The sequence below is a fragment of the Microtus pennsylvanicus genome, chromosome 13 (genome assembly GCF_037038515.1).
Source record: "Microtus pennsylvanicus isolate mMicPen1 chromosome 13, mMicPen1.hap1, whole genome shotgun sequence".
Lineage (NCBI taxonomy): Eukaryota > Metazoa > Chordata > Mammalia > Rodentia > Cricetidae > Microtus > Microtus pennsylvanicus.
The window spans coordinates 53167120-53732312 of NC_134591.1; the positions used below are offsets into that span (position 1 = coordinate 53167120).

General features: G+C 48.1%; 2 protein-coding genes across 6 annotated transcripts; both read left to right on the forward strand.

The window, feature by feature from the left end:
- The first annotated feature begins 33891 nt into the window (after nucleotides 1–33891).
- On the forward strand, nucleotides 33892–450574 carry Hivep3 (HIVEP zinc finger 3). Of its 5 annotated transcripts, XM_075944540.1 has the most exons (11): nucleotides 33892–33963; nucleotides 77357–77448; nucleotides 126036–126152; nucleotides 300818–300897; nucleotides 371286–371482; nucleotides 407821–413315; nucleotides 416269–416411; nucleotides 435623–435798; nucleotides 441222–441308; nucleotides 444603–445522; nucleotides 446349–450574. In XM_075944540.1, the coding sequence occupies exons 6-11, from the start codon at nucleotides 408339–408341 to the stop codon at nucleotides 447123–447125; spliced, it is 7080 nt and encodes a 2359-aa protein (XP_075800655.1). In that variant the 5' UTR covers nucleotides 33892–33963; nucleotides 77357–77448; nucleotides 126036–126152; nucleotides 300818–300897; nucleotides 371286–371482; nucleotides 407821–408338; the 3' UTR covers nucleotides 447126–450574. The 5 variants fall into 5 exon arrangements, with proteins under 5 accessions (XP_075800655.1, XP_075800654.1, XP_075800658.1 ...); XM_075944539.1 differs by lacking the exon at nucleotides 77357–77448 and having other exon boundaries at nucleotides 33896–33963; XM_075944543.1 differs by lacking the exon at nucleotides 77357–77448 and having other exon boundaries at nucleotides 33896–33963; nucleotides 446352–450574.
- A 24637-nt stretch (nucleotides 450575–475211) lies between these two features.
- Nucleotides 475212–481204, forward strand: Edn2 (endothelin 2). The gene is made up of 5 exons (XM_075945455.1): nucleotides 475212–475344; nucleotides 475646–475802; nucleotides 477122–477244; nucleotides 478092–478190; nucleotides 480026–481204. Exons 1-5 carry the CDS (start codon nucleotides 475281–475283, stop codon nucleotides 480117–480119), a joined length of 537 nt encoding a protein of 178 aa, XP_075801570.1. The 5' UTR covers nucleotides 475212–475280; the 3' UTR covers nucleotides 480120–481204.
- Nucleotides 481205–565193: the final 83989 nt, after the last annotated feature.

Here is a 565193-nt window from a genome sequence, read left to right on the forward strand (position 1 = left end):
AAGTCCGGACAGGAACCTGGAGGCAGGCTCCTCTCTGAAGCAGGGTGGCTTGCTTCATGACTTACTCAGACTGTTTTCTTACACCATCTGGGACCACCTGCCCAGGAGTGGCATCCACCACAGTGGGCTGGGTCCTTCTACTCAATCATAAATAAAAATATAAAAAAATTATAATTTCTCACAGGGAATCTGATAGAGGTATTTTTTTCAATTAAGATTACTTCTCAGATAACTCTAGCTTGTGTGAAAAACTGATCAGGACAGATACTCAGTGAACTTTCCAGAGAAAGGAACAAACAGTTCATTTAGAACTGGTGTCAACAATCCCAGAGAACATAGGCATCAATGAGGACCCTAAGAGAGACACACATAGATCTAATCTACATGGGAAGTAGAAAAAGACAAGATCTCCTGAGTAAATTGGGAGCATGGGGACCTTGGGAGAGGGTTGAAGGAGAGAGGAGGTAGAGAGGGGAGCAGGGAAAAATGTAGAGATCAATAAAATCAATTAAAAATTAACTTAATTGAAAAAAGTATATAATGTCAATAAGTTAATCCCATAACAATAAAAAAAAAGAACTGGCGTCAATTGTCCAAGGTGAAGTGGGAGATGATGATAGTGTGCATGGAACAGCCTGAAGGACACTGGGGAGATCTCTGAGCACTTAACCTGACACACACTCACAGAGAGCTCCCTCAGTAGATATCCAGACTGTAACAGGCATTGATAGACCAAATATTTTGCCGTAAAGTTGTTCATCACTATATTACACAGAAAGACAAATGAATTATGGATAGTCATGTAATCAAAGGATTGGCAACCCATGAACCACAATTTGCTTATTTATTCATTTATTTAGTTATTTGTTTTTATTTTGTGTGTAACGAGTGTTTTGCTTGCATGAATGTACATGCTCCAATGTGTGTGCAGTACCCAAAAATGCCAGAAGAGGGCATCAGCTCTCCAGAAATTGGAGATGAAGGTTTTGAGCAGTCTTGTGAGTGCTAGGAATGAACCTGGGTCCTTTGCAAGAGCAGTAAGTACTCTTATTGCTGAGCCTCTCTCCCTCTCTCTCTCTCTGTCTCTCTTTCTCTCTCATATGTGTGTGTGTTTGTCTTGCATATATCACATATCATAATAAGCACACTTGGTGCTGATGGAAGCCGGGAGAGGTAATGGAGTTACAGATGGCAATGAGCTTCTTTGTGGGTGCTGGGAACCAAACTGGGGTCCTCGGGGAGAGCAGCTAGTGCTCTTAACCACTGAGCCATTTCTCCTGCCCTATTCTGCTTTCTTAAAGTGAAAGCTTTGGCACCTTGCCTGAATTCCCTGGAAGAAGGGAAACCGTGGCTAGCATGGGCTAGAGATGTCGATAATTTTTCCTGAAACAAACTCTGGTAAATATGTAACTTTTAATTCATTTTTTCCCTTTGGTAACTTCAAACAAATTCAGAATTTAGTGCAAGTGTCAACTCTTAACTTAAAAGTAGGGAAATTGCCCAGAATGTCATGTGGACAGTCTTAGTTTTTTTTAGCTTATATTTCAGTAGGATGTAGAGCTGAATATTCCAGTTCTCAGGTAGGTGTACCGGAAAAATGGGTCCCCCCAAGTGAGTTTTCACCTGCCACTCAAGATTATCTGCCATTCTTAAATCAGAGGAAACAAGCATGTCCGACCCCTTCTGTCGGTGCCACGGAGAAGGCTCAATGAAGTCGCCTCTGTTGCATAGCTGGGAAGAACAGAAACCCAGTGGGCTCACAGGGAGCCGTGGATCTGCACTGTGGAGCTAAGACAGCAGGGAAGTCCCTCCCACTCCTTCTCTGCCCATCATGTCTTCTCATCGGGAGAAGGGCATCTGAGGAGAGCCGGGCACACAGGTGTTGGCTCTTTAAATCTTCTATTCAATCTTCTCGGCTCTTTTCTCCAGGGGTAGAGAAATGTGTAGTCTCTTTTGGTTGCCAGTAATGGAGATCAATTGAGTAACTATAACCAGGAAAGGGGAATTTTATTATTTTTTTTTTAAAAATGGGTGTCTTCTGGGCTTCCCCCAGAGTGGGAATATAGCCTCCTCAATAAAAACTGAAAGCAGTTTTTTTTTGTTTTGCCGAGACCAGGCTCTCTCTCATCCCCTCTGTCTTAATCTTGTTCACTGGAGACAAGCTTCTGTGTTGTCTCCCTTCAGGACAAACCGCTCTGTAGAGAGCTGTAGAGAACCAGCCTTGTCACAGCCCTCAGAGAGATTCCAGTTGTCCCCAGGACAGGCAATCACCCTGGCCCAGTGAGAGCCACATGATACAGAAGTGGCTCACCGCAACCACTCTGGCTGCATAAAAGAAAGTTCCAAAAGGAAGGGAAGGGGGATGCCTTAGGAACTGGGCCAATCACTCCCAGAGGGTTTATTATATCTGAAAACGTTAAGAGTATTGAAGGCCTCATTAAGGGCTGCCTAATGCCTACAGGAGGACATCAGTCTTCCTTTTAATTAAAATAGCACAGCAGAGGATTTCCAGGTTGGTCTAGTACCTAAGGTGTATAAAATGTTGCCATTTAGAACTAACAAAAACAAAAAAACAAAACCCCAAAAAGCACAAAAGCAAAGAAAAACAAAACCATAAAAAAGGAAAAAAAAAGGAAAAAAGAAAAAAAGGAAGGAAGAAAGAAAAAAGCTGAATGAACGGAGGAAAAAAAAGAAACCAAAACAAAACCCTTCTTAGATCTAAGGTCACAGGCCAAAGCGCTGCCCTAAGCCCGCGAAGTCACCTTGCTGAGGCCCGGTGAGCACAGATCTGGCGAGAGACTGGAGAGGCACCTTGAGAGTCCTGTGATTTTTTTTTTCTTTCTGGGTTTTATCTCCAGGTGCTATAGGAGGTCCTCGCAGTGAGAATCAGAGGAAACGCTCCTGTGCTCTGGCAGGAGGAGAGGACAGGAGCCATTATGAAAAACACCAGACCATTCTGTGCTTAGGAGACCTGTCTTCAGGAGGAGCCATTTATCAGGAACCTGCTGTGGAGGACGAGAGCCCAACCTCAGACCACCCAACTGTCCCGTCCAGTCCAACCCCACCCACTGTCCCGCCCCATCCAACCCCACCCAACTGTCCCGCCCCATAAAATCTCACCCAACTGTCCCGTCCAGTCCAACCCCACCCAACTGTCCCGCCCCATCCAACCCCACCCAACTGTCCCGTCCAGTCCAACCCCACCCACTGTCCAGCCCCATCCAAGCCCACATACTGTCCCGCCCCATCCAACCCCACCCAACTGTCCCGCCCCATCCAAGCCCACCCACTGTCCAGCCCCATCCAAGCCCACATACTGTCCCGCCCCATCCAACATCACCAACTGTCCTTCCCTACCCAATGAGATGGCAAGAAAGCACTGGTGAAGCTCACAGCCCTGGTGCTCAGCACCCACAGATCAAGTCCTATCATCTATAGATGCCTCTCCTCCCTCTGCACGTTCACCATCGCATCTTTAGTCCATCACCCGCCACGTCCACCGTGTCCGCCTCCTTCAGATAACAGGGCAGGAGGCTGGGGTGCAGCTTCCTGGTGAAATGCTTGCCTGCAGGAGAGAGGTCCAAACTGTGTGATTTTCAGCACCATGGAAGGAAAAACAGGAGGAAGAGGAGGAAGAGAATGGGAAGGAAGAGGAAAGGGATGATGATGATGATAATTCAAATTACACTTTCCATTTTCTTTACTATAAAAGAGTAAACCTTGGGGCTCTATTACAGCCTGTTCGGCCTTTGCCAGTTTGGCTCCACCAGGGAGAGCTACTGTTTGTTTAATCTAGACATGACTTTCTATGTATGGGTCTGTACCTATGTCATTGTTACATGAGGACTTATTGTACCATATTGAATTGAAATGCCTGCATTTTATATATTGGAAGGTAACACACTAATAATAAGTAAAACTACAACTCCAAAAATAATTTATTTTTTCATTAAGTAATAGTTTTAGAATCTTTGAAAATGTGTTGACATTACTAGCCGTGATTCTGGTGTATATGTTTATAGAGCCTTTTTTTTTAATGTCACTTCCAATGTATTAACAAGAGTCTACTTAGGTCATTTTAAACACAATGTTTCCCAAATTATGAAAAGTTGCTGTATTAACAGCATATTAAAAAAAAAAAGATGGGGCACTGAGCTGAACAGAGAATTCTCAACAGAAGAACTTCAAATGGCCAAAAGACACTTAAGGCCATGCTCAACTTCCTTAGCGATCAGGGAAATGCAAATCAAGACAACTTTAAGATACCATCTTACACCTGGCTAAAATAAAAAACACCAATGATAGCCTTTGCTGGAGAGGTTGTGGAGAAAGGGGTACACTCATCCATTGCTGGTGGGAATGCAAACTTGTGCAACCACTTTGGAAAGCAGTGTGGCGGTTTCTCAGGAAATTCTGGATCAACCTACCCCTGGACCCAGCAATACCACTCTTGGGAATATACCCAAGAGATGCCCTATCATACAACAAAAGTATATGCTCAACTATGTTCATAGCAGCATTGTTTGTAATAGCCAGAACCTGGAAACAACCTAGATGCCCTTCAATGGAAGAATGGATGAAGAAAGTATGGATTATATACATATTAGAGTACTACTCAGCAGTAAAAAACAAGGACTTCTTGAATTTTGCATGCAAATGGATGGAAATAGAAAACACTATCCTGAGTGAGGTAAGCCAGACCCAAAAAGAGGAACATGGGATGTACTCACTCATATTTGGTTTCTAGCCATAAATAAAGGACATTGAGCCTAGAGAAGCTAAATAAGAAGGAGAACCCAAAGAAAAACATATAGGCATCCTCCCGAATATTAACCTTCATCAGGCGAGGAAAGGAGACAGAGACAGAGACACACATTTGAGCACCGGACAGAAATCTCAAGGTCCAAATCAGGAGCAGAAGGAGAGAGAGCACGAACAAGGAACTCAGGACCGCGAAGGGTGCACCCACACACTGAGACAATGGGGATGTTCTATCGGGAACTCACCAAGGCCAGCTGGCCTGGGTCTGAAAAAGCCTGGGATAAAACCGGACTTGCTGAACATAGCGGACAATGAGGACTACTGAGAACTCAAGAACAATGGCAATGGGTTTCTGATCCTACTGCACGTACTGGCTTTGTGGGAGCCTAGGCAGTTTGGATGCTCACCTTACTAGACCTGGATGGAGGTGGGTGGTCCTTAGACTTCCCACAGGGCAGGGAACCCTGATTGCTCTTTGGGCTGATGAGGGAGGGGGACTTGATGGGGGAGGGGGAGGGAAATGGGCGGCGGTGGCGGGGAAGAGACAGAAATCTTTAATAAATAAATAAATTAAAAAAAAGAACAACCTGAGGAGGTGGAGAGATATGAGGACTGGGTACAGAGTAAGTTTTAGACTTGTCAGACCCAGGGTTGTCTTAACACTATGAACAATACACGACAAGGGCTTTCAGCGGGAAGTAGGCAGCGTGGCAGGACGCACAGTGTGAGCAGAGGGCTTCGTGCTAAGGGAGACGCGCAGAGAAGGCTACAGCTGAAAATCCTGGAGCACAAGTGGAGAGTGCGGTGGGTTTATTAGGGTTCTGGATATGGCCGACCGAAGCGGGGGGAGGGGAGACTCTAAACTTGACAGTGGCCTTAGAAACTTGCAGAAAGAACGCCAGGAGAAAAGAATGGTTATCGGTTCCCAAGTCGGAATATCCAAGAACTGCTGGACATCACAGAAGATACAATGATGTATAATGGGGACAGCAGACCTAGGTGAGGCTGAGAAAGCAGGAGGGTGATACTGAGGCAAAAAGGAGTGAGAATTTTCCCCAAGTTAATGCCAGGCACGGAGCCACTGATGCAGAGGTCTTAGAGGGGCACTGAGCAGGATAAAGGCCGTGAGGACGGTACAGGATAAAGGTTAACACTAAACAAAGACGGGGCTTGAGAAGAAACGCTCAGCCCACGCAGGAAGAAAGATGCAAGGATGCTCCCCCGAGCACGAGGGACTTCGCATTGAGAGGGCGCAAAACCCAGTGCTCAGGACATGTACATCCTGCAACATTCCTCAAAAGTGAAGGAGAGGGACTCTGGTGAGCCAAGCCCGAGGAATGTGTGACACGGGCGTGCTAGGAAGGGGTTTAGAAAGACGGAAAATGGCCAGGTCTGAAGCGTGAATCTCTGCAGAGAGGAAACAGTCAGCCAAGTTCAGAAAACTCACTTTTCTTAGTTTCAATTGGTTTCACGCATGAGAGTGCATTCAAAACAGTGACAGCAACAATGTGCAGATGCCGTATACACACTTTATAAATAGATGCTTTATATGTGTACATACGTGTTGAATGAAATGAATGCCACAAATGATATGAGGAGTGGACGAGAGGGAGGAATTGGGGTAATTTGTATTTTTAAAAAAATTTTAAATTTTTTGTGTGCCTTTGTGTTTTGCCCTGGGTGTCAGGTCCCTTGGAACTGGAGTGACAAACCCTTGAGCCATCTCTTCAGCCCCCTAGGTGAACTGGTTTTTAATCTGATTACACTCACTGTGAAGTGGTAAACGTTATTTGAAAGCAGGGATCCACACTCAGGTCTTAGAGCGTGTGAAACAGGCGCTTTACAAACTGGGCCATCTTCCCCAGCCCAGGGCTCTGATGGAGCTGGGGTCAGGGCACACAGCCGTTTGTTGTCACGTGCACTTCACTGAGGGCATTTCATCATCACTTTACCAGTGACGTTAATCCTGCCCTTGCCCTCTGTCTGTTTATTTACAGTTTTTGCTATGGTTTTGGATAAGTAAATTCTGATTTTGTACTGTGAAAACCCTAAGCAAAATAAATAAAATATCTCTGTTATTATCTGTTCTCAAATAGTCTCTGCCTTCAAAAGATGCGGTTACCATGGAAATTTGTACTGTCACCTCATTCATGTCACTTGGATTCAGATAATCTAATCCCCACTGGTCCACAAGGGCAAATTTCTTTATAATTTTATCATCTCTTCTGAAATTTATTTTCTTCATTGAGTCTTCCTGTTTAAAATATATAAATGTGGGGCCGAGGAGATGGCTCAGTGGGGAGAGCATCTGCAAGAGGACCTGAGTTTGAGTTCCTAGCAGCCACATGAAAATGGATGCACTTTGTAACCCCAGCTCTAGGGCTGGTGGCAATATGTATATCCCCAGAGCCCTTTGACTGGCCAGGCCAGGCAGACTAATGACATCCAGTCTCAATGAGAGACCCTGTCTCAAAATATAAGATGCAGAGCAAAGAGGAAGACAGTACACACATGTACAGGCACATGCGTGCATGCGTATGCACACATGCACGCACACACACGCACAAACACACACACCCTAGTAGGTTCAACTTTGCTTATCCTAAAACAGTTGAAATTGAATGAGAGCCGCTTTCTTATCCCATTCTGCCCATTTCTTTACGTAGAGATGATCAGCATCCTATACATGTTTGCTGTGATTGCCACATGTGCATACCCATGCTGGTTAGCATGCTTTGCAGGTTTGCACACTTAGCTGTCTTGTCCTGTGTGAGCTCAGTGACTTTTACCCACTGGAGAAGGCAGCTCTACCAGCTCCTCCGTTTGTTCTGGAGCTCACATGCTGCCACTTACGCTGATTTAGGTAATTTCTGTGTGCTTTGTTTCCTATGATGATATAATGAGCACTCAAGTCTACACACACACACACACACACACACACACACACACGAGCATTACTCTGCCTTAGAAAATAGGAACAAAATTGCTGGGTCATGGAAGTTCATCTTTGTTTTGTTCTACATTAGTGATTCTCAGTCTGTAGGTTGTGACCATCGGAAACCACATATTTCCGATGGTCTTAGGAACGGAGACACTGCTCAGTAGCAAAATTACAGTTGCGTAGTAGCAACAAAAATAAGTTTATGGTTGGGGGTTCCTAAGACCATCAGAAATAATGTGTTTTCTGATGGTTATAACCAACAGGTTAAGATAAAGCCACATTTCCCTCTCAAAGTCTTTGGTTTCTAAAACCATTATTTTAATCACACATATTTATAGAGCAGTATGTGATGATGCATATAACGTATAATATCCAACCACAGTGGACCACATTCCCACCTGACAACTTTTTATTAGCAAGCATTCATTTTTCTTCTATATTCTTGTATGGTATTCTGAAGTTTTGATTTGATATTAAGTCTTTCTGTGAGGTTTGAACAGCGTGAGTGAAGGGTTGAATTGTGAGTTTTCCTCTTGAATATGCCACGGCACCAGTGAGTAGCTCTCCTCTCTGCGTGATTCCTATCAGAGTCTCCATAACTCTCTTCCCCTCTGACAGCACACTTGCCCACCTCTGACCCAATTCTACTCCGTCTTAATTGATGATAACTTGTTTCTTCAGAACTGTCTTCTATTTACTTCTCTCTGCTTTTTCCAAATGAGCTTCAGGATTGGTTTTCCTGTTGGGATTTTGGGCTGCATCCGAGATGGCCTTGGAGAGGAGCCCTGGCTTTACCGTGTGACTTTCCGTCCCTCCTGAGTGTGTTCCATCTCTCCATTTGTCCCATCTTCCTTTCCACCTTTCTGTGCTGTCTGGCAACGCTCTCCACGGAGCCTGTGTACACCTTCTGCTTTGTGTTTTAGTCGCTGTAACCAGTGGTGTTTTCTGTGCCGTGCTCTGTGATCAGCGTCGAGGAGAACCACGAACACTCAATGTTCTGCTCCAAACTTCCATCAGCCCACTCCTGATTACTGCAAGTTTGTAAGTTTTCTGAGACTGTAGAGAAAAATCAATCAGCTGATGCTTGTTACGTTTAGCCATTGCTGGCAACACCCCAGCTTTTCTGGGAATGTTTCTGTGGGTTTTACCACTGGATATGATATTTTCTTTAGACTGGAGAGAAGGTGTACCTTTTTACAGACTATTTTACAATTTTTGTTTATGTATATGTGTTTATGTCTGTGTATACCAGAGGGGGGCAGAAGAAGGCGATATATCTCCCTAGAGATGGAATCGCAGGTAATCGTGAGACTCCATGTGGGTGCTGGGAATTGAATTCCAGTCCTCTGAAAGAGAGCAAGAACTCTTAATCCTGAACCTTCTCTCCAGTCCTGAGAACGTATAACTTTCAACTATTGGATGGTGTGTTGGTCTATATTTGCAACATGTTGTATTACAATGTTAAATCAATTTAGTTTAGAGTAACTTGTCATTTTTAAAAACTGGAATAAGATAGTGTCAGAATGCATGACTCTTTCAAGGTAGGTATTATTTATTAAATATTCTTATGTCTTTCTAGCTACTAGTCAATCTACCTAAATGTGTGCTTGTACACACATGTATAATGTTTATGCTGGATTTTAATATAAATTTTTTCTTTTTTTCTTTTTATTAAAAATTTCCACCTCCTCCCCTCCTCCCGTTTTCCTCTCCCTCCCGCCTCCCCATCTCCAGTCCAAAGAGCAGTCAATATAAAATATTTTTAAATTAAATGTGAAGATACATTTTATAAAGAATCAGTATTTAAAATTAAAAAACCACTACTATATCATGGTTTTAAATTTTGTTCTTCAGATTTACTCTAACCACACTACTTTTTTTTTAAAACCTGCTTTACCTGTCAGTTTCTGATAGAAATGTTTATGAATATCTTGGACTTTGCTTATAGATTGTTCCAGCTTTCATATAATTGTGTGTATTTGCTTTAAAGATTTTAAAGCATATTTTAAAGGATATATTTATTCTTTTAATATAAACATATTTAAATTATTAAAAATAAATATTACATATTAATATTTTTATATCTTTCTGGTAGATTTTTTATTATTTTTATCATGTCTCTTGATTCTTCTCAGTTTTTGTATGAAATTAACACTACTTTACTAAATTATTTATTTGGTTAGACATTTTTTGCTTTCTAAATATTTGCTATCATCTATCTATCTATCTATCTATCTATCTATCTATCTATCTATCTACCATCTATTATCTATCTGTCTATCTATCTATTATCTGTCTATCTATCTATCTATCTATCTATCTATCTATCTATCATCTATCTATTATCTATCTGTCTGTCTATCTATCTACCATCTATCTATCTGTCTGTCTGTCTATCTATCATCTATCTGTCTGTCTATTATCTATCTATCTATCATCTATCTATCTATTATCTATCTATCATCTATCTATCTTCTATCTGATTTCTCTCTTTGTGTGTGTGGTTGTACATGCAATGTCACGCATGTGGAGGTGAATGAACTGAGTCTTTCAGAACTCAGTTCTTGCTGCCTATATTGCTGAGGTCTCTCTGATTTCTGCAGCAGCCTGGTGTACGCCAGCCCAGCTGCCTTGCGAGCTCCTGTGTCCTGCTGATTCTCCTGTCTCCACCTCCCGCCTTGCCATAGAAGCGCTGAGATTACAGATTCCACTGCCTTTTCTAGCTCTTTCTGTGGGTTCAGGGGCGCACACTCAGGTCAAAGGGCTTGTGTGGCAAGGGCTGTTACCTGCCATACTGTCTCTCAAGGCTCTGGTTAGAACTCACCAATCTTTCTCTCTGGATCTGTTTTCAATATATTATATATTTAGAAAATAGATGGATTTTAAACTCAATCCAATATGCTACCACATATTTTACAACAGACACATTTAGTCTTTTTTTATTTTTTATTTTTTTGGTTTTTCGAGACAGGGTTTCTCTGTGGTTTTGGATTTAGTCTTTTTTTATAGTTATAATGATAAACTTTTATTTCTTTTGCATTTTTTTCTCTTTTTTGACATTTCCTTATTATGCTTTTCTGTCCCACCTTTTGGTTTTTTTATTAAATTTGTATATTGTTTTAAAAATTATTCTCTGTTGGTTGCTAATCTATCCCTTTAGTGTTTATCTTACAGTTTTAACATGTCTTATTTGAATTAAATGCATTTTAACAAATATGTTGCTATTTACCATTTTGGTCCTTCTCAGCATAGAGTTTTGTCATACACAGTCAGTATTTAATTAAACTTACAAACAAACTTGATTAACTTTAGCTGTTGTTTCACTGTTTCCTCTGTTTCTGCCTTTGCTGTGGCTCCATTCTTTTCCCATTAAGTGAAACCTTTACGAATGGTGCCGATGTGGATTCGTCTGTGGGGTGTTCATTTCATCTTTACACATCTAAAAGTATCTCCCTTTTTCTTTTCTCAAATTGTGTATCTCTGTCTCAGTCTCTGTCTCTCTGTGTGATGTGCTCTTGTGGAAGTCAGAGGACAGCTTTGTGGACCTGGCTCTCTCCTTGCATCTGCATGTGGGTCCTGTGGATTGATGTTCCTAGGCTTGCATTGTGGGGCAGCCGGTTCCTTTACCCCATGAGCCATCCTGATGGCCCACCTTTAGTGTTTTCACACCTATCAGTCCTTTCCTGAAAATTCTACATAGTTGCCACAGGCTAAGTTGTAGACAGAGGCTACTTGTTCGTTTCCCAGCTGCCCAGGCCTGAAATAATTACACAGAAACTATATTAATTACAAACACTGCTTGGCCAATAGCTTAGGCTTCTTATTAAGTAACTCTTACATCTTAAATTAACCCATTTCTATTCATCTGTGTACTGCCATGTGGCTGTGGCCTACCAGTAAGGTTCTGTCTGTCTCCTTTGGTGGCTCCATGGCGTCTCTCTGACTCCACTTTCTTTTCTTTTCTATCTTTGCTTAAAATTCCTGCCTTGCTCTATTCTGTGCAGCTATAGGCCCAAAGCAACTTCTTTATTAACCAATGGTAATAAAATATATTCACAACATACAGAAGGGAATCCCACATCACCAAGTCATTGCAGAGAATAACAGTCCTGCTGGCCAATCCGATGATGGCCTTGGCAGTCCAGTAGCTTTCTTCATTCTGGGTGCCCCTCCTCTCACTGTTTCCTTGAGCCCTTTTCTTCTCATACAGGACGTATCTTGTGAGTCTGTGCTTGGGCTCATTTTTCTTCTCAAACCCAAGGAATCATGAATCATGCTAAAGCTACTTATCTTGTCACCATCAAACAGTTCTGAATCCAAACACAAAGATGATGTCTGGTGTGGTCTCTGACATCGTGTCTACTTCCTTCTGAATTTCTTGTCTTGGGTAAGGTGAAGGGCAGGGACTGTCATTTGTTTCCTTGGAAGGATGGTTGTGAACTTCTTGATGAGTATCCTTCCTGTGTCATTCATGATGACAGTGGGTCCTCAGACAGTCAAGGAGGGGGGAACCCACTCTTACCCTTAAACAGCCTTTCTTTCTTTCTTTCTTTCTTTCTTTCTTTCTTTCTTCCTTCCTTCCTTCCTTCCTTCCTCCCTCCCTCCCTCCCTCCCTCTCTCTCTCTCTCTCTCTCTCTCTCCCTCTTTTTTGAGAATCTATCTTTATTCAAGCTTGATCTAGAATTTAGCATATAGTTGAACCATATACTGGTTGCCCTTGAACCATAGCAATTCTCCTGCCTCAGTTTCTTGAGTTCTTGGATTAAAAGTATTAACCACCAGGCCTCGCTTAGAATGCCACCTAACTTATTAAAGATATCACTACATTGTCTTCTGGCAAATGGTTGCCACTGACAAGAAGCTCACCGGGACCCTACTGGCTACTTCTGTTTTTGTCTCTGCACTATGGTGACTTTTAGGATTTTCTTCTTCCCACCAGTGACCTGCACTCTGACTGTGGCATGCTGTGTCTGTCCACAAAGTGTTCTTTCCATCAGAGGATGTGTGCCACCTGCATCTATGAAAACTCTCAGCTCTGGGATGACAAGATGACTCAGTGGGTAAAGGTGCCTGTTGCCAAGTCTGACAAACTGAGTTCAACCCCTCGAACCCACATGGTGGAAAGAGGAAACCAATTCCTACGGTCGTCCTCTGACCGTCAAGAATGCCATGAGCACACAGACAGACAGACACACATATACATGCGCACATATGCACATGCTCACACACAAACACACAAGAGGTAGGCACATGAAATAGACATAGCATCAGTACCCTTAATGTGAAGCATTCCAAAACATTAATGACGCGCTATCTAAGAGACTTAAACACTGCCAGTTTGCAGACAGAATACACACAGCTGGCAATCACATGGTGGAATGCTTGCATTCACAGGCTATCAGGGCACTGCAAATTAAGTAACAACAACAACAACAAATAGAAAATTCTCAGCTCTGGTTTGTGTGTTTGAGACAGGCTCTCAATTTGTGGGCTGACTTTAAACTTGTGATCCTTTTGCCTCAGCATCCCAAGTGCTATGACTACAAGTGTGGGCCTCCATGTCCAGCTCCAAAGTTCTCAGCTCTAATGTCTTCCCACATCCACTCTCCGTCGTTCTCTCCAGAATTTTATTTTGGAAAATAAAGCCAGATATGTGTCAGAGTTTCTTCATTTAGCTTCCTTATCTGTTAATGACTCTCCTAACACCCCCTTACCCCTCAGCTCTAGACTGTGTGGGTGAACTTCAAGGTTGTTTATCCGTTCTCTGATATCCTGTCATCCTCTTTGAAGGCATCTAGGGCTTGTCTTGTTTGTTTGAGATTTAATTTTGAAAGTTAATTTTCTGGTATTGCTTCACTTATGCCTGCTTTGTGTTGTGTAACTCCTAGTCACAATCAACGGAGGGAATTCTGTAACATATGCCTGTCGACATGTTAGATAAAGTAGTTGTGGGATGTTTTACAAAATTAATTCTGTCAATGTATCTTTCATGTTTCAGTGAGGGATTCTGATGACTTTCTAGGCTGTGCTCTTTAATGTGGAGTTTCTTCGATGGCATGGTTGTAGTTTGGAAGATATAGTGTGAATGTATGGTGTGTGTTCATTGCATACTCGTGCGGATTTGCCTTTCTGGTCGAGCCCTGTTTGTCTAGAACTTGGAGGTTCAGATGTCGTCTCTAGATTAGCACCAGGTGGGGGTTTGCTCTGTGGTGATCCTGGGGCTAGCACGAGTCTTATATTAGACACCAGGTGACTGCTCACGGGGCTCTCAGTTCCTGGCCAGGAATTTGTATCTTTCATTTGCCTCCTAGGGTAAGAGTCTCCTGAAAAGCTGGAATCTGCAGAAGCCGCTGATTGGTGTTTCCTGATAGAGGTTTGACTGGAGCAGGAAGAGACCCCACCCCTGGCTTCAAGCAGCAAGCTTGGTTCTGATTCACTATTGCATGCAAAGAACACTATGTTCTCATTACATGGCAGGAGCCAAGACTAAAGCTGCCGTTAGGTGCTTGCATCCTAGAACATGTCAATCTGGTGGTCTCAGACATGCTCGCCATTCTAATTCATTTCTAGTTCTTGCCAGTTGAGATGCCAATCCTTCTGTTTCCCTTTGTATATTTTATCAGCCAGCGCCATGTGTCTGGAGGGAAGGGGGCAGACGAAAGTGTTCCCACTGCTTCACCTGGACTGGAAGTCTGGGTCACTGCAAAGGTTTTTACTTCGATATGTTTAGCTCATATATAAAGTAGTGTTTTTACTGAAATAATTTTGCTGCATTTATTACAGAAAGACATTACAGTATCTGCATTGTTGAAACAGTTTTGAGGCTCTTTTCAGTGAGGCCTTCTGGGCTCCACTCAGCTCAGTGCCTTAAGAACACCAGGGCTCAAATGCTGAGCTAGAGTCAGCCGTAGCAAACCCGTTTGCCACCAGAACATAGCCAGCAGCCCCACACAGTGGCCAAGAAGCTTGGGAATCCTTGGGATCCGCTCAGTCTTGGTCTGGATGCTGGCTCCTTTGATTACTACGTATGGCAAGTTACCCAACCTTCCGGGACCCCATTTCATCTTTAACGTGGTGGTGATAAAAGAAGCTGATAGTATGGCTGCAGGATTAATGAGACCACACGTCTAAAGTGCCTACACAGTAAGTGTCCAATAAATGTTAGCCATAGCTATCATTATGGTTAAACCATGCTTTTGTATGTCATTAACTTCGGTAAATCAAACATCCGAACCATGAGGTTCTTACACAGACAGCAAGTTCATCTGGAAACAAAGCAAAAAAGTGCCATGTGTTGTCCAAACAATGAAAGTCGCATCCCTCTCTACCATCCAAAGTTAGATGAGACCACTGGAAGGAGACAAGTTTTCCAGGCTGATAATTTTAATCAAATTTGCCTTGGCCTCTGGTGGCCCGAACAGCACCTTCAGATTTTCCATAGCTAGGAATCAAGTATCTGGCTGAGAGAGACTATGCATTCCTGCCTTTCACGCCATGGAAAGAGCCCCATCCCCAACTGTTTACTTTCCATTTCCCACCAGCACTTTCTGCTAATGAAGAGACAGCTTCTTCCTTCACTCCCGAGTTTCAAAAATGTCCCGACAAACTGCAGGATGATGCCAAGCTGAGAACTCGGGGGTGACGTGATTCCTATAAATACTGTCCTGTTAGGCCAGGGCCCGGCGACTCAAACGGCCCAGTTAAATGATTGAAGCGAACCTGTTTGGCCCCTTGGGCTCATACAACCTAAAAGCTCAGGGGCTCAGTTTTGTAAGGTACCTTACTTAACTTGCTTTTAAAAATAGCACACTCAAGTTTTGTGTATTTGACTTGACAGATACACTGACTTGGGGTTAGGGCTGATATGTCTGCCGGGCTTAGCAAGTGTGGGATTGATATGTGCTGAAAGGAAGCAAAGCGCAGGTGTGGTGGTGATTTGTCTTTTGTACACACACACACACACACACACACACACACACACACACACACACACGGGGTGGGGGCAGGACAGGAATCCTGCTGAAGGGAGGGGAAGGGTTGTGTCTCCTAGGACTGGATTCTTCCCACATTCAGGATAAGGGTTAATGTCAGGATGTTGTGTGTGTGTGTGGGGGGGGCTGTGGGAACCTGAACCTAGCCATGCTGGGGCTTTAAGGACTTATTTGCAGACATCTACCTCACTGTAAACACTGGCTGCCATGGTTAGCAGGCTGCTATTTCATGGGCTTTCAAGGTGAACTCTTCCAAAGAGTTGCTGAACTCATCTGGGAAAGTCAGGAGGCTGGCCAGCCCTCTCCTGTCAGCCCTGAAGTTTTAAAGGGACTTTGCCAAGCTCTGTAGTTAAGTGGAAAACTAGGAGTTATCAGCTTTCTGGCCTTGTTAATTGCCAAGCAAGAATGTCAAGAGAAGATCAAGAAAGGAGCCAAGGACAAACTCCAGGAAGGTCAGAGAACTTTGTAAATGTGTGGACTAGTTTGATTTGGTTATCTTGTTTTCTTGTGGATGCTTCTGCCTTGGGTTCTGTTCTCCAGGGATCCACCCAGAACCTGCCACTGGGATGTATGTTCTCCTCGCATGCTCCCTGCTCCTCTTTGATGACGCCCCCTACTGACAGACATGTTCTCTGGTCTGTGCTCAGAAAACTCCTATTGTGGTCCAGATCTGCAGTGGGTGTCCCCTGCTCGTGTGGGTAACTGGGAGGAAACAATGACAAAGGCAGCTCACTGGAGTGGAGCAGCTGCATAGCACTGAGAGCCACCGTCCTTGGTTTGACTTAACCCTGCCATTCACTTATTCTGCAGTGCTAGGCAAGTTCCTCAACAGAAGCTGTGCGAAGTTATTTTGAGAATCAAATGACTTACCCGACATTTGCATGTGAGCTGCTCTGGAGCGCACAGTAGACGCTCTGGTGACCCTCTTTTCTTTCCTGCTTCCCCTTACCTGGTATGTGATAGTCCCTGTCAGTACACTCGGTAGAATTTCTTCAGTGATGGAGCCCCAGCTTGAGCAAGACAAACAACAAACAGATACCCTGGGGCTCATTTTCTTGTGTGATTGCAAAAGCCATGCCCAGCACCATCCAGGGCTCCCACAGTGTGTGCAGATCCCAGATTTCCTCCTTTCTCTTCTGGCCTCTGTTTTTGTCAGTAATTATTTAGTTCCCAGGGTTCTCCAGCCAAGGTCCCAGAATTTTATCCAATTAATTTTCATCGGCCTGGCATAGGTCCCACGCCCATCCCTGAGGTCTGGGAGAAGTGGTGTTCTGAGAAGCGCTCTCTCCGTGTCCATGTGTCTGTCTGTCTGTCTTTCTCTCTCTATGTAATTCCTCTGAGCTGAGGGTGGGAGCACTCTTACCCAGTCTATCTGTACCAAGAGAAATCAAGAGGTGGGTTCTCAAGGGAAATCAGGACACTGACCAGAAGCAGATTCTAGTGATGGACTGAGAAAACCATCAGGTTTCTGGCATTGATTTGACTCCAGCAAAACCCGTCAGGTGTTTTCTGCCTGGTGGGCTTTCTAAGATCTTAGTGGGCTGTGCAGGTGTCTCTTGGTTTGGGGGCTCCCTTACTGTTATATCAGTGCTATGGATCAGTAGGTACAGTGGGGGATGGGGAGACCGAGTGAGCTCTGTGAAGTGTTGGGATTAGGTGTTCCTCCCAGTGTCCTGGAAGTAAAGAGATGGTACATGGACTGTTGACATGCTCTGCAGTCAGGCAAGGGACAGTGATGCCTCAGCACTTGCACTGGACTTGACCTGGGAGAAGAACAGCCATTAGCCACTGCCTGCCTCAGGCAAGGATGGAGGGAAATCAGAGAATGCATATCGAGGCTCCCCTGTTCCCTTCCTCCGTGCTCACACCTGCACCTTCCATTGGCTACCCCATGTCAGAGTGTGAGCCCAGGTGTTGTGGTCCCCGAGCAAGGCCAAGGGCAGAGAGTGGAGAGAGGCCAGCGAGGCCCCACCTCCTGTGAGGTTTGCTGTCTTGGAAGAAAAGATACTTGGCTTATAATCAGTGGTGCTGGGAGTGGGAGTTTAGTCAGCGTCTCCGGCTAAATTCTGATTTATTCTCTTGCTTTTGGAAATGTAATAATCTCTCCATCAAAGCTCTATCTATCTGCCAAAATAATGCATGTCCTTTTGTACAAACGAAAGAATTACAGCTATTATGCAAACACTGAAAGGGGACCACATTTGCATGCAGAGGGGAGAGAAAGAAAAATCCTATTTGCAATGAAATTAATGATACCAACGTGGCAAAGAGACGTATGGGCACCCATTTAACACTTGGACAGGAAAAGAATGAAGTTTCCTTGCCAACCCTGATGAAGTAATGGGGCCAAAAAGAAAATACTCTGAAATAGAGGCCTGGCTGGAATAAGCCGGAATTGGGAATTTCTGGCCATTTGAAGATGCCCTCATCCCAACAAAAGATGGAAATAAAGGTTCTTACACAGCCTAACCATGAATATTAATGTTCTAGATCTGGTGCCTGAACCAAGTTCCTCATTAGGATGGGCATCGTCAGAGAGCTGTGAGCAGACAGGATCTGGGCTGCTGGGTGGCCCGAGGAGGACCTGCTTTGCATTTAAAATCAGAAGGCAGGTAGAAGGGAGAGGCTTAGAATATGTTTGTGTTCCGTGACCTGGTGGTGCATGATCACCAGGAAGCAGGAGCCTGACAGAGAAAGGGAATGAATCATCTATTCTGAGGAAGAAAAGCTACCGTGTCCCTGAAGGAATATTCCGTTCCTAAGAGGCTTCCCGGCCCCCCAGTCCTCAGGATATAGGCACACTCCTCTGCCTGCCTCCATCACCCTGAGTGTCTGGGGTGAGGACTGTGTCTGCCCTATGTAGTCTCTTCTGTCATCAGTCCTTGGCACAGAACAGACACACGTAGGGCATGTTGGATGGAGAGCCTGGGGAAATGGTTTGGTGGGTAGAGCGCAAGCCTGAGGAACCCGAGTTCGGATGCTTCAGTGGTCCTACAGTGAGGCGGGAGTCTGAGACAGAGCAGCCAGGGCCAACATAAACCATGACGAACACAACATGACCCTGTCTCAAACAGAGTGGAAAGCAAGGATGGGCAGGGACTGTTCTCCGACCTCCTCAGCTGCACTGTGACATGCATGTGCCTGTAGACGGACACATATGCACACATTCTAAATAAAAAGCTAAAAAATGTTGAGGAGCTAGAGGGACGGCTCATGGGTTAAGAGCACTGGCTATTCTTCCAGAGGACCTGGGTTCAGTTCCCTGCACCTACAGGGCAGCTCACAATTGTCAGTAACTCCAGCCACAGGGCATATAGCAGCCTTTTTTGGCTTCCTGGCATGCACGTGGTGCATAAACATACATGTAGGCAACACACCTATTCACATAAAATATTTTAAAAATTAAAAAATAATGAAATGAGAATATAGTAACCAATGACTCATGGAACTTCAGCGTCCCAAGTAGCTACACAGATGACCTATTATAATGGTTGGGCGGGGGTGACTTGGGGAAGGTTAAGGACGGTGAGATCTGTTTGGAACCAGGCTGCCAATCAATCCATTCACTTCTCCAGCCCCATAGCTTACATTGGTACTAAGATCCCAGCCAGAGGGATTTTTGATTTTGTTTTTGAAGCAGGGTCTTGCTATTTAGCCCAGGCTGGCCTCAAACTTACAATCCTCCTGATCCAACCCTCTCTGGGACTCTGGGATCACAGGCATGCACCCCTACTTTTCTTAGGAACTTTATATTTTTAAAAATTCCTTAGGTGATATCTCCCTTACCACCGGGAAACCCTTGACCAATGACTACAGCCCATTCACCTTCCAATCCTTCCTACTTCCACAGCTCAGCTGAAGACAGCTGCTCTTAATAGTTGCTTAGAAAGTGAAGTCTCAGGACCGCTCATCAGTCATGGTGATGGTTTGTCTCCCTGGCCCCCATAGTTGGGCCATGCAGGATCACCCCAGGGGAAATGGTGATAGACTTTCCTCAACCTCCACTTCTCCAGTTCAGAATCAGGGAAAAGGCTGGAAGATGACCTGGGTCAAGACTTGTTGGAGACAGAATGCCATTAGATGGTGAGACAGCTCCAGCCCCTGGACAGGTACTGGGATTCCCTGGCACCTTCCTCACAAGTATGAGATATGATGTATGCTCTCTGAGGAGGTTTAAATAAAATTGGCCCTCATAGGCTCATATATTTGAATGCTAGGTCACTAGGGAGTGGCACTATTAGGTGTGTCCTTGTTGGAGTAGGTGCCTTGTTGGAAGAAGTGTGCCTTAGGGTTTCAGATGCTTAAGCCAGGCCCAGTCTCTTTCTTTTCCTGCTGCCTTCAGATCTGGATGTAGAACTCTCAGCTACCTCTCCGGCACCATGCCTGCTGTGTGTTGCCATGCTTCCTGCCATGATGATGGTGAACTAAGCCTCTGAATATAAGCAAGCCCAATTAAATGCTTTCCTTTATAAGAGTTGCCCTGGTCTTGGTGTCTCTTCACAGCAATAGGACACCGACCAAGACACTCACCTTCCCAGGTTGAGTCAGATTCCACGTGACCTCTGTGGAGACAAACACTGGACTATTCCAGAAGCTCTCCCACTCCTGCTCTCACCAGAATTCCACAGTCTCTACATAGGGATTGCACTCATGATCACAGAATGTGCTGGACTGAAAGACTGCCTTTCACCTTCTCCCCGTCTATAAAGCCAGTTGTACACTGAGATTATAATTTTCCAGATCAAGTAGGATAGGATATTGAGTCATTAGAAGCACAGATACTGTGAGCATACAAACTTAAATGGTAAGCTTTAATGAACACACACACACACATGTACACATGCACCTACACAAGCATACGCACATGAACACACACATATACATGCACCTATACAACCCTCCCTCCCCCCAACAGGTGTTGGATTCTGGAGCCAGGTAGTGTGAATTTGAATATGGCCTATCACATACTAGCTATGTACACTTGGGAAGTCACTTCACTTCTCTGCTCCTTGGTTTTTTCATCTGATAAATGGGACAACACCCTTTTCTTTATGAGGTTGGTATAAGGATCAGTGAGGTACTATATGCAAAATTCCTAGAGCAGTTGTATACAGTAAGCACCAACTAATGCCACTTCTTATTAGCCCATCAAAGATGATAGGCCCCAAGGGGGATGTGGCAGGTAGGAAGTGTTGCTGCTTCTTACAAGGTCGTGCCCTGTTGAATTGCTGAAGATTGAGAACTGAAGCTGTCTTAGTTGTAGGGCTCCGAGTGAGATGGAGTGTCTTAGAGAGATGATGGCGTGTTTCCCTAGGCATGCTGCTAATGCATAGAACTGTGATTTTTCACTCCTTGAATCACAGACTCCTGCGCACTGGGGAAGGGCCCACAATTCATCTTGGTCTGAATAGAGAAGGAACTGGCTTGCTCAAGACTGCCCAGCTCTCCGTGGCCTGGCCTCGAATTGCTAGGGCAGCATTCTGCCTGCTCATCACCATAGTTACTGTAACGTAGCGCCTGCTGATACACTTCATACCCACATCTGTAGTGTTGAGAGTTACATCCACATGCACAGGCATGGAGGGGCAGACAACGTGTGGGTCCTGTGAGGGAGGTGGGAAGACTGTGTCCCTGCAACAGGCTGCTGACCACAACCTACAAAAAGAGCTTGGGTGTATCCAAGCCGTCCAGACTTTAGAGGAAGGCCACCAGGCAGCTGGAAAAGTGAGGAAAGTGAGGAAAGCAGGCCTGGAAAATCCCAGCCATGGTCAGTCAGTAATGAGGAAGCCACCGGGAAAGCTGTTCCCCCAGCCTTGCATAAAGCTGCTGCCCCTGGACTCTGACCTCCGGTGGCTTGGCCACTCTGAGCGCTCTCCTCCCCTGCATCTTTGCCTCACTGATATTGGTCCAGAGCCTCAGTACCCGTATCCCAGGAGCTGAGCTGGGTCAGACATCTGAGAGCCAGAGTGAGGGGAATAGACGACGGCAGGATATGGACACAAGGTACCCAAGGATAACCAAGAACCGCAGGGGAGAATCTGTCCCTTGTGTCCTTTTGACATAGGATAGTGTTTGAATGCTAGGTAATTAAAAATAAAAAGCAAGAAAGATTTACGGCACACAAGAAAACTCTGAGTTGGCCTATTGCTAACTGCCCAGCCTTCACACCTTCCTGGAGTCAGCACTGTGCTCTGTCTGTCTGCCCCCGTCATTCCCTCTGAGAGAGAAGAGAAGACGGACTGAGCAAGACCCTTTCTCTTTGCCTCTGTCACTACCAGGATCATTCCTAAAGACCCCGAGTGTCTTCTAAATGATTACTATTGGTTTATTGTGATAAAGGCCACATGACATAAAAGTCACCATTTTGACCATTTTTGAGTGTGTTACTCAGTTCCATTTGGTAGGCTCATGGTGTCTTGTGACCAATGCCCCTCTGTTATTCCAGAATGCTTCCATTACCCTAAAACAAAGTCTGCACCCAGAAGCATTTGCCACAGGTACCCCTGCAAGTCAGTGTTCTGCATTTTGTCTCTATGGATCAGCCTGTTCTTGAAATGTCACACAAATGTAACTGGACACAAAACTGCCTTATTGTCATGTCCTCTCCTCACAGCACTTGCTACAGGTACTTTGTGGCTCATCTCCTCTCCATTTGATGCCTCACACGGCAAAGGTCAGGGAGTTAGCCTGGTTCCTAGGCCCTTCCCTGAGGCTCACAGATGGGAGGTGGGGGAGGAAGCCATCGGGAGACAGGAAATCCCCAGACAGAATGGGATGGCTCAGTCAGTAAAGTGCTTGCCTTGCAAACAGGAGGAACTAAGTCAGATCCCCAGAACTCCAGTTGAAAACAAACTGTTGGCACAGAAGTGTGCACTCCTGGCCATGAGGAGGCGGAGACGGGCTGATACCTCAGGGCTTGTTGGCCAACCAGCCTGTCAAACTGGTCAGTGAGAGGAAAGGCAGGTGGCGCCTGAAGGATGACACCCAAGGTTACCCTCTGGCCTCACCCCAGCCAGCACACATGTGCAAACACCCTGTCTACTAAAAGAATCCCCAGACAGACAAGCAACTGGGGGTCACTATGTGATTAACCACAGAGCAGGTGGCGGCTTGTGGAAAATTTCAAGTGTTAGTAGGTCAGGATGGATGGAAACATCTCAAAGACAGGTTCAGGCTGTGCCATAGGCCTCTTGCCTGTCCTGCCGTGTTCATGCTGATCTCCAACACGGAGGGAGGACACTGAGGAAGTACCTGGTCTTCTGAGGCTCAGGCAGTGAGCAGGTGTGCCGTAGGGCCTTCCTCTCCCTCTCTGTGGTCTCCCAACAGCTTAACTGGAAAGAGCACACGTGGGTGCCTGTGCCAGCAGCCGTGCCAGTGAGATTAGCCAGGGGGACAGGACATTGCAGAGACCCCTTTAAGTGTGGACTGGAGAGATGCCTCGGCAGTTAAGACTACGTGTCACTCCTGCAGAGGGCCCAGACTTGATCCCCAGCACTTATATGGTGGCTTCTATCTTCCATTTCACCAACTCCAGTGGATCCCATAACCTCTTCTGACCTCTGTGGGCACCAGGCATGCGCGTGGTGAACACGCATGCACACAGGCAAAACATTCATGCACATAAAACAAACAATAAATAAGAGACTGCCAGGTTCTTGTTTCTCATTGGATAGTTTCCTGGTGAGAGTTGAGCTGGCGGGCAGCTCTGCCCCTCCCTGTCACCCAGGCTTCAAAGCTGACAGCGCCAGTCTCTTTATCTTCAGCAGAAGGTTGCTAAGGGGTAGCCTGAGAGGCTCAGCTGGTGGGATGTGAAGTGGTTCTATACCAGGCAAGGCTGAACTCATCAGAGGGCGGCTGTGTCAGCTCAGCAGCTGGAGTCAGTCTCCTCCAGGGTGGCTCTCCTCTGACATGGAAGGTCCTCCGGTTCTGACGCCACCTCCCTGGTCCTACTGTATATCAGCAACTCAGTGTCTGGGGATTGCTCTTGCAGGGATCTCTGCGATGTTTTCAACCAGGACCCAGATGTTTAGAGATGGCGGTCTCGCTGAGGGGCTGGGGAGAGGAAAAGATGAGTTTAGAGAGGGCGGTAAAAGAAGAAGGCCATGATTATTGGCTCTGGCCTCCTGGCAGGTGAAGAGACCATTGCAACCGTACTTCCCGTATGCTAAGTGCTCCTTTAGGCCTGCTTTATAGGGAGAATACTGATGGTAGCCAATCTTGAAATTTAGGTTCCAACTCGGCCACCTGAAATGGTACTGTAGTTGAGGATGTTTGCATCTGCTGGAGCATGGGTAATGTTTTCACCTTAGACAAAAACAAACCTGGAAGCTGAAGGCGTGTAGAGTGGGCTGCCCTGACCACTGCTGGTTCGGCTCCTGTGTTGATTCCCACCCCCCATCATACTTTTTAATTTTTTTTTTTTTGGTTTCTTGAGACAGGGTTTCTCTGTGGCTTTGGAGCCTGTCCTGGAACTAGCTCTTGTAAACCAGACTGGCCTCGAAATCACAGAGATCCACCTGCCTCTGCCTCCCAAGTGCTGGGATTAAAGGCGTGCGCCACCACTGCCTGGCTACTCATTCATTTTTGGCAGCTGACCCCATCGGCTCAGCCATTTGGACTTCTGTGAGGGTGAGCTTTCCACTTACATCAGCCAACCCTGGGCTGTTGCTGGGAACTGGAGAGCGGGAGCCAGAAGAGTTCTGGGTGCAGGATGAGGCACGGTCTTGCTCATCTCTTCTTCTAGGAGGGGATAATTTTACACTGTTGTTGGTTACTCAGGGCCTTGTGTCCCCACCCCAAACTCCCGAGCAACTCCAGCAAAGGGGCACTGAGGCCCCCCTCATTGCAGAGCACAAAGGCTGTCTTTGGCATCCAGTGGCTCAAAACTGGACGGAGGACCTACGATTTCCAGGAATCATACGAAGCCAGGGCAGAGGACAGCCAACCAGCTCTGTGCTCCTGTTTCTCTCTTTCTAGGAAAGCAGCCAGAAATCATTCCACCTTACCTCTTCCTGAGGGTCCCTGTGCCTCAGAAAATCACCCCAGTGTCACTGCAAAGCCCCTGCCAGCACTCCCCCCTCCATGTCCCCACCCCCAATGCTTTCAGGCCTGGTCACCGATGACGACTGCATGTCCACGTGTATTGTTTTACCAGGGCCGGATATCTGGGGGAAAGGGACAGGTATTTTTACCAGGGCTGGTATCCAAGGGGGCAGGGGTAAGAAACTGTTCCCACAAAATTACTAGTGTGGTTTGTCAGACAGTTTATGCCAACCTCAGGCTTCCAAGGAGCTTAATCCCTATAGGCCCCGTCTCTTAACGACCCTGTGCTCTGGAGTTACTGGCTACTGCATTGCCGCTTCTGGTCGCTGAAGGTGCTTGCAGTGCAGATATGAAGGGTGCTGGCAAGGGGAAGTCAGGGTTCAGAGGTCAGATCTCATGGGTTGGGTTGGGGAGAAGGCAGGAAGAGAGCTCAGGGTAGACTCAGGCCAAAGAGTTGGAGTGGAAGGGGTCAGAATCTGAATAAGAGCTCCCAGGCCTGAGGGTACCAGCGGCAATGGGAATTTTTATTCCATCTCTAAAGCAGGGCCACCTTCTCTGCATCCTCCCCAGACCACTGCCCCTTGTCCCCATCTATTCTGAGTGTGTAGGGACAAGCGGCTGAAGTACAGGGGTGGGGTTGGCGATCACAGTCATTCCTAGTACTGATTAAGGATTTCTGCATGTCTCTAACCTTAGCAATCTTTCCTTAAACTATACAGTGTGGCTTTCCTTAACGCTTACTGAAGAGACAATGTTTTTAAATTCTTATGAGTGTGTTTACACGTTTGAGATGTGTAAACTGTGAGAACTGATAGAATCCTTAGAGTTACCTAAATTACTTAGGTTTGATTAATATGATAATGGAAGCCCAGAGTTTTATCACTAGAATTGTCAACATTATGGACGGAAAACTCAGCCCTAATCAAGAATGCATTGGCTTATATAACTGAATAGTGTAGAGGCATTGGCTCCTGGTATGGCTTGACTTAACTGCTAAACTGCTCATCCAAAGCTCTGAGTCTTTTTCATGTTCTCCTTCCTTCTTTCTCAGTATTCTCCCACCCCTAGGATTCTAGCATCTATTCCTGTAGCCTCGTGCAGTCTTTTCGATTCCAGATCTTACATCACTGATAAGAGTGATAGCAGACAGGGGGATCATTTCCATCAGAGTCTTTCAAACGTCGTTCCCATCTCATTGCCTTGACCCAGGTTCCAGTTGGGCATTCTAACTCACATGGCAGGGGAAACAAATACAGTGACTTTAAAAAGATAATGAACCAGACTAGGTGCCCAGCAAGGATGAGTGGATAAATAAAAAGTAGTGTGTATACATTATTTGACTTAGCTTTATAAAGAAAGATGCCAGCTTATGCTGGAGAGGATGTGGGATAAAGGGAACACTCTTCCATTGCTGGTGGGAGTGCAAACTTACACAGTTGCTTTGAAAATCAGTATGGCGATTTCTCAGAAAATTAGGAAACAATCTACCTTAAGACCCAGCAATACCACTTTGGGGTATATACCCAAAGGAAGCTCAATCATAACACAAGGACATGTGTTCAACTATGTTCATAGCAGCATTATTTGCAATTGCCAGAACCTCGAAGCAACCTAGATGCCCCTCAACTGAAGAATGGATAAAGAAAATGTGGTACATTTGCACAATGGATTACTACTCAGTGGTAAAAAATAATGACATCTTGAAATTTGCAGGCAAATGGATGGATCTAGAAAAACATATTGAGTGAGATAACCCAGACCCAGAAAGACAAATATAATACATACTTATAAGTGGCTTTTAGACATAAAGCAAAGAAAAACTAACCTACAGTCTACAACCCCAGAGAACCTAGACAACAAAGAGGACCTTAAGAGAGACATACATGGATCTAAATAGGAAGGAGAAAAAGACAAGATCTCCTGAGTAAATTGGGAGCGTGAGGGTCACAGAAGAGAGTCGAAGGGGAGGGGGAGGGAGAGAGGGGGGCAGAGAAAAATGTATAGTGCAATAAAACTAATAAAAAAAGAAAAAGGAAACAAAATGTAATTATGACATTTGCAGGAAAATGGATTGACCTGGAGATCATCACATTAAGTGAACTAAGTCAGACTCAAAGCCAAATATCACATTTCTCTCACTATTTAATATATTTACATTTTCTCTCCGCATATGCAACATGAAAGTAGAGGGGGCATTTTGTGGAGGAAAGAAAGTGTCTGGAAGGAGTGAGGGGGCTAAAAGGGAAGGGAATGGGGAGACAAACACTTGCAACAATGCATGCTATCTCTGTGTGGAGTCTAGATTCAAATCTATCTATCTATCTATCTATCTATCTATCTATCTATCTATCTATTATCTATCTATCTATCTATCAATCATCTATCTATTATCTATCTATATCTATCTATCTATCTATCATCTATCTATCTATCATCTATCTATCTATCTATCTATCTATCTATCTATCTATCTATCTATCTATCTATCTATCTATCTATCTATTATCTATCTATCATCTATCTATCATCTATCTATCATCTATCTATCTATCTATCTATCTATCTATCTATCTATCTATCTATCTATCTATCATGTTTATCCGCCTAATCTATTATCAATCTCTGATTATTATCTATATCATCTATCTGGCATCTATTTTCTACTTAGTCTATTTTGGGCATGAAATCATAACAGGGACCATTCAAGGGTAGAATGCAGAGCAAGGGCGAAGAAGACAGGATGATGTGGGGGGCAAATATGAGCAAAGTATAATGACATATAGATATGAAAATAGCATAACAAAGGCATAAAACTATAAAATTTTTTAAAAATCAACAATTTTAAAAATTGCTTTTTAACACTGAGACTGAAAAGATGGCTCTGGGGTTAAGAGCACTTGTTGTTGTTGTTGTTGTTTTGGGTTTTTCGAGACAGGGTTTCTCTGTGGCTTTGGAGCCTGTCCTGGAACTAGCTCTGTAGACCAGGCTGGTTTCAAACTTACAGAGATCCACTGACCTCTGCCTCCCAAATGCTGGGATTAAAGGCGTGCGCCACCACCGCCCGGCTTAAGAGCACTTGTTGCTCTTGCAGAAGACCTAGGTTTGATTCCCAGCACCCATGCAGTGCTCACAACCAACAATAACCCTAGCTCTAGGGAAACTGATGCCCTCTTCTGACCTCTGCAGGCACACACAGTACACATAAATACATACAGGCAAAACACTCACACATAAAATAAAATAATTCTTAAACTGGTTTTAAGACAATCAGACCCAATTCCTGAAATTTGAGGTGAGGTGAATGACAGCAAAATCATGTGGGTCACTGGTTCAGTTCTCAGCACCCAGGTGGCAGCTTGCAGCTGTCTGTAAGTTCAAGGGCACCAGCCACACACACGGTGCACATATACACATCTATTAAACACTCATACGCATAAAAATAAAAAAATCTCAAAGAAACTATTAGGGGGAAGGCTGGAGAGATGGCTCAGTAGTTGAGTGTGTTTGCTGTTCTCACAGAGGACTTTGGTTGAATTCAACTCCCAGCACCCACATGGAGGTCCATAACTCTAGTTCCAGGGGATTGGACACTGTTTTCTGGCCTCTGAGGGCTGCTGTATACACATGATACATACGAACTCCCCTCCATTTCTCTCTCTTCCTCACACACATGAAAATAAATAATTAATTAAAGAAACCGCATGGGTTAGAATGAAGATGAATTTTCAGACAAGTCCTGCAGTTCTAGTGAAGAAAGAGGAGAGCCATGGATATCAGGAAGACCAACAAGAGATGTTCCAGGGCAACAGTTTACCCTGGTCAAGCATCTGGTGACAGAGGAGGGGAGCTTAGAAGCCAGGTCGCTTCAGTGAGAACTTGCAGATGGAGCACTTAAGGTTCATGCTCACACACCCAGGTGAAGCGGTGGGCTTGCTTTGCTCTGTTTATTCTCTTGTTCTGCTTATTAAGAAAAATGAGGCTTTCCCACTTCTTCACAGTTCCGAAGGCCATTGTCTGAATTACTGACCAGTGTTTGATCTAACATCCTGTGGTCATTGAGTATGTGCTAACAGAGTACTAGCTTCCTCTAAACCCACAAGCTAAGACCATCACCAGACAGCATCTGAGGCCTCTAAGGGGCCACTCCACTTTCTTGTACCTGCCTACCTGGTGTACCTAAAGTGTCTTGATTTACAACTTTCTTTTCTTCTGGTCTCATAAAAACCTCATCGAACCCTTAGCACTTTGGATATGGTAACTGGGTGACCTGAACCTGTGCTCCTGGCCATGGTGACTTAAATTTGACCCTAGAATAAACTATCTTCAGTTCATTTGAGGCGAGAGCCCCATTCTGCATTGCCATGGTGCTTCCTGACATGGCATCTCTAAATTCTTGGGGTCTCCATGGTAATTTTGGCCTCTCTCTCATAGCTCCATACTGTGACCTCTCAGGGGCAGCTTACAGGGACTCTAGCTTTGTCACAGGCTGCTCTGGCCTCACAGGAGATCCTCAGAAACATCAGGAGAAGCTCTTGCTTATCCTCTGTGTACCTGCAATGTCAGCCTCACAGAGAGGGCACAAATTTCTGCCACTGACTTGAGCAGTATCCAGGCACTCAGACTGTGGCTTTAGCAGCCTGTAGGTGACTAGAAGGCTGAACACAGGACAACGAATCTCCAACTCTGTGAAGCAGTTCACCAAGTGTCCTTGAGGGGGCAAGACCCAGGGCTCTCTCCTCAAACAAAAGCCCTTGAATCTGAGATAGATGGGAGTCTGGCTGATTCCTGAGATGTCCTCAGAGAATATTTTCTTTTTCTTTTATTTATTTATTTATTAAAGATTTCTGCCTCCTCCCCTCCACCGCCTCCCATATCCCTCCCCCTCCCCCAATCAAGTCCCTCTCCCTCATTAGCCTGAAGAGCAGTCCGGGTTCCCTGCCTTGTGGGAAGTCCAAGGACCTCCCACCTCCTTCCAGGTCTAGTAAGGTGAGCATCCAAACTGCCTAGGCTCCTACAAAGCCAGTACGTGCAGTAGGATCAAAACCCAGTGTCATTGATCTTCTCAGTAGTCCTCATTGTCTGCTATGTTCAGCTGGTCCAAATTTATCCCATGCTTTTTCAGACCCAGTCCAGCTGGCCTTGTTGAGTTCCCGATAGATCATCCCCAATGTCTCAGTATGTGGGTGCACCCCTCTCGGTCCTGAGTTCCTTGCTCGTGCTCTCTCTCCTTCTGCTCCTGATTTGGACCTTGAGATTTCAGTCTGGTGTTCCAATTTGGGTCTCTGTCTCTGTCTGCTTTCATCGCCCGATGAAAGTTAATCTCCAAGAGGATGACTATATGTCTTTCTTTGGGTTCACCATCTTATTTAGCTTCTCTAGGATCACGAATTATAGGCTCAATGTCCATTATTTATGGCTAGAAACCAAATATGAGTGAGTACATCCCATGTTCCTCTTTTTGGGTCTGGCTTACCTCACTCAGGATAGTGTTTTCTATTTCCGTCCATTTGCATGCAAAATTCAAGAAGTCCTTGTTTTTTACTGTTAAGTAGTACTCTAATATGTATATATTCCATACTTTCTTCATCCATTCTCAGAGAATATTTTCTATTTTTTTTCAGTTAAAAGTATTTGGCTGTGGGGTGCGCGTGTATGCACGTGTGTGTGTGTGTGTGTGTATGTATTACTAGGACTTGAACCTAGAGATCCTCACATTCTAAACAAAAACTTGGCTTCTCTTTCTTTACCTTTTTTTTTTGAGATGTTATCTCTGCTTGTAACACTGGCTGGTCTGAAACTTGCTATGTAGACCAGGCTGGCCTCAAACTCGCAGCTATTGTCCTGTCCTTGTTTCTTAATTGCTGGAATTACAGTATTGCACCATTATACTAGCTCTCTGGCTCCTTGTGTGTGTGTGTGTGTGTGTGTGTGTGTGCACATACACATATATGAATATGTGTGTGCATGTTTGTATGTGGTGTGTGTGTGTGTGTGTGTGTGTGTGTAGGCCAAAGGACAACCTCAAGTTTTTAACTTTCTTTTTTAATTTATTCTTTTACATCATGCATCATCCCATTCATTACCCTGTCCCTTTATACCCACCCTCTGCCCTTGCAATCTCCCAAAATAAAATAAAATTTAAGATAAAAAAGAAAACTCAGTCTCATCATGGAAACTGGAGTACGACACTGTGAGTTTTATGCAGTAAACCCTTGTATCCATGTATCTTTACCTGAAAGTGTTCATTGCAAAGAGTTATTGGTCTGGTTTGAGGCCTCTGGTTTCTGCCACACTTCGATGCTGGGACTCATTGGGACTCCTCTTGGCTATCCTGTTGTTGTCCTGTGTCACGGAGCTCTTATAGTTTGGGTTTGCAGGATAGGCCTCTTCACTTGCTCCAGCGATGGATGGTGGGGTGGGTCAACACACAACCCTGGTTCTGGCTTTGGGTATTTGCAGGGTTGGCCAGCCCTCCAGCTCTCCCCCGTCTTCACCAGGGTGGGCTCCAGCATTGCCTTGGCTAGTTCAACCCTTGCAGCCGAGAGCAAGGGGCGGGGCCATTTCTCCCACTTTCACATCCTCAGGGTCAGTTCTCCCACACCCACACCTTTAGGGCCAGCTCTCCTGTGTTGCCCAGGCATGGCCTAGGGGCCACTCTCCCAAGTGTTGCAGCTGGTGCAGGACAGGGGCAACTCTTCCGCTCTTAGGACCTCAGGGTCCGTTCTCCCACTTGCCCGGGCATTGATGGGAAGCATCTCTCCCTTGTCCATGCTGTCATATGGCAGATGAGGGGTAGGGCTAGGTTTCCCATGTTCATGTTCTTAGGGAGGTTCACTTGCTCCCCAGTCAATAGGGTCAGCTCTACCGTGCTGCTCAGGCAAACCTCAAGTATTATTTGCCAGGCACTATTTATACCCATTTGAGAGACAGGGCCTAGAGCTTGGTAAGTAGGCAAGGCTTGTTGGTCTGTGAACCCCATGGATCCACTTGTCTCTGCCTCTCTGGCGCTGGGATTACAAGTGTGCACCACTATACCTAGCTTTCTTACACAGATTCTGGGGATTGACTTTAGATCCTTGTGTATGCAAGCCAAACACTTTACCAACTGGGCCATCTCTATAGCCCCTTGGCCTCTTTTAATGGTACTGTCTCTCCAACAGCAGCACCTCTTTTGGTTATACGTGCTCTTTTTTTCTGGAAATGCTATATGCTTTTCCAGATCCTGTTCTGCTTTCTAATCCCAATTCTCACTGCAAATCTGGCTAAAACCAGCCAGCAATACCCATGCCACTGCCTGAATGCCTTAAGTTTCTTCTATCAGATAAACTCGTCTCTTCCACAAAGTCTAAGACAAGTTCTTTACTGGATTGTAACGTAATGACTTCTAGTCTAGTTCCCAACAGAGTCCTCACTTCCACCTGACTCCTCAAAAACACAGCCTTTGCTGTCTGCACCCCTGATAGCATGGTGGTCTCTTAAGTTCCTGCCAGAATTTCCCATTAAGCTCCACCGAAGACAACATTCTAGACTTTCCTGCTCCCTGAAACGTCCCCAAACTCTTTCACAATAATTCCAATGTCTTCTGAACCACATCATTAAGCCCCACTCCTCACTACCAATAGTCTGTGTTAGTCAGTGTGGCGGGTTGCATGAGAACAGCCCTATAGCTGAATACCTGGTTCACAGTGAGCAGACCATTTGGGAAGAATTAAGAGGTGTTGCTTTATTGGAGGAGGTGTGTCACTGGGGGGCAAGCTTTGAGGTGTCAAAAGCTCTGCCATTCCCAATAGCTCTCTCTGTCTGGTGCTTGTGGATCAGGGTATTGGCCTACCTGGTGGTCATGGATTCACCTTCTGAACCATAAGCCCCCAATAAATTCTCTCTCTCTCTTCTATAAGCTGCCTGGCCATAGTGTCTTACCACAGCAACAGAAAAATAACAAGACCTTTCTGCTGCTGCCATAACATTTGAGATACACAACTTCAAAGACCTAAATTTTTCTTTTGGCTCATGGTTTGGGTCTGTTATGAGGCCACTGACAGTGCAGTACAACACAGCTCCTCAGATCATGGCAGGCAGAAGACTGAGAATGAGCCGCACAGGTCCCAGTACACACTTTAGGGAAGTCCCCAGAGGCCTTACTTCCTTCTGTAACGCCCAGCTACTGAAGGTTGCATCTCTTTCCAATAGCACCATCAGCTGGGGACCAAGCCTTCAATACAGGGCGTGTTTAGGTTCCAAACCATAATGAGAAAAACTCTATCCATTTAGTAGTCCCCTCTCAATCTCCCCTTCTGTCCATGGAAAACTCTAGTCTGTTTCGTGTCTCTATGGATTTGCCTCTTCTGGACGTTACACACAAACAGAACCATACCCAGTGGAGTCTTTTGTGACTGGTATGCGTTTAAGGTTCATCCTTTTTATCATCAAGCACTGGTCCATTGCTTGAACAAACCAAAATTTGCTTAAGGATCACCTTATCAACCCACAGTTCTTGTTAACCCCTTTTCTTGTTAACGTGCTGCTGGGAACATCTGCATCTAAGTGTTTTGTATAGACATTCTCTTGAACATCTATCTAGGAGAGAATTGCTGGGTATCTATTGATTTTTGTAGGGTGTCACATGATCTTGTTTACACACTGAGCTAGGGAGCCTGGGAGGTGCTGGGAGCGAGCGAGGCTAGTTCCTTCAGCGTTTCTCACTCTGATTGGCAGGATCCTATCACTCACGCTAACCTGGCTTCCCCGGGACACTTGCTGACCATGGAGCGGATCCGAAGTGTGGAGCTGGGTCCCTCGCCTGACTGGTTTAGGGTCTCCTCTAGTCAGGGATGGTCTCTTCACGCAGACTCCTTCACTGCTTCTCCAGTAGTAGAGGGCTCAAAACCAATCCAGCAGAGGAAGAAGAGAAGCAAGCAGCATTCAGCTCCAAGACCGCCAGCACTGGCTAGTGTTCGGCCCTCTGAGCTTCCGCGCAAGCGCGGCATCCCAACCCCCAGCGAGGAGGCGGGGAGTGGGCGGGGCTGGCGTCCTCCAGGCCAATCGAAAGCGAGCGCCCCCGCCCTCGGCACGCTGTGGACCGAGCTTGACCCCGGTCGCGAACTGGGGGGCGTGGCCGTGGAGGGGGCGTGGTTGCGGGCTGGAGGCGGGTCCTGGGGCTGTCAGTCGGCGCCCGCCGCCGCTGCTGCTCGCACGCCGGGCCTCCGGAGCCGCCTCAGCCCAGCACAGGTAAGGCCGCCGCGCTGCAGCGCCGTCGCGTCTCTGGGGACCGCTGTCCGCGGGCCGTGTCAGCGCCGCGCCGCCCAGGGGGCGGGTCCACGGCCTCCCCTCCCCCACGACGCCCCTCGGACCCTGACTGTCCGCACGCTTGCGGGGATGCGGGGTGGGGGCTTTGCTCTCACACCTGTCCCCTCGTTGCGCTGGCGGGCAGTTCTTGGAGACCCCGCGCAACCCCGGGCGGGGAAAGTTTGTTGACATCCGAGCGCCGCGGGGAGCGGGCGGCTGAGCCGCGGGGATGCGCCTTGGGCAGCAGCGCGGCCGTGGCCTGGGTGGCCCGCGTGGCTCGGGTCCAGAAGTCCTGCTGAGAGCCGCGCGGGGTCCGAGGCTGCTGCGGGGAGCGGGTCTCCGCGTTAGCCCGGGTCTCAGCGCTCTGCCCCCTCCTCGTGTTATAGCGTTGACATTTAGACGCGGTGTGCGAATTTACTTCGCTTTTTCCTAATACCTCATGTTTGTGAGGTGCCTTGCCAGGCCTGATTAGTTAATTAACAAGGTGGGAAAAGCAAGATAGACCCTGATATGAATGGTCAGTGCCTTTAGCAACTCCTTAAAATCCGCTTAGAGTACTGGCGGTAAGAGAGGTTTTTGGCCAAGGACAGCCCCGGAGTCTTCTGGTTGCTCCAGAGGGCTTAGGTACTCCGTGCAACGCTGTCCCTATGTATGGAGGCTCTAAGGTCTAAGGAAGGCTCTCCAGTTTTCTAAACATAAGCAGAGGAGGAAATGGACGCTGAGGAAGCAGTCTACCAAAAAACAGAGGTTCAAGTAAGTTTGGCCCCGTGTCTGCTACCAGGTTACCCGTCCTGAGCAGAAAACCTCTCCTCTTCCTCCTCCCTCTCTGCCTTCCCAGGAGGGTTGTATCCACACGGTAGGCACGACTGATTCCCCTTTCAGCCTGAAGACCTCTTGTTACCTGTACTATTACCGACCCGCCTAGGGACATCCTCTCAAAAAGGCTTAATTAACACTTTCATCTGCCCATTAAGCAGTGGACCTTGAAATCCTTTGTAATCAGGCGCTGTTGTAGTGCCGAATCTTTAATAATACCTAATTCATTTTAATAGTGTTTCTATAATAACCTTTCTATTAGTATGCCAGCCTTGCAACACCAGGACTGTGTTAGAAGCAGCAATTTACTAGAAATATTGTCACAGCAAAAAAAATCTCTCTAACAGATTTGCAACCCACGTTACTTAGATAATTACTGCTAGGGGGCATACGTTATTTTTCTTTTTAATATTTGGTGCAGTAGGTGTTACAGTGGTTTTGATCTCTAAGGTCTTTCTGAGGTTGTTTGTCCCGGTAGAAATGGTGTCAGCCACTATGAAACTTGATTTATTTTTTGATAGAAATCATATGAGTTCCATGTTCCATACTGATACCTTTTTGGGCAAGACTCTAAGCTAATATCATTTGGCTTTGTTTTTCTGACTTATATCAAAACGAAGATTTTTAAAAACATATTTAGAGGGGTCTATTAAAGCCCCATTGATGTTGATAGCATATTTTATTATTAAAACATAACCTGTGGTGGTCTATGTAAACCCCATGATTTCCCTACTGAGAAGGTTCAACTGGTACCCCACATTTCAGACAAGGTGTCTGAGGCCCGTTGTTTAATTCAGGTCGGACAATGAAGTCACAGATTCTAACACTGGTAGCCTGAGTTCAGAGTCCAAGGCTAGCCAGTGTGTGGTCGTGCCTCTCCAGACTCCTCTTTCCACGGGTATTGATTTCTCCTTGCTGTTCACACAGTGTCACATTCTGCACCACAGGGAGGAAGTGGGTACTTCACAGCATCGCATCAGCACTCGGGTAGGAGTTCTTATGACGTTCTCCATGTTGCCACCAAAATTCTATGATCTTGAGACCAAACATCATCTTCCTCCCTTCCATCGCTTCGCCCATGGGATAGCAGTCAAGGAAGCAGATAAGTTAGCTATCCTTAATCCTGGGAGCTGGAGCGATGAGTTAGTACACACAGACCTGAATGTCCTCTTTCTTAAGCGAGCGGAAGATCCAGTACGAATGGTTAATATGTATGTGGTTGAGGAACAAGAACTGGAAGGCTATACAGTGGAAGAGAGGCTTCACTTTGTAAAGCATTGTTTTTTTAAAAAAAATTATATTTATTTACTTATTTTGTGTGTGTGTGGAAGAGAGTGAGGACAAGATTCTCACCTTTCACCACATGGGTCCTAGGCATTGAATGTAGGTCATGAGACTCAGTGCAACTGCCTTAGAGCCATCACACTGGCCCACGTTGTTACTTTTATAATAATAACCCAAAAAGCAGTAAAGCCAGAAGAGAGTTAATTCTATAGATTTGGGATAGCATGTGTGGTACTGTGTAAGAGGCATCTGTGAGGAACCCTTGGCATTGGCATCATTTTGCAGGAGACAGATGATGCCAGGACCTAAACTACAGACCAGTGGGTTCCCAGAATCATGGTACATAGGTTTTGGAGGATATGTTAAAAGCCATTTAGGAGGCTGGGGAGATGACTTAGTGGGCAAAGTACTTGGTGTGCAAACATGAAGACCTGAGTTCAGATGTTCACATAAAACAAGGATGTGTGCCATGACCACTGGGGTGCAGACATGTGGATCCTGGGGCTCCTGGCCAGGGCTGGGAATGTAGCTTAGTGATAGAATGCTTGCCTGACGTGCACGAGGAGCCAAGCTAAGTTTCCAGTGCCACAAAAGAGTGATAGAAAGATATAGAGTGATGTCTCTATCTCTGTCTGTCTGTCTGTCTGTCTGTCTGCCTGCCTGCCTGCCTGCCTGCCTGCCTGCCTGCCTGCCTGCCTGTCTGCCTGTTCTAGTTTGAGGGATGGGAAATTGTGGTTTGTGCTCTTGAAAGACACTCTGTTGTCAGTGTAAATGAAAAGGGGATTAGAGGAGAGATGCTAAGCCAGGGAGACATTAGGAAGCCAAGGCTAGAATCCAGGATGTGGTAATCTAGGATGAGACAGACGGTGGCATTGGGTGGATCTAGAAGAAATAGACCCCAGATGACAAGCCATGCACACAGCGACTGCCTGCCCGTAACGTCAGGAATACGAGAGGACAGAGGCTTGCCAGATCCACTGATGGAGTTGACAAGTTCCAGAAGCCATTCTGCATGTGTATCCCAAAGCTATGTGTTGGGGTGAGGCTAATGAAAAGCCTCTACAGAAGATAGGTTTCTTTCTTCACGTGAAGGGAGGGTACCACTTAGTTTGAGTGGGAAACTCCCTCTGTGTAGTGAAGAAACCTTGGTATCCCCCGTGGGGGCTGCTGTCTCTGATGCTGGCTGGCTGTTGTACTTCTTGGCTAAGCCAATACTGGTTATTCTAGCCTCTGAAGTGTGGAGGTGGCAGAGAGTAGGCCCTGAACCAGAGCAACGGTCTCACTACCCCATTTAATGACAGAGGAAGTAGGCGTGAAGAGTCTGGGTGTAAAGACTATTATTATTATTATTATTTTGATGTTATTGCCCAGAGAAGGAGTAGAGATATGACTGTTTTGAAGTGGAACCATTAGAACACATTGGCAATTTTTTTTTCCTGATTTGGTTGGAGAATGTTCTTGTGGGGACTCTGTCCTCCAGCGACCCTCTTAAACCTGTGCTGGAGAGCCGGTGTGCGTCATGGGCTGTGCTGGGAAAGCCGCCGGGGAGCTTGTCTTTCCAGCTGAAACTCAGATTGTGTGGTGCTCCACGAGGCTGGGTGAGATGTTTGGATGACCACACTGACTGGAAAACAGGATAATGTGGGGGAAGCAAATGAGATTTGCACAGGAAACCGCAAAGACAGAGGATACAGTTGGGAATGCTGAGTTCACTTTTCTCTTGGTACTTTACATATTTCTGGCTTAGAATGTAATGTTTCTTAAATCTTCATATTTATAAATTCATACATTGAAATATATTGTCTAATTATGTGGGAACAAACAGTATAAATCTCTCTTTCTGTCCCCCCTCCTTCCCCTCTCTCTCTCTGCTCAAAGACTTCAGTCTTGCTTTTTCAATCTCGGTTAGACTGGTGTTTGTCCACAACTTCTGATTTTGTCCCTCCCCCTCCCCCATTTGGTAATATCCAGATACATGGTTGGCTGTTACAGCTAGGAATGGTCTATATGCCTCCGGGCAGTTAGTGGGTAGAGACCAGAGATGCTGCTGAACATTCTAGGACACACAGCACCATGTTTTCCCCACCACGAAGAACCATGCAGCCCAACATGTCTAGTCTTAAAGGTGGAGAACATCACGATATGTGATTATGCAGATTCTCATCAGGAGCAAGCTGAGGTTAAGGGAAGAGGAAGGGGAAGAAAACAAAGTGTTTCTTTCCCTCTTTGGAGTGTCACATCTGAAATCCAGAAGGAGACCCAGCTAAGTGAGCTGCCACCGGGGAGCTCTCTCAATAGCTTGATTGCTCAACTCTGTAGTTTGGAACAGGAAGTGGAGGCCCTTGCAGCAGCAAGAGGCTGGTGGCGGGGGGATGATTTGTGGAGGCATTCGGGTTTATATGCTGGGAAGAGCTGCTGGGTCCCATCAGAACTAGCTTTTAAAGTTCTAGGCGAGTTTTCAAAGCTTGTCTTGTTGAAGACATCGAGTGTGGTGCTTGGAAGATACAGTCTCTCTTGTGGCAGTGCATGGCCTTGTGAAAGGCTGCGGACCTGAAGGCCCGTATACTTTCTGGATTGTCCAGAGAAGACAGCCAGCAGCATTAGTTTGTTTTCGGGTTGATTTGTCCTCTCCCCACTTCCCCTTCACAACCATTTTTAATTATAGAAAATGTTAAACATATAAAAATTGAGAACATAGTGTAAATCCTGTCTGTATACTGTCCATCTTTAGTGATTGTCACTTACTAATTGTGATCTTCATACCATGTCCGAATGTCCTCTCTCGCTTTCCTGGTCTTGGGGATCAAACCACAGGTCTTGCACATACTAGACAAGCTCTTCCATTGGGCTACATCCCTAGACTATTTTATCCTCCCCCCTTTTCTTAAATGTGGATAGAGAGTAAAAAGCTTCTAGTCCTCTGCTTGGGCAGTCAAGGAGATAGTAGTTTTGGATTCTTCAGTCTCCCTAGAGGAAAGCCAGTGAGGGAACATGCCACAGTTAGATGAGCCACGAGGGCCTGACTGTAATAGGAATAGGCTAGGTAAATTAGGCATGGGGCTGTGGGGGTGGAGCTTGGCTCTTCTTGGTGAGTGAGCACAAGCTGTCAGGGACAGTTCATTTCTTTTGAATCCCCTGGCTAGAGAAGCTTACCTGGAATGCTCTCCTGGCAGAATCCCATGTAAGGATCTAGCCACAGAGGCTTGTGTTTCTGGAGACAGCTTAGATATGGTCTCCTTCCTGTTTCACTCTGGGCATGCATGGGTGGAGAGCGCTGAGTGTTCAGGACAGCCTCTGGCTCCCTTCCGATGGCTTTGCATGGAGCAGCTCCTCTCTAGAAACATAAGCTGGAGAGGCAGGCACTTCATAGTCTGAGAGGCCCTTTGTGGCAGTCACTCTATCCTTGCATCTGCAGCAGAGGAAGGCCTCCTCCTGCAGCCTCAATAGCCCACCCCATGCAACGACAGCCAGCTCTGCAGTTTACTTTGCATTCCAGCTTGCTTTTCTCAGCAGCGTCTCCCTAACCTGAAGAGCCATTGGTTTAGGCCATCAGGGCCGTGGCATGCCTTTACTTGACCCAGCGTGGTGTTGTAATATACACGTAAAAATGGCTTCAAGAGTTGAGAGAGTTCTTGAATAATCATTTAATTAATGTCTATGAATTTTAATTAGTATGGGTTTCTACAGACCTTGACCTCCCAGACCAAGTTCATGAGCAGTTATATTGGCATGGAGACCTGGGTCCCTGCAGAGCTGTGTTTTCTGTTCTTACTTTGTTTACTGAATGCAATTACCCTCTCCTCATTCCACAGAAGGTCATGTGGTGTTAGCTTGCCATGAACACTCTGTGTAGTGTGGTTCTTAGCCCTTCATGTCTGGGGCAAAATGGCTTGTCTGCTTAGTTTCTAGTGTCTGGTCTGTGCCAGGGTCACATGCCAACCTCATTACTTACATTGACTCTAACCTTTAGATGTTTTCTAGGTAGGAATCAGGATTCCCATTTTATAGATGGGCAAACCGAGGAAGGTTTAAGAAGGCTCAGGGTGTAGCACTGGACCTTAACAGATGCTTTGACTATAAATCCCAGGTGATTCCCACACAGCCCTTCTCACCCTCACAGCTCAAGTTGGTGGGAGACTGACAGGTTGGTGGGGAGATGGAGGCAAGTGCCATGGAGGGGGACTGAGAGTTATGTTTACTGAAGTAATGAAATCTTCACACTGAGGCCCCTGGGAAACATTGCTTTTGAGTGTGGCAAATTGCCTACGTTCTGTTTTAGAGCAGACTATATAAAGCAGAAGTTGCACAGGAGTAGCCCTGAGCCAGGTTCGGTCAGCAGATGTGTTTTATATAGTTGATAGAGTTTTTCTTAATCACAAAATTGCATTAGTTGTCATTGTGTAGAGTGTGAAAGTGGGAGTCTTGGCCTTTCTCAGGCACCAGGTCTGCAATCCTGTCCAGAACCGCCTAGCAGCTGCTGTCGCTGGGTACAGCGAGCTCTCCACTCTGCCCTTGCCACCTATTTATGCTACCTGCCAGGACTCTCAAAGTGTCTGAGCGGGGCCGCCCTGACGGAAGTTATGCACTCTCTCAGCCAGGGCCAGAGGTCTGTCAGAGGGTTGGAGTGAGCAGACGGCAGAGGTGGTGCCTGACCTCAGCAGCTCTTGGTCTTAGGAAGTACCAGGAAAGTTGTATTTGTTGAGGTAGGAAGTACACCTGACATTAAAGCTTTGTCCCTTTGCAACACTGAGAACTAAGGTGCATACAGCTTGAGGAAGAAACCCTTTTGGGTATAATTAGGATCAGAGAACAAAAGAGAGACTGCAGAATGAGTGACAGACAAGCCGCCATGTTTGTAGGGAGCACTATGTTTGTGGGAAGAGGAGAGCCTTTGGACTCTGAAGCAGCTCATCCAGAAGTGTCCTAGGCGTTCACATGCCAGGAGGAACCTCATCCTAATGCCATGGCTGGGTGGGAGAACAGTTTGTTCAGTAACAGTGAAGAAAACAAACTTATAGGCTGTTTGAATCAAAATTGCAATGGAAACATTAAAATGTTTCATGCACCATTAAAATTAAAAAAAAGTTTTTGATTAAAGTGCTAGCAAGTACGTGCAGTAGGATCAAAATCCCACTGCAATTGTTCTTGAGTTCCCATTCTTCCTCATTGTCCGCTATGTTCAGCTAGTCCAAATTTATCCCATGCTTTTTCAAACCCAGGCCAGCTGGCCTTGGTGAGTTCCCGATAGAACATCCCCATTGTCTCAGTGTGTGGGTGCACCCCTCGCGGTCCTGAGTTCCTTGCTCGTGCTTCGTCTCCTTCTGCTCCTGATTTGGACCTTGAGATTTCTGTCCGGTGCTCCAATGTGGGTCTCTGTCTCCTTTCATCGCCTGATGAAGGTTAATATTCAGGAGAATGCCTATGTGTTTGTCTTTGAGGGAGCCTAGGCAGTTTGGATGCTCACCTTACTAGACCTGGATGGAGGTGGGTGGTCCTTGGGCTTCCCACAGGTCAGGGAACCCTGATTGCTCTTCAAAGCAGATGAGGGAGGATGACTTGATCGGGGGAGGGGGAGGGAAATGGGAGGCGGTGGCGGGGAGGAGGCAGAAATCCTTAATAAATAAATAAATTAAGAAAAAAAAAAGAAAAGAAAAAAACGTGCTAGCAAGTTGGGAAGATGAAGAATAACCAGACCGAAGCCTGTGGTAGAGTGTGACCTGGGGAGTTGAGTGCGCATGAGCACAACTCAAGCTACTTTTGCCCTCAGAACCATTGTGGATCTGCATACAGACTTTGGTTTCGCCAGTCTTGAAGGACAATGAACTCAGCAGTTAAAGGACATGGCTTGCCTAAGAGAAGAGAATCACTCGGACACCAGCTGTGTTTGGAACTCCTGAGGACAAAGGTGAACCAGGAGCTAAAACCATGTCACCCTGTTCCCTAGGGACAGACGAAAAGATTGCCTTGGTAATGAGCAGAGCAATGGAGAGACAGGAAGGTGCCCTGGGGTCACTGGGCAGCTTTTCCACAGGCTTCAAGGTGATTTTAACTTGTCCAACTGGATAGAAGCCTAGATACCCAGAAGAATGAATGATAAGTGTTCTCTAAAGGAAGGTATCTTTTCTTTCTTCCTGTCTTTTTTAACTTTCTGAGGTTACTGAGCTATATAATCAGAAGTAATAAGCCATTCAAAAATCCCATACATATTGAGATAAAAAACAACTGATAAGAACGAATAGCTTCACAGCTATGAATACATAGAAGAAGAACTTGGACTAAGGTTTTGAGAAGCTTACTAATGTCTTCAGCAAGTGAGGAGCAGTTGACAGTGGCTTGGAATCAGTAAATGGGCCAATGCATTGAAATGAGTTTTCTGAAGAGAAAATATGAATGGTCAAGAAATATTTCTTAAAATGTTGAACATCCATAGGTGTCAGGTAAATGTGAATTAATACGACTTTGAGATTCCTTTTCACCCTGGTTAGAATGGCTGTCACCAGCAAATGTGACAGCAAACATTGGTGAGGATGTGGGAGAAAGGGGAACCATTACTCACTATCCATGAAAGTGTAAGTCAGTGGTTATCAGCATGTGGGTCACAACCCCTGGGGGGTTGTCAAATGACCCTTTCACAGGGGTCACCTAAGACAACTGGAAAACACAGATATTTCTATTATGATTCATAACTGTAGCAAAATTACAGTTATGAAGTCGAATGAAAATAATTTTATGGTCAGGGTCACAGCATTAGGAAGAACCTCTTGTGTAAATGATGCAGCCACTGTGGAAATTGGTATAGAGACTCTTTAAAAAGAAATCTGAAAATAGAACTAGCATGTGACCTAGCTACACCATTCTTGGAGATACACCCAAAGGACTCTGTCCTACCGTAGGATGCCTGCTCATCCATGTTTATTGCCGCTCTAGTCACTATAAGGGAATAGGATTAGCATTTTCCACACATGAAGCCTACACCGCAGTGGACTGATATCTGCAGCTGAAATAGCTGACAAGATGAAAATCTACGTGCAGCTGGGTGGTGGTGGTGGCGCACGCCTTTAATCCCAGCACTCGGGAGGCAGAGGCCGGCGGATCTCTGTGAGTTCGAGGCCAGCCTGGTCTACAAGAGCTAGTTCCAGGACAGGAACCAAAAAACTACGGAGAAACCCTGCACTGGAGGCAACCTTACTGAGAGATTCCAGATAGATGCTAAGGGTTTTTAAATATGTAGATTAGTGTTGATGCAGATGAATACTGAAGTGAAAAAAAGAAATTTTATACTTTACTACCTAAACTCTGTAGACTTGAAAGTGAGTAAAAAAAAAATAGCTGGGAAGAGGTTTAGGATCCATCACAAAGGGATTTCTGGTTTACCCAGGAGATGGTGACAAATAAATAGTTCTGGGTGGCTCGAAGATGCTTTTTGTGTAGCGTACACACACAAACCACAGGGTCACATTTAAATGCCATTTGAAACCTGTCAGGGGAAAAGACTTGACATGGATGTTCAAGGAGGGTAGCTTCATGCAAAGAAGAGAAAGAGGAAGAAAGCATTCCAGGTGAGGTACACGGAGTGAGCATGGTTTGTAGGAGAGTAAGGGGTTAGGGATCCAGGCAGTATGGCCAGAGTTAGAGGAGACAGATTAGTAGAATCTTTAAGGACAAATATGAGGGTCAGGAGAGATGGCTCCATGGTTAGGAGTGATACTGCTCTTGCAGAGAACCCATGTTTGGCTCCCAGTACTCATATTAGGGGTGAATCTTACAGCTGCCTATAACTCCAGCTCCAGGGGATCTTATACTCTCAATTACTCTCCACAGGCACTGCACTCATGTGCACAACCCCCACACAGTCATATACATATGCACATATTTAAAAATAGAATAGTTTTAGAAAGAATAAACATGAGCACATATCTGGGAAAAATCTGGGAAAGAACAGTAGTGGTGTGAATATAAATGCCTGCCTGGTTTTGAACGTTGTATCCTCAGGTAAGGTAACTAAACCCAAGTGGTGTTGGCTCAGGATTCTGCTGGGTGTCTGTGGGTTTTACTGCCCAGCAGGAACCATTCATTGTTCTCCCGGCTGAGGGATCCACCATTGTCATTTGGATGATGGGAAAAGAGCACACCACACAGAAGAAACTGCATCCAGATGACATCATTTGGGTCACATCTGGTTTTTCTTTCATGTCATTTAGAAATAAAGAATCAAAAGTGACCCAAGAAGAGACAGAAATATTGGGCATGGGCATTCTGTCTTTTTAGATGCTCCCCCAGGCTTTGCTCTGTATTTCTAACCAGCTTCTAAAATTGAGCCTTCCCAAGACTTGCATCTTGTCTTCGTTCTGAGTGAATGTACCGAGTCTGTGCTGTGGACTACCTCCTTGAACATGGCTTTTAAGTTTGCATCTCAAATGTTCATTATTCTTCTGATATTCAGACCCATCAATCAGGCTGCCCAGTAAGATTCCCAGTAGGGTGTCTAGGACGATCTGAAATGTAGCATGTTTTCTACCAAACCCCCACTATCTGAGTCCTGCTTCTTTTTGGCTCAAGATCTTAGGCCTATATACACCACCACCATCTACCCAGCTGTTCAGGACCCTAACCTGAGAGTCAGCCTTGATTCTTTGCTCTCCTGTTCCTCCACATTTAGACAATAGCCAGTCCTGTATCTGACCCCTTCTCTTTACCATTCTCAGCACAGCCCAAGCAGCACCAACACTGGCTTGGACTATTGAAATAGCTCTGTAACTGAACTCTACATGTCCTCAAACAGCTGACTTTACATTTATGTTAAAGTACCATTTAAAAAAATGCATCTGGTCATGTTATTTTTCTGCTCAAAACAAATGTGCCTGTTTTCTTAAAAACAACAGTCAGTGTTCTCCTAATATGTTTGGGATGACCTACATTGCTAATGTAGTTCTAAGACCCCATACAATCTGACCTTGCCTGAATTCCAAGTTGTTTTGTTTTCTATCTCTCTGCTTTGCTACTGTCACACTGCCACAACCTTTGCTTTTCTTAGAATGTGAATCTGTCTCTGCCTGGGGGACTGTGTGCTTCCTCCTTCTGTCTTTTTGTGATTTATGTCACTCAAGCCTCCAACCAGATTAGACTTTCTCAAAGTGGCCTTCTCTAACTATCCTATGTCCAGCCTCCCTTTCCTCTTCCACACTTTAGCCTGCCCTGCTTCATCCTTCAGAGCACTTTATACTGCTTTGTTGGTTCTCCTTACTAAAAGACAGCTCCATGAAGTAAGAACACCATCTTATTTAACGCCATATCACTGGAATATTGCTTGGATTGTAGCTTGAGCCAATGCATTTTTGAATGACTGAGATAATTATATAATTTTATAAGAGATTTATTATCCAATGAATGGCTCTGAAGAAACTGGTTGGACTTAGAGAAGGTGCACCCTAAATTTCAAGATGAGTTTAGGGCTGACACATTTGACAATTGACAATTTAGATAGAGTGAAATAATTTTTTGAAAAAACCTGTTATGCCAAAACCAATACATGAAGAAATAGAAAGAATGAACAGCAATATTAAAGAATTGATTTTATTGTTAAAGATCTTCCCAGCAAATATCAAGATAGACAGATATGCCGACAGACTGCAGGTGGTCTCCGGATGAAGTCATCTAGGCATTGGAAAGAAAGACTGACATCAGTCTTCAGTACTCTTCCAGAGAGGAAAAGCATGGGGAGCGTTTCACTGCCCATTCTCTCAATCAATCAATCAATCAATCAATCAATCAATCAAACAAACAAACAACAAACAAACCCCACTCCAAAACATTGCAGGAACATTACAGTAAAAGGAAGCTGAAGAGGGTCAGTGAGATGGCTCAGTGGTTGACAGTGCTTGCTGCTCTTCCTGAGGACCTGAGTTCAGTTCTACACCAGGCATCTCACAGCTCCAGGGGCCCATCTCTGTGCTCTTCTGTACTCTTTAGGTACCTGCGCACACATACTGCACACACACAAAATGCACACACTATACACATACTGCAATACACATACTGCACACACACAATGCACAACACATTACACATACTGCAACACACTATACACATACCTCACACACACTGTACATACACACTGCACACATACTGTACACACAGTGCACACACACTGCACACACATTGCACACACACTGTATACACACACAACCTGTTTTCAGAAAATTGAAGATCAAATTTTTATGGGCCTATATTTACAAATCTTAAAATATAACCTAATGAATTCATTAGTATATAAATGACCAGAAAATCATAACCAATAGGGTAAGTTTTAGGAATTCAGGAGAAGTTTAACACTTGAAAACAAATTAAGGTAATTTCCTCTAGTAATAGAATATAGTAGAAAAATACAATCATCTCAGTAGACATAAAAGGTTTGATGAAATTCAATATTCATGATTTTGTCTGAACCAAGGAATCTTAATCTGATAATGGGTACTTAAAATAAGCATCCTGTCAATGGTGATAATTTGAAATATTGAAAATTCTTTATTATAAGATGTCTGGTAACCCCATTTATATTGAACATTGCATTTGAAATCTTAGTTACTGTCCCAAGACCAGAAAAGAAGTAAAGGCCCAGGAATTGGAAAACTCATTACAGAGACACAATATGATTGTGTACTTTGAAAATATAAAAGAATCTATAGATAAATTATTGAAATTAAGTAAGTTTAACAAGGTTTCTGGATACAGGTCAGTCAATCATTTGTAGTTGGCCATTCTTAGTGGTATATGTTATATTCCTAGCTGCTCAAAAGGCTGGAGCAGGAGGACCACTTGAGCCTCAGATTTCAAGGCCAGTCTGGGCAGCATAGTGAGACCCTTTCTCAAAAACAAAATAAAACATAATAGCAAGAAACAAATTGTTCAGGAGCTGGTGAGATGGCTCAGCAATTAAGAGCACTGACTGCTTTTCTAGAGGACCCAGGTTTAAATTTCAGCACCTGCATGGTGGCTCAGCTGTCTGTAACTCCAGTTCCATGGAACCCAGTACCCTTTTCTGGCCTGTGCAGGCACTACACGTGTATGATACATAGACACACATGCAGGCAAAACACCTTTACACATAAAATAAAAATAGATCTTTGAAAGAACCAACTCTATAGTCACACATAATAATGACAAAATTAAAATGAAATTTAAAACATACAATTTACAGGAGCCCCGCCCCCCCCAAAAAACTCTCAAATTCATGCAAACAAATGCAGTTAAGATGGGCAACATCTCTATGCTGAAGTTTCTATTACTCTATGATGAGAGTAATGTGAGAAATTTTGAGTAGACAGATATACTATGTTCATAGATTGATTGTAAAATCTGGTGACAAGAGAACGCTGAGGTGAAGATAGTCATGAAGAGACAGGAGAGCCATACTCTCAGGTGTTGGGCGATTATAGAGCTATTGTAATGACGCCAGTGCGGTGCTCGTGATGGATAAGCACGCGGCCCTGCCGAGGAACATGCAGTTGTCCCTTGCCTCCCAGTTGGGATGGATCTAGCAAAAGCCAGATTAACAAGAGAGAAAGACGCAAGTTTATAGTGTGTGTGAGCACATTTCACACAAGAGAACCTCAATGACTCAGAGCAGTGACTTGCAAACTGGCTTGCACAGGTGGCGTCACTGACAAGAACATTGAGTTTGTAGAGAAACAGAAGGGCAGGGACCAGGGTTTTAGGCTGAGGGGAAGTAGGGGAAATTGATGGAATTTTCCCTTTGTTTATTGCTTCTTTGTTTCCTTTAGTGAAAAAAAAATATTTTTTTCGTGTGTGTGTGTGTGTGTGTGTGTGTGTGTGTATGTGTATTGAAGAGGTACATTTTGGGGGATGGGTCTTATTTAATTTAAACAAATTAAACAAAATTTACAGAGATCTTTATGTAACCACTTAAGTTACAATAATGTAACACTGAAATGCGCTAGAGAAAGAATGCATTTAAAACAAAGAATGCTGATTTAATTTAATACTCATATGGCACATCTCCCTTCAGCAGAAATGGGACCAGGAAAGACTATGTGGGCTTAAATATTTGGATTGGATGCATGTTGTATTATGAGATGGCTGTGGCTCTGTGGTGGTAAGGGATGGAATGTTGTATTCTGAGTGTGAAATGTACTCCACAGGCTCATGTCGGGGATGGGTGCTTTGGAAGGCGAGGAACCTTTAAGATATGGGAAGAAGTGATTCACTGGAGGTGGATCTTGAGACTACATAGCTCAGCCCTGCCTCCTGTCCATTGTCTGCATCTTGATTGCAGAGACAATACGATCAGCTGCCACATGCTCCTGTCTCAGTCACCATGATGGCTTGTATTCCCCTAAAAAACAAAACCTTCCTCTCTTATGTTGTTTTGCTTTGGCAGAAGGGTATTCTAATGCCCCATTTGTACTGCTCAGCTTTCTGTTACTGTAATGGAATACCTGAGCCGGTCAGCCTGTGAAGAGGAATGGGTTATCTTGGCTCACAGTCTTCAGGGTTCTGGTCCATGAGCATTTTGTTCTGTTGCTTTGGGCCTGTGCTGAGGCAACTTATCACAGAGGAGTATGTGACAGAACTCACTTCATGGCTAGAAATCCGAGGGAGGGGCTCATGCTGAGCGACTTCTAGGGACCTTTCACTAGACCTCACTTTCTAGTGGTTCCACTGTCTTTCATTAGTGTCGCACTCTTGAAACTCAAGACTGTAATGCGTGGCTCTTCGGAAGATATTCAGGATCCAAGCAATAATGTTCCTGGGAATTTCTATTTCCACAGCTTTTGCCAGATCTTGGCGACACCCTTTAGAAATTTAAATGTGCATTCTGTTTGACTTAACAGTCCTAAGTTTTGTCTAATTTTATTTCAGGAAACATTTTCACACATATGTAGAGACACAAACACACATGTGTTCATATATTTGCACATATATATCAAGATATCCATTAAAGCACGTGTGTGGTATTGAAATTGGTGATATTGTAAACTGGGCAGTGGTGGCACACACCTTTAATTCCACCGCTCAGGAGACAGGCAGGCAGATCTCTGAGTTGAAGACCAGCTTGGTCTTCAGAGTGAGTTCCAGGACAGTCAGGGCTACATAAAGAAACTGTCTCTCTCTCTCTCAAAAAAAAAAGTGATATTGTGTGAGATTTGTTAAGATTCGATCCAGCCTGTCTAAACTATCACTTGTGAAAAGTTGACAGCTGATTTGTCTTACCTGATAAATTCAGAGGCTCAGGTAAACTTTTATGCAGTATCATCCCACTTAAAGAATGATATATTTTATTAGAAAATTTTGGGATACTACATACCTGTAACTATGGATAATGGTGATATTATGAAAAATTCTACATTCTAAGTTACATGTTTGGATTTTTTTACAATGATGTAAGTGATACAAATTAAATGAAAACAAAATAGGATCATTTCCACAAAAATCATCTTATATAATTAAAAAATTTCATATATTCTGTATTAAAACCAGTAGAAACTATACCAAAAGGCCAGGCTGTCTGCAGTGGTTTGATGAGAAATGTCCCCCATAGACATAGGTATTTGGGCATTTAGTCTCTGGTTGGTGGAGCCGTTTGGGGAGTGCAGCGTTTAGGAGGTTCTGGAGGAAGTACATCACTGAGGGCAGGTGTTGGGAGTTCATCACTCCCCCTCGTTCTAGTACACCCTCTTTATGTTTGTGCTTGGAAATGTGCCCTCTCAGCTTCCTGCTTAGGCCACCTGCTGCTATGCGTCCCTGTCATTATGGACTCTTTCCCTGGAACAATTAAAGCAAAAATAAACTTCCATAAGTCACTTTTGGTCATGTCATTTTATCAAAGCAACAAAAAGTAAACAAAGCACCAGCTGTCTCTTAGGTCACTATTGGTAATTTCATTATTTATTTAGTTCACAGCCTCATCAGGCAGTCATGCCTGTCATTCCAGCTGCCATCACCCTGCCTCAGCCTCCCAGATTTTGGGATCACAGGTGTATATCCCAGGACTCACCTGACTAATGTTCACTGTGTATTCTTCATACTCTGAGTTTTTTTTCAATGGATATGCAGTGATTTAATCACCAGATGATGCTAACCAGACTCTTACATTTTGTCTGTGTTTTACCAACTCCTCTTGCCTGCTTTCATCTCCTGCTCATCTGCACACACCTGCCTTGCATTTTTATAGAGAACACAGATACTTTCCAATTGCAAAGAACTTAGACAACATAGATCAGGGAGTGGGGAGGAAACACATGGAAGTCCCAATTTTAAATATTTGTTTATTTAGAATCAAGGTATCATTATGTAGCCTTGGCTCGCCTGGAACTGGCTGTGTATACCACGCTGGCCTCGAGCTCACAGAGATCTGCCTATATCCTGAATATTGGGACTACCGGCATGTACCACCATGCCTGGCTTTAAAGTTTTTAAAAATTTGTTATTACTGTGTATGTATGGTGTGTGTTGTGAGCCACAGCATGAATGTTTAGGTCTGGGGACAATTTTATGTGGTCAACCCTGTGCTGCAAGCACTTTTACTCTTTGAGCCATCTTATTAATAAGCTAAGATTAGAACAAGAAGTACCAATCTTTTCTCAGAAATTCTCTCTTCTTCTTCTTCTTCTTCTTCTTCTTCTTCTTCTTCTTCTTCTTCTTCTTCTTCTTCTTCTTCTTCTTCTTCTTCTTCTTCTTCTTCTCCTCCTCCTCCTCCTCCTCCTCCTCCTCCTCCTCCTCCTCCTCCCTTTCCTGACACACACATCCAAATACAGGTACTGAAAGACATAAATGGAGGCTTACCCTTGCATCTCTGCACCTTCTGTGACTTGCTGTTTGAACAGCTATCTTACCCTAACATGATGAGCCCAAAGGCCCTTTGCCCTTTCTTCCAGTCTCTATGCAACAAGCAATTTAGCATCTCATTATTGGATGTTTTTCCTAGGGACCTTAGATGAGAATGGTTCAAAAGGGACAAAACATGAAAGAAAGACACATGCAGCCATAGCCACAGCGGTGGCCTAGGGAAGATAGAGAACACACTCCATGCTGTTTTCAGTTATTCTCTGGGATTTTTTTACTCCTGTGTCTTTTCATTGTGCCTTCTCACCTCCAGGCAGCTAGGGCATTCTGCATTCATCATCTCATTGTCTTGGGGACAAGTGACATAGCAGAATTCAGAAATCAATGTTTGGCATTAGATTCTCATGGCCTAGTCCTATGGGGACACCCAAGGACTCAATGCACAGACACAATAGAATATCTGCTGAGTAAGAGCCAGCCTCCCCTGTGCCTCTTAACCTCCTCCCAATGGGATGAGATGTCCTTGATGGGGAGAGAATCTCAATGAAGGGTAAGGAGGATGCACTGCTTTTTGTGACCTCTGAGGAGGCCGGCTGTGCTTTGTGTCTAGACTGCCTCATGGATTGTGACCATGCAAACTCATTTCAGGTCTGAAAAGCCAGAGAGAAGAACGATCAGGGCATCTGTGTTTAGGCAAAGGCCAGAAGCCATGCATTCATTCCTAAGGAAGGAATGGTCTGGATTTAGACTTTGCCTTGGGTTGATGAGCCTGGAGGAGAGGTGTTCGGTGTCACAGTGTTCATCTCTGTCGGGAGGACCGAATGATGACTGAGATGGTGTCTTAGTTAGGGTTTCTATTGTTGTGAAGAGACACCATGGCCACAGCAACTCTTACAAAGGCTAACATTTAATTAGGGCTGGCTTGTGGTTTCAGAGGTTTAGTCCATTATTATAATGGCGAGAAGCATGGCAGTGTGCAGACAGACATGGTGCTGGAGAAGGAGCTGAGAATTCTACGTCTTGAGCTGCAGGCAACAGGAGGTGAACTGTCACACTGGGTGTGGCTTGAGCACATAGGAGATCTCAAAGCCTGACTCCACAGTGACACTCTTCTTTCAACAAGGCCACACCTCCTAATAGTGCCACTCCCTGTGGGCCAAACATTCAAACACATGGGGGCCATTCCGAACCAAACCACCACAGATGGCTAAGCATCAGTAAGGGTCTGTGGCAAGCATACCTGTGTGCCAGCCCTGAGCAGTATCCTGCTCCAAGGAGAATCCAGGTTTGGCTTCCCCCTTCACTTTGGTGGTGGTGCTGATAGGACTTTCCTGTGACTGGCCATGAGCTCTGGGGATTTCCTCCAGAGATCCCCACAGCACAGACCCACAGAGGCTCACTTTCTCCCAGGCTTGCTGCTTTGTGGGGTCTCCAGCAGCAGCAGTGTGGGTCTTTGTGCGACACATAGGTCTGATGGTCGCAGATATGAGACATCTTCCCATTTCTTGGCCATACTTGTGCAAGCAGGATAAGGGAAAAACGAGGCCTTTTTGGACAGGGCTGAATGGGAATCCAGCCAGGGATGCTGTTAGTTGATGCCGAATAACTAAGAGCCTCAAATTAAGACCAACAGAAAATCCTTTTCTGATGTACTGAACTTGAGACAAACTGCCTTAATTCATGGGTTGGTTAGGTAGTTTCCAGACTTAAATTATGAATTCTAATGATTTTGAGTGAGTTTTGGAAATCACCTGGAAGCACCAGCTTCATCCGTGCCTAGGGATGCCATTGAAGTTGGTTACACTAACACAAGCTGATGGGAATGTGAGGGCAGGATGGCATCACTGGACCAGAGATGGAGAAAACGCTCTTTGCATGGCTGTTGTAGGGTTTCTGCAAAACTCAGGTGGTTTTTTAGATGTGGCAGTTTTTGATTAACTCTTCTCAGTTGGCACTTGGTTGACCCACCATCACTTCAGAGTGTGGTGACCTTGGAGCAATTCCTAGTTCTTATATCTCTTTCCTGCCTCCTTCCTCTGTCTCCCTGCAGGAGCTTCACACCCTGTCACTCCCTTGCACTGTTCCCATCCCTAGACTCTCTGCCTTTCCATTGGTCCCCACCTGCAGTGTGTGCATTCTCACTCAGGCAGCCCTGTTGTTAATTTTTTGGGATGCCTTTTTCTTTTTACCTCTCAGACTGTCTCCCAGCTGGGGAAGAGAAAGGACATACTCTTTAGAAATGCTGTTCTTTGGTGAAAGAGTACTGGATTCTCAGCAGAGCCAAAATGAAGATCCTTTTCTGTTGAAAACAAACAAAATCCCTTTATCTATGGGACTTCCTGTTTTTTTTTTCCCTGCAAGCCACCCATCTCAGACATGGGCATCATGCCAGGGCACATGGAATCATAGCATGAACTGGGCACGTCTTTCAGCATGGGGCTGGAAGCTGGGGGAAAGCTATTTAGTATGTATTTCTCATCAAAGCATGTATTTCTCATGTAGTATGTATTCTCATCTGACCTATTGCCATTTGTGGTTTGACGAATGTTGTGGCTGTCAATGTAAAATTCACACAACATTTAAAGATTAGCTAGCCTTGCAAATGTGGTTTGTTTCTGGTTAGCTGCTTTTGGACAACACATCAAAATTTGCCATGTCTTGTCCTTCCTCTGCTGCTAGGATGGCTTTCAGTGTAGAATCTATTTCCCATAAGTGGAAGGCTGCTACTGGCATGGTTGATTTAATTGGACATAGTTTTAAATTTTCCTTTTTTTTTTTTTGAGGTATGGAGGATTGAGCCCAGGGTCTTGAATGCACTAATGATCTCTCTGCCAGTGAGCCTGAGCTTCATCTGTTTTGAGATGGTTTTACTATGTATCCTAGTCTGACCCTGATTTCCCCAACCTCTTTCCTTTGCCTCCTGAGTGCTGGCATTAAAAGTTGGACCACCACATTCTAGGAAAAAATACTACAGTTTTGTTTTGTTTTATTTTTGAGAACAGGGTCTCCTGTATCCTAGGCTGGTCTCAGGTTCTTTGTCCTCCTGCTTCTGCCTCCCAAGTGCTGGTATTACAGTCATGTAACACTACACCCAGAAAAATACTGAAATATTAATAGTATTTTCTTTCCTCTTCACTTCTTAAAAATTCCCTCAGATTTTCCCTTATCCTGTATTAATTTATTGCTGGGATTGTTATAACAGGGATAATAAAGAATCATCAGGGTTTCTCCCGAGGTTTTGTTTGTTGATTTATTTTACTTCATAATGGAAATAACAAGATTTCACTTGTAAGAGTTTGAGTTCTAGTTCCCCTTTGAAGTCCAGGGTATGGAAATCAAATCTCTGAAGCCACTGAGGCAAATGGGTTGAATTATGCCCACAAGTTCAGATGCTGAAGTCTTAATCCCCAGGATCTGAGAACATGACCTTATTAGGAGATGAAGATGGTAATCATGTTAAATAAAGTTCATTCAGATGAACTTCAGTCAAGGAGAACTGGTGTTAGAAAAAAATAGAATTTGTACATAGGCCTCGTCAGAGGAAAGTAATATATAGTAATATAGGGAGAAGCTGATTTGTGTTAGCAGACATGTAATAAACTTTCTAGTTCAAAACGGCAGAGGGAATGCATTCATTTGCCTTTGTAGAACTCACAGAACTAAGAAAGATGACATAGAAACAGAGTGCTCTGTGGAGACATGGTTAGATTTCTACAAGGTGGAGACTGGATGGGCGTGCAGGTTGTTTGCACAGTATAATATACAATAGGAAGTCAGCTAGAACTCAACAGAGAATGGTGTCTGAGATGGGGAACTTTGGAGAGGCTCCAAGCTTGGAATAGACACACAGAGGATGCGGAGTCAGCCTGGAGGCAGTGTGTGGGCAGTGAAGTAGAAAGGTGCCCTTGGGACAGCTTGACTGTGAAGCTTCTTCCTTTCTAAGAAATGTGAAGAGCAATTCGAATTCTAAGAACTGTTCTCTGAACTTGTGAAAGACTTGCTAAGAGGCAGCCCAAGGAATGAAGTTGGGGCCAGGGAGCAGGGCAATATCTGAAGACTCAGCAGATAAAAAGAATTCCTGGGGGAGAGCCAGAGGGTGAAGAGGAAAGCCATTTAAGTTGGCTCAAGATTGAAGGGAAGTGCATTGAAGTGATTTTTCCTTTGACTGTACTGGCAACTCCCTGCTCCCACTGGGGTATACTCAAAAATGACTCTCTCATGGGGAAAGTAAGCATATCTTCCCAGCCACCAAGGAAACACACATAAACCACCTGTTGCAGCCTAGGAGCCTTTCACCAATAAATATAAATTATCAACCAGACCTCCAGATATCTGAGGGAAATTGGTATCAGGAAGGACAAAGACCTGACCTACAAATGGGAAGTCACTTGAGGAGATGTGGAGCAATCAAAAGCAATTCTGAGACTTAAATACAGATAAGACAACAACTACTGTAATAAAACATGAAAAAAAGAATTATTGGAAATTAAAGATGATTGTTAGAATTTTTTAAATGTACTAGAATGTCAGAGTAACAGGAAGGACACTAATAAATTCCAAATATATAAACAAGAAGATAAAACTTGGAAAAATCTTTTAGAACCTAGCATAACAATGTGCTAAGTTCAGGGATGGAGGGATGGTTCAGCACTTAAGAGTACTGACTACACTTCCAGAGGACCTGGGTTTAGTTCCCAGCACCCACATGATAGCTCACGGCTGATGTCCTTTTTTTGGCCTCAGCTAGCACTGCACATGTGTGGTTCGCAGATATGCACACAGGCAAATTCATACACATTAAATGAAAAGAAAAAATGTGCTAAGTGTAAAAGATATGTAAAAAGACAATATAGTTTGACAGCTCTACTGTCCATATAATAGGTATAAAGGAAGCAAAAGAATGCAATAAACTCTTGTTGAGCTAAAGAAAGATATTGATTGAAAAGCAGAAAAATGAAACCTAAGTCAAACATATTTTGATGAATTTCAGTATTTTTGGAAATAAAGGTAAGCATAAAATCTGTCAGCAAGAGAAGAATGCATTCTTTATTAGGAAACAGAAAATAGACTCATATATGAACACTGTCATCATCTGAAGTATATAATAGTAACAATGAAATGATGCTTTCAAAGATCTAAAGGAAATGATATGAATAATTTTATATCCAGCTGTATTAACTAGGATTCTTCTGACTGTAAGGAGCATAAGTCTTGAAGTGACTTGGGCAAGAAGGAACTGTATTGTATCACATCATGTGAAATTCAGATTTGAAAATCACTAGCATTGGTAAATTCACTATCTTAATACTGATAAGTTATCATCAAAATTCATGATTCTTGCATTGGTCTATGGTATCATCCTCAAGTTGTTGGCCTTGCCCATAGAGTACCACTCTCTTACAAGTGACAAGATTACCCATAGTACTTCCATGCGGTCCATCTGGAAACAACAGTTCTACCATGAAGATGGGAATACTTGCTATTCAGAAGTCTATGAAGATTTTTTTTGTGTGTTTTCTAACAAAAATTTTGATACATGTTTATTCTTTAATATAAGATAATAGGTATATATCAACCAATAAAAACCCATCCTCTTATGGACTCATAAAGAATGAGGAAGACTTGTCCAAAAAGCATCCTGCTGTGAGAAGTATGGGGGTGAGAGTAGATAGATATTCTGGAATCTAATAGTGCCTGCTGCACAAACCACATCAACAGTTGAACAAGAGACTAAAACATTTTAAACATGCAAGGATGTCAGTTACTTACATACATGTAGCTTTTCCAGAATACAGCACTTAATGAACGACGTTCTTCAGCCAGACACTTACCCAGTACAACAATGAAAAGAAATCGCAGATAGCTACTCTGGAGCAGATTTGGAAAGCAGTTAGTAGCAATCTGAAGTCTCTCTTCTTCTTTCCCTCTCTTGTCATTTCCCCCACTTCCCTCTTCTCACCACCTCCTGAATGCTGGGATTCCAGGCTGAGATTACCACACCCAGTTTAGAAAGCGTTTTCAAGGAGCGCAGACTCTTTTATAGGAACTGCATAACCAGGAACTCTTGGCTTTATGACACAGTGCTTGTGTATTCCACCACTATACTCATTTTTTCAACTCCCTGGAGTGCAGCGAAAAGTGCAAAAGTCACACTCCCAGTATGAAGGAAGCAGAAAAGTGTATTGGTGCCCATGGTTCGTGGAGGGAGGAGTAAGAGTTTTCTCCCTCTAGATGCTAGGAATACTGTTCTTTAGGCCCTGTTCTGTCAGCTGTATTTTCAAGAGTATTTACCAGTTTTGAGTTTTTAGAATCCATTGAAAGACAATGCACAGGGCATATAGTTACTGAGTAGAATGTACATTTATCAACCCTGTTTGCAGTGTAGGACATGAAATGGAAGGATTATAAGTGAGCCTTCTTTAGTGGGAGTTAGTTTTTCTGATGGAGAACGTAAGAGATAGAGATGTGAATTGCACTGAAGTTACGAAGGAAACTGAAGAACTAGAGAAAAGCAGGTTTGTTACCTTGGGGATGTAGGACTGTCAGGTGCATGGAGTGGGCACGAGACGTATTCTACTCCTAGTGCTAGTGTTTTGTTGGCTTTGCCTTTAAAAGGTGTGTATGAAATGTTTTAAGTACTGTGTGTTCCTGGTGGGTGGTATACAATTCATCTTCACTGGCTTCACAGCTTGTTGGATCACTGCCTCCTCCTTTTACTCTTGACCTCCACAATGAAGATGGTGCCTTCTGGACAGAACTTTCCTGTACAGGAAGATTTGTCCTGAGACAAGAGTGAAGTTCCAGAGTTGACAAAGGTCAGCATTATCCTTGAATGTACACAAATGGTCTTGAAGTTCCTCAGTGCTAGAGGCACTCTCAGGTTCCATGAAGCTGCCAGTTTCCCCAGTCAGCTGGTCAGACACTAAATGAATGCCTGGATGTTGTATCCAACCCATGTTTTCCCAAACCAAGCTAAGCCACACTACACCACACCACGCCATACCATGACATGCCACAGCACACCACATTCAATACATACTCCTTATCTTTTGAATTGTGCCCAACAAAGAGGCTTGAGAGATGGCTCAGTGGTTAAGAGCACGGGCTGCTCTTCCAGAGGACCTGAGTTTGATTCCCAGCATTCACATGACAGTTCACAACTGTCTATAACACCACTTTCAGGGCATCTGACACCCTCTTCTGGCTTCTGCAGGTACCATGCATGCATACAGTGAATGGACATATGTTGTAGGAGAATGATTGTTTGTTTTCCCAACCGCCCAGACTCCCAAAATAATCACACATAAGCTATATTATTTAAATCACTGCTTGGCTAATTACTTAAGTGTATTGCTAGCTAGCTCTTACATCTAGTATTAACCCATTTTCAGTGTTTTATATTTTACCACGAGGCTCGTGACCTACCAGCAAGGTTCTGGCATGTCTGTCTCTGGTGGCAGCTCCATGGCTTCTCCTTGACTCTGCCTCCTTTCTCCCAGCATTCAGTTTAGTTTTCCCCTCCTAGCTCTACCCTGCCCTATCAGCAGGCCAAGGCAATTTCTTTATTCACCAATGATATCCACAGCATACAGAGGGGAATCCCACATCAGACATACATGTAGACAAAACACTCAAACCAAACACATATTATAAATTAATAAAATGACAAATTCCTCCAAACATGGAAAAATGCTTATACTAGAGGGAGCTGTGATGGCCAAATGGTACAGGGATAGCATGCTCATCCTGTGCTTCATGGTCACTAAAGGGGATGGGCTTGGAGTAAAATGGCCTAAGTGATCCTTTGGGCTTTGAACGTCTTGTCCTATCTCTTTCCCCTTCTCTTTCATTGTGCGTACTACTCAGTAGCCTTTCACCACCCCCACCATGTAAACAGAAAATACAGTACACACAGAAACCCTGTCAGACTCTGAGAGGAACCTGCATTCTGCTGCATCCCTTCTTTGTGTCTGTGTGATTTGGTAAACTCTATAACCCTCCCTCTCTGAATTCTACCCCTCTGCCTATGAGTAGCATAGAATCACAATACCAGCTGAGCAGTCATTCTTTTTTTTTTCAGTTTTCAGGTTGGCAGCTTTTCTTTTTTTCTTTTATTGAGAAAAAAAATTTCTGCCTCCTCCCATCCTCCCACTCCTCCCCCCTTCCTCCCACTCCTCTCCTCCTCCCCCCACTCCTCTCCCCCTCCCTCTCAAGTCTGAAGAGCAGTCAGGGTTCCCTGCCCTGTGGAAAGTCCAAAGTCCTTCCCCCTCCATCCTGGTCTAGGAAGGTGAACATCCAAACTGGCTAGGCTCCCACAAAGCCAGAACATGAAGTAGGGTAAAAACCCAGTGCCATTGTCCTTGGCTTCTCAGCAGCCCTCATTGTCCGCCATATTCAGAGAGTCCGGTTTTATCCCCTAGCCATACTGATGAATATTTTGCATATCACCATAGAACCTTCATCTGGCGATGGATGGAGATAGAGACAGAGACCCACACTGGAGCACTGGACTGAGCTCCCAAAGTCCCAATGAGGAACAGAAGGAGGGAGAAGATGAGCAAGGAAGTCAGGACCAAGAGGGGTGCATCAGCCCACTGAGACAGTGGAGCTGATCTATTGGGAGCTCACCAAAGCCAGCTGGACTGTGACTGAGCAGTCATTCTTAAAGTGTCAGAGCAGACTTCTGGTGGGGGAGGGGCTACTTTTTCATGAGAGTTATGAGGTCTGCTTTCATAGATGTCTTTCAGGCCGGTCTGCCCTTCCTGTCACTTGGGCAGGCACAGGGATTTCCCATGGGCACATGGGTGAAAGTTCATGAGTGATGTTATTTGCCTCTGCTATGAGCCTCTGTGAGGCCTAGGGACCTTACTCCAGTACCCATGGCTGACAGGCCACTTGAAGGTGCCTTTTGAGAGGAACTGGAGTGGGCAGCAGATGGCAGGGGGAGGCATCTGGTCCTGTCTTGGTGTGATGTCTTCTGTGTTATTCAGCTGGGCTCAGATGGTTGCTGACTGTCACATTGTGTGTCTGAAGCTTTTTTTCTTTTAAAATTAAAATAAAGACCTACTGTTTTAAAGAGAATTGGCAGTAGACCAGAGAGAATATGAGTTTAAACTTCTTTAAAGAGAGCAGATACTTTGCCTCTTAGTACTTAGGAGCAGGCAGTCAGTACTCACTAGGCATATCAGAGGGAAACCATTGCCCCTATGGACCTGGATTGCCTCTCTATTTGAATGGATCATGGGGGATATTTTGGGGAGTCCTGGGTTAGGCCCAGAGTAGGATGGGACACTTAAGGGATTTAGGTAGTCATTGACTGTTTATAAAATGGTTAAAAATCATTTCAGTGTTTTGCCAAACAGGTATGTCTATTTGGATGTGTACTATTGGTACATCAGCTGTGGAGGCATGGCCTTATTCTGTCTTGTCATTGCTATGCTCTCTGGGCCAGACACATAGCAGGTGCTCAATAACTACATGTTTGACGTTCTGCCTTTTGTGTGTGTCTGTTCATGTATGTAAACCTGTCACAAGCTAGAGTTGTCTGAGAAAAGGGAAAATCAACTGAGAAAATGCTTCCATAAGGCTAGCTTTTGGGCAAGCCTGTGGTGCATTTTTGATTAGTGATTGATGTGTGAGGGCACAGTATATTGTGGGTGGTGCCATCCCTGGGCAGGTGGTCCTGGGTTGTATAAGAAAGCAAGCTGAACAAACCATGAACATTCTTCTGTGGCTTCTGCTTCAGTTTCTGCCTTAAGTTTCTGGCTTGACGTGCCCCAGTGATGGACTGTGACCTGGGAGTTGTAAGATGAAATAAACCCTTTCCTTCCCTGGTTGAATTTTGGTCATGGTGTGTTTATCACAGCCGTAGAAACCCTAATGAAGACACTTGACTATCAGTCTAGCCTTTTAGCCGTTAGGACCCTTCTAGGAACAGGTGGCCACAGAAGCCTCTGTCTAGAGAACCATCTAGGCAGGATTAATGCAGTGATTCACCACTGGTCAACATGCTGGGTGAGAGACTGCTGAGAGCTCAACTCTGACTGTATCGTATTTATCATCTCCCCTCACCTCAAAGCTCAGGGAACATGGAGAAGAGGGAGCAGGAAGAGAGTAAGAGCTAGAGGATGGGAGAAGTGCTCTGAATACTGCCTTCTGGGCCTGCCATGGCCGTTGCACTCATGAGCTCCCAGCAGCTAGGATTACCTGCATGAGATATAGCCAGTCAGCATTCCAGCATGGGTTAAGAGGGACAAATGAGGTCCTGCCCCTAGCTGTTGGCAGTGAATGGTTGCTGGGGGAGACCCATTCATTTTCTTCAATGATGTAGCCACTGTCAGTTACCCATGACCCAGTGAATAACCCTATACTTACCCATGTGCATGCAAGCAACTCTAATTAAACTTCTGGGTTATTAAACAGTAACAGACAAGAAGATAGGAGTGGGATGTATTGGGAAGAAAGAAAATCCCAGAGGGAGCGGAAGGGGAATAAGAGAGCAAAATGGGGGTGAATATGTTTAAAATATGTTACATATATGTGTGGGACTATCCAAGAATGAATAAAAATTATTTTACGAGAGTGCTGTCTAGCATGACAGTGTGCCAGACACAGCAGTGACACTGTGCAGAGAGATGCTTCCTAGAAGTTAGGCTGCTCTTTGTGCCCATGGCAGCTGCAGAAAAGATGATATTTTCATAGCAGTAGAATATGATGTGTCTTTAACCTGGATTTGTGACACCAGACTGCTTGTACCCTCTCTAGACAGTGTTGGGGCTACGCTGACAAGCGTGTGCTTCTGAGCTGACAGTTCAGCATCTCGATTATGTTATTGCATCTGTTTGTTTATTCTGCTGCATATCGCTCTGGTCCAGAGTGTCACTTATTTTCAGTTCCCCAGCTTGCCATCTTTATGATCCATCCTGAGCTGAGATACTGAGTCTAGCTTCAGGGTGGGCCATGAAGGCTCTAGAGTTCAAGACTGGCTTGGTGTGGGTGTGGCTTCTCTGTGCTCTGGCTTTCTTGCCACAAATGGAAATAGTAATAGGTCTTGGGAGTGTTACTATAGGGAACGCACTTAGGGACAAGGACTGGCACATCGTTGATGCCATATGGATGCTTGTTCCACTTAGGATCTAATTTTAAATGACCAGATTTCAAATATGCTAATGTAAGACACACAAGCTTAATCAGGTGACATTCATACTTGGGTCTGTGGCTGGGCAGCAGTTGGTACCTCTTCTCTGTTTCAGAATATTTCAGTGGAGTTTGTCTTATAAATATATGGGGATATCCTTGACTATTATGGGGTCTTCAAGAACTGCTTGAACTTTTTCTGTGTACCTCTCAGCATTGGAACTCACAGGAGAGCTGCCATCTACCTATATAGTCCTGGCTGGAGACTGCCTGGAAGACTTCACTGTAGCCCCACTGATGAGATGGAAGGGGTTCTGAGAGAAACCGGGGCATTTCCAGGTGGTATGAGTCAAAGTCACTATTCCATCCTCCCCCTCTTCCCTTTGGGAGGCCACTCTGTACCTCATGGTCGGGTCACCATTAAGGTAAATTTCACTTCATTCTGACCCCAAGAGAGGACCTAATGTGGGTTACCCTGGTATCATGCCGCACATCGCGGGCCCCGGAATTATTTGCCCTGGGTTGTTGGTGTCTGGCACCTCCATCACTGGTGCAACCATGTGTACAGGACGGAAACAAACTCCCTTGTTTTGTTCAGTGTCAGAGCCCCTACTCAAATAAGACCACCAACCTTCATTATTATAAACCGGTGGGGCAGAGGGAGTTGGATGTAAGTCTTTTTTTACTCTACGTTATCTCAGCTTTCTAAAGAGATTTTTGTATCTCCTCTTCTTCTTCTGATGAATCCTCCTCACTATCCTCCACTAGCTCTAAATCACCAAACTCTTCCCTATCATCCGACTCTTCTGAACCAAGAAAAGATACCTCCCATCTTTACTCCTCAATATGTCTCCGTCGGCCAGGAACGACGCTGTCTGCTTACCTCTCTCGGAGATGCTTCCAAGGGCGGTCTCTCAGTGTTCCCTTTCCCAATATCTTGGAGGGACCTCCTGCGGCCCCGGTCTGCCCTCTATGCACTAGACCCCAGTTTGTGAGCTTCAGGAAAGGGGCTGGAGGTTGAGAATACTCTCCCAGAGACAGACCGACACACAGACCTTCAATCACTGGTACCAAAAGCCCTTCTTTAATAGCACTATGGAGGCTTAAATACACTGCAGTCAATGGCCAACAGGTGAAAATCCCATCCTCTGATCCTCTAAGCTAGGCACAGCTTCTAGTAACTTCAATTAGAAGGTTCTAGCAGGGAAGAGCAGCTGAAGGCCAGGACTCATTAGTCCCAACAGTATCATATCCTCCTTGTCACCTAGACTGGTTTGAGGATGGGTGCGTTCCAAAACTGAGGTTCAAAGAGACCTCTGTCCCCACATATCTTTGACTAGACACATGTTAGTAACCCATGAAGAGAGGTGGGCATACACAGAAAGAACAAGAAAAAGATAGAACATGGGCTCTGGAGGTTGAGCTCAAATCTTCCGGCTTGCAGGTCAAGTACTTCCCTGACTGATCTGTCTTCCATCTTAGCTTGATGCTTGCTCTTCTGCAGCTGATCATGGAACCAGCCTCTACTTCCTTCAGGGTTCCCGCTCTCTGAGATGCTGCCACCATTGGCTTCCTCATCCACTCAGATGCCTCTCTATGGCCATTCCTGTCAGTACAGTCTTTCTCTTCCCTCACTGGCCTCACACATGGTTTTATTCTCTACTCATTTGACTTTTCACTGTCATCATCAGTCATTCTTGTGGCTTATTTGTCATCCAGAGTCATCCTGATTTTGAGATCCTGGTGTCAGTGGCTGAAGTGTAGGCTGGTTGGGATCCAGGGGGTGGGGCTGGTGAGCAGATGCTTCTCAAAGAAAACACTGAGATGCCGCTCCAGCGATTTATGACTTTATTTTTATTGTTGCTTCCATTCTAATGCCTTCTGGTTTAAGAAATAAGAATGGTTGTTTACTCAGGAGGGAGATTTAAATGAATTCTTCTGGAGGATTTTCACCCTTTTATTTAATTGACTTGTATTTTCTAATATTCCCATAATGAGCACATATTGCTCTTATAATTAGAAAAAATATTAAGACAGTGAAAATGATTTCCTTTATGTAGAAGGGACCAGAATAAGAATGGAACATAGCATGAAGGAGGTGATAACGACAGCTGACTTTACCTCCTAGTAATCTTGTCATATAGAGTAAACAAACCACTTGCTAATTGATGCTTAATTAATTCTAATTATTTCAAGTAGCCAGAACTCAAACAAGAGTTTGTGATCTGATTTTCACCAGTATTAATGTCTAATGTTGTTCACGTTACTTACTCTCAGGACGTTCAGCAGTGTCTGTGTGGGGCATTATAAACATACCATGTAGGGTAGCAGCAAGACTGAGGAGATGGCTCTGTGGGCAGGTGCTTGTCACACAAACAGAAGGACCTGAGTTCAGATTCTTAGCACCCCTGGAAAAAGTTGGTCACCATAGTGTGTGCAGTCCCACTACTGCAAGGTCAGACATGACAGTGTGTGTGTGTGTGTGTGTGTGTGTGTAATCCCAGTATTGCAAGGCTGGGCACAGCATGTATGTGTAATCACAGTATTGAGGAGTTGGAGACAATGGAGCTTATTTGCCACCATTTTAACCGAACAGTCACGCTCCAGCTTCAATGAGACCCTATCTCAAAGAACAGGTTGGAGGGGAATTAAGGAAGACACCCGACATTAACCTCTGGGTTCCATATGCACATAACACATGTGCTCATGCACAGGCAAACACACACACAAAACCATTTGTTCACATGTACATACACATAGGGCCCTCCAAACACACACAGACATGTACACACACCCACTCTTGCACACATACAGCCACATATGAAAAGATCAGTCCCAGCCAGAAGTTCTCAATACAGGTTCTCTCTATATAAAATATAGCAGAAATTATGACAGTTTTTCTCACTTTCTCCAGTTTAATAAAACTTTCCAAACACTCAAAGAAAAATGGGAACAAAAACCTATTGTCAGTTAAACTGGGCCAAACTTAGTGTCCACTCTTCTAAATAATAGTCTAATGACAAGGGAAAAATTATTGAATAAACACTTGAGAACAAATGAAGGCAGACTATTGCTACTGACCTGCAGCCTGCAGTATGTTAGCTCCTTTCCACAGTGTTTTGGCTTTCCTTTTAAAAATTAGTATTATGCTTACCCCTTTGCTGATTCTTCTTTTTAATAGAAGCCTTTTAACACTGTAAGGGGTGTTTTGTTTCTTGATGTTAAGCCAGAATACCTCAGGATATTTTATAAACACATCCATTAGACTGCTGGCTCCCCCAAGTTTGACGATTTACTCAACTGATATAACAGGTAGTTGGATTTAGCCGCTGTGTAGAGAGCTATCGTTTAGCACAGTTTGACATTTAACAGCTTAACCATAAAAAATACAATTGATGTTAATACGCTCCATTCAGGCCTGTTTCCAAAGAAGCCTGCAATTTAACCATGTTGAGCTCCCTCAGTTGCTGTTTACTAATAAAGCCTGATTTCAACAGCAGAAACATTCCTTCAACTCCAACAGCACTGGGGATGTTCATGGTTTCAGGGTGCGGTGGGGTTGAGGGTTTGTAATCATTCAGGGATTCTTCCATCCCTGTGCTAACCGCTGGATGAAATTTTTGCGTCCTTCCATTTCCTTTCCTGTACTGAACTGATTTGAGTCTTACAGACTTAAACCAGGTGTGGGAAATTTGCACGCTGTGGCGAGGGGTGTTCCCGAAAGACTCACTGAATGAGAAACTTGCCCAGTTCAAGCCTAATTCTCACTTAAGGATACAGACACATACAAAGTGGAATTTGCTTGATGCCATCCACACATAACAAGATTTATTAATATTTTCGATGACACTAACATTTGCACAGAATAAGGATGCACAGAGTGTGTCTTTTGCTTCCTCTCAGATGTCTCTGGAGTCACCAGACCATCTGCTTCTCTGCCTTCATGTTCCCAAGTCATAGACAGGAGTGCAGCTCCCAGCCACAGGAAGAGGGTGGCCTGGGGGTTGCAAACCATGCACACACTGCACCCTTCCACTGAACTCAACAGACTATGCCCCTCCTCAGGTCAGGGCTGATTGTGATGGGTTGGACTTGTTACAGGCAGTAAAAGTGATACCCTGGGGCTTTCAAGGTGTGCTCTGCAGCACAAGGTCCTCTCTCCCCTCACAGATGTTTAGCTTGTAACATGACTAGACTACCTTGAGTTACATATAGCAAAGGGGTTTAGCAGCTGTGAAGAAATTAAGATGGGTGCTAGAGAGATGGCTCAGCTAGGCTCACAGTGAAAAATGACAAATTAAGATGGGAAAATAACTGCATTTTTCCCCAAGGGGAACCTAATATAACCCCTTCTAAGAGAGAGCCAAGAAGTCAGTAAGATACAGATTTGAAGATGCTCTGCTATTAGCTTCGAAAGGAGCTGGGAGGGATTATGGGGTCAAGGAAGACAGGCAGCCTCTTGAGTTTGAAGAGACAAGGGGTCAAGTTCTCCTTCAGTCTCCTGAAGCAAAGCAGATCAACTAATTTGATTTTAGCCCAGTGAAACCTGCTTGAGTCACCTGACCTGCAATACTATAAGATAAAGGGTTTGTATTGTCCTGAGGTCAGGTTCAAGGAAGTTTGTTATAATAGCAGCAGGAGACTAATACACAAGGTTAGGGGTTTCACTGCTTTCTATTATTGCGTGTGCACATGTATGAGGGTGCATGTCCACATATGTATGTGGAGGTCATGGGTTTGCGTCGCATTTCTTCCTTGGTTGTGTTCTACATTTCTTTTTAAAAGACAGAGCATCTCACTCAACCTGGAACTCCTTGTTTTAGCTAGACAGTCTGGCTAGCAAGCCACAAGAATTCTGTCCCCATCTTAGGTGTATTCTGTAGCACTTGACTTTTTTAATGTTTAGTCAGGGTTCTCAACTCAAGTCCTCATGTTTGTGTGTGACAAGCATTTTCTCCACTGAGCCATCTTTCTAACCCAGGGCATATTAACCCTCCAGTCGTCTTCTCAGGACACACCCTCTTGGGAACCAGTCTCCATGCTATGAGAAAGTCAGGTCACATATGCCCAGTCCAAGCATCAGATTTGTATCTTTAGGGAATCTCTGTAGACACCAGCCACTACCTCAATTTCCTGTCTTCCAGTCTGAGATCTCAGACATAGTGGGACAGAGACAAATCCTTTCTGCCCAAATTCCTGACTCAAAATTCACAAGCTTAGTAAAATGGCCTATTTCATACCAGGAAGTTCAGGATGATTTGTCAAGGTGTCGTCTAGACCCTGTGAGCCACGGTGTAGTCTCCACTCACTGCCAAGGTGTCACCTAGACTCTGTGAGCCACGGTGTAGTCTCCACTCACTGCCAAAATGTCATCTAGACTCTGTGAGCCACGGTGTAGTCTCCACTCACTGCCAAGGTGTCATCTAGACCCTGTGAGCCATGGTGTAGTCTCCACTCACTGCCAAGGTGTCACCTAGACTCTGTGAGCCATGGTGTAGTCTCCACTCACTGCCAAGGTGTCACCTAGACTCTGTGAGCCATGGTGTAGTCTCCACTCACTGCCAAGGTGTCACCTAGACTCTGTGAGCCACGGTGTAGTCTCCACTCACTGCCAAAATGTCATCTAGACTCTGTGAGCCACGGTGTAGTCTCCACTCACTGCCAAGGTGTCATCTAGACTCTGTGAGCCACGGTGTAGTCTCCACTCACTGCCAAAGTGTCATCTAGACTCTGTGAGCCACGGTGTAGTCTCCACTCACTGCCAAAGTGTCATCTAGACTGTGAGCCACGGTGTAGTCTCCACTCACTGCCAAAGTGTCATCTAGACTCTGTGAGCCACGGTGTAGTCTCCACTCACTGCCAAGGTGTCACCTAGACTCTGTGAGCCACGGTGTAGTCTCCACTCACTGCCAAAGTGTCATCTAGACTCTGTGAGCCATGGTGTAGTCTCCACTCACTGCCAAAGTGTCATCTAGACTCTGTGAGCCACGGTGTAGTCTCCACTCACTGCCAAAGTGTCATCTAGACTCTGTGAGCCACGGTGTAGTCTCCACTCACTGCCAAGGTGTCACCTAGACTCTGTGAGCCACGGTGTAGTCTCCACTCACTGCCAAAATGTCATCTAGACTCTGTGAGCCATGGTGTAGTCTCCACTCACTGCCAAAGTGTCATCTAGACTGTGAGCCACGGTGTAGTCTCCACTCACTGCCAAAGTGTCATCTAGACTGTGAGCCACGGTGTAGTCTCCACTCACTGTCCAGAGGCCACCGTGGTTTGGCTTCTGTAGACAGGCTCATGTAATAAGCTGATTTGGGCTGAGATTGTGATGAGGTCAGGGGATACAGATGTGTTCTCAGCAGTGCGAGTCCTCAGGAGCTTGGTGTGGACTTTGTGTCCTAGAGACAAATGATAGAAGATGCTTCATTGAAGCCCCTAGGCTTCGGCTATGTAGCAACAGCTGCATCAGTTAAGGTGGTCCTAGGAAGCTACAGGACCCCAGAGAGCAGTGACTGAAAACAAGAAGATGGTAATTGTGTCTACATGAAGCCATTCCTTCCCAAACACTGACTAAGATACTAGAGGACACCAGAGGGTCTATCTCCCATGGTCTTCTCTCCACATATTCCCAGTATGTTCTTTCTTCCCTTGCTTCCAAAAGATCTCTGCTTTCTAAGAACATAAAAGCTACCAGAATGGGGTTTCCTCAGACCTCAGTGCTTATAGGAATTCATTCTGCCAATGATTTTGGGGTACTGGCCTTAGGGCATGACTTCTGTGTGTGGACATGATCTCTTATAAGGAAAAGGAGGGGACTCTTTTGCTCTCTTGTGTGGTGGTTGGAGATCAGATCACTGCATCCATTGACCCCAGAGCAGAACGGAAGACTGTGGTGACTCTCTACCTTGTTATCCCTAAGTGTACCCTAATAAATCTTTGTTATCCTGTTTTTCGTGCTCTCGTGGATTCACTTACCATTGCCTACACTTCAGTGTCAGATCTAGGAGGCATCAGCACCCATATGCTTGCTCCCTTGCCTGTGGATGAACTGGTAGTGTTCCCACTGAGGCCAGGCCCTCCATTTGGATGCTCATCGTATGCCTCTTGCCTGCTTGAGAGCAATGCTCCTGCTGTTGCTTCCTTTCTTCCTGCCCTTACCACCATTTTCCTTTTCTGTGGCTTTTCAACTCTCTGTCATCCCTCTCATCTCCTCCCTTCTTTTTTCATGCCGACCTCTGTACCTCCTTTTGCTCAGGGCACAGCTGCCAATGCCTTAATGAAAATATTCTATATGGCATAGATATAGAATATGTACATATTATTCACATATCTTTGTATAATGTGTGTATATATGCTCATTAATAATCTGCATCTACTTTGGAGGTACCTATGTTATATTTCCTTTCCTGTCTAGATTATCTAACTCCCTGTATTATATTTCATATGTGTCTTATAAATTCTGTGTTATGTTTATTCTGACAAGATGACTTTTAGCTGGGATAGTTAGTTTATTCATAGTTAATGTTATCTGTGTTAGATTTGGGTTGAAATCTGTTACTTGGGAAACTATTTACTCTGCTTATCCTGTTTTTTTTTTCCACTTCTTACCTTTTCAGTTATTCTTTGTTATTATTTTTTCATCTACTGTAGCTATGCTCTTTATTTATGTTCCTTTAGTGGCTTCCCTGGAAGTTACACCACATACATTTCACTCACGAAAGTTTAAATTTGCTCAACGAACATCCATGTACCCCTCCCAAATGATCCAAAGACCTCAGTTGTCATCTATTTTGCTCTTGCCTTTTAAACCTCCAGGCCTATGTGCTAGCGTTCAGGCATCATGGACATCTAGATAGATCCGTGACTTTGTCTATTCGTTCTTCGTGTAGCACATTGTTCATCTAGGCTCTCCGTTCTTTTTCCCAAGGAACCTTCTTTAGAATTTTTTGGAATTATCTTTAGCAAGTGTCTACTGGTTGCAAGGCCAGTTTCTGTTGGAAAATACTATTATTTTGCTTCCATTAAAAAATATTTTCACTGAGAATCTAATCCTAGATGGGGAATGGCTTTCTTTGAATACATTGAAGATGGGGCTGGAGAAATAGTTATGTGGTTAAGAGCATGTGCTCTTTCAGAAGACCCAGCTTCAATTCCCAGCACCCACATGATGGTTCACAACTGCCTGTTACTCTAGTACAAGAGAATCTGAAGTCCTTGTCTCATGTCTGAAGAAACCAGGCACACAGTTGGTGCACAGGCACACATACAGCCAAAACACCCCCACACATAAAATAGTGGATACATTGAAGATGACATTCCATTGTCTTTGTCCTGCCTTGTGACTGTCAGGAAGCCAAATGCTAGTCTTTGAAGGTAATATTCTCTCCTTGGCTACTTTTAAGATGTTTCACCTGTGGATATTTTATGCTGAGCCACTGTGATGTGCCTAGGAGTGAGCTTCCTAAGGTGCTTGGGTATTTTTCTTTGTGAGCATGTCACTGTTAAAAAGATAGGTGATGGGAACGCACTATCGTTTTTCACAATGATGGGTTTTCCACTGAGCCTTTTGCCAGGCATCTATGATTAGCTTTGTTGATGCTGGGAAAATCTTCTCAGAGGATTACTTGCTTCCTTCCATTCTCTTGCTCTCTTCTTTCTAGGACTTTGAAAAATGCAGTCAGACCTCATCTTCCCTATTACATAATCTCACTAATATTTTCTCTCTTGTTTTTCTTTGCTATATTTTGGGTAAAGTTTTTGGATCTTCAACATGGTCTAAGCTGTTATTAAATTAAGCTGTCAATCTTTTGTGTGTGTATGTGTGTGTGTGTGTGTGTGTGTTTTAAAAACAATTGTTTCTGGAACTTCTTCTTGGCTACTTTTCAAATCATTAGTGTTATTTCCAGATTCTGGGTCCCTGTAGGTATTGTCAGACTGTAACTTGGTTTCTTTAAACACAGTAAACGCAGTTGTTCTGTAATTTATCCTTGATAATTGCAATAGCCTTACTCTGGGTTTATATGCTTCTTATGGTGCTATTCTGCTTGTGAACTGCTTGTTTCCTAGGGTCCAGCATAGGGGGTATTTTTTTTGTCAGTTATCATTGTTAAAAGATAGGTCGTGGGAATGCATTGACCACTGAGAGAGCAAGGTGCCTTCTCTAGAGAGTGCTGGACTTCATAAAGCTCTGCCAAGAATCTAGGGCTATTTCTGGTCTAGTGTAGTTGTTCAGTAAATGGAGCTCTTGTTCTTTTTCCCCATGCATGTGAAATACATTTGGTTAGCAAATTCTTGCTGACTATCCTTTCTATTTTCCTCGCCATTACCTTATCTCAGTCATTACCTCTCTTCAGCTGTCTGCTCTGCCTTGTCAGTGCCTTGCCTGGTCACTGTGTATACACAGGCTTTTTTGTTCATGGCACTGTCAACATAGCATGCTCTATGGCTGCTAGTTCATTTGTCTTCAGATTATTTAAATTGACAAACAATAAACAATATGTGCTTATGACACAACACACACACACACACACACACACACACACACACACACTATGGAACAATTTTCTCACTGAAATTTACCCTTACATCTTTTTACCAATACCCTCCAACTCTCACATCCCCCGCTCTCTGGCAGCCACCATCCTTCTCTCTGTTTAGCTTTCCTAGACTCTATGTAAGCAAGGTCATGCAGTACTTGCCTTTGTGTGCCTAGTTTATTTAATTTCACACGCTGTCTTTCACATTCCTTTATGCTGTTGAAAATGATAAGGTTTGTCTTCTTTAAGGCTAAATAGTTTTTTATGGTGTATAAATATCACTTTTCTTTTTTCATATTTTGGCTATTATAAATAATGCTGCAATGAACACACTATAGATATCACTTTGAGATATTGGTTTTAGTTTCTTTATGTGTATGTGTGTAAATATCTATATCTCTATCTATCTAATTTCCCTCAAAGTAGGTTTTCTTTCTTTCTTTTTTTTTTAGGTTTTCTGAATTATATAGTGGTTCTACTTTTGACACTTTGAGGAAACCCCATTTTGATTTTTACAACAACCATACTCATTTATAATGTGTAAGTGTTGACAGAGGTTTCTGTTCTGTCCAGTCCCTCAGCCATTCAGTCCCAAAGAAATACACAGAAGCTTACATTAATTATAAACTGGTTGGCCTATTAGTTCAGGCTACTTATTAACTAACTCTTACATCTTACATAACCCATAATTCTTGTCTGTGTTAGCCATGTAGCTTGGGACCCTTTATCAGTGAAGCATTCTCATCTTGCTTCCTCTGTGGGTGATGACTATAGACTGAGCCTTTCTTCTTCCCAGAATTCTCCTGTTCTGGTTGCCCTGCCTATACTTCCTGCCTGGCTACTGGCTAATCAGTATTTTATTAAACCAATGCAAGTGACAAATCTTTACAGGGTACAAGACCATTGTCCTCTATGTGCTCACCAAAACTTATTGGTGATAACAGCCACCCTAAGTAGTATGAGGTAATATCTCCTTGTGAGTATTATGTTTTTAGATTAATTTTTTATTTTAGGTTTATGGTTGTTTTGTCTGCATGAATGTATGTGCACTGTGTGCATGCCTAGTGTCTGTGGAAGCCAGAGAGGGTATTGGATCTCCTGGAGTTGGATGTATGGAAAATGGAAACCACCATATGGGTGCTGGAAACCAAACCTGTGTCCTATGCAAGAGCAGAAAGTGTTCTTAACACTGATCCATCTCCCTAGCCCCCACTCTTTGTGGTCTTAATTTACATTTCTATGATGATTGATGATTGGTAGTACAGAACATCTTTTAGTATACCTGTTGGCCACTTATGTCTGCTTTTAAGAAATGTCATTTCAGGTCCTTTTAAAAAACAGGTTATTTTATCAGAACTAAAACTTAATTAATTTGATGCACAGATAGATTTTAGCTAGGCAGAAGTAGCAAGTTCAAAGCTCTGTTATATTACAGGGTGGATATAGTTGACAATGACATTGTGAACGAGAAAACGAGTAAAATAGTAGAGTTTAAATGTTTTCGTTAGAACTAATATATAAATTATGTATCAGATATAAAATGAATATAACAGTTTAATTATTCCACAGTATACACATATATCAAAGTAGCCCACAGGTACATGGAAGTTTCACATGTCAGCATGTTTTCTGGGTTTGGAGGGCTCACTTTTCTCAGCTATATCCCTTGTACATATCTTCTATCCTAAGCTTTGTTTCTTTACTGCTTTCTTGCCTGTGCAGGATCTTTTTAGTTGCACGTAGCTCCACTCATCTGGTTTTTGTTTGTGCATTTGTTTGTTTGTTTGTTTGTATGTTTCCTGTGCTTTGAGGTCCATATCCATATGACTGATATTAAGATGCCTTCACCTGTGTTTCTATAGTTTTGGGGGCTATGTTTAAATCTTTAGTCTACTTCAAGTTGGTTTTGGGATATGGAGTGAGATGAGTGTCTAATTTCACGACTAGTTCCCCAAGACCATTTATTGATGAGATTGCTCTTTCTCTGTATGCTTTAGGTACCTTCATTAAAGCTCAGCTGGCCCTGAATATGTGGCTTTCATTCAGGGTTCCTGTTCTGTTCAGCTAGTCTGTGTCTTAGTCACTTTTCTGCTGCTGTGACCAAAGCAGAAGAAAGGGAGTTTATTGGGGCCTTAGAGATCCAAGAGTTCATCACTATCACTGGAGGAAGCATGGCAGCAAGCAGGCAAGCGGGCAGGCAGGCATGGTGCTGAAGCAGCAGCTGAGAGCTCACATCTTAAACTACAATCAGAAAACAGAGAGAGAACACTTGAAATTTCAGGAGACTTTTGAAATTTCAAAGCCAAGCCCTAGTGACACACCTACTCCTCCAAGGCCACACCTCTTAATCCTTTCCAAACAGATGCACCAACTGGGACCAAGTATTCAGACATATGAGCCTATAGGGGCCATTGTAATCGAAATTACCACAGTCTATATTTCTGGTTGTGTCCAATGCCATGCTGTTTTGATCACGATAACTTTGTGTGGTAGATATTGTGGTACCTCAAGCATTGTTCTATACAATATTATATTGGCTTCTTGAGGTCTTTGTGGTACCATATTAATTTTTGGATTCTCTTTCTATTTCTATGAAACCTATTACTGAAATAATTATAGAAATTTCATTAAGCTGTAGGTCTCCTTGGATAATGTAGATGTTTTAGTAGTATTAATTCCTCTATGAGTACTATTTACTATGATAGGACTAGTGGGCAATTTGCAGAATTATGAATGAATGACTATTATTATCTCTTACTCAAAATCCTTTATACACAATTTAGTAGAGTAGAAAAGACCAGTTGTGTGTGTATGTATGTGTGTGTGTACATACATGCACATATGCATGAAAACTGGAGGACAGTGAGATTTCTTGTGTCCTGCTTTCTTATTCTCTGCCTTCTTCCCTTGAGACAGGGTCTTTCACTGAACCTAAAAGTAGCTGGAGGCCACCAAACACCCTCAATCCTCCTGCCTCTGTCTCTCTACTCCAGCACTAGGGTTACAGGCATACCCAGCTTTTTATGTGGTGCTGGAACCCAAACTCAGGTGTTGTGAACCAAGTGCTGTTACCACTAAAGCACCTCTTTATCCCCAACATGTTGACTTTTGTTGATTAGAGATACAGATGGTGTGAAGCAGCTTCTGGACTAATATATTACTCTATAGAAGTCTGCTTACTTAGGGGATACAGTTTTCTACAACACTGTTTTTTAAAAAAATCATACTTAACAATATTTGATAAGTAGCATTCATTTGGCTGGGCATGGTGTTGTTGTATACCTGTAGTTCCCTAACATGGAGTCTGAGGCAAAAGCACTATGGAGTTCAAGGCCAGCCTGGGCTACATAGTAAAACCTTAGCTCAAAACACCAAACCGAACCCCTGAAAAAATTTATTTAATACTTTCCCCAAAAAGCACTACCTTAATAAATATTTTTATTAAATGTGTAGTATGAATTCACCCCCTTCTTTAGCACATACATATAGAAGTCCAATATTAACCATGGAAGCCTTGTTACACGAATATGACATTTTTGGTAAAATAGATTCCTTGTCTTTGGAACCAAAGTTCCCATTAACTTCTGAACATTCATTCTGCCAGCACTGCTCCTCTTTCAGAGAGCTCCCACACTGTAGATTCTCATAAGAAATAGACACAGGTCGCAGGCAATGCAGGAGTTAGACACAGTTGAGTCGGGTGGCATTACTGTGTAATGAGTGATGTAAAAATGATAGTCAGGTTTAATTGTCAATCATCTGGGAAGAGTCTCAGTGAGGGATCATTTGTGTTAGGTTGGCCTGTGGGTGTGTCTGGGGGAGACTCTCTTACTGTGTAGTTGATGTGGGAAGTTGCACCCTAAGAGTGAGTAGCACCATTCTCTGGGTGTGGGTCCTGCACATAAAGAGTAGAGAACACAAGCTGAGCAGTAGACACTATGCATCCATTTTCTCTCTGTTCTTTACTGTGGATGTGACTGGCCACTTCAAGTTCCTGCCTTGACATCCCCACAATAAAAAAATGTAAAATAGAATTGTAAGCCATTATAAACCCTTTTACACCTAAGCTGCTTTTTGTTGAAGTATATTATCACAGCAATAGAAATAAAACAAGAACAGGAGATGTCCCATTGGCTATGGCTGCTTCTTATCCTACAAAGATCTTAATTTTAAACTGGATGAACTAAATATACGACAAATTTTACCCAGAGTTTTTCTATGTAGATGACTTTTGTAGTCACCGGAGAATTAGTGCTCGATGAAGCAAATATTCACAGCTGTTATGGTTTGAGTGCGAAACGACCCCCATGGGCTCCTGCATCTGAACACTTGGTCTCTAGATCACTGTTTGGACAGATTGTGGGCTTTTTGGGATGTGTGGCCTGGCCTGCTGTGGCTCAGCCTTTTCTCTGCAGTTGTGATGTGCCTGGCTTGTCGTACCTCCACTGCCATATCTTCAAGACATTCCCATCGGGCCTTGGGCTGAAGATGTGAGCAGAATGAAAGTTTTCCCACTTAAGTTGCTTCTGCCAGACGTTTTGTCACAACGAGAAAAGTAACGACTCCTTCAGCCATCTGGACACGGGCAAGCGCGCTGCTCCAAGCTGCTGTGCTTTGTGGCTGAGTGAGATGGTAGGGCATTTCCCCCCTTCTGAATATGGCTGGTCCCCCGTCCCTCAGAGCTGAGGAACAGGAGGGAGTCATGCTGTTCAGACTTAGGAGACAGACTTAGAGGTTATAAGTTGCAGGTTTGTGGCTCCACAAACTTCATATGTTGAAACTCTAACCCCAGCGGGATGGTCCTGAGATGGGGCTTTGAGAAAGACCTAGGCCAAGAGGGTGGAGACACAAGAGCACTTGTTTCCCTTTCTCTCCGATGTGTTAGGACATAGCAAGAAGACGGCCATCTGGTCTAGTCCTGCCAGACCAAGATCTGACACATTCCTCCTTGATTTAGGATTTCCCTGCCTTCAGAACTGCGAGAGACATTTTGTATGCTTAAGCTATGCAGTGTGTGTTATTTTTGTTACAGCAGCCTGAGTTAAGATGGCAAAATGTTCAAGTTCTTCATTCTGCCCTTAAAATTCTGTGTTATCTAGCTTACTTCTTAGGTTTATTCTGTGCTACTGTAATCCATGCTATTCACAAGCACACGATGCTCTTCATAGTCTGTGTCCCTCTGCTAGGACTAATCTTCTAGCGTTCTGTGCTGGTCCTTCCTTGCTTTTCACATCTCAACTTGAAATGCTTCCTGAAGGCCTTCCCTGATACTCTTTTTGGAAGCTGATCTTCTCTTGATTCCCTTTTTCAGAACTCTCTTGTGTAATCACTGTATTTGCTGTTTGTTCTTTGTTCCATTGCTAGATCATATGCATCAAGAGGGAAATATGGCAGGCAATTCAAAAACACCTATTGAATAAGTTGCATCCTGAAATCACTAGGAGTTACTATATTCTATTCTGTGGCCTGGTGGATTTCTCCTCCTTGTTATTCACACATGAGCAAATGGTGCTAGCTTCCTATCACTATACCAAGATAACCACGAACAATAGACTTACAAAGAGAAAAGAACCAGTTTTGGAGGGTGTGGTGGTTTGAATGTAATTGGCCCCCATTAGCTCATAGGGACCAGCACTATTAGGACGTGTGGCTTTGTTGGAGTGGGTATGGCCTTGTTGGAGGAACTGTGTCACTGTGGGGGCAGGCTTTGCAGTCTCCTGTGCTCAAGCTATACCCAATGTCAGTCTACTTCCTGTTGCCTGCAGATCAAGGTGTAAAATACTCAGCTCCTTCTCCAGCACCATGTCTGCCTGCCGCCATGTCTCACCATAATGGTAATGGACTGAACCTCTGAACTGTAAGTTACCCCCATTAAATGCTTCCCTTTATAAGAGTTGCTGTGGTCATGGTCTCTCTTTACAGCAATAAAAACCCAAACTAAGACAGATGATTCATTCTATATACTACTGAGCATGGGTGAAAGAGCAAATCCACTCAACTCACAATCCAGGGAGTGAAAGACAGCAGGGAAGAGATGGGGTCCTAAACCCCACTTTCCAAGGCCGCAGCTCCAGCTTTCTAAAGACCTCTCACCAATCTCTCCTTCCTGCCCTAAACTTTAACACGTAGGCTTTGGAGGGACGGTCAAGATCTGAACTACTGAAACCTTGTGCTAGTAGAGGGGAATGGGCTTTTCTAAAAAAATAAAGACATCAAAAATTCTCTTGCCCTCTTTCATTTTTTTTTAATTCATTTTTCCAGTTATATCCCCATTCCTCTTGAGTGAGTGTTTCTTACTGTAGGCTTAGCTTTCTGAAATGTTAGTCCTGCTTCTAGAACTTTCTCATGTGTCTTATAGTTCCTAATTAATATTACGTCTCCCTCATTCCTTTCCTAACTCATTCATGTCATCATGATGTCACAACTTTGCTCTCTTTCTGTCTGTCTTCCCATCCCCATATATGTTACATTCCTTGTGAGTTTTCTCAGGAGAACAGAGCCTGGCTTAATGTATACCTAGGGAGTTTGATGTTCTTAAAGAAAATTTGTGTATTTCTTGCTTACCCATTCATTCTTACTAAGGAATTTATCACGATTGGTTTAAAACTACTCTGAAAAATTAGTTCTTCCTTCTTTTTTGATTCCAAGTGGTGCACTGCCTTTCCTTTGTATACAGGACTATATTTCGATTAAGTCCTGCTTGCCCCTCTGGATGGGGTGTAGTAGACTGAATCTCATCAGGATGTGCTTTTTTTTGTAGTTTAATTCTAATCAGAAACAAGTGAACCTCCCAGGGGCCCTTCAGCTGGGAGGGAGGGGGGCACAAGCCACCAAGGAGGGTATCAGCCACAGAGAAGGGCATGAGCCACTGAGATGGGCACAACTTATTCTTCTAGGGGTTTGACTGACCTTGACTATGTCTCATTCTTTCCTACACAACTGCACCTGGCTGCTGCCACTGTCCTCTGCTGAGACAGCTCATCTTCAGTGGGTAGTCATCTGCCCCTTTCCTTTCTTCTCACATTCCAGAAAAAAAGTGTGTGTGTGTGTGTGAGAGAGAGAGAGAGAGAGAGAGAGAGAGAGAGAGAGAGAGAGAGAGAGAGAGAGAGAGAGAAAGTACTTGTCTGCATGTATCTGTCTGTGCTTCAGAAAAAGAAAGCTAATGTATAGACCATGTTTGGAACTATGAGCATCATCTTGGCATGCATTCACACATGTTAATTTGCTCTGTGTGCATTGTGAGTATCTAGGTCTTCTTGCTGCTTGTTGGTCATGGTTGTATAGTTGTCTTTTGAGGCTTTAAACTCATCATAGGTACTAATTAACGCAGTTGTAAAGGATTTCCCTGTTCTTCCTTTAGGGACCCACACTGAGCTTTTGTTTTCTTGGCATTTATTCCATTCTGTCAACATTTTGGGGGGACCAGCTCTGTACCATGCAGAGCTCCAAGAATACCAAGTGATGCTTTCCCATCTTCCAGCTCATTAAGACCTATTTGTGTCTTCACTTGGCTTTAATTGGCAAGCTTAATGATACACCTCTAATTCTGTTACCCATTGTATCAGCGAGTAATTAATGAGAAGGTTCAGTAACTGGATAAGGACTGACCCCACAGAGCTGCACTTGTCATTTTCTCCCGAGCTGACATTTATTCTGTCCTGTTAATCAATTTTTTGTTCACTGGATACATAAATTGCAGGCACCCAATTTCATGATGGGTTGGTCATGTAAGATAAAACATAAAGTGTTAAATGAATTCCTCTTCTTGGTGGCCAAGATCCACCAGACTTTTACTTGTTGCTTTCTACACTTGCTGTAGCTGTCTATTAAAGGGAGCAAGGACTGGATCCACATTTTTCAGACATCGGGGACTTCAAGTAAAGAGAAGATGAGTGAAGAACTTAGGTCTGTCGGTGTCCTGAGACTGCTTTTGTTTAAGAAGACTGCAAGAAGGATGCTTTGCTTCTGATTCCTTTGATATTTCCATTCCCCAGATTTTCATGGCAGTTGTCTCGTAGGTTGACCTGTGCCTTCCCAGTCCCCTTTACATGTGTGACTGCTTTCAGAGGCCTCACTTTCAGATCTGGGCATTTGCTGATAACTCAAACAAGCAGAGAAGGAAATCTTATAAATATTAGGAGAGAGAAAATGATAAGCATACTCTCAACTACGTATCCTCTGATCATTCCCACTTCTTCATTTGCAAGAAGAAAAAGTTTGTTACCTTTCAAGAAACACCAGCCAGCCCTCCCTTTCAGTTTTAGGGAGCAGAATGCCTTTGTAACAGAGCTTTTAGAGCAACTCCCCGGTTGTTTTTGTTTTAAAATTTAAAAATATGTATATATGTTTGTGTTTGTATGTAGGTATACATGAATGTGTGTGTGTTCAGGTGAGAGTGCATGCAGGTATTCAAAGGGGACATCAGACCCTCTGGAGCTGGAATTACAGCTGGTTGTGAGCTACCTAATATAGATGCCAGGAACCAAACTTGGGTCCTCTGGAAGAGCAGCTGAGACATGTCCATCTCCACCCCATGTTATTTCAATGCTGTCATCTTTGCATGCTTTTAGGGGGCTTTCCAGGCAAGCCCCTGAATGTCCAGGGGGAAGCTAGAAGATGCTTTTTAGTTTCAGATGCTTCTCGGAGCAGTTGAGGGCCCTGGAAAAGAAACTCATGATGTGAGCCCTTGAGGCATGCACAGGAGGGGTTGGACAGTGCTGAATCAAAATCAGTGCTTACAGGAAGCACACATTTTGGCAATCTTCCAAGATGATAGTAATTGAGTTTTAAAACATGTATTCCAGAAGAGGATGGGTTAGAGCCTGTGCAAGAACATTCATGTGATCTTTATATCCACATGGTTTCTGGTCATGTGGCGGGCTTCCCTGGCAGGACCGTGAAACCCCAAAGTACATTTTTTTTTCTGAGTCATTGATTGACTGCTGTTTCTTTTCTCTCTCTTTTTTTAAATTTCTTATTGCACGTGTATGCAGGTGTTTGGGTATACCTGTGTGCTTGGGTACACCTGTGCATTTGGGTACACATGAAGGTGTGAAGACCAGAAGTTGACCCTGGGTGTCTTTCTTGATTGCTTTCCACTTCATTTTCTGAAGGTCTTCCTTAACCCAATGTTCGCTAATTATGACTAGTCTAGGAGGTCATCTCGTTCTAGAAATCTACTATCTCTGCTTCACAAGTGCTGGGTTTCAACCAATTGCCATGTCTGCCAGGCTTTTACATGGGTTCTGGGGATTCGAACTCTTGTCCTCTCACTTGCACAGCAAATGCTTTACTACTGAGACATCTCACTAACCCAATATTTCTTCCTTCCTCCCTTCCTCTCCTGCATCCCTCCCTCTTCTACTCTCCCTCTCCCCGCCCCCCCGAAACAGGGACTCATTGCTGTGTAGCATAGGCTGACCTTGAATTCATAATCCTGATGCTTCAGTTTTCTGTGCACCGGAATGACAGGCTAGTACCGCCAGGCTTGGGTCCTCACTGACCGGGCTCTGTCAGAGCATCGTGAAGGCTTATTCTACCACTTGGCTTCTGACAGTTCCTGGAAATGAGGCTTCATTGTATTGCTGGCTGATGAGAAATGGAATTCTGCCTTCTGCCTTTTCTTTTCCCTTCTTTCACCTTTGACAGTGTGTAGAATTGAGTCCTAGAAAGATGATCCCTAAAGTCTAAAGATGAGAAGCGTTTTTGTTTGTGTGCGCGTGCATGTGTGTGAGTGTGTATACACATACAAAACACTTCTCTCTCCTCACTCCCCCACCCCCCGTATACGAGAAAATATAACTTCCTTTACCTTTCATGCCTCAAGTTCTGCCACTGTGTTGACGAGAAACTAAATCAGCAGTCTCAGAGGACAGGGATGGGGGCTGATAGTTTGTATTTTTCATATGCTTCGGAATAGCTCCAGAAAACCATGGTGAAGAGGTTGGAAGGGCTGTGGAGACAGAGCCTTCCCTGGGGCAGAGAGTATGTCTTCCTGACTTCTGCTTTTGGCTTGCAGAACAGCTGCCTTCTACTGGGTCCTCAAGTGTTCTTTGCTCCATGTAAGTCCATCGCTGGGCTCTTCCCATCCTTATAAAAATGCAGGTCCCAAGGACCTTGTTTAGCATCAGTTACATCTTTATAGGTGGTATATCAAGTCACAGTCAAAATATTAGGGCTTCAGCCAGGCCTGGTGGTGCATGCCTTTAATCTCAGTACTCGGGAGGCAGAGGCAGATGGATCTCTGTGAGTTCGAGGCCAGCGGTCTACAGAGTGAGTTCCAGGACAGCTAGGGCTGTTATACAGTAGAACTCTGCCTTGAAAACAAAATAACAACCAAGAAAGTAAGGACTTCAACATAGAAATAGTGGGCAGCCTTCAGTCCAGAGTGCCTTTGTGGTGAGTCCCTCCTGGTAGAAAGGGTCAAGGTTCACACATAGATCTACAAGGATCAAGAGGGAAGTGCTAACATTTTGTTGTAAATCTGTACATTTTATAATCCAGACCCAAACCAGAAATTAAAATGGATCACAGTGGGGACTATCTAGGAATCAAAAGTGCTATAAGATTGGATTTTAAGAAGTCTGTTCAGTTCTTTGATCCGGTAACTGTTGCCTATTGGTGGTACAGTTTTATTTTATACATGGAGTTGTGTGAGATCACCTTTGCTCTGTGTTTCCATGACTCCACAGCCTTCCTAGTCTTTCAGAGTTTGTCTCTAGACCAGAAGTGTCCACTGAGGTAGGCTAAAAAGGAGGCTGGGAAGACAGGACTGATAGGGGAATGAGACAGCCAGAGAGCCTTTTTTTTTTAACTTTGGGGTGGGTAGTAGCAGGAAAGGATCAATATGTCACTTGTGCTTTGAGACACAGCAGCATCTAGTCCTCCCACATGAGTCCCATACTCAGCAGGTTCTGAATGGCTGCTACACACCAGAGACCCCCATTTTAATTGCAAATGTTCAAATGGATGAGTTTGTAGTCTCCAGTGGGAGGGCAGTTGGTACCTGAATTCCTCACCTCCTTTCATGTCATTCAAAGCTCTGCAGGAGGTGCCGCATGAGGCCTGAAGCTCACCTCCCAGCCTACATCTGCTTCTTCATCTGTCTTCAGAGAGGCAGGCAGGCTGAGAGTTAGAGAACTTGGAAGCCACTTCCCTCTCCTGCATGACTGTGTCCTTCATTTGGAGGCGGCGGCAGCCCAGGGGCTCCACAAAGAAGGTTGTCAGTCTCCTCCTGTCTCTTCTTCTACTGCCCTGCCAAAGCTTGACCTGAGCTTCCTACCAAAGTCTCTCTCCCCGTTTGTTCTTCTCCTCCCTCCCACTCCCACTATAGAACAATATGCCTGATGCCCAACTTCTCCCCATCACTCAGCTTACTTTCTGCTTTCTTAGGTTCTAAGAAGTCAGGCTTGGGGAATGGTGAAGGTTTAAAAGCTCGGAGTTTTGCAGACAGGCTGACTTTTGATTTCTGAGGGCTTCCAAAGTACCACAAACTAGGTGGTTTAGGATGACACAAATGTATTGTTTTACAGCTGCAAAGGCCAGAAGCCCAGAAATCAAGGCCTCAGCAGAACCACGTTTTCTCAGCAGACATCAGCTCTCCTGGCTTCTGGTAATTCTTTGGCTTGCAGCAGCCTGACTTCTGTCTTCCCTCAGTGGTCTCACTGTATTTATGTCTGTGCTCCGGTTGCTTGTTTGTAAGGGCACCAGTCATACATGATGAACGGCCCCCACTACCATACTCTCATCTTAGGTAATCGCGTCTGCCATGAGTTTGTGTCTATAACAGTAGCTTTGGATTGCTGTGGGGAAATGCTGTAGTTATGATCTGACCTGCTGTTTCTAAGGATGTGCTTGCAAATAAATACTATACTATACTTTTTAAAAATAACATATTTTCTTTCCAGATGGCAAAGGATGGAAATGACATAATAACTAAGAAAATAAAAAAAAAAACAAAGAAGAGAGGAGTGGGAGCATCAGTACATCAGGTGTGACTAGTTGGAGGCAGACTCAGAAGGGGTTGAAATTCAGTGAGTCTGGTTCATGACTCTTGGGAAGCAATCTGGAATGTGTTAGCCCTGTCCCTTAGTCCTGGTCTCTGGGGAATTGAGTCTCCAAGTTGGACTTCTGGCAGGTAAAGCCTCCACCTCGGCCTCTTGCTCACCCTTCCTGAGCCTTAGTTGGCTCTGTCTAGGGAGGAAAGTAATGGCGTTTTGAGGAGCAGGGAGCTAATGAACTACAGTCAGTGTCCAGGTCATCTCTGGATGAAAGGGCTGCAGGAGGAGGAGGGGCCAGCTTGCAATTACCCTGTACTCTTATCCAGCTGTCTCAGTGGGTCCGAACTGTAATCACAGATGTAAAGTGAGCGTTGTTGATCTAGAGGGCAGATCAAAGATAAAACCAATCAGGTGGCTGAATTCACTGGCCTTGAAATAGCTTTCTGAGTTGGGTACAAGCTGTTCCTATGCTGGCCTGAGAGTGGCCTGCCTTTGGATGAGTGCTAGCTGGGATGAGGGTGGGTGTGCTTCCACGCTAACTGCTCAGTAGGGTCCTTGATCTCCACACATGGCCTTGCTGCTTCATCAGTTTCTAGATGGCTCTGACTTCGCTCGGCAGCACATCTCTCCATGGCCGTTCACCATCACAGATCTTATGTGTGCCCAGGCAATAGGCTCTGTCCTTTACCACTGGGCAGAGAAGCTCTGCCTTCTATCTTCTAAAGGAAGGTCTTCTGGGAAAATCCTTGGATTTCTGACTTCTTTTCTCACAGTAGCCCAAGTAGAACTCAACCATACTGTCCTCAGATAGTGACATTGAAATGGGGACCAGCAGAAAGAGTTGTGGGTGCTTCAAAAGTCAAGTTTTCTTATTTTCAAAGAAATCCAGTGATTTGAACCCAACTCTCCACATGCATGGACAGGAGTCACTGGAAGTGAGGACCAATCTCAGTCAGTATCTACTGAGGGCCAATGTGTCCCACCACAGGGACTGATGAAAAAATACTGCAGTGGTATTTCCAGCTATGGAGAGTGAGTTGGACAAAAGTCCTTTGTGCTCATCCCTTTGTCTCAGGTTAAGGCTCCCTGGGAAGTGGACTGTGGTAGTTTGAAAATGTCCTCCATAAGCTCATGTGTTTCTACACTTGGCTCCCAATTGGGGGTTGTGTTTGGGGAGGTGGCACAGCCTTTCCAGAGGAAGTATGTCACCAAGGGAGATCCCACAGACTTCCCCTATGTCTAATTCACTCTCTCTGCTATATGTTTGTGGTTGAAGATGTGACCTCCAACTTCCTGCTTCCATGCTCTGCTGGTTGCTGCCATGCCTCCCCCACCACAATAGACTTATCCCTCTGGAACCATAAACCCCAAATAAACTCCTCCATATGCTGCTTTTGGCCATGGTATTTTATCATAGCAATAATAAAGAAACTGACACATGGACCCAAGACGAAGGTGTGCAGGCAGGAGGGACACTGAAGAGTGTTCCGTGCTCAGCAGCTCTAGAGCAAGGAGAGAAGTAGCATTGGGAACAGAGGAATGTCTAACTGGGATGTAGTCATAATGAAGGCACATGGGAGGCTCAGGAGCTGGAAAGGTGTTTTAGAATAGTCACAAATGGAAGCAAGAGGACCAGGACTTTATACCCAAGACCACTGGATGAGTAGGCATCAGCCATGGGGGCAGCTCTCCGGAGTTAGGTGTGGCCCTGGAGGATATGTCCCTTAGTGCTGAAGGTGGCTATGTGGAGATGGGGCAAGATGTTTGAGCAGTCCCATGTTTCTCCGTGACTCCGCTCAGCGGTAGGAGGCTATTGGGCACTCACAGAAACCTGACATTCACTCTCTCTTAGTTGATCCTTATCTGACTCTGTGGAGGAGAATAATGGTGCCTTGGAGAGAAGTGATGGGAATTAATAAGTTACAGTCAGTGTATCCAGGAACCCCATAGACGAAAGGGCTGCAGGAGTAGGGGACAACTCTCAACTGCTTTCGTCTGTCTGTCTCAGTGTGTCTTAGCTAGGCTTGTTGCCTTATAGAAGGCCAGTAAGTAAAAGGACTACAGTGGGACTTGGGGCAGAGAGTCAGAATTTTGTCAGCAAGAAGGTCCATCTAAGATGAGAGCTGAAGAACTGGGAGTGGGTCATTTAAAAGGGGCGTGACAAGAGACATCACATCTTCAACCACAAACAAATAGCAGAGAGAGTGAATTAGACATAGGGGAAGTCTGTGAGATCTCCCAAGGACCAGAGGTGTGTGTGTGTGCGCGCGCGGAGGTGCATGCGCATGCGCATGCGCACGCGTGGTGTGAGGGGTAGGTGGTGGATATGAATGGGGCTTGAGAGGGCCAGTGAGCTTGAGAGAAGGTATAACAACAATATGATGCTAAAGGAATGGGCAACTGTTGTGAGAAGAGTGGAAGAGGAGGGCTGGAAGGGATGAGGACCCAGTGCTCCAAGGATGAGCACAGAAGAGCCGGCAGCCCTGCTGGAGAACAGAGGACTTTTCCTTTCTTCCAGGTCCAAACTCCTCTTGTACATCTACCCGAGCCTTTGGAACCTCCATGAAACACATAGCCATTACCTTTGTTGGGTTGCATGCTACCCCCTTGGCTATTTCTGGTCTCCACCCCAGGTCCTGTCCTCCATGCTGGGAACCTCTTTTTAACACACTATTGGATTATGATTCTTGGTCCCCTTCTAGCCCCTCTTGCCCTCTTCTTGGCAGACTCCAGGTTTCTCTCTGTGCCACGTCTTACACTGCCTGCTTCCCACACCCATCCTCCAGTTTCCATGGAGATCCCTGCAGTGGCCCTGGTGACCTTTCCAGTGACCTTCTCTGCATGGGTGCTAGTAAACACTTTCTCTTTTGAAATGATTTTTCTCAGAGTTCCCTTCCCGATTTTCTTTTCTTTTTTCTTTATTTGGTTTTTCGAGACAGGGTTTCTCTGTGGCTTTGGAGCCTGTCCTCGAATTTTGGTTATCTTCCTGATTTCTCTATTTTTGCCTACAGCATGGTATCTGTTCTGTCTTTTTTTCCTGCTTTTTTACGGAGCCTCTCTGATCACCCCACCCCACCTCACCCCATTAATTTCTATGTGAGGACAGGATAGAGCGAATGTCCCCAATGGGTACAATGGGGAAGAGAGTTATGGGCTGTCACATCTGTGCTAGGCTATAAATGTCTAACTTATGTCTTGCCAGCTCTCTGCCCCAATTCTCCTCTTCTCTCTCCCTTCTTCCTTCTAGTCATCATTTCCTACCCCCGCCTGCACCTCATCTCTTTCCCTTCCCATGGCTTTGACAAAGTCAGTTTCTGTGTTATAGAGCCCCACATAACAAGTAGGGCACAGCAAGTAGCGTCCTGCTAACAGCCCACGAGGACTTGAACCTTGCCAACAGTTGCCCATGTGTGCCAACAACCACTGTGTGAGTCTAGTAGCAGATTCTATTCCCATGCAAACTTGCGATGGTGCAGCCCAGAAGATGCCTTATCTGGGGCCTTCTGAGAGGTTCAGGGACCTTGAGGACAGTCTTGTGAGTGGTGCTGAAGCTGGCATTGATGTCACAATTGAGTTCTGCATCAGTCCCCATCTACCAGGACTTGAAACAAGAAATTCATGTAGTTGTAAAACTCTGAGTTATATGTCCCCTACTCTCCTTGTCTGTTGTCCCTCCATCTTCAGGGTACATCATGCAATGCGTAGTTCCTATGTTCTTTCTCTAAAAAGTGATTTTTGCGGTTTTTGGAACACATTCTTCACTTGGAAAATTCTTGCTTGTCTTTGTTGCCTTGAGCACTTGGTGGGTTGGGTTATGTAAATGGAGATTGCACATTCATTCCTGGCTGCCTAAACCCGAATAATCACACAGAAACTATATTAATTATAATACTGCTTAGCCTATTAGCTCAGGTTTCTCATTAACTAACTCTTATATCTTAAATTAACCAATTTCTATTAATCTGTATATTACCGTGAAACTGTGGCCTACCTGGTAAGATTCTGGTGGCCTACCTGGTAAGGTTCTGGCATTCTTCTCCTTCGATAGCTACATGGTGTCTCCCTGACTCCTCCTACTCTTTCTCTATATCTCTGTTCGGATTTGCCATAGGCCAATGTAGCTTCTTTATTAACCAATAGTAATAAAACATATTCAGAGTATATAGAGGGGAATCTCACATCATCATTATATAATCATATTTCAATGCTTATTTGTATGCTCATAATTAAAATTTTCTATAACCATAACAATGATTTGGAAGAACCTTCTTGGTGACACAATGCTTAAACATACTCAACACATTTTTGAAAATAAAATATTTGACTGGAACAGGCTCTGTGGGGATATGAAGGTATCAATTACCAAAATGCAAGATTTGAAACATGGAATGTTCTATTCACACACATTTGCCCTTTGTCTAATTAATTACTATTTATCTTTTGGTGCTCATCCATTATGCAGCACCCTGCAGCACCCTTTCAATGCATCTTTCCTGGACGCTTAGCATAGGCCAGGTCTAGTTGTATGCATCCTTAAATGTCTTCCAAGCAAGGCCACATTCTGAAGGTTTTGTGTGTGTGTGTGTGTGTGTGTGTGTGTGTGTGTGTGTAGTGGAGGGGCTAGGATTTCAACATATCTTAGTGTTTATTTTGTTTTTGTTTTGAGACAGTGTCTCACTGTGTTGCTGTTTAGCCCAGGCTGGTCTGAATGCACAATCCTCCTGCCTCAGCCTCCTATGTGCTAGGATTACAGGCTTATAATACTATATCCCATTCTGTTACAAATATAACTTTACTAGTGGATACAACTCAATCCATAGAACTTTATTTTTGTTCATCTGCTTTTTAATACTCTTTTTAAGGGTCAGTGGTAGACTTTGTGGAGCTACCAGATTTACTTTTTATTTGAATCTCAGTATGCCCATGAACATTGTCACGCGGATGCCAATCTGTAAGGCAGAGTAAACAGTGTGAAAGTCATGCTGAAGATAAGAATGTCTCATTCATTATCCCTCTAAACCCCAGAGATTCTCCCTTCCCTCTCATCCTTAGGAAGACGGGTCTTTAGACCACAAAAACTCGATGGCTACTCACTGGGTAACTTTAGGGGAATATGAGGTAATGATGGTGAGTGAAGGGTGTCACTGGCATCTATTTAGTGGACACAAGGGATGTGGAAAGACCCAATAACACACAGGGCTGTCTCCCATAAATTTATAATGTTAATATTGCTGCCATTCAGAAGCTCTGCAGTAATGCAGGTGTAGAAGTAATAAAGTGCTTGATTTGAGTTTGGAACATTCTCCTGGGTGTGTGTGTGTGTGTCCCTAAGAGGCTCTGACATTCTCATTCCCTTGCCCCTCTGGCTAGTGTTGTGAGGTGGTGAGTTTGAACATAGAAATCAAGATAGTGTTATCAAAGCCACACAGAAAAGACTGACAGTTCCCGTATCCCAACTGCCCCCCTTTTACCATCAAAGGTTGCAAAATAAGGTTCATGTTCTCAGAGTTCAGTGGAGCCCAGGGAAGGTAACTGAGGTCACAAATGAGTGAGTGGGAGGTGATGTCAAAATAAAAATATGAACTGTGAAGTAGTTGCCTGAAATTTTTTCTTTTCTTTGTGTGTGTGTGCATATGTGTGCATGCCTTTATTTGTGTGTGTGCATCCGTATATGTCTCTGTGTGTGCAGATATGTGTGTGTACATGTGTGTGTATATCTTTCTGTGTGTGAATGGGTGTGTGTATGTCTGTGTGTGTACATGTGGGTATATATCTTTTTCTGTGTGTGCACAGGCATGTGTGCATTTGTCTATGTGTGTGTATATCTATTGGTGTATGTGCATGTTTGTATGCCTGTGTATGGATGTCTCTGTATATGTGCACACATGTACTTGTGCATGTGTGTATGTCTGCATGTCAGTGTGTATGTCTGTATATGTGTGCTCACTTGCATACATGTATATGCATTTGTTTATGTTTGTGCGTGCGTGTGTGTGTGCTGGAATTACACTTGGGCCTCATGAATTCCAGGCAAGTGATCTGAGGTATTGTGGTGGTTTGAAAGAAAATGACCCCCAAAGGATGTTGTACTATTAGGAGGTCTGGCTTTGTTGGAGGAAGTGTGTCACTGTGGGTGCAGGCTCTGAGGTCTTTTTCTCAAGTTTCCCTCAGTGTGACAGTCAGTTGACTTCTTGCCTGTAAGATGTCTGCCTGCACTGCATCATGCTCCCTACCATGGTGATAGTAGATTGAACCTCAGAAACTGTAAGCTGCCACCTCAATCAAATGTTTTCTTTATAAGAGTTGCTGTGATCATGGTGTCTCTTCACTGCAATAAGAACCCTAAGACAGCTATCTTCTCCATTACCCCCCCCCCCTTTAAAATCAACTTATATTCAGTGAGTAATCATTATTTCTTACATGCTTTGAATGCTTTTCAAACCTCTGCCCCAGGAAAGGTAAACCCTTTAAGCCAAGATCGTGGATCTGCCCCAGTTTAAGAATTTGAGGTTGGGATTGATTGAGGAAACTCTGCTCCATCTCTTCTTTGTATGGCTTTCACTTTGTTCTGAGTGTCCACAGGTGAATATTTATTGTCCTTTCCTCTTGGACTGACGTGCAGACTCCTGCAATCCTGGCTGAGATGAATCTCTTGATGCTTTTTTTACTTCTACCTGAATCTCCTGCTTGGCTGGGTCAATAAACACTCTATTAGTGGATGTCCCTGACCACTGGTCAAATTAATTTTATACTAATAGGGCCTCTAATTCTTGCGCATGTGTCCTGGTATCTTCTGCCTGTGCATTGTTTCCTTTAGAGGTGGTCAAGGAACTTGACAACGTTTTGTTCTAGAGGCTGGGTAAGGAAAGCCTACAGCACCACTTGTCGTATGCTGTCAGGGTCTCACTAAGAGGGCCAGTGTTAGATAGGACTCACCTGGAAGGGAAGGAGAGGAGTATTCTCTTTCAAAATAGAGATACTGGAAAATATCTGGTCTCTATTTAATTTTCTTTATTTTCTTCAAAACAGGGGCTCCCTAATATAGCTCTGGCTGGCCTGAAATTTACTATGTAGATTAGGCTGGCCTCAAATTTCACAGAGTCTCTGCTTCCTAAATGCTGGGATTAAAGGTGTGCCTTAAAGCCACCCTGAATTAAAAATTATGAAGTATCTCATCACTGGGTACAGGCAATGCCTGCTCTTATTCTATTTCCCCTGTGTCAGTCATTGTCATGGTACTGTATAACATAAACAACCTCACATAGTTTACAATAGTCTGCAACTGTTCTTTCTCTACCCCACCCCCACCCATCTGCAAGCAGGTTAGCCAAGATTTGTCTGCCCTGGGCTAGGCTGGACCCAGGGTGCAGGTTTTGTTCAGGTCTGCTGCAACAACCTCAGTTTTGCTGTGCCTATGGCATGGCTGTAGCCAAGGCATAATTTCTGCATGATGATGGTATAACAAGAAGGTGAAATCTCATTGGCCCAAAGAAAATTCTGTGGTGAAACTCAAGCCCCACTTTTCATCGCTTTGGAAAACATTCCTCTCAGTTGCTGAGCACAATCACAATAATGTTATTATCTGCCATAGTTTCCGATGGTCAGGAATTCAGGAAGGGACCCAGTGAGGTGGTCCCAACTCAAGATTTCTCCTGGAGTCTAGTCCAGTGGTGGTTACAGCTGGCACAGAAGGGAGTGGGTCAGATTTTTCTGTCTTCATGTTGTTTTAGGAGTCTCTGTGTGGGCTAGTTGGAGTTTCCAAACAGCTTGGTAGATTGAGAATTGTCACACTGAGCACAGGGCAGGTTAGAACTCTTGCATAGTTGTTGTCAGAGAACCAAATGGAACGCACCCATATTTTACCACAAGCCTTGGGAATCCCACAGCATCACTTCTTCCATGTATGCTGGAACAGTTGTTAACCTGCCCAGTTTCAATGGGAAGGAATGTAGATCCCAACTCTCACATTGGGATGGGTGAGTCACATTATAAAAAACACATAATGGGCAAGAGATAGTATTACAGCCTGCCATCATGGGGCAGAGATGTATTCTCTGACCACAGTTTGGGGAGGACAGTGCATATAGGTTAAACCTGCCCTCAAAGTCACGGGCCTTTTGCACCTTGTATGGGGCTATGAACACTGAAGCACAAAAATGTATGCTAGGTAACCGCTCTTAGGCTGGCTGCCCAAACATGGCTCAGGTGTGGAGCCTGTGGAAGACTTCTGTATTGAGAGGTTCCTATAACAAAAACATTATAACAATGTGGGAGAGGCAGCCAAGGATTGGAGAGAAACTAGGTAATACTGGAGGTTTAGTTCTCTGAGGAGTTGGCAGATGTCACTAGGGGGAAACACTTGAGACACTTTTCAGGCATGTCCAGGTAAAGTGGCTCCTGTCAGATTAGGAGACTCCTCCAGAGAAGGGTGCAGGTGTGAGGCACAAGTAGCCAAGGACAGCTGCAGCAAACGAAAGAGCACATGCTATGGCTTTAGTGTGATTCATGTGTACCCTCAAAGGTCTATATGCAAAGGATTGGTAGCCAGGGTGGCAGTATTATCATTCTTTAAAGGCGATGTCTTAGTTACTTTTCTTTAGCTATAAAGAAACACCGTGACCTAGGCAACTTATAAAAGAAAACATTTTTTTCTTTTTTTTATTGATTTTTTTATTGATCTCTACATTTTTCTTTGCTCCCCTCCCTGCCTCTTCCCTCCCCCTTCAACCCTCCCCCAAGGTCCCCATGCTCCCAATTTACTCAGGAGATCTTGTCTTTTTCTATTTTTCATGTAAGTCTCTCTTAACATAAAGCAAAGAAAACCGGCTTACAAAAGAAAACATTTAATTGGGAGCTAGTTTACAGTTTTAGAGGCTTAGTCCATGAGCATCATGGCAGGGAGCATGGTGGCAGGCAGGCAGGCAGGCAGGCGTAGCGCTGGAGCAGTAGCTGAGAGCTTACGTGTTGAGCCACAAGCATAATGTGGGGAGGATGCTGAACCTGGGTGAGCTTTCAAAACCTCAAAGCTTACCCCCAGTGACTCACCTTCTCCAACAAGGCCACACCTCCAAGTCCTTCCCAAAATGGTTCTATCAGTTGGGGACCAAGCATTCAAATATATAAGCTTATATGGGGCTATTCAAGCCACCATGGGTGGGACTAAGGGATAACCTTAGGTCATTAGGGGTATATAGATGAATTTGCATCTCTTTCTGCTTCCTGGCTTAAGATGTAACCTTATCTTGACTTTCCAGACCCATGGGTCCAAATAAACCTCACTTTGTTTTATCAGTAGCTGATGTCAGGTGTTCGGTTATAATGACAGGGAGCTGCCTCATGCAGTACACCAGCCTGGCACGTGGTGCTGGAGTACAGGTTGCCTTTGCCCCTGTCTGTACCTCTGTGACTCAAAGCCACTTGGTTCTCACTCTAAAGTTGTTCTGTCTTCTCAGAATCTCTTCAGGATTCTTCTTGGGAATAATTTTCCAGTAGCTAGGACATATTACAGTCCCCATCACTGCAGCTGATACTAAGATCATGGCAGACACTCATCTCTTGTGTCCATTACCTTTTCTAGACTCTCCTCTTGGTTAGCCCTTCTGTTACTCAACTGTTTTTTTTTAATTTTATTTATTTATTATGTATACAGTATTCTGTCTGTGTGTATGCCTGCAGGCAAGAAGAGGGCACCAGACCTCATTACAGATGGCTGTGAGCCACCCTGTGGTTGCTGGGAATTGAACTCAGGACCTTTGGAAGAGCAGGCAATGCTCTTAACTTCTGAGCCATCTCTCCTGCCCCTCAACTGTTTTTTGTACAGTGGAGGAACCTAGACTTTCATCTCCAAGCTTTGAGCTCCTGGGAGCCATATTTTTGTTAGGCCATAGCTCTTGTACTTGATTTACAGTTAAATTTTGGTTCTGAAGTAATGGAAGACACCCCAGTAAACTATCTATCGTGTGTATCACATGCCGTGTGCATATCTCCCTACCCTCATGTGTAGCAGCATCCTTTCCTCCTCATTACATAGCATCGTTCCTACTCCCCATAATATAGCGGCATCCCTACCTCTTTATGGCATAGCGACACCCCTTCCTCCTCACAATGTAGCAGCATCCTTACCTCATTATTATGTAGCAGAATGACTACCTCCTCATGGAACAAGGGTAACCCTTCCTTTTCATGGTGTAGTAGTATCCCTTTCTCCCCGTGATGCAGCAGCATCCCTGCCTCCACACAATATAGCAGCACCCCTTCTTCCTTGTGATGTAGCAATATTCCTACCCTCCAGGATGATCATTGTCAGGGCCTTTTGATGACAAGACAGCTCAGTTTCTTTGCCCATTTTAAAAATGAGGAGCTTAAAGTGACTGTCTTGGTTACTTTTCCCATTCCTGAGATAGAATGCCTGAAGGAGGCAGCCTAAGGGAGGAAGGGTCTGTCTTACTAGGGAAGGCATGGTGGTGAGAATGGCTTGTGGCATGGCACCAAGAAGGTGAAGCGGCTGGTTACATGACATTAGTTGTCAGAAAGCAGGGAGTCCAGGCTAAATGAGAGGTCCTGGCTATAACACTTCATGTCTATCCCCCAGCAACCCAGTTTCTCTAGCTGTCCTCCCAAAGTTCCCACAGTCTCACAAAAGAGTGCCACTACTTGGGGACCAAATGTCAAATGTGAGCCTGTGGAGAACGTTCGATGCTCAAGCTACAACAGAAACCAGGCAAGGCAGCTTTAACTCTCATTTTAATTTGAGAAAGCCACCTTGGACCACAGCAGTAGCATCTTTGGACATCCAGAGGCTAAAGTACTGTGTGTGGGAAGCACACATGTCCCATATGACACCAGGGACAATTCTCAGTGGGCTGCCATTTCTTCGGCTCTCAACTTTGATTCTCAAGCTAATGTGTTCATTTAGAGAACCAGTGCTCTTAAGTGACTCTTGATTTAAAGTCTATATTGCCTCCCAAAGGATGTTCCTCATCTGTGCTGGGCTTTATGTCAAAGCTTGTACTTAACCATGATTTTAAGAAACTGTTCCCATGCTTTGTCAAGCCAGCAGCAGCAGCATAAGCAGGTATATTGTAAATAGCAGGACCATTGCTCACTTGGATGAGGGCTGCCCACTGGTACCTTTTTTTGCTGTAATATGGGTTTCTCTGTCTGAAGTGAATTTGGTGTGTGTGTGTAGCAGACTTACAGTATACTAGTCAGTTAGAAACCTTGGATAGTAGTGGCAGCTGAGGCTTAAACATTGGGAGGAGAGATAAACTTGTGTCTGGAATATTCATCAATCCTAATCAGGATGATATACTGCCCTTGACAGGGTGAAAAGCCAGTCCTTTTTTCATCAAGATGGTTGGTCTCACTTAGGAATGGCACCAGACCAAAAACTCAGTAATGGCCTTTGTTGCTGGCAGGTCGAACTTACACCAGTAGCTACAGGAGCTGATTTGCCTAAGGAGGTAGAAACCTACACTTCCATATCCATGCAAGCCTCTCCCTGTAACCCTGCCTGCTCCATTCATGAGCCTATTGCATCAGCACTGGATGGCCAATGACAGAGGTTGACTGACAGCTATCTATTTCTCTTGTGGTTGCTGATACTTCCTTCATAGTCAGCGTCCACCAGTAGACACATCTGCACAATATAGAGGTCCTCTGACTTTTTGCCAAAGGCCTGTACACATAGCTCTTTGCAGACTTGCTTGTGCCAAAGCCACCAGACAAATCTTCCTTCATGGCTCATGAGTCTGTAGTGGTACCCTTGCTCAGGGATACTTTCTACCTACAGTGATAATCAGGCATGGTATTGGGTGTCTATTTTCAGCTCATACTAGCTCAGCCAGCTGACACATCTTCAAACCCATTCTGAGGCATTCCTCTCCTCTATCAGTTGAGCTCGGGAAATTCCCCAGTGAGGTCATAGTTGTGATCTGAGTGGGAAGGGTTGCTGTAACAGCAGAGAGCAGCATGGTAGAGGTGGACCTTGGCTGCCTTCTCTTGCAAGTCATGTGCCCTTTAACCCTGCTCGTGGGAAGCCTGGAATGTACAGCTTGTGCTTTATGATGGCTTGCTGTGCACCCTCCCAGGATCGTGGCTTTGTGGGTATACATTGCAGCTCTACTTTAAGTGTGTGGCCCCTAGCAGATCAACCAAACCCGAGTAGATGGCCCCCACATCCATGAATATACATGCAACACAAACTAGTCTTGGTGGGTTACAAAAAACTAGAGGACATGAATAGGGAGGAGGTGAGAGGTAGAGCAGGGAGGACTTGCGGGGGGAAAACGTTGGGGTGAATTTGATCAAATTACATTGTATGTATATATAAAATACTCAAATAATTAACAAAAATATTATATTTAAGTACTTGTAGCCCTGTCCATTTAGTCATGTGCTGTGTCATAGTCAGTGTCTACAAGGTAGCCCAGAAGCCACCAGCAGTTCTTTTAGTGGTTTATTATTCTCTGCTGAAGACCTCTCAGGCTTTGTTCCAGAATCCTAAGGGTATGTCTTGAAACTGTCCATGTGGAGCATCTCCAGGGCCCCCAGAACACCTTTATCTAGCACAGCTTCTGCCCTTGCCTCAGGCTGTTCCTGGCCATGTGGCCAAATGGCAGGCTCTGGACCTGGTGCAGGACCAGCATGTTCTGAGCTCCACTCAAAGTAGGAGTCACTTATGCTGCCCCCCTTTTTTTATTAACAAATGCCATGTTCAGAAAGCTTGAGTCATTTTCAAAGTCTCAAGCAGGTAAGTGGAGGCCGAGAGTCTTAGTGGGCCACTTCTGCTGCACTGTGCTGCCCCCTACACACACACTCACAGCCACATCTCGTTCCGGGCTGTCAAGAAATAGAGAAGAGTCACCTGTGATAGGTTACATGTGGGGGTATTGGCTTGCCCTGGCAATGCCAGATGTAGATCAGTTTTGGTTTTTTAAATTAGGCTGTGACTCAGGTACCTGTGTTGCTCAAGGACAAGCATTGGCACCATGTCCTGCCCTGACTCAGTGAGTGATTCAGACTGAGAACTGGCTAAATTGAGGAGGAGTGTTTAGACGGTGTATAACCTTTTAGGTATTCATCCTATCACTCGGCTAAGAATAGACTTGAGCCACAAACAAAGCCTTCTGGACTCCTCCTCCTCCTCCTCCTCCTCCTCCTCCTCCTCCTCCTCCTCCTCCTCCTCCTCCTCCTCCTCCTCCTCCTCCTCCTCCTCCTCCTCCTCCTCCTCCTCTATCTCCTCCTTCTCAAGTGCTTCAAGTCTTCGCTTTATGGCCAGTCTAGGCAACGGGCATCATTGCACTGTGGACTTTTCTTCTTTCTGTCCAGTTTTGTTCTTGGCTCTCAGAGCTCCTCCAGATGCCTTTGGATTAACTGGAACACTAAGGAGGAGGTTGGCTCTGAGAGGTCTATTCACATGCCTGAGCTATTTATGTGGGAACCAAGATCTGACCCCTAGTGGTTTGGCTCTGCTGCCTCGGACTGAACCATGCTAAATATGCTTTATATTTATTGACAATGATTGATGAGAAACTTACACCTCCTTGTTAGTGGTGTCTTAGAAAATTGAAAACTGCTTGGAGATTGGATCAGTATTAATATAGTATTAATTTTGCTTTTTAGTCTAATTTATTTGATAAAATGAATATCTAATTATTGATGTGAAGATTACTCTGGCCAACTTTGTTTTTGTAAGCTTAGAGTATTTATTTCAACTTTTGTTTGTAGGGCTATGGACTGGTGGGAGGGAGGTTTTCGGGAAGTCTGTTAAAATATAACCTAATGTTACTGAGGAGGATTGGGAAAATTAGTCATCAATGGTAAACTAATTCACTGCACTTCGAAATGTGTATTCATGGATATTTCTCTTACAAAATAGGCATACACTTTGATTACAAATTGAAAAAAAATTAGATCCATTCTCCCAAAGACCTTTAAGACCCAAGCAATTAACTCCCCATCTGCCCTGAGCATAGAGGAAGGGTTATGTAGGGGCATGAGAAATGAAAGTCGGAGCACCTTTCAGTTTTTCCTTCATGGTTCATATTGTGACTTCAGTAATTAGTTTCCAGTGCTGGTCCAAACCCATACATACTTATCTCAGTTTCTTTTCTGTTGTTATAAAGAGACACTATGACCATGGATACTTAGAAAATATTTAATTGAGGACTTGTTTACAGTTTCAGAGGATGAATCCATGACTGCTATGGGAACTCCTTCAGCCAATATCCTTTAAGATACTAGCCCACCTGGGCGTGGTCTCTTGTACTATAAATACAGATGTAAAGCTTGCACAGAATCTTTCGGCTGCTGGATTCAGTTCCTGTTCTCCGCTGGTGCAGAAGACTGTTGATCTGTAAGTCTATCTATAAATAAAGAACCCCTTATTATAATCAATTTGAGCTAGTGTGGGACTACCTTATTGTGTTCATCTACACATGACTATCATAGCAGGGAGCATGGCAGCAGGCATTAACTGATAGAGCAGTAACTGATAGCTTATATCTGATTCACAAGGAGAAAGAGAGAGAGAGAGAGAGAGAGAGAGAGAGAGAGAGAGAGAGAGAGAGAGGATGGGCCTCATAGATCACCTTCAATGTTATACCTACTCCGAGAAGGCCATACCTCTTAATCCTTCTTAAACATCTACCAACTGGGAAACCAAACATTCAAATTGTTAGTTTTTGGGGGCATTCTTATTCAAACCACCATAATACTTAAAATCAAACAAAGTTTAAAAGTGAATTTCAAATTCCTTGTGTAAATTACAGGCCTAGGAACTCATACCTCCTTTCTAATGCAATGCTTACTGTCTTGTCCCCACCTCCTGTCATTTCCAGAACCTCCCAATAGAGCACCACTACCCAGGGGCCTAGGCTCTATCACACTAGGCTGTGAGGGACATTTAATACTCACACAATACCATATGGGGACAAGACAGTGAGTCAGGCTGTTTGGATCATCTGATACTCGGGATTAATTTCTAGGGCTGTTCTATTGGCATGCCTAATCAGGGCAGAACTCCTGGAATAGACTCATAGGCAGAATGCACTTTCTGTGGTTGCTGTTTCTGAAAACTCTGAGTATAAGTGGTGTTAGCTGAGCCAGATTTTCTCCTAAGAGTTTACAGTCCCCTGGGTCATTGCATTAGTAATCCTGAAGGTACATAAAATAGACAGCAGGTCTCAGGTGGGCACCAGGACCTTGTCATCTATCATAGCCCTGTCTTCGTTCCCTAAAGGGAGTACACCGGGCTGCCATAATCTCTCCTAGTCAGGTTTTAACATGTGTAAAATATTCTGGGTTTGAGATAAAGAGAAGAAACCCTCTCTGGTTTGTGACCATTTCCCACAGGACCTGTGAGTAGACTTCACAGGAAGTAATTGGCAGCAGATCCTGGCGATGTTAGCAACCGAGTGGTAATGACTCCCCTGGTGAACCCTGCCTTTGCTGTGCTCAAAGCTTCTGTGGGAAGGGACTACTGGCTACCAGTCTGTCTCATTGAAGAGGGAGAAGAGGGCCCAGAAGGCCTCCTGTCTTTTTTGACTATAGAAGGCTTCCAGAATTGTTCTTCAGTTTTCATATCTTCATCCAAATCCATGAATTCGTGGAGGCCCTCTTCTGACCAGACTAACTCTCAAGTCGTGCCTGCACCCTCCATCTCACATGGTGATTGTATTCCTCTGTTCATCTGCAACTTTAATTATGAGTTTCCTTGACAGGCTTCCCTCCTGCTTAACTTCTCCTGATAACCCATTAAACCTCTGAGTCACACATTCATTATTATAGAGAGGACAAAAATGAAAGAACACAAAGGAGCTGAGCCCTGGGAGAAACTTGGGGGCGGACTACTGTGGTTAAGCCTAGCTGAGCATCTGGAGGCTTTAGTTGCCTCTTGTCCCCTTTTAGGACGTGGACCTACAGGGTGCTGTACTTAAATGCACTGAGGTCACTGGCTGCGGCTGGGTCTAATGGGAGTCTTTGCTTGTTGTAGAATACCTGCTTACAATTCTGGTGAAAGTGCATTCCTCCTACCTAATTATGCCCTGTGAGCCTGCAAGGTCTTCAAACAAGGATGAAGCATCTCATTAAAGAGGATTCCCAATCTTAAGTTCGTCCCTCAAAGAACATGAAAGGAAACAATTCATAACCCGCAGAGGCTTTAGTGCTTCCTATTCTCCTCACTGTGATTGTCCCCCAACTCCCCACTCTACTCTCCCCCAGTTCACCAAGCATTCTTCTTTCTCCCTCCCTCCTCAGGGTTAGTTATTTTACTTTATTGGCATCAGAAACCTCTTTGCAAAGTAGGGTTTGTGGTACCACCTGGCTGATCTGTTGTTGTGGAGATTAATAGAGCTAAAACAAGTCAATATCACCCACCTGGTGCCTGGAACATTTTAAATCTCCCAAAGGTTAGCTATTATAATGTTCGGTTCGGTCTTCCTGGCCTCTTTTTATTTTCTCTCTCAGTGGAAACACTAGAGGAAAAAAACTGAAAGCTGAGAAATGAGATCCTCAATAATAGTAACAATAGGTGTCATTTACTGAGTGTGACTTATGTCCCAAGCCTGGCATGCATTATCTCTTTCATCCCTGCCACAGCCCTGAGGGATAGATACTGTTATCATCCACTTTCACAAACGAGGAAACTCAGACTTAAGAGAGATGAAGCAACATGCCGGAGGCCACAGAGCTGGCAGGTGGTGGGGCTGAGCCGGCCTCAACTCCCAAGACCTTGGCTTAATAGCCTTGCAACCGCCTGAAAACCAAGTGTTCTTGGTGTGCGTTTACGATTCCGATTCTGACTCTGATGAGCCATGAGCTCCTCCCTGCTCAGAGGCTCTAGGCCCCTGATGACAAGTGGCCTGTTAGTAGAAAAGCTGCCCTGCCACAGCCAGCCTCCCAACTGGCCAGGGTGAAGCCACCTGGCCTCCACTGAAGCAAACCCTCTCTGAAGGCCTCCTTGATTTTTAGTCAGAGGCAGGGAGAAGTGAATTCTTCTGCAAAGGTTAGCATTTATTTCTTAATAATCAAGCTAAAAATGTATGCTGCCCCCTCAGTCAGCAAAACAAAGGCTTTCTACACCTAATGTATGCTTTAGAACTACTAATGAGTTTTTAGGGAGCTCCGACTCCAGAAGTAGAAGCCAGGATACTTGGAGTCGACAGATTTGCCAAGATCCTCTCTCTGCAAGGAAATCTCCACATAGTCCACACCCCCAGAGCTTCATCAGTCCTGGGGAATTTGAGGGCGAACTGATGCCCAGCATGGAATACCTGGCACATAGCCTTGTCCTCCAGATGTCCTGGGACCAAGGCCACATGTGGTCCTTGTACACGTGTCCATTGAGGACACTGCATCTGAGGGGTAAATTTCTGGGTAAAGTCAGCTCTACAAATTGTTCCTTGCACTGGGCGGTGGTAGCACTTGCCTTTAATCCTAGCACTTGGGAGGCAGAGGTAGGTGAATCTCTGTGAGTTCGAGACCAGCCTGGTCTACAAGAGCTAGTTGCCAGGACAGGCTCCAAAGCTACAGAGAAACCCTACCTCAAAAAACCAAAACCAAACAAACAAAAAACAAGCAAGCAAGCAAGCAAACAACAACAACAACAACAAAAACCCCAAATCATTCCTTGCACCCTGAGCCAGACCAACACAGTCCTGGATTGCCAAGCATGAGAGCCAGAGAGGCTGTCACAGCCTGGGGTACTGTGATGGGACAGCTCTTTTGTACTCACAGGAGTCACATCCCATTCTCAATAGTGACAGTTCGTGCTCTTCTCCTTCCTCCTCCTGGCCCTTCCTTCTCTCCCCTGATATCCTCTTTCTTCTTCCTTTGCTTTTTTTTTTTAAACTATGAAACTATGAACAGTAGGAGAATATGTCAAGATTTGGTAGGTTCATCACTCATTAATTCTTCAAACATTTATAAAGCAGACAGCTAAACTGAGATTGAGGTGGAGGTTATAAAAGTAAATAAGAAATACCTCCTATTGGTTGTGTACCTTCAGGGGAACTCTGGGTTGGATAAATGCTCCACGCAGGCCATGTGTTCAAACCTTGGTTTGCAGTATAACAATGCTGAAGTGGTAGGACACTTGAGAGAAGGTGCTGTTTTCTTTGTAAGCTGTCTGGCATAAATATTGTGTTATGGAAACACAAGATGACTAATACAGAAAGAGGCGAACATCTGACACATACAATAAGCCACACGTTCCAAGCGCTTTCTTGGATCTGGTGCAATGTTGAGTCACCCTACACTGGATCATCTCAATCCTCAGAGTAACATTCTGTTGGAGCCCTGCCATCTTATCCTCTTACACATGTGGCCAAGGCCGAAGGAGATTAAATAATTGCCCAACATCATACTGTGGGCAAGCGACTGTTCACAGTGTGGCTGCTTCCTCACAGCATTCTATGACAGGTGTCACAAAAGACGGGTCCAGAAGATGTGGGAGATTTGAATCTGGCCTGGAGCAGAGAGGGAAGATGGCTGTAAGTGTTGGAATAGTGAGAGCAGAGACAGAGGCGGAGGTTCCAGGTGTTCCCAGCTTCAGATGCTGGGGATGGGTGGTGTGAGGATGGTGAGAAAGGAGTTCAGAAAGATATCTGAGCTATTCCCCACTGCGTAAATCTTTGAATAATGGGAATATGAGTGATTGACTAGTTCTTCATCTTAATATTTTTTTTTTTTTTGGTTTTTCGAGACAGGGTTTCTCTGTAGCTTTAGAGGCTGTCCTGGAACTAGCTCTTGTAGACCAGGCTGGCCTCGAACTCACAGAAATTCATCTACCTCTGCCTCCCGAGTGCCACTGCCGCCTGGCCATCTTAATCTTTTATATATTTTCCACATTGTTTGCAATGATTTATATGTGTACATGCTTCACACATGAGTGTGCACATACATTTGAGAGGATGTGTGTGCTGGAGAAATGTAAGTTGGCATCAGTGCAGATGGAGGAGTCTGCAGGGTGATTTATCGTGGCAGCAGAGAAGAGACTAAGACACCCTACTTCCAAAGATCCCTGAATCCCAAAGTTTGTCTCTCCAGCCCATGAAGACTATCAGAGTCTCTGAACTAATCATCATCCAATACACCGAGTGAAGAGTATCGCTCTGACCAGGGGTTTTCATTCAGTGGGTGTTTCTGCTACCTGGGCTCAGACTGTCAAGTGCTGGCTGTCTTGGTTGTTCCCCACTGTTTTCAAGCATCTGGCTTGTGCAGATGTATATGGGTGGTTTCATGCCGATGTTTGTCTATGTCTAAAGATGCTTTTTGCAGGAGGGTTAATATGATACCAGCTATTTCATCATAGGTGAAATTGTGAGCTTCTGCCTACATTCTTGTTTTTTATGTTGCATTTGTTTAACTCTGCAAAGCTGTGTTACTTTGCCTGTCTTTTTTTTTTTTTTAAAAAAATACCATTCCAAATTCCTATTCCCTCCTCTCCTCCCATTCCCATCCCACCCCCTCCAATCCTAAGAGAGGGCAAAGCACCCTGCCTTGTGGAAAGTCCAAGGTCCTCCCTACTACATCTAGGATGAGCGAGGTATACATCCAAAGAGAATAGGATCCCAAAAAGCCAGTACATGCAGTAGAGACAAATCCCAGTGCCACTGTCAGTGGCCCCTCAGTCTGTCCCAACTGTCAACTGCACTCAGAGGGACTAGTTTGATCCCATGCTTGTTCACTGCCTACATTCTAAATAATTATTTGATGGACATTTCAGTAATGCCCTCATTCTTTCAGCATTTACTTGCTTACCTTTATGGTTCAAGGCTTTGTTATGCCTACTTATATCCTCTAAGTAAGGGATAAGAGAAATATAAAAAAACTTCCAATGCAATCAATAACAGAAACTAGGGACTGGATTCTAATAGCTACTCCTTTTCTCCATGTCCTATGAGTCAAGTGTACTGTCTTCAGCAATAGGGTCTGGAGGGCAACCAAGGACAGTGGCAATACTTGTAATGCTTGGGGGTGTGGTCCATGAGACCTCCCTGGCCCTAGCTTGAAAAGTGGTATCCCATACCGGGCACTGAGATTTGATTAATCTCCTTTAGTATATGCATATTTTAGGAAGCTTTTACAGTATTGGATTTCTTTATGTTTTTTTTTCAGAGGTCTTTACATCAGTTACTCTTCCCCATATGTGTTCCTCTACTCTGCCCTTTCATCCCCTCACCCGATCTAACCCTTCCTGTTCCATTATTCTTCTTTACCCGTTTATACTACCTGCATTCTATCCCCTACCATTGAAATTCCCAACCCCACCGTGGCCCCTTACTAGCCTCCTGCTTTTTATGGTCACTCCAAGTGAAGCACACATATCTAAAGATTCAAAGCTAGGATTCACATATGAGCGAGAACAGGCAGTGTTTGCGTTACCTCACTCAAAATGTTTCTTTCCAGTTCTATTCATTTGCTTGTGAATTTTGTTCTTCCTTACAGCTAATTAATAATCCATTGTATAAATTTACCATGCCTTCATCATCTGTTTGCCAGATGATGGACTAATGCCTTGGCTATTAGTGAACAGAGCAGCAATGAGTATGAGTGAGCAAGCATATGTGCAATAACACAGGAAGTAAATAACCCATTCCAGGGCACTTAATCAGTTTATTTTAGGGTAATTTTAGGCTTACAACATTTGACCTGATAGTGCAGAACATTCCACACTCTCCCCTCCTCCTATCGATTCCTCTGTTATTTCTAGCACATGTTACTAGGGTACAAAGGACAGGATCAAACTGAATCAAAGGGAGGGATTTCCCAAGGAGTTTCTTTCCCTCACCTGCAGCTCACAGTGAAGCTCTTTTCCCCCATTGGAATGGCGGGAAAGACATGACAGGACAGATAATTCTACTCAGAAATACACATGCAAACACTACGGATCAACACCATGCAGCAGAATCATAGACCTTTTCAGCTTTTGTGTCTAACTCTTGGTTCTCCAAAGCCCAGGGTGCAGAAAAGTCCCAGGGCAGATGCTTATGTTGCAGATAATCTTGGGTAAGGAATAGTGGGATATCATGTTTAGACCAACAGTCAAGTCTCTCCCCCATGATATTAATGACCCAGGAGAGAGGTCAGCCTTGGTTAAAACTGCTGCATCAATAAAAGGAGCCAGCCGTAGAAGGTATTCTCAAATGGCTGGTTTCCTTGTTTAATTTTTTTTTAGTGGTAAAATATACATGATATAAATTGATTCTTTAAACTACTTTAAGTGTATAACTCAATAGTATTTAATACATTCCTAATGGGCAGTGTTTGAGTTTTGCTTCTTTTGCTGTGATAAAACATCCTGACCAAACACAACATAGAGAAAAGGGGTTTTATTTAAACTCACAGTTTTGGGCGACAGTCCATCACTGCAGGGAAGTCACAGCTTCTCAAGCATCGGGAGCGTGAGGCAGCTGGTCACATCACATTCACAGTCAAGAGCAGAGGGAGAATAGATACATACAAGCCCCACTTACTTGTGCTCAGCTGCATTTCTCTACTCCTATATACTCCATGATGCCCTGTCTGGAGGATGGTGCCACCCATAGTGGGCTGGGACTTCTCACACTGAGTAGCTCAACAGCATTAAATAGTCAATCCCATACAGATATGTCCACAGGCCAACCCAATGTAGACAATCCCTCATTGAGTCTCTTTCCCTAGGTGAGTCAAGTTAAAAATATAGGCTTATTACAAGCCCCCTACCAGCAGCCATCTCCAGAACTATTTTTATTTTGCAAAATTGAAACTTGGTAGCTGTTTGCTAATAGTTCTTTCTTCATGCTCTTCGATCCCTTGACCACCATTTTACTTTCTGTCTCTATGATTTGAACACTCTATGTATCTCATAGAGATGGAATAATATGGTATGTGTTCTATTATGACTGACTTGTTTCACTTAACTGAGTGACTTCTATGTTCTATCCAAACCATGGAATGTGTCAGAATCTTATTCCTATCAGGATAATGATAGCTCATTGTATTTAGAGGTCATTTTTTTGTCCATTTATCTTCTATTTATGGGCATTGGATTGCTTTGTTTTGTCTTTTTTAAAAATAATCATAAAATTACACTTTTAAGTCTGGGGATGTAGACCAATAGCAGAGTGCTTGCTTAGCATGGAAAGAAAACCTTGGGTTCAATCCTCAAGATTGAAAATGCAAGAGCATTTTAAGGTCAGATATTTATATTAGCTACTTAATTTAATTTATTAGATACTTATATTTATAAGAACTTTAGCTTCCTTAAATTATTTAGAATAAATAAACTTAAACTTCAGGATAAAGAACATTAATATTCTAAGCCAGGTGGTGCTGGCTCATGCCTTTAATCTCAGTACTTAGGAGGCAGAGGCAGGCAGATCTCTGTGAGTTTGAAGCCAACTTGGTCTACAGAGCAAATTCCAGGACAGGCTCCAAAGCTATAAAGAGAAACCTTGTCTCAAAAAAAAATAGCAAAATTAAATTTACAGTTAATCCCATAATTTCTAGTTCAGAATTATTAGCTGATGTTGTTCTGTTAACCTAAGAGGTTAAGCAGAGTAGGCTTCCAAAACATGTCATACATATATTCTTCTCAAGGATTCATAGCTTAGCTGGAGAAACAAAATGGTACCAGATGATGTTGACAACTCATGTGTGAGTGAATGCGGCAGGGTGTCTGGAAGTAAGGTTGCATGTCTGTCTGTGGCAGGTTGGAGAGCTTTGAGTCCAGACTGAGGAGATCCAGTAGGTAGGTGGTGGGAAACACTTCCATATTTCACATTCCTTTGGTATGGATAGATTAGCTTCTTTATTATTAAATTTTAGTTTTAAGTTTATAATGCATTTACATGTTTTAAAAATAAAAAAAAACAAAATTTACTATATCCTGATAGATCTAGTTTCCACACTAAGCCCCTCCACATCATTTTCTTTCTTCATAGGTATCTCCTTTTCATTGGATTTTGTCTCGTTTTCATTTCTTTTTTAAATAATAAGTAGGTATGTGTATGGATTAGCCTTCCTTTTAAAAATTAAGGGTGGTGCATGGCACACATTCTTCATCCCACCCTTTTCACTTGCATCCCTTCATGTCAGGACACACAGGATCTTCCCCACTCTGTCTCTCTGTGTGTGTGTGAGTCCGTGGACTCTGCATTTATCAACACTTATTCAACCTGTCCATATGGGTTGTCACTTGGGGCTGTTTTTCATTCATTTGTTCCCTTCATCACATCAACAGCTGAGCCTACATGAGCAGCCTCTACACTTGTCATTTTACCCATCACAGAATGTCTCTGGGGTAGATTTCTAAGTCAGAGGGTGAAGGCAGGGTTCATTCCCTTGTATATTTTGTTTTCTAAAAAGGAAAAAAATTCCACAGGGGCTGTGGCACTTTGCATTCTTGTTAGCAAGGTATGTGGATCTGTTTATCAGAGGTGAAATGTATGTTTAAAAAGAAATAAGCAAACATATAAATTCATGTATACACACAAGGATTCCTGAAAGTGTGTCAATAATGATAAGCAAATAATGGGGCAAAATAATGGTTTGGAGGCTGGAGACATGTGTTTAGCTGGATGGCTTCAGAGAAGTCCTATGGAGTTCTCAGCTCTAGAACAGGACTGGCTTTCATTTTACTTCTGAGGCTTTTCAGCTGTAAACAAGGTTTTCTACAATGCTCAAAGGTTCCCATTTCTCTGATCATGTGCTTGCCTTTCCAGTCTATCTTTGGTTGTGGGAGGAGCTGCCTTCCCACCACCTTGTGTGAAAATTGTGCCCTAGAAAAGGGAGGGGCAGGATGATAGGGCTCTGTACCTTATTCCTCCAGAGTTGGACTTCCTGGTCCTCCCAGCAGAGAGGAAGGAGATGAAGAAGGAAAGGGATAACTCCATGAATTCAGAGAGGTCGTGGCTTATCTCCTCCCAGGCTCCTCAGTACCTTCACCATGGACAGCACCATCATTCTTCTGCTCTAAACTTCTCTAAGCTCATGTTCCTGGATACCACAGACGCAGTACTTGCATCCTTTAAAAGTGAAATGAAACTGGGGGAGCCCCCAGATGGCTTCAAGGATAGAGTTCTAGCTCATGAACTGAGCATATGGCTCATTTTTATGTGATTTATCAGAAAACTCACAAATATTAGAAGGATCTAATTCTAGGGTAACAGATACCCTAGAATGTCCTTGGCTTGCCTGGGACAGCCCGGTTTACATGTCTTGTTATTATTATTATATATTAGTAGATTCTCTTTCCCCCAAATGTCCCAGTGTCTAGTAACATACCGTAGTACTTATACTAAGATGTTGGCATGAATGAACTTGCCCTTGGGCAGAATGACATGAGAGCCTCTAGAGTGGACCTCAGCCCTCCCGCATTTTTAATCAGGCTGTAAAAATAAGCCTGAGAACCAGGTCGACACTAACAGCACACAAACCTGTCAATAAAATTTTTACTGTGCAGAGTTCAGGGATGCTTTTGAGCAGCAGCTTTCACCGTTTGCATCTCTGATCATTTTTATTTATATCTAGGGAAGTCCAAGGAGCCACCGAGGGTCAGGCCTGCTCTCATCCTTACTTCCTTTCTGATTTTACCATAGAGTCCATCAATGCTCCCACAGGGCTTGTTTCCACTGAATTATCTGGGTCCTCCACCAGATTGCTTCACCTTCTTTTCACTCTTCTTCCCCCTCTCTCCTTGGCATCACTGATGGCAGATGTTTGTTGAACACCTACTAAGTGTTTGGCACTGCACCAGGTTCTGGGGATAAAAGGGAGAAATGCAAATGCATGACTCCTGTGTGAATGCAATGTACAGTGAAATGGGGGAAGGGTATTAAACAGCCTTCTAAAGAAATTAACACATAGTTATTTCCAAACCACATAGGAAGGCAAAGTGTGATGAAAGGTAAAAATCATGGGTCAGGGAATTCAGCTCTGAAGAGGGGACAGTTAACTTGTGACCTGAATAATGAGCGGGAGTCAGGCAAGTGAAAAGCAAGAACGGAATGTACCAGACAGAAGGTGAGGAACATGCAGAAGCTGAGGTAAGAGCGTTGGCAGAGAAGCCTGGAAAGAAAGCATATGCCACACCCTGGACATGTTCAGTGGCATCCACAGAGAAACAATGGTTGATCAGCTCATGTGTGCATTACTTTGTGCAGCTCTGGGCATAGTGCTATTAAAGTATTGGCATGAAGAAAAGCTCTTGGCCAGTTGATCAATTCTTTCTATTGAGAAAGAAGTGTCTTGGAAGGACAGTATGATTCTATGTTTATATATGTTAGGATGAAGCTAAACCTGTTGGAAAGCCAGAGACTTTGGCTAAATAAAATAAGTATTTGTTAATGCACATAGCTCAGAGGCCCTGACAATGATTCCACCAGGCTTGTCTTCATCAAAGTTCAAATGTCTTGGGCCAGCATCATCCAATAGAGATGTAATAAAAGCTTCCTACCTCCTAACTTTAACATGTGGTCAAATATGAAATTACTAGGTGAATATTTACACTCATTTTCTCACAACATGTTGGAAAACCAGCATGTCTTTTTATCTGTGCCATTTTAACTGCTGAGCAGTTTCATGGAGCTGTTGGTTCCTTCTTTGAACAGATCAAAATCTTAGGTTCTGTAATTTTTATTTATTTTAAAAATATATTTGTATCAATTCCATGATACTATCATATCACACACATATACAGTGTAAATTTGGTGATACTCATTCCCAGTCCCCCTAACTTCTTCCAGATCTACCTCTCTTCCACTATCCCTTATTCCATCTTCATTTCTTCTCTTTTTTGTAACCCACTGAGTCCAATTTGTGCTACCCATATACACATGGGGTTGATGCCACCCACTGGAGCATAGTCTGTGTACCAGGGGTCACAACCCCTAAAGAAAACAGCAGCCATCAAGTGTTAATAGCTCCTTGGCTAGGAATGGGAGCTCATGAGCCCCTTCCCAGTCCATGCATGCAGACAACCTCCACTGTTGTGAGTTCATACATACCGCTCTTCTGTCATGTCCAGAGGTCAGCTTCACCTCATCCTCCCTTTCTCTAGTTCCACAGTCCTTCTGTCCTGGCCTCCTTTCCCAGACATGTTCCCTGAGCTTTGGGGGAGGACAATATAGATGTTCCCTTGTTGTACCATTTAAGTCCCATACACTGAACCTCTGTACTTCTACTTGTTGTTGGTGCCTGTCAGTGCAGATTTTTACAGCTCTCTCCACCTGTGATAGAACTCCCTTGTGCGTTGAGTCAATTACAGATTCACTCTGTCCCTATCCCTCAGGGAGGTTGGGTGGTATAAGGGATGACAGAAGTCCCTGGATCAGCTACCTCTACTTTTCCCCGTTATCACCTAAGTAGATTCCTTTTCTGTGCCTTGGCTTACAGAGGGCCAAGAAGTGCTAGTTACTGCTTTGTGTTATAATTCAGCCATTAAGATGGGGTCACCTATTATGGTTCTCTGTCTTGAGTCGTAGACTGGGCTTGCATTTGTCTCCACTTAGAATCTACCTGTATCGATGACTTCTCTTGGCAGGGTTCTTATTTTAGATCCAAGTCAGCAGATTGTTGTCATCTTTCCCATAAAATCGTCTATCTTTACACAGGTTTGTTTAGGGGAGGCAAAATACGCTTGAGTGTAGCTCAGTCTCTCCTAGCTGAAGATTTAGCAGTAAATGTTGGCATTATTATCTCAAAACTCATTTCTTTGTGGTTGCTATACCCCAGGTGTACAAGACAACCTTAGAATATCAATGCCATGTTTTGGTAACTATCCTATAGAGAACTCTTAAGAATAAAGAGTTAGTTGTGGTTGAAAAAAAATGAAAGAAAGAGAGAGATTTCAGGAAGACTAACTAAATTACTAAAATTCCTAAAGGACAATAATATAATGCAGTTTTGTAAGGAAGAAGAGAATATTTATATAGGCAAACATACATATTTATACACATATTTATACATATACATCCGTACATTTGGAAGAGGAGGAGGAAGGACATGTTCAGAAAAATAGAGGATAGTAATTCCTCCTTTTCAAATCTGTCTTGTAAGTGTTAGTAATCAAGATCACTCAACAAGCTGTCACTGTTGCCATCCAAAATCCAGTGTTCTTCTGGTTGGGCAAGTAGTCTCAGTCGATGAGGCATTTATGGTGCTTTTGTGTTCTTAATCAAGAGTGGACTTTTGTAAATGACAGGAAAACACTCAGTGGGCCACAGGAAATCTTGACAGCATTCTGGAATGTGTAGCTCACAAGTTTTAAGTCAGGCCTTTGGACTCTGACTTGGAGTTGGTTTCTGGCTCTAGCATAGACTAACTCTGTGCATGGGACAAACTTCTTGTGCTGGCTCATTTTATGCAAACTTGACACAAACTGGAGTCGTTTGAAAGGAAGAAACCTCAATTGAGAAAATGCCTTCATAAGATCTGGCTGTAAGGCATTCTTTTTTAAAAAATAGTTTTTATTGAGCTATTTATTTTTCTTTGCTCCCCTCCCTTTCCCCCCACCCTCCCCTTCTACCCTCTACCGTGGTCCCCATGCTCCAGATTTACTTAGGAGATCTTGTCTTTTATTACTTCCCATGTAAATTAGATCCATGTATGTCTTTCTGGGGTCCTCCTTGTTGTCTAGGTTCTCTGGGATTGTGAATTGTTGGTCGGTTTTCTTTGCTTTATGTCTAAAGGCCACTTATAAGTGAGTACATATTATATTTGTCTTTCTGGGTCTGGGTTACCTCATTCAATATGATATTTTCTAGGTCCATCTATTTGCCTGCAAATTTCAAGATGTCATTATTTTTTACCACTGTATAGTACTCCATTTTGTAAATGTACCACATCTTCTTTATCCATTCTTTGGTCAAGGGACATTTAGGTCATTTCCAGGTTCTGGCTATGACAAACAATGCTGCTATGAACATAGTTGAGTACATGTCCTTGTGATATGATTGAGCATCCTTTGGGTATATACTCAAAAGTGGTATTACTGGGTCTTTACGGAGGTTGTTTCCTAATTTTCTGAGAAATTGCCATACTGAAATACAAAGCAACTGTACCAATTTGCACTCCTACCAGCAATGGAGGAGTGTTCCCTTTACCCCACATCCTCTCCAGCATAAGTTGTCATTAGTATTTTTGATCTTGGTCATTCTTACAGGTGTAAGATGGAATCTGAGAGTTGTTTTGATTTGCATTTCTCTGATGGGTAAGGATGTTGAGCATTTCCCTAAATGTCTTTCAGCCATTTTAGATTAATCTGTTGAGAGTTCTCTATACCTCATTTTTTTTTATTGGATTATATGTTCTTTTGATGACCAATTTCTTGAGTTCTTTGTATGTTTTGGAGATCAGCCCTCTGTCTGATGTGGGCTTGGTGAAGATCTTTTCCCATTCTGTAGGCTTCTATGATTTTGATGGGCATTGCATTGAATCTGTAGATTGCTTTTGGTAAGATTGCCATTTTTACTAGGTGAATTCTACTTACCCAAGAGCATGGGAGATCTTTCCATTTCCTGGTATCTTCTTCAATTTCTTTCTTCAAAGATTTAAAGTTGTTGTCTTACAGGTCTTCTACTTGTTTGGTTAGAGTCTGTAATGCATTTTTGAAAGTAGTGATTGATGGTGGAGGGCCCAGCACGTTGTGCGTGATTCTTCTCCTGGGCTGGTGGTCCTGGGTTCTATGAGAAAGCAGGCTGAGCAAGCCATGAGAAACAAACCAGTAAGCATCACTCCTTCATGGCCTCTGTACCAGCTCCTGCCTTTATGTTCCTGCCCTGTTTAAATTCTTGTCCTGACTTCCTTCAATAACGGACTAATATATGGATGTTTAAGCAAATAAATCCTTTCCTCCCTAACTTGATTTTGTTGGTGGTGTCTAACTAAGACACTTATTAAACTTGCTAAAGTCCATTTCTCTCCCTGGGTTATGAGGAGGATTAAATGAAATGTTTCATTTGGTTAAACTACAGTGGTCTAAGTGACTACTATTTGTTTTATCATCATCCATATTAATTATGATGTATGGACTAGTTAATGGTTAATGGCAATACTTATCTTTGGAAAAGGTCAATAAATCATCAAATAAATAACTATACTCAGTATTCACCCATCACATTTACCACAAACTAGCGACATGAATGAAAAAAATCAGAAATTGATTTAAATATCTAGAACTTCTCTAAAGTTATTTTATTTTTTGCTACCCATAGTGCTAAGTATGTAACATCACATTCTGTTCTAGGCAGTTGTAGACTGGTAAGTGCTTTTAGTGCGGTGACTGTCCTGGATTGCAGCTGAGTCATAATGTCCTGGATTATAGCTGAGTCATAATGTCCTGAATTCCTGCTGAGTCATGATATCCTAGATTATATCTGAGTCAGAATTTACACAGATTCTGGCTTTTACTAGAAAGTCATATTATTTATGTTTAACTTAACTGCTGTGAATTTTTCTTTATACCTTACATTTCTTAAGAACAATCTGAAGCATCCAACAACACACCCTTCTGGAGTACACATACAACATGCACCAAAAATGCTGTATTCTGAGCCAAAGGACAAACCTTAACTTCAGAAGAATAGACATCATGACAATATGTTCATGACCCATCACTGAATTTTCCTAGAAATCCTCACATATATGAAGATTAAACAACACGTGTTCAAAACAACAATAGGTGTCAGATGAAGTCTTAAGGAAATTAAAAAATATTCCTAATGACAGAAAAGGAGAGATGGCATTTCAAAAATCAAAATGAGATCAAGTGAGGCACAGATGAACATTTGTAGTGTGTGATGCTTATGTTAGAAAAAGAAGAAAAGTATCTATAATGAAAAGCAATCAGATAGAGAAGAACAAATTAAAACTAAGGGAAGGGAGATGAAAAAATAATAAAGACAAGAGAAAAAAAACCCCAATGCACTCTGTTAGGGCCCGGGGGCCCCAACATAGATAACTATTTTCCCTAACTGGACTGGTACGGAACTGCAAGGAATAACCAGACACAGCTTACACAGTCATCACAGAAGGGCATCTCAGGGTTCTCCACTCCTGAAGATAAGATCTACCTGAGTTTATTGTCCAACATCGTGGATACCTCATTCATATTCTCTTTCTGGGGAACGTGGGGCTAGGAACTGCACCTGCCATTAGGTCATCAGCTTCAGCAAACACCTCTCCCTAGGCAATCTACATTTATAACAAAAGAGAAGGAGTAGCACATCCTGGCTATTGTTGAGAGTAGTCTGCATGTCTACGTGACCACCTCAGGTGGGCCTATGGCTTCAGAGCCTGGCTGCCACACCATACAGAAATATGGGCCACAGAAGACCAGAAGCAGGAAGAAAAGGAAGGCCATCATCACAGAGCCCCCTGGCAGTGAAGAAATAAAAAGGAAGTGCTATGTCCAACTCAGGCCAACTGGGGCAATGTGGTCACTTCCATGGGAAACAGTAGTATAGAAATTCATCCGTGAAGAATAGATGTCTTGAATAGTCCTATATGTCCCAGAGAACTCGGAATTTCTAGGTTTAAAACTCATGGACCAGATGGTTTTAGTGACAAATTCTATGAAATATTATGAGAGCAGAATTTCTCCACTACTCAAGTCTGTCAAAATGAATGCAAGAGAAGAAAATCATAGTCCAGTATTCCTCATGATGATACTTACAAAAATCCTCAAGAGAATGTTTATAAATAAAACCTTGGACCATTGAAATGGCTCAGTTGGTAAAGAGGCTTGCTACCAAGCCTGGATGACCTGAGTTCAATCCCCGGAACTTCCATAGTGGAAGGCAATAATTGACTTAAAAGTTGTTCTCTGACTTTCACACGCTTGCTTCCCAAAACATAAATAAACACATGCAATACAAAGTTCTTTAATTAAAGTGAAATATAAAATTCTTATTTGTAAGTATATTCATGTTTTTATACATTTATATGTAAGTCAAACCTACCTATATTTACTATACATAAACACTGAATGGGGTTTATTCTTGGCATGCAAATATAGTTCATTGCTGGAAAATCTAAGTAATTTTACATATATTCAGAAACAAGGAAGAAAAACCATATGATTATTCCCATCCTTGTAGAAAAACTGTAGAAATGTCATTGCTAATTTGTGGTTAGAATTAGCAGAGTAGGAATAAGAAGGAGACTTGGTCTTATCAAAGATATCTACAAAGAAGAGTGGGATGACAAACAAACAAGCAAGAGAAAAAGCTCACTCCTAACAATACACTCAACAGTGAAAGACTAAACACGCTTCTCTCTTATGATTCCTAACCCAAATCAGTACGATGTGACAAGAGGGGGATTGCATTTATAAAAATTAGAAAAGTATAAATAAAACCACATCTACCAACATGTAGCTTGATAAAGAACTTATATATTTAGAGTCTTAGTAGGATGATGGGCTATATTTCTTTAAAAATCTTCTTTATTTTATGTTTATGTGCATTTGCCTATATGTGTACCTGTGCATCATGTGGGTGCAGTGCCCTTGGAAGCCAGAAGAGGGTGTTGGATTCCCTGGAACTGGAGATACTGGCTGTGAGCTGCCTTGTGGGTGCTGGGAATCAAACCCAGGTCCTCTGAAAGAGTAGCCAGTGCTCTTAACCACTGAGCATCTCTCCAACCATATTTCTCCACAGTCATATTTCTTTATATTGAAAATAAACAGTTGACTTTCATTTTGTTTTGTTTTGTGATAAAGTGTCTCTCTTTGTAGCCCAGCTGTCCTGGAGTTAGCTGTAGACCAGGCTGGCCTTGAATTCAGAGAGATTCACCTGTCTCTGTTTTCCAAGCAGTGGGATTAAAGGTGTGTGCCACCACCACAAGGCTGACCAGTGGGACTGTTTTACTCTCTGATCTTCAGGCAAGCTTTATTTATTAGAATCCAATTGAAGTGCCACTACACGGACTTGCTACTTCTCATGAGGAAAAGATGATTCAGGAATGAGGGAGAGAGGAGATCACCCTCAGGACACTGTAACTGTATTTACTGCAGACAGCTTACTTTATAGATGCCCAAACTACTGGGTGAATAATCTCAAGATAGTTGAGATTCCCTGATAATTATCAGCCACACAGAGAAAATGAGTCACCTTTCAGTGGAGAAACCTGGCAGATGCCACCAAGGTTGACAAGACCAGATATAAGACAAACTGTGACGTGTGACGGCATTTGATACACTGAGAGTGGAAAACATGGGTCATCCCTTCATGCTAAGAGCACTGGCAGCTCAGAGAAGCAGAAGTGAGGCGGTTTCTCTACCACCTCGCAAAGATGGGCATTGTCTTAGAATGGCAGGTGTCCTGACTGAGAACTGAGAACGTTCATGCCAGTCCCTCCTTCCCTTTCCCCATGGGCTGCGGTTTCAGGGGGGTACAATCTTAAATGTCATCCTTTATCCCAATTGTCTTTCCCTATGTCATTTGTCTTTCAACAAAAACTGTGTGTGGTTTATCCCTCCCCGCTTGTTTTAAAGCTCGTCAGGTGCGTGCCCTTATCAAATCTGCAGGTCAGAGGGCAAGCTTGGCAGTAGGAATCTGTTCTACATCTCTTAGCTTGGGTGGGATAGTTAGACACACAGGATTTGCAGAGCTTCTAGACTGCTAGCAGATGTCCGTTATTTTATGTCTCTCTGCAGTTTGACCTTAGCTGACTCACGATAGTTTCTTTTATTTTGAAAAAGAGCCATCTTATTTTATTTCTTACAGGACACAGAACTTTTATACTATTCCTGCCCCAGACTCATGAGAAAGTACCAGAAAAACCCAAATGAGGGACAGTCCACTATACACAAGCAAGGCTGTTAAGAAGGGTTAGAGGTTTGAGAGTCAAGGGAAGACTGAGTGGTAATGCAGGTCAGAGGAGACGGAGGAGGAGCAACAGCTCAGAGCAGTGTCACATCCCCCACTGAAGGCTGGGATGGAAAGGACATTAGGTGTAATACATTTATATTTTGTATACATGTTTGTAAAACATTCCCACATGTGTAAACATTAGAGAAAAACCTGTCATTCAGTTAGTGGTGGTGTGCCAGCATCATTTTCTTGATTTTGATCATTGTTACCGTGGTTACATAAGATGCTAACAATAAGGAAATCTGGGGAAAGAGTATATAGGATTCTCTGTATGAATCCTGTGTGAGTTTAAAATGATTTTGATATAAAAGCTGAAAGAAGGGGTGAATTTTTGATGAAACAGACCCTGATGAAAGAGGCAAAGACTGTCTTTTCTTCTGGGAGGCTGGGGAGAGCCTCCAAGTGTCAATGGGATCTACTGAGGAACATCTTTTGCGGGGCACTCCTGTGACTCCTTGCTCTTAGGACTGCAGTTTGAGAATTACTGCGATCAAGTCATCTACCCTGATTCATTTGGAGACATCTGATTTCTGCATGTTCTTTCTTCCTTAAAAATCGCATTAAAAATCAACATATGGGCCGGGCATACACACCTTTAATCCCAGCACTCGGGAGGCAGAGGCAGGTGGATCTCTATGAATTAGAGGCCTGCTGGGTCTACAGAGTGAGTTGCAGGACAGCCAGAGCTATTACACAGAGAAACCCTGTCTCAAAAAAAAAAAAAAACAAATCAATGTATATTTATATAAGCAAATTTTTAAAAGTGCACTTTCTTTGTCTTCCCAGCTGAGAGATGACTCCCCCTTTATTTTATTGACTGATCATTGGAGACAGCTATGCAGGCTAGTCTTCCATCATCCTGTTCCACCTTTCTTAGCTGACAGAACTTTATTTACAGGGTTTGCTTATATGGAGGTGCTTTGTGCATTTCTGTCATTGCTTGGCCCCTAAAGGCATGCTAGGTTTTGATCCCCCATGATAAGTTACATGAAATTTGCAGTGTTTATTCATGACCTTTTCTTGTTACAGCTTTGTTGATGTTGTTATTTCAGTATGACTGAAATTTCACAGCTTGCTCCTGCAATGCTGTAGAGTCCTCTGTAGCCATGGCCTAGCATTTGCCTTTACACCTGTCCCAGAGGGTAGCTGGGGAGCGTGACTGCTGTGTGTGGGATGCCCAAAGTGGGGCTACTAGATGGGAGAAGTTTCCTCATCTTAGGCTTAGTATGCCAAAGGATAGCCTTATTTGAAAGAAAAAGCAAGGTTAGACCCTCTGAGTCAGTTGCTGAGCAAAATTTCTACCTCTGATTTGGTGGACTAAGAAAGACCCAGGCCTTGTGCCTTTAACTCCCTTCCTTGTTCTGCGCCCAGCTGAGCTTATTAATGCTTATGGTACTTATGACACTTAGGCCTGTGGTATGGTGATTCCATGGTGTGAGATCATGATGTCACATCTGTCTGGTTGATATTGGACTTAGTGGTGTTTTATAAGGGGCTGTGGCTTTCTAAAGCTGGAGTCTTCACTGGTTCTTCAACTGGAATCGTCAGAATTATTCACGGGGCTTGAATGAGATGTCAGGATCCTCCCATAGAAAATTGAAAGTATCTGTTTCTTCCTAATGCTCCACAGGATTTTCAATGTGCGATCTGCATTAGTCAGGGTTCTCTAGAGGAACAGAACCTATGTGTATATATGCGGTACAAAAGAAGATGCCCTACACCAGTACATGCTAAGGGCTGGAGAAACCAACAATGTCAACCTCCCTGCTGGTGGGACTGAGAATGGTGGGAGGCTCAGACCATAAGGCTGGATGCCTCAGTGGTCCTAATTTGGCACTGAGGGCATGGATGATTCCTGGAGAGCTTCTGGTTTTCAGATCACACTGGAAGTTGGGTTTGGCTGAACTTTTTAATTGCAGCAAACTGGAGGGAAGGCGACAGGTGGATTCCTTGGGCTTGCTGGGCAGCAGGCTTAACCTACTCAGTGAATTCTAGATCATGAAACAGGTGGACAGTGCCTGATGAATGACACCTAAGGTTGTCCTTTGGCCTTCACACACTTGCACACACACACTTGCACAAATGCTCACATGCACACATTCATATATACATGTCCCCTCCCAAAAAAAATCGCCCTAAAATATGCAACCTAAAGCAATTGAATGAACAAAATATTTAATGAGCTAGCAATGGGGTGTCTTCCAGTGTGGAGACTGGGTCATAGCAAGTTCTCCCTTCCTGCTCCTCCTCCGTTTGGCTCTGGGTTTGATCTTCCTCTTCCACCTACTGGTACAGCAGTCCTCTCCACTACATCATACTTAATATTGATCAACTCTTCTGCTGAGCTCTGTGTCTAGCTCAAGTTCTGCAGCCGAACTGCCCTTTGAAGAATGCTATGAAATCAGAAAGGATAGAAGCCACTTTGGGCAACAGAATTAGGTCCCAGATGTCAGAGCAAAATGATGGGCTGATTGTTATAGTATAAAGTGTAAGAAGGCTAAATGATGTCGGGCGGTGGTGGCGCACGCCTTTAATCCCAGCACTTGGGAGGCAGAGGCAGGTGGATCTCTGTGAGTTCGAGACCAGCCTGGTCTACAGAGCTAGTTCCAGGACAGGCTCCAAAGCCACAGCGAAACCCTGTCTCGAAAAACCAAAAAAAAAAAAAAAAAAAAAAAAAAAAAGAAGGCTAAATGATGTAAGGTCATGCTGTGGGAACCTGCAAATATATGAGTGTAGACCAGAAAAGTGTGTGGCAGTAGCAGCAATTACAAATAAATAACCACATCTGTTGATCAGTAGATAGGTAGAAATAAAGACTGATAGAATTGTATCGTAGTGTCTCCAGATTCAGTTGCTGACTCAAAGACCTTATTAAAGAACATTACTAAGAACTTTTAATAAAAAATTACTTTCCTTCTTGAAGATTGAGAATAACCAGGACAGGGTAAAATGCCAGCACCACAGACCCAGTATCCTCCATCTTGTTGTTCGGTCAGCCTGATCCATATGGCTTCCAGACCCACACTCCAGCTAGTGGGAAAGAGAATAGGAGGGAAAAGGGGCTCCTTTCCTTCAAGAGCATACCAGGCCACCACACTGTTTATACGAGCTTGCAACTCAAAGCTAAAGCTTGTCTTCAGGCCTCACTTACAAGGAATGTTGGGAAATGTAGTTTTAGCTGAGTAGTCATCTTACTACTAAATAAGACAGGAGGTGGAGAATGACTACTGATGTCACTTTAGCAGGTTTGAAATAAAGTCAGCATTCACACCAGTGTAATCTTACTTCCAGAAAGACTTAAATAACAGTATATTGTACTGAGAGAAGTATAGAATCCTCTAGAACAGGAGATAGCATTTTTTTTCCAGAAAAGGAAAAAATAGCAAACATCTCAGATTTTACAAGTCACACAGAGTATTTGTTATAAATTCTTTCCAGTGTTTGCGTTTTTATAACCCTTCAAGAATGTCAAATCCATTTGTAGCATGTGGCCTGTAAAAATTAGATTGTTCCAAGGGCTGTAGTTTGTGATCTCTGTTTAATATAAGCATGACGGTCATCTGTGGTCACATCTAAAACATAGGAGACTGTGTTTCCAGGGAGCTGATGAGTTAGGAAGAATTTCAGATGTGTTCCAAAGAGGCGTTCTAAGCTGGAGCAGCCAGAATTCCTGAGAACTGGATCAACCTTCTCAAATAGTTGAAGGATATTTGGGGTATTAAGAGTGATTCACATTTTGTTCATATCAAAAGAAGGAGAATTGGTAATAGAAAGTTCTAGAAGGCAGACCACAGTGTAGTATATGCAAGGGCTTTCTAGTTGTTACTTTATTACTCGTGAAAACCAATAATCAGGCATGTTATATAGCTGGCTTCACTTTATTCTCCACAGCCTCAATAGGTAGGTATAACCATTATGTCTCATATTAGTTAGTTTTATATTTATATTTATGACCAAAAATTCCTGACAGACACAACATAATAGAAGAAATATTTCTTTTTGCTCATGGTTTGGAGGGGTGCAGTTTACCATAGCAGAGGAGCATGGTGGGATTCATGGCAGTGGGTTATGTGGCAGAGACCACTCCCATCATGACAGACCAGCAAGCAGAGTGTGGTCAAAACTAGGGACCAGGCCTTGAGAGGTCCCACTCCAGTGACCTACTTCAGCCAGCTAGGCTTCACCTCCTAAAGGCTCTCAGCACCACCCCCTCCCTTTCCTCAGTGGCACCTCAAGCTGGGGGTGAGTGTCCAAAGCATGAGTCTGGAGGGCATATTTCCCATTCAAGCCACAGCAACTCTACTTGACAGATAAGAAAGTCATAGCTCGTGGCCACAGAGCTCACCCCAGAATGCTGTTACAAGCCTTAGCAACAGCTACTCCCCACTGCCCCCTTGTGCACAAGTTAAATGACTAGGATATGTAAATCCTGGAGTAGCGCCAGGCACAGAGTAAGCCTTGCTGCCTGTGGGAGCACTTATTGGAATCGCTGGGAATCCCAGCATTTCTCACCGCGGTAGTTTTTTTAGTCTTCTGTGGCTGAAAAAGAAGCGCCATCAACTTGATGCCCTCGAATGACACATTCATTTGCTCATAGTTTGGAGGTCCGAAGTTTTCAGTCCATTTCACTGGGTGGTAATCAAGGTGTCATGGGCAGGAACAAACTCCCTCCAGAGGCTTCAGGGGAAAATCCATTCCTTGTTTCTTCCTACTTCTGATGGCTCTGACTTGTTCTGGCTTCTGGCTGCATTCCTCTCTCTGTTCTTGACCTCCTTAATCCCGTGACTCTCTTTAGCCCTCTTCCTGTCTCTTACAAAAGATCCTGTGATTCCATGCAGAGCTTGCCCCCTCCCCCTAGTTTGTTTAGAAAAGCCTCCTCACATCCAGGTCATTAACTTATTCACATCGTTTGCATGTAAGGTAGTATTCATTTCCCAGGCATCAGGTAGTACGTATCTGTGGGGGCATTGTTTAGCTGTCCTGATGGTGTTACATAGACTGGATGACCTCATCTTTTTCTTTACACTATTAGAAAATAACTTTATGGCATTGAATGGCTTAATGATAATGATAAACTATAATATCTATCTATTCTTTAGGGTCTCTTTTTCTGAAAACAACAGATTTTAAATAAGGCATGGGCTGGAGGAAGTAATTATTGTCAACTAGCCGTAGTCAAATACTATTATTATGTTACTGAATAATGATTTCTTTGTTCATGAATTTAAAATTCAGGCTTCATTTCTTAACCTTTACACGACAAACTATAGTCAGACTGTTTCTCAACTATGGTCAATTCCACCAGCCTGATGTGCAGATTCTGCAGTGTGAGGCCCTATTGGTTACTGTAACATTTAAGTGTTACGTATTTTAAACTGGCAAACAAGTTTCTTCCTATGCCTTCTCTGTTTTTCTGGCCAATGGCCCTTCTATGGTTTCCTTTCTCATTGGGTATTTCAATTGTGTAGGGTGTAGTTATGCACACTGTAGTCAGCACTCAGGATGTCCAGGAGGGAGGAACTGAAGATCAAGGCTAGCCTGCACTGCAGAGCAAGATACCATTTCTGTACAGGCATCCATCCATCAACAACACCAACAATCCCCATCTTTATTATCACTTTAACATGGTGTTTGAAAGAAGAGGCATTCTGAGATTGTCTGCCTGACAAGATGGTCCTCTCAGTCTTCTTTATTACTGCTACTACTACCACTATTATTATTATTTTGCTAATGCATTTCCATTGAACCTTTCGTACTTTTTTAATATAGAAATTTAATTCCAGACACCTTTATTTTAAAAACAAAAAGATGTAATTAATTTATCCATATCGTTTGCATGTAAGGTAGTATTCATTTCCCAGGCATCAGGTAGTACGTATCTGGGGGGCATTGTTTAGCTGTCCTGATGGTGTTGCATAGACTGGATGACCTCATCTTTTTCTTTACACTATTAGAAAATAACTTTATGGCATTGGTTAGTAGCTGGGAATGTAGAATAGACACAGTAAGAGATTAGTGAAAATAACCAATAAGAAAACAGAACAACTTACAATCAAATAATCTAACTATGTGAATTGGAAACTGTCTTCTCTTTCTTTCTCTCTCTCTTTCTCTCATTTTACAGGTAAATACAATTGGTAGCAGGTGATGCTGCAGATTAGGGAACACTGCATATTTAATCATTTGACTCTCATCTTTCAAAATGTTTAATAATTAAATGTTATAACCATTAAATGTTATAACCATGCTATCAATTCTGTACTCAATCATATTTTCCCTGGCTTCACTTCACATCACTTTTTCTTACATAACACTCTCTTCTTGTGTGAGTTCATTTTCCTGGCCTATTTTCCCCTTGCTTAGCAGAGAATCTTAAGTTACATCCAGAAACTTTTCTTCATAAAGGGTGTGTCAGTGATGTTGTGTCTCTATTTTGTTATCACATAGAGGGAGCCGCTAGTCTGAGAGCTAATGAGGTTTCACCACATGCCCTTGGAGTGGCCTCTAAGCACAGGTGTGTCTCTGAGCCCGTTTTAGACAGGGAATTGGAAACCATTCTGATTTTAATTCCTTTTAAGCAGCAGGTCCTCCTTCCCTGAGTATGCTTGGGTTGTGTCTCTTGGTTCTTGGGGTTCTGCATCTATGAACATATGTGCTTGTTCAATGACCCTGCTTCCGGCATGCCTTGTGATCTGCACTAGTTCAGCTCTAGGGAATAACCCTTTGCTTCTGTGTTTCTGCTTCCCCTCCTTGGTGCTGCAGAACTCCTGTCGGATACTCTCAACCCTTTGTCCTGTACCCTTTACCTGGTTACTGAAGTCTCTTTCCCTGTGTGTGTGTGTGTGTGTGTGTGTGTCTGTGGACTGCTTTTACTGGCACTCCCCAGGGAGCTGCTGCCCTGCTCCTCCACACCTCTAGTTTTTACTTATATTAGAAACAAGCCTCCCACTTTCCAAAGAAGCTGTGAGAAAGTTTCTGAGTCCAGCCATTCTCTCTTTAGTGAATTGGCCTTGATCCCCATGACCTGGATTTCCCTCCTCCAGTCTCCATCTTCTGAGCCTGAGCTTTCTAGGACCCTTTTCTGGGACCCTGTGTGATGACTTCTTCAAGGTCTGTGCAGGATCTGCATCAACTTTCCTGCCCCTTGCCTCAGAACACTGAATTTTCCTTTTACTGTTCACAATGCTTACCCCATGATAACACGATCCTTCTGTTTCCAGTAGGACCACCAACGTTTGGGTGGCTCTTTGGGGGATGAATGAACAGGAGAACATGTAGGAGTCCTCTTTATCATTCACCAAACCAACGGCCTCGGTGTGGAATTAGAGAAGTCTGGAGCTTCTGCCCTGGGAGAGGCTGGACCATATGACCTATTCACTTTCTGTCTGCAAGGATCCCTTTTTCAGCGTAAACACAGCAAGGGTTTGAGAAACAATTTCCATATAAAAGACCAGAGAAACTGGCCTTAGCATTGTCAGAGATCAGAATGAAGTCACTTAAGTGATGAGTTGCGGTAAATCTATTGGAGACAAGGCTCTATGTCACTACAAAGACAGGTTGTAGGCTTCAGAATGTATTAAGGCTAAATTAATATCCCCTCCCCCTCGGGGGTGAGTGTGTGACAGTTGAGAGCTGTGCCCTTAAAAGAGAGAGGAAGAGGACCCAGACCTTCTGGATTCCTGACAACTTAAACATATTATGATTTTTCCTTGGTGCTGTGGTGTTAGAAGGAGATGGGAGGCAGAAAATAAAAATCTTGTTTTCTCAAGCCTTCCTGATTTTTTTAAATGTGAATAAAGAATGCTTTTGTCAGAAACACTTCTCTAGATCTTTCAACAAGGACAGAGACATCTTTCTTCTCAACATGTGTCTCCTCTTCCTGCAATACCACGGTGGCAGACACTCCTGCTCCCTCTCAGAAGTCCCTTCCCCCAGGCCTGGGTAGGAGAATGACAGGCTCCCTGTGGTAGGTCTGTTCCTTGTCACCAAGCCTCCCAAGCACAGGTCTGTGGTGGCCACGGGAGAGCCAGCTCCATGCTGTGTGGCTGGTGACATTTCCGGCTGCCAGTGCCCAACCAATCAGTGACAGACTCAGCTAGCTAGGGCGATGACACAAGAAATATGATAATTTTCTCTAAAGAGCTCTGGGAGGAGAGAGGTGGGGGGAGTGGTTTGGACTGGGAGGGTGAGGAAGACAGGGCCAGGTAAGAGAAGAGAGCCAGGCACTGGTTTCAGAGGTCTGTCTGGCAGGACCAGGAGAGGAATTGAGAGCTGAGGCGAGAGCTTGAGGGAAGGAGCCCTAGGAACACTGTGATGGAGGAGAGCCTGCCGATGGCAAGGAACAAGGAGAGAACCAGCAATGCCAGGATGAAGCTCTGGGGCTCTTGGGTGGAAGACATTTGTCTTTTTTTTGCCAACAGGATTAAAGTTCCTCTTTGTATTTTCTCAGTGGTACCTCCTTAAAAGCTAGAACAAATCTAGGATAGAAGCATGGCTGAAGTAGTTGGCAAGGGTGCTTTAGGCTGGAGGTGGTTTATCCCTCTACCCTGTTGTTCAACCTTCACAATCAATTTTGTTCCAAGATCCCCCAAGAATTTAAGAATAGAACAGCAGTGAAGCCTCACTAAACTTTTTTGAAGACCAAATCTGAATCACCAGACACTAAAGGTTAGGCAGTAGTTTCGATTTCTGGCCTAAGGAAACCAGAACAGGATCTATGTGTGAGTCTCAAGGTGGGTCAGAAACCGGGCCAGAACCGTCCCTGAGACCACAGGGCAAGGCAGGGCAGCATGCTCTGTGGTTAAGCCCTGGGGGCAGCACAGGTATATACCATTGCCTTTAGCAACATGGTAGGATTTCTGGCCCTTACTAAATAATAAGGGACCCAGAGGGCCACCCCTGGGTTGACAAGTCTGCTGACCCCTTGAAACAAATATTTAGAAATGTTCACATGCAATGCTAATCATAATTGGGAAGCCCATCGTCAGTATTTGCATGTTTGTCCCACCATGTAATGTATTATCCACGTGAGCAGATAGATGAAAGTCAACGAATATTATCACTGCCTATAATTCTGCCCTAAGTGGCTGTAGGCTCAGCACTGGCTCCTTCCAGTACTCCCAGTCTTGCTATTCACGTGATAATTGGTGTACTGTATCTTTAAAAGGTTAAAACCCCTTTAAAAAAAAAAAAGGTCTGGACTCCTAGAGGAAAAGACAAGCAGGGCATGGGTTGGCTCTGGATTCAGAAAGCAGCTGCTGATTAGATTCTGTGTCTGCGGGCTGAATTTATTCCGTGTTTCCAGCAGGAATTTCAAGAGGGATGCTTCTGTTTGGGTTTCTGATCGTGATTTATATTTATTCAGAGGAATAACAGAGGGTGGATCTGTTCCCGGTGCGAGCATGCTCACCACCAGCCGACTCTCCCATTATCCCCCTGCTTAGTTTGGTGCTCCAGTGTACACGAGTATTTCGTGTGCATATGTGTGTATACAAACACGCATGCACGCCTGAACGGGCAGACGTATGCACAGTTTATTTCTTAAGGACAATTCCTTCAATAAGGTCTCTACCCCTTACTTGAAACAGGTGTTTATGAAAAAAAAATGCACAATATCCCGACTGACCGGAAAAATTGATGAAGAAGGGTGCTGGATCCGTGGGTCAGAGAACACACAGGACCAGCTTGCCACCCCAAGGCAGAAGGTAGGGGACTCTGGGTTTTTATTCCGCGGATGGATTCCTTGTGCCTTATTTTTTCTTGATTGTGTTTTCGCCCGTGGCTGCCACCGGGAAGTGCCACCTCGCGCTGCGATTCCATTTTGTTGCTGCCTTTCTCACGCCAGGTGTCGGGCGGGCTGCGGTGGCCGAGGTGCGCGGTGGGCTGCGCGCTCGGCCTGGCTGGGGGAGCACGAACCTTAAGTGACCCCCGCGCGTCAATCACTAGCGACCGCGGCTGGGCTGTAACCCTGTGCGCGCTGCGCGCCCCCGCGATCGCTCGCTCTCTCGGCAGCACTGCGCTGCAGACCTGGTTCCTGGGCCAGGCAACCGCTCCAGGATGGGTCAGACCCCAGAGAGGTGTTTGTTGGTGCTTGGTTGAAGGATGATAGTGGTCTGATGCTGGGTCCCAGGACCCAAAGGAGAGCTTTCCCTCCCTGCTCCCAGTGCCACCACCCCTTGAAAAAATATTCCACAGGGCGGGGAGGGGGGAGATCATACCTTGTCCTATCCCCAAAGCACAACATACCACACCAAACCCAAACTCCTGCTGAGGCTGGGGTGGGGGAGGAGGTGTCTTGCCCTGTCTCTAATAAAGCAGGTGTCCCTTCCTAGATGTGTCCCACATTTCAGCATATTTTAAAATGGAAACACTGCTGGTGACAGTTGACCCCTGGGATGGTGATGGACATGCGGACTAGAGGCTGGGACAGAAGTGGTGGTGTAGAGGAACTTGCAGACCTATGTTGAAGCTGGATGATTTGATTTACAATGCTTGGCAGGGTCAGGACCATTTCTGTGACTTGGCCTGCCTTTGAACTTTAGGGACAATGGTTATGCAAGAGCCTGCCGGCTTGGGGTGTGTGTGGTACTGTGGTCCTCTTTTTGCTTTGCATCTTGAACTTTTTGGCGGCCTTTGGTTTTGCAAGGCAGTGGCCAGGTGCCCCTGAGGTATCAGGGATGCTTGAATATTTTAATCCAGGGTTGCTGGGGGTGGAGGTAGGGATGGGGGGTACAGAGAAGAGGAATTTGTTGAACTAACCTCTACACAAGTATTGTTCAACCCATGTTTTTGTGGTTATGTAATCCCAACTAATGATCAGAATCTGTGCCCAAATACTGGTATCAGCTCTCCTGCACTGAAGTAGTTGGGTGTTTCTGTTGTTTATAATGTTTTTATGTAATTGTGTGTGTGGTGAGGACAGGAAACACGTGGGGTACAGCTCAACAACTCAAGGGTAAAGACCACAGGCAAAGAGCAGGTCTCAGTGTTGGAGTGGTGTTGATCTGAGGCCTTCCCACTGGTTTCTGCCCTGGTGCTTCTTGTCTGAACTTTGTTGTAATCTCACCTTTCTCTGTCCCTGGAGAAGGATATAGCCACTTCTGCAGGGTCCCCAGATTCCTAAGTCAAAAAGATTAGGAGGGGCACTGGGTCTAGGGTGGCCACTCAGGTGTCCGATGTTTCCTCTTGCCTCCAGACAGCTCTGGAGAGGAGTCTCCCATTGCCTATGTAGTTTTGCGCTGGGCTGGGCTGTTCTGTGGGGTGGAAAGAGACCCACGTTGGTGCAGCTGTTTGGTACCTGTTGCTTGAAGTGGAGACCAGCAGGAACTGGATGTCCTTTCTATCGCTGCATTGCAATGTTGGGAGTTTTGCAAGGTAGAAGGATAGCTGTCCTCTGGGGGAGCTTGGTAGGCAGGAGGGGCGAGTGTGTGCTGTCTGAGCTCTCCCCTTCCACCCAACTCTGTAAGATACCCACAGGCCACAGTGCTCTTAACACAGACCCTCTGCTCTACTCCTTATCCACTCCACCTGGGGCTGGTAGACAGATTTCTTAAATTAGTGGCCAAGTCTGGCCTCTTAAGGTTACAGTTATTTTCTGGCCCTCAATACCCTGGTACCAGAGTTAGGGGGCAGTTGTTGCCTTAAGTGCTAACTAGTGTCTGCTCTGTGGATCAAGATGTGTTCACCTGGTCCCATTGTTAGCGTGTCTCCGCCCATTGCATTGCAGCAGTGGCCATTCTCCTCAGAGTGGAGAAATGTGTGCTGCTCTTGGACCCCTGCCAAGTGAGCCAGGGAGGCATTTAGTGTGTGAAAGGTGCAGGCAAGAGGAGATACATTTAGTCTGAAGTCCTGGCAGATTCCAGGATTCGACCTGATGGAAGATAACGTCAAGAAAGCTGTGTAACAACTAGATAACTTTCCAACTTGTCTCTCTTCCTGCTCAGCAAGATCCCTGGTGTCCTTCAGGTCCCCCCGCCCCCACCATCAAGATCAAGGAGGTCCTGACAGGCTGGTTTTTAGTCTATTACCTCAGGAGGAGTCAGAGCACATTTTACTACTCCATAACTGTACAGGGCAGATAGGGCAGGAAACCTAGCTACCTGAGCAAACAGTTTTATCCTTCAGCTGTAAAGCCGATAGAAACATCATAACCTTGAAAAGAAGACAAGATAGGTTAAAAAAGAAACATGTGCCCCGCAGCTGGAGGATACTAGGCTGGTGCTGGACAACCTGGACTGTATAGCCAAGAGGGGCAAAGCAGAGAGACATCACAAGTCTGCCAGTGTGCATTGCAGCCCGTCTTTTATTGTTGGTGGAAGTTTCAGACTCTTTCAGGACTGAGCATTTATTTAAAATTCTAAGAGCCTTCTAAATGCACTTAGCAAATTTGAAGAAATCAATAAAGTTTTCGTGAAAGGGTTAGGAAAGTTCTTTTTAATCAAACAGTAAGAACTGATAATAATGGTAGAAATAGGAGAAACTAAAAAATAGTGTTTAAAGGCCATACGAATTCAATACATGGCCGTCTAAGATTAGCGAAAGAATGCAAGTGGTTCAATGAAATGCTATATATTTTGTTACATCTTTTGACCTTGTGCATATCAAAAAACATTTAATGGATGTTCTTGTGCCCTGTTTGAGAAGGCACATGGATCAGGAGCCCAAACCTATTGAGTTGTGGTTGGATTTTTGTTTGTTTAGCATGGTGTTTAGAGAGAAAAGTGCAGCTATTTAAGAAACTACCCTGCCTCGTAATGCCTCCTAAAGATTCTGGATAGCCTGGGGCTTGCAGACCATAGTCCAGCTGTATAGCCCTGCTGGGAACTTGTTGATCTTTGGCTGGCATTTTACAGCACTGTACCACACATTATTAGAGAAGTCTCATTTTAACATTTGACAGTACAGAGGATTCTGAGAAAATGATACTGAAACTTTTGTGCATCTTCTTGTGGCCAGAGACACACTCCAGCCTTCTAGCCCAGTGACAGTATGCCACAGTTGAAAGAGGACTGATGTAGAATCAGGATGGAAGAGGTGGTCTCTGGTGGCATTGTTTCTTATGCCTTTTCAGGGGATGCAGGTTGATCACTGCCAGTGTGCTGATCCCTTGGATAAATGAGTTCAAGATGTTATGACCACACCCCAGAGTGGTGATTAATCAGTTCAGATATTATGCTCAGAACTGAAAGAATGTCTGACTTACATGAGCAACACAGAATTTGGCCCAACCCATTTGCTCAGTTACAATTCTTCTCAAAATAAAAAAAAAGGCAATAGAAAAAACACAAGTAGAAAAGTAGAAGAAAAAGAAGGCCCATGTTTTTTTCAAAGTGTTGTTTGTTTTCAATTCGATCCATCTGTGGAAAATGTGAACATAGAACTGAAGGCAAGGGAACAGTATTGTTCGAGGTCTGAGTGCATACATTTATTGTTTGGATCACTTATTTGAAAGAAAAATGTTCATTTCAGGTTGTTGAATATAATCAGAAATGTTCAGTTATTTAAAGTTTCCATGTCTTTAAGGGAAGGGAAATTCTTGTAATGAGTTGGAGAGAAGCAATTCCATGAATCCCAAGGTGGGCGGGAGGGCAGAGGAGAGGGGTTGGTGATGTGAGGTGACTGAAGCCCCCTATCCAGAGGGCTGCCCTTTTGGGTCCCTGTTGAGAACACTTGGTTGGGAGGCAAGATGACCAATATAGGCTCTGCAAAATATTGTAGACCTTATACATGAGTGAGGGGCTCCTCCCCTCATTATTAAGTGTTGCTGAAAGCAAGGTGTAGTTGACACTCTTGTGGACAAAGAAGTAATGTTGAGCGTTGCTTCTAGACAGTTGAGGTCATCAAATTTAAGGAGTGAAGCAAGGAGAAGTATAGGGACCTCTCTGAGCATCCATGGCCCTTGTAATGGGAGTTCAGAGTGAAGTTGGAAAAAAAAGAGCCATGGTTGCATAACTGGATCCAAAGAAAAGCCAATGAAAGAATAGTGGAAACAATACATGAAAGCAGTATATAATATAAATGCATGAATGAGGGGCTCTGGAGATGGCTCATTTGGTAACGTGTTTGCCTTGCAAGCATGAGGATCTGAGTTCAACCCCCAGATGTGGTTAAAAAACAAAGCCAGCCAGGCATGGTGGTAAGAGACTTATAATCTCAGTGCTGAGGAGGCAGAGACAGGGGGATCCCTTGTGCTTGCTGGCCACCCAGCCTAGGCTACATGGTGAGTTCCAGGCCGGGTATTTAAGGAATGACATCTGAAGTTGTCCTCACATTCTGCACACATACACATGCCATGCATGCACACACACACTCACACACACACACACACACACACACATATGAACATGAACTCATTTTAAAATAGCATGACATACCTGGTTGAGTAAGTAATTTCAGTCTCTTCAGTCATTGACTGGATTTTCAGGCTCAACATGAGATGGTGAAGCTAATGAATCCTAATGAAAACAAAGACCTTTGCCAGAGGAGGACTTTGAAAATACCCTTAATATCCAATGTAGCAGATCCGTGGATAGCTACATCTCAAGACTCCGGCCAAGCCCCACATTTGGAAATGCATAAAGGATTGCATAATCTCTTCACTTCCTTCTGGATGTGACTTCAGCTCAGAGGCCAGAGATGATGCAGGAGCCGCCAGCTGTTTGCCTGTGCTATTTGCGGTTTTCATGTCAGGGTTTCTGTGTCTCTTTTGTCATCTTGGGATGGGGACACTGAACCCTGGAGAAGGCCCAGACAAGTGATCCCTCTTAGCTGTGGCTTTCTTACACACACTTAACATTTTGACTTCAGAAAGAAGACAATTGCCATGGACACGGCTATTCAGAGTTGATTGCGAAGAACTTAAAGAGTGAATGTTTTCTGCAGTCTGCCAGGGTGAGCATGTGTGCCTCCTTCAAAACGTCTCCAACTCCTTGTTCCTCAGCATAGACTCAATACAGTATTAGAAACTTCCCTGACTCTTGATGAGGGTGCCGGACCTCTCATGATTGAAGCACATGCTAAAGAATCTTTAGAAGTAGAAAAGATTCCAGGGACTTCTGAAGAAAGCATAGCTCTGATTGCAGCAAATGGGGAAGCTAGAGCCTGATATGCTCTGGACTCCACTTTCAGCTCAGTGGGCATCCTTGCAAGAATGTCTCTGGAATGATGGGGAAGAGTCACTGACAGACCACTTACCACGTGTGGGAATCATCTTTCCCAGCAGTCTTTTATTCATTTTTTTTCATTTTTTTCTTTATAGCATTCTCTAAAATCAGTTGTAAAAACCAAGACAAGCCATGAAGTATTTAAGTGATACATTTATAAATTGTATCTAAAGAAAAATAGTACTGCCAATGCTCAGTACTGCCAACACTTAGTACTGCCCGCACCCAGTACTCCTGTCTGTTGCGGGAGCTCCTTGGCTGGTCTCTCTACGGCTATTGGCTGAAGGAGCGGAAGGAGCTCATGCAACACCTGTCCATTTGAGAGGAAGAGTGGCGGAAGTCCACTCCTCCATCCCATCCCATCTCTCATTTCCACTTCCCACTGGTAACCATTTCTCAGACATCTCCATGTCTTTCCCCTGCATTTTTCTTTACTACTCTTATATTTATGTCTCCTTCAAATAATTTATTGCTTAGTTGTACATGTTTGTGATATCATATAAAAATGGAATTATGTTGGCATTTTGTTGTTCTGGTGTCCAATAAACGTGGCCCAGAAACATGAGTTGAACTGTATTGATTGACAAATAACTGGGCCGTCTCCATATTATCAATAATTACCTGATGAATCTTGAGTGCTTCTCTGAGTCCACCCTCTTCCCCAAGGAGGTTGCACCTGCCAAAGCAGGACTTTGATACTGTGGGTACCAGTCAGGAATTGGATGCTTCACTCCTTGGTTCATTCGCGTTGTTGAGTGTAGCTAAAATGTTTTCAATTTTGCTGAACTGCTGTATGGTATCAAATGGACACATCATGGTTTAAAACTACTCTGTTATAAATAAATTGATTCCCAGGATTTTTTACAGTTACAAACAGTACAGCTTTAAGCATTTTTGCTCAAGCGCCCTGCTGAGCATGTATGTTCACTTAGGGAATAAACATAGTAGAATTACTGGTCACAGACTGTAAACGTTTTCAATGCTATACAGTAGTTTCAAATTAATTTTCACTAGCTTATGTGAATTTCACCTCAATAAAAAATTAATTTTCATTGTGCTGAACCAATGTCTATATCCTGCTGCACTGTATGATTGTCTCTGTTGCTTTGTATTCTTGCCAATGCTTTATATTTTGTAAGATATTGCCAGAAATTTTTGTCAGTCTTTTGGGAGTGTAACAATAGTTTCTTTGGTTTTAAGTTGTGTGTATTTGATTGGCCTAGGGTTTTGTATGAACGTCCTTTGTATGAATGTATGGCCTTTCAGATGTGTGTGTGTGTGTGTGTGTGTGTGTGTGTGTGTGAAGAACCTTCAACATCTTTTGCCTGTTTATTTAAAATCTGTGGCGTTTACATTTTCCTATTTATGTAGGAATTCTGTCTATATGCTCAAAGTTGTTACTAATTTCTAATTCATGACATCCTTCAGTCTTTTTAAGTATCTTTAAAGAAATGGGAGGTCTTGATTTAATGTAATAAAAATGTATCCATCTTTTTTATCATTAAACATTTCATATCTTAAAGACATCCTGAAGAAAAACACTATCTTTGAGAAGTTTTGAGCTTTTATTTCATATTCAGTGTTTCCTCTTAGCTTGTCATTTTCTGTAGATTTGATATTTGTCATAAAAATAATGATTTCCTCTTCTTCTGTGATCTTTGAAGGCTTTAAAATATTTTATTACCTTTATTATTTATGTGTATGTGTGTGTATGAATGCACACCAAGAGAAAGCTCTCAGGAGTTGGTTCTCTTTATCCACCATTAGGTGCTAGGTGAACTCAGATCTTCAGGTTTGGCTGTAAATGTCTTTTCTTGCCTTAGCCATCTTGCTCAGCCTTTTAAAGCTTAACAAGAAAAAATGGAACTTTAAAAATTGCCTTTCCTATTTTTTTTAGATTTATGTATTTTTTCTTCCTTTAATTTGTTAATGTACAGTGAACTGATTTTCTGATATTAAATTAATCATGCATGCTTAGAATAAATTTGACTTATCATAAAGTATTCATGTTTTTTATGAATTTCTAGATTTGTTTTGCTTATCTGTTGCTTAGACCGCCTCAGTTTTATACTGAGTTTGAGCTTGGCTTAGACAGTAGGTTTTAGACCAGCCCCTATTTCCTGTTCCCAAAAAGGATTTATGTATGGCTGGCCTTCTTTCCCTGAAAATCTAGAATTTCTGATTCAACTTCTTCAGTAAATAGGGGATACTAGGGTTTTAATTTTTTCTTAATTCAATTTTGGTAAACCATCCTTTTCCGGGAATCTTCTATTTTATTTTATTTTTCAAAAAATTGCCATCAAGTTGTTTGTAATAGACACATAACTTTTAAGTTCTGTTGTGTCTGTAGTTGTGTCCCCTTTTCATTTGTACTGATGCACCTTCTGGTTCTGTTTGGTTCTGTAGTCTTCTAGAAATTTTTTCATGGCTTTTAAAAAAACCAGTTGACTTTATAATCTTATCATTTATTTTTCAGCATATGCATTTTTATATTGATTTTTATTTTCTCTTTTAGCTTTGAGATATTATTATTTCTTCTTAAACTATTTTATTTTTAAGGATTTTCTCATTATGAACAGTATTAGTTCTATATTTTCACTTTAATTTGTCACAAATTTCTGACGTGTGTTAATTTTATATTACTTGGTTCTAAGTATAATTTGCACTATGATTATTCCTTAACTTGTTATTTATAGCTATAATTTTTCATTTTAAACTCTAGGCACGTTTTGCTGGTCATCTTCCTGCTGTTGATGTTTAACTTAATTTTATCTTAATTCACAAATGTATGCACAAAACCTGACTTTTAATTTTAATTAATTATTTTTTTGTGATAAGGTTTCACTATATAGCCTTGGCTGACTTAGAACTCACTATGTAGAACAGGACAGTCTTGAGCTCAAAGAGATCTGCCTCTCACTGTTTCCTGAGTATTGGTATTAAGGTGTGCCCTATTCACTTGGGCTAAAGTTCAACTTTAAAACACATTACGGCTAATGATAAAGTTATGTATGTGTCAATTTTCATCGTGTTATATGAGTTTATCATTGTTATATGCATGTTCTAGATAACTATATTAGATCAAGCTTCTTGGTTATGTTGTTCATATTCTATTGTCAGTGATTTGAGCCTGTTTAATAAGTTACTAAGAGAAGTACACAGTAAAGTTTCCTGCATGATTGTGAGATTGTTTTCCTTTTTATAATCTTTCCATTTTTGTTTTTATGTATTTTTGAGCCCTTGTTATTAGAAGCCTATGTAAGTTTAGAATAATTTTGTGTTGTAAATGAATTGAATTTTGTATAACAAAATGGAACTTTTTTCTTTCATGATTCTTTTAAGTCTTAAATCTTATGTGGACTAGTATTCATATAATTCTGCCCACTTTGTTTTGTTTAATATTTTCTGTTAGATCTTGAACTTGTTATCATTTTCTTTAGTGAGAAATTAAGATGAAACCCTATATTTTTGTTGGATTAAATCCCTTGTTTTTGAGAGAGATTTTCATTGTTGTTGTTGGCTTTATCTCTGTGCTTATTCTCTTCTGTTTCATTGTCACCTTTCAAGTGTAGTGTCTTTGGCTTTCCTTTGAGGACAATTAATATTTTTTTCCTTTTTAGCTACATTTAAATGTTTGTTTTCAGTATTCCATGGTTTCACAAAGTGTACCAGCGTATGTTTCTATCTCATACTTAATCTTCACAGTTAGGGGACAATCTCCTCTTCTCTCCTCTTCCCAGGAGGTCACAGTAGATGCAGCCCAAGGTCACTGTAATCTGCAGATGTCCTCAGCCTGGCTGCAGTGTTTGGCTGCCTTTCTAGACTGCAGTTTTTACTTTGTTTTGCTTGCTAGCATTTCTCATGAAAATTTCAGTTCATTAGTCATTTAAAAAGACATTTTCCCTATTATACCCATTTGTATTCATTGTTCTCAGTAAGCTGCCAGTCCACCATAGTGCTGGAAATTCTAGTCCTTTAGGTTGTCTTTAATATCACAGTAGATCTCAATACTTACCCAACCATGGAGGACTCTGCTAAGTCTGTTTAGGGATGTATGTACACCCTTGGGGGTTTTGCTGTGGTTGCTCTGTTCCATGATCTGGTCAGCAGATAGAATGGTATGTTCTTCTCAAGGCAACGTTACAAGCACCTCTCAAGACAGTGGAGAATAGTGGGTTGTTTGTGTGTTTTAAATCCATAGCAAGTGTCTTACAAGGACAGAAGTGATACTGAGTAGTAACCACCAGTCTAGCCCTTACATGCAAAAGTACAGCTTCTAGGGACTCAATTCTTCTCTCTCCATGATAAATTGAAAGAGCTAGTGGATTTGGGCTAATTTTCAGTTTCATGCATGGAAAGTTCTGCTTTGGTCAGATACTGCCCCTGAATGCACACCTCCCCCACACCCCAGACCTGGAGTAGAGTAAGTCCGGCTTAGAGGTATGTCTCTGCTGCTTACTCAAGACCCAGGATGATTTAGCTTTTCTGTATGGCTGCCTCTTTTCTTCCTGACCATAAAATAGCAAGATATCAGTTTTAGTATGTTAGGGAATTATAGGAACCAGTTCCCGTGTGTGTGTGTGTGTGTGTGTGTGTGTGTGTGTTGAAAGCATCCAGTACTTCTCCAAGACTGACTCTCACCTTCTAGCAAACAGGAAGGTGGGAGTCATTTGGCATCCTCAGCCCCCTTCCCTTGCCCATGTGTCTGAGTTGCACATGGCTGAACTCAACTCCCAGGGCTCTTGGCCGAGGAACCTTACAACATTTTTTGTCCAAGAAGCCCCAGTTGATAAGGGACTCTGCTGTGACTTGCTCTCAGGCAGGTGGGCTCTGCTGCTCACTTCCTGAAACACTTTGGAGCAAGGGCAGTTGGTTCGTTATTGTCCCCTTCCCTTCCTGTGAGCCTACTGTGGGGGAGGGAGGGTACAGCAGATGGACTTCCTAGTTGCCAGGGACCCCCTGCAGCCTAGGGGAGCTAACAATGTCAGTCTCACTTCTGTTTCCATCCCTGGTTCCTTGAACATCTTTATCCATTCTCACCAAGCAAGATGGAGATGTGCCTGGAGGAGACTGTTTTAGATGGTCCTATAGGCATTAGGACAAGGGCCCCTCTTCCCAAGCATGCTTCCCAGAGCTTAAGATGGAAAGAACTCCCCCTTACTTAATCTGGGACTGTGACTCCTGAATGGAAGAAGATAATGGTTCAAGGGGTTAAGGAAGGAAGGATTGTTTATTCTCTTGATCAGAGACAAATTATCTTCCTCCCTTCTAATGTCTAGTGATCCTTAGAAAGGTACCATTCTATTTAAAATGAATGCAGTTTGTGCCTGGGAAGAAGAAGCTGCACAGGGGCCAGTGAAAGCTGTGTGTGCTTGCCAGCCTTCTCTGTAGGCCACTGGCCAGTTCTGTAGAGCATCTGCCCTTTGGAACAGGCTGAGAAGCAGGAAGCCTGGCTTTCTGACCAGCTCACTAATTTGTAATGGCAGTCCTGGAAGTGCTTGGGATCCTGTGGCTTGGAAAGAAGTTGGTAAGCTTCTGAAGGAGAGAGAAAGAGATGAGAGGGGAGAATAAGAGGGAAGATGGATGAAAAGGAAAGGGGGATGAGCAAGGGAAAGGGAAAGAGAGCAGGCAAGGATGATGAGGAATGAAAGAAAGAGGGTAAGGAAAAAGGAGGGAGGAGATAGAGGGAGAAATAAAAGTGGAACATAGATACAGCTCTCACTTCTGGCTTCAGAATGTTTCTGTTTCTACCTCCCAAGTGTTGGGATTACAGATGTGTGCTTCCATGCTCAGTATTTTGCAGTGGTTGTGGTCAAAGTGAGGGCTTTGTGCAAGCTAGGCAAGCACTCTACAACTACCCTATATGCCTGCCCCACATTTCAAAATACCCATTTTCTTGTTGAGAGAAATCTGGATTGTTACTGCATTTGAACTATTATGAACAAAACTGTCATGATGTAATGAATATTTGCATACATTTACATATAGGTCCTTGTGTGCCTGGAAGGTTTCATTTCTTTTGGGCAAATATTTGATCAGGTCTATATTAGAATGCCAGATTTCTGTTTTACTTTTTCATTGTCGTGACCAAACACCTTGACAAAAGTAACTTAAGGAAGGATGGGCTTATTTTGGCTTATGTTTCAAGGGTACAGTCCACATGGTAGGGAAAGCACGGAGGAAGGAGTGTGAAGCAGTTGGTCACATCACACTCAAAGTCAGGAAGCAGCAAGTGCTGGGTAGTGGCACTCAGCTCACTTTTTCCTTTAACTAATTCTGGGACCCATGCCTAGGGAATGGTACTGCCCACAATTAGAGTGGGTTTTTCCATTTCAATTAACCTAATCTAGAAACTCTCAAACATGCCCAGAGATTTGTCTCCTGAGTCATCCTAGATCTTGTCGAGTTGGCAGTCCATCCCAGATAGTGTCGAGATGGCATTAACCATCCCAGATAGAGACTGATGGATTGTTGAATACTGCCACCTGTGCTAGTCCTAGGAGCTAGAGTCACTCATTCTAATTGTCTCCTGGTCTGTTGAACACTCTCAGTAGGCAATTTGGTGTGAGAAGGAAGAACACAGGCAGCACTGGAGACAGATTTCCAGCCCGACTTTGTCATATACCACAAGTATAGCATGGTAATGTGGCCTTGGACAGGTTATTTGATTTCTTTGTGCCTCAGTTTCCTCACCTGTCGAATATGGAAACCTCCCTGTGGGAAGGCAAAATCAGGTAGATGGGTCGATAGAAACTGATGAATATGCTTGTTCTGAACACTCTGCTTTTAAAGGACTTGACAAGGAGTAACGGGATCTGAAACACGTGTGCCAGATTTCTAAGCAGTCCCTGAGAGGACTGCCAGCCACTCTTCTTCCTGGAATCCTGGCTCTTGCCCTCTCACTGGGCAGCTTCTGTTCTGAGTGGACAGTTCTTTCCCCCATCACCGTTTTTCTTCCATCCTGGAGGCTAGCTGCTCACTTGTTGCTTAAGCTGAAATTTTCTATTAAGCACACGTGATCTTCTTGCCTCAGCCTCCCAGGAATTACAGGAGCTTCCACTTTTTAGTGTGGTCCAGTTTTCTTTCTCAGATACAACACATGAACAGCAAGTCCTGGAGATGTCCCACTGTACCCCAAGATCGTTATACCCTGTTTCTCTTCAGCTTCAGCTTCCACGGGGCTTGAGACCCTGTGCTGATTGAAGACTTAGCAAAGGGACATTGGGCCCAGGAATGCCTGCCCTACAGCTTTGCATAAGACATGACTGTCAGGGAAGAGGCAGTGTCCACTATAGCCACAGTTGAGGAATCTCATCTTGAGCCTGCCACTTCTGCAAACTTCCCTGGGAACAGCTCTCTTCTTACGATGGGGATCTGAGGCCCACAAGTGAATATTGGAAACAGGAATGTGGCCCTAGAGCCCTTAACGCAGAGATAGAAACCCTTTCTGGGCCTGACCTTTTCCTCTCTCCAAGACAAAGAGCCAGAGAAATATAACAGCAGGACTGATCTCTGAGGGTCTCCTAAGGGAGGCATCTGTGTAGACATTGCTCATGGAATCAGGTGGTGGTGAGAGCTGGCTTTGTTGTGTTTGATTTGGTTTGCTTGTTTGACACAAGGTTTCACTGTCACAAGCTCAGGCTGACCTCAAAATCACAATTCTGCATCAGCCTGCTGAGCACTGGAACTATAGATATGCAACACCATACTTGGTTTTCATAATCAGCTTTTTAAATTTTATTTTTGAGAATTTTATATATGAATGCTGTGTGTACATTATTTCCCCCTTCCCCTCCAGCTCTTCCCATATCCCCTTTATTATCACTCAAATTTATAACCTCTTTTTTTGTGATTTTTTTTATAAAACACACACACACACACACACACACACACACACCCCTACTGAATCCATTTAGTAATGTTCCTATGTACATGTATTTCAGACTGACCATTTGGGACTGGATAACCTGTCAGGGCCCTCGTCCCTGGAGAAACTGATATCTCCACTCAGCAGCCATTAATTGCCTTTTTGTCTAGGGATGGGCCTGGTGAGATTTCCTCTACTCATACTGGAAGGTCAGCTGGTGTTGTCTCTGCACAGGTCTTGTTTATGAGACCATATTGTTGAAATTTCATGAGTGCAGCTCCCTGTCATGTCTAGAAGTCAGTGTCTAACAGCAAGTGAGAGGGTGACTTTTGAGACTTGGCCTTCTCCTACTCTGGATTGTGGGCACTGAATTCAATTTGTCAGGATTTTGTAGGGAGTTCTTTTTGCCTTCTGAACATCATCTCTGGGATTTTTTTTGTAATTTTAAAAAATTGAAATATAATTATATCACTGGACAGTGGTGGCTCACACCTTTAATCCCAGCACTTGGGAGGCAGAAGCAAACGGATCTCTGTGAGTTCAAGGCCAGCCTGGTCTACAAAGCAAGTTCCAGGATAGCTAGGGCTACACAGAGAAATACTGTCTCAAAAACCAAAACCATATATATGTACACACACACACACACACACACACACACCTACATATGAAAGCTTTCCTTTTCTCTCCTTCCTAGAATCAGTTTCCTTTAGAAAATATTAGTTTATTTTTTCTCTGTATATAAGTTCTTTGCCTGTATATATGTCTGTTCACCATAGGTGTGCCTGTTGCCCATGGAGGCTAGAAGAGGGTGTTGGATCCTCTAGAACTGGAGTTACAGACAATTGTGAGCCACCATGTTGATGATGAGAACCAAAACCAAGTCCCATGCAAGAGCAGCAAGTGCTCTTAACTGTTGCACCATCTCTCCATGATTAGCAAACTGACTATACTGTTTCCTGGGTGCTGAGAAGGGCAAGGACCAAAGAAACACTGTGAGCTTCTCAATATCTCTCTGCTGACTCAGCTCTCTTTAAGAGTGTGAGCTTTACTGAACCGAGCTCTGGGAGTCCATTTGAAAGAGAGGGTGGAGGGATTGTATGAACAAGGTTGGGGGGGGGGTGTCGAGACTGTGATGGGGAACCCTGCAGAGACAGCTGATGTGAGCTTTTGGGAGCTCACAGACTCTGGACGGAAAGCTAGGGAGCTAGCATAGGACCAACCTAGACTCTCTGCATCTGGGTGACAATTGTGTAGCTTGGTCTTTTGTGGGGCCTCTAGCAGTGGGACCAGGACATGTTCCTGATGCATGAGCTGGCTCTTTGGAGCCTATTCCCTATAGTGGGCTGCCATGTTCAGCCTTGATGCAGGGCGGAGGAGCTTGGTACTACCTCAGCTTGATGTGCCATGCTTTGTTGATTCCCATGGGAGGCCTTACCCCATCTAAGTGGAGATAGAGGAGGAGCAGACCAGGGAGGTAGGGAGAGGTAGGGGGAAGGAGAGGGAGGAGAGGAGGGAGGGGAAATAAATTTTAAAAAATGACGAAAGAAATAGTGTGAGCTTTGGGCTGTGTGGTAGCTTAGTGGTAGAGTGCTTGCCTAGCATATGCAAGGTCTTGGGTTCAATTCCCAGCACCACTACAGCAAAGTTAATGAAGAAAGTAAAGACCTTTTTGAGGGGTTTGGTGGAACATGCCAGTAACCCTAGGCCTCAGGAGGCTAAGAGGAATACCATAAATTGGAGCCAGCCAATAGGGGCTGTGTTGTAAGGCCTTGTATACCTGAAGCTTTCCTCTGGAAGAAGCCTCAGATGGAACATTTTAGCCAGAAGAGAGCCAGGTTTGAAGAGGTTATGTCAGGGAGCAAGAGGAGCAGGCAGGAGAAAACATGGGACTGGAGGTAACGATGTGGTGTCTCCCTGAACTTGGGTTTGGTGGACTGAAGGTCTGTGCATACATGTGGACTTCAGCAGGTGAGACTGGTTCGCTTCCCATAAAGGGATTATGTTCCCCAGTGTTTGTTTGGCTAATTACTTCCTTGCTTGTGTTCATAGACCCCACCGTACTGAAACCTGTGGGTCTTCCTGTTTGCTTCTGCTTGTCCTCATAAGGTTAGCCTCTGTTCTGCGAAGGGCCAGCAAGGGAGCTCTGACAGCGTATATTTTTTAAATTGCTTGGTGAGTCAGGCTGTTACAGATAGACACTATTTCACAAGCTGTTTCCAGATAGACACTTCTGGAACCTCCAAAAGCCGTACTGTAGGGAACTGGGGAGTCGTTGGTGATCTAAAGTCGTTGCTTTAGATCAGAGGACAATTCCAGACCTCGGTAACCCTGGCTGTGGTCACTGGCTTTGGGCTCCAGTGTTTGTAAACATGGCTAGAGCACATGCTGGGGATCTGAACTGACATTTGGGCGGCTGCCTGTTGTAGAGGAAGTATTTGAATGATTGTCCACCTGTGGGAGGTGGAAAGGAAGCAGGAAAAGCATGGGTGTGGTCCTTGGGCTCCTTGTCCAGGGATAATGCAAACAACACGAAATAATGTGGACTTGGGGAGGAGATGCTGACACTTGCTTAACACTTTCACCTGAGGGAGCAAAGTGGAGAACCTTGTACTCCGAGTTGTGCCGTCTAGCGCACAGTTCTAGAAGCAAGGTGTCATGAGAGTCTGAGCCATGGCTCGGTGCTGCTCTGTGGGGTCCTGGTTTCTCCCCTCTGTGCCTCAGTTCTCTCTATAAAGTAGGAAGGGAGACAATGCTGGGGTATAGAGTAGTTAAGAAGGTTAAATGGCTCCATGTCTACACATTGCTTTGGGTAGTGCCTGGCATTTCGAGACACATATACATGCTTTGTTAAAGAGCACTGGGAGGTAACATAAGTGGAGCAAAGGCTCCTGAACCAGACAGCTATGGAGTAGGATCTGAATGTAGAATCCTGTGGATCTGTAGCCAGCTTTCCCAAACTTGGTACCAGTGGCATTTTGAGCCAGACAGCTTCTTTGTATGGACTGCTGTCACTTGCATTGCAGAACATAGAACATCGTAGTTGGCTTCTGCTCATAGGATGCCCATGGCTACCCACTGTCCCTAGTAGTGACAGCCACAGATGTTTTCACACATTGCCAAATGTCTCCTGAGCATGGGAGTAGCTCCTATTTGAGAGCCACCGTGCAGCGGGCTAAGTGCTGCTGAGGATATGCCAGCTGTTTCTCTGTCCAGGTTTAAGGATCAGAGGATCAGGATGTCTGTGGGAGACAGTGCCATTATATATGACAGGAAAGCTTCAGACATGAAATCTGAAAAATGTGGCTGCTTGAACAAGACCTGCACAATGACAACACTAGTAGATGGGCCCCACCCTAGATAAAGATCTATAGGCGATTAATGGCTGCTGAGAGAGGCCGAATCAGTCTTCTCCAGGGACGAGCCCCCCGATAGCTTATCCAACCACAAGTGGTAATCCCTAAACATGCACACATATGAGCAATGCCAAATAGAACCAGCAGGCTGCATTTTTGTAAATATATACAAATATACGTAAACATAATTAAAGAAGAGATCATGAATTTGGGAGGGGATGGGGAGGACATAGGAGGAGTCGGATGGAGAGGGGGAAAGGGGAAGTAATGTGTATACATTACTCACATTGGAAATTCTCAAAAAATAAAAAAATTCAAAATAAAATGAAAACAAAACCTCCAATAATCCTTATTCCTAGTCCTCACCTTTGCTGTCATAGATAAACTAAGGGCATACCATATCTGCTGAGTGCTTGACCTCTCTCCTCCTCTTCCTCCCAGCTGGGAAGACACCTGGGTGAACTGTTATCTATACTTTCACCAGACCATGAGGTGGGCATAGTTAATTTAGATTCTCTACATAGTGGTCAGCTTCCCCTTGGAAGTACAGCTGATTGACTTAACTGCATTTAGACTATGAAGGACCCCAGAGCAGAGGGGTCAGCAGCCAGAGGACAGCTGATTTTGACATTTATCAGTGCCTAGTCTTGAGGATGCCTCCCTCTGCTTAGTCACATTTACACAGTGAGGTCCTGTTTCTCCACTTCCTATCCTTCCTCCTTTTGTTCTTCTTCCAGCCTCAGAGCTTCACCATGGGATAGCAATGAACTGTGGTTCATGCATGAAGGCAAGTCTAGGGTGTGTCCTTGGTATCCTCCTGCTGGTTCTGTATCAGCCCTGCCTGTAAGGAATCTATTGGCCAGCTATTTGGTGTCTCTAGACTAGATTTCTGGAGGAGTCAGAGCCAAGACCATGTGCTATTCTCAGCAGGTGTGTGAGCAGCGTGCACATTAACACTCTAGTGTTTGTAGCCACTTAAAAAGAGATAAACTGAGTTTTACTCAAAATCTTGCTTTCTGTGGATCAATGACTGGTTTTATGTCAGCATTCACATTGTCCAAAATACTTAGCTCTGGTGTGGGGGTCTTGGGTTTCCCTTATTTTCTTGACATTACTCCACTCCCATTCACCTCCCCTGAGGGTTATCTGCTTCTCTGTTGAACTGTTGATGTGCCCCTCCACCAGGAGTCAGGCAGCTCCCTCCTGCTGATAGACTGGGCATAGCTGCTATTTCCCTCTGAATGTCTCACAGACACTTAGTTTAACACCTTCCATTATACGCTGAAATCTGTATCTTTTCATGACCAATGAGATCAGGACAGGAAGGTCTGATCCAGGCACATGATACAAGACAGCTAGCTCATCAGCTGAAGCAATTAACCCCTGCTTTCTATGGAATGTCACTTCCTGCCATCCAGCCCATCAGACAGTGAGCAGCCCAGTGTCTTTTGGGACAAAGGAAAAGCTGAGGATCATTATCCTCTACAGAGTGAACAAAAATTTACTTCCCTAGCTCAAGGGAATCCCACTTGTTCAACTGATGTTTGCTGACTGCCCGCTAGGCACTGTGTTGGGGACACATCAATGGCAGCCAATGGAAGCTCTTGGCCCTGTGGCCCCAAGGAGACTTGACTTCTAAAGCTTGTCTCTTGGCATGATAACATATGTTTCCATTCTTCCTGTTCCATATCACCACCATTCTAAAGCTGGGAAGCATATATAAATGGAAATGGGTTTTGTGTGTTGACAGGCTTTAATTAAAACTACATTCTCCCCATATAGATGCCAACTCTCTTCTGTCAATAGAGAAGCTAAGAACTGGTGTTGGAAGATATAACTGGGGCTCTCAGTCCAAGGCTGGCCTGCTGCTATTTCCTATGCTCCTGCTGTGTTTCTTGTTGGGAGTGCAATGTTCATCTGAGTGTGGAGTTAAGAGGACGGGCAGAGAGTTTGGGAACATGAATCAGACACCAGTCAAGCTTCCTAAAAAGGGACCAGGATACTGAAAATAGAGCAGTCCTTCCCATAAAGAGTCTGTTGGGGGAAGGTGGGAGCCTTTACAGTTGTGGGGCCTCTGGAGAAAAACATGGACATGTCAACCCATCTCATCAACTTCCCTTCTCCTTCCAGGACCCCGTGTGGTAAGGCCTCCCAGGCAGGCTGGTCATTTAGACCTCTCTTTCACATCATTAACAAGTGACTGAGCTGAGGGCTGGGATGGAAACCCAAGTCAGCACTGACAAATTCCAAGTACGTAAGACTTTGCAGAGAACTGAGTTAGCTGACACCACGTTTCTCAGCCTTCTGTACAGCCTTGTAGAGAACTGTCTTGTCCTTGTCTGGTTGGCCTGGGTGCTACCCAGACTTGGAGAGAGGACTCTGAAAGTAATAGTGTGGGCTAGAGCCCCAGCATCAAGAGCCCCAGCTTGAAGAGGCTGCTTAACTTCTCTGAACCTTGGACTCCCCATTTCAAAGATGGGCCAAGGGTTAGATGAGAAACTATATAAAAAGACCATATGGCTCTTCAAAACTAGTTGTCACTTGGCCCTAGGAATTGGGTTCTTCCTGCCTTGTTGTCCCTCACTTAAGGCCCATGCATCTTCTCTACTTTAGTTCTTGTTCATTTTTCTGGAAGTGCCTGGGGACACAGGCTATGTTTGGTCCCAGTACTGGACCATTGCTGCTAATGTGTGCAGCTGCCTGCCCATCTGCCCCCTTTCTACTATCACAGTGTTTTCCCATCCCAGGCTCTGTTCAGAAGCAAGGTGAGTGCTGCTCTCACTATCGCTGCACACAATGAGAACAAAGCACAGAGGGATGGAACCACAGGCCCACATTTGCTAGCATTTGACAGAAGCAGGATTTGAACTCAGTCTACTCCAGAATTTGACTGTTACCCTCTAAGTAAGCTATTTTTTAAAATGTGTTTACTGGGTTGTGAGTGGGTAGGGCAATGCTATTATGGTAGAATTATTGTCAACAACTAACTCTGGGCCAGCCACTTACAGTTTCTAGGTCTGTTTCTTTGTTAGAAGAGCTGGGATAGAACTCTTGTTTGTGTTGTTGTCTGTTTTCAAATCATTTTACTGTGATGAGCTCACAAAAATATAACACAGCTGGATTATGGTGTTCACCCTAACAAACATTTAGTCAGCCCCAAACTCTGTTCATCTTAGTGAACTTCTGTACAGTTAGAAAGGTCACCCTAAACCCATGAAGCTTCATCTAAGGTTTTACACATTCACTATCAATTACATTTTTATGGACTTATCCACCACTAACAAAGAAAGCAAAATGATGACAGAGATAAAACTTGAAAAACAATTAGATCTGTTCTCTTCCACGACTCGTGTCTGTCTGCCTGCATTGGGTCCAGACAGAGCTCCTGTGAGAATTGGATGCAGTGATGAGGTAAGGTGGGTCCCAAGGCCCCTTCTAAGGTTTGGGGAACCACTGTGAGCAGTGTTACCTTCCTAAGAAGAGTCTGTCATCCCTGGTGGGAGCTACCTTCCACAGCTGCTCTGAAGGGAACAATGCCCTTATTCTTACCAGGGGCTTCCACTCTCTCCATCTTCACCCACACTACTGTGTTGGGAAATTGTGGGTCCTTCACCCTACCATATGAGCTTAATCAAGTATACATTGACCTTATGACCTTGGCAGTCTATGAAACTTGGTGGAGGCCAAGTTGTCCTTTAATTTGGGAATGTAGGAGTCCAGGCGCAGACTTTATGAGTTGAAGACAGCATCCTTTCAACTCCAGCGGCAATGGTGACTTCCTGAATTCACATAGGTCTGGCATGGCAGGAGCTGACCAGGAAGTGGCCCACAGCATGGGGACATGGCTGGTATTGTTGCTGGCGCCTCTTCCACCCTGGCCTTTTGATAGTCTTAAGCATGCAAATCTGTAGCAGCAAGTGCTTGGGATGCAATGTGTACTTTACAGGGAAAGAGTGTGAGTCCGTGGGTGCATGCCCACAAGACAAGCAGCCTTGATCCTGGAGCTAGAATCATACAGTTCTTTCTGGCTCCTTCTAGAGTGTGATGGGGCCCTTTTCTTGGCTCATATGTCTGATAGCTCCCCTGTTCACTGCTAGAGCTGTCCCAGCCCACTGGGGTTTATTTCCTGCCTTACCCACTTACTCTTTGTGGCACTCTGCTCTCTGTAGACTTTCTTTCCTCCTGTTTCTCCTCCTCTCCTCACATGCTGACCTGAAAACACCCCCTGCTGGAGAAGAACAGCTTCTCCATATCTCAGGAGTGAATATTGATCTCAGCTAAACAGAGCAGCAGAGCTGGGGGTGGGGAAGCATTTATAGCTATATTGCTCATTTCAGAAATTATTATCTTTGTGTGACCATAGAATATTTAAAATGTGGCTAGAGCAATGGAGGGAGTGGGCTTTTAATTTTATGGCATTTTAATTTAAAGTGAAATAGGCACACGTGGCTAAGTAGTGGCTATTTTTTTATACAGTGTGACCCTTGAGAGAATCACTATGAGTTGTGATGTGTGGGGGCTTATGATTGTTTACCCTAATCAGTTTGGATGCTTGGCGCTAATTGTCATGTTTGTCAGGCTGCACATCTTCAGAAAGCCTCTTTCCTGGTTGCCTAGGTGAGGTAGAAGCCCAGTGTGTTGGTTGTAGGGGTGTGAACTTCATCCTTCTCCTGTAGCACATTGTGCTATAGACCAGGCTGCTCAGCGGGTGACAGGGTCCCATTATGTGATGCACAGGGGATCCCCAAGTCAGGTGAGCCCCTCCTAGACCAGTTTGTAATCGCCTTTTCCTGGGGGAAGAAGTCATTTCTCTAGGGATGGACTGATATTTTTTGTAGGGCCTTGCAGTGATATTTTATTTGCATTTTAATAAATAAAGCTTACTAGAAGTTCAGAGAGTAAAACAGCCACACTGATCGACCTTACAGATCAGGCAGTGGTGATCCTGCCTCCAGGAATCTCAGAATGAGACTGTATGTGGGAACTGTCTCCTCCCATCTTATATTTGTCTCTAGGGCTGGGATTAGAGGCGTGCATTACTAGGGCCTAAAGTATAGGTACCTCAATAAACTTAAAGAAAAAGAATGTGAAATTTCAAATATGAAATTAGGCACTCTGGGTGTTCCTGTTAAGAGAATTGGAGCAATCACATCCTGTCTGAGTTTTAAAACCTGACATTTATCAAACCCTGCAAAATCCAGAAAACAACCATATATTATTAATTGCTTGCTGCTCTAACCTCTGTAATATTTCTCCCCTTATATGTTTTTGAGTTTTCTTTGATCACGCCTTCATATGATAATGATTTTATGATTTTTTTCCTAAAGAGAGACTAAAAAGATAATTTAGTTTTTCTCCCAGCATGGTTGACAAGATTTGTGCTTTATGATTGATAGCTACCGTGCATACAGAATGACTCCAGGCAATAGACACCCACTTTTTACTTTACCGCTGTAGGTTAGAGTCCTACAATAGAGGGATTTTGATAAAAAAAAAAATCTAGTCTGCATAATTCCCACCAAAAAGAGAAGGAACTGCCTGGTGTGTTTAGAACTGTCTATACTATTTTGTCAAATATATCCTCAGTAGGAGACTTCGCCCTTTGAGCAGGCATCGGCCCTCTTTTCCTGCTCTTCCACTTGCCTTCTCCCTGGGAGAAGCTTGCACAGACTGGCTTCCACTCAGTCTCTGCACTTGCTCTTCCACGCTGCTCTCATGCGTCAGAGCCAAGTGCTGTGCAATGGAACCTGCAGACTGCTGAGCTGGCAAAAGCCACTGGGACACCTATGGGGATAACCTGAGTTTACACGAAAAGGACTGTGCATGGGCCTGGTGGTGCAGCTCTATAGTTCCAGCCACTCAGGTGGTTGAGGCAGGCTTGCGGAAAGTTCAAAGCCAGCCTAGGGGTTACAGGGCGAGGTCAAGGCCAGTCTGAGCAGTTTAGCCAGACCCAGTCTCAATAAGTATATAGATATATAGATAGATACATAGATAAATGGAAGACTGGAGTGTAGCTCAGAGATAGAGCACTTGCGTAGCATGTGTGAAACCCTAGGTTTAAACCCAGAACTTCAAATAAAATATCTAAATGAATCCTGTACATAAATCCCACTACACAGAAATCCAATTTGCCCCAAAATCATCCTTCCTTTATTGGATCCTCAAACTTCTATAGCTGCTGTAATCCCCAACATGAACTTGGGGGTCTTGGAGGAAGAGGTGGCAACAGGGTGGAAGCAGGTACATGTCACCCACTGCAGTTAAAACATCTCACCATTGAGAATGCAGAAGACTGCACAGTTCTAGAAATGCATGGTCAGGACCTGAACAGGCACCCAGCCAGGCAAGCAGAGTCCTTAGAGCAGTGACCCTCAACCTCCCTAATGCTGCAGCCCTTTAATACATGTCCACATGTTTCAGTGACCCCCACCCATGAAATTATTTTATTGCAACATTCATAACTGTAGTTTTCTACTGATATGAATCATAATGTAAATATCTGATGCACAGGATATCTGTTATGCAACCCCCCAAGGGCTCAAAACCCACAGGTTGAGAACCACACTGCCTTAGAGTATTCTTCAACAGCACCATTGTGAGTCTACATGGGCTTTCTACTCTGAGCCTAAGGCTCCTCAGTCTTTAGAATAAAAAGAAGAAGGCCCAGTTCAAGAGTGAACAAATTATATCTAATTTTGTTGCCTTTGGTTGTTGTCTATTGGAGACCTGCTCCTTTGAAGGGAAATGGAGGGGAAGTAGATGGGGAAGAGAGGGTAGGTAGGGGTAGCTGGGAGGAGTAGAAGGAGAGGAAACGATGGTTAGGATGTATTGTGTGAGAGAAGGATCTTTTCAATTAAAAAAGAAAGGAAGAAAGCCTATGGATCTTCTGTTTGGAGAGAGGTGTAAGGAAGAGAAGGAAGGAAAGAGGAAGGGAGGAAGAGGGGAATGAACTCACCTTTGCTTTATTTGACGTCCTGCTTTGAGTTCAGTATCCCACAGGCCACTGCGCAGGGTAGAAAAGAGGGTGGAGAGCTGGGGATCCACTCTCAGGAGCAACTTGGTCATCACTTTCCACCCCAGTCTTGCTACTCACGAGTTTCTCCATGGTGTGTGAGGGGACAACATGTCTGGGTCGTCCTGAGCACGTGACGCTGGAGCATGGTTCCCTGCTGGTTCTGGTCCTATGAGAAGGTGAGTTCCTGATGGCCTTGGGAGTAATGTATGTCACAGCTGTGTCTGCCCCTCACTATAGAACACCAGAATCAGATTCCAGTGCCTCGGGCCTGATAATTAAAGTGTGAAAGACAGCAAACCCCACAGATCTTCATCTCGCTGACATCATCAATAGTCCTGGGACCTCCCGTGAGGATGCACTGAGTGGAAGCTGCACGGCCTCCCGGGTGGCAGAGCTACAGGTGTGGCACCTGACAGAGCAGCAGCAGGCCTCTAGCTCCAGGCAGGCGCAATGTCACTTTCAAGCCCAGGCCAGGAAAACGGCTGGGAGAAATTCCTTCAAAATGCCCACACCATTGCTCTGTTCACGGCAAGATAACCCACTGCTCATTTTTGCTTTTCAATTCAGTTTCCCTCCATAAACTTTCTTTCCTTCTTTCTTTTAAGTTGGGAGTTCATTAAGAAAAAGACTTCTTAAAATTAACATACAAAGTCATGGGTTTCATTATGAAATTTCCACATTCACTTTTTGATTTCCCACCTCTTGTGGGCTCCCTTTCTTCTTTCAGGACCACCCTCCCCCCTTTTAAGTCTCGCGTACTATATTGCCCTTTCTTCTTCTTCTCCCTTGAGATCTCTGTTCCTCCTCTCGTGGTCCTCTTTCTAGTTTTATGACTTATGATCCCTACATACATGCACATATAGAAAGTTAAAATCCCGGATCTACAGATGAGAGAAAACATGTGGTATTTGTTTTTTTTTTCTTCTGAGTCTGGTTAGTTCACTTAAAATAATACTTTCTAGTTCCATCCACTTTACTGGAAGAGTTGTGATTTCAGTTTTTGTTTTTAATGTGTGAATAAAACTCCATTATATGTATGTACCATATTTTACTTATTCAGAATTTCTAGCTTAAGTAAGTATAATTGTAATTTGGAGTTAGGGATGGATAGGAAGTATGTTTCTTAGGAGAGATTTAGGAGACAACAAGGAGGTTGGACTTTAGCTGAACCAAAGGTTACACAGGGAACTTTATAGTTCACAGATTCCCTGGCCTCAGCATCTCTTCTAAATTTCTCATGCTGTGGCTCTGAACTCTGGAATCCTTGTGTCTGCAGCCATCACAGGAATCGCCCTCCAGGGAATCTGGCCTGGAAGCTTTGCCATGGCTCAGAGTTGCTTTAACAGAATGTCAAGAGAGCTATCTCAGAGTCAGGCAGAGCTGAGTGTCCAGAGGCCAGGATGAGAGTCTGATAGATTTGTCTCCAAGTGAAGTGACAGGTGTCAGGGCTGGGATCAGGACAGGCAGAGGGAAAGGGGTGGGAAATGTCTCTCAGTGGTCTCAGCAGCTGAGGCAGTCATGCGACTGGTCCAGATGTGTGTCCTTCAGACTGCCCTTGACAGCTGTGGGAAAGCTGGCTCCGGGGTGGGGGCCGAGGGGCCCCTGAGGTCAGCTCAGATTAGGTGAGTTCCAGGTCTCAGGCTCTGCTTTGTCATTGCGTGATGTTCATATACTACATATACATTCAAGAGGAGCCGTCTGTGTTGACAAGAGCAGATAAGAGCCCAAGCTTCTTGCTCTCCTGCTGGAATGGGGAGCAGCAGGGGGGACCTCAGGTCTCAGCCAGCAGGAAGGACTTGCCTGGTTCACCATTCTGGCTGCTGGTTCACAGCTCCTTCACATCAAGGCACTTTCCTCAGAGGATGTGTACTCACTGGCAGCCTGCCCCAGCTCACCAGACGTATCCCATTAAGTCTTGAGTGCTCAGAGCTCCATTGTCTGAATACCACCTATGCTTTTGTGTGGCATGGAGGTATCCCCTGCCGCCCCCACGACTCTCTCTCCCAGGACTTTAGTGTCATCTACTGAATGGCAAACTACGTTCCCTTTTTTAAGCCAGTTCTTGATTTGCATCTGGAATTTCCAGCCAGCAAATTCAGCTCTGTCTTGCTTTGGTGTTTCTACGAACTTATCCTTAACCCTGTTCATAACACAAGAAACCAGATCTAAAGCACAGCAAATCCCGTCTCAACTACCGGACTCCAAGGTCAAGTTTTTAGTGAGAAGCTTTCCTGCTGGAGGACCATGGTCTTTCATTCCTTCCTCGAGACTATTCATTCATCAGATTCATCTTTGAGACAGGAGCTCACTATGTAACCCATGCTTATCCAGAACTTGCCATCTTCCTGCCTTAACCTCCCGAGTGCTGGGATTATAGGCATGTGTACACGGCAGGGGCATAACTGTCTTTCTTGGGGGCTTATTAGGCATCCATGGTAGACTCCCAGGAACTCTGTGTATCCAGTCTATTGTGGGCATACCGATGGCAGGGGACAGGGTGATATGGAAAGGGACAGTCCTCACCTCTTCTCCCTTTCCAGTGTAACCAGTAATTGCACAATGATGGCTTTTTCTTGCCAGCTCTGGCCCTTTCTGGGACCCCTCACTTAGCAGTGCTTCCTCATGCCTAGCTCCAGGAGAGAGGACTGGCGCTCTGTGCACTGCTGTGTCCCGTGCAGGCTGGGCTGTAGGCTGCCATCTTCCTTTATTTTTCAGTTTAATTGGAAAGAAAAAGGAAGGGGCCTGCCATGGAGGAGCTGGCTTGTGGGTCCTTTTTCCCTGTGCAGAGTGAAGCTGTTCCTCAGGGAGAACAGGTTTGCCCAGTAGAGTGTTTATTTGATTTCTCTGACTGATCATGGGGACACACCTGCCACTTCGCCACTTCCTGAAAATCAAGCAGTTTCTTTGAAAAGGGACACTCTCCTTAAAATACACTGTGTGGTTTGAAGGTGAGGTGGGGTTTCTTGGATTTTTGTGATTTAACATGCCTGTAAAAACCTTAAGCCACAACATAAAAATACACCAACTTCCCTTTGCTTGGGATTGGAGTCTGGTCATTTTAGTTTTAGTTTTGGATTTTATTATATTCTTAGTTTTTAATTTATTCTTTGGAAATTTCATGCATGTATACTTTCTCAGATTTTTTTTTCATTCACTCCTTGTCTTTTTTCTCATCGACTCCCTTCATGCTCTGCATATACCAAGGGCAGTCATTGGTGCAGTTCACACCAGTGGAAGTTTTTACCAGCCTAAATTTCAGCTGAAGTTTTACACAAAAAAGGCAAATAATGAAATTTATTTTTTTAGATATTATTTTTTTTGTTTTTTAATTTATTTATTTATTAAAGATTTCTGTCTCTTCCCCGCCACCACCTCCCATATCCCTCCCCCTCCCCGATTCAACTCCCCCTCTCTCATCAGCCCAAAGAGCAGACTGGGTTCCCTGCCCTGTGGGGAGTCCAAGGATCTCCCACCTCCTTCCAGGCCAGCAATACCACTCTTGGGAATATACCCAAGAGATGCCCTATCATACAACAAAAGTATATGCTCAACTATGTTCATAGCAGCATTGTTTGTAATAGCCAGAACCTGGAAACAACCTAGATGCCCTTCAATGGAAGAATGGATGAAGAAAGTATGGAATATATACATATTAGAGTACTACTCAGCAGTAAAAAACAATGACTTCTTGAATTTTGCATGCAAATGGACGGAAATAGAAAACACTATCCTGAGTGAGGTAAGCCAGACCCAAAAAGAGGAACATGGAATGTACTCACTCATATTTGGTTTCTAGCCATAAACAAAGGACGTTGAGCCTATCACTCAAGATATTAAATTTTGTTTACTTATTTATGTCAATTTTTTGCGTGTATATATGTGTGTACATGTGTGTGGGCTCATGCGTGTGTGTGTGTGTGTGTGTGTGTGAAGGCCATAGTGATGTTGGGTATCCTTCCCCATTACACTGCGTCTTATCTATTGAAGTAGGATTTCCCACTTGAACCCAGAATTCACTGATTTGGTTAGTATAGCTAGCTAGTTTGTCATGGAAGATCCCCTGTCTCTATCTCCCCAGTGTTGGGACCTGGGCTTCATATGGGTTATGTTCAAACCATGTGCCAACATTTAAAGATTATATAGTAAGAATTAATCTTTATGGGGTAGCTGGGAGATAACTGCAAATATATTGGTTCATAAGGCAGAGTAGATGTATATTTAGTGTACTATATTTACGGAGGCAACAAAGAGACCATAAACATTCCAGAAAGTTCTTCAGACGAGCATTTGGAATTGACTGCATATCTTTTTACGAGAAAATTTGAGTAATCAGTATGTCCTGTTTCCAGAACTTCCTATAATAAGGTTTTCTTATAAGAAAGGACAGTTGTACATTGGACAGGAATTGAAATTGTGGAGTCAGGTGGGACCAGAGGTGACTTCATCCATGGCACTGTGCCCCAGAAACATGGCCTTTGTATTAGTGACTTTTCTGTGGCTGGCACAAAATACTCTTGACAAAAATCAACTTAAGGAAGCAAGGGTTTATTATGACTTACAGTTCCAGAGGAATCGAGTCCATCACGGAGGAAAGACATAGTAGGAGGAGCAAGACTTCATGTCATGCTCGCCACATTTTTACCCTCATACTGGAAGCAATGGGTTTGGGGGCAGACTATGATAACAGGAAGTGGGGCAAGGTTACAAAACCTCAAAACCCATCCAGTGGCACATTTCTTCCAGCAGGCCTCAGCCTCTAAATGTTCCAGAACCTTCCTAAACAGCACTACCAACTGGGGACCTAGTATTTAAATGCAGGAGCCTGCAAGGCACATTACTAAGCACCTCAGGCTAGACTGCTCATTTCTAAGCACCATGGGCTCTGATTGTCCATTTGTAAGCCAGATGCTGGGATGACACTCCCTCCTACAGTTGCTGGAAGTTTAAATAGGCCTCAGCACAGAAGTTTTCGTCCCTAAGTGACTGACACTAATGCTGCTTCATGGTGGTTCTCAGAGTTAGCTGCCTGTCCTCTCCACCAGGCTTGTCATCATCACCAAGACTGTTCTAAGGGCAAAGACATAGCTGAGTCCAGGCCATCTCTCCAAATAGCCCTGTAGCTTAGGGAAAACTGAAGAATTTACATTGTAGGATTCACCATTTCTAGAAAGCCCCCGTGTTCATTGATACTGGAATTAAATAGTTATTTGGCCTTTAAGTAATCTTATCTATCTACCTATGATGTAGGAGGGTCATCTGTCTATGTGTTACTTTCATTGGTTAATAAAGAAAATGCCTTGACTTTTTGATAGGGCAGAATTTAGATAGGTGGAGTAGACAGAACAGAATTCTGGGAGGAAGAAAGCAGAGTAAGGCAGATGCCATGATTCCCTTACCCGAGACAGATGTAGGTTAGGATCTTTCCCAGTAAGCCACCACTTCGTGGTGCTACACAGATTATTAGAAATGGGCTAACCAAGATGTGAGAATTAGCCACTAAGAGGCTAGAACTAATGGGCCAGGCAGTGTTTAAATGAACACAGTTTCTGTGTTATTATTTCCGGGGCTAAGCTAGCCATGCAGGAGCTGGGCGGGATGAAAAGCAGGCCTGCTTGCCTCATCACTACATATCTATCTATCTATCTATCTATCTATCTATCTATCTATCTATCTATCTATCTACACCTGTCTATCATCTGTTTGTGTGTGTGTGTTCATATATAATCGAGGATAATTTTCAGGAGTCATTTCTCTCAGTCTGCCTTGTTTTTTGAGGCAGGGTCTCTATTGTTTCTGCTGTTGCTATCCACACTCCAGGGTGGCCGGAGACTCTCCTGTCTCCGCCTTCCATTTTCCTGTAGGAATACTGGGATGACATATGTGCACCAGCATATCTGGCATTCCCTGGCTTTTATGTCTTAGTCTGGTCATCAAGAAATGATGCCAAAGGCACCATCGTATCTCTAGAGTCTAGTGCTCCTGACTCCTAATGTTTGTGGGTCCTGACTCCAGCTCTAGGTGTCAGAAGCTGCTGGCTCCTCCGCTGATTGAATCTCTTCTGCCTACTCACTAAATTGAGGGTCTAACGTGGCTCTGAGGAAGCCTGGAGATTGCACACACAGCTCACACCCTTTATTTGATGACCTTAGAAATCAGTTTGATCTTGAGATCTGGTTTTGTCTGGTGGCTTTGAAAATCTAAACAATCTCTCCAAGATATAAGATTTTTCCTTTCCACTTCAGTCTGGCCCTAGCTGCCCCCATTCTTCCTGAAGTGAGCACACCAATGAAGACTTGGGAAATTGGTGCCAGTGTAGTGGTTTATCTCCAGTACTTGCATTGTATCTCATCTCAGTGCCTCGACGTCATGCTGATACTGGCCCTCCCTGGTCTGCAGCACTCTGGAGGCAGACTGCCTAGTCTCAATTCTCTGCTCTTCTACAATTGACTATATGACTATGGATGGTTAGGTTTAGTCACCCTATTGAACCTCACTTGCATGACCTGTAAGATGGGTTCATAACAGTGAGACTAGTCGTCAGCATATCTTTAAAGTGATTAGAACCACACAGGCATTATCAGGGCTGCCTCCTGGCTTGCTACCTTTGTAGCATGGCCTTTTCCTCCTAGTAATTACTTGGGTCTTGAATTTCTTTAATTTTTCTAACAATGAACAAAAAACCAAAATGTTCTTCAGATACAAAATGCAGAAGAGGAAACAGATGAAAAGTTTCAGTGTGGTGCCCTTGATGAAATAAACCAGTCGGGCTTTTCCAGGCAGGAAAAGCTCAGTTGGAAAAGGTGGGGTTGGTGGGGAGACCCAGCAGGGGGCTGTTCCCTAGAGGCTGGAGGGCGAGGGGCTTTCTGTCTGAGAGGCCTTGTTACTAAACCAGGGACTTCCTGTTCCATTGTGGCATGCTCTAAAGTGCTCACAATGGAGAAGTGAATCTGGTATTGATTCTCTTCCACAAAGAGCTCCCTGGTGTTTTCACAAAAAGACAGTGTGCAACCTAGTGGCTCCAGCATCCCAGATGGTAGAAGGCTGTGGTCAGTATGTTCTGATTCTCCCAAGGACCTTGCGGGATCTAAGTGTAGAGGGGAGGGCAGCTCCTGGATTTCCCATAATAAATTTCTCATCAAAGTGGGTGGGCCCTAACTGGGCTGGAGGGGATGGACCTCCTCTAGAGAATTTCCTACACATGGAATGGGTCCCGAAATCTTGATTTCACTAATCTCAAGTGAAAGAGGAAGAGAGGAAGGAAGATGGAGGGACCTTTTGTGTCTGTGTTTGGGTTAGGCCAGTTCAGCGCTTGCCTTGCTTATGGATCCTGTGATGTGTGCTCATGTGTGCGTGTGTGTACGTGTTCTTCTCCTACCCTCTCCCTACCAGCAATCTCTGTTTCCTCACCCTACTGGTGATTGTAAACTGACCCAAAGTAACCAGAAAGCACACATTCAGATTTATGATAATAAAATGATTGCTCAGAGATAATCTTATTTTTCTTATGAAATTACCTTTTTTTCTAAGCCTGAGGGGTATGTTACACTGAAACACAGCAGGACCCAGCTATACTCTTAAAGAGAATAAAGATGAACCCCACAGGATAGAACCATCCTTAAAACTAGAAGCTGTGGCTATGGTTTTCTGGTATCTTTGAGCAAAGTTTTGCAAATTACTTGCCACGTGGGGGATGAGACCTAAATTTTCCATAGTGCAAACTCCTGGTGTTTAATTCATATTTGTAGATTGCTAGATGTGCAATTAATTAACTAATAAATAAGTGCTATTAGTTGCATGCTTCCATGGAAACTGGCTAGGGTACCTGGAGTTCTTTTCAAATGAAGCTTGGCCTTGTATGAGTTATACAAGTGTATATGTCTGTATTTCTTTAAATCTCAAATGTAGGACTAATATTTCCAAATCCATTTTTTGCTGTCTTTAATCTACACTTTAATGCTTTTTCTATAACAGTGGTGTTTATGTGGAAGAATAGTCTAAGAACAGTTTAGAAATCAGTAATTTTGTTGACTTTATTATCAGAAAATGCATTCATTGATCTGAAGTCCAGATTCTAAATAATGAGCAACATTAGAAAGATAAAATTCCCTTCATTTCTTGTCCTTTATTCTTAACCTTATCAATAGCTACTTGATAATAGAATTTAGTGTAAACCATTGGCTCTGTGGCCTGTGTCCATTTTATGTGATGTGTTCACTGCTTACCTAGGCTCCTAAGCAGCAGGAAAAGGGAGCCAGGTACACTCTTGTGGGAATGCAAATTAGTGCTGCCACTGTGGAGAACAGCATGGCGTCTTCTTAAAGACTAAAAGTGGAAGTGCCACATGAGCCTGACAAACTCTTATGCTCACTGCAATGCCATTCACAACAGCCAAGAGACAGGCACCACCGAAGTGTCCATCAGCTGAGTATGGGTAAAAGAAATGGCTCACATGCACACACATTGGAGTGCTCTTTATTCATTAAAAATAAATTCTGTCAGCATAAAAATTAAAATCTCTGACAGCGTGGATAGACTGACCATCATTATGTTAACTGAAGTAAGTGATATGTGGAGAGACAAGTACTGCATGGACTTGCTCATATGTGGAATATTTTATTATATATTCATGTGTATTTGTGTGTGTGTGTGTGTGTTTGTGAGTGATCTGAATATGAAACATGTCCCCCATAGGCTCATGTGTCTGGACACTTGCACACTTGGTCTCCAGCTTGTGGTGCTGTTTGGGAAATCTGTGGAACCTCTAGGAGATGGAGTGTTGCTGGAGGAAGTGTGTCACTGGGGTGGGCTTTGGAATTGTATAGTCTAGTCCCATTTCCTGTTTACTCTCTGCTTCTGGGATGCTGATGCAGTGTGATGGGCTGGCCATATATTTCTGTGGCTATGACTTTCTCATTGTGATAGACTGTGTTCCTTCTGAAACTGTAAGCTATAATAAACCCTTTCTTTAAGTCAATTGAGTCAGAGTATTTTATTGCAGTAATAGAAAATGAAATAAGACACTATCTAGCTCTGTCTCTCTCCCTCTGATCAATGGGGGCTAAGTTGCAGTTAGGTCAGGATAAGAAGTTCTGAGGTGCTGTGTTGCACAATAGGTTAACTATTGATCAGATTGTGCCCTCGGCTTCAGAAAGCCAGAAGGAAGAATTTGGAATGTTTTCACCATAAAGAACTGTCTGTGGATGTGTTTAGCCTGGTTATGAAGTGTAAACGTGTATCCAAGTAGCACATGGTCACTCAAGGATACAGGCAACTTTGTATTTTTATGTATCAAATTAAAATTTTAGTTTTAAGAAGAACTTCCATGAAGTTGTTGGGGTTAGTAAAAATGGTTCTGGGCTTTAGGCATGAGAGCTACCTTGAACAGGGCATGAATCTGGATGGAGTGGACGCTGCAAACAGAATGCTAGAATTCATTCACAAATATGGCTTTGTGTCTTCAAATAGCTTCTATTGAAGGAAATTGAGTTCACTTAAAATGGCTTGGATCAGGGTGTGAATAGCTATGGGGAAGAATGGTGTCTTTGTAAATCCAAACTTGGAAATGTCACGGCTTCAAAGACTCTCCTGCCTCCTGGTTGCTCTGATGCCAGCAGGAGCAGCTCTCAGCTCTATGAGCTCTCTCAGGGAGCAATGTCCTCTTTACAAAGTGAAGACTCTTTCCCTCGTATGTTGCCCTGACTGTCTTTGGGGAGGGGCATGACAAAGCTTGGGGAAGGCAGGACTTTGCCTGTAGACATGGATTAAGGCCTGTTTCTAGGTGGGTTGGTGATGTTCCTAACCACAGAAAGTAAAGAGTTTGAAGATGTGGCAATGTGCATTCTTTTGGCTCATTAGAACCATGAAAGACCTTCACATTTGAAAGATCAAGATAGCAAATCTCAGGGGCTTTCATTTTTTGTGGGAGGGGACTGAGTGTAAGAGAAGATGGATTGGGACCACAGATCCTCAGCCTGCTGGTCTCCCTGCCTGGTGTCTGTGGCCCCAAAGAACCACATGCTTCAATGATGATGCATAATTTATCAGAGCCCATCAATGAGTAGGGAGTGCAGGGACTGGGAAGGTCTTCAGTAGGTGAAGAGTTTGCTGCACAAGCGTGAGGACCTGGATTCTGACCCCCCACCACCCAACAGCTGAATATGAGTGCATGCATCTATAATCCCAGTGTTGAAAAGGTAGAGACAGGTGGGTCCCTGCAGTTCATTGGTCAGCCAACCTAGCCAAATGATGAGCTTTGGATTCAGTGAGAGAGAAAGACCCTGCCTAAAAAGTAAAATGGAGAGAAATTGACAAAGACTCCTGACATTGACCTCTGGCCTCCCTGTTTATTCCCCATAGATGTACACACAAAGCTGGGAGACCATAGCATCCTATCCAGAGTGGATTCATTTTATGATGCTTAATTAGATTTGGTTGGATAGAGGGCACCCTTTAAGTCTGAGTTGGGAGTACTAGGTGACATTAAAAGATAGCATATATTTTATTTTCAAAAAGAAAGGATTCGTGCTTGGGGTTGTGGGAGACCTAGGTGTAATAGCAGCAATGACAATCAAGGATGCTATCACAGGTGTCTGTCAAATACTCCGTGTTCCCACATTGTTCTAAGGGCCTTACAAATATGAATGCGTCTCATTTTAAAGAAAGTCCTGGGAAGCCAAGGCACAGAGCACGAGCGACTTGCTGAGTTTGACCGTTACCCAGCAGCAGGGCCAGGACCTGAGTCTAGGACCTGGGGACTGCCTAGGGAGCTCACCTCTCTTCCATCAGTTACTCTGAGGTCCACTGGGAAATCTTCTTAGTGGAGGATACTGTAGATCCATTAAGTCCCGGTAGTATTTTGGAGAGTGACATAAGGCTATCATTACAGTTTTTTGGCGGTGGCCATTTGCTTTTCTCATTTCATAAAAGGACAACTGCAGCACACCTGCTTCCTGCAGGGTAGGAGGAGAAGGGGGTGAGTCTCAGACTGAGGAATGAGCTTTCCCAGAAAAGGAGAGTTGCATCCACTTTTTTGGGAACACATTCCCCAGCTGTTCATTTTGAAAATGTGCCCTGAATGTCCAGCAAGTGGCCATTGGAGAAGACAGACCTCGTTCCTACCATGGGGAATTTACATTCCAGTGGGCCAGACAGTCATTTACAAAATAAACCTAAAGCATATATAATTGCACATTTGCTGAGTGCTTGGAAGGAAATGAGCACAGCCTGAGGACAGAGAAGGAAAGTTGTGGGGGTGGCATCCTGCCAGGAAGGCTTTCCCAGGCCAGGAGGTGAAGACACAGAGGCATGGGGTGGGGCATGGCAGATGTGACTGCTGGAGCTGGGAGGAGCTTCAGGAGGGAGAGCCTTCCGCTGGGGAGTCCTGAAGCTCCAGGGGAAGAGGAGGTTTCAGAGGGCAGTTCTGGTCCCATGTAGCCTAAGTTCAGTGGAAGCTTTGCTTTTTGGGGGGTCCAAGGAGAAGCCATGTATTTAAGCTAGAGTGTGATCTAGTTGTTTCATTTGCGTTAAATGTGTGTGCACCAGGGTTAGATGACTGGAGGCTATTGTGGTAGAAGAGGCCAAGGACTGCAAGGGGCAGGATTAGGGCTGAGTGGGAGGCCCCAGAGAATTGAGGAACCCTAAAAGACAGGGAGGCCTAAGGGGACAGAGTGAGCAGGGGCATTCTGGTATTCACTCCCTGAAAAGAAAGTGTTTGCCCATCTCTTCTTCACCCTCCCTCTCTGTGATTCGTTGTTCCCTCCCCCCATTGGCAGGTGAAGGTTGCCCACTATCATAGTCCTTATAGGCCAGCCAGGCAGTGTGTGGGTAGATAGGGTAGGAGGCAGAGCCGGTGGGAAATTGATCAGTGGTACCAAGTTGTTTCTGGACTCTGAAGCAGAAGGCGGGCTTTGTAAGGGATACCCTTGAGGAGCAGGCGCTGGAGGGAAGGCTGGGGAATCTACTTTCTTCAGCTTGGCCTTCTAGGACCTTGTGGCCTCTGTGTTTTCATCCTAAACGAGCCACAGTCCTTTCAGGTGTTTCTGCAAGGTTTTGTTGAATCTAATCTAGCTTTTCTTACCTGCTAACAGGATGCTGAGTCTAAGATCAAGGGCAGAGGGGCCGTGGGTTTAGGTCTGTGCTCCTGCAGAAGTCTGCAGCAGGCCTCAGGAGGGGAAGACTGGCCTCACTGCAGGCCCCATAACAGCAATACGGTGCTAAGAGTCACCAGGACTTTACCTGTGCCTGCCCTCTCTCTCTCCTTGCTGGTTAATGCTGTATTGGCCCAGCCCCCACTCTGACAGAAATCTCCAAATGAGAAGAAATCAGCTTGCAATCCCCAGGTCTTTATTCTGCTTTCAGACAAACAGGACCACCTCCCTATGCCCTTTCTTCACCTTTACAAGCACAGTGAGAGAGGAAGACACCCCAGGCAGGCTATCGGCTTCTCCTGGCAGCACCAAGAGACCTGGATGACACATGGCTATAGAGTAGTTTAAGGCAAGAAAGAAGTGATTTGGGTGAAGCCGAGGGAAGTCTGAAGAATAGGGGTCCCCTTGGCACAAGTTGGTGGCAGGTGACTGTGCTGACCTGGCTGACAGTGGCCAGAGCACAGTGCTGGGAAAGAGTAGTGCTGGGGGTAGGGGGATGGGCCAGGAGTCCCTTAGTGGGCTCCACCCAGGATGTGGCGTATCCTTGTCTCAGACGTTACCTCGTGCCTCATGCTTTAATCTTTGCTTCCTCTTCGCATCTAGACTCCTGAGTTCCTTTAAATTCCCAGAGCGCCAAGGTCCTCTGCCTTTTGAGACCTTATAAGCTTCCCAATAGCTGTGTTTGTTATTTCTCCTCTCTTCTCAATATCTGAAAGTGGAGGGCTTTCTGGGAATGTATTAAAAAGGATGGACTATCTTTCAGTAATCATGATAAAGGCTGGGCGAGGAACATAAATCAGAAAGATTTTAGAAAATCCAGTGGCTTCAGAAATACTGGACACCTCTGAAATTCCGCAGAGGGACAGCTGTCCTGCAGACACATAGGTCTTGTGGCCTTGATGTGACGTGATGGTCTCCTGTCCTTCACCGAGGATAGTGGTGCCAGGAGCCCCGTGTTCTAAGGAGCTGCTCTAAGTTCTGGGCTCCTGAGTGGGCCCACCAAGTCCTGACTTTTCTAGAAAAGTCTGTGGGTGACAAGTTGGCCAGGACTGCCTCTGCAGGTAGGCTGAGGGAGGATGCCCAAAGGCAGCCATTTTTCAGTGAAGGCATCAGGGTGAAGGCCATGCTGAGAGGACCCTGCATGGGGAGTGCCTGCCGCCCTCAACAAGGCAGCTCAGCTCCACTGTGCTTACTAATGCAGTTCCCTGCCTTCCCTACTCAGCTCAGTGTTTTTAAAATCTGCTAAGTGCTTTCAGATCAATCGATGCTTCCTATTACCCAGAATACATCTGGCATTCTCTTACAAAGCAAAACACACATAGCACATGACTCAGCATTTTTCTAAGAGGCACAAACGCTTAAGCTGGCATAAGGTTTGCACAAGGTTTGCAGATGTCTACAAGAGTTTTATTCATGATGGCCTAAATGCAGAAACATCTGGATCCCAACCCACCAGGGGACACCAAGCAATTTGCAGGGCATGCAAATGAAGAAATAGTGCTCTGTGGTAAAGAAGAGAAAAACCAAGATCATACACAGAGACAGCACAGGCTGTCAGATAGCCATGTTGAAATCAGCCATCTAGGAGGGTACATACTGTGTGCTCCCATTTAAATTAAATTTGGGGATGGGCAGAACTACCGTGGAGGCAGGGAACCGGAGTGGGTTGGTTGCCTTAGGGTGGTCTAAAAGAATCAAAAGTGGAGAGCAACCAAAGGAGAAGAAGCAGATTTTCTGGGGTTATAGAAATAGTCATCCATATGGAATCGATATTTATATTTCTTGATTAAGGTAATGAATGAGTATAGACATTTATCAAAAAATACCCAGCTATTTGTTTGATGTGTTTTACTGTGTGTATGAATAAATCATACCTCCCCAGAGTTGGTTCTTATGAAAACTCTACACGTTTTTATGTTGAAAACTTCTCGGTGTTTGTTGGCTCTCTTGGGCTGGCATCCATTTGGGCAAGGTCTTGAATTTCTTGAATTTGAGATTTTTGTGCTTTTCCAAGTTGTACCCCCTTGCCATTTCCCATCAACCCTTTAGGAGCGCACTGAAATGTTTCATGGAGTCATGGATGGACTTGTCAAATAATGAAAATATTCCAGAACATCAATTTGTGTCATTTGTTTTCCTGAATGAGCTGACGCCAGTCCCTGAGGTGGCCTGTTCGCCATTGATCCTTAGCAGGAGCGCGGTGTAGCCGCCTTTTCGTGGTCACATGATGTTTACAGTGCTCAGAGAAAACTGTAATTAGTTTGGTCTCCTTGTGAAGCTCCTCACTGCTGCTTTCTGTTCTCGGGAGCATTATATGCATGTATACGGAACACACAGATGTGTCACGGCATGGAGTAAGGCCTTCGGAATGAGTGGCTTTTCTCCACCCTAAGTCGTCCTCCTTAGAAACTGCCCACTGGGCGTTTCCCAAGCTTTGAACTGTACACACGTCATTCTGTTGCTAGGCACTGATGAAGAGGTATACAAGCAGACCTGGGAGAGTCACTGAGACTTTTTGACCTGGCTTTTCATTTCAAATGTGTAAGAATTAATTAAATTACCTTCACCCTGGCAAACCGTGAGTCTAAGAAGGTAAGGCAGGGAACTCATCTGCCTGCTTACCTTGGCAGGTCTTCATTGTTGAACTGGAAATCTGGAAGATTTAGGCTCAGTGATGAAGCAGATCAATTTTTTGGTTTTCATTAATCCTGTTCTATTTATTCCAGGAAGTAAAACAATATGTAGTATTTCATATATGCCTTGTGTATCTGAGTTTAAAGTAGACTTGGATACCAGCAAACAGAGAGGTTGAGTAGCTTGCCCATAGTCACATGTGGAATCATACAGTTCATGTGTGTGTCCAGGTATGTGTACATGTGTGTTCATGTGGGTGTCCACTGTGTATACATGTATGTATGTGCATGTGCATGTGTACACGTGCATGTGTGTAGACGCTAACCCAGACTGTCTGGCTCTATCCATCTTCCCCCTAACCATGCACTGCATCATCTTTGTCAATCATCTGGTTATGCCCGAGGGTCTGTCTTCTAGTCTGTACTGAGGTTGTTTCCCCAAGGAGAATAACTTCCTGCCTATTACCTTACATCTCATTACTTGCCTTTATTAATAAATAAATAACTTTCTTTTATTAAATTCAAAAGAGCTATTGATTCCGACATCAGTTATAGCTGTGTGAGGTAGATAGTGGGATGCATTGGGAGTTTAGAACCTGAAGAGATTTTTTAATGCTTTGAGTCATCCATTTATACATTTCTTTAATCCAATATTTAAGAAGCGTTTACTCTGTTAGAGACACTACGTCAGGTTCTGGGGATAAAATGACTCATGAATCAGATCCAATCTCTGTCCTGATGGATATGTCAGGGACTGTGGTGGGTGGAGGCTTCACATTAGGAAGGGATGTGGAAGGGACTGCTCAGTAGGATCCAGCACAAGAAGTTCCTTCTTCCTGTAAGCCAGGGTCTCTAAAGTGGAGCTGCCAGAGTGTTAAAGAAACCTGCTCTCTGTTTTCATATTCTCCCCCTAGCTAAGCACGTGGCTTACATTTTCAAAGGGTTACAAAGAAAAAGATCAAAGAAGAATATGCAGTAGTTATACATGCCACCCTGCCAAGCGTGCAGCAATTGCCTTTTTGGTCCCTTACAGCAAAAACTTGCATACCCCTGTTGTAGAGTACTTGGGAGAAAGAATCTAGTCAGGAAAAGATTGTCATCCCGCTTCAGTCCCTAGAAGACCTTATGTGAACATTAGCCACAGAAGCTGACCCTGGTGCAGGAGGCTTCTTCCTGGAATCCTTGGGATGCCCCCTCTGTGGAAAGGAAGGTAGTGAGTAGTCATGTAAAGACTGATTAGAAAGATTGGCACTTGCTGTTCATTACCATGGTGGTAAGATGTTGCGTGGTTGTTAGAGCAATGTGGTTTGTAAACTCTAAAGAAGTTGGCTTTGTCTTTTGTTTCTGCAGCACTCAGCAGTTGCTTTTCCTTCTGTGAGTATCCTGACATTTAGTGCCTTTGAGACGAAGCCAAAGTCTAGGGAGGGATGAGCATGGTGAGCTGGGATGTTGGATCTTGTTCCAGCCTTCTCAGTGATGTGCAGATGACCTTGAGCCTGCCAGGTACTCCCTGTGCTCTGGTGTATGATTTGTTGCTGGTGGTGACCAGCTCCTACCACTTTGGGGTGCCTGGAGAGCCTAAAGTATTCATTGCTTGGAGAGGTTGTTCAGCACACCGGGGTCAGCTAAGGTCAATAGAAACCATACCAAGAGTGATTGACACAGAGAAGGAAGCAGAGGGGTTAAGAGAAAGGAAATGGGATGGAGGGACTGAGAGACTGTATTGCTTTTGCACAGGGCCTGAATTCAGTTCCCAGCACTCACGGGGCACAGCTCACAACCTTCTGTGACTCCAACTCTGCTAAGATCTGATGCATCTGGCCTCCAAGGGCACCTTGTACACATACCCACACAGAGACACTGACACACACACACACACACACACACACAGAGAGAGAGAGAGAGAGAGAGAGAGAGAGAGAGAGAGAGAGAGAGAGAGAAGTAGGAAGGGAGGGACCTCAGATAAGTTCCTGCTGAGATGGACCATATCCATGGTAAAATTTTGGCAAGCATGTTGCTATAGATCAATTGGCTTTCTTCTTTGGTTCAAGACAAAGTTTTTGGCTCTTATAGTCAGTGGTTTCCATCATGGAACCCCATCTTGGTTTGCCTCTGAGGGGTAGTGGCTGGCCAGAGGACCTGGAACCTGGACCCATCCTGAAGGCAGGGCCATTCCAACTCACTCAGTCCAAGGCAGCTATACCCCACACTTTGAAAATGAACAGTGTGTAACTGGAGGTTTCTCTCCCACCTACCAGTTCCCAAAAAATTACTCTTAAATATTAAATGAGGCTTAATATTAATTAGAAACTGTTTGGCCTATTAGCTCAGGCTTATTATTAACTAGCTCTTATAACTTAAATTAACCCATTTCTACTATTCTATCACGAAGTTCATGGCTTGTTAACTCACATCTTGCTTCCTGGGTGGCTGTTGGCATCTCTCTGACTCTGCCTTCTTTTTCCCTTTAGCTTTGTTTGGATTTCCTGCCTGGCTCTATTCTGCCTGGCTATTGGCCAAATGAGCTTCCTAATTAACCAATGGTAATAAAACATATTCACAGAATATAGAAGGGCATTCCACATCACAGTGTAAATGATATTTAAGGTTCTTGGAGAGTTGGGCTGGAGTTTCCCTGGGCTAGATATTAAACTGCCTAATTCTGTGTCTCTCTATTTTGACTATGGATCATGGGACCTAGTTGCCAGCTGTGGTCCTAGGAGTGGGAGACAAAGTACAAAGGACAAGACCTGGATGCCCTGAATGCCCTTGTAACCATCAAAGTCTTGTTAGCTTACTTTTCAACTCTCATTCATTCATTCATTCATTCATTCATTTTGCAATTCTGGGTACTAGGCATAGGATCTTGAGTGTGTTGGGCACATGCTCTGTGTTGTACTTGTCAACTCTTTCGGGCCTGTCTGTGAGCTTGAAAGTCTATTATTTTATATACTGACTTGCTTTGTCAAATCCTGAGTCACATGTAATGAACATATGGCAATCACTTGGTGGTAGTCCAGCAGAGCTGTTGCTCTCAGTCCCCCCTGGCATGGTTGCCGCTTTTCCTTTTTACTCCCTGTAAAGCTACTAACATGCTGCTGCTCCAGCGTAGTCACAAACTAGACTCATTTGCAGTTCCTTGCTCCTTTCTGACTTTGACTCTGGATCATCCTCACCTTTGCAGCACAACCCAGATGTTCTCAAGTCACCTCTAGGAGACCCAGCTCTGAGCAGCCCTCCTTTAAAGATGACCAGAGGCTATGATAATGCTGCAGCCATAGTTTTCTGCATCTTTCTCCCATCTCCTTAAGGCTGGCAGCTCTTCAGAGCATCTCAAGAGAAAACTGGATGAGGGCATGAGAGCAGTGCTATATGCCTCAGGGTTTGGATGTCCAGCCTAAGCTACCCATACAAAGCTACCAAAGATGCAAAATGCATGTAAGGGAGGCCTGACAGGTTATTATCACTCACTCATGGTGTCCATTAGTAGTTCAGATTTTCCCGCTCCTGTAGTTACAACCCACTCTTGTCCCAGTTTTTGTTTAGTCCCAGGTGCTGTTATGATTATGAGTAGAAGACAGCACCAAAGAGGTGAGTGAGGGTACAGAGAGTGGACTGAAATATATTTTACCAAAATACCCACATTGAAAAGATAAAGATATCCATTAGTTCTTAAGGAGCCAAGACCAGTGATTAGATAACTTGTGCTTTTTATAATGTCTCTCTCCTTTGACCACTCCAGTCCCAAATCCTGGAAAGAAGCACAGAGTTCAAGTGAACCTCTGCTAAACTTCTCTGAGGTCTTGGGTCTAGTAGGTCCGTGCAGGCAAGAGGCTTACTACAGCATGGTTGAGTAGGCTGGGCCAAATGTCAGAGGCAGCTGGCGCTGAAGCATGAACCCTTGGACGAGGATCCATTGCTGAATCTTCATCTCCTTTAGCTACGATAGCAGTTTGCAGTCTGGGTTCCATGCTCCTTAGTCTTTCTCCTCCAGAGTCTGCCCAAGGGCCTGCTCTTCGTACCTGTCACCAGGTCACTGCTATTGAGACATGGTGATGTTTTTCTCTACTGTGGGCATCCAAAGTTCTCCTCGTGCCTCTAGCACCTCTAAGACAACAAGGGAGTGAGTGGGTTGTCTACCTGTGCATGGTGTGACCTTGTTTTTGAGGACACACAAGACATCTTTATGAGGCAATTGAAGCACCTCTCTGAAGCTGCAGGTTGCTTCATGCTTCCTTTCTCTGGGGACATTTAGAGCATGGTGAAAAGTCATGCTGGTGTTTTGGATTTTTGTTTTCTTCTTGTAAGAAGTGGGATGGAGGGGGCTGAAAAGATGGCTCAGGGATTAAGAGCACTGGCTGCTCTTCCAGAGGACCCAGGTTCAAATCTCAGCACTCACATGGCAGCTCACAACTGTCTGTAATTTCGGTTCCAGGGGCTTTGACACCCTCACATAGACATACATGCAGGCAGAATACCAATGTACATAAAAACAAACAAATAATTAAATTTAAAAAGGAAGTGGGACGAAGAGTTGAGCGTCTAAGTCTTGGCAATCCTCCAGCTGTCCCAGCACATGGCCTATACCTAAGTGTAAAGCCTCCCCTTTGAAGAACCTGCTTCTAGAGCCACAGGGAAGCTGAAATAAAAGAGAAAGAACTGCTTTCTACAGTCCTCAGGCTGGGAGGTAGGGTTCTCAGGGGAAGAGCTTGGGGATCCTGAAAGGAGGAGGGCAGTTCTCAGAGCAGGGAGACATGTAAAGCCAGAGATGCAGAAGGCATCATGGGATCTTGGCCTAACTCCAGTTTTGCGGCCGTTTTCATAAATTCCTAACTTCAAAGTTCATATTAGCTTGTATCAAGGACCATGGATGGCCTTTTGGAATCTGACTGTATCTGAAATCAGATCTTCTAAATTTGAAGGCCAGTGAATTTAACTAAGAAGCCAGTTTCTTCATTTCGATTTGAAATATAAGCGACCCCAGACTACAAATTATGTGTCATGTTCATGATCATGCATCTAAATTAATTGGAAAGGCCAGAAATGCTGGGTGAATTTGCATAACATGAAATGAAAAAAAAAAACCTTAAAAGTCTATGTTTAGGTCAATTGTGACAAACTTGTGCACCCAGCCAACTCACACCTCTGTTGGTGAACAAGAAGTACAGCCACTCTCATGGGTACCCATGCAAAATGATGGGAGAACACAGATCCCAGTGCGGGTTCAACTTCCATCAGGGGACTTCATTTCCCAGCTTGTCCTGATTGCCCAAAGCAGGAAATCAATAATACCTCCCCTTCTTGCCTTTCCTTTTGTGTTGCCTTCCCAACACCTGTATTATTCTTTCAAAAGGGGTTTTGATTTCTGTCTGGTTCAGGCAGGGTTGTCTAGGAAACCAGAAACATCTACAGACGCCAAGCTGCAGAGATTGAGTGATCCTTGGCTCCTCTCTTCGGAGCCGCAGTAAGCCCTGTCATGTTATTACTACAGTCCTTTGCTTTTTCTTTCTCACTCCCTGGCCCCCGTGCCCCTGCAGTCACCTTCTCGCCTTGCCCAGCTTCCTTTCTGCTGCTCCCCAGCATAAGCAGACATGACCCTCCAGCTTCCTTGCTGTGGAGCAGTGTCTAATGGCGGTGGAGGCTGAGTGACAGGCGCACAGCTGGTTCCGTCTGGGAATTCATGTGGTAGGCAGAGGAGGGGCATCTGTGAATTGCTCTTCTGCTTGACTCATCTCCTCTTCCAGGAACTGGAGGGGGTTGCCTTTTACATTGCTCATCCGAAGCACTGCCTTTTTCTTTCTCCACCTCCTCCTTACTCCCATTCATTGTTTCCTTCCCTCCTCTGTCACCCAGTATAGCTGCAGCTGTAAGCACAGTACTTGGGGCTACTGGCTCTGAAAGGGAGCCTGCTTATCTTCACTTTGTACCTGCAGAGGGAGAAATCGAATCTCTATAAAGCAGCAAATGAGGGACTCTAACACAGAGACAAATCACCTTTGATTCCTTTGGCTAGCTTCTAAAACCCAAGCCTTCTGGACTTGCTCTTCAGGGCACTTTCTACAGCCAGTTGCCAGTCTTTCTTGTGTTCATTCTGTGGAAAGAAATCAGGGGTCGGGGTGCTGACAGTCAGGAAGAGATAGGAGGAGAAGGGTGCACGTTGGTAAGTCAGCAGTGACTGTGGGTACTGGAGGAGGACTTAGTAGAGGGCAGAGGGGCAGAGAAAAACAGGGCCTTGGACATACACATGGAAGGTTGTGCTTATGTGTGAAAATAAGGATGTTTTACATAGAGTACTTCAGTAGAAGAAAGTAACAGAATTCTGTGCTTCTGGGTATTCCCCTCCTGGTCTCTGAACCTATAGTCTGATAAGCTCTTGTGGAGAAGGGAGAGCAAGAGAGGCAGGAGGGAGACTAATTGGTGTTGTGGACAGACAGTTGTTTCTCTGATGTTGGCTAAAACTTTGCTAGAGTTAGTTCTCCTTGAACAGTAGGAAGCATCATCCATTTCCTCCATCTCTGAGCAAATACCTGCTTTTTGGATGCCCCTCCCCCCTCTAAATCTGTTTGCTTTTATTTTATGTGTATAGGTGTTTTGCCTGTATGTCTGTCTGTACACCATGTACATACTTAGTGCTCATGGGACTCAGAAGAAGGCAGTGGATCTTTTGAATTGGTGTTATAGACTGTTGAGAGCCTCCATGTGGGATAGTACATGATTTGAACTGCTGAGCCATCTCTCTGGCCCCTCTTCTGCCCTTTTAAAGTTATTATCAAACTCCTCCTACTGCTTGCTCTGAATTCTTCTTTCCAGGGCACCAACCTGTGTCTTTATGTCCCCCATGGCTACATCCACCTTTGAGCTACCACGTTTCAAAGTTCAGAAATTCCCCATCCCAGTCATCCTTAATCCTAGTGAATCCATCTTCAAGCCCTGTGGATACTGGCTTTGTGGTGACTTCCAGATTGTGACTGCCAACATGGGCTCTCAAAAAGACCCTAGCATTCCACTTCTGTTTCACCTGTATCCCCACAGAAAACTGAAGTCTTTAGGAGCTCCCTTTAATTATGTTAATCTGCTCTTCACAAGCCTCCAGCTGCTCCCTCCTGCTGATTAGGTGGAGCCCAGAGTCTCTGTATGGGATTCAGACCTCTCTGAAATCTGCTTTTCTTTCTCCCCAGCTAATGATCTGAGCTTCTGCCTCCCTCACAAGCCCTTCTCTCCAGCCAACAGTGTAGCAGTCTGTGAGGGACTCTGAGACCTCCTGCTGCTCTCTCTGGGCTCCCCAAGTAGTGGTTCCCTTTCTAGCCATCTGCATAAATTTCCTCACCATTTGAGGTTAAAGTTAATCCATTTATTTATATTGCCTTCTGAGCAGACCAGCTGCCCTTCCCAGCCTCGGGTAGCTCTCACAGATGGGATCTCTTTTGACTCCTTACTTGCTGTATTACCAACCTCATAAGGTTCATCTCCTTGGTTACATCATGTACCCTTAGCGTAGGGCAACCAGGCCTTGCAAACCCAATGCTTAGTGCCGTGTAGTATGCACAGGTTTCCTCAGTCCTTTTGGAAGGACTGACGTGGTCAAGTAGCAAAGTGACTCTGTAGGCCCTCAGATTGAGAATGGTATAAGTTTCTCTGGTGTGACTAGTGTGCCTGCAGATAAGGGTGCCATGCAGAACAGCAGGATCTGCATGTGGTCCCCATCCCATGAAGCCTGTCCTCTAGGCTGGGAGGAAGGCCTCTATCCTCCCTCTTCCTTTGTGGTCTTATTCCTGTTGCCAAACGCTCACCTCTAATTCCATTTTGAAGGTGTCTATTTTGCTTTGTTTTGGCTGCCAGTTGCATGGCTCAGTGTGCTTGAGGTGTGCCATAGCAGGGGTAGCCAGGTCACCGCAAGTGGCTTCTTCCTATGAAGGATAACTCGAGATGTGAACATTCCCTTTCCAATAGCTCTTACTCTGGTGACCAAGCCCAGTGAGAAATTCCCAGGGGAACAGCCAAAATGTGGGGAATATTAGGGGTAACATCCTACGTGTGAAAATCTGGAAGCTTGCCTGTGCACACTACTGACAAAGGGAGTTACACACTTGAATATGTTTCTAGCCAAAGACCAGTTTTCTTATTCACAAGTTGAGGGTGAGCAAGCCTGGGCTCAGGAGTTAGATTGCTGCGAACTAGAGTATCCATTCTTCAGGTCCTAGAAGGGCTCAGGAGGAAAATCTCTCTGTACAATAAGTGAGGCTAAGGGAGGTTGGGTGCTAAATTATGTGCCAAAGCCAAGTACAAAGTAAGGAAGAAAACAAGACAAATACTCCTGAGGGGAGCAGTCACTGACCATACCAGTTTTTGTGTTGCATTGATTTGGAAACAGGATTTGGTCTGCCGTCCTTTAATGTCTGCCGAGTTGGCAAATAGGAGATTAAAGGAATTTCCCTTACCACGTGTCATGTTCTGGCTTCAGGAGGGATGCCAAGTCAACTTCATCTTCCCGTGTGTGTGTGTGTGTGTGTGTGTGTGTGTGTGTGTGTGTGTGTGTACGTAGTACTCATAGGTGCAGGTGCACAAGTCTGTGCAGGTATGCAGAAGCCAGAAGACAACCTTGGATGTCACTCCTTGGGTGCTATCTCCCCCACTCCCACCCTTTGAGACTTTCTCTGGTCTGGAACTCAGCAAGTGGCTAGGCTGACTGACCAGTGAGTTCTAGGAGTCTGGCCCTCTCCATCTTTAGTAATTGTCTCCCCAGCCTCAACATTTCTTTCTGATTTACCTCAGGTATCTTTTGGTAGAAGCTGCGAGACATTTAGTATCAAATCCATCTTGGGAAAACTTGGGGGGCCTGCTGAGGTGGGAAGGTCACCTCATCTGTGAATTTATTCATGGACTCCTTTTACCTGAGCTTGACTTGCTCAGGTCTAAGCCAGAGTTCTGTGGCCCCAGGGTAAGAAAGGACCCCAGTGCCTGCCTTTTGAACTCAACTTTCCACAAGATGAAGGGATGGCAGCTTCCTGGTACATGAATAGACAGTCTTGCTGATTCAGCCAAGTGGTGGGGATTTCACTTGGAGTCCACTGATGATACTGTATGCTTAAAGTGTGCCACTGGAGAGTAGCCAGGTCACCTGCAAGTGCCTTTTCCTTATGAAGCATAACTTGAGAGATCCCTTTTGAGACATGAATTCATAAGATATGCCATTCATAAGAGAAATAAGACAGATAAAAAACTTTTCAAAGTCCCTGGGAATTAAAAAAAGTAAAATCAAAGCAAAGAGATGCCATGCTTTCCCTAACAAGTTGGTGAGGACCCTTACAAGGTTAGAACTCAGCCATAGGCAAAGGCCGGGGAGGTGGGCTTACACCCATTTACAGATGACTGTTTGGATAAGTGTGTCAAAAGTCTTAAAAATTTCTGTTCCTTTTGGATTGGCGATGTCAGATATAGTGTTTCATTTTAAGAGAATAATTGTATTTTAAAGGACTAGACTCAGTGACAGGATGCTTACCTGACATGCCCAAGGTCTACATTCAGTCCTCAGTACTAGGGGAAAAATATCAAAGAAATAATGGTGTTTGTGTGGAAAGGGTTTAGGCAGATGGGAATTTTTCTAAGACAAGTGCTTTTGTAAATACAGCAGGAGAAGCAACCAAGTCCCTGACAGTAGGGGCTAGTCAAGGCCATGGCACAAGGCATTGACTTTTCTCAGGCATTTTACATCACTTACACCATCCTCCATATTGCCGCTACTGTAGGGTAGGCCCCTGAGTTTGAAATGGATGAAGAGGAATCTCCCCAGGGTGGCACTGAAACTGATGATATAGGAGGACCTGGCCTAGGCTATGTCTCTGCCAGAACGGAAGCCTCTGTTTCACAGCCTTTTATGACAGTAGAAAATATGTGGCACCATTCCATGTTTGTGTAAAGTGCTGAAGACTCACAGGTTACACTTGACACTGCTCTCAGTGTTTGAAAAAAAATGGCTAAAAAGTCCATAATTAAACTAAAAATTTTACATCTATTTATATAGTGTGAGTGTATATATATATATATATACATATATATATGTCTCTATGCATGTGCACACATGTGCCTCATATGCGTGTGAATGCTCATATGTCACAGCAAATATGGAAGTTAGAGGACAACTCGCAGAGATAGTTTCTCTCCTTCTACCACGTGGGTTCTGGGGATTGAATTTAGGTCATCAGGCTTGGCATGAAGCCTTACTCACTGAGCCATCTCGATGAATCCCATATTTAATATTTATTCAGACTCTCAGTTTTGGTAGTCATTATCCATTTTTAATCTACTAAGTCACCAGATTTTCCTTGCATGCTTTTTATCAGCCAGCACAGCCTTAGCTACTCTGGCTCAGTATGGTGGAGATCTGGCTAAGCCTGGCTTACATGAGCTTCCACAACTGGGGAAGGCCAGTGACAGGGAACCATTTGTGAGCGTTGACTATAGGCTGGGTATTTTTTGAGCTCCTGTTGATATTTCATATGTTTGCTTTCTGTAACTTTTAATAATACTGGTCAGAAGGTGCTCTTTCTCTTCCTCACCAAAGTCACCGAGCCAGTAGCAGCGGGACTAAGACCTAACCGAGGTAGGAGCCTCCAACCTGAGCTCCAGTCTCCTCAGGTCTCTCATCTCTTCTAGCACCTTCTTATAGTCCAGTCACACTAACTTTCTCCTCAGCCTCCTCCCCCACAAGTGCCACAGCTTTCTCTCCAGCAGTCCACAGAGACCTTCACCGAGTCCAGTGTGCCTTATTCTCATCATCTTTTGTTTTGTTTATGGCCATTATCACCATCTGACAATATTTCATACATTGGATAGTAAGGACATGACTCTGGCTGTCGTGTTCACCCAGTATCCCCAGTACCCATATTCTTCAACACACAGTCATCTTCCCCTGGAGATGGGAAGGATGAAGGATGGATGCTGAACACATAACATAGCAGTCTCCAAAGTGGAACGATTTTTTTTGGAGGTCACAAGAGGTGAGATTATCCATCATAGGGAAGTAAGAAAACATGACAGGTATGTAGACAGACACCAGGTAGATATGTACAAGGAATAAAGCATGACAGGTATATAGACACCCTGGTAGATGTGTACAAGGAAGAAAAAAATGACATGTATGTATACAGACACCAGGTAGATATGTACAAGGAAGAAAACATGACAGGTATGTAGACAGACACCAGGTAGATATGTACAAGGAAGAAAACATGACAGGTATGTAGACAGACACCAGGTAGATGTGTCCACGTGCAAAATCCTTGGTGCTTCTTCTGTGGATCACGAGTGTTGATCAGCTTCCATCACTGTGACACCATAGCTAAGGAAATCAGTTTTATGGAGGGAAGACTTGTGTCAGCTGTGGTTCCAGAGATTTCAGTCAGTGGTCTCTTGGTGTCATTGCTTTTGGGTCTGAAACAGAATATTTGTCATGGTGGGTGACTGCTTGCCTCATAGCTGCCAGGAAGCAAAGGAGGGCTGAGGAGGAGATGAACCCTGCAGTACCTTTGGAGGGTATGCCCCTGATGACACAACTTCCTCTCACTAGGCCTTTCCTGCTAAAGGCACCACAGCCTCCCAATACTGCCATAATGGAAACAAAGCTTTAACACATGGGCCTTCAGGGCCACTGCAGATCAAATTTATAGCAATAGATCATAAATGCAATTCATAAGTAAATATATACATATGCAGAAATACTCAGGTGTTTACTTCTGTGTATATGGAAATCTCTGTACCACCTGGTCCTGCAGCTGTCCAGTCTCAAAGAAACACAGAGAAGCTTATATTAATTATAAATGGTTTGTCCTATCAGTTCAGGATTATTATTAACTATCTCTTACAACTTAGCCCATAATTCTTGTCTATGTTAGCCACATGGCTTGGTACCTTTTATCAGTGAGGCATTCTCATCTTGCTTCCTCTGTGTTTGGGTGGTGACTGCACACTGAGCCTTTCCTCTTCTCAGAATTCTCCTGTTCTGGTTGCCCACCTGTACTTCCTGCATGGCTACTGGCCAGTCAGCATTTTATTAAACCAATAAGAGTGACAAATCTTTACAGGATACAAGAGTTTTATCCCACAGTGCTGCTGGGGTTAATGCCCAAAACTTTGGCCTTGGAGGAGAAGCAGATTCCAATATGGCCTAGTAGGTGCTGCTCTCAAGTGGTCAGTGTGTAATGGAAGCACATAGAAGGTCCTCTCACTGCCTTAGAGGGTCTTCTAGTCTTCTAGATAGAGGGGCAGGCAGGAAGAGCAGTGGGAAGATGGACTTGAACTTCATTCTTTGCCTCTTTATATGTAACTTTGCGCAAATCTCTTTTCTCAGTCCCCTCATTGACAGAGCAGGCATAAGACACACTGGCATCATGTCAAAATGCATTTGATAATGCTCAGAACTCATTCAGTCTTTCTGAGTATCACATCCTTCCCAGGTCCCTGAGTGAGGAACTGAAAGCCAGTTAGAACACAGTCAAGAATGGGCTTTGTGTGTACTTAATTAATCTGAGTCACACTTAAGTATATTATTTTTTTGATGGCATTAATTTTTTAAAAAAATTATTTATGTGTATGTGCCTATGTGACTGCTTGTCTATATATGCACATGTGTGTACAGTGACTGTGGAGGCCGGAAGAGAGCATTGTATCCCCTGTAACAGGAGCTGCGGGCACATATAGGTGGGTGATAGGATTTGGATCCTCAGAAAGAGCAGCGATCTTAACATCTGATTAACCTCTTCAGCCCCTGAAGTATAGTCTTTAAATTGCTTAGATTGATTTTATGCAAACCAGAGCCCCTCTTCCTGGGGCTGTGTGAGCTCTTCATAGCGCACCACCCACACCATCAGACCAACTCTTTTCTCCATAGGCTTGACCTTAACTGATGCTGCAGCTGGATTGCCTTAATTAAGTATCTCATCTTCTGAGCACGGAGGTTTTCAGTGGATGGAAACAGAGTAAACAAGAGCCAAGACTTTGGTTCAGGAACCACTTGTGACCAAGGAGTGAGGCTTCCTGTGGTGGGGGAGGAGTACTGGGTAGCTGGTCTGGAGACCAGCATCTGGAGGCCAACATCTGGAAGCCAGCATCTGGGTCAGGAAGGGAAGACTGAGCTGGGTAGAACTCAGCAGGTTCTTTGGCATGCACTGCAGGAGGATTCCCTGAAGGGATGCACAGAAAAATGTGCTGTGTGTTTGGAGGGCCAGAAACCACAGAGAACCTAGCCAGGCTCTTGGAGGATTTGGGAGCAGAAAACAGACTCCCCAGGTGGTTATTTATAGAGCCAGCAGCAGTAATGATCAGTTAGAAAAAATAAATTATAACTCAGTTGAACCTGAAATAACTTTGCTTTTGCAACCTTAGGCATTCCAAATGGGTGGCTCAGATGTCACTCCTTCCAGCGATGTTCCTGCAGGCTGAGGAGCAGTCCCACACCAGGCTCACACATGCCCACCCAGAGCTTCAGAGGCAGCTGAGAAAGAGTTTTTGGCAACAGCCTGGGAGCATTATGTCTGGATGATTCCTTTCATTCCCCATGGAATCCACAAAAGGGTGCTATGTTCCTTCTTTTCCACCAGCATGTATAGAACAGGAGGCGTGTATTTGTTACTTTTCTGTTACTGTAATAAAACACTGTCTTAGTTAGGGTTTCTGTTGCTGTGAAGAGACACCATGACCACAGCAACTCTTATAAAGGAAAACATTTAATTGAGGTGGTGGTCTACAGTTTCAGAGGCTTAATACATTACCATCGTGGTGGGGGGCATGGCGGGGAGCTTGGCAGTGTGCAGACAGATATGGTACCGGAACTAAGACTCTTACATCTTGAAGGCAACAGGAAGTCAACTGAGACACCAGGCATTATCCTGAGCATAGGAAACCTCAAAGCCCACCTCCACAGTGACACACTTCTTCCACCAAAGCCACACCTCCTAAAAGTGCCATCCCTATGAGATTATGGGAGCCAATTATATTCAAACTACCACATACCCTGGCCCCCATAAGCTTGTAACAATATCATAATGCAAAATTCATCTGGTCCAACTTCAAAAGTTTATCACAGTCTCAACAATGTTTTAAAGTCCAAAGTTCAAAGTTTCTTCTGAGATTCATACAATCTCTGAACTATGATCACCTGTAAAAATTAAAATCACAAAACAGATCACATACTTCCAACATATAAAAAAAGGCACAGGATATACATTACCATTCCGAAATGCAGGGAAAGGAGCATAGCAAGGAAATACTGGAACAAAGCAAGATCAAAAGCCAGATGGGCAAACTCCAAACTCTATCTTCATGTCTGATATCAAAACACTCTTCAGTTCTCCAACTCCATTCGGCTTTGTTGACTGTAACACACTTCTTTCTCTTGGCCTGGCTCCACTCCCTGTTAACAGCTCTCCTTCACAGGTATCCCACGGTGCTGGCATTTCTAACATTTTGGGTTTTCCAAGGTAATACAGGCTTCAACTTCACAGTTTCACACAATGGCCTCTCTATTAGACCAACATTCAGGGACACTTCTGACATATGCCTGGCCTAAGCAGTTTTCTTTAAACGCAGAAGCAAATTCCATAACCCATTTCTACTATCCTTAATCCTAAAGTTAGAACCATGTGGCAGAAGCTTGTCTGGGACTGGAACATGGTCCCCTTATTCAATTACATTCGCCAGCTTTCTGCTTTTCATGGTTTCCTTCACTGCCTAAGCCTTGGCTATTATGAAACTTGCTCTATATACCAGGCCTTAAACTCAGATTCAACAGTCTCTACCTTTTCAGTGCTGGGATTAAAAGTGTGCCCCACCACACCTGGCTCTAAGCTTTTCTTTGGGTCCTTTTCACTGTGGGAAACTTAGCTAGGCAGGATCTTGCCCTGAGGTCACCACTTCCTATATTCCATTTCTTAATCCATTTATCTCCTTGAACACAGGACTTGGCTCCATTCCACTTCCTGGTACAACTTTTCTCCTTAGCTTGCTCGTTTTCATTATAAATCTTATGAGTATGAACACTGGTAACTACATGACAGAGTCTATATACTAGGTTGTTTTTGAGATTTCCTCTGCCAACAGAACTAATCCAAAATTCTTCACGTTAGCCTCAGGAAGACTCTTTGGGCAAGGGAAAAAGGCAGCCACTTTCTTCACCAAAATATCACAAGAATGATCTCTAGGTAACATACTAAAATTCCTCTCCTCTGAAACCACTTGAGTGAGCCCCTGACAGTTAAAATAACTCTCAGCACCATTGTCTTCCATGTTCCTACTAGCATGGCCCATGAAACATTCTACTGCTCTCAAAACCCAAAATACCAAAGTTCAAATTCCTCCTAACAAAAACATGGTCTGGCCTATCACAGCATTACTCCAGTCCCTGAAACCAACTTCTGTCTTAGTTAAGGTTTTTATTGCTATAAAGAGATACCATGACCATGGAAATTATAAAGCAAAATATATAATCTTATAATTCCTTATAAAGTAAAGCATTAATTGCGGTGGTGGCTTACAGTTTTAGAGGTTCTGCCACAGGCAGATGTGGTGCTAGAGCTGAGAGTAGGCAACAAGAAGTCAGTTTGAGACACTGGTCAGGAACCTGAGCATAGGAAACCTCAAAGCCTGCCTCCACAGTGACACACTTCCTCCAACAAGGCCATACCCACCCCCAACAAAGCCACACCTCCTAATACTGCCACTCCCTATGAGATTATGGAACCAGTTACATTAAAACTGCTATAAACACCATGACCAAAAGCAATTTATAGAAAGAAAGGTTCGTTTGGGCTTACCATTCCAGAGGGATATGTCCATCAAGGTGGAAAGGCATGGTAAAAAGTAGGCATGGGTGTTGAGAGATCACATCTTTAACTGCAAGCCAGAAGCAGAGAGTGCAAAGTGGATGTAAGGTGAGGCTATATTCTCTAAAAGCCCATGCCTAATGACATCCTTCCTTCACACCTTCTAAACCTCCCCAAATAGCACACCAACTAAGGACTAAGTACTCAAATACATGACCCTCTGGGAGTACATTTCTCATAAAACCCCCAGAAGACAAATGGTAGACCTTAAAGGGAATACAGATGCACGGTATGTCACACACCATCTTGTGGTCAGTACTGTCTTGGCTTTAGACAGAACTTCTTGTGGAGATAGCCCCAGACAAGCTGGTGGCTGACTCATTTACAGCTCTCGTCTTTCATCATGCCTTCTGCCAACAAGCAAGACCATGCAATGTTCACATTGACAGCTTGGCAGAAGGGTCACCTTGAGCTTGCCCAGCCCACTGCTTGGGGTCTTGACACTTGGGCATCCATCCGGCTTCCCCTCTCCCACCCATCTGTTCTTTTTTTCCATTCATTCATTCACTCATTCATTTGCGTTCTGATCAGCAAGTATTTATTTATTCAGTGTCTATGATGCACCAGGTACTGGTGATACAAGAATCAAAGCTGCTATCTAGAATTTATAAAGGACTAGCCTATAAGCCCATTCTGGTTATAGATACATTCCCTATATTTGACTCTTAACACAGTGCCTTAAACATGTGTGTTTTGCTGATACATAAAGCTTACCTGATTTCATATGAGAAAGCAGTACCTGACTTCTGCATGAACAACTGACATTCATGCCACGTAGGCCGTGTAGGCCATGTCGCCATGTAGTGGCATTCTCTTGACAGGCTACTGGCTCATTTGATCAGCCTAGCTCCTCTGATTCATTTCAGTGTCTCTGACTTCCTGGTCTTGGGTCAACACCAGGACAGCCATTACTCCTGTCTCACAAATGTGCTGCTTCCTCTGGATGTCACTTGCTTTTAACTTGTGTAACTTGTTGTGGAATACAGATGTGGTTCCTAAGCCAGGCCGCATGGTCTGGTGGAGGTGGAGGCAAGGCCAGCCATCAGTCGATGTGTGAAAAGGGCTATGAGAATGACAACCATTGGGAATACAGGGTGTGGAATGCTAGCTTTGATATGAGTCCGTTTGACAGTTTAGTGAGCATGTGGCAAGAGCACCTCTTTGGACCAAGCAGTGGACATGCTTAGGATACTGGAGATAGAACAAAGCAAAGGCCAAAGTGAGATCATCCAACTGGTGGGATTTCAGACCAACTCTGCCCAACCTCAAACCTGTAGACAGGTCCTAGACATATCTGCCAAGAGTTACCTAAAATAACTGTGTCCAGCTGTTCTTCAGTCCTCCCAGAATTCAGTATGTGTGTGGTTTTCTGGTCCTTCATCTTCTCTGCTAGCCCCCTTCTTGTTTCATCTCTGAGAATGGTGGTCCCCAGAGTATGAGATGCTCTGCTCTTCTCCTTTGGTGCTTACATATTCATCACCATCTACAGGCAGATGTCAGCTGACATCATCGGCCCAGAACCAGCTAAGATTCAGTTGGAGGCTCTGGGGAACTTCTGGAGAATTTGCCTTCGAGAACTCACAGGTGTCTCAAACTCTAGCTAAAGCTGCAACCAGCCACTTCTACACCCTCCCTGAGCTCAATCTACCTTCTTCCTTTTCTGCACTTACAGCCACACCCCTGAATGTTGAAATCCTTCCATTCTTTAGCCCTTGATGTGTAATGGTTCCCTAAAACCTTCTTGAGTCAGGCAGCCACCAACACCCATGACATCATGAGCAACATTTCCAGAATCCAGATACCCCATGAACACAGCAGGGCAGAGCCCATGGAGAAGGTGGCTTTGCCCAGTCCCTCACTCTGCTCCACAATGCTCCATTACTGAAGCTTCTTTTATTGCAATGAACTCTGACACCCATTCATGATGGTGGTGTGAGATTCTCTGTCCTCAGCCTGACTGTAGGTTGCTTAATGATAGGGTCTGACTACTGCACGGTATCTTCCCGAGAATGTAGCATAATTCCGCATATGCTCTCAGCTGTCTGTGACTAGCAGCCTGTGGCTACATTGCATAGAACCCTTGATAGAGAGGATAAAGCTACTCTTTGCATAAGACTTGTCATTAAAATTACCACCCAGGGAAGATTGACAGTGGTTTGGGAATGATTGGATCAGAGAAGGGGACATATATATAATATGAAGTTGTCTTCTGGTCACGAGTCCCATTATCTGGAGGGATACAGTGAGGTCAATGGGAAATTGACAGTGCAGTTCCCACTACAGTTGGTAAGGGATACCCAGGAGAGAGGAAAGAGCACAGATTATGTCTTAAGGGAGTATAGCTATCATCCTAAGGACCTAAAGAAACAAGTATCCAGTGATAGAGAGTGTATTCAGCTCCTCTAAAGTTTCCATTTCTGGTACTTGGTTATCTAGAAACCTTGGGTGGGAAGTAGAGGGCTTCAGGCTTGTTTCTATGGCTCACTAGTCCAGGTTCCACTGACTGTGCCCACCCCTCCTCTGTGGCCAGGACCCTCTGTATGCCTTCTTTCTTCTGTCACCGAGAACACCAGCCTAAGGGTACCTCTTCCTCTTTTACCTCCTGCTGAAGCCTGAGCTCCCATTACCAAAGGGAGAGAAATGGGAGGGAAAGTCTCTGGTTCTTACTTTGGAAACTGCCGAGAGAGGATGGCCGCTTTCATTTTGTACATTCATTTGTTCACCCAGTAGACTTGTTAGAGAACCTGCCGTGTGCCAGACACTGTTGAGGTGCTGGGATGATGGAGATGAATAACAGAGATGGAGCCCTTGCACCTTCGAGCTCACCGATGAGCATCGGGTGGAGAGGAGTGAGAGAGCCATGCATGAGATACTTTAGGAAGTGCTCAGATTATGAAGGAAACAGAGGAGATAAGGAATGTGGCCACACAGGGTAAGCAGGGAGCTGGTAGAGAAATGTTTAGGGGAGACTTGAGAAGGAACCTACAAGGCTCCAGCTTGTGGGGTACAGGGAACCTGGCGTGAGAAAGCTGGGAGAAGCAGTTTTCCAGGAAGAGAAAGGGCCAAGTGGAGATGCAGAACACCGTGCTGGAAAGTGATATTTGTCATGGTGGTTAGGCTATGCTGTCATCACTATAATTTAGCAAGCCTGTGCTTCATGGGAGGAGTTAGCCGAGGACTCCTCTGCTTGCCCCACATTGTGGAATTTCTGAGAAGACCACTCCTCTGGTCTGGGCCTCAGTTGAACAACTCACAGTTGGTCTTGGAGCAGCCAGTCACTGCTTCAGTCAGCGCCTTACTCTGCGGTGGCTGTGCTGTACGGTGAATGCTTTGACAGAGCACAGGAAGGCAAAGCCCAGTCTCAGCCATCACAGATATTCCTGACCCTGCTGACTTCAGCAATGACACACAGCAGGGGTTCTTTCAGGACTATAGGAGCTTGAGAACAGCTCTGGGGTTCTAGTTTGGATTCTGATCTTGGCTTGTTATTTGTTTCTTTGAGTGAACACCCTCTTTGGATTTTGTTTGATGAATGAAGTAGGTAGATTCAAAGAACATTAAGGCTCTCATTGTTCTTCCTCTTATAATGTATTACATTGACCAACAGTTTTCTTTGTGTTGTAGTTTTTCTGCCTCTACTGTGGGTGAGTTTTGAGTGTTGGTTGACAGAGAGAAAGAAAGATAGGTCGATAGGTAGGTAGGTAGGTAGATAGATAGATAGATAGATAGATCTATTAGTGGTAGATTTCATGTTAAATAGGTGATACTACTGAACTCCCTTGGTGTGGACTTCTGGACCACAGTCACAGCACCTGGGAACTTGTTACAAATGTAGATTTTTTAAACCCATCAAGTCAAGGGATTCTAGGACTATAGTCAAAGATTTGTGTTTGAATAAGGCTTCCAGGTGGTTTTGAAGCATGCTAATGTCCAGGTATACTCTAGCAGGGTATGTGCTTAAGCTGTGGGCTCCAGGGATGGATTCTTACATTGCAGGTACTATGGTGGCCGTGGCTCATAGTTGTGCCTGTAAGGTGTTTATTCAGCTTGACTTTGCACAGTCCTTGCTATAATCCAGAAGGGAAGTGCCTGACCCATTTGGAGTCGATCCAGGTGGTTCTGCTTACTGCTATGCCCCACCCTGGTGGAGTGAGCATTCCAAGTGGGTATCTCTTGGAGGGAAACCTTAGTAAGAGGGTGGCCCATTTCAGGAGTCTCCCAGAAGTGCGGCTGGATTTGCTTCCATGGGGACTGACAAAGCCTACCAGCTTTTTGACTCTGGCTAGTTTTGATGTGTTTTAAAGCATGAGCCTGTACCAGGAAGAGGATCTGCTAGCACCTGTGTTAACGAAGATCAATGTGCCAAAAGGTCTCAGTCTTCCATGAAAGGTAACATGACTGTACACTGGACTTGCAGTTCTGGTCCATCTGGTGTCCCTCATCTAGCTGTCCACTCATGAACTAGAATGGGATGACCAGTGGTCCAGATCACCTAGCACTGCCCCGTGTTTCCCCTTCCTGTCCCTCTCAGTCTGGTGTCTCCGATTTGGCCCTGCGTTGCCCACTCCTGCTGCATCTTGTCCAGCCGAGGGACAAAACATCCTGCTACCTCCTTGAAGAACAGGAAGAAAAGAAGTTACGGAGCCAGATTCCAGCACAGCCTGAGACTGAGATGTTGAGCTCAGAGGGAGCAGGGATCACCAAGGCACATGCTGCCAGAAGCCCCAGGAGAGCTAGACAAGAGACACACTGGCCCAAGTGGTAGAAGTAAGTTAATTTCTCTGGTATGCTTAGTGGAGGGCCATTAGGAGGAGGGGATGGGGAGGCAGAGCTGGGGGAGGGGCCCTTCTGGACCAGGAGGCAGAGACTAAGAGGCAGATGGGCAAAGCAGAAGGTGTCATGGCCATGGCCAGGAATCTGTGTGAACCAGCTCAGGCTGGCCTTCCTGTCTATGCATGACTTCTGCCCCTTTCTGTCTGCTGTCTCTGATGATCCAAGTCCTTCCTGGGTCTGTTGTGTGTCCTCCCTCCTGCCATTCCATCAACCCTTCTGCCCTTGTTCACTGTGCGTATACCTTCCTCCCAAGTTCCTGTGGCATCCTGCCTTCTCACTCATCCCCCTTTCCCATTTGTGCCCATCATGACATGATGGAAAGGGAACAGTGAAGTTCCATTCTGATAAACGTTCTCACTGTTTGCAGGTACCGACAGAGACTTGCCATGGACATCAGCGCCCAGGCTGCCCATTCAAGATCTACCAAATGGAGGATGGCACAGCAAAGTCTTTCTCGGTTTGCAAAACCTGGCACAAGGACCAGAGAAGCCAGAGCAGCAGTGTGTGTCCCAAAACTGTCAGAAAATGCCAGAGAGGATGGCATGTGACTTACGATCAGTTGCACCAATAGGTATTGTGAGATCCCATCACACCTGGATGCCACTCTTTCCTATAAGCCTGGAGTCCTGTCTCAGCTGCCGACATCCTGCTTGACCATCCTTGTGAGGAAGTGCCCAGTTTCTCACCCTATTCTGGATTCATTCCTTATGCCAAGCACTGAGTCACTTTAGAGAAAAGCACCTTGAGAGGTTCCTACTTCTCAGAAGCTGTCAAATGTATGTCACACTTGTGTCGTGTATAACCTGGGGTCCACACCTGACAGATGCTGCCTGTCTTGGTCAATGAGTCTCTCCCTCAGCAGTTTGGTACCTTTCTTCCCTGCCTCGTACATCTGCTTGTGACTTTGTCAGCTCCTGCTGTTTTGATTACATGAAGAGGGAGAAGGCATGGTTGGAGGAAGACCCTTAGTCTTCTGGGAGGTTGGAGCCAGCCTTGTTCCCTACCCATGACTCTCAGTCTTACCTTTTGTATCTGTCCCATCCAGGACAGTTGTACTTTACTTTTTTCAATTAAACAAAATTTGGTTACTTTTTATTATTGTAAACTCATACATTTTGAATATTATAAAGATATCAGGAATATAGATAAACAGAGTAAAAGAAACTACTCCCCATGGTGCTTAATTCAATGATAAGCCAACCACAGCCACATATGTTGTTATAGCATCCTGTAGCATTATATATACTATGCAAATTTATATATTTAAATGTAACAGTGCCATAGATTCCTGGGAAGACAGCTCATGCCTTCCTCAGAACCCTCTATTGACCTTCACATGGATAACTCTGGCTTTCTTTGCCTCACCCAGAGCAGAGATGACCCATGGGTAGCAATAGAAGGAAGGAGAATGGGGCTGTGCCACTGTCTTTGGGGCAATATCTGGGGATACTATATAATTCTTCACTGGGTACTGGACAATAGTCATTAATCATTCCCCACTTAAGGAACAGCCACTCTTCCAGGGTGCCAGGCTACAGGCCAAGAAGATAAAGATAAATGAATAGGTACTCCACCTTCAGGAAGACCTAGAGAAGCAACAGCCACATTCTAGAACATTTGTGTTCCAGAGAAGAGAAGCATCATTTCATTTCACCAGCCTGGTAGCATTTATCTGACAGAATAAATAAAGGAAAAATGTAAGATCACAATAAGACTCTAGGTAAAAAAAAAATCTGGAATAGTTTGAAAGTCTCAGAAGAAAACTATAAAAATCATATGACCCTCTGTCCACACCCCCTGATTGTCTATCTGGGAGCACTCTTTAGATTGTGATATTTCTTGCTCATGGGTGCCCTCACTGGCTACTACCTTCTTGAAGGCATTGCCTGTGTCCCCTTGTTTGCACCACCAGCAAGCCGCACAGTCTTCTGGGACTTCTGAAATCTGTTCAACACAAATCCCACGTGGGAGTGAGCAGGATGAAAGGTAAAGGGATTTATGAGCTGAGATGAAGTCTCCATGTTTTATGTATGTGGAAATTTGCATTAATTCATATCCTTCTGCCTGATGGGAACTTTCTCAGATGCCTCATTATAGAAGTAACAGTCGCATTTCAGACAATTTTAGGACTAGGACAGAATTGTCACCCCATTTCACCAGCCCAGTTGCATTGTCACCCGTTCCACCAGCCCAGGCATATTCCAGGGGCTGTCACCCTGAAAAACATTTGTAGTAGGATGGTGTTGGGGATGGGAGCCAAGGCCTATGCTAGTTTTAAGTTTTCTCTGATTTTGCATTTGATTAAATATGTTGAATAGTTAATTACAGTCACATAAATCAAAACTTAGTTCATATGTAGCTTACAGACTGAAGTGTCCATTGTTCCCTGGAGACATCCAGTGGCATCAGTGTCTTGCATTTTGTTCTAGAACATTTTCTGCATATATATATATATAAATATATATGTATGAAATATGTTTTTAATGGAAGCCTTGGCAGTGTTGTTACTGAATGCCTTAACTTTAGTTCGACGTATACTTGTTAATGGGAATGGAAGGTTGGGAACAGGTGAAAAAGAAGAGAAAGGAGGAAAAAAAAGAAGAGAAAGGAGGACAGAAAATTCTGTATGTGTGTGTGTGTATTTGTGAGTATGCGTATGTGTATGAATGTATGTAAATGCATGTGTATGTGTGTGTGACATGCATGTGCGTTTGTGTGTGAATATGTATGAGTATGTTTACATGTGTGAAAGTGTGTGTACGTGTGTATGTGAGAATGTGTGTGCATGTGCTTGCATGTTCATGTATGCGTGTGTGTTGTGTGTGTGTGAGTGTGTGTGTGTGTGTAGGAGGTAAATAGGTAGGTGTTACTGAAAGAGTATAAGGAAGACCTATCTTTCATTCATGTATCAGCTGGTATTTGTTGAGTGTTAGATACTAGCCAACACCTTGGCAACACAGGAGTGAACCCAAACTCCTTGTATGTGTGGGGATTATTTGGAAATGGAAAGTGATAGATGATAAAAATGGTAGAAAGCCCAAGCAGTGGGGAAAAGTCAGGAAGGGATAGGACAGAGGGATATTGTGGCCGTTTTCCACTGGATGGTTGGGAGAGGTCTCATTAAAGAGGCATAGAATCATAGGTCTGAAGGTGAGGCTGTGGTGTGCAAGAGGGTGAGCCTATGATGCCAAAGGAAGTGGCAGTGTAAGGGCCCTATATAGATTTTGAGGCTTGGAGGTTCCAGTAGTCATCTGAGTTTACTGTTACTGGTGACTCTGCCCATGGCTGGTTCTTCCAGAAGCCAGGGTCTTAGTGTTTGGTTCCTTCTAGGATGACCCACGTTGGGTGTTAATTTTAACTTTCTCTAAATTTTGATCCTGATGCCATATCTTAGCCTCTCCAAAATGATTTTGCATTTTGGGTGGTGTTTTAGTCCAAACAAGCAAAGACAGGGATCCTCTTTTCTTGGAGGCAGGCAACCTGAGACTTGTGGTTCCTGGTGAGGAAACTACCCTGCCACCTGTTTTCAAAGTCTTTTATATAGGGTATACCATGTCACTGCTGGTTCTCGGCTTCTTCCTTTGAAGAAGGAGTAACATATACTGAGTTGGTGTTAGGGCTGTTTCTAGCCCTGTGGCCTTCAAACCTTGTGAGCAAGGAGCAGTTAGGATAGGAGTGGTACTGGCTATCTGATAGCACTGAGAGGTGGGGAAGGGCAGAGCTTGGCCTGCAGAGGATTCGGCCATAGCCTGTCCTGATGCTTATGCCATGTTTCCTCCCATCCAGAAGGCTCATCAATGCACTTAAAGCAGAAGGTTACAGCCCAGCCAGGTCCTGACACCTGTGCAAACAGGGGACATAGAGACACTACTATTGGCCTTCTCTTCTGGATATCCTAGGGTGCTGGCTTACTCTGTGTTCTTAGACCTATGGCTCATTCTTTCATCTACAGATGAAGTGTCTTTGATTGCCTTCCTTTCCTTTCTAGCCTTCAAAATTTCTATTTATCTTTTTCTACCTCCTGTTTGGCTGCCACTGTCTATTGCATCCCTGAGAGTGTGGAAAGGGCTGTGAGGAGCCTTTGTAAATATTTGCTGGGAGACATGCTAACCCCATACCGAAACTGTTTCTCATCACTTTCAGGGGGTGAGGGAGTTTGCTTGTTACCACCCTGGCCTATCCATCCCTCTGCACTTTCCTCCATAGCTCTGTGCCTTTGACCTTCCATCTTTAAACACCCTTAAGTGCTATTCACAAAGCCACAGAAGGGAAACTTCTAGAATTGGACCTCTCTTTTTCATCAGGGTTTATGGGGGCAGAATTGGGCTCCCTGAGAGTGATGGAGGAAATGCATGCACCCTGCACCTGCCACTGATATCCTGGGTTCTTCGTTTATTAAAATCAATATCTGATTTATGCTCTACACACACACACACACGCACACGGGTGTGCGTGCGCGCACACACACACACACACACACACACACACACGAGCCCCCTCATTCCCTCTTCCATTTCCTGTGATGCCCTTTGTCTCTATCAACTGTTGTGGAGAGAGATTTTATCTGGAATATTCATGGCAAGTCTGTCACTAATTATCACTTTAACAATGTGCTATGGAGTAGATCCATGCTGGAAAGGCACATATGCTGTGAAGTTGGGGGACTTGCTGTGGCTGTGCCGCCCCTCTTAGTGTTTCACAGGGAGGATGTTGAAGCGCTTAGGAAGGATGGGAGCTTGCTCCTGCTTTCCTGTCCCTACAGCAACAATTTCCAGGGTGAATGCTTTTGGGTGTAAAGAAGAGAACGTATCTTCTACTTAAAACAAAGACACATCTCTCCACTGCAGCCCACTCTGGAAAGCTACAGAAACTGAGCCTGCTCTCGTCACAGACCTGTGCCAGGCAGGCACTTAGATTTAGTGACAGATGACGAGTCGACTGGTCTTAGTGCCTTCCTGACACTCTATCAAGGAAGGCAGACTGACACTGCCACCCGACTGGAAAACCTCAAAAGCAGATGAAAGGGTATTGAGCACATCAGGATCAGATCAGGAATCTTCCTTCCTCTTTTCTCTTGGGAAGGAGGATGGATGGACTCTTGTGCTCTTTCTACATTCTCAGTGAGTCTGGGGTTTGGAGCTTTCCCACCATGACTTCCTGAAGGGGGAAGATGAGGGCAGGATGGCAGCACAAAATGGACTGGTCAGCCCTCCCATAGTAATAAAGCAAGGGGCATTTCTGGAGAACTGCAGTGGCACTACAGGGCATTCCCTGGGTGGGCCAGCCTGCATTGTGGATCCTTTGTGGGTATTTAGAAAGTCTTGCCTAGGTCCCCTTACCTGATAAATGCCAGCAGGCTAGGCAGTTGCAAGGTTGCACCATATAATACCTTTGGGTGGTACTGTTCTGTGATACTAGGGATTGAACCCTGGGTCTCACAATGCTAGGCATGTATTTTACCACCAAGCCACATTCACAGTCTTCTCTTTACTTTCTTGTAGAATTTGAGGTAGTGTCTCTGTAAAATTTTTCAGATTGGCTTTGAACTTAGTTTGTGACTCAGGCTAGCCTTGAACCTGCAACCTTCCTGTGTTAGCCTCTAGCATGTCTGGGATTACAGGCCTGGACCGCAAGGAGACTGATCTTTTAATAGTAGGGTTTTATGACACTGGGAGTCTGGCTTTGTATTACTTTAGAAATGACAACCTGATTTCTTGTTTGTTGAGTGCTAACTGTATGCTAGGTATGTGTTTTACTACCTTTAACAGCTAATGTAAGGACAGTAGGATGTACCAAATTCTCCACCACCGTAGATACTGACCTCACTAGGTCCTAGATGAATGTTCCCACCAGACTTTTCATTTCCATGAATCGAGGCTCAGAGTGTTGGGTAACTTGTTCGTGTAGCTGGAGAGCGTCATGAGGAAAGGCAGCCGCTGTTAGCCTCCTTTCTCCTGACTTCAGGAAGAACAGCGCCTGTCTACTTTCCCATTTTAAAATGGCAGGAACCCCCAGGAATTGTGGCTTGCCATCTATAATCTAGCACTTGAGTAACCAAGGAAAGAGGATGGCAAGTTCAAGGCCAGTCTGAGCAACACAGAGAGACCATATCTCAAAAACCGTCAGAATAAAGCAGGGGTGGGGGAATGCTGATGAACTTTGTGGAGCATGGCAGAGGCAAGGCAGAGGTAGTGGGCAGGCACGTTTGTTATGCTTCTCATTGCTGGGGCCAACTATCTGACAAGGAACAGGTTAAAGGAGAAAGGATTTTTTTTTTAGCTCACAATTTGAGGGGATACCACCCATGGTGGCAGGGAAATATTGGCACCTGGAGGGTGAGGCAGCTGAACATATTGTATCTGCAAGAAGGAAGCAGAGGACAAAGAGGAAGTGGGGCCTGACTATCAAACCCTAAGGCCCAGCTCCAGTGGTTCATAACCTTGCATCAGCACCACCAGTCGGGTACCAGATATTCAATAACACAAGCGTATGAGGGACACACAAACCATAACACAGGGCTGCTTGGATCTGTGTGGACAGAGCATGAGGCTGGGGAAGGCCAGGCTCAGTGTTCAGCTCTGGGTCTTTGCCCTATTTATTATGTGTTGTGGAAGCCCCTGCTGGCTGCTTCCTTAAATAATCCATTCAGTAAATCTTAAATTCCCAGATGTTTCCTTTCTGTTTGGGGCTGTGATGGGATCCCGGGAGAGTTGGGTAGGAAGGCATTTGAGAGGGAAAATTCTGGGTGCGTTTTTATGAATAAGTCACCTCGAGCAGATTGCAGTACAGCCTTCATCCTAAGACTGCTGTGCACAGGTATACTGTGTGGGCTCCGGAAGTGGTAGTTTGTAGGTGGCAGCAAGGGCTGGCTGTGCAGTCCAGCACAGATCCGGTCACATCCATGAACTGTGCCAACACAGGCACTAGTAAGTAGGTGGATGTCTCAGCCCCTTCCTGCACCATGAGAGCCCTTGACTTAGCAAACTGATAGACTCAGCTACCAGCTTCCTCTGTGCCACCAGGGCCTGGACAGTGTGGGGCGTGTCTCTTGCTAGGAGCCTTTGATTCTGTCTCAGCAGTGGAAGGATAGAAAGTGGCCTGGATTTGCAGCCTCTTCTGGACACGTCTGACTCCTCCTTGTGCAATCCTGCCAGTTCAGTATGCCTGGTTCCTTCTAGGGTCATTGTTCCACTGAGCAATTAGCTGTGCAGCCAGAGACCCATTGGCTTCCACAAAAGAGGCCAGAGACTTGATTTTTGCCTTCTATGGACCCCAAAGCACAAGGTGAGGAAACCACAGGCTATGTAAGTTCAGAGAGGTAGAAAAACATGGTAACGTCAAACAGCAACTGATCGGATGGATGCAGTTATGCAGATTGCTGAGGACCCATTTCTGGGCCCCTAAAATCCTTGATACCCTTTTTGAGAGAAGGTAGTTTCAGTTTTGCCTTAGCTATAACCTGCTATGAACAGACGCTGAGCTTTTTCTCCAGGATTAGATGCTGCTCCTGCCTCTAATTCCATCTGTGATGGTGTTTTGTTGAGTTGGTGTTTTTGTTTTATGGACTGACTGAGACTTGTAGGCGGATCCTCAAAAGGCAACAGCCATTTATGTTACATTTGCATCATTTTGGCCAAATGTTCCACAGAAGGGAAGAAAGATTACTTTTGCCTGTTGTTTCAGTCCACCGTTGAGGAGAAGGCTGGGTGGAATGGTTCCTTCTTCCATGGGTGATGGTGGTAGCTGTGGAAGCCCAGAGAATGGGGAAGGGGAGGGCTACTGTAAGGGGTGGGGCTTGTAGCCTTCAAAGATCCACCCCAAGTGACCTGCTTTCACTAACCAGGTCCCACCTCCTACCGGCCCCACAACCTTCAAATTAGCACTAGAAACTGGAAACAAGCATTCAATCTACCGCCTGAGAGAGACACTGCCCTTTTCCTGCCCCCACCAGGGTGTAAGCTCCATTCTGTGCTGCACACAGTCGTTCTCAGCTCCTAAATAGCACCCTGCAGTGCGAGCTCTTAAATATTTTGCAAGGACTAAATGAGAAGCTGCACACACACACACACACACACACACACACACACACACACACACACACAGTGGGAAGCCCAGAGCTGTGAGTGAAGCTGGACTTGATAGGTTTGAGTCAATTTGACACAAACTGCAGTCACATGACAAGAGAGAACCTCAATTGGGGAGTTAGACTGACCTGTGAGCATGGCTGTGGGGCATTTTTTAAATTAATGACTGACGTAGGAGGACCCCTGCCCACTGTAGGTTGTGCTATCCCTGGGCAGGTAGGTGGTCCTGGGAGCTAGCCATGGGGAGCAAGCCAGGAAGCGGCACTCCTCCATGGTCCCTGCCTTCACTCCTGCTTAGGTTCCTGCCCTGATATCTCTCAGTAATCAAGATGCATAAGCCAAATAGACCTTTCCTCTCTCAGCTGCTTCTGGTTATGGTGTTTATCACAGCAGCAGAAAGCAAACCGACATGGGGGCCCTCCCACCAAGCTCTGTTTCTACCATTCACCAGCTGGGTGGCCCCTCCAAGCTCCTGTTTCCTCATCTGCAGAATGAGGTGGCTGAATATAAGGGACACTAGGAATTTTGACAGCCCCAGCATTTTATAATTTCTCATGTTGCTCGGTCTGGGATTACTCTATCTTGGCTTTCCAGAACATTTCACAATATCTGGTGAGTGTGGGCTCACAGATGACATTTCATAGTTCCATCAGACTTTGAAAAACTTCTGTGGAAAACCATGCACTCCAGGGTCAGTGGGAGAACTGTGAAGTCCCTGTCTTTGCATCAGTACTATAAAAGCTGTCAGGCCTCTTTTACACAGCCATAAAGCTAGAAAAAAATGAACACTGGTAAAAGTCACACAAGAAGGGGCCAGGTCTTTGTCCTCATCCAGTCGTCAATTGCTGTGTTCTCTGCTCGTAGAAAGGCCTTTGGTCGCTGTTAATGCAGTTCCTCATGGAGCAGCCAGTTCCTGGGGGAGGGCTTAGAGTTGAGCTGTCATCTAGCCACACTCCCACACTGAGTCCTGGGAGAAGAGGGGGTCTCTGAGAACACCATGCCTCCCCAGTAGCCCTCACCAGGGCCCCAAGACAGTACTGAGCATGACTCTCTTTCTGAAGGGATTAAGGAATCTTTATCTTAATTTTGGTTTGCCTCATCTGAAAAGTCTACTGGTCACATAACTGTTGTCATTTACTGACTTCCAAAGCACGAACAGAAATTAGTTCAATTTCACATGCTAGGGTTCGTGGGCCTTTGATGTGGGAGGGCATAGTAGATAGAGACAATTGAGCAGGCATTTCCAGGCAGAAATTCCAGTCAGCAAACTGCACCAAATCACTTCTGTGATTGGCACCCTGGCCACTTCAGCTTTCAAATTCAAGAGGTCAGTAGAAGCTTTATACCTGAATATGTCCACCATTACCTGATGGGCTGAGGCCATGGAATGCAATATGCCTATGTGGCTAACATGTGGGAGGAGGGAGGAGGAGAGGAGGAGAGAAATCATCTCCTGTTCTTCAATAATGATGATGATGCTAAAAAATATAATAATAGCTATAATTTATTGACCCATATTCTCTGTCTGTTATAAAGTAAAGCTCCTGGAAGAGGGAAGGGAGCTACACACATCTGTGGGTACAAGGATAAATATTTAGCATGTAGCTGGCAATTATCCTGGTTTGGGACACTGGCAGAAGTCGGTTCTGCTCTAGGATCTATGACTTCATCAGCCACAGGGTAGTTGGCTGGGTTTATAGTACCAGGCACAGATTCCCTCACATTGGCACACCTTAAGTTCAGTTAGATGGCTGTTGGTTACCCCCAATATACAAATGCCACTCTTGTACCCTTGGAGACATCTTTGAGTCTTTTTTAATAGAGAGAAAGGCACATTATGCACTATGATTTGTTTCAATATGAAAAATTTGATTCCTGAGGTATTGTATCCATTTATTGTCTAGATCTGGAACTAGAGGTTGGTCCCTTCTCCAGACCAACCCAGTATTCAGTCCAAGATGGCCACAGATGCTCTGTAGACGGAAGCAGGGCACATGGCCTGACCACACCATGCCTCACTACCCCTAGCCCACTCACTTCCCCAAGCAGTGTCTTGGTACCTGTTTCTTGGGACCTCAGTTGTACCTCGAAGTAATGAGAAAGTCAATTAATCTAGAATCAGGCATTCAGTTGTAAGTGATGGGAGACTGGCCACCCTGGTGGGTTTTATGTAAGAAGGCACCTTCCCACCTGTGCAGGCTTGCCTCTCCTACCTATTTCTGGAAGAATTTCCTTATCTTTGTTGCCAGAGGCCCCTTAAGCTTCAGTGCAGCCTGGCTACCACCTTCCCTAAGGGTTTTCTCTCCTGTGGTTCAGTAGAGGCAGAAAAGAACCTTTGCTAAAGAAAAGAGCCCAAGCAAATATATCTGGGATCATGAGACCTGAGGAAGAGGTCACTCACCACTGAGCTTTACAGCCTTCATCCATGACCTCATATAATAATTCTCTGTTGAAGAATGAATGTGTTAACGCGGCCCCTTGATGCCTAGAACATGGCAGAACTTAATCAGTACTGATCTAATTTGGCAAGGACATGGCCCAACCTGGTCCCTATTGGCCCTGTGTTGAATTCATGCTTAGTCACTATGGGTCGAGCCTATTGAGTGTGTGATAGGACTCATTCACTACTGGTTCAATCTTAAGAATATGGCAGAGAATATTAACTATTGGTCCATTCTGGAGCTGCTTGAACATATTTTGAAGCCAATAACTTTCCCCTTGTTTTTAATAAAGCAATAAAGATGTGTATATATACGGAAGAAAAGATTACCCATTATGCCACTATGTAGCAGTAGCCATTGTTAAAGCTGGCATACTTTTCTTTGTTGAGACACACACTGATGAATGAGTCTCTTCTCTTTTGATGGATTTTGAACATTTTTCCCATGTCGTTACAACTTTTTTGGAAAACATAATCATTAGAAGCCATTACAATTGTCTAGTAATTAAATCTACCATAATTTAGTTAATCATTCTCCCAACTGGTCATTTAAGGTATTTTTGTTTGTTTCTTTATTTTTGCTACCCTTCATGATCATTATAAGAAAAGCAGTGACCAATGTTGCAATAAACAGCATGTTCTTGAAACCTAACTCTGTATATTTCGTTGCAAAGATGCCAAGGAGCACATTAATGGGTCAGAGGTGCGATTAGGCTTCTGGCATATATTGCCAAAAAAAAAAGTTAGATCAGTTTCCATCCCTGAATGGTGTTTTGAAAGATGAGTAACTTCCGAGGTTCCATTTCCTCCTCTATGAAATGCAGTGACCTTGACACTTTGGCACGGTGCCTTCAATAATGAATGGGCTGTGTTCATGTGCATGTCTGGTGCTTCTCTTCCTGTCTCCACTAAAGCCCAGCTCAAACTCGTGAGATGAACCACACTGTAACTGTGCATTTCTTAAAGACTCAGAGTGTTCAGAGCCCTGCCCGGGTGAATATACTTAAACCCCTGAGCCATGCAGCTGTCAGTCCAAAGCCAAGCACGCCGTAAAATCCTAAATAAAACTCGACAAGACTCGGTGAAAAGCTAGCAATTGGGACAAGCACAAGAAACAGGAAGAGATGATGCCCACCCTCAGTATTAGGGATTCTTGACCGTCACACTAAGAGACTCGGGCGTGGATTGTGGGCGTTTCCTTAGGCACATTTCTTACATTCCTTCATCTTTATCTCTTCACTTGTAAAACCCAACACTCCCCCACACTTCTAAGCTAGGAAGCTGGGCCGGTAGAAACGTATCCAGGGATGCCCCCCTATGGCAGTGCTTCTGCCTCATCTATAGTCCCCAGCCTTTACTTCTGCTGCCTACTTGGAAATAAAAAGTACCAGACTCTGTGCCAAGACAGAAATGCATGGATTTTTAAAATCATTTGATTTCAGCGTTTTTGTTACTGCACAAGCTTGAGGGCGTCCCAGTGCCCTTCCTAGAATGACCCAAGCTGTACGCTCTCGGTGACACCCCTCGGAGGACAAAAGTGGCTGTCTCCCCTCCTGCCCACACACTCTGTGCTCATTGGGCTTCTTAGGAAGGAATTTGCAGGCCCTGCAGAACTGTTGCTCTCTGTGTCACTACTGTGGATGGCTGTGCCTAAGGAGAGGGCAGCCAGAGGTAGGGGACAGATCAGGACCGGGCAGCTGCTGGCGAAGACACTGGGGACTGTGCTGGCTTTCCCAGACTGTACACTGTGAAATGTGCAGGAGGCCTGGAGTGTGCAGTTCAAGGCGTGGGCTTTAGAGCCAGGTGACCTTGCTCCAATCTGCCATCCCCTGTGTGTCCTTGGTCACGTTACCCTCGCTGAGTCTGACCATGGTTTCCTTCATCTGTGACGTGGCGACTCTGGCACCTACCTGCATCTTAGCCTCCTAAAGAGATTGGAACAGATGTTTTCACAGATGTGTGAGCCTGCTCATGCGGCCATATGAAAATACCGTGGGCTGGGCTGCTCACAGCAAACGCTTGTTTCCCCCAGTTTTAGAAGCTGTAGGTCCTATTTCCTTCTGTTATGGTTTAACTATGGGACGTCCCCCATAGGCTCATATGTTTGAACACTTGGTTCCCAGCTGGTGGTACTGCTTGGGAAAGCTGTGGAACCTTTAGGAGGCCTTGCTGGATAAAATGGGTCACTGGGCAAAGCTTTGAAGCTTTATATCCTGACAAGTCTTCTAGTTCACTCTCTGTTTCCTGAGCGCAGATGCAGCTTGCTGCTCCTACCACCATATCTTGTCTGCCCTGCCCGCTGCCATGTCCTCCCCACTGTGATAGACTGTGTCCTTGTAACTACATAAGTCGAAAACAAGCAAATATGCTTCTCTCTTAATTTGTATTTGTTGGAGGTATTTTATAATAGTACCAGAAAAGCGACATTTAAAGACACCATCTAAAATCCAGACACTCAGATGGTTGGACGCTGGGAAGGACTCTCCTTGACTTGCAAATGGCCGTCTTCTTGCTGGATTCTCACATGGTTGAAAAGGAGTGAGACAGTCCTTTCTCCTCTCCTTTAAGGCCACAGTTCCACCTCACTTACCTCCTAGAGACTTTGACTCTCAACAATCAACAATGGGAGGAAGGCATGGAGTCAGCATACAAATTTCAGGGGCAACATAGTTCAGACTTATGATGTCAAATCAGGGTCTGCAATTATATAGGTAATTGAGAGAGGGCAAAAGAGCCCCCTGGAACTTCCCTTAGGGTTAATACAGTCTTTCTTTGTTCCATTATACACTGGGAAATAACCTCTAAGGTTCTAGAAAGGGCCACTGAACAGGAGACAAAGGGCAGCAGCAGCCTTTAAGCACGACTGTTCATCACCCCTCCAGGCCTTCTCTGCATATGCTGCCTCCCCTCAACCAGGGCCCCTTGAGTTGGTGCTAGCCTTGTGATTCATTCTATCTGTAGGATGGATGTGACACTCACTGTCAGCTCTGAGACCTTTTGAGACTTTGCGTCTTCCACTTTAGTTTCCCCAAAACCCAACTGCAATGTAAATTCTTACAGACTTTACATTGTCTGGGTACCAGTCTGTGAGTGAGGACATCGGGCCCTCCAGCCCACACCAGGCTGCCCCAGAAATCAGAGATTTAACTGTCCTGAGCCCTACACTTAACCAACACACAGAGTCGGGGTGGATAAAGTGGTAGTCATTTTAGGATATTGCACATTAGACAGGGATGTACAAATGAAGATGGCCAACTTCATATCAGAGGGGCTGAGTATCCTTAAGCCAGTGATTGACACAGGCTTCATGTACAGCTGGCCCAGAGAAATGACCTAGGATAGGTGGATAGATAAATTTAGAACATGGTGCTTAGAGAGTAAGTTTGCGTGGAGATTTCCCACATCCTAGACCCAACCTAGGTCTGGATGAATTGCTGAAACACTGCTTCCACTTCCTGTCCTAAGGAAATAATGAGAGAGCACCCAAGGGGAAGGCAGCCATAAAAAACAGGGTGCAGAGCCAGGCGGCAGTGGCACACACCTTTAATCCCAGCACTCGGGAGGCAGAGGCAGGCGGATCTCTGTGAGTTCGAGGCCAGCCTGGTCTACAAGAGCTAGTTCCAGGACAGGAACCAAAAAGCTACGGAGAAACCCTGTCTCAAAAAAAAAAAATCCAAAAATAAATAAATAAATAAATACATAAATAAATAAATACATAAATAAATAAATAAATAAATAAATGGGGTGCAACAAGCTTAGATATGAACCAAAGATGAAGCAGTGGGTAGGTAGCGGGGAGAAAGGGTGGGCAAGAGAAAGAAAATGCCGCAGTCTAAATGACTGTTCCCTCTCCAAATTCTCACAAAAGATAGGTACAGCTATGAGAAACAAGTCCTTGCTAGATACTTAATCAGCAGGAACCTTTATCAGGGGCTTCCTTGCATCCAAAACTGTAGGAAATGCATTTCTGGTGTCCAGTCTGTAGTGTTTTGTTATAGCAGCACAAGATCCAGATGAAAAAATCTGGTTCACTTCTCCTGCTTCCATGTCAAAAAAATGAAACAAGCACGTAAATATTAATGGTAAAAAGAAAAACAGCGCATTTGGGGAAACTTCCACTCCAGTCTACAGAGAACGGTTGTCTGAGCCGACTTCTTGGGTAGCATAAAGGAAATCATGAGAACATGGACTTTATGAAACGAGAGAGAAAGTTGAGATCATGAACAGTGGAATGAACACGAGTGGGCTCAAGGCAAGGCACGCATGTAGTTGGTACCACAGCAGAACCTTGAGAGGAAAGATGAGACTGAGTGGAGAAAAATGAGTGGCTCGGTAGGAAGGCTTAGGAGAAGTCACAGACGGGCTGCAGAAGGGCAAAGGGCTGTCCATTCAGTGGAAAGTGGGAGGAGAAAAGGGAATAGGTACTGAGACTCTTGTTACAAAAAACATGCCTGAACTTAAGGAATCATCACTTCGCTGAAAGCGTTCACCTGCGAGAATGAGAAACTCAATGCCATTTAACAAGTATTTGTTAAGTCTAGACTTTGTATTCAGGTACCATGCTGAGATTTGGGATTCCACAAAACACAATTTGAAAATATGTCTGTCCTCAAAAGAACTATCGATTATTTACAGGGGAAGGCTGATGTTAAACAGATAATTACAGTAACTACTGAGAGCTGTGGGGGTGGACAGGGTGTTCTGGGGCCTTAATGCAGAGGGTCAGCCGTGCGCTGGCCAAGCCTCTACCCCTCTAGCCCCATTGTCTTTGATCTCTGTTTCTATATCTAGTCCTGGTTAACCTCTGACCTTCTTTCTGCTGCTGTAAACCTGCCATTTGAGGACACTTCATTTGAACAAGCCTGTATCATATGTGACTTAGGTCTGTTTCTTGGAGTCAGACGCGCTACCGTTGCGCCACGAGGTCCTTTAGGTCTGTTTCTTTTACTTAGCATGTTTTGGGGTTGCTTTCACACTCTCTCTTTTATTTATTTTTATTTTTTGTATATGGGCATTTTGTCTGCATGTATGTCTGTGCATCACATGTGTGCTTCATGCCCATAGAGGCTGGAAAAGGCCTTTGAGCCCCCTGCACCAGAGTTACTCATGATTGTGAGCCACCATGTGGGTGCTGGAAACTGAACCTGGGTCATCAGTAAGAGAAACAAGTGTTCCTAACCTCCGAGTCACCTCTTCAGCCCTCTGAGCTACCTTCATTCTTAATACAGAGATTGGATTTACTAATTTTTCCTTAAGCCCTGTATAGATTTTGTTCTTTTGTCCTTTCTTGTAATTTTTCCTATTTTTTTTCCCTTTCTGTTTATGGGATTAGAGAATTTCTAATGACCTATCTTTTTATTTACTGTCTCGTCCCTTTGAGGTTTCTCTTAAACTGTCAGACTTGCCCAGTGAGTAGTCACCATGCTTTATAACTTTCGGATTGTCATTTTGTTCTTCCCTTGCAGTTCATGCTTCTTTGTTGATATTTCCCATCCTCTAATCATTGCAAGTTTATCTTCCTCGAATCATACATCAACGAATATGGTTATAAGAACTCCTTTTAAATTCTTGTCTGTTAATTCAGTAGCTGGGCTGTCTTCATGTCAGTTTCTATTAATTGTCTTTGTTCTGGTTCAAGTTTTTCTTCATATGTTGACAATACATCAAAAGTCATGGATTTGGTAATGTTTTGCAGTAGAAACGCCATAGTCTTTTTTAATGGTAGGATTTGGATGTAGCTCAGGGTAGCCCGCAATTCACTACGTACCTCTGGTTGATCTCAAACTCATGGCAACCCCGCTGTTTCAGCATCCCAAGTATTGGGATTATATGGATGAGCCACCAGAGATTCTTCCGTATTCTTCCAACAGGTTCTGATTTTCATTGTTATCGTAACAGGCAGTTAATTTCATGGGGCTCTGAAAACTCAGTCCCTTGGGAAGCAATTTGAATAGTATTCATTGATTTATTTTAAAAGAATTTTTCTTGGAGCCTAATTTGCATATTCATAGTTCAGGGTTCAGAGATTTTAGGAGAATTTTTACACAAGATTTACACAATTTTTACACAAGCTGTGCACTGGACAGTGCATCCTCTGTGATGTGTGCCTCATTTCTTGTTGTCACTTCTGGGGTTTCTGCTTCCATGGGAACCTGAGACCCATATCATCAACCTCCTTTTCTGAGTGTCAGCTCCCCACAGAGCCCACCTTCTCTGAGTTTTCACTGTCTGCTGTCCCTGGGATTTTGTTTGTTATATAATTTTTTGAATATATAGTAAAGGGGGTCAACCCAATAGAAACTTTCTCAACTTTGGGTCAGTGAGAGGGCTCTGTAGGAGAAACACTTGCCTCACAAGCCTGATGACCTGAGTTTGGTCCCTGGAAGCCATGGTGGAAGGAAATAACTGACTCCCAAAGGTTGTTCTCTGACTACACACACATGTATGTGCACACACACAGCCACAGAATAACAAATATTATTTTAAAAAACTTTTAAAAGAGAAACTTACTCAGGTTTACTAGAAGTGAAGTCGGTGTTATATCTGAGTGTAATTAATGATGTTAAAAAATCAGTAGCTGAATTAATTATTTGACCAAGACACAGAGAAAATCTCAGAAGGTGGAACTGAAGAAATTATCAAATCAACAGAAGTGTAGCTCAGGGAGAGGAAAATGCCATATATGGAAAGAAGTGTGTGTGGAATATGCCTACCTGAAAGTTCCCAAAGGAAAGATCGAGATGGACATTTTATACTCAATAATGGTATTATCATCAGAGTAAGGAACTCTGTGGAGAGGAAAGGGGATTGTGTAGCCTGTTGTTCACATGGTCACCTCTCAGAGTTAAAAGGAGTGTGGTTAGTGTGGTCTATGAGGATGGCATGCATTTATATAGATGTGCTATTAATTAGTAAGCCCCATGGGTGGGGCATATAGCTTAGTAGTGCAATGCTTGCCTACCATGGCCGAGGCCCTGGATTTGACTTCCAACACACATACGTACATATATACTGTATAATGTAAAAACATGTACTAACTTGGGCTGTCTCAGGCAAGCTGGGACCTAGAGTTGTCACGGGGATTGAAAACAAAAGCCATCCCATGGTGCAGCAGTAACAGTTCTGAAGTTGTTTGCCCCTCAGGACTTAAATTCAGAATCTATAGGTGTAACCTGCCATCAAGACAAGGACTTGCTAAGTCTATTGTTATAAAGAAGGATTTGAACATGACTCTCCAAACACAGCATGCAGAACATTTTTGACACCATTTAACAAGCTTGATCTAGAGCAGAAATAGGGAGATGATGGGCTATGGGCAAACTCCCTACTAGTTTTGTTGTTGTTAATAAAGTTTCTTTGGAACAAGTCACATTTGTTTCTGAGAGACTTGACCATGGCGGCCTCTGCGCTGTAATGGCAGTAAAGAGTGTCTGTCACAGAATGAGCATCTTTGCTATCCCAGCTCCTTCCATTCTGCTACCTGGAGAGCACCTGTTCTTTACATACGTACAAACATTTGCAAAATTTGACCATGCAGCAAATATCTCTGTTTCAAAAGTCTTAGTACTATGTATCTCTAACCATTAAACTCCAACATCATGTATGTCCATGACCATAAAGCAGTTACCTCAGAATCAATGTTTACCCTCTAATAACTAAAAAAAATTAAAGTTTATTTATTTTTATTTTTTTGTCTCCATGTGTGTGCACCACACATATATCTGTTACCCACAAAGGCCAGAAGGCGGCTCTGGATCCCCTGAATCTGGAGTTACAGATGATTGTGAGCCACCATGTAGGACCAAACCCAGGTTCTTCTGCAAGAGCAGCAAGTGCTCTTAATCGCCAAGCCATCTCTCCAGTTCCTAAGTTAGAAAATTAAAAAAAAAATCTTATAAATAATTAATGAGCCAAAGAAGAGCTCTTAAAATTATACATTTGAATTGAATGGTAATGAAAAGGGAGCATTTTGAAATGAGCTAAAAATGGCCACAACAGTTCCAAGAGGGAATTGCGTAGCTATAAATGTTTGCGTGTGAAAAGAAGAGTGAGTTCGGAGCGAAGAGAACCCAAAGAGTAAATGCAAAGAGGTCATAAGGGACTGCTGAAGACCAGACTAACAAGACAGAGAGTGAAGACAAAGGAGCAACTGAGTCAGAAAAACAGAAGATAGAGAATCCCTTAGGTGAGACCAAGTTTGGGGTAGGCACAGAAAACACATCCCCACTGCTGAGAGTTAAATAGCAAAGGCCGGGTAGAGCTGGGTGTGGGCACAGTGTGTTCTTCTGAACAGACTGGGCATTTCTGTTTGTAGGAAAGAGTTCAGTACATACAGTGGACATGCACATGCACACAGGAAGACCAGCAGACACAAAGAATATGGGCTCTAAATCCAGTTGCCTCAATTTTATTTTATTTTATTTTATTTTATTTTTGTTTTTTTGAGACAGGGTTTCTTTGTAGCTTTGGAGTCTGTCCTGGAACTAGCTCTTATAGACCAGGCTGGCCTTGAACTCACAGAGATCTGCCTGCCTCTGCCTCCCGAGTGCTGGCATTAAAGGCGTGCGCCACCACTGCCCAGCTGACTCAATTTTAAAGCCAAATATGAAGCATATTCTTGCTGAGTGCCCAGAGGCAATGCTTAAAGTCTCTTCCCAGCTCTGGCTCTGCCTCTGCAAAACAGAGAGAAACAGATCCTGGCCCCTCCACCCAGCTGTCCCCTTCATCAAGCAGTGGGATTTCTAAACGAGGTTTCAATGACTAACTTTTTACAATTTGAATCATTTTATTCCAGGCAGGGATTGACTGTGTTATCCAGGCTGGCCTCTAATTCTATATCCTCCTGCTTTAAGATTTTTCACTTTCTGGAGTAGAGCTTGTCCCAGGACTACTCACTCCATTTGCCTCCCTTTTCTGCCTGGGTTACCTTGGGGCTCCAGCAGTGAGGAAGTGAAGGGTTTGTTCCTTTGTACTTGGTGTCATGTATCAGCCTTCTCCAGGTTATCTCACATCTGGGACATGACTTCTGGTGACAGGCTGGTGATTATACCTGTGTCATAACCTTTGCTCCCTGCCCTCGGCCCTAGCAGATAGGTTGCCTTTAATTCCTGGTCTTGTGAGACAGAGTGAGTTTCCTCACCACTGGCATCTGACAAGAGCCCTGTGAATATCTCTATGAGATTTTCATCCAGGGCTGAACTTTCTGGGTCATGGCGAAGATCACTTATTTCAATGCCCTGCTAGATTGCCTTCTCCCACTACCAGGGTACTGAGATTTCTGTATACTGATTGGCCCGCCCAGACTTCATTGACCATGGGAGGTCAGTAGAATCTCGTTGAGGTTATTTTTTGGCATTTTTGTAATTCCTAGTATGTCTGGGATCTCTTCAGTGCATGGTTGTGCCTATCCGTTTGTATTTTCCCTCTGTGCACGGCCCCTTCCCCACAGGTCACTGCTTTCCTGTGGTTTCTCAGGAGCTCCTTCTGTAGTCCCGTATGTGGCCTTGGATGGTACTTGGACACCACAGAGAGTCTCTGGCATTACTGCTTTGCCCTTCGTTGGACAGTAACATTAATCTAATGGTCACTCAGCTCAGGAGGTCAGAATCAGGGCTGTTGAGGGGGCAGTTCTCCATCTTCAGTCAAGACCAGGTTTGGATACTTTAAAGGAAGTTGTATCCCAGAAAGTGCCCCAAGTGACATCCCACAGGCACTGTAAAAGACACATTGATCCTTAAAGAGTGAGGTTCATATTATTTCAAAGGCCTTTTCTCGGACCAATGAAAACTCTCCTTTATTCCATCTACTTTAGTGTGTGGTCACCATTGCCATCCTGGCTGTAATACCAGTAACTGGGCACATGTGTAAGTGGAGCATAGAGACACAGGTCCTCTCAGAGACCTGGGATCCCACTGCCAACCCGAGCTGAATATGCAAAGTTTCTCTGGTCTTCCCACCTCCCCTGCTTAGCTTTGACAACCAGCAGGCAGTGTCCTCATTCCTGTAGCGTCCTACTTCTGAGCAGTCTCCCCTCATAGCTTGACTTTCTTCAACTCTGAATTACTGCTGCCCGCCCAAGTCCTCTTCTCGCTTCCCAGCCTAGCTGTATTATACGGTCATTTCTTGTGGCAGAAGCTGTGAGTGGAAACTTGTGCATAATCTCATCTTCGCCATGGTCAGCAATGCCAGAAACCCTTCTCAGTTGACAGTGGGCTCAGCAACAAGTACTTGAAACCAACCGACCTGTGCTAACGACTGTGATGTCTCTTGCCACCCATGTGAATGGCCATCTTTGCCCACAGGCTAGGGGGATGGTCATGTGAGCCATGGGATGCATACAGTGCAGTAAATGCTATAAAGAAGGGTACCTCAGGGTCACTGATGCACCATGGGAGGGGGTGGTGTATCAGCAAGGCTTCTTGCAGAAGCTAGTGTATGAGCTGGAAAGGTAGAGAAAAATCTCTCAGGGGGACAGTGTTAGTACAGGCAGAGCCTGGCAAGATGAAGCCAGAGGGCATGGTGAGGATGCACGTGCCTGCCCGTCTTTCTCCCTGGCCTCCCAGGAGACCCGCTCACGAAAGAGCCTGTTTTAAATTGCTAAGAAGTGCTGTGGGGATGGATAGTGTTTGTGGTTATTTTACAAAACCTTGCTTTCTGGGTTTGATTTGAAGTAGGCAAAACATCTGAGCTGCTTGCCTTGCCAGTTGGGGAGCTGAGTCCACAGCTGCTGTGTGGATGCCACCTAAGACTCTGCCCAGGGTTGGCACTAACACTTCTCCTGTCACTTGCATGTGTTCCCTGCCTCTGAGCCTCCCGTGGGCACTTCCGAGAGTCTCAAGTGTAGAAGGAGCTCAGTGGTAGGTCTGCCTTTCTCCTCTTGCTGCTTCTGGCCCTGCCACTAGGGCCTCCATGACTCATTCCCCAGTTCTCAGGGAACTTACTCTGGAAACCCACTGGCGGCTAATCACATCCTCGGTATATGGGTCTCAGCAGCTTAACTCCAAAAGCCATTTTAGTTCTCAGCCTTGAATGTATGATGCATCTAAGTCCCTTCCATGGCCTTCTAGGCCTGGCATGTGTTTATCATTCTAATTTCCTGTGCTTGCCTTAGAAAACCGAGTGCTAGCAGCACTGGCCGTGTCCACTCTCTTTCCCATCTCAGAGACTCCACACGTGTTTCTTCTGCCTGGAACTTTCTTCCACCTTATCTTTATATGGCTGGCTCTTCTCAGCTGGCAGGCATCAAGTATCAGCTCAACTGTTACTCTAGTTCCCCTACCTCTAAATCCTACCTACCTTATTTTCCCATGGGAGCTCTTTCTTTCTTTTCTTTTTCTTTTTTGGTTTTTCAAGACAGGATTTCTCTGTAGCTTTGGAGCCTGTCCTGGAATTAGCTCTTGTAGACCGGGCTGGTCTTGAACTCACAGAGATCCGCCTGCCTCTGCCTCCCAAGTGCTGGGATTAAAGGCGTGCACCACCACCGCCTGACTCCCATGGGATTTCTTATCTGGAACCATTTTACTCATTTCTGTCCTGCGTTTATTGCCCATGTCCTCTGCTAGATCTAAGTTCTGTCCTAGCAAGGAGCTTTTCTGTCTCAGTCACTGCTATATCCCCAAACCCTAGAACAGTACTATATATGCAGTAGACAATAATGCTTTAAAAAAACAAACAAAAACAATTCAGTGAGTAGATTTATGGAAAGAAATGCTTTTGAAAAGAAGCAGCTTTCTATTTGAAAATGGAAATTAACTTCTTTGCTTTCACTAATGTCCATGGGATGGAAATATTAATGCATAGTAAAACTGTCATATGGACCTGAAGTACAGAATAGTGATAAATGAATAATAATTACAGCGTTAGCATGCTATGAGAGATGCAGAAACTAAACCTAATGCAGTGTTTCTCTGTGTAGCTTTGGAGCCTGTCCTGGAACTAGCTCTTGTAGACCAGGCTGGCCTCAAACTCACGAATTTTCTCCTGCCTCTGCCTCCCAAGTGCTGGGATTGAAGGTGTGTGCCACCACCACTTGGCTCAGGACAAGTTTTTACTCAAAACAGAGTTTGGAAAACCGATTCACTCAGGTCCTGTAAGCTTTCCAACTGAAGTTGGTGGGAAATACTGGCCTGGGGGAACTGAGACCTGAGATCAAATTCTAGTTCTGTGTAGTTTCAGCTCAGCTCTGTGAGTCCAGGTCATGTGATTTCTCTCCACCTTCTTCGACTTTCCTCATCTATGAAATGGGAATACACTAACTACCACGGTGGTCCTGAATAGTCACTGAGATGTTCAGTATAATACATGAGTAGATGGTGGGGTGGAGCAGGGATTATCCTCATGTATCTGGGTTCTGTTGAAGTTCTGCACTCTGTCTATGGTGTGGGCACAGAGCTCATGCCAGTCTGGTGTATTGAGTGCTGGCTAAGGGCTGCTCTCTCTTCTTTGGCTTCTGTGGTGAGCTTTTCAAGGCTTCACAGACATGATACATTGGGGTTTGAATTTTATATATGGGGCAGAAAAAGAGGAGTCTGTCTCCCTGGCTCTCATAATTCAGTGTCTTCTGGGTAGCAGAATTAGTGTGCAAGATAAAGAGCACAGGAATGTCAAGAAGTGAAACCCCTTTCCCTGGGGAACGCACTGCGTGTTCTAAGTACTCAGCACCAACTTGTCTTTGAGGGACACAGATCTCAGAGAGTTCCAGGGCATGGGCAGCTGTGGGTAACTACAGAAGGGCACTGGAGCACTAGGCAAGAAAGTTTAGGGCATCATGGTCCGAAGAAACTATTTTCTCTACCACATGAGCCCATGCTGGGTCTGTAGGCAGCACCGTCAGGGTCCCTAACTGGTATATTAATATACTGTCTGTTTTTCCCTCACCCATTACTTCTTCACCATACCCCCATACACATATATGGTTGCATTGTGATATATAGTGAGTGACTGCATAACATTTACAGTGTGTTAGATGTCAAAACAATATAAAAATAATTTAAAGCATACTTCAGAGGCGTGCATAGGTTATATGCAAGTACTGTACCATTTTACATATGAAACTTGATACTTCCCTGTTGGTGGTGTGGGGACCCAGGAACCAATCCCCTGTGGGTACTGAAGGATGACTGAATAGGCAACAGCCAATGGAGATTTCCAGCCTCTGTTCACAGAGTCTTAGGGAGAAGTAATGCCTAACTCCCTGTTAGTGGCTTGGGAGACAGTGCATAGACTCCTAGGCTCTCTGGCTTTCTTCTGGGGGAGAGTGCATGGGCTCCTGGGCCCTCTGGCTTCTTTTATGCCTCTGTGTCTTGTTCAGTGTGTTGCAGAGGACCAGAGGACCAGCTGGTGGAGACTGCCCAGAAAGTATGAGTCACTGTTTTCCAACCACCTTGAAAAGCTTCCCTATCACCAGAAAGACAAACCATGTTTGATAAAGAATAGTTCCCCATACTGGCCAGATGGAGGGAGTTCTGTATTAGAGTCTGAATGACTGGATCCAAAACCTTTTATAGCTTTGACCAGGCATAGAAACCAGATCCTCAGCATTCGTCCACATCTTGAAAGTGACAAGTTTGGCTCAGAGTCTGGAGACAGCTGCTCAGAGAATCTCAGAGGTCCTGGAATATTTATTTGTGGCCATGATTAAGTTCACCTAGGGCCAGGAAACTGCTCCACTCTGAGTGCTTCTAGGGACACTGGGCCCCTGTGCATCTGGGCACAGAGACCCTCCACAGCCATGCTCATCCGTCTTCAGATTGTGTGTCCAAGGGAAGCGTGTTCTCATTTTGCAAGTGGGGAACTCTTAGAGTGCTGGGTTCTCAGATAAAGCCCGATCTGAGGTCCTATTCCCCCAGCCTGCTGCTCAGTCATGTCTTGATACTTACTAAGTTACCTTCCTGGATGAACTTGTCACCACCACTCTGAAAATAAGGTGTCCAGATGGGAACACAATGCAGACGTGGTCCAGCTGTTACAGAGGAGGATCAGAAAGCCGACGGCTAGTCAAAATTCAGATGTCTCCTCAGACAGCCTTATGCTCGAGTGATCTCCAGTCTGTGCCTTTCTGTGAAACACCTGCCCATTTTCAGCCTTTGCAGAATTTGACCTGTGGTGAAAGCCCTGTGCAAAGGGAAGGAGTACTTCTGGCTCCCCCTATGGGAGGACTAGGCAGCCTCATGGACTTGTGAACTGTGCTTCGTCTAAGTAGTAAACAGTTTGATGACCAGGCTTGTTTAGTGAACTATCATCTCAGGGTTCTTCATGCTAACAACAAACAGATTTTCAGACTGTCTATCTTCTCAAGCCGATGCCCATGGCCACCCTTCTTTTTAATGTATACACTTAGGGGTTTCCCTGGACCTCTGCATGCTCATCCTTAAAACAAGCCCCATTTTGAGCTCCAAGTTCAGTATTCAGAAAGAAGTCATCTCTGTGTGTGCAATGGGTTCTATTGTATGACTTGACCTTTTAGGAGTTTATTTTAGCATACCCTCCCCCCTTAGGGCTTACCTAATTTTTACCTCTCAACTTGTATTTCTTATCTTCTCCTGGCATCTTACCATCCCCCAATTTCCTCAGCGTATTGTTGGGGGAGGGGAGCATCTCTGGAGGGGTCCAAACTGTGTGTGTACTGTATGTAGGTCTGTCATGTCCAGCTGGCCATCTGGTTGAATCATAAACCTCTTTTTGTGTGTCCCTCTACTCCCGTTAGTCCATCTCTGCTTCTGTTATCCATGAGGAGGGGCTAATGACAGCACAGCCTTGTAGAGTGGATGGTTAGTAAAGAGACAAATGCATCTAAAGTCCTTGGAATAGAGCAAAGTAAGTTTTAAAAATTCACCGTTGCTGATTTCTATGGGGCAAGGCAGTGGCAATAACCCGGTCCCTGCCAGGTTCTTCTAAACAAAGTAAATGAACAACAAGCCAGCAGAAAGCACAGATCCTGGAATTGGCAGTGATATGTGTTCTTCAGAGGAGACCAGCAGAGGCCACTGTCCCCACCATGAAGAAGACAGCACAGATGACTAACTGGCAGTGCCCTAGTTGGCCAGACCCTGCAGCAGCTCAGAAATGAGGCAGGCAGGAGAGAGATAAACAAATCAATAACCAGCTGTAGTGCCCTCTGAGGGCTGCCAAAGTTCATTTGGAACATCTGGAGTTGATAGGCAGGGACTGGGAAGAGGACACGGGCAAGGTGTAGGGCAGATTCAAGATGAAGATTTGGTGACATCAAAAGCAGCAGGGTGGTTGTAAGACAGTCTGTGACCCACATGCCACAGAGGCCAGCTGGCTTCCTGGGAATTCCTCTGGGGGTAAAAACTGACAACAGCATCTTTTTTAATGACACACATGGTTTGAGGGTGAGTCAGTTTTAAAGAACACAGCCATATAGCTGGAACTCTGAATAATCCCCTTGCACAACGAGGCCCCAGACAGGGACGAGGGTCAGCACCTTGGAGAGCTCCAAGGGGTTCCACGGAGCTGGGACAGGCAGGCCACTTGTTCTGCGGGAGCATGAACCTCCTGCTGGAGCAGGCAGGCAGTCTCCACCCAAGTCATTGATTGCAAAGGACAGTGCTGTCCTCTTAGGTGGAGACCCAGCGAGGGGGTAGTGGTGGATAGGAAGCAAGGATTCCAGGGTGAACATTTGGAGTCTGTCCTCCCTGTAGATGGGGTCTTCCCATCTACCCAGCAGCAGCCCCTGGCACGTCAGTGCTGTGGACGTTTTCTCTCTTACACAGAATGGGTAGCACATTGTGTCAGCTCTGTGTGATTTAGTTGTTGGGATAAGCAATCAAAAAGGTTGTTTTAGACCCTGTTCAGGAGCCAAAGCACCACGCCTGCTGTTTTAGACCCATGGATAGGGGGATTTCTTCAATTGCCCAACCCATCCAGTTCTTGTGGGCGGCTGGGAAACTGTCTGTGAAGCATTGGGCGAGGCCTGGCTGTGAAATGCTCGAGGCTGGCTTTTGGTTCTGAGCCCTGGAGCTGGAATATGTCAGCCGAGTTGTGGTGTGGGGAGGTGCACCCACATGCATCTGGTGAGCACATTGCAGTTCCTCCTCACCAGATGAGCATTCATTTGGACATTTCTCCTCTGGAACAGGGCACCTGAAAGATAATTTATAGGCTTGGGGCAGTCCCCAGGCAGGTGTGAATGCTGGTGGGCTGGTGATGTTGGCGGTTTGTCCTCAGAGCCCCTCCACTTCCCTTAGCCTTTCCTCTCTCCCCCTCCCCCCTGCCCATCTGTAAGCTTGTTAAGAATCTATTGTGCAAGCCCTGGGGGAATGCACTCATAATTAACCTTGTTTATACTCTAGAGTTTCAGGGATGTTTCTGCCTATAAGGATATTTATTCTGTTTGTTAAGAATGAGTTAGATATACTTTTAAATTCTGTTTGACTTCATGCTTTTATGAAGCAAAAATAAATTTGTAAATTAGGAAACAATCATGAGTCAACCCACACTTCAGACATTTGCATGTAGGAATTACAGTCACTGTACACCAGCGAGAAGGATGGGGGAGGAGTCATTTTCATTCCCTGGTCTATTTCAGTCCACGAGAGGAAGCAGCTGCATTGAGAAGGAACCTGGTCCATTACCATTGATTTGTCCTGTCTGCCAGGAGCATTGAAGGGCAAGTGGAAGAGTAAGGACTGTATCTTTGGTACCTGCCATTTCTCTTCCCAGATCTTACCGTCTTTGATCTGTCCCAAGTCTCTCTAGTTAATATAAAAGTGTATCTCAGCTGTCAAAGAAGAAGGCTCATTGCTCTAACATGGTAGTCATTACAGAGGCCAATGAGACCTTCATATCAATCAAGCCTTCAAGGACAGGTCAGAAGTGAAGAACGTTGAGATTTCCTGGTAGCTCTTGAGCAGCACAGAACCAGCCCTATTCTGAACTAAAGGCTAGATTTTAGCTTTAAGTCATCCTAATAGCAGAGCGTATTGCTCAGAGGTAAATAGACCTGAGTACAAATCCCGAGTCCTCAAAGTAGAGCTATGTGAGCATGCTTATTCCTCTATAAAAATGGAAGCAGTAAGACTTGGCCCTCCAGTTTTGTAAGAATTGAGTCATATCCCACCCACATAAGCACCCGTCATGGCACCTAACATACAGTGATACAGGATAAACAGTAGACCTTGTAGCAGCCACCACTGAGGCCTGTGGACTTCAGTACCAGCTCTGGTTTGCCATGGAAGAAGCCTGTTTTGAATAATGGCTGTCACTTTTAATCTGGGCAACAATTCCATTCCACTTCTACCCCCAAATCTGAAAAATAAAGGGAGTGACCTTTACTAAGTGGGTTGAAATTTTGGTGGAAGGTTCTGTAATTGCTAGTTCACTGGACGGGAAACCAGCTCTTGTGCAGTAATTGGAGGTGTGTGGGTCAGGACATTCAATTATGGCCTGGCCACCTGGAATAGAAACTTTGCCACCATGACAACACCTTTTCCACATCTGCCTGATTAAGTCAACAAATTGTTGGGTCCCAGCCCAGAGTGGACTGTGGGCTTTCTCCCCATCCAAAGTCTGCCTGTCTTGGTGTGCTCATCAAGTACTTTTACCAAGGCCAGCTCAGGGGGATACTGCCAGGGAAGACATACAACCCTGCTTGGGAGATGATTGCAACTGGGAGAGGAAGAGACTGAAGAAGCTGCACCACTAGGTAACCAGAAAGACAATGGTCATTTAAGACACTCTTTGGTCTGTAGAGAGAGACAGGAATATAGATAGACAAAATCAGAGACATAGACACGGAGATATGGAGAGAGAGAGAGAGAGAGAGAGAGAGAGAGAGAGAGAGAGAGAGAGAGGTGACAGAGACAAACAGAGAGAGACAGACAGAGACAGGGAGAACAGGAAGAATTCTCAGGGATTTGTGTCTTGCAGCCTGACTGCCAAGTTCAAGTTCAGCTTCACCCTTGCTATTATATGGACCATGAGTAGATTGCCTGCCCTCGTTTGATGGTCCTAGTTCCTTTATACATACAGCAAGGCTAGCAAAGTCCAACTGACCTTTTTTTGTCCAAAGATTCTGTATCCAGAGTCAACCAACCACAGGTTGGTTAAAACAATCAGGGGTAGGGGTGGGGTGGGGGAGAGGTGGGAGATTGCCTTGATTCTGAACAGGTCCAGACTTATTTTTCTTACATTAAAGATCCAGTCAAACAGGTATTATATAGCATGTACTTGGCATTGGATAGAAGTCATCTAGAGATGATTTCAAAGGCCAAAGAGTCTTGTGTAGGACAGATTCAAATTCTGTGCTATTCATGAAAGGGACTAGAACTACCTGTGGCTTCTGTCCTTGGGGGCCCTGAAACCAATCTCCAGTGTGTACCAAAGGATAAGTAGTCTCACCTCACAGTTATCATGAGGACTCAGCAGGAATGTCAATCAAATGCTCCAGACAATAGCCAGCACACAGCAAATGCCCTGTGAGTGTGCGATGCTGGGATGAGGGGCATGGCCCTCAGGATCTTGGAGCAGCTGTGACTTCTGGCATGCATTATGAAGATACCAGAGGCCTGGGGCTGTGTACTCAGACCCACCTACATCATACAGCCTTACTGGAGCCTCCTACCCCGTGGTCCTCCCCATCCCATCCAAGTGCCTTTGCACTTGCAGTGTGTCCCCATCCCCTCCTGACCACTCCCACACATGCCCTGTTCAGACCAAGTCAGACGACACAGACATCACAAACTCCCTCCAGCCCACTCCTCCAGGCAGGCTTCATTGCCCTCCTTTGACCTTTTTGTGCATTTTCAACGGAAAATATCAGCTCTTCTCATGCTGGGACATGATGGATCTAGGCTCACACCTTGGCCCAGGTGAGATAGCAGGAACCTGCCTTCTCTCTGGCCCTCACCGTTCACCACTATGCCTGAGAACAGTTGCCCAATGTCTATAAAAGATGCTGTCTCCATGGAAGTGCTTTCATCTCCCTCTCCATTCTCCCCTCCTTGTCTCCTGGTACCTGCAGATACCTACCACGTTGTCCCTTTCTTTCACCTCTTCTTTAGGATGAGCCAGCCCTGTGCCTTCCAGTAGAGGAAGGCTGAGTGCTGTGCTTTTCAATAAGTGTGTCCGACTTTTTAAAAAATATTTATTCATTTATTTATTTATTATATATACAATATTCTGTCTGTGTGCATGCATGCAGGCCAGAAGAGGGCACCAGACCCCATTACAGATGGTTGTGAGCCACCATGTGGTTGCTGGGAATTGAACTCAGGACCTTTGGAAGAGCAGGCAATGCTCTTAACCTCTGAGCCATCTCTCCAGCCTCCATGTGTGTTCGACTTTTAATTGTGAGACGTGTCAAAGGGTAACACAGTCACCCCACCCCACCACACCCCACCCTACTGCCAGGTTTTAGCTTCAATTACCTCTGTCTCAATTATGATCTGAAAATTTAGAAGTAGAAGATTCTAGAAGTAATTCATCCATTTTAAACGGCATGCTATTCTGAACAGCTTGATGAATCTTTTTGAATCATCCCATTCTGTCCTACTTGGGACGCACATCATTCCTTCATCCAGTGCATCCATTCAATGTATGCTACCTACTCTCTTGTTAGTTACCTAGTGAATGGCTGGTCCAGCAGATCAACCACTGGGTCATTGCAGGGCTGTGCGTAAGTTACTGTGATTTTGCTTTTAGATGACCCCGGGTTATAGGGGTAGCAATGGAGAAGAGGCAGCTAGGCATAAACAGAGCAAGGCCACCTGCTCTGGTGACACTGTGGTGACACTGCCATACCTACAGGAAAGCCCAAAGCCTGTGTGGGACTTGGTGTTTATTCTACGCCAGACATCCATGCGTGTCATGGGAGTGTCAGGGGCCATGCGAGGGACCAAGAGACAGTACTGGAACTCATGGGCACCATGGGAAAGAGAGTCTACGGCATCCATCCCACAGCAGGGCACAGAAGAGTGGCAGGAGGGTGGGAAGAGAGCTTGTGGACGGGTTGGCAGAAGAGCAGTGACCCAAAGATGATTCGCCCTGCCATTCTAAGAGATGTAAGGTGGGGTGGGGCTGAAGATGATGTGGAGGTGTCCAGTTTGTCAGTTTAACTCCTGTCAGGTTGTCCTTAGTAGGTGTTGAATCTCGGGCTTCACAGCAGTATCCCAAGACAGGCGCTGGCGGCTGGTAGGTGGTCCTACTGGCTTGTCTCAGACTGAGGATGTACTGTAGGAAGAAAGCTCAGGTGTCCCACTTACTCAGGCTGCTGAGGCAAGCATAGCCTCCCTGGCCAGGTAAAACACATGCCTTCCATCTTCATCGCAGCCTCCGGTGTCAGGTGACATCCCTTCCATCTTCACCATAGCCTCCGGTGTCAGGTGACATGCTTTGGTACCACCCCTCTCCATCCAGCACAGAGGAAAACTGGGGTTTTCGTGTTACCTGCCCAAGATCCCCCAAAGTGTGAATGATACTGTAGGGACTCATTCTCAGGTTTGTGAATCCTAAAACGATCAACCTCTGTGATGATCTGTCTCCCAGAGAGAAGGTGGAGGGCGTGGGGTGAGGAACAATGGCTAGGAGGCTTTTGGATGGTCTATCCCATGGTAAAGTCAGATGAGTCACCCTGGATGGGTTACCTGGGGTTTGGGTACCCAAGGCTATCCACAGTAAGAGGGAGACAGGTGGAAAAGCCCTGCAGACAGCATCCAGTTCAACCCAAGGGGTCTAGGAAAATGAGGAGTTTGAGAAACAGAGGAGCAGCTTTGGAAAGGGGGAGGGGTGGCCTCTACTGCTTCATCTGGGAGGACAAAGACGTGAGGTGTGGAGCTCTCCTGAGTGCTGCTCCTGCTCATGTGATCTTCACCCTCTGCTCATGAATTCCCACAATGCACTAGAGTCTGGGAGCCACCAGATGATCTTCCTTCAATACACCTCAAAGAACCCAAGATCAAGGCAGCCTAGAAAGAGACGACCCCACAGTACTGTGGCTGCTCATTGAGGAGACCCCTCATCTCCCAAGCCTTCTGTGGGCTTATGTGTTCCCTTGCCTGGGACAAAGTGATTTATCCAAGCATTCATCTTTTACTAACTCTGTCTCCACTGTAACCCTGGGCTATGGCAGAAGAGGGAGGAACTGTTTTTCCTCCCCAGGTGGAAACTGAGGTTCAGATGAAGAGGCCCAAACCTGCCCAAGGTCATCTGGACCCACACCGGTCCTCTGTCTCTTTGTTTTGTTGTACCCTGGCGTCAGAGTAAGTTTGGTTAAAAGTGCCAGGGCAACCAAATTCCATATGGGCTTATTACATATTTCAGATCCCTTGTACACTGATGGCTTGGATTCTAGAGGGCTGGGGGAAAGACTGGCCTCATTGTCAATGTGTGCCCTTTCTTGGCAAGAGAGTTGGCCTTCTTTTCTTCTGGAAGCATCTTGCAAAGTTAGCTTCTCTGGTTTCATTTTATGTCGTCACTGCTTCTTAGAGTTTGAAAATGTGTATGTGTGCATGAGTATGTACGTGTGTATGTGTGTGTGTGTGTGTGTAGGTGAGAATGGGAGTGCATGTAAGTCAGGACTGAGGTGCAGTTTAGTGGCAGAGTGCTTGCTCAGCATGCCCAAGGCTCCAGGTTCCATCTCTAGCGCTGGAGGAAAGAAAAGAACACAGGGATTTAATTCGCTATGTTCTCTAAAGCATTTGTTCTAACTGACCTATTAGAGGTCACCAAAGCTGAATGCATCTGCATTTTTCTAGAAAACAGAGTTTTATTAATTGAGTCACCTAAAATGCCATAAATAGTCGAGATGAAGTTGTCTTCCACAGCGAATTATTTGATGGTCTAAAGGAATCAATTTCCTCTCTTTTTCTCCTTTTTGCTCTTTTACATGGGAGCTGTTTCAGAAGCTAAGTGACCATATCATGAGCCTGGGACAAGGTTTAGACACTGAGGTTCAGGGGCAGTTCTGCCTTCCATCCTATGTGTCCTTGTGTAAAAAAAAAAAAAGCCTTGTTTGGCTCTGTTCCATCCTTGTCATCCTTGCCCAGAAGGTTATCTTGAGGGCTAGCCAAGCAGATGGGTGTGAAGTGAAGTGGCCAGGTCAGACAGTGACAGAGATGAACAGTTAGTCTTCACTCAGAGCCTTCTCAGTGGTGGGGAGATGGCCAGAAAATATAAGATAACTGATAACAGAACTGTGTATTTCCTCAGGAAGGTGCAGAAGGGCTGGGGACCACCAGGAGGGAAGCCTTCCCATGCAGGGCGGCTAGGCAGAAGTCGGGGTGTGCGTTTTAAGTGAGAGTGGCTTGCTTTGCTATCTATGCATTTATCACCTTGTTCCAGATAGAGATTAGAAAAGGTGCATTCCCTGTCAGCATGGCCAAGATCAAAAACACTGATGACAACTTATGCTGGAGAGGATGTGGGGTGGGGAACACTTCTCCATTGCTGGCGGGAGTGCAAACTGGTACAGCCCCTTTGAATAGCAGTACAGTGATTTCTCAGAAAATTAGGAAACAACCTACCTCAAGATAGAGCAATACCACTTTTAGATATATATCCAAAGGATGCTCAATCGTGCCACAAGGACATGTGCTCAGCTGTGTTCAGAGCAACATTGTTTGTCATAGCCAGAACCTGGAAACAATATAAATGCCCCCTGACCAAAGAATGGATAAGGAAAATGTGGTAAATTTACACAATGGAGTAATACACAGCAGAAAAAAATAATGGCATCTTGAAATTTGCAGGTAAATGGATGGATCTAGAAAACATCATATTGAGTGAGGTAACACAGACCCAGAAAGACAAATATCATATGTAATCACTCATAAGTGGCATTTAGACATAAAGCAAAGAAAACTAGGCTACAATTCACAACCCCAGACAACCTAGACAACAAAGAGGACCCTAAGAGAGACATACATGGATCTAATCTATGTGGGAAGTAGAAAAAGAAAAGATCTCCTGAGTAAATTGGGAGCATGGGCCCATGTGAGAGAATAGAAGGGGAGGGGAGGAGAAGGGGAGGGAGTGGAGAAAAAATATATCGCTCAATAAAATCAATTTAAAAAAGAATCAGAAAACAGCAAAGGTACATTCCATATGAAAGGAAGATGAGTTAGGGAAGTTAATATGGGAAGCAAGGAGAGAGCAGAGAGTCACAGGCAGGGCGGACAGAGCCTGCTGGAGATGACAAGTGAATTTGCGTAAGCCTCTCAGCAATGCCAGCAAAAAGGGAGCCTGGTCATCAACAGTCAGGACATCCACAGGATCGAAGCACACCGGGTACAGATTCTAGGAGAATAAGAGCTGGTACTCGTCACGGGGCTCTGTGACATTGTCCTTGAGGGCATCACTGAGGTAGTAATGCCCTTCCAGCAAGGTTGCTTCTAAGGGGACTGTGCCAAAGAATGGTGTTCTTGGCCAAGGGAGCAGCATGGGCCTGGATCCATGTCTTTGTCAAGGTCTGGGAGGGCATGCCTGATGCCTGTTGTCAGCTTGGCTCTCGGATGGCATGACCCAGTGAGTCTCTGGGGACTTGTGGAAGCAGTTTGAGGGCAGATGGCATTGTATAGGTAAGGGACCTCAAGGAGACACTGGGTATGTGAGACTCATTTTTTTTTACATGCCAGGGCCAAGACAGAGGCCAGGGCTTCTGTGGCCCTTGTGGTTGGAGCTGTCAGGAGTTGGACTAGTGCCTGAGGAGGAAAGGAAACCTGATTGGGTAGCCTGCCTCCTGGTCTCGGCCCACATACTCTGGCCACCTCTCTAAAAGGGCACTCCCAGGCATTTTCTCATAAACTAGAAAACAACAACACATGCTCCGTGACCCATCAGGAAGCCACTGGAGAAACCTGAGCCGCCCCACGCTCACAGTCTCCTATTTTGGGGGTTTTGTCTGTTCTATTTTTGAGGCTGGTAAACTGGTTTCCTGTTTCTTGTAAAATGGGTGTTGTCACTGTCTGGGCCTGCCCTGGCTCTGGCCTGGCCTGAAACGAGGTGGACTCACGGCTCTGCCTGGGGCCAGTTCTGTTTTGAACAAAGAACAGAGTAGAGCCAGGATCCACACAGTCTGGGAACCTGCTTGCTGCCACTCAGGGTGGAGCAGCGAGCGTGGTGTGGGCTGTTATACTCACTCATTCTCATGCTGTGCTTGTCCCCTTGTCCTTCTCAGATGACTAGCTGCATGCCACAAGAGGGGACATTTTATAATAGAGGGCCAGGTTAAAGCAGGAGGCTGAGCCTTGGAGGAGAACCATCAGCTTCTGAAAGGATGTAAGGGGGTGCAGAGGACCCCACTGTTAATTGGTACTTTCTACCTAAGTGTCAATTTTTAAAATTTTACTGCTGTTTTTCTTAAATTGGCATTTTCATTCCCACTGAAAAGGAAACTGAGGCTCAGAACCACAGATTCAATGTTGACCTCCACCACAGACCCCTCTCCATCCCTGCCCTCCACCTCCTCTTGCCTGAAGTTTTAGGAGACAGAAGAGCTTGGAGAAGGCTAGTCAGCAGCAGGGTCAGAAATGGAGTGAGCCTGAACTCTCTAGCTACTACTTTCCCAGGCTGCTGGGATGCTTCCTAAACAGGCAGGGGAGTGATGGCACTGTGTCAGGGCACAGAGTGATTCACAGGGAGGTGACCCAACCCTCCAACCATGGTCAGGGAGTGTTTAAGCTCACAGGTACTGTTTCTCCTAGAGTAGCTGGAGGGGGGAGTCTCAGATGGGTCTCTAGGCCATAGTGGTCAACGTGTGCCTCTCCCCTCTCCTTACCTCTTCCCCTAGCCTCTCGCCCCTGCTATCTATTCTGACAGGCCCATTTCAGAGCCCATAAACCCTCTTCCTGGTCTTTTGGGATTAAAGCAATAAACGTCCTTCTAGAAGAGCAGGTGTCTTTGATGAGCTGGCTCTCTGTGCCCTCGGTAGCTTGGTGTGTTTTTCAATCTGCTTTTGGGCTCCAAGCACAACATGGCATGGATAGCTGAGATCTTTTCTCGTTAAGTATTCCTCAGTGACAGATGCTCACACTATACAAGTGTCTTGTCAGTGTCTGTGCTGTCCCAAGGTTACAGCCATTCTCTGGAGGTATTCTTAGGACCTGGTAGCTCTTTTGAAATTGTCAGTTTTCTACTTAGAGCTGTTGTGGGTCTGGACAGGAAGGACTAGGAAGAAAACCTGTCAGCATCACTCTGGAGACTGTGGAAGAGGAAGAAAGGAAACCTCAGAGGGGAGGAAGTGATGGTTCCCAAGAAACTACCTGCAGTAGGGAAGGGGGCTTCTGCTCCTTGTCATTGTGCTCTGTGTGTGTGTGTGTGTGTGCACGTTCATACCCATGTAGGCTCACATGCATGCATATATGTGCAGGCCTGCATATAGAAGCCAGAGGTTTTGCTGGTTGAACGTTTGGTGCTTTCTTCAATCACTCCCCACGTTATTTACTAAGGCGGGGTCTCTCTCTGAACCTGGGATTCATTGATTTGACAAGTCAGCTTGCCCCAGGGTTCCCCCCTCCACCTCCAGAGTTCTGGATTACAGGCAGCTGCCATACCCTCCCAGCTTTTTGCCCTGGTGTTTGGGATTTAAACTATAGCCTCCATACTTGCCCAGTAAGTACTCCATCCATGCAGCCGTCTCCCCGGCCCACACATATCTTCTTCGTCCCTCCTTCCCTCTCCTCCTAGCCTGTATCATGTCCTCTCCTTATCCCTTCCTGCCAAGGTCCCTCCTTCCTTGGAGGTTCAGGATAGGAGCCTTGCACCTTCAGACTTCAGTCTCCCTTTCTCCTGAACCCAGGAAAATCTAAGCGACACTACCACTTTCCCAGCCTCCTTCATTGTATTGTAAGTTCTTCAGGGCCGTCATTTAACCCCACCTGGTAATTATAACTCCGTAAGTGTGCAGATTGTGTTAATCATCGTCTCTTCTGCTCAGTCACGGTATAGAGATGGATAATGGAGAGAGGGAGGGGGAGGATCAGGAGCACAGGAGCTAATCTCTTCCTTGTTTCAGGGTAGGGGCTGCCTGGAACTTCATGGGAGAGGCAGAAAGGGCCCAGCCCAGCTGCCCTTTTACCTCCAGCAGCCAGCGCCAGCCCTGCTCTGCAAACAGCTGCTGTGGAGATCAGGGGCAGTCAGGGGCAGGCTTCTGCGCCTTAGCTTCTGACCCACGCGTTCAGAGTGCTTCCTTAGCCATTCTGCCACACTCGTCACCTCGCTATTGGAGCCCTCGCAGTCCTTGCACCCCCACCACTCAGGGAGGGGGCCCTGGCATGCCTCTGTCAGGTCTCTACAGCCAGACAGGTGTGGCCTTCCTGCTGTATTCTACGTCTTATTTCCTCTTAGTAGCTTGTGCCGCACAACAGATGGCCTCAAACTCGGTAGGTTGAAGCTGTGACATTTATGGCCCCGAATTCTGGTTGCTGACTCTGCTGGTCCAGGCTGGACTTGCCCACAGCTGCATTCAGCTGGGCTGGCAGGGAAGAAAGTCCCATCCACCCGCTTCCGGTCCGGGTGCTGACTCTGAGCTAAAGCACCTGGTGACCCCCACATGGACTCTCGCCAGCAGTCCATCTCAGATTATCCACAGTGTGCTGAGCTCGGGATCCCAGGATAGTGAAGCTTCTGGGGCTCTCAGAGCAGGGTCACACCCGGCACAGCGAGGCTTCCATTGCATTCTCTGAGCTAAAGTTAAACTCAAGACCAGTTGGGTTCCAAGGAAGAAGAAGCAGATCCATAAATGGATGAAGGAGTCCTGATGACCAGCACCTGGAACTACTTAGTCATCCACCCCAACCTTCCTTTGCTTTCAGAGATCAAATGCACCTCCTGGAAGCCACTGCACAAGGCTGCTGAAGACGCCTTCTGAACACAGAGGATCAGGAATGCAGGCACAGAAGATGTGACCTGCCAGTCCCTGAGTTCAGGAGAGACTGTTGCAGAGCACAGCTGCCACTAGTTGTGGAAGGAATGAGGACATTTGCCTTCAGGATGGACACAGGCAGCCTTCCCTTTGCAGTGTGCTGTGTCCAATCTTCCTCAGGCGCCATGCAACTCACGCTGGAAGTTTCTGTTGAGGACTTCTGGGCACGAATCCCGTGAAGGCAGACCCACAGGGTCTTGCCATCTTCAACATGCATCTCTTAGACTGATACCTTTCTTAACTTTTTTTTCCTGAGTGATGAAGTTGGTGTTTTTGGCTGTTCGCCTGTCCTGCAAGTAATAGAAACTTTTAAAAACTTGAAAAAATAGAAGAAATATATGGACAGAAAATGGAAACGTGTCATGGCACTGGTGGGAGGCTGAAGAATTAAGACAGGAGAGGGCAAAGATTGAGATAAAGAAATCACAGGCAAGAAACACATATTAATAATCCAGAAAAAAAAAGAGGCTAGCAAGGCATGGGCTACATCCTATGGGACACGGAACCTAGCAAGGCATGGACCACATGCTGCAGGACACTGAACCTGGTGTGGCTAGTCAGCCTGAGGCAGCTGACCTCAGAGGATCTAGGGACAAGCACTTCAGATAGAACAGCATATGCAAGTCCTCTGAGGCTCACAAGCAGACAGCTTGTTGAAGGACATGCAGACAGCTGCAGAGCATCAGGAGAAAGGAAGGAGAGATGCAAATAATAAATGACAATGTGGAAAATGGAGGTGGACCTCAGACAATGAAGGCTTTCCCAGACTGCTAGGAAGTTCAGTCGAGCCTGTAGGCCTGAGCTTTCCAGGTTTGGTCCGAGGAAGATAGGTATAGTAGATATCTCCTGACTCAAAGAGTCTATAGCCAAGTAAACATGGGAAACGCAGATGCTGTCAGGATTCCATCTTGGAAGATGGACAGGATATGAGAGACTCTGAGGCGTTCTGTGGAAACAAGGGCGGAGAGCATCTGGAAGGCTGCCGGGTCCCAGGGAGAGAGACTTAGTGTGCTCTGTGTCTTGTGACAGTCAGGGAAGGATTTCTCCATGCAGACGTAAGAGTTGATGCCTCCAGGCCACCAGAATGAAACGCTTAGGCAGAAGAGGGGGCTTTTCTGGAAATGAATGAGAAAGGGAAGCAACTTATGCGGACAGTGAGATCCTTGACAACAATGCCGACTCTATGAACTAACTTGATCTTGGTGTTTAATCTTGGTTGTCAACTTATGGGATCTACAGTCAACTAAGAAGCACATCCCTATGTGCATTTATGAGGGCACTTCCAGCAGGGCCATCCCTAGGTGGGTAGCACCTTCCGGCAGCAGTTTAGCTATGAGGCAGTCTGGGGACAGAGTCACTATTTTCCCCTGCTCACTTTTACTCTCTGCCGGTAAGTGCATCCATCCTGCTGCTGCCCCACCATCCTTTGCTGATACTGGAATGCAGCTTCTTGAGCCTTGTAGTGTGAGCTGACCATCATTGGTTCTCCAGGGATCCCGCAGGCATTCAGCACTAGATTGAGACAGTTAGGGCTTTCAGCCTTGTGGACCGAGCAGCTCCTGGGTTCTCAGCCTCTCTGGTACAGATAGCCATTGTTGGACTCCCCAGGTTGTATTGTGCAAGCCTATCTAATGCATTCTCTCTTCAAGTCCTATTCATTCTATGGGTTCTGTCCTACAGGACTCTAATACACACTGGCATATTTCTAGATTTGTTTTGACTATAAGCCCTTTGTTCTATTAGGCTTTTGCAAAAATGCCAGATTTTCCCAGAGGAATGCCTTTGGCTGCTGTGACTGGATATTTCTGCACTCTGGGTTCTAGAACTGCAAATACCTCCCTCCATGAAGTTCTCTTTAATTAAAAACTTAATTAATTAATTGTCAATTCGTTTTTCTGAGACAGTTTTATCTAGCCCAGGCTGGTCTGAAAACTACCCCTTTGCCAATGAGAATGACCTTGAACTTCTGATCCTCCTTCCTCCATCTCCCAGTTGCTGGGATCACAGATGTACCTCACCATGCCTGTTTGTTTGTTTTGTAATTGTTGCTTATTTTATGTGTGTGAGTGTTTGCCTGCACGTGTCTGTATGCCATGTGCATGTATTATCTGTAAAGACCAGAAGAGGGTGTCATATTCCCTAGAACTGGCATTATATAAATGGCTGTGAGCTACCTTGTGAATGTTGAGAATTATACCTCTGTCCTCTGCAGGAGCAGCAACTGCTGTTAACTGCTAAGTCATCTCTCCAGCTGCCTGATAACCTGAACCTGATTCCCAGACCCACGTGATGGAAAAGGAGAGCCCACTCATAATTCCTGCAAGTTGTCTTCTGACTTCCACATGTGCTACATTTATTCACACGAGCGCGCGTGTGAATAAATAGCAGTAAAAAAATGAAAGAAGTATATAGAAATTCATACAGATGTGGGTGAACATGCATATGCATCTCCCAGCTGTGTCTGCTGAGAGCACAGGACTGCTAGTCATCCAGAAAAAAATGAACAATCTCATTATGTGACTCTGAGGCTCCAAAAGCCATTTCCCAATCACAGGAAATAAAGCCCTTTGGAGGAATGACTGACTGCAGACCTGGTCAGAGAAAATACAGCATGATATCAAAACATCTTGTGGTTCCAGAACATAAAAAATATTAAAAACAAAGTCAGCATAGAATGAGAAAACAGATGACAGGGTACCCAAAGGGCACAGGAACACACCAGAGACAGCTTGTTACCGCCAAAGCATGGCTGATTTGAGCACAAGGTAAATCATAAGATAGAATTATAATCCAAAGAGTCCATGATCATTTGTTGTTTATAAAGCAATATTACTTATGTCTTGTTCTGAAAATAAATAACCACGTCAGGGAGGCAGCACAGATCTTTGCAGAATTCTGGAGAATGCTTATTCTATTCCCCTTCCAGCAGATGGAGCCCAAATCTCCTCCTCTCGAAAGTTGTCTTCATTCAGTGGTTCACTTCTAAAGAATAGCATGTGGAAAGGGGAAAGTGCTAACCTCCTGGCTGATAACCCTGCAGCTCCCATCTCAGACATGGTCAAGGTCAACATCCTGAGTTCTAGGTCACCTTAACAGCCTGTGCTCCTGGGAATGCCGGAAGAGAATGTGTCTTCATTTCTCAGGCATTCTTACTCTGAATCCGCTGTCACAATCCAATTATGAGAAGACATCTGACGGATGTTTTCCAAGGTTCCCATGACCACAGGACAGTAAAGAGACAGCTCGGTGCAGTATAAGACTCTGGCTTAGATATCAAAAGACTTTTGTGGGAAATTACAAAGATCCTAATAAGGTCTGGAGTCAAATTAGAGGAAAATGGGCAGTGGGGCTGTGGGACTGCTCTGTGATTTCCCTACAATTCTAAAATAATTTCAAAAATTATAGAATATATAAACAGCCTTCCCCAGCAATGCTCAAAAGAAGTAAAAAAAAAATAGTAAACAAATATAAAAGCCTGGAAAGAATTTTCTTAAATGGCAAACTAATCTGGGTACGGTGGTTCATGCCCATAGCCCCAGCAGTTGGGGGGCCCAGGAAAGAGGGGCTTTGCAAGTAAGCTATTTAAGTGAGTTCCAGTCCAGCCTGAGCTACATAGTGAGAACCTGCCATGGACAAACAACACTCAGAAATAGGAGTTAAAACAATGAGGTGCATGTTTATCTGACAAATCTGCAAGCTCTTTTCGTTATTATTCTCATTCAATCGGAATATATAAGGTGGATATGGGCATCTGGGCACAGCACCAGTGTCTACAGGGAGCTTTGTTAAGATGCATCAAATAGCCATACATTTCCGTTCCGAAGTTCCTCTTTAGGAATTTATGCTGTAAAACAACCATGGACGTGAGTAAGGATCGCCTAGGAGGACCCTACATTTTGTTCCGCGGTGGGAATGGAATACAGGTCCAAACACATGCCAGGCAAGTGCTCTTCCACTGAGCCACATCCAACCCTTAGAGGAATATGTGTTACAATGCTGTTTATCACATCAGAAGACTAGAAACCACCCAGATATACAGATATGTGGGAATAGGTTCTATAAATTATGGTAGTGCTGTACAGAAATATACTATGGAGCCAATAAAAAAAGTCACCACTGACTGTGACAAATGAAAAGAAGTTCAGGACATAGCCTGAGAAGGGAAGGCATATACGGGGTGGTCTTAAATTAGGGAGAATATACATCTGTATATGAAAATAGTGACAGGCACCAAATGTTTCTAAGAGCTCTCTTTGAGTAGTGGGATCACCAGTGGTTTTTATTTTCTTCTTGATGTTTTTCTAGACTTTCTGAATTTTCTATGCTGTTTTCCATTTAAGGAGCCTGAATGCTGGCTCCCTCAGGGAGAGTCATGATGTCTGTTGCTAGTGTTATTAATATAGATTCTACCAGTTTAGAGTCCTACAGGACTCAAACCCAGTAAACTCAACTTTCTCAGGATTTACTTAATCACAGGAGTTTATTTCCTCTGTACCTACCTCTAACAAGGGATATGTGGAGATTTTATCCAGGATGCCTGTACCTATTCAAATAGGAAAACACTTTCGGATCAGGTGTATCCCTGAGCAGGATTAGTTAAGGAATATATTCCTGAGTATGCTCAGTTCAAGGTCATCATGAGGTACATGTTTGAAAGGCTAAGATGGCAGACCAGAAGCTCCCAAGACACTCTGTGCTTTCTCTAAAAATTTTAGTACTTTGCTCTGTGTGTGTGTGTGTGTGTGTGTGTGTGTGTGTGCATGTGTGATAGTGTGAGCACACAGGTGTGTGGGTGCATATGAACAAGCAGAGGTCAATAGGCAGACGTCAGGTTTCTTTGCCTATAGCTACCTTAATTTCTTTAAAACCGAGTCCCTCACTGAATCAGAAGCTCACTGTTTCAGCTAGACTGGCTGGCCAGCATACTCCTGCTATCCAACTTGTCTTGCCCCCAGTACTGGGGTTACAGGCACATACAACTGTGCCTGACTTTTTACATGAGTGCTGGGGATTTGAACTTTAGGACCTCATGATCTTACCCACTGAACCATCTTCAAAGTCCCATATAATTTGATTTTCTTTAGTTAAGTCCTGGCCCCAAGCCACAGAAGGAGGCATTTGTGAGTTCGTGTATGCCCTTTGGTTCTTGCCCCCTCTTTGCTGTTCTGTATGATCCAATCTTCCACACCTTCCATTGTCAACCAAGAGAGATTACTGTCAGGTCCCCAGACTTTCTCTGACATGTCTGATGCACAGGTGTTCCTGACTAGCTCCCCTTTCAAGACAAAGACCCTGAACTTCTGATATCTACTTAGGTTGGAGATTATCTTTCCGCCTCCAGATACAAGAACCAGTCTCAGATTTGTGAACGACTGTGCTTTTCCACAAGGTCCTCTACCCTCTGTTATCAAGCCTTGGTTAGCTGACAAAAGTCTGGCACCATCTATCAACCCAGGGAAACTTGGGAACAAAATGCTCGGGGCAACTGCCAAGTCCACCTAGAAACAGTGGTGCAGTAGGATAGTGAGGCCGCGGGAGGACAGTCCTGGCACCAGCAGTGAAAGGGGTTGTCTCCGGACCTTTCCTCAGTGTCTCTCCTGTTGGTAGTAGAGTTGCAAGAGTCCGTGAGTCCTCAAAGAGAATACCCCAGCCAGGTCACCAGTCTCTAGCTGGATGCAGGGAGTTTTCATTTTGATAAGTGCAAAGCCAAAACAAGCTCAGGCAAGAAATAAGAGAAGAATTTATTGTGTATGTCAGGGAAGGAGAGCACAAGAGTCATTTCCAATGCACTCCCTCCTCATTGCTCTGTTCCCACAACTGTTTCTAGAATATAACAGATATTCAACATATGTGTTATGGCAGGCAGGCTGGCTGCACATGGGTGGGTGGATGGGTGAGTAGGTGGATAGATGGAGGAATAAGTGGATGGATGGATGGATGGATGGATGGATGGATGGATGGAAAGGCGGGAGGGTAGATGGGTATATGGGTGGCTGGGTACATGGTGGATAGGTGAGAGGTGTATGGATGGAGAAGTCTGACATGATGAGAAAAACATGGCCTGTGGAAGTGCAGTGTCCTCCTCCCTACTAGAAAAACCTTCCCTACAGTTCAGCTCTCTGTTCCCCTACCCCCTCTGCGTGTGTGTGTGCATGTGTGTGTGTGTATGTGTGTGTGTGTGCGTGCATGAGAGGGAGACTCACAGGAACTTTCATAGCACATATGTGGGACACTGAGACCCCAAAAATGGGGAAAAGAATGTTGTGGACCAGATTGAAAGAATCCCAGCACCAGGATTGATGAGCTGGTATCCTTACCATTCTTTGTATAGACAGGAAGCCTTCCTGAGGAGGCAACAAAAGCCCAAAAAGGCAGCCAAAGTATCAGGGGCAAGTGGCTTTCCCAGAACTACATGGCAGGGGCACTCCAGGAAGCCCTACTAGGTAGTAGGATTCAAGCTCCCACAGCCTGAGGACTCTGTGGAGGAATGTGTTTTGCAGTACCCTTTGCTTCATGATACATTGGGTGAGAGTCTCCTGGGGCAGACATCTCCCTCATGGGACAGCTATGTTACAAGGGAAGTTCTTCCTTAGGTTGCACTAGGGGCCTCTTATTGTGGCCTGAATCTGAAATGTTCTCCACAGGTTCATATTTTGAGTCCCCAGCAGGTGGCAGTGTTTGAAAGTTTGTAGAACCCTCGAGTTGTGGTTCCTTGCTAGCTGAGCAGAATAATAAGGAATGGATTTCTGAAGGTTATACCCATCTCTGGTTGTGGTCTAGTTGTCTCTGCTTCCTGGGCAACCAAACTGTGAACAGCTCCATGCCAACCAGTATCTACCATGGATGAGCCTCATAAGATCCTGGCATGAGATACTGAGATCCTCTGAAACCATGAGCCAAAACCTTCCTTCTCCTACACTGCTTCTGTCAAGCATTTTATCCCAGTGCCATGAAGAATAGCTGACATGCAGGTCATTCTGCCCTATAGTGACCATCCACACCTGAAGAAGCAGAATCCACGTGCCACACACACCTTCTCCTCTCCTTTCTATCCACATCCCATTTCCCAAAGGGTCCCACAGGGATCTGGGAAGGCGACACATCCAGAGCCAGCTATGTAACTGACATTGCCTTGTATTCCTGGTACTTGTTCCTCTTCGATTTTTCTGTCTGTATATCTTCAGTGTCCACCATTAAGCTTGACATGAGTAGGGTTGAATCTCCTTAGAGAGTGTCTTTGCTCTAAGTCAAGGTTATTGCTAAAGAGGCATCCCCTCCCAGGATACCAGCAAGGCCACTGCATCTTCTCTGCCTGTGGGGCCTCTCAGAGCAGCTGTCTTCATTTCCTTGGCAGTTTGTGGCTGCTGGGAGAACAGGTGTCAGGAGTGTGGCAGCTGGGTGTTTATCCCTGCACTTCGGGAGCCTCTTACCTCTGGCTGTGAGTGTCAGCCAAGTGTGGCAAGGGAAGGAGATCTGAGAAGGATAGATGGTGACAGGCAGGCCTCAGCTGGCAGAACTCAGAGTCCTAGAGAGAAGGGCAGGAAGGAAGGTGATTTACACATTCGTTCACACCCTGAGACCTCTCCTGGGGCTTCTGAGAGAGGCCGCTTTGACCAGCAGCAGACACAACCTTGCCTCTGGGCTAGCCTCTCAGGCCCAGGAAGATGCAGCCCTGTGTCAGAGACTATTCCTTGAATGGAGTCAGTTATGCTAATGTTGTCTGGTCCTGGGCCAGAAAGAAGAGTGATAAATGCCTGCCTCAAGCAGCATGGGAGACTAGGGGTGGTGGCAGCAGGGGAATTCTGCTTAGTGGAAGTCAGGGATTGTGTCTGCAAAGGCTTCCTGGAGGAGGTGTCCTCAGGTTGGATCTCAAAATCTTAGTGGCTGTGTGCCTGTGGTCCAAAGAGGGCCCCCAAACAAACTAAATAACAGCGGATAAGGCAAATAATGGTGTCTTTTCTCTTCTCCTGCAAGAGCCAAAGGGAGCTGGCCCAGACTTGGCATATGGAAGCTCCACAATGGCCATCATATCCCAGCCATCTTCTCTCTTTTGGCCCCTCCATCCATAGAACATGGTTCCATTACATTCTCAGGTGGCCACAAGAGCACTGGCCATCACATCCCCCTTCCATGAAGGAGGCAGGGGAAAGCGGAAGCGACTTGCTGCCACCTGTTCCTGCTTGGTGGTTCTAGGCAATGCTTTGCCCTTTCATCGCATGGCCCAAACTAAGTAATGGAAGAAAACGGACTGAGTGAGCAAGGTGCTGTCTCAGCCAGGTGCTAATGAGCCAGAGGGATTTTCCCAGGAAAGAACAGAGAATTCTAGGGAGGAGAAGCAGCAGGTGTGCTGGTGTAAGGCTCGTGGGTGTAGACTGTATGTGTGGGAATGCATGTGTGGGGGTGTGTAAAAACACGTGTCTCTATGAGAGAAGGAGAACAGAGCCAGATTTCAAAGGATCATGGCCACAATGTTTGGAGTCTGACTTTGTTCTTTCTATAGGGAAGAGTGAGTCACACAGACACTGTCAGGGGAACATTGATCAGACCTGAGGTTTCAGCTCAGTCAGAACAGTGGTATTCAAGCCACAGGGTGGTGAGGAGTCAGAACGAGGACTCTGCGCTAACAAGGGAACAAGGGGAACATGAGGCCGAGGGAGACCAGGCAGGGAGAGAAGCTGTACATTCAACCTGCAGACTTGTAGGGATGAGAAATGGGGTCACTGGGGGCTTGAGAGTGAGGATGTGACACATGGGTTTCACAATGAAAAGGTTTCTGTGTGGGTTCTCCCAAGCTCAGGTGGGGGCTGCTTTGCTCTTGTTCTTAAGGGAAGGAAGGAAGGTACCACATCCCTCCTACTCATTTCCATGCACTTGATTCAGTACCCTCCCCCTTTAAAAGATTTGCTTATTTTTATGTATATGGGTGTTTTGCTTGCATGCCCGTCTATGACTGTGGAGGCCAGAAGAGGGCATCAGATCCCTGGGAACTGGAGCTACAGATGGTTGTGAGCTACTTTGTAGGTGCTGGGAATTGAACCCAGGTCCTTTGGAAGAGCAGTGCTCTTAACCACTGAGCCGTGTCTCCAACCCAGATTCTTTTTACCTCTTGTCTCAATTTGTGGACTTGAAAACAGAAGCACAGAGAGGTCAAACAGTGCATCTAAGGCCGGACAACTAGGGGTTGGCAGAGGCGAAGGCAGCTTCCACCAGCTGGAGTCAGATGATGAGGCCATCTGACACATGGCAGTCTTTACCCCATGGGGTGGTTAGGGTGTTGTGCATGGCCCTGTTTGCTGATAAGCAAAGTGTTTCTGAGCTGCATTTACCTGTATATATAAGTGGATGTTTCCTGTCCTGTCTGTTCCCAAATAATCAGCAGCAGCTTCCCAAATAACTGACTTGGAGACCTAATATAAATTTTAAATGCTTGACCGATAGCTCAGGTTAGTTACTAGCTAACTCTTGCCTTTTCTCAGTATGGCTTGCCCATCTTGCTCTCTCTGCATCTGCTGGCAACTCTCTCACTTTGCCCTTCTTCATCCCAGTAACCTCTGTTTGCCTGTCCCGCCTAACTTTATCCTGCCTTGCTATAGGCCAATCAGCTTCTTTATTAACCAACGAGAGTCATACATATTCACAGTCCGCAGAAGGGTTATTCCACAGCACCTGGAGTTGTCAAACTGCTCCAGCGATGCCCTGAGTGACTTGGAATTTGGAATGCCTGGAAGGACATATGGTGTGGGCTGCATCTGGTCCCAGCTGAGCTGGTGACTGCATTGTGACACTGGAAAATCGGAGCTTCCTCTCTCTCCAGAGTTCCTCCTCCATGAACCTGAGGCTTCAGACTCAATCTTCCCCCAAAAGCTCGTGTGTTCTACCTACCTAACAACTCATGCTCCATGGACTTGCTGCCTAGTCCAGTATTTACACAAATTCTTCTTTAAATATGTTTGAATTTTATTTATTTATTTTTATGTGTATGAGCGTTTTACCTGTGCGCATGTATGTGCACCATGTGCTTGTCTGGTGTTTGCAGAGGCCAGAAGAGGGCATCAGACCTAAAACTGGCATTAAAGATGTCTGTAAGACACCACGTGGGTACTGGAAACTAAACTCAGGTCCCCTGCAAGAATTGCGAGTGCTCATAACTGCTAAGTCACCTCTTTAACGTTTTAAAGGTGTTTAAAACGTGTTGACGTTTTAAAGGTTAGCCTTGACCTCAGCTATAAGGTCTGTGATGTCATGGATTTTCCTCTACGTTACTTTAAAATGAATCCAGTGGATTAATAAAACGTTGGAATTTCATTTCCTAACAACATGGGCAACAAATGCACCCACAAGATCATTTCATGCTCCTAGTGTTTTTAGGAGACAAGTACTTTATTTCTCCCATTTTATAGGGGCAGAAACTAAGGCACAGTGACCGACCGACAGTGAGCGACCAGGATTCTTTACTAATCCCACTGGCACAGGTGTGGCTCCATATGACTGCAGTGGGAACCAACCAGTCCCCCCCACCCCACACATAAGGCAATGGTCTCTGGGAGTAGGAGAGGGGAGTGTGAGGGTCTGTGTTGGAGTCAGGGGTCTATTCATTTGTCCTAACTCACAGAGGTGGCTTTCTTGCTCAAAGCATGTGAAATTCTGAGGTGAGGGCTGCATCAGTCCTCTCGGCCTCAGTGGGCTCGGGGCTTATGGGATTGATCACATGACTGGCAGAGAGAACTAGTGCAGTCTGCATAGCTGCAAAGACTTGACCGAACTGAGGCAGGGAAATAATGAAGACAAGACAAACATGCACAGACACATGGATCGTATGGACTGAGCTCTCTGATGGAAAGTACACATGACGCTCAGTACACTCGAACAGGAAGCTGGAGTTATTACAGAGAGCCTAACAAGGAGGTGGGTTTATAACATACAAATAAACAGAGAGGCAGGGTTATTTTATGCTGCGGAACAAGACAGCAGGTTTAGCGAATCCCAGGAGGAGCCATCATCTCTGTAGGGAACAGCCTGCAGGTGGTAAATATCCAGGGGGAGAAAGCTACGGTTGACTTTTTTGCATGCTATCAACCTCGGAACAGGAGGGAAGGCTCTTCCACCTCGTGGGGCTGAGGGATTGTGGTCCATGACATGCCCACATCCATATTAAACAATACACATTTGCTCGGGACTTCACTCGCCCCCTCCACACCAGTAGTATGGAAGAAGGTCTGCTTCGGGTACCGGGAGCTGGGGTGTGAGAAGGAAGAGTGGGTCTGGCTGTGAGAGCCTGGCCAGCCAAGGAGGGGTCAGAGGACATGCAAAGTGGTTATGGAGCTCTGTGGCCTTCTTGGAGGATCTCTGTCCACAAATCACTGTAGTGTTTAAAACTTTAGGGAACTTGATTTGTCGTTCTTTCATGTGTATCTCTCCACTGAGACAGGTGGTCGGTGCAGTTTTATTTAGATTGTAGAGTTTTGATGAAGTTTATTCAATTTTCTACCCACCCCCCAAATGTTAGCATGTGCCCTCTCGGGCCTGAGGAGACGGTTCAGTGGATCAAGGGTTTGTTGAGCAAGCATGAGGACCTGAGTTCAGATCCCCAGTTCTGAAGTAAATGCCAGGTATGTCTGTCCTTTCTCCATCTGAGGACAGGCAGATCAAGGAATTGCTGGCCAGTCCACCTTCCTAGCCAAATGGCAGGCTCTAGATCAGCGAGAGACATAAACAGATAAGATGGAGGGTGATTGAGGAAGACACTGGACACTGACCTCTGGCCTCTGCACTTGAATTTCAGGTTCAGGCATGTGTATATTCTCTCTTTCTCTCTCCCTCCTCCCACACACCAAATGCAAATAAACTTTCCCTCTCTTTAGGAACCTGTCCTGTGCTGGAGCTCATGAATACAAAAGAGCATTTTCTGCACACACTGGGCTGTGGCAGTGTGGGAGAGACAGTAAAACGTGAGCAGCTCCAGGCTTTGCACTTATCAGTCAAATGCCCCAGCAAAGGTGGGAATCCACTGATATATACTGGCATGTTCTGTCCTTGATCATTATGGCTTGGGGAGGTTTTGCTGCACCTTGGCAGATACTCAGGGTGTATGTGTGAGCTGCCCACCATCCTGGATATCAATACTCTGGGTCAGGAGGAGTTGTTTTCTCTGCATGGTGCCAGCTCCCTACCCTAGGGCTGCCCAGTGGAAATCTAACCTGAGTCACTACATGTATACTTTAAATGTTCTGGTAGTCACACTAAAAAGAGTAAGAGAGACCATTCGAACCTTATTTTAATACTTCATTGTCTTTAACACAGTGCACTTACAGTGTGTGCATTTCTGTAAGTTATTGGTATGAAAACTTACCCAAGCTTACAATCTGCATTTCCCTACTGTATACTTGAGAGCCAGTGTGTGTTTGATTTCAGAAGGACATGTGGCTAACTACACTTTCATAGCCATGGGTGGCTGGTGACTCTCTCATATGGCATCACTAGCAGAGGAAGCATGCCTTTGGCTTCCCCAAGGACACTGTTCTCCTGGCAGCAGAGCTGCCTCCCAGGGTTCTGGTTGCCCAGAGCAACAAGACCTGAGTGGGTCATGTGCTGTGCCCCTAGCTGACCCAGAAGCCCCATCTTCCTCTGCCTATTCCTAGCAGCACAAGGCAACTGTTTACTTTCAAGCCCCTGAAACCCCAAGGAATCTGATTATAAATCTACTCCAAGGATGGGCCATGGTGATAGCATCCCCTGCATCCTTTAGAAGGCATTACTTTTGTGACTTTGGGCATAGCCACTTGCCCTGGCAGACCACAGGTAGAGTAATGACCTTCACCAATTTTGGGATTCATCTTTCTTCCCAAGAGAACTTTGCCCTCAGTGGGCTCTGGGCAAGTTTCTGGCCCCTTGATTCTAAAAAAAGGGGGGGAAACCCCCCATTTATGGCATGGCCACCAAGAAACCTACTGTGCTGATAACCCAGGGGTCACCCAGTGGTTGGAGTTCTACCATGCTGGATGACTCAGGACATTTTCTCACATCCTAGGGCTCTGGAAGATTGGAAGAAAAATGATGGTGTGTGTGTGTGTGTGTGTGTGTGTGTGTGTGTGTGTGTGTGTACGCACATACGTGCATGCGCGCACATGTGCATGTGCATATATATGTGTATGTGTGAGTGTATGGTGTGTGTGTGTGGTGTATATGGTGTGGTGTGGTGTGTGTGTGTGTGTGTGTGTGTGTGTGGTGACTGGTGTGTCCTGAAAAGGCCCTGAGACTGCCCCTGCCCTCATCACTCCACAGCCCTCCTGCCAGCATGGCCTGCCTTTCTCCCTCCCACTCTTTTGTTAAGTGGTGCAGGGAGATGTTATTTATTGTACCTTTCTGACAAATAAAAGCCATTGCTCTGATTTACAACCCCGCCACCCCCTCTCTGAGTCAGTGTGTGATTCATCTCCTTAACGTGATACTTCCGAAGTGTGTGGCTCACTCTCAGGATGAGTGGAGTGGGCCTTTTCTGCCAGCCTGCTCCTCAGGCCTCACACTGCTCTTCCTGATGCATGCCTACACCCAGCCAGGATCTAGCCACTGCAACCTCTGCCACAGGACTTGACATTCTCCTCCCAGTGGTGGCTCTGTCCCATACTGGCCTCCCAAGAAAATTTGTCAGGGGCCTGAAGACCTCCTGGTTCAGAGTTGGCTGTAATCCCAAGATGCAGTTTGGTTTGGGAGGGTTAGGCCTGAAAGCCCACCCTGAATGCTCTGCAGACCTGCCAGAGTGATCGATGGGATAGCCCTGTGCTCACCCACCCTGGACCCTCTCCAGGCTGTGGCTTCTGACCTGGCTTCACAATCGCTAAATCTCCTACCCTACTCCAAGCTCTAGAGCCAGCTTCTTCTCAACTTTTCACGCATTCATTCACGCAACAGTCTTAAACTCCCCTCTGAGATTGTGCTGTTTTAGATGTGACAAAACACAGAAAACTGACCACATAAGCCATTTTACAGTAACGTGGTGATGTTAAGAACACTCACATGTGGGGCTAGAGGGATGATTCAGTGGGTAAGAGTGCTTGGTCTGCAAAGTATGAAGCTCTGAGTTCAAATCCCCAGCATCCCAAAATTTGAGCATGGCAGTACCTGTCCGCTAACATTTGGAGGGGAGACACACAGATCCTGGAAGCCTGCTGGCCAGCCAGCACAGTTGAAATAGTAAGCTTCCAGTTAGAAAGAGGCCCTGTCCCAAGCAATAAGGCAGAGAGAGTAGATACCTGACATACTACTGCAGCTTCTGCATGTGTGCATAGGCACACTCACCCCTACACTCACATGCATGTACCACATACAAATATACCACACACACACACACACAGTTACACACATTCGCAATACACATGTATATTTGCTCATACTCACATATACACACACGGTCACATACACTCACATTCACACATACATATAGTCACATTCACACACATGCTCACACATACACTCACACACTTACACACTTACATTCACACACCCATATACACATAGTCACATTAACGTGTGCGCGCACACACACACACACACACACACACACACTCACTCAAACTTGCATGGTCATGCAGCTGTCACCACCATCTTTAGAATTTTTTATCTTTCCAAACTGTGAAACTCAACTAACCCAAGCCCTCCTCCCCTAACCCCTCGCAACCACAGTTCTGTGCAGTCATGTCAGTGAATTGGATTCCCAGGTGCCTTGCACTTCCCTGCCTGATATCTATCAGAGCATGTCTTATCCAAGCTCTGATCTGACATGACTGTAAAGAGACCTCAAGGAAGAGCCTGATAAACCCAATGCTCAGGCCACTTCCTCTTTTTCCCAGAGCCTTCCAATATGGAATGAAATGCCGCACCTAATTCATAGCCCTTCTTATAGCCAGTCATCATGGGAGATCCGGGGGGGGGGGGCGGGGTATGAGGCACAGGGAAGCAAGAACTTGTCATCGAAATCCCCCAGTTTTGCTGTCCCAGCTCTCCATTCCCACATGTGTGGCCGAAGACAGCTGCACCATTTTTTTTTTCTCCCACGCTTATTCTGGTGACTTCTAGGAGGAGCATCTACATTCTTGTCTCAGAAGTCAGCCCCCTGCTGCCGTCCCTACCTGGCCTCCCAGGGGTCCTCCCTACTCAATACAAGTCCCAGCTGCTTGTCCGTGGGGCTGACCTGGCTACACTGATCTGGGCCACTCAGACTCTGGGGCTCCAGGGAGAAATCAGGTCAGCCTCTAGGGCAGGTGTGTCTCCCATCTCTCCTTGCCTGCTTCTCCTCTCTGCCGTCTGAGTGCTGTGTGGGTTTGGAAATCCTCCCAGGGCTTCCACAGGAGCCTGCTTCAGGGGTATTAGGGACTGGTTCCAATCCTAATTTGGAAGCTAAGAGGTAGTTCTTGGCAAAGTCACATCAAGGCAGACACAGATGTCCCCAGAGAAAGATGGCATTCTCAGTTCAGCCTGGGCCCTGCCAGGTACTCCTGGCTCAGTCTTCCCCTGGCTCAGCTCTGATGTGTCCACATTCTGTTATGGGTCCCCAACTCTTCTCCTGGCGTGTTTAGGGACTCCCAGTGACCTGGCACTGTTTCTCAGCACCTGCCTGGCCTTTTGTACTCCTTGACAGAGGGATCTTGCTCAGGATCTACCTGAAGGCCATGCCACGGCCCAGGCTGCTGTCTCTCCCCATCCCCAGGGTCCTGCACAGCTCCAGGTAGTTGTCAACTCCATGGTCCTTTTGGGACTACAAACCTCTGCTTCTGAATCTGTTTGTCTCTGTGTCTGGTTCTCAGGAACCTGATCAATGATCTAAGCCTTCTCCACATCCCCAGGGTCAGGTGCTCCTGCCCACACAGGGAGCTGGTTGTCCGAAGTGGCTCTGGGTCTCTCATGCTATTTCCTTTACTCTTTGCTAAGACTGCTAAGGGGTGGCCTTTTATCTGTGGGAAAGGAGACTGGGTCCCCTCCCCACGAGCACCCACATGAGCTCAAAAGTACCTGTTCACTTTCTCCTCAGACAGCAAGCATTTGCCTCTTGCTATCTTTGCCTGGTGAGGATACCAGGGCTTCTTCCACCTGAATGCTGTTCTATGATCCTGGCTGAAATAATCTGTCTACAATTGGTAAATATGACTCATTTAATGGCAACAGCCCATTGGCAGGCTTTGCTATGTCTCCAGTTGAAGAAATCGAGGTGTGAATAGCAGCAGTTTGGCTAGACTTTCCCGAGCTGTCAGACTTCAAAGACAGCAATCCAACCACCAGAATGCTGCCATTTCCATTGACCTAGGAAAGCGTGGGGACATAGGAAGACATACCTGCGCTGTCAGCAGTGAGACAGGCCTCCTGAAGATGGGTCAAGCAAAGGGATTCAGGTTCTGAACAAAAAGATCTACATGGGTAGGACCATCTAAGGTCGGAGTCTGGCATGGTGGGGAGGAAGCATAGGGGTACAGATGTTGACAAGCTCAGCTGGTGGGGGCAGGGCACAAGTCCCTTGAACTTGGCAACCACAGGCCTGCCTCTGGCCACATGCCCATGTGTTCCCTTGCCTTTTCTCCTGCCTGGCTTGTTCCCTTGTACTCAGACTCCCAAGCCACTGACCGCCATGTGTGGGGCAGAGCTGCATCTCATTGCCTGCGGCATTTTTATCATTTTATTTGTCTTTTACCTGGCATTTCACTAGAACAGAAGCTTCCTGGGGACAGAGATCTGGCCTGTTGTGTTTGAGACCATTCCTGGCTCCTGATCCTGCTCAGTAAACATTCCTTAGAAGTTAGCAGTTGCAGCTGTGGCTGACCCCCTCTCAGTGGGACTGGCAAGGAGGGCGGTGGCTGGAGACTAAGGGTCCCAGCTGCGCTGCTACCGTGGATTCACTGTCTTTCCAGGATCTGTAGGCACCAGGTTGGGAAAGCTTACAGGACTGACTGATGGGTGCAGGAGAATGCTCACGGCACACAGGTGGCCTGCACCACACAGAGAAAATCAGATCCTCTTCTGCTGCAGGGCTCAATGGGGCTGCCTGGGGCTGCTTGGGAGATGACACAGTGTCTGTGGGGCAGTCACACTCTACCTCCTTGAACTTCAGCAGCAGAGAAGTAGCCCCTTGGCACTCATTACTGAACAGGGCAGGAGGGGAGGATGTCCAGTCTGGCTGTCAGTATGAGGGCAACTCTATTGGTTTCCCATCTCTGTGGCAAAATGCCTGGAGAAAATAGCTTACTAGGGCTCAAGGTTAGACTTCAGTCCACTGGTGCCTAGCTCTGTAACTTCTAGGTCCGTGGAAGGGCAGAAGTGTGATGGAGGAAGGGATGGCAGAAGAAAGATGCTGACTTCACAGTAGACAGGCAAAGCAAGAGGTGAGGGGTCCGGGAATAATAGGTGCTTCAAATGCACCTCCCCTTAGTGACCCACTTCCTCCACCTAGATCCCACCTCCTCTTAGACCATTCAGCTCTGAATTCAACAGTGGGTCAATCCACTGACAAGGCAAGCATCCTCATGATCCAGTCGTCTCTCAACAGCATTACCAGGTGGGGACCAAGAGGGTTAGGAGGGGTGGCTCCATATTCAAGCAGTACCAACAAAATCATCTGCCATTACAGACCTTTGGCTGTATCAGAAAGCATGTTCCAGAGAACCAGCATTTGACCGGCTGTGCATGGTGACCAGCTCATAGGAACTGTCCCAAGCCCCTGCTGAATGAGAGGGTTTGTTAAATATGTGATGTCGTGTGAGCCTCTGAGCCCCTCCCCCAGCCTTAGTGGGTCTGTTTAGTGTGTAGTGTGGCAGAATTCTTCACTAAAGCCTTTACTGCAGTGGTTCTCAACCTTCCTAACACTGTGACCCTTTAATACACTTCCTCATGTTGTGGTGACCCCCAGCCATAAGATTATTTTGTTGCTACTTCATGACTTCAATTTCACACTACTGTTATGAATTTTAATGTAAATGTCTGATAGGCAACTCCCAAAGGGGTCCCGACCCACAGTTTGAGAACCACTGCTTTACTCCATCCCTGTGTGCATCATCTCTATTCTCAGCAGGCAGAGCTGGACCAGGGCAAGGAGTCAGGAAGTGCTGCACAATGAAGGAGGGAAGCCCTAGAGAGGCATCAGCTCTTAGAAGTAAATGCTTTCCATCTGATAGACGATGACACCAAGGCTTGCCTAGGTCTGCTAAACGGACTTGCTTTTGTCCTTCAGCCTGGAGCCATTTCCTGGAGCATAGAGACTGTGTGTGTGTGTGTGTGTGTGTGTGTGTGTGTGTGTGTGTGTGTGTGGACTGTTCTCTCTTGTTTTAAATGGCTGAATCAGATTGGAGAAGGCTGGGCTCTCCTCTCCCTGAGGGTGGTAGGCAATGCAGAAGTTTTACACCAGGATCAGCATCTGGCTTCACTGGGTGATGGTTTAGGGGACTTGAAAAGGAGCCTGTGGCTCTATTGGCCCACCCGACACAGCCTGGAGCCAGAGCAAGCACTGGGCACACAGTGTGACTCTGGGGCTGACAAATGCCCAGTGTTCCCACAGACAGGCTGGGGAGATGGGGCTGCATGGCCAGAACAGCTGGGCGGAGGCTGGTGGCAGGAGGCACTGTGAGTCCCCCTTTGTTCCCGAGGAGTCATGAGGACAATCAGAGGCATAGAGAAGCCCCTTTCCTCTCACTCTGGGCTGGAGCCCAGGACTAGGAGCTTCCTGCTCGGAGGCCAAGGAGAGCCACCGGGAGAGCCCCAGATTGGCCTCTGGCTGGCAGGCACCCAGAACTCAGGGCTGCCCAGCCAGCTGGAGCCAGAGCCTCTTTGCTAATCCTCCTGCCACTCAGGTGGTGACGTGGAGGAAAGACCTGGGAGCCGTACCTGCTCATGGACTTTGTGGCACAGGATACCAATATTCTCCTTTGCCGTCCATCACAGAGGGGTGGTAGGAACTCAGAGAAAAACCCAGGTCCCCTCTGCTACCCAGCAAGCACACAGTAGAGCCCTGTGAGAGAGAGGAGGCTGTGAAGGCCAGGAAGACTGCTGAAGGAGTTTCCAGGAGGGTGGCGGAGTGAGGCCTGTTGCCACAGCTCCCTTCACAGGAGGCTTCCGAAAGGAACAAGTCAGAAATGGAAAGAAAACGCCTTCTCTCCAGAAGGCAGATAGCAAACCAGGCCTCACGATCCTAACCCTGAAGTCTGTCACCAAACCACAGAATTTGGGTAAAGTGAAGAGAGGAGGACAGAGTCCAACCCCTGAATGCATGCTGTTGCCGCCTGCTGCCTCCTCTCCAGCCGCTTAAGCAGGCCTCCTTTCATAGCCAGCCAACCATGCAGACCCGCTTGCATTGCTAGGTCCTTCAGGGGCATCCTTGGAAGGGTTGGCTCTCAGAGGTCAATGTATGTACCCATGTCCATGCCTTTGCCAGATCTCGCTCAACTGCAGGCAAGGCGCTATGGAAATGCTGAGAAAGCATCCATACCCTCTGAATTCCCAGTCTCTTTTTCTTTTCATGGACATATGGCAGGAATTTAAGCTCTGGACCCCAACTATCAATGACAAAAAAGTCTTCTTGCCTCAGGCAAACTGTGGCTTCACTAGATTTTCTTTTGTGTGACCACAGACAGGACCTGCTTATAGCTTCTTTCCTTTCCTTCTGTCCCTGTGTGTGACTCAGGACTCTGTTTGAACACCTGGGAGGCTCAGACTTTTGTTATTACTCTTCCAACCCCGAGGGGCCCAAACTTTTATGGATCTCTCATTTGCACTGGATCATCTGTGAGCTGCTTACCATTAGCATTGAACACACAGAGGCAGAGTTTGGGGCCTAGAACTGTGTCTACATGACATCTGGTCAGGGGAGCTAGCCACAGCTGAGCGTATGGGCTGGGTATCAGTGCGTCTTCGGGGTAAGGTGCTGCCTTGGCTGCTGGTTGGATGTCAGCGGCTGTGTGTCTTATCTTGCTCCATGGTGGATCTGAAAGACTATGGAGATTTCCATGTTGTAAGCTCAGGTATTCAAACCCGCTCCTTCCATCTTTTCTGAGTCCTGGGGTGATCTGCAAGAGTGCTTCTGGGAACTAAAGACTTTCATCTAGATTCTGAAATCAGGAGCAACACAGTGTTCAGAGTCCATGGAGGGAGCCTGCTTTGACTTAATGTGACCTATAGCTATTTCTTCTCCCGCAACAGCAGCTCAGGGGAGAGACTTGACCCTGGGTACGTCATTTAATCATCCCACAAACTGAGCAGCTGATTTTATTGACAAGAAGTAATTTCTTTTCTATTTCTAAATAATCTTCCCAGGATCCCCTGGGTCTTCCATAGTATATGTATCCCATGATTTACTGATTACAAAACTTTAAAAATAGAGTATATAAAAGTATTTCTGGAAGACAGAAATATATACTAAGTATTTGCTCACCCTGTGCCTCTATTGTTGTTACAAAATGTTTAGCTGTAAGTTATTAGGGCCTTTTAAAGTTTGAGTTCAACTAATTTTTTATTTTTCAGATTGCCAGTGTGTCAATATGTTTATGCTGTAGTGATAAACAGCTCTGTATATTAATGACTTAGAAAAACAAGCATTTAGTATCCATAGACTGTGTAAATTCTACCTGCCATTCTTCTATTTTTGTATTCCATTTATTTTTGGTATGTGTACACACATGTGCATGTGTGTGTAAAGGTGGGTGTTCACAGTATACATGTAAAGCTCAGTCAGAGGACAACCTGTGGAAGTCACTCCTTGTCTTTCACTCTATGGGTCCAGGTAGTTGAAGTCATGTCATCAGGCTTGGCAGCGACCTCATCTTGCTGAGCCATCTCAAGGGACCACCTGCCTTGCTTCTATGTTCAGTCCTACAGATGAGGATTGCAGGGCTGCCAAGCAGAAAGTATGAAACCTAGAATCACTGTGCGTGAGTTTAGGCTTAGATTCACTAGTGCCTTGTATGTCCCACCTAACCCAACCTGTGGGATGCAGGAATCAGCCCCTATCTTACAAATAGGGTATTTGAATATAGCACCCAGGATAGCATATGGCTCAGCAATGGGTGTTACTGATTCTGTTCCTGAATCTGGTGTTACCATGGCCCGGGTTTGAATCCCAGCTCTGCTGTCTATTCTGTGAAACAGATTCGTGAACTCATGAATGTGAATGAATGATGTGCAGTGCTCAGGGCAGAGCCCGCGCAGAATGCCCAAGTCTTGCCCTCTGTCTCCTCTGCTCACTGTAAGTCCCCACAGCTACCTACCTCCGTCCTCCTGCCCCTCCCATTCCTGGTGTCCCTCACTAATCCAAAGTGATTTCTTCTTCTTCTTCTTCTTCTTCTTCTTCTTCTTCTTCTTCTTCTTCTTCTTCTTCTTCTTCTTCTTCTTCTTCTTCTTCTTCTTCTTCCTCTTCCTCTTCCTCCTCCTCCTTCTCCTCCTCCTCCTCCTTCTCTTCTTCTTCTTCTTTTCCCTTTTTTCCTTTTTTCTTTATTCTGTCTTTTGTTTTCTTCTTTTCTTCATTATTCTTTTACCCTTCCACAATCCCTGTGCCTTATGAGGTTGACTTTGAGATCTATAATGCATTTGGATACAAGGAACAGAAACTGCACCCTCACCCTGATCCTCACTGGTGCTGGTTTGGCTAGTGCAGAAATATTCACTGCCCTATGATTGAAAACTTCACGGACTTCAGAGCCTGAAGCCCCTGGCCTGATTCTGAATTTTTGCACCAAATGTTAGGATTCAGAGTGTCAAGTATGGGAAAGGGGCTTGCATGAAATGACCCTTTAGGAATGAGTTTGTTAGTAGAGAAAACTCTTGACCATGGGGCTTATAATCAAACCTTGATGTAGGAATACATGAGGGGCACTGAAAACAGATGAAAATTCTGAGAGAGAGAGAGAGAGAGAGAGGGAGAGAGAGAGAGAGAGAGAGAGAGAGAGAGAGAGAGAGAGAGAGAGAGAGAGAGAGAGAGAGCTGGCTTCTGTGGCCAGTCTGGTGGGGGTGGAGGGACCAAGCTTTCAGAGAAATCCCTGGAACAAAGGGGATATTCTTATTTTTGTATCTTTTGAGGACTGGGCTTTTCTCTACTGAGATCTGTGTGTTCACAGCAGGGGTTCCCAGCTCTGTCTCAAGTGAGAAACCCAGAAGGGCATGGCCTGATTTCTCTGGGTTGTAGATCTGATCCCTCATCGTGACCAGTGTCTTAAAGTGGCAGGCTCATGATCTAGCCGACATCCTATCCTTCACTTTCCCATCACCCAGATTTCAGCCAGAACTAGATGTTTCTTTGAACCCACATGTGGATTTCCTGCCGCCTAGAGCTGGGCAGAGACAGAACGCACAGACCTCAATCCCTTTCCAGTGCTTTCTGCAAAGGCAATGCTCACAGGAGTGACCACTGCGAACTGGGGCCACACGTGGCCTGCTTGAGATGACATCACTCACAGTCCCAGGCTGAAAGAAAGAGGCCTCTAATGGGAGTCTCCGAAAACCCCAAGCTGAGCCCCAGAGAGGGGAGAAAGTTCACAAGCCTGGCTGAGGTGCGGTCAGCACTGAGGGCCTCAGATCCAAACCTCTGCCTCCTTACTTCTTACCACCCTCCAACAACCCAGAAATACCCAGAGGCAGCTTGCGGGAGGTGGACATTCTCAGGACAAGGGCAAGAAATGGTGGCCACCTAAGCTGCTTCATCTTGGTCTGGGGCAGCATGACTCACTAATTTGATTAAATATTAACATTCTCAGCCAATTCTAACTGTATATAGGCTCATTATGTTGTATAGACTTTGGGTCTGGTAAATCTTGGTGTGTGATACTCTTATTTATTTGAAAGTTTGTTATAATAAAATTTATTTTAAAAAGTTTGTCATTTTCTTCTCTTAGAATTATTCCAGATCAGCCTTATGAATTAGTTGAAACTGTTTTGGGGGTATCACAAATGAGAGGATTTTAAAATTAAATTGTTATTGTTGTTGTTATCTTGGCAAAAAAAATTACAGAGATCAACTTTTAAGAACATTATTTTAAGAGCCTTTTCTTTAAAAAAAAACTGTATTTTCAAAAAGCTGCCATAATAGGGCAGCTTTCTCAATGTTTTTGCCATCATTGCCCCTCCCTAACCCCACCTGATCCCCAGGAATTTATTTAGATGTTTGTTTTTATGGAGCGATTATATATGTAATATATATATTATATATATGTAATATATATATCACAGGGCCTTACTAGATAGCCCAGGTTGGTCTTAAATTTACAATCCTCCAGCCTCAGCCTCATATGACTGCCCCACCCATAAAATTTTTATCTCCTACAGGTATTGTGTATCTGCTTGTGTACTGAGGCCCTTTAGAGGGCCGCCAACCACTAGACCATGTGAGGACATCTTGATTAGTTCTCATCTTCTGTCTTGCCCACTGTGGGTGGCACATTCCCTGGATCCTAGACTGTATAAGGGTGGAGAGACTGACTTGAGCATAAGCCTACATGCATTGATTCATTGCTCTGTGATAATGGATGTAATATAACCAGCTGCTTCAAGTTCTTGCCACTGTGGTGGACTGGTACAGTGAGCTTGCCCTTTCACCCCAAAGTTACTTCTGTCCGGTGTTTTATCACAGTAATAGGAAGTGGAACCCAGACAGTGGTCATCTTCATCACTTGATGGCAGTGCTGTCTGCCAGCTTCACCATGAAGTCACTACTTTCCCCTTTCTATATTCTGTTTCTTAGAAGATGATCACACATCTGGTCCACACTTAGGAAAGACCCTACACTCCATCTTCTGAAGTAAGGGATATCAATATTGTGTGGACGTACATTACAAACCAGGATGGCAATGGACAGTGTTCTGGGAGAGATGCTGAGACTGTGTGGGCACTCCCCCCCCCTCTCTCTCTCTCACACACACACACACACACACTTCTTACCATCATTTGTCAGTGAATCTCATTGTCTGGAATCCTTACTGTGGGCTTGTAATAGTGTTTTTATATTTTCCTCATTTATTATTTAGACCCAAGAAATACTTATCCCTTCCCCTCATTTATCCATTTATTTATTTAATAGGTTATTTATGTTAGTCTGGACTCAACAATTTTTATTTTATTCTTCCAAGTTAAAAACACAATAGTATTGCTATTTATTGTTGCTTAAGTTGTAGTTATTTATAATAGTATTGACTCAACGATTTTTATCTCATTCTTGAAGTTTAATTGCTGATGTTTTGTTACCTGAACTGTTCTAATTTTGGTCTTTGAAAGCTATTTCATGCTGCCTTTTGTATCTCTTCAAACCTTTCCTCCTTCCCTTTCTCCCTCCTTCCCTCTTTTTCTCTCTTCTTCATTTAGGGGTGGGGTTATTGTCTTACTTTTTATGACTGTAAAATCCTCTCTATTCAACACATGCTTTCTGTGCCCAGTCCTAGAAAAATAAAAAGGCCCTTTCTGAAAATGTTTTAAAATGCTCTCACTCAGGAGTGACCGGCACAGTCATGGATCTGCCCTAGATTCCCTGCAAAAGGCAGAGCACACCATCTCGTAGGACATGTTTAATAGTTACAGTGCAGCTGACTCTCCCATCACCTACTGTTTATCTCTTCGTGAACTCAAACAATCGCCTGGGCTCCTCAACCCTTTCAGGGTTGACTGGTCTTGTGGAAAGAGGTTGCATCAGGGTGGATGAATTGGATATGAACCTTGCTGACACAGAAGTGGGGACTATAGTCCTTTTCTTCCCAGAAATCCAGCCAACAACACCCAATGCAGAAAGTGACCCAAAAGAGAAAAGAGCAGGTCAAACAGTATGCTGCCCTGGGATATTTGGAATGGGTACTCCTGTGACCATGAACCCCACAGAAATGCAGGCTAATATTCTACGAGTATTGAAACCAAGCCAGGGGACAGCCAGGCCCACGGGACATAAAATAGAGAGACAAAGGGCCATTCACAAGATGACAGGGAGGGCTGTGGAATCCTGAATTGTCAGAGCTGACAGAAGCCATCCTTTCTTCTTTGCAGGTTAGGGACAGTCACCGAGTGTTACCCCATCTGGGAAGCCTCAGCTGCACACAGGCTGGCAAGCCCATAGCTTCCTGTGCATAACCCTTGAAGGAGTTCCTGCTACTGAGATCCTCTGTGGAGCATTTGCTAACCAGGAGACTAGAGCTGTGGAGGTTACAGGATGAGGGGGGATCTCCTTAGATTTGTGTCCCTTTGACACTCAGCACAAAACCACCCTCCTAGTGAAGACCTCATGGAACTGAGTATAAAACAAAAGGGTATCTAGGACCTGGAAGGAGGAACACAGTAGGAGATGGGACTAGAAAACCCAAGCATGCGCAGATAAAGGGCTGGGGAAGCAGTGGATACAGGACAGGAGAGGAGAGAACTAGGAGCTTGAGCAGGAACCCATGTGGCTCTTCTAACTCAGGCAGGGAAGGTCAGGTTTGGATCAAATAGGACAGAATCTGGGACCTCAGCCAGTTGCCAGGGCTTGGAGGAAGGTTGTTGGTACAGTATCTAGGAGGCAGGATTTAGGGAACCTCTTACATGGTGGGATTGTGGGGAAGCAGCTTGTCTCAGGAGGGAGACCAGCCATGGGAGGCTGGACAAGACTTCCAGGAGAATTCTGCTTCAGCATGGCCTATGGCATAGGGGAGTCCTGTGTATGGAGGGCTCCTCGTGGACTAGGGTGTAAGGAGATACGGTGTGTGGAGTTTCCTGGAGTTCATCACACAGACAGGAAAACTAAAGCAGAACTCTGTGCCCTGGACGGAGCCAGCACAACAGAGAGGAAATGAGAGTGCCCGTGTGTAGACGCTGTGCCTGCCCCCAGGGACACTGGAGGAAGCTCCGCCTACACTATTTACTAGCTCCCAGTGGTTATAAAAGCAGCCTTACCGTCAGGGTCTGTATTTCCTCATCTGTGTAACAGACAGGAAAACAATGTCACCTGCCCCTTGGGGTGGCAGGGGTAATAAGAAAGTACATGACCTCAACACACACACACACATGCACGCGCGCGCGCGCGCGCGCACACACACACACAGCAAGCACTGCATAAGTGCACATCTTACCCTTTTAATGACACTGCTTCTCACCACATTGCTATTGATCCCCTTGGCTGGATAACTCTTTGATGGGAGGGACTTGTGTATTGTTGGACACTGTATTGTAATGTATTGTTGGGCACTGAGTGGGAGCATTGCAGCATCCTGGCCTTTACCCACTAGATGCCAGTAGCACCCCCTAATTATACAAACCAAAAATATCTCTTGGCATTGCCAGGTGTTCTGTAGGGTCTGAGAAGCAAAACTGCCACGGCTGAGAATGCCTGTAGCTCTTCATCCCTCCTTGTGCTGGTCGATACACGAGCGATCTGTGGGGGAATGTGGCAGCAAGAAGGGGCTAGCCTGCCGTGACCAGTATCTCTCAGGCTCTGAGTTCACCTGAACCTGATTAGAATCCCATCAGAAAAGGTCAACACTGAACTCTGGACAGGAGCAGCTAAACCCAGCCAGAGCTTAGGGATACAGCCAGCTGAGGTATTGTCAGCCAGTGGCAGGTCAAGCTCAGAGAAACCTTTGGGGAGAGAAGAGCCAGTGCCCCAGAAAAGAGTACTTCCAAGTGCCCATGTACCACATTGTGAGATATTTGGACATCTGGACCCAGCAGGCATGGTGGAGAAAGGGAGATGGGTTGGAGAAGCAGAGGATTGGCACTGTGCAGCACCCACTGTATGCCAGACATAGCACACCACACTTCTCCCTGACTTTCCAAACGGGATCCTGACACTAATTGACTTGCTTAATCACAACCAATGTTAGTGAATGTGTGTCTCACAAAAGACAGTTTTCAAGGTGCTGAGAAGACACGGGGAACAGACGCATAGCACCCCCTGGCCTTTAGCACGCTTCCTCGCTAGAGGGACTGTCTTAGTGAAGCCATCTTGGAAGAGAGTGAGGGTGGAAGTGAGGCAGTCACAGATGGTGGGAAAGCAGGGAAAGTGACTCCATGGAGAAGGAAGGTTGAAGGCCTGGTTTCTGCTTGCTGCATGCCAGTAAGCTCACTGGTAGAACACTAGAGACCCAAACATGAACTGAGCCAATGCTAACGTCCCAGGGAAGGAAGTCGATCCAGCTCCAAGGCTCTTAGAGCTGCCCAGAGCCGCTTGCCTAGGGGCAGCTGAGCGGGTGTTGACAAGCACAGGGACCCTTCTGTTTCCGCTCTGTTGCTTCAGGATAAGGCACGATGATGCAGCAACAGATGAACCTGGGATGAACCCAGGGAGATAACGGGACCTCTCTCTCCGTGGAGATCTCCAACAGGCAAATTCAGAAGTGAGCCAGGGTACAAGTCCTAAATAGAGGGTTCAGGGCTTTATAAATAGCTGGGGAGATGGGAAACTGAAACAGGAACAAGCTGGTGGGGCTGGGGAGGACAGTAATTAAAATACACCAAGCTGCTTGTTCATGGTTTTCCAGCTCTTGGAAGCCCAGAACGCTTCTCCCTGCCAAGTTTCTGGGAGTTCCCTAGATCCAGCAGGAATCAAAGAAAGATAAGAGGATAAGGGTGTGTGACTCAGATCCCTGGGTCCCCTGAGGCTACCATGTTTGACAAAGGGTAATGTGTTTGACATGGGTTTCTCAAGGTCATGGGCACCTGGCACCTGTGTGAAGCCAATATCTGTCATGTGCCACTCATGATAGTGGTCTAAGATCTGGTGGTGATGACAGAATCGGTGAGAGGGTCTGGAAGGATTCTGGGAGATGGCCCTCCCTAACTGCTAAGCAGGGACAGGTGTGAGGAGTCAATTCCAAGCATCTTCCCTAGGCCTCTGGTGTGAACCCTCAGGCTGAGGATCTATGAGGTCAAGGATAGCTTGTGGGCACCTCCCAGTGTTTCCGGTGCCCAGCACCATGCCTTCCCCATATTAATATGCAAAACTATCTGCAGAATGGTCACGAAAACCTATTTCCTCTCCCAAACACTCAGGCCTCTTTTGACTCTGCTATCTGTCACCTCTGGACAACAGATAAGACTTCGTCACCTGGACTTTCCTCCTGCTGTTACCGCGGGGGCAGCTCAGCACCTCCATTCCTCCTGTCCATCTTTTCTGTGCTGTGTCCACCCACTGGAGATGGCACGCTTGAATAGGCTCCCATGGTGTTCATGACACCTGCCTCCTTCCTGCCCCGTCCCTGCTGGTGGAGTCCAGAAACCGCTTGCCTGACTCTTCCTTCCAACTGGTCACCTTGTTTCCTACAACCAACCTCATGTGTCTCAACAATAGGTTAAGATTCCCTAAAGCAGTTGAACCCTGTCTCTTCTCTCTTGGGAAACCTTCCCCAGCTCCTCTTGGGCACCCCCCCCCCCAGTACATGAACATACACCCCATATCCCTCTGTGCAGAATTTCTTCTCTGTCATTTTTATTCAGGCGCACCAAGGCTCTGGACTCATCGTCAGCTCTGATTGTCTTTGCCCACATGGCATCATCCCCAGGGAGAGCCCCTCCCTGCCTCGACCAGATGGCTGTGCCCTTTACTGTTAGACTTTGCACAGAAGGCCTCCCCTTTTAGGAAGCCTTCCTGGTTTCTCTGGTGTACTTCTGCTGTTTGTAGAGACTACACCCCTTCCTGACTATCCCCACCATTTAACCTTTATTTCCTCTGTGACATCTGTATGGGATCCCTTCTAGTGGTGTGGACTGTTCCTTGAGAGACATAAACAAATGTCTGCCCACCCCTACCACACACAAATGGGGACCCATGACAGGCCAAAGTAACGAACTGATTCCACCCAGGTCTATCTTGATGAGTCTGAATTTCCTGGGCTTACTTACAAAAACATAGGTGACATCTAACCAGCACCAAAAATCCTCAACCCCTCGTGGATAACTCCTTCAGAGCTGCAGAGATGGGTCACCTCCTCTCAGTTAACTCAGCCTTCTGTTTACTCCAGTGCCCCTGAGACTATGCATACAGCTGGAAGGCAGTACCGGAGGGGAATGCTGGAACCTAATGTTGGGGTTTAATGATCTTCCCCACATCCTCCTATGAGGGACCATCTACAGGTCTGATCTTAAGGATCTTGTGGTGATGGCTCTTGTGCCCAGAGTGTAGCAATTGTCCTTTATGTATCTCCCCCGCCCCAAGCACCTCCAACTTTTATTGACTGTATACTCCTCTGGTAAAAGTGTTTTTTTATGAATACACCCCACCATGTACTGGCTGGATTACAGTACTAACATTGATTCGTGCTAACATGCACACACTAAGAATTTACAAAGGGTGTGCTAGAGATGGGCAGGAATTCTATGGCTAGCCCTCATATTGTCTCCCCTTTCCCTAGCAACTGATGCGACATTCTAGGTCTAAGGAATGAGGTTGTTCAGACTGTGAGGACATGGGGACCACTCGTGGAGAGTCAGGCAGCAGACAATTCCCTCGATAGATGCTTCTGCCCACTGGAATGAGGACAGCAAGGCCAGAGAAAGTGTGGTAATTGGGGAAAGGTGCAGGAGCCTTACTGGGAATGGCAGCTGGCCCAAGATTCTAGGCTCTCCCAGATGTCTGCCAAGTCCTCAGGGAACAGAGCCCAAGGACCATGAGATGATTGACAGCAGTGTGTCCCCTTGGGCAGGGATCTCCACCAGCACTGGCAGCTCTTGGCAGGAACGCTAATGTAATGTGAAAAGAGGGTCTCTAAGTCCCATGGTGCTTGACAGATATGAAGCATGAGCCCCAGGGAAGGGACAACTCCAAGGTGACCGTGACACTTTCTTATGTGTGAATTCTTCCCTCACGTGGCATCTGTATTCTAGGCTAGTGCTCACACGCTCACAATCCTGCATTGCACAGGCAAGCTTGTAAACAAGCAGTCCAGACCAGTGCAGACCAAGCTGCTGGGAGAATTCAGGAAGGGAGGCAGCTCTCACTACTGCTCCAGCCTCCAACATGAATGGGCACACACATGCAGAGGTGCATGCATGCACATGCCTTTGCACACATCCATATGCATTCCGCCTTAGTTACTTTTCTATTGCTGTGGTAAGACTCCACCAAAACCAAAACAACTTGTAGATGAACAGTTTATTAGGCTTACAGTTTCAGCAGGTGAGTCCATGACCATCATGGCGAGAAGCATGGCAGCAGACAGACAGGCATAGTGTTGGAGCAGTAGTGAGAGCTCACATCCTTATCCACAAACAGGAGGCAGAGAGAGAGAGAGAGAAAGAACTGGAAATGGCATGCACTTTTTTTTTTGGTTTTTCGAGACAGGGTTTCTCTGCAGTTTTGGAGCCTGTCCTGGCACTAGCTCTTGTAGACCAGGCTGGCCTCGAACTCACAGAGATCCACCTGCCTCTGCCTCCCAAGTGCTGGGATTAAAGGCGTGCGCCACCACCGCCCGGCTCTTTTTTTTTGGGGGGGGCATGCACTTTTGAAACCTCAAAGCTCACTCCTGTAACACATTCCCTCATCCTTCCCAAACAATTCCACCAACTGACCAAGCATCCAATTATATGAGCCTATGGTGACAATTAGCATCTAGACTACCATAGTTCCTTATACATATGTGTTCACACATGTACTAATACAGATGCATACATATGACATTCATGTACTTGGGTATACACACCAACATATTCATATTCATATGTGTACACACATGTTCATGCATACATGCCTATGTACTCACATAGGTGAGCATATACATACATGTGTGAGCTCACATGCACTCATTTACACAGAGGGACTTACCAGCATGTCTGCGCAAGGAGTGGGACTTCTCTAAGTGTCAAAATCATTTGAGTGTCACTGTGGTTGTCAGAGTGATGGGCCTCAGTGCTCCCATGGCTGGAATGGGTATGGCCTACACATGAGAGGACAGACAAAGTGGGCAGGCAATTGAGAGGAACCTAAGGCCTTTTGACCTGCCCACCGCCACTTTCAGGTCTACACAAAGCTGCTGAAGGTCGTGGGATCAGGTGCCTGGGTCTCATTGCCACTCCTCTGCTCTGCCCTCTCTTGGATCCTGAAGTGATCTCTTACTATACTTTCACCAGACTGGATAACTGGGGAGGGGAACAGAGGAAGGGCTGGGCCTATTCCTGGTACATCTGGGGGAGGTGACTCCCAAAGTCTCAGGTCTCTGTGCGATCACCAGGTCCAATACCCCAGTGAAAAGAACCCCATCCCTTTGATTATCTACCTGTGAGGGTGTCCTGAGTGCCTACTGGCTATCAGGCTCCAGAAAAGTTGCTCTGGGAGATGGAACCCAGGTCCATGCTCAGCTCCAGCTTCTCCAGGTTCACACCAGAGTGCAGAGCATACAGAAATCTTGGATCTAGGGGTGGGTTGCTCCTTGGCTGTCTACATAAGAGAGACGGGTCCTAGCAGAGTGGCAGACACAGGAGACAGGCCAGGGAGCAGGGTGAAAGCAGAGAGAATGAGCATGCACGGATACATGCCACAGTAGCAATGAGCCTTGAAAGCTTATGCTGTAACAGGGTAACAGGGCAGATCTGCAAGGCTGCGTATTTAAGAGTCTGTTTCTGTGAAATAGTTAGGATGGTTGCCATGGTTTGGGGACAGGAAATCAGGAAGTGGCTGGCAATGGTTAATGATATTCCACTGGAGGAGGCAGTCAAAAAAGGTTTTTGGGTTGTTTTTTTTTTTTTTTTGACAGAATCAGGCAGCAGTGATGTTTGTACATGTACTTAATACCACTGGAATATTAATCTGATATGTGAGTTTTATCACAATAAAGCAGAGGTGGAATGAAGGAGTCCTAGAGACTCACAAATACCTCATTTCTGAGTAAACATCTGGCCAGGGCACTGAGGGGGACAGCAGAGGCAGACCCCTCCCCTGGTTCTCTTAAAGGAAAGGCGTCTAAGGTTAGTGAAATGTCTTCAACTGCTTTGAACTGCAGAGACAGATCTTCCTACAAACCAATCACCCTTATGTCCTTTGTTCACTTCATCCCAAATAGCAGCATAGTTGCAGCTTGTCTGCCCATCACGAGATGCTCTGTGGCCCTGGAGACAGCCACAGTGTGAGCACACTAGGTGTAGCAGCAAAGCCCAGACCCAGCACTTCTGGGGTGGATTTTGCCCCAATTTGGAGGTCCCAAAACCCCAAAGCTGAGCACTCTCAGAGACTGGGTTTGGGTGAAGCCATGGGTAGGAATGTCTGCAGGCAACCATTAGGAGCCACTTGCCCTGAAGTGTGGCAGGCTGTGTGTAAGGAAGATCCTGATGCTTGGACGTGTCTGCGGGTTTCTGCTCCATGACCCCCTTCAGCCCATCTCTAGAGATGTGACTAGGAGCAATGTGCTCCCCCCTTGCTCCTTGTTCTCTGGCTGGGAAGGATCTCAGTGATGGCTCAAACATGTGACCCTCAGAGCAGAGTCTTGAAAATGGAGTCTTTGGAAAGGATCCTCAGACTGCACTGAATCTGCGTTCTGCAGGATGGGCACAAAACCTGTGCTCTGCAGGATGGGCACAAAACGTGCCTACTGCAGGATGGGCACAAAACTTGCCCACTTCAGAATGGGCACAAAACCTGTGCTCTGCAGGATGGGCACAAAACCTGTGCTCTGCAGGAAAGGCTTGCTTGGTTGTCAGACCTGGCCCAGAGTGCCTGCTCCAAAAATCATTTGCTACTCTATTTGCGATTGCTTTCTTAAAGTTGTGTAGTCCCCAAACAATGCATCATTACCCCTAAAGAGTAGAAACAGCTGGGAAGATGCTCCACACAGTGACCCCAAAACCACATGAAAAGCTAGGTGTGGTGGTACACCCTTGTAATCCCAACACTGGGGAGGAGATAAACAGATCCCGGGGGCTGGGGCTTGCTGGACACCACGCTAGCCTAATCGCTGAGTTCCAGGCTAGAGAAGGACCCCATCTCAAAAAACAAGGTGGGTGACTCCCAGCACCACTCCTGAGACTGACCTCTAGCTACGTGAGTTACACATACGTATACAAGCTCCCATGAGCACACATACACCAATGTGTGCATACACAAAGTAAATGAATAGATAGAGTTTTAGAGAACACAAATAGGAAAGAATGGGATTAGCCAACCAAAACATCTCTACTCTGAGCTAACTATTATTAAGTATGAGTTTATAACCTTGCAGATAATGTTCCTGTTCAAGGTGTGTATTGCTGGTTTATTTATTTATCAACAAAGGTTTATTGGGTGCTATGTCTGGAGCCAAGAATGCTAGAGTAAACAATGATAAAGGTGAAAATCATTGTTCTCTGCTGGGCAGAGTTGTGCACATCTGTAACTAGGCGCTTGGGAGGTTGGGGCAGGAGGATCATGAGTTTTACGCTATACTGGGCTACGAGTAACATTTTGTCACAACACACACACACACAGCCTCCTCATGCTTAGAGTCTATGTATTTGCATATAGATGTTTTTCTAAAGGAAAATAATATACATGCTGGCTTTAAGCAACCTTTTCTCCCTAACAGTCTATCATGAATATCTCTCCGTATGTCAATAAATGTATGTTTATGCCATCATTTTAGCAACTGTGTAGTGTTCCACAGGATGTATTTATCATCATTACATTGCTCAGGCAGTGTGGATGTAGAGAATTTGTTGTGACTTTCACTCCTGTAAACGACTCAGGTGTTCATCATCTTCATCTGGCGATTTTTGATGACAAATTAGCTACCATTGCATTGCCTAGATGAAACACTGGACAGGACAGTCTACAGGAGGAATGAGTCCCTTACCACAGGGAAGGCATGCCAGAGTCCATTCAGTGTGAGCATGTGGCCAGGGCTCCTTGCATGCAGTGGACCAGGAATCAGTCTCTGGAATGAGGGGCCTGGCTAGTAACTGTCCAAGATTCACTTCTAGCAGTCTGCTTCCCTCAGCCAGACTCCACCTCCTAAGAGTTCCAGAGCCTCCTAGACAGTCATACCAGCTGAGGAACAATTGCTCAAAACATGAGCCTGTGAAGAACATTTCAGACTCAGGTCATATGGATGCCTTCTGCTATTACCTGAACATAAGTTTGTGAAAGTGGAAGCTGGGGTTAAAAGACATGTACTCCTTTTTCAAATTCATGACAGTTTTTTTCTTTTTAAATTGCTTTTTATTGTTTTTATTGAGGCATATATTTTTCTCCTCTCCCCTCCCCTTCTACCCTCTCCCATGGTCTCCGTGCTCCCAATTTACTCAGGAGATCTTGTCTTTTTCTATTCCCATGAAGATTAGATCCATGTATGCCTCTCTTAGGGTCCTTATTGTTGTCTAGGTTCTCTGGGTTTGTGAATTGTAGACAGACCTACACAGGGAACTCTCAACAGAGGAATCTAAAATGACTGAAAGACACTTAAAATGTTCAGTGTCCTTAGCCATCAGAGAAATGCAAATCAAAACAATTCTGAGATTCCAGCTTACACCTGCCTGTAAGAATGGCCAAACACTGATGACAACTTATGCTGGAGAGGATGTGGGGTAAGAGGAACACTCCTCCATTGCTGGTGGGAGTGCAAACTGGTACAGTCCCTTTGGATATCAGTATAGCAATTTCTCAAAAAATTAGAAACAACCTTCCTCAAGACCCAGCAATACCACTTTTGGGTATATACCCAAAGGATGCTTAATCGTTCCACAAGGACATGTGCTCAGCTATGTTCATAGCAGCATTGTTTGTCACAGCCAGAACCTGGAAACAACCTAAATGCCCCTGGACTGAAGAATGGATAAAGAATGTATAAATGGTACATTTATACAATGGAGTCTACACAGCAGAAAAAAAATGACATCTTGAAATTTGCAGGCAAATGGATGGATCTAGAGAACATCATATTGCTTCTTCTTTAGTCAGACCTTCTCCCCACCCCCACTTACAACCATTCCTAACTACCTGGGAACCCTTAGCTTATTCTTGATGATTTTAATCCAGTTATTTTGAGGCTGTTGTATAAATTGGCTCAGATAGAAGGTGACCTTTGAGGTTGTCCTGCTCAGCCCATCACCCTCGTTCTGTCCAGGTTATGTGTATCAGCAGCCTGTCCCATTTTATCACCGCAGAGTATTCTACAGTGTGCATGTACCGCAGTTGAATCAGTCCCGTTGCTGGCTTTTCCAGATAAAGTCCTGTGGAGACTTACGTGTTGGGGCTGTGGAGGAAAGTTTGTATTTGTCTGAGCTAAACGTCAGTTGTGTTCATGTTACATTATATTCCTAATTTATGCTTCCTTTTTAAGTTACAAATTTTCAATTATTAATTTTATTCAGCTTTTTAAAGTTGTTTTTTCAGTGTAGCTGTAAACTTTTACCTTCTCAGGAGCAGTGTGTGAGAAGCTCAGCTTCCTGCACCAGTGTTGGGCTTCGCCCCTGTCCTTAGCTGTGCCTGCCTTAGTACGGCTGTGTGGTTGTCATTAGCACCTCCCCGCTGGCTAACAATCCAGAGTGTGGTTTACAGGCTTCGCCATCTGAGTGTCGGCTTCCATGGAGTGTTTGCTCCTGACGTTTGCCTGTTTTCTAATTAAATTGTTTGCTCTTTTTGTTTCTTTAGGTATTGAGTTTTGAGAGCTCATCTGTTCTAGATACAACTCCTGTGGTTTGGGACTCTGTTCTTTCCGCACCCCGTCTTTTCAGCTTCTAAGGATCTCTGCATAGCCGTTTTGACTATTGGATTTTTATTTAATGATTGTTCTTTGAATGTTATACCTGAGACCTCTTCCCTGGGCCCTGGATCTTGACAGCTTCCTCCTGGGTGTACTCTGATGTCACATGGTTTCCAACAGCATGCTGAAATCTATTACATATTTGGGTTTGATTTTTTTATAGAGAGAATCATGTTGCATTCTCTTCTGCTTATGCATGGCCAATTGGCCCAGCGCTAACATTACCTTCCTTCATCCAGCTGCTTTGGCACTGGTCAGAATCCAGTTCTCGTCTGAGGTTCTGTCCCAGAGACCTGTGTGTCTATCTGGCTAATAATGCATGGTCTAGTTATACAAACTGTACTATACACTCCACAGTCAGGTAACATTACTTTGGTATCATTTCTCCTGTTTTCAACATAGCTGGAGCTGAGCTAGTTCTTGGGAAGTGCTTTGGGAAGGCTGTGACAGCATGCCACCTAACTATTCCTGAAAGGTTGTACGTATCTCCACTTCCACTCACAGAGGAGGGCTGCCGTTTCCACACACCCACACCACGCTGGCTGTTAGCACCCTCTCTGTCTCTGGCTATCTGATAACGGGAGACTCACACTGCATCGTCAGCTCACATTGTGCTTCTTCCTCGCCCTTGAGTCTAGGCGGCCCGCCAGCAGCTCCAGACTTAGGCCATGAAAGTATGGCCCTGTGTGACGAAAAGCTTCAATTCCAAGTTCAGCGGTATCCTCCAAACAAAGCAAGCTGGTGTGTGTGGTGCTCACTGTCGACTCCACTTCCTGCTGCAGGCCTGGTAGTTCTTCTTTGCGTACGCCCTCATCTCCTGGGCTTCTGGAGATGAAATCACCCTCTCAGGCAGCCGCACCTGACCCAAGCAGCCATCGCTCTACAGAAAAGCCCAATGTGCCGCCACAGAATAGTCACGAGAAAGTCAGAGCTTCTCGCCTCCCTCATTACCACCCGGCTCATGTTACTGTATCTCCAGCTGTACCCTAAATTCTCCATGAGGCACCTAAGCTCTATCTCAAGCCATAAACCATAGGACTGCACCCAAAGCACAATCCCTCCTCTGCTCAAAAGACCCCTTTCATATCTAGAGTGAAAGCTAAGTCCCCCACTGGGCTGTAGGGCCCGCATGACCTCAGTGCCCATGTCCCCGTGTTCCCCGCTTCACTATCTTGCATAAGTACTGTGTTCTTGTTGGCTCCCAGACTTATCCAGGCACTGCTTTCTATTTTGCTGGTTTTCCCTGCCTGCCGCATCTTCCCAGGTCCATGTACAGCTCCTGACCTCATGTTTGTCCTACTGTGGGTCAGAATCTGCACCATGGTTCTGTCTCTGCTCTCTCCTCACAGTCCTGTCACCCACGGCCATGCCATGTGTAATGTACACTTTTGTTTGTGCCATGGTTATTGCTCCTCCCAGAAAGAAGAGTGTGCCCTTTGCTTAAATGCTGCTTCCACCAGAGCCCACTACTCTTCCTGGCCCCATGGTGACTTCTCAGGGACAATCTCAGGAATGAATAAATGAACAATCACCCAGGAATGAACGAATGAACAATCACCCAGGAACACATGATTTCTACTTCTTTAAAATTATTTTCATTCGTACTGGCTTTGTGTGAGCCTAGGCAGTTTGGATACTCACCTTATTAGACCTGGATGGAGGTGGATGGTCCTTGGACTTCCCACAGGGCAGGGAAGCCTGATTGCTCTTCGGGCTGACGAGGGAGGGGGCCTTGATCGGGGGAGGGGGAGGGAAATGGGAGGCGGTGGCAGGGAGGGCAGAAATCTTTAATAAATAAATAAATAAATTATTTGCATTGTGGTGTGTGTGTGTGTGTGTGTGTGTGTGTGTGTGTGTGTGTGTGTGCCTGTGTATGTAGAAGTCAAAAGACAACATATGAGAGCCAGTTCTCTCCTTCACACAATGAGGGTCCTGGGGATCAAACTCAGATTATCAGGCCCGGTGGCAAGCACCCCTATGCTCCAAGCCATTTTGTTCCTCCACACCCCTAAGAAAGTCCTTCTTTTAAACATGGATATTTCACCCAATGCTAACAGAGCATCTCTGAAGTGAAGGGCTCATACTTGCCCTTGGGGCTCATTTCTAATTGGAATTGCCAGGTCAAGGGGAGCTGCTAGAAAGGCGGGGTCAGTTTCCATGCTGCCCAGAAATGTGTGAGAGTCTTCCCATCACACACACACACACACACACACACACACACACACACACACACACACTTGCTAACACAAAGCCCTGCCATTTTCAGTCAATTTTATCGTGGTTACCTGGTGGATGATACTCATCACACCACAAGCTGGAGGAGAGTCTTCCTCTTGGTTGTTGCCATGCTCCACAAAACTGGAGGCCAGAGCCCAGGGGTGCAGCCAGCAGAGGCTCCAGGTCCATGTGTGGTAGTTTAGTCTATCAGATAGAAAAGGATCACTCAAGGTGTCCATCCAAGAGGGTGGAGACCAGCTACTCCCCTGAAGGTTTTTTCCTTAGGCAAACTCTGCTTAGGACCTAGAGCGTTCTGTGTAAAGCTTATTGTCTTCCTGGGGGCTGCATGTCTGCGCAGGGCCCTCCTGTGATGCTCATGCTGCAAGCCACAGTCCACAGGAGATTGGCTAGCTCCATGGCCTTGTCACTGGAGGTTGAAATCAAGCTCTGAGAGGAGGAACTCACTGAAGGTCATACCCCTGAGTGAGGCACAGTGGGACTTGAACCCGTGGTCTCACTGCACAGGGGTGGAGAAAGAAGACAGCCGCCCAGGGCTGGGAATGCAGTGCTGAGGAGCTGGCCTAGATCCTCCACCAGTGAGGCAGTGTCCTCTGTCCACCTGTTGTCTGCACTCATGTGATACCAGCTGCAGAAACTGCCCTGAGGACTGAGTCCGGCCACGTGTGTGAATGACCAGCCCTAGCATGGCTTCTGCTGTCTTTCTCAACAGTCACAAGGATATCGTGTCCTTATCCCAGAGGGTAGCGTGGCCTCTGAGTGCTCTTTGATCAGGGGACTCTTAACTTCCACGAGGAGGAAAGAGTTCTTTCTGCTTGCTTCCAGGAAGCGCACACACCTGAAGGAGCAGGTGGGGCCTCATGTGATGTCAGCCCCTGCTCTCAGCCAGGCTCTTCCCCTCCCTGCTCACCACATCCTCCTGGGGTTTTCAGCATCAAACTCAGGGGGAGGCACAGGCAGAAGTTAAATATAGCAAGGCTCCTACTCAGGAGCAAATGCGTGGGCCGAGCCCGGGGTGAGGGGGCGTGAGCACCTGCTAAATTTAGCAGGCTGACTTCCTCTCCTGCCCGCTATGTGCCCTTATGCAAAAAATGTTTGTCACTGGCCCTCTGGGGAGGGTGTCAAAGTAGAGAGAGAATTCGAGATCCAGCCTGAGAGTCAGCCATGGTCCCTGGCCTCCTCGAGGTTAAAATCTTGGTTGCTGCCATCATTTTACGAATGGAGACTCCATGCCCCTGGGAGGCTAAGAAACTCACCCAGCATCTTCATAGATGCAAAGAACCTCAATGTCCTTTCTTGAGTACTTCATCTACTTTTTTTAAAGGAGTGGGGGTCCTGGCCACTTTGCTGACTCCAGGTGCAAAGACTGCAAGAGGGGCTGGGACTGGGGTTCAGTTAGTAGGGTGCTTGCCTAGCATGCACAAAGGCCTGGGGTCCATCCCCAGCACTGTATAAGATGCACATGTACAAATTGTCTAGGGTATAAACCTGTGGTCCCAGCACTCAGGAGGCAGAAGCAGGAGGACCAGAATTTCAAGGCTATCCTCAGCTATAGAGCTAGTCCAAGCTCAAGGCCATCCCAAGATACATAACATTCAGCCTCCAGAAGGGGAAAAGATGTCTCAAAGCCTTACTTTCTATTTCATATACTTTTTTTTGCACGTGTGTGTAATATATGTACATGTTGTGCAAGTGTGCACGTTCCCATGTGTAGTGGTACACATGTTTGTGCACATGCTTGCGAACACTTGCACAGAGGCCTAAGGTTGATCGTAGATGTCTTGCTCAGTCACTCTCCACTTTGTTTATTGAGGTAGAGTCTCTTGCTGAGCCCAGAGCTAGCCTGTTCTGTCTAGTCTTGGTAGCCATAATACCCCGTAGAACCCCTGTTTCTGTGTCCCTAAAACTGGAATTGCAGGCTGCTCCTGATCCTGCCTGGCTTTTACATGAGTTCTGGGTCCTTGTGATTTCACAACCAACACTTCATTTACTGAGCCATTTCTCCTGCCCTCACACCATGCTCTTAATGAACCAACACTCAGCCCCGCAACTTGGACCTCATCTGCCAGCTTAGGACCGCCCAGGCTGAGTACCAGCTCTATCCTGGCTCTACCCCACCTTGGCCCTGCTCACCAGAGCCTGTGCTTGGTTCCCAGGTCATTCCTGTAAGCACCGAGTGCCGCCCTAGGGCTTTGAGCGGGCACAGTCGTTTAGATTCTGGACAAGGCTCCTTCTCTTCATTACCCAACTTCCATTTATTGATTGGTGGCTTCCACATTCGTAGCTTTAGGTGAGCAGCTGGGACAGCAAACAGCTGCTAGCGGTTCTAAGCATTTGTCAGGTGTGTGGCTAGGCGGCGGAGGTCTGTTAATTTATTTAATCATCACAGAGACCCTGTGAGGGGTACATATGTGGTTTGCAGAAGAGGTGGCAGACTGAAGAGTTTGGGTGACACATTTGGGTCTGGGCACTTGTGGAGAGGCAGAGTGAGTGTTCTTCCTAAGGGTCTGCTATTCACCAGACAGCTGCTGCCTTGGCAAACTGAAGAGGACTCGGGGCAGCTCGGCCCTGGCAAGGCCCTTCTTTGCAAATAGTGCTGCGTTTTGAACTCAGTTGCGCCTCAGACAACAAAACCTCTTGTTCAAGGAGCGCTTCAAATGGGCTCTGTGAGGGTCACCCCTCTCTTAGTGGCCTCTGTGGGCTCTGTAGAACATGGACTGAGAGCCACTCGCAAGTCTAAATTCTTGGTTTTGAAGATGCAGGAATAGGGCCTGGAGATGCAGTGAGCTGTTCAAGGTCACATGGTTAGTGAAGACAAATTTAGTTTGGGCTGCATGGGGTCCTGGAAACTTTCTTCTGATGGGTGTGGCAGGGTTGTCGTTCCGGAGAGCACTTGACCTGTTTCTGTGATGCCATTCCATAGGGAGAACCACTTTGTCTTGGTGGGTCTAAACAGTCTTAGTATTGAAGAAGCCCTTGTATTAATTAACCAGTTAGTTATTTCCTGTCCTCTCCTCTCCCTTCATTTCCTTTCCTCTCTTTCTCCCTTCTCTTCCTCTCCTCTCCTCTCCCCTCCCTTCCCTTTTCTTCCTCTCCTCTCCCCTTAGACAGACAGACAGACCTCTTTGTTTCCATGTCCAGGTTAACAGATCCCTTTTGCTCAGGGATCCTGCATCCCCTGGCAGCAGAAAGAGGGGGCCAACTAGGGATCTGAGAAATGGCTGTGTATGCCTGAGAGGCCACCTAAGTCATACAAGCCAAAGAAACCTCTTTTACACCCTGCCTCCCAGGGGTCAGCATTCATTGTCTGTAGCTTGAAACCAGGTGGGAAGGTGGGAAGATGCCTCCATCGCTGAGAGTAGTGACCCCAAGTGGAGAAAAAAGCATGGATGGTGGGGATCTGGGGTCTCATTTCTGTGTGAGTGGCAAGTGTTGCTGGAGTAGCCCTCTTGAGCATTCCTGCCTTGAATTGTTTGTGGGGAGGACACTATGCTCTGAGCTCAACACAGCACTAAGTAGCCCCAGGATTCTGCCGGGTACACCAGGGCCTAAGAGTTCACAGAGTACGGATGGGCCCAGAGCAGGTGAAGAAATCCAAATACCAAAAAGTTCACCGAGCCTCTCAGTGGACCCAGCTGGTGGCAGCAGAGGGCGTGTAACATTCAGGTCAGAGGCTCAGGAGAACATGCAGTGGGCTTTAGTCCACTAATGTGACAGGCGAGAGGTGTTGCCTGTGTGAGCCTCGGTCCTCCACTGCACAGAGATGACTGGGGAGCATCCATTCTGCGGAGGTGCAATGAAGAGACGCTACCTAAAGCTCTGAGAACTGGGCCTGGCAGGTAACAAATACCCAGAGAATGTCTACTGCCCTGCTGCTGGGATGATAGCAATGATGGTGATGATGGTGATAACGGTGAGGCTGGTGAGAATGATGATAAAGGTTATATTTTTAGTACCACACCCCCATTGCTTCCTGCAGGTGGGTGGACCACAGTTTCCCATTTCACAGTTGAAGGAAGTGGGTCCCAGAAAGAGCATATATGTTGGGGTGAGTGTGGAGTAGGGGCTCTTCATGGTCAGGGACAAAGTGATGTGATTTTGGTATGTATTTTTTTTCCATGATCTCAGACCTTTCGTCACCATGCTGCCCTTGGCTCCTTTGTTGTCTTTCCCCGAAGCTGAGGACCCCTTGGCTGGTGTTCTCACCCTTTCAAGGCCCTGCTCTTACCTCACCATGTGGCTGTGACCGGCACCTGACTGGCCATTGGTAGTGTCAGGATGTTAGTTTCCATGCTCATTCCTCAGAGGAGCAAGCCCGAGAAAAACCAGACTCTAACAGACTGCCTGACTGATTCACCTACAGAGCACAGTTTGCAGAGAAACAAAAACAAAACAAGCAAACACAGCTGAATTTGAGACCAAAGCTTGCATTAGATGTTTTAACCCCCAGAATATGGTTTTCAAGCCATGACAGATATTCAGCTCCATGAGAAAATTTTCCATAGTGTCTACAGTCTTCCTGTCTGACCAGAACCCCGAGTCACGATTCTCATTTCAAAGACTTGAGCCTCCAGCTTCAAGGAATTCATTTACTTTAGCTCTTCCCATGAGCACAGCGGACAATTAGGCTTTGAAGCTTCAGGATAGGTTTCCAGAGGCTGGCTGGTCTCAGGGTCCTAGTCAGTAGTCAGCGTGTCGGTAGGGAGATGTCAGGGTCTCATGGAGGGCAGGGAGGGGTGGGTTTGGAGGGAGAATGTTTTATAAGGGTTGAGGGAGGAGTTTCTGGTCAATCCCTTGAGAACATTCAGGGACTCTCTGTCATTAGCTGTTAGTCAATCAGGAGGTAGAGAGGAGGAGAAACTACAATCAGGCAGTATCCACTGATCCCTCCCAGGGTCCAGCGCCCCATGCTCAGGATCTGAGGAAGAAACAAAGAGATCACACCGTACTTTCTGGGGGGAAGCTTGTGTGAGTCAGACAGACATCCCCTAGTGAGGAGCAAGTGACCAGCCTCCGAGGGTCAGCAGGTACACACCTTGAGGGAAGAGTTATACTGGACACCCAGAAAGATGCCCCTTCTTCTATCTATATAGCTGTGCTGATACTCAGGAAATAGATTGTGATGTGAATTGATGTGTTTCACCAAATAGCTACTTACCTAGCAGTGATTGGGTACATTCATTTGTTCACTGATCATTGGTTCATTTTCCATCTCTCTGGTGTCCCCAGCCCTTTCCTAGGCCCTGGGAGTTTTGTAACACTGAATACTTCAGATGAGATCCCCGTGCCTGCTCTGAAGGAGTGTATTAGCTTCTTTTTTCTTAGCTGTGGCCATATTCTTGACAAGAGACAAGTTACAAGAGGAAGGGTTGTTTTGTTTTGTTCTGTCTTACCAGTTCGAGGGTATAGTCAGTCTATCACGGTGGGAAAGGTGGGACAGCAGGAGTGGGTGGAGGGAGGCGTGATGGCAGGAGCCTGAGATTACCTACTCTCACCTCATAGCCAGGAAGCAGAGAAGGGGATGTCCGTGTTCCACTGACTTCTTCATTTCCCTCCTTTTTTATTCAGTCAGGGCACCACATCCTGGGTGACTCTGTCCTTTTCCGTGAAGCCTCCCTGGGAACACCTTCATAGCCATGTCTAGAACCATGTCTCGTAGGTTATTCTGAATCTAGTCATGTTGACAAGGAAGATGGGAAATTGCAGGTGTGGGATGGCAATTCTCCCATAAGCCCTTTGCGTAAGTTTCTAGATAGAAACATGGTGGCATCTTGACAAGCAGCTCTTGTCGCTCAGAACACATGGCATGCCACAATTTTTAGCACACCTGGCTCCTCCCATCTACTGTCAGAGGCATCCCCTCCCTGTACCTACCCCACTATAGTCAATGGGCCATACACACACACACACACACACACACACTTACTTAGAAATCACACTTAAGGATGCAATGCTGCCCCTACCAGAGACATGTCATGACCTTATTTATTCCTCACCACAGTTTCAAAAGATTGGTTATAATACCAGCCCCCATTTTACAGGGAGTGAAACTGAGGTGTAGAGATGCCTGGCAACTTGTTCAAGGTTGCACAGTTGGGTGATGGACTTGGAGCCCAGAGCTGGCCTCAGAGACTGCCTTCTTCACTGCTGTCTTCTGCATCCGCTGAAGATCCCAGGCAGCCAGGGGTGCTGCAGAAGAGACACATCAGGATAAAATGGCAAAGGAGGCCAGACTGAAGGGAGAACATTTCCTGTCTGCAAAGCACTGTGCTAGCTCACAGGACGGGACAAAGAATACAGATGACTGCAGGCCATCTGTGGTGCTCAGCACGTGGCCTCTCTGCGCATCCCATCCCTCTGGGAGGGGCAATACACACTGAGTGAATGTGCTCTAGAGAAAGAGTCCGCCTTATAGAGAGCACCTGGCTCAGGGCAGCATCACTGTTCATGTAGAATCCGTGCACCAGGAGACATGCGTGTGGAAGGGAAGAAAGGGGGTGTTGGCTGGCTAGACATGGGGCAGGGGCAGCCGTCTGGAGCACCCCTCAATGACGTTCAGGCAATGGTATAAGAATCATTAGCCACTGTGCTGTGTGTCTGAGCCAATGGTGGAGTATGTGGGGGCTTAGAAGTGTTCCATGGCCTGCATGTGGTGTCTGTTAAATGCTGAGTAGATGGATGGATGGAAGTGCTGTGTATAAATGGAAGGAAGAAAATCAGGGGAGGGAGGCAGGACTATGGATAGATGCCTGGATGGAAGGACAGATGGATAGGTGTGAGGATGGAAGGCAGGAAGAACAGTTATGGGGGGGTGGACAGGTGGAGAGATGGATGGATGGTTGGAAGGAGGAAGGAAAGAAGTACAGATGGAAAGATGGACAGGAGGAAAAAAGGAAGGATAGACAAATAGCTAGGTGGACTGACAGATAAGATTTGGCAATCACCCACATAAATCATGATATAATCCAGGTTCAATCTCCAATGGTATAGCACAAGGACTAACTCCCAGGTCAAACTGAATTCTGAAAAGTGTTCATTGCAAATCCAATCTGGAACAAGGAAGCATTTTCTGGGATTTTCCTTGGCCAGCCAATGAGAAGAAATTCCCTGGTCTTCGGTCTCCTTAGTATATCGTAGACAGCTGAAGGGCAAAGATGAGACTTGCCGAGTGCCCACTCTGTGCCTGGCATCCTTTAGTTTTCAGGGTAATCCTGCATGGATGAAGCGGGAGCTGCTGCTTTGGGTAAAGGGATAATTGATTCACATAGCCACGACTGCGCTAGAAGCCCAGGCCAGAGCTGCCCATTACCACAGCCCCAGGTTGTCCAGCACTCAGCAGGAGAGTAATACAAACAGGGCAGTGTTTCTTCAGATCCCTGTGACTCAGCCTGTGACTCACCTGTGTGCTGGGTTCTCTCTGTGTGGTGAGAGACCCCAGGCCAAGGCAATGGGCTCAGGAGTAAAGAGAAAGGAACCTGGGGCTGTTTCCACCGTGGTACCCGCAAGGGCACCTTAGTCAGCTGCAGGAGCCATTAGTCACTGACTTGGGTGAGTGGGAATGGGTCAGGCTGTGGGAGGGAGCCAATATCAGCCCCCATGGAAAGACAACTCAGGACCCAAAGCTGCTGGTGGGAGGATGTAAGGGTGGGGATGGGCAGGTTCCTCCTCCCTGCCACCTGTTCTGTCTGACATGCTGCTGAAGGAGATGAGGACAAGATGGGGAAGATGCCAGGGATACAGAAGGGGGAGGGCAGTGTGCCTTCCTTCCTTCTCTGTAAACAAGCAGGACTGCCTCCTGACCACACGTCCTCCCCATCCTGGCTGTGCTGTGTGATATACAGCAAGGCCCTTTCTTCTCTGGGCCTTCCTTTTGGCCTCGCTGTTTTGTCTTAAAGGTTAGGAGAGATACCCGTGAGTGTGTTTGACACCAGGTTGTTCTCTTCCTCCTCTGCCTCTCTATCTGAATCTGAGCAAAAGACCGAGAGAGCCAGCTTCTGAATGGGCACGGGCATGAAGCCCTCACTCCTACCAGTTGGCCCTGCTCCCCACTGCTGTCAGTGGCCTCTTACACTCTTGCCAACCCAGAACAGGTCAGAGGAGAAAATCTAGAACAGACACTGTGAGTTACAAAAAAGAGGATGGTCCTTCAGAGGCCCTAAAGATAGGAAGACCAAGGCCCAGGGAGGTCAAGAGTCAAGGTCTAGGAATGAATGAAGAGTCCAGGGCCTGCCCAAGGTCTGTGATCTTTCCTGCTCATGTATCACCTCTACATATGCCATGAAGTTAAGTCAAATTGTGTGTTGGGGCTTCCCAAATATTCCCTTGTCAGTTGTCAGAATCGGATGTGGAGGAACTTGGGAGCAGCTAACCAGGGCTTGGACCATGAAGGGCAGTTACTAGACAACTTCAGAATGACCCTGAGGGATGTGTACCCAGAGTGAATCTTTGTGTGTTGGTTTCTGCTTTCTGTGTCAAAATCATCTTGCCAAGCTTGCAGGGAAGCCAACAGGACCATTCCAGAACTGTTTTGTTCCTCTCCGTGTCTGCTGTCTCCTCTTTCAGTCTCTCCGGGTTTGCAGTGTACATCTGTGTGTCAAAGTAGTAGAGATGCAGAATGACTGTGGGTGTCCTGGGTGGCCCTCGTTTCACCCAAGTGCCCTCAATCCACCGTCCGCCAGCTGTGCAATACGCTGCTCTTGGGGTGGCCTTAGAGACGGAGTAGTTGTCAGAGAAAAGAAGTCAGGGCCGGGAGACTGGGAGCATGGGGGTGGCAGTCCTATTATTGGCACTTATGCCTTCATCGTCTTGCTGGTCAGCAAGCAGTGTGACTCTGTGCACTAGGGTGTGGGGAGGGAGACATCACTTCAACACTGGATCTACCACTTCTTAGCTGTGTGACTCTAGAGAAGTATCTTCAATTCTCTAGTCTTATTTGCTCATCTCTAAATTGGGAATAAGCGACTTCCTGTTTACAGCGTGGTGGTGGGAAAGAATGCACTGTCTATGGCTGGATGGTGGGTGGCAGTGGAAATACTTTAGACACCCTGAGTTGACATCATATGGGAATACAGCATGGCTGTCACTGTGCTGGGCTTGGAAAGGGGGACTGGGTGACATCATATGGGAATACAGCATGGCTGTCACTGTGCTGGGCTTGGGAAGGGGGACTGGGTGACATCATATGGGAATACAGCATGACTGTCACTGTGCTGGGGTTGGGAAGGGGGATTGGGTGACATCATAGGGAATACAGCATGGCTGTCACTGTGCTGGGCTTGGGAAGGGGGACTGGGTGACATCATATGAGAGTACAGCATGGCTGTCACTGTGCTGGGGTTGGGAAGGAGGACTGGGTGACATCATATGAGAGTACAGCATGGCTGCCAATGTGCTGGGCTTGGGAAGGGGGACCAGACAACCTGGATTCGAGCCTTGACTGTGAATATGTCAGGTCGTCTCTGGGATCTGCTGTTCTCCTCTGTAAAATGAGCACTGAGTCCCATCTGCTGCCAGGGCTGTCTGTAACCACACAGTATAGTATTGGGAAGCTGAGGCTGAGACACATTTGGCAATGCGGTGTGGGTTGGTACAGTGGCTTGAGGTGGAGGGAGGGCCTGGGGAAGCCCAGCTTTCTTTCCAGGAAGGGCAGAGTTCATGGGGCAACCCTCCTCCTCTGACTTAGCCATATTTACTTTCCGAGTCCAGCGTGTGCCCAACTCTCAGTGGGTAGTTGCTGGGACAGTCCTACTTCACCATTGCCTAGGAGTGGCTGCAGAGACTGGGCATCTCTCTCTGAGCTCACTGGGCCTCTGGCCACATGGACCTCTGACCTCACAGCTCCTGCCTAAATACCCTCAGCACTTCTCCCCAGCCAGGCTTCCCGGAGTTCCCTATTTAAGGAGTCAACTTTGTGCATGCACATAACCTCCAACTCGACTCTCCAGTGGTGTTGCAATCTGATCCGGGCTGCCCGGAAACCCCCTGGGCTGCTGAGGCCATGCAAGGCTGGGCGTTGCAGGCTTGTTGGGCATTGCCACACTTAGAAGCATCGATTTAGGTTCTATTTTCAGACATTTTCTGTTTCCTTTACAAGAAGCAGCGGGAGGCTGAGGGAATTCAGCTTTCGGGTGGCTGTGAAATTATTCTAAGTGCAGCATCACCACGTGGAGGATGCACTCAGGTGTCCCTGCACAATGGTCCGTTACAAATGGTCGAGAGAGACTGGAATCCACCCTCTTTGGAGAGGGAGAGCTGTTGTAGGAATTGTCTAGGGGTTGGCTTCTTTATCCTGATTTCAGGACAATGGAGGGCATGAGGAAACCGTTGGTGTCATGGCCGCCCACCCAACAGCATTCCATCCACTTTCCCTGGACCATTGTCCCATTTTACCGATAAGGAAACTGAGCCCCTGGGATGAATACCCATCTGAAACAGAGCAGAAAGTAACAGACCGGCAGCGGGGATCCTGAATTCAGCAACTGGGATCAGCCTGACAGTTGGTGCTTCTGTTCTGACAACCCCTCTAGGTCCTTGTGAGATAACTGGTTGAATGCCCTTCAACAAGTCACGTGATGCCTCCTTGTGCTCCAGCTTCATTCTGTTTTAAGGCCGGGCTGACTCTGAACTTCTTAGACTTTTGCACAGAAAAGAAGAACACATCTCTTTGGACTTCTCTTTTGCCTTCAGCATTCTCATACATTACAGAATGCATAATTATTATAGGATACAGTCCTACAATAATTAACATAATAATATAATGTATCAGGGTTTATTTTATACATGTGTGGTTGAGTGGGTGGATGTACACACAGATGGAAGTCAGAGATCAGCCTTTGGTGCTGTCTCTCGGGAGACATGACATCTACATTATCTTTCGCAACAATGTCTCTCACTGGGCTCACTGGGGCTTTGAGCCTGCTCATTAGACCAGGCTGGCTGACCAGTGCACCCAGGGAACTGCTGGTCTCTGCCTCCCCAGCATCAGGATGCTTATCTTAAACAAAAATGTACAGCAAACGTTTTACCAATTGAGCTATTTCCCCAGCCCCGTCTATCATGGTTTATTTTAAATGTTAATTTTTTTTCTTCCTTACATCTCTAAGTAGAGTCAATGTTCTGAGCAGATGTCCTTGAACTCCCTGGCATGGTGCCCAGGACCCCCACCAGGATGAGAAAACATGGAGAGTTAGTGATTCCTGAGGACTGATCCAGCAAAAACTCCCATCATGTCTGTGCAGTCTGAAGCCTTGGCTAGAATCCAAGAAGCCCAGGCAGCAGCCTGGCTCTGTCTCCGGAAATACTGAAAGCCTTCCCTGCTCCCACACCCTCCTGCAGATGAGGAACCTAGTCTCCCCCACCCCCACCCCCTTCCCAGGGCCAAAGACTGAATGAACCTGCTCCAATAGGACTTGCTTTCCTCTGGCTACCCTGGTCAGGTCAGAGTGGAAGGATCTGCCCTCCTGGGAAGAACTGAATTTGAACCCTTGGTCAAGTCACATGACTGGGCAGTGTGGTCCTCTGTGGGAGCTCCTTCTTCATAGAGTTACAAGGACTTGGTAGAGAGCAGAGAGTAACAGATTTGGAGTCTAGGAGTCTAGCGTGTTAGGACCACACGCTCTATTTTAGGACCACAGAGCATCACAAAACTGTAAGCTACTTCCCCATTTTAAAAAGCCCCTTTTTCTGAAGACATCGCCTTCCCCATTCGCCATGAGCCCAAGGGCCTCATGGTCAGCAAGGCCACAAGGAAAGGCATTGATGGCCCTTAATCAACTGTAGTTGTTACACAAAAATCCCGTGCTGCCTTCCACACCCCATCTTCTGTTTAATTACATGTGACCTTGACATGTCTAGGGGATGCTGAGGGGGTAAATGAATTGCTGCAAGCAATCTCTATGAGGTTCCAAGATTATGGGACCCACAAAGACACAATGGGCCCTTTAGTCTAGGACTCCGGGACCAAAGAGCGGGATGTATCTTGGGCCCTTAGGGGCACACAGGTACATCTAACCCAGAGAGGCATGGCTGGGTCAGGTTTCATTTGAGATATGAAAGGAGGTGGGAGGGGCTCAGGGAAAGCCAGTCACCTGTGGAGCACCCATGATCCCCCAGACCAGCTACTGTTACCCTGCACCCCACCTGGCAGAGGAGAAGCCAGGCCAAGATGCAGAGCTTGTGAATAGGGTCTTCCCAGTGCAGGCTGATGAGATACTAAAATCTGCGCTGCTGAGTGGATTGATCCTACTGTTGATGCAGGAGTGAGAGCCTCCATTCTCCCTAGGAAAGAGTTCATGGCTGGTATCCACGGAATACATGCAGACGGATACTAGGTCTTACAGGGGATGTTAGCCTGGGAGTGGGGGGAGGGATCAGCATTGGGGTCAAGGGCCTCAGTCAACCATGTTAGCCTTTTTATTTTATTTTATTTTATTTATATATGGAGAAAGGCAGGACTTGGCTCTTCCATCATTTCAGGGCTGCTCAAGAACACATGCTCCATTTTTTTTTGTTTGTTTGTTTGTTTTTGAGTCTGACTTAGGAGGGAACCCAGCACGGGGCTGGGAGCCCTGATCTTCATACTGCCTCTGTCTGCAGTGATTGCCTGCTGTAGACTGAAGTTAGAATGTGGCCTAGAGCTCAGCCCTCACGTTACAGATGAGAAGCTCTTCTCAAGATGCCTGCTTCGGTGACACAACCTCACCTGGCCAGGTGTGACCTGGTTTCTGTAGGTTTGAAGAGCTCTGTGAGCTGCCAAATTCTTTCCCTCTTCCCGAATCCAGGGAACCTGTCATTCAGGAGCCCATCTCCTTGGCCCATTGCCACCACCACCACCTCACCAAGCAGGGTGAGCCAATCACCACGGCCTGCCCAGGGGTGTCTAGCCTGCTTTTCTACAAGACATCATGCCCCTGCCACAGTTCTTCAGAGCAGAGCTCTAGACACCACCACAGCCCACTTGTGGAGGCTTAGAGCCTGGGTTCTGGGATCAGAGTTTGGCACTCCTGAGCAGCCCGTGGAGGGTCAGGTGACACTCATGGGCTCCCAGATGCCCTGGAAGCCAGCTGCACTTGCTACTTAGCAGTCACAGAGAGGGGGGCCCCTCAGAGGCGGTGTCTCCCAGCACAGCAGCCGACAAATTATTCCGACAGTGAGCCATCACTTTGACAGTGAGGCTGTTGGGTCTGATTCAGTGCTGTCTTGTCCCCCTCTCCCCGTGTTGCTTTCTTCCTCTCCTGCTTGCTTGCTTCTCCCTCCAGCCTCCACTTTACTGGAAGCAAAATCTCCAAGCGCATGAATGGCAGGGAGGGAGGGAGGCGCCAAGACAAAGAGCCGACTTTGTCTGGCGGTGAATTTAGATAGCATGTGGGTGGTTGTGGAGCAGCACAGACTCCCTTCATCTGCCTGTCAGCCGGCTCCCTTCGCATCTGTGGAGAAGGAGAGATGGGCTTCATTCTCCAGCAACGCCTGAGTCCCAGATTATAGGGCTGAAGAGAGCCATACAGCGTGCCAGTCCCATGAGGGGGGAAGGGCGTGTGATGGAAGGGAGAGGAGGAGAAAGACTATCTGAGTGAGCTCCAAGATGCGGTTGGCATGGATAGCCAAGGCTCAGCTCCCGACACCCCCACAAAGCCTTACACCAGTGGGGTCCAGTGTCCCCAAGCTAGGAGACAGTGACTCCTTCCTTGTAATGCTGTCAAATAGATTCAATCAAACAAGGAAGTCAGTCTTCATCCTGTCTTCATCATCACTGTCCTCCTCATCACCCCTGTCATCTTTACCACCATCACAAACACTGATGTAGGTTACCATGTGTCAGATATACCCCAAGGGCTCATGATGCTAGGATCCCTGGAACAATGGGTACCACAATAGAACTTATAGGTGGCTAGCCCCCAGTTTCTACTTTGTCAGTAACATGGGCGCACAACATGATTGACACAAAAAATTAATTTCATTTTTATTTCACTTATTGTGGTGACACCTTGCCACAGTGTGTGCATGGAGGTCAAAAGACACCTTGTATGAACGTGTTCTCCCCTTCTCCATGTGGGTCCAAGGAGTTTAGCTCAGGTTGTCAGGCTCGGTGACAAGTACCTTTACCCACTGAGCAATCTCTGGCCAGCCCTGAGTCTAAGGTTTCACATCAGTTAAAGGATGTCAAAACAAGACTTTCTGCCAGTGGTTCTTGTAGATTTATTTGTTGGAGACCCTACAATGCTTGAAAGAGGTCTTCGTCCCGCACAAGGCTGGCTAGAACATTGTTGATGTTAGAGTAGGTGGGACGACACTCAGTTGATCCCACAGAAGCACGCTGTACACACTCTGCCCTCTGGTTTGATCCCACAGAAGCACGCTGTATACACTCTGCCCTCTGGTTTTGTTTTTGTTTTGAAACAGGGTCTCACATACCTCAAGGCTGACTTAGAACTCTCCATCCTCCTGCCTCAGCCTCTCAGAGTGCTGGGATTATAGGTATGTGTCTATACCAAACCTCTATTTAACACTCCTTGTTTTAAATGCATTAGTTACTTTTTACTGCCAGAGGTCATAGGGCATGGTCGTAGCCCTCCACCCCCCTTCTTAGTCTCTACTCCAGAGCACTAGGCAGTATCATAGCCACCACGACGGTAATCATCCTCCTCTGTCCTCACAGGCTGCCAGCTTGCCCGATAAGGTTCCCTGTCACCACCACCTGCCCAGCCATGCTAAGCCTGCCCTTCTCTTTCTGGGAGAACAACAGGTATCCTTCCCTGTGTTTTTGGTTTTGGTCCCCTCCCTTCCCCCACCCTGGAAGGCTAGGTGTCTTTCTAAGTTACACTCGTGGTATACCCTTCAGCAGCAGCGAGGGGTCAGCAATCATCAGGTGTCCCACACCAGTCTGGGCCCTGATCCGGAAGTATTTGCCCAGAGCTGACTCTGGGTACACTCACTGAGTAAAGGCTTAGCTCTCACTAAGAGCCTGGGTCACATGAGCTGTGTGTACATGCTAGCTGATTCCTTATCCCTGCCTATAAAGGGATGTCACCAATTCATTTTTCAGGTGTGAAGATACCCTTAAGTTCAGAGAGGTTAACTGGCCGGCAAAGGCCACACAGCCAGAGCATGTTGGGACCTCGATTCTGATACCAAGCTCTCCAAGGTCAAAGGCACTATCTACTGAGCCTTAGGGACAACTGTTTTTCACTAGGAATGCTTGTGATCTTAAGGGGCTGGGAACATCTCAGACCCCAATGGCAGTGTGGAGACGAAGCCTAACCAGAGCTCCTTGCTGCTGGCACCCCTGTTCTTAGTTCTGGCTCCATCAACCCTGGGCATCTCCAAGTCTCTGCTCCATGCTGGGTCTCCATTTTCCTCTTGGATATAGGGAGGGGCTTGGAGGCCCCTGAGCCCCTGAGGCCTGTGATGTGCAGGAACAGGGCAGGCCTTGGAGGACTCCCCAGCCTTGCTGTCAGCTGCTAGGCTCTTTACAGTAATTACCATTTAGTACCTGGGAGTCAGACCACAGCTGTCAGCACCCGGAGTTTCAGTGTGCAAAGATGGACATCCCTTGGCTCTGCCTCTACTCCTGTGGTCATCCTGCTTATCACATCACTTAGTCACAGCGTAGCCAGGATGGCCTGCTGCCCAGGACAGTCAAAAAGACATCATCAGTCACCTGGCGGTGACAGAAAAGACCTGAATTCCTTGACCAGCATAAAAATTCACTGCTCTGGCATTTCTTCCATGTCATTTCCCAGCATGCTGTGAACTGCTGTGTTGCAGAATAGAGCTTGGTCCCTTCCAGGTCATTTATTCTATGATCATAGATCGAGTGCTTGCTGTGTACCAGGTCCATGTGAACCAGAGACAAGGGGGTGAAGAGGCAGGCTGGGGAGGGGTGCTTCTGACTCTGTAGGGGATGAGAATTTGGGGTCTTATGTCTTTCTACCCAATCCAGGCCTTACCTAACACCAGCAGGGCCCTCAGGAGCAGAGAGGTCTCAAGACAACATAATGGAGAACTGAGGGGCTCTACTGAGGAACTAGCAGGCTTGGGTAGTAGGGCCTCTTTCTGATGCCTATATGTTGTGAGGAAGAGTCCCAGAGCTTTGTGGGGGGGATGGGTGAGTCCAGGCAGAAAGAACACAAGAACACTAGAGCCGTCCTGGTAGACAAGGAACTCATGTGGGTGACAGTGGGCTGGGTCCTTTACTCCTGCTATGTCTTCACCCTCTCCCCTCACCACCACACCGTGTGCTTTCTCAGCCTTTCTGTGGCTCTGTGGCACCAGCCTCAGGGAGCTTTCCTAGGCCACCCCCCTAATCTTCTGTCCCATGGCTGGGGGAACCATGTCAACCTAGGCCTTATTAGCACTTCTCCATTGCTAGTTAGGGTTGCCCTCTCTGTCCTCTGTTCAAATCTGGAATCCTTTATTTCCCAGTCCTGTGACCTGGAGCATATTGTTTAACCTCAGTTTCTGTCCTCAGAGGGTAGAGACAACAGGGTCAGGACTGCAGCAGTCTGTGTAGGACCTCTCAGACATATCAGGGCCCCTTATCCTCCACCATATGGCTCATCTGGTTCAAACTCTGTCCGCCTCAGCAGCTCCTACTCTGAATTCCTTCCCAGTCTTTGCACAGGCTATCCCCACCCAAGATCTTCTGTTGCACCATTGCTAGTGGCTGTAAGTCTGACTTGTGCTTCAGGCTAGGACTTAACTTTTATTACTTCTGTGTTCCCCATAAACCCACAATACAAAAAAAAAAAAACCAGAAACAGAAAAAAAAAATACTCTTTTGCAGAAAAACATTGCTGTTTGGTGGAAACATTCGCATGATTTGTTTGGCATAGATTTGCTATTTATTTCTTGTAATAAATGACTCAAAGCTTAGTACTTTCAAACATGAGCCATTTCTGTGGGTCAGGATCTGGCATAGGGTCTCATGAAGTTGCAGTTGGGGAGTGGGGTGGGTCAGGGCTGGGTAGTGTAGCTCTTCTGGGGGCCGAAGATGCCACATGTCAAAGCTATTTGCTGGAAGGGGATCTCGGTTCATCCACAGACGGCTCAAGAGCGCAGAGGAGAGCCAGGTGGAGGCTGTGATGCTTTTTATAACAGCCTCGGGAGTCAGGCTGCCAGCTTCCTGTGGATGGCACAGTGACCCTGCTCAGGATAAACACTTGGAGATGAGGATCCCTGGGTGCCATGTTGGGGCCTGGCTGTCCCCAGAAGCTGCCATGAGGTGACTTTCCTGAACTGTTCAGTGAGTGCTGAGAAAGAAAGAAAGAAAGAAAGAAAGAAAGAAAGAAAGAAAGAAAGAAAGAAAGAAAGAAAGAAAGAAAGGCAAATGTCACAGGGCCCTCTGGAGGATGGGGAAGACTCGGGTTCTAATGCTGGTAACCTGGAAGAGCTGGCCAGGTTGGTGACCTGGAGCTGCTGGGGGACAGGGAGGATCTCCAGTGTTGGGAGTCAGCCTGTTCCCACATCAGCCCTTTTATTCAGTTTAAGTCCTTATTCCACCAACATTCAATGCTAATTGTTTCTGTCATCCTTACACATATTATCACCTTTTCCCCAGAGGTCATGACTGTTTAAGAAAGGGCCATAAGTCATTCTAGGAGTGCTGAGTCCCCTATCATTAGAGGTGTCCAGGCTGGGAGCATGGTGGGGGAGCCCATAAGAAGCTGCAGGGGACAGCTTCTAGACTCCCTGCCATCTTAGTGACCTGTCTGCAGGAGCCGGCCTCCACTCCTCTTCATAAATATAGCCCATGCAGGAAACCTTGGCTCACCCCTGGTTATGTGAATGGCACTCTGGCCTATGGAAGCTGTCTCCTTGCCCCACCCCCAACCTCCCACCTGTGGGCCTAAGTGCCCGGAATCCTGGCTTCCCGCCATGCTGCCCACATCCCACTTGGGAAGCTTCCCAGGGTAATTAGGACCATTAGAGGCCTCCTAATGCCACCTGACCTCAGACCTGGGCTAGTCCCGCGCCGCCTGCCCATGCATTATTAACAGGCAGAAAAGCATGAGAGAGATGGGTTCTGCCCCACTGGCCCTGCACATTACTCTGCAGCATGCCCCTGGTGGCCCACATTTTCCCCACCCCCAGGTTCCTGCTCCCCAGGAGTCAGTGCTGCAGGGCAACTGGTTCTTCTAGGACTAGGTATGTAGAGCGTGGGGAGGATAGAAAGCCACACAACAGGGTAGCTGGATTGTCTGAACTGTGTCCGTGGGAGGCATTGGGTTACCCCTCGCCTCTTCAGGGTAGGAGGGGAGGCTCCAGGGCAGCCCTCTCAAGGTCACAAGGCTATGGCCTGGTATTGGGAGCTTCCTGCATACAGAGCCTTTGGTTATCTGAACCAATTCCTCTCCTGGAGTCTTAGTAAGGGCTCCCAAGGGAGCAGAGGGAATATACCAGCCCAGGAGGGTCCTGCAGTCTTCCAAGAGGGCTTATAAAAAAGAAAGGGATCCCCATGACAGAGAAAGTATCCCACTCTGCAGGTGCAGGTCCTCTGGTTAACACACATCCTCCTTCTACTCCCAGGACTATACACTCTGTACAGAGTCAGATTGGCTCACATTTTTTAGTCCCCCCTCCCCACATATCTGCAGTATGTGTACAGGTATGGTGTGAGTGTCGGCACAGCAGGAACACGGAGGTCCGAGGAGTTGGTTTTCTCCTTCCATCTTGTTTTGAGGCAAGTCTCCCCACTTATTTCTGCCCCTTTGCTCTGTACTCCAGGCTACCTCGTTCTCAAGCTCCCTTATCACTGCCTCCCATCTCATCCTAGGATTTCAGACACATGCTGGACTTTTACATGGGTTCTGGGAAGCAATCACCTTTACCCACTGAGCCATCTCTCCAGCCCTGACCTGTTCTTAAGTGGAGAGAACTAGAGGAGTGGGGAGGGGGGGACAATGACTGGGAAGCCCGAGGACCACATCATGTAGAGTATTCTTTTCCCAGCCCCACCCTGCTACTTACAAGCCAGTGACCCAAGTTAGGATCCTTCTCTTCTCTTTTTCCTTCTGTAAAGTGGGTGGAAGGTGGGAAGAACGAGATTTGAGTCACTCCAAGAATCTTCCAGCTTTAGAGTCTTTGGGGACTCCTTCAGACTCAAAGGTTGATGGCAGATAACCCATCTTTCCTAACAGTGAATTTGGGATTAGGGTGGACTGTGGGAAGCACCTAGCCCCTGAATGTAGGAGGAGGGCATGAGGCCAGCGCTTGCCAGCCAGATTTCGGAGTTTGGTCGGCTTCATCCTCATATAGCAGGTGCTAGACAAGGAAGCAGAGAACTGCAGAGTATCGAGAGCCAGGGCGAGCAAGAACATGGTTGTGGGTGACTCTGCCTCCCTCTCCTGTAACACGGGCGTAGGTGAGACAGGAGGCCAGGTGTGTCAGTTTCAGCGCTCCTCCCAGTTGGTCGAAGAAGGTCCCCTTACCCCATCTCATCTCATCCTCACGTCCTCCTCGAGCGGGGGAGCTCAGGATGTTCATTTTCTAGGGGGCAGAGCCTGGAGGGCCATGGGAGAGAAACCCTGGCTCTGGAAATTCCTGGATGGCAGGAGTGAGAGCTGCATGGTGGAGACATGGTAACCCCCAACTATTGTGGGCTGTGTCTGGTGACTGAGAACCAGACTGGAGCCACGTGGGGGCCATGGGCTGCAGCTTGACCCCAGAGCAACAGCTGTCCTCTATGCAAATGAAGCTTTCAGCCATCCACAAACGCACAGAGGAAAACCCCCCTCTGCTGCCCGGGGACCCAGCTGGGCCTCGTGACACCTTTGCTCCGGCAGTTACCCTTGCTGAGGCCTAGAATCCTGTGCTGGACCAATTCAGAGGAACCTGTCCCTTCCTCCCCACCCCCAAGGGTTGGCAGGGGTAAGGGTGGGGATTCCCCATGTCTGTCTGCAGACAGCTGTGACCAGGGCAGAAGTCTGGCTGCAGAAGGGGGCCTCATGTCTGGAGTTGACAGTGGCAAACCCTTTCTGACTCTGTCTGAGCCCCATCAGTAAGGTCTTGGGTTAAGAACGTGTCCCCAGACCTCACCCATCACCCTTTGGTTCCCAGCACTTTGTCCTATGCCCTGGCTCCCTGCTGTCTATGTCCCCTGTTCTAACATCCAGAACATGCATACACACACAGACACACAGACACACACAGACACACACAGACACAGACACACACACACACAGAGAGAGAGAGAGAGAGAGAGAGAGAGAGAGAGAGAGAGAGAAAGAGAGAGAGAGAGAGAACAGAGTGCCCCGGCTTCAGTGTAAACTGTCCTGTAGACCTATTCCCTATTCCTACCCTATGGTACTTAGCTCCTACCAGACTCCTCCTGGACTAGGGAAGATGGGTTTGTGGTCAGGCCCCATTTGAGGCATGTTCATTGTGCTAAGTCACCTACATGAGAAACAGGCTACCAGATAGAGGGCAAGCAGAGAGCCTGGGTACAGAGTCTATACACAGTGAGTAGGTTGTGCTTGTCAGCCCAGTGTTTGGGAGCCCACAAAACATAGGGTGGCCATGGAGCAGAGAGTGCATTGGGAAGTGTCTGTCAAGGCAATGAGGGGTTGGGTGCTCCTGCCCCAAGTCCCATTAGGCCAGCGCAAGGATGCCGGCTCAGAAAACTCCCAGCAGTGCTATCCCCGTTTTGTAGGTAGAAAACAGACTCCAGAGTCACTCAGAAGAAAGTGAATTGGAAAGACTCAGGCTCTATGTTCCATGATCCTTCCGGGGCTGGGAGCTGGACTTCCTCTACCAAATCTGCTCTGGCCCAGGTGACAAGGGGGCAGTTGGCCAGCCAATTCCACCCTGTCAGGTGGAGAGGAGAGGAAACACCGGTCTGTGGGGGATTCCTCCCTCAGCGCCTCACCCAACCACTTCCCCTGGACACTCTCATTTTCTTTGTCACTTGTTTGGTTTCTGCTTTTCTCCACCGCCCGGCTCCTTTTTCTAAAGGCCACTTTCATTTCCTTCTGTCACGATGTCCTCCCCCACCCTACCCAACACCGTCCTCTCTGCTTTGCTCTCACATCCCTTCTTCCACCTTGGGATCCCCTCCGGGAGGGTGTACCTGCTTGGGATGTGGCTGTAGGGGCAGAAAGGGGTTTGCAATCAATGTGGGGAAGCTGAGCTGGCTCTTAGAAGACCCAGAAGCCTAGCCAGCCTCAGGCCTCTGCTCTCCAGGCCTCAAGCTTCTCCTCACCTGTGAGGTGGAGGAAGAAGACAGCCTCGGGATGTAAAGGGGAAGGAAATGAAGGATGTGAAGTAGCAGGACTTAGGAGAAGCCATCAGATACCAGTTCTTGGCTGCAGGCATGCCTCGGAGTCAGCTTCCAGTATACCTTCTAAGTCCCACACCTGGCCAGAGGTGGATGCTGCATCCTCTTGCTAACAGTCACTCCAACTTTGAATCATAGAAACAGCTTTGCAGGGTAGCCTTTGTAGTCAGTACAGGTCCCCCGAAAGGAGAAACTGCCCAACCCCACCCCACCCCCACGCTGCCCAGAGGCTTCTACTTCTCCCCAAGACTGCCAATGGCGGGAGCTTGGGGGCTACCCTAGCAGCCTGTCTACTATTGGACAGCTCTGCTTGCTAGAAAGTCCCTCCTTCCACTTAGTCTGCCTTCCCTTCCTCTCTCTATATTTGGCTGCCCTCAAAGGGACAGTCTCTCACTCTAGATGTTTGACAGTTGCAGTGGGCTCCATTCTGACTATAATCCCCCTGCTCCAGTCAGGGAGGTAGTATAACAGAACACTAATTTATCACCTTGGATTCCAAAGCCCTGTTCCCCAGGTTCAAATCATCACATGACTTATTGCTGCCTAGGTGGTATTAGGGATTTACCTGATGTCTTGTTCAGGAACAAACACTCATGCATTCTTCAGCAACTGCTCAAAACAACAACAACAACAACAAACCACTCTCATGCTTCTTCTAAGCCATGCTACCTGCTAGATCCTCTTTGGCAAGTTTGTGGTAACACTTCCAAGGAGCCTAGGCTTTGAAATTCAGTCTGTGTTCAGATCCTTGGTGCACCCCGGCTCTGACTTGAGCTTCCAAAAACATTAAAAGAAAACTGATACTTTCAGTTATAAAAATGGCTGAATGATTTTAATGTTTGAGTAGTATGTTCAAGGTGGGTCATTGGTTTGACTTGGTTATCCATCCCTCTCTGGGTTTACCTCGCCTGCCTGGGCCAGCATTCCTGATTATAGGCAGTCTGGGAAGTCTCTGGCTTCCCTGTGAAGTCAGAGTGGCTCCCCAGTCACTCTGAGTCATCATTATAAATAATTTCATAACAAAAACGAATCTTTGTATTATATTTTTCTAAGTTAAAAAAATACGAGGTAAGGGATACACTTGCTCCTTCCTGGGTCTTCAAATGGCCCTGGGATTGGTCACTACATTGGGTCCTCTTCTTTAGGATCAGTACAAAGTCACCTGCTTTCAATGACTGTCTGATTCGGTCTGGAGTTCTGCTGGTGCCTGCTTGTCTTTGGGGGCAGCTAGGGGTAGAGACAGAAGGCCACTGTGCCTCCTTTTCCTGGTAACGCCTCTGGAACCTCGGCCTGTGGGTTAGTTTAGGGATCTGCCTGTTCTCTGTATTTAAGGTTTCTGTCCAGCTGCGGCTCCTCCTTAGAAGGAGCAGGTGCCGTCAGCCACAAGCAGAGGCTGTTCAGGGGAATTCTTAACTCTCCCTCACCTCCCGCCTTAAGCAGCGCCACATATGCTGTGAAGATTGGCTGTCCAGATGGGGCCACCGTTGGCAGTGCTTCCCTTGTCTCTGTAACTGGGTAAGGCTATAGTAAGCCCTGTGGCTGAGAAGACAAGAGGCTGCAGCCAGGGTCCCAGAGCAGAGGTCTGGCTACATTCCTGCCTGTGCCAAAGCCAGGGAGGTCTGGAGACAGGGATCACAGGCTGGCGTTGTCTTTATGTGTTCACGCTCATCCTGCTGGGCGTTTGCTGTTCAGACCACAATGATGAAAAGAACTGAGTCTGGATTTCAGTTCTGCCTTTTGCATTCACTGTAGGTCTTTGGGAAAGTCACTCGAACACTCTGAACCTCAGGAGACAAGCAGCTGGCCCACCACACTTGCCTGGGTTGTTTTGAGGTCATTAGTAAAGAAAAGTTTATAGATCATCATGTTGAAGTGGAAAGTAAGGGCTTAGGACTCTTCCTAGTCTTGGCATAGTGCACATCTGGGGACATTCACCAAGTAGAGCTGCCCAGCTGGACTTGAGATCATAGCCTCAGACAAGATCCTACAGGATCTTACATGGTGGGGGCCTAATGTGAGGCCTGTGTGTGTGTGTGTATGGGGTGGGGGAGACTAGAACTAAACTTGATTGATCTACCTTCCTTCTTTCTTTCCTTCCTTCCTCCCTTCCTCCTTCCTTCCCTTCCCCTCACTCCTTCCCTCTTTCTTTGTTTCTTTTCTTTCTTTTCCTTCCTTCCTTCCTTCCTTCCTTCCTTCCTTCCTTCCTTCCTTCCTTCCTTCCTTCCTTCCTTTTTTTCATGGCTGTGGTTGAACCCAGGGCCTCATGCATGCTAGACCAGTATTTTATCACAGAGCTATGGTCCCAGTTCTACCCCCTCTTCTCTACCTGGCATCACAGCCATAGTTCATCAAGGGTTGCCCAAGATCTGCCCCTCATCCATTCCTGGCTCCTAGTATGAGACATCAGCTCCAAGCCCAACATCTCCAGGCTCCTCTGTAGCCTCAGAGGGACATGAGAGAGCTATGACCAGATGTAAAAAGAGCTGTTGGGGTTTGTGATGCCACTAAACACTGTTCTGGGGCCTTGCATATTTCTGGCAGTGGAGTCATATTCCATCTCTGCCCATGTCACTTAGCAGCGGTGACAAGAAAGAACAGTCCTAGGTAGTCTGTGTGTTTCCTCTTCTTCCCTCCCCTGGGAACTACCAGCTGGCTTCAAGGGGCACAGCGGGGCAGTATCTGGCAGTAGTCAGAGCATGTGGAAGGCTGGTCTTAGAGTTTGTTCACTAAGGGTGGGCCTGTTTCTTTTGGAGTGGCTTTGGAAGGTGACAGGGGGTGACAGTGGAAGGAATGTTACAGCCCACTCCCAGGGCATCCTCATGCCAACCCCACAAACCTGTATTCTTAGGCCACTCTTGAGGCTACTGTGCTCCCAGGAGAGACTGCAGGCTGTGCCAGCGACTGACACTTGAAAAACATTGAGAAACCTGCTTATTATAAACCTCTAATCCCGTGAGACTCAGGCCGTGGGAGGACCAAGATGCATGGTCAGCTCATGTCACTCACATGGTTTGAGTGCTTTCCAGCCCTGGCCAGAATATGGGACAGCAGGACCAACCCCTAACCCAGCCCTAGCCTCAGTCCGTAGAACTTCACAGTGACTCCCTTGGCTCAAAGAAACTGACATATGCCTCTTCGCAATAGGCAGCAGGGAGCAAAATCATAATTTTATAATGATCTCATTGGATCATAGCATGTGGCGCCTGCTCCTGTTTCACGGCTAATGAGTGCTGACAGGCACCGAAGTGAACTGTGCGCAGGCACACATGCTAGCAAGGTGATCAGAGCTGGCCGATGCTACTGAGACTGGTGCCATACTCTTATAGGGCACATGTGAGGGTGCATGCATGTGAGGGTGTGTGCTAGTGTGCACATGTGTGTTCTATTGTTCTATGGCATACATACATTTTCTGTTAGTGAAATTGCTCCCAGGTCCTGAGCCTGACAGTTAACATTCCATGGAGTTCCCCCAAGGACTACATGACTTCCAGTTCTGCAGTGGAGTGAGGTTAGAGGTGAGTGAAGACTTCCTGGAAGGGAGGGATGAGATGCCCCTCAACTCAGGTTTTATCTATGACCTCATACACCTTGTAGTTCAATGAAGTATTATGGGTTCGAGGTCAAATGTCATGTGGACTCCTTTCTGTCACTCCCAGCCACCACCCCTCTTATCTGGATTTGAATTTCTGCAGATATTTCTAATGGATTCCAAGGTGCCTCTTCTAGCCCAGTCCCTTTCTAGATCTTTCTAGAATACAAATCTGGTCCCATCACCCCATGCTTAGCCTTTCACAGCCTCAGGGATAAATGCCGAATTCCTTTAGTGCCTTGCAAGGGCTCTTGGAAATCCCTATCATTCATCTCTCCAGCATTTACAATTAGTCCATCCCACCCTGTGCCTCTGGATCTTTCAAATGTGGTTCCCTCTGTCTCCTGTGTTTAACTGCCTTTCTCAGGACCCACCTCTCTTCTCCTGTTTTCACTCAGTATTAGGTCTGCCTCCTTCCCTGACTGCCCCCTGCCCAATCCCAAGCCTGTCCTTCCAATGTGCTGCAAAACCTCCTTAAGACCTGACACACTACAATCATCTTTGCTGTTGATGGACTATGAATACCCCGAGAATACAGGCTACCCTGCTATCTCCTGACTGCTACACATGATGAATACTCAAAAAAAAAAAAGTACCCCTTGAAAGTGGAGGGAGGAGAGGCGGGTAGAGCAACTAGATTTCCTTTGCTAATGTCATGATCCGGTCAGGGCCCGCACTAACATCTGTAGGAAGTTCATGTCAGTTCAGCGAATCTCTCCCAGAAGCAGCTGCATCCCTGGCCCTGTTCTAAGAGCCAGAGAAGTCAAAGGGACATAAGGTGTGGAGGGAAGCAAGGCAAGCCACAGTTAGATCAGGCTGCGTGAGGTCCCCAGGGCACAGGAGATGCACTCCAGAGCTGCCAGGACTCAAGGAAGGAAGGATGTAGATCAGTGGGCCAGGGAAGGGAGCAGGAGTTTCCAGGGAAGGCCCCTCAGTTCCTCCTGTGACACCTCACTGAAGCCCTGACATTGCCTGGAGTCTGGTGCAGGAAAATATCTGTGCTGTGCCCTCAGATGGTCACCTCTCCTTGTTCCCTGAAGGATGCACACCCTCTGTTAGGGACTAGAGATCTCTGTTCCAGAATGGCAGCAGAGAGTAGTGTTGGGAAGGTGGACTGGGGCCCCCAGCCTAGGTTCTGACTTCAGCTCTGCTTCCATGAGCCGTGGAGCTACTGTGATAAACTCCTCAGCCACTCTGCCAGTGTCCTCACTTGCTTAGAGTCATGAACAAGGCCCTTCCACAGCACTGCACGTTGAGATGAGTTACCAGCAGGCAGTGGCTCCAGTCTCAGCCTGGCACAGGATCCAGATTATGTAAACATTGGTCGCTAGCACTGGTGCTTAACCAGCACACCTGCCTACACCTCTCGTTCTGGTTTATGAGCCTTTAAAATTGTAGTAAGAGCCTTTAGCATGAGCCCTTCCCTGTGGCCATGGGTCACGTGTGCAGTGGTTGTGGGCTATGGTCATGCTGCTCTACAACAGGTTTCTAGAATTTCCTGATTTGCTTCACTGAAATCTAGACTTGTAGAGACAGCTCATCCCCCTGCTGCCTGCTCCAGGCGCCCCAATCCCGACACCTCATACAAATGGATGTCCTGCTGTGGATGGTTGGTTTCCCTTAGTGTGACGTCTTTTCTCCACTCTCCTCGCCTTGTCGCTGATACTACAGGATGTAGCTTCTTTGTTAAGGCTGTGTCTTGTTCTGTTGTGGGTATGAAACACACGCCTGTGGACAGCACATTTTCCTTATGGGTCATTCTCAGCGGAGCTTTGTGTCAGCTGGGATGCAGGCTGCCAGGCATGCCACAGCACAGCATCACTTTGAGATCTCGTGTTCAATACATACTCAGCAGAGAGACTGCTGCCTGATCATGCAGAAGTTCTATCTTTAGGTTTCTGGGGCCTCTTTGCGCTGCTTTCCAAAGCTCATGTACCCTTCCACAACCCAGCAGTAGTGTGTAGGGTTCTGATCTCTCTACTTATGACCTTGACACTGGGACCTGGCTTAGGTCCCATCAGTATCTTGCTGACTCCTCCTCTAAGTGTTGTATGCACTGAACTCTAGGAAGGTAGTGTGTTAATTCTCATGGTCACTCTTGGAACCAGATGAACTGTGCTGTGCCTTGATTATTCAAATGGAGTCAGCCAGGGAACAGACCACACTGTCAACCATCTCAGTGGTGAAAATGATGACGGCTTCCCCTTCTGCTCAGCTGCTCTTAAAGAGTGTCTGTGGTGTCACCCAGGGCTTGCTCAGAGGTGATAGGTTCCAAAGTTTCAGGATCCCCATGATACGGGACAACAACAGGATTTCCAGGAAGAGCCCCAGTGAAGGCCCAGTATTAATGATGTAGCAAAAACCAGAGACCTCAAACCAGACCAACAGCTCTTTGCAATGAACACTTGCAAGAAACAATACGTGGACTAAAGGACGTGTGACTGACTATATCACACTACCGCTTCTGCAACAAGTCTTTTCTTTTCTTTTAAATTTTATCTTGTTTTACCCTGTCAGGGGTTGCAAGGGTAGAGGGCAGATGGGAAGGGATCAAGATGTATGATGTGAAATCCACAAAGAATGAATTAAAAGTTAAATTTGGAGAAAAAAAGAGAAATATCTGGGGGGAATCTGTGTCATGGATGGAGGTCCTGATGTCTGAAGGTGGACAGAGGGTATGTGGGGAGGGCCACTTCACTGACACCAGGGCCAGACTGCTGTGGAGGAGGCTGGCCTCTGGAGTACAGTGTGGGAGTCCTAGAGTGACTGGGGATAAATTGCTCGTCTCAGCTGTGGTTCATGGCTTATACAAGTTAGGGCAAGAGAGACCAGCTTGCTACAGTGGACCAGGAACAATGAAGTGCCAGGTTCAAATCCCGAGCCTGCTGTAGCCCCACAGCCTCCCCCATGTTGGTGTCAGTGTGAATTGTGCGTTACTCCAGAGTCTGAGGAGACACTGAAGAAGTCTGTGTGTCTGTTCCCCAAGTCTGGTCACCTGTCATTACTCTCTGTGGCTGTGGTTTGAGTCCCCAGAGACAGACATTTCAAGAACCTGGAGGCTTTCCGGTGAGACTGGGTTCTTGGCAAGGACAGGGACACCCCGAGCAATGTAGAGTAGCTAGGCCTCAGGAGGTGGAAGTGATGATGAGGAGTCTCAGTGCGTTTTCGACAGGGGCATTGCTCCTGTGGGTGAGGGAATGACTATTCCTGGAAGTCAGATGAAATTCCAATGCAGGCATGTCCTACCCTCAAAATAGAGCGCCCCTGCTCCCACCTCTGAGCCTTGCTCCCCCAACTCAGTTTCTTTTCCTTTTCTGCATAAATGAGGTTCTCTTACCCTTTCCCCCACTTGTCCTTCAAAGCTTCTCTGTCCAGCCCAGGGGTCCTGAGGTGCCTGGACACCCCTGTATCCATCATCTATGGCAGTGGCAGCATACTGTTGAGCCTCAACTCCAGACATCTGGCCATGGTCTGTTGTTCTATCAGAAGTACGCTCCTAAGGGATGGAGAAGTTGCTCAGTTGGTCAAGTGTCCTAGCATACATGAAGTCGTGAGTTTCATCCCCAGCAACACAAACTGGAAAGAGTGGTGCATGCTTGAATCCCAGGACTCATGGCAGAGGCAGGATGGTTAGACAGTGCCTGAGCCATAGCTTGCATCTATAAGGACTGGTTGAAGGAGGAAACGGGGACAAAATCCAGGTTTCCTAGGGACACACCTGCCCAAATTAGGGTCTCTAGAGACTGAGGCACTAGGGACAGCTCTTTGCATTTCAGCCCTAGCTCCCAGGAAGCCCAGCTCTGGCATCTCCACCAAGGGAACCCCAGCCTGGAATTGTGTGCCCTGGGAGAGCCGGTTAGAAGGTAGCTGGTAACCTGTCATGGGAGGACAGTGGAGTGGAGGCTGACCTCACGCTGCTGAGCACATGTGCTCATTCCAAGGCAGGCTGCTCGGGGCCTGAGGTGACTGTCCCTAGACAGCCCATAAAGAGGAAGTCTATCAGTGATGAGAAGCCGAGGGCAGCCCTGCCTGGCTGGCCCTGCCTGGCTCCCACTTCTGCTTGCTTACCTCTTCACTGCCCTGCCAAGTGCTATCTGGTCTGCACATTTCTTTGCTGCCCATAGAGCACAGCCGCCAAGCCAGGCATTCATGCTCCCAACCCAGCTCCGCCCACACTTACCAGTGTACCATTACCTGCTATCTGTCCAGAAGGTCATCCCATCTCCCCTCTTCCAGGAAGTCCTCTGTGACCACAGCTACCATGATCCCTCTCTCCTGGAATCTTCTACTGTTAGAGGATGTTTTGGAATCATCATGATGCTACACACATGCATGCACACACTCAAGCACACATATGGGGGGAATTTCATACAATATATTTTGATCATGTCTTTCCCCTCTACAACTCTTCCAGTCCCCCCCCCATTTCATGTTCTTTCTCACATAAACAAAACAAAAAAGTGCAATCATAAAAATAATGGAGTCTGATTTTTGTTGGTCAGCTCCTCCTGAACATGATGCCTGCCCTGAAATATGGTTGACATGCCCACTGCCACCAACATGAAGCTACTCCTGCATACAGCGGATCCCCTGGCCTGTGGGATGCTCCAAAGAGAGATGACATGGACTGGTCCTCTATCTACTCTGAGATGACCAAAGAGGGTCATGAACACAGATATGGCTTGTAAGTTGCCAAGTCCCATTTTGTCTAAGTGCAAGCCTCTTCCTCTCGCCTGGACTCCCATGCCACTCCCTCCAAGATCATCCCATGGCTAGCTTCCCCTGCGTCCTACTGTCCTTTCTCCTGTGTCCTCCTCACCATGTTCATTCTGCTTGCCTGCCCTTTGGCCTTCATTCAGGCCATGCCTCCTATAGGTGGGCCTTTCCTCCCCAATCCTGTCCTCAGTCCTGTAATGACAGCCCCCACTTTCCTCTGGAATTGAAAGAGTTCTCCTTGCGTGGTGGGCCACCAGTGTCCCTCACCTCCCATTTCTGTGTGCCAACATCTCTAGTACACGCCATTCTGCCTTTCCTTGAGCAGGTGCTCCCGTGAGTTTGGACTTGAGCTTGGTGTAAAGTACCCAGCAAAGATGCTCTACCTCAGGACCCACAGTGAAGCTAAGCCCTGAGGATGTCTCCACGCCCAGCTGACATCTTAGAAACCCTAGATTTCCGAGGCCCAGCCTTGGTCCTAAGGGTCTGTCACTTTCAGAGATGGTGAACACCTTGCTCACACAACAGTGTGTGATAGAGTCTGTGTGGGGATCCTGGACTGGCTGACTTCAAAGCTTTCCTCCCCCATTGCATGACTTTGACAGAGGCAAAAATAGCAGATGGATGCTTCTAAAATGTGCCGCCAATAAACTGCCATGGGCATCTTGTCTGTCTTTTTGCTGCTCCTGACTCCCCATGGGTATACTGCCACCCTAGCTCTATCAAGCAGCTGGCAGGTGCATGAGGGTCCTTGGGTGCCCACCCACCTCTCCCAGTCTTCTGTGGGTCTGCTCCAGGCATACTGAGCCACCTCCCATCCTGATTGATAAATGTGTCTCGTGTTCTTCTCTCCTGGCCATCTGCCCTCCCTGGTGGTCCCCTGGGAGTCCACCAGGCTCCTGAAAGCTCTGAGATCTCAGAGAAGATGCTATTTGGGGGCCATCTGCTTGAGAGGTGCCTCCGGCTGGGGTTCTGCAACTAAGGGAAACAATCCAGGCAGCGGGGGTTGGGAAGGGACTGCCAGGAAAGGACAGCAATCAGGGGCCTGAGAGCTACCTTTATTTGGGCACAAGACCAGAGTGTGTCAGTTCTCTCCAGAATTAGGCAGAGCCATACGATGCCAGGCCTGGCTGATGCTTGGATACATTGCCAGGGCAGATGGTGCCAGAGGGCACAGGGAAGATGGTCTGAGCTCTGAGCCCGTTCCCTATCCAACCTTCTCTCTCTCTCTCTCTCTCTCTCTCTCTCTCTCTCTCTCTCTCTCTCTCTCTCTTTCTCTCTCTCTCACACACACACACACACACACACACACACACACACACACACACACTTAAAATTGGGTTGCCAGTGACAACCTGGCATATCATCTTCTTTTTATATTATTCTTAGCCCCTCTGTTGCCATAGCAACTGAACAATGCTTTTTAAATATAGCAGTTAATTTTTTTCCAGCTTCAGCAACAAAGTTCTGGTACTGTCCAGAAGGCCAATGGCTGGTTTCTCTCCAGGGTGGCAGAACCGCCAGGCTCTTCTCCCTATAGGTTTGTCCCTGAGTGTGAGCTGAGTCTAGATGTCCTTGAGGCTGGCAGGGACACTCTGGGTTCCCTGTTTCCTGACCTGGCCACATTCCAGCGCTAAAGAGTGGTAGGGAAAACTAGGTTCTGGAGTCAGCAACCCTTCGTCCCATTCTCCTTTGAGCCCGAGTGTCATTAGTCAAGGACAATGGCGGCGGCTGCTGAGTGACTGACGGGGTGGGGATGGCGGGGAGCACCTTGCCGTGGGAAACGCCCACATCTCTGTCTCTGCCTCCTTCCTTTCTGTATCCCTTCCTCCACACCTTCCCTCCCTTTCTCCCTTGCCTCCCTCTCACTTTTGCCTTTCTCCTCCCCTCCTCCCCACTGCCTTGAATTATTGATGGTAAATTCCCAGCCAGTAACATCAGAGGGTTAAAATCCATAACCAGCCTCCCTCCAATCTCCCCTCAGAACACCCTCCCTCCCTGAGCTGGTGAGCTCATGCGACTCATCAATCATACATTACGGCTTAAGAACCCATGCCCTGCTGTCCAGCCCCTGAGCATCCAGGGCAGGAGGGAGCCAGGGAAGCGGCAGTCTTGGAAGGTCCTGCTGGCTCTAAGGCCCCGAGGAAGGTAGTTGGCAGGGCCACATTTGGAACACTCCCTACCCAATAACCAGAGATACCATTTCTGGTTCTTTGGGCTCCCCAACATCCCACTGAGTGCCCTCCCTCCAGGTGGTTCATCACCCACTCATTTCTCCGCATCTCAGTGTGGCAGGTCTTAAAACAACACACAGCAAAATCTCAGATACTCAGAAACTGTCAAAACACACCATAGGCTGCCCAGAAGGTAGTAGGTTCCTCATCACTGGAAAAGGGAACAAGAGACAGAACATCCAGAGAGCATGATGTTGTGGGAAGGACTGTAGGTTACAAATTGAATGAGCTCGTGTTTCAACCCATCATCCTATAATGGCAACAGTAGTGTTGAAGTCACCATATAATTTTGCAGAGCCTGGGGCGCAATTACGATTCTCATTCACAAATACCAGTTAACTTTCCCAGGATTGTTTAGATAAGAAAGATGATTCTCAACCCAAGATTCAACCTTCCCTGTTTTCCAAGTTCACTTGCCTGATGGACCAGTGTAGTTCCCTGCTGAGTTCAGGCAGGTGACTAGGGCTGCTCTCTGGGAGCTGGTGATGTTCAGGGTCAACAGAAAACACAGAAAAGAAGAGAAGAGAAGGGAGAAGAAGAGAGGGGAAGGGAGGGAAGGGGAGGGGAGGGAGGGGAAGGAAAGGGAAAAGAGAAGAGAAGAGAAGAGAAGAGAAGAGAAGAGAAGAGAAGAGAAGAGAAGAGAAGAGAAGAGAGAAAAGAAAGAGAAGGGAAGGGGAAAGGAAAGGAAAAAGCCAAGCCTGGTGGTTCGGGCCTGAATACCCAGGTACTCAAAAGGTTGAGATAGGAAGCTAGCAAGTTCAAGACCTTCCTGGACAATTTGGTGAGATAATCTTTAAAAATAAAAGAAAATATAAAAGTACTGGGAATGGATACCTGGGTTCAACCCTCAGCACTGGAAGAGAGAGAAAGAAAGGGAAGGGAGGAAGAGAGAGAAGGAATGAAGGAGGGAAGGAGAGAGAGAGAGACAGAGAAGGGGAGAGAAGAGAGAAAGAAGTGCTGCTGGGACTATAGAACCCTGAGACAGGAGGATGCTCTGGGCTGGTATGGGGCATAGATCACTAACAGGGGAACTGATTCAGGAGCACCCAGTACCTGTGTCTGCCGAGAATTCAGCAGACCAGCAGCTCCGGAGGGCTTGCTTCTCTTTACAGCATCCTTGCAGTGGCTCTTCAAGAACAACAGTGCCCATCTGTGACAGATGCTCTGCTGGACTTATCAGGGTCACGCATCTCCGCAGTGGTTGACTTCAGATGTCTGACACCAAGACTTCCATGGCAGAAGGTGGTGACAGAGGACCTGTCTTGGCCTATTATGTATGGGGGGTAGAGGGTCTGCCTTTAGTCTCCAGTGTCCATCCTGACATGAGTCCCTCCTGAAGATGACAGCTCAGGGGTATCCTTGGTGCTTTCCTCCCTGGTGAGGAAGAAGGAAGGGAAAGTAGCTACTTAGGGGTGGTGGGGTGATACATGCCGTGTAGAGAACTGGGCAGATCTTGGCTCTGCTAGGTTCTCAGTGATCCAGGAAGCAGGCCAGCTCAGAGTTTGGCTCTCCATCTTCACTCAGGACAGAACATTCATTTGCCTGTCTCTCTGTTAAAGTTTATGTCACCATTAGCATGGACCCTGGCCATCTGCCCAATGCATCAGCCAACCGGAGACTCCCAAGGCCCATGCCCGCTTCTCTTGCTTTACTCTAGAGCATATGCAACCCCAGCTTTCTATCTTCCCCACTCTGTCTGCCCATTATTGCATTCCCTCAGCCATGAAAGCTAGGGCCAGACTGATCTCTATGGGTCTCTAGCCCTGGGCAGCGTCTGATACAGGCAAGCCCAGAACTTGGCTGAATGATGCCCCTGTGAGAAAGAGTATGCCTCCTTAACACTATCACAGTCCTTTCCCATACTTCCTCTTGTACTGGTCCCCAGGCAGGGTAATGGTTGTACTGGTCCAGCCTCCTTCCCGCCTCCTAAGCTCCCCCTAGCACAGCACAGAGTCCTGCCTGCAGGATAACTATGTGGATATCTCTTGAAACCAAGACCAAAGCTCTTGTCTCCCTGTACCTCACTTTCCCCACTTGTACACTCAAAGTTTGGTGACCCCAGGGCTTTGTGAAGCACCCTCCCTTGTGACATTTTCGGATGTGTGGCCCATTGAATAGCATTCTGCACCTGTGTTTGGTGTCCAACTCCTCTCTTAGCTACTTGGTGATCCTTCCAACTTCCAGCTTTGGTCACTGTGCAGAGCCTATCTGCCTCCTGATGAGCAATTAAAAGCCCCAGAATAACCCATTGTTAAGAATTAGGTGCCTGGACCCTGTGTTTATCTCCAGTGTGCCGTGTGTGCTCGGGTCCCTGCCAACCCTGGGGTGAGCGTCCCTGGAACTGCTCTGATAGTGGCCTCAGGAGTAGTCAGCTCCAAGTGGCAGCAGAAACTGATGAAGAACAGGCAGGAAAGGAAAACAGCTTCTGCTAAGAGCCAGGCATTTGGGAGATGCTCTTCTCCACAAAGTCATGCCAGGGGGGGATCGTTAGCTCCGTTATACAGCTCAGGAGTCTGAGGTGCAAAGAGGTCTTGTGCCTAAGGGATTGCATTGCTTCAGGCTCATGGGGCTCCTGAGGGGCAGAGCTGGGACCTGCACATGGGACTGTCTGGCCAACTCCCAAGCTTTTCACTGACCCACTTGGCATCTGTAAGCAGTGGTGATGGACAGCCATCATTAGCCTGGAAAGCCACAGTCCTGAGACCTTCAGGCTTGCTTTGAATCTCTTGCGCCCTCCCCACACCTGTGGCGCCCATTCTCTTGGCTCTTGTCTATCTCACTTCCTTTCTGAAGAGGATGAATTCCTATCAGGACCAGAGGATGAAGGGCTGTGCGGTGAGAGAAAACACAGAGGACTCCAGCCCTGCCTGCCATGCGGAGGGGACAGAGGCCTGGGGTAGCAGAGCTGAGAGTGCAGATGCAAGGACTGACAGAGAGTTGGGCACATGTCACCACTTACCAGCCACATGGCTTTGACAGATGGGTCAGTTCTGGGGCTTCAGTAAAGTGAAAGACGCAGCAGCTAATGGACGTAGCCCTCTTTAGGGCTTTCAAGAAGTCACTAGATAAGACTTTTGGAGTCCTTGGCAGAAGCAGATATTTCAGAAGCAAGTATAGAAACCCACCCAGTCACAGTCACAAGTGCTCAGTTCAAGGATCAAGAAGCACAAAGTGTGCGCCTGCAGCTGTACCAGGATGGAGGCATAGGCTAGGAACAAGACAGGAGCACTTTCTATACTCAAGGTGCACACTAAGGCCCATTAGGTGCCCCACCAGTATCAGAAGGAGGGCTAACCTGTGGACCACAGATAGCAAGGGTATGCAGGTGGTACAGGGACATGTTGTCAGGGGCAGAGATGTGCAGGGTGGAAAGTCAGACCCTTCCTCAGGTAGAGCCATCTCATGTGGTTCCAAGGCTGTCCACCCAGCTGCCTCAGCTTTGAACTGGGATCATGTGTGTTACGCTTCAGGCTGCAGGTGACAGAGAGCTGGCTGCAGGGATTAATCAGAAGCCTGGAGCAGGGGGTTCTGAGTAGGTCAGATCCCAAAGGACACCAGTAACCCTGGCACTTCCCAGCTTCCACGCTCCTTTCCCATCAGCATCCTTTCACCACAACCTCAGACTGGCAACTGTCCCGGGGACCCAGCTGTGTGCAGGTAGGATTCACAGAAGAAATGCACCTTCCTGATACATTTCTCCTCTTTCCCAGATTACTTTTATTAGCAAAGATACTCTTTTTCAGAATCTCCAAAAAAAAAAAAAGTCTTCCCTTTGCTCTAAATATGGGCAATAGATCCCATTGGTCAGAACTGAGTCCCAGGGAACAGTTTCTAAAAGATGGTAGTTGCCATAGACTTGGGCCTGAAGAAGGGCTCATCTCACAGGGGCATGCCTCCAACCACAGAGGAGAAGCAGAATGTCATGTTAAGTGTGGATGTCTCATGCTCAACTTTGGTGCCAGAACTCCTGGTCACACACAGCCATCAGTGTTAGGGGAAACCATTGACCTTGTTCCCCTTGAGACAAGGGCTTATAACCAAAGTTGATGTCATAGAATGTATGCCATAGGGTTGTAGTAAGCAGAGGATGTGAATAACAGAACTGACAGGAAGTCGGGCTGGAGAAACAGTTCAGAAAGTATCCAGCATCTTCCAGGGACCCAGAAACATCAACTCGTCAATAGTAATCTTGCCACAAACATGGAAGAGTGAGCCCTAGACTTGGAGGGTAGCAACATGCCTGCCCAGTCCTGACCCCTCCCCTCAACTGAAGGAAGTGGGGACATGTGATGTACTATTCTCTAAGATTGGGATCTCTGAGTCCCCGGGCGGGGGGGTGGAGAGGGGCAGCACGCAGTCAGAATGGCAGCAGATGTCCCCCATGGTCGTAATGGCCCTCCAGCCCAAAGGTGGCACGACTTATGGTCCCTAAGCTCTCCGCGGCATGGTGGCAGCAGGAGTCACAAGAAAACATTCTGTCAGTTCACAAAGGCACCCTTGGTCCCCCTCATAGGAAAGAAGATTCTGTCAAATCTTTCTGTGCCATGCCTCCAGGGGACAGCCCCTCTAGACACTCTTTTATCAAGTCTTCTCTCCTCCAGTCACAGCCCAGCACCTCCTGACCCTTTCTTCAGGACTGCAGGGAAGGAACACCTACTCTTCCACAGCCAGCCGCTGGGCCTTAGAGCAGGAAACTGAAGACAGAAAAGGTCTGGAGCCACTTCAGAGCCTGGTGGACAGGAGAACAACTGTCCAGAGGACCACTCCCCAAGCAGTCACCTCACCTCCACAGATCCCCGTCCACACTGAGCACCAAACAGAGAATTTGCCTTTCTACTGCAACCTTTGGGCTGAGAGGATGGTACCTGGCCTATTAGCAATCCCTGGCAATGGACCCGAAGCCATGGAAGGAGCGCTTAGCTTAGCATGCGCCTACCCGAGATAAAGTCCACCGGCCACCTGCTGCAGATCTCGCTAAAGTCATTGTCATCATCACCTACCCAGCATCCCTTCAGGGTGGATGCGAGTGTCCTCACATTACAGATGAGAAAGCTGAGGCAAACACATGGCTGTGGAGTGACAGGCTGACGGGGTGAGGGCTGGAATGTAGATATTGGGCTATATCCTGTGATCCTAACCAGCAGCAAGGCGGAGACAGAACACAGCTTGCAGGAAAGGAAGGGCTTTGAGAGCTGATCTGGCATGGAGCCAGGTAGCGGAGGAGGCTGTGCCCCAGCACCGGTCAGCTGTGCCTGCATAGGCACTCACTTCTCCCTCAGGAGCAATCCATCCAGCTGAACACCTAATGTGGGTTTATCAGAGACCTGGCAGTGGTGGACCTACGCTAAGTACAGAAGACACAACATTATTGCAATAGTTATACCTAAGCCTTCCTGGGTGTCAGCTGATGTTTAAGGTGCTCTGCGTGGATTAGCTCACTTAATCCTCACATGAACTCCATAGACAAATATCACTGTTTTTACTTTGTAGATGAGATCATGGCACAGAGAAGTAGCCTAGCATTCCACAACTGCTCCACATGAGAGCCAGGCCTGGGACCCATTGAGATCTCTGTTTACTTGCCTAACTACCCATACCCTGCTCAGGATTTCCCTGCCCCAGTGTAACTTAGATTCTTCCTTTTAAAGTAGACATATTAAAATAACACCCAAAGGAATTTGATTCAATCCTAGGTTGTAGGGAGCAGCTGAGCAATGAGAGTGTAATGGCATGATATCATGGAACTAGCAGAGAGTCAGTGCCAGTCACAGAAGCCTGGACCATGTTGTGCCATGGCCTTCACTGCTGTGTGCCACTGGCAAAATTTGTCACCCCTCTGAGCCTCAATTTCTTTCTTTACAAAATGGATTGTCAGTTCCTATTCTGTCTGCCTCTGAGCATTCTTCTGGAGACTAAGTGAGGTGGCAGATGCGAATAAGATTTCAATGTAGGGGGAAGAGCAATGGTCAAGGGCTGGCTACTGAGCCAGTGTGAAAACCTGATGTCAGCTTGATAAATGAATTGTCCTACTGGCCCTGCAGATTGGCTCTGTGAGTGACGAATGGCTCCCTTCAGGAGCTCTGCTGATGTTTGAGGGTCCTGAGAATGCTGTTTTCCTTGGCCAAGCCCTGTGTTCCCATTCCTAGAGTTATTTTGCATCTGATTTTGTATGATCCTCCAGCATACAATCATTTAGTGATGTCTTTGGGAGAGAGGCCTTGTGTTCAGCCCTGCAGGGAGATGAAAGTAGAATTGTTCCTGCCTCCAGAAGCGGGTGGTGGAAAGAACTAGAATAATGCTAACAGCATCAGCAGCTGCTGGCCATCTGTCTGGTAGTCACAGGTTCTGTGTGTTACCACTTCAATGATGTTAAGAAACTGACCCCAAGTTCATGCAGGTCTGAAGTTACAGAACCAGTCTGGAACCCCAAAAAAGAAGCAGGAGTAGAGACAACATCATCACAACATAGCATCCTGATAGCATAGGACATGCATCCTGATAGAAAGGTGGTGGTGGTGAAGGTCGATGGTAGTCTTCCATTGCTGTTGTTGATAATGATGCCAGTGGGAGCAATGTTGGTGATAAGGTGTCGGTGGTGATGGTGGTACTGATGATGGAGATGGTGGTACTGATAATGGAGATGGTGGTACTGATGATGGTGCTGGTAGTAGTGATGATGATGATGATGGAGATGGTGGTACTGATGATGGAGATGGTGGTACTGATGATGGTACTGTGGTACTGATGATGGGGATGGTGGTACTGATGATGGAGATGGTGGTACTGATGATGGGGATGGTGGTAGTGATGATGATGATGGTGCTGGTGGTACTGATGATGGAGATGGTGGTACTGATGATGGAGATGGTGGTACTGATGATGGTGCTGGTGGTAGTGATGATGATGGTGATTCTGGTGATGACAGTGATGCTGATGATGGTCTCAGGACTGTGATAGCAGTGCTGCTATTGTTGATAATGATTCATGATGATGGTGATGGTGGTGATAGAGACAATGGTGATAAGATCATGGATAATGATGATGAGACAATGAAGCTGCTGCTGCTGTTGATGATGATGATATTCACAGTGATGATGGTGGCAGTAGCGATGGTGGTGAAGACAGGCAGTGATCATGGTAATGGCCGTGCTTCTGTTGATCTTGGAAATGGCACTAGTATTATGGTGATAGTGGTAGTGATGATAGGGACAGTGTTGGTATAATGATGGTGGTGATGGTGTGGTGATGAGAGTGCTGGTACTGGCAAGGACAGTGGTGATGGTGGCAGTACCGGTGGAGAGATGGCAGGGAATAATAGTGAAATGATGATAATAGTAGTGATAATGTTGGTAACAATGATGGTGGTGACCCTGGTGATATAAATAGTGGTAATAAAATAATGGTGGTGAGGATGATCCTGTTGCTCCTTTGTCATTTGTTGAGTTTCTGCTTTGGCCAGGCCCTGAGCACCTTCTTCTCTCTCATTTAATTCTTGTAACACCTCTGCAGTGACTCCTAAGGGTTGTGAGATGGAAAGAGATCACAGCCTGTCAGAGGGTGTGTGACCACTTCAAATAGGTCTTGAGTATCAGTGGGCTTCAGTGGGCTTCACTGAAGAGTTGATGCCCTTTCTACCCTTGGGTCCATGACCAATGGGCTATGGGTCTGACAGATGAATGAATATTCAAAGGATCCCCTGGAGCATGAAGTTCAAATCCATGAGAAATGAATAGTGTCCTATGCATGCAACCCTGTTCATAGCTATGTGGTGACATGACTGCCCAAAACCAAGTTAATTGCAAAGTGTTGTGTTGCTGTTTTTCCTCAATGAGATGCTAAGTGCTCAGTCACCAACAGGAGGAGCTTTGAAAAATAATTTCAAAGCTGGGTCTATGTGCTGACAATGGAAGCAGCATCCACCATCCAGTACAACATTCAAAGTGCTTTACCTAGAGACAAGCATGGTCATCCTGTGGAGGAAGGAGGCCACACTCTAGGGTAGGCACAGAAGCCTGGGGCATTGGATCCAAGCCTCCATCTGCTAAGAAGCCAGTAGATGCTATTGTGGATGGATGAATGATGGGAAAATAGAAAGACTGAATTACAGTAACAGGTGCTCAAGAAGCCATGACGGGTGGTTTCCCAAGGAGAATATGACCTTGAGAATTCTGTAGACACAAGCCAGGCCTGTGGTTCCTGCAGGTTGGGGAAGGAAGAAGGCGACCTTCTGTTCTGTGATTGGGATGCTGAGGTGGGGTCCTATGCCCAGGGAACTTGGTCTTGTACCCGGAGTGACTGTGTGTGGGAAAGGGACAATGCCTGGGTTTTGCTTTGGATGCATGTTTTAGAGTTTGCCAATAGATGATTGACAAGCGGTGGAGGCATCATATTCTGTTTCTCTGCCCCGCACAGGCCTCCTTCCGACACAGCCTGGAAGCCCTTCAGAAGCCCTGGCCTAGCTTGACGACGACACCGCAGTGAGCTCCGGATAGGTGAGTTCTCCCCGTTTCCTCCAGCACATGCACAACACTGACTTGGAACAGAGGCCTCCATGCCGTGTCCTACAGGTTAGAGGTAGATGTGAGATGTGAGGCTTTGAAACAAAGCCACTGAAGTGTCAAGGTGGGGCCATTATTAGCATTTCTGCTGCTGTTCGTGTGTGGTAAGGAGGTTGTCCTGGGAGAGGAGCTAGGGAGTCCATTATGACTCAGACCACCTTCACCTCTCAGTAGAGACCCAAAACACCTCTGCAGAGCTAGGCGGTGGACTCAGGGAGTGGACAGTCCAGCATCCGCCTGGCCCAGATCCAGGAGGAATAGAATGTCTTCTGGTGCTCAGGCCCCTGTGTTGTTCTGTTAGTCTTGCATCCACAAGAGAGTCTGGCCAGGACTGGATGCACACGGTATGTGTGAACGTGCTTGGTGGAAGAATCTATGTCCTGTCTGTCAAATCATGATTGATGTCTGACTCAGACAGTCACCAGCCCCAGGCCTTCCCTCTCATGGCCGCTCATCTTGATATCTTCTGTTGCCTGCTGGACTCTGTTCTCTGTGCTGTGCATTGAGGTACAGAGATGAAAAAAATATGAGCATTACTTTCTAGAAGCTTCCATTGCCATTGAGGAAATGGGTATATAGGGAGACACAGCCCACTAGAGCCTGTGGAGCAGGAGCGTCTGCTCTCTCTGAATGGGCCACAGGCCCACTCAGGAAAGACTATTTGCATCTGGCGCTTTAACTGGGTTTTGAAGGACGAGTACAAGTTCACCAGGCACTCTGACCATGGGCAAAGACTCCCCTGACGTCAAAGGATGGCAGGTACACAGCTCGAATGGCTGGGATTAGGACAGAAGGGGGAGGGGGAGCAGAAGTAAGTCTTGGAGGGCTGCAGGGAGCCAGGGAGCCAGCTTCTGTGTGAACAGGACAGGGAGCATCAGCTCTGTGGCTCCAAGAGGGGTTTGGACCAAGCTGACAAGAGGCGCTGGTCTTGGATCCCTCTGAGTAGTCACTGGGGCTCTGGGCAGCATGTCCCATGCTGGGCATCTGCAGTGAGGCTTTCCTAGTATTGCAGCCCTGCAGAAAGGCTGTAAGCACATCAGGCCCCATCCTGAGAGGGCAGCGGATCTGGCCATGGGCTATTGGCTTTTCCTCTTCCATCTACACTGGCCCACCTCTCCTCTGGCCCCTGCAGCATCATTAGCCACCTGCCCAGAGCAAGACCTTTTAAGGGCTCAGCGCTGGTATTTGGTCCCTGCCCTCCCTCCACTTCCCTGTATGACCCCTGGGCAGTGACTAACACTTCACAGTTTTGAAGCTTTACGGTTTCCTCTCTTGGCAGAGGTCCAGACACTGCCACAGCTGTCACTCTATTGTGGCATAGAAAAAGGGAAGGTTCTGGAGCCAGAAGGAGCTGTCCCCAGAACTTCCCTGCCCTCTCATGGGGAGCAATGTAATAAGGGCCAACTTCGTCTCCCCAGCCACCAAACACCTGCCTCCTAGACGGCTCCAGCATCCAACAAAAGTGTGGTATGAACATTGCGTGCAGGGCCCATCATGGGGCTGGAGCTGACATGCTAAGCTCTTGGCTGCCTCATGCCCCTGCTGTGGGGCAAGCGACTGGAAAGACCTGTGAGGTTCAGTTCCAAGGAATCATGAGCCATGGGCACGTGCACCTGAGCAGGAAGTGATGCAATGATCTTGGCTTTCCTTGGCAAAATCCACTTACCAGAACTCCAACCTGGGTGCCAGTGGACACTGGAAGCCAGGCAACAATAGGATGCTATGTAAACAAGGGAGTGACCGCACTGTGAGAAAGAAGCCTGGGCACACAGGAGAAGTCAGGCAGGTGCAGAGGAGAGGTCGCACTGTGCTGCCAAGGGCTGTGGCAGGGAGAATGCCTGAGGGAGGGAGGGAAGGAGGGAGGCATGTGGGCTGGTGCTGGAGGGATATATCCAGTAGCAGTTCAGTGGGGCCGTGGCAGGGGGCAGCAAGGCAGTAGACATGAAAAACCAGGCTGTGGGAACTTTCACATGCATGGGGGCATTGTTAGCTGGCTTTTCTGGTGACCTGCCCAGCATGGCTTCTGTCACAGGGGGGCATTCCCAGTCTGCTGGCTCAGGTGTCACCTGCAGAGTTACAGCTGGGCCGGGGCCTGCAGGTTAAGAGGAATGGGGTTGAGTTCCATGCTGAGAGCAGCTGGGCAGCCTGGGGAGCAGGAGGCTGGAGAGCCCCTGTGGCTTCCTCATGGGGTCATGGGCCCTCGCCTGCCCTCAGACTGAAGAGGCCTGGAAACATTTTTGTGTTTGTGCCAAGCTCATGGAAGAGTAGATGTGGGACTCAGGAACCATGCAATCTGTGCTATGGAACAATAAACAGAGGCCTAAGACAGGGTGGATACCCTGAGGAGACCTTCTGAGCTCAATAGTTATCCAGGCAGGATAGGGGATGCTGAGAACCAACTGGGTGCCAGATTCTGCCTCAGTTTTTATGCGGGTACACTTCTGGAGCAGATCAGAATTGATGAACAGAGAGGCCGTGCAACCAGCCCCAGCACCCACAGCCAGGAAGTTGTCCTAGGCAGGTTGAACACAAGCCGTCAGGCTCCAGATTTGCTCTCTGGTCTACACTGCCCTTCAGTATAGGTTCATCAACACTCCAGATACCTACAGAGTTAAAACTCTGTGTGCCTGTTTTTCTCTACCACATACTAGGAACTCAACAAAGACATGTTTGCTAAAACAAATGAATGTTAAACTGGGTCCTAAAAGCATTGGGACAGAGCATGGATGGGGGAGGTGTTCTCTAACAGAGAGGGGAGCTGAGGCAAAGGCCTCAGGTCAGAGACCCTGGGGCCGCCAAGAGGCACTGCCAGTCCTGGAAGGCTGAGGGGTCTGGATGAGGGGGTGTCCAAATGGAAGTCCTGCCAGCAGCCTTCCTCATCTAAGGACTAGAACATGCTGCCCACCCCTCCTGACCTGCTGTGCCCCACATCCACACTCGTCCCTTCTTCCCTCAAAGGCTCCCATGAGCCAGATCACAGGAGGCCACAGATGAGGAAGGTGAGACTATTCAAAACTGCCTCCTGCCCTGTATGGGAGCACACACCTATAATCATTCCAGCGCTAGGGGTGGAGGCAGGATAATCAGTAGTTCAAGACAGACTCCGTGTGTGTGTGTGTGTGTGTGTGTGTGTGTGTGTGTGTGTGTGTGTGTGTGTGTGTATGAAAGAGAGGGGGGAGAGATGAGAAAGAGGGGGAATAGAAGAGGAGAGAGAGAGAGAGAGGAGAGTGGGGAGAGAGAGAAGAGAAGAGAGAGAGAGGAGAGTGGGGAGAGAGAGAGAGAGGGAGAGAGGAGAGAGAGAAGAGAGAGAAGAGAGGGAGAGGAGAGAGAGAAGAGAGAAGAGAGATTTTTCTAAGCAAGTAGTTGTTTCTGGATGATTAGGACATGGAAAGGAGATGAGGCTTGGCTTTTTCTTTGTTTTTGTTTTGTTTTTGCAAAGACTCTTCTTTCTCACTGCTTAGGCTATCCACTGATAGCCAGGCGTGGGCTTTGGCTCCATGGCTTCGTGGCTTCCTGACTGGGCATCCTTGGCAAATAAGCCCACCTTTCTGTCCTCCACTTCTAGTTCCATAGAGCAGGAATTAAAAGCACTTGTGGAAATGAATAGGGTGTGGTTGGAGAGCTGCCACAGCACTGGGCTCAAGGGAAGTTCCCGGGCACATGGCCCCCGTTTCCACACAAAGCAAGGGGTGCAGATCTAGGATCTATATAACATCAGCCAGCTACACGAACCCACATAGGCATGCTAGGTCCTAGAGGCAGGCACAACTTCATCATTTTGTATATTTAACATGCAGTTTAGACCCTCTTAATATGTTCCATTCTGATTGCAAAGTAACACATATTTATAGAGAAAACTTTGGGAAAATGATGGAAAGGGTTCATCTACCTATCCTTCCACATCCATGGTTGAAATAGTCTATTTCTTTCCTGTGTGTTTTCTCTTTCTTTCCTTCTTTCTTGCTTTCTCTTCCTCCTCCTCTTTTTCTTTTTTTCTGTTTTTCTTTTTTTGAGACAGGGTCTTTCTATGTAGATCAGCTCACCTCAGCCTCACAGAGACCTACCTGTCGCTGCTCCCAAGTGTAAGAAGGAAAGGTGTATACTTGCTGTGCCCACCTGCATGATTTGCTGTTGTTTTTCCTATCACAGGTAACCAAGCTCAGGGCCTCAGACGTGCTAGGCAAGGGTTCTATGGCTGAGTTGTAGTTCTGGTCCTCTTTATTCTGAGGTAGGGTCTTCAATTCACTCTGTAGCCCAGGCATACTCAAACTTTTCATCTTTCTACCTCAGTTTCTGAAGTATTTTGAATTATAGGCCTGTACTAACTGCCTGGCATCTTTCACCTTCTTTCTGTCTGTACATTTTTAAACCGTGTGTGTGTGTGTGTGTGTGTGTGTGTGTGTGTGTCACAATTAATAGAAACCCAGAAACAGATATTGGGGTTCAAGCTGAAGATCAGAAAAGCAAAACAGCCAAGCCACTGGAGAAGTCTTATCTCTACTAAGGGTGGGTGACTGCAGACTGAGCCCTGAGCCTTCTCCTTTCTTATATGCCTTCAGTGTGGGGACTAAAGGCATGTGACTCCCTAGTCCTGGGATTAAAGGTGTGAGCCACCACCACCTGGATCTGTTTCTGCATTGATCTTGTGTAGCCCAGGGTAGCCTTGAACTCACAGAGATCCATTAGCCTCTGTCTCCCGTGTCCTAGGATTAAAGGTGTGTGCAACCTCTGCCTGTATGGCTGACCAGTGTGGCTGTTTTGCATTCTACTCTTTAGGCAAACTTTGTTTATTAAAATACAAATGAAATATCACTACATATGTGTGTTTGTCTGTCTGTCTTTCTGTCTCTGTCTTTGGACTAGAGTCTGCATTCTGTTTTTTAACCAGGCTGGGCTGCTGAGTCAGGCCACTGGGCAGGGCTGTCTGTCCTTCCACCCAGGAGCACTGGAGGCCATGATTGCATGCTCCCCTTTCTGCCCTGGTGGCTGGTTGGAGGCATCTGACCTTCGGATGTTCTGTGTCTCTGGCAGACACACAGTAGACACTAATTTTAGCTTCGCTTCTGGGGCCTGCTGGTCGTAGGGTCTGCATATAATGGACGCCTTATGTAGACAGCTGCCCATAGCGCAGGAAGAAGTGTCCCACCTTAAAATGCTTCTCGTCACCAGCCAGCACTCTGCTCTCGGAGAACAAGCCAGCTCCCTGTTCCTTCTCCCACCAGGAAGGGGCTGTTGTTTGCGTTCATGGCCAGGAGTCTGCACAGAGGGCAGGCGGCCCACCCAGCACACACTGGGAGGCGGCTGTACAAACACAACCTGAGGCTCCAGTTCGAACAGAAACAGCTCAGAGAGATGTCCCAAGAAATAGCTGGGGATGTGCGGAGAATCTTTAGAGCCACAGCTCAACGTTTTGTCAAGTCTGTACAAAGGGGCAGTGTCATTCAGTGCCCCGCTTGTCCTGTGTCCTGCTGATGTATACTCAGCAACAGAGGTGAGGGAACTGAGGCTGGGACAGAGAGCACTTTGCTTGGCGCGATGCAGCAAGTCAGCGGCAGGGACTTGAATCTGAGCATGGGTGGGTCTCACTCCTAGGCTTGCGCTTCTGTTCAGCACCTGGTAGGTAAGTGGCCCAACCTGACCCAGCCAGTCCCAGTCAGATCCAGTCAGATTCACAGCCAGCCACTGCCTCTTTCCTTCTGTTTGGCTTTCTTCATCCAAAATGGGAACATTTTAATTCATTCTTCCTTCCCTTTCTTTTCTCCTGTCTTCCTTCCTTTAATCATTTTGGGGTTTTTTTTGTTGTTGTTATTATTGTTTTTGTTGTTTTGTTTTTGGCAAATACTAAGACCAACTGTCTTGAACAAGGATGACCTTAAATGCAAGATCCCCCTGCCTCAGCATTCCTGTGTGTTGGGATTACAGGTCTGCATCACAGTGTGTCCTGTCTCCTTCCCTCCCTCCTTTGCCCCTCTATTTCTTCCTAGAAAGTCTCCTGTATCTCAGAATGACCTCAAATTCATAATGTAGCCAAGGACGATCTTGACCTTCTGACACTCTTGCTTCCATCTGTCCAGCGGATTGTAGGCATTTCCCACCATTTCCTTTATGTTGCACTGGGAATCAAACCCAGGGCTTTGTACTTGTTAGGCAAGCACCGTACCAACTGAGCTGTCACTTATTTCTGCTTTAAAATAATACACTTGGGCAGGGGCAGAGCCCAGTGGTTACACATTTGTCAAGCATCCGGGAGGCTCTGGGTTTTACCCTCAGCACTGGGGAAAATAAATAAATAAAAATAAAATTATGTTTGTTGAAAGTAAATACTTCCAGTGGGCTGTTTCTCGGGTAGAAAGGGTAGCTATGGCAGAATCTTGCTTGAAACCTGATGAATCTCTCCTTGCCCATGTGAATAAGAACCAGGAGTCTTAGCCTGCCATCAATAGCCCACCTGTGGATATCCCCAAGCCTGGGCTCCCTCAGCACTTAGCTGTTACCATGACTCTTAGGAAAGGTGGAAAATTTTTCCTTATTGTCTTTCTCTTGGAGAATTGAGCTCCACAAGGCGGGAGAACCATGGGATACTTGCCTCCATATTCCTGGGTGGGGGGTGGGGTTCACCCATGGTTCTTCATAAGGACTCAAGCTTTAACCCAGGCTGGAATCAGATGAGGCACAGCTGTCAGCCAAGTAAAAAAGGGATGTAACAGAAGCCCTGAACCTGGGCAGGCTGTGGGGGGTCGGGGGCCTCCCTCCCCACTCCAGGCCCATAATGGCAGTACAGCCTATGTAAGATGCCTCCAGGCCCCTGGCAGTGGCTCTTTGACCCCAGGCCAGGCTCTTCAGGAACAATACATAGCAGTATTACAACCACTCTGGGGACATTTTCTAGGGACTATCTCTGAGAGCAGGACCCCCACTCTGCATAGACCCCTTGTTGCAGCCCCTCACCTTCTCATGCTCTGATGGCCTAGGTTCTATTTTTTGGAATTCTCCTGCTCCTTACTGCTCACTGGCTGAGGGCTCCAGCCTCAGTTTCCTGTTTGACAAAATGGGACTGGTGATTCCAGCTCTTGGGCTGCCATGCTGTGTGTCACGGGGAGTAGCTTTTCAAGTGTGCAGCCACACAAAGTCAGCCATGTTCCTCTGAGGGTTCCCAGCATTTGGAGAACACTCCTGAGAAGTGTCCTGAATGCTCAATGAGGGTGGCATTCTCTGGAAAGAGCCGTTGAGGTGTGTTACCCATGTGTGCCGTCTAACTGTGAGCCTTCTCAAATTCTGGCTTATTCTTAGAGATGCAGCCAAGAACAGAGCCCATGGAAGAGTGGATGTGTGTGATAAGTTCGTTTCTTCATCTAATCAGCTCTCCAGGGGCAGCCGTGTGTGTGTATGTATGTATGTATGTATGTATGAATGTATGTATTATGGTGTTTGTTCATTTGTCCCTCACCCACCTATTTACTCTACATATACCTGCACACCTCCCCTGCCAGGTAGGGCAAACATGTATAAACAGTTCGTGCAAGGGACCCTTTCCTGGGAGAGCTCAGCATCTAAGCAATAACTGTGATTTGGGTTTAAAAAGGAAGGAGAAGTGACCCAAAGGTAGAGGCCTGAGGGAGGGAGCCAACGCTGCCTGCAGGGTAGCTGGAAAAGATTTCATCCAGAAGCTGGGTTCAAGCGCAGAGAAAAGACCCCATTGTCTGAATAAAGAAAAGCTAAGAATAGCCCATGATAGGTGGATGGAAGGAGTCTAAGTTGGCCTTGAAGTATCTCAATCGAAATCCAGCAAACGCTTTCATAAAACTGTTACCAGCGCACAACGGGAAAGTGACTACAGGTGAGCAGCCTAGAGGATCGTGAGGTTGGTAAGCAAATAGACAACGCGGCCTCAGGATCGGGCAGCCTGGAACTAGGCTGGAACTAGGTACCGGTGTGCCTGAGGTCGCATCCTGGGAAAGTGTGCGCGGGAACCTTCCCGATGGACAAATGAGTGACTCCTGACTAGAGCGAGCTGCTTGTAGCCAGGGAGGAATAAACTTCAGTCCTGTACCAAAATTAATTCCAAAGTGATTAAAGCCACATGAGCGTACCCAAACAACAGTAGTAATGCAATACTCCCACCCAGGCAGATGACTTAGGTTTAAAACCAAATGTAGGGATTGTGAAAGGATTTTAAAACTCAGTAATTGAGGTTAAAGATGGTCCCCAACTACGCAGGTTATTTGAGCCCGTGTTTCAGGACTGAAGGGTTGATGCACTCCCATGCAAAGAACTCCTGTCAAAGACGCAAAGACAAATTGTCAATAGAAAAACAGGCAGGGAGATGAGCCAGCTATCCCCAAAGATGAACTGAGACAAAAAGATACTCGCTATGGAGGTGAGCTGTTCTTTGAGCTGGGGGGAGGGACTTCAGAGACTGAGAGTCCCTGGGGAGATGAGCAGCAGGAGACAGGAACGTGTGAGCATCAGGCAAGTGCACGTGATGGGTGCACATTTTATGGAGAGGAGACTGCACAGTATGCACCAGTGTTCAAAGCATGCCTGTCATGAACTCAGCAGCCCACTTCTGCATAGGCATCTTAAGGAAACGACTGAGCCCCCAGCCTTGTGTGTGCACATGCCTGTGTGGAAGGCCACAGCACGGTGTATTAGTTAAGAATGTGGAATGTGAAGTCAGCAGGACCTGGGTTTAGGCTGTGTGTCTCTAGAAAAATGACTTAACATCGCTAATCATCAGAATCCCCATCTGTATGATGAACATCATTGTCATACCACCACCTCCCTAACAACAGTGGTTCTCGACCTGTGGATCGCCCTCCCTGTGAGTCAAATGACCCTTTCACAGGGGTTGCCTAAGACAGATATTTACCTTCCAGTTCATAACAGTAGCAAAGTTACAGTTATGAAGTAGCAACGAAAATAATTTTACAGTGGAGGTCTCTGTATAATACAATGTGAGGAGCTGTCTTAAAGGGCTGAAGCCCTCGGAAAGTTGAGAACCACTGCTATAAAGCTTAAGTGAGAATACTTACAAAACTCTTAGTAGATGACCCAGGAGGAGTGTTGAATAATAGCGATTATTTTGTTGCCAATGAGAATTGTGTTGTTTGAACAGTAAATAACGCGAGGGGAAGCAGCCAAATTGTCCATCAGTAGGGAGCTATTGGTTAATGGCTGAAGGAATGTGTATAACCCTGAACTAGGGACGTGGAAGATGCCTGTGCTATATTAGCACATATATAAAAGGAGTCGAGAGTATGAAAGGTATATTCCAGCTAGCATAGAAGTGTGGCTCTGTGCATTCAGAAGGACGGTGGATTTTTACAGTTCACAGAAGTTATATATAAGTCCCCCACAAACACTGAAATAGCAAAAGCTGAACTAGTAGAACTTCAGCAGGGTGAAGCCTCTGGTCACTTGGTTTTTGGTCACTTAAATGCATAGCCTTTTGTCAAACTGTTTCTGTTTGAAGACTCCCTGTGTCACACACACTTCTATTCAGAGACTCCTGAGTAACTCCTGGATTCCTTGACACTTGATTCCATGACCCAGGCATGCAGCTCCAGCCTGAGCAGAGCATATCGGATGTGTATTTTCCCCAGAAGGCACGAAATAGGGCTCTTGTGCTTAGGGGCGCTAGTCAGCACATCCGCAGTACCTTTGAGGGCCATTTCAAAGAGTGAAATCACCACAGGGACAAAAAAAGAGAGAGAGAAAGAAAGAAATACAGGGAAGATAGCACTAAATGGTTTGCATGCAAGGATGCTTGATTAGCGACTAGAAGCCAAGAAAGGAAAGTTCATCCATGATCATGCAGGTGAGGTAACTCAAAAACGTCCCTGTCCTGTGTATCTGCAGGTGACAATAGAGCAAGCACAGAGTAGATCAGTCTGAAACTAGGAATCGTGAGTGGAGGTTACCTGTATTTTACAGGTGGGCTCTTCACCCATCTAGGCTGCTATACCAAACAAACCACTTGTGATTCTGCAGCCCAGAAGTCCAGGGTTAAGGCAGACTTTGTCTGGTGAGACAATACTACTACTACTACTACTACTACTAATAATAATAATAATAATAATAATAATGATAATGATAATAATAATAATAATAATAACCATTGTCTGGCTCATGGACAACGGGAAGGGGGCTCTGTTGACCTTTCATAAGTATACTGATCTGATTCAGGAGCTCCATCCCAGGACCTAATCACCCCACAGAGGCCTCAACTCCTCTGGGGAGGTGGGATTTCAGCACATTATTTATTCATCTTGTGTGTGTTTGTGTGTGTGCATATGTGTGCATGTGCAAACACATGCATGCTCACTTGTACATGCATTCAAATACACACGTTACAGTGTGCATGTGGAGGTCAGAGGGCAACTTCCAGGAGTCTTTCTTTCCACTGTGTGGATCCTGGGAACTAAACTCAGTTCATCGGGCTTGGGGACAAGGGACCTTACCCACCGAGTCATCTCGCAGACCCAGCAAAAGCACTTGGAAGGGATCCAAACATTCCCACCTCGGCAGATGATCTGGTGTATGGCAGTTAGCTGAGAGCCAGGACTTAGTCCCGCTGTGCATCACACTTGAACTTTTTTTATAGTGGACACACACATTTGGCATCCGAGTCAAAGCAACAAAGCTGCTTTTATTTTGGAAGAAAACTTGTCATGGATGGCATTCAGTTCCCAAGACAAAAGTCAAAGCTCATAATTATTTTTTTGAAAGAAGACATTTTTACTTATTGCTTACCATATGCCACAGACTTATAAGACCTCTATTCATTTACTTATTTTTAATTATGTTTGATTAGGTTGCCAAGTCGGGCTTCAAATTCCTGGTCTCTGCCCCCAAGTAGCTGGCCCTGAAGGCATGTACCGCTGCACTCTACTGCCTTACACACATTCTCAAGTGTTTCTCACCTAAACCTTCCCGAGACGGATTGTATTATCATCCCTATTGTGGGGGAGAAGTGAAAAGAGGTCAGACAATGTGTGCACAGGATCACAGCCAATCAGAGGCCGTCTACATCCAAACCCAGGCGGTTCTGGATACAAAATCCAAGCTGAACTCTTGAGAAGTATCTAAGAAGGCCTCAGCCTGGCCCTGAGCTCCAGAGAAGCCCCTGAAGGTATGGCCAGCTACTGTACGGGACACTGCTAGCAAGAACGCATCAGGCACTGGGGGCTGTGTGGCTCCCTTTTCTTCCTCAGAGCCTACAGCTCTGTCTGCTGAGCCCTTCCATACAGTGTCTTCCTCAGGCTCCCCTGTACCCTGTGGCCCTCTCTCCTGGACCTCTATGGGAGGTGTCTTTATAACACAGCCCCCAACACACATGTAACACCTATCACAAATGCATGTTGATGGACAAAATGAACCAAGTGACATGGCAAAGGCTCTGTGTGCCTCTGAAACCTAAGCAGATTAAATCATAGCAGAGTAGGTGTTGGAGTGGCAGAAACTCCCAGGCCTCTGAGTGCCGGGCTGCCTGGCTGGGCTGCCTGGCTGGGAGCCTCTGTGACCATAGGACCAGGAGGCAGCTGACAGCTGCAAGACCCACATGTGCCTGGGTGGTGTTCCTGTGGCTTCTAAAGTCCCCACCCAATAGGAGAGACTGAGAAAGAGCCCTTCAGCTTCTCACGCTTCCAGGAGAAAGCCATGGGGCTGGGATTGGCCCGGCCAGGGACATCTTTTCTAAAATAGCGTCATACATATTCAACTGCTCCTTGAAATAGCCAGGTGACTATTTTAAGGCACACACCTAATGTTAGGCCTCAGAAACCAGGGAGGAGCCAGGAGGAGTACGCGGGACAGTGTCAGAAGCCGCCAGCAGTTCCACTCTGCCCCCACCCTTTGGAGTGTGCTCCCACCGGGGACTCTCTCGCATGAAACTAAATGTCGTGGTTGCTATGGCAACACACCGGAGGTTTCCCATCTGGTGACCTGACTTATCAGTGTCTCAACCCCGAATGCTCCAGGTCTTAAGATACAGCCTCTATACCGTTGCTCAGTTTTACTTGGTGTCCATCCCCTCGAGGCTTAAACATGTAAGAGCTGATAGTCTGCTTCCTGGAAAGTTGAAGGAAAGTGTCCTCGAGTAGAGAGAAGGGACACATCAGCAGGGGCCTGACATCACCCAGACGTCCCCGCTCACGTGTGAGGAGAAACAATCTCACCAAGGAAGTATCAGGATGGCCTCACATGTGGTCAGCTCTGCATCACAGAGCAACAGAGGTCTGGCTGTGTCAAACCCTCTGGGGACAAAGTGTCTTAGGGCAGGCATTTCCCACCCAGGTCATTCTAGAGGCTCCTTGTCATACAAAAGTAACTGGAAGAGAGCAGGTGGAGGGAAATGCGAGAGGCAGGACTCTGAGCTGGAATTTCGTCCTACCTGTTCAGGAGGAGATACCGATAGTATCAATAAATTAAGTAACGAGGCAATGGGAAGCCTGGGTCAAGGCATGAGCACCGAGATCCACTGTTTGCCATGTCTGACTTCTGCATTGCCATTGTCACCCAGAAAATGTTCTGTTCTGCCTAGGGCACCTGAGGGGGAAACGGGAACTGTGTGATACTCTGAGGATGGCCACACAGAGGGGTAGGGCACCATGCGAGTGTTAGAAAGAGATGCACCTGGCTGGGGGTGGGATATCTGTCCAAAAGACCCACCATACTACACTCCCCAGATGGCTTTTCTAGGGGCTGAGGGAATGCCAGCGAAAGCCTCCAGAGGCCACTCACTGCCTCTTTCTGTTCCGGTTCTCTTTCTACTCCCTAAGCTTTGGTTTGTTCATCCATGCAGCTAGAGCTAAGGCTGGGACACCGCTGCCATAGACAATGCCATCTTCTCTGTGAAACCCAGAAATTCTAAGACAAAAGAGTGCATTTCCCGTTCACTCCCTAGGGCTGCAGAGCACAGAGTTTTCCACAGACTCTCCAAGGAGCAGGTGACCTAAAAAGGGTTACAAGCCACTGATAGAGTTGGGACTTGTTGGATCCGAAAACAAACGACTTCATGTGTTTTAAAGAGGCAGGGGGAAGGGAGTGCCGAATGAGACTCCCAGTTCTGGGTTAAGCTGCCTCAGATGACAACCTACACACCTAAGTGTGTCCTGTATCCCTGCCCTGAGACGCTGTTGTTTCCTCTGTCCTCAGCCACCGTCTCCCTAGGAGGCCTCTATGCAGCCTGTACTTGGCAGAAAGTGAAGGATCCATTTAGAAAGCTTAGAGAGGTCTGAAAAAGGAAGCTGACCCTGGGCTAGAATTATGGGGGTGCATGCAACAAGGGCCCCACTAAAGTTTGCTGATCAGCTATAAAAGTTGGGTTGGATCAATCCCTCCTGGCTTCCTATTTCCAGGTGAGTCAGAATCATATAAATGTCATCGTGGCTCCAGGGAGATGGTCACCAGGGACTTCTTACACCCCACATCCCCTGGCTTCCAAACAGTTCCCCCAAACTCTGTCCTCAGGGCCTTTGCACTCTCTGTTTCCTATGCCAGGAAACACATGTCCATGATTCAACTCCTCACTTCCTTCAGATCTTACATGACCCCTTCTCAGCGGTACCTTCCCTGACCCTTACACCACATGGCAAAGCCTCCTTTCCCCACCATCCACCACCCTCTTTCTCTGCTTTGCTTTTATGGGTAGCTCTGAGCTCCATCTAGCACACTGGTGTCTGTAAACTGTGCCCAGTACCTGGACAGTGTCTCACCCACATCTGTGACCCTTTCTCTGCCTTTGTGTACACACAGAGATTACATGCTTCAGCTTCATGTTAATCTTGTAACAACTGCACAGGGTTGAGAGTCATTCTTCCAGTGAGTGCAAAGCCGAGAGCCCAGCAACTGGACCACATCCTGGGTCCTCTGTGCCACCTAGAAAGCTCCGAAATTGCCATGGTTAAAAATGAATAGCGAGCGTTCCCTCCCCCAGTTGTGTCTAAGTGTGACGTCTCCTGCATCGTGGAGCAAAGAAAGAGAAGAGTCGATGTTAGAAGATTTCAGGCAGACCCCAGTCCTTTACTTTCTCCCCTTTCCTGGAATCCTAGAGCCTCACACAAGCTAAACAAGTGCCCTGGAGTTGAGCTACACCCAGGCCTTGCTCACTTTTTGCAAGAGTTAACCTCATACTTTGAAAACCTAAAGCTTGAATTGACCAAAAAAAAAAGTATTTATTTCCACTTCTTCCAAAATGTATATTTATATGTCTTCACCATCTATTTATCAAAGCTAATCACTATTTATTTACTAGAAAATCCTGGATAAAATTTTAAGAAAGAAAGAAAAAGAGAAAGAAAGAAAGAGATAAGAAAAGAAAAAGAAAGTGACCTACAACCCAAAAATAAGTCCAGAAGGTCTCATTGCAACCTCCGCAGATGTAAGCCAGGCACTTGCTTAGAGTAGAGGCTGGTGACGCCCCCCCCCCCCCCGCCACTGCTGACTAATCCTGATGCACACCCAGCCTGTCTAGAAAACAAGAGCCTTGCTACCCCAGAGGTTACAAAGAAGAGACTCCCAAACACTGTGCCTTTGAGAACTCTACAGCTCAGCCAGAGATGTCCAACAGGTCTGTTCAAGTGGATGCCCCTCATCTTGTTCTCTAAAGAATCCTGGGTAGGCCAGGCAGTGGTGGCGCACGCCTTTAATCCTAACACTCGGGAGGCAGAGGCAGGCGGATCTCTGTGAGTTTGAGGTCAACCTGGTCTACAGAGCTAGTTCCAGGACAGGCTCCAATGCTACACAGGGAAGCCTGTGTGTGTGTGTGTTCTTTTTTTCCATATATATATATATATATATATATATATATATATATATATGAAACATATATAGGCAGAACACTGGATTATGGCACAGAGAGTGCTGTGGGTGAGGTAGATGTCTGGAGAGGGAAGGGGCTCTCTCGTATAGGACCCTATCCCTTACCACTGTGGCTAGGGTGTTACTTATGACCACCTGTCTCTGTCCCAGGGAGCAGCGATTCCTTTCCTCCCTTCACAGACAATTTAATGAAGTGAAGAAAACAGCGAGCAGAGACACTGCTGCGTGCAGCCTGCCCTCCTCTCTGCTCTCACAGACCTGTGCTCAGCACATGGAAAGCCCCAGACAAAAAGAGGCCTGAAACACTTCCTGTGGTGGCAAAGGCAGATGCTCTAAACAGGCCCTGGTCCCCCACATCCCTGACTGGTGGCCCAGTGGCACCCAGTATGCAACTAGCAAGCCGTGACTGCAGAGCACAGCCCTATTCTTCCTCCCCTTTACAGGGGAACGGCTTCCCCACTATCTGTAAAAGACATGGGGGGGGGTCGGGCTCAGAGCCTCCAAACTGCATCCTGTTAAGTGGTAGAGCCAGGATGGGAGTCCACGAAGGGGGAGAGAAGGGCTGCCTGCTGCAGCTTGCAGCTAGCAAGGCAGATACACATCACTCAAGCTCTGAAGTCATGTGGAGCCAAGTTCAAATCCCGCCTTCCCCAGCCAGGCGCGGCATGCTCTCACCCCTCTGCACCATAGAGTCCCCGTTAGTGATGTGAGAGTGACAATGACCGCTCCTCAGGGTTGTGACAATGCATGGGGCACAACTATCTGGGTGAAGGAGACGGGGATCCAGCCCACAGTGAGCAACGCTGTGAGACGGGCTGTGGTCCTACAAACAGATATGTTCCCTCATGTTGTAGGTAAAAGAAACAGAGCCTGGGGAAATCAGTAGAGTTCCCATAGCCAACGAATTGTGTGAGGTGTCATCGTCTCATGTCCTCTAGTCAGGCTCCTGACTCCACTCCTTAGGAGGGAAGCATATACAGTAAGGAGGTCCTGGAGAGGCCAAGAGGGCAGAAGGGCAGGAAGGTCACAAACACCAGGCAGAGCCACATAGCCAAGGTGGTTGGTGGCTTTGGACTAACCGAGCGGTGACCTGGAGTCCAGCAGGCTGGGCTTCCCTTTCCCACTTCCTTCCTGTGCTGGCTGTCATGCTGAGTCACCTGCAGGAAGTCAGAGTGGTGAAGCAGAGAGCAGGGAGACCTGGCCCTCCACATCTCTGTCCCTGCCTCACCTCGTGACCCCAGGCCAGCCACTTCTTCCCAGGTCCCAGGGCTCAGTTTTCACTTTTGTCAAGCTGCTAGATCTCTAGGAGGTCACACAAAAGGATCTCCCCAGGGACAGTGCTTCCTGGGAGACAGTTTAGAACAAAGAGCCACTCACTCAGCTGGTCCCCAGTGAGTGACTTAATGGTCACCAGCTCCACAGGAGCACTCCTGTGCAGGGCCTGAATGTCACCACGGGTGGTGTGACAGTTACCAGTGACAGGAGCCTGCCTACAAATCCTGAACTTCTTCTAAGTCAGCTCCACTGTCTTCCCTTCCTTTGCCTCCTGGTGCATTCTGGGTCTGGTGAAGACCTGGCCAGCCTCTCTGAGCAGGTGCTGTCCTGTGCCAAAAACACACCCAAGAGGGCCTTCTCTGAGAACCCAGCCTGGGATCAGACAGTAAATCTTTCATTTATTGAGACCCAAGAGAATATACTTTTCATGTGCATGTATGTATTATTTGTATTATGTATGTATGTGTGTGTATGTATGTGTATATGTGTGTGTGCTTGTGTGTGGCTGCACATATGTATGCTAATATACACAACTGTGTGCTTGTGTATATGAAGGCCCAAGGCTTGTGTTAAGAGTCATACTCGAAATTGCTCTCCACCTTATTGAGAGGAGCAGCTCTTACCTGGACCCAGAGGTTGCCAACACAGCTACTCTGGGTAGCCTGCTTGCACAGGAAATCCCTCCTATCCATTCTTGCCCAACTAGCGTCCATGCAGGCTCCAGGGATCCCAACCCTGATCCTCACACGTGCCCTGCTAGTGCTCTAACCACTGGGCAATCTCCCCAGTCTGGGAAGCTGTTTCTGCAACTTGAAGTTCCAAACCTGCTTTTAAAAGCTCTCCCTGGGGACTCTGCATTCTGAGGCCACTGGGGACTCATTTCTTGCAGTGGTTTGCATCACATAGCCCTGACATTCCAAGGTCTCTGCAAGGTCCTGTGGGGGTGTGAAAGCTTGTCCTAGGCTGGGGCATTGCCTGAGAGACTGACAGAGTGCGATCATGGCTCCCACTGTGCCCCCCAGCATTCTGGGGGTGATAGCACTATTCAGAACAAGGGTATAGGACCCAAAGGTTCTAATCATAAAGCACTTTCCCACAAGCTGGAGCCCAGTTGGCCTCAGGGGACTTTCAAGCCAGTTGAGGCATCAACATGTTCCTGTTTCCTCCTGGGCTGGTGCTGGCCTCACCTGGCTTAGATGGCTCCGCATCTGGCTGCCCTGTCACATCTCTGTACTTTGCAGATCACTCTGCTACCAGCCTAACACTTTCTCTCCTCTCCCACCTCCAGCTCAGTCCCCCCAGTAAGCCCCCTCCAGCCCAGTCCCCCCAGTAAGCCCCCTCCAGCTTGGTCTCCTCGGTGGTGCCTCTGTATGCACATCTATCCCCTCCCGTGTACTTCACCTGGCAGGGCTTTTGGTGTGCACCCCTGTGCCTCCAACACTAGTGCTTCATGCTGTCCCAGGTCCTGGAAGATGGGAACTGCTCCGAAGAATGGACATAAACTCCCGGACTCCCGGGTAAACTGAATGAGCTTCCACAGCCTGCCACTGAAGCTCCTGACAGCATGGCAAGGGTGAGAGACTTGGGGCACTCGGGTCAAGTCTTTATGAGCTCTCCCACTGAGGTGTGCCGCCACTGACTGGGTTGCAGCTCTGATAAATGTGTCAGTTCATGAACAACCTGCCAGAGATTTCCCGTAGGTCCTTCTTATAATTCCTTGTACTATCCAGCACCCCAACCCCCAATGCTCAGTCAGGGCCAAGCTGTTTGTGTGCTAGGGACACAGAGAAGAAACAGCCTTAGAACTGCTTACAGCCTAGTGAGGAAACAGACACACCGACAGCAGCAGAGGGACCACGGGCAACCCAGGAACCTGAGAGATGCAAGGCAGTATACTTCATAGTGATCCCAAAGCGTGTGTGACGCTGGCGGTGGCCCATGACGTGGACAGATGCAGCCTCAGCACTCCAGGGAGCTGAGGTGTGTCATTGAGGTGCTTGAGCATGCATATGAGAGAGGAAGACCAGCCATGGAGTGAGGAACAGGAGGGCCTGGCTTGGGAAAGAGCCGTCCAATTAAAGACCTGGTGGTAGAGCCTGTGCTCCCTAGAGTATGTAACAACCTGAGGGAAACATCTTGTGAAAACATTTTATAGAAGGTGTATCTGCACAGGACAGCGGAGAGCCCAAAGGAGATATGCAGAAGGCTAGGATTAGAGGTGGCCAGAAAAAGTATCCAGGATGGGACTACTGAGTGTATAGTTGCAAGGCTGTGACAGTGGGATTCACACACAGCTGGATACAAAGTCTCTCTCAGCAGCCTTCTCCAGCCATAGCCACCAGGATCTCTGGGATGGCCTCTGGGGAGATGAGGAAAGGAAACAGCTTATTTCCACCATCATGCTGGCCCAGAGAATGCTAGCTGGATAACCTGCACCCATGAAAGAATTAATGACGGGACAAGCTGTCCTCTATTGCCATTTACTGAGGTCATGGGGTAGAAGGCCTGGTCTTGGTGAGCAACTGCTGAACACTGAAGCTCATGCAGGCAGTGAGTACATCTTCCAATTCTTCAAACATGGCTTTATGGGTAAAGAGCTCACTGCAAAAAGATGAGGACTCGCGCTTCGATTCCAGATAAAAGCCAGGCACAGCAGCCCACGTCTGTCACCCCAGTGGTCGGGGTTAGGAGATGGACAATCAGGCTAACTGAAACAGTGAGCTGTGGGTTCAGGGAAGAGAGGAAGACAGCTGATCTTAGGCTTTCATGCTAGCATTCACAGCACATGTGTACACCACATACAGGGGGGAGGGGAGAAGGGAAGAAGAGAGAGAGATAACCACACCTCATTCTAGTTCAACAAGCCACTCCTAGACCCCTAGGAAATTATCTTCCAAAATCCATTGATAAAACATACAGGCTAGTTCTTGGTTCTCAGGAATGATAGAGGCTTTGGAGTAAGACAAAGCACGAGCCTCAGTTTTCTCATCTGTGAAGTGGGCATGGCGTTAGTCATCTCTCCAAGGATGACTGCTGTGAGGACGGAGCAGACTCAAAACACGCATCCCAGACTGGGCACGTGGTAAGTACTTCGTAATTGGAAGCTGGGATCATTTCCAAAAAAGACAACAAGCTTCCACAGGGGGCTTGTTTGTTTGTTTCAATTTGCACTCCATGCATTGTTGAGTTTTTGTTTTGTTTTTTTTTTTCTTCATTTGATCGCACTGTAGTAAGAACGCTCGAGACCCTCTTAGAAAGTTGTTTCTGCTTCATTCTTTCGGCTCCTGGTGCGATGGTGCAGAGCAGAGCAGACCTTCCTGCCTTCTGGTTGCTACCTCTGCACATCGTGTGAAATATTTGGGACTCTGCATAGGAGAGGACATCAGGGGTTGACCCAGGGGGAGAATCAGGGCCACGGGGCAGTTTCTGTGCCTTCCATACTACCCTATTTTTGGAGGGTATCAAGACAGCCAGGAGTCAGTTAGGGAGAAGCAGGCTAATGTATGAAGTATGACCCGGGTCAGCAGGCTTAGTAGAACCAAGATCACCTCCCTGGCTGGGGCTGGCACTGTTGGTCACATCGTCAGCACAGCACCAAGCCTGTCCTTCCCACTGCCACAACAATCAGTGCCCTGCTGAAGTGAGAGTTTTGAAGAGAGGTGATAATCTGAGTCTGTGGCCAAGACCAGAGGGACCCCTTTGTCATCAATGTGTTCAGTGGTGACAGAGCCTGGGGACCTTGGCAGCTTGATGGGGAGGATTGTCTCCATCTCAAGACTGGTCCTGTCTGCAGCTGCCTTGGCCTGCACCATCATAGGGACCAGTGTGAATCAGAAGGGACTTGGTAGTCCTGGCCCACATCATCTTCTAGGCAGGATACAGACATGAAACAGCCCCTGGGGTCCAACTGTGTGGTTATACCTTAATGGAGAGAACTCAACCGGCCTTTCTCCTTAGGACACAGTACTCAAGTCAGGTGCTCAGGAAGATGCCCTGAGACCACTAGGAAGCGGAGACAGATGATCAGAGGTCATCTGAGGGCATCTATGGAACATGTGGGTAATAAAATTAGGTCTGGCCCAAGTAAAACTCAGTTCCCCACATCCTCCCAGGACCAGGCAGAATGCACTCGGTGGTAGATGAAGGTGAGCCTCCGATCATCTGAGAGCCTAGAGCTGAGCAGGCTGGAAAGAAGAAGGTGTTCCTCTCACCTGCACAAGGCCCACAGAGCCACAGCTTGCAGATAAACTGCTCTCCCCAATTCCCAGGCTGACCTTCCAGCCCTGGACCCCTCCCCAAATCATGCAGCTGGTCTCTGGGCCTCTGTAGAAGAAAAGTCAGTGAGCACCTCTTTACTAGCTGCGGAGATGGAATCTGCCTTTTCTGTGCTCAGAGGCAGCTGTGGCTTGGTGAATGAGTAGTAGACCTGGGTTCTGGCAAACGTGTTCAAGCACAGGCTCTGCCTTTCCCTCCCTGTGGTCCTTTTGGTATCAGGAAGCTTGAGTGCGCTCATTCACAAAGCAAGTGCCAGAAGGCATCATCATGGAATGGGAGACCCACAGGAAATATTGGATGTGTATCAGAAAGAATGAGGACATGGCTTTGGGGAGGTCAGAACAAAATGAGGAAAAGAACATTGTACCTAGTCTCTGTCTGCACTGGAGAGTCTCTAAGATCACAAGTTCTCAGCCTTGGCATGAGTTCCTCTTAGCTTGGTTCTTTGAGACTGACATGGAGCCTCTCCACCTGAGCCACGGGCCCCATGCCACAGCATCTAAGCACCTGCCTGGATGTGTCAACTTCCCATCCCCTTTTGCTTTATCTCTGCCATGCTGGATAGATGCTGTTCCTATGAAGCCTTCTCTCCCCAGGAGGCTGGGAGGGTGAGCATTTCAGGGATATGCATGCTGGGAAGTGGACTTGTCTCTGAGAGCATGCCTTGGGCTGGAGAGCTGTCACAGTCTCACCAGACATAAGTCAGGGCCTGAAGTGTCTTGCAGCCCTAGGAACCTGACTCAAAGCTGGAGGAAGGACAGTCATCATCGCCACTGTAACCAAAAGGCTTGGTGTGCACCCTGGACAGTGGAGATGGCGTTTCTCTAGAGGCTGCTGGGCTGAAGGGTGGGTGGGAGACAGAGATCCTGCTCGAACCCCACAGTGCCTGCTTCAGTGTCTCTGCTTTGGTTCCTAGGAAGAGGACTGCAAGAGGTCAACCTGGAAAGACAGCAGGACAAAGCTACTTCTGGTGTCTGGCAGGGGTTCCTACCAGCGGTCTGCAGTGTCCAGGGTCACAGTGTCCCTTAGATGGTTGGGATAAGCCTCCAACAGGATCCCCAGCATTGGCTGTGACTGGTTAAAGAGAATGCACTGAGTTTGGGGCAGGTAGCCACAGCTGCCTAATGCATTGAAGCCAACTGCCTCTCTAGAGCCAAGCATCCGGGTCCCAGAGGCCCAAGAGTGCAGCAGACACAGCTGCCTGCCAGGAACTGTAGGGATCGCCAAGAGTAAACAACAGAGGAGAGTCGCCTATGAGCCACCTTCCATGGAAATCTCCCCACTGCAGCTTCACCAGGAGATGGAACCAAAATATTTACTCAGCACAGCTGCTCACAGACTTAATCTTTAGAAGGAAGTGCAAACCATCCAACCCTTCAGAAGGCTGGCCAAGAGGAGTATGTCCTACCCTATTCCACCTTGCCCTGGACAGCCTGCAGCCTAACATACAGAGGCTCAGGGTCAAGTTCAAGTTTTTCACGAGTTTTGTGTCATCATCCCACACTGCAGCCTTTGAGACAGACGTCACTATTCCATTGTATAGAGATGAGAAGACATGCCCAGAGAGGCTAAGAAATGCACTCTGCTTCACACAGCCCATGTATGGCAGAATCAAGATTACAGGCCAGGTCTTGGATACCCTGTTGTATCCCTGCCTTGCCTCACATGGTTCCATGTGTGACCACATTGGCTTGTTTAGAGGACTGGGCGGGATGATAGGTAGGACGTAGGTTAGGGTCCTTTCTCAGTGCATGCTCACTTTCATTTCTTCTGGCCTCCCAGAATTGGGTGAGGTTTTACTCTTTTGGCTTTTTGAGAGGTCCACCACCCAGCTCCCAAATAAATCACACATGGAGGCTTATTCTTAGGTGTGAATGCCTGGCCTTAGCTTGGCTTGTTTCTTGCCAGCTTTTACTTAACTTTAAATTATCCCAACTACTTTTTGCCTCTGGGCTTTTACCTTTTTTTTTAATTCCTGTATACTTTGCTTTACTTCTTTCTCCATGACTTGCTGTGTAGCTAGGTGGCTGGCCCCTGACGTCCTCCTCTCCTCATTCTCCTTCTATTTATCCTGTCTCCCTGGCAGTCCCGCCTATCCTTGCTCCTGCCTCACTATTGACCATCAGTTTTTTATTGGGACCATCAGGCGTTTTAGACAAGCACAGTAACACAGCTTCACAGAGTTAAACAAATGCAGCATAAACAAAAGTCACACATATGAAAATACTATTCCCCCAACATCCCAGAGATGAAGAAGAAATATTGTAGGGATCGGGGAGAGAAATTGACTCATTCTACTGGTGTGGCTAAGTGTTGGACTTCAGGAACCACTAGATGCAGGAGCAGCTCTGGCAGTAAGATTCTAAGTTTCCTTTATGATCTTCCTTCTGCTTTATTTTTTGCTTTAAGCATCTCTTCACCTGCTGCCCTCATGGTTCATCCTCCATATAGCCATGGTGTAAGAACAGAAATAAGCTAAGACAGCACAACCACAGTTATGGGGACAGGGATAAGCCATGTGTGTGTATGTCTCAGCCTGAAGTTCCAGATTGAAAAAGCTACCTTTGCTTTTGGCTATTAAGAGTTAGAAGTACCCCCAGAGAGCTGCTGGCATTGGCCCAGCAGACTGTGGCAGGCAGCCTGCTTGGCACTGGGGCTGGGGTTGTGGAGTCCTATCCAGGGAGCTGGAGCAAGAAGATGGGTTTTCATCCTGAAGAAGAAAATGAGAGGGTTGGGCAGGCGTAATACGGGCCACCTGCCACCTGGGGCTGGAGGACAACACTTCGTGGGTGGAAGTGTGATGTAAAGATGTAGATTGCCCTGTCTGTATTGACTCATTCCTTCAATCGAACAGATAAGGAAACTAAGGCTGTCTCAGAGTGCGATGAGATGCTGACCTGCTGACATGCTTCTGCCCTGGTTCGTTTTAGCTGTCACCTTGATACAACCTAAAACAGTGGTTCTCAACCTTCCTGATGCTGTGACCCTTTAATACAGTTCCTCATGTTATGGTGACCCCCCCAACCAGAAAATTATTGCACTGCTATTTCATAACTGTAATTCTGCTTCTGTTATTAATCATATGTAAATATCTGATATGCAGGCTATCTAATGTGTGACGGCTGTGAAAGGGTCATTCCACCCTCAGGTTGAGAACTGCTGACCTAGAATGACCTGGGAAGACAATCTTATGAGGAATTATCTAGATTAGACTGGCATGTTTATGGGTCATTGCCTTAATTATTAATCGATGTAGGAAGACCCAGCCTGCCGTGGGTGGTATTATTCCCTAGGCAGGGGATTCTGGACAATATTAGAAAAGAGAAAGCTAACTGAGGACAAACAAGCAAGGACCCATGTGTTTATTCCTTCTCTGCTCTTGACTGTGATTCTTTGAATTCCTGTCTTTACCTCCTCACACAGTAGACTGTAGCCTGAGATAGTAAAGCCAAGTAAACTGTCTCTTCCTTAAGTCGCTGTTTGTCGAGGTAGCTGTCACAGTGAAAAAGAAATGAAACTAGAATAGATTCCTGATTAATTCCTATGAAGACCAAGGAATCCACTTGGGAGGCATCCACTCCGCTTCCTCTCCCAGCTGTAGCCAGCCTCTCCCAGGCCCTTTTTTTGGGTCTATAAGTAAAACCTGTGCACGGAAGCTGGCAGGGTGGGAGGGTGGAGGAGTGTCACCTCTGTACTGGCAGCCCCCTAACTGTCCCTGGCCTCTAAGGCCTGATGGCTCTCCGGCTCTATGACAGAAGCTGTGTCTGAACCAGACTTTATGGAGAGAGCGGGAGACTACAGTCACCTGTAGAATCCAAGTCTTTCTCTGCACCCCACTTTCATGTCTGGTACCCCATCCATGGTGGCCTCCTCTGAGCTGCTGCTGAAGGCTGCGCTTTAAGCCATCCTATGCCAGGATTTGAGTGATTCTTGCTTTCCCAGGGTAAGCGGATTCTAAGGGACCATCATGCCGTTTCAGTCTGATTGGGTCTCTGACCCCAAAGCTTGACATTGGGGGGGGAACCCATGTTGTGTAGTGGCCACCACAGCAGCTCCCAGGACTTCTATGGTGAGCAGTACATATGTGTCATCTTCATAATGGAGCTCCCACTTCCATGAGAGTACTTAAAAATCAGATAGGAGAGTCACAAGAAAAATGAGCTGCAAAGGTAAGAGAAAGGCCCAGTGCTACGGAGTAGGTAGCAAGGACCTGATTCAGCCTGGGGTCAGGGAGGGCTTCCCTGAGGAGGAGACATGCAAGGGGACACAGAGTGGCTGGGAAGAGCCAGTCTCACAAGGAAGGGATGTCTAGGTAGAGCATGTTGGAAAGCCCCTCACACAAAATACCTTCTGCCTCCACTAGAGTGATGGCAGAGGAGGGGAGGGTGGCAGAACAGTCGCTGAAGCAAGTCTTGGCGAGTGTGCAAGGACCTGGCCTTGTCTCAATAAATGAAGAAAGGAAGCCACTGGGGGCACTGAAGCAGGACTGGCGTGCCTGGGGTGGACATGAGGTCAATCTTGGAAGCAAGGACAATTGGGAGACAGAAACTCCTCGGCGAGAAAGCTTCAGAGGAGCTTCTGGCTCCTCATGTCGGTGTCGTGAGAATTCTATGTGAAAATGGGGTGCAGAACACAGGGTGGGGTAGGGTGGGCATCTTCATGTTATTCTAGTGGCAGCTGTTTCCCTTCCCTGCCCTTCCCAGCTGCCTTCCTGCTTTGTGGTTATTTTGGGGACCCCTGAGAACACTGTGACCCACAGTGTTTTCCCAGCATGTTTGATCGAGGCGAGGGCTGTGGGCAGAAGAAGACAACTGTCCTGATGCCCGCTCCAGGTGGGCCTGGTGGGGGGGGGTTAGCTAAGATGCCTGCTGAGAAGCCCCGAGACGCAGGCGGGTGGGCAGGTGTGTCTGTTGTCTTTTGTCCCCATTCCTGCTCCCCGTTGCCTGCCCTGGAAAGTCTATGTCCTTGAAATGTGCCAGACTAAACCTGGCCCACGGAGGACTCTACACAGGCTGTACATTTTGGGTCTCAATGAACAGAGTATGGGGTTCCCAGAATAAACCCACCAGGCATAGGCCTCCCCAGATATCCAGCCACAATGTCATGAGCCAGAAGTAAAGGGAAGGTAGACAGTAGATAAAGGGGGGCTTGTCTGTCCCCCTTTCTGTTCATCTGTCACTTAGTTTATGAGCATCTAAGAGGCATCAGACTCAGACCTGATCATGAGGCCTGGTCCTGTAGAATGTAGGTACCATGCCAGTTTTCCTGGTGTCAGGCCAGACTTGTCTTTGTGGCATTTAACAGTCCTGACCAAGCTGCTCAGCTTGGTCACTCCAGGGAGGTTGTAGGTAGCTGACCTAGGGGCTGGCCTTGGTGTCTCAGAGGCTGAGTGGGGAATTCAGTCTTACAGGACTGTGCTTCCTGCTCTGTAAGAGCACAAGACCACAGCAGGCACAGGGATGGGTGGGGCTGCAAGAGACCCCACTCCTAGCACCTAACACAGAGACCTGACACCATGGCTTTGGGTTCTCAGCCTCTCTTGTCCCCACCATAGTCAGGACATTTCTGCTGGTCTCATTTGACTGGACTCAGCATAAGCCTCCCGCTTCACTCAGCGCCCTATGCAATTTAGACTCACACTAGACTTTATTTATTCATGCACAGGGAGTCTGCCGTACCCAGTCAGATCAACCTTAGCAGTGAGGAGCCAGCGCCAGCACCATTTTTTTTTTTTTTTTTTTTTTTTGCCTTGGCTGGAGAATTAGTTTGGTCAGTAACATGCTCCCACACGAGCATGAGGGCCTGAGTTCAGATCACTCACTTCCCTGGAAAAGCTGGAGGCATCTGAGCATAGACATACCCCCAGAACTGGACTGGTGGGACACAGAGACAGGCAGATCCTGAGGACTCAGTGGCCAACCAATCTCACGTGCACATGTGTGTATGTTATTACCTATAATAAAAGGAGTTAGACTTGGTCTCAGGTCTGTTTGCATCTAGTGAGGGTGTGAGGAAGTCCACATGTGACCAGAAGTGCCAGGCTATAGTGGGGCTCACTGCCTGTAGGATAAGCAGAGTTTAGCCTTCCCCCTCCCTCCTGCACAGTGTGGACAACCATGATTCCTCCCAGGGTCACTGGTAAAGTAAACGCAATAGGCAACACCGACGAATGGGAAATGCTGGCCTGGGAGAGCGCCTGCTCCTGGCAGGCAGCCAAAGGCCTCCTGGGAAACACATTCTCGCACTGTCCCCTTACACCTGAGACCACCCATCTGGTCTCTGGGATCTCCCAGCTGCTCCTCAGCCAGCTGCTTGTCTCCAACTGTCCTGTGGTTACGGCATCTTTCTACTTTTCTCAGAAGTCTCTTTCTCAGGTCGGTCCCAGGAAGAGGACGGAGCCCCACTGAGTGCAGCAGGGGGAGAGGTCCCTGGAGGGCTAGTCTGGGGGAAGCCAGATGAGTGCTGCCTTGTATTTTTCAAATAACACCATGTCCACAAAGCTAAAAATGTGGCCCATCCTTACATATTTTATATGTATGTGTGTTCTCAGTACATTCCCTTCTAATTTTTAAAACCATACATAACATTTAATCCATATGGTTCTGATTCCTTAACACTTAAATCATCCAAATGTTGTTTTGTAAGATCTATTTGCAAATCTCTTTACATAAGCTTTTAACTCATTCCATCTCAAGGGGAGAGAAGCAGGATCCCCTGGGTGGGTCTCCTCTTCCTGGTGCCTCTGCTTCCCCACCCAACAGGTCAGAAGATGCCTTTACCAGTCCACTCTGGGCCCTAGATACTCAAGCTTTGTCCTCCGGGTAGAGAGAGTTAGGGAGCCAAGTAGAAGGCTATATAGACAGAAAGGATCCTTTAGGGTCCTAGCCACTTCCTAGCTCTGTGGACAGCTCTAAGCCAAGCTGTCAGCTCTTCTGCCCATAAAGGGTTAGGGTAAGGTGAGACAGAGGGCTCAATAGGGCTTTTCTCACACATGGAGCCATGTGTGCCTCTGGGGCAGTGCTGAGGCAGGTGGTAGCCTGTTGGGCTGTGCGTCATTCTTCAAGAATCCTAAGACAGCAAGCATTATAGTGTAGTCAGGCTGGGCCTAGAGCAACAGGTGCCATTGCTACTGCAGGCACTAGGGACCAAGAGGTGCCCAACAATGGCCCCAGCACAAGAGGCACAAGGCAATGGTAAGATATGAAACATTAGTGCTTAGGAGGGGACCAGGGCATAGAATGAGCTTCCCAGCACCTCCTTGCACTTGGGAGCAACCCCCATATGTACCAAGGAGATGGGGAAGGACCTGACAGATCACGGAGGAAGGTGGCTGTCTAAATGGGAAACCAACCTGTCAAAACCTATCCTCCAAGCTTTCTGTTAGAGTCCCCTCCTCTAGGCAGAGCTCATTCTTTAACCTAGAGTTGTAGCCCAACCTAAAAGTACTTTGTCTGCTGCTCTCCAGTCACCATCTTTCTTCTCCCTGCTCCTTGGTGCCAGCCTCCAACATGCAGCACCCTTAAGCCTTATCTGTTTTCCTGGTATCTCTCAGTTTCTCCTCTGATAGACACCCACCTGCCTGATAGGCACCCATCTACCTGATAGTCACCCACCTACCTGATAGATACCCACCTACCTGATACCCACCTACCTGATAGACGCCCATCTACCTGATAGACACCCACCTACCTGATAGATACCCATCTACCTGATACCCACCTACCTGATAGACGCCCATCTACCTGATAGACACCCACCTACCTGATAGATACCCACCAACCTGATACCCACCTACGTGATAGAAACCCACCTACCTGATAGACACCCATCTACCTGATAGACACCCACCTACCTGATAGACACCCATCTACCTGATAGACACCCACCTACCTGATAGACACCCATCTACCTGATAGACACCCATCTACCTGATAGATACCCATCTACCTGATACCCACCTACCTGATAGAAACTCACCTACCTGATAGACACCCATCTACCTGATAGACACCCATCTACCTGATAGACACCCACCTACCTGATAGACACCCATCTACCTGATAGATACCCACCAACCTGACACCCACCTACCTGATAGACACCCACCTACCTGATAGACACCCATCTAACTGATAGACACCCACCTATCTGATAGATGGCCACCTGCCTGATAGACACCCACTCATCTTCAAAACCCAACCTCAGGTCCCTTCCTCTAAGAAAATCAGTAGGTACAGGCCTTCCTTCCACTTCCCCAGCCTGTGTCTTACTGAACTATGTCAGGGAAGCATGTTTCAGGACCTGTCCTGGAAGTTGGCAGTGTGGATTCAGATAGACATAGATGTCACTGCTGTCCAGGGAGCCCTGTTCTGTTTGAGGCAGGTCCCCATGTGACCTGTCAGCTTTCTGAGAAGTCAGGGTGGAATGTGAAGATGGTGCCCACAAGAGTCTGGCCATTTGGTGTAAGATGAGAGAGAGGTGGAATGTCTGGTTATGGCGTGGCTCCTGGGATTCCCCACTGCAGGGGCCTGCGGGCCAGGTCTGTTCTGGACACCACCAGTGTCTGTATCCACAGAATGGGATTTGTTTCTCTGCCAGTTCCAGAAGGAGCAAATCCCAGACAGAGCGGCCTCTGGGACGGAAGAGCAGATGCTCAATCTAAAATTAGGCTGCTGACTGTGGCTTCGTGGAGGCTTCGGAGCGGATCTGCTCCTCGCAGCTGTCAGTATATAGCAGAGAAGACGTAGAGCCCCTGTGTCCTGTTGAGGCTGAGCAGCAACAGCGACAGGCAGCAGAGCCAGCAGTGTGCAGACTCCTTGTGGTGCTTTACTGGCCTTGACCTGTGGGCTCAAATTCCCTTCCCAGGGGGAGCAGCCTCAGCCCTCGAGGGGGCTCCTCTCTGACTTTTAGCTTTGAAAGCTTCCTTGGGAGTGCAAACAAATAGTCCCATAATAATTCTTGCAAGGAATCTCTCTCTCTCTCTCTCTCTCTCTCTCTCTCTCTCTCTCTCTCTCTCTCGCGTGCGCGCGCGCGCGCGCGCGTGTGAGAGAGACACATATATAGAAGCCAGAAGACAACCTGGGGTCGCAGTCCTTGCCATCCATCTTGTTTGTCAAAGGCTCTCTCTGCTGCAGCCTGTAAGTCCCTGGGGCTCTGTCTTCCGCCTCACATCTTACCACAGGAGCACTGAAGCTACAAACTCAGGGTACTGCACCTGATTTCCTGTGTGTCCACGGATCTGATCTCAGGTCCTCCTACCTGTGCTCTAAGAAGTGTATTCACTCATCAGCTCTCTGGCCCCTCAGGTGCCTTTAGACTTTCACACCCTGTCCTGGCTGGGCCGTGTTCTTGGCTATCAGTGGATTTCTTTGAAGCCTACTTTAGGAAATTGGGCATGATGGTGCAAGCTTGCAGTTCGTGCTGAAAAGGTGGACACAGAGGGATCAGGGGGTCAAGATCATCCTTAGTTAGCCTGGAATACACAACACCCTTTAAAAGAGGTGCATGGGGGGTTCAGGGTGGAACCTGGTTTAGGAGCCTCATTTATTTCTTCCAAACCTGCAGTTCTCACAGTGGCCCACGAGACCCTATCTAAAATGTCTGACACACTGAGCCCCGGGGCTCTTGCACCTGTAGTCCTCCCCCCCCCCAGGGCACTGTAGTTCCCTCTGTCCGTGAGGGCCTTCCCTGTACCACAGGATTTCAGGTCAGGCGTCCAGCATCATCTGCTCCCGGAGGTTTATGCTAACTGCTCTTAGGTGTGTGGCCTGTCACCCACACCCGCCCTCCTGGTCGTCGTTCTCCTGTCCTACCACAGCACATAGCTCTGCTACTGTCCTTTCTGGAGCATGTTTGCTCTGTCTCTTGGTTTCTATCTGCACTTCCTGTGAAGTAGAAGCTCCGTGGAGGTAGGGCTTTGGTCCGTGTTCCCTCTGATGTTCAGAGTGTCTAGAACAGGGCTTGGCCTACATCAGCTGAACACTGTCACAGAATGCATGTGTTTAGGGGAGACAGCAACATCCAAGCACAGGGCATACGCTTGTCTTTGCTAAATCCCAATCATGGTCCCTGAAGAGGGCCATGCCTCTGAGACAGGGTCACTCTCCCTCTACCAGAGCTGTCCCCAGGTCACCTGTGGACCTCTGTGTCTCATCTGGAAACCAAGGCCTTGGGAATGACGTGAGGGTATGGGTGTGATTGTGCCCAAATCTATGAAGGGCTGCCTTAGCACCATATTGAATGCTTGCTGCGTGTGTCCCTTTGCCAGAGAGGTACTACCAGGTGTGTGGGGCCGATTCTGGATGGAGGAGGTTGGGAATGCTCACTCGCTGCAGGAAATGGTAGGAGAGTTGAGAGTGTTAAGATCCTGATAGCTGGGAGAACCGACTCTCAGCATCTGCATAAGCAGGGATCTCTAGAGAAATGGGTGTGTGTGTGTGTGTGTGTGTGTGTGTGTGTTTTGTAAGGAACTGGTACTCATGATTATGGAGGCCAATGAGTCCCAAATCTGTTGGAGTCAGTTTCTATCTGAAAGTCAAGAGAAGAACCAATATTTCTGTATTTCTGCCTGGGCCCAAGGCTGGTCAGCTCCTAGCTCCACAGGCCAGCAGGAGGGTCCCCTCTTCATCAGCCTCTGTCCTGAGTGTGCTCTAGTTGTCAGGATGATACTCAGCCACTTTGGGGGGTGGGGAGGAAGTATGCTTGACTCAGTCTACTGAGTAACAGATTAATTTCATCCAGGGCGTGTCCGTCACAGGCACACCCAGAACTTGGCCGCCACATCCAATGCCAGCCAATCCAGCACAAAATTAACCCTCCCTCTTCTCTGCCCTCACTGCTCTTTTAAATGTAAGATTATTTAGTGTACAGCTATAGTGTTAGGGCACATTTGCCCCCATTCCCTCCTTTGGTCCTCCTGCCCTCTCCACTGGTCTCTTTCCTCCACACAAATAGCCCCCTCCATTTTCATGTTTATATGTATCCATACTTATCCACACATAAATACATCCTTTTTCCTCAAGAGAGAGAAGGCGTGGTATGTTTCTTTACTCCCTCCCCAAAGCTGTTATCTTCCATCTTATCTTCACACCTTTGCCATGAATGTGAAAGCTCATCACAGACCCTGACCTAGCCATCAAACACGTACTACCTCCCCTCCTGAGATCTCAGTCCTTTCTCATGGACACCCAGTCAGGTCCTCCAGGGTGCCCGTGGGACCTTCTGGTCTGACTTCAAGGCGGTCAATACATGAGAGGCTAGTTGCAGGAAATTACCAGGTAGATGGGGGAAGCTTGCTCTGGGAGTTTGTTTTCATGCAGAGTAGCTGATTGTAGGAGGAGTCAGGAGTCCCTGGGGACTGAGGGAGGCTTTGCTGCCCTTCTCCCTAGGCAGAGTGGCAGCATCTGCCACTTCCCATTCTGCACAGGGAAAGCACCAGGAGAGAATGTTCCAGATTTCTTATGTATTGAGCGTCCAGTAGGCACCAGGCATTGCCCCTTGGAACTCACACAATTCAGTGGGGGGTCTTAGGCAGAAATAGTTTAATAGAATCAGTATTTTGAAGGAGGAAGCTTTTAAATCCAGTCCTCAAAAACGGAAGGAAACTGAGCACACGAAGGAGGTGGTTTGTGTTCCCTAAATGGTCAAGGTGAGTGGATAGAGCAGCTGCAGGGCAGGTGCAGGGGGACAGAAACACAAGGAAGAGCATTCCAAGCAGAAGGAACAGCACAAGCTAAGACATGGGAGAAAAAAAAATCACATGTTATTAGAGTCTTGTGAGCTGCCTTGCCTGTTCCAGGCTCTTCCCGGAGAAGGATGGCTCTTCTCTGGGAAGACCCTGGGGCAGAAGAATGGAAGGCTGGAGCTGTCCCTCCTGCCTCAAGAGCACAAAGGTTTCAGCAGGGTGGAACCAGATACATACATCCCTTTGTTGTTGTTATTGGACAAGGCTCCTGAAAGTAGCCTGGGAACCAACCCCACCTCCTTCCCTTCTCCTCTCTTCTCCCTTCTTTCTGTCCTCATAGTTATTTTCCTTAGTACACAGTCTTTCTGGAACTGGTTGTTACCCATCAGAGGGGCAGGATTTGTTTCCCCTTGGCATTGGTTCCTGCCCACCCCTTGACTCTGAACCTGTACCCTGAGCCGGCCACACGAGCCAAATCTATCACAGTTGGATGAAGGTCATCTGAGTACCATCCCAGAATTCCCTTCTCCTTTTTGTTACTCCCAGACACCCCCCCCCCACACACACACCTGTTACTGTTTACTGTGTGCGAGTATTTATTCCTGTGTTTTAACCCTCATACTCTCTCTTCCCTATCTGTATGAGCCATAAGGACAGAGCCTTGGTCATCAGTGTCTCCAGACTGGAGGTGAGGGAGGGACTTCCTCTAATGAGCACGTTTTACATATAAGCTTCAATTCTTGGTACTTAAGATGCATTTTTACCTCTGATTCCATTAGCTCTCACCTAGTCCTAGGAACCATGGCCTGAGATGTCATTTTACATCTGAAGAAACCGAATTCAGTCATTAGAATTAAGTAGCAGTAAGTGTCGGGTAGGACCCGTGCCTGAGTCTGCGTGAATCCAGGCCCCAGATACTGTAGTCTGCTGCTGAGCACAAGGCCACGGGTAGAGGAACATTTGTCATTGATGGTCCGGCCAATCCCTTGGCTGGGGAAAGCCTGTTCTCAGAGCTGCCAGGGGAGTGTGGCTTGACTAATCTGATTTCCTGGAAGCAAAGGCCCTGCCTTCTCCACCTGGGGCCCCATGGTAGGGAGGGTGAGCCCTGTGGGAGTCCCCTTCAGAAATACTTGTAAGAAGCCAGAGGAAGGCTGGGCCCAAGTGTCAGCCAAAATTGGAAAGGATCCTTCTGTCACTGAGAAAATCACTGGGTGGAGGCTAAACGGCCTCTTGTGGTGGCTGTTTACTGGGCAGGACGGCTGCCGAGACACAGTGTGACGGCTAGCATTCTCTGAATATCTGTGATATCCTGAGAGCTGAGATGCACTTGTGTCGAGATCTACAGAAGCTAAAGTGGCATCTAGTCCATGAAGAAAAGACCACACAAGGGGACAGGCCAGCAGAGTGAGCGCTGGACACTGCCAGGGCCGCCTGGGGGACTGGGGATCCCTTGATGCTATGTAGTCAACTATGCAGACCTAGGTGAGGAGCCAATACAAGGTTGTGCCTGTGAAGTGCCCTTAGCAGACTCAGAAATGTCGAAGGGATCTATGATGTAAGATGGGGCCGCATAGATGAGATGGTGCCAAGATAGGATGGCTTAGAGAGGCAAACTGAGGTTCAATTATCAAAGGCACTAGGAGGTAGGGGCTCTGAGCTAGAAGGGATCTCCCTTGATTTTGTCTGAGAGTGCCTTCCAGGTTATGGTGGACTTATTTCCCTTCACTCACAATTAGGAGGCAGAGGCAGAAACAGGAGAATCTCTGTCAGTTTGAAGGCAATTTGGTCTACATAGGCAAATTCCAGGCCAGCCAGGGCTACATGTAGACTGTCTCAAAAAAAAAAAAAAAAAAAGGAAAAAAAAGGAGGAAAAAAAGAAAAATGACTGGGCTGAGTGCTGGGATCCTATTGTGACTTGGTGGCCTGATGGACAAGAGATTCTGGTTTTTGATTTGTCATGATAGACCCCTATTCATATATATAAACAAGATGGGGGATGGGGCATGGATTCTAGATCACAGTGTAGGAACAGGTAGTGATTAACACTGTTTACTTAGCCCCTCTCAGATACTGGGTACTGTTTCAAAGACCCCTCACACTGTCTTGTTAACATGTCATGAAATCCTTTCAGAATGAGGTAATCAAGATCAGTGACATCCCTGGGAACCCAGGTCCACGTGAACTTGAGGCCTGTGCTGTCATCCACAGTCACAGATTAAGTCTGACCCAGGGGACTGGATACACAGTGCTTGGTCGTGGGGAAGACTGGAAGAGAATCCAAAGCGACCTCAGGAGGTGTTGAGACCTCTAGCTCTTTCCCCAGGAAAGAGGAGAGAATCACACAGACACACACACACACACACACACACACACCATGAGTAGGAAAACAACAAAGAACATCTGAGTCCTGAAAATGATAGCCATAGGGGAAGATAGGTGAAGAAGGGAATGACTGTTAGGAATAAGACATAAATAAAAATACATCAGAGAACCCTCCGAGTGGTTGCTCACCCCTACCATGAAAATGTCCCCTAGATTGCTGTGGCTGCCCCCACTCCTTAGTAACCAGAGTGTATTCCAAGAGCCTGCCCTGTTGTTTGGTTGTTAGGAACTGACATGGAGATGGCATTCTAGATCGCAGTTCAGATGCCAGCCCTGCCCTGGGTTCCAAGTCTGTGAAGTCTCCGTGTTGTGATGCTGACTTTAGAGCATGTGGTGTGTGTGTGTGTGTGTGTGTGTGTGTGTGTGTGTGTGTGTGTGTGACATTTCCATGGAAACTAGCATTTGGCATTATAGCCTGGAACACCTGGACTGCCATCTTCTTGAATTATAGCCCTAGAAGGAATGTGGGCTCCTCCCCATTGTGCGTATCTTCCTTTCCCTCACTTTAAGCTTGGAAAGCAGGAGCACTGTGAAAGGGGTGTTAGGGTATCTGTTTGCCTATCAGTCTCCATCCTTGGATGGCGCTTCCAGGACACCAGCATGTATGTCGCATGTTCCCAGCAAAGGAGAAGCGCTTGATTCACATCTCAGGAATGAAAGAATGTGGGAAGGCTCCTGGGGGCAAACACTGGGACTTTCTCAAGACCTGGCACTGCTATAGGCAGGGGTTGGACCCAAAGTAAGGAAATGGCACCTGGCACCACCTGCCTACTGAGTTGTGTTCCACACAGCTCCTGGGGTTTGGGCGTGGGTGAATCACAGAGAAGAGGCAGACAAAGGCCCCTGGCCTCGACACAAGACTACCTGTCATCAGACTATGACCCTGAGCACGGAGGCCAGAGTCCTAAAGACCTTCTTTTGGTCTCCAGTGAGAAGCGCTGCCATCACTGGGATAGGGCTGAGTGTCAAGTAGCTCAGCATGTGTAGGTCAGGACTCTTCACTTTGGAATTGCTCTGGAGAAATAGTCGCCTGCCAGAAGATGCAGAGAAGTTGGTCAAGGGCAAGCAGTAGGGAGACAAACCCTAGGGTACTCAGTCAGCAGCACCAGGAAGCATCTGACAAGAACCTCAGGGCAACCACGCCACAGCAGTATGGCTTTGTCTCCCAAGCATCCAGTCTGGCCCTGTTGACACCTCCACCCCTTCCAGTCCAGATGCAGAGGCAGAATCAGAACCTCTGTGATGATTCTGTGTGCAACTGTTCTGCTCTTTCTGTGATCAACACACACATGTGCACACACACATGCGCACGCACGCACGCACACACACACACACACACGATGCTTCATTTGCTGGACAGCATTGGGAGATAGAGAGCTCTCTATAAGGCCCTATAGGAGCCCTCACAATTGCCTGCAGCTGCAGTAACAGGTGCAGGTGTATCTGTAGATGCAGGACCCACTGAGTTACCTGTGCAGGCAGCGTGAGACCCTCTGGTAGAGGCAGGGCAGAGCCACCTCTTGAAAGAGAGGGTGTCACCCAGCCTGGGGCGGAAGCAATTGTTCACTTCTCTGCCTAAAGCTGCTTCTACCAGGACAGTGAGGACAGGGCAGGGGTGGGGGTCCAAGATCTGTCCTGTAACACCTGCCCCAGGGAAGGATCTGTGTAAAGGTGGGCTTGACAGCAGGAAGATAGGAACTGTGCACAGGCCCCAAGAAGTGAGCTCTGGTTCATAGTGGGAGCCAGCTGAGACTAGGGCGCAGGTGGTTGGAGCGCAGCTATTTGGTAGTGGAGGAACTTGCATGCTCATCAGAGCACATGGCCCCACTAGAACTGGGGAGAGTGGGGGAACGGGCATCCACAGAACTACTAGGAAACTTGATAATAGTGGGTTAGCAGGCAGTTGCGAGTGAGCAGGCCTGTGGTGATGTACTTTCATACTTCCTACAAGCTTTGCAGCCATGGTGTACTCCCTCCATCCAGCTCCTGGGAGTCTGGTGTCCAATAGATATCTGGGGCTCCCTCTGTTAAGGCTGGTGGTCTGAGAATGACCCGTTTGCTCTGACCTGGCTTTGGCAGGAAAGCACTGGCCCTGGTGGAGCTGATGCAGGAAGGCACACGAATACTCGGGGTCAAACACTTGGACCCAGATGCGTTTGTGATCATCGCCTTTGGAACCAGAGAAAGGCCTGGATCCTCTAGGGATTCTCTGAGAAAGGCCTGGTCAGCATGCTGAGCAATGGGGGACCTTTCGTGATCCTGACAGTGTGTTTTCTTTATAGTCTGGCTGCCCCTGGTCCTCAAAACCTCGTCCTGAGGCTGTTCGGGGCAGACAAGATAGGCCTGGAGTCAGCCAAGCCAGGGCAGCTCACACTCAACACCTGTAGGGTCTGAGCACAGCGCAGGCACCTGTAGCCTGCAGACAGAGCTGAAGTCTCAAGTCCACAGCTTTTGCACCGGCTGGAAGGGTCGAATGGGGGGGCTGCCTGAAATACTCAATCACTTTGGTCTCAAAGTCAGGCAGGTAAGGGATGCAGAAGCTTCTGGTAGGGTCTGACCATTGAGAAGCCCCTGGGATGACTCCCATGCCCACTGAGTCAGAGCCCAGGGAGCTCCCTGCCCTCAGCTACACAGCCCCCCCCCCCCCCCCCCGCCCCGCACACGCCAGGTTCTCCGCTCCCAGCACTCATTAAAGCTGATGATTCCCGCCTGGGAATTCACAGGCTTCCCGGATAGGGCTAGCACCTAGGAGGAAGACTACTGGCAGAGCGCACTTCTGAAAAGGCGATGGGCGTCCTCCGGGCCCTGTGAGTCCAAGGCGTGGCTCCCAGCGACAGGGCCCCGGCGGCAGCGGTCACCGGGGCTTCCCTGTCTGTCCTCTCTGGTGAGCCTGAGAGGAAATGACAGCGCGGGAGCCGGGGCGGGCGCGGAGGGAGGGGCGGCGCCCGCAGTGACACGGCCTGTCACAGTGGAGGCGGCCCAGCAGACCCTCCCAGCCACCGCTGGAGCCGGGGATTCCCCAGCCGCAGAGCCCCTACCTCGGCTGCCACGCGCCACGCCAGGTTACTCCATGACCCCGGTTGCCTGGGCATCCCGGACCAGCTGGTGGCCGGGCTGTGCTCGCCTCGGGGAGACAGCGGGGGTCCCCTGGCTTGGCAACAGGAAACTCTGGGTAGAGAATGGAAAGAAGTGGGTGGTCCGGCCCCTGCGACTTCCCCTGACATCACTGCCCAAATAAGGAGCTTCCCAGCGGCCGCGGGGCGGCCCGGAGCCGCGCCCGCCCCGCGCCTACCCCTCGCCGCGTGGGCCGCCAGCGAGCGCCCAGGGCACCGCCGGGCGGAGCCGAGCCGGGCGGAGCCGAGCGCGAGCGCTGCCGAGCCGCCGGAGGCCGGGCGCGCAGCCCGGCGCAGCACAGCGCAGCTAGCTCAGCGCGGCGCAGCACAGCGCAGCCAACGCGAGGCGCCTAACCTAGTCGGCCGCAGGTAAGCACCGAGCGCCCCGCGCGATCGCGGCCACGGCAGGTGGGCGCGACGGTCCCAGCTTTCCGTATCCCTTGGGTGCGAGCGGTCCCGACTCTGCGCCGGTGCACGCGCTCTGTACTAGCTTTTCCCCAGCGCTACTTCTGTCATCATCCTAGGGTGACGAGCGTTCCCGCGTCCACACACCGCTGCGGTGCGCAGCCCCATTCGCCCTCAGGTGTGCAGCCTCCGGTGGCCTTGCGTTGATCCTCTCCCCTTTCCAGGGATGCTCGGTGGGGGTCCGCACACCTCAATGGGTTTCGTCTGTGTGGCCACGTTTTCCGCTGGAGGCCTCATCAGTTTCAGACTGTCAGAGAGCCCCACAGCCTTTGCTCATTGCGCGCTCACTGTTAGAGAGTGAAAGTAGCCCTGCTCTGGTTCTTCCTTCCTCCTGGCAGAATGGCACTTGGCTGGGAGGAGTGGTGGTGGTCCACAGGGGTCCAAACCTGCAATGGTAGGGAGTGTGTTGCCATTGGCAAGGAGCTCTAGAGCCTCACAGACTGGTGTTTCTAAGAGCACCCAACCTTACCCGCTTTGGCATGTGCAGGGTGCTTGGGCTTGGGACAGGACTGGTGGTGGCTGCAGAGCAGGTGCGGTGGCATCAGCCTTGAGTTCTTACAGGGGCTTTGCATAGTGACCACAGTTGCTCGCCTGTAAAATGTAATGTATTCATGGACGGTTTGATGAAGACCACAGAGAAGAGCAGGTAGAGTCAGTCGGTCAAGTGACCCACACCACAGTGGCTCACTCAGGTCAGTGGTCAGAACTTAACTCATTTGTGCTCTTACCGTCTGGAAAACTGGGCTGAGTGTTCCCCCATGGGGAACTGAGGACCTGTAAGTTAAATGGTTTTGTAACTGTGAAGTTCTGTGCACGTGCTGGTTCTAGTGGTTTGAATGATTTCTGGGCAGGCATTTGCCACGCCTCTGCTCTGTGACCTAGAACACCCTTTCTGCCCTATCGTTTGTACAGAAGCAGGCATAACAAGCGTCCTTTGTGCTGGCTAGCAGATTTCCCAGTGTGTTCCATGGAGCGTTAGCTCTGAAGGCTGTTCTACGAGTAAAGGTTTCCCTGCTTAAGTAAGTCTGGTAGTTTCTACGAGCCCTTTACTAACCAGCTTGCCAATTACAATCCATATTGGGAAATTAAAGGCTCTGAAAAGTCCTGCAATACAGGAGCCTGTTTAACTTTGCCAAACCCAGCGTTTCTCTTGTTGACTGTGGGCCCTTTTCAAGCTACATAGGCTTGCTCTGGGGGAAAACAGCTTCACCAGCTTCTCACAGAGTTGGTGTGGTGCCGTCAGTTGCAGACGGATGGCTGAGTTCTAATTGCCCTCTTGGTGGAGGATAGGCAGAAGTTCAGAGCCACAAGTGGCTAGCCAAACAGTGGCCTGAGATCACCCAGTAGTGACCAAATCCATTGAGCAGTTCCCAGAGTCGGTTAATCAGAAAACTGAGGATGGGGACCAGAACCCAGAGTCCCATCCAGGGCTCTCAAATAACTGAATTACGTGCTGACGTGAGGATATTCTCTTCTGGAACCTTCCTTGCTGCTTTATGTGGGCACCTTTAGAGTACACGGGGAAAACACATCGTTTTACACAATTGGTTATTAGATGAACTGCTGATCAAGTACCTGCTTTAAAAACATGTAAAGTTCAAACAGTAACACGAGCTGGGGCGACAGAGAACGCCATGATGAGCAGTCTCGTTCTCACATGCGCCTGTGTCCTACTTCAGACTCCAATGCCCACTTCTATACATAGGCCCATGTAGATGTGGATATTCTCTCTCTCTTTCTCTCTCTCTCTCTCTCTCTCTCTCTCTCTCTCTCTCTCTCTCACACACACACACACACACACACACACCATCCACTCATCCTCACATCTTCACACTCACTCCTACACACTCCACACTGTATACTTGTTCACACTTGCACATCCGCTTCTACACCCACATCTTCTTTTATATATACACACACACATCCATCCTGTTGTGCTCCAGCCTGTGGCCAAGAGTCACTCATCAGAAAACTCCCTTGTCCGCATGTCTCCAGCGTTGGCAGAATGCTCACATCTGCTCCCCAAGACGCATCCTGATTGAGTGGGGGAAACCCTCTTGAGGCTAAGCCAATGCCTGGTGTTCTCCGGGTCTCCCATTTTCTTTCAGTTCCTGACATATTTGCTCATATTGCTTCACTGCTAATTGGTCAAATGGAAAGGGATATCACAGCTCTAGGTAATGTTATCTGTTTGTTTACATTGGCTGTCAAAACACTGAGGTGGTGAGGACCCCACCATTTAGCAGAATGGGTGCAGAGGAGAGGGAAAGCATGGGTGTCCCTGGCAGCGAAGATGGCTGTGACCCAGACTAGCATCCCAGGGGGTGCACTGTTTTCCCAAGACCTGACAGGTTCTAGGCAGCCATCGAGAGATTCCAGCTGTAAAAGCGGTTCACCCCCTTTGTTTCAGGAGCCTGCTTTCTGGTGGGAAGAAAGATGATGAGTGTCAGATCAAGCTGCATGGCTCTGGTGCCCATGTGGAGACAGACAGCCAAGGGACAGAGTACATTGGGAGTAGAAGGAACAAAGTGCAGGAGTGAGACTTGGGGCTTCGGGAATTCTAAGACAGGACACTGGTCCTTGGCCCTGAGCAATGGAATTGTGGCAGCATGTAAAGGGTCAGGCAGAGGATCAACAGGTTAAGGCCCTGCAGCAAGAGGGGGCCAGGCTAAGGGACACCAGGAGGACCCAGGCAGCTAACCACTGCTCGTGGATTCCTAGCCAGGATCCTCTGGGGGCGCCTGCCGCTCCATCTACGGCCTAATTACCATCTTGGCTCCTTCACAGAGACTAAACTGCAAGCATCCTGTGCCTGGAGACCAGGCTGCCTCTCCTCTCTCAGCACTGCCCCCTCTATCTGGCCCACCCCACTCCGGTCATGCCAAAAGGGTAGCACTCCTGGGGTGCTTCCCTGCCATCCCGCTGCAGAATCCTGTGGTCTGTGTGCAGGCGATTAGAGGCGGTTCAGGTGGTCCATCTGGATGGATGGTGGATTGGTTGTGCTGCTTCCATTATTAATAACCATGATGTCATGCATCTGTGCAGCTCTTGATCGGCTGCAGAGCACTCGCTCCTATTATCCCCTGCGCTCTGTGAGCTGATCTGCCAAAGAGGGAGGGCTCCGGAGGAGAGCTCGGACATTGTCACACACTGTTACTGCTGTGGGCTCACCCAAGCCACCTCATGAGCCTGTGCCTCTGTTTCCTCAGCTGCAAAGCCAGGTCTGGAGAGCCAACCTCCTGAGGCTCTCGGTGAGGTGAGGTGAGAATGTGTCAAGGGCCTGACACGGAGCAGGCACTTCCCAGCTGTTGGGCCTCATCCGAGTTAAGCAGGACTGTGACTTTCCTATCGACTTTTGTGGCCACAGTCTGTCTAATCTAGCACTTTTAGTCACATTTTAAAATATATTTACTTGTGTGTGTGCATGGCCATATAGAGATCAGGGGACAATTTTCAGGAGTCAGTTCTTTCCTTCCACACATACATCCTGAGGGTCAACTCATGTCTTCAGTCTTTCAGCTTTGCCCACTTAGCCATCCTACCAGCAAATAGCGGGATTTTGTGCATGCCATTGAGTTGATTTGCCTACAGTTGCACAGCCAGTTCAGAATAGAGAGAAGGTTCAATCCTACCACTGTGGTCCCAAGTTCTTTTAAAATAGCACTGTGTGAGAATGAAGATCATCATTGTGATTAATCAAAGCAGGACTCCCCCCCTGCCTTTGTGGAGATCAACATTACTGTTGCTTTATTAAGAATCTCTAAGCTGGAAAGCCTCTAGGGTTCCGAGGTGTGATAATCTCTGTGAAGCCATGCGCAGATTTCATAAGAAGCCTTTGGAATCTTCAAGAAGAGGGTGTAGATGTGAGGAAAAAAAAGGATCTGAGTAATCATTTAACTAAGGAGACTGTGGCTGTCATCTGAGGGTCTACAATGTCTCAAATTCCGTCCCCTGGGTCTGGTAACATGGAGCTGGCCCTGGTGCTGCATGCCCCGCCAAGGCAGGGAAGCCCAGAGCACTGATACCCAGGAGGTCGGATGTGCTTTCTATCTGCTTCCTGTCTCCACTCAGCCCTAGCTATGGCTCCAGCATGCTTGTCCCAGGTCCACAGCAGCCGCATGAGAGCACACAAGCTGTGGAGATGCACAGACCAAAGTATGCACCTCCTGTATCCTCACCAGGGACCTTGACCATGTGTCTGCCCCTCTCTTGAACCTCAGTTTCTGCTTCTTTAGGAGGGAGTGCCCACCCTGAGCTGCAGGGTGGGTGTCGTCACTGGTATGCCAAATGCATAGGAGAAGCAGCTTGAAGAAGGAAGGGTTTACTTGGTTCACAGAGCCGGGATGGCAGGCACTCTCACATCTGGGCGGAACAGGACACAGAAAGAGGGATGATGGGTAGAGCTCAGCTCCATTTCCCTTCTTTTCATTCAGACTGGGGCTCAGCACAGGGATGAGGCCACCCACATCCAGGGTGGGTCTCTCCTCCTCCATAAATCCTCTCTGGAAACACCCACACACCCAGAGGTGTGTCTCCTAGGTGAGTCCAAATCCAGTCAAGTTGCCAATGAAGTTAAATTGTAACCATCATGTGGATTCCAGAGGGGACCCTCCACCCCACAATCAGATATGTAACTAAGACCCCAAGCTATAAACCAAGATGTCCCCACTGATGTGAACTTAATGGTTGACACCCTGAAACTGAAGTCTTTGTGTGTTGCCTGCTACAAAGGGCTTCCTCTAAATGACAGTCTTGGGAGGAGGACACATATCACAACAAGATCCCAGGCCTTGGTCTTCCTCACCTTCCTCCTCCCATGGCTCTGGCTCTGGTACATACTGAGAGCCAAAGTGGCCCTCAGAGTCCACATCACTTCCCTGGCTTGATGCCCACCAGTGGCTCAGGGAGTAGGGGGAGTCTGGGAGGCCCATGTCGAGTCCAGGCTCTGGTCTCCTGGCCCTTAGGCAAGAAAATGGGGTGGGGAATCTGGGGGTAAATACCTGGCATGTGGCGTTTCTGCCTCCCTTCCACCTCCCCTTGCCATTCATGAATTTATTCCCAGGTGGGTTGAGCTCGTGTGTGGGCTCAGATCTGAGTTAAGTACTAGGAGAAAGTCTGTATTCGCTAGGTACTCAAGTTGAGGAAATCTATGCCTTTATGTCCCCAGGCAAGGTACTGTTCCTCTCCAGACCTCAACTTACTCACATCTAGAATGGGTTCTCACAGGTGAATGCCCTCGCAGGAATCCATCTCCTGGACACTGTCTATGGCCTCTGACAGGGAGAATGAGGGCTTATCTGCCCGGAGGAATGACACAGAGAGACTAGCTCTGTCACTGGAGGGAGGGAGAGGGTGTTACTGTGTGTTTAGGAGCTGTTTCTTTTTGCTTCCTTAAGCTATGGTTGTGACACCTTATTGTAGGGCACTGGGAAGGCTGGGTGAAGAGGCCGTGTAATGTGTTGGCTCCCAGCCGCTTCTCTTGTTTTGCATCCTGCCTGACTCAGAGCCCTATGCCCCTGCAGGCTGCTTTTCTGGGGCGGGGGTGATGATCTTTATCCATCACCACCCCACTTCAAATATGCCAGGCTGGTCAGGTGTAGGCAGACTGTCAGATCAGAGCTCAAGGGCATAAACGCCTGTCCTTTGGTGAAAGGTGAACTTGGAAAACGCTATTGCTGGAGCTGGAAGCTGAGGCATGCTATTTTCTCTGTGAAGCAGACTTCATAGGAAGCACTTGGAACCTTCCAGACACCGAGGACAGATCTTAAGATGTTGAAAGCCATCACTTCCTACACAAGTCATTTCTCACACCTGCACCCTTTTCTGGAAGAGTCCAAATGCAGAGAAGTCAGGACTGTGCTGTTAGTGGACTAGCCATGAAGCTGCTGTGTGCACTTTGCACCTCCCTTCCCTCTCTGAAGCTCAGTGTACTTACCTGCAGCCCCCTCCCCTCCCTTCAGGGTTCCTTCTGCCTGGCAGTCTGTGGCTTTTGATGCTGATGCTCTCCAGGGAGGGGGACTCCAATGAAGGAGCGGGAGGGCTGTGGGGAGTTTTTCACCTCCCGCTTGGACTCAGTTTTTCTGATGAGACAGGCCAGCAGACAAGCTCTAGATGAGGAAGGCACTGTGTTCCCCAATTGGCAGAGCTTCTTGGTTTAGCAGAGGCTGGGGAAGGAATGGTAATGCCATGGAATTACGATCACCTATTATATTTCTTTCTTTTTTGAGATAGCATTTCTCTGTGAAACAGTCCTGGCGATCCACCTGCCTCTGCCTCCCTAGTGCTGGGATTAAGGGCCTACACCACCACCAACCTGGTCCTTTTATTTTTCTTAAACTACAAAAGGCCCCAGTTCCAAAACAATGTGTCTCTTATGTGAACTCAGAGTACGGTTAGAGAAGGGAAGCCTGTGTTCAGGGGACCAGTCTGGAGGCCGGAGGCTGGGGACTGTCAACTCAGACTGAGATACCCGTCATCTGAGGTCCTGTGTCTGCTCAGCCCTTGTAGGTAGTGTCAGGTGCTGTCCTAGACACAGGTGACACTCTGTTCTCCCGGGCTTATCAACCAGGAACAAGTGAACATGGGAAGGTGTGACGCAATAGGTCATGCAGGGTAAGAGGCCCACATCAAAACCCAGCAAGCATGAAGGAGGACATCAGGGCAGGGTATTCCCAGGCCTCTCATGTGGGAGGCCAGGGAAAGCTGTGCGGATGAGGTGGAGTGTGAGCATAGACCAACACGAGCATAAACCTGAACAGGCTAATTCCAGGGGTGTTTCCTTCTTCTGTGGGGTGCACAGAGATATATGGACACATACACAGAGACAACTGGTATGGGTAGCTCCAGAAAACAGCTCAGACTCTGGCCTGTCCTGCTTTGGAAACAGGACATAAAGTCCCCTTCCTGACAACCAGTACAATAGCACTGGTGATTCCAGTCCAGTAGCCACTGGATTGAGCTGTAGGTCTGTAAATGCCTGTCCCCATTGACTGTCTCCCTCTGACCTCCAGCCAAGCAGATAGATCATTGCTTCTCTGTGGACATAGAGGCCGAGAGCTGTGGCTGAGACATGATGAGTTCAGGACCAGGTCATGGTGAGAGGCAGAGTGGACACCAAGACAGAACTTACTGCCCATGGGATGCTGCTCCCTGCAGGGTAGCTAGGACCCCACCTTCACATTTTTCTCATGTCAGCCCATATGTACCAGGCAGTAGAGCCCATTTCTTGAAAGCAGCACTAAGCCCAGAGACTGAGGACCCATGATGACTCAGTATCTTGTGGTGCCCTGGACTGGGCAGAAAAGGGGCCTTGGTGGGAAACTGTGAAGGAGAAGGAAAATCTGCAGCTCAGCCACTACTCACACCCCAACATCAGTGTCTTCATCTTGACAAGCACGTTGTGTTATGTAAGATGTGAACTCTAAAGAAAACTGGGTGGAAAACATTGAGGTCGCTTTCAAATAATCACAAAATCTCTCCTGTGAAAAGTCGACTTCTACATGATTGGCTAGAGAGATGGCTCAATGCATGGAGCCCTTGTTGCACACGTGTGAGGCCCAGAGTTTGGATGCCCAGGACCCATGTGAAAGCCAGGCAGGTGTGGGGGTCTGTTTGTAATCACAGAACCTAGGTGGTGGAGACAGGTGATCCCCAACAATGAACTGGCTAGCTAGATTATCCAAAAGGGTAAACCCTAGGTTCGATATGAGCTCTTGACAAGATAGAGAACAACTAAAGATGCCCAGTGTCCTGGTTTCAATATACACAAACATTCATGTGTGTACACCTGTACACAGGTGGTCCATACTCATGCAAAAATATCACAGGTATACACTACACAAATACACAGCAGGAGAATGAATGAATGAATGAATGAATGAATGAATGAATGAATGAATCTGCATACATTCCCATCATCTGGCCTTCCAGAGTTACTCAGGAAAGCCATGAAAGACCCTTAAGTATGGGACTCTCTGGCTTTGCTGACTACCCCAGCATGCCACAGAGGACTGCCCAGAGGGAAGCACAATGTCAAACCAGTGCCAGGGCCACACTGGTAGAGGGCCACTGAGATGCCTCCCTGGGAAGTGGCTCCAGGAATGACCAATTCACCATCTAACCCACCTTTCCAGTTGTCCTGAGTCTGACCTGTACATCTGGTGGCAGTTCACCAGCTTGTTTTCCAGCTGCCGTGACCAGCAGGTGGACATCTGTGTCTGGTCACCATGCTGCAGTGGCTGCCTAGCGGAAGGATGCATGGGTAGAGAAGGTGGGGCCTGGCAGTGTGATTCACTCTGGTGCTGGAAAGCACTTAGGCCTGGGTAGTTGGTGCTTGCTGTTTGTTACTCTTTGAGGCTCCCGATAAATGCATGGAGACTTATTCTTACTTATGAATCCCTGACCTTAGCTTGGCTTGTTTCTAGCTAGCTTTTCTAACTTAAATTATCCAATTTCTCCTTAACTACATTTTGCCTATGGGCTTTTTACCTTTCTTTACCTATCTTTTTTTTTTCCTTCTTACTGTGTGGCTGACAGTGTGGCTCAGTGACTGGCACCTGGCATCTTCCCCTCCTCCTTTTCTTGTTCCTAGCTCTTCTCTAGATTTCTCATCTTATTTGCTCTCTCTGCCTGGCAGCCCTGCCCATTCCTCTCCTGCCTAGCTATTGGCTTTTCAGCTCTTTATTAGATCAATCAGGTGTTTTAGGCAAAGTAACACAGCTTCATAGAGTTAACCAAATGCAGCATAAAAGAATGCAACACATCTTCACATCATTAATGAAATATTATACAGCATAAACAAATATAACACAACTTAAACTAATATTCCAAAACAAGCCTGGGGAGGGGTTTCCATGGAATGGAGGAAAGAGACTAGGGTGTAGCAGTTCCAAACCTGGGACCTAATTTGCCAGCCACAAAACAGGCAACTTGGCTCAGGTGAGTCTCTGGGGTACACCTGCTGCAAACCACTGAGCCCAGAGCAAGTTCCACCTCTCCCTAACTGCTAGTCCATACAGCTTGTCTTAGGGTTTCTCTTACTGTGAAGAGGCACCATGACCACAGCAACTCTTACAAAAGAAACGATTAATTGAGGCTGGCTTACAGTTTCAGAGATTTAGTCAATTATCACCATGATGGGGAACATGGTGGTGCACAGACAGACATCGTGCTGGAGAAGTAGCTGAGAATTCTACATCTGGATCAGCAGGCAACAGGAAGAGAGTGAGCTACTGGGCCTGGCTTGAGCTTTAGAAAACCCACCCCCAACAACACACTTCCTTCAACAAGGCCACACCTACTCTAACAGGACCACACCTCCTAAGAGTCCCACTCCCTATGAGCCTACAGGGCCATTTTCATTCATACCACCCTGTGGTCTAAGCCTCTCTGGGTCAGCACTGACTGTGCATATCCTGGCTTGGACATGTGAACATCTATGGTGTCCCTTAGATATCTGAGACAGAGGATGCTCAGGTGAGCAGGAAGCCATCCCCAGAGCTCTCCCAGATAGTATTTAGAGTTGAGAAGGGAAGGATGCCCATCCCAAGATGGGCTCTTTGGTTTGTTGCTGATGTTGGTTGTTGGGTTATTTTTAGTTAGTGTCTCATGTAGCTCAGGTTGGCCTTAAACTCACTGTTTGGCTAAGGATAACCTTGAACTTGTGATGTTCCTGCTTCTACTTCCTGAGTGTTGGGATTACAGTATGTGCCATTATGCCCAGTTTATTAGGTACTAGGGAACAAACCCAGGGCTTTGTACTTGCTAAGGAAGTTTTGTTAATCTTAAGCTTAATGCTTGATCAAGCTCCAATCTTGTGAAATAAAAAAGGCCAGCAATTTTCGTCATAAGTTTATAGAACACCTGCCTGAGGATATACAGATGTAGATAGGAAATAAAAACCCTCTATAACCACGCACTTTGGGGAAAATGTGTAAAGGTTCCCTATACCACAGGACTTCTCAGTGTGTATAAAAGTTGCAGGAAGTGTACTGGGAATCAGCCAAAGGGGGTGTGTGAGTGAAAGAGTGTGTGTAAGGGTAGGTATCTTGTGTAGCTTTCCAAGATGGACTGATCAAAGTGCACAGATGTGTATGCAAGCATTTAAGAAGGTGGGCTAGAGTTTTGCAGAGATGCATTTGGGGAAATACTGAAGTCATCTAAGGTCAAAGCTAAAAGTGTGATGTGAACGTACAGTAACTTTAAAACTTGTTCCTGCCTGTTCGCTTCAGCTTGTCAGTTTCTCACATTTTTCTGATTTTGTTAACTTAATTTCTTTTTTTCTCAGAAAAAAAGTGGCAAACGGCAGACAAACCCTCCCTCCCGCTCCGTGTATGCTGTGCCCTTGGGAAGCGTGAGCGCTGTATGGTGCACAGCTGTTTCAGCGAGCACAGCCTGGTCCACAGAACAGATTAGTGTCTGCTCTGTGGTCCAGAAACCTATGGATGATGTGGATGTTTCAGGGGCTCAAAACAAAACAAAAACCCTCACTCATTAAAAAATGTCACTAAGGAACGGAAGCAGCCCTGTGAAAGGTGGCTTTTCACGAGGCGCCCTCTTGGCATCTAGACACACACAAGTATGTGTCTGCTGCACTCAAGAACTGCTGGCCACCCCCCAGTGTGCACTCTGGGCAAGTGAGAACGTCTTTGATTTGGTGATGACGATGTCTCCTAGGCACAGCTTCAGCCCGATCTTGCCCAGGCCATCTAGCTCTTACTCCATGCATAAACCCTGACCACTGCCCAGCTCTCCCAACATGTCCCCAGGCATGCTAGCTAGCATCCCAGGCAGAGGCAGGTACCTATATAGTTCCTGACTTCGTCTGGTCAGAAACTGAAGGTCAGTCTCCTTACCTGGTGTAAGAGCTGCATTCTTTTAAAGACCGTATGCAATAGAGGAAGCGATAAATAACAGAAAGGGGGATTTTCGGGGGGACTTTCTTTGCAGGTTAGAATTGAGGGGTCATGGGAAGGCTTGAGAACCAACTAATTTGCAGATGAAAGGATGGGCTTGATTCGGTCCTCCGACTCTGCCCTGCCCTTCTTCTGACCATGAGTGACCTTAGACAAGCAACCTGAATCTTTGAACCTCCATTTCCTTGGCCATAGACTGTCATTTGTCAGGACCCTAATTCCATGATATGACTTTAGGGGGAGCCTAGAACAGTGCCTGGTGCACAGGAAGTGGCAAGCTCACAGTTATCACACACATGAGAAGCATTCCATTAACAAAGTAAAACAACAGCCATTGGAAAACATTTTTAACTGTGTAAAAATAAGCAGACAGCCCTCGTAGTGAAAATAGCCCATAAACACATGGTGGGTACTTGAACTGGTAAGCCCAAGGGACTATGAGTTAAAATGGGATTGTTCTTGCTTAGAAATGGGGAGGGGAGTATAATAACACATAGAGATCAAATGCTTGCAAGGGCCAAGGGGACTTGGAAGGCTCAGTTGTCATGAGTGAAAGCTTTAAGCACACGTACTTGCTTAATGAGGACAATCCCAGCTCCAGAGAGACCCATGTGCAAGGGACTTTCCTGTAGCACGTTGTATGTCAGAGAACTAACAAGGCCCCTCCAAACCTGACTGTGGCCATGCTCAAACCTAGCGGTATGGAATGGCTTACGATTGTTATTGAGAAAGATGTGTATCTGTGGGGCTATCTCGTGAGGAGATTCAAGGCAAACTCCTCATCGGAGAAAGGCTTCCAAGCAATGTGTTTGGTACAATCTCATGCTAACCTAGAAAATGTTCAGGTTCGTGCAGGCTAAATGCATCCCTGCCCATGTAGAATACTTTCTGTGCTCATGGAAGCTGCCTCAGAAAATACTTGGTCAACCATGAACGGAGTAGGTAGGAGCTGGGAGTGTGGAAGGAGACCTGTGTACTTCATTCTCTCTCTCTCTCTCTCTCTCTCTCTCTCTCTCTCTCTCTCTCTCTCTCTCTCTCTCTCTCTCTCTCTGTGTGTGTGTGTGTGTGTGTGTGTGTGTGTGTGTATGTGTACATTTATAAGTACTATTCATTTTGGTTTTTTTTTTTTTTGAGACAGGCGCTCTCTCTGTAAACTCTGTAGCCTAGGCTGGCCTCAAATCATGGTAATCCTCCTGCCTCTGCCTCCCGTCCTGGGATTATATGAGTGAGCCACTATGCCTGACATGTACATGTATTTGTTTTGTCTTATACATCTCGGGCTGCTTTTATATCTCTATGTAGCCAAGGATAGCCCTAAATTCCTAGTCCTTCTGCCTTCACTTCCCAAGTGCTGGGATTAGAGACATGTACCGCCATGCCCAAGAACAAGAGAAGGCAATTAAAAAGAAAAAATGAAGAAAGAAAATCTCTGAGGTGTAGGATTAGTGTGCTGCATAGACGAGGTAATCCGTGGCGGATGTGCCACATGGTGCCTGGCACCTTGTAAGTGCCGCGTGAGCATCTCCCATGTCTTCTTTCTTCCTCCGTGGAGTCTGGACCAGGCCCCTCCCCAGCCCCTGCATATCTTCCTAGTGTTTCCCCAAACTCAGTCAGAATGCAGTGGAGACTACAAGAGTGGCAGCCACCCTCATGCTGTGTCGCCCCCAAAGTGCACGCTCCCTAGAGCCATCTGCCTCTCACCTAGACAGCCTCCAGGGTCCTTTCTTGACTGTCAAGAGCAAGCTGCCATCCAGCCACCTCGTCCTGGGTGTTGTCTAGCCATGCCTCCTGTCTCTCCCACCTTGCCCTCTGTCGCCCCCACCTCCCCAGGGTGAGCTTCAGTTGTGTGGATCCTGTCTGGCTTGTCTTGACTGTCTCTGTTCATGGCCGGGCTTTCCTGGCCCCCTCCCCCCACCAGCTTCCACCTGGCCCCGATGAATTCCATCATGCCTGTTTAAAATCATTCGGCTTCCAATTTGCTAATTTAACTCTAGTCTTACAGAATTTTGGCAACCCTGCCAAGCCGGGTGCCAGATGCAGATTTAATGAGCATATTTTCAGTTCCTTCTTTCCTGTCTCCATGAAGATGCTGAGGGGAACCGGCTCTTGACTCGTTCCCAGGAGACAGCTTCTCCGGAACACCCTTTCTTGCCTTTGACCCAGCACCTCGGGGTGTGGCCCTCTTGCCAGGGCTCTCCCCAGCTGACCGGAGAAGTCCTGGAGAAGGAGCCATGGTTGCATCATTCTGCCCATCCTAGAAGCCCCAGCCCACTTCCCAGCATTTTGGGCTTCACAGGAAATGTATTTGGAGAAAATTGCTTATTTCCTTCGGCCCATGTCTTCCTGTAGCCATGTGCAGCTCAACAGATGTTTGCAGATGGGTGATTTTAGCAAACACACTGCGAGCTTTCTAGCGTGGTCCATCCATAGCCTGCAACGGGATTGTGGCATGGGGGACTGTGCCCCCATAGCGTCAGGCTCAGACCCTTCACACTGGTCACCTCATTTGAACTCGTAGCCTCTCCTTACGGGAAACATTTTTATCCCCCAGAGTAAGACTCAAAGAAGTCAGGTGGGCGGTTCAAGGCCACAGAGTGGTGAGCGGCAGAAGTGGTACTCTCTTTGAGGCTGCTGGTTCTAAATATAGAGCTTTTTCCATTGACCCAGGGCCTGGCACTGTCACCTGTGATCCGAGTGTCGCCGTTCATGACTGGTCAGAGCAGGTCCGTGTCTTGTCAAACTCATACACACAGATGCACCTGCTGCCCCACACAGATGTCCTCAGGGTGCAGACAAGGTCATGGAGCCTGTGTGTGTGAGTTGCAAACACCAAGTACGCTGTGCTTAGAAGGGCATCTCCCAGGAGGCACAGGACCCTGGAATCTAAGCTACAGCAAGAAGGGCTGAAGGGTGCTCCACATGGAGTTTCCCTAGAGGAAGAGCAGGTGGGGTAGCACAAGGAAAGCCTCGCCTTAGGGATGTTCTGTTCTATTTCTGAGCCTTGGCCTCGCACAAGTGTGAGCTGAGGTTGGCTTCAGACAGTGTCTCCTGGTGTTTTAAACAATGGAACTGTCTCCCAGACCCTCAATTATTTTTTTTAACCCAAATAAAATCATACACTGAATTCCTTATCCTATAACAAAGAGACAGAATTGGAGATATCTTAAGTAGCCTGTGACTGTGCAGGGAGCAAATTGGAAATGTTTCATAGGCATCTATTGTTGATCAAGGTGTCTCCTCCTCCCAGGCCTCCAGGGTGATCTGTAACTACAGCCTTGGGGCTTTAGAGCCCGCCGAAGGCTGGCCTTAAGCATCTGTGTGACCTGACTGTTTCTCTTCTCCATTCTCCATTTCTGTCTTAGTTCTCTCAGGTAAGGACTAGGAGCTGGTGCAGAGTGCCTTAGGACGAGTTCAGCTCAGAGGATGGACGTCCGTGTCCTTGATGGAGCCAAATATGAGGTGTCAGAAACGAAACAGTGGCAGGTGTTCCTGGGGCCATGGAGAACAATGCTCAGACTTACTACAGGGCACTCTGGGTCTCTGGAACTGTCAGGAAGAGCCTGAGAGGAGGAAGGGTTTGCTGGGATTTGCAGATAAGCTTCCCAGGGCTGGGAGAAAGAGAGAACGGGCACAGGGTAGAGGTAGAGCTGGGGACCCACTGGGAGAACAGGCCACTGGTTCTTTGAGTCCCAGGGCTAGCTCAGTCCCATCCCCAGACCTTGGAGTTGGCCCCAAGATTGGAACACCGGTTCCAGTTGTTGGTAGCAAGAAGGCAGAAAAGAAGCAGTTGGAACCTGGTAGAGAAGTGCAGCTAGGGAGGAGACTCCACCCTGCAGCCTGATGCTTGGGTACCAATCACTGCCCTTGCATCTCTCCCTGGAGTCAGGCTGCAGAAGACTGTTTCCCAAGCCTGGGAGAGGACCTCCAGTGGGACCTTCCCACCTGGGGCAGAGGGAGGAGTAAGTAGGGAGGCAAGGGATGGGCACGGGATGCTTTTCGTCTCATTGGAGTTATTTCTGGCTCTGCTCTGGCTCTTGCAGTCTCTGTGGAAACTGCCTTTGCCCAGCTCAGTGTGGAAACATGGTGAGGTTTGGAAGGATGATGTGTGCTGAGCAGACAGCGGGGAAGCCATGACTGCTGCACGCTGAATGTATGTGCGTGCATGCACAAAACATTTTTGTTCTGTGTTCTCAGAACACACACACACACCTGTTGTCTCCCTCCCACTATCTGCCCACTCTCTCACTTGCTCATTCTGGGATGCCTTCCCCTTAAGTTAAGTTGGTTATACCAAGGGAGAGTTGAGCTGGAAATCAGTTGATTATCCAGAATTACCTGTGTGAGCCTGGAGTGATCACCCAAGTCCTTTAAATATATGTATTAAATTATGATTTTAATTATATAAATATATAGGTTATCATGTAGACCAAGGCCTATAGGTAGCCTTGGGGGATTCAAAGTGCAAAAGACTCTATTAGCCATTGGTGGCTTTGAGGGGGATGTGAGCCAAGATAAGAGGGAATTTTTTACAAGCTGTAAGATGTGAAGAAACACATTTTACCCTGGGCATTCTAGAAAGAACCAAGGGCCTGCTGACATCTTAATTTTAGATACAGTGAGCTACATTTTGGATTACCAACATCCAGAAGCCTTGGGTGGTGTTAGCATATATCCATCCACTAGGCTGGCTTGCCCCAGCAACCTTCCAGAACTCAAGGGACAAGGAGCCGAGACTGTGATGGGGAGAGGGTCACCTTGAACCCAGGACAAAGTTGTGGATGTAGTTTATTTTTTTTTTGCTTGGGGGGCGGGGTCTGGTCTTTGCCTAGGATCTCACTCTTGGGCACAAGTCTTCTTGGTGAGAATGCAGCTCTTTAGAGCCCTGGGCAGGTTCTGCTGCAAGCACACAGTAAGACATCCACCTCTTGCCCTACTCCCCAGCTCTATCCTGTCCTTTCTTGATCATTCGTCCTTCCCCTATTAGTGTGTGTGCCACTGCTGGCTGACACCTGTTGTGACCTGGGTGCGGGGGGGGGGGGCAAATACACATGTACATGGATTAGACCTGCACACAGTCCACTTTGACTGCCTTAGTGAGCCCTTGCCTCCTTCCTCCTTAGAGGCTGGAGGTCAACAAGTTTGTGTAAATGAAGACATCTTTGAAGCCCAGGAGCTATAACTCATCTTCCAACAGTGAGTGTGGCACTTGGGCTGACTGAGTCTAACTGAGGCCTTCTGGTCCTGCCCTGTCAAATACTTCTATGCCCAGGCTCTGATGGAAACACAAACCCCGGGGTCTGGTAACAGGCAAGGTTAGAGGAAATGGGCACAGAATTGAGGGAGGTATTCTACTCTCAGGCCATGCAAATCTGAACACACAAAGTCTGGCCCATGTTCCCATTTTATAGATGAGGAAACTGAGGCCCAGAACAGAAATGCTTTTGCTCAAGGGAACTGGAGGAACAGCTGAGACCAGAGCACAGGTGTCACCGGGGGGGGGGGGGGGGGGAGGACGGCAGTCTCTCTCTCTCTCTCTCTCTCTCTCTCTCTCTCTCTCTCTCTCTCTCTCTCATCCACGTCTGGGTGAGTGGCTGAGTGAATTTATTAAGCAACTCTAGTTTATTGAGCATCTGTTCCTGTTAATACCGTGTTACTGTGTTAGGGGCAGGGCTATGACTTGGGAACAAGACAAACAGGACCTGGCCCTCCCCTGAGATTTTTTATTCTGTGGAGAGAATAAGTAATTACATAGCAATTGAATTACAATAGGATCAATGCTGTGCAGAGAACAGTCAGAAGTAAGTGGTTGTGCAGATGGGGCACTGCACAGGTGGAGGGGGGGCAGCCGTGGAAGAGGGTATGGTGGTATTTGGAGCACAGGACAGGTATGACCATAAAGCAATATAGTCCAAGATCATAGACCACTCTGAGAACAGGCTGGATCCCTTCCTTCTCTTCTGGACCTTGGCCCTCATTTTTCTGTTTAGTGGTCAGATCACATGTGGTCAGCCATCCTTTGGGAGGAGTGTTGCCATCAGCAGGGCCTGGGGACCAGGAGGCCTCACATTGCCCTGCATGGTGGGTCAGGGCTTCACCTGCCCTGGCTTGGAACCAAAGGCTCAAGAGGCCTATGATGGCAAAAAGGGCTGGGACATTCAGCAGTAAGACTTCTCTGCTAGATAGAGCCCAGCTCACAGGATCCCTCTACCTTAGAGCACCTGGACTGACAGAGCCTGACTTCTGGGACCACGGCAGCCCACAGCTCACTTCATATGTGCATGTGTGTGTATGCATGTGATGTGTGTTTGTATGTGTATGTGTATGTGTGTGTGAACGTGCACACATGCATATCTGTAGAAGCCAGAAGTAAGCCTCAGATGTTCCTCAAGAACTGTCTACCTTGTTTTTGAGAGGATCTCTCTCTCTGGGGGACCTGAGGCATGCTGATTATACCAGGCTGACCTGCCAGTGAGCCCCTGGAATCCTCCTGTCTCCACCTCCCAGCACTGCTATGCCTTTATGTGGGTGGTGGGGATCCGAGCAGAGATCCTCAGGCTTGTGCAAGAAGCACTTTGCCAGCTGAGCCATCTCCCCAGCCCAAACACAGTTTTTGATTAAAGCGCCCTGCCTGTGAGCAGACTGGCTCCTGGTGGAGCACCGGGTGGCTCTGTTAGGGGGAACTCTGGGAAAGTTCCACTTCTCCCAAACACTAGCTGAGTGACTTGGAATAAGCCCCCTCCCCACAGAGTCTCATGTCATCAATAGCATGAGGGGGAAGGAGGCTTTTCTCACTTCATTGTTTAACTCAAAGGGCAGAGGAGATGTGCAAGGGGCCTTCAGTAACCGGGAGGGTAGGGATAAAGAAACTGCCATTGCCTGGGGACTGTCAGTCCTTCAAGGTTGTTGGAATTTGGCTTACAATCCCAGAGCTAGAGACCTATCCCGGCTTTGTAGAAGAGCAGAGAAAACCAATGGCCCTCTCTGCTTGGTTTTTCTGTCATTGGGGGGGACTTTTCTTGTCAGTAAAGAAACCTGCCATGTGGCAGGGCCTTAGAGCTGAAGGGGCCTGCAGAGGTAGACTGTTTAAATCTTTGGGTTGGCACACGGGGAAACAGGCTTACAGGTAGACGTGATGTGTCAGTGTTGTGGTCAGACCTAAGTCCACTCTCCTGCCCCACTCTTTGTGCCATCCTACAGTTCTGCAGCCTTACAGAAAGATGTACACAGCCGGATCAGAGTCCAGCAGGGTGGACCTCGGAAAGGGTAAAGAGGAAGGAAGCTGGTCGGCCCAGGCTTGGGGGGCCAGGGACACAAGCAGGGGCATGGGAGTTCCTGTAGAATGGCTGGTGAGGAACACGCCTCAGATTTCCTCCCCTGCTCCTGGAACTGCCCATTTCCAAGGTCCCAGGCCTCGAGGCCAACACACAGGCACCACCCGCCCTGCTGCCTTTGCGCCAGTCAGGACTCTGGGAGCCTCGGCCCAGTCCAGGTACCACAGGTGCCCTGGGAAAACCCTTAGTCCAGTGAACAGTGCACCGGCCAGGTTAGCATGTGGCCCTGGCTTGGAGTTGGGTCTGGAAAGTCAGGTCTAAGTGGGACGATGGTGGGCAGCACACTGGAAGGCAAGCCAAGGAGTGGTGTCGGCAACTCACTGACAGCCCCTTAGCTGTAGCTGCACGCCAAATGCTGTGCTTGCTGGGCGTCTGTGCATGGGGCTCCGGTAGCAAGCCTGCCCTGCAAACTCCCACTGTCTGAAGGAAGACAGTTGAGTAGCCATGCATGGTCTGCACCAAGGGTCAGGGGGCAGAGAGAAGGGAGATGCTCTGTCACCTTCCTGGGAAGGCCATCGACTTCAGAAATCCCCAAGGATCATGGAGCCCAGGCAGACTTGATGCAGAAGCATGGAGGGTCGACCGAAGCAGGCACAACAGTCATGCCGGAGCTCAGGAAGGAGACGGGAGGTCTGAGGCTTTTCCAAGAAGGTAGCAGGAAGTGGAGACGAGCTGACAGGCGTGAGAGTGTCAGAATGAGTTTGCTGAGATAGCAGTTACATTTAGATCGGGGGTGGGGGTCCTGCCAGACTTCTGGTCACCTGTCAACTGGCCCACCCCAAGAGCCTGAGGGTGAGAGGCAGAGTCTTGACCCCACAAGCCTCTGGGTCCTGGGCTGCAGAGTTCAGTGAGAGAGTCGAGCAGCATTTGAGACACGTTCGCGCCTCTGTCTGCTGGATTGAGCAGGAGCGTGTAGAAGCCTCTGAGCTCTTGGCCCCTCCTCACCCACTTACCTGTAGATCTCTTTCCTGTCACCCAGGAGTGGTCAGGTACTAGAACTCAGAGTCTAGGCATTTTCTTGTTTTCTTGTGACCATCAGTTCTGTTGAAGGCTCTATGAACGGAGCAGCCGTGAATCATTCACCGGCCCCTCAAGCCGGCCCTCAAACACAGCGCAGTGAATCTGCCCTGCCCTCCACATCGGTACACAGTGCGTTCCACAAGCAGAATAGAGGAGGTGAATGTGATAATAGGCCATGGCTCCAACTGAGCCCTCACTGCCAACAGAAGGTGGAAGTCCTGGGGCTGAGTGGAAGATTATATGTGAGCTGAGCTGGCCTAGGCTGGTGAAGGTAAACGAAATCAGGGACTGTGTAGACTGTATATATGTGAGCTGGTCTAGCCTGGGCTTGCACAGGGTGGATTTATTCACAGAGACACAGTAAAATATACAGAGCAAGGAGAATAACACAGATAAGAACCAGGCTTTCCAGGGTAGGCTGGCACCGGGGACAGCCTGGCATGCATGTAAAGAGCACCCAAGTGTTCGGCTGAATGTGTCATTTGAGGGCCACTAGAGGATCTGAGTCAGGGGGTGCATGGTGAAGGGACAGTCTGTGTGGCCACGCAATGGATGAGCTGGAAAGAGGAAGAGTGCAAACACTGCCGTGCGCTGGTTTCAGTGCCGGGTGAGCGTAGGCGTTTGAGCCGGGCAAGCTTAAAGTGCCTCTGTTCACATTTATGGGCTCTCACTGAGGCTCTGGGCCAGGCACCACCCTAAGTGTTCTCAGTGGATGAGGTAATAGAGGGCTTTCCCAGGCCCAGCTGTGCAGGCAATAACTCCCTCTCCACAAATGAGCTACCACGGGCCCAGAGACGTTAAAAGAACACTCTGCCTTGGTGATCCAGCCCGGAAGTAGAAGGTAGATCCAAACTAGGGTTGCATTTTAGCTGCTTCTAGATGAAGAAGAATGGCCAGTCATGGCCAGGGATGGCCAGGAGGGCTGCCCCAAGGAGGACAGAGGCTCCCTTGCTCCCTGTAAGTTGTGATAAACCATACAACGTTGTCCTGCTTCACTGATATGAAACTGGAGCTTGCTTATAGATGCTGTCTTAGTTAGGGTTCCTATGGCTGTGATGAAACACCGTGATCAAAGGCAGCTTGGGGCAGAAAGGGTCTATTTGGCTTCCATTTCCACATCACTCACTGTCCTTCAGTGAAGGAAGTTGGGACAGGAACTCAAACCAGGCAGGGTCCTGGAAGCAGGACTCCATACAGAGGCCATGGAGGGTGCTGCTTGCTAGCTTGCTCCACACAGTTTGATTTGCGTACTTTTCTTTTAGAGCCCAGGACCACCAGCCCAGGGAAGGCCATGGCACCACCCACCATGAGCTGGGCCCTTCCCCTCAATCACTAAGAAAATGCCTTACAGCTGGATCTTTCTCAATTGAGGTTCCCTCCTTTCAGATGACTCTAGCTTGTGTCAGGTTGACATAAAACCAGCCAGCATAGATGGAGGCCATTCACATGTCTGAAGTAGTGGAAACACTCTATGGAAAAAGGTGTCAGTCACAGCCACCAGGCCAGAAAAGGGAAGGGTTACTGCAGCCGGGTGGCTCTGTTCTGTAGCAGCTTCCTTTGGCAAGGTCCTTCCTGTTTGTGAGACTCTGAGTTCATTAGGTGAGAAAGGGGATCCGAGCTAAGAATGGGGTCAGCCAGGACCCTGCACCCTGGGCCAGAGGCCAGGCAGGATCCCTAGAGAGCCTGGTCACCACCACCAAGCTTCCCCTGTGAGCTAAAGAGGCTATTGTGTTTGAAGAGAGCCATCCTGACTCCAGAACCATGCCTCACTTGGCACCTCCTTAGTGGGCACTGCAGCTTCCCACAGTCACCCTGTACACATTCATTTTCCCTCTCCCTCATCCTCCCCCCCCCCCCGTGTGTGTGTGGTGTGTCTGTGTGTCCCTCCTCCCTATGATAAATAACAATGATGTTGTGGGATTCCCAGCTTATTATTTTGGAAGACTAATTCTGTAGATAGACACAAACCTTGAAAGTCAGAAATAACCAAAAAAAAAGGAGGAGAGCAGGACTCACTTTCCGGGGAACTGACACTGTGTTATTTAAATTTGACACTGGTCCAGCTAAGCTTCCATTTTCCAGCTGAGAAAACTGAGACACTGAGATGTGAAGTGACTTGTCTGAGGTCACATGGTGCCCAGGACCAAAGAGCAACTAATTATTCAATGCCCGAGCCTTGGCTAGCCTTCTGCTACAGAAGGCTGCTCACAGCTCACAGCTCTGGGCCTCAGTTTCCTCAACAGACAGGCTGGACGCAGAGCCTTCCTGTGGCATGAGTTTAAGGATAGCACCAGCTCAGACAGACACTCGGCGCCTGTGGGTTCAGCCCTGGCCCTGGGCTGCCTCTGCAGACTGGGGATGTTGCAGCACTGTGGATTTACAAACCATCTGGCAATTTTCTCACCCAGATTCCCTACGAGCTGCTGTTTGATACACGGAGGCAAGCAGCGTCCCCTTCACCTTTGCAGCTGGGGACTCCAGCAGGGCCAGCCGTATTTTGTGGAAGTCACTCAGCTGGTTCAGTTTACTTCCCTTTGGGGTGTCCCGGGGCCTCCTGGTGTATTCAGGGAAAGGAAGTGTCCTCTTTGGACTCCTGTGACTGTGCCCCTGGCCTACAGACCTTCCAGTGAGAGGGGGGCTACCTGTAGATGGCCCCCAGGATCATTCCTGCTCCTCAGCCTGCACCATCATTCTCTAAGATTTCAGGGTGACTGGTACCCCAGCAAGTGCCATCGATGCGTCCCTGCTCTCTCCCCACACAGGACCTGGGGACCATGAGCCTCTGTTCTCCTGTCCCAGTGCAGAGTCTGAAGTCTCATACCCCTCCCTGTCTCTCACCACATGGTGGGATGCATTCTCTCAGACTCTGTGCTTCTCTCTTTCTGTCCTCAGTACCAATGGAAGTGTGTTTCCCTCCTGTCCTCTTTGATCGGGTGCTTGTCCTGGCTCTCTCTGGTATGTCAATGAATCCTTTCTTCGGTCTGTTGGTGCCTATCTCCCGTCTCGCGCAATGGGAGGACTCAACTCTTCCGACTCGAGAGAGTGCAGCTCAGAGAGGTTGAGCGATTCAGCTGAAGCCACAGTTATTAATGCATGAAAGCAGGGACTGAACCTGAGTCATCCTGTTGCCATCGGTGCAGATGCTGGGCTATCCCTCACTACTCTCATAGCCTATGGTAAATGAGCTATGCTGTTATCCCCTTATGTCTCCCGGGAGCCCGGAGCCTGACATGATCCACCCACTGATCTTACCGGTGTGTACTTGTGTCTTGGATTTCCACATCTTATTGACCCACGGGTCACAGTAGTAGAAATAAAAAGGAAAATGGAAGGCTCCAGTCCCCAGTTCCCTGTCCCGTGCATATCAAATCCATCTTTCCCATGTATTGGCACTGCCTACACATCCCCCTCCCCCCACCCCAGCACCAGCCTTTTTCTTCTCAGAGATTAGGTGTGAGACCCCAAGCAGAGCCCAAAGCTGCCTGCCCTCATCCCCAGCTCCTAGAAAACTGTGCTGTGGGCCAGAGGCTGCTCCTGCTGCCCCCGGGGGTCCTTCAGAATTCAGATACAGCGATGTCAGCCCCAGTGTCCAGCAGAATTGCTCCCTATGCCCACAGTCAGAGGCTGCCTGCGGTGGAGTCCACAGAGGAGCGAGTCCAGTCTGTGCACTGGACATGTGCCACCCCACAGATAGACTCCGGTTCCCACAAGCTCTTCCCGGATCTGTTTTCTACAGAAAGAACACACATATCTTATTTCCAGTTTGTGTGCATGTGTGTGTGTGCACGCGCATGTGTGTGTGTGTGTGTGTGTGTGTGTGTGTATGTGTGTGGTGAAGTACACCCAAGATTGACTTTACCTTCTGAACCATTTTAAATGGGCAATTCAGGGACATTAAATCCAGTCTCTTTGCTGCACACCTGCCACTGCCACCTGTCTCCATAACACTCCCCTTGTCAAGCCAGAGGTGGAGTCTCGTTAACCAGTATCCCTTCCTCTCTACTCCCCAACCCCCACCTCTAGCTCTGGCAACCCCACTCCGTCATCTCTCTACAGTTTTGAATCACATTTAAAATGTAATAGTACCACACGGGACTGAGATGTGGCTCAGATGGTAATGTGCTTGCCTGGCATGGACATGATTCTGGGTTCAGTCTCCCATCCCAGCACTCAGGAGGTAGAGGCTGGACAGTCAGACATTCGTAATTATCCTTGACTGGCTGGCAAGTTCTAGGCCAGCCTGGGCTACAATGAGATCCTATCTCAAAAATACATAAATAATGCATACATACATACACACAAGTAAATGCAAAACATGTTTATTATTAAAACAAAGGATCAGTATAGATAGATGCTTGTGAGAAAAAAAATTCATGTGTCACACCCCACCCAGTCCACAGTCCAGCCCAGGACACGCTGACAGCTGAGATTTGTCATCCATGATCATCTAAGTTCCCAGCTGTGGCCAGGTGTGTGTCTGTGACATCCTGTTATCATATCGGTGGTACAATGTCAGAGCCAAGGAGCAGACTTACTAAGGCTTCCCCTCACCTCTTCACCTCCCCCGGGGTCATATGGAAGATGGAGGTATCAGTTAGAGCAAGGGAACCCCCGTGAGAATGTTGTTTCTCATACCTGATACACAGGGTCACAAAGAAAGTCTGTGACTGCAGAGTGTGTCTGTCTTTCATCAAAGGAATGTATTTACCACATGACAGCTAGCTGGGTAGATTAATCATCATTTGCTTATAAAACTAATTCCTGGCAATGGATATGAAGGCTGTTCCTACCACTTTCTGTGTTCAAAATAGTGCTATCTAAACCTCCACATATGTGTGTTTATGTGTGTGTGTGTGTTTGTGGGTGTTGACTTGTGCACACTTGTGGGGCTGCAGGGCCAACATGCGTTGTGGTAGATATGTCAAGAGGGTCCCCTGTCCCCCACACCTTCCAGCTGTATTTGGCACATGTCCATTGCCTCCATGTCTCCAGCACCTGATGGTGACCATCATTTTCTTCACTGCCAACCAGTTGAGGAAAAGTGACATTTAGTCTGCATCTGTGGTTGTTACTGAAGCTAGTATATTTTCATGTCTTATTGGGCATTTTTACCTTCTTGAATCTGTTCATTTCTTCTCCCCATTTTATTTCCCACTTTTATTTATTTTATTGAGGGTGCTTGTTATATATTACAGATCATGATCCTTTTATGTAGTTGGAATTTTCTATGGGCCATCAATGAGCTCCCAAATAAAGACATGGAGATTTATTATTAATTTTGAATACACGGCCTTAGCTTAGGCTTGTCCCATTAGCTCTTTCAATTTAACCCGCTTCTATTCATCTATGTTTTACCCCTAGGCTTTTCACCTTTTTTTTCATTCTGTACGTTCTACTTTCCTGCTTCCTCCATGTCTGACTGGCTGCCTCTGGTGTCTCCCTGTCACCTCCTTTTCTTTCTTCCCTGAGAGTCTAAGTTCCTCCTCCTTATTCTCACTGCCTCAAAGTTCCATCTGTAGCTCCTCCCTCACTATTGGCCATTCAGCCTTTATTAGACCAATCAGGTGCCTTAGGCAGGACTACTGAGAACTCAAAAACAATGGCAATGGGTTTTTGATCCTACTGCACGTACTGGCTTTGTGGGAGCCTAGGCAATTTGGATGCTCACCTTACTAGACCTGGATGGAGGTGGGTGGTCCTTGGACTTCCCACAGGTCAGGGAACCCTGATTGCTCTTTGGGCTGATGAAGGAGGGGGACTTGATTGGGGGAGAGGGAGGGAAATGGGAGGCGGCGGCGGGGAAGAGACAGAAATCTTTAATAAATAAATAAATTTAAAAAAATAGCATCACATCCTTACATAATTAAACAAATGCAGCAACATCTTTACATAGTTAAACAAATACAACACATCTTTGCATAGGTAAACAAATATTTCACAACATTTTTATATGTTGTGAAATTTCAGTGCCTATTTTGTTACCAAGTCTTTCATCTCTAGAGAAGAGACATGTCTGACAAAAGAGGTATGTTGATGGTGTAAATAATGGAGCTTTAGGCTTTCTTTTCTCCAGAATTATAGGAATTGAACCTTAAGAATTAAAAAATATGCAAATATTTTTATAATTTGTTTTATTTTCCTTTTAAAATATCAGTGTGGGGGTCTTCTATTGTATGGGTTACTTAATTTTTTGTGTATTCAAAAATATTGACCTTTAAAGAACACTAAAGTCCAACTCAGGCTTTGAAAGCTACTTCCCAACAGTGTTACACAAATGTTCCAACAGCCCTAGTATATTATGTCTGTTTGAATAGGATTTCAGATAAGGCCTCACTATGTAGCCCAAAACAGCCTCAAATTTGGTACCTTCCTTGCCTCAGCCTCCCCAGTGCTTGGGTTACAGGCACATGCCACCATGCCTGGTATCCTTATTGGTTTTCAGTCAACTAGAGTTATATGTGAATAGGAACTTCAGCTGAGAAAATTCCTCCCTCGGATTGCCTGTGAGCAAGTCTGGAATTCATTTTCTTGACTAATAATGATTGATTTGTGGGGGTTCAGTCCACAGGGTGGTACCCACCCCTGGACAGGAGGATCTGAGTTGTGTAGGAAACCAGGCTGAGCAAGCCATGGTGAAGAAGCCAATGAGCAGTATTTCTCCATGACTTCTGCATCAGTTCCTACCTGCAGGTTCCTGCCCTGACTTCCTCGGGGATAGAGTGTGTCCTGAGAGTTGTGAGATGAAATAACCCTTTCCTCCCCATGCTACTTTTGGCCACAGTGTTTACCACAGACGTCGAACCCCTACCCAGGACACCTGGCTGGTATATGTCTTCAAGCAGAGTCATCACCTGGGCATGAATGGCTTGTGAGCCCTGTCTGAAGGAGCCTTCCCCACCTGCCCTGGGGTGCAGTTCTACCATTTGCTTTTCTCGTGGCACTCACCACGGCTCATCACGCCATCTGTTTGTTGTTTCTTATCTGTCTGGATGCTCAACTCCAGAAAGGCTCCTCTGTGTTTTATGACATTTCTGTGTTATTATTTCATGGTGCTCGCTGGCCTAGAACAGTGTCTGACACATCATGGCGCTTCCAGAGCACCTAGTGAGCCAGGGGACACACAGTCTGCTGCCCTTGTATTTGAATTCCCCATCCTTTCACCAACATTTGGGAATCTGCTCTGGTAGCCCGGTCAACTTCTCCTGTAGTTATTGCTTGGTTCAGTGTTTCTCTCTTTCCTTCCAGTTTAGTGTATAATTGTTTCCTAGAACAGTCAGTTTTCAATTGCACCATCAACATAAAAATTACATTCCAAACTTCATACATCTTGAAAGTTTGCATGCGTGCGTCCATGTCACCTTTCTCAATGCTCTGACTTGGCTTCTACTCCTTGTCTGATTTGCTGGTGGCAATTACAGGTGTTCTCGGTGTCACGTTACAAGCGTGGCATTGCATTTGTGGTGGTGCTGGCTGCTTCACTTGCTCATTTGTTCATCTTTATTTTAGACTTTAATCATTTCATCCTTCTGGGATATTTTGGCTAATTTTTTTTCTTTTTCTTTCTTTTTTTTTTTTTTTTTGGTTTTTCGAAATAGGGTTTCTCTGTAGCTTTGGTGCCTGTCCCAGAACTAGCTCTTGTAGACCAGGCTGGCCTCGAACTCCCAGAGATCCACCTGTCTCTGCCTCCCGAGTGCTGGGATTAAAGGCGTGCGCCACCACCGCCCAGCTTCTGATTTTTTTTTCAATACCAGAGTTGAAGCCAAGGCCTTCCATACCCTAGACAAACACTGCTGCTGAACTACAGTCCCAACCCCCAGCCTGCCCCAGTCTCTTTGATTGTATTTTGAAACTGTGCTCTGCTGAGTTGCCAGGCTAGTCTCAAATATCCCCCTGCCTCATCTTCCTGAGTAGCTGGGATTCCAGGTGTGTGCCACCACTTCCGCTCAGGGAAATCCTTAACCTGTGTCACTTGGTCCCCTCTCCAGTCATCACAGAAGCACTCTGGGCTTGTTTTCACGCTGAGTGCAGGGTTGCTTGTGCCCACAGCTTTCCACACAGTAAGGTTCCCTCCCTCCAGGTCCCCTACAGTTTTAGTCTTGATGTCCCTTTATTCAAGACATTTAGAAAGTGTCTTGGCCCCGCCACATGCCCTGCTGATTTGGTGTTTTGGTTTCCGCTACACAGATTTCTGGCTGTTGCCCTGAGAGCTGCTCTTGTGGTCTGTACTACTTCCATGCTTTGGAAGCAGACTCTTTTCCTGCCTTCTAGCGTGAGGATGTATGAGTAAAATACCTTGGATCTGTGTGGGAAAGGGAAGCTTACGGACTCCATCTCCACATCCTCCATGGGCATCTTTGGGGGTTCCGTGTCCTGTCCACACTGACTGGTGGCATCCAGGACACTCACTCTCCCTCCCTATGGTGCTTTGTTTTGTTTTCAAGACAGGGGCTCACTGTGTAATTCGGGTTGGCCTTAAACTCCAGCCTCCTACATCAGCTTCCCTGGGTCTAGGATCTCAAGTGTACAGGCACCGTGATACCCCTGCTTGCCCTGTGGTTTTGTGATTGCAGGATCCCCTCGTTTTGTTCAAGGTGAAGGCTAAGCTTTTGTGGCCTGTCCCTTCTTGTGGAAAGAGGCCTCGAACAGCGCAGAACGCCCCACTTTTCTCTGCCCAGCTTTTTGTGTTTCATTCTGCAGTGTAACTGCCAGGACTATTAAGCCTCTTGCCTGTTTAACCATTTCCCCCATTTCTTAGATTTCCTTCATCAGTTTAAGTGTATTATTTCCAGATATATGATTCGGTTTACATTTTCTTTTGCCATCCTGGTCTCTTAACTTAGAATAAGAAAATTGAATTTATTTGCATTATTGAATTCATTAGTGTGCTGGGCTCTCTTTCACAGTCGTACTTCATGTCTCTTGTTTTGTTTTCCTTTTTCCTTCCTGATCAACTTTAGCTTTCCTGACTCTTGCTATGTTGCTTGAATAGTCTGTGTTCCTACCTTCTCTCCTGTTCTTGGTGGTAAGAAGGCTTATCTTTCCTTTAGAAATAGTTACCTTACATGAAACATTTGTGTGTTCACATTGAGAAGTAAGTTTAAAATTTCCAGCAGTGTGTCCCCATCCTGGTAGATGTTTGTCCAGATGATACTGCGTACAGTCCGCTTGTATTGCTCCTGTTTCCTGTTCTTCCCACCTTGTCCTTTCTTGAATGACTTATTCTGCTCTCATTTTTTTTTTTTTTTTGCTGGAGTACTTCCTCGAGCAGCTTTTTAAATCAGATAGGTGGGTGGCCTCTTATTTTAATATTTCTCTTATTCTATTTGAGCCTTGACTGAGCAATGGATCTCAGGGTTTTTTATTACCTTTTTTTCCCCCTCAAGCCTTGAAGTTTCTTCCCTGTTACCCACTAGCAGTCAAGGTAGGAGATATCAGTTCCAGTGTGTGCTGGTTCATTTAGCTTTAATTGTCAACAGACACAACCTAGAGTCACCTGGGAAAAGGGAAGCTCAGTTGAGGAATTTCCCATTCAGATGAGCCTATGCTCACCTCTGGGAGAGTGTCTTGATTGATGTAGGAGGGCCCAGCCCACTGCGGCGGCACCACCACTAGGCAGGGAGGTCTGGGCGCTAGGAGAAATACTAAGGTCAAGACAGAGAGCAAGCTAGGAAGCCATTTTCTGCTCCATGCTTCTGCTTTCAGCTTCCTGCCTTGAGGGCCTGCCCTGGCTGTCCTCAGTGATAAACCATGACCTGGAAGTCTAAGATGAAACAAACACTTTCTTCCCCAAGTTGCTTTTGGTCAAAGTGTTTTATTACAGCAACAGAAAGCAAACCAGGACACAGATCAACAATTTTATAGAGACCTAGAAACGCTGCCCTTTCAAACCTCATCAAAATGGCATTAATCAAAGCCAACGTGTTCCCCGACCTGGGAAGGGAGCACAGCAGCTCCACAGAGCGCTGTGTCTGAGTAGGGGAGGCTGGCTCTGCTGAGAACTAAACATTCTTTTTCCATGGAGATGGGCTCACGATTGTGTAAGGACTATCACACAACAATCTGTGGCTGGTGGAAACAGCAGGCATGGAGTGTTGAGGCAAGACGAGGGAACCACAGGATTATATTGCATAAGCCACTAAGGAGAGGATGGTTCCTTCTGGGAGTTTCTTAACATCTGTCACGCCATCTGCCCAGCCAGAACTCCTGGCTGAAGGTGTGCAGGGCAGAAGTGGGTGGCCTCGGCTTCTGGTGCTTCCCTCCTGCCCACATTGGTCTTTTTGGAGATTCAGAGGATCCTTTATGCCAAGACTCCTGGTCCCAGTCTGAGCTGGTTTCCCATGCCTGCCGGGAGCAATCAGTGGGTGTAATTGGGCTTTCTCTGGTCCCCACTCCTCTGAGTCCTCAGGCTTTCTGGCAGCTGGTATGACTCGGGATCTGTTCCAATTTGTATAGTCTCTTTTTTGTGTCAGCGGCATTTGGAGGATAAGAGGCAGACCAATGGACCCTCTCTGTCATCTGACTTGGGGATTGGGGATGACATTTTCAGGTGACCGGTATACAGGTATAGCTGGACAGCTACTCAAGAAGACTTGGGGTGGCCCGTGATAGGATGATAATGGCCTCTGTGCTGCTGCCCCTCCTGTCTCCTCCACAGGCCACGCCTCCTCATCCCAAGCACATTAACTCATTAATCAAATCCATTCTATAACCTCACTCCACTCAAGTCCTGTCCCTCCTCTAGCAAACCTCGTTTCCTCAGCCCTGCTGGCTCTGCCTTAGTCATTAGCCCTCAGCGTGGAGGCTCTTGACTGCCCCCATGCAGGGATGCAGGGAGGGGTGACGGGGGGTGTCTGTTTGAAACACTCTTTCCTACATCCAGACACCATCAGAATCAACTCCACTGTTCCTTTGAAAACAAGGACCAAATCTTGTCCAGTTTCTGTCTTTGGCACCTGCCGGCCAGCTGAACCCAGTATGGGCACTAGGTGCACAAGTGTTAAGTGAATGAGCAACCATGTTGTGTTCTAAAAGGCATTGTCACCTGCTGGCTGTGTGTAAGATGCCTGCTAGGGGCTGCATGGGATTCAGAGGAAGCCTGGGTGAACATCACTCCATCAAGAGCTCTCAGCTCTTGGTATGTGCACAATGGACACTCGCTCATCTCAAGAGATATGTAGCAAGTATGCTTTGGGTTTCATGGGCAGTGGATCTCACGTCCGGTGTGGTTGGAACTGGCTGAGTGGACTGATCAATCGGACAGGCAGACATGCTGTGAGAGAGGGAATGATGGTTAGGAGGTAGGACCTGGTCTGTGTGACCCCTGGGATCTTAGTGGGAGGAATCAGGTACCCCCATATTTTGTAATACTTGCAATGGATTGGGAAGTCAGACTTGGAGTTGATGGGAAATGGCGGAGTTGTGAAAAGTCTAGATGGTTTCATTGGCAGACTTAAAAAAAAAATCACCACAGGGAGCCGCAGAGCCAGTCCTCTCTACCGTGTGGTGGCCATATGCCACTCTGCAGAGTTGAACAGCAGTAGGTGAGGTGGGAGGGGACATTGAGGACCTCGGGTGACCTCTGTTCTGTAGTCATCAGCCCTGTGGAGTGGTTGCCAAGGACTAAGTTCTTGCAAAGCTTGGTGCCGAGAGTGAGCAAGGGGACAATGCCGCAGGCCTGTGTGCAGGTTACCCCACATTACTAAGCTCCATTCTGGGACAAAGTCCGTGGCAATTATGTGGGCTGTGCCACGTGCCGGGCATTGTTCACAGCACTTCATGCACAGTGACTCACGAAAGCCCTGGAAACCCTCGCCATCCTCAGCCTCCTTTTCACACAGTGACTTCCCGCGCCACCGAAGTCGTAAGGAGAAGGACATGAACTTGAACCTGGGGTTTTATAGCCTAAGAGACCACATCCTCAGCTACCACACCGTACCGCCAGAAGCAGACAAACCAGGCAGTCCAATGAGCATAGGAGCTAGGAGTGCCATGCTGAACACAGCTAAACAACTCGGGCTTTCTGGGCTAGGGAGCGCTTTCTCATTTGAGCGGCACCACAGCCAGATAAGCGGGTGCCTGAGCGGCAAAGCTTGCTCATCCATCCATCAGTAACCACGATGGAGCTCCTGCCTTGCCCCAGGCTTCCCTTGGCCTGAACACTAGGTTTTGTTCAGTAAGTTGGGAACCACATTGTATTCCCACACCTCCTGTTGCTCCAGTCCTCACCCTGTCTGAAGACCCTGCAGGCACTATTAGTCATGTGAGTTTTCTCTTACTGGGTAGCAGACCCTTCAAGTTTAGTGATTGTGTACCATACCCATGTGCCAGCTTGCGTCTATACGTCCCTAGTCTATAGCCAGACCTCTCTGAATGTACCCACTTTCCTCTGCAGTTTGCTCAGGCTGGCATTGGGTGTGGGTAAACTGAGGACTCAACTCTGCTCTGGGGAGTGTTACACTCTTCCAGGATCAATCCTGTGTTGATGTAAACCGATTCCCTGTGGTTGGGGACCGGGATTCTGTTTTCTTGCTAGTTTTCAGCTGCATGGTCGTTCTAGGTGGTCATGCTAGCAGCTGCCCCCAGATCCTTCCCACATGGCCCTTCCACCTTCAGGCCAGCAGGAGTTCCTAGAGTCTGGCTGATGCCAGTCTCTCTGACTTCCTCATCTAGAACCAAACAGAAAGCTCCGCCTTTAAAGTAGAGTTCCCTCACGCCTACTGAAGGTCAAGAGTGCCCTGGCACAGACTCCGGTCACCTGTCATAATCCCAAAACTGAACTCAAGGCATCAGAAACCTTTCAGTACACCAGGAACCATGCTCACCTGACTGGTGAAGAATGAGGCTCAGAGAAATAGAGCATGGGCCAAAGGAGTGGAGTGTGTCATCCCAGAGCCACCGCTCCCCACTGTCTCCCTGAGGGGACATGGGACGAAAAAAACCAGCTTAGAGGGAGTTCAGGACTTGGGATAAGGCAGGAGTTGTTCTCTATCTAAAGCTGATCTAGAAAACTCTCTGACATGGGTTCCACCTTCCCCACCCCATGCAGGATCAGAGGCACAAACCAAGTCGCCTTGAAGTAGCTCATGGAAGACTCCCCCCAGTCACTGGCCAGGCCCATTGTCCCTTCCTCAGGGAGGAGCGGTGAGTGAGCAGAGGCATCACAGCGGGAGTGGACATGAATGCTGGCTTCCAGAGAGAGCAGCGGTTCAGTTTTGGTCATCGGAAGTGGTGCCTGCAGCGCAGGTAAGAAACCGTCCTGGCCATACTTGCCGACTGCCGTTTCAGCTAGCAGGAGCTCTCTGTTCTCTTAAAAAGATTCTGTTGTGAGAGTGGCCATTGCTGCCTGTCCTTGCCTGCCTTGACCTCTGCCAGAGCTGGTCTGGAATTCCACGGGTGCCTTGGTGAGGAATCCTGGGTTTCTGCCCCTGTTTCCCACGTCATCTCCCTAAAATGCCACCTTGCCCCTCACCACTAGCTGCTTAGTCTCCCCCTCGCCTCTGGTAAAGGACACAGGATTGTCTCTCAAAGTCCCAGGCCTCTGATGTATCATCCTGTTTCGTAGGCTTGTCCTCCTCCTAATCCTTACCGCCCTACCTCACTCCACCCCCTGCCCAGTCATAGATCGTGGTGACTTCAAAAGCCCCCATCAAGAGCTGTGAAAGGATGTCATACCTGGAGAGTTCCAAAAATCCGAGTGCTGAGTAGATGGACCAGTGAGCTCCCTGGCTCCTGTATTGTATTTATATGTGAATCTGGGTATTGGGGATTTAAAGTGGCAATGCAGGCTATGATATGAGGGGGCGGCATTGGAAGCTCTTTGGGTAAGGGTCAAATCCTAGGGTGTTTTGTTTGCTACAGAATGCTTCGGTATCTTCCGGGGAGCTGATAGGGTTGAAGGAGAGAACACCTGGTTTCAAAAGGGAAAGAAGATACCTGGGCTCCCCAGAATACCTGTGCCCTCTGGCTCAGGCACTAGAGACGTGAGGATCTGGATCTGGAGTCTTTCTTTCTGCACTCTGTTAGCCGAGGCTAGCCTTGAGCTCATAGTCCTTCTGGCTCAGGCAGCCTCAGTTCTCAGATTGCAAGTATGCACCATCATGCCCACTATGTTTGGGTTCTGGAGTGGGTCCTGGGAGCTGCCTTCTGAGGACTCTGGGAATTCTCTACCCTTCCTATGTTTACATCTGTGGGCTCAGCTATGATGTTCAAGGTGTAAAAAATTGATTTCTCACCTGCTCTGCTTGTCCCCCCTGGTTAGAGCAAGTATTTTCTCATGGTGCAGTGTGAGGGCCGGGGCTATAGGTCACCTCAGGGGCAGCATTGCTGTAGCTTCATGGACTTGGGTGTGTGGGCCTTGCCTTAAGCTCAGCAGGCCTGTCCTGACCAGAAAAGTATTCCTGGGCCCCAGAAAGAACTATTTTGAGGAACGATGTTTGTGGTGGTATTGAGCTCGGGAATCCCTGAGTTCAAATCCCAGTTTTATTGGCTTTTACTGTTTTTAGAAACATGTTGTATCTCCCTCTCTCTTGGTTTCAATTTTCTCTCTTGTAATACAGAACAATGTGGCACCCGCCTCACAGGGGTGCTATGAACATACAGAAGAGGCTTCTTTAGAATAGGGACTGCCCATGTGGGGGCTTTCCTGTCACTCTCTACCACTGTGCAGGCAACTCAGCCAACCATCCTCCCGGTGACAGATCTGCTATACTCTACCACCTGGTACTGGCATAGGATCCTAAAGTGAAGAGTTCAGCCTTCCTGGACACAAGGCTTAACATTTCTTAGACAAGTCTAAGTTCTGAAAAAATAATCCTAGTGAGGCCTGGCCTTGTTGCTCCTTTTAAACAGATAAATGAATACTAAACACAGAAAGGTTCTCTAGTTTAAAGATTGTCACACAGCTCACAGGGGCAGGCTACAAAAGAGTTATCCCCTTTTCTTCCACTGAAGGGTTTCCTGAAGAATGACCCTAGCTTCGGTGACTCCTCCTCTAGCAGTAACCACATTTCAGTCGGAATCAGTGGCGCCATCCCCAGTGGGCCCCATTCCTTAGCCTATGATGGTTAACTGTGCTGGGGGGGAGTCCTTCTCCTTTAGCAGCCTGGAAAGTCTGGCCCACATGGTGTACACTGGGTTCTTGAGTAGCCTAGAACTGGAACTCTCTGAGGAACGCGTGGAGTTTGGAGGAGCCACCCAGGACTCTCCCAGCCCTAGCATTTGCCCTCCCCTACTTCATGCCCAAATTCCCCATTGTCTACACAGGCTCTGACAGCTGCAGGGCAATCTGCAGAGGGAGTCTTGCCCAGCAGGAAATGAGCCCTGAGATCCCAGCCAGAAGTCTGGCCCCACCCCTTCCCGCACTTTCCCCGGGAAGAACGCATGGTGATTAATAGGGTGCTGACTCAGAGTTGCTGGGGGATCCAGGAGATTGTGGGCACAGCTGGGCCACCAAGAAAAGGACTTGACTATGGGACATCTGTGCAGATGAAAAGTGAGGGTCCAGGATAGCAGGTGTGAAGTGTGCTTATCCACTGTGCCAGGGACCAGGTGGCCCAATAGCACCACTCGAGGTTTGGGAATGCCTGTGTTCCCAGCAGGAATTGGAGCCATTTGAGGGCAAGATAAGAGGGAGCCCGCACTTCTGCTCAGGAGAGACCTAACCTGGGACTGTCTCCAGAATAAGGTGATTTCTGAGTGAGTGGCTGGAGGCCAAAACTTTTTTTTTTTCAACATGAAAATAAATTGGGAAATATGTTCCCAGTAGACATTGCTGCTAGTAGTTTTCAAATTTTCATTGTCTTAGAAGCCATTTAAAAAGTTGAATCTTGCATGGAATGGTGGTGTAAATCAGATTGAAGTGAGTTTACTTTGTAATCTTACTAAGTTTCAATCTTTAACATTGATTTATAATGGAGGCTTACACATAAAGTACTAACTATGCTTCCATGCATAAAAACTTTTAATCTGAAGTTTTAGACTAGGGATCCACAAGCTAGGGCCTGTGGCTGCCACCTGATTGTGTAAATAAAGCTTTATTGATACACACATGCCATTCATTCACATGCTCCCTTTGGCCGCTTCAGTCCATCTGCCCTCAAAGCCTGAGCAATAGGCGTTCTAATCTTTTACAGATAGTGTGCTGACCTCTGTGCTCAGTGTCCGTGGTTTTGCTTGCCAGCTAAAGCTTTCAGGTTCCCTTTCCTCTTGGTTGGCTTGGTGCGGATTAAGAATTAAGGAATCCAGAGCTTTGAAGATAACTCAGTGGAGAAAACACTTGTCCCAAAGGAGTAAGGACCAGAGTTTGGAATCCCAGAAAAAGAGAATCTGTAAAAAAAAAAAAAAAAAAAAAAAAAAGCTGGGCAGATATGTGGCCATCTGTAATGTCAGCATTGGCGGGGTGGGGTGGGTGGGTGGGAGCAGAGATAGGGAATCCCCTTGGCAAGATGGCTAGCTAGACTAACTAGACTCAGCAAGTTTCAGGTTCAGTGGGAGGCCCTGCCTCAATAGATAAAGTAGGAAGTAATCAAGGAAGACAGCTTACACTCACTTAGGACCTCTACATACCTCACACAGACAGACAGACAGACAGACACACATACACATACACACGGTGGAGGGAGATTATAAAGAAAACAGTGAATCCTAACCCTTCTCAATAAGAGGGCAGATGGGTAACTCTTTCCACACTGTACCCATCTGTCACTGTGCTAGGGGCATTCCAGGAGGCCTGTGAGGGAGTTCCAGTTTGCATCATCAACAGTTTCCAACAGCTGCCTGAATTGCTTCTTGTTACAAATGCCAGTCCGACAGGAAGCCCCACACTCCCCATACTTGGGAGCTTAACCTTGTGACTCTGCCCCTCATCACTGACAGCTTAGGAGTGCACTTGACTGTGTGGTTTTTCAGACCCATACATAGCCCTGGAAAGACTGTACCCAGGAAAGAGCTCAAACCCAGTGACTCTAGATAGACAGATCGGCCCAGAAGGTCAAGATCTTCCCTGACCCCATTGCAGAGTCTATCCAAGCCAGCCTAAGCTGGTAACCTGCATTCCCCGAGCTGCAATGCACTGAAGAGCGTGCTCAAATGTGCTGGTCTGCTTTCTGTTACAGGGCCAATAGGAGCCAAACTGTATTTTCAGCCCAAATTTCTCCTGTGGTGATTGAAGAGCCCCCTCTGAAAGGGCTTAGTGGAACAGTTTGAAGACTGCCTTCAGTAAGAAGTGGCTGCTCTTGTTCCACTGCTTAGGGATAACGGAGGAGTCAAGGATGCCGAGTGGCCTGTTGGGAGGTAGAGGAGGGGAGAGAGGAAGAAGAGATCCTGGGAGCAAGTCAGGGAGTCAAGTCCCTGGCACAAACTGTCTTCTAGCAACACAGAAAGGCCCCGTGACTCCTGTCGATGCTTGTAATGTCTCCCAAGTTCAGCTTTCCAGCTGCCTTTATGACTTACAGCTGTCCACACAGAGGGCAAGGTACAGGTTTACTTAGGGACAGGTGACAATGCACAGAGAGAAGGGACGGGGGTGTTGCAGTCTCTTCTGATACACACATCAGGGGCTTCTGAGGCTGTAGCAGGTCACAGTGTGCTGCATGGAGATGGACGGCTTGTGAGTGCCAAGAGCACAGGTGTCACAGCCCAGAGAGGGGTAGTGCAGGGGCTGGGCAGTAGCTGCAAGCATTTAGACAATGCCCACAGAGCCAGGGATAAAAGCCAGGAGTCCTGACTTCCAGACCAGCTGCTGTTTCCCCCAGGCGTGTGAGGAAAGGAGGGTCAGGTCTGGTGGCTTGGGACGCTATGGACTAGAGAAGTTTCCAGAGGATAGAAGCCCAATCCTCGTCCTCTTTGAGGTTGTATAAATCTACTCCCCCCCCCCAGAAAAAAACATTTTTAGGTTTTGAAGGGATGACCTCATATTTTTTTCTTATTTACATAGCCCTGTTTGTTTATGTAGTCTTTTAAAAATAGCCAACGTGTGCTAAGCTTAGTCTTTGCTCTCCCAGCTCTGGTGGAAGAGCCACTGTGTGGGGAGAGACACCTTTTTATCTAAGAGAGGGGCAGCCTTGTTTCCCAGGACAGATGGGGGCATAACAGGACAGGTAGGAAGCTTCGCGGTTTTTCCTGTCGCTTCTCCAAAATAGCTCTGCTTCTGCCTCCCACTTCCTGCCTGACTGGACACGGGGTAGGTCTCCTTCCGGGGAGCTGTGCTCTGTAAATTCTCAGGAAGGCTGCTAGAAAAATCTGTCAACAAGCAAATGTGCTCAAATCTGAAGAACTAGAACTTGGCACGGAGGGTCCCAGCTCCTGTTGGACCACTGGGTTTGCCTCCTGGCTATGTGCCATTGGGCAAGTACTTAACCTCCTTGTGCTATTTGTCAAACACAGGGACAACAGTGGAGATGCCAAGCAGCTCCTGTGAAGATTTATTTAGTCGAGGAACATATGAAAAGGTAGTGGCTCAGTCTAGGTACTATAGTAACACTTAAAATGTCTTTTCATGAAAAGCAACCATGTTTCTTTTGACTGAACCATTGTATCAGTTTGCAGTCGTTCCTTCCACCAGCTTGTCTGGCCCACCCCTGTGACATTCCCAAGTGACAAAACACACTTCTGACCATCCTGTCCCCTTCCAGTGCTGTGCCAGTGGTCAGCAAAGCTGCCCTTGGGGTGGCCAGATAGTACATGTTTTGAACTTGGCAAGCCCACTCTCTCTTAGAAGTTTGCTGTGGCAACATGAAGTCAGCTGTAAATATAAAGACCAACAGGTTGTGTTCCAGAAAAATAGTATGAACCAAAATAGGCAGCAGCTGAATGTGTCCACCCCTGACCTACAGGAAGAATGCAGCCCTTAGCTCAGCACTCCTGCCTGGCTACCCAGGCATCCTCAGGCTCCTCCACCCCCTGCCTCCATGCCAGTGCTCAGTCTCAGAGCCTTTCCCATGCTGTTCCCTCTGCATGGATTTCTATTCTCTGCCCCATGTCTCTCTCTCCTCCATTAGGTACCTTGCTGTGGGGTCCTGTGTATCCCTGCCTTCATGTCTACCCTGACCCAGAATTCAGACCTAAAAGCCTGCAAGCTGGCCCTCTACCTGCCTTCTCCAAAACCCAATGGCTGCTGTAGCATTTCTGTATGTGCTCATTAAGAACTTGTCATTAAATGCAAGGTTCTGCCATAGAAAATGCCTCAGGAAATTCACAGTCCAGAGTGGAAAATGCAGCAGGCTACTGAAACAGAAAACGACGCCGTGTGCTTTCTGGGGTTCCTGGAGCGGGGGGGGGGGTCCCTGAGATTTCTGAAATAATCAGAAAGCATTCACTGCAGGTTGGCAAGGACTTCCTAAGCAAGAAGGGCTTGCTGTGCTGGGAAATGGCTAGAGAAGAACAGATCCCATTTTGGACTCAGGCGCTAATGCACAGGCTGGACTGGCCACTGAGTGGAATACAGACTTGCCAGTGCAGGAGAATGTACGGAGTTTGAGCTTTTTCTCTTAAGTCACAACTTCTTCAGGCACCGTTCACAGATGCTGTTCTACACATGCACACCATACACACCACACATACATATATACCACACACAACACACCACACACACATACCACACATACATACCACACACACATACACCCCACAAACCTCATTCGCCACACACCACATACCCACACACATACCACACATATACTACTCACACATATACACCACCCACATACACACCACACACACCACCACACACAAAAACATACATACCACATACACTTACATCACACACACATACGCTACACATGTATGCACATTGTACATAGACACACAGGCATACACACCACATACACACGTGCACACTATGCACAGACATGCATGCCACATATACACAGGCACATTGCACACACTATATACACATACCACACACATGCCATACAAATACATACCACCACATACACATGCACACCACACATAAACATACACACTGCATACCACCCCACCCCACACCCCACACACTGTAATTGTGTAATTGCTTGGGTACTTCTTTAACAGTCAGATCTCAGGCCCTGTCTCAGACTAGAGTCTAGGAGGCTGCAGAAGAAGGGGGTGCTGGATGTGCAGCTATCTGTAGGAAGGAGACTGTGATTTACCTGTAGATGCTGACTACGAGCAATGCTCAGATTAGTGTCACCTGTGGTGGGTGGTCAGCCTCCCCTGCCAGACTGATGGAAGGGGAATCAGAATGAAGAATCCTCACAGAGAGCGGACATGGGGACCCAAGCTCAGGCAGAGCAGGTGACTTGTCCAGGGTCACACTGTCACCATGTGCGGACATGATGATTCTGGAATAGGCTCCTTCTCATGGTCTCAGGTGGAGGTGACCCTGGAGGCACCCACAGACAGGGAGACAAAAGCTGAGTTTCTTGTGAGCATAATGACATTGAGAAGCTAGAGGGGTGACCAAGCCACAGTGCAGCGGCTGGAAATACACAGGAGTGTGGGGCGCCAGGCAGATGGGCAGGCAGGTGGATAGGCAGGCACGCAGGTGGGAGGGCAGGTGAAGTGTACAGCTGCAAGAATCAGTGCTCTTGGGAGACAAGCAGGGGGCTGAGAAATGAAGCCTGAGGAAGGAGCAAGCTGCTATGAAGCAACACTCGGGGAGAGACAGACCCAGGCTCAGAATGGGCAGGGTGGGGCGCACTGAAAGGCAGGTGGCACCACAGGTCACCTGGGGAACTGACTTTAGGCACCGCTTTAGAATGAAGCCAGCCAACCTGAAAGAAATTGTGCCATAAGTAAATACAAATGTCTCTCACATAAGACCAAAGTGGGGAGTTTCTGTTTGCCTGTGACCGTGTGCTCCTAGCCAGCATGGGCGCAGGTGTGCTGGTGATGGGAACAGGAACCACCCATCTCTCCTGTTGGGACAAGCCTTACCATCCTGCCTCTGTTCCTGTGCTGTTGGCTGGCACTCGGGAATCATCCTTCCTGTTGGTCCGAATCTCCGTCCTCTACTGGGTGGGCCTCAGCGCCCCCCCTTCCCTCTCCCCAGCATTTCTCATTTGACAGCTGTCACTGGGAGCTGGGTCACCCACTAGAGAGTTCGACGTACTTGGTGAGATTCCTGGATTGGCAAGTCCGAGAAAGGGTGTGCCATCCAGGTGGAGATGTCACAGCAGCTCATTCTGCGCAGGAGCCCCTGAGCCTGGGTCGGGGAAATGGGCCCAAGTCCTTGAGTGCCAGCACCCACTGGCCTCCCAGAGCACTGCCTGCCTTCCCTTCATCCTGCATACAGACTGAAAACCAAGCTCCACACCACTCACGGTGAAACAATGAGATAAGCAGATATGCTGAAATCCAGCCTGTTCGACACAAGGTGCCGAGCACTGTTCCCGGTGACAACACACAACGCCTGTCTCTCCATATTCCTGTGGAGAAAATAGGGTGGGGAGCTGAGAACCTGAGTTCGATTTCCAGCACGCATATGCACACACACACGCACACACAGGGCGGGGGGAGATAGATATTATACATACATTTATAATACGTTTGAGTTCTTACATAGATAAGTATTTTTTTTCCTTAAGTAGAGTACAGCATGTGACAGGTGACAACCGGGAAATGAATAGGTGGTACAGGTTTGGCAAGTTGTGATGAATTTTGTCAGGCAGTCTGGGCCAGGCAGTGGCCTGAGCAGGTAGCAAGCGACCTGGGTGGGTGGTGTCCGAGTAGGGAACCAAGGGGCGTGTGGGTGCCAGTTCTGTGGACAGCTGGCAGAGCCCTGGACAGAGGTGGGGTCCTGTCTGGCAGGAACAAGGAGGCCAGTGTGACTGGAGGGTGGGGCGGGGGAGAGCAGGCCAAGTAGAGCATCTGGGGAGGTCGGAGCTGACCAGAGGGAGTGTGAGTGTCCTGGGGTACACCTGGTTGTGGCATGGAGACACCTGCACTGAGGGTCAGGTCAGGTGATCGTGAGAGGTGAGGCCATCCGTGGGGTTGGTCTCTGGCCGTAGTGAGTTCCAGCCAGCATGATTCACTGAGATGGGACACCGGGCACAGAGGAGAGACTCCTGCCAAGAAAGCCCACCAACATTCTCATGGACTGATGCATCTCAGGCTATTCGGCGTCTCCAAGCCATGGCTTACTCATTTACAAAATGGGTGTGTGGACAGATAGTTCCAAGATGACTGAAAAGCCTCTCTTTTAGTCTCAGGCTCTGAGGCCTGGGGTGATCAGGGAAGGCCTTGAGGAAGTGGGTAGACCCTGTGCTTAGGAATGACTTATTTCAGGTCCAGTTGATGAGGAAGAGGAGAAAAGAGCAGCCAGGCAGAGGAGGATGAGACCAGAAACAGTATCGTCAGAGCACCAGTCTGGGTGGGAAGGAGGGGCCAGGAAGTATTAATACATGGATGGGCCCCCAGCTCCCCAGTACCACGCCCTCCAAAGTGGACCTGCAGGTCTGGGGCATGAGCATATTTTGTGAACACTGTGGTCCTCAATTTTAACATCTTCAGACAGACGGGCTCAGGCAGGAAGCAATGGAGCCTGGCTGCTGGTTCGCCAGAGAGTTAACCTCCTGTCCTGGCACTGCATAACCACAGGGTCTGCTGAGTGCGAGGAGACTCTTCTGTGTGGCAGCCAGAGTGGCAAGCCTGGTGGCTCTGGGCTCTGGCACCGTCCCGCAGCAGAACAAACAGACCTCCCTTCACAAATAATGGCCTCATTGAGTATTGTGCCCATGGCCAGTGCCCAGCACTGGGCAGCTCAGCCCGGGTAAGTTTCCTCTCTTGGCTGCTTAGCAAAATATTTACACTAAGCCTTTCTAGTAAGGCTGTTCCTGGGAGCCAGCAAGCAGAGAGAGCTAGAGAAACCCCTTCCCTCCCCACTTCACCCCCACACCTCTAGGGACCTACCTTCCCTGGAAGGGCTTGCCACACACCCGGTGTGTGAGTCTGGCTCTATCGTTGCTCGCCAGGGTTCTATTGTGAAGTAGGACACAGAACTAGAAGATGCTAGAAGGCTTGGCTCAGTATCACCCAGGTCTCCTCAACAGGATGTGTGCCGATGCAGGCAGGGTGAGGCCGGTTGCTACTCTCTTCTCTGCCACCCCGTTTCCAAAAGGAATGTTTCTCTCCCTCTTTCTCTCTCTTCCCCCACTCTGTGTGTATGTATGTGTGTGTGAGAGAGATTGATTGACTGATTGAGGAAGCTCAAGATCAGAGCTATAAGTTCTGCTTTCTCAACCTTCTATTGTGGCACCGTTGTCCTCCAGAAACATCCCATCCCCCTGAGTGGGACTTTCAGTAAAAAGAGAGGGTACGGGCCAGCTCACTGCTGATGGGGCTGCTCTCCCAAAGGTCCCAGAACCATCCAGGTGAATAGTCACCATGTTGGGAGAAATAGGGACAGTATCCCTGTCCTCTACCCACTAGAAAAGGGGTCAGAGATGTCCTGGGTAGTCCTTTGGACAGAATCGAAACCAGTGAGCAAAATCCACATGGCTCATCAGTGGAAGATGCCTTGAACAATAGGCCGCATCACTGCTGGAACCCAAGACACACATCCTCTTTGGCCCAGGATCCCACTTCTTCTGGGAATCTGGCTTGTGGAACAACAGCACCAGGGCATAAAGATGTTTGTGCAAAGGATGTTTTTTGCAAAATTCTAGAGGCAAAAAACAAGGTCCTAAACACGCAGGAGCAGAGTGGTGGTGGCGCACGCCTTTAATCCCAGCACTTGGGAGGCAGAGGCAGGCAGATCCGAGTGTGAGGCCAGCCTGGCCTATAGAGTGAGTTCTAGGCCAGCCAGGGCTACACAAAGAAACCCTGACTTGAAAACAAACAAACAAAAACCTCCTAAGAGCAAAGTTGAGATGAAAGGCACTGCATCCAAACCATCACCCGCCCTTCAGCAGAAGCAAGCCGACCTGTGCCTCCTTAGACCAGCAATGCGGTACCCAATGAGGAATGCAGGGTCTGAAGGCAGGTCCTGAGTTCTAGGTCCCACCCGCTGATTATCAGTCTCCTCTCCTGTCAAGTAGAGGTTCTAATAGTATCCACCCTATAGGCTTGTTAGGAGGAATAACTGAATTGCTGTATGTGGAGTACTTACAATTGTGTCTGGTACACATTCACTGCTAAAAGCAAAAATCTGACTTTTGATCTAGAGTGTCTAGGAGAGAAGCCAAGAGTAGAGAAATGTATATAGGGTAATGGCATTTGCATAAAAACCAAAGGCTACCCCCACTATTCCACACACAAAAGAAGGAAGTAGGAAGAGACAGAGGGAGGGGGAAAAGTGATGGCGGGAGAAAGTGATAAAGTGAGAGAGGGGAGGGAAAGGGGAAAATTAATCGTTACCATCCTGAGTACAGTCTCCAAGAAAGCCCTGAGTCTTGCTGGCAGCTCAGGCCAGTACCCTTGAAGGCCCCTTGAAACCTGAAGGCCACACAGCTAACATTGCCTAGTCTTGTCTGCAGGAAGGGTACAAAGGCATTTGCTGGTGGCCCAGTCGTACAAGTAGGCTTATTTCCCTGGTACGGCATCCATCTGCAGGGCTACATGGCTCCAGCCAGGGTTGTCTGAGTCAGCCAGATCCAGCTGGGGCCATGTGAGCCATGTCCAAACTGATACTTTGGCCCTGGCAAATGCGGACTCTACCCTGGGTGGCCACACCACACTGAGAACCAGAAACTTGGAGATTGGAGGGACAGTTGACAGAGAAGATGCCAGCTGGGGGGGAGCCATCATGTAAATCAAAGCCACTTGAGATGGGATCTGAGTGATATTAGCAGAGGAAACTGATTTGTTACAGAGAGGCTGGACTTCTTTTTATATTTAATGCATGTGCTGTTTGGTTTGATGATGATGATGATGATGATGATAATTTATTGTGTCTGCATGTATTTTGTCTGATTGCCACGTGCATACCTGATGCCCACAGAGGCATTGGATCCCCTGGGACTGGAGTTACAGATCATGTGGGTTCTGGGAATAGACGTTGGGTTCTCTGGAAGAGCTCCAAGTGCTCTTAACTCTGAGCCATTTCTCTTTCCCCCACTGGTTACTGTTGTTTGTTTGTTTGCTTGCTTGCTTTGTCAACTTGACATAAGCTGGGGTCATCTTGGAAGAGGAAGCCTCAGGTGAGGAATTGTCTCCATCAAATTGGTCTGTGGGTAAGTCTAGGATTTTCTTGATTGATGGGAAGGGCCCAGCCTACTGTGGGCAGTGCCACCCCTAGGCAGGTGGCTCTGGGTTGTATTAAGGAGACTGAGGCAAGCCTTGAGAGCAAGCCAGTAAGCAGAGTTCCTCCACTGCCTGCTTAATTCCTGTGTGCAGTTCCTGCTCTGACTGGTGGACTGCAAGCTGAAATTAGCCCTTTTTTCACCACGTTGTCTTTGCTCATGGTATTTATCACAGCAAGAGAAAGTCACTAGGTCAACATACATATAAAATGGTTTTCAGTATTTTAGTCTAATATATGCTAATATAGCAAATACCAGAATTCATGCCACCCTGTAACGACTGCAAGAGAGCCCCAGCCAGTCCTCCCCATCTCAAACCCTTCTCTCCCAGAAGTGCTGTGATTTTGATTTGAAGTTGCCATCCCACAGGGTTCCAGGTACTGGATTCCCCCTGCCTCAGAGCTTTCCTGTCAAGTTAGGTGAGGCCCATGCCTTTCTGCCCAGGGTTTTTCCTGGGCTCCTTCGGTAATGCCGTATCTTTGGTCACACCTACTCCACCTTGGAGTAAAGAAACCAAAACCAGGACCCAGCCCTTGCCTTGTTATGGCCTGGTGTTGTTGGCAGCTCCCTTCTCCCCCTGGGTCCCAGCATTTTCTGCCAAGGGCAAGCTTTTGTTCAGACACTCACCGCTCAGGGCCAGCTGAACTCCTGTGATGTGGAGGTGAAGCCACCTAGCACCAGGCAAGTGGTGGGAGTGAGGCCACGCCCCTGGAGGGAGAAGGTTGGCTTCACCATTCATAAGGTGTCACATGGCCAAGCCGGCCTCAGGGATAAAAGCCTAGGCATAAAACACTAGTAGAGCATAGGGGATTTGGAGCTGGGAGTGAAGTTTTTATGTTTATTTAATTCAATAAAAATGCTGGCAGTATTCCTGGGATCCTTATGGCTTAGGAGGAGGCTGTGTTGAAACAGGACAGACTCGAGGCAGTGACTGTCAGGTGAGTAACAGTGTACGATGGTATGTATTTCTGATAAGGCTCAGAATGGGGAGCTGCAGATGGCACATGCTGATGCCTTAAGGACAAGCTCACGGGGCATTCCTAGACCCTGGAGAGCCAATGCCTAGCCCAGAGCTGGCGTGGAAGCCAGGGAAGCAGAGGTGGGTGGTGGCTTAATGAATGGCTCCCTACTTAAAACAACTGGGAAGAAATTGCCTTTATATTTCAGGGTCAAGGAGCATTAGGGTCAGTCTGTGGCTGGGACACTGAAACCATGCAGCTACCTAGGCTGTCCTTCTTTGACCGCCAGAGAGCTGCACTGTCGAATTACTAAGAAAGGCTTTTCACCTGCCTTCTTCTCCCCATCCGGTCAAGACCTTAGATCTTCCGTGTTCCCTGCACTGACTGACCCTCTGCGAGTTACAACTGCGGATGGATAAAGATGGGATTAGCTAATTGATCAGAGCATGACAGATGCACACGGCCAAAGACTTCTATGGGGTTTGCTGTTAGGAGTCCTCTGTTAAAAGGATGCCTGGGCTAGATAGGGCATTGAATAATTGGGGTGACCAGTGTCTGTCTTGCAATTTTGGGTCAACTGAGAAATTAGATTCTCCTTTTACACCCATATTGGCAGGTCCTGAGCTTCTGGCCTCTGTTGCCCTGTTTCCTCATTGGAAAATTTGATCTTCAGGTGGCTGCTGTCTAAGGTCTCAGTCCCCAAAGGGTATTGTGAGTACAGTCCATCAGCATCTCATCACTCTCATCCTGCAGCCGATGTCGGGAGCTCACTTCTGTCTCATGATGCCATGGGCCATGCCTGTGTAGCTGCTGCTGGACACAGAGGGGTGTGTGTCACAGCAGCAGCTCTGACCTGCATGGCTTAGTTAGGGTCACTACTGCTACACTGGACCATGGTGCTACACTACACCATGACCAAAAAGCAAGTTGGGGAGGAAAGGGTTTATTCAGCTTACACGTCTACATTATTGTTCATCATTGAAGGAAGCCAGGACAGGAACTTAAACAGGGCAAGAACATGGAGGCAGCAGCTGATGCAGAGGCCATGGAGAAGTTATGCTTACTGGCTTGCTCAACGTGGCCTCCTCAGCCTGCTTTCTTATAGAAACCAGGACCACCAGCCCAGGGGTTGCACTATCCACAGTGGGTTGGGCCCTCTCCCATTCATCACTAATTAAGAAAATGCCCTCAGGCTTGTGTACACCCTGATCTTGTGGGGACATTTTCTTTTCTTTTTTTTTTTTTTAGTTTTTTTTTTAGTTTTTCGAGACAGGGTTTCTCTGTAGCTTTGGAGCCTCTTCTGGCACTAGCTCTTGTAGACCAGGCTGGCCTCGAACTCACAGAAATCCGCCTGCCTCTGCCTCCCGAGTGCTGGGATTAAAGGCGTGCGCCACCACCGCCCGGCTGGGGACATTTTCTTAACTGAGGTTCCCTCCTCTGAGATGACTTTAGCTTGTGCTGAGTTGCTATAAAACTAGGCAGAGCCTCAGAGCCACTGGGGTCATGGCACTCTCTGAAGCATCATGAGGCCTTGGCGTTCTCAAATCAAGGGACCAAGACACGTATTTCAAGAGAAAAAAAAACAAACATAATAGGCCGCATTGCTATATGATTCTATTTCTGTGAAGTTTTCTGAGGAGATGAACTCGCAGAGATAGAGACCCACGGAGGACGTGGAGGAAGGGAATATGAAGTGACTGCCAGTGGGCACAGGGATCCTTTACAGAGTGATAAGTGTCCTGGAATTAGATGGCTGAGAAGTTTTGTGATGACTGGTAGACAGGCCCACGCGTGGGTTGTGGATACAGTATTTCCCTGGCATGAATGAGGTCCTGGGTTTAATCCCCAATCCTAAAGGTGGAGAAAGACTGTAGTCTTTTTTTTTTATTTATTTATTATGTATACAATATTCTGTCTGTGTGTATGTCTGCAGGCCAGAAGAGGGCACCAGACCTCATTCCAGATGGTTGTGAGCCACCATGTGGTTGCCGGGAATTGAACTCAGGACCTTTGGAAGAGCAGGCAATGCTCTTAACCACTGAGCCATCTCTCCAGCCCAAGACTGTAGTCTTGTATGAACATAACTTTTACTGAGTATAATGGCTTGCACCTATAATCCCAGTCTCCAGGAGACTGAGACGAGGGCTGCCATGAGTTTGAGACCAATCTGGGCCACTTACTCAGTTGTAGGCCATCATTCTGAGATACAGGGTGAGACCCTAACTCAAAAGGTAATGGGAGAACTGGTGGGGTGGCTGAGTGGGCAAAGGCACTTGCTGCTAAGCCTGACAACATGAGTTCCGTCTCTAAGACCCACCTATGCAAGGAGAGGACTTATTCCTGCAAGTTGTCCTTTGACTGCCACATGCTCACCATGACACACGCATGCTCATGGGCACACAAGCACAACGAATAAGGAAATGGAATAATAATAATAGTAAGTAATAAATGGTGTATACTCTTAAAGGATGAATTTTATATATCAGTTTTTCCCCCAAGTAAAGGATACCTCTAAAAGAGTCATGTTTGTGAGAAAGAGGCTAGAGCAAAATTTGGAAAATTTTCTAGATGCCGTACACACCTTTAACCCCAGCACTCAGGAGGCAGAGGCCGGTGGATCTCTATGAGTTCAAGGCCAGCCTGGTCATAGCGAGTTTCAGGACAGCCAGGGCTACATAGGACTCTGTCTCAAAACACAAACAAAAAATTGAGAAAATTCTATTTAGTAGTAGATTAATGTACCCTCCTGTTTCAGAAATTCACAATTCATAACTGTCCGTTCACTGAGGTTTCCTTTCTTCACACATGCACCCACCATTTGCTCCCAAACACCTACGACTGCCTACTCAGCAGCAGACACAGCACCTGGAGGTGATTCAGACACGGTCCCCCCAGTTCTGTGAAAATGTCTAAGGAGAGGGTGCATGTGAGCAGTCTCAAGCCACCCCCACGAGTCAGAGTGTGCGTCAGCTGTCACTAACAGCTTCCACTGAAATGTAGCATCTGAGCAGTTCCTCTCATAGAAGTGGGGAATCGAATGGAGGTTACCAGAGTGTCGGGAAGGTGGGGATGGAAATGGTCAGTGGGAACCAGGTGTCACAAAAGAAGAACAAGGCCATGCAGTAGGGTGACTACAGTCAAGGGTATGTAATGTGCATTTCAGAATAGCCAGCCAGGGGATTTTTAAATTCACTATCTGAAGAAGGGTTAGCTCAACAAGGTCCTGGCTATGCTGATGTCCTGATTTGATCGTGGTGTTGTGTCTAAACAGGTCAAACATCACATCATAGCTGATAACATATAAAATTTTGTATCAATTAAAAGATCAAATGTAGGTCAAAAAGCCTTGGCAGCTGTCATTGCTCAAAAAGGTGCTGTGAAGGACCTGGGCTGGAGGGCAGGGGAAGATCCTCTGGAGAAAAGCAACCCGATGTACTTGACCCCAATTGGGAAAACCCAGGCAGAGGAATGTGGGACTCGGAGAGATGGAGTTCTGGGAAGTGAATGGGTAGTGATCGGCAGGTGGGAGCTGGGCTGACCCTGAACAGGAAGAGATAGGCTACTGTGTGCTAACCTTGCATGGCTGACTTGGTGACCAGCCTTCCCAATTGTGGCCTCCACTAACCCCTCCCTAGGGTATCCCTCGCCTTGCCTCTGTCCAAGTGCCTCAGAAGTCTCCCTGGGTAATTCCCAGGAAGAACATCTATATTAACCCTGCTGGCCTGGGTGTAGCATCATGTCTGGGTTCTCCTCTGGCTCCACGTGAAGGGCCCCAGCTCTATTAGCACCAAAGTGGAAAGATGAGGGGTGACTGGTACCCTGGTAAGAGGCCCTCAGTGGCCCAACCTCTACACCTTTGTGGGGTCATTTCTCATATCCACTAACCTCCAGCACACCGTACTTGTTCAGACTCAGGGCAAGACAGGAATCTAGAGATGAGTTAGATCCCAGGCCGGACCCAGAAAGCAAGTGGAGTGTAGCGGCGTAAACGAATGCAGACAGTTTGTAAAGATATATATAGTTTTAATGTAGAAATAGACTTACAGAACCACCGTTCCCGCGGAGACCAGGAGAGTAGAACAGGAAGCTCTGAGCACGCTCGCCAAATTTATAGGCAGACATTAGCCCGAGGCGAACACGCCCCCTAAGGGGCGGGACTTATCCCTACATCTCCCCTTTTTGTCTAAATAAGACAGAACTAAACCAAATACAACTACATACAATAACAACAAATAATAAATATAACAAACAATATTGAGAACAAAAGCTTTGCTAAACATTCTATCTCAAGGAGTCCAAATAATGTAAAGAGTAACTACAATTATATAATCTTCAACTCTGTCAAAGATCTGAGAAGGGAATAAACACTACTCAACAAACGAGATATATCCAAAATGTGCAACAATTGACAGAGACAACTGACTACCTGGGCAATCACCCAAAGTCTCGTTTGCAATGTTGAGTCAACCAATTTTGGCTAAGGCCTAACATAACTGACATACCATTATTAAAGGCAAGGAACTTTTCAAAACTATCTTACCCTGTCTTGGCAGGATATGACAGTCCTGTTTTATCCATTGATGCACGCTCTGTATCTGTGTCAGTGGTTGAGGTATAGGCATTTCTTTGCCCAAAGGCCAGTTCTGCCAAATAGAAAGGCTCCAGGTGGAGTGTCTTTGGTGCTCAACATTCTCTCGGGAATGGAGTGGTGTTGCCAGGAGCAATTGTGTCTCACTATCACGAAACTCTGAGTTAGATTAAAGGCCATTTTCTACAGCTCTTTGAAGAGGTTGAAGATTATCTATCTATACTGAGTATAATCTCTATATATCTAAAGAACCTGATTAGTCTGATTATAAATGACAAACTTAGATGACTATTTATCTATATAATTCTCAATATCTATCTAACTTAAAGACTAAGACAATAAACAACTGTGTAACAAATGAGGATAATGACCTCCAAATATAAACACTGTAAAAATATACATTGCAATATGGTAAATATATATCAATGCACAAACATTATATAAGTATCTTAATCAGAGGTAGAAATGTACATTGCAATATGGTAAATGTATACAATATATATATCAATACAATATATGTCAATACATAAAAATGTTTTAAACAGACATAGAAACATGCATGCATACAATAGTCAATATAATTTAACTTTGTTTCAATATACAAGAATTGATACCAATATATTTGTCTAAAAGCAGTAACTCACAATTATAAATCTATAATCCCATCATTCCCTCTCTTTTTTTTTTTTTTTTCAAAATGATCCCTGAGCTTATAAAATTCCTCCCCCAACCTCCCAACCCCTAAATGATGTCCCTAAACCCAGGGGTAAACTTTACTGGGAGAGGGGACGTCGTCCTCTAGAATTACTTCCAGCTGTCATGGGGGCGACGTTCTTTCTGGGGGATCCTGTGAAAGTAAAATGATGGTTAAATTTCAAGATCAATGTCTTTTAAAATTGCAAATAGTCTCTGAGTATTTTGTGGAGGTCTGGCCAGAATGTTGTACAAGATGTGCACCATTTCAGCTAACCAAGTTGGGATCGTCTTGTGCAGCTGGTATCCAAAACAGGTCTTGTAGTAGCGTTATCAGTATCATGACGTCATCTCAACCAGGTAGAGTTGTTGTTGTGGGGCCCCATCTTCTTCCTGGAAACTTCAAATGTCACTTCGGGAAAAACTCATTATTCATTGTGAAAAACTTAAACATTAATCATATAGACATATATATACATACATATATATATTCAATAAAAGGCATGATATATATATTCAATGAAAAGTATGAGAGATATGAAGAAAAGCAAGGATGTTTTCTAAACTCATATTTCTTTCTGTCCCATATCATGGCTCTTGACATGAGACAGAAACTCCAGAAACTCTGGGTTTTTCTCTTACTAACAGGCTTGGAATTGGAGAAGGACTGAGCCAGAGTCCAACTTCAAAACCAGCTCTATATATTTATAAAGAAATGTTTAATAAGATATATAAATAAAAATTAATACTTACAAAATGTGTCCATCCATCAGTAATTAAATATTCAGGGTTCCTTAATTTCTTTGAAGATGAGTGTTTTCCTGTGGAGATAAGAAAAGAACCCCGCCTCCAAACCTATCTGTATTTCTTACCATCAGTATGTTCGCCATCCTTATGAAAGAATTGTTATTTATCTTTTCCAAGTGGCTTCTCTTCTTCAAACCGAACCTTTATTAATTTTGATGGTATCCACAATTTTTCCTCACCTGTGGAGATAAGAGCAAAACCCCTTCCCCAACGTAGCACATATCCTGGCTTCCATTGTGAGGTCAGCACATCCTTGAAATAAACTGGTTGATTTAGTTCAGTAGACTTTTCCATTATCCAATGTCTTTCTGCAGCCGTTGTTCCCTTCTCATTAGCGTTGAGAAAATTCAAGGTTAACAAAGCATTATGTAGCCTATTTCTGGGGGTGTTTTCCACCCCTTTCTGTTTGTTCAACATATCTTTTATAGTTCGATTTGATCTTTCTATGACTGCTTGACCTGTAGGATTGTATGGTATACCTGTAACATGCTTGATATTGTAATAATCAAAAAACTGTTTCATTTTCCTAGAAACATAAGCAGGACCATTGTCCGTTTTTATTTGTGTAGGTATACCCATGATAGCCATGACTTCTAATAAATGAGTGATTACTGAATCAGCTTTTTCTGAACTTAAAGCAGTTGCCCACTGAAAGCCTGAATAAGTGTCAATGGTGTGATGAACATATTTTAATTTGCCAAATTCTGCAAAGTGGAACACATCCATCTGCCAGATTTCATTCCTTTGGGTGCCCTTTGGATTAGCCCCTGCAGGCAGTGGCGTTTGGTTATAGAAAGAGCAAGTAGGGCATTTCTTTACAATCTCCTTAGCTTGTTGCCATGTAATTGAAAACTCTTTCTTCAAACCTTTGCTATTAACATGATGTTTTTTATGAAATTCAGAGGCTTGTAGCACACTACCAATCAGTAATTGATCAATTTCTGCATTACCTTGTGCTAGAGGACCTGGCAGACCCGTATGGGATCGGATGTGTGTTATGTACATAGGGCAAAGCCTGTTCCTGATCAAATCTTGAACCTGGAGAAACAATGAGGTTAGTTCAGTATCATCAGGTATAAATTCAGCAGTTTCAATATGTAAAATAACTCTTTCTGCGTATTGTGAATCTGTAACTATATTAATAGGTTCTTTAAAATCCCTTAGCACCATAAGAATGGCATATAATTCTGCCTTCTGGACAGAATTATACGGACTTTGTTCCACCTTATCCAAGTCTTCTGATTTGTAACCTGCCTTCCCTGATTTATTGGCATCAGTATAGAATGTACGGGCTCCAGTTATTGGAGCATCACGGACGATTCGAGGAAGAATCCAAGAAGTTCTCTTTATGAAGTTAAGCCGCTTGCTTTTTGGATAGTTGTTATTAATGTCTCCCAAAAAATTAGCACAAGCTCTTTGCCATGGTTCATTATCTTCCCATAATTTCTTTAGTTCATCAGCAGTGAAGGGCACTATAATTTCTGCTGGGTCTATGCCTGCTAGTTGACGAAGTCTCAGCTTGCCTTTTATGATTAACTCAGAGACTTTTTCCACATAAGTTTTCAGTTTCTTACTTGGTTTATGTGGTAAAAAGATCCATTCCAAAATAATATCATCTCTCTGCATTAAAATTCCTGTAGGAGAAATTTTTGATGGTAGTATGACAAGAATACAATCGAGCTCTGGATTCACCCTGTCCACATGTGCCTGTTGTAATTTTTCCTCAATCATTGTCAGTTCCTTTTCTGCTTCAGCTGTTAATTCTCTGGGACTGTTTAAATCTTTATCACCATCCAAGGTTTTGTTCAAATGAATTATTAGATCAGGTGTTATTCCAATAGCTGGTCGTAGACTGGAAATGTCTCCTAACAGTCTTTGAAAGTCATTAAGAGTCCGTAGGCGATCTCTCCTAATTTGTGCTTTTTGTGTCTTAATTTTTTGCAAACCTATTTTATAACCTAAATAATTAACAGAATCTCCCTTCTGAATCTTTTCAGGAGCGATTTGCAATCCCCATTTAGGTAAAAGTATCTTTATTTCTTCAAACAGTCTGTTCAAGGTATCCATGTTTGAATCGGATAACAAGATGTCGTCCATGTAATGGTATACTATAGATTTGGGAAATTTCTTGCGTATTATTTGCAATGGTTGGTTCACAAAATATTGGCACAGGGAGGGGCTATTTAACATACCCTGGGGGAGAACGGTCCAGTGGTACCTCCTCGAAGGTTGAGAATTGTTATAAGTAGGCACTGTGAAGGCAAATTTTTCTCTATCTTCTTTTTGCAAAGGTATGGTGAAAAAACAATCCTTTAAATCAATAACTATGAGAGGCCATCCTTTTGGTAATAAAGAGGGCAAAGGAATTCCAGATTGCAGAGGGCCCATAGGTTGAATAACCTTGTTGATGGCCCTGAGATCTGTCACCATTCTCCATTTACCTGATTTTTTCTTAACCACAAATACAGGAGAATTCCAAGGGCTGGTAGATTCTTCTATATGTCCAGCATCTAATTGTTCTTGTACCAGCTGTTCTAAAGCCTGTAACTTTTCCTCAGCTAAAGGCCATTGCTTTGTCCATATTGGTTTCTCAGTCAACCATTTTAGAGGCAAGGCTGTTGGTATCTCTGAAGGGACATCAATTGCTTGTTCTTGTACAGCCCGAATGGCCGGTTTTCTCCGTTTGTAATATCTTTTAATATTATTCTCAGAACTATAGGCTCTAGAAGTAGCAGGAATGTTAATTTCGGTATTCCATTGTTGTAATAGGTCACGACCCCATAAATTCATTGCGATATTGGCTACATATGGCTTTAATTTTCCTATTTGTCCCTCTGGCCCTATACATTCAACCCATCTCGTGCTCTGCCTTACTCGAGATAGGGTTCCAATTCCCAGGAGCTGAACATTTACATTCTGAAGAGGCCAATACGGATGCCAAGATTCTGGGGTAATGATACTTACATCAGCACCTGTGTCCAGCAGGCCAGTAATAAAAATGCCATTTACACACACTCTCAGTTTAGGTCTTTGATCATTTATAGAAGTTTGCCAAAACACACGTAACTTATCTTTCTGATCATTATTGCTTGTAACAGTAGGCATGGGGCTTCCTAATTGTCCTGATGAGGCACGTTCTCTGCAGAAACTGGATATGACTGAACCATGTTTGCCATGGGGGCCTGTGAGGCCCCCCCTCTCACGTTTCCCGACTGTATCAGGTTGCCTTGTCTATCTCTTGTAGACCTGCATTCATTCGTCCAATGTCTGCCTTTTCCACATCTTCTACATAAACCTGAAGGCTGAGTCCTCCTATTTCTGTTATTTCTAGAAGATGCATTATTATTATTATTTCTGAAAGATGCATTATTATTATTATTATTTCTGAAAATCCGTTGTCTACAATTCCTTTTCATATGACCCATTTTGCCACAATTAAAACATTTGGTATTCTGGTGTCTCCTTTTACCATTGGAAATTGCTTCTTCTACCCATGCTTCAGTGCCATAATCAAATGTATCAACATTGAGTGTATGCAAGACCCATTCTTCCAAAGGCGCTGATCTGAGCTTTAAAGGCCCCAAAATCCTTTTGCATTCCACATTTGCATTTTCATAAGCCAAAGACTCAATCATTATACGTCTTGCTTCTGGGTCAGATATCCCTATTTGTACAGCCTTAGTTAATCTTTGTAAAAAGTCACTAAAGGGTTCTCTCTGACCCTGTTTAACTCTGACAAATGATTCTATTCTCTGTCCTGGGTCTTGTACCCTGTCCCAAGCCCTTAAGGCTGCTGTAGTACACATGGAGAGTGTGTTTTCATCCAAATTAGCTTGTTCCTGAGGGTCGGAAAAGAGCCCTTCACCTAGAATTTTATCTAGGGAAATGTCAATTCCCTTTGCTTTTTCCTGCTGTTCTAAGAGTTTAGCCTCTTGCCTGAATAAGCATTGCCATTTCAATTGTGGTCCACTCTCAAGTACTGCAGAGCTCAGCTGGAGCCAGTCCAAGGGGGTTGCTTTGTTTGTCGTGGCCCAAGATCTTAGCATCTCTTTAACAAAAGAGGCTTGCATCCCAAAAGTCATGACAGCCTGTTTAATTTCCTTGAGGTCATTCATACGGACAGGCTCCCATGTATCCTCCTTGATGACCCTAGGGTTTCTGGAACCAACCACCTTCTCTGTTGTTATTACTGGAAAGGCAGGTAGAGCTGTCGGTAGAGCTTTGTGGAAATTGTCCCGGAGAGATTTACCCACAGATGTAGTTAAAATTTGCCCTTCTACCCTTTGCTCTTCTTCATCAGAATTTAGAAATTCCTCAATCTTTTCAATTCTATTCACTATTGCCTTCTGCAATGTCTGAATCTCCTGTCCAGAATTATGTTCCAAAGCCTTCATTGAGGATTCTAAAGTATGAAGTTTGTCCGTTAGAGATAACATCTTATCTTTGGACATAATTTTTATGGCATAAACTGTGCCTTCTTGTATTGACACTCTTTCCATCAATTTGTCATAAGCTTTAGACAAAATCCAATTGTCACATTCAGCAGTTTTGATTCTCTCAGTTAATGTTTCATTTCCTACAGAAAGGGACTGAATCTTATTGTCCAAATCAGCTGTTCCCTCTTCCATAGTAATGAATTTCTCCTTAATATCAGCCACTAATGTTTCAGTTCCTACAGAGAGGGACTGAACCTTACGATCCAGATCAGCTGTTCCCTCTTCCATAGTAATGAATTTCTCCTTAACATCAGCCTGGAGAGCCTCAAACTGATTCTTGAGAAGATTGTTATCAGTCTGGAGAACTCCAAACTGATTCTTGAGAAGATTGTTATCAGTCTGGAGAACTTCAAACTGATTCTTGAGAAGATTGTTATCAGTCTGGAGAACTTCAAACTGATTCTTGAGAAGATTGTTATCAGTCTGAAGAACTTCAAACTGATTCTTGAGAAGATTGTTATCATTCTCAATTGTTTTTAAGCGTTCTATCTCTGCCTTAAGAATCCTGGATTCGTCTCGTAAAGACTTTATCATATTTCTATTATCAAACCATTTGGTGCCAATGAAAACTACGAATCCCAGAAGGATCCATAGAGGTGGCGTGATAGACACCTCTTGTAAAATCTCCCACATGGTACAATTAAAAAAACTGTTAAATTCTTGAACAGTAATGTGTTCAGACATTTTATTTATAAAAGAAAAAAAATTTTTTACCTGCAATGATCGGTTCCTGCCAGTTGTTGGTCTCTGTGTTTTTGGAGCCTGTCCTAGAACTAGCTCTTGTAGACCAGGCTGGCCTCGAACTCACAGAGATCCGCCTGTCTCTGCCTCCCAAGTGCTGGGATTAAAGGCGTGCACTACCACGGCCTGGCAGGCCTCAAACTCACAGAGATCCGTCTGCCTCTGCTTCCCAAGTGCTGGGATTAAAGGCGTGTGCTACCTGCCTGGCCGGCCTCAAACTCACAGAGATCCGTCTGCCTCTGCTTCCCAAGTGCCGGGATTAAAGGCGTGTGCTACCACTGCCTGGCCGGCCTCAAACTCACAGAGATCCGCCTGCCCTTGCCTCCCAAGTGCTGGTATCAAAAGCGTGCGCCACCACTGCCCTGCCAAGTCACTTTGTGTCAGACCAAATCTGCCGCTGTGGCAGCTTTTGTTGCAAAACCGCAGGTACTTAAGCTTCAGCTAATTCAGGCAGTGGGGTTCCACTGTAAAACTTAGCCAAGGCAGGCAGAATGGGCCTGTGTGGCCGAGTATGTCTCGGACTCGGCACTGGGGCCGGAGTCACGAACTGAAAAACAGCACCCAGGAGGGTGCTGTGTTAGCTAGCGGGCTACCCGCTTGAGTCGGGGGCAAAATAGCCCGACGTTGGACGCCAAAATGTAGCGGCGTAAACGAATGCAGACAGTTTGTAAAGATATATATAGTTTTAATGTAGAAATAGACTTACAGAACCACCGTTCCCGCGGAGACCAGGAGAGTAGAACAGGAAGCTCTGAGCACGCTCGCCAAATTTATAGGCAGACATTAGCCCGAGGCGAACACGCCCCCTAAGGGGCGGGACTTATCCCTACAGTGGAGTCCTTGGGAAGATGGGCTGAGGAGATGCCAGGATCTATCCCAGCTGCTTCTGCCTCTGTCCCCTCATCTGCACAATGGGTGAAAAGGGTCCTCCCTGGGAGACTGTTCCAAAGAACTCATCAGTCATGACGTGATGTCTAGACAGTATGCTTACAGTCCAGGGACAGATGAAGTTGTCATCAACTGGTTCCCTCCCAGGGCTGAATTGAGGTAGACACGAGTGTGGCAGGCTGTGACAGCTAAATTAGTAGTGGGAGATCTCTGGTTATCATTGGTGTCATCTGAAATGGAGCTGGAGGCTCATCCCAGTAGAAGACAGGGATAGTGCTGGCTTAAAGGAGAGGCTGGTGAGAGGCTGGTTTAAGCTAGACAAGGAATGGAGAGGGGCTGCTGAACCCCTGCAAGTAGTCGGAAAGGGGAGAGGGTCTGGAGTGCAATAGAGAGGTAGGGGAGAGAAAGCTTAACGATGGCAGATGAGGTGGACACGCTGAGTAGAGTATCCTGAAAACAGGCAAGAAAGTGAGACAACACGCCTGCACAGAGCCCAGAGCATCAGCACCGTGAGCACAGGCATCTGGCAGGAAGTCAGGGCCAGTGGCTGTCCTGCAGGGGTAACCCAGGCTAGGGATAAGACCCCAGAAGCCAGTTGTACATAACATGCTCTTTCTCACCGGGGTGGACCTGACTGAGTGGCCTGCAGGATGGAAGCAAAGCTGAACCCTTAGTTCCGTGCGCTCAGGTGGCGCTCCATCTCCCTTGCCTCCTTGAAGTGATGTGAGGAGGTAGTAACATGTCTGTGGCATTTTCTACCTCGGTCTTGCCTGTGAAATGGACTCAGAAACACTATCTACTGCTCAGACTTGCGGATCAAGTGTGCCTAGGGTCCTCGGGTACTGGCTCATGCCAGCCAGCCCCTCTTGTTGCTGTCCCTGCTGAGCTGCAGTTTGTCACTAGGAAAATCCATCCTTCTTAAACCACCACTTTTTCCCAACAGGCTGTTTATTTTTCTCCTGGTTTGTCTTGGGCCTTCTGTAGTGGAGGAGCCAGGCTTATGCTGTGGTCTATCCCACTCAGCATTGGGGTTCATCCATCCACCCACCCATCCATCCATCCACCCACCCACCCATCCATCCATCCACCCACCCACCCACCCATCCATCCATCCATCCATCCACCCACCCACCCATCCATCCATCCATCCACCCATCCACCCATCCATCCACCCATCCACCCACCCATCCATCCACCCATCCATCCATCCATCCATCCATCCATCCATCCATCCATTCGTTCACTTGTTCACAATGCAGAGGGCAACCAGCAGCCTGTGCTCAGGGCATTGGAAAACAAAGAGAGTTCCCACTGTGTGTATCTTTGGCCCCAGGCCCCACCCACAGCCTGTGGCCTTCTGCCAGGGTGGAATTTTCAAAAATCCCTTGGCTTGAGTGGAGAAGGGAATGTGTGAACTGCAGGAGTATATTTTTTTAACAGTCTCCGAAAGCCTCCCAGCCTCCTGCCCCATGAGGACAGAGCAGGCGCTTGGAGGACAGCTGAGAACTGCTCCTGGGGGGCATGGCCTGTCCCCAAGGGCCTTGAGAACTCAGAAGTTGTCAAAACAGGAAGATCTGGGTCAGAGCCTGAAGTGAGAATTCCTGACCCAAAAATAAGGTTGGAATTCAGTATTTATTAGGATTAACTGAACTCCCATGGCCTTAAGGAACCGGCCTGGCTGTGCTCTGACCTGTGGAATCCTCTACGAGACTATGTTTGGAGACACCGGGGCCACTCAGGTATGAGGCGTGAGGCACTGCCTTGTTGGCTGTCAGTATCCTGTCTCTAGCTGCCCCCATACAGCTGGTTCTCAGGAGTTGGTCTCCTTGTCTGTCCCTGGCCTCTCTACAGTGTTCCCTTTAAGAGGATGGATGGGAGCTTCCTCTCTCCGCCCTGGAAAACCCCTGTCAGCCACCAGTTTCAATCTTGTTCTCACAGATTCATCTGCCCTTTGATAGATACCATCTGTGTGTCCGCAAAGCACTAGAGACGTGAATGAGACAGGCTCCTTGCACTAAGAGAACTCACCTCAAAGGGAGAGAAAAGCCTAGGAACAAATAAATTTCCACCCTGTGAGAAGCAAGAGCAAGGAGTATTGTGGCCAGGGAGCAGAGATGCCTGAAGCTCAGGGAAGCTCAGTGGAGGATGGGAGTGTGGGATGGTGCGGTCTCCTGAGTTTTCCAGTAAACTGAACTAAAAGAACAAGAACACACAAGCATGTGCACACACATACGCGTACACACACACACACACCATATAGATAAGCAAAAATAAGCTCGGCATTGGCAATGGGACTGATGAGTTAAGAAAATAAATGATAGCTTGTGGCAGAAAAAATAAATGAGAAGCCCCTGAGATGATAACAGCTCCACCTGTGCCAGACACTGTGGCTGTGAGCACTCGAGACAGAGTCCTCTAAACACTCCTGGGAGGGAGGGAAGGAGGGACGGGAGAGAGAGGGAGGGGGGAGGGGGAGGGGAAGAGAATGAAGCTGAGATTGACTTTAAGGAGCTGACTCCTATAGTTGAGGTTTGGCAGTCCACAGTGTGTAGGGCTGCCCCAGGAGTCTCAGCAGGCTACGGAGGCAGTCTGCTCCTCTAGAGAAGCCTACGGAGGCAGTCTGCTCCTCTAGAGAAGCCAGCCTTTTCCTATGAAGGCTGTCAGTTATTCATAAGGCCCACCCACTTTATAGGAGGTATTCAATTTTATGCAGTCTATGGGTTTGAATGTTAGTCTCACAGAATCTTCTGGAATAATGTTTGATCAAACGTTATTGGGACCATACCCTAAGCAAGTTGACCTGTGGGATGGACAGGAAAGACATTGAGGAGTTTGCCACATGTATGGGAGAGAGGAAGGGCATATCAGCCAGTGGGGTCAGCTTGTGTTGGGAGAACTCTGAAATGTACACAGACCAGAAGAGAGAATAGAGAGAGGTGTTAGAGATTCAGCCCTATAGAAGAGGCCTTGAGGGTGAGGCAATCAGGCTGCCTAGAATAATCCTTACAGAGCCCCAAACTGAGGAGACACTGGGTATCAGGTATGCCTTGATCAGCCTCTAGAGTGGTGGTTCTCAACCTATGGGTCGCGACCCCCTTGACCAACCTCTATCCCCCCCCAAATATTTACAATCCTTAACAGTAGCAAAATTACATATGGCTGAGGAGTCACAAGAACATGAGGGACTGTATTAATGAACTGTAGCATTAGGAAGGCTGAGAACCGCTGGTGTAGAGCATGGTGGGGAAATCCTTCTCCCAGGATGCTCAGTGTAGACAACACACTGGCTCTCAGTTCCTGTGACGGGCAGAGGATGGCACTGACCAATAGGCTTCCTCCAAAGGCTGTGCCGGAGACAAAAAAGGGAAGACCAACCTGTCGGGTATCTACATGGAAGCTGGAGGCACCTAGAGCAATCTGATCACTGATGCTGTCCGTGGACCGTAGAATGTCAGGAGAACAGTGACCCTGGTGTAGGAGCATCAGCTGTGCCATGAGGGAGACACCACAGACTTCTGAGATGATGTCTCTCCATTAGAAGTCCTTCTGTCCTGCTGGAGTCCCCTGCTGGAGCTCCAGCTTCTCCCTAGGAATCATCATGATGAGACAGAAAGGTATTTTTGAAAGAATGACATCATGGCAGCTCTGAAAACAAGATAGGAAGCCTGCTATGGGCCGTAAATATGCGAAGTCTAAGAAAATAGGGTCCACATGAAATGTGTAACTAGAATCCGAGCCAAAAACATCACAGCCCAGAACCCAGACATCTAAGAGATTTTCATCCCAGAAATGCCAAGCATAGTTCATGCCAAACACCAACAAAGCAAAGAGCTGGACCGGCTGCTGTCCTCCCCTCTTTCAGAAAGCCTTAGTTAGGCCCTTTCCTCCTCTCCACACAGTGAACCCATTAGACAAAGGCAGCCAAATCCCACATAGCAAAGTCTCAAAAATTGTCTGAGAGGCTAGGGGTGGGCTTCAGCCAACTCCAGCAGGTAGTACAGAGAGAGAGAGAGAGAGAGAGAGAGAGAGAGAGAGAGGGAGGGAGGGAGGGAGGGAGGGAGGGAGGGAGGGAGGGAGGGGGAAAGGCATCTCATGTTCATGGACTGGAAGAATTAATGCTATTAAATCTCCATACTGTCCAAAGCAATCTACAGATTTAGTTCAGACCCTAAAATACTAACACAGCTTTTACAGACAGAGAAAAAAACTTAACAGTACATATAGAACCACAAAAACCCTATGAATAACTAAATCCTGAGGAAGAATTAAAAAACTGGAAGCATCACACCTCTTAGTTGCAAATTATATTATAAAGCTACAGTAATCAAAGCAGTACAGTATTAGGTGTGTAGACCAGTGAAACAGGAAGAGATCCCAAAATAAAACCACACATTTACAATCAACTATCTTTCAACAAGAGTACCGAGAACACGCAGTGTAGATGTGGGGTGGGATACTCACACTCGAAAGAATGAAACTGAATCCTTACTTACACCACACCTGTGAAAACAACCCAGAGTGGATTAAAGACTTAAATGTTAAACCTAAAATTGGGTCTTATAGTCACACAGGATAAAAGCTTCACACCATATGTGGGCTGGCTGTTAAGATAGCTCCTTCTTGTTCCTATTAAAAGCATGTCTGTTTTGGGGGGCTCAGGGTATGACTCCATGGGTAAAATGCTTGCATCACAAACCTGAGTTTGGATTTCCAGTGCACGTGTACACACACACTCGTGAATCTATACATGCACATGTGAAGACCAGAGAGCCACTTGTAGAAGTCACTTTTCTTCTTATATCATGTGGATACCAGGGATTGAACTCAAGTTATTAGGCTTGACAGCAAGTGCCTTTACCCACTGAGCCATCTCGCCGGCCCCATATTCTAAGTTTAATATTTTGCCACTCTGTTTTCTATATAAGCTGAACCATTCATTCCCAACAGTGCATAACAATTTCAGAGTTTCTCTGCATTCTTGTCAACGCTTTTTATATGTATGAATGCATGTACATGTGTTCACATGTAGGTGGGCACCTACGTATGTGCAGGTATGTGTGCATGTAGAAGCCTACGGTTGATATCGGGTGTCATTCTTGATCACTCCCACTGTATATTGAGGCATGGTCTCCCTCTTGAACCCAGAACTTGCATATTGGGGTAGTCTAGCTCACCCTGGCTTGCTCTGGGGGTCTTCTGTCTATCTCCTGAGTTCTGGGATTATAGGCAGCCTGCCTGACATCTAGATATACAGGTGCTCGGGACCTGCACTCAGCAAGCACTTCACCCACTGAGCCATTTCACTCTCTTCCTTTCTTTCTTGATAAAAGAGCCGTTAACTAACATGAGTGAGATGGTACTGGGTTCTGTGCTTGAGTTCCTTTTCTCTAATAATCGGTGATGTTAGGCATCTTTTCGTGAGCTTATTGGTAGCCAGTGATGTGATGTCCACTACCTGCCTCACAGGTGGGAAGACAGACTGTAGACAGTGCCCTTGTTCACTGTGGGGATGCGCAGTGAACATCGGTGACCTGCCTTCCTAGATACTTACAGAATGTGCATGCTTCTGTGTGCATGCATCCACCTTCATGCCTGTTTCTGTGTGTGTGCACCTGCCTCTCTGTGGCATGCTTGTGCATGATAAATCTTGTGTGTTCTTTTCTTAATTAAAAACGTTTGCATTTATCTGTCTACTGTGTGTACGTATGTGTGGGCACATGTGTGTCATGGTACATATGTGAACATCAGAGGACATGGTGTTGATGTTTGTTCTCTCCTTCTACCAGAAATTGACCTCAGGTCATCTGGCTTGGCAGCAAACACCCTTGCCCAATGAGCCATCTCACTACCAGCCCTGTTCTAGCACATTCTATATATATTGCCCTTTGTGATAGACAGAAGAACCCTAACTACCTAGGCATCTTGTGGATGGGTGTGCCTTTTGTACCACTGTCACCTAAACAAAATGTGGTCGAAAGACAGCTGGAGGCCTGCTGGAAGCTGACACGCATGCAGGCTTGTGGAATCCAGGTCTATTCCAGGCAGAGATCCTAGCAGAGCACAGTGGCCAGAAGACAGGAGTCTGACCCAATCTCCTGACGGGCTCTTTTTTCCCCAGGGTCTCCTCACTAGCACTTCCTGGCTCACTGAAGATAAAATAGACTGACTTAAGTTCACAAATGCCCACTGCGTTCTCTCAGGTGTCCAGACATCGCTTTGGATGCTTCTGGAAAAGGCAGATATAAATAAATGACAAGCTAGGAGGGTGGTGTGCTAACTAGATAGATAACAATAGGCAACCTTGTCGATGAATTAGCCCCAGGCATTCGGGCTTCACCAGGCCCTTGCTGAGATGAGCTGCGGACCCAGTGCTGGCTCCTTTTCAGCATCACAGAAGCAAGACATAGCATGGTAGACACAAAGAAAACACAAAGAAGTTCTTAACAAGGCCAGCCCTCGAGGTGGGAAGAGAGAATGCTGGGAGTGGAAATCTTGGCCCTCCGAGTTAACGCTTGGATTCAGAGGTGAGCCCTGTCTGCAAGGCTGCGTGGCCCAGGCTCCGCAGTCTCCACTGCAGAAGGCACCTGGTGTCCCTGACTTAGCTGTGGGATCTGCTACTAGGAAGTGTGGTTTTTGTGTCTCCGTTTCCTAACATGTAAGTCAGACACGGCAAAGGCAGCTTGGTGGTGGGGTTGTTGTGAAGAATAGATGAATTGCTTTACTCAAATCCCTAAGAACAGTCCTGACATGAACAGGAATTTGCAGCCCATTCCAGACTTAGAACCTGGGTGTACGCCATCCCTGCCTCTTATTACTGTGCCAGTATCCTAGGGTGACCTAAGCAGGCCAGCGAGCTCTGGCTTCATCCTTGCTTCATAACGGCTGTGAACCTTGTTTCTGGTTTCTCCGTGGATGTCACCAGAGACTTCAACCTCTCTGCTGATAGTTTCACTTGCTCCCTGGGTCTCCCAGGAAGGCAGGTCTCAACCAGACACAACTCACCTAGGCTTTCCTACACTTCCCCTATACAAACAGGTTGTGGTGTTTGATCGGTGCTCAGAAATGAAAAGTGCTTTCTCTAGATCTCAGAATTACATGAGAAGTGAATTTTAAAAAATAGAAGTCAGAGATGACTTGTCCTCAGGAAGTTGTTAAGAGTCACCCCCCCCCCATATGGTCCCCGTGACTCAACGTTCCAAGGTTAATGATCAGTCAGTTTTGCTTTATTATAACACATTACCTGAGGTTAAAGCTTTCAGGCTGAAAGAGGAAAGGTTTCTTTTGTTCATCGTCTGGGGAACTGTAGTCCTAGTAGACCAGCTTGTTACTCTGGGGTCTGAGGCAGGAGGATGCTACAGAGTGAGCTGTTCACTGACCTCACTCTGATAGCTTCCTTCTGCAGCTCTCTGAGCACCTCACTGTGATTCTTCAGGCCACCATCCTCATGTCTGCCCTGCCATCTGACCTCATGAGTGAGGAGCCATACTCAGTCTTGCCCCCCACACATACCCGTGTGTGTGTGTGTGTGTGTGTGTGTGTGTGTGTGTGTGTGTGTGTGAACACAAACACCACACAGACGTCTTTAGGGGACACAGATAATATGGTGTGTCATGAAGCGAGGATGTTTACTGCTCACATCCTGTCCAGCCTGTGGTCTTGAGTCCTGGGTTCCCAGCTACTGAAAGTGGGAAGATTCTCTTTTATGATCTGACATCAGCATGTTTTATTGACTAGCGGTGAAATTTGTGACCACACTTTGGTATACCGTGAAGCAGGGTAAGTTAGTTACTAGCAAAGAACCTTCTTAGAACCCCCAAATCTATGGTTGAGTTTGCAGAGCTGTAGATTTTTCTCTGTCCCTCTGGTCCCAGTGGACCAGTTTCTCTCTGCCCACGGGGTCCCTGCAGCCGCTTATGAAGCAACCACTCTGAGGCCTAATATCAGTTACAGTTGTTTGGCCAATGGCTTAGGCTTCTTACTGGCTAGCTCTCTCTTATAAATTAACCCATTCCTATTAATCTATGTATCATCACATGGTTGTGGCTTACCAGTGGCATCTCACTTCCCCGGTGACTACATGACATCTCTCAGACTCTGCCTTCTCTCCCTATTTTTATTTTGATTTCCCGCCTAGGTATATTCTGCCTAGCCATTGGCTGAAACAGCTTTATTCATCAGCCAATAGAGAAACACATAGTCACAGCACACAGAAGGACATCATACATCACATAAATATCTTCCTGGGTATGAAGTTTCTGCCTCCATCTCACTTCAATTTAATCTCACTTGGGCAGTGATCCTAGCACCTCAGCCTGGAGCCTGATGTAGATACTAGCTGGTGTCCTGACAGTGGCAGTGGCCTAACTGGCTTAGGAAGGAACCTGGTCCAGCTCCTGATATGGGCTAGTTAATGACCTAGGCAGGCTAGGTAGTCCCAATGAGTAACCTGATGGACCCAAAGTCATCTCTTTCCCTCAGCATCCTCTTCTTTATCCCCAGTCCTGAGAATCACACCAGATCCCTGCCCCGACTGCCTGTCCCTGGATAGCCCTGTGGCTGAATAAAAGGAAAGTGCAGGACCAGACAATGTGTCCCCCACTACCAGCTGCCCCCTCACTTCCAGGCATGCTGCAGGGTCTCCCTCTGGTGGAAGAAGCAATGCTTATCACCAGCTTGAGTTTGCAGGTCCTTGTGCCAAAGGATAAAGAGACAGAAATAATCATTCCTTTACCACCACATAGCACCTAGAGGCCTGGCCACACCTCCCCGGAACACACAGTGAACAAGACTGAAAGACCCAGCCCAGAAAGCAAGTCTTCCCCATACTGCATGCAGCATAGCCCTCCTCTGAAGTTGGAAGCTCGGGTTACTTCAGCCTCCATTCATTCAGACAGAGAAGCAGGGCAGTGTGCCACCAGGATGGGGCCTGACCTTAGCCAGACTCTCCACTTCCCCTCCAGCACCACAGTGAAGTTCAGACAGAAGTAGAAAAGCCAGGGCTGCTGTTGAGACTCTACCCACCCCCATGCTCCTTGCTGCAGACCCAGTGGTATCCTGTGGATCAGCAGGGAGCCCTGGGCTTCAGTACCCCCTCCTCATATGAGCCACAGGGAACATTAGTGCAGTGAGAACAAGCTTGGCATTGCCACCAAATTGTGTGGCTCTTAGGACAAACTCCATAATCTTTGCTTCCCTTGGTCCCCTCATCTCTAGAACTCTGCTGTTTGAGATAGGGATTTAAGTCCTTGAAAAATACCCCTTACTGAGTTGTGGTGATCACTGCATTTGCTAGAAGGATTGAAGACAGAGATGACCTACATCTTCCTGCCCTGGCTCAAGTGTCACATGAAAGGGGTCTTTCCTAGCAGCCCTTGCAAGGAACTCAGCTCTCTCTTTCTCTATGGCTTCCTATTTCCCCTTTCTCCATGACCACCAGGAAGAGCATATGAAAATGCATAGCTGAACTATATAAATTCTGTAAGCATTTATGGCTGGTTCTTTTTACTCTACCAACCCTAACTCATGGTTTGTTATTTGTGGTTATTATTTAATTATAGATTATTGTAATTATCTTAAACTCTTTGCTGAATGGGGATTTGGAAAACACAAAAGGAGTAGACTTATAAGATGTGATGTTTAGCTAAAAGATAGCCTGGTGCCTCCCACAGCAGAAACCAGGCTCTGACCCCCGCCATCTGACAGGCAGTTGAGCCTTGAGGAATTGTTCATCCTCTGTGGAAATGCAATGTGTGTAGATGGAGGGAAGCTGGCTCAGGGTGCCAGGGGCAGGGTACACTTACAGAAGACAGAAGCAAAGAAATTCTGACCGGAGGATGGGCTGGATAACACAGGAGAAAGGTACCAGGGATAAACTCTGTCTTGGAGGCACTGTCTTTTACAGTCTAAGACTTGCTGGGCACAGAGAGATCCCTGTACTCTGGAAGTTAAGGCAGAAGGATTGTAAATTCAAGGCCAGCCTAAGCTATATATCAAGATCTTGTTTCAAAAATAAAGGAGGAAAGAAAAAATCAAGGGCTGGGATGTGGCTCAGTGGTCAACAGTGCTTGCTTAGTATGTGCAGAGCCCTAGACTTGATCCCCAGCATCACCAAAAGCAAAAAGCAACAAGTAAACAAGAGTCAGGGCTTTGGTGAGCCACCTTCCCTGGCTGGACCAAAGTTTTCTCATCTGGAAAGAGAGGAGGGTGTATGAGATGAAGTCACAGCAACCTGTAGCTCTGAAATTCGACTTCATCCCAGAAGGGAAGGACTCTGAGAGTTCTTCTGAACCCAGGGAAGCTGGTCTATCCGACATTCAGCTAGAGCACACACACCTGGGAAGTCCACCCAGACCAGCAGGCCGTTTACCTCCTGATATGGCAAGGACCTCCACTCTGACCTGTACCTAGGGCTTCCTTGGTACACTGGGGGACAGGAAAAGGCTTCAGAGTGCTGGGAGATGGTGTCACACCTTTAATTCCAGCACTTGGGAGGCAGGGGTAGGCAGATCTCTGAGTTTGTGGCCAGTCGGGTCTATAGAGTGAGTTCCAGGACAGCCAGGGCTATACAGAGAAACCCTATCCAAAAATAAATAAATGGATTCCCCATTTCCTGGGGGAGTGTTTGAATCAATCTGCTGGTCACCGCCAGATTGAGTTGCCATCATGGGTTATGTTCTATCCTTAGCTGCTTTGCCCATAAACACGAGATAGAGTTTTCTCAAGGATATGCGGATCTAGGCCAGGGAGACTGATGGTTAGCAATCCTACCTTGGAAGCTCATCCCATCACCCTCAGGCTCCTCCTCTGCCCCTCCCCTCCAGCACCATCCCTCTATCCACTCAGAAGCATCCTTGTCCGGTTCCTCGAGTTACTCTGCTGCAGGCCACAGAAGCAGTTCAGGCAGCACCTTATTCCAGATTCACATCAGAGGCATGGCAAGCCCAGACACACTGTGCCTGGGCCAGAGGGCAGGGATGAGGGGGGCCAGCCTCTAGCCCACAAGACCACTATCAGAAGTACTGGCTCTGTGGAGGCAGTGATGCACTGTGGGAGCTGGGGGTGCTATATCCTGCTGGAATGTCTCTAGCTAATCTTTAGGGGGTCTTAGCCAGCCTTAACCCTGCACTTCGTTTGCCCGGTCTGTGGACAACCTCAGTAAATCTCTTTCCTTTGTTGTGTGTATTTTTCCCCACAGAAGATCGTGATTTCTCCTCCGAGGCTGTTAATCTCCAGTACAGAACTCAAGAGGAGAGGCCAGAGCAGAACTGCATCCAGTGTGGCATCTCTCCAGCCAGGACTGGAGATGACAGGACACATGTCTCCAACCTTCAGCTGTTCACGTAGCACACAGGGGACTTGTGGGGGCCACTTGTCACTGCCAATCAAACCCACTCAATGGCAATACTGACATCCTTCATGCCGTTTTCAAGACAGACACTCAGGCAGAAAATGCCAGTGCGCTTCCTGTCTGCAGAGTAGGGGGTCATGCCACACCAGTATGAACAGTGTGGACCCCGGGACCTGCTCTGAGTCCACTCGCAGCCACTGACACTTGGAGAAATAAAAAGCCCAACCCTCCAAATCCATCGTGGGGTTGACTTCCACAGCTCTTGACCAATGTGGCCAAAGCTAGACACCTCGGGACACTTGGATTATTCATAAATGTGACCCACCGCAAACTCTCTGAGTAGTATCTGAAGTCTTGGAAAGGTCATGGATCCTGAACAAAGCGTCAAGGGCACCAAGAAAGCTGACGGAAGTCCCCGGAAGCGGCTGACCAAAGGAGAGGCTATTCAGACTAGTGTTCCTTCCAGCGCCCCGTATCCAGGCAGTGGCACCACTGCTCCCTCAGAGAGTGCCACCCAGGAGCTCCTATCCCCCCAGCCTTTCTCGGGCCCCGCGGTGGTTCTTAGAGAAGGCTCTCAGGAGAAGACGGGCCAGCAGCAGAAGCCTCCCCGGAGGCCCTCCATTGAGGCCTCGGTCCACATCTCACAGCTTCCGCAGCACCCTCTGACACCAGCATTCATGTCCCCGGGCAAACCAGAGCATCTCCTAGAGGGGTCCACGTGGCAGCTGGTTGACCCCATGAGACCTGGACCCTCAGGCTCCTTTGTGGCCCCTGGGCTGCATCCACAGGGTCAGCTCCTCCCATCCCATGCTTCCATTCTTCCTCCCGAGGACCTGCCTGGCATCCCTAAGGTCTTTGTGCCCCGTCCCTCCCAGGTCTCCCTGAAGCCCACAGAAGAGGCACACAAGAAAGAGAGGAAACCACAGAAGCCAGGGAAGTATATCTGCCAGTACTGCAGCCGGCCCTGTGCCAAGCCCAGTGTGCTCCAGAAGCACATTCGCTCACACACAGGTGAGAGGCCCTATCCCTGCGGCCCCTGTGGCTTCTCCTTCAAAACCAAGAGTAACCTCTATAAGCACAGGAAGTCCCATGCCCACCGCATCAAAGCCGGCCTGGCTTCCGGCTCCAGCAGTGAGATGTACCCCCCTGGGCTGGAGATGGAGAGGATCCATGGGGAAGAGTTTGAGGAGCCCACCGAGGGAGAAAGCACAGACTCCGAGGAGGAAACTGGTACCGCGTCAGGTCCCCCCACAGAGGTTCTCCCCAAACCTAAGCATCCCCTGCTCTCAAGTGGCTTATACAGCTCTGGGAGCCAGAGTTCCAGCCAGGAGCGCTGCTCCCTGTCCCAGTCAAGCACTGCACCATCATTGGAAGACCCCACCCCATTTGCAGAAACCTCATCAGAGCATCCCCTGACCCATAAACCGGAAGACACACACACGATCAAGCAGAAGCTGGCACTCCGCCTGAGCGAGAGGAAGAAGCTGATCGAGGAGCAGACGTTCCTGAGCCCAGGGAGCAAAGGCAGCACAGAGTCGGGGTATTTCTCACGCTCAGAGAGCGCTGAGCAACAGGTCAGCCCCCCCAACACCAATGCCAAATCCTATGCAGAGATCATCTTCGGCAAGTGTGGGCGGATTGGACAGCGGACCTCCATGCTGGCATCCTCCTCCACCCAGCCCCTCCTGCCCCTGTCTGCTGAAGACAAGCCCAGCTTGGTGCCTTTGTCTGTACCCCGGACACAGGTGATTGAACACATCACCAAGCTCATCACCATCAATGAGGCCGTGGTGGACACCAGCGAGATTGACAGTGTGAAGCCCAGGAGAAGTTCTCTGACCAGGCGCAGCAGCGTGGAGTCCCCGAAATCCAGCCTCTACCGGGAGTCACTATCGTCCCATGGGGAAAAGACGAAGCTGGAACAATCGCTGCTGAGCCTCCAGCACCCGCCCAGCTCCACGCACCCCGTGCCTCTCCTGAGAAGCCACTCAATGCCTTCTGCCGCCTGCACCATCAGCACCCCCCACCACACCTTCCGTGGGAGCTACTCCTTCGATGACCACATTGCTGACCCCGAAGCCCCCACTCGCAGCGGTCCCATGTTTACCTCCCACCCACGGATGCTGAAACGCCAGCCAGCTATTGAACTACCTTTGGGAGGTGAGTACAGTGCCGAGGAGCCTGGACCCAGCAGCAAAGACCCCACCTCCAAGCCCTCTGATGAACCAGAATCCAAGGAAAGCGACCTTACCAAAAAGACCAAGAAAGGGTTGAAAACGAAAGGCGTGAGCTATGAATGTACCATCTGTGGTGCTCGGTACAAAAAGAGAGAGAATTACGAAGCCCATAAGAAGTACTACTGCTCTGAGCTCCAGATCACAAAAGCCCACTCTGTAGGTGCTCACGAGGTTGAGAAGACTCAGGCTGAGCCTGAGCCTTGGTCCCAGATGATGCATTACAAACTGGGGGCCACCCTGGAACTCACTCCACTGAGAAAAAGACGGAAGGAGAAGAGCCTTGGGGATGAGGAGGAGCCACCTGCCTTTGGCAGTCCTGGCCCATCAGACCCAGCTCGTCACCCTCCCCTGGAGTCCACCAAGTCACCAGCAGAACCAAGCAAATCAGTTCCCTCGTTAGAGGGACCCACTAGCTTCCAGCCAAGGACTGGATCAGAACCAGGGAAGGAGAGGAGAACAATGTCCAAAGAAATTTCTGTCATCCAGCACACCAGCTCCTTTGAGAAATCTGACCCACTGGAGCAGCCAAGCAGCCTGGAAGAAGACAAGCCCCTGGCCCAGTTCTCATCCCCGCCACCTGCCCCGCCTGCCCCACATGGACGCTCGGCTCACTCCCTGCAGCCGAGGTTGGTCCGCCAGCCCAATATTCAAGTTCCAGAGATCCTGGTAACAGAAGAGCCTGACAGGCCAGACACAGAGCCTGAGCCACCCCCAAAAGAGCCCGAGAAGACAGAGGAATTCCAGTGGCCCCAGCGTAGCCAGACGCTGGCACAGCTCCCAGCGGAGAAGCTGCCACCCAAGAAAAAGAGACTCCGCTTAGCCGAGATGGCACAGTCCTCAGGGGAGTCCAGCTTCGAATCTTCTGTGCCCCTGTCTCGAAGCCCAAGCCAGGAGAGCAGCATCTCTCTGAGTGGCTCCAGCCGCTCGGCTTCATTTGATAGAGAGGATCACGGAAAAGCTGAAACCCCTGGGCCCTCATTAGACACACGTTCCAAACCCTTGGGCACCCACATGCTGACTGTCCCCAGCCACCACCCGCATGCCCGAGAGATGCGAAGGTCAGCCTCAGAGCAGAGTCCCAACGTGCCCCATTCCTCACACATGACTGAGACCCGAAGTAAATCCTTTGACTATGGCAGCTTGTCCCCGACAGGACCATCTGTAGCAGTGCCTGCAGCTCCGCCACCCCAAACCGCCCCGCCAGAAAGAAGAAAATGCTTCCTGGTGAGACAGGCCTCCCTCAACAGACCTCTGGAAGCAGAGCTGGAGGTTACCCCCAAGGTCAAACAAGAGAGCAGTGAGGAGCCCTCAGCCAGCAAGCCTTCCACCAAAAGCTCCATGCCCCAGATCTCCATGGCTACCACACAAGGTGGGCCCTCAGGAGGCAAGAGCCAAATGCAAGAGAGGCCCCCACTGGGGTCAAACCCACCCTACACAGAAGCCCTGCAAGTGTTCCGACCTCCTGGCACCCAGTTGCCCCCACCAGTCTCCCTGTTCTCCTTTCAGCACCCCTTGCCTCAGGAGCAAGAGCAGTCCTCTGGGTTCTTCCCCACTCAAGCAATGGCTGGCCTCCTCTCCTCTCCATACTCCATGCCCCCACTCCCACCTTCCTTGTTCCAAGCCCCACCACTTCCTCTGCAGCCTACCGTGCTACACCCCAGCCAGCTCCATCTCCCCCAGCTCCTGCCTCACCCTGCAGATATCCCCTTCCGGCAGCCCCCTTCCTTCCTCCCCATGCCATGCCCTGCCTCCTCAACCCTCTCTGGGTATTTTCTGCCTCTGCAATCCCAGTTTGCATTGCAGCTTCCCGGTGAAATAGAAAGCCACTTGCCCCCGATCAAAACCAGCTTGGCCCCTCTAGCAACCGGACCTTCTGGCCCCTCCAGCAGCACAGAATACAGCAGTGCCATCCAGCTGCCCCCTGTGACTCCTCCAGCTACCTCCCCAGCTCCCACATCAGCCCCAACATTGGCCCTGCCTGCCTGTCCAGATGCTATGGTGTCACTGGTTGTTCCTGTCCGCATCCAGACCCACATGCCGTCCTATGGGAGTGCCATGTATACCACCTTGTCTCAGATCTTGGTCACCCAGTCTCAAGGAAGCTCAGCAAGTATGGCTCTTACCAAGTATGAGGAGCCACCTTCCAAAGGGATGACTGTGTGTGGGACTGATGTCTACGAAGCTGGGCCTGGGCCATCTAGCACGAGCAAGGAGCAAAGCAGAAGCTTCCAGACACCCTATCTGAGAGTGCCTGGAAGGAAAGGCACCTCACTGTCCTCTGAGGGCGTTCTGAGCCTGGAGGGGAGCTCATCCACAGCCGGGGGAAGCAAGCGTGTCCTCTCTCCAGCTGGCAGTCTTGAACTTACCATGGAAACCCAGCAGCAGAAAAGGGTAAAGGAGGAGGAGGCTTCCAAGGCAGATGAAAAACTGGAGCTGGTGAGCACATGCAGTGTGGTGCTGACCGGTTCAGAGGACAGGCAGAGGGCAGAGAAGCCCTATGTGGGCAGCCAAGGCCAGAGCAGGAGGGAGGCAGAAACACTGTCCAGTTTGCCTTCAGATCCATCTGACCCAAAAGAGCTTTCTCCCCTCTCTCATCCCACGTTGCCCCATGGGGCAGCCCCAGGCTCAGAAGCTTTGAAGGAATATGCTCAACCATCTAGCAAAGCTCACCGGAGAGGAGTGCCTCCACTGAGTATAAAGAAAGAAGATCCAAAGGAACAGCCTGACCTCCCTCCCCTGGCACCCCCTTGCTCTCTGCCTCTGTCAGATACTTCCCTGAAACCAGCCAAATTGCAAGAAGGTACAGACTCAAAGAAGGTACTGCAGTTCCCCAGCCTCCACACGACCACTAATGTCAGTTGGTGCTATTTAAACTACATTAAGCCAAATCACATCCAGCATGCAGATAGGAGGTCCTCTGTTTACGCTGGTTGGTGCATAAGTTTGTACAACCCCAACCTTCCAGGGGTTTCCACTAAAGCTGCTTTGTCCCTTCTGAGATCTAAGCAGAAAGTGAGCAAAGAGACATACACCATGGCCACAGCTCCACATCCTGAGGCAGGAAGGCTGGTGCCATCCAGTTCCCGAAAGCCCCGTATGACAGAGGTAAGTTCATTCTTGGTCTAGTCTTCAAATGCCAAAACTTGTGCTGAGCTTTTAAAGTCACATTGTCTTCATTCTAAATTTGTAGAATTGAAATCAGCTTGGTGTGGAGGAGCAGATTTTTCTCTCTGGGAGTTAAAACTTTATAAGAAAACATATTCATTGAGTGTCTCTGCTCTCATGTTCCTAACATAATTGGAATAATGTTATCAGCAAAGTCTCCCTACCTTCCTACAAGCTTCTAATGTAAAATAAAAAGTTCAGTCTCAGCAAGGTAAAGAGCAATTCTCCAAAGGACATAGTTGGGAAATGTTATTGTTGGGATGCTTTTGCCAATCGTAGAACTATATTCTAGCCCTTTCCTATGGGGTTCTCCCTTGCCCTACTATTCTCTTTCAATTTTTTTTATTTTATCTGTATCTACTGTTTTTATCCTCTACTACCCCTTAAAATCATCCCATTTCCACATTTGACACAAACCACTCCTGAAATAGTCCCTTTTCTGTAGGATGGTACATAGAATTGGACTGCAGTACACCTCTCCACCCGCAGGAGGCAGTGTCACTCACAGTTTGAGCCATCTGTGTTACGGAGTAGCAGCTCATATTTATTCCTTCATTGCCTCTGATGTAGACTACTTCAGGAGCTATGCAATAAAGTTTCCCAACTAATTTAACAACTTTGAAATTCACCAATTTCAATTTGCATAAGAACACAACACTTTATACAGGCAAGGCTAGGCTGTGATCTGTGCTGGCCTAGGGTGACAAAATATCCCTACACAAGCAGTTTAAAAGAGAAAAAGATCTATTCGGGTTCATTGTTTCAGGATGATACAATTCACCATGGCAGGAAAGGCATATGGAAGCTGGATGGTTGCATTGCCTCCATGCTCAGAAAGCAGAGGGTGTATAAGAAGTAGAACCAGGCTATAAATTCCTCAAGGTCTTCTCCACAGCCACCTACATCCTCCAGTGAGGGTCTACCTCAAAGGTTGAACAACCTGCCCAAACAACATCACTGCCTGATATGAGGACCTTTCGCATTCAAACCAGACCTGGAATTTGTGGAGTGACCGGTGGGCTTGTTTGGTGCCAAGCCCTGTACTGGACCCTGGGCCCCAGACACTGCTCACCTCACCCTGGAAAGCAGCATCATTTCCATCCTACAGATGAGGGAAGCTGGGGTCAGAGGCTGAAAGTGGTCAAGAATCTGGGGCAAACGTTTGACAAATCCAGAATTTGAACCCAGACCTATCTGGCTGCAAAGAGTTAATCTATTTCATGTTTTAGTTACTGGAGGAATGAAACTTTTGAAAGATAATTGCAAATTCAATGACGCATGATGTTCACAAGAAACCATCCTAGCCAGGTGCTTTGACCAAATACCACACAGAAACAGGAACCCTGACTCCATCATAGCCCTGGGAGCAGACCTGGGTCTGCAGCTTCCTGAACAATCCTACTTTCTGCCTTCATTGTGAGGGTGAGAGTTCAATCAGAGGTGCCCTGGATATTCTTCACAAACTATTTTCCAAATTTATTCTCTGATGTCTTTGTCAGTGCACAGACATCTCTGAGCAGAATTTCCACTTTTGCTGTAACTACCATAAACTGTGGCTACTGCCAAGATGCTAGCGTAATTATACTCAAAACTTTTGGTGTGCCTGCTGTGTGCCAGATACTGTACTAAACTTTACTTTCATTCTCATAACACCTAACTAGGGTATAGTAGGGAAAGAGATCAAAGTTCGGAGAGTCTAAGTAACTTGCATGGGGCCACACAGTAAATGGCAAAGATCAGACGCAGAACCAGCGCTTACTTCTAAAGCCTTTGAATCATGTCTGAGCTGTTCCCCCTCCCTGATGAGAGGTGTCAACTGCATAAAAGACAAAAGGAGTGTTGGACTTTTGTCTCTGAGTTTGACAGTCATTTCTTCATCCTGCTACTTTCCTAAAATGAGCTAAAGCCTGCAGTCATTTCCTTGGAGTTGTCAATCTCATTCAAAATTTTCTGCCCAAAGTCCACAAATATCACACATTAACATAACGGCATGATCTGCAAACGGAGGCCTTGCTACAAGCCACCACCCCCCCTTCACTCGCATGCCTGCAGTGATGGGAGGATCACTCCCACCCCCAGCACCACCCAACCTGCGCCTGGCTATCGTTCCCGTTCTTCTGCAAACTCGACTGATGGCTGTCACCCTGTAGCTGCTGTCTTCCCCTAGCCACTCTGAAAGTCCTCTATCTAAGCACTGGGAAGCCTGGCTTAGCTGGGATCTGTTTGGCCCTGGAACTTACTTCCCCTCATTCCCAGCCAGGTATCCTTTTGCTGGGTGCCAGCACCCTATGTAAAGGTGTGCCTTCCCCCACCTCAAATTTAGAGAGTATAGTCTCGGGACACTGGACAACGCTGAGAAGTACAATGTCAGCCCTCCCTACAGAGTGAGGTCTCACTGAGGTCCATTGCTCTACCGAGAATGGATACCTTGATCCCTCAGCCTGGTTCTAGGTGCTGAGGGTCTGTAGTTCCTGGTCTTTGGTGCTGGCTTGGGTGAACTAGTGCTGGAAACTGGAGACCTGTGCTTTGCTTAACCTAGTCAGCTGCTTTGGCGCTAACCTGTGAGAAAGGGCCAACCTTTATTTCTTCAGCATTATTTGTCTTTTTGATTGCTATTCTGAGTGGTAAGGTGACCAAGGTGAAAAGACATATCCCCATAGGCCCCAAGGCCAGCACGTAACACCAAGACCCACTGTGCCTCTCAGAAGGAAAGGGATTGTGGGAAGAGGGGGAGGTCAAAATACAACTTGGAGGGGACTTCGTCTCTTGTGGCCAGTTCTTGCATCTGTGGAGGGGAACTGGGTGAAAAGCAGAAGGCCATGTGGGCAGGTGTGATTTTGCACTTGACCCAGAATGCAAGGTTAACCAATCTTGGTTTTGTCCTCCTCTCCAGGTACAGCTCCCGTCACTGCTTTCCCCGGAGAGCCAGAAAGACCCAGCTAGAGTGGAGAAGGAAGAAAAGCAAGGGAAGGCAGAGGAGAGTGCTCCTGCTTCCAAGAGAGGAGAGCCGGCGAGGGTCAAGATCTTCGAAGGAGGGTAAGGTTCATGCCTTGTCTGCAGTTGGCTTCCTGTATGGAGAGCTCCCACCACCTACACACAGAGGTGGCTAGCGGCTCCTGGCCGTGCAGTGCTCATGGGTGCCTGTGGTTCCCACAGTGCCTCTCAGCATTGTGGGACTCCCAGGCCATCTGTTTTGCAGGGATCCTTGGTGGGAAGCTGAAGGAGCCAAGGTCTCTCTCCAGCCCCGTGTCCACAGATTCTGTCCAGGTTCTCAGTCCAGCATGGAGGTGATGTCAAGTCCCCAGCTACAGTCTGGACTACTGTTTCCTTTAGGGTATATTGCCTCTGTCCTGCCCAGGCCACCCTGGTCACATCCCATTCTCCATGGTGCCAAAGAGTCATGACACACACCCTTCACATTCTTCCCCGCCCTGTCCGCTGGCAGGCCCAGGACTCATTGCCTGTGTTTGGAGTCTCATCTTTGGCTGTTTTCCTGTGGTGTTCATTTGAGAACCTGCTGAGTTACAGGCCTTGGGGCTTGCTAGTCTGGGACACGTCCCCACTGTACCCGACCCTCACATGCCCCAGGCTTCAGAAGGGCAACCTGGTCTCAGATGTACTTTTTGTGAAAGTTTGTTGTACGCTTTGTATTCTATGTGGCCACGTGTTTGTGAGCAGGTACCACGGTGTCTGTCTTAGGGTCCTATGTCTGTGTCCCTGTCGTCATCAGAGTGATACCAAGTCTATACAATCCCCATCTCCATGCGCCTCCGACAGCATGAGCTGTCACTGAGGACTCTTGTTCTCCAGCACCTGCAAGTGACTGATTCATGGGGTCACGCGGTGACAGGTGTAGGAGTCTTTGGGGAAGTGGGAATGGAGAACTAAACTGCTCTGCTTCCCAGTTTGGCCTTTTGTAGTGGCGAGAACGGCTCTCCGGAGCAGGAAGTGGTTTTAACAAGGACAGGGTCAGGAGATGGTGAACATCCCTGAACACACCCACAATGCCAAAGGACCAGAGGTGCTTCTGAGCTCTGCCCTTTTTCCTTTCTATGCCTGCCATTTGGTTAGAGCGCCCTCATGTGGCTGTGTGCTCTCATGTCACCAGGTCCCAAGCTCCAAGAGGGGTGGCTGTGCCTTCTTCCTGGTGTTCCAGGACTGCCTGGGATCTAAGAAGCTATGTGGTGTTTGGTGGTGTCAAGAATCTTTTCCCTTTAGGGCATTCTGTGTGTGCACAGAGGCATTCTCCTCCAGAGGGAGGTCTGGTTCTGAATCACCACCCCCCACCCCAATGCTGCTGTGTTCCTGAAGAAGCCTGAAACCTTAGACACAGCAAGTGTCACCCCCTGCCATCTAGCTATTTAATGAACACCTCCACCTCCGTCTGAAAGATGAACCATCACCCGAGTCCCCTACGCCCTTCCTGAGCCCTGTCAATGTTGTCACCCTCCTTGTGTCCCATGCAGGGTGTCACTAAGCCCTGCCCACTGTTTCAGAGTCTCCCTCTTTCGAAGACTGTCACCCTCTCTCCAAGTAGCAGGTCCACATACCTCTGTCCCACTCGGACATCCCCACACACACATCTCCAGTGTCATCACCCCTTTCTGTGAAGAGGATGACAGCAGGCTTGTGCCAATGTCATAAGCTCCATGAGGCCAAGGAAGGATGTGGTTCCCACAAACTGATCACATAGACACTGATGAGTCCCTCGACTGTGTCTAGATCTTGGTCTCTATCTGAGGCACTTCTCTGTGCTCTTGGCTAGGATAAATGTCATCCGCACTCCTCCAACTAGTCACCTGATATAAGCAATCAAGTCCTTTCCACCCTTAGCTCAGCTACCCACAGCCCCCATCACCAATCCCCTATCCTGGCTCTACTGTGCCTCCTACCCCTGCTTCTGGTGAACTCTCTCCTTCCACAGGGTGGGTGTTACCCTCTAAGAATATTTGCTAATGCGGAAAAGGAGACATATCTGGGACACCTCCGGCATCTCATGGATGGGACCAGAACTGACCGAGTCTCACCTGTCACCAAGAGTGACTTAATCACAGGATCCTGAAAACATACTTAAGACCCATCATCTGTTCATACTGAAGTTTCTTTTCTTAGCCTTGGTGCTTTCTTCTCTTTCTTTTCTTAATCCTTGCAACACCTTGTTTCGCCACAACTCATACTGGAGAAGGGTCTGCAATGAGGCCTGCTCACTGAGCCCAGCAAAAGTCCAGGGAGGACGGAAGGCAGGGCAGTGCGCTGTGTGCTGACTGCTCATGCCCCCTCCTGGGCTCTCGGCTCTCATCCACTGACTCCAGAGAGCTGTGGAGAGGCGCAATCTCAGTCATCTCTGTGCCTGAAGAGAACTAGAGCGTTCAGCCAGCAGCACTGGTAGAACTCTGGTCTGTTTTCCATGCAGCTGCTCCTGGTTAGTTTTCTCCGTGGCATCCATGCAGGTGCAGACTGAGCCTGTTCAGAGGATGAGCTAAAAAGCCAAGCACCAAGCGAGGGGTTCTGTGTGTGTCCAGCTTCACCGAGTCTATGGATCACCAGCCACATCCCTTACTCTTCTGCTTAACCTTCCATCTGGCAGTTGATCGATTATGTGATACATCACGGAGGATAGACTTAATCCCTGCCTTGTAGATGCTTTGGGCTAGAAGTTATAGCAGACCCACTTAGTCAAACTGTAGTCAAACAAATACCTAACGTACCTGTGGACCAGCTCAAGACAGCAATACAAAGCCTGTTGCCAGGGTAGGGCTGTGAAGAGCTGAGCTGTCCACAGCAGTCACAGAGGACTTCCCAGAGCTGCAGGGTCAGGCTGGGTGGAATGGACAGGATGGTGTGACAGACATCTTATATACAAGGTAGGCTGGTCAGAAGTCTCCAGATAACCACTGAGACTCATTCCAGCCAAGATTGTCTCCCGTGTCGATATCATCCAACTCTTTGACTTCAAGCCTCTCGTCACTGTTGCTGCTGCATCTAGGACCAGCGCTGGGCCCCCACTCCTAAGCTCTGGCTTTGGATGCCTCTGGCATCTTCGCCTAGGAGACCTACAGCTCCTCAAACTCAGCTCAGCCAAGCAAGCCTTGTGCTTCCCTTTCATAGTATCTTAATTACGTTCTTAATGTTGTAAATAGACCATGACCAGAGTAGTTTATAGAACAAAGCATTGGACTGGGTACTTGTTTTCAGTTTCAGAGGGTGAGTCCACGACCGTCATGGCAGCAGGGAGGAAGCACGGTGCTGGAACAGTATCTGAGAGCTCACATCTTATCCCCAGCCATCAGGCAGAGGGGGGGGAGAGGAAGAAGGGAGGGAGAGAGGGAGAATGGATTAGGCCTGGGTGGGGCTTTAAAACCTCAGAGCCCACCTCCAATGACACACCTCCTCCAATAAGTCCACACCTCCTTATCCTTCCTAACAGTCCCCCAACTGGGAACCAAACATTCAAATATGGGGGCCCTTCTCATTCAAACTACCTGACATAGCATCTCCCCCAACCTGCGGACTTCGGATGATGAAATCGTCACACTCAAACCTCAGCATCACCTCAGACACCTTCTTGTAGCACGCGGCGCCCAACTGCCCTCTTTGTGCTACCCGTTCAGTTTGTGAGCCTCGGGCAAGGGGCTGGAGATTGAAAGACACAGAGACAGCACAACAGAGACACACACCTCTAGTCACTGGGAAAGAAGCCCTTTATTGAATAGCACCACGGAGGCTTATATACCCAACACAGTCAGTTGGGTCAACAGGTAAAAACCTCATCCCCTGATCCTCAAGGCAAGGCAACACATCTCAGGAAGCAGAGCTGGTAAACAACTTTGGCACAGCTTTCAGTGGCTCAAATCAGAAGGCCAAGTACACAGCCCAGTAGGGAAGAGCAGCCGGAGGCCAGGACTCCAAATGGTCCCAACACCTTCTCCCTGGATTCCAATCAATCCCCAAACTCTGGTATCTCTGTGAAGTAGTCAGTGGCTCCGAATGGCTTCTTTCTCCCTCTGTTTCTGCATCCTGTCCTCCAGCCTCCCATGTTAGTGCCCCTGAGCATCTTTCCATTGGCTCTGCCTCTTTAGCCTTCTGTGGCTCTTACCTGCAGAATCTAGTAGTCTACCTGTCATATTTACATCACCTGCTGCTGCCTGTGGACCCTGCCCTTTGCCAAATCCAGCTGACTTTCAAAACTGAGCACCAGCGCTGTCTTGTGAGCCCCTGTGCTTGCACACTATGGGTGATTTCTGAGAGTCCGTTTCAAGTATCTTCTAGGCTTGGTTCTAGGGCAGGGCTCTGTACACAGTGTTCAGTCCTACAGACTGCCCTGACTTCCTGACCCCTGCTCACCTCTCTGTGTTCCCAGCCACTTCAACACCTGAACAAAGCCTGCCTTTTCTGGGTCGTGTCTGGGAGCACCCACGGGCACTGTGCTTGATCACATCCAGCACCCTGCATTTGCCTTAATGTTATGGAAGGGCTTTCTGTGAAACAGTGTTTGCACACATAGAGTGATATTGTTCCCTGAGTGTAATGACCACATTGTTCTATCTCAAGTGCCTTTGCTGCAAGGGAAGCTGGGAACTCAGCCCTGTGGCTGGCATAGAAAAAACTCCTGGGATGGATAGGAAGTACCTGGCTGCCCATGCCCTGACCAGGTTGGCTGTGTGTGCTGAGGTCTGAGGAAGTGATAAGTGAGGTTCAGGGAGTCCCACTCCATTAGGTTAGGTCCTCAGAGAGCTGGCCATGAGCAGGGACAGCCAGCCTCAGCTTGGAACTGACACACAGGAAAGAGATACCTCAGTCTCACTGTGAGCTGAGCTCCCTAATCCCTAAGGTTAGAGGAGGGAGGCTCACAGACCCACCCCCTCACCGATAGGCCTGTGTCAGAAGGACCCAGATGCTATGCTCAGGGAGAAACCTTTGTTCCCAAGGAGAGCTCCTGCCTATCCCTCTCAACCTGCCAGCACCTCACGTCATTCAAATAAGCACACCCAAGTTCGTTTCCACTCTAGAATCATTCCTTGGATAGCTAGGTTTTATTCCTTGTTTAAAAAATAAATAAATAAAAATAACCCTCCTGGAGCGGGTGTGGAGAGGTGGCTCAGCAGTTAGGAGCACTTGTTGCTGGGTTCATTTTCCACATGGTGGCTCACAATGGCCTGTAAGTTCCAGGGCATCCAATGCCAATCTTCTGGCCTCTTCAGGCACCAGGCATGCACATGGTGCACATATACACATAAACTTACATATATACATGAAATAAAAATAAAAAACTTGGGCTTGGAGAAATGGCTCAGCAGTTTAGAGCATCTGCTATTCTTCCAGAGAACCTGGGTTTGGTTCCCAGCACATGGTGGCTCACAACCATCTAGCATCAAAAATTCCAGCTCCAGGGTGTCTGATGCTCCCTTCTGGCCTCTACGGGTACCAGGCTTGCAGGTGATATATGTGCATACATGCAGGCAAAACACTTCTCATACATATAAAATAAAAATCTAAAAAAGAAAGAAAACAAAAGTCTCCCAGAGCTGTTGACTCTGGATCACTCCAGCTCCTTCCCCTTCCTACCCAGCCCCATCCCAGGTAGCCTGGAGCCTCTCCCACCATGCCAGCTGCTTTGTCAAAGTCAACAGTGAGCTGCACCTTGCAGAGGTCGAGGGTCACTTCCAGTCTTTTCTGACCTTCAGCAGTGGGCTTCCCTCCTCCTCCCTGAGGGTTGGTGAGTGAGGTATCTGAACCCTCACTCCGACCATGCTAGCTTTGCCCTCTTTTGCTCGATGGCCTCCTGTCTGATCACTCCATCTCTCCTGGGGTATGTGACATGGATTTTGGAGTAAACTGGTGGATATCAAGGCAGTGAAGACCTTGGGATATTGAGAGTGCAAAGGAACATCTAGTGTTAGGTCAATGTTACCGTAAGATCTTGTATGGTAATGTTGTGTTTTCCGGAGGCCAGCTGTGAGAGCAATGGCAAGGATGGGGTGGGAGCCTTGGGACTCCTGCCGAGAGAACAAGGAAGGTTGAAATGAAATGTGGTTACCTGGAGTGTGCCCCCATAACGTCTGGGCACGTGGCAGGCAGAGGTGAACACAAGAACCAAGTTAGGAGAGAGGAGATCTGACCCTGGGGCCAGTGGGGAGCATGTAAATTTGAGAGCACAGTCCTTCATCTTCATGAGGATGTTCAGGGAGGCATCGGCAATGAGTACCTTAGCCTGGCTCTCAAAGGGGCAGGCCTGAGCTGGAATAGACACACTGGACTTGTCGGTGTGAGGATACAGTTTGACTCTCTGACTAGATGGGGTTACCTGGGGAGATGGAGAATAGAGAAAGGGAAAGAGCATCCAGAAGGGGACAAGTCTGAGAAAGGCGACATAAAAGGAATGATACCCGAAGCCAAATGGAGTCCTAGAGGCCAAGAGCAGGCTGTCCATGGAGGGAAGGCTCAGACAGTAGTACATACACTACCTGGAGGTCCAGGGAGGTGGGAACAGGGAACTGACTGCTAGATACAGCCTTGTGGGGGACCCTAGTGATGGAGCTATTTCCATGGTGATGGACTCCCCATGGCCCAGGCTGAAATGAGGAATGGAGGCAGTGTAGGTAAGCCCCTGTCCTAAAAGGACTAGTAAAGGAGGAGGTGGCCGAGATGGGGGATGGGTGGCAGGGTGGCAACTGCGGGTGCTGTGAGGCCGAGCAGGATCTTCGTGTGTGTGTGTGTGTGTGTGTGTGTGTGTGTGTGTGTGTGTGTGTGTGTGTATAGTTGTGTGTACATCTTCACACAGCTAAAAGTGGTTGACAGAAAGGAATAGATGGTATTGGGGAGAGGAGGAGAGTGCAGAAGCCATGTAAGAAAGGATATTTCTTCCTGTGATTTAAGTTGGGTTGGTTCTATGCTTTCCCTCCTGGTAACTTCTTGGGTTGGCCAAACCTTTTCCATCCACTCATGTCTTTGCTTCCTAAAGTTGTATTACCAGTCTTTTCTCTCATTCTTCAGGTAAAATCACAGAATTAGTATACTGGTAAAATGGGAAGGGGCAGTGGGTTGCGGGGAGAGAGGGAGGAAGGGACAGAAGGGAATGGCTTCCCACTGTGATGTTCATGTTCATTATCACTTCGCTGGACTTGGAGTCACCTAGGAGGCACACTCCAGGGACGGGGCTCCCAGCATGCACTTCTCTCTGCTCTGACTGCACAGGCATCAGGAGCAGCTCTTCCATGATGGTCTGTCACCACTGTCCTCCCTCTTGGCTTTGCTTCTTGTCAGATGTTTGGTCACAGTGACAAAAATCACTAGTTTACCCCCATCTTTAGTAAATGACAGCTAGTAGACTGACCTGCAAAATAAATTTCAGCCACGCCACCTCCTTCCCAAGAATTCTTCAGTGAAGGACATGGCTCCATCTGTCCCGTGTCTACAGGGACGCACCGTTCTAGCCTTCCAAGGCTCAGAAGGGCACATAGGAGAGGGCCGGTGCTTACAAGTATTGTAAGCAGCCAGAGTAGATATTGGAGCTGTCTCAGTACCTCCTGGCTCACAGGAGTGCTCAATAGAAGTGACACTTCCCTCCCCTTCCTTATTCCTTCCTCATTCCTTGCTTCTACCAGCTTGATTCCCACTCTCCAGTCCTGTAAGGTCTTTCTGCCAGCTTAGCCGGAGCATGTATGGCCTGGTGTGGACAAATCCTCCAAAGGGAGGGAAAATTCCGTTTTTTCTGTAATGGTGTGAGCCACAATCAGTGGGAACATATCAGCCAAGGACATGTGGCTCTGGGGACAGACGGAGTGTCTGGAGGCAGGGTCGAGCATGGGTACCTGAATTTTCTCAGTCATGACTCACAGGCAACACTCTTTGGGTCTCCTTGGAGATCCAAACACAGCCCATCTTTGAGTCTCTTTGGAAACAAGGGCATGAAATCTCAGGCTGTGGGTCCTGGAGCTGGAGACTCACCAGGTGGCATTCATTCTACAAGGGTCGCCTTTCCAGGTTGTAATTGAAAGAGGAGGGATAAGTCTTGGGCTTGGAGTTTGAGGACCTGCCAGTGAGTTCCTACTCTGCCATTGTTAGCTCTGTGGTTCTCTGTGATACTGGGCTCTTTGTTAGTCTCTGTTTCTCATGGTACAGGGATGATGGCCTGGAGGTTTCGATGAGCTGTCTGTTAGTCATGATTGGACATGTGGGGCCTTTCCAGCCTCGGCTGCCAATGAGCTCCCTGGGCTCTGAGAACCACAGGGCACAGAGGGCCTGCAAGAAAAGATGCTTAAGCCCAAATCACCATGTGGAGTAGCGAGCTCTCCGTGAAGATCCAAAGATCCCACAAGCCCTTCAACAGGATGCTCTTTCCTCCACAAGAGCTCCGGAAAGGTGCCACTCCCTGAAATGAGGCGTCTGGGGAAAAGGGTTCCAAGAATGGGATCTGCTTTGCTTGAAAATACACAAGTGAGGAGACAGAGATGCCAAGCCTCTCGGGGAGGGGAGTCACAGTCCACACAACCCTCAGGAAATCATAGCTCCCTGGCCTCCAGGCTGACCTACTGCCATCTCTTCTGCACTGTGCCCACCCAGGGCCCACAGGCCACACATCTGGATGGGTTATCCCCACTCACCTGCACAGATGCTCATGAGTAGCATTCTTTTCAAATTTCACATCATTTCTTTGGGAACTTCACATCATGCACCCTAATTCCTCTCACCTCCCAGTCCCCCCATACCCTCCCCTCACCTCTGCAGTGTCCCTCTAGAAATAAAATTTTTTGAAAATCAAACCAAAACAAGGAAACAACAAAAAACAACAACAACAACAAAAAAAACCTCTTTGCTGATCCACCTTTCCCCCCTCTCCAACACCTCTTCATTTTTCCTGGTGGCATGGGGAACTGCAGTGTGTCACACAGGAGACCCTTTTGTCCAATCAGCTTTACTTGCAAATGTGCATTGCAGTGAGTCATTGTTCTGGTTCAAGACCTGTAGTTTCTAGTACATCATCACCACTGGGTCCTCACTGAAACTCCTCTTGGATCCCCCCCCCCACAGCCACCCCGAGTCATGGAGCTCCTGCAGGTATCATTCCACAGGACCAGTTCCTTCACAAGCTCCAGCAGGTCCTAGGTGGGGCAACGTTAGCGTTAACCCAAGGCCCAGTTGTGGGCCTGGGTGGTACTGAGCTGGTCAGTCTGGACCCCTGTGGCAGCCCTCCTCAGGTGAGGGGTGGAGCCTGCTCCTCTATGCCCATGCCAACAGGGTCAGTTCTCCCTCGTCCATGGTGATGGGTGGGGCCATCTCTCCTGAGCACAGCAGTGGGGACAGCTCTCTTGTTACAGTGTCCAGTGAGGGGCAGGGCCAGCCAAGGGTGGGGCTGGTTTAGTACGGCCCTCTGGTTTCATCATGCAAGGTTCCTAGGACCCTCCTGAGGTGACATGGGCCACAGACATCAACACAGACCTTGACTACAATGGACCCAGACATGGCTTTGGTAGCAGCTCAAGTCTAGACGGCATTCTAGTTCTGGGTAGAAGCATAGGCTGCTCAGATCAGGATGACTCTGGTGATGGCAAGGCCCCCGGACCCGAAGCTTCTGTGTGACTTTTGGTGGTGATATGTGCCTCGAACTTCAGCATAGATTCTAACTGCTATAGGACCACAGATTCAGACATAGTCCTCAGCAGCAGAGGGTCTGGATGGCACCGTTAGTCCAGGTGGCAGTGCAGGCCACTCAGGATGGCCCCAGTGGCCCTCAGACACTAACATGGCCCCAGACCTCAGGCATCTGAACAGCCTTCAATGGTAACAAGAGCCTTGGACATTCACACCGACCCCAGATGTCACCATGGCATTAGGTAGCAGCACAGGCCACTCAGATCTGTATGGCCTTGACCACAGCATGGCTCTCAGACACCAACATGGACTCAGGTGGCTGACCTGACCCTGGGCGTCCACACAGTCCTCAGTGGCAACAGGAGCCATATCAACCAAGACCCTGGCTGCTGTAGGGCCATGGACCCAGACAGGAGGAGTGGCATTCTTGACTGAAAGCACCTGAGACCCATGGCCAGCTGCCTCTCTGCCAGGTCTGGCCCTTTGGTCCTGTCTGTGGTGATACATTTATATTTTGTGGCCTTGTGGATACCTTGAGGCCAAGGTCAGAGTCCCGTGGCTTTTCTCTAGCCCCAGGCTCAGGCTAGGACTGCTGGAACTCTATGGGAGGCTAACTTAGAAGCAGTAATAGAGTCTCGGCTGCCTGGTGGACTCTGTCTGTGTGGAAGTTCCAGCCCAGCAGGGCTGAGGCTGGGTGGCACATTCAATAACTCCCACCTGGGAGGACATGAAGACATGCTGTCACTTCTTCGGAATCCTGATCAGAGAGGAACCTGGGCTGTTTCTAGATCTGATGCGAATACCCCACTGGCCCCAGAGCTCAGCCGTCCCCCTCCCAAACCTTTAAACCCTCATCAAGGGCTGTGTTGGCAGCTGGCTATTTTTAGCAGAGACACCTGCCCCTCCCCTCCAGACACCTTTCCTTTTTGAGCTTCTCTGGGGTCAACCAGTTCACTCTGGCTGCCTCTCCCTAAGCATGCTGACCGGTGGGCCCTGGCCCTAAACTTCACAGACAAAAGGCTGCCCTTGGTGCCCGAGACACCCAGTGAACACATCTCCAGTCACACCATCTTGCTTGGCATGTTTGTACCCAAGTTACCAGACTTGGCCAAAAGGCCATAATAAAATGGGGAAACGGAAAAACCTTATCTATCCAAAATCGAAAGAGAAGCAAGAGCTTCGCGGTGAGACCTGAATGGTGCGTGGAAAAGTTAGCAACGCAAGTACAAAGCAGTCTGGTAGCATCTCTGCCTCAGAAGATAGCCTAGAGACCATGGCGCCCATCCCTTTATTCAAGAGAATGACTTAGCTCGGCGGAGAGAGGAGTCTTGAACTTGAAAAGTTAGGTGTCCCCTTGAGGACTCAGTGCGAGGCCTTGGGGGAAATTACCTTGATCCAGTTTAGCTCTAGGTTGGTACTCTGTCTCCTTGAATTTTATTTGTCTTACACAGTTAAAAAATAATAATTACACCAGCCTTTAAGCTCCTGAACTGTGTATACAGGTGACCTGGGCTCAAATTCTAGCTCCATTCACCACTCAGTAACTTCTCAGTGTAAACAGGAGTTGGTAGAGCCCACGGCTCATTGGTCATGTGAGGGGAATGAGGTAACATCTGAGCTTTTCAAAATAGTGGTTGGCACCCAGTAAAAGCCATATGAGTTCGCAGATATTTTTGGGTGTTTTGTTTTTTCCTGGATTTGTGGTTTTCTCAGAAAACCTGCAAGATACAGCAATTTCATGCCACCTTTGGCTGGATGGCAGCAGCCCCTGACCCTTCAGAGAGACCATGAGCAATGCCTTCCATTTCTCACGGTCTCCCCACATCCTGTCTCGGCACCTCCTCTCCCTCTGTGGCGCTTGGTCATTAGCACAGCACAGCCTACATTTGGTCTTTGCAATGCTTGTAGGCCGTGTGAGGAAATACACATCCATTTGACAGTACTGTGATGGTTTGGGCAAGCTTATCCACCAACAGCCCATTGGCTCACGGTCACCATTCCTCCTACCTGTCTACCTGGCTGCTGAGGTGAGGAGGACAGGATTTGTGACAGCAGCCATGTGGTTGCTGCTGCATCTTTGTCGTGCAGAGCCTGAGAAGGTCACCTCATCCTGACAGGCCATCTCATTCCCACTGCACCCCTCCTCTGGAAACCGAGGAAGGAGGTTGCACGCCTCCTCTGGGCTGCGTCCCAAACACCTGTCAGCTTAGTGGAAGTTTCAGGTTTGAAAAACCCCTCCAGACAGTCTAGAGCCGCAACCCAAGGTGTCACATGCACTGATTGTCCAGACAAGCATGGTCACCAGCCAAGTGCAGGAGGGGATCCCAGTCTAAGACCTGTTGTGTCATATGTCAGAGCACCAAGGTCCTTCCTTCTCCATTCACAGCTGCCCAGTAGCTCAGAGCATGATGCTAGCCTCGCTGGTTCTCTGCCCACTCTGATTAGAGGAATGAAGTGCTCCTGACTAGGGCTGCCTGGGAAACTTGCTTTGCTTTGGAGTCTCCTGGCTCAGAGCTACAGCGGAACTAGAAAACAGCTGCCCAGGAAGTACTTGGCAGTTGTACACACACACACACACACCCCACCCATTATTACCCAACTCCAGACTGAAGGACAAGGCTATGCCCACCCCAGTAGGGCTTAGGAGTTCCAGAGCTGAGCCTGCTCTGCTGAACCTCTACTGTCAGCTTCAACTCTGAATCTCAGAAAGCCAGAGCATTTGGTGTTAAGAGTCCCTGCAGCTAATACATTCCATATTCCTAGAGTTGTCCCTTTTTAAGAGCAAAACCAGACTGGCTAGTCAGGACTGCAGCAGACAGGTGGGCAGTAAGGTTTAGAGAAGCTCCTTGGGTCCCCAGAGTCAAGTTGCCTACAACAGGTCTGCAGCAATAGAATGTTTTGTAGTCACCTAACAGACAGAGGGTCAGCCATTCATCCTCTTTTAAAGGGAAGTCTGTGTCTCGGGCCTCCAAGGGAAAGCATCCAGTAGAGGAGGGGTGACCAGCAGCTGGGAGCAGGATCCACACTCTGGGGTTCCCCTAGCTTCTCTGCTCTCCAGTCCTGGCTTTCTGCAGCTGCCAACACCTGGGTGTCCCGGCCCAGGGTAGAGTTTCAGGAAAGGCTGGGTAGACAGCAACACCATTGTTAGCTGTCTGCCACACCGCAGCAGGTCCCAGATCACCGGGAAACTCCGTTCAGCACCATCCGAGAGTGGGCAGCAGATCTGCATGGCAGCTGGGTTTGGAGGGGTGGGCGACCTTGACCATGTCAGTTAAGCTCTTGGGCATCGGTTGCCTTTCTGCATGAGGGTAAAAGGACTAGGGGTTGGGAGGGAGGAGGGTAGATAATATCTGACCTATAAAGTGCTTTATATTCCCAAAGACTAAAGATTGACTGGTCCTGAGGGAGGAGAGGTGATCTGCCTATGGTCAGACCCAAGTCCTCCTGGCCTCTGCTCTATGCGCGTTCATTCCCATTAGAAAGCGGAAGCATCTGAGCATGGCAGTATCTGCTTATCACACAAACAGTAAGAGCTGAAGGCTTGAGGCTGGCCTGGGCTGTATAGTTACGATGGGAAACAGAAAAGGGCACTGTGTGCTGGGAGGAAAGGAACCAGCCAGAGCGGATACAGGAGGACAGGGTGTATGGGGAAGAGGGAACAAAGTATAATGAAATAAGTATGAAAAAGCCAAGCTGATGCTCATGACTTGATATGCTAATTGAAAATTTAATTTAAAAAACCAAAGGACAACAACATAGACATGTTCGTTCAACTTTATGCATGATGGAGAATTAGATAAAACCTGTGTTTAAGGGCCCATGGGGTGGAAAAACCAATGCTGAGTCTGATCCTAGCATACTTTACCAAGGCCCTGGCTACTGTTCTGACCCATAACTTGTGAGCCTGCACTGAGCGCTTGCTGAGCACCTGGTACCGTGCTAGACCCTGGGGATACTCTAGTGAACATGGGTGACTGATAAGAAGGACCCGACCCCGACAGGGTGGATGCTGGGCTCAGGCAGAGGAAAGACCTGCCCACATCGACGGGAAACAGTTCCACAAAGCCGCCGTCTCAGCCTTCAAAGAGCTGGCAAATCGTGGGGTCTCTGTTCAACCAGGGTTGCTTCTTCCAAATCCCTCAGTGACCAGCCTCAGACCCTCTCTGCTCCTTTCCAAACCACAGGCCTGTCCTCTGTCCTCTTGGCTCTGGCCTTGCTCTGCTGGAGGCAGGTTAAGATAGCATTTTTTCTGCACACTCTTCCCCTGGGCCCCCCAGGCCTCTTCTACAGCAGCATTCTTGAGTGGCTTTCCATTCTTCTGCCTGGCCACCCTACTCTTCACAGATCCACAGAATTCTACATCTATAGGTCCCAGCTGTGTGCTAGGTATTTCTGTGTATCTTTCTTACCCATATCTTGTTAAAATGAAGGCCCTCTGCTGGGCAGTGATGATATACACCTTTAATCCCAGCTCTCAGGAAGAAGAGGCAGGCATATCTATGAGTTTGAGGCCAGCCTGGTCTACAGAGAGAGTTCCAGGATAGCCAGGACTGTTCTACAGGGAAACCCTGTCTCAAAAACAAGTAAGTACAAAGGCCCTCATTACTGCACTCTCAGCTTGTGAATGGTCCCAAGCACAAGGCAAGTGGAAATTAAGATGTCTTTTTATCGTTCATTCTGATCTGTCCTCTACACGGACAGCCGCCAAGGACTGTAGAGTCTACACCAGGGATACCCCGCCCTATCTCCTGTCCTAGGACTGTAGAGTCTACACCAGGGATACCCCGCCCTATCTCCTGTCCTAGGACTGTAGAGTCTACACCAGGGATACCCCGCCCTATCTCCTGTCCTAGGACTGTAGAGTCTACACCAGGGATACCCCGCCCTATCTCCTGTCCTAGAACTGTAGAGTCTACACCAGGGATACCCCGCCCTATCTCCTGTCCTAGAACTGTAGAGTCTACACCAGGGATACCCCGCCCTATCTCCTGTCCTAGAACTGTAGAGTCTACACCAGGGATACCCCACCCTATCTCCTGTCCTAGGACTGCAGAGTCTTCACCAGGGATACCCCGCCCTATCTCCTGTCCTAGGACTGCAGAGTCTTCACCAGGGATACCCCGCCCTATCTCCTGTCCTAGAACTGTAGAGTCTACACGAGGGATACCCCGCCCTATCTCCTGTCCTGGAACTGTAGAGTCTACACCAGGGATACCCCGCCCTATCTCCTGTCCTAGAACTGTAGAGTCTACACCAGGGATACCCCGCCCTATCTCCTGTCCTAGAACTGTAGAGTCTACACCAGGGATACCCCGCCCTGTCTCCTGTCCTAGAACTGTAGAGTCTACACCAGGGATACCCCGCCCTATCTCCTGTCCTAGGACTGTAGAGTCTACACCAGGGATACCCTGCCCTATCTCCTGTCCTAGGACTGTAGAGTCTACACCAGGGATACCCCGCCCTATCTCCTGTCCTGGAACTGCAGAGTCTACACCAGGGATACCCCGCCCTATCTCCTGTCCTGGAACTGTAGAGTCTACACCAGGGATACCCCGCCCTATCTCCTGTCCTAGAACTGCAGAGTCTTCACCAGGGATACCCCGCCCTATCTCCTGTCCTGGAACTGTAGAGTCTACACCAGGGATACCCCGCCCTATCTCCTGTCCTGGAACTGTAGAGTCTACACCAGGGATACCCCGCCCTATCTCCTGTCCTGGAACTGTAGAGTCTACACCAGGGATACCCCGCCCTATCTCCTGTCCTAGAACTGCAGAGTCTACACCAGGGATACCCCGCCCTATCTCCTGTCCTAGTGCCTCCTGGTCTATACTGTTCCCACAGCACGGGATGTTTGCCTCTTATTGAGATTTCATTTCTCTGTAACTTAACGTCAAGCAAGTCTGGACACTCTCGACCGGTCAGTCGTGGTGCAACCTGAACCGCCTGCCTGGTTTCCTTTCTTCTTGCCAACTCCCACTCCTTTTAACATGTCTTCCTTTGTCCCGAGAATCCTCCTTTTGGCCTCTCACCATCCTCCCCACCACTCCTAGCCCTGGCTCTCCCCGCGTGCTGCCCAGCAGATGGCGCCCAACTTCTATGGTACAGGACCAGACTAGGTGATGTAAGGATCCCTTTTGAAAACCTCTCTCTGAGATGGTGTGTCTTTAGTGTGATGTGGAGGAAGCAGGGAGATGGACGGACACTTAGAACTGCTTCTGAGTTTCCATGAGCAGAATAAATTCCACATAAGAGGAGACCACGATGGCTGTAGGGCTGTGTGGGGAGCAGCTGTGACATGGAAGGGTGCTTAGAGGGGAGTGAGTATCGTGGAGCCAGCTGGAGGTTGGTGGCAGGTGACAGCCTCCAGCACAAAGCCACCCTCACCACTGGGAAAGGTCTCAACTTGATGCCCCTGAAGACAGGGTCCCAGGGACACAAGGGACACATGAGAGTGAAGGCGAAGGGGTGTCCCTAGAAGGCTGAGTCCTGCGCTGTGCATAGGGTGCTCTCGCGTTCTTCGCTGCCCGCAAGGCCTGCTGTCTTTTCTTTTGAACACAGGATAACATGTGGAGTGTGAGGAGTGCAAGAGCGGAGGTGTGGGTGTTCTTGAACAGTGTGATTGTGGGGATGAGGGTGTGAGCGTGACTGAAGGTGGGGGTGTTGGTGTGAGCGTGACTGAAGGTGGAGGTGTTGGTGTGAGCGTGACTGAAGGTGGGGGTGTTGGTGTGAGCGTGACTGAAGGTGGGGGTGTTGGTGTGAGCGTGACTGAAGGTGGGGGTGTTGGTGTGAGGGTGACTGAAGGTGGGGGTGTTGGTGTGAGCGTGACTGAAGGTGGGGGTGTTGGTGTGAGCGTGACTGAAGGTGGGGGTGTTGGTGTGAGCGTGACTGAAGGTGGGGGTGTTGGTGTGAGCGTGACTGAAGGTGGGGGTGTTGGTGTGAGGGTGACTGAAGGTGGGGGTGTTGGTGTGAGCGTGACTGAAGGTGGGGGTGTTGGTGTGAGGGTGACTGAAGGTGGGGGTGTGGGTGTGAGGGTGACTGAAGGTGGGGGTGTGGGTGTGAGGGTGACTAAAGATGGGGGCTGTGAGACTGTTGTGTGAGGGTGACTAAAGATGGGGGCTGTGAGACTGTTGTGTGAGGGTCTGACTGAGGGTGAGGGATGTGGAACAGTGAGTGAATGCTGGTATTTGGGATGTGTGATTGTGGTGTGAATGTGACTGAGGATGAGCAGAATGTGATTCTGGCTGTAAGGGTGTGAGTGGGTGTGAGGAGTGTGTGAGGAGTGAGTGTGTGTGTGTGTTTGAGGAGTGTGTGAGGTGTGAGTGTGTGTGTGAGGAGTGTGTGAGGTGTGAATGTGGGTGTGAGGAGTGTGTGAGGAGTGTGTGAGGTGTGAATGTGGGTGTGAGTGTGTGTGTGAGGAGTGTGTGAGGAGTGTGTGAGGTGTGAATGTGGGTGTGAGGTGTGAGTGGGCGTGAGAAGTGTGTGAGGTGTGAGTGGGTATGAGGAGTGTGTGAGGTGTGAATGTGGGTGTGAGAAGTGTGTGAGGTGTGAGTGGGTATGAGGAGTGTGTGAGGTGTGAATGTGGGTGTGAGGAGTGTGTGAGGTGTGAGTGGGTGTGAGGAGTGTGCGAGGTGTGAATGTGGGTGTGAGGAGTGTGCGAGGTGTGAATGTGGGTGTGAGGAGTGTGCGAGGTGTGAATGTGGGTGTGAGGAGTGTGCGAGGTGTGAATGTGGGTGTGAGGAGTGTGCGAGGTGTGAGTGTGGGTGTGAGGAGTGTGCGAGGTGTGGGTGTGAGGAGTGTGCGAGGTGTGAGTGTGGGTGTGAGGAGTGTGTGAGGTGTGAATGTGGGTGTGAGGAGTGTGTGAGGTGTGAGTGTGGGTGTGAGGAGTGTGCGAGGTGTGGGTGTGAGGAGTGTGCGAGGTGTGAGTGTGGGTGTGAGGAGTGTGTGAGGTGTGAGTGTGGGTGTGAGGAGTGTGTGAGGTGTGATTGTGGGTGTGAGGAGTGTGCAAGGTGTGAATGTGGGTGTGAGGAGTGTGCGAGGTGTGAATGTGGGTGTGAGGAGTGTGCGAGGTGTGAATGTGGGTGTGAGGAGTGTGTGAGGTGTGAATGTGGGTGTGAGGAGTGTGTGAGGTGTGAGTGTGGGTGTGAGGAGTGTGTGAGGTGTGAATGTGGGTGTGAGGAGTGTGTGAGGTGTGAATGTGGGTGTGAGGAGTGTGTGAGGTGTGAATGTGGGTGTGAGGAGTGTGTGAGGTGTGAATGTGGGTGTGAGGAGTGTGTGAGGTGTGAGTGTGGGTGTGAGGAGTGTGTGAGGTGTGTGTGTGAGGAGTGTGTGGGTGTGTGTGTGAGGTGTGGTTGTGTGTGTGAGGTGTGTGTGGCTGTGAGGAGTGTGGTTGTGTGTGAGGTGTGAGTACGTCCATGGGTGTGTAGGTTGGAGTGTGAGATGAGTCTCCACTGCAGCCTGTAGCTCCCTATTCATTGGCCCTCTCCTGGGCCCACCTGTCACATCTCTCAGCCCTAGGGTACCAGTTGAGCAGCCTGGGGTCCTCATCGCTGTCATCTCTCTGCATCCACCTGCCCGTCTCCGGGAAGAGCAGATGATGGGCAGTTCTTGTTGAGGCCACCAAGCAGACATGTCCCTTCCTGCTAAGTGTCTTGTAGTGGCCCATGGCTTGAGTCAGGACCTAAGTTCTTGGGTCTTCCAGAACTGCCCCTCCTAGTGCTATTCTTCCCAGCTTCTCGACCTCGCCTGGACCTCTGCACACAGATAGCTTTAGACCACAAAGCTGGCCCCCTGGCTGTCTCTGTGGCACTTGGGGGCTTCTTTCTCAGTGCGGAAATAGCATTCTGACTCGGGGTCTGGCATCTGCAGCCTGAGCAAGTGGGCTGCTCGCTCAAGAGGCTGAGAGCTGGTGACCGCCCTGACCTGCTGGGAATAACCCAGGTTCCATGTAGTTTGCAGCTTAGCCAAATTGAAATTGCGTAAGAGAACTCCAGGGCTCTGGCCACAGTCTGCACCCAGGAGAACGGTGGTGACCCCTGTGCCTCCCTCACAGAAGTGTCTGGGTGGCTTCCTGATAGCTGTCTTCTCCTTTGCTGCCCCTTGCGGGAAACGGGCAGCTTGGTTTGGGAATGTTCAGATTCTGGCCAGCCCTTTCTGACTGGGTGCTCTCTCCAGTGGGTGTCTCGTCCTCTCTGAACCTGTTTAGCTCATCCTTGTGAGGCAATGGTGACTTAATTTAGGAGAAGGGCTTGATGAATAGCAGTGGCCGGTATGATCTGAGGTTTTCTCTCTGGGTGGCTCTGGTGGCCTCCAGTGGCTGTTCTCTGTGGGGGAGCTATGGCAGCAGCCGGCTGTGGGGAGGCAGCCAGCAGGGAATTTGCGACTTCAGCGTCCTTTCCTTTCTTGCCAGGAAAAATTGGCGTCTTTGGCTCTAGGGCCGTCTGTCAGTCTATCTGACACCAGGCTGCAGGGGTCCCTGGTGGATGCTCAGAGCAACTGAGGCCCTTTCAGCTCTAGTCCTCTGCTCCTCATCCTCCTCTCCCGGTGTCTAGAGCTGGCCGGGTGCAGCTAGGGAGCACACCCATCTTCTGAGGTGCCACTCTGCCTCTTCGCCTTCTTTTGTTTTTTTTTTTCCTTTACATGACACCTGTTGCTCACAGGTACAAATCAAATGAAGAGTATATATATGTGCGAGGCCGCGGCCGAGGGAAATATGTTTGTGAGGAATGTGGAATTCGCTGCAAGAAGCCCAGCATGCTGAAGAAACACATCCGCACCCACACTGACGTCCGACCTTATGTGTGCAAGCACTGTCACTTTGCTTTTAAAACCAAAGGTAAGAGACAGTCAGCTGGGGCACCGCCCTGCCCATGGCACAGAGCCCTCTGCCTAGGGGCCTGGAGTACCCCCACATTCTGAGCTCCCACTCCACTTGGTACCCATGGCAGAACAGTGACTCCGGTCTGGTCAGCGATGCCCACCGCTGCCACAGTCACACAAGCTCCCGCCCATCCTCTGCAGCGTCCAGCCCACACTTGGTAGTTTCCTACAGATCATCACCCTTCCTTTGCATGCCTTCCATGGATCTGATGACCTCTGGCATGCATCCTTGTCACAGTCACTCTTGCATCGGAGATCCATTCCACTTGGAGCCATGCAACATACATGCATGTCCACCTTCCTCCACTTCTCACCACACTTAGCGTCCTCTGATCCACCTGACTTCTCTGCAGCATTCAGCACAGGGCCCGGCTGCAACCTACCCCCACCCCCATCCTGATCAGCTTCCAGCCACACCCCACATCAGAGTCAGGACGGGGTGAGGACTGGTTGTTGAGAGCGTACATCTCAGAGAGCTGTGATGGGCAATAGTGGCCTGGGCCCACTGCAGTCCCCAGGCTCTGGTGGGACAAACATGGTTCATAAGGTTCTTAGATGGGACACATGCCTTTCTGGGAGGCCTTATAGCTTGCTCACAGAGAAAGACAGTGAGCTTTGCAAGAAAGCTGGGGTGCTTCGCACCCTTGGTGGGTTTTGCCTCTTGCACTTAGCAGATTCCTGTGTCTGGACATGAGGACCCTGTCTTCTCTTCTGAGTTAATTAGGAGAGGAGCCACAGAAGGCTCCAGAGACAGAACTCAAGGCAGGCTTTGCCTTTGCGATTGTCTTTTCTTCTGAAACACAAGAGGCAGAGCAGCAACTGTGGATAGGAGGGAGCTGAGCCCTCCAGCCTTCTGCTGCCTTCTACTCTTGCCATCCGGGGTCAGGTGTTATTTGTCACATTCCCTGGTTCAGTGGCCTTCTTTCTGGCATGTTCCACTTCTCATTTCTTAACCGTTAACTGACACTGCCCTCCTCTGTCTTCTTATTACCATCTTTGAACTGAGCTCACAGTTTCCTGCGGAGGTTTAGGGTTGGACAAAGATGCTCACCCTTCCACTTCCTTTTCTGGGTTCTCTTTCTTAGCATCTCAGAAACAATGTCTCAAAAGGTGCTTAGAGAACAATTAGACAGGAACCCTGCCAGACATAAAGCATCCCATCTTAGTGTGTGTTGTCCTCTGTCCAGTACCACCTGTCCCACTTCTGAGGTTTTCTGGAAGAGAGATGGGAATTGCTGACTGACAGCTTACACAAGGAAGCCTTTAACTTTGAAAGTGGAGACCTTCTTGACTGGGCCAGAAGAGATCACAGATGCTGCAGCCCCCATCCCAAGGACACAAAATGCCCTCATCCTCCTCCCTCCATCAGATTGAGGCAACCTCTAAGCGGCGGACAAGTGCTGTTCCTCTTCCAGGCGTGACTAAGGAATTGTACTGCTCTGTCCTCAGCATGGAGAACCCCAAGGAAACCTCCCCCCTGGGCTGCCCACCATGCACCCCAGTCCCCTGAATAGCTCCCACTTAATGTCTTGGTCTCATTCATTCTGGAAGCTCTGAAGATGACTTGAGCCCTTAGGGAACCTCCACTGTCCAGAAGGAACCTTCCTTGGAAGCCATACCTAGCCACCTACAGTTCGGCCTCTGGGAACTTTCCTGGGGTCTCTCTGTCTCTGAGCCACCTCAGGGAGGCTGGTCTTTGTTCTTGGCCGGTGATCAGGAGCAAACCAAGTTCTTCCCCCTTTGGGGGAGGGGGGAGCCAGGGACAGGAGAGGTGAATCTGAAACACGGGTCTCATACTTCACACCCAGCACAGACAGGCAGTGGTGACAGTAGATGGGACTAACGGGAAGTCCCCGAAGATACGCAGGAAGCAGGAGCCCACAGCATTCCCTGGAACCATGTCTCAAAAGCCCTATTGACCGTCAGTTCTGATAATATGAGCCCTCCTCTCCTCTAAGATGCCTGTCTGCCTCCTAGTCAGGTCTTGCTCTTGAGGTGTGGCGCCAGCCAGGATACACGGCTGCTGAGGCTGGGCCTGGCAGACCTCACACCTTGTCTGCATCATCTGGATGTGTCTCATCCAGGAGACCCTTCCTGTCTGTCTCTGTCTGCCTGTGTCTTGTCTTTGTGTCTGTCACACACTGAGGTGGCAGTTTGGCCTCTGGGAGCTACTTGTGGAGGGTCTCAGTGGGTGGGGCAGGAGGAAGTAGCAGGCTGTCCCTAGGAGGACCCCTTTCCTCTGTTTAGGTTCTTCCTAGAGGCCACAGGGTGGCTGAGCCTTGGACAGGCCCTGGCACTGATTGCCTAGGGGACAGAAACAACAGCTGTGGGAGGCCCTTGCTCAGCCCAGGGGACAAGGTGATTGTCTTCTGCTCTTGCTGGCAGCAGCTCCTCTTCCAGACATCCTGCTCTCCTGCCACTTGCCCATCCTCCACTCCCAGATGCTATGCCGGGCTGTCCATGGGGCCTGGGTTGACGGGAAAAACCTTAGGGGAGTGAGCAAGCCTCCTCCTTCCAGCTTCTCCAGGATGTTGACAGAGGAAGGATGGGCCCCAAGTGTGGGTTCCCTTCCACCTCTTCTGAGAGCCTCTAAGGTCCCTACAGAAGGAGAAGAGCATCCTGCGATCACCGGCCCCCTCCTCATCCAGTAGAGTCCAAGCCAGAGACAGAGCTTGCTGGTAGAGTGACTGCCTATCATTCGCAAGGCCCTGAGTTGCATCCCAGGCCCAACATTAAATAAGAGATTGTCATGGGAGGTGGTTCTACTCTGTGCCAGCCATACTCCAGTCCCACATGCTTTGTCCTCTGGTCCTCCCAGTGTCCCCACAAGGTGGGTATCACTTTACAGCTACAGAAACTGGGGCCCCACAAGGTGAGGAACACTGAAAAGGCCTTGTTCAAAAGCACATAGCTAGCAGTACAGAGCCCAGACCCACCCTACCCTCCAACTAGGCCACACAGCTACAAAACCACCCAGATCCATTCTTCCACCGCAGGGCAGCAGATGAGAGGGTTCTGAGCCCTGAGTCTAGCCAGAGCTTGACACTAGCCGATACTGTGGCTCTGGACCAATCACTTCGCTGCACTGGGTTACAGGAGCCCTGCCAGCATCCAGGACAGCCAGGAATCTTGCCCAGTGATGTCATCAGCACCTGAGCCCAGAGTTAGGTCAGAAACTGAGGGAGTAGGCATAATGGGGTTGAGTGACATGGTCTGTGAAGTTCCTTCCACCACTTTGCTTCTGGGCTGCCTTTGCCAGAAGACTATGAACACTACTCTATGTGTCTAGCGTGGTTGAATAGTGATCTAAACTTCACAGGTAAAACGTCTATGACAAACAACACCAGTGTGAGCAGTGCTCGCGGCTTCTGTGACCTAGGAGGGACAGTTGGAGTCTCTGGTCCCAAGCTGTCCTGTCTTGCCTCCTTCCTCCTCTACTCAGACAGTGAGCATGAAGGGCATGAGACTGAATGGGGACGTTTCTGTCTAGATGAGGGGGAAGGCCCAAGCTGGGCAGGGTAGACCTGGGAATGATGAGTGGGGAGAGAGCTAGCTCCTCTCTAGTCCCAGCCACCACAGTCACCCAACCTAGGGATCTCACTGTTTCCCCACCACTAAGACCTGACCCTTCTGAGAGATGATGACGCTCTGCTCAGCCATGAGCCCTCCCCATGTTCACCCGTCTGTCCCCCTATTAGTCCCTTCTGTCTACTCATCTGACAGTGTCCCTATTCTTGTCCCCTCTCACAGATTGTCTTGTCCTCCCATCTCCATTCAGCTGCCCGCTCTCCCTCTATCCTGTCTGGCGTCCCATACATTCCCATGTGTGGACACCGTTCCTCTGTTCATGTGGCCGTCCATCCTCCTATCATCTCTTTACTGACCAGCGTCTGCCCGGTCTTCCTGTGTTCATGTGGCCGTCCATCCTCCTATCTCTTTACTGACCAGCGTCTGCCCGGTCTTCCATTTCTGTTTCTCCATAACACTCACCTGCTCCATCTGCCTGTCGTCCGCCCATCTATCCACCCAGTGTCCCATCCATCAGTCACCATGCTGCTCCTCTTTTTTCCCATGCTCCTCCAGTCAGCCACCCATTCACCCCCCCCCCGTAGTCCCTCTGTGCACCCGTTTCTAGAGACTCCATCTTCCTATCCCACCCCCTTTCCATCCATCCATTCAAAGTTGGCAATTTAAGGCCTGGGAGACACTGTGCCTGACTCGGGAGCTGCTGACATGTGATCATCTGTGTGGAAATACAGCAACCCTCAGGGCACAACCAAAGGAACTTCATGTTGTGTCTGTCTGTGTTCTCTGGAGACAGAGCAGGTAGCTAGGCCTCTCCTCCCAGATCCCGCTGTCCACAAAGCCCATCCCTCTGCAGCCTGTGATGTGTGTGCACACTGAGGAACATGACACTGTGGCTGTTGCTGTTGCCCAGGCCCCAGGAGCTGCAGCTCTGGCTCCTCAGCCTGTGAGGCTAGGTTTATATACCTTGGGGCAGCATCTCAGGGCTTCATAGAGCCTAGGGCAGCCTGTTCCCAAAGAATGCTGGTCTTCTGTCTGCACTATGCCCTGGCCCCAAAAAAGGGGACTTTCCTAAGAAAACCACAGCCCGGGTCCCAGAGCCTGTGGCATCCATGTCCCTTGCCTGCACACCTCACCGTTCCTGTAAATAACCGCACTGCGGTTCCTCTGCCTAGACCCTAAGGTTTGGCCTTCCGGGTGACCTGGAAGTATACTGAGCCAGGACTTCTCAGTCCCCATCTACCGAGTTAGTCATAAGAACCCCATGTCATCTCAGCATTTAAGATTGCAAATTAGCAGGACTGGAGCGATGGCTCAGCAGATAAGAGCACTGCCTGCTTTTCCAGAGGACCCAGGTTCAATTCCCATTACCCACATGGTAGCTCACAACTGTCTGTAACTCTGGTTCTAGGGGATTTGATAACCTCCCACAGAGTATATACAGGCAAAACACCAATACACATTCATTAAATAAATAATAAATAGGATTGCAAATTATCTCATCTGAGTGTGCCACCAGCATCTGGGTCCACACTTAGGACAGAAGCAGAAGACAAGGCAGTGTTTTCATTTCTCTTTTGCTTGCGTTTTAACCGGCATCTCGGGTTCTCAGTGGGCCCTGTCCCCTCCCAGCCACGTGGCCTCCCCTCTCCAGCCGGGTGCTTTACCTTCAGCAGGGGTTCTGGCTGCAGAGTCTGGCCTAGACACTGGAGCACAGGGTGCCTTGGCCCCTGCCCAGCCCCTGAAACTGTTCTGCAGAGCTGTGGCCTGGCAGCTGTGTGTCACCTCCATGCGCCCAGCCCTCTCTGCCCTCTCCCTGCCACCAGGCCTGAGTCTGTCCTCATTTCTTTCCAGGGAATCTGACTAAGCACATGAAGTCGAAAGCCCACAGCAAAAAGTGCCAAGAGACGGGGGTGCTGGAGGAGCTGGAAGCCGAAGAAGGTACCATGCTGATCTCTGCTCTCCCTGGCCCCTCTCCATTTTCCCGCTCTCCCAGCCCCTGGCCTTTCCCTTTCCAGCTACCCTCATCTCCACTACTGCCTCCCTTCCTCTCCCTCCCTTCTGTACCCTTCCCTCTAGTTCGCTGAACAACTGGGAAGCAAATGTGAAATTCATAAAATGCTCCCCAGTGCCACAGGCCAGCTACTGTGAGGTTGGGTATAAGCCGGTGTTCCTTAGAATGCCAGCACCTCTGGTAGCTCAGGCAGTGCTTACTGAGTGTGAGCTCGTGAGTGGCTACAGGCAGCACTGGGTGCCTGGTTGCCCACTGTGCGACAGGCACTTTCTAGACACGTGCCCTGAGCAGTCTTAGCAGAACTGGAGGGCTTTGCAGGCACTTAGCTGGAAGCCACATACCCACCCTCGTGTCTCTTCTGCCGTAAGCTTAACACACGGGCCTGTGGAGCTGGACGTGTCCCATAGGCCTGTCCCTTCCCATTCCTGCCCCATCACTCTAACCTGACTGCTGCCCTCCAGCAGCAGAGGCAAACTAGAGGCAGTCGATAGCAGACCCGGGGGAGGGGGTAGTCCAGAGGAGTCTGCAGATGGATGAGCAGGACCTCAAGAAGTAACAAACCTTAACTTAATCAGGATCAGGACTTAGGATAACAGGAGGTAAGGGGAGTGGGAGGGAAGAGGAAGATGGAGAAGGAGATGGGAAGGGAAGAAAGGCGAGTCGTGCTTTGGGGTTTTTTATGGGGGGCAATATAACAAGATTTAAATCAGGTTTCCTTTAACATTGAATAAATCAGTGTTTAGAACAAAAGCTCGAAGGGCTGTCTTCACGAGCTATACCTAGCACAGCCCCCACGCTTGTCACAGTGCACAGCAGGCTACAGATGGCGCCCCTCTAAGTCCCTGTAACTTGCAGTAGATGCTTGATTTGCCCCATTTCAAGAAAAATAAAAGGGAAGTCCAGCACCGGGGCCACGAAGGTCAGAGAGCCAACTTAGCTGCCGTCCGTGAGAGACAGGGCCCGTGCAGATGCCCTCTGACACCTCCAGCTGTGTGCAGGGGTGTGATGCAGGCCAGGCGTATGAGCACAGGCTGAGTGAGCACAGTGCAGTGGGAACTGATCTCATTCCAGAAGCCAGCAGAGACTGAGCCCATAGATCTGACTGCTACATCATAGAGGAAAGAGGAGGTAAGGGGAAATGGGCCCAGGAAGACTCCAAGCTTTGTAACCTAGTAGAGTTTTTACTTCCTGCACTAAGGCACCACACACACACACACACACACACACACACACACACACACACACAGCACATGGTAGCAAGAAAAAGCTTGGAAAGCACTGGTGGGGAGAAAGTTGTAAGCCACTGCCACCATGTGGCCAGTCTTAGAAACTGCACCCAGCCATAGGCTCTGTGCTGTGCCTTCCGAAGGACCTTGATTCCAACAGTGGCAGAAGCCCACGTGGAGCATCAGGAAGGGGAGGTGCTGAGCAGGCAGGGGAGTCCCTTAGACGCCTGTAGGAGCCTGGATGCGGAGTTCCTGGAGAGGGCTTCCACCATTGGTGCAAACTCAGAAAAGGGCATCATACCCTCGGGCCTCCACTTCCTCCTTAGTCTAGGAAGGCTTTGCGGGCCATCCTAATGGCTATCAGGAGATGCTGGCCCTGGATCCATCCCCAGTCAGGGCCCTGCTTCAGCCTTCATCCACCGATGCTAACAGTGCTACCCTGGCCACCTGCCTATGCGATGGGAGAAGCAGATGCCCCTGTGCATTGTACTGGTGGAAAAGCTGAGCACAGAGGGACATACACTAGCCACGGTCACCCTGCTAGATGGTGGGGCAAGGATTCAAACCCAGGCCACATCTGCTTCCCGAAGCATACAGTCATTTTGAACTACAGTGTAATAACACAAGCACTGAATACTAGTTCTGACCCAGCAGGAGATACCTAGATAACTGTAGGGAAGGCTATGACCTTCTCGGCGCTTGGGGCTCACAGAGTATGAGTGAGGGTAAAATCTTAGGATTGCAGTCAGGGCTCCTGCCAGGGAAATAAGGGCCCAGAGCCACTGTGAGGCTTTGTCTCTCATCCCCTATCTGCTATGTCTCTTCCTCATCTTTTAGCTTCCAGTTGCCCAAAACTCTGCCCTCGGCCTCATGGCCCTCCCTTTGCCTGGCAGCTCCTCCTCAGCCCACAGTTTTTTGCCTCTGTCCTAATGAATGTTCACATCATCCACTTTGGTACCTGACCCCTGAAGTACTAGCGCACTGAAGCTGCCCCTCCGTAAGCATGGTGGAGAGGCAAGGCCAATGCCACAGGGTTCTGGGTCTACCTTCTCGGGACAGGAGGAGAAGCAGTATTGGTGTGTGTGACTGGTGGGGCTGGTGGACACATTAGTAGTCCACCTGTCACCAGCCCATTGGTCATGTCACAGCAGTCTAGTGACAGGCCACCAGAACCTAAACTCTCCAGGTAGTCTCTCGGAGCGCAGAGGGCTGCCTGTTCCAGAGACATCTCTATCTAGATTATGAGTAGTGGCATGACTTCAACCCCATTGATGGAAGCCATGACCCCATAAAAGACAAGACCCGGAAGCTATCATTCAACGTGGTCCACAGGGCAGAAATGGCAGGGGTGAGTCCTGCCCTGTAGACTGAGGCCTGCCTAGTCCAGCTACCCACAGAGGCCAAACTCTGCCATTTGCCAAAGCTGCTGTGTAGGTCGGCCTGGTCATATTGGCATCTAGTTTGCATTTTAACTGATTGTGACTGTCTTTTGGTTCAGTCGGCATGCCCTATTTCAGAATGGCAGATGCCATCATTCATGGGGTCATAGTGGACTATAATAATAATAATTCATTTGACAAAAGAGACTAAGTCACAGCCTCATAACTGGCTCCTGGTGGAACCTGCGCTGAGAAACAAGAGAGCAGACGATCTTGTTTGCTCCAGTGGCGTTCTGGCCCTGCTTCTGGCTTACTTAGGCAGCTTACTTAATCGCCTTACCTCAGTTTCCTTATCCACAACACGAAGGTAAGACTAGAACGACCTCCCCAGCGATCCCAGGATTCTTTGGTGAACTGCGCAAATTTACGTAAAGCTTCAGAACTGAACTTGCACATTGAGGTGTGAGGTCACTGTGCGCTATTATTTACAGAGTATCCTTCTGTCTTCTCTGTCACTTGGTCGTCTGCCATGTGGCACTATGCCTAGTTGGCAGGCAGTGAAAATGAACTTAACCTGAAGCAGCTGTAATCCTGAGTCCCCCGGTTCTCCCCTCAGGAACCAGTGATGACCTCTTCCAGGACTCCGAGGGGCAGGAGGGCTCCGAGGCTGTGGAGGAACACCAGTTTTCAGACCTGGAGGATTCGGACTCCGACTCAGACCTGGATGAAGAGGAGGAAGAGGAGGAGGATGAGAGCCAGGATGAGCTGTCCAGGCCCTCCTCAGAGGCAGCTCCGCCCTGCCTGCCAACCACACTACAGGAGGACTCCTCACCCCTTCAGGGCCCTCAGCCTCCAGTTACCACTTCTGACGAGGTCCAGCAAGGCAGCTCCATCTCAGAAGTCACACACTTGACAGCCAGCAGTTGTTCCACACCTAGCCGGGGTACCCCAGACCTCCTCCGGCTGGGACCAGCCCCAGTGGAGACCGACATGAGCTCAGCTCTGAGTTCCAAGGCTATGTCCCCTAGGAGGCCCTGGTCCCCAAGCAAAGAAGCAGGCAGCCGCCCCTCACTTACTCGCAAACATTCACTCAGCAAAAATGACTCATCTCCCCAGCGATGGTCACCGACCCAAGAAGCACAGGCCTCGGTCATGAGCACACCTGGCCCCCAGGTGGGCCCAGGAAGGAACATGGGCCCTCGTCTTTGTGGGTCCCCAAGACTGGAGCTGTCTCCTCTCACTCCCTACCCCATAGGAAGAGAAGTGCCCCCTTGGGCACCTCTGTCCCCTGGACCCAAGAGTGCCATAGACACAAGCGCCCCCAGATATTCACCCACCAGGAAATGGTCTCTGGGTCAGGCTGAGTCATCACCACAGACAGGGCTGCCAGGGAAGTGGGCCCTGGCTGGGCCCTGCAGCCCCTCAGTGGGCAAGTGTAGCCTGGGCTTGGGGCCAGTTCCACAGGCTCTCCTCCAGCCCGTGCCTCTACCTCACACACTTCTCAGCAGAAGCCCTGAAATGTGCACCTCTGTATGGGTGAGTCTTCATCATGGCTTTCCTGGGGGTCGGGAGCTCCCCATTCACACCCTCTGCGCGTCACATCCAGAGCCAGCCCGGTGATCCAGGTCTTGTAGCAAATATCTTGGATCTGCACTGTTCCGGCTCGTACTGCATCTCCACGCACCCTCAGAAACCCCCAACATGGCTCTGGAGCTCATGGGCTCTGGCTTCTAGCCCCAGTGAGCATTGTGGCCTTGTGTAATAATTCTTCAGCCATCCATCCCTTCCCTGTCCACTGTGTCCTTGGAGCAGATGGCGGAGCTTTAAGAAAAATCGTCTTCTCCATCATCCCCTTCAAGGACTTCCCAGGCCTCACCATCCCGGTGAAATCATCAGCATAGTCGCTAAGAGCAGCCCTGCCTCTGTCACCTCTGTGTCCTACCACATCTCCCTCATTGGTGGCATCTGTCTCCTACACTGTCCCCACCCTGATGCTTCACAGTGTCTGTCCCACAACACCCTGCCACCGTGGCTCCCACCATCCCATGCTGACACTATCCTGTTGACATTCCCATCATCATGTTGTCGTGACCCACAGCATCCCTTTTGGGGGAACACTGGCCAAAGCATCTTTCTTGTTAGTTTTGGGATCCCATTAAAATTCCTGTAGTGGAAGGTGGAGCCCCTCTATAGATGTGGGACCAACATGTTGCCCGTGGGAAGCTCCTGAGTCCCGACCCTGGCCCCCCTCATCTCTTTACTCTGATCTCAGACCCGCCTGCCCTTTGTGACTCTGGAACTCGGTTCTGCATGTGCCAAGTGTGTAACCCTTGCCTTCCTCTGTCTTATTTTCTGACCCCAGCAGAAGACTGAGTCTCGAAGTCCATCCTGCTCAGCTGGCCCTGTTCCTCTCTTCCCCCGACCATTCTCTGCCCCTCATGACTTCCACGGCCACCTCCCTAGCCGAAGTGAGGAGAACCTCTTCAGTCACCTGCCTCTGCATTCCCAGCACCTGAGCCGCGTCCCCTGCCCCCTCATTCCCATTGGTGGGATCCAGATGGTACAGGCCCGGCCAGGAGCCCACCCCACCCTGCTACCAGCAGCCTGTGCGGCCTGGGTCAGTGGCTTCTCAGGAGGTGGCAGTGACCTAACGGGGGCCCGAGAAGCCCAGGAGCGCAGCCGGTGGAGTCCCACAGAGAGCGCTTCAGCATCGGTGTCCCCTGTGGCCAAGGTCTCCAAGTTTACACTCTCTTCAGAGCTGGAGGAGGAAAGGACCAGCAGAGGCCCAGGAAGACCTCCTGACTGGGCACCTCAGAGGGCTGAAGCCCCTGCAGAACCCATGGGCACGCACAGCCCCTGCTCCCCACAGCTGCCCCGGGGCCACCAGGGAGCGTCATCCTGGAGTGCTCCCTTGGAGTCGCCACACACACTGGCCAACCGCAAGGCCTCCAGCTTCCCACCACTGGACCGCAGCAGCTCCGCGGACTGCCTGGCAGAGGCCTCCACTCACTTCCCAGCCCGGAGCAGGAACCTCTCTGGAGAACCTAGGACCCGTCAAGGCTCCCCTGAGCCCTTAGGTAGTGGGGAGCCCCGAACACCTCAATTCCTGTCCAAAGACAGAGGCCCCCCAAGCACCTAGCCTCTCCTGCCACTTTATCTGGCTTCCAGTGTTCAGCAGCAGACATTTCAGGCCAGCTTCCTGGAGTTACCTTGCTTCCATGGGCGTCTTCGCTGTCCATCTGTCCTCACGGCTCCTGCTCAGCCCCATCTATTGTATTGTTCCACACACGCAGTTACCCGTGCCTTTTTCTAGACCTTTTGTTGCTTGAAAAGAAAAGAAACAACACAAATCACACACATCCATTAAAAACAACAACAACAAAAGAAAAACAAAAAAGAAACACCCATGAGGAGCTTGAGGCCGTGACTACTTTGTGCTTTGGGGACGAGACTGTAGGAGGGGCCTGTTCACCTCCACTACCACACTCCATGCTGGCAGCTGTCCCCACCTCAAGGCCCATGAGAAGTTACATTGCACTGAGGGAGAGAAAGGGAGGGAGGAAAGTATAAATCCAAAGGCAAGCACTCCTACAGACATGCCTAAGATTCCCAAGTATACACCCAGCTAGTAGCCACTCCTATCTGTCAGCAGAATGACCAGAACCCCAAGGCAGAACACCAATACAGGCAGGAGCCAACCCCACCACTTCCCACCCTGCCCGGCCAAGAACAGTATCTTTTCTTATTTTATTTTCTGCAAGAATCAGGACAAAAAGTCACCTTTTGCTAGCATCTCAGTACAGAATAGTAGCCTGAGGGGAACGTAGTGTAGACTGTGGGCCTCACCTCCCATTTCCCGCTTCTACCTTCCCCCAAGACGAATACAGGGGCCCAGGTTTCTCACACACACCTGTAGGTCCCTGCCTCCTGGGCCTGGCCATAAGCTGGTTCCTTGATGTTTAGAAATACCTAGTCCAGGCCTGTTCTGAGTCTGAGGTTTGAATTCTGTTTCACCTCTGTTCCCGAGGAACGAAGCGTGGCACTTCCTCCATGACTGGGTTCCATATGAGTACATAGAAACCAAAGATGGTGTTTGGCTCTTCCTCCAGCCTCTTCAGAGTCTCTTCTCTTGACTTAGAAGCGCTCTGAATTATCCTAAGTCATTTGAACTTTTCTTCAGTTCCCAAGGCAAAGAAAAAGTAATAGGACCAAAAATTTAAATCCCAGGTTGAAATATAGAACTTGACCTGTTGGACAAACGAAAAAGGCAAAGTCCTCTGTGGCATAGGAGCTATGGTTACTGTTTCTAAACCCTGACATAAATTTTTGTTTACCTTCTCCAAAAGACAGAGAAAAGGGACCGCGGTGAGGAGGCCTCCTCCTACAGCCTTGTCCCCGGGTCATAAAGTATGTTTCATCCATACTGGTGACTGCTGTCGCTGTCAGACAGGGAGTACGGCTGAAGGCTCATGGGAGGGCTGAACTGCTGGGGCTGTTAGAGAAGACAGAGTCGACAAGGCTATGAGCCACCCCTCTCCCTCCCTCCAGTTCATTCCCGTGTGTGTGTGTGTGTGTGTGTGTGTGTGTGTGTGTGTGTGTGTGTCCCTTGCTGGATGGGCAGATCAGCTAGCCACAGGCCCAGTGCCAAGACCAATCACCTGGTTTGTCCTCAACACTCAAGAGTCCATAGATCAGGGCCTCTCGTGCTGTATGCTGTGCCACAGGGGGTCATGGGTATCAGACTGTCAGCCTCCAGATGCTTGGCACTGTAAGTCTCCTGCACACCTGGGAGAAGCTATCAAGCCAAGGCTGAGACACTTTGAGAGGAAGAGGTAGAAGCCTGAGTTCTGATCATCCCAAGCTGGAAGTCCCAGCCTTCCTTCCTTCTGCCCCTCGGCCCTAACTAAGGGCTGAGGTGAGGAGTTGGACAAAGGGCATCATCTCCACCCAGGCTAGACGGCTTCCTAGGCAAGCTCTCCCGGCCACAGACTGCAGGCTAGCTCCCGACCTTGAGATACCCACCTCTCTCCAATTCACTCTCGCCCAAAATCTCCTGGGAGTTACTCTCCCACCCCCCACCCCCTTCTCTCTCGTTCCTCTTTCTTGGCAGTCTAGTGACTGACACGGTGTGTGGCCACACAATGGAGAGTCCCCACAGTTACTGGGCCCAGCTGACTCAGGAAAATGGGCTATAACAAAGGCTAGGAACTGGAGGCTTGCCTGTGGGTGACAGGGATAGAATACACAGACTCTAGTCTGGGCGCCAGTGCCCCACAGAGATGCCCAGAGGGCTGCAATGAATGCCACTCCCAGACACAGCTCTGAACTCTCTCAAACTCTCTCCACCACCCCCCAAGCACACGGCCCCAGCCTGCACACACCTCCTCCCTCTTGAAAACCTCTCCAGGAATACGATTCAGGCTCCTTGCCCACAGCCGGCCACTTCTGACTTGCAGCCTGCCTGTGACGTTATTGTCAGTGATGACAGTCTAGTTCAGACACCTGTGTGGGGTCCGCTGACACTCACCAGAACAAGATGGCCATTGATACTTAACCTGTGACAGCTGGGGAGGTCTCGAGTCAAATCCTGTCCTCTGTGGGTGGTAGTTCCAGGCCCCCTGTCCCTGAGGCCTGACTCCTAGATGCCCGTTACAGGGCAGTCTCACATCAGAGTACCAACCTCTTCCCACCCACCCCCCCCCAGTAGGTGACACTCTGCTCCCAGCCACCAAGACCCTCCAGAGGTTCTGACAGGGATAGCTGCCTATTTTCCAGACACACAGTCTGACCTGCTCTATGGGGAAACCTCTGAAGAGCATTGGCTCCCAGCTTCCTCTAGGCATCACTCACTCCCCCCTGGCCCAGACTAGGAAGAAGGAATATGTCTGAGCTGGTCTCCTTCTAGTTCTTGCTCCAGCTGACTCTTCCAGGTGAAGTCCTGGGAGACCCTTCTGCTCTGCCGTGTCACCTAAGAAAGTTCCCAAAGTGCCGCCAAAATTTGCTTCTGTGTTGTGGTCCCTGTCTGCTTGGCATTTGAAAACCGCTTGGGCACTACTGATCACTTTCCTGAATGTGGTGGTCGGGAAGAAAGGGAACCTTGTAGGCAAATGTAAGATACTCACGTTCTGTAAGATAAATCTTTGCCTTTGTTTTCTGAAAAGGTGTATGCATTCCGTACGCGAAATCGTCCATAGAGAGTTTCCACGTTCCTAAATGGCAATACATTCCAAAACTCGAACTGTAGCTATGTACAGCAACCGCACTTGGAGAGGGGTCGTTTTGCCTGTGGTTTATTTAAACTCCAGTTTCTACACTTGTATCTTGCAGTTGTCGGTATGGTATTCATCAGTGCAAAAAAAAAAAACAAAAACATAGACAAAAAAAACCAAACTCAAAAAAGAAATCCATACAGGTCTAAAGCACAGAGTCCATTGTACAAAAGCAAAGAATCGCTCAGTATTGGTGTGTGTGACCCTTGTAAATCCCATCTGTACTGTGAATGAGACGTTTTTACAAGTATAATAATTGCCTTTATTACAGCTTGGGCTGAGTGTTCAGCCTGAAGATATTTTTAAAAAAAAAATAGCACGTTGGAATAAATTTGAAAATTCCCAACAGAGCCTTGTTGGCTTGGCTCATGGCTTTTCTCTTCCTCTTGTTTAACTTTATTTTTATTTATGTGTCTGTTGGAGTATGTCCTATGTGGAAGGGGTACCCCCAAAAGTCAGAAACAGGTATCCGATTCCCTAAAGCTAGAGTTAAAGTGAGCTATCCAGTGTGGGTGCTGGGAAACTAGCTCAGGTCCTCTGGAAGAGCAGCAAGCCCTCTTAACCACTGAGCCATCTCTCCAGCCCTATCGTGGCTTTTCTTGAGGACTACAGAATATCAAGGTTAGGGGAACACCGGATGTCCTAAGCACTCATTTTATTACAAAGCAATCAGCCCCATAGAAGGGAAATGACTAGGTCACGGTCATAGCCTGGGACTTCATTACCCTCACTTCCGGGCCTGTCGATCACTATGGGGTTGGTGTCAATTCACCATGAAGCCTGAATTCATCCCTACAGTCACCATAGCAAATTGTCAACTGGCTTTAAACAACAGAAATGGACTCCCCAACAGTTCTGGAGTACAGGTGTCTGGAATCTTCATCTATGGCCATACCACCTTGAACATGTCCATTCTCATTGATCTTTGAAGCTAAGCAGAATGGCCCTGGCTAGAACTTGGGAGATGTCTGAGATCTGGGTGTTGCCCAGTTGGTCCTTCTGCAGGCTCTGAGGAGACATCATTCCTGGCCTCTCTTGATCTCTGGCAGCTGCAGGTAAGTCATGGTACTCCTGACTTTTAGACACATCCAATATCTTGACTCCTCCATACCTCTGTGCTGCTAAGACCCTTGTTCCAAATAAGGGAACTCCCAGAAATTCAGGAATTATCATATATGACAATATTTGAGAGCCACTGTTGAGCCAGCTATAGGGTGGAACCTGAATCTGGATCCTAACACAGCCACTGATTGCCTGTGTGATCTTGGGAAGGCCATCTGACCTCTCTGTGCCTGTTTGCTCATCTGTAACCAGAGGTAATGTCCTAAGTCTGAAGGAAGGGTCATTGTGAAGATTAAATACGATGCACATGCAGGGAAGACACGGATACCCTGAACACAGCAAGCCCTCGACAGTTTATGCACAGGCTTAAAAACAGCTGGGGTGGCAAAAAAAACATGGTTTCCCATCTTCTGCATTCAACACCGAGTGCCAGTGAGGGCTGCCAGTGATGGGTGCTGTGACGATCAAGAGATAGGGCCACTTCAGAGAGCTTCCGTCAGATCAGGCTGTGGGCATCACTCCGAAACAGGCTCAGCATCGGCAGTGGCACAGAGCAAAGGCTCCAGTCCACAGGAAGTCAGAGGATCAGGAAAGCTTTCAAGAGAGGCCCTGTGACTGCAAGGAAAGGAAGGCAGGTCTGTGAGCCAAGCAGCAGGCCCTGGGGACAAGGTGCTAACCAGAGTTTGGCACTAAGGACCTGAAAGGATGGCTTTATTTGGGCAAAGGGGATCAATGCTGAAGTATGGAAAAGATGGACCTGCACCATTCCTGGCATGTGGCTAGCCCTCTGCAGACACACTGAGAGCCGAATGGCCAAAGGTGGGCAGGGTGGGTATTGAAGAACCATCGATGCAAAGATGGGAAGAGACACTTTGTCATGTACCTGGGCACAGGCCGCTGGACAGTAGCAGAAAAGCTGTGAGAACAGTTGCTTGTTGAACATTGTGGCTGGTGGAATAAGCGAAGCCAAGGGGTAGGAGAAGGAGGCTTGGGAGTCCAAAAACGTGGAAGAAGATAGCTCATCTCAGTGACGGCACACTGTTCCTGTGAGGGATTTTCTCTGTCAATGGAGTAGAAGCACCGGAAGAAGTTGAAGATGAAGTGAAAGAGTCCTGAGAGGACCTGAGTGAGCCCCGAGGGCAGTGAGAGAAAGTCTCCAGGAAAGAAGGAAGGTGTCTTGCAAGTCCGGAGAGCTGTGGTCACTGTCTGCTCTGCTGTTGGCTTCTCTAACAGCAGTCAGCAGCCAGACTATAGGTGCCAGAAGTCTCCCAAGCGTGGCTTCTGCCAGCCCACAGCAGAGGGTGACAGTGGGTGGGGAGTGGGGAGATCGGTGTGTGAAAAAAGAGGTGAGGCCTGGGCCATCGGCTGCGGAGGGAAGTGGCCTGCCTTCTGCTACTGTGATAAACACCACCATGACCGAAGGCACCGCGGAGAGGAAGGAATTATTTCATCTCTATAACTTGTAGTCCACTGTGAAGAGAAGTCAGGGCAGGAACCCAGAGACCAGAACTGAAGCAGAGGCCCTGGGAGAGGGTTGCTTACTGTCCTGTCCCCCACAGCTTGCTCAGCTGCTTCTCTATACCACCTGCCCAAGGGTCCCACTGCTCACAGTGGGCCAGACCCCCCCCACATCCAGCCTTATTGACTGCAGGACAGTCTAATGTATGCATTTTCTTGAGAGTCTCTCTTCCTACATGATTCTAGCATGTGTCAAGTTTAGAAAGAAAGACAGAGAGAAAGAGAGAGAGAACCTAACCAGACAAAAGCCATGATCCACAATAGCCATTTGAATGTGGAGACTTAAGCTGCTATTTCAGGGACCACAGTGAATGAGACCCGTGGACCACAGCTGTTGAAGAGACAGAGGTCAGAATGCGGTGTCTGTAGCAGGCAGGTGGTGCAGGGAGCAAGAGAGGATCATCTCTAATGATGGCAGGGTTGAGATGGAGTCAGGTCTGGGAGCCAGGTTGCATCAGTCTTCAGGGCAGCCTCCCCTATGCTGCTGTTCAAGCAGGCCTGACACCTGGTGAGCAGAGGCAGCAAGAGTCCCTTCCTCCCCTACTGTACATTCAGGGGGCCCCAGCAGAGGAATCCTGCTCACCCCAATTACTTGGGAGACCCAGGCTGATGGCAGCTCCGCTCCTGACTTCCCATGATCCTGAGAAGCAGAAGAAAAGAGAGTCTGTCTTCATTATCAACTTGCCTGATTTAGAATCACCTGGGAGACTGGCGTGGCACATCCTGGGTGTGTCTGTGAGATGTTTCTAGTGAAGGGTCACTGAAAGAGAAAGACCCACGCTGAATATAAGTATCATCCCATGGTCCAGGCAGAATGAGGAGGGGGGGTGAGGATGCTGGGTAAGGCCTGGAAGTCCCCTTTATACTGCCTTCCGGCCCACAGTGTGAAGTGCACTGTTCAATCACACCCTCCCAGACACAGTGGCCTGAGCCCACTGACCCTGTGAGCCAAAAATAACCCTTTCACCTCTTAACTGGTGTCAGGTGTCCATCACATGACACAGAAGTGACTCAAACATGGCCCTTCTATCCCCATCACTGGCCCGAGCCAGCCACACAGCAGGGTCTTATGGAAGGGAACAAGGACATTAGGAAGCAGCTTCTGCTTCATGCAAGGTTAGGACATGTCAGAACTGGGCCAAATAAGCAGAGGTTCACGATGGGGTGGGAAGGAGGCAGGGACAATGGTGTCGCCCTCAGAGGAGTTACACTCTTGCAGGAAGCCGAATGGCCTGAAGAGAGTGTGGGAAACAGAGAAGGTACCCGTGCTGAAATCACAGCCTGTGGAGGATAAGGAATAAGTAATGGATCCTAGGGAGGACACCCTAAGGGAAGGACAGAAAATGGGGGCAGAAAACATGATACAGAGTCAGGGATGTGTATCCAAGATAATAGGGAAGAGAAGCCTTCCCCAGCTCCAGGAGAAGATGCACCAGGCACTGTTTCCAAACCTTCACACATTATAGCCCTGATGACTACCCAGCATGGTGAGTTCAGGTGCCATTCTTCGAGAAGAAAACAGCCAAAGGTAGTGACGGTGAGGTTAAAGCTCCCCTCCCCCAGTTCCCCCAAGTATAGTGATACATGCAGGTAATCCCGACACTCATGAGGCCTAGACAGGCAGAGCTCAAGTTGGAAGTCAGCCTTGGCTACATGGTGAGGTCCTCTTGCTATGACTGCCTCCAGGGCGGCCTGCTAGGGAACCCAAGCTCCCCTCCCACCTTCCAGTCCCCCTCTGGCTCCAGGGTGGTGCCTGGTGTCAGACTGCATGACTGCCTCTGCTTAGAGTCCAGTAGCCATTCTATCAAGGAGTAGGTGTGGGAATTCCATATCCACCGCTGCTGTCGCCTGACTACCGCTGGCTCCATGCCAAACCAGACACTGGGGGCCCAGGTTTTGCAGGGGTCATGAGCCCTTCCCCTCCAAGAAGTGACTGGGGCAGAATGCAGGCTTGTTACAGACGAAGGTAGTGCCTGAGATCACACTCTCACACATGATAGGCCACAATCCTGTCCCATCTGTCCCAGCATCCCAGGAGAGCAATGGCCGAGTTCTTCTGACATTTTGGCCAAGCTCATCTGGGTCCTCAGCCAGGACTGGGAGATCTTGCGCTCATTCCTAAGACCATACCCATTCTGGGCTCAGACTCTGGGGACCATAGTCTGTTCTAAAGAGTTTAGAGGACCGGACACCACAGGCAGGATAGCCTCAGGAGGCTGGGCCAGCCTGGATGGAAGTGAAAAAACGGAAGGATGGAAGGCAACAGGAACAAGTGTCTAAGGCCCCTGAAGCCTGGGCTTCGTTTGTGTGGAAATCAGCACGGGGAATCTGAGTCCCTGGGAGAAGGACACAGTGCACGGTCACCTTTTACACAGAAGAGGGCCTGGACTCTGATACATGATCTCCATACTTGACTACTGTCTGTGGAGAGTCTGGGCCTTTGTAGCTGAGCCTTTTACTGGACTAGGGGACCCCAGGCCACATATCCCACACTCCCATCCTGACCTCATCCACTTTAAGAAGATACAGTGCCAATTTCCTCTTCCTGATGACAAAATGGATGTCCGGAGCCGGAAAGAGCCTGGCCTGAGGCCAGGGCTAGGATTCCCATAGGGACCTCCACAGATCCACCTGAACCACCCCACCCTACCCCAGGCCCCAGTGCTACTACCCGACTCTTCTGCCCAGCTCTACCTTTTTAGGAAAGGAAAAGAGCAGCTCTAGTGGCGGGCAGGCGGGCAGGCGGGCATGCTAATCCACCAGCTCCCGGCAGCTCTGGTTACCCGTGGTTTGGGGCCCGAGCAGCCCTGGCTGGGAGTGCCAGCTCAGCCAATGGGTGCCGCCGCCGAACTACTCTGGCAGAGCCATACAAGGCCTGGTTGCAACCCAGTCCCGATCAGGCATAGGGCAGCTCCGGTGTGCCGGCACCCGCCCCACCCCTGAGCCTGCCAGCCCGGCACGTCCTCCGATTCTACCTAATCCAGCTTGGGAGCAAGCAGGGCTTCGCCGCACGTGCACCAGACCTAGGAGGGCTCTCCAAGGTCAGGGATATGGCACCATCAGGGCAGAGACCAGAGTCAGGGAAGGAGCTTAATTGGTCATGGGGACACCTGGATGAGGTCTAGATGATGGGGGCCAGGATCCGATTCAGGCTGCATCATCCCTGCCGAGAGTGCCTGCTGTCATCCCTTTGACCTGGCTGCTGCCTTGCCCCCTCTGCTCTTGGAATGGGCTTTAGCAAAGTGTGTGGCCTTCATACCTTGTAGTGTTTTCTCAACCATTTCATCCTAAGGCTACATGTCCCTCGCAGAATCAGGGGTGCACATTAATGTCTACATATTGTCTCACATTATGCCCATTATATGTGGCCCATACGTCCATCCTACATCCTTCCCCTTGGGGACTTGTGTGCACCCATTGTCACTCTTGTGGATCTGAGGCTAGGAAGTTAACCTGACAGTCCCTTCTCAGCAGATTCCCTCCCATCAACTCTAATTTGGTGCTTACAATATCTGTGGAAAGGGGACTTGGGGAGATGGCCCAGTCGGTGAAGTTCCTGCCACATAAGCATGGACGCCTGGGTTTGGGTCCCCAGAATCCATAGAAGAAGCCAGGCATGGCAGAGCATGCCTGTAATGCCAGAACTCTGAAGACAGAAGGATATCTGGGACTCTCTAGACTACCTCTATCTGATGTGAGGATTCTAAGACCCTCTCTCAAAACATAGGTGAAGAGTGACTGAGGAAGACACCTGAGGTCAGCCTCTGGATTCCGTGTGTATGTGTGCACATGTGCGTATGTATGTGCACACATCATACAGAAACATCCACACATATAAACCATGCGTATGTGCAAACACACACATGGAAGATTTGTGGAAGCACGGCATTGACAATCAAGGAAACTGAGTCACAGAGCAACTCTTTACTCCGGACCAGAGTGTCATCGTGCGACCTCAGAACGTAGACCTAGACCTCTGAGCCCTCCAACCTTGTCCTCTGAATTCAGATCCCGAGAGAAGCAGTCTGGTTCCATGTGGACCAGTGTGAAGGCAGGACTGAAAGCTAATATGGAGGAGAAACCCCTAGTTCCTAAGCAGGGCAGATCTTTCACAGCCCCTCCTGCCCACCCCGCACCAGTGCCACCTCGGTTATTGTCATGGTCACAACCACAACCACCCAGTTTGGAGTATCCCTGGTCAGCACAGACAACGAGATTTCTCACAGAAGCCGCAGGGTTTAGCATCCTTATAAGTCCTCCATGGGCCAGGCTATGCTCAGGGCCAGTGCTGTGGTACTGTGAAGGGCCACTGACAGGTGAGAGAAACATGCTGGCACCGGTGGGGGTGGCAGGCCTGCCTGGCATCAAGCTCTGTTTGCTCACCCAAGAAAAGAGGAGATAAATATAGACACAGGATTACTCAGACACAGCCTGGGAAAACCGGCTCCTGAGCCTCGACTTCGGCCCTGTCCCAGCCTCACCCTCAGCAGCCTGCCTACTCTGTGCCAACTGCCAGGCCTGCCCCGCCCCCTTCCAGGACTCCCTACCTGGCAACTTGGGGATAGCCCTTCCTATCTGCTCTCTCTGGGCATGGAGCAGAAACTATAGCCTGGAAAGAATGGGGCTTGCTAGCTGCGAGTTTCCCCTTCTGTGGGGTAGGTGACCAGTATGGTCATCCCTCAGCTTTCTTGGGCCTCCATGTAGGATGGCATGGGATACCACGCCACCATCAGGGATGAGGCTTGGGTCTCCTGAATGAGAAGATGCCGGTTACAGCAATGTGAGGAGGGGTTGTGTCCTCAGACCCTGGAGTCAATCACAGAATGTGAGGCTCCTCCTCTTTCACTTCTCAGCTGTGGGACTTTGGGAAACTTCTTTGACATTATCTGTGCCTCAGTTTCCTCATCTCTAAACTGAGAACAGACTACTAATAATTATCATTATTATATACTATTATATAATAAATATTACATAGTAGGATAATAATAACTTAATAGCAGCATGGTTATTAGAGGTTAGATAAATTACTACATACGAAGAGCACCTCACTCCAAGGCCCAGCACATGTAAACTCTTACATGCTTTTTTATTTCCCAGCCCACGCAGGTGCAGCTCTGAGACCTCTCTTCTGGACACTGGCATGACCCTGTACATAGGTCCTGTCTAGGCCCTTCAAGTCCCCTCCTCTCCATCCTGACGGACAGCCTCTAGAATCAGGCAAGCAGAGATTTGAACTCAAACTCTACCACTTACAGACCAGGTGACCATGGCTAAGTAACTGGCCCTCTCTGGGCCTTGAATAGAAGGAACCTTCTCCTTTTCTACATTCTGGGACTAGTGTGAAGGCTAAAGGAGGGGGAGAAGATGGAGGCAGCATCCAGCCCAACTAAGCAAATTATTTTTCCATGTTCGACCTCATCCTGACCTCTTGTCATTCCTCCAGCTTCCTCCAGTGGCTATGAACTAAGCCTCAGAAAGCTGAGTACACAGCCCTTCGCATGCAAGGACCCTTTGGTGCAGAAGGCATGCATGCATTCTGGTGCACAAGCCCAGGTGTCTGTCCCCAGGCCAGTGGGATGCTGCATGGAGACTCCCCCACCATGAAGCACACTCATGCATACCCACACAGTGTCTATGTCCACTGTGAGCTTCCCCACCAGTGCACACACATAAACATAGAGGGGCACAGCCATACATGGGCACAGAGACGCAGGTGCCTACAGGTGTGTCCCCACACATCTTACCACAGCATGCATGGATGCCCTAGCCAGGCCCAGCCCCAAGGTGGCCGTCTTCATGACAGAGGAATGCAGACATCTAGGGATGCTCTGCCAGCGGACGTGAGGGAGAGGCTGAGGGGAAACCACGTGGGCAGGAATCCAGGCAGGCGTGCCAGGCTAAGGCGGGGCCCTCGAGTGCTAAGAATTGTGCAGGGGGTGGGGCACGTGCAGACACTTGCTCTAGTCTCACCTGTCACCCCGTGTCCTTAGAGCTTCTGGGTCTTGGAGTTCACAGGGGTTCAGAGACCAACAGCCTCTCCATGAAACACACATTACAGGTTCTCTTTGACCGGCTGTGTCTCTGTCTCTGGGTGGTAGTGGCTGGGTCTGAGCAGGAAGCGTATGCCACATCCTCCCTGAGCACAGCTGTGAGCACAGGGATCTGCAGGACAACCGTCATCAACACAACACTGCATGTCAGTGATGGTGGTGTGGTCACTAGGACCCCTCTGGTGCAGGCTAAAGCCAGAGGCTGGTGTTGAGCCAGCAGTGACTTGGTGCTGAGACTCTTGTACCTGCTCACAAAAGGGAGCAGTCTGCTCCCCAAAAATAGACACTAAATTTGAAGTGCAGGGAAGCATGAGTCAGTGGAGGTGCAGAGGCCCCAGAAGTGGCCAGCCCTGTGTACCCTACACTGGACTGGCAACCTCTGCCTCCGCATGCGACTCACACCTTGAGGTCTGCAAGTGAGGCATCAGCGGTTGACAGGAAGAAGACACCGTCCTAAATCCCAGGACGACAGGGACCTACTCAGACTTCTTTGGCATCCATCAGCCTTCCCAGGGTGCACCCATGTGTAAGACCATACAGGGGAGATACCAGACTGAGAATCAACCAAAGCTTCGGCTTATTTGGTCAGTACCCATCATTGGGGGGTCGGCTGAGGATGGAGGGAGGCCACAATAGAGTATCAAAACAGGAGAAAGGAGGGAAGGAAAGAAGGAAGAAGGAAGGAACCGGTGAACAAGGCTGGGGATGTAGTTCAGTTGGGAGAGTGCTTGCCTGCTGTGCACAAATCCCTGAGATTAATTCCCAATGTTGCATTAACCAGGAGCAGAGGCCTGTAATTCCACTCAGGAGGTGGAAGCAGGAGACTCAGAAGTTCAAGGCCATCCTTGGCTATATAGCAAGCTAGATCCTAGTTTGAGGCACACACAACCCTGCCTATAAATTAATTAATTAACCTAATTACTTTTAAAAAGGACAACCTGGGTGTTCTGCCTTTAATCCCACCACTCAGGAGGCTGAAGCAGGAGGATTGTAAGTCTGAGACCAGCCTGGGCTAATGAGACCCTGTCTCTAAATCTGAACACACACACCACACACACACACACATACCACAATAGGCTAAGGGGAACAGTTTTCTCCATCTCCTCCTTACAGAACACACAGTCTGAGAGGAACAGAAACCAAAGAATTCAAGTATAAAGCACCAGGATTTTGGAACAGCCCCAGTAGAGCTGGTGAGGTCCCCATGAAGACCTGCTCAACAGGAGAGTCCCTGACACAGAGTAACAAAACCCACCTCCTGCAAAGGCCCACAGGCCAACTGAGGCCCTGGGGTCTCCAGCCAGCTTTAAGGCAGTATGCCCTGGTGTTAGGGAGCATGGGGGTTGAAAGCAGGGTCAGAGTATAAAGGAGAAATGTCCCATCCAGAAAGCCTCTGCTACAGCCCAGGGCCACCCTGCCTGTCCTGAAACCATCTGGTTTCTGCCCTCAAGGATGCAGGGATGGGCAAGGCAAAACTTCTCTCTGTAAAATCTGAGGCAAGTGATGACGGGGGCTGAAGGGGCTGACTTGGTATTACTGCTCCGTCTCAGAACAACCCCCACTGGAGACTCAGGGCTCCCACTCCGTTTGCCAGGGATAAAACTTGGACAGTATGCATCCATCTGGGGGCTCCCTGTGACATTCCAGTCCAACGGAGAAAAGGAGCCCAAAGGGCCCTGGGTTGCTAACTGTGATGCCGGAACTAGTGTGGCTTAGGCTTCCTGTCTCTGGGCCTCGATAGCCACCAAGCACAGTTTCTACCACACAGGGTTGCTCTGTCATCAGATGGTATGCATTTAGAAAGACCCAGGCTTGGCCTAGGACTCTCCATGTGGCCATCTGTAGTTCACATACTTCTCAAGGCCCTGCATCTTTTACCTAATACATGATTCTGGGGGAGGGCAAAATAGCCAGGTCACCTCATTTGCCTGCAGGACAAGCCCAGGCTCAGGAAGGGAAAACAATCAGACTGGAGACAGGGCTAGGGAAGGTTTCATCCCTGCTTCCTTCTCCCAGACCAGCCTCTCTGTGAGCATGTCCCATAGACCCCAGATCACCTCCTCTGGGCCACTGGAAGGATTACAGAGATGCAGGGCAAGGATGGAGGGCAAGGGATGGCTTCCCGGTGATTCATACGGAGACCTGAGTTGTCTGCACCATTTAGGGATTGGGTACAAAGAGGCGTCCCGGGGGGCTGGGCCTCCAGAGACCTCAGAGGCTCCAGCTCCAGGCTGGCGGCCCTGATCAGGGCGCACGTGGCTGCGGTGCAGCCACACGGTGATGTCAGGCCCACCGCGCCCGGGCCCCAGCACGTTCGTCCGCTGGTGAGCCGGGAACAAAGCGTCCTCCACATTCCTATGCGCTGACTCACAGCCGTCACGTAGCGCGCCACCGGCCGCTTTGCCCAAAATTGGTGGCGAGGCGAAGGCGGGCCAAGCACCACAACCACCGCCTACTCGGAAAGCCACAGTAGCAGGACCGCTTCGCGCCCCCGGCACGAGGTTTCCCAACAAGCACATCGGAGGGAAATGACAGCGTGGGCTCTGTGACCCGGAATGCGAGGGTGGCAGCAGGTGAGCCTCTGAGGGAGACTCATGAAGCTTCGGTTTCTCCGTGCAGATAAGCACTCCCATCCCCCACCCGGGCAAGGCTGCAAGGACCTGGTATGCGCTTTTCCTCCCTGTGTAAGATACTTTCAGCAGGGGAAACTGAGGCAAGGAGCAACAGAGCCAGGACTGGCGCCTTGGCTGTAAGTTTTCGGGCTTAGTTTATGTCCTCTGGACCATAAAGCAGGCTCCTTCTCTCCCCTGTAGGAGTTGAAGAGCCCACGAGTATTCCACCTGTCCCTCACTTTGCGTTCCTAAGCCTTGTTCCTAACCCATAGCTGCCAGCCGCAGGGCGCCCTCCAGAGGTTGTTGGGGAAAATGCAAGCAAAAAATGAGCGCTATTTGGAAGAAAAAAACAAAACAAAACAAAACCTTGGTCCCCTGAGCTACATGATAGTCCTGTATTGAGCCACAAAGATAAACTGAGTTAAGCTCTCTTTTCAGGCAAGGGTCAGGAGGATGGGACTTGGTGAGAGGGTATGTGTTCTACCCCAGTAAGAGCTGGAAACTGAGGTCATAGGGTTTGATTTGGATATCCTGGACTATCTCTCAGGAGATGGGGGAAGGGGCAGGGAGGGGATTCTGCAAGCAAAAGCTAACCAGGCAGGTCACAGGGTCTAAGTTTGAGCCCAGAACCCACATAAAGAAGGCAGATATGCGTCCTGAGTCTATAACCCCAGCACTCCTGCTTGGAGATGGGAGGCAAAACCAGGGAATTGACTGGAAAGCTCGAAGGCCAACTGGTCTGAGTACTCAAAGCAGCAGAAGCAATCAGACCCTGCTTCAACAGGGTCAAGAAGAGCCTGACCCCTGGAAGTGTCCTTTGACCTCCACACATGTGCCTTAGCACACATATACCCATCTCACATGCGTGCACCGAAAGAGAAAGTCTCCTGCCTGGAGCTCGGGACTGAGTCCATCAGAGACCAACCTTGTTCTCAGGTATGGAGATAACCTGTGCTACTCTTCCCAGGCTACGTGGTCATCTACCTGGAGCCCTTCTGGAAGCCCAAGGAAGACCCTAACCCTCCCACTCCAACTTGACTGCGGAAAAGATAGGCTCAGACTCAATGTCCCAGCCCCTAGAAGCCCTCTCTCTCTCTCTCTCTCTCTCTCTCTCTCTCTCTCTCTCTCTCTCTCTCTCTCTCTCTACCGAATGCCGTGAACCGGTCCACTCCTTTCCTACGATGCCCCATGCCACTCTGAAACCACTAGAGATGCCATCTCTGCAGACTTTGTAGCCCTGTTCAGCTGTCCTATGTGCAGGAAAGTCCCCAGAGCTCCTAGACAGAGGCGCTGCCTGCCCCTCCGAACCCCTGATTCCTATCGCTCTTTCTTCTTGCTGACATCAGGCCAGGCACGATACTGGTCTTGGAGCTCGGTGCCTTCATTCCCAGGCACTCACATTGTCAGCTCCTTGTCACAGGTGAGTGCTTACGCTTTTGGGGTCTCTTCCCCCAAATCCCAGAGACCACCAGGTGAACTTGTTCACTACCTCAGTACGGGACCTTGGCCTCTGGGCCTGAGAGCCTCCCTCCCCTGCCATTCCTGGCTGTGTGACCCCAGGCAACTGACAGCCTCTCTGAACTTCAGTCCCAGGCCACACCCTGTCCACTTCCTGGGGCTATTTAGAAGATCAAATGAATGAAGGCAAGGAAAGTGCTTAGCACGCGGGCACAGCTCCCCACAGAGCTGTCATTAGCACCAAGTCTTTATTCTGGACCTCCCTTGTGCCTGGGGCCTGGATTCCAAGGCTGGGCAGCTCAGCGGTGATGAACTCAGAAGCAGCCTCAGCCCCTGGTTGACTCAGGCTGAGGAAGTCTCTGGAAAAGTGGTTGCTTTTTGGTCAGTCTGAGGAAAACAAGCCCTCCCTCGGCCCTCTCCCCTTCCAGGGTCTATTCAGTGCCTCTTATCTGGGGAAGATAAAGGCCATTTCCCCTTGGAGAAGGCCCTGTTCAGCTGCCTGCCTGGCCTTGGCAACACTCAGTTTCTCTGGCAGAGACCTGGAGAGGGCTTGGCAGGAAAGGCAGAGGCCTCTTGAGGATACCAAGCTCATCTCTCAGGACAAATGACAGGCCTACCCACTGTGTCAGTCCTTGGAGGGACTGCCTCTCTTCCCCTCCCCCCCAGTATCTATCCACTGTGAGGTAGGTCTTTTCAAGAACTGGACAAGTCATCCCACCTGGGCGGGTACATGCTACTGTAACCAGGGTGGTCAAGGCCTCTAGTCTATGGTGGGCTTCTGTCTAGTGGTGGCTGTCCCTCTCATCCACTCGGTTCTGCCCAGGTCTCACTAAATACCAAGTCTTGGATAAGAGTCTTTGGATTTTTAGTTCCTTGTATGGATCCGTTGGACTGAAGTTGGCAAAGCTCAGAGAACTTGAGGGTAGAGAGATGCATCAGTTGGTAAAATGCCTGCCTGAGCAAGCACAAGATCTGAGTTCAAATCCCCACCCCCTGCGTAAAAGAGAGGGGGTGGAGAGAAAGCCAAGCATGGTGGTACACATTTATAATTCTAACACTGGGGAGACAGAGACAGGGAGAGCCCTGGGACTTGTTGGCCACCTAGCCTAACCTAATTAGCAAGTCCCAGGTCTCAGTAAAATGTCCTGCCTCAAAAAATAAAATAAAAAGGTAGCCAGTTCCTGAAGAAAGACACCCAAGGTGAGTATCTGGTCTCTACGGGCATTCTTACAGATGTGATGATGAGCACCCACAGAGAGATAAACACATGTACATCACATATACACATGCTCTCACACACACACCAGACACACACACACAAAGAGATAAACACATGTACATCACATATACACATGCTCTCACACATACACCAGACACACACACACAAAGACATAAACACACGTACATCACATATACACATGCTCTCACACATACACCAGACACACACACACAAAGAGATAAACACATGTACATCACATATACACATGCTCTCACACATACACCAGACACACACACACAAAGACATAAACACATGTACATCACATATACACATGCTCTCACACATACACCAGACACACACACACAAAGACATAAACACACGTACATCACATATACACATGCTCTCACACATACACCAGACACACACACACAAAGAGATAAACACACGTACATCACATATACACATGCTCTCACACACACACCAGACACACACACACAAAGAGATAAACACACGTACATCACATATACACATGCTCTCACACACACACCAGACACACACACACAAAGAGATAAACACATGTACATCACATATACACATGCTCTCACACATACACCAGACACACACACACAAAGAGATAAACACATGTACATCACATATACACATGCTCTCACACATACACCAGACACACACACACAAAGAGATAAACACATGTACATCACATATACACATGCTCTCACACATACACCAGACACACACACACAAAGAGATAAACACACGTACATCACATATACACATGCTCTCACACATACACCAGACACACACACACAAAGAGATAAACACATGTACATCACATATACACATGCTCTCACACATACACCAGACACACACACAAAGAGATAAACACATGTACATCACATATACACATGCTCTCACACATACACCAGACACACACACACAAAGAGATAAACACACGTACATCACATATACACATGCTCTCACACATACACCAGACACACACAAAGAGATAAACACACGTACATCACATATACACATGCTCTCACACATACACCAGACACACACACACAGAGACATAAACACATGTACATCACATATACACATGCTCTCACACACACACTCCAAGGTAACTTGAGATTTTGTTCACTGTACTCCTCCCAGGTCTCTTATCAGTGTTTCCCTAGTCAGACAGGATTTGACGATTCCAGCAACACTAGACTTTAGTGAGCCTGAAGGGAGGGTCTCTGGTCTCATGGGCAACCCTGGTAATGGCAGTCAGGAGAAAGTGTGCTTGACCCGTTAGGTTGAGCCCACCAGGCCCGCCTGGGCTTGAGGCTCCTTGCCATACCCAGATGAAAGTGTGATGTCATTAGGCCATCCCAGCTCCCTGTCTGATCTCACTACCATGACTCAGTTTTGCCTTGCCCAAACCTCCTCCTCCTGGGGAACCCCAACAACAACCTGGCCTACTGTCCGCTCAGAACCTCCTTCCCTGAGTCACTGCCCACCTCACCGTCCGTTGCGGTCATAAACAGCCTCATCCTCCCCACCAAGCACCCAGGGTTCCTGCTGCTAAAGTCCTGGAGGTCAAGTTGAAGGACAGCAGGGTCTTCCACTGACCCCACCCTCAAGACTTAAGACTGATCTCCTGGACAGGCCTTTGGAGACTTTGTGGCACTATCAGGAACATCCACATTGAACTTGAGAGTTCCGATCAAGAGTTCCCACTGAGTTGGATTCAAGTCTCATGGCTCTCTTGCTAGATGAGTCACCTGGACCAGATACTTGCTCCTCATCTGAATATAAGGCTATGCTGCATCCATGAGAATTCTGATATAAATAAGATCGTGCTTGCTGGGACGGTCACTAAGAAGGAAGGCTGGGAAGCAGGTAGACCTAGAACCCATAAGTCTCGGGCTTCTCGTCTGCTAGACAGGACTAACAAAAAGGACCTTTCTGTGGGGATGGCAAAATGGAACAACACAAACAAAACATTTGGTTGGCTTGTGGGATGTGCTCAGTAGCAGGAGCTGCAATTACCTCTTAGAGTACTGGTCACCTGACAAGCCTAGGTTGGTCTCTGTGGAGGTGGAGATGGAGATTGATGGTGGTGTCCTATCAGAAAAGAGAACCTGGGACCAGGAGTTCTGCAGCGCCTTCTGCAGGCCGAGTTCTGCGCTTCCCCAGGGGAGGGGTCCTACAGAGGGCTCTCTGTAGAGATGTTGTCCCCTAGGTACCCACCCGAGCCCTTTCTTTGTAGCAGACAGAGTTGGTTCTCAGATAAAAGAAGGGGCTTGCCTACAACTCTCCCAGCTGGAAGCTTAATCCACACCTGCAACTCCAGGTTTTCTTGGACTTAAGAGTGTTCCCCTTCAGTCTCCTAGGAAGCCTTCAGGCAACTTGGAAATGTCACCTGCCTCACAAAGGTTCATACATCCCCAATGGACACTAACCAGAGCTGTCCTTGGAACGCTGAGCCCGAATGCCATCAGTAAGGCCAACAGTACATAAAACTGGTGTGTGCATGAGCTTTGGGATAGTCAAGAAGCAGTCATCAGACTGAAGAGCCCAGGGGACATGGACAAGGATGATCGAGGCAATCCTTATTGATTCTAATTTCTAGTTCAACTCTCATTAGCTGACCACATACCCTGAAAGCGGGAGAACGTGCCATGTATGTGATGGCAAAGGGTGGGAAGATTGGAGGAATTCAACTTCAGACAGGCTAGATTTGAGCCCTGAACATCCCCAGGAAAGCACCTGGACCTCTTAGAACCTGAAGATCGACAAGCTGACATACCTCAGAGGGTTTTGCTGTGAGCACTGAGTGTTCCGTCATCGGATTGCTATCAGTAGCTGACTCCTTCCTGTGGAATCCTCAGCCCAGCCATGGATCCACGACCAACCATTCGTACAGAAGGAAACAGACCCAAAGAAAGAGGAAAAGCATTTGAGATGAGACATGGGCCTTGGATTCAAACCTGGCTTGGCCTGACACCAGGAGCAGAGCCCTCTGCCACTAACTGCCCCCAGTGAGAAGAGGAGGCCTGGCCAGAGATGGCTATAATTGACCACCCAGCAAGTATTCGGTGGAGAGCTAGGCCTCGCATATTGAATAGAGGCTGATCTCTAGGGGAGACAACCTTTGTGATGCAGTCTGGCTTGATGGTACATGGCTATCATTCCAGCACGTCCAAGAGTAGAGGTAGGAGGATCAGAGGTTCAAGGTCAGCCTTGGCTATGTAGGGAGTTTGAGGACAGCCTTGGTTCCATGAGATACTACCTCAGGAACAAAACCAAAACCAAAACACAAAATTGTAGCGAGCCTGGAGGAACAGACAGGATAAATGGAGTAGGAATCAAGACAGGGTGTGTGGCTCCGGAGAGCACTGAGGCAAGGACGTTGGCTTTGGGCTGTTGGGTGTGGGGCACCCGGACCAGCACTGAGGAGACAAGGCAGGACAAAGAGGGCCATGGTCAGACTTAGACAGACCCGGTGCCAGCACAGGCATTAGTTAAGGTACTTCACCCTGATGCCAAACTAGGGGCAGTCTCAGACTTCCAGCTGAAGTTGTCATTATCCAGGCGCCCACGTCTCAGCACACCTCGTATCTGGCGTGTCACTGAATGGCGTGCTGAAGCTAATGTGGTGAGTGGGCCCAACCAGTGCAGCTTGCGTTGCAGAGACCAAGTAGCGCAGAACAGCAAAGGAGATACATGTGGGAATCGATCCACGGCCTGAGGATGGCACAATTCCAATAATAACCTACACGTATGCACATGCATGTACGCTCGTGCGTGCACATGCACACACACACCTCCCTTCCAGGAAAGCATCCACTCCGTGGAGTACATACATTGCATCTCAAAATGAGTGACAGAAGCTGACCATAGGGCCTTCTTTACCAGATATCACTTTGGTTCTACCTCAGAGCCTCCCAGTGCTGTCAGACGAAATCTTTCCTTCTCAGATGCCTTGGTGATCGATGTAGCTTCCAACACTCAGAAGGGTTGGGCTTCAGTGTGCCCTTTGTCCTCTGACTTGTGAAACAAAACAAAACAAAGCAAAAGTAGACTGTCCAACCCTGGCTTGCGGTACCGCTAAGCTAGTTCAATACCAGGTCCATAGACTACGGGGAACGGGAGGAAGGGTAACTTGAATCTGAGTCACAGGGCTTTGAAGCTGGTACCCAGTCCTGCCAGGCCCCGGGGTACCTGGGTGGGCTGCCCCTGATTCATCCCCACACCCTGGACCTGCCCTGGGCAGTGATTTAGCTCCTGCCTGCTCTGCCTTTCAGAGCCCAGTTGTGCCCCTCCCAGGTCATTCATGGCTTGGGATTCCCAAAGCCACTGGAAAAGCCGTGGCCTTCAGGGGAAGAGGTGGTACCCTAGGCACACCTCTTCCCAGGAATGTCAACTAAAGTCCCAGTGGGAACTCCAGCTTTGCCTGCCTGTTGGGCACCAAGTTGCCCTGATGATACACTCCTCAGACACTCAGTTTGGGCTGACATCAAATTCTAGAATGAAGCACTGTACTTCAGCCAGGTCAGCCTCCTGGTGGCTCACCCCTTCCCAGAGGGGAAAGGCGGCCTCCTGGTGGGGCTCTGGGTGCGCCTTGGAAAACATGGGTTCTAGGCAACAGGGTGGGTGTGGTTCTGAAAAATACCAGCTGCTTGTCTTGGCCGGCGGGAATGATGGTGGGACAGACAAAAGTTTGGGTTCCAAGCCCTCCAGGTACAGGGGCCTGGGCTTCAGAGGAGTTGGAATACCCCGAGATTCTAGGTTTGGGGACTGGGAGCTATTCTCTGCGTACTCAGTTTCTTCATCTGGGTTCACTAACCAGGGAATTTCCATTTCTGGATGCCTGCCTGAATTTTCTTCTAAAAGATCTCCTCAAGTCCATCACTTTGAGCATTTTAACGACAGCATTCGACAGAGAAGGGGCTTGACCCCACGTATTAGAAGCATCATCTACACAAAGATGTGAGCTCTGTCTGGTAACCCATCTCGTTGTATTTGGTTTCGTTCCAACCTTTGGTCTGTACCATGTACCCAAGCCTGGGCTGGACCCCAAAATAGGAACTCAGGAGGAGATGGCTTGTCAGTAGCTCACCATCTGTTGGGAACAGGGATCTCTTCCTAGGAAACATTTAAATTTTGTCTCGGCAAAAGTACAGCCTTCTAGTCAGAGCTCAAGTCCTCTCATGAAGAAGAATGGATGAACTGGAGACTAAAATGGGCGGATGTGTGGAGATCAGATTGGATGACAGGCTAGATGGGGACAAATGGGTGGAAGTAGGGATGGATGATTGATGGAAGGATGAGGGATAAGCAGATGAATGGATGGGTGGAGGGATGGGTGGGTGGACAGATGCTGGAGGTTAGATGGATGGATGATGGGAAGATGGATAGATGATAAAAATGATGCGTGGATAGGCCAGGCGGTGGTGGCGCACACCTTTAATCCCAGCACTTGGGAAGCAGAGGCAGGCGGATCTCTGAGTTTGAGGCCAACTTGGTCTACAGAATAAGTTCCAAGACAGACAGGGATACACTGAAAAACTTGTCTCAAAAAAACAAAATAATAACTAATAGTAATAATAATAATGGCTATATAAATGAGTGGGTGGGGGAAAGAGTGGAGGGATGATGGAGGAATAGCTGAGGAAGTGTGCGGATAAGTGGGGGGGATTAACAAAACCCGTGATATAGCTTCTTCATCCCTTAGGAAAGAAATAAGAAAGGGAAAACCCTAGCCCTGCCTTGAGAAAGCTACTTCCCTTGGGGACTCATCTGTGGTGAGGTCAAGTTCCACCTAACTCCCAGGTCAGTCTGGAGGTCCAGTGAATGAGAATGGCTGTCCATGCCTGTGTAAGGTGTCCGGGCCTCAGCGGCTGCCCTCCTGACCGTGGGCTGCTTTCTGTTTGAGGACACTGGTAAGAGGCCTGTCTGTCTCTGATCTTGAATTCCCAGTCTTCCAAGCCTGCATCGTGTTCTCTGCCTAGTCTGCACAGGGAACTGTCCTCATAGAAGAACTGCTGTGGGGGAGGGGAGGGGGCACAAAGGGGACTTGGGGTGCACAGGGTCCAGAGCTGTCACTGAACAGGCCACCTTCGTCAGTCTCAGTTTCCTCGCTTGTCAAACAGGAACTGATCACGGCACTCATCCCATGGTGTGTTGGGTCTGTATGTGGAGCTGATGCATGCGGGTTGATTGTCACAGGGCTTAGAATACAGTAAGTGCTCTGTGCTGCAGCTCCCTCTATATTCCTAAGAGGTCACCTGGGGAACAGGGACCTTAACATTTGAAGGAAACTCGGAAACTTGGTGCTAACTGCTGAGCCTCTGTGTTTATTTTCTTATTCCAAAATGTCCATCAAATCAAACCCTCACAGCCATCTGGCCAGCTTTGATGGGCACAGCCTGTGTTCCTCTGAAAGTCCAGACACCCTCTAGGCCTTGATGACCCTCTTCTGATTGCTCTTAGCTGAATAACAAACAAGGCACGTGAATTAGCCCTTTAAAGGTATAATTTATGTGGGAGACAGAAATCTTTCCACTGGACTAACATGGAAGGAGGGAGACAACAGGCAAGGGTATCCTCTGAGAAAGCGTGGACCCAGGGAGCCAGTCTCTCAGGCCTCAGGTAACATTTGTTGAGACCCAGATGTGGGCAGCCAGTGGCAGGCCTTGCTGGCTCCCAGTGAGCTAGGACTGATGGCAGGAGACCCAAGCCACCCACCCATCAGAAGGAGGCCCTGTGGTTGAGTGCCCTCAGGCCCTGAGAGAAGTGACTCAAGCTATGGCTCCCAGGCAAGTGACAACGGGAATGTCTGAGGCTTCCCCAGTTCCCAAACCCCCGGTCAAGGTCAGCTCTACGGCCAACCCCTTGCCAATCTGTGGTCACTAGGCTTCCAGCATTGGCCCATAGCCAGTTCTGTTCCCAGCTGCCCACTCTTCAGTCACATGTACAGCCTGTACCTGCAAGCCAGACATGCCCCTTCCATCCAGGGTGCAAACTTCCTCAGGCTCAGTGGGGCTGGGTGACCATAGATGACCAATGTTCTGGAGAAGGAAGGCCTAGCTGGGAGCCAGACCCGCACAGCCACAGTCTGCGAGACCTCCGTTGGTGGGGCTCCAACGTACAGGAGGCTGGATTCTGAATGGCACGGGTAGTCAGAGCTGAGAGCGTCTCTCATCATCATCATCATCAGTAGGAAGGCAGGACTACAGAAACAAGGAAGAGGCAGGGAAGTCAGCCGCACTGTGTAGGAGAGCCGGGAAAGGTCTCCTGCTCCAGGGTCTTGCCTGAAATACCAGGCCACTGCTCCAGGTCATCCCTGTCCGGCGGGACAATGTCTCTTGCTCTTGAGATTCCTTCATCTGGTGCAGTATTTCTGGTGGCTGGACCGTGTGCAGGTATTATGGAGTTTTAAGAGTCCTGGGGAAGTAGCCTAGGTAGGCACTTCCCAGTGTCTGGGCTTCTGTTAGTGGGGTTCTTCCCATAGCTTTCCCCCACAGACACCCAAATGGACCCTGAACTAAACGCACGGGTATAAGAGAAGGGCGAGTCTTGGTCAGAATCTAAGAGAACAAACCGTTATGACTGGAGCAGGTTGCTCCTCCTCTGGGCCACAGTTATCTATCTCATCTAGACTGGGGTTGATGGCTGGCGGGGATTTCTTCAGGGCAATTCCTAGCTTCTCACCCATAAATAAACGTCAACCATTCTCTGTCACCAGCCTTCACTCCCCAAAAGCCACCCACCGTCTCCTCCAAGTCAAGTGCCCACCTGATGGGAAATACATCATTTGTGCAAATAAAATAAAATAAAATAAATCTCTCGAAACTCTTCCTCAGGTGTGCCCCATCTACCTCCCCTGCAGCTGTTAGAGACCTACTACCTAGGCAGTTTATGGGGTACAGCCAAGCTAAAGGATTCAGCAAAATGGGTGGCTGGGGCAGCTGGTGAGGACCAGACCACCAGCGTCAGCACAGGCAGGCAAGGACATGCAGCCAAGTCACTCGGAAGGAATAGGGACAGCATGGCCAGGACAATTATTACAGTGGACAGGGGCAGGCCACCAGATCAGCCAGGAGGGGCAAGGGTGATTGCTAGGGCCTAGGCCAAGAGATGCAAGGACCTCGGGAGGCTATTTTTAACTCAGCTTAATTCTCTACCTGGAAAACAGCTCTTGTCAGTGGGGTAGCACTGTTCCCGGAAAGGCTCCATCCCCTAAGACAGGCTGGACTCGCTCAGGTTCCTAGGCAGGCCTCTCCATTACATATACAGCCTAGCCTGTCCAGCTGGAGCCCAAGCCAGGGACAGAGAGAAACCAGAGCCAGCAAGACAGCTCCCTGTGCTGACCCTGGGAGGCTGCAGTGGCCCCTGCCCGGTTGCCACTCTTTTGATACCCAGAAAGATCCTGTCTCCGGCTCCATTTAATTCTTCTATTATGCTTCCCAGACTCAGAGCCTCTGGCTCCCTATTGTCCTGGGCTGGCATTTTGCATTTGTGTGAAGATTAGACAGGTTAGCACTCTGCCTCTCTGGCTCCCCCCTCCCCCCAAAACCTCCCCTCTCCTGTCTTTCTCTTTTACTTCCTCAAATCCCAGCTCTGTCTTTCTCCCTGCTTCCTGGTTCTGCCAAGCTCTCCCCCTGATACCTGCCTTTATCTGCCTGTTTGTTTTCTTCCCTGCCTTGACCCTACTCCTTCTCCACTGACCTGCCCTTTCTTCTTTCTTCTGGCTCCCCACTCTCTACACCCCCACGCAAGTCCCTAGCCACATTCACTCAGAGCCCAAGAGAACTGCTCACCTCATTCCAGAACTATTCTTCTAAATTCTTACAGAGCTGCAGCCTACAGATGCAGCAAGCCCCAAATGGGAACTAGGAGTCAAATTCATTGTGGTTTACTAGTGAGATCAAGACTGGGCTTCCAAAAGGGGTTTCTGTCAAATACCAGGTATATGGCTGATGTGAACCCCTACACACACACACACACACACACACACACACACACACACACACACACACCTGCTCTCTGAGCCTCCTTGTGGGCATTCTCGGAACTGACACCAGAAGAGAGCAGCGGCATCCTAGGGCACAGAGTGTTTTTGTCCCTGGGCCGACAGCTTCACCTACTACACTTGCCTCATCCTTTTGCTCTACCAAAGCTCTTCACCAGGCTTTCCCCACCCCTCTCTTTCTCTCTCTCATCACCCTGGAAAGAGGCACTATGGCCTATACCTTCCTCTCCCCTGTTCCTACTTTATCCACTTTTTAATGAACAAACTAAACCCTCTGCACAGACATAAAGAGATGCCGAATGGTCTGGGGTCCACAGGCCAGAGCCAGGGGAGTCCTACGTCACTCCCTCCCTTGGAGTGCATTCGCAGGGCTCTTGAGATATGCTCTATGTACAGGGAAGGCCACAGGCCATGCCCTCTGTAGGGTTCTGGACCTCAAGAATGTAAGGTAAGTCTACTACCATGAGTCAGGCAAGCCTAGAATTCCAAGAACTTGAGGGCCTTTCCCATGCACCTGCAGCCAGGCTTCTTGAAGGATCTGCTTGAGTGGACTCTGCCAGGCCAGAACAGGCACAGAGGGACTGCCAATGCTCTGAGTCGCTCATTCTATCCCTTCCCTTTCCCACAGTGTGTCTTTGCTTTTGCCTCTAACAAGACTTCTGAGTCAGCCTAGGGACCCAAAGTAGAATGCCAGGCCCTAGAGAGCTTCTCCTCATGCCTTTGTCTTCTCTTTCTCCTCTTCCCCCTTCTCCATTTATTTATTATTGTTGTGTGTGCATATTTGTATGTATGTCTGTGTGAGTGCACACATGCATGCATGCTATGGCACATGTGTGGAAGTCAGGGACAACTTAGGTGGCAATTCTCTCCTTCTGCCTGATTGAGGCAAGGTCTCCCTTGTCCCCGCTCTGTGCTAAACTCCAGGCAAACTGACCCACAAATTTATAGGCAATTCTCCTGTCTACACCTCTAACCTCACCCTAGAAATACTGAGACCATAAGATGCACACCGCTGCTGAGTTTCAGAGCTCAGACGCAGATAAATCGGGCTTGGGTGGCCAACACTTTTACCCTCTGAGCCGCCTTGTCAGCCTCCTGGCTTCTCCATTTTTGCATAAAGTGAGCAAGATATTCTGTTGCATCCACTGTGGGAAACCACGCAGGATACCTTCCGTGAGCCCATGGAGCATTCTTCCTAGAAAGGACTCTGAAGTAACTTCGCTATCTCAAGGGTGGATTTGAGCCAAACAGCTTCAGGGGCCAGCCCCGTGTTTTGGTCTTATTTTGCAAAAAAAGGAAACTGAGGTCCAGGAAGCTATTCTTTGGTCATGGTTGCACAATTGAGTAGTTTCTAGAACTCCTTCTCCAGTCGGGGGTGGGGTGAGGAGTGCATGGGCAGGGAGGGGAGATAGCATTTCTCAGGGAAGATGAGGATGAGGCAGCCCCAGGCTGTCAAAGGTCAGGCATGAGCTGTGCCCTTCCTGAGGCCAGCGGTCCAAAGGGGATTCTGACTTGCCCAAGGCCATGAAGCCTGGAGTGGGCCCTTCACCTCCCACGCAGAGAAGGGATGTCTCAGCTTGCTTCACAACGGGCAGGGAGGAGAGTGGCAAAATCTTCGTAAGGGGGGGGGGGCGCTTTGCTTTGAGATCTCCATTCCAAACTTCCAGTTCTGGAGGGCCACGGGGAAAGTAGGGAGGGGATTGGGAGCACTTGGGGGTAACCTCAAAACTCCGAGGGGCCCTGGGCCTGCAGGGAGCTTGGAGACTCCTGAAGGTGCTCCAGCACAGCGCAGAGGGTGGAGCTCAGCCTTCCACCTCCCTCCCCCTCACCGGGAGGCCAGGGCGGGCCAGGCACCCAGGGAGGAGGCGGTGTCCCTGGCTCTCTGCCCAAGGTGCTGCAGCTAGGCGAGGCGGGGCTGGACCAGCAGGGGCGGGCACCCTGCCTGGTATTATAAGAGGCGGTCAGGGCACCTCGGCAATGAGCTCCCAGCTCGGCTTAGCACCAGGACTTAGGCAACAGGCGCTCCCTGCTCCCCTGGTCCAGCCAAGCACTCTGCCGCTGCTATGGTTCCCACACCGGCCGCCTGGTGCTCCGTCGCTCTGGCTCTGCTTTTGGCCCTGCATGAAGGTGAGCAGCCCTCCCTCATTTGTTGCTGCCCCGGGGTCTGTCCATCGGCATCTCCTCCAGGGGTACGGTGCTTCCCAAAGCCAACTGGGAGCATAGAGCAGGGAGCCCCAGCAGGAGCTTCCTCAGCCGAGTGCAGGCACAGCGCTGGCGGCTGGGACTTCCCCAGGCTAACCAGTGGTTCCTGAGCATCAAGAGTGCCAACTTCCTTATTATGCAAGAGGAGGAGCCCTACGGGTCCCCTATCCCAGGCAGGCCAGGTGCCCTGACCTCCTCTCCACCTCTCTCTCCTTCCTGTGTGCAGGCAAGGGCCAGGCAGCTGCCACTCTGGAGCAGCCAGCCCTGGCACCCAAGGGCCGCGGCCCCCACCTGCGTTTTCGCCGTTGCTCCTGCAACTCCTGGCTTGACAAGGAGTGTGTGTACTTCTGCCACCTGGACATCATCTGGGTGAATACTGCAGGGTGAGCATCCACCAGGACTGTGGGAGAAGGTGGGGGTGAAGGCCTCTGGCAACCTCTGCAACTGCCTGGCTCACCGTGGGGCTCAGACGGACACTGGGACGGTACCCACCCATAGTTAGTAGTTATGAGTCAATGTGGGGGCTACCAGAATCAGGCAGAGAGCTGCTTGGCTTTGGAATCCTTGCAACAACCTGTAGGAACGTGCTAGCTCCGTGTTCCACATCAGGGTACTGAGGCTCAGAGAGGTGAGGCAAGCTCTTTGGGGTCACACAGGAAGAAAAAGTGGTGGGTTGGTCCCTTCCCAAGTCTGGAGGTGCTGGAGCTCAACCACACTTACCCTGCAGAGAACCAGCCCATGCATAACAGCAGCCCAGGCTACGCTCTGCACGAAACACTACAAGCACAGTACCTTCTGCTGAGCCTCCAGTCTCCCCACAAGGCAGGCCCTGCTGCAGCCCCCCATAAGGCAGACAAGAAGTCTGCCTGGGATACCCTGGCAGGAGCCAGAGCTGGGTTCTCCCTGCCCTGTGCTGCCTCCAGGCTCCTGCATACCTCAGGTTGACGTTTTTGTGGATGTATGTATTTTCCCTCTCTCCAAATTGCATAAAGCAGGAGAAGCTGAGCATATAAACGTGTGCAGAGCTAATCCACATCCAAACGCTGGCTCAGGGTGGAAACCCTGCCAGTCCCTGCGTGCCGGGTCCACCCAGAATCACTACAGCTCCAAAATTAGCTGTTGACCAAAGGTGTTCGTGGACTAGCCTCAGGGCTCCTACTCTGCCTCCCTTGGCCAAACTGGATCAGAAATCAGCCCAATTACACATGTACACACACACACACACACACACACACACACACACACACACACACAAAGCATATTTATCACACTCCCCCAATAAGTGGGGACCAATTAGAGGCCACTTGGCTGAGAGCCGGATGACTCTGGTGACTGAATGGTCTTCCTTCCTCATGGCCTAGATGGGGTGGGGGACTTCTCTGAGGACAGAGGACCAGCTCAGGCCTCCTAGGATCAGCAAGCTCTATTCCTTACAATCTCCTGCAGAAGCTCCTAGCAGAGCAGTGTGCAGAAGCATTGTTAGAGGAGTCTGTGACTTGTGGCTAATTTAATATGAGAAGCAATGGGATGGTCACCTTCCTTGGCCATGCTGGAGGTGTGACTGGCTGTACCAGTGTTCAGTGTAGACTGTCTCTGCTGGCCAATGATGTGTTTATCTAATCCTGTGTCTCTCCTCTCTTTTTCTCCTCTCTGCTCCCCCCCACCCCATGTACACACTACCTTGCTGGCTTCCCGCCCACAGACAGACAGCTCCCTACGGCCTGGGAAACCCGCCAAGGCGCCGGCGCCGCTCCCTGCCAAGGCGCTGTGAGTGCTCTACTGCCGGGGACTCTGCCTGTGCCACCTTCTGCCATCAAAGACCCTGGTAGGTGGACTCCTTGCCTGCAGGGGTTGGGTAACTGCTACATGGGACCAGGCCTGGAGGCAGGGTATCTGGGAGATTAGTAGAGGGGCAGAGGCCCAGAGGAGACAAGCAATGTCCTAAAACCCAGAAGTAAACTGGGCCCATGGCAGTCCTTTCCCCCACAGAAATACACTGAGTTCCTCCCTCTGCTCAGCTCCAAGGATTCTGGGAGAACACATCCCCACTCCTGGGCACAGCCACGTGATAGCCCAGGCTTAGAGAGGGGCAAGCCTTGTGTCAGGCCAGCAAGGAATTGGGCCCCACTGGGCTTCAGATTCTAACTGGAGGCTCTGGTACTTCATAAGTTTGTTTAGAAGAAAAATAACATCGGTAGCTGGCGATCCATGACAGGTACCAGAGTTGTCATTATGTCAAGGATGTTATGGGGTGTGAATGCCAAGCCTCCTTGGTTTTCCCATCTGTGAAGGGGACAGCTGCATCCTTCCCCTCCCCTTCTTGGACCACTGAGAAAGCAAGCGAGTGTCCCAGTTCCCATGACAGTTTACGAGAAACTCCTCCTCTGGGGCTCAATCTGGGGCCCCACCCCTGCCTCAGTTTCCCCTGCAACTGCAGGTGGCCAGATTCTGGGAAGGCCAGCCACCCATCTGCCTCGTTCTGGGGCTGAGAACACATTCCCAGTAGCTCAGCTTTCCTTGGTCCTCACCCCGCCCAGGAGGGAAGGGTGCCAGGTGTGCAGAGTGGAAATGGATCTGCTCCAGAGGGCAGGGTGGGGGCTGGGCTGGGCCCGCAGCCAGCTAGCTTCAGGGTTCTGGCCAGCCCCTCACGCGTTGCCACTCTATTCATTCAGGTCTGAAACTGTGGTCACCCCAAGCAGCCAGGCTCCCGGAACTGTGTTAAAGCCTGGCAGGAAGTGGGCCGCTGAGGGAGTCCTCCTCCAAAAGCTAAGGTGAGGGTCATTCATTGCATGACTGATCACTTTCTGTATGCTTTGCATGTCTGCCTTATCCTCTGTGTGAGGCAGGACTGGGTCTTCCTTGTCCGTCTAGATAACTGAGTCTCAGAGAGGTGACGCCACTTGTCTAGAGTCACAAAGCATCCATCACATCTGGCTCTGTTAAGAAAGAAATAGATTTATTTTACATGCATGAGTGTTTTACCTGCATGTATGTATGTGCATCACATGCGTGCATGGTGCCCTTCATCTGTATGTAACTTACGTGCTCTAAGAAGAGGCAACTGGATCCTCTGGAACAGGAATTATGGATTGCTGTGAGCTGCCATGGGGGTTCTGGGAAGAGAACCCTGGGTCTCTGCACGAGCAGAAAGTGATCTTAATGCTAAGCCATCTCTCCAGCCCCAAGCCTCTTTCCTTAACTCCTGCATTCTGGGACCAGGAGGTGTGCATCAGGCCTTGAGGGCTTTGACTGGGAAGAACCACAGTTATTCATCCAGGCGGCTTCCCTCCGCCGGGGCTTGGAGTGAATGACTCACGGTGTTGCTTGCTCCTTCAATACTCATAAGGGATCTCCCCCACTTGGTGGCCACAAGTGGCTTAGCACAAGGCCCACAAATGTTTGTCCAACTGAAGGGCAGAAACGCTCAGCAAAGGGACCGAGGGACAGCTGGTGGGACAGAGTACTGGCTGAGAAGCCCACAGACAGGCTTTGTGAGCCCTGGCTTGCAGTTGGGCTTCTCTGTGCTGCAGATTTTGAAGTAGGGAGGTAGCAATGTCCATTCTGAAGGGTTTTCATGAGGTTAGGTGTGCTAATATGTATGAAGCAGTATTCCTGTGGAGCTCTGGAGGCCTTGGCCACTCCGGCCTCTGCTGTGAAGGGGCCCTTGGGGCTGGACAGTACCTGGTGTGGCTCTTTGGGAGTTACCATCTTTGGGGAAAGGCAGAAAATGGAGCAGGAGAGGTAGGATAAGCAGGCCCCCGCACGTACTCAAGACCTGAGTGAGAATCAGGAAGGCTTGGCAAATACACAGCACTTCAGTGTGTATGTAGACAGCGCAGCACTTCACAGTGTGCAAAGAGCTTGCTTTACTACCCAAGCCTTCATCCTGATGGCAGTTCAGGGGTTTTTGCTGTTACTGTTGTTTTGTTGTTGCTTTGGTTTGGTGTAGTTTGGTTTTGAGACAGGATCTCACTCAGTAGCCCAGGCTGGCCTTGAGCTCGGGGCTATCCTACTGTGGCAGATCATCAGGACTGGGTCTAGTTAGTGTCTTAAAAGCAGAAAAGGGGCCTCAAAGAGGATGAGCCCTGCCCAGGTCCCACAGTCTGGCCCCGAGACCCACCTTCTCACCCCCAGATATAGAACTCTTAGGGTCCGGAAGTGGAGAGTTGCTCCAAGAGCTGCGGCCATGACCTCAGACAAGGTCAAAGGGCCACCAGGACCATGCTGTGTGGAAAGCCCACCTTGTAAACTGCAGATAGAGCAAGATGGCGTAGTTTAGGGTGGAGGAATATGAGTGCCAGGAAGGAAGGACATTCACACGGTGTGAGAAAAGGAAAACACACCAGGGGCAGTGCCCAGGCTGTCCTTGGCAGACCCCTCATCTCGGCAACACCCGATGCTGAATACAAGCAATGTCAGTGGCCCCATGACAGAGACTCTCCGGGGCCTGATGTGCAGACCTTGCCTGGCGCAGTCCACACTCTGAGCCGGGACAGCTGTTTCCTCAAATCTAGGCAGAGGCTCTAGGTCCAACTACCTACCTTCCAAGGGAGTCCTGGGCACCCTGTATCTCCTGAGATGCTAACTGATCCTTCTCCACTTCTAGGGACATTTCTGCCTCCAAGCTCCGCTTTGCCAGGCTACAGCCAGAGGTAACAAGAGAGTCGGGTCCTGCACACTCTCGACGGAGGAAAAGATAACCCTTTTCAGCAGCAGAACCACTGAGAAGGAAGCCCATGTGGAGACAGGAGGCAACGGGCAGCTGGGGAGACCCCGTGCCTGTGTTCTGGGCCAAGACCTCAGCCCCAGCTAGCCAGACCCATCCAATGGGTTCAGCACAAGCTCCGGTCTCTCTTACAGCACTTACAGCTGCTCTGCGCCCTGACGCCGCCAGGCCACCCTGAGCTCCTGAGCAGCAGTGCAGCCCCCCTCTGTGCTGGCTGCTGGCTACAGATCTGCTTGAAGGAGCTCCGTGAAGCCAAATGAACATGCTGACTGTGTCCTGAGGAGTGTCCTGTGTGCTGGACAATCTAGGAGCAGTCCCACGTTAGGAGGAGACTGGATGGGGCATACTGATGACCGACATCCCGGCTGGCCCCCATGATTCTCTCTGGCGGGGCCTGCTCTCCTTCGCTCATCTGTATATAAGTTATTTGCTCTATGAACTTTGAACTGCTTGTTATTTATTTTAATGTATTTTTGAGCCTCAATTATTTACTTATGAACTCATGTTTATAATAAAGAATGAAATGGTCTTCTAGGAGTTTTGTCTTGGAAGGTCCAAGCAGAGGTGAGAAGTCCCTCCCAGGAGGAATCATTCAGGACTTAAAAGGACACGGGAAGAAAAGAACAGTTCAGCAATATGGGTAGCTGGGACCCAGATTCCCCTGTCCCTTACTGGGTTTCTCTGGCTACTAACATACCCTCTCTGGGCTTTTGCCTGTCGTGACTTAGACAGCCACCTGCAGCTGTCACATCTGGGGTCTGGGTCATATATTCCCAGTAGACAAGAACACGATGGCCAGGCACTCTTCAAGGGTAAATTTGGAAGACATTAGATCCACGAAGGTGCAGAGACCATCTTCAGAACCAGAAATCTTGTTCAGCCAGGGCCTGACTGGGGGGCCTCCGTGTATCTGTCCTGTGACAAGCGGAACCAGATGGATACATGTCTGTGTGCAAAGTGGTGGCTGGTGATGGGTGCCGAACCTTATCCTCAACCTGGGCCTGGCCCTGACTCTCACTCTGACACTTCTCTGGCTGATGGAGCCCAGGGTTGGAGTCAAGCAGCACCTTTGCTGGGCCCAGGGACAGCCTATGGTCCAGAAGATTCCTGCAGGCAATTGCCTGGACGCTTGGCCGGCTGAATCTCCCACAAGCAAGCTGTGTCCTATACCCATGGCTGGGAATGACTGGCTCACACTGGGAGTGGCAGGCTGTGACCTGAGCCAGCTGTCAGGAAATATTTATGGAGCAGGCAATAATCATTTACATGCCTGCCATAACCCTGCCTTTTCCACAAAGCCAGCCCCAGCCTCCTTCTGGGAGAACAACACACCGGTATGTTTTGAGCCCCCACTGTACACCAGCTTGGTCTCTGTTCAGAGAAATGCACTTTGTCTTCACCACACTGGGACGCAGACTTCCACAGCCCGTGCTTTCCAGACGAGGGAAGCAATGCACAGAGAAGAGCAGGGACTTCCCTGAGATGACACAGCAAGTAAAGAAAAACACAGGATTGCAGTTCGGAATCTGTAGTATAAATGGGTGCAATAAATGCATGTTGGTTGAATTCGTGGAACTACACTGTAATTTGACATTGAACTTTCTCCTGCTGAGCCTCTGCTGTCTCATCTGGAGAATGAAAAGTGATAACTCTCACTTCCAGGATGGTCAGAACAAGAAGTGGTAATAAGCTCTGGCCCCAGGGCCTGGGAAGTAGAGTGGGTTTAGCAGCTTGTGTGGTGGCGATTGTGTGTGGGATGGGGACAGAGCCAAGGGACTATGTGGGGGCAGATTGGGACTGGTTGGGGTAGAGGTTGGGGTAAGAGAAAGGATCCCACATGAATGTGGTGCTCCTTCTGTTACCTTCCAAGATGACAAGAGCCGGTGAGATGGCTCAGTGAGTAAAGGCACCTGCTGCCAAGACCCACAACCTGAGTTCACCCTGGGACCCATGCGGTGAAAGGAGGGAGCTGACTCACAAAAACTGTCCACTCACCTCTACATGTGCAATGTAGCAGGCATATACCCTTACACAGACACACACGCACACACACACACATACACTAATTCTAATTGTCCACTTACCTCTGCATGTGCACTGTAGCATGCATAATACCCCTACACACACATACACACAAACACGTACACACACACACTAATTGTCCACTCACTTCTACATGTACACTGTGGCATGCATATACCCCTACACACACACAAACACATACATTATTTTAAAATTTAAAAATTAAAAAAAAGATAAACAAGACTGGAACAGAAGGAAACCAGAGCCAGAGTCAGGATGGATGTGAGCAAGGAGGTGAGGCAGGGTGAGTGTGGATGACAGAGGGGTCCTCAGACAAGTCCTGTGGCCAAAGCAGGCAAGGGGAAAGAGCTGGAGATGAAGCCACAAGGGTCTCCAAGGGTAAGTCAGAAGACAGGCTTTCTCCTGTGGGCCCCAGAGAGCCGTGAGCAGTCTGTGAACAGCAAGGAAAGTTGTCAGAGGCAGGTTCCAGAACAACGTCCACCAGAGGGCCAGTCGGGGCTAGCGTGGATGAGGGAAGAGGTGGCAGGGAAGTAATGTCACATCCTTCCCCGGGATGCTGAGACCTCCTGGACATGAAGCCATGGGGACAGCCCTGCCACTTGATTCCCAGAATCCCAGGCCAGATCATCTTGTCACACTCCAGCTGGGCTGGCATGGGAAGCTGCCATTCCCAGCACAGCGTCTTCCACTCAGACTTGTCCTGCCTCCTCAGAAGCTCAAAATCCACAACCAGTGGTCAGGGCTGACAGCCCCAGAGCCACCCTGGAAGGAGACATAATGTCCATAATGTCCAGGTGAGGAAAGTGGAGGCCACAGAGGAGGGTGCTCACTGCTTTTCCCTCACACTTGGGACCCTGGTCAAAGTCTAGAGATTGACAGAATGGCAAATACTGGCCGAGGTGACACCCAATCTCTTTGTTCCTGGGTCATAGAAAGAGCTATCTGGCTTGTGCCCTTTCCTCAGGAGACCCTGTCCTGCCTCACCTCTCTGGATTGGGGCAACAGAGGGCAGAGCCAAGAGTCTTTCCCACAGCCTCAGGTAGCCAAGGCCCAGCAGCAGCTGATGTGACCTGCAGTTTGAGAAGAGCAGAAAAGCCGTGAGACCAATGAAGCCCTGGGAAAAACCATGCTGGGAAGCTTGGATCTGGGGAACAAAAATCTCCTCCTTTTTCTGCCTTTTTAATAAACACTTAATAAATCTTTTCCAAGTTTTAATTTCTTTTTACATTTATTTGCAAAAATGGGGGCACATGCATGCCATAGCAAGTGTGTGTGAGTGTGTGGGTGTGTGTATGTGGGGGGTGTATTTTGTGGGGGGATGTATTGTGAGGGGGTGTATGTGTAGGGCCCAAATACAACTTGAGAAAGTGAGTTCTCTTCTTCTACCACCTGGGTCCTGGGATCAAAGCCAGGTGTCGTCAAGTTTAGCAGCAAGCACCCTTATCCGCTAAGCCCCCCTCACTTACTCATTTTCCAGGGCGTTTTGAAGCAAAATCGTGGTCTGTTGGATGGAACCCTGACAGAGAGAAGCTAGAAATGGGATGACCCTGGTTTCCCTGGGGCACGTGTTGGGGAAAGTGACTTGGGGAACAGGTAGGGACCTACATATAGATCAGGTACAGGCCAGGTCAGGGAAGTTGCTGCCTGAGCCATGCACGGCTGCTTTCAGACATGCCTCATCCACGAGCCCAGGGAATTCATCACACACACAAACACACACCCACACACCCCACCCCAGCCACCGCCTCCAATAGAGTCCAGGGTCAGTCCAGATAAGCCACTTGCCCCAGGGCAATAAACTCCTGGACTGTGGCCATCCATTCATTAAGCGGAGACAAATAATCATCTTTGTGGAGACGCTGGAGAGTCGTGCCAACAGAGGTGGCCCCTGTCTTGAGGGCCGGAGAGCTGCCCAACCTGGAGATACACACAGAGCCTGCCGCGTCCTGCTAGCTGATAGGCTCCTCACAGCTGCCTTACACAGCAGATTCTTGAATTATTACCCCCATTGCACGGATGAGCATGCTAACCTGCACCTAGGAGGAAGAGGCAAGAGATCAATCGCTTGAGCCTAGGAATTTGGGCTAACTGGGCAAGATAGTGAGACCTTATCTCTTTAAAAATAAGGAAAAGAAAGAGGAAGGAGGAAGAGTAAGAGGAGAGGGAATGAGATGAAAGAGAAAAGGAAGGCCCATTCTACTGCACCCACCTTAAATCCCAGCAATGGGGAGGCAGGGACAGTCAGATCTCTGAGAGTTCGAAGCCAGTCCAGGCTGCAGAAGGAGTTCCAGGAGACCCAGAGCTACATAGTGAGATCCTGTCTCGGATAACAAAATAATCCAAAAGGGTGTGTAAGGGGGAAATAATGAGACTCCATTGCTTCATTTGCTTTATTGTTGCTTGTTTTTGTTTTGAGTCAGGGTCCCACATAGCCCATGCTGGCCTCAAATTCAATATTTCCCCAGAGGTGACCTTGAACTTCTGATCTTCCTGCCTCTGTGTTCTGGGACTATAGGAAGTGCTCAGGATCACGTGTGCTAGGCAAGCGCTTTGCAACCATACCAAGTCCATCTCCAGTGTGGTTGTAGCTAAGCTGCCATTAGCCCCTGGCCTCTAAAGTCTGCCGGGGAAACAGCCACACTGAGATGGAACCTTGGAGAAGGGAGTCCAAGGTGGCTTCCTGGAGTAGGTGGCCTGAAGGAACAAGCATCAGTTGAGTAAGGTGGGAGAGAAGGTCCTAGACAGGAAGAGCAGCATAGACAAAGCTCCTTTCTTCAAGGATGGAGGCTGGGCTTGGCCTCTCCTGGGTATTAAAGAAGGGAGGGGTCTGGAAAAGCCTGGTAGGGTCTGCAGAAATGAGTGACATAGCCAGCCCAGGCATGGGGTGATGTTGTAGGTGGGGGACACCAGCAGCAGCTGTTACACGCACACACACACACGCACACACACACACGTGAACGCACACACATGCACATGCACGCGTGTACACACACACACACACATGCGAACACACACACACCCGCATATATACACATACACAGACAACCCCAGAAAAGGGGGTTATTGCCCTGCTAGAAGTCTCTGCCATCGGTGCTCTTTGCCCCTGAAGCTCTCCCAGGCCGGCAAGGGGAAGAGCCGGGGAAAGGAATGTGCTGTGAACTAGTCTTCCAGCTCTTGCAGGCCATTGAAGAGCAGGACCAGAAGGGTTTGCTTACACTGGGATAAGGACCAAAGCATGACAGACACCCTGGGGAGCAGAGACAGGAAAGTTCGGCTACACCAAGGAAGGGTCCAGGTAGGGAGAGGCAGCTGGCCTGAGCTGCGGGAGCCAGGTGGAGAAGAGCATCCAATGGCAGGGATTTGAATTCAAGTGATGAAGAGCTAGTCAAGGTTGCTAAGCAAAAGAGCCAGGACAGGAGCCGGCCTTGGGCTTCTGGGTAATCAGCAGCCCTTCCTGGTCCAGCACTTCAAGCCTACAGAGACCCTCCCAGAATCTCTTACAGAGAGTGAGTCTCGCCTTGGCCTGCCAGGGATCGGTGCCAAGAGCCCTCGGCAGCTCAGGAGGGGGCTGCGGGAGCCCTGGAGGAGGAATGCAGCCTAATTAATTCTCTGAAGCTCCCAGGCCTCGCCTTGTGGGAGCAGCTGCCAGGACAGGCCTGCCAGGGCCCCACCGGCCCAGCTGTCAATCACTCAGAGGTAAATCCAGGGGGGCTGCAGGCTGGGAGCTTGGGGACAGGGACTGGGGCCAGCCCCTTGCCTTCAGGCACACACGTGTCCTCAGCCCCTTCAGAGTGAGCCTGATAGCAGCAGCCAACAGGCCTTAAGGTACCGCTGACACTGTAGGTGCCAGAAGCAGGCTACAGTTGATGTCTCCACTGTGCCAGGAAGGAAATGAGACCTGGAGGGATGAACGTCTCTCCTAGAGTCATGTGATCTGAAAACTCAAGTGGGAAGCTGGGATTCGACCCAAACATTCTGGGGCCTGAGAGTGCGTGTATCAGAACCATAGTGCTGGGAACACTGAAGAAAACTGAGGCCTGCAGAGGTGTGGGGCCTTTCCCAGAGACAGTCAGCTGGAAACAAGTCTGAGACACAGGAGAGAACAAGAGCTACCAGAGAAGGGGCCTTACTACCAAGGGTTCTCCTGGCCTTGTCACTGAGGGTGCCCATCCACGTGGTACCAACTGCTTGGGTCTACTCTAGAAGAAGCACAGTAGCAGATTGACTCTGCTGTAGGCTGCCCATGCTCAGAGCATCCTTTGATCATGTGCCCACACAGGGGGACACAGACAGCAGTTCAGAGATGTTCACCCTCCTGCTGAAAGCCTTGCAATGAGGAAACAAGAGCTGGGAAGGGCAGTCCACTGGCCTGACACCAACACTCACTCTGCCATGGCTAGACAGCAGGCTGGGATAGGAGGCTATAACCAGACCACACCCCTGAGCCTTGGCTTCTGCAGCTTGAAAAAGATGTCACTCTGGTGTGCGTTAGCAATAGGTGCTATCCAAAAAGGCAACTAATATATGTCAGATACCATCCTGAATGGTTTACTAAAGGAAAAATAATTTGCAAGCAAGAGTCTATTCACTGTTGTATAATATGCCATTATAAAGTTGGTTCATAATGCATTGCTGCCCAGTTGGGGCATATTTACATTTATATAGCTTCTCACCAGTGGAAATTAGAAGGTACCACTGCCCCAAACACTCCTTTCACTTTGAGATTGTTTCAAGTTAAAGGAAATGGGAAAGGAGAAAAGGAAGGGGAGGAGAAGGCAAAGGAGAGAAAGAGAAAGGGAATGGGGGAAGGGAGAAGAGAGAAAGGGGAGGGAGAAAAGGAGGAGGTGAGGGAGAGGAAGGGAGAGAGAGGATGAAAAAAGAGGGAAGGAGTGGAAAGGAGAGAAGAGTGTGGGGGAAGAGGGGCTGGGAGAGGAAGCTGGTCCTAGTTAGAGTTTCTATTGTAAAACACCACAACCAAAAGTTACTTGGAGAGGAAAAGATTTATTTCAGCTTATACTTCCAATAAATATTCAGCACTCTGGGAAGTCAGTGCATAAACTCAAGGCAGGAACCTAGAGGCAGGGACTGAACCAGAGGCCATGGAGGGGTGCCGCTTACTGACTTACTTCTCATGGCTTGCTCAGCCTGCTTTCTTGTAGCACCCAGGACCACCGGCCACAGTGAGATGGGCCCTCCCACACCATTCATCAATCAAGATAGAGTACTACAGGCTAGCCCACAAGCCAATCTGGTGGGAGCATTTTCTCAGCTGAGGCTCTCTCTTCCCAAATGATTCCAGCTGTGTACAGTTGACAGAAAATGAGCCAGCACACAGCACTTGCCAGAAGAACTCTTTGCCCTCGCCTATCTGCTTAAAAGTAAGACCTACATTTCCCATGTGGTGCTGATTTCTCTGTAGAGTTAGGTGCCTGGATCCTTTCGTTCCAGCACTGGAGGAACAGGAGCTATCTGTGAGTTCAAGGCCAACTTGGTCTACAAAGTAACTTCCATGCCAGCCAGAGCTACATAATGAGACCCTGTCAAACAACCAAACCCCAACAAGAGACATCGGCTCTACACACATCTTCCTTTAATCCAAGCACTGTGGAGACAGGAGTGATATGGCTGGGCAGAGAGGGGAATATAAGGCAGGAGGAGAAAGAAGCTCAGTGCAGTCTGAGGCAATCAGTCTGAGGACAAGATTACCCCTTTGATCCAAGCATTAGTAGAGATAACTACCAATCTAGTGATTGGCTTCTCTGCTTCTCTGATCCTTCAGCTTTCACCACCTGATAGCTGACTCCAAGTTTTTATTATTAAGAACAATTAGAATCTGTGCTACATTCCCTCAGTATCCTCAGAAATCAAAACCCTTTCCCTGTCTTGGAACTTCACTAGGGATGCACTCTCCTGATGACAGGAAGGCCCTGGGCCTTCTCTTCTTTCCATGGAGGCCTCTGTGCATATAAAAGCTGAAGCACTAACTACATCTCATGTGCGTTTCTTTCACCCGTGGACTGACTTTTGTCCGTCTCATGCGCAGGCCTGAGTTACAGAACTGAGAAGCATACCCTTCAACCCCCACATTACCATACAGGGACACTGTGTGATATGGCAGAGGGCAAGCTTTCCTATTCATGGTGGTTTGAAAGAAAATGACCCCCAAAGGGAGTGACACCATTAGGAGGTGTGGCCTTGCTGGAGTAGGTATGGTGTGGTTGGAGGAAGTGTGTCACTGTAGAGGCAGGCTTTGAGGTCTCATACATGCCCAGAGAGACATACCACTTTCTGTTGCCTGTGCAAGATGTAGGACTCTCAGCTACCTCTCCAGCACCATTTCTGCCTGCATATCTCCTTGTCACACCATGATGGGCTAACCCTCTGAACTATAAGCCGCCACCCAATTCAATGTTTTTCTTTATAAGCATCGCCATGGTCAAGTGCCTCTTCACAGCAATAGAAACCCTAAGGAAGACAAAAGTTGGTACCATTTTATTTCTGTGATAAGCCTGACCATGTTTTCATTTGGAAGAATTTGGACTTTGATCTTTCGGGTGAGGAAAGCAGTAGAATGCTTTAAGCACTGTTTAATGGGTCATACTAGTAGGAGCAGGGAAGACAGTGGTACTGAGAATAATTTGAACTGTGAGGGCCTGACTCAAGAGGTTTCAGAAGAGAAGAATTTAGCATGCCAAGATACCTTTCTTGTGATATTTTGGGGAAGACAGTGGCTGCTTTATGTACTTGTCTGAAGAGTCTGCCTAAGACTAAAGTGAAGAGTTTTGGATTAATTCCAATGGCAGAGAAAATCTCAAAACAGCCTAGTATTGACTCTATTGTGTGGTTCCCAGTGTTCATTCTTATAAAGATTTATTATGAAAAGGATCACCAGGAAGTGAAATGAAGTTAAGTCCTGTGTTCAAGGAGATAAACATTAAGAAATGGAATAAAGGGAGTGACGACCTCAGGGCAAGATCCCACCCAGCAAAGTCTCCAACCTGAGAAAAGGGATTAAAGAAAAACTTAGAACCAGGTGTGGTGGTTCACACCTTTAATCCCAGAAGAACTTGACGTCTTCGGCCATATGGATCTGGGTCTAGGGTTAAGGATAGAAGAAAGAGGCTATGGAATTTGCCTCCCCAACTAAGGAAAGCCACTGAGGCCAGGCAAGTGTCAGAGGTGTCCCTGAATGGAGGCCTAGAAAGACCATTGCATGAAGATGTGCAGTTGAAGCCCGGGTTGCCTTGGAGACCCCAGGAAGTTGGAGATGTCAGAGGTGTGGGACACTTATCAAAAAAATTGCTAACAGGGAATGGAACCAGACCAAGAGAAAAGCTGAAAGGAGTTGGCGATCTGAAGAGTGCTTTGGCGTGAGACATGGAAATTCAGAGTTCGGAGTTTTCCCAGCTGGCTTTTGGTCTTACTTTTGTCCCAGCATTTCCTCACTATGTTTTGGAATGGTAATATATATGTTGGAAGTATGTGATTTGCTTTTTGCTTTTGATTTTATAAGGGATTACAGTTAAGAGACTACATGGAGAGACTTTTAACTTTATACTTTTAAATAAGTTTGAGACTGTTAAAGATGTTGCAGACTTTTGAAGGCAGACTAAATGTCCTTTGCATTATGATTTCGTTACAAGCTTATGGGGGGTCAGGGAATAGAATGTGGTGGTTTGAAAGAATTCTAGAACTTTCTCAGTACCCCCAAAAGAAAATCCCTATGTGTTGGTAGACAGTAATCATCTAATATCATAAATCACTTTATCTCCTTCAGACTTTGCTTTAGGGACAGAACGAGAGACAATATGTTGCCCTTTGTGTCTGTCTTCCTCCACTTAGTACATTGTATCACTCACTTGCCTTGTCACCTAGATGCAAACTGTCAACAGCAATTTAAGGAAGGAAGGGAGGAAGGAAGGAAGGAAGGAAGGAAGGAAGGAAGGAAGGAAGGAAGGAAGGATGTTTTGGCTCACAGTTCTGGGGTGCAGTCCAACGTGGTGAGGCAGTGACAACAGCAGGAGCTTGGGACAGCTGGTCACGTGTTCACAGCTAGGAAGCGGAGAGGGAGGAATACTGGTACTCAGCTGGCCTCCTCCTTTTGTTGCTGTTGCAGATTCAAGTGCAGGGCACAGTACAGCACACTTTTAGGATAGGTCTTTCCCCTTCATTAACCCATCAAGATAACCCCTGACAAGCATCCTCAGAGGCTAACCTAACCAAAGCAATCTCCCACGTGTGTGCCCGAAGCCATTTCTCCGTTCAGATCCTGTCAGGCTGACTATCCATATCAACCACCACGTGTTGTCAAGTTTCATTCCTGCTGGGACATCCAGGACTTTGTCTCTTTTCACACTTGAATGATTTTCCACTGTGGGGCTGCACTAGATTTTGCCTCCATCTGTTGCTGGATTTGGCTTGCTCACACTGGTCTAAGTACTTTATTTAAACCCTTGGTGCTCCTTAATGGTGTTGCTATTAGCGTCATCATTCAGACAAAGAGGCTGAAGTCAAGAGAGATTAGGTAAGCCATCTAAGATCACACAACTAGTGACCAGCAGTGGCAGGCTTCACCCCAGGAGATGGCTCTGGAGGTGATGGCCCCAACCATTGTGAAGCCCAGCCCCTCAGTCAAAGCAGTTGGTGTAAAGTAGCTGGTCTGACAAATTGCCCTAAAGAAACACACAGAGGGCTTAGCAAATGGGGGGAGCGGGGAGCATTCTGGGCAGCAGCTTGTTTGTTGCACTCTGTAGCCCAGCCTATCCAAGAAAACACTATGTCAGTCACCCTGGCTGCACAGTCAAGCATCGGAGTCACAGCAATCCCCCTGCTTCTGCCTCCCAAGTGCTGGAGTACAGGCTTGAGCTGTCAAGCCCCTCTCCTAGCAGTATTTCTGAAGGGGACAGAGCCAGGGCTATCAGGCAGGGCTGAAGCCAGGGCTGGATGTCCGGATACCCAGGGTCGAGGTGTAGGCTTTGTAGAACATGGACATCTCCCAGGAAGGGAGCATAGCTTCCACCCAAGGCAGGCCTGCTCTCAATATAGATGATGATCTTACAGCCTATGACGCACCTGCCATCACCCCTCGGCACACACCTGAGAAGCCACCACTGGGCAGCAGAGAAAACGCCCCTGGGTGGTGTCAAAGTTAGAGATTTGACCCTGGCCAGAGCTACCAAGCATGTGGCCTTGGGCACATCTCTACATTCCACAGGTTGCAGGGCGGGAAGGGTGGCTCAGCCATGAAGAGCACTTGCTGCTCTTACAAAGTACCCAGGTTTGGTTGCTAGAACCCCTATGATGGCTCACAACCATCTGTAACTCCAGTTCCAGGAGATCTGACCTCCGCAGGCACAAATATGATCCATAGACACACATGTAGACAACATACTTATACATATAAGACAGAACAAATAAAATATAATTTCAAAAAAGAAAGAAAGAAAAAAATTGGGATGAGGAGTCAATAAGATGGCTCAGCAGGTAAAGGCTCTTGTACCAAGCCCAAAGTCCCGAGTTCACTCCCTGGAACCCACACAGTGGAAAGAGCAAACTGACTCCCTCAAGTTGTTCATTAGTTTCCACACCCAAGGGACGGCATACGTGAGCCCATGTGCACATATATACATAAATAAATAAATGTAAGAAACTGATTGAAAGAAGTGAGATAAGAAACCTTGATTATCTGTTTCATTACAAAGGTAATATAGAAAGTGAAAAGGGTGGTGGCTAACACCACACACACAAGGAGTCACCTCTCCAAAACGGAGTATTAGCCTTGCATAGATTGTTATACGTTTGTTTCTATAGAAGGTTTGCTCTGTTTTGAGATAAGGCCCCATGCTTCCCAGGCTGCACTTGAACCTCTAATCCTTTTGTATCTACCTCCTAAATGCTGAAATTATAGGTTTGCCCCACCACGTCCAGTTTTATGCAGTTCTGGAGTCTGAATTCGAGTTTCCTTCGTGCTAAGCAAACACTCTACCAACTGAGCCATCCTGCAGCCCCGAGAGCAGCCGTTCTCAACCTGTGGGTCGGGACCCCTTTAGGGGTCACATATCAGATATCCCATATGTCATGTATTTACATTACAATTCATAATAATAGCAAAATTACAGTTATGAAGTAGCAATGAAATAACTTTATGGTTGGGGTCACCACAACATGAGGAGCTGTATTAAAAGGTCGCAACATTAGGAAGGTTGAAAACCACTGCTCTACAGGCTCCTCTGTACCACTCTTATTCCACACAGTGAACTTTGAACTTTGACAGGAGTCCCACCTGGCTAGAATGAGACAAAATGTGTGTATTTATAAGTCACTCATGCATGAGCGCATGTACGTGAACATGTGTCGGGAAACACACTCTCGGTCGTGGGACCAGGAATCCTGCATGTATCTATAGGCACTGGGTTTGAGTCTCATATGATGGTGTCCAAACAACCTGCACATGTGTGTGCTCCTGTGATTTGTATGTGTACGTTCCTCCACACGCTTGCCTGTGTGGCTCTCCGTGCCCCCAGTGTGTCCTTCCCTGGTTGTGGCTGCATAGGTTTGTGTGCACATGTCTGTGCATGTTTGAGGATGCTTCTGCTCCTGTAAATTGTGCCTGATAATCCAGGACTGTGGGTGTGGGGATTCATAGGTGTGGCATAAGCACACATGCATGTAAAGAAGTCTACATTCCTGTAAAAACATACCCACGAAGAGAATGGAATTGCAGACACAGAAAACACACATGTGTGGGTCTGCATTTGTGTAAGAACATGTGTCTGGAATATTCCTTCCTAGGAATCCCTCCTACTGTTGCGGATTTTTTTTTTTAACTTAAGTCTTTGGTCAGAAAAAGAACACATGCATGAAGTGAATGCAGGTACAGATTGGGGTGTGTTCACATATGGGGGTTACATATATGGGAAAATATATACATGAAGTGATTGGAATTACAGGTTGGAGCAAGTATACACGGGATGGCCTACATATACCTGAGAACACACACATAAGGTGACTGGCGTGCACACACTGGCACGGGGACCTCTGAGCCCCAGTGTGACTGCAGGAGTGAACTCTCAAGTGTGCATTTGCAGATGACGTATGTGATAGGCCTGGGTGCACAGCACTAGTTCTGAGGGACATGGCATTTCCTCCTGGCCCCACCCATGCCTTCCCTGGTTCTCTGGTCTCTGTTCCCACGAAGGCAGTAGTTCTCATCGTGTGGGTGGAGACCCCTTTGGGGGTTGAACGACCCTTTCACAGAGTAGCGTATGAGATCCTGAACATCACATATTTACATTAGGATTCATAACAGTAACAAAGTCACAGTTATGAAGTAGCAATAAAATCATTTTATGGTTGGGGGTCACCACAGCATGAGGAACTGTAATGAAGGGGCATAGCGTTAGGAAGTTTGGGAATCACTGCACTAAAGGGAAGGTAACGCCATTGTGTAACCTTTGAGCAGCTTGTTTTAGTTACATGTAGATTAATTATTTGGGTAATTAGCTAGTCATCATAAACCTCATTTAGTTTAAAAACAAACATGATGATATCACAGATACAGAATTCAGATGGAATTGAACAGAGCGGGAAAGAGTGGAGGCTTCCACTCCAGTCAGTGGGAATCAAGAAGGGACAGGAAGACAGGAGCCAGAGATAAGGGATCTTCCTGCCTCAGTTTCTTGGGTTGTCAGCCATGAGCCCCATCTCTTCTCCCTGTGGTGGAGGTGGGGCGGGTCGGAAGTGGGCAGCCCCACCAGAGGTCCCAGCTGCAGACTAGCCCCTACTCTGACTGGTAGTGCCAGTACAGACATCTCCTCTTGCTTCCCACTGCCTTGTGGGAAACATATTCTGCCTCTGCTGGGAGGAGACTCCCAACAGGAGATCCGACCCCTGCCCACCTTTCCTTGCACACTCCATCCTGACACGGACAATCTCTGTCTACCCGATTCCCTCAGCCTGGGCTACCTCTGTGTCTCCCAAGCAGTCACCATCCCGCAGCTGTCTTCCCAGTTGGACTTTGGACTCCCAATGCCAAAGACAAGCTTACAGCTTTCTCAGGTCCCCGTAACCCACCCTGGCCTGGTATGATGTAATATTAGTCAACATTTGATGTTAGAAAATACAGATAAAGAAGGAAGGGGGAAGCCAGGAGAACAGCAATGTTTGGCTCAAACACGAGGTCACTGGTTGCCTGCAGATCAGGTGAGTCAGCCTGCTCCTTGCCCAGAGGCAGGAGGAGAAAGCCTCCACCCCAGACAATTTGAGCCTTATCACCTCGGAACCTCACCGGGCACTTGCGGGTAAGCTTCACCTACTGAAGGAAGAAGAGATGGCACAAAGCTGGGCTGGGCCAGCCTGGAGGCCACCCTTAAGGCTACAGACTCTCCATCTCCTTCCCCTCCTCCTGGGCACTCAGCCAGGTTCCAAGAGTCAGGTTCAGAATTCAGAGTCCATGCCTTCAAGAGCAATCCTGGGTGATGGGGCAGATTCATCTAGGCTGGTAGCCTGGCATTCCCCCTTCCTTTAGGGATACCCTCCAGGATTGGCCCTTTGTCATCTCCCAGGCCCCATGGCTGCTGACTGGACCCCCTGTGTTGACTTCTTTTCTATTGTACTTGACACTGCCCGGAGCAGGTCTTACCCTCAGAATCTTTCTGGGAGCCCCCACCAAAACCCAGAGAGATGGCAGAAGTAGAGGCTTCATGTCAAACCTTGATCCACAGGGTCCCTCTCTATCTTTCTATCTTAGAAGACAGGGTCCTTGGGCAGGTTCCGAAGCAGCTACGTAGAGACTGGGAGATCCAGGTGAGCTAGACAGGGGGTGAGGTTGCAGATACACTGGGAGGTGACAGGGTGACAATTGCAGAGGCCTTCACCAGCACCTACACCACCCTTCCTTCTTCAGAAGTGTTTCCTAGATAACCTCTGCCCCTGATCCAAGGGAGCTAGAGGCTGTGCTACCGGCCCTGGTCGGGAGTTTGAACACCTTGGGAATCTTCTCTGGGCTCCTGTTTTGGTCCATGACATGGAAGAGACCCTGGGTGAAGGCAGGAAGTCTCAGCATTCTGCAGGCTTCCTTTCTAGATTTGCCCAGCAAGGCTTGCACCAAGAACTTCAGGGGTGGATCTTACCCCTGGTTCTATATCATTCTGAAAAAGGACATTCTGACCCAGAAGAAAAGGTTCAGGTGGGAGGGACATGGCTGAACCCTATGGACTGACTTTCCCTCCTGCCAGGCTGAACTGTATCAGCTCCAAGGAAGGCAGGCATAAGAAGCCAGAAAAGCATCATCTTCAGAGCCAATGGGCTTGGCTTCAAGTGACCTGAAGAGGCTGGTCCATCTCACTCAGCTTCAGCTTTGGTGAAGAGACGGGTGGGGGGTCCTCCATGCCCCCACAAACTTTTGAAATGTTTTGTTCCTTTCAGTCAGGAAGAAAAGAAACTGATTCCTCAGGGCAAAGGAGGCAATGGAGGCCCAGGAAGATCAGGCAGGTGCCACAGAAGCCAGCCCACTCAGAGAAGAAGAACAGGGAACTCTGGGCCCCTCAGCCCAGCCAGCGCCACCCAACCTGGGTGGTGCCCTGCCCTATCCGACCTCTCCTCTGCTGGCCTGGCCCTGACCTGGCTCACCCACTGGCCCTCTTTCTGCATCTGACCTTGGGGCAGTTGAGAATAGGGCTGGGTGTTTGCCCTGCCTGGGATACCTTTGGCCTCAGGCAGGTGGAGACCTGAGGCCAGGCTTTTAAAGGAACCATACCACAAATGGATCCTCCTTTTCACCAACTTCCACAGCCCCGGAGCACCCAAGGTGAACATGCAGATCAGCCCTGGGACAAATAGGCCTGCTGATTTCCTCTGGAACCAGAGGCCTCTTGGGTGATGCTCGCGGGACAGTACATCAGAGAGGCAAGGACTGGAAGACACAGAAGGCAACAACTTTCCTTGTGGGTGTTTATTCTGATAAACGCCTCGCACACACACAGCCAGACGGTAATGACCACCACATGCCATTCGTGCCTTTACCACAGGCACCACCGAGCCTCGGTGTTGTTGGGTCACAGGCTCTACCTAGCCTCAGCTTTGCTAGAGATTGGGAGATGAGTCCTGCAGATTATTCTGTCCATCCATCAGCTGCACATACAGCTTCGTGTCTTCACCTGCACTGGTGTGGACAGGTCTCCATCCACCATTTGAGTGGGCGTGACATGGTATCACCCTGTGGTTTTCATTTCTGTCTCCTTGATGGTCAGCGTGCCTGTCTTATTGGCACTTCAGGGAAGCCAACCCGAGATACCAAGGACAAAGAAATGAGCAGTTTATGGTCAACAAGGTGGCTTAGTGAGTGCAGGTGCTTGCTGTCCAGCCTTGACTTGAGTTTGGTTCTCAGAACCCACCTGGGGAAGAGGAAGACCTGACTCCCCTAGGGTGCTTTTCTGATCACCACATTGGCACATGGTACATGATACACACATAAAAATACACACAAATAAATGATTTTTTAAAAAAAAGAATGTTTGCTGGACGGTGGTGGCACATGCCTTTAATTCCAGCACTCAGGAGGTAGTATGTAGATCTCTGTGAGTTCGAGGCCTGCCTGGTCTATAAGGGCTAGTTCCAGGACAGCTAGGACTGTTACACAGAGAAACCCTCTGTGTCTCGAAAAACAAACAAACAAAAATAAATAAATAAATAAAAATGAAAGAATGATTACGTTGAGTGTACCAGTCTGCCATGACTCCTATAAGAAAAAGCTATGGGCTGGATGGTTTTACAAACAGAAAGGTGGTTTCTCACACCTAAGGATGGAAGCTGGAAATCCAAGACCACGGTCTGCCAGGGTATTGTTTGTGTGAGGAGCCAACTGGTTTATGCCCAACCCCCCCACACTACCTTCACACATAAACGCAGAAAGACTCCCAGTGTTCCTCTTTCTCCTCTTCTTTTTTTTTTAAATTTCATTTTATCTTAATTAGATATATGCACATCATGTGGATACCCATGGAGGCCAGAAGAGGGCGTCAGACGCCCTGCAGCTCGAGTTACAGGTAATCTTGAGATGCCCAAAGTTCTCCCCAAGAGCAGCAAGCCCTCTGAACTACCGGGCCATCTCTCCAGCCCCCTCCTCTTGCTTTCTTGAGACAAGATCCCACCTAACCTTCAACCCACTACATAGCTAAATATAACCTTGACCTTCTGACCTTTCCACCTCCTTTTCCAGGCCTGAGTTACCATGCCAGACTTCTGCAGTGCTCAGGATTAACCCAGGACTTCATGAACCAACTGCCAACTGAGTTATATCCCGGACCTTTTCTGGTTTGGTTTGGTTTTTGTTTGCTTTTTTATTTTGTTTTTGAGACAGGATCTTTGTAACCTCGGCTAGCCTGGGCCTCACTCTATTCCAAGACTAAACTCAAACTCATGATAATCCTTCTGCTTCAGGAACCTGAGCACCGGGATTACAGATGAGAGCCACTGTGCAGGGCTCATCTTCTGAGGACACTGGTCCTACTAGGTCAGGGTCCGTAGGGCATCCACTAACCTGAACTACCTCCCACACAGTAATCATCTCCACATACAATTGCCCCGAAGGACTAGATTCGGTGCAGCAAAGGGGGCTCAGTGCGTCCTGGCAGCTGGTGATCTTAGGGAAACCTGGAGGTGACTGCGTGAGCTGGGAAAAGGAGGAGGCCTTCTGTTTACAAGAAGGTAGCTATCCAGGGCTAGAGCAGAATTGCAGGTAGCTATAGGGAAACCATAAATATAATAACATACAAGGAGAAGCAGGACTAGATTGATTTTTGATTGTTTGCTTAGGAGACAGAATCTAGCTATCTACTCAGGCTGGCCTTGAACTCTCCATCTTTCTGTGCCAAGTCTCCCTGGTGCTGGAATTATAGGCATGCACCATCATACCTGGACTGGATTTTTTATATACTGATTCCTGTAGTCTTGCAGCTCTCCAGTTGGGGGTATTTTGGAGTCTGTGTGCATGTGTGTTTATGTGCATGTATTTGTGCTGGGGTTAACACTCTGCCCCTTGACAATATGACCTTTCCAGGGTCTAAGTCACTCTCCGCAACCATGACATTGGTCCTCGGATGGAGCCACTAATAAGGTGGGTCTGCTTGCCAGGGATTCAGGCTATCGTGAAGTGGTACCCATCTATGACCTTAGCTACTCAGAAGCCGAAACTAGGCACTGTCCCTAAGGCTACCTTAGAATGTTGTCTTTCCAAGAGCCACAGTTATTTCATAGTCCTTCAGCCAGCTCCTGCCACAAGCAAGGACCTCAAAGCCCAAGAACACTCCCTGTAACCAGGAAACCCAGTCACACCCCAGAGGGGAAGCCCCCACACCAATCTTGATCCTGGGTGAGAAGCAAAGAGCCAGAGACCAACATTCCCAGAGTGTCAGGTATACTTTCTGCCAAATTCCTGGGAGGTGGGGGAGGAAGGTCCAAGGCTGACCCCCCAAAGGCTGGATCTGAACAAAAGGCCTCCAGCTAAGGAGCAGCTAACACACTGGGAAAGAGTCACTTTGGATGCTAGCTTCTTCCTGAAGTCAAATGGTGCCTCTCCCCCAGGCCAGTTCAGAAAATAGTAGCTTCTCTGCCCTAGCCACAAAGCATGAAGGCTGAGGGAGGGTCAGAGAAAGGCTGGCCAGTGTGTGGGCCTTCGCGGACAGCCCGCACCTCTCCCTGCTTTGCTGTAGCCTGCAGATGGGAAGCCGGAACTCAGGGCAGGTCTAGGCAGGGTCTGACTGCTCGGGATGTTTGGAATCTAGCCATCACGGCTCCCCAGCCAAATATCCAGAACCTTCTTCCCAAATAGGGAAAGCCAAACAACAGGGCCTGACAGAGACATGCACAGTGGGCACCTGTGCAGCATCCATCCTTCACCATGCAGGCCAGAGCGGTTCAGGTGGGGTAACCTCCCCACGCAGGAGCCCAGAGCCAGTTGTTACTCAACAGTAAATAGAAGTTTCCCCTGGCATTTTTGTTTGACAGAATCTTCAAGAATCTTTGAAGAGACTGAAGAGCCAGGTAAGTTGTAGAGGCTGGTAAACATCTCACACCAAATTAAGAAAACCTAACCAGAAAGAAAGTCGAGAACAGAAGGGTCCGTGTGACAATGGGAGATGTATCTGCCTACATCACTAAGTACCTGGATACAGCCGTGTCTGAAACTGCTCAAGCTTCCTGTTGATGTGAGCCACTGGCAGCAGGTAGAGGATGGAGAAGAAGAGGGAGGAGAGAGAAGAAGGGGGAAGGGAGGAGGGAGGGGAAGAGAGAGGTGGAAAGAGGATGGAGAGAAAGAAATGACAGAGAGACAGAGAAAGGATCAAGAAACCAAGAAGAGAGAGAGAGAAAAGAGGAAAGAGGAGAGAAAAGAGAGAGGGGAACACAATGCACATGCTCCTGGAGACCTCACTCTCATAGTGACCCAATTCCATGGCAACCAGCCCATCCATCATAACAATGACACTGACCCATTAATGAGGTTGGAACCCTTATGATCTAATCATTTAATTACCTCTCCAGACAATCCTAGTGGCAACTGAATTCCAGCTTCTGTCTTGGAGCGGTCATTCGCTCTTTGACAGGAGTTCCCCTGGCGTCCTTAGAAGAGCCTCCCAGGCTCTGTCACCACTGTCCAAGCCAGCGACTCCTCCTGTAGCTTTCCACAACCTGTCATCACCTATGTGGCAGGTAGAGGCTAAATGGAGTCTTCCCTGCCTTGGGGAACTGACTAGGAGACACTCCACAGGAGCTGGGGAGAAGGAAGGGCAGATTCCCTGAGGTCATCCCTAAATCTCAGAGTCCTTGCACCCCTGTCCATGGTCCTGATTAGCAAGAGGCCCACGGGAGCTTTCAGGGTTCTTTATGCTTTTTGCCTATGCCCTGGGGGCATCCTCCTGCCCCACGTGGGAGGTGAGCCTTTCCACGGCTATGTCCTTGGTTCTCTCTCCACTGAAGCTGTTGAATATTGCTCCCGCTCCAAATGTGCACATCATGAATCTTGAACCTGGAAGTGCAACTTGAAAAGAGGGTCTTAGAGGCAATTAAGCTACAGATCTCAAGATGCAGTCATCGTGGATGTTCCTAGCAAGCTCTGAATCTGGCGATGGTGTTCATGTCAGAGATTGTCAGGGGAGCCTGGAACTTGAGATGAGTCAGCAGAGAAGGCGGCCTTGGGAAGACAGTCAGGGACTGGAGTGAGATGGCCAGAAGCAATGTCAAAAGCCACCAGCTGAGGAAGAAGCAAGGAGAAGACTGCCTCCTAGAGCCTTTGGAGGGAACACAGCCCTTCAAACACTTTGCATTTTGGACCAAAGAAGCAGAAGTTGTAGCAGCCTCGGGATACTCAGCCACAGTCCCCTACAAGACCCCACTGCCCCTGCTCCTCTGCTAGGGTGTGGGCCAGCATCCTTCCATGCAGTAGCTACAGAGTCCCAGGGTTCTCATGGTGAGCAGAAACCCCACCTGTGGTTTGTCTACCCATCCCCTCATGCCAGGGTTCAGGGGGAAAGGGGACACCAGGTCCCCGTGGTGGGGGGGAACCAGGTACCTGGGGGAGACACCAGGTCCCGGGGGGACACCAGGTCCCGGGGGGGGGCATCAGTTACCTGGGGAGGCACCAGGTCCCCAGGCTGGGGGGGATATCAAGCCCCTGGGGCAACTGCTTCACTTCACTGCTGCTGCAGAAATACCTGTTTCTCCAGCTCCTTGATCTTGTCTGAGAAGTGGAAGTTTTCTATTTCCTCCCATGTGGCCGAGGACCTCTCTTTAGAGCACACTTTAAACTCTGTGTTAGGCTAACATTCTGGGGTAGTTCCATGAGATTGCTTTTGATATCTATAGGAAATCTTCAGAAACAGAGAGATCTACTTCCTGTCACTTTGGGGTGATGAGGGGTTGATTCCCTAGCACCTCCAATTTCTGTTTCTTTTCTTGAATGTACTCATTTTCAGTCTAGAATCTACTCTACCCTCATGGTGTTTCAGAGGAAGCTTATTTCAACCAGTTCCAGGGGCACAGCTCCGACAACTGTCACAGAATCCCACCCTGCCCTCCATAGTGATCAGTCCCAATACAGTGTGTAGTGCTGGACACAGAAAAGGCCTGAGACCTTAGCCAGCATGTGAGGTGGGGGGGGGGGGATTTTGCTTTTTATTCTGGGTGCATAGCCTTATTATAAGCAGTTCAGAGGGAAGTCAGCTCAAGGACGAGGCCGCAAACAATGGGGCTAGGGGGCTGCTGGAGTGAGGGGTGCCCACCAGTAATCAGTAATTTTAGCACTTGAGAAGCCACAGAAGGAAGTTCTAAGTCAACCCAGGCTACATAGTAATCTTAAGACCATCAAACATCAGATCACACATACACACACACACGCACATACGCACACTCATGGGAGGGGGTGTTGGGCAAGGGAACTATAAAGAGATGGGCAGAGTTGTTGGGTTCGTCTAACTCCAGAGGTCACTCTATCCAACTCCAGAGGTCACCCTATCCTCACGGTCTGGTTAAGCAAGTCTGGCTGTCCCTAGGTTTTGTTTGTTTTGCTCATTTGTTTGGGAGAGCCTGTGTGTGCTACAGCACAAGCAAGGAGGTCAGAGAACAACTTGCAAGAGGAAGGTCTGTCCTTCCACTATGTGGGTCCAGGGATCTTAATTCAGGTTGTCGGATTTAGTGGCAAGTTCCTTTACCCCCTGAGCTGTCATGCTGGTCCCTGTTGTTTTGAGGCAGGAGCTTGTTATGTAGCTTTGGGTGACTTGAATTTACAGCAGTCTCTCTGCTTCTGCTGTCCAAGTGCTGGGATTACAGAAGTGAGACACCCCAGCGGGTCTTCACTGTCTAACTACAGATGTGAGACACCCCAGCTGGTCTTCACTGTCTAACTACAGATGCGAGACACCCCAGCGGGTCTTCACTGTCTGGTTACAGATGTGAGACACCCCAGCGGGTCTTCACTGTCTGGTTACAGATGCGAGACACCCCAGCGGGTCTTCACTGTCTAACTACAGATGCGAGACACCCCAGCGGGTCTTCACTGTCTGGTTACAGATGTGAGACATCCCAGCGGGTCTTCACTGTCTAACTACAGATGCGAGACACCCCAGCGGGTCTTCACTGTCTGTACAGATGTGAGACACCCCAGCCGGTCTTTACTGTCTGGTTACAGATGTGAGACACCCCAGCGGGTCTTCACTGTCTGATTACAGATGTGAGACACCCCAGCGGGTCTTAAATTGTCTGATTACAGATGTGAGACACCCCAGCGGGTCTTCACTGTCTGGTTACAGATGTGAGACACCCCAGCCGGTCTTCACTGTCTGATTACAGATGTGAGACACCCCAGAAGGTCTTCACTGTCTGGTTACAGATGTGAGACACCCCAGCGGGTCTTCACTGTTTGGTTACAGATGTGAGACACCCCAGCGGGTCTTCACTGTTTAAGGCAGTAAGTATTGGATTTGCTTCTTACTTCAAAGCTTCCTGCCCAACAGGCTACTCAGCAAAGCCAGGTTCTCAGGCTGTTCTCTAGCTATGGTTTTGAAACCATTTTAGACTCCGAATTGTTCTCCATAACTCTCTCTATCTCAGTCCTATTTGTTTGCATCCTCTCTGGGGCCAATGATACCTCTAGGACTAGGAAGACAATCCCTTACACGAACTGGGAGGAAAACAGGCATTTCTGTTTCAGACAGTTGTTGGCAGAGGTGACATCTGTACAGAAATGCACAGATGACCCTCTAACCCTGTCAGCAGGGGCCATCTCTGGGGAAGGGAATTTAGGGGAAAGGGTCTCCTCTCTAGGTTATATTTCGTGATACGATTTGAATTTTTAGTATAAAGTGCATTTGATATTTAAAATCCTCTGGATTAAAAAGTAGTACAAGACAGAGTCCCCTTGGTGCTTACTCTAGAAGCAATTTATCTGCTATACAAAGAAATGGCTCAGAGCCAGGTGGGGAGCAGACAACTATAATTTCAATCCTGAGAAGGCTAAGGCAGAATTGCTATTCAAGACCAGCATGGTCTACATAAGCTCCAGGTTGCCCAGCGTGACTCAGTGAGACCCTGTCTCAAAAAGAAAAGAAAAAGAAAAAAGGAGCTGAGTGTGAGGACTTGCACCAGCCATTCCAGCACCTAAGACACAAAGATAGGAGGATCAAGAGTTCAAGACCACCCCCAGGCTACAGAGCAAGTTTAAAGCCAACTTCTGCTACATGAGACCCTATTTCAACAGCTACAACAAAGAAACAAAGATAAGAATGATGTTAAGAACAAATAGAATGAAGAAAGGCAAAGCGAGAAGATGAGAATAGAAAAGTAACAATGTTTATTAAAAAGTTGGTTGTAGAGTTTTTCAAGAACTCCATAAGGGCTGGAGAGATGGCTCAGTGGTGAAGAGCATTGCCTGCCATTCCAAAGGTCCTGAGTTCAATTCCCAGCAACCACATGGTGGCTCACAACCATGTAATGAGGTCTGGCCAGCATACATATATTGTATATATAATAAATAAATATTTTAAAAAATTGTATAAAAAAGAACTCCTTAAATGTCCTAATCTTTGGTGGTCCAAAAATATGAACATTCCCTGTCACAGGAAACCTTGACTAGGGCTGAATGAAGCAGCCCAGTGGTAGTGCTTGCCTAGGACAGCAAGGTCCTGGCTTCACAGTGCAGCACTTCAGACACCTAAGACAAAACAAAATTTAACCAAAGCTCTAAGGAATGACAGCTGACACCATGACACCCAAACTGTGACAAAAGAGAGGTCAAAAAAGAGGCTATAGCCTGCCCCTCCCTCCCTTCCTCCCTCCCGATCCTAGTCTGGGCAGAACACTCTATTGATTGCCAGTGTAGTCCTCCCAAGGCCCAGCTCTTGCTCACACCCCTGCAGGGACAGGGATGAGCACTCTGGAGCCCTGCACCTGCCTAGACAGAGCATCTCCAGGGGGTTCACAGGCTCCAGTGGCCAGAGTCTACAGCCCAAGACAAGGGCTCTGGGTACCTGCTCTGTTTCCAGTGTTACCAGCATTCTTTATGGTTTAGGTTCATGGTCCTTTTCAGCTTAGCCCAGGGTGGTGCATGCAGGCTGCTCTGGCATCCCACTTCCATTGTGACTGCTTCACCTGGACCTCTATTCTTTTCCTCCGCTGACAGACTCATCCCCCATTAGGATCCAGAACCCTCTGCAACCCCCTGAGCCTCCTCATCCCACACACCTGCTTAAATGGGTGGCAACTGCTGGGCAGTGTCTAAAGTACTGTGGGGTCCCGTGTTGCTTCTGCACCTTACCCTAGGCCACAGGTACCCACCTTGTGTTCAGCACAGAGATGGAAAGGCTGCCCCGGATCCAAGCCCAGGTAGCCTCTCACAGCAGACAGACAGACATTCAGACAGGCGCACAGCTACTGGCCACCATGGGCCACATAGTAGCACATATAGTAGTAGCACAATGCTCAGCACTGGCTGAGTTCCATCAGCCCTTGTGCCCACCGAGTGACAATCCCAGAAGGGAACTGTTTGGACACTTTCATGAGCTATGGCGTTTCTCGGTGCTGCCTGCTGGAGGAAGCCCTCTAGGAGCAAGATATTCTACACACCAACCCCTGTTCTTAGACTTAGCAAAACACCTAAAGCCATCCCACAGTGCAGAGATACTGTGTCCCCATTTGCCTGTCAACCAGGTCCACAAGCTCTTCAGAGAGGCAGCTTTGTCTATATTCTTCGGCATCCCCAGCTACTAGAACACTATAAGGCATAGAACAGACATCTGGATTCAGTGACAGGTGACCGCTGATGGCAGTGGCTACCCCTCCTTCCCTCCATCAACCACCAAGCAGCCTCCTGGTGGTAGAGACATTGTCTCTGTCCGGTTCTGTCATCGTTCTTCCTCTCAGTCCCCGAGAAGTCCTTCATTGGTGTCCCCTAGTCTCTTGTGCTTTTGTTACCCAACCTCAAACAGTCCTTCCTCTGTGAGGACAGAGGCGTGAGTGGAGCAGTGAAGAAATGAGGGGTGAATGAGTGAATGAGTCTATTGTTGAATGGGGTAAAGTAGCATACAGATGTCTGAATGAGCAAGAAGTTACTGAGTGAATGAGTCATTGCCCAACAGAGGAGGAAGGAGGAGCGAAGGAGGCTTCCCAGCTTTCTCCAGCAGCCCTGGCATCAGCAAGCCCGCCACCCGCAGCCCTAAGCCTGAGCCGTGTGCCAACCAGCCTGTGATGCCTCCTGCCTGAGCCAGCTCCCATCACTGCTGCTCAGCACATGCTCTCTGATGCTGGCCAGACCCTGAGCTGGGCAATGAATCAGACAGGCCCCTGCCCTGGGGCTCCCGGGATCGAGGGCAGACAGTCAGCCTCATAAATAAACTGAATGCCATGCTGGGCAGACATGTGCTCCAGCATGATGGTGAGCTCAGGGTTGGTCTGCAGCCTGCAGCCTGCAGCCGGGCAGAGCTGTGCTGCTGCGGAGAGCTGGGAACATTACAGGAGTGGGCTGGGAAAGGGGAAGGGTAGAAAAAAGGCACTGAGGCAGTGGGGGTAAAACTCGGCCGCTGCAGACAGAGTTTTCCGCTCTTGCATGGGAGGCCTGGGAAACGATGTGTCAGGAGATGGGGGTCAGCACTAGATGCTGGCTGCAGGAGCTAGAGCTGGCTGTGACTTGGACAGGGACCATAGCTGTGGGCAGGACAGACTGGATACACAAGGATAGTGGCTGTGGTCCTGGGCTGGGGAGGAAGATGGAGACTCTAAGGAAGTGTTACAGGGACCAGTTCAAAGAACTGCTAGGGTGCACAGGGCTGGGTCCTGTCCCACTTCTGTCCTTGAAGAAGCCACTACCCTCTTTGTCATGGTGCCTCCTGCTAGCTCCCCAAGTTACTTGGGGCTCCATACCTGAGCTGCTTAGAGACACTTAGAGGTGGGGTACTTACAGCTTAGTCTGACTGTGGGGAATCCAGAGTTCCTAAAGCAAATCAGAGACTTTGGAGTTTGACAAGAAATGTCCAGGTTAGAGAGATCTGTGCCAAGAAGGCTGATAAACACTCCGCAAGCACAAATGGCCTGCTCCTGTCCCAAAGGTGAACAGCACTGTGCTGAGCAGCCCTGAACAGAGAAGACCAGACTGGGAACCTAGAATTAAAAAATAAAAAAGGGTCCCCCATAATACAGATTGCTGCAGTGGGTCTGGAGCCGGACTGGGTGCCTTCCACCCATGTGCTCATGGAATCTGTACCTGCTCCACAGACGAGGAAACTGAGGATGATGGACAGACTTGCCCAGCATCGCACGGCTGGGTAGGAGGAGGGGTTCCAATCTTGGCAGGCTTTTGGTTGTGCCATCCATGGCCTCTGGGAACCCTGAAGGGCAGAAGATTCCTTCTCTCGGCTCTGCGCCTTCCACCTATGTAGGGATTTGGGGCTCCTTAGCTGCAACATAGGCTCTTGGCAGCCAAGGAGCTCAGTTTGTAAGCGATGTGGTGGGCAGGCAGGAAGCAGATCCCAGGGACAGAGGGCCTTTGTTTGCCTGCAGATGGGCAGGCAGGCCTGGGCTGTGTGGCCAAGCCCAGGGGCCAGCCGGGTGCAAACTCATTAGCCAGCTACTGCAGCAGCCAAGGAGACGAAAGCAATTAGAGGGCCCCGTCTGAGCCAGGAAGAGAAGCCACCCTGCAAGAGCTGCTGGGCTCTCCTGCTTCCACTGCTGTAGCTTGGGGAGGGAGAAGCAGTCACTCCTGGCTGACTGACCCTACTGTGTGCCAGTAGACACAGCCCACACCTCGCTTCCCCTGCAACATTCTCTGCAGTAGGAATCACCAGCTCCCTTGCATTTACACAATCATCCCACCCATCCACTAAGGGCACAGATATCTGTTGAGTACCTGCTATGCTGAGTCCTGAGCTAGATCCTGGAGATCCTGAGGAAGAAAAGCAGATAAATTCCTGCTTAGGAAGCATTGAGGGAGGAATCAAGAGAACAGAACAGGCACAAATAAGATCAGAGGCACTGGAGGTGGAAGGCAGGAAGGGAGCTTAGAGAACAGAGCTGTAACTGTTCACAGAGGAGGGACTGAGGTTCAGAGTAGGGAATCAGCTTATCCAAGGCCACACAGCTGATGACTGAAGGAGCTGGACTTTGGTCCGGGATCTGCAGAACTTCAGACATTGTGAACTTCAGACATCGTTCTGATTCATCTCCTGGAGACCCCTCTGTGCTGGGGAGCCACAGTACCTGATGTAGCATTGTGACAATGTCACTAACTCCTACTTGTAGGATCCTCATTATGAAGGTGGGTTGGTCATCTCCCTTCCCTAAGGGAGGGAACTGAAGCTAAGAAAAAAAGCCATACTAATCCGATGGTCTCAGGAAGGAGGACTAGAAGGGACTTGAACCAGAGTTGATTTTTGTTTTGTTTTTTTCATTCCCAAGTCTATTTCTTCTGCCACACCTGGCTCTTTTCTAACTCGACACTTGGTCCATGAGGAGATCTTGGTAGACATTTAAGAGAGGATTACTGATCGATCGTGTTTCCTTGGTCAAGGTTCCTTTCCTTTGGGATTTTTTCCTCCCTATTAGGAAAAAACACTTTATAACTGACAGGCCAGCTCGGAAATCCCCCAAGTTCCTTCTACTTAATCAGTGCTCCCTCAGGCCTGCTGCAACCTTAGGAGACAGATGAAGGAGACTCACCTCGTCTCAGCTCAGTGAGTAAGCAGGTCATTTAATTCAAGGCAGATTGGTCAGGGAGATCATTATAGCGCACACGACAGAAGCAAAGGGATGAGATGGAAAAGGTGAAGGGTATGCCCAGCGTTGCTCAGGATGCAGAGAGCCCCAGGGGACGTTGAAACATATTGAGATGGGTTCACATTTGGTTTTTGACTTGAAATGTAGCCAAGGCTGGCCTCAAACCTCTATATAGTCAAAGATGACCCTAACTCCTGATCCTCCAGCCTCTACCTACAAGTGCCGGATCGCCAGCATATGTCTTTCTCTCTCTCTCTCTCTCTCTCTCTCTCTCTCTCTCTCTCTCTCTCCCTCTCTCTTCTTTTGAGACAGGTTCTTACTATTATGTAATGGAGGCTGGTCTTCAACTCTCTCCACAGCCTGGGACACCCTCCTCCTGCTTCCCTGTCTAGGAGCTGAGGTGACGGGCACATGCCACAACACACACTTCGGAGCTTTTATCCTAGGACCCCGTGCTCCTGCACTTACTCCCAACTTCTGCTACCTGGAGGCCTTGTGCCATAGTAGCTCTGTCCCTTCCAGCTCTCCAGTTCTAGTTGGGCTTCCCAGAGGAAAAGCTGGAGCAGATCCAACTGTACCTGGGCCACCAATAAAGGCTGTGTGACCTTGGTATGCAGCTTCCCACCACCACCACTCAGCCTGGATTTCCCTATTGATTAACTGGGAAGCTAGATCAGAACAAGCCCCAGCCATAATAAAAGGTAGGGTTTATGAGCACTTCCTTCTTGAGCCTCCCCCTGAGACAGGCTTTGACATTACCCTTAATGGACAGATAAGCACCATAGGCTTACGGAGGTGGAGTCACTTACCCAAGGCCACATACTAGCATTGGCCCAGTGGGGGCCACACCCAGGACTACTTGACTGTGCTCAAAAAAAAAAAAAAAGTTGCTGACTTGCATATACAGTCATGCCCTTTGACCTGCACAGCAATCACTATGGACTTTATCTGTAGGAAATAAAATCCAGATGTTCATAGCAGCCATATTTACAACATAATAGATAACCATGGGCCCAGCCCCAGGGCCCTCCCTGTTTCCTTTAGAAGCTAGCCAGCTTCAGATAAACTGCGCTTTGTTAAGTACCAACTTGGCTACCTTGCATCTATAACCCCCAGCCAATCCTATGAATCAAGAGCATCTCCCCGCTTCCTAGACCAAGTGCATGTTTCAAGGTTCAGAGAGGTTGAGGGAGTTGTTGAGAGTGCACAGGTAAGGCCTCATTCCCTGCGTCCCCAAGATATGAATAGAAACTCTGTTTCACAGAGGGCAAATATTATTCCTGTCTCCCACCCCTCCCTCGGGCTAACAAAGAGAGAACTGGGACTTAGTCTCAGGTCCCTATCCTCCAAATGCTGCTTCTGACTGAGAAACGCTCCTAGACTTGGTTTTGCATCTATAAAACAGAGGTGCTGCCTTTACTTTAACCATGGTGGTTAAGGGTAGGGTTAAATGGGAGGCTAGGTGCTGGGATTGAATGTTGGTCCCCAGTGTGGATGGGCAGGTCCCATCGAGGGGGCGGGGCCTGGGCAGAAGTCTTCTGAGTGGAGGTGATGCCTGTCTCTGTAATGGATTTGTTATTGTGGGAATGTGGCCTTCTTTTCCCTCTTCTGCACCCTCCCTTGCCCCTTTCTGTTTTCTACCATGATTGACAGAGCATGAAACTGCCACTGGAAAGCTAGGAAGTTGCCTGCACCTTGAACTTGAACTTCCCAACCTCTAGAACCGTGGACAAAAATAAGCCTCTTTCCTTGATAAATCTCTCAGCCCAAGGCATGCCATTATAGCAACAGAAAACAGACACATTGGCCAGGGCTGTGAAAGAAGCAGAAAACACCCACCCAGCCTAACACATGGAAAGAGACTGGGCTGGGAAAAGCTAGGGAAGAGAGAGAATTGGGTGGGGAGGAGAGGCTGGCAATCTCCAAGGCATAGATTAGCCAGTGAGGCCATTGGCTATCTTCTGGCCTTCTAGGTGCTGTCTCTGTGACTATGTAAGGTGACTGGACTCCCCCACACACACACACACGTTGGCTTTAGTCTTTCAGAAGCTGAACTGAAGAGCTGGTGGTAATTGTGGAATCTTCTGTCCCCCTCCTAGTAGGCTGGATGGCTTGTCAGGGTCACAGAGAAAGTGATACCAAAAACAAAACTGGGGGGCTGGAGAGATGGCTCAGTGGTTAAGAGCACTGCCTGCTCTTCCAAAGGTCCTGAGTTCAATTCCCAGCAACCGCATGGTGGCTCACAACCATCTGTACTGAGATCTGGTGCCCTCTTCTGGCCTGCAGGTATACATGAAGACAGAATATTGAGAATACTGCATACATAATAAATAAATAAATCTAAAAAAAAAAAAAAAACAAAAAACAAAACTGGGCCTAGATGTCCTGTCAGTGGGATACAGAACACAGTCAGCAATGAGGCCTGGCTGACCTCATGGCCTGAGACTAACCTCACAAGGCTGAGAATCATTAACTTAAAAGGAGTAACTCTGCATAGGAAGAAACTAGTGCAGAGCTCAGCTGTAAAGAGCTCTGACTAGGGCTGGAATGCTGGTTCAGAGGTTAAGAGCACTGACTGCTCTTCCAGAGGTCCTGAGTTCAATTCCCAGCAACCACATGGTGGTTCTCAACCATCTCTAATGAGATCTGGTGCCCTCTTCTGGCCTACAGGCACATATGCAGACAAAACAATGTATACATAATAAATAAGTAAATCTTAAAAAAAAAAAAAAAAGAACTCTGACTGCCTCTTGCAGAGGACCTGAATTCAGTTTCTATACCCACGCCAGGTAGCCAGGTAGCTCACAACTACCTGTAACTCCAGCTCCAGGAGACATGGTGCCCTCTTCTGGATCCTTGTACAACTGCATGCACAGAATGTGTGTGTCTTCACTCAGTCATACACACCTACACGTTTAAGAACCCATTGTAAATGTGGGGTGAGAGTAGAGCAGTGGGGAGCTGTGGGGGAGGGTAGTAGACTCCAAGTAACCCTGAGTCTGGACAGCAAGTGTTAGGGAAACGAATAAGTCCTTGGAGCAGAGGTAGGGGCGACCAGGTGACCCACTGACCCTGGCAGAGAAAGATGGAACCCTAGGCCCAGAGAAGCCAAGACAGCTACAGGCCGGGGATTTCACAAGCTCCCAGTTGTGGTCCCCATTGATCACTAATTGAGAAAATGCCTTAAAGCTGGATCCCATGGAGGCATTTCCTCAGCTGAGGCTCCTTCCTCTCTGCTGACTCTAGCTTGTGTCCAGTTGGCACACAAAGCCAGCCAGTCCACTAGGCAAGGGTAGAGTTTAGCAAGGAAGGAGGATGAACAAGGCAAGCTGCGAGAGTTTGTTGGTGGGTTTACATGTGGGAAGGACAAAGGCTGGCCCGAGGGAGCCACTGGCCTCTCCAAGTCTGAGGTTTAGGTTGCCTTGGGAAGAGGCAGGAGATCTGGCAGGCCCAGCTTTGTGTCCATTGGAGTGATGGGCTGAAACATGTCAGGGGGGAGGCCTCCATGATTTTGTCTTGGACATTCTGTTCCCTCTTCACCTGCTCTGTCCCAGAGTTGACCCTCTGCCTCAAAACGCCACCTCTGGCACCCTCACCTCAATCTGGGTTTGGTGCAGTGCATCCAGTTTGGTCTTTGCCTGTGCAAGGAGTTGTGGTCTAAACCAGTGGACCTGCCTCTTCAAAGAGCAGGAGGTCTGTCTGTCCACCAGAAGAAGCTGGGTGGTCCTCCTACCTCCTGGCAATGTAGGTTTGATAGAATATGTGTTCCTTACCTGTAAGAGTCGGGGGTAATGCCCTCTCCCAGGAGTCACTGCCCTCACCTATGTCTGCCTCTTTGCACATGTAGTGAGTGTGCTTCCTCAGTGCTGGCCACTGCTGGCATCATGGTGGCCTCGCCACAGCGTCTCAGGACAAGACAGCGGAGTGATTCCAGCTCAGCTTAATCTAACAAACAGATGCAGGCTCCAAGGTCTGTTTTCCATGATAGATGGGCATGGTAGTTTGAATGTAATTGGCACTTGTAATCCAATAAACTCATAGAGAGTGGTACTACTAGGAGGTATGGCTTTGTTGGTGGAAGTGTGTCACTGTGGGGGCGGGCTTTGAGGTTTCATATACTCAGGATACTGCCTAGTGTGTTGCCTGTGAGTCAAGATGGGGTGCGGGACAATTGTCTATATTCTGTCAATTATATTTTAAATAAACGCTGATTGGCCAGTAGCCAGGCAGGAAGTATAGGTGGGACAACCAGACAGGAAGTAGAGGTGGGACAAGGAGAACAGCAGAATTCTGGGAAGGAGGAAGCACTTTCCTCCCTAGTCCTGCCCAGAAGCAGAAGATGTGATTTCCCCACCGAAAAAGGTACTGAGTCATGTGGCTAATATAGATAAGAATAATGGGCTAATATAAGTTATAAGAGTTAATAAAAAGCCTGAGCTAATGGGTCAATCAGTTTATCATTAATATAAACTTCTGTGTGATTTCTTTGGGACCTAATGACTTCAGGAACCTGGCAGGACAGAAATTCAGACAACAAAGATGTTCCCTGCCATGATAGACTGAACCTCTGAACTATAAGTAGCCACCACAATTAAGTGTTTCCTTTAAAAGACTTGCTGTGTTCATGGTGTCTCTTCATAGCAATAGTAAACTCTAAGACAGAGTGTCAGAGGTCAGGACTCCTGTCAGTTATGCTTGAGACAGGGTCAGAGGTCAGGACTCCTGTCAGTTATGCTTGAGACAGGGTCAGAGGTCAGAACTCCTGTCAGTTATGCTTGAGACAGAGGGTCAGAGGTCAGGACTCCTGTCAGTTATTCTTGTTTCCCACCTCCAGGCCTAGGAACTCCATTTGCCTTTGGGGAGCACCCTCCTCCTGGCCAGAGCTCTTCCCCAGCTTTTTCTCCCTGCCTTCAGCCTCTCCATCCCTGAGAGGCCTTGCTCTGACCTTCCCTGAGGAAGCCAAAGGGCAATGGCTGTCTTGCCTTCCCCTTAATTGGTTAAAAAGCTCACCTCTAGGAGTGGTACAGATTGTATTGTTTTGGCCTCAAGGGCTGACTTTGTGAAGGCAAGGCAACCTTCTCCTCAGCCAGCCTCTCCCATCCCTCCACCTGCCCTGGTCCCCTTGTGCTGGTTGAGCTGTCCATACTCTGGCTCCCTGCCTCCTCAAGGCTATTATTATTTTTTTTCGTTTGGCTACAAAGCAATGGGTTTCATTGTGGCATCTTTATAACATATGTCAGTTCACTTCATTCTTATTTAGAGCACCCCATGACTGCCCTTTAACGAGGCAACTTCCCCTCTCTATCAGCCTCATTCCCAGACAATGGCCTCTCATCTTCAGGGCCTCTTCCAAGACCCACAAGGCCATCCTTGCCTCCCCCTGCTCCCATCCAGACTGTTCCTGCTCAAGAACCCACAACATTCCATCTGCAGGACCACTCTGTATCTCCAGCCTGTCTGATCTACCCGCACCACAGCCCCCACAGACCACCTCTGTGGCTCCTCCTTCTAGACCAATGCTGAGCGTTCTCTGCCTACCCACCCCCTACCCCTACCACTGCCATGGTTTGTATCTGTAATTCCAGCCAGCAATTCCAAAACCCTCATGTCTACACAGACATGCCTTCTGATCCCCAGGACTGGGAACTCAGAAGGGATCTCTCGGACTACTCATGCCTAGTAGGGAAGACTAGAACTAAAGAACTGACTCCACCCACCATCTCAGCCTACCACACATCCTGGGGTCAGCAGAAGGGCCATTTTATTGGAATGTGAGAGACAGACAGCTGGGCAGGCCAGTTAAATCTTAGCAGCCATTGGGGAAAGGAAGATGGCTAAGAGAAAGTGAGAAAGCTGTGCTTTTTGAGTTAGAGACCAAGAAAGTGAGTGGCTTAGCAATGCAAGCAAGCCTTCCAGAGGCTACAAGGGAGGTGGTGTGGGCAGAAGCATTCAGAGAGAGTAAAAATGTTTAGGATGGGGGCAAGCAGGCTGAGGATTTGGGCAGGAATCCAAAAAGACGGAAGTAAAAAGGAAGAGAAAAAGCTATGCTTCCTAAACTAGTCTTCTGAGTTCTAACTCAGAGTGTAGGCATAGCGAGGTCTGTAAGCAACTGCGAAGAGGGAGGGGCTTCCAGGGTCTAGAGGTGTCTCTCATTAGGGATAATTATCCCTCCCATCTTCTTAACCTGTCTCCCTGTTTCCTGAAGTTACAGCTTTCTGAAGCTACACTTTCTCGTCCAGGTGATTGACAAGTCCATTAGGATTAACTCCTAAGTGAGGGGATAATAGGATGTTTTCCTGTTCTTATTATCCTTGGGGCTAGGGGTTAGCACTCAGATCCCATTCTTTTGACCAAAAGTCATGTAACTGTATAGATCAAAAACAATTCGAGAAAAATCGAGGCTGGAGCAATGGTTCAGTGGTTAAAAGTGCTTGCTGCAAAATCATGAGGGACCAGAGTTCAGTTCCCAGCACCTGCATAGCAAGCAGGGTTATAGTGGCCTTTCAATTGTATTTTAATACATAAAGACTGACTGCCTGAAGATCTGAGAGTAAAACAGTCACTCTTACCAGCCAGATTTGGTAGCACACACCTTTAACCCCAGTAACCACAATGACATGCATTTTTAATCCCAGTAGCCACACTAATTGCCATAGAAATCGGGTGGCGCATGCCTTTAATCCCAGCTCTAGAGAGGAAAATAAAACGGGAGGAGACAGCTCTCAACACACAGTCTCATCCTGAGATTCCTGGAGGCAGGATCGCCATTTTAGACTGATGTTGAGGTAAGAGCCAGGAGCTGGTTGTTTTGCTTTTTGGATCTTCAGGTTGAACCCCAATTTCTGACCCTGAGTTCGTATTAATTGTGCTTCACAGGGTGTCCCATATATGCCTGTTACTCCAGTTCCAAGGAATCCTGACACTCTCTTCTGGCCTCTGTGAACACGCTCTCTCTCGCTCGCTCTCTCTCTCTCTCTCTCTCTCTCTCTCTCTCTCTCTCACACACACACACACACACACACACACACTCACATATTCTATAGAGACACACTCTCACACACTGTCACACACATTGTCTCACACAAACACTTTCTTACACACACAGAGATACACACACACACACTCACAGAGACACAGTAAGCAGGGTCAGTAATGTATACACATACATACATAAAATAAATCCTTTTAAAGCAGAATTAAACAAAATAAAAATTAAATACATTTATAAAATTGCTGTACCTTGCCAGAAAATAGCCTCCGCAAAACCCTGTGACCTCTAACTTCCTCCTGTTGTGGTCTTTGAAACCCTGTGAAGGGGCAATGAGGGGAGGGGGATTTCCTACCTTTTACATGGGATTCAAAATCTAAGGAGAGCCAATTATGAGTCTTTCCTCCAAATTAGTGTGTTGTGAGGGATGCCGGGAGGGGCTCAAGCCGACTGTGGCTCTGAGGATCTGTACCCAGAACTGACGAGTCTGCTGATACCTATCGGATCAGCTTCCCAGCATTGGGGGCCCCCATCTCCTCACCCCATCCCCGGTACCCAGTTAGTCATCAAGTTCATTTGTGCACTCTCTCGGTGCAGACAGGACCTCACCCCACCCCTCCCTGCTCTACGCCTGCTTCCTAGCAGCTTGCCCATGCATCTCTCGGGGACACGCTTCTCCTTCATTTCACCCTCCTTACAGTAGTCAGAGGGATCTTTCTAGAACACAGATCTTTGCATAGCACCCACCTGCCTTGAGTTTCTCACCATTCCAAGCCCTCATCTCTCACCACTTGGGCACCTCCCCCAAACTGCTGGCGCTCCCCACACCATGGGCATCTGGGGTTGTCTTGACCTGGCTTTCAGCCCTTAGACTCTGCTTTCTTGCAGCTTCTGGCTGTAGTCTTGCTGATCCTTCTGTGTGGAGTGTTTCTCCTTCATCCCTAGCCATCCCCTCAGAGATTTGGCCCAGGGCTGCTCCCCACATCTCCCCGGGGAACCTTAGCTTTCCCTTGGCTATTGGCAGCACCCATGGGTGCCTGTGGTTATTTGATCCATATCTGTCTCAGCTCCTGGACTGCAGATTCCATAAAGGCCATGGCCATGTCTGTCTTGTTCCTTGTGGTCCCAGGTGCTTGGGCTGTAGTTGGAACCCAGGATTCCATGACTGGGCCACATCCACTTTCCCCACATTCTCTGGTGTTAACCTTCTTCCTCCCCTGAGTCTCAGGACCCTCCCTCCTGTGCCCACCACATCCCTCCTCTTCTTTCTCAGGCAGTACTCACACAGCAGAAGCCATCTCCAGTGAACGGTCCTTCATGGTGACTCTGATCCCTGACCTTACTGTGACCATCCTCCGACTGGAGAGGGCACCTGCTGGCCATCCCTTCAGGCATCGTCCTGTCTTGTCCCTGTCACTCTCCCCTTTGCAGCACCCCTGCTCCCCACACAACTGACACCTCTCTGACAAAATTCCATTCCCCACACCTAGGACCCCTTCTGTCTCCAGACATGCCCTGCACAGTAGTCCTAGGTCCCCAAGTCCTAGAGCAAGGACCACCCTGAATCTGCGATTTCCTCAAGCTCTCCTCAGCCCTGGCTGAGATCCACCCTCTCTGGAGTTTTCTCAGGAAGGTCCAGCCAGGATTTGTGTGCTGGATCGGCCTCATAAGAGCTATAGGGTCTTAAATAAGTCAGGGGCATCTGGAGCCTCAGTTTCCTCACACAAACTACTAGAGCAGCAATAACTGGTACTGCTAGGATTCAGGGACAATTAAATAATAATTTAAAAAAACCCACAAGAGGCACGGGGACCAGCACTTGGTGCCTCTGTACCGCCCAGTCTCTGAGCATCTGTTGCCTGTGTGCCTCCCCCCTGACCTTGTGTTCAGGGGGAAGCCCCTGCCTTACATCTGTGTCCCTTTGCCTAGCCCAGTGTCTGGTTCCCAGAAGGCTCAATAAATGCGTATTAATGAGTTAATAGACCACACACTTGGCACCACCCTGGCCATTGTTCCCTCACTTTCAGTGCAAACTTTATCTCTCCTAACAGGATCTGGGCTCCTGGGGTTGGGGGTGGGGCCAGGGAGGGAGAGCAGGAGGTGTCTTCATGTCAGGGCATTCAGACCTGGAAAGGAGCTCTGAATTACCATCACTCTACCCCCCACGGTGCCCAGCCCGAGAAGGAGTCAGGAGGACTTGCTGACAGATGGCCCGCCATCTTCCCCCAAGAAGGAGTCAAGTCCCCCTACGAGCTACCGCCCTAATTATGCCTGTCCCTCCCTCCACACACACATCTGCCTTCCCAGGCAAGAGCCTGCTTGACATTCTCACACAGAGTTAGCTCTCTTGGCTGGTGGTTCCCAGCCAGCTTGGCCAGTTTCTTCAAGAAACTGCAACAGAAAAGAGAGGAAAAGTTTTCTTAAAGCTACAGAGACCAAACCCAGAACCCGGTACACCCACGCTCTTCCGCACAGCTGCCTTGGTGGGACCATGTCAGAAGTAGACACAGAAGGCAGAGCAGTAGTGTCCAGGGGGTGGACTCTGCCCAGACAGTCCCGGGTCTATCACCAACAGGCAGGGATCTGGGCAATTACCTTTTCAGAATGATAGTCTTGAGAAGGAAATCACACCCGTGCTAACTTAGAACTGAATTTGATGAATGCTCACAAGGTGAGTGGTTACTATGTATGGTACCAGAGAAGGTTGGAGCCCAAAAGAACCCCCAAGGAACCTTTAGAAGCAAGAACGCCGCAGCCAGCAGAGGTGGCCCAAATGCATTACACCATACAGCAAAACAGATGCACTTGCTTTGCCTAACACTTGGTAAGGACATTTTTCAGAGAGTGAGGAGTTGTGTAATCTCTCAGCTGCTGGTCTTGGGGAGGGTCATTCACCTTAACTGAAAGAGCTCAGATTTGTGAGCCAACATGGGAAAACATTATCCTATGGTTGCTTGCTCGTGAGTGGGCCTCTTCCAGCTGAGGGCAGCACCACCCATCGAAGGCGCTGTAAGTGCAGGCTAGCCCACAGGTTCTGCCGGTGGAGGAGGAGGCGGGGACTGTGGCACAGCTCAGTATATTCAGAGCTGGACTATGCAGGCTGAAGACTGTGCGAGGAAGATGGGATGTGACTCGGTGCCTTTTCCCAGCTGGGTTCAGCTCTCTGGCTTCCTTCTCCTGGCCCGGAGGCTCTGCCTGCTCGCCTGGCTGCCAGATAGATGCCTGCTTCTCCTGCTCCCTGTTTCCCAGCCCAGGTGTTGCCGGCTGCCTTTCCTCTTCCCAGGACTGGTGGGTCCGTCTGGAAAGCCTAGAGCCAGCACTGGTGACCGAGGGCGAAAGGGTAGAGGACTGGGCTTCTGACCTACAGCTCAGATAGACAGGAGCCTGCCCATCCCTCAGGTTGAGCAAGGAGCTGGGTTGAGTCAGGAAAGCAGGGCACAGACAATCTTTCAGCAAGGGGCCTGAGAGTGTTCTCGATGTGGGAGGAGAAGCTGAGCTGTGTTGGAGTCATTATAATAAGCATGGCAGTACCTGCCATTCATTGGGCAGTCGGGCCTTCTGAGTATAAGACACACCCATTCCGTCCCACCCCACCCCCACCCCGCTGCAGCAGCTTCTTCTTCCCAGGATGGCTTGCTTATAAGGAAGAAATAGGAAGGCACACCTGTACCAGAGCACCTCTGGAGGAGGACGTCCTCTCAGGTCATTGGCATTGTCAAGGCTGCCAGGTATCACTGCAGAAATGCCCATGGGGCACTTGGAAGAGACCTTTCTGATGAGGGAAGTGTCACTTGGCCCCAGGGTGGAGAGAGTATGTTCTCCTCGGCTCTACAGAGTCAGGAGGTGCCTGTGGTTCTGGGGAAGGATGTGACGGTACTTGCTGCAGCCCTATGAAAGCCTCTCCCTTCTCTGGGTGTGCAACGCCATTCTCAAGATTGCTGTGCAAATCTGTCCTGGTCTCCAAGAAGCCACAGCAATGTTCTGTGTCATTCCTTAGGTAATCAGTCTTGGGTCCACGTGACAAAATCTACCAAGCAGTCCCCTGGGAGAAAGAAGGATGTATTTTGGCTCACAGCATGGGGTATTTCAGTCCTTCTTGGCTGGGTCTGTTGCTTTCAGGCTGTGGTAAGGAAGGCATCATCTGGGCAACTGTAGCCAAGGAGGCCACCCATCTCAGCAACTGAGAGCCCCTCAATCCTCTCTGAAAGCATGTCCCCCAAACTCCCTCTTAGTCCCTATTCTTTAATGTTTTTATCCCCTTCTGTCTTTGTTACTGTTTTTGGCGTTGTAACAAAATGCCTGACCAGAGCAGCTTGGGGAAAGAACTGATCATGCCTCAGGGTTTGAGGATCTGCCTCGTGATGAGGAGGACGCGGTGATGGGCTTAGGGCAGCTGGTCACATGGCATCCACACCAGGAAGCAGAGAGATGAGAGCTAGTGCGAGGTAGCCCGGGACCCTTGTCCATGGAATGATGCCACCCACAGTTAGGGCGGGACTTCCCACCTTGAGTCTAGAACCTCGCTCACAGATCCACCGAGGCTTGTCTCGTGGGTGAGTCTAGACCCTGTCCAGTCGGTAATGAAGATTAGCTACCAGACTTTCCCATAACATCGAGCTGGGAACGAAGACCTTAGCACATGGAAATTCAAGACCCAAATGATGACATCATCTTTTAAACTGAAGTCATCCATGGTCCAGAAAGGACTCCAAGTACCTGACCCCTGTGTCTGTGAGTGAAAGAGGAGTCTGAAGGACACCCGGCTACCATAGGTTCTGCCTGGTGGTATGAGAGCCGGCCCCGTTTTCCTACGTGGCTCCGGCTGGAAGCCCTTCTTAACACAGCATAGTCGTTTGCCCTGGGGTCATTGTAAAGGGTGTGAATGGGAGTTTGAGGAATCCATCATCTTGAAGCCAACCCACGATGATCAGACATGTTCACATGTCACAGACATGATCACATGATCACAGACACGCAGGCTCCTTTACAACAGAAGACAAGGCCCACAAGGTCACACAAGATATGTTTCTCCATCACCGCCTGTGGAAGCTACAAAAACAGAGACCCTAATGGGCGGATGAGAACTGGTTTTCTCTTCCTGTCTCTGCTCTGGACAGTAAGCTCTCTGAGTTCTTTTGGACAAAGCAATGGTTTTGATCTGGAGACCTTGGACCCCTATTAAACACACAGCCAGATCTGTGGCCCATGATGCAAGCTCGTTAGACAGGTGATGGGTGACTCTGTGAGACACTTGGCTGTCTCAGGCCCCCTTTTCACAGCCCTTCACTTGGCACAGTTACATCTGCACACACAGGAAGACACCAAGACTCCAGGGAGCGAGGAAACATGAGCAAGTTCCCACGTCAGCTGAGGGTCAGACCTTGCATGACTATTCCTTTTGGAGACCACCCCACAAAGTTCACTCAGCAGCCTAAGGTCAAACAAGGCTCAGCTTTGCCAGGTACTGATCCACTGGACCAGAGGCTGCTTTGCAGACATCTTTACAGAGGTTCAGGCTGCCGGCATGGCAGGAAGGTCCTTCTAGCTGGGCCAGAGGCAGGGAAAGGTGTGGCTTACTGTGGGGCAAAGTTCAAGTGACAAGCAAGAAGGAAGGGAGATGCTCAGTCTGGGTCTTGTCTTGGAGCTTTTACAATGCCAGAGATACTTGTCCCTTTCTCTTCTCCTGATGGCTCCTTTCTCATTCCTCAGGTCCTAATGCAAGTCTTACCCCGTCCATAGTACATCTGAGTGGAGTGTATGGGTATGGGCCTGTAATATCAGAACTTGGGAGGTAGAGGCAGGAGGATTAGGAGTTCGAGGGTACATATGAAGTTGAAGCCAGCCTGGGCTACATGAGACAGTCTCAAAACAACAACAAAGAGATTTCTAAGCTACAGGACCTGCCATGGCTTCACTCCAGGACACTGTCTGCCCAGGACAGGACCCCTTTTCTCCTCAGAGCGGATCACATCCTATGCTTGCCTAATTAAGTCTCTCTTGCTTCTGCCCCTCTTGGGAGAAGAGGCCCTGAAGGCTTGGGTCCTACAAGCCTGCCTACATTGTAACTTGGGGCTCAGCACAGTGCTAAGTGTACAACCCAGTACTGGGAGCTTAAAACAATGTCCTTGGATGGACTGAAGGATGTGGAGAGGGTCACAGTGGAGTTGGAAGATTCTTTAAAAAATGTTCCCATCTCTGAATCCTGAAGGCTGGCCCAGGGTCATAAAATCCCAGAGGAAGCATTTGTCAAAAGTGGGACTATGGGTGGTTGTGAAGCCTGGGCTCCTGGAGGTGGCCCTGTAACCACTGCAGGTCTTGACCACACTCAGCAGAGAGCCCTTCAGTAGCATAGGACATCTATCAGGCCTGGGTGGAGGCTGCCAACGAAGTCTGAAGCTGGAGAGGGAGCTCCTAAGAGGCGGAGGAGAAGCAGGAGAAGGAAGAGGCGGCGGCTATGGTACCTGTGGATTTCCCAGGGGATTATCAGGAGAAGGGATCTTTAGGCAGAGACCTAGGACTGTCTGCCAAAACTTGCTCAGAACAGCTTCCTGGCTTCCAGGCCAGATAATTGTAAACAAAATAGATGGGAGCCTGGGCAGAACCTCCAACCCCTTTGTGGAGTGAGGGGCCCAGGAAGGGGCACGCAGGAGCAGACACCATGGCCCTGAGTCATGGAGGGCGCCAGGCTGCTTTCTCAGCCTCGCCAGGCAAGGCCCCCAGCTCCCATCGTGTCTGCGGTCTGAGATCCTGCCCAGCATGTGTAGAGAATGGGCTCTGGCCCTGTGGCTGAGAAAAGGAGGATATGCCCTGCTGGGACAATGCTGAGCATCACAGACTAGAGCAGGGGAGCACTGCAGGGATGCAGGGAGGACCGCAGAGGGGGCTGAGTTCCCAGGCCACCCTCCACAGCAGATCAGGAAGAGGTAAAGAGTGCCTGGCCTGATCGACTTCGTGGCGGACTGGTTCCTGTTGGAAGAGTGTGTGTGTGTGTGTGTGTATACACGTGTGTGCTTGCGCATGTGACCTTACACCTACCTACCTGTGTGTGTTTCTAGTTAAGATTAAGGAGACGCCGCATGTCTTTGTGTGTATATTGTGTATGTCTCTCTGAATTTGAGATACCTGTTAAATGTCAGAATTGGTGGCTCCAGCCTAGTCCCAATCCCCTCCTCTGACTGTTCACTCAGTGGCAGGAGGAGCAAGAGGGACCAGATAGGCCCTCTCTGCTTCCTGTTCAAGATCAATGACCTTCTATGTCCTGGTAGAAGAAAGAATCCATCCTTGGAAATTTATTTACTTCCGAATCCCAAGCTTTGAGAGTGCGGTTCAAGGTGAATCATGAGGAAACCATAGTGAGAAAGACCCTCATTTATATCCACAGAGCAGTCCCCTGGGGTCTCTGGTCAGTATCTACTCACAGTCTCTTCTTTGTGAATATGTGTGCATGTTCGTGTATGTGTATAGGCCATGCGTATAAGGATATGCATGCATCTGTCCACACATGGGTGTGAAGGTCAGGAGGCAACTTCAAGTTTTGCTCCTCAGGCACTGTCTGCCTATTTATATATTTTGAGACAAGGTCTCTCATTGGCCCGGCTCTTACCAAATAAGCTGTGCTGGCTACTGAGCCTCAGGGATCTGCCTGTCTTTGCTTACACAGTTCTGGGATGACACGCATGCACCATCATGCCTGGCTTCTTTGTTGTTGCTATTGTTTTTGACATGGGTTCTTGGGATTGAACTCTCTTGCTTGCAAGGTGTCTTAGATGCTGTGATGAGAAACCAGATGAAAGCAACTTGGGGAGGAAAGAGTTGGCTTAGTTTATACTTCCACATCACAGTCCTCTATTGAAGAAAAGTCAGGACAGGAACTCAAGCAGGCCTGGAACCTGGAGGCAGGAGCTGATGCAGACGCCATGGAGGGAAGCTGCTTACTGACTTATTCTTCATGGTTTGTTCAGTCTGCTTTCTGATAGAACCCAGGACCACAGGCCAAGAGAGGCCCTATTCACAATGGGCTGGGCCCTCCTGGGCCCTCCTTCATCAATCACTAAGAAAATGTCCTACAGCTGGATCTTATGGAGCCATTTTCTCAATTGAGGTTCCCTCCTTTCAGATAATTCTAGCTTGTGTCAAGTTAACATAAAACTAGCCAGGGCATAAGGCAAGTATTTTACCAATTGAGCTCTCCACCAAGATGCTCCCCTCCTTCTCTCCCTCAGACCAGAGTGCGCTCTCTCTCTCTCTCTCTCTCTCTTTCTCTCTCTCTCTCTCTCTCTCTCTCTCTCTCTCTCTCTCTCTCTCTCTCTCTCTCTCCAAGGGACTAAAGCAGGTTTGTCAGGCTTGGTGGCAAGTGCCTTTGCCGACTGAGCCATCTCACCAGCCCTGGTGTTTGGTTTAGGCTGATCTGGGACTCTGTACTCCTGACCCTCCAGTTTGTACTTGCCAATTCCACCTGAAACTTGACGAGGACTGTCTCTTAGGGCGCAACAGTGCCCATTTCTTCCTATTAGGCTCTATCTCCAGCTTTGCATCATCTCCTAATTGTTATAAACCCATTGATTAAGTCAGAACCCTCAGGATCCAATCATTTCCCAAAAGCCTACCTCCTAGCCAAACCCATACGTGAGCCCGTGGGGGCTATTTCATTCGGCAACCATAACAGTGCCCAGGTATATTAAAAACTTTCAGTTGCTATAATATAATCAACAAGAATGGATTTCATTTTATTTATTTTTATTATTTTGTGTGTGGGGATGCTTTTCTGGCATGTATGTCTATACATTAGACATACATGTCTATGCATTACCTGAACGCCCGGTGCCTGAAGAGGCCAGAAGAGGGCATCGGATCCCCTAGAACTACAGTTACAGAAGGTTGTAAGCTTCCATGTAGGTGCTGGGAATCAAACCTGGGTCCTCTGGAAGAGAAACCAGTATTCTTAACTGCTGAGCCATTTCTCCCCACCCACCTCCATGTTTTAAAAGAAGTTTAACTCTAAGCTTTGAGTTACGAGACTGAGTGCTCAGGAGGCCCCAGCATCCTAATGTCATGGTTAATAACTGGGGTTGTATCAGATGTGCACCACAACACCAATGCCCAGATCATTTTATTTGTGGTGGCCTCACGTATCCCAGTCTGGTCTTGAACTTGCTATGTATTTATGGATAACCTTGAATGTCTGATCCTCCTGCCTCTAATTTCAAGCGTTATAGATGTACCCCACCATGCCTGACTCCTCTAAATTAAATCTTTCTTTTCTTTCTTCCTTTGAGACAGAGTCTCTCTGTGTAGCCCTAGATATCCTAGAACTTGCTATGTAGACCAGGCTAGCCTTGAACTCACAGAGATCTGTGCCCGGGTGCTGGGATTAAAGGCGTGTGCTACCATGCCCAGGGTCTTCTGAATTTCTTATGCCAACAAATCTGCTCCTCACACTGGAACATTGATTCAAAGGCTCCAAGAGTCAGATCTGAAGAGCCGTTCCTCCCGAGACTCTATGCCCACATGAAGACTCCAGATTTGCACCAAGATATGTCAGTTTCCAGCCCTGTCACTGAGCTAGCTGCACCTCCAAGGTCTGACTTCATAATTGGTCCCTGGGTACATGTTGGAGTCAGATCCTCCAGCAGCTCAGGGAGACAGGGGAGAGCTGGTTTCCCTGGTGAATATACAACCCCCCCACACACACCAAGAGGCTATCCAACAAAGGCAGACTCAGGCCCTGTGATATAGGTAGCAGTCTGGCCTTTGGAAGGGACCACACAGGGTGTAGGAATCTGGACCCATGGGTCTACCATCCCCCTGCCTGCTCCTGTTCTGCTTCTCAGTTCTTCCCGTTTCATACATTTTTATAGAAGAACCTTGCAAAGGCCATGAATTCAGCACCTACCAGATCAAACCAGGTGCCTGGGTCCTGGTCACTTCATTCTTGACTCCACACAAGGTAACAGCCTTTCCTCAGATTAGCAGAAGTCCCTGAGGTCTGGTCCATGCCCTGGCCTAAGAATGGAGAGATATTTGCTCCTGGTTTTCTTTCTAAGCTGCCAGGTGACATTAAAAGCAGACGGCCCAACCCTCAGCCCCAAGACACCCAGGCTCTGCCCTCTAAGGTCTTCCTTGAATGGGAACTGCAGTTAGCTGAGCTCAAGGGACATAGGAAGCAGCTGTTTCATCCATGGAGGACTCTGAATTGCCAGGCCACATTCCCAAACACAGCTGTCATCCCCTGCCCTCAACCTCACTGAGAGCGAGCAGCCCCAGACCTGCAGGTCTTGCTGTGGGTCTCCGCCTGCACCCTAACCGTGCCACCTGTTCCTGCCGCGCTCAGTGTTCTTATTTGCAAACACCAGAGACAAGTGAGCTGACTTTTTCTGGAAGCATCATCTGGGTGTCAGAGTCGGCAGCCTGTGCAAGCTGGATTCAGGCAGGGCCAGGGCTACCCAGACAGCACTTCCATTGAGGAACAATGGACTAGGGCCAGGCCTATCCACTGGCCTCCCTAATTACCAAGGAGACTCATTTCCTGACCCTGGGCCTCGGGTTACTCTTTCTGTCATGCAGGTGTGTGTGTGTGTGTGGGTGTGTGTGTGTGTGTGAGAGAGAGAGAGAGAGAGAGAGAGAGAGAGAGAGAGAGAGAGAGAGAGGTAGAGAGAGAGAGAGAGAGAGGTAGAGAGAGAGAGAGAGAGAGAGAGAGAGAGAGGTAGAGGCATGCATGTGTAAATGTGCTATTCACTACAGGCTTTGTAGATGTCTAGACAAAACACAGCTCACACCTCAAAGTGAGTAAGAGTTTATTTCTGAACCATGTAGGAGTGACCATGTCCCAGGAACATGGCTTCAGCTTGCCTCAGGTACCATGTTCTGACACGGAAGCAATTTTGTAATGTCATTACAGCTACAGAATCAAAGAAAGCCATAAATCAAGGTGTTTTTTAAATACACTGGTAGGAACCTTGGGTAGGAGGGTCACTGCGATGTAGGGGAACCTCTGTTCCCTGCCTCCATGCTCTCTGCTAATATTCTTGGTCTTTGGGCTAGTGGATGCTAGGGGTCTGTTCATCTATTTCCAGACTTACAGGATGGTCACAGAGATGGTCTAACACACAGAAGTGGGGGAGGGGAGCCATAGAGCTGCTCTGCGGTTAGAGCGCTGGCTGCTCTTCCAGAGGCTTTGGGTTCAACGGCGGCTGACAGCTATCTATAACTGTGGTTCCAGGAGATCCAGTGCCCTCGTTTGTTTTTTGTTTTTGGGTTTTTGTTTTTTGTTTTTTAGAGACAGGGTTTCTCTATGTAACAGTCCTTGCTGTGCTGGAACTAGCTCTTGGGCTCTTGTGGACCAGGCTGGCCTCGAACTCCCAGAGGTCCACCTGCTTCTGCCTCCTGAGTGCTGGGATTAAAGGCGTGCGCCACTACCACCTGACTCCAGTGCCCTCTTTTGACCTCTATAGGCACAAGGCACACATAGTGCATTCATACAGGCAAAATACTCATACACATAAACATAAATAAAATATAATTTTAAAGATTTTTTTTTTAAAAAAGTGGGCAATGGGAGGCTATAAAGTGAAATGAAGACAGTTTGGCTCAGGGTTTGCAACATCCAACCCTCCGCAATTACAAACTCCTAATCAACCCTAGAATCTAAGACAGGTGAGGCTTTTGGGGGGTAGGGAGGGACCTAACAGCTTGGGTCACAGCACTACCACTCTGCTTGCTCCAGTTATGTGACCCAACAATTTGCTGAGCATCTCTGGGACTCAGTTTTAACATCTGGAGAGTGGGGACAATATACGTTTTTAGCCCTACTGAGATACTGTGCTCACAACATCCTTTCTTTCATGGGCACCGCTTAGCTCAGTGTGCAATGAGCCCTGTGGACTAGACAGTATCTGCTCCTGTGGTGGGCTGTGGGCCCTGAAGGATCAGAGACTTATCTCTGCCCAGTTCTGTCCCCTCAGAGCAGAACAGAGTACTATGGGCCCAGTAAATATGTATCCCATGTGAAACTTACTACTGAGGTCGGGCGTGAGAAGGGATCGCGCAAACTGTATAGGGCTGTGCACACAGAAGCACTGGGCCTTTGGGGTCAGAGGTAGTTGGGTCTGAGCCTTGGTTTTTGCATCCGTGAAACAAGGGCTACAGTTGACTTCAGTGTGAGTATCCGTGAAGGATCCAGCCCTGGGTGGGTACAGGTTGGAGGCTCCGCCTTCTCCCTTTGGCCAATGATCCGAGGATTCCCCAAATTCAGACAGTTGGGGGTCTCTCAGATGCCACTACTGAGATTCCTGTGCGAATGGGACACAGTGTCTGCAGTTTGCGTGGTAACGGCGCAGAAATCAGGAGGCACTACCGGCAGACAGACAGATGCTCTTGCAAGAGCCTAATCCTCTGGAAGACTGTGGCCCTAAAACCCCCCACAACACACACAGTTCTTTGAGCAGGCCATAGTCCTGACTTTAGGACAAATTTGGGTGGGGTAGGGGACAGTGTTACTGGATGCAGACTATAGATTTGGGTGTGAGGAGACAAGGCAGGCCTGAGGTGCACACAGTCTCTGCCCTTGGGGAACATATTGCCTGAAGCAAGCTGCAGCCAAGAAAGAGCGACAGGTGAGGATAGGGGTATACAGGCTGTGAGGGAGAGCTGCTGGGGTGGCTGGGGACAGACTCTCAGGAAGGGATATGGGAGTCTGGGCCTGAGATGGGGAGAAGAGGGGGACAGTCAGAACACCCCTCTCTTGGGCAGAACCAAACCTGAAGCCAGGGAAGAACAGAAAGGTGAGAGCGGCTGAGGCCTGGGAGGAAAGAGAACACGTACGTACGGAAGAGAGACGGCAGATGCTCTCCACCCTCGCGGCCCAGCGAGGGAAATCCAGGACACGGACCTGGGGCCACCAAAGATTCATGAAGGGCAGGATCTCATGTAGCCTGCATCTCTTCCATTCCAGATTCGAAACCAGGGACTGGGGTGTGACAATGACCATGAGCATAGGTGACAATACACTCTGTCTCTGCGACAGAGAACATGACCTCCTCAGCCGTGATCCCACCTCCACGGCAGCCTCCTCTCAAGACTGGGCTTCTGTACTGACTCGCCTTCTAAGGCCTATGGAACCATGAACCAAGAAAGACCCAGAGAAGAGGTCCTAGGCTGCCGTTGTCCTGTTGGCCATCTCTCAGTTACTGTGACACATGCACTTAAAAGGAGGGAAAGTCTGTGTGGGCCCACGGTTCAGTCCGTGTGACCTGACCTCCCTTCAATAGGCCTTTTCTCCCTCCTTCTTTCCCCTTCCTCCCTCCTTGCATCCCTCCCTTCTTCCCACTCTCTTTTCTTCTCTCTCCCTATCTTCCCAGGGAGGGGTTTCGTGGGTAGGGTCTCACCTTGAAGGCCTGGTTGTTCTCCTACCTCAGCCTCTAAGTGCTGGATTTCAGGTGAGTCACCACGCCCAGCTAGGCAGTTCCTCCTCCGGCAACACCAAGGTTAGTGAGCAGCCTTTCAGGACGCTTCCTACCCTAGCTCTGTAGAGAGGGCAGGCAGCAACAGGCGACTTGGTGGGTGGAGAAGAGTGTTGCAGACAGGAGGTGAAGCCTGGCAAGAAAGCTCAGGAGTTGGGGCTCGGAGGCGGGGACTTCAAATAGACAAAGAGCGGGGGTCACAGGGCCCAGAGGATGCAGGCCTCCAGCACAAACAGTGACCCTTATCCTGAAAGCCTAGGAAAGATGCTACAGGATTCGGGGGTGAGAAAGCATGTGGGTACGGATGTGCACACGGATGTGCTGGCAAAGATCTGTGGCTGCCATCCCGGGAGAGGGCAGGGAAAGAGGCAGATATCTTCGTAACCGGTCTAGAAGATCTCTTCTCTCACAACCCCCTCGTCAGTCTGGCAGGCAGTCAAGGAAGAAGTCCTTGACTGAGCTGTGGAGAGTTTGTGCGGTCTTCTGGGGCTGGGGTCAGAGACTCGGGAGGGTCTGGCAGCGGGAGGAGTCAGGAAGGGTGTAGGTTCCTGTGCTGTGCAGACTGGATGCATCTTCTCAGATGGGTGTGATGGGTGGGTGGCTGCTGAGATGGGGTGTGGAAGCCGGGTGGCTGGGGATGATGGGCAGGTAGCTCCTGAGATGGTGTGGCATGGGACTGGTTAGTGGCTGGGACCCAGAATCCTAGCTCCCCTCTCCAAAGCTGCAGAGGTTCTGGGCACAGCAGGGCCTTCAAGGTGCTGGCTGAGAGGAAGGGGGTAAAGAGAATAGGCAGAAATGTCCTTGCAGACTGACACCTGGGGGTCTCTGTCTGCGTTCTCTTGTTTTCTACCTGCCCGGAGCCCCAAGACAACATCCTGTACCCAGAGGACTCCATCCTGCTTGGACAGTTGAGCCCAGTTCTGCCAGTCTCCATCTGAGGTGCTCCAGCCAGGGCTAGGCCTAGCAGGTAGAGAGAACTGGACTCAGAAGGTCTGTGACATGGTGAGAGGCAAAACTGGGGACAAAATGGACACAGTCCTGTTTCCCCTTGATCTTGAGGGGACAGTGGCAAAGTCAGACTCTTCAGAAGCAACGAGGGTCCTGTAGACCCTGAAAGGTAGCTGAACAGGGGCAGGGCATAAAGAGCCAGATGGGAGAGGGAGAGAGCTTTTCCAGTTAAGGACAATGCAGACATCTCGGCCAGCAGGGGGCACTGGTGCTGCAGAAATCTAGCTCCCTGGCCATCAGGAAGATGAGCACAGAGCAGTCAAGGCCTCAGGACCTGGAGCAGGGGTGAGCCTGGTAGTATTGGGAATGAATGAACTAGGAAGACCACAAGACCCACTTGGGCTTGGATGGTGGCAGCTGCTTTCTGTGACCTTGGATAAGTCATGATTTGCTAGGATAATACGATTACGGTGGCAGGGAAGGCATGGTGGAGGTATGTGGTTGGAGAAGCAGGGTGACAGTGGCAGCTGGGAAGCAGAAACCTCAGGCAGGAACTAACTGCCATCTAGCCCCCACGCCCACAGCCCGACATCTGTCCACTAGGCCCCAGTGGCAAAAGGTCCCACAACCTTTCAAAGCAATGCCAACAGCTGGGGACCAAGTGTTCAAACATATTTGAGCCTGTGGGGGACATTCTCATTCAGATGACAACACACCTGTACTTTCTGAAGAGCTCATCCCCACTTGTATGTGGGCACCCTGAGCCTATGAATTTCCTGGTGAGGGACACAATTGGCTCGCCAGGACAAGTCCTCCACATTGGATTCCAGTTTCCATCGCTCTAAAAAGATGTTGCTCACAACACTGCCCCCATGAGGTGTGGTGCGGTATTGCACCCATCCCGTGAGAAGTGGGTGCTGTCTTTCACAAGAACAAAACAGAAGGTGAGACATCCCCACCCTAGCCCCTGACTCAGGGCCTCCTACCTTCCCACACAGGTCAGATCAGGTACACTTCTCAGGGCAGAGCAAAGCCGACATACCAGAATGCAGCTGCCCACTATGGGAAGATGCGGTAGAATCTCGACCACCTGCCCAGTTTGCTTAATCACTTCTGAGTCTCAGTCTGTGTCATGGAGAAGATTGTCTTACCTTATGGTCTAGAAGCCGACAGGGTACCTCCTGCAGGCCCCACAAACAGGCAGGATGAGTGCCACCTGTTTCCAGTCATTGCTTGTTAAAGAGACCCTTAGGTCCAGGGCTTGGCCTCACAGGGCCCCCAAATCCATCTTTTTTTTTTAAGTTTATTATGTATACAATATTCTCTCTGTGTGTATTCCTGCAGGCCAGAAGAGGGCACCAGACCTCATTACAGATGGTTTTGAGCCACCATGTGGTTGCTGGGAATTGAACTCAGGACCTTTGGAAGAGTAGGCAATGCTCTTAACCACTGAGCCATCTCTCCCACAAAATCCATCTTGAAGGTTATCAGATCAGGCTCATCAGGGTGAAGGCCAAGCTCATGGAGTGGGAAGGTGGCAACGCCAGACTGGCTCCCATTGCCTGGTCCTCTCCCTTACAAAGCCTGCTGCTCCTCACTGTGGGACTCGAGCTACCATGACCATTGCTGTTTAGTGCCTGGTGACCTTAGGCAAAGCTTTTCCTCTTAGCCTCAAGTCCCTCCCTTAGGTCTATTAGGAGCACACAAAGAGCAACTTTATTAAAAGCCAAGGGTAGTGATGCACACCTTTAATCCCAGAACAAGAGGCAGACGGATCTCTGAGTTCAAGGCCAGCCTGGTCTACAAAGTGAGTTCTAGGACAGCCAGGACTACAGAGAGAAACCTGTCTCAGAAAACACACACATGTGCACATACACATATATGAGAGAGAGAGAGAGAGAGAGAGAGAGAGAGAACAACTTTATTTTTTTTTTATAGATTTAATTTTTTAAAAAATTTTATATGTTTGGGCATTTTGCCAACCTGTATGTCTGTGCACTACATTCTTGCTTGGTGCTCACAGAGGCCAGAAAAGGGCGCTAGACTCCCTGAAACTGGAGTTACAAACAGTTGTGGGACACCATATGGGTGCTGGGATTAGAACCCGGGTCTTCTGGAAGAGCAGCAGGGTCGCTGAACCTTCTCTCAGCCCCTTTATTTGTGTTATTTTTTTCTCTATTACATTTTTACTTATTTCATGAGCATGTGCACTTGTGTGTGCACGTGTGTACTTGTGTGTGTGTTCACATCCAGGAGCGAGCATGCTGGAGTGCCATGACACAAATCTGGAGGTCAGAGTTCAGCTTTCCGGAGTCAGTTCTCGACTTAAACCGTGTGGATTCGGGGGACAGAAACTCAAGTCATTAGGCTTGGTGGCGGGCACTCTTACCCGCAGAGTCATTTTGCCTGCCCAATTAAAACATCTTTATTGTATGTATGTATTATTATGGGGGAAGGGCACGTGCATGCCACACACACACGTGAGGTCAGAGGTTAACTATGGAGTTGGGCCTCTCCTTCCATCACTACATGGGTTCTGAGGATCAAACTCAGGTTGTTGGGTGTGTGCAAGTGCTTCTAATGAACCTTCTCACTGCGCCCCCCAAAACAAACCAATTTCTTAAATGTCCATTATAATATATTCACAAGATATCAGAACTACAGTTTGGACTTTTCCTGCCTGGGTGTCTCACAGAGTGCCGCCGTTCTAATGAGCGTGTTTCCTTTCTGAACTGATCTCTCCTCTCCGAGCGGTTTCTCCAGTCAGGGCGACAGTCCTTGGAAGTTAATGCCTTGCTTGTTCAACCATGTTTATATACATTTCATCTCCACTCCGAGACACTTAATATTTTTCTAGTGGTTCATTTTAATCAACATATTACATAAAGAAGAATCTTGATTTTTAAAAGTGAGTCCTGATAGGTTTAATTTAACTGTTTGTGGATAATAGGATAGCTGCGTGGCGTTATGAAACTAATTCACAACTCCGGGAAAATATTTGACTTTTAAAGTACATCCAAGATGGGGCTGCAATTATGAATGATGGAACCAAGAGAGGCCGTGAACACATAAGCAGTTTTCATCAATGGACACTTATGATGTTGTTTTAGAAACCTGGAAGCAATTGTTGTCTTTGGGCTTCACACATTCTGATCAACTGGATCTTTTTTTAATTTTTTTTTATTTTTAGCTCCTTCAATATCACCTTGAATGGCTGACATACGTGACTATAACGAATCTGAGTTCTTGGTGCAGATTTCAAAGTCTTCTTTGAAGGCATGCACCATGAGAGTTCCCACTGGCTTTTCCATAGCCTTTGAAAAATGACTTTTTATCGTTACTCTTTGAGTGTGAGTGTGGCCCCATCCAACATATGATACGTACGGAAATCAGAGGGCAATTTATGGAACTGGGTCTCCCGTTCTACCTTACATAGGTTCCAGGGATCAGACTCACGTGGTCAGGCTTGAGCAGCAAACACTTCTACCTGCTAAGCCATCTTGCTTGTCCAACTTTTCCATATTCTCGAAGTAAGGGTCGCGCTCAGGCTCACCACCAGCTTGAGGACTCCTGGCACTGAGCCTCAGGCTATAAGTGCCAAGGGACACATCAGCTGGACAACCAGTACTTGTTCAGGAACATCGTTGAGAGGTCCAGCTGCCGAAGCCTTGTACACTTGTTTCCTTCCTGGAGAGGTCTGGCCAAACACAGCCTGTGGCTGGTCGATGTCTCCAGCAGAGCCACTTTTGGGGAGGTGCTCAGACCCCAGACCAGCCAGGAGACCTGGGCCACAGTTCTGCCAGCAGCACAGATGGCATTCCACCGTAAGTCTCTCACACTGCTGACCCGACCGTCTGTCAGATGACTCGGGTGTCTCCACAACAGTTTCTCTAGCCCTGGCTGTCACGGAACTCGCTCTGTAGACCAGGCTGGCCTCGAACTCACAGAGATCCGCCTGCCTCTGCCTCCACAACAAACAATTTTCGTGAGTTCTCATACAATTTCCCTCCCTCTTTTCCCCCTTTTGTTTTTTAAGACTGTGCTGTTGATCTTGGTGCCAAAGCTACAGAAATGGCCCAGAGAGATTGGGTGACCATCCTGAATCACCCAGTCACAATCAGGTCTGTTTTACCAGCAGCCTCACACCGCACCAGGAGCCTGAGGACCTCCCTTCTCCTTAGGGACCTCTCCTGACAACGGATCCCTGACTGCACTGCAAAAATAACGCTTGAATATTCCAGACTAGCAACATTAATGACCTTAAGCACACAGACAGAGTTGTCTAGGAAGAGAATAGTACATACCCCCAAGGGTATGGGTTTGGGCTTCTCAAGAGAGAATGCACGTAAGCATCTTTATGATGGCTACGTATGTGATCCTGTGGCCTTTTGAGTTGCATTTCTCAGAGTATGTAATTTACAACAACATTTAAAGATTAAACAAGCCTGAATTTTTAAGTTTGTAAAAATAAAAAACTTTCTATTTTTCTTATTTAAAGTTTAAAAGTTATAAAAATTATGAGCAAGGGGCTGGAGATGGCCCAGGGGTTAAGAACACCAGCTTCTCTTGTAGAGGACTTGGCTTTGATTCCCTGAACCTGGCGGCTCACAACCATCTGTAACTCCAGTTTCAGGGGATCTGACACCCTCTCCTGGCCTCCTCAAACACCAAGCAGTCACGTGGGTCGTATGCACACATGCAGACAAAACACCAATACACATAAATAACAGTAATAGTAATTACATGATCAAAACTGGGCATAGCAGTACATGCTTGTAATCTGAGCACTCAGGAGGTTGAATCAGAAAGATCAAAATTCAAGTTCATCCTCGGCTACTTAATGAGTTCAAGAGAGACCCTGTCTAGTGTGTGGTGTGGGAGTTCCTTCTGTTTATGTGTTGCTTTCATTGGTTAACCAATAAAGAAACTGCTTGGCCTGAACTTAGGTAGGCGGAGAAGACAGAACTGAATTCTGGGAGGAAGAAAGCAGAGTCAGAGAGCCGCCATGGAGCCGCCAGGTCAGACATGCTGAATCTTTCCCAGTAAGCCACTGCCATGTGGTGATATGCAGATTATTAGAAATGGGTTAAATTAAGATGTAAGAATTAGCCAATAAGAAGTTAGAGCTAACGGGCCAGGCAGTGTTTAAATGAATACAGTTTCTGTGTGATTATTTCAGGTGTAAGATAGTCGGGCAGCCGGGACAAACAAGGGACCCCCTCCTCATGTAACAAGTGTGTGTGTTGTGTGTGTGTGCATGCGCACACACACCACCCTCTTATGTCTTTATCTCTTGAAGAATTTCCTTCTATAGATGAAACTATAAGGTGACTTTATGAGGAGTGAACTTTAGATTTAGATTTGGGGTGAGGAAGGAGTGCTAATACTCTAAAACTCAGGGTTACAAACATTCCGGATCTAGGCAAGCCTAGTTCATTTGTTGTTTCAGCATCCCTCTGAGATGTTAGCAGGAGAGCACACAGTGTCCCTCTGCAGGCAGCTCCAGCTTTGTCAATGGTACAAAAGTTTCTCTCAATCAGCAGGAAGGCGAGCTGATCGCTTCCTCCCACGCCACGGCTCAGCTTCCTTTCATTCTCGTGCCTCCCTACCTGCTTTTCTCCAGTGTCTTCCCATGTAGCCCTAGCCTGGAACTTTCTACATAGATCATAGATTAGACTAACTTTGAACTTGCCACAAGTCTCCTGTCTCTGCTCTCTGCCTCTCAAGAGCTGGGACCACAGGTGAGCACCCCCATACCAGGATCTGTCGTTATACCACCCCAATTTGAGTGCAGAGCCTTCTCTCGCTCAAGGCAGACTGACTGCTCTTTCTCACAGGGCCCCAGAACCTTGGGAAATGCCGCCCTACCATGAGATCTCTCAGTGTCAAGGGCCTTTTCTGAGGGTTTTGAGCCCTCCCTGGGCACCCTAATGTCCCATTTGGATGGTCTTGAGGATGTCTCTTATACCAAGTTTCAGTTCCCTGCCTTAAAACAAAGGGGGGCTGAATTACTATGTGCAGGACGCAAGGTGTTTTCCACCCCTTCCCTCTTCACCTCCACCTGTTTCACCCCAGACGAGGGCACTCACCCAGGCTTACCTCCAGTGCACCCCAAGAAGACAGCAAGATGAACACCAGCACCCCCTCCACAGCTCACAGCATAATAAAATGGGGCCCCTGAGCTTAGCTGCCTTCACCATGGCTCCAGCAGGGCGGGCAGGCTGCAGGAGCCTTGCTGAGGGGAGCCCCTGTTGTGGGCAGCTTCTTCTTCTTCTTCCCACTGAGCTTCCTGCAGACCTTGGACCATGTTGACCCTTCATGAGCTAAACAGAGTCAGGGGTGTAGGGACCTGGGAACGGCCTACAGGGGCCATGGGCAGTGTTCTCCTGTCCTGTTACGGCTCCATCCTTGGTCCCTGAAACTTCTGGATCTCCTCTGGCCTTGGGGAATGTTGGAGGGCCAGCCTGACATGGAAAGGCTCCAGCCCTGAGCCCCATGTGTTCATTCAAGTCCCCGTCACAGCCACTGAAGAGACGACTAAAATAACTGCCAGACGAGCACAGACAGCAGCTGAAACACCAGGTCCTCAGCCACCTCCTCCGATGGCTACAAAGACCCTGAAGGAGTGACACTCTCCGCGAAAGGCATGACAAAGGAGTCTGCACTTTGGAGAGAACCCTGAGAGCATGCGCAAACTGCCAAGCAGCATGGCCAGTTCCTGTACAGCATTGTGACGAGCCTGGTGCATTTGTTTGTGCCCGTCGTCCTGAGGATACAACCCGAGGCCCTGGGCATACCAGGCAAGCTCTCTGCCACAAGGCCACATGCCCAGCCCTCTGTTTATTTTGAGACAGAGATTCACTAAGTTCTTCAAGTTGACCTTGCACTCACTCTGTAGCCCAAGCAGGCCTGGAATGACCTTGCAATTCTCCTGCCTCAGCCTCCTTAGTAGCTGGGATTATAGTTGTGAGCTACCGTGCCCAGAAAGGTGTATCAGTGTGTGTGTTCATGAAAGAAGGAGGGAAGGAGAGAGGAGGAGGAGGAGAAGGAAGAGGGGAGGGAGGGAGGGAGGAAGGGAGGGACGGACGGACAGACAGAGAGATGGGGGGGGCACAGACTTCTGTGACAAGAGCTTTTACCCAGTAAGCTATTTCACTGACCCCTACTTTTGTTTCTTTGAGACAGGGTCTTGATATATAGCCCAGGCTAGCCTGGAATTCCCAATCCTCCTACCTCAGCCTCCTGAGTGATGGGATTACAGGTATGTGCCACCATGATCAGCTTAGGGTTGGATGTCAGCTGGGGGGAGATAGGACTCACCTGTTGTCCCAGGATAGAAATTGCAGTTTCAACATTCCCAGGAATTTTTATCAGCAATAAAACCTCCAATCCAGAGTTCCAGCTTACCTGGGTGAGGTCCTTCCAGTGTGGTGACCAGGTGAGCTCCCCACCCTACCACCTTGGGGCCACAGAGAAACTCTGGATCCAGTGCAAGCTGGCAGGTGTGTGAGAAGGTATAACACCCCAGGAACAAGCTTGCTGCTCCACCAATCATACCGTCCCTCCCGGCAGTGCTGTATTCCAAACTTCCCCAGCATGGGAACTATTATTACTCATTTACAGCAGGGGAAACTGAGACCAAGGGTAGGCAGTAACAGAGCTAGGCTTTCTGTTTCATGCTGGTTTTCCCTCCTGTCCGCCCACATTAGCTTAACACAGAGAACTTGATGGTGACGTGGCCATGGACTGGCCGCCAGAGGTGGTGTGAAGATGGGGTCCTGGGCCCTCCCCTACGTGACTCTGGCTTCCAGGTACCTCATTGAATGGGAGTAAAACCCCAGTTCTTCATGCAACTTGAACACAGTTGGCTGAAGGGAACACTGACTTGGAGCTTTTACTGCTGGTAAAAAATTCCTAGGGATGTTGACAATCCAACTCAAATATCCCCTGTCCCCAAGAGCGGAGAGCAGAAAGGAAGGCTGGAAGGACCTGGGGTCACCACTGTATGGTCTCTAGGCTGGACCTCACTCTTGAGTTGACATGAAAGACTGTCACCTACCCTCACCCAACCCATCATGCCCCAAGAGAGCTGTGGAGTAGGCTCTAGGATGTGAGACAGGTGACGACAAGGGGAGACCCTAGTGTGCAGAAGATGTCCAGTCCAGGAGGCCTGTACTCAATGGCATTTCTGGGGCTCCTGAGCACAAGGCTGGGGGCTGGGGGCTGCCGCCGATCCCACGTTGCCGCCAAGTGCTCACTAATCCATCCTGCACATCTGCTTGAAAGCAACTTAATTAGCTGGGAAGAGCCGTTGGCAACCTGCCAACTGAGGGGCCCTGAAGGAGGCACCCACAGAGCCCCTGCCAGGAGACCCCACACCACAGGCAAACCCCGAGAGGAGGACAGAAGACCTTCACTCTCGGAGAAGTGCACCCGTTGGCCCCCACAGGGCTGACCCATCCTGGATCTGCCCCGTGGAGGCCATGCAATCCTGCTGGACCTGTGAGGAAACTGAGGCTCCAAGAAGTCAGACAGGGTGTGCCTGGGCATGGTCATGATGTGGGGTCTCTTCACAGACTTGGAAGACAAGGTACCAGTTAGGGGCTGGAGACCTTGATCCTCTCAAAAGCTGATGAGGGCCACACGACTTTCTCCGCAGCAGTGGGGAGAGACCTAGGAGAGAGACTTCAGGCTGTGGGCAGGAGCGACACGCTCAATGCTGGAAGGAGGAAGTGTGTGTCCTAAAGACACATTTGAGGAGGGCATCATGCCTGGTGCTCATCTGGTATTCCCGGGGAGCCTGGACAGAAAGGGGTCTTTGATGGAATGGGGACCAGCATGACTCCCATCTCCTAGAGACACCGTGAGCCCAGGCCTGAAGGTAGCCCAGAGCTTGTGACTTAGGAGCCTGGGTGGGGCTTGGGCGGGGCAGCGTGCAGCCTGGCACACTGAGCCTTCTCTGTCATCAGATGAGCTGGATGCCAGCCAGGCACCCTGGAGGAAGCTGGGTGTGTATGCTTATACGTGTGTGTGTGTTACTCAGAGTGAGCAGCATGGAACATCCCAGTGAGTAGAAGCTCTGCCTGTGCCATTAGGTCCAAAGCTGAACTCCTTGGCCTCTCTGGCAGCTCTTCTCTCCCACCTTAGAGACCATGTCCTGTGTCAGGTCCACCACCTTGTTCCCATGTCAGACACATGCTCCTGGCCAGGCCAAACTCTGAATCCACTGCTTCTCAACTAACAGTCCTCTGAGGCCAGAATACCACCAGCAGCACCACTGCTGGTCCTCGTTACAAGTCTCCGTGACTGGGATGTCCCCTGCCTCTGCTGGCAGCATCACACACACACACACACATACATACATGCAGACATATACACCATGCACACATACACACCAAAAGTCCACACACTTATGTACAAACATATGTCCATAAATACATGAAATAACACATGCACACACACGCCCTATGCTGCATACACAGACACACATATGAGCACACCTCTAAACATAAACACAAACCCCACCTATGGTCAAGGGGAACTTTCCATAACCCCAGACTAGCCAGACTGAACCCCTTCTTGCTGTCTCTAAGCTGGCCTTGGCTTACTCCCTTTGCTGAGACCAAAGAATAGAGTGATTTGAAGGAGAGCACCCGGGCCTGGCTCTAAATTCTGGTGGGTTATTTGGCTACTGTATGGTTATAGATGAGTCATATACATCTCTAGGCTCTTGCCTCCTTTGAGATACAATGGCCTAGTGATTCTCAGGAGGCTGATGGGCAGCCCAGGGTCTACAGCACTTGCTTCTTGCTTGGCCTGACAGTTTCTTCATAACTGTTCAACAGCCACTTGGATGCCACAAGACTGTGATGTCATACTTCTGGCTCTTATGGGCTCCAGTGATGCCCTCAACACCCATTCTATACCTTCCTGTGTCTGGTGGTCCTCTAGTGACCACCTCATTAACAGGATGGATGCTAATTATGTTTGATGAATGAATGAATGAGGCATGAGTCCCTGCAGAAGGGCAAGCAAGGATGTGGTTACATGAAGTATACACACGCATACGCACACACAGTCACACACATGCATGCACAGATATAACACAAACACAGCCACACACACACACACACACACACACACACACACACACACACACACACACACCAACCTTGGAGGTCACACAGACTGGATCAGAAGGGAACCTCCAGGTAGGTAGAGCTGCCTTCACAGAGACATTCCTTCGCAGCCCCTTGACACAGCAGTCTTTGCCTGAATCTAAGAAGAAAAGGTAGGACCCAGTTCCTTAGTCTCCAGGAAGGAAGGTTGTGTGGGTCCTAGAAGCCCAGGTATAGGCCTGCAGGGGACAACCTCTAGGCTTGACACTGGCCACCTGGGTGGCAGAATTACCAGTTGCCAGCTGGCAGCCCAGCAGAGTCTGAGCCTGGCAGTGCCGCCAAACGCCTACTCACACCAGCCGCTCATTTCCAGGGCCTGCCCACGAGCTATGGGCAAGCTGGGTCCAAGGAGGCCCTGAGGTACCCTGCCAGGCAGAAAAGCCTCAGGGAGGATGCCCTGAGGAGAGGGGAAGGGGGCAAGAAACAGCTTCCATCCTCCCCCCCCTGCCCCCAGCCCAGGTGTGGCCTGGGGCAAGTCAAGGGCCTGCCTTAGCCTTGGATGTCTCTTCTGTACCATTACAGGTCAGGTATGGTCAAGTGCTCGACCCCACCCCCACGCCAGGGAACTGAGATCCACCCCCCCATACCCCAGGAAGTGTGTGAGGACAGGTATGGCCACAAGAGGGCGACCAAGCTTCACTCCTCAAGGAGCAGGGCTGCCAGTACTGGACTTGGAGTCAAAGGAGGCAGGGCCAGAGTTGAATCTTAGGGGTGGGCACAGACTATACATGCCTGTCCCCGGTCAGAGCCTGAACCTTTCCAGCAGGTGCCAACACTGTCTGGCTTCAACAACAGATGCATCTGAATCAAGGAGATATTCCTATTAGGTTCTCTACAAGTAAAGAAAGTAACTCAGAGAGGTCAAGGGATTTGCCTTGGTCACACAGCTAGTAGGAATTCAGTGAATTATCCCTCCGTTCTGCATTGGGACAGAAACCAAGCCTGGGGCCTTGCCAGCACTCAGAAGCACAGAGAAGGGACAAAACCCTTCATCCCAGCTCTTTTGACGTCCTCTCTAGGCGGTGTGGAGTAGCAATAAGCGTCACAAGAAGTAGCCATGGGTCTTTCCACGTCTATCCTCCGCAGACCCCCCTCCTCAGCCTTCCATACCACCTCAGCCCCAGCCTGACCCAGACCTCACTCATCCTGCCTCATCCCGGAAGTGTCCACAGCTCCTGCAGTTCCTCCTGTACTCGGCCTAGCCATTCCTTCTCAGTACCCATCCCACAGTGTCCTCTGACTGCTGACTTCCGCTCTGCCCTCTGGAAGCTGGCCTTCAACCTTGGCACATGTCAGGTCACTTCCTTCCTGTCCTGCCAGGAGACTAAGGGGCCTCTCTGAAGCCAGAATCATGGGCATCCACCTACCTTGGCTCCCCAGAGTTTCCCACCCACTTCTCCAAAGACTCAAGCATGGGACAGACCAACCAGCCCACTTTGGTGGAACCCACATGCCCTCTAGCCTGGAGTCCATGATTCCCTGCCTCCCTCATCTCCTCACTCCACCAGGAAATGTACTCCTCTCTGTATGTAACCTAAAGACCCTCCATCAGCTGCTCCAGCTCCAGACAGGTCCATCCTCCTGCCCCTCAGACTCCATCTACCCCCTCATGCCTGGATGTTCTACCTTGAACTTGCTGGAAACAAACTGGGTTTTCCAGGTCTGCACAAACGTATCCTAGAGTGTCCAAGACACACTTAGAGTTCAGGGTTTAGTGACCCTCAGGCCCAGGGACTCCTTGACACCCTTTCCAGGTCTCAGATGGAAGTGTTGGGGGAGCCTTCTTGTACATCACCAGAGATGCCAAATATTACCGAGTATTCGGCATAGAAATGCTTCCGGAAGCTGAAAGGCACGTGAGTCTGGAGCGTGGCTGCCGGTCAGCTATGGTAACTCAGCATCTCTCAGACACGCTGGCAACCAGTGATAGCTCCACCTCCCAAGGCTAAGGAAGCTCTCAACTGGCAATGAGGATGGTCTCCCTGGCCCATGGAGAGGGGACGGGATCTTCAGGCATCTCTGCTGTGTTTCTCAAGCAAGCCCCAGGCCCAGCCCTGCTCTGGATGCCTCCCTCTGGTATGAGGTTATTGTGCCTTATTCAAACAGGCAAATTCAGGTCTCTGTGTCGGGACTCAAGATTGTGGGCTCTCCTTGACATTTTGCCATCCCTTGGCATAGAGCCCAGGGTGGGTAAGAGCCACTGCAGGAAGGAGTGGGGGACCAACACAGGCTGTATGGAACATCTCTGTAAGTCCTTCACGGTTCACCTCAACCACACAGCCCCATCCTTTTGTCTTCAAAAGTGCGTGTGGGGGGGGGGGGATAACACAAGATGCCCTGCCTGCCACTGTGCCTTTGACAAATCCCTACCTCTCACCTGCTTGGCTGACTCCAAGATCCGGGATCATCATTTCTGTCCACACATGTGCTCCAAGGGCCTAGGCCCCCTCCCCACTCAGGGAAGGTACATGCTTGTCTGTGGCAATGTCTGCTTCTTCAGTGTCCTAGACTTGGCAGAGACCAATGATTTTTCAGCCAGCAAACCCAGCTCTGTACTTTCTCAGCCTCAGTTTCCCTACCTGTACTGTAAGGATGAGGTGGTTGCTGGCCCTAACAGATAACACAGTACCTCACAGAAAACACAGGCCTAGAGCAGGGCTTCGTCAGGTTTGAGTCATTCAGAAGGCGTGTTCTATTAGCCCTGCTTTTCAGTAAGTAAACTGAGACTCAGATATCTAGCAATTAAGGTCCAAGAGATCTCAGGTCACAGAGCTAGGGAACAGATTAGAAAACAAAGGAGTTGGGGTTGTGGCTCAGACTAGTTCTGCAGACCCCAAAGGGAGCCAGATAGAAGTGAGATATGTCAGGTTAGAGCCCTAGGGCATGAAAGGGAGAGGGAAGGAGAAGAGAAGGGAAGCCTAGGGAAGGGCAGGGAAGAAGGGAGGGAAAGAAGGAAGGAAGCGAGGAAGGAAAGAAAGAAAAGAGAAAGAGGCAGAGCTGCAGCCGGAGAAGGTCAGGGCAGAGGTGAGGACCAGCGGAGGGAGGGGCAGTGGTGCAGGGGTCAGCAGGACAGTGTGTGCTGCTAGCTAGCGTGGGTGCCCTGACATTCCTGCTGCTCCCAGTGACCTTGCCATCAGCCTGCACAGCTACTGGCATCCTAATGAGACACTGCCGGCAAGGGTTTGGGCGGTGCTCAGCAAAGCCTCTGGCTGCTGGGGCCAGAGCCAGTTCCACCTTCTCCCCTACAGGCCTACAGCCCTGACTGCAAGCTAAGCTGCGAGGCCATGACACATCGTTGCCTTTCTCTGGGCCTCAGTTTCCCTGCCAGGAAGGCAAGCTGAGAAGACTTTCCAGCCCAGGGAAAGACTCCCAGTTTGGAAGAGCTTTGGGCTATGTGGTTCCTGACTGGTCAGTATTGCAGGGACTCCAAGGTGACAAGGTGGACCTGGGGTTTCTAGTGTCATCCTGGGGACCTGGGCACCAGCATACTGAATGAATGCATACATCCTCCAGGGGTTCCTGCCACTCCTCCTGTCCATGAAGATGTCCAGAGCACCTAAGCCTTCCAGATCCCTGCACTCCATCCACCCTGGGTTTCCCCAGTCACTAGGGCTCATCTTGGCTCCCATCAGCAAACCCTCTGTTGGCCACTCTAGCCCTCCCTAGCTCCTGGACAGTACAGCTTCATTCCCTCCCTGACTCTCTATTCTAGACAGGAGCCTGGCTTAGTCGCCATCTTTTAGATAGAAGCAAAATTTGCATGCTGCAAAATGCAGGCATCTGATGTGAACAATTCCTCATAAACCTACCTGGATATCCTGTACACATCTCGCACCGGAAATGAGCTCTAGAACATTCCCTCGACCACAAAGTGTTGCCAGGGGACACCCCCTGCCTCCTCTCTCTAGTGTTCCCAAATCTCCCATCCTGCAACAATGTGAGAGCCTAATTTCTGGGGTGCTTTTTTTAAGTTTTACAACCTCCATGGGGATGCCAAATTGACTGTCCTGTCTCTTGGCATGGCCTGGCCCACACTGGTACTAGAAAGCCTGTGGAAGATACAAGACTAGAAGGTGTGCCTCTGTGTCATGAGCCCACAAGGCCCAGGGTTCGGGCACCCCCTCCCCTTCTCTGCCAATCCTGACCTGCAGACAACGTACTCCCTGTTCTGATCACTGTACCAGGCAGAGCCAGGATCATGCTCACCTCCTTCCATGTCCTTACACACCGTGCGCTTCCATCGATGGTTGCCGCTGTTGCCTGGAAATCTGGGCTCCCATAGATGAGCTCAAAACGCACAAGGTGGCCTCCCTGATCCTAGAATGTGGCACAAACCCTGCTCTATCCGTGACTTTGCCTGGACGGTGTTTCACAGATGACAGACTCTTCCAAAGAATGATTGAGTCACCTTACTAAGATAAGCAACAAGCCAGAGGATCAACTGTGCCCCACACCCACACAGTCACATGGAGTGACCTTGTCTGCCCTGCCCCCCATCCCCGCTCCCCAGCAGCCTCTGCTTCCACACCTGTGAAATGACAGCAAGGCTCTCCTTGCTCTGATGTTGCCTGCAGGAGCCAATACATATTTGTTGGACAAATAGCCCTATGATGAGTGGCCATTCAGAGTGGCAGCATCCCTCATGGTTTCAGAGGGCTGGCTGAGGGGAGGACCCCTCACAGACACTGGCTTTGACCTCTAGCCTTTGACCTTGAAGATATAATTATCACAGTAGAAACAGGTGAAAACAAATTCCATAGAGACTAGGAGCCGGAAAGGTTTGCTTGGTCACGCCCAGGGCTTCGGAGTGTAGATCCTTCCTAGTGCTCACTGTGGCTCAGCTTAGCAAAGCCCAACAGCAGGGCAGCTATGTCTGCCAGTTGCCACTAGACGGCGCCAGACTGCAGCCGCAGCTGGTCAGGTGAACCTATTGGCTCCTTGAACCAGACTATCAAGACTTGAGAGGAGGGCTGTGACAGCAGGCCAGCCAGGGTGGGTGAGGACAGAGATCTGGCTACCCGAAAAGGACTGCCACCTTGGCCTGACATTCTGCGCGTTCTAACACAGTAGACCAACACCCAGACCTTCCACTAGAGTTCGGAGTCCCATTTAACAGATAGCGGCTGTGAATTTTTGGATCCCCTGGGCTGACAGCCGTTCCTGAACATAGCACAAAACTGTGCGACATCCAAGCTGTCAGCCCCTGGAGCCCCTGGGCTTCAGGGAGACCAGAAAAGTGGCAAATCTGATGGTGGAAGCTCAGGGTGGATGATGGAAGAGGCACTGGGCACACAGAGAGACAAAGGAGCACAGGGCGCACCCACAGAGGGATGGGGGGGAGGGGTAGAAGAGACAAAAAAGAAACAACTAGGGTAGGAGGCAGATGGATAGAGTGGATAAAGTCAGGCCTGAGAGAGGAGAGGCAGAGGAGGAAGAGTAGAGAAGAGAGTGGGGATAGAGCAAGCCGAAGAGGTGGACACCAGGAAGACTCAGAAAGAGAGCCAGAGCTGGGAGGCAAGGACATCAGCCCCAGCTTTGCCCTCACAACCCTCGTCCCTCTGCTACTCCACTCCAAAGACTGGGGTGGGGGACAGACACAACCCCTTGGGAATGGTGGTTGAGCAAGGCTCTCAGGGGCACTGAAGGCAGACAGGCAAGGTCCCCAGAGTCATGTTGCCAGGAGATGAGGCCCCAAAGCCCCAATCTGTCTCCGGAGCCTCCTCTACGATGGGGCTTGAAGTTTTCCTGGGCCACCCCCACCCGCGCCCTGAAGTCCCACCTCTCATCCCACAATGCATGGGCTCCCACCTGGCATCAGTACAAGGCAAGAGAGGGGGCCTTGAAGACGAGGGAATTTATATTTAGCAAGTACCTGTTGTGTGCCCTAGCTGCTGTCATTTAAACAGGAGACTTCTGTTACAGGTCATAGATGCTGGCGTCTGATGCATTTTTGACAAACACTGAAGTCTTGGGGTTGGGTCTGGGTGCAGAGAAGCCTGGCTCGCATTTCTGCTTGCCCGTGACCAGCTACGTGGCCTATTGCCCAAGTTGCTCCCCCTTTCCGTGTCACGGCAACCTCCTCTTTGAACAACGTACCTGTTTGATGGACTGGCCCAGGGAGAGAAAAGATGTGATGGGTGGGGGAGGGGCCCAGAGGCTGGTTTTCAGCCTGCAGGGGCTGAAGTCTGAATCCTCAGCCCTCTCCTTCCCGCTTTGAAGACACTGACCTACAACCACCTCCAGCGGCAAGGAGTGAGCCGACTTCTCCCCTAGGCACTTAAATAGACATAATAAGACAGAAAGCCTAAGGGTGCAGGCAAAGCCATACCCACATTCTCAAGTCCCTGTGTGATGCTTTGGGGCCATTTGTTAGGACAATTTTGCCTCTGGGCCCTGTTTTTAAATCTTTTGGCAAACCTACTTGAACCCTCCCTCACAAGGCAGTGCCCCAATTACAGATGAAGAAATAGACTCTTAGCTCTGAGCCTTTGCCTCAGCGCTCATGTTAGTAAAGGGGGAGTCAATGCATGGCTCTGGCCAAAGTAAGGGAGGTGCAGGATGGCTAAGGATCCTCCTCGAGGTCCCCGCCGGCTGCTGGCCTGGCCTGGCAGAGCAGTGAGAAACCTTGGAGGCAGCAGAGGGAGATCCGAGGCCAGGCCACAGCTTGATTTATGTTCCGTGTCGCCTGTGGTCTGGGTGATCTCCACAGACCATAAATCTCTACTGCAGGCTGGTCAGGTCCCTAGCAGGTGGCAGGGGGCAGCTTCAGGGAGCTGCAGAGTATGCTACCCAGAACAGAGTCTCCCATCGCCTGGCCACCTCCATCAAGGTCTGGTGTCCTCAGGATCTTTGGGAATTCAGAGACTTCAGCGATAGGCAAGGTGCTCGGCTTAATGCACCCATATCCACCTTGTTTCTCAGGCCTTGGGAGGGGAAAACAAAGACTGTGTGGGGTGTGGGTTGCTATAGACAGCTGTGCCAAACCACTCTAACCTGGGCCCCATCAAGTCAGAACAACTGCTTCGCGGACATAGAAACCTAAGGTCAAGGACCTGCACCCCAGGAATTCAGCCTGTCTCTGGGTTTTTTTTGCTTAAAATGTACTGAGAGGACAGTGGCCAGAATGAGACGAGACACCCAGACGCAGCCCCTTCATACAGGCACACCCAACAAAACATTTTATGTTCTGGCACGGGCCCTTTCCAACCTTGCTCACAATGTTTTGCAAGTCCTAGGGCTGCGTGACTGTGGGAGAGACAAGCAGAGTGGGATTGTATGCACACATGCATGTAAAGTTACCTGTTCCTGTGTATACTGCATGCTCGTGGAGCATGCATGTGTGCTTATGCTCACGTATGCATGTGGTGCATGTCTGTGCACGTGTGCATTTGTACACAAGCACTTGTGTGTGTGTGCTTTTTCATAGCTGACTATGCCTGTGCATACCCATACAGGTGTGCATGAGCATACAGGTGAGGGATACAGATCTCTGGCTTCCTCAAGCTCCTTCTCTTCTCCCTCCAGCTCTTCTTCTCAGTCTTTGGTCCTTACTTTCTGCTTCCTTCCATAGCCTGGGCTGGACAGAGGGGTGAGTGGGGGCTGATCACCCGCCTCTCACATGGCCCTGCTAATCATCTTATCACCCACCTAACCAAGGCTCTGCCTGCTCTCAGAGGGTCTAGGGATCCCAGCCATCACAAACAAGTGCCCAATCCAGCCCCCACCAGGGGTCATTCATAGCAACAAACCCCAAATCCTCAAGGGGCTGAAGGAACACTGCCCAGTCTACTTAGGGCCTGTCCCATCCATTAGCCCTTAGAACTCGTGTTTCCTGTGGCTCAGCATGCTAATGCACGTTTGACAGTTAAGGGCACTGGGTCTCAGAGAGTACAGGGCCTCCTGGAGGCCACAGGATGGGTCTGGGGCACAGCCAGTTTAGTGGTGACCCTTTCCCAGCCTGAAGTCACAGGAATGGTAAGGATACCGGCTGCTCCATGGAACCCAGAACCCCAGGATTCTGCTATTCACCTCCCTCCCCAAGACTCCAGGATCATTTTTCAGGCTGCTTCCCTTGCCTGCTGCTTCCACCCGTGGTGTGAGGCTCCCAGCAGCAGCCTGCAGCCGTGCCCTTGTCCTTCTCAGCCTCTGCCTGTCTATCTGTCGGGCAAGGGTCCTGCTTGAAGTCACCAGGCAGCAGGGTAGCCTGCTTACAGGTTCCGGAATGTTGGTCTTCCAGAATTAGAAGAACCTGTCTGCTATGTACTGGTTGTGGGGTGATCTGGCCCACAGGGCCACCTGGCTCCTGGGACCCTCCCCATTACACTCTTTCTGCCCATGCCATCACTTGCCTTCCTCCTGCAGGGCACACAGCTCAGCCAGGAGCATTTCCCCGCTGTCCCACGTACTGGCCCTTCTGCTTGGATCACCCATCTGTCTCATCACTTTCAACACTGGCTGACCAAAGTCCTAGACCGAAATCCCACTGGGTCACCGCCTGACAAGCGAAGTGCTCCTGTCAATCCCAGGCCATGTCTTGCCACTCATGGGGCTCCATCTGCATCTTTGCTTCATGTTGCTCTGCCCAGGAAAGGCCATGACTCAGGCAAGAAGTCGAGGGACACGTAGGTCCAGGTATGTCCAAATGGATGGCAGAGATGCCAGATGCATGGGAGGGTTTGGGTAAAAGCTTGTTGACTGAGCCGATGAATGAGAGGTGGAGAAACGAAGAAGCAGGTTTCTTCCGGAGTCCTGTGTGGGTGATGGGCTGCACTGGGAGAGGTCAGGAGGCCTTGCCCACAGCTGGCAGCTGCAGCCTGGTGTGCAGCTCTGCTGGGTGGGAATGCAGTCTACCCCCAGTCCCCTTGCAGAGGGTCTCCAGCATCTTAAGCCTGTGTAGGTTTCACTGGGCAGCCCTGGCTCAAACTTGCTATGCAGCCCTGAGAAAATCCCCGCCCATTTCAGAGTCTCCTCATTCTCATCTAAAAAACAAGAGAGTCGGAGAGGGTGGTCCCTGTTCCTGCCGGCTTCTAGGACATCCTCAGAGCCTGTCACCCTCTAAGTGTACCCCTATATAGTCCCAAATTAGGGCTGACCAGGGCAAACAATGTAAAGTGTCAGAGTATGGCTTCTGAGCAGAAATCACAAAGGTGTGGGGGGGGGTCACAAAAGGGCTGCGGGGAGGAGGTTCTGTATTGCATATTTCTCAAAGGGAAGCCAGCTGCCATGTTGTGAGGAAGCTCAAGAAACAACAGAGAATTAAAAAAAAATGAGGTTTCCCACCACCAAGGGCCAGCTTCAGTGGCTGGGCATGTGCCTTCACCACAGAAGCAGGTCCCTCCACCTCAGGCAAACCCAGAGTTGCTCGGCTAAGCCAGGACTGCAGTCCAGAGAGGCAGCCAACTGAGATGCTGAGGCGGACATTATGCTACCTAACTGCTAACACAATATGACCAGCCGCTCCACTCTTCTGCTCCAGCTGCTAGCCACGCCCATTGTGGCGCCTCGCCTCCATGATGGACTGGACTCTCTCTAAACCATGAGCCAAAATAAACCTTCCTCCTTTAAGTTGCCTCTTTTAGCGGCAGAGGCAGGCCCCCTGGGTGGCTATGGTAGACTCCGTGCCTCTTAGAAACGATGGATGGATGTAACCCGACACGGCTTTGACCACAGATGTGCGCTGATTCACAGGCAGGGCTTTCTGTAGAGATCATTTGGTGACTAAAGGGAAAGACGGTCTAAGCAGCAGTTCAGAGACTCTCCCTGCCTTGTGTAGGGGAGCAGTCCTGGCCCAGCCTAAGTACAAAGGCTAAGTGGCTCCAAAGTTCGCGTCATGTTTTTGTGATTCCCCTGTCTCTGTAATGCCTGCCAGATGTGTCTGATTCCTGTCCTAGTGTGGCCTGTGTACTCTGCAGGAGCTTCGTGCAGATGTGCGCAGGTTCTAGACTGAGACGAGAGAGCCTAAGCTATGAGGCAGGGAGGATTTGAGCACCAGGTTTTTAAAGTCTCTGACCCTCAATTTCACTCTATCAGGAGAGCTGGGGAGATGAAAGAATGAAGATCAGGGCTCTAACTAGGCTCCATGTCTGCATAACAGGACAGTCAGACAAGCGTCTCCAGGCATGGATGGTAAGTTCTAAGAGGGAGAAGGGGATAGACACTAGACAACAGATTCACCTGGGGATCTTCTTCTCTCCCTGGTCCCCTATCAGAGGCAAGATGCAGCCCTGAGGATAATGTTGGGGAGAAGGCTCAGGCAGACGTGTTCTGGGAGCAAATGGATGGGAACAGGAAGAGAACAGGAAGGAGACACGGATTCCAGTCCCATCTCCAATAGGAGCCAGCTGCAGGGCAAGAACCAGCCAATGAAAACTCCAGTGTCCCTTCTAGAATCAGTGAAATGGAGGCTGTGGTGAAGACAGATGTGCCATAGCCATAGCCAGAGGTCCAATGGCCACTCTGCACAGAGATCAAATGGAGATGTCAGGGTGCGAAGGCAGAAGGCAGGAAGGGCTTTTAGCGGTCACATGAGACTAGAGTGAAGGACCTCAGGTGTCTTCCAGGGCTGACATAGATTTTGGCTGAGGTGGAAGGAAGGTTGGGATGTGGCAGAGGAAGGTAGAACAAAGTAGGCTTGGCTAGACTATGGTCTGTCTGAATGTTACCTTGCCCTGTTTCTGTAAGGGGACTCCCATGAGGGGACAGTCCACTTTCCTGGAGGAAACTGCTCCTGTGTATTGGGTGGCCTCAGCTCCCATCACAGACGATTGCTCCTGTTTAGAAGGGGATTTCATGGGAGTGATCTGTTTGCATGGCTCCCGCCTTCCTGAATCCCAGGTGACTGCAGGTTTAGGACAATGGAGATCTTTAGGACTCTTTTAGGGACCTGAAGAGAAACACTGTAAAGGCTCAGTTTCACGCCTCAGTTTTTCTCGTCTTTGTGCCGACAGCTCTGAGGAGTGGGAGAGGTTCCTCTCACTAGCTTTGAGCAGTGGCTCCTTGAGTGATTAACACACTTATGAGCGGAGGTTAGCAGGAAGATGGAGGAGTAAAGAAGACAGATACAAGATGAAGGCAGCCTGCCAAGCTTCACTCTGCTCCATACGTGTCTGGCATCAGTGGCCTGAATGAGTCTGCTTTTTAGGAAAAGGACTTGTGGTCATCTTCTGAGACAGGGTCTCATGCAGCCCAGCATGGCATCAAACTCACTGTACAGCCAAGGCTGATCTTGAATCCCTAATCCTCCTGCCTACCCTTTCCAAGTACGGGGATCCCACCACACACAGCTTTGGAAAGAACTTAATAAGTGTCTGTTGTGCTACTATACACGTAATCCTCACCATCCCACACTGAGGAACATGGTCACCATCCATGCGACACTCTGTGCTCACCTCCACGTGCCAGGCATGGGGATACGACAATGGACATGCAGCCTTGTTCTCAAAGAGCCATGTTCTAGGGAAAGAAGCACAGTAAAAGTGATGGATTAGGGTGTAGGAAAAACCACGAAGAATTCTTTCTCACACTGCATTTCTTCGGGGGTGATTCCTGGGGCGAACTCTGCTGCAGGCTACCCTCACTTAGGGACCCGTGCTCAAAGAGACTTCCACAATAAGGCACCCGGGGCAGCACTGCAGCAGCATCTCCCAGCAGCAGCTCTGGAAATGATAGGCCACAGGTGTCATCGTTTCTTTAGCTCCTCCCCCTCCCCACGGCCACCCTGCCCAGTAAGGCTCTCAGCCTCACACCACCTCCCTCCAAGGGCAGGGAAAGGTTGTGGCACTTGAGGGTGCATTTGGTGCAAAGCACAAATGCTGCATGCAATGGACAGATGCATGGGGGATGGTATTCACTTAAGCGATAGAGTAAGCGACCTAAGAAGGTAGCATTCAAGCAAAGATTCTAAGGAGGTCAGTGAGAAATCCCCTAGTGAGGGTAAAAAGAAGGAGCAAAGATCCTAAAGCAGGTGACAGGCCAGGAGGCCAGTGAGTGGGAACAGTAACCCAGGAGCAAGATGCCATCGTGCAGAAATGACTGGTCTCGACAGGATTTGAATTCCATGTTACTTTTAAAATTTTTTATTATTTATTTATTTATTTGTGGCTGTGAGTGTGCCACAGTGCATATGTGTGGAAGTCAGAGAACAATGTCATGGAGCCAGTTCTCTTTCTACCTTTAAGTATGTCCAGGTCATCAGGCTTATATGGCAAGTACCTTTACCCAGTAAGCGATCTCATTGGCCCCTGGTTTCGTTTTTTTGAAGCAGGGTCTTGATATATAATCCAGGTTAACCTGGATCTCACATTCCTCCCACCGCAGGTCTCCTGAGTGCTGGGATTACAGGCATGTGCCACCATGGTCGACTAGGGTTGGATGTCATTTGGGGTGAGCTAGGACTCACTTGTTGTTCCAGGATGGCCACTGGGAAGCAGCATTGCCGATGGATAGACGATTTTATGAGGCCAAAGCCTGCTTCTGCCCTTCAGTAGCTCTCTGACTTTAAACAGGGCACTTGGCCCCTCTGAACTTTAGCTTCCTCCTCTGTAAATGGGGGTGAAATGGAGATTATCTCCTAGGATTACTGAACAAGCTAAATGTTCTGAGATCCCAGCTTTGTCAGGGCTAGAGAACTATTTGCTGGTTTTCCAGTCACTCTTGCTTCCGCCTGGGAAGCCACACCCCCTTCCCCCTTTCCCTGGTCACCACCACCTCCTTTATCAAGATGTCAGTTCGTTCTTTTTCTACCCTCTGTGAGTACTAGACCCTAAGACTCCAGGGTCCCCACCTCTGGATCCACATCTGCATCTGTTGAGAGGGACCAAACCTGGCCAGCTGTCTATGTTGAGGCCAGAGCTTAAGGGAACACCAGCTCTAATCAGGACCAGCAGCAGGTGGTACTCCCTGAACATCACCAGGTGGACTCCCAGCTGCCCAGGGGCTCCTCCTCCCAGGGGGGGCTGGGAAACAGAGGGTCCCACCCTGAACCCCTCAGCCCAGCTCGACTCTGGCAGCCGAGCTCTTGGGTTGGCATGAGCTGGTGGCTCACCCAGGAGGGGAGAGCAGCTGCAGAGAGGGTGGGAGAATTCCTCCCGCTGCTGGATTTGTAAAACAATTGATTAAAGACAATGCAATTAATTATTCTTTGATGAAATAGTGGAAATTACCAAGAAAATGAAGATTTCAGCAGCCGAACATTAAACCCCTCTAATTATGTCATTTCTGAAAAGGGGGGAGGGAGGAGAAGGGTGGAAGTGGCAAGAGGATGGCAAGAAGAAAAGAAGTTTAAAAATAGATGGGGTGACCCTGGAGCTTTATGCAGGCTGGGCAGAGGAGGCATGGATGAGGCTACCGCCCTTAGGCCTAAACCACATGGTTGCGAGGAGGAAATAGGGATTCCAGAGCTCTCTGTGGGGTCTGGAAGCAGCCTGGGGGGCAGACACTGAGATACATGCCTTGAGTCCTTAGAAAGCATCCCCAGCTCTTCTCTTTATAAATGGGACAGCACGAGGCTCAGAGAGGCATCATGGCTTGCTCAAGGATGCCTAGCTACCACCAGAGATAAAACTCGAACTTGGAGCTTACCCCAGAACCTGAACTGTTTCAGCCCTGCCTGGCTGGAGTCTATTGGAGCAGACACTACAGACAGCTTTGGCACAGGCCACTCTGAGAGCTGCCCCTCTTCCTCCAAGTCTCCATCTTGGGGCTGGTTTGAGCACTGAGTAGCTGCCAGGTGCCAACTTTGGCTGATCTGAATTGGGCCAGGCATCCAGTAACACCTGGTGCGAGGTGAGGTCTCCCTAACTTCCTGTGTCCTCTGTGATACCCCCCAATAGGCTTCTGCAGGCCAGGGAGGGGTGACAAGTATGTCCTGCCTACACCTGACCCAACTACCTCTCCCAAGAAACCAAGATTAGAATGCTAAAGGCTTAGATGCTGTCAGCCTGGCTTTGCTAGGCGATACTGGGTGGCCTTCTTTCTCAGTCCAGTTCCCCTGTCTGCCACAGAGGGCACATCTGTTTGCCCATGAGAGACTGCTGGGCACAGTCTGTTTCAGTTCAAATAGTAAACTCAGTCCCAGGGAACCTCAGCCAGCTTCAGAAGAGGGAGAAGAGGAATGAGGGAATTCGGAACTAGGAAAGAAAGGTTTCTGTGGGACGGGCTGGAGGACCAAGGGAACAGAGAAAGGCCAGCAGGGGTGTCAGTCGGGGGACCAAGGAGAAGGTGAGAATTGGGCCCTGGAATAGGGCTAACTCCTGCCCCCCACAGACCATCACAGCAGGTCCAGCCTGCTGGAATGGTCGGCCCTGGCAGAACCAAACACAGAGGACTAGCGGTTCTCTTTCAGCTTGGCAGAGAGTCCCTGCCAGCTTGCTCGGCAGTTCCCTCTCCTGGACCTTATCTCAGGCCGATCACATCATTTTTCTGAACGCTCTCAGTCACAATCAGCCTCATTTTTTATCAGTTAATATTTCCAATCTGATCTGGCATCGAAATTCCAATTTCTCATCCAGTCCTAACAGGCCTTTGCCTCTGCAGCCTAGCAGGTGCAGTGTGAGACACCTGAGGTGGGGCGGTAAGGCCCTGCCTGGTTCATGCGAAGCACAGAGACCAGAAGTTGCCTCCAGGGAATATCGCCAATGGGACTTGGGGGACTTTCTCACTGGGACCCTTTAGCTGGCATCTCCCTGATGGGGACCTTGGTGTCTGCAGCTGTGATAGCTCAGCTTCTACTTCCAGGCTCCCCACACAAGGTTGGAGAGCTTCCCTGTGCATCAGGCACCCCTCCGTGCAGCGTGCCTGCAGGGGCTACTGGTACCAGAGAGAAGCCACCGCAGACCGCATGGAATCACCGCCCCTTCTAGGCCCTCCTCTAAGCAGGGCCTGACTCTAGGCCACAGGTCAGCTTTTTCAAACATTCCTCCTAAAGTAATTGTTTCCACACAGTGTCAGGGGGCTCCTCGCTGCCACCCACGTCCCTGCTCCATCCTCACTGCTCTCTTAGCATGGCACAGAGGTGACATGGGTCACAGAACCAACTTGGGGTTGCCATCCCACAAGGCCCGAGGAGCTGTCTACCAGTCTGGAATGGGAGGGTTCTCAACACAAGAGGTAAACCCCAAAGGAGCAATGCCCCGTTTGGAAACCCATCCTTGTGTAACAGTAACCTCCATCAGTTTAGAATTCCTTGACCGCCAGCCCTGTCCCCTGGCCCAGACCCTCCTCCACTGGACAAGACATAAAGTATTGAAGGGCGGGACCTCTCTGCAGCCATCCCAAGGTCTCTGGACAAGGCACGGGACCTGAGGCAGGCAGAACACGAGTCTCCCAGCTGGCCACCTCACTGACCACACTCTTGTTCAGCCCCCAGCCTTGTTCTCTTTGATCAGCCTGATGATGTAGGGGTGGTGGCCAAGAAAACCCGCATCCTCAGAGGCAGCAGCAAGAACAAGGCTAAGAACGGGACAGGCCTTGTATTCGAATTCCGGGCTATCTTTTTGACTGTCATTTCTAAAACCAGTTTCTCCCTCTGTGAAAGGGGTATGCTAACACAGCCTATGCCATGGCTGGGAAGATCCACTGAGAGGAGTCCTAGCCAGGTGCCAGCACGAAGCAGGCCAGCCTCTTCAGAACTCTCCCTTGAAGAATCTCTTCCTCCTGGGCTTGACTCAAGCCCAGTAACAGAGTTTCTGGCTGCACGGGGTCTTGAACTTGTCATTTTTGCCAAGTAGAGAATGGCTGTGATGTGCCTAGGGCTCTCTGAAAGGGTCCTTGGAACCAGGAGTGGGGCACAGCCTAGCGAGCAGGGAGGGCTGTTCCTCCACCCATCTGCTCCCAAACCCCTCCCACTAGGGGGATGGCGCTCGGCCCCTCCCCCAGCTCCCGGCACAGATGGCAGGAAGGAAATGCCAAGGCAGGGACAGGGAGGGGCCACTTAGCCCCCAGCGGCAGCAGCCCCTGCCAAGCTTCCCACAGAAACAAGAAAGGAGCCCCTCCCTCACCCATGGCATTGCCCCTCTGAGAGCCACAGCCCACTGATGCCCTGGTGCCTTGCATCCTGTTGTCATGGTAACCAGGACGGGGCTGACGTGCCGACAGGCAGTCCAGGAGCCGCTGCCACATGCATCACTTGAACTTGATGTGACAGACACTGGCAGGCGGCTTGCACAGGGGTGGAGGGAGGTGGTGCCCCTTTGGGCAAAGGGATCCAAACCAGACAGGGGAAGCTCTCATGGAAGCCTGCCAGCCAGGACATGTTTAGGGTCCTCTGAAACCCCGTGAGGCCCTAGAGGCCCCACCCATGGCCTGTCGTGGGTCCTCTCCAGCTCCTTTTTTTTCTTCGCTTTTGTAAAATTGGAAGAATGGGCTAGGTGGGAAAGAAGAAATAAAATAGCATGGGCTTGTTTTGTGATTGAAATATGACACAGATGTGGCTATTATGGAAAGCCAGGCTCTGTCCTGGCTTCCGCTCCTTCCTGCCATCTGCCAGCCCTGACTTTCTGTTCTGCAGAATGGGGATACAATGCTGCCTTCTCCACTGGGTTTGACTGTCCCACTCATCCGTGTAAAAAAACGTTGTCAGTTTGGCTCAGTTAATAGAGTATGTACCTGGCACGCACAAAGCCCTAGGTTCAATCCCCCGTACCATATATATCATGCTGGTGCATGATTCTAATTTCAGAATTCTTGAGGTAGAGGCAGGAGGATCAAGAGTTCAAGGACATCCCTATGTAGTGAGTTTGAGGGCCAGCCTTGGTTACCTAAGAACTTGTTGGGACACAGTGAACAAGACTGACCTATTTCCTACCCTCCCCGAGCTGATATTCTAATGGGAGGGGCAGACTCAAAGCAGGTGACAGGACTATGGTGTCACTGGGACAAGAGAAAGCAAAGATCAGGAGTAGCAGAATCCCCGAGCCGAGGCTGATTTTAGACCTGGGTGGAGGTTGACTTTAGGAAGGAAGCAAGAAGGTGGCTTCTCAGCTTTGAAATCATTGAAGAGCCGGACTCTCTTAGTCTCCAGGCTCCCAGGTAGAAGACAACTGTGCCAAGGTGGGAGGGCGGGGAGAAGCAGGGAGGAAGAGCACTGTGGCTAGGGCTGGAACTAGAACTGGCTGCTTTATTCCCAAAAGGACAGGAAGCTAAGGACAAAGGCCATGTGGCCTGACCTCCATCGGGCATGCTGCTTGCAGGTGCTAGAGCCCAGAGACTGCACCTGTGAGGCTGCCCGAGTAGAAGCCAGGTGCAAGGCAAGGACATGGTGTGAGTTTGGGGGCTAGTGAAAGAGATGGGGAGAAGGAATCAGAGACAAGATAATTTGTGGCATAGAATCACTAGGGCTCACTCATGGTCAAGATGTGTGCATGTTGTGGGGGGAAGGTGAGTGACACTCGGGACTCTGGTTTTAGTAGGGCTTAAGGTATTGGGGGGGGCCTATTTCTAAGACCAGGAAACCCAGGTAATTGTGAACCATCTGTAAAGATGAGACTTAAGCCGGGAGTGGCGGTACACGCCTGCAATCTCAGCACTCAGAAGCCAAGGCAAGAGGATCTTGAACTCAAGGTCAGCCTTGGCTACTTGGTGAGGGACTAACCACACCTTCTGTACCGGCGGAGTACAGCACAGGTAGAGTGCTTACCCAGCATGTACAGAGCCCTGGGCTCCAACCCCAGCACTGCAGGAATTGGGCGCAGCAGGGAACACCTGGAATCCCAGCACTTAGAAAGTAAAGTAGGAGGATCAGGAAGTTCAAGGGCATCCTCAGCAACACAGTGAGTAGGGGCTAGCCTGTGGGAGAGAGAGAGACAGAAAGAGACAGAGAGACAGACAGACAGAGAGAGACAGACAGACACAGAGAGAGAGAGACTTAAGTTATCTTTCACCTCCTGTCTCCTGGTCCAGCATCTTCCCACCTTCCTCCAGAAGACAGACCTGGAGAAGATGCCTGATGGGAGCTCTTGGTTTACAAACGACAGATACACCTGGGGCATCCACAGGCACAGAGAAGGATGGCCTCCTTGAGGAGCCCACAGATGTGACTAGAGAGGTGGAGTCAGTAGTACACTTGCTCTCCCAAGTTCCGAGTCTTTTTAAAATTGGGATCAAATTTAACTTTTTTAAAACTCTTTCCCTCTTCAGTGAGGCTTCTTGGCCACCTAGGATCTAAAAGTATGGAAAATGAAGAAGATGGTGGCACACTTCTAGAGGTTGGGAGGGCGAGGTGGGAAGATGGCAAGTTTGAAGCTAGCCTGGGCTTAAAAAACCCAAACCCAAAAACACCCACAGGAAGGACATGACAATGAATCATTTGTGGAGTGGGAAAAGACTACCCCAGAGGCACACAAATATATGTTTTCAAATGTCACTATTCTGGAAACAGTGAAAGTAAATGGGGGCGGGGCGGGCGGATAATAGTAGCACCCTCTCGACTTTGATGTAGCAAACAGACTCCCACACTCCCATCCCAAAGCTTTAGAGAATGTTACTGGCCAGGCTCAAACCACACAGCAACCTGTGGTCAATCAACTATGGACAAGGTCCAAGAGGAACATGGCAGCCCAGACAATTTTAGATTGTCTGCCATTCCTAACAGGAGGGAAGGGCGCCAGACAAACAATGTCCCTCACACGAGGGTCAGCAAAATCTTGGAGCAGAGGGGTGTGAAAGAGCCAAGAAGACAAGGAAGATCTACAAGGAAAGGGGACACTTGACGGCTGGGACTCAAGACCTGTAGAAGGGAAAGCCTGTCAGAGGAGGAACGCAAACATTACCCGATGAAGGGACGGATCCCCCTCAGAGAAACCAGAAAAGAACGGACCAGGTCCGGGTGAATGGGTATTACTAATAATGACTACAAAGTCTATGTCCCGGGAGCCTAGGGTTACCAAGGCAAAGGCCTAGACACCCACTGGGGTTGCACTGAAAAAGCAGTCTAGGTGGAGGGTAGTCAATCACTTTCGGTGGCGCTGAACACTCTATCTTTTCTTTTTCTGACAGGGTCTCGCTGTGTAGCCCAGGCTGGCCCTGAACTCACAGAGATCAGCCTGCCTCCCACATACTAGGCTCAAAGGAGGCCTGCGCCATCGCACCCAGGCCAGCTGGCAAATCTTATCTCCAAGATGTCTTATCTCCAAGTCTGAGTTTGCTTCCACTGAAAATGGTGGGTGTGAACCAGGCATGGCAAATAGATACCTCTCATTCCCACACCTGCCCCCCCCCAGGGAGAAGGTTTCTGAGCCCAAAGCCAGACTCGTCTGCACAGTGAGGCCTTACCTCCAAAGAATAAATAAATGGTAACAAAATGGTGATCATGACCATACTTATGGAAATAAGGCCTACGCAGGGTGCCTCTGTCACAAACCTGAGGGCAAATGCAGAGAGAGGGGCGTGGGAAAACACCTGCTCCCAGAGCTACCGTGAGATGCAGCCAATAGTGTCACCTTCCATGTCTACGGCCTCTACAGGGGAGGGGTGTGCATGGGGAAAGGGCAGGGAAAGCGTGCTGAACTTTTGAGCTCTGATGAGAGAGCACTCCGGAATGCAGCAGGCTTTCATTTGTGGTCCAGGGCTGCATCCTGAGCAAGTGACGGAGGCCCTACTTTCTGACCTTCTGCTCTGTGTCAGGCACTCCGCCAGGTAATTTACTCCCATTATCTCACACAGCAATGATCGGAGGCCGTGTATCGGTTAGCTTTTGCTGGATAATAAGTCAGCCCAACGTTTGTGGCTTAAAACTACCACCACTTACTGGTGAAACTTGTGATGCCGTGGTTTGGAAATGCAGCTGGGCCGCTCCGCCGTCGGCTGGGCTCACTCAGGCATCAGCAGTCAGCTGCTAGTCAGTTAAGTGGCTCTGCTTCTGGGGGTTCGCCAGCTGTCATCAGAGGGATGGGCGGGATCTGGCCATGTGTCTCTCTTCATGCAGCAGGACAGTCCCAGCTTGTTCACACCACAGCTGGGAAGGGTGCCAAGAGGACAAGGGAGAGCATGCAAGACCTCTTGAGACTCGGGCTCAGAACTGGCCCTGCCACTTCGACCACAGTCTGTCACAGGCTGGAGTAAGTCACAAGTCACAAGGCCAGCCTAGATCCAAGGAGAGCAGAGAAACTACAAAGTTGTGTTGATGTGAACGAGATATGTTCAGTACAGAGCCGGGTGTGGTGGTGCACATGTTTAATTCGGGCATTCGGGAGGCAGAGGCAAGCAGATCTCTGAGTTCGAGACCAGCCTGGTCTACAAAACAAGTTCCAGGACAGCCAGGGCTACACAGGAATACCCTGTCTTTTAAAAACAAAAGGCATGCTCAGTGCAGGGGATAGATGCAGCTACTTGCAGTCACACTCATAGGTTTCACTACCACGGCTATCTTATGTGGCAAGCAAGCCCCACTCACAGGTTCCAGTGCATTCCAAAGGCAGGGAGCCTTAAGGAAACAAGATGTACTGAATCCACAGGGCTGTAGAGTGCAAGAGCTGTGACCCAGCCAGCAAGACTCAGAGAAGTAGCAATGTCTTGCCCAATTTATATAGCAAGCAAGCTCTCGAGTCTTCCATTTTTGACTGCCTGGCGACACTCAAACTCCATTCTCTCAGAGGATGGTGGTAGAGCCCTGCTTGACACAGTCTCGAACAACCCCCGATAGCAAGTGCCAGTGAGCTTGGCTGACATGGATGAAGCAGGAGAAAGGTCTGGAGTTAGGTTAGAGACGCTAGGGAAGATGGCTGGTGAGCAAAGTGCTCACTGTGCAGGGATGAGGACCCGAGTTCTGATCCCCAGCACCCATGTAAAAAATAAAAATAAATTAATTAAACAGCCAGGCTTGCTGACAGGCACCTGTAGCCCTGTGGAGACAGGAAGCTCCTAGGGCTTGCTGGCCTGCCAGTCTAGTCACTCTGTGAGGTCCTGTTTAGTGAGTGACCTTGTTTCTGGGGGGAGGGGGTAGAGAGTAACTGAGGGAGACACTTGACATCCACCACTGGTTTCCACATGGGTGTGTGTACACACACACACACACATACACACATGTATATACATCACGTGGGAAACAAACAAATAGCAACAACAACAAAAATCTTGAGTTACAGGCAGGGGAGTATCAGGGGATGGAGCAGAGCCCATGGCCCTGGCAGAGACAACAGTTTTATGCTAAGGATTCCAGCCTGCCACACAGAGAGACAGAACCCTGTTAGCCAGACCAACACTGACCCTTCCCAAGGCCAAAACTCTGTCTGGGCCTCAGGCTGGCAGGGTCCCATCGGAAGCCAGCAGTGAGGGAGCTGCCTCTGGTGTCTCACTGAGTTCCCAGCCCCAGAGGTGACAGGCAGGGCCAAGAGATCAAAGAGGTGCCACAGGGCTGAATAAAAGATCTTCCTCTCAGAAGTGCTCTCATGACATCTCCGCCTGGCTGAGGCTGAGTAGAGGGCACTGGCCTGCCAGGGGACTGCCCCACCTCCTCACCTCTACTGCCACCGCCCCTCCCCCACAGACACCAGAGCCAGGAGCACAGCTGTGCCCAGCCAAGCTGCCGGGTGCCAAGCGGGGCCTGGCGGGCTCCCTCTCATCTGTCTCTCTTTAGCAGGAACAAATGGGAATGAGGGAATCAATTAACAAGGCTCCTTAGCCAAATGACGGCTGCTCCCACCTCCCCAGCCTATTAACCCTTTTCTTCCAGGGCTGGGGAAGACTGTTGGGCTTGTTGCTGCAAGCCCAGGCCCCGGGGTGCCACTGAAGGCCAGGCTCTTGTCTATGTCAGAGGTGGGTGGCAGCAGCCAAACTGGAGAACAAGTGCCAAAACATGAGAAGCGAATTTCACCTCAACAGAGCCTGGGGTCAGTCCCAGCACACTCAGAGCTGGCTGCTGCCGGGCAGACCTGGCTCTTTTCTTTCCTCGCTAGGGACCTGGGACCCCTCCTGGAAACAGAAGGGGAAGGTATAACAGTGGTCCTTAGCCCAGGAGAGTGAGTCACAGTCAAGTCCCCTCTGAGACCCAGGCTGAGTCTGGAAAGTTTATGTGCCTAGGGGACAGGGTGGGAGGTGTCAAATGACTTTGCATCAGCCCTGAGCACTTTCCCTCCTCTGAAAGCAAATACCCAAAGCTAAACAATCTGAATGATTCAGGAAGGCAAGAAGAAGATTCTGGAAGTCCTGGGTTGTCAGAAGCTCTAGGTTCAAGTACCTGTTCAACATTGACACATTGCCTGATGACATTTTGAATTATTAACTAATAGGCCATTCTCATCAAATGTCATTGCTTTTGGCCCAGGAAGTTTCCCAAGCCTTGGGTTGGCTTTAGCCTTGAGCTGGGTACTTTGTACAACTCAAGAGGTATTGTTCACAGCCAGGGCCACTGAGATCACTATTGTGTTAGATGAGAGTGACAGAGGCATATGCAGAAAGACTTATCTAAGTTAAGGAGCTGGAGAGATGGTTTAATTAAGGAAAAGGCTTGCTATGCAAACAAGGGGACCTGAGTTTGGATCCCCAGTATCCACATATAAAGACAGCCATGGTGGCATGTACCCCCAGCACTGGGAAGGCAGAGACAGGAGGATCTCTGAGGCTTGTAGGGAGCCAGTCTAGCCAATCTGTGAGCTCCTAGTTCAGTTGAGAGGACCTTAGAAAAAATAAGGAGGAAAGTAATTGAGTAAAATATCAGAAGGTTACCTCTGGTTTCCATAGGAATACACGCATGTGCACATACACATTACAAAATATGTATACAAATTTTTAAAAACTGGATGCAGCTTACATGGAAAAATCTACCATTTCAACAGGGACAAGCATACACATTACAGAATATATATACAAATTTTTAAAAACTGGATACAGCTTACATGGAAAAATCTACCATTTCAACACGAACCTCAAAGGCAGGAGATAGCAAGAAAGACAATTGAGGACAGGACAATCAGGAGATCAATCTGCCAAGCCCCACCCACCCACTCCAGCGGTTTCCAGAGGCAGGGAGCCAAGTGTGCTCCAAGACAATCTTCACTCCACGTGGAGGTAGGATATAAGTGTGCTCCAGCCAGTGTCTCTGAGATGTTTTGGTCAATCCACCCACCCATGGTTCCCTGTCACAAATAGGCAGTGAGCGTCTACAGTTAGCCACTCACCAGTTAGGTTGCCAAACAGTAGGGTTAGCATAGGATGTAGATAAAACCACACATATCCACCAACCACACCGACTTTGGTGAAATGGAGATATACTGAGCCTCACCCTTCTGACCGGGAAGATGGAGATAATCAGAATGCCAACCTCACTGAGCCACCGTGAAGATGAAGCGAGATAGCTCAAATGAGAGTGCCTAGTACACGTTGATATGGGAAACAAGCTTGACTCAGGACCTCTCCAAGGAAGCTAATTCCCCCAGCTCTGATGCTCCAGGGCCCCAGACCTCCAAAACAGTTGGTGAGTGAGCAAAGAGCCTCTTCTCCGGAGCCTGCTCTTACTCAGGACAGGGGAACTCTTCTTGCTCTCCTTCCTTGTCCAGGGCTACTCCCACCCTCCAAGGCTCTGCCCACTGCCCAGGGAAGAGCATTCACACATAGCTCCAAAGCAGGCAGTTGGAGTTCAGACTCCATTCTGGTTGGGTGATCATGCTCAGACCCCCCTCCCAACCCCTTTGTGCCTCAATTTCCTCACCCTAAACAACAAGGCTGATAAGTGAAGCCACCTCACAAGGTTGTTTTGTATGTGGCCCGTCACATAACAAATGCCATGCAAGTATTAGCCATTCGCGTTATTAACGCGGCTGGCTCCCACTCCATCCTGTTGCGGAAATGGCATGGACCTCTGCAGGAGAGAGCTGAGTGCTGGGACAGAGCCGTAAACAAGACTGATTGACGCCGTCTGTCCTCCTTGCTCCCATCCTGGAGGGAGGCAGACACATCAACAGGCAATTGCAATGCAGCATGACCAGGGCCACTCCCCAGGGAAGTCCAGGCTGGGGGTTGGGGGTGGGGTGTGGAACACACCGCCCAGCCAGAAAAGAGGCCAACCCCACAGAGGGCCAGGCCACCTCTAGTGGAGGTGAAGTCTGTCAGACAATACAAGTTGTCTAGGGAATAAACAAACAGGGAAGGGCCAGCAAGATGGCCCAGCAGGTAGAAGTACTTGCTGCCAAGCCCAAAGACCTGAGTTCCATTCCTGGGATCCATATGGCTCAAGGAGAGAACTGACTCCCTCAAACTGTCCTCTGACCTCCACACACATGTTCTAGCATACGACTGCATGCATATACACACGTGTACGTGCACATATACATATGCGCGCACACTAAATCAATAAATGCTTAATTAAAAGGGGGCAGGAAGAAGGGACTAGGCAGTCCAAGTGTTTGAGAGTGGGGAGAGGGGTTGCAAAAACACATGTCACCTAGGCGGTCCTTGGTCAGGACTGGTGAAGGAATCCTGGGAGAGGATAAGATAAACCTGGAGGGCATCTCAGTGGTGGTGCGATGGAACTGCTCCTCTCATTGGCCAGTGTGTGATTTGCTATTTGACTGCGGGGTGGGAGGGTGCATAGAGAGACTGCATCGGTAAACTTGTACTTCAGTAACATTAGGTGTGAGGGTGTATGGTGTGCTGGCATGTTTGGAAGGGGGGGGGCTTGTTAAGGGTCACTATGCCTGTTTGAATCAGTGCAGGGAGAGAACACGATGCATGAAGTTCAGTGCGTATATCTGCGGGTGTCCCTATGCCTATGGATGGCGGTATGTGCATTTTATGTGTGAGAATGTTCTTGCAGGTAAGTTGCCTGAGTGTGAGAGAAAGAGAGAGGCGGGGCAGAGACCCGCCGTCCTTCCTCTTCTAGCCCTGCTGCAGAACACACACACACACACACACACACACACACACACACACACACACACACACTCTGGGGTTGAGCGGGAGGGGAGGCTGCCCGTGGCTGCCACAGCCAGTCAGAACTTGCTCATTTGCATGTTAATGAAGCCCTGGGAACTCTCCAGCTCCAGACTGACAGGAGCCCCTGGCCCAGTCCTCCCCTGACAAGCCTGGGAGGGAAAGGGAGGCTGAGATCTAGCCAGGGAAGAGGAGGCAGCTGAGGAGGAGGGGCTGGGAGGAAGCTCCCCTTGCCCCTACCCCTACCCTGTCCAGCAGCTAGCCAGGTATTCCATGGCCTCCAGTTTCCTTCCTAGGCTCCTAGCCCAATGTAAGAGAGCTAGGGAAAAGCCTTCCCCAGCCTGGGGAGAAGTCAGAGGAATCTGCCTAAGGATCCAGATCAAATGTGGCACACCCTTCAAACCACCCACACTCTGAGAAGTCTCCCTGGGAGCAGTGTGGTGCTCTCCAGATATTAGCCACACTAAAGGAACCACTGCATGCCCCTGCCACCTCTGCCTAACAGGAAGGGCAAGGTTCACCTGGGTCCAAATCTCTCAAGTCCTAGCCACTGCCAGAGTTTGGCATGTCAGGGTAGGGAGGGGGAAGAATCGAGAATGGGGTCTCTGGAGACATGTGGATACTGGGGTAACAATGGAGGGGTCCCTGTATCTGTGGTGTTCAGAAAGTGTAGGTCCCCAGCTCTGATCTATAGCCTGGGTTCAATTCCTGGGGCTCCTACTATTTTATCCCTAGGACTTTTGGAATCAGATTCCTAGCCAGCCCCTGATTCTGTCACCTTCCCCATCCCCCAACTCCCTTTAGGCATCACCCATTCCTCCCCC

Coding starts and splice junctions, on each gene's coding strand:
- Hivep3 (XM_075944540.1), top strand. CDS start 408,339: ATGGATCCTGAACAAAGCGTCAAGGGCACCAAGAAAGCTGACGGAAGT. Junction 416,412..435,622: donor GTCAAGATCTTCGAAGGAGG/GTAAGGTTCATG, acceptor TGTTGCTCACAG/GTACAAATCAAATGAAGAGT. Junction 445,523..446,348: donor AAATGTGCACCTCTGTATGG/GTGAGTCTTCAT, acceptor TTCTGACCCCAG/CAGAAGACTGAGTCTCGAAG.
- Edn2 (XM_075945455.1), top strand. CDS start 475,281: ATGGTTCCCACACCGGCCGCCTGGTGCTCCGTCGCTCTGGCTCTGCTT. Junction 475,345..475,645: donor GCTTTTGGCCCTGCATGAAG/GTGAGCAGCCCT, acceptor TCCTGTGTGCAG/GCAAGGGCCAGGCAGCTGCC. Junction 475,803..477,121: donor ATCTGGGTGAATACTGCAGG/GTGAGCATCCAC, acceptor TCCCGCCCACAG/ACAGACAGCTCCCTACGGCC.